The following is a 576716-nucleotide window of genomic DNA, read 5'->3' on the forward strand; positions in this document are numbered from 1 at the left end:
CGCCCACTGCTTGAATACTGCTCGCCAGTGTGGGATACATATCAGATAGGGTTGATAGAAGAGATAGAGAAGATACAATGGACAGCAGCGCGCTTCGTTACAGGATCATTTAGTAATCGCGAAAGCGTTACGGAGATGATAGATAAACTCCAGTGGAAGACTCTGCAGGAGAGACGCTCAGTAGCTCGGTACGGGCTTTTGTTGAAGTTTCGAAAACATACCTTCACAGGGGAGTCAAGCAGTATATTGCTCCCTCCTACGTATATCTCGCGAAGAGGCCATGAGGATAAAATCAGAAAGATTAGAGCCCACACAGAGGCATCCCGACAATCCTTCTTTCCACGAACAATACGAGACTGGAATAGAAGGGAGAACCGATAGAGGTACTCAAAGTACTCTCCGCCACTCATCGTCAGTTGGCTTGCGGAGTATGAATGTATACGTAGAAAGCTCTGTTATTCTGACATGGAGGAGATACAGAGAGACAGGAACTGTCGATGACATACCTTACTCAGGCTGCCCAAGGGCTACTACCGCAGTGGATGACCGTTGCCTACGGATTATGGCTCGGAGGGATCCTGACAGCAACACCACCATGTTGAATAATGCTTTTCGTGCAGCCACAGAACGTCGTGTTACGACTCAAACTCTGTGCAATAGACTGCATGATATGCAACTTCACTCCTGACGTCCATGGCGAGTCCATCCTTGCAACCACGACAGCAGCGCGGTACAGATGGGCCCAACAACATGCCAATTGGACAGCTGAGGATTGGCATCACATCCTTTTCATCGATGAGTGTCGCATATGCCTTCAACCAAAAAATCGTCAGAGACGTGTTTGGAGGTAACCCGGTCAGGCTGAACGCCTTAGACACACTGTGCAGCGAGTGCAACAAGGTGGAGGTTCCCTGGTGTTTTAGGGTGGCATTATGAGGGGCCGAAGTACGCCGCTGGTGGTCATGGAAGGCGCCGTAACGGCTGTATGATACGTGAATGGCATCCCCTGACCGATAATGCAACCATATCAGCAGCATATTGGCGAGGCATTCGTCTTCATGGACAACAATTCGCGCCCCCATCGTGCACATCTTGTGAATGACTTCCTTCAGGATAACTACATCGCTCGACTAGAGTGGCCAGCATGTTCTCCAGACATGAACCCTATCGAATATGCCTGTAAGAGATTGAAAAGGGCAGTTTATGGACGACATGACCCACCAACCACTCTAAGCAATCTACGCCGAATCGGCGTTGAGGAGAGGGACAATCTGGACCAACAGCGCCTTGATGAACTTGTTGATAGTATGCAAGACGAATACAGGCATACATCAATGCAAGAGGATGTACTACTGGATATCAGAGGTATCAGTGTGTACAGCAATCTGGACCACCACCTCTGAACGTCTCACTGTATGGTGGTACAACATGCAGTGTGTGGTTTTCATGAGCAATAAAAGGGCGGAAATGTTGTTTATGTTGATCTCTATTCCAATTTTCTGTACATGTTCCGGAACTCTCAGAACCAATACAGGGGTCCCTTTAGCCGTCAGCTGGACTTCAATCAGCATTATTACCTTCGTTGTAGCTTTGTTTTTTACAAAGATGTGAACAGCGATATGACTTTTTTAAATGGCATCCTGCAGTTTGTATTCGGAAATTCATTTCCTCTCTGAAAGAGCTATTCAAAAATGTATGATAGTTCACCAGTCAATCAAATAGAATGTTATTAATTACATAAGACAACACTGACATTGTCGTTCAAGGTGCTTTCTGCAGGTACTCGGGGTAATGGAACACATCCACGTGCTCATGTTCACAGAGGACAAAGGTAAACACAAGTAGAATGCACACCCGCCGTTTTTTCAACCATCGTCAGTTGAAGAGTTGTGTCACAAGTTCCATCCTTGCCATGTACACCCAAATCAAGAATTGCATGGGAAAGATTTCCAGAAACATGTACCGTTCTGTCAGTGCGCACAGCAGCAAATCCCCGCCAACACGAACTTCTTCTCCAATGGTCTATTTACCGACGGATGTTCCTTCTCAAACAAAGGACAGATAAATACAAGGAACATGCATTATTGGTCCAGCGGCAACCCACAATGGCTTAGACAGGTGGAACATCAGCGTCAATGGAGAGTTGTGGGATGCTTGGTACTACGATTATTGCCCCTTATTTCATCAATGGTAGTCTAAACAGCAGAGCGTATGGCAACTTCCTCAGACGAATTCCTCCTCTTCTGGATGAAGTGCCGCTAAGAACCAGAATGCTTATGTTGTATCAACACGATGGATGAACAGCTCATAATGCCTTGCATGCACATCGTGTTCTGAACCGAAGTGTCCTGCCAGATGGATTGGTCGAGGAGGAACAGTTACTTGGCATGCTACGTCTCCTGATTTAAATCCTCTGGACTTTTTTCTTTGGAGATGCATTAAAGAGGTTGTCTATCATGAGATTCCAACAACTCCAGAGGACATGCAGGAACGTATCATGTTTGCTTGTGATTCTCTTCAGCAGGCAACACTGGAAGCAGTAAATAATTCTTTCATTCAACGAGTGCATCAGTGTATCGGTGTCCAGGGTCACCACTTTGAGCACCTGTGGATGTTCCACTCCTGGGCAATGGTACAGGAGAGTCGAAGTCAATTTTGTGCTATGTTTTTAGTTGGTTTTCATTTGTATTCTGACAACTCCAGCAAGTGGACGAGTTTGTGATCCCAGGCTCAAAGTCAATGTTATGTTATGTAATTAATAAGGTTGTGTTTCAGTGGATGGTACACTGTAATACATTTTTGAATAGGTCTTTAGGAGGGGAGATGAATTTCCGAATAAAGAATACAGGATGCAATTTTAAAAAGACATACTGCTGTTCATATCTTTGTAAAAAAATAAAGCTACAACGAAGGCAATCATGCTGATTGATGTCCCCCTGACGGTTCAAGAACATTTGCTTGAAATATTTTGTAACTTGCATCTGGACAAACAGTTATTTAGCGTGGTCAAGATAAATGGGACACCCTATATACGTAACTGCTAATACTAGTACATAGATATTTCTCTTTTTCTAAAAACTTACGCGATTGTATTCGCTGCTGCGAGAAGTGGTTCCGCAGCATGTGTCTGATATATTTTTTCAGCCTCCAACAGTTTCTCCAAATCATTCTGGATTTCCAGCATGTGAACTATATATAACAAAAAAAAAAGAAATAAACCATCGATACAGAAAAAAACAAATTACGCTACTGCTACAAACACAAAAAAAATATACTCATGTGGCAGTCCTAGACGCTGGCTTTCCACATGAGGAGGAGATTGCTGCGACCCAGCCTCTTCCTCCTTTGCCTCCCATGTACTCCCATGATAAAGTCCTAGAGTTATGCTGTAAAGAAAAAAGAAACTACGTTACCTACAGGAATTATTTTTTTAACACGCCCATGTTTTCATAATTTAAACACCATAACCGTATATATAAATTATTCACTTACATTGTTGTTCATATTCTGCCTGTTCTTCTTCAGCCATTCTACCATGCTTGCTACTGCCACTGACGCTGGTGATGGTGGCGCTGCTGGGCTTCATGAGTGATTGATGAGAGACATACACACACACACAAACACACAACTACACAGACAAACTGAAGATGGCTGAATGAAACCAGCAGTGGAGGGGGGGGGGGAGGGTTTCTATAGACTCACCGACTTGGGGGGAACCAATTAGGAAGAGCAGTTGATGGAAAGTCCTGAACAGTATTTTCAGTAACCAATAGGAATGTGGCATTCTACCCCACCTGTAGATGAATGCTGGTCTGAGCATGCAGGACAAGTTGGAGCTGGTGTGGCTAGCTACAGTTTCTGCACACTCGTGGATACAGCCGGGAAACTCCTGCTTCTGGTCTGCATTTCACTCTGTGATGAGCTGTGGCTGCTGAGGGATGCACCCCCGCTTTGCGAGTCCCCCACTTACCACTGTTCCTCATGTAGCAAACTACTGTGATAGTGTATTTAACAATATTTTTTAAATTATGCGGGATGTTCTTCAGAGTTTCGACGTGGGGTATTTGTGAACATTTATTTTAGTATTTTTTTTTAAAGTGTATTTTGCCATAATGTATTTCCATTCCATGTGCACCTGGGAAGAATGTGAAGTGTTTTGTGTGCAAGTGTATTTCAAACAAACTGGTTAAAACAACATCTGCAAATGTGTTAATGCACGTGAGTATTCCAGAGTCCTGGGGGATAACTAAGAGGTTTCACAAATGTGCTGATACTTTTTTTCTAGAGTCTGTGTTTAAATGAGGCAGTATACATCGCAAAATTGAAGCAAACTATTGAGCAACGATCTTTTTGAAAGTCCATATACAGACTTATTCAGTTGGGTTTAGTAACTCATGAAGCAGTTCGCGCTCAAAGCCAAGGGTATTTCCCACAAATGTGCACAAAGTGTCTCACAAGTGTGTCGCGATCTTGTCAGAGTCTGTGTTCAAGAGTAGAGGTGGTCGTGTTTCCCAGAATAAAATGTGCTGTTGTTTAAATATTCTCACATCATCTAGAATACTGTCTCTCCCCCATTGTACAATGGTACATTTAGTTCATGTGGCACCTTCAAGTTATATATAGGACAATATTCCGCAACACCAGATATAATAACTCCAGAAGAAGTTCGTGTTCAGTGACAAAGGGTATACGTGAGTCAGGGATTGGAAGGAGGAGAGGGAGACAGCAGGTATTTCCTATGCAACAAAAAGTATGTGACCCTTCCTGAGGCTACTGGGTGGCAGTGCTGTAAGCCGGTGTGCGCACTAGAGTGAACGTCTTGCCTTTTGCGCTTCAGAAGACTGATTGAGTTTTTATCAAATGATCTATAGTTACAGCACACACATTTATCAATATGAGTTGTGAATTGTAACTTAGCCCCATCCTGCTGCATATTCATTATTTCAGGAAGCATATTCATCCTCACCAAATATCATTGCTATTGACAAATTCCTCAGATGCCTGGTTACAGCTAAGATACTCCTCCTTCTCCAGCACAGACTTTTCACCCATTGAACACAGTAAACAATTACGTCCTTCCTCCCAGTCCAGCAGCTAGACACAGATTGAGTATTTTCCCACTTTTTTCCCCCAGACTGCCATCTTCGAATACGTCATGTGAGGGGAGGAGGCAGGGCCGACAGCACACTCTGGTGGTGGTGTTGTGAACTAGGTAAGTAGGACACCAGACCTCATTGTGAACACATTGGTTGGTGCAATTGCATATGGCAACTCAAATTGTTCCAATAAACAACACATCCTATCTGACAGCCAGCACAGACTGACTCATTTTCCTGCCATATTGTGAGGGGAGGGCAGGGGAGGAATTAATGCAAAATAAAGACTTGTGTCTATCCTATATGGCAGCCCAGCACAGACTGAGTCCTTTCCCAGCAAATTTCCAGGTGGGGGAGGAGAGGGGGAGGGGAGGGTGAGACGTGAGGAGGGAGCAGGGGAGGGTGTTAGGTTAGTGGAGGTATCCCCAGTTGACCTGTTTTCGTACCAAAATTTAAACCTCCTGCCATGATGTCATTGCATTGTTAGTACATCTATGGCCGCCATCTTGGACCATACATCTAGGGTAAATTTGGCAACAGTGCAGAGTGAGGTCATACGAACTTTGTCCCACTACTATGCACATCAGTGCTAAAAGGAATCCGCTAAACTTCAGTTACATGATAAATCAGTCAAATCTAAAGGCTGTAAATTCAACTACATACCTAGGAATTGCAGTTACGAACAACTTAAATTGGAAAGAACACACAGAAAATGTTGTGGGGAAGAGAAACAAAGAATTGCTTTTTATTGGGAGAAAACTTATGAAACGTAACCGGTCTACTAAAGAGACTGCCTGTACTACACTTTTCCGTACACTTCTAGAGTACTGCTGCGCCGTCTGGGGGCCTTACCGGGTAGGATTAACAAAGTACATCGAGAAAGTTCAAAGAAGAGCAGCACGTTTTATATTATCGTGAAATAAGGAGAGAATTTCACTCACATGATACAGGATTTCGGGTGGACATCATTAAAACAAAGGCGATCGCTGTGGCAGAATCTTGCCATGAAATTTCAATCAGCATCTTTCTCCTCTAAATGCGAAAATATCTTGTTGACACTGACCTACATAAGGAGAAGCGGTCATCACAATAAAATAAGGGAAATCAAAGCTCGCATAGAAAGACACACGTGTACGTTTTTTCCGCGCACTGTTCGAGAATGGAATGATAGAGAATTATTATGAGAGTGGATCGATGAACCCTCCGCCATGCACTTAAGTGTGATTTTGATAGTATCCGCGTAGATGTAGATGTAGAATTTGTAAATTATTGACAATGATAACTTATACCTGAGAGAGAGTGCGCACTCGTTATACAGCATCGAAGAACCTAGTTAGATTAATGACGAAATCCAGGAACCTTTTACAAAAGGCGAAAAAAATGAAAATTCGAAGATGGCAGCACTCGAACCACCTTCACAGGTACCCAACAGTTCGTAACTTAGTACTTAACACCACTGTACCACGATGAACTAATGAAATACCAGTCTTTGTACTGTTAACTAGGACCTCTTGAAAACTTCAGCAGTTGATAAGTCATTGTGTGACATTTAAGTATAACATAACAAATCGTACCAGGAATGATGTATGTTTATAAATCTTCAATCTGCCATTGCCTTGAAACGGCAAACTTTCTCAACGCGAAAGTTACGATATGATATTACGGAATCCAGTATCGTGTTTCCCAAACAATCAGCATAGAATGTTAACGACAGTCGATAGCAGTTCCTGTGGTCTTCGGTAAGCGCGTGTGACGCCAGAGGCCTACGAGAAAAACAGGCCACAGCGCGTTCATCACGAAGGTAGGCCTGCGCTCGCTTGCTCAATTCAGAAAACTACGTTTCTACGCCTTTAACTCGTAACTAGGTGTGTACGTAGAAACGAGAATTGCATCTTCTACTGGAATCCGCTATTATGGAGTCTTACCGTATTTAGGCCTACAATATTTGGTAGTCCATAACCTTACTTACACTACTGGCCATTCAAATTGCTACACCACGAAGATGTGCTACAGACGCGAAATTTAACCGACAGGAAGAAGATGCTTTGATATGCAAATGATTGGCTTTTCAGAGCATTCACACAAGGTTGGCGCCGGTGGCGACACCTAAAATGTGCTGACATGAGGAAAGTTTCCAACCGATTTCTCATAGACAAACAGCAGTTGACCGGCGTTGCCTGGGGAAACGTTGTTTTGATGTCTCGTGGAAGGAGGAGAAATGCGTATCATCACGTTTCCGACTTTGATAAAGGTCGGATCGTAGCCTATCGCGATTGCGGTTTATCGTATCGCGACATTGCTGCTCGCGTTGGTCGAGATCCAATGACTGTTAGCAGAATATGGAATAGGTGGGTTCAGGAGGGTAATACGGAACGCCGTGCTGGATCCCAACGGCCTCGTCTAGGTGACAGGCATTTTATCCGCATTGCTGTAACGGATCGTGCAGACACGTCTCGATCCCTGAGTCAACAGATCGGGACGTTTGCAAGATAACAACCATCTGCACGAACAGTTCGACGTCGTTTGCAGCAGCATGGACTATCGACTCGGAGACGATGGCTGCGGTTACCCTTAACGCTGCATCACAGACAGGAGCGCCTGCGATGGTGTACTCAACGACGAACCTGGGTGCACGAATGGCATAACGTCATTTTTTTCGGATGAATCCTGGTTCTGTTTACAGCATCATGACGGTCGCATCCGTATTTGGCGACATCGCGGAGAACACACATGGGAAGCGTGTGTTCTTCATATCCATACTGGCGTATCACCTTGCGTGATGGTATGGGGTGCCATTGGTTACACATCTCGGTCACCTCTTGTTCGCATTGACGGCACTTTGGACAGAGGACGTTACATTTCAGATGTGTTACGACCCGTGGCTCTATTCTTCATTCGATCCCTGCGAAACCCTACATTTCGGCAGTATAATGCGCGACCGCATGTTGCAGGTCCTGTACGGGCCATTCTGGATACAGAAAATGTTCGATTGCTGCCTTGGCCAGCACATACTCCAGATCACTCACCAACTGAAAACGTCTCGTCAATGGTGGCCGAGCAACTGGCTCGTCACAATACGCCTGTCACTACTCTTGATGAATTGTGGTATCGTGATGAAGCTGCTTAGGCAGCTGTACCTGTACACGCCATCAAAGCTCTGTTTGACGCAATGCCCAGGCGTATTAAGGCCGTTATTACGGCCAGAGGTGGTTGTTCTGCGTACTGATTTCTCAGGATCTATGCACCCAAATTGCGTGAAAATGTAATCACATGTCAGTTCTAGTATAATATATTTGTCCAATGAATACCCGTTTATCATCTGCATTTCTTCTTCGGGTAGCAATTTTAACGGCCAGTAGTTTATAATTTGTAACGGCTGTACTGGGATACAATAAAAATTAAAATCATGCCAAAACGATTAGCAGCTGCATAAGGCACCACTTCTTGTATGAAATGAGGTCTGATACGTAGAAGAGACTAAATGCTATAAAAATGCCATTATTTCATTTATATCGAGTACTGATCTTAAATTTTGTTGTAATACTGTTAATCAGTAAGACTTTGTAATTGAAGATTCCAGTAGAAGATGCAATTCTCGTCAGTACGTAGAAGCCCAGCTGCGAGTTAACAGGTTTAGAAACGCGTTTTGTCTGCTGAGCTGAGCGAGCGAGCGAGTTCAGGCCTACCTTCGTGACGTACGCGCCGCGGCCTGTCTTTCTCGTCGGACTCGGTGACGCCAAAATGACGTCATGTTTGCACAAAGTCTTGTGAACTGTTGATTAGTTACCCTTTGGTAATGAGAGCACTTGGCGACTTTCAACAAACTTTAAACTTAATTTCTCGTTTACATTCTTAAAGTCGAATATTTAACACGTTAACTCTTCTCTAAAGTAATTATGCGTTTTAAACCGTTTCAATCATGGCAGTGTTATTCTTTAAAGAATAGGGAATGGGTGGTTTACTGGTAGGCCTATACTACGCCAATAGAAGGAAAAGCGCCTCAGTAAACAAGGTTTCGAAAACAGCAACCGTCTACCGAATAATTGCGAATGTAACATTAGAAATGGCCACTGACTTAAGGATGAAATACCTGTATTGTTCTAGTCAGTACTAATGTATTTGAAATGCAGACTTTTCGAATAGGTCCCCATCTAATTGAACTCAAATTTGACACCAGGCCCACCTTAACAAGAAACACAATACTACTTCAGCATATTACATGCTGTGATTTAGTGTGCTTATTAAAGAAAGAGTCCCACATGTCGTCGAGGCGCACCCATAGTAGGTAGCAAGGGCTGACACCCAGGGAAAGGGGGAAAAAAATATTGTGTATCCAGGTGTTTTTCTTTCAAAAAAAAAATTGTATAAAAGTCAGCAGATTTTTAACAGGACTGGAACCAAAAAACCTTTTTATGGCAACTTACAAGACGCCATTATTCTGTCACAATAACAATATTAAAAATACTTCATTTTAGCCCCCCCCCCCTCCTAACTAGTACTACACCCCCCCCCCCTCCTACAAACTATCATCTGCACTCTTGTGTGGCGTTCTTTCATTTAGAGGCAATAACGCAATCGTCTGTGCTGTCAGTTGCGAGTTCTTCCCAACCCCCCCCCCCCCCCCCCCACATCATCTCGTAAATCTTGACAAGACTCTTCAATATCTGCTCCATTTTTTCAACTGCATCAACGAGACTGTTGTAAGCTTCACTTCTGGGGTGACTTCAGACAACAACAAAAGAAAGGAACGAGATTAGGCGACCTTGGAGGTCAAAGCACAGCCTATGTTTGACCTGTCCGTCTTCGACCGTCATACGTTATACGACTTAATATATCTGCAGCAAAATGTGCCTGTACCCCACATACCACCACATTCTCCAACTTCGTGGAAGGTGAAGCAGACAACGATAGAAATCTTAGCGCTATTATATAAGGATTTAATAGTAAGGCTTGCATATGAAATGCACTTGTACAAAGATGTTTTTCATACTGTTGCCAGTGGCAGTTCGTAACCACACTTTTGCAAATATCTCATAAGTGGCTTGCTTGATTAACCATGTTCACTGGAACATTTTTGCTCCTGTTATCGTTTACTTTGGCACTATCAATTTTCGTTATTAATTGTGACCCGCCCTGTTCATACAATAAGATGTTTTTCACTAAAATCTTTCAAATATCTCAGAAATTATCTTAAATTGCAAATGAATTGTTTCTTTTCCTAATATTTGCTGTTGGAATGAGATCTACAAATTTATTTCCGTTTCAAACCAATGTCTATGTAACAGTGATTTTATAAAGAATAAAAAACCTTCTTCCACGACCACTACATTTAAATTTATTTTTAAAGTCAATAGAACGAAAAACTTTAGCACTATCACTTTTCGTTATTAATTGTGATCCGCCCTGTACATACAATAAGATGTTTTTCACTAAAATCTTTTAAATATCTCAGGAATTATCTTAAATTGCAAATGAATCGTTTCTTTTCCTAATATTTACCGTTGGAATAAGATCTGCAAATTTATTTCCGTTCCAAGCCAATATCTATGTAACAGTCATTTTATTAAGAAAAAAAATCCCTCTTCCACGACCACTACATTTAGATTTATTTTTAAAGTCAATAGAACGAAAAACTGATCCAAGTTACAGATTCTTTATTTTTCAATCGATGACTAGTTTCAACTGATCGTAAAACTGATCCAAGTTACAGTTTCTTTATTTTTCAATCTATGACTAGTTTCGGGTAGAGACCCAATTTCAAATCAACTTAACAAAGTCGAAAATGGCACTCCCGAAGATGTCGCAAAATGTGTAATGTACATTACAGTGCATAAGGATTTAAAGGTGTTATCTAAGTTTAAGGAAAGGCAACTAATAACTGAGGGGAGTGTGTCGGAGGCGGGCTGCCAAGTGATACGTCGGTGGTGGGAAAAATGTTCTCGAACCAGTTCTGAGCGTACAGTGAGGTGACAACAGTCGTTTTTTTTTGGGGGGGGGGGTGTGTGTCTGTGTGTGTGTGTTTGTGTGTGTGTGATCAGCGTCGTTGATTTTTACTTATGTAGGGAATGGAAAGGGTAAAAATTTTCGCTTTATTTATTCTTCTTTCAGCCTTAGTCTGGGCACACAGAAGGGTCCTTTAACTCGCTGCTTTTGGTGTGTATTTGAAAACAGTGTGTAGAAGTGCTAAAGGACTTTATGTCTTTAAATTATGGAGAATTACGTAGGGATAAGATTTACGGAGGCTCAAATACTATTGCCTTTGGTACTTTATATTTGTGGTTGCGTAAGGGTTCTACCGTACATACTGTGGTGAGTTGTGGTGTACTGTCACGTATCATGTCCAACTTCCGAAATAAGGTTCGTGCCTTCTCCTTGACCTTGTCTGAGAGGTAAGATTCGCTTAAGGCTCGATGAATATCATGATTCCGTATCCACCATTGGACTCCGGTGATCCATCGAAGGCATCTGCTTTGTATAACCTGTACTTCTTGTAGTTAGTGGCACACGTAGTACCCCAAGAGGTCGATCGATACAAAATAGATGGTTCGACCGTGGCGTGGTACAACTGGAGTTTCGTGCGTTGGCTGAGGTATGAGCTCTTCAGAAATTGGATGAGAGTTCCCAGCATTTTGAGGCCAGACGTCTTGTTCTTTACAGTTGTTGCCCAGGGGAGTGGCTGGTCTAATATCCGTAGGCGTTCATTGACGATGGGTCTCCTACGTGTGAAGACAATAACTTTGGTTTTCACTGCATTGACCGTTATTTTGTTCCTGTGGCTCCAGTGGTCCATTAAATCTAGTTGGCGCTGCATCCGTGTGACGAGTTGGTCCATTCTGGTACCTGCAGTCAGGAGCGCTGTGTCGTCGGCATAGAAACTGGCAGTAACATGTGGCACCGTCTGGAGGTCGTTAATGTATAAATTAAACAGCAGTGGAGATATGGCCGATCCTTGTGGAAGTCCTTCAAGGACAGACCGTGTTACAACAGTCGTGGGATAGCGATACGCACGTTTACAGATGGCGGTAATATCGGGTACGCAACGTATGAAAGGGCAGTGCATAGATGGAGCTGTCATTTGTACTCAATTGATTCATGTGAAAAGGTTTCCTACGTGATTGAGGATGCACGACAAGAAGTACCAGAACTTTGAACGCGGAGTGGTAGTTGTAGCTAGACGCTTGGGACATTTCATTTCGGAAATCGTTATGGAATTCAATTTTCCTAGATCCATAGTGTGGAGAGTGGGCCGAGAATACCACATTTCAAGCATTACCTCTCACCACTGACAACGACGTGACCTATGGCCTTCGCTTAACGACCGAGAGCAGCGGCGTTTCCGTAGAGCTGTTAGTGCCAACAGACAAGCAACACAGCGTGAAATGACCTCAAATATCAATGTAGGACGTACGATGAACGTATCCGTTAGGACAGAGCGGAAAATGTGCCATTAAGGGGCTATGAAAACAGACGTCCGACACGGGTGCTTTGCTAAACAGCACGAGACCGCCTGCACCGCCTCTCCCGTGCTTGTGACCATATCGACTGGACCCTAGAAGACTGGACAACCGTGGCCTGGCCAGGTGAGTCCTGGTTTCAGTTGGTGAGTGCTGGTGATAGCGTTCGAGTGTGGTAAAGACCCTACGAAGTCATGGACCCACGTTGGCAGCAAGGCACTGTGGAAGCTGGTGTTGGCTCCAACAATGGGGTGGGCTGTATGTACATGGAATGAGCTGGGACCTCTGATAAAACTGAACCGATCATTGATTGGCAGCGGTTATTTTCGGCTACGTGGAGACCATTTGCAACCATTCACATACTTCATGTTCCCAAACAATGATGGAATTTTTCGTATGGATTACTATGTGCCAAGTTCTCACGATTGGTTTGAAGAACATTTTGGACAGTTCGGGCGAATGATTTGACCACCCAGATCACCTGACGTGAATCCCATCGAACATTTGTGGGACATAATCGAGAAGTCAGTTCGTGCACAAAATCCTACACTGGCAACAGTTCCGCAACTGTGGATGGCTATAGAGGCAGCATGGCCTAACATTTCTGCAGTGTCTTGTTGCGTCCGTGCTACGTGGAGTTGCAATAGTACGCCGGGCAGAAGGAGGTGCTAAGTGATATTAGGAGGTATCCCATTACCTTTGTCACCTAAGTGTACTTTGCTGTCGGCTAATCTTATCACTCAGAAATGCGGGTAAGACGAAACGCTTTTTGATAACATTGCTTTTTCGGCAATGGAGACATTGGTGAATTGAATATAAAAACCTCCTGAGAAAACTTTTCTGACATTAAACTCTTTTGTACAAAGTTAACATATTTTCTTCACATCTGTCATCTGGCATTGGGAATACTATAAAACAGAGGAGCAGACGTGTATTTCAGCAGCTTCATTTATCAATGTAATATGTTCGTGCACAGAAAAGAAAACATGGCCCTAGCCAGCGAAGGGCGCTGAGTCTCCCCACACTACTAGCCTTCTTTAAAAAAAAATAACTAAATAAATAAAATAAAAAGATCGTCGCTAAGTGCATGTGTCCTGCAAAACAGACAAACGCTTCAGTTCAAAATAAAGCCAGAGTATGTAAGCTAGTATAAGCAAATGCACCCACAGCAATTTTTCGTGAAATCTCAAAATTATTTCTCCATTCGTCGCCAGACTGAGCTGATTTACCGTCCTCTGCCCTAGCCGTGATCTTGGATACGATCTTGCAAGGGAACCCATTACAGTGTGGAACAAATACGAAAGAAAAAAAAGAATCGTAACTTAACGGTTAACTTTCTTATCACTGGCTACAGTTGATAAGAAAATCTCACACTGCTCACGGCAGTGTGCCGGTGTGGGATTCCCCTTGAAGACAATTTGTGTGTCACGTGATTAAGGCAGCATACGATTGGATATTAATGGCACGTGGCATGCATGACTCAGCAGTGTAACAGATAACACTGTGGGTATGAGTGCGTGCCGACTGCTGAAAACATCAGTGTGCCGCACGCAGTTTCAAGTGTTCGACTGGTGTGACGACGGTGTCAACTCTGTTCTGCGGATCGAAAGATATTCCCGGTTTACATAAAGTACGACAAAATAAACTGAATATTTCATAAGGTGTAAAGATCAAGTAAACGTGGATTAGCTGCACTGGGACAACGGGAGAACTAGTGTTATCGGTACTTAACAACAAAGGCTGTGGAAATACCCTGCGGAAGTGAAACGATTTTTGTTTTTGGTGCATTCTGTGTTCGGCGATTCACGGTAGTGCATATATTTTCACAGTTATATGTTGCTGAGGGTCGCAACGAATAGGCGCTAGACAAGCAATATTGGCTCTATGGTAAACTATTTGAACGTAGAACAGGTATTGCTGCAACCCCGTTCTGTGCAATTGTGCTTCAATCATGAAGGGAGATACAAATAAGATGTTGAAGGGAAACAGGAAGGTGCTGTACCCACGACAATGTAAGTAAACTAATTAATGGAATGTAGCAAAACATTCGCACAAAGTAGACTACCTTAGGTCAATACACCGACATTCTTGTAAACTTTGACAATGTGACGTATTGGTACCACGCAAATCATTTGATCATGACTTGCTATAGTCGAAACTGCTTAAGTGTCAATCTGTAATTTATTTCTAAACGCACTGGGTACGATAACGGCATCGAATTAATACAACACAGAGTCGAATCCAGGAGTTTTGTCGATGGGTGGAGAACGAGATTTTGTTTCTAGATATTAAAACATACAATGTCGAACAAATCTATGGACCGGTGTAATTACCGGTGGCTAAGAGAGGTAAAGTCAGAAACTGAGTTTGTACGCTGTATTAGTTATTAATCACACTAGAAACGCAACATGCAGTTTGACATTATCCAAGTAATAGCGTTTAATAAAATTATCTGGAAAACAGCAGCTTCCAAATAAACTGTTGCGGATTCTCTACTACATTGTTAGAGTGATGTTTACTTGAATTATTATAAAAACTAAGTGTACCCTGCGCGCACTGACAGTTGACGCCTGTTATCAGTGAAAATTGGGAAGTATTGTATAATATGATACAATCTGTGACCTTTGACACTGAACACACAAAACTGGGTTACTACCCTGCGCGCACTTACAGTTGAGGCCTGTTATCAGTGAAAATTAGGAAGTATTGTATAATATGATACAATCTGTGACCTTTGATACTGAACACACAAAACTGGGTTACAGTGCTCTAAAGCCACGAGGCCTAAGCGTAGGCTACGCTAAAGCCAGCTATGACGTCATAGAAAGACGCATATGCGCTCGCTGCTGTATCGAAAATTGCTGTTATACTTATCACTTAGATCTAGATACTCTCATAATTTCTACAAAGAACTGCCATCAAAACAGACTTTTGATTTACTTTTGAATGGACAGACATTCCCAGTTTCGTGCATTATACATTTGCCTGCAGATTTTTAAAGATCGCCTTGCGGGATGCAGCATTTTAATCTGACCTGTAGGCACGAAAAATTTCGGGATCTTGCATGGTAGTTGTGTAAATCATAGCTCATCTGATTCAAATTATTGTAACTGGTGCTACAAAAGCGGTCACCGAGTAATTATAACTGGAAATTAGTGCAAGGATTCCAAGATCTGTTTTAAGTTTTCTATGACGGTATAGTTGTATGTCATAATGTGTTCTTATTGCCCATTTTTCTGAACGAATATTTCATCGTTATTGCCTCATCTGTAGAACAAAAAGCTTGTTGAAAATAAACCGACACCGTTCACTTAAAGTTGATACAGTGAGAGATACTTCTGAGTGCCAGACTTAACAAACTCAAGTTTATTATTTAGTTTATGTATTAGCTTGTTATCCAGCTGAATTCCAAGGAGATTTAGGCCCACACAATATTAGTGTCAATTTCTCGTAAGAGTAGGTCATTCATCATGTTCCATAGACTCTATCAAGAATGGGAATCTGTGCAGAAATTTGAATGCAACAAGGTACACTTTAAGAAAAAGACCAGAAAATTCTAAAAAACTTAAATTTTACATTGCATTAACAAATGATAACTATACAGCTTAGTACTATTCATAATTTTGTCACATAAACATACCCATGCAAATTAAAGACAAAGTCATTAGGCCTACTTTGAAAACAGTATGCTGCTTTACTGCTTCTTGCGATATAGGTAACAGGACTTTTCAAAACTTGAATTTAGGTAATCAGATAATTTGCAGAATGAGTGCCTTGTGAGACTAAGACTAAAAACTTCATTGTGCTATTAAAAAATTGTAATTATGATTACTATAATGCTATTTCTAGCATAATATTAAAATCTTGTTCTGACTTGATAGGATATCCTCAACTTATCTTTGTAACAATCAGTAACTCAGGAAATATTTTCTGACAAACTGCAGATTTATATCACTCCTTCCACTGTTTTCAGAAGTGTTTGCGAAAGTGGCCTCTGACAGAAGACTCAATTAATGGAGTGATACTTGTTAACTGCCTCTCAGTTGTGTTTTGTGAAGGATTCTCCTCATAGAAAGCAATATAAGATCTAGAAATAAAGCACTGACAGAGGTGAAAGAAAAAAAAATTATGCTGTTGGTATGTTGTGTGTGACATTGACATTAATCTGGTGGATCGCAGAAGGCTATTTGGAATGGCATCCCTCTTGCATAAACTTGAATTTTATCCCCAACAGGAAGCGGAGGATGTCATTGACATACAGTACCTGAAGTACGTAACTGACCTCAGAATTTTTCTGAACGAATATTTCATCGTTATTGCCTCATCTGTAGAACAACAAGCTTGTTGAAAATAAACCGACACCGTTCACTTAAAGTTGATACAGTGAGAGATACTTCTGAGTGCCAGACTTAACAAACTCAAGTTTATTATTTAGTTTATGTATTAGCTTGTTATCCAGCTGAATTCCAAGGAGATTTAGGCCCACACAATATTAGTGTCAATTTCTCGTAAGAGTAGGTCATTCATCATGTTCCATAGACTCTATCAAGAATGGGAATCTGTGCAGAAATTTGAATGCAACAAGGTACACTTTAACAAAAGACCAGAAAATTCTAAAAAACTTAAATTTTACATTGCATTAACAAATGATAACTATACAGCTTAGTACTATTCATAATTTTGTCACATAAACATACCCATGCAAATTAAAGACAAAGTCATTAGGCCTACTTTGAAAACAGTATGCTGCTTTACTGCTTCTTGCGATATAGGTAACAGGACTTTTCAAAACTTGAATTTAGGCAATCAGATAATTTGCAGAATGAGTGCCTTGTGAGACTAAGACTAAAAACTTCATTGTGCTATTAAAAAGTTGTAATTATGATTACTATAATGCTATTTCTAGCATAATATTAAAATCTTGTTCTGACTTGATAGGATATCCTCAACTTATCTTTGTAACAATCAGTAACTCAGGAAATATTTTCTGACAAACTGCAGATTTATATCACTCCTTCCACTGTTTTCAGAAGTGTTTGCGAAAGTGGCCTCTGACAGAAGACTCAATTAATGGAGTGATACTTGTTAACTGCCTCTCAGTTGTGTTTTGTGAAGGATTCTCCTCATAGAAAGCAATATAAGATCTAGAAATAAAGCACTGACAGAGGTGAAAGAAAAAAAAAATTATGCTGTTGGTATGTTGTGTGTGACATTGACATTAATCTGGTGGATCGCAGAAGGCTATTTGGAATGGCATCCCTCTTGCATAAACTTGAATTTTATCCCCAACAGGAAGCGGAGGATGTCATTGACATACAGTACCTGAAGTACGTAACTGACCTCAGAATTTTTCTGAACGAATATTTCATCGTTATTGCCTCATCTGTAGAACAACAAGCTTGTTGAAAATAAACCGACACCGTTCACTTAAAGTTGATACAGTGAGAGATACTTCTGAGTGCCAGACTTAACAAACTCAAGTTTATTATTTAGTTTATGTATTAGCTTGTTATCCAGCTGAATTCCAAGGAGATTTAGGCCCACACAATATTAGTGTCAATTTCTCGTAAGAGTAGGTCATTCATCATGTTCCATAGAACCTATCAAGAATGGGAATCTGTGCAGAAATTTGAATGCAACAAGGTACACTTTAACAAAAGACCAGAAAATTCTAAAAAACTTAAATTTTACATTGCATTAACAAATGATAACTATACAGCTTAGTACTATTCATAATTTTGTCACATAAACATACCCATGCAAATTAAAGACAAAGTCATTAGGCCTACTTTGAAAACAGTATGCTGCTTTACTGCTTCTTGCGATATAGGTAACAGGACTTTTCAAAACTTGAATTTAGGCAATCAGATAATTTGCAGAATGAGTGCCTTGTGAGACTAAGACTAAAAACTTCATTGTGCTATTAAAAAGTTGTAATTATGATTACTATAATGCTATTTCTAGCATAATATTAAAATCTTGTTCTGACTTGATAGGATATCCTCAACTTATCTTTGTAACAATCAGTAACTCAGGAAATATTTTCTGACAAACTGCAGATTTATATCACTCCTTCCACTGTTTTCAGAAGTGTTTGCGAAAGTGGCCTCTGACAGAAGACTCAGTTAATGGAGTGATACTTGTTAACTGCCTCTCAGTTGTGTTTTGTGAAGGATTCTCCTCATAGAAAGCAATATAAGATCTAGAAATAAAGCACTGACAGAGGTGAAAGAAAAAAAAATTATGCTGTTGGTATGTTGTGTGTGACATTGACATTAATCTGGTGGATCGCAGAAGGCTATTTGGAATGGCATCCCTCTTGCATAAACTTGAATTTTATCCCCAACAGGAAGCGGAGGATGTCATTGACATACAGTACCTGAAGTACGTAACTGACCTCAGAATGATTATCTGCTCAAAAATATCCACACAACCTCTATGTAATGCAGAACTGACCACTGGATATAAGAAATAGTGGACCTGCCAGTATATAAGGAAGCAGGTAGTATTGTGTTGTCAGTTGAGGAGCAGCTAACAGCATAATGGAATGGTTTGGAGAGCTCAGTGACTTCAAATATGGATCAGTCTTTCGATGTCACCAAAATAACAAATACATCATGATGTCACCAAAGTAACAAATACATCAGGGATATTTCAACCATGGGCACACCCCGTGAGGGGCGAGGGGGGGGGGAAGCTACCCACCCCCCCAGAAGATATTCTCAGTTTTTTACTAGTTTACTGTTTTATATAATAAGAAATGCTGCATGTTTTCTCGGATTGTACATGTGCATTCTTGTATTTAAAATGTTTATTAAAAGCAGTTTTTCACTGGTTTACTGTTTTACTTAATAGGAAGTGCTGTATGTTGTCTCGAGTCCTTGTTTCCTGAGACTAGTATGACCTGCCCCCCCCCCCCCCCCCTCCCAGTTCAGATCCTGGGTACGCCCTTGATTTCAACCCTTCGAAAGTGCCCAAGTCAACTGCTCATGATGTGACTGTGAAATGGGAATACAAAGGAATAAGCACCACTAAACCATCTTTGAGGCAGTGGTTTGTGGACAACAACATTCCTGAAATGGACTGGCCTGCCTTGAGACATGACTGTCCCCACTCGAATACCTTTGGGATGAGTTAGAATGCTGAGTTTGCTCCAGATCTCTGTGTCCAATGTGACTGTCCTCACTGGTTTTAACTCTTGAGGAAGAATGGCTGCAGTTCTCCTACAAGACATTCAGACACCTAATTGAAGCTGGCCCCAGCAGTTTTCAAGACACCATAAAGGCGAAGAGTGAACACACTCCATGTTAATATTTATTCGATAGCATTACATGTGGAGTGCTGCAAGAATAGCTACTGGGCCCATATTTATTTCTTACATAAATGTTCTTCCAATGGCTTCAAAGGGTGCTGCAAAAACTGCCGTGTTTACTTATGAGTAAAGTGTAGAAATCAAGGGTCGCCTCTCAACCTTAGCAGACACAAACTCAAATAACAACTTAAGATGCCTACAAGCTTAAATCTCAGTCTCACAAAAATTCACGTTATGTGCTTTCACGCCACCAATACTGACCTGTTCGCAGCAGCTGTAGACATTAATGATCACACGCTAAATGAAACACATTGTGTAAAATTCCTTGGTATCCATCAGGGTAATGAAAATAAAATAGAAATGAACATCAGAACAGATGTAGACATTACTGGCCATATACTAAATGGAACACATTGTGTAACATTCCTTGGTATCCATCTGGGTAATGTAAATTAAAACAATGAACATGTAAACTTTTATTTATTTATTCATTCATACAAAACATCTCTCCAGATTGTGGCACACAGAACAAACCCAAAACAAAACAGTCACACAACACAGTTAAAACACAATATTATTTCAGCAGTTACATAAATTTTAGCTTTATCTACAAAAGAGTTTGCACTACTTCCAGTGACTGCACTGTCTTGTGTCAAATCTCTTATAACTCACATGTTCTCAAAAAAACTGACTAGAAGCAATGACCGAATACAAATGCCCATGGGGTTTTCGAAAGACTGTGTTTGATGTCTTTACAGACTGGACATGAATCTCTTTCTTTTGTCTTTATCATGTTCGTGGATATTAAAATTTTCATTTATGTCTTTTAAATGTTTTCTAATATGCTTATAGATTTCTAGAATATAACAGGGAAGTGGAAGGATTGACAACTTTTCAAAGAGGGATTTGCAAGAATCTGTTTGTCAGTCATGTAGTGCTCTTACAGTTCTTTGTTGGGTTAGGAAAATGGATGAACTAGGTGGTGTTTTACCCCAGAATATAATTCCATACAGTAGGATGCAATGGAATTGAGCAAAGTAGGTAATTTGGACAGTGCTAAAACTTGGTTTATCATTGAGTAATCGTACACCATAACATTGAAGTTATTTTGAAGCCATATGCTTACAAACCTTGTTTCCATTAGAAGATGGAATTTTTATGGAGTTAAATGTCACACTGTTGTTGCATGCATCACCATTTAAACCAAAATGTAGGAATGTGGTTTTTTTTGTGTTTATTAGTAGTTTATTTGCCTCAAACCATGTAGGCTACGGTTTATAACTGTGCTGTAATTTTATGTATAGCTTGTTGTAGCTGACTTGGGGTGTTTCCTATAGTAAGAATGCTTGTGTCATCTGCAGAAAAAGTATTTGTTTGTGTCTCATTGTTCAGGTTTAAATCTTTTGTTTACCGGGGAAAGAGGATTTTCTTTTCTTTTCTTTTTTTTCTTTTTTTTTCATTTGAGAAACACATAGTATTTTCCTTTAGTTCCTGTTTTATTTGTATTTTCTGTTCCCTGATTGTCAAGTATGATCTGAAACATTTTAGTGCAGTACCACTAATGCCATACACTTGGAAACTGTCCATCTGTGTATTGTGGTCCAGTATGTCAAAGGCTTTACTTAAGTCTAATAAAATGCCAGTGTCACTTTGTTTTTTGTCCATTGTTTGCAGGGTTTTGTGTATAAAATCGTAGATAGCGCTAGTTGTTGATTTATTTTTCCTAAATCCATGCTGAGCATCAGTGAGAATTTATTTTCTCTGAAAATTTCAGTAAACTATTATACATAATTTTTTTCTACGATTTTACTAAATCCTGATAATAAGGCAGTTGGTCAATTGTTTTCTATATTTGATTTGTCTCCTTTCTTATGAATAGGGAACACTTAAGCAATTTTGAAACAGCCTGGGGATGTGAGTGTGAGAAAAGATGTGTGGTTATTCCTGATGTGCGGAGCGGCGGCGATCATAAAATAACACACCAACATGCATTAATACAACTTTATTATGTGAGAATATTTACGTCTTATACAGTCGGCAACACACAACAGAAGAATAAGCAATATGGCGGCGCACAATAAGTGCACATGGGTCAGAGAGCCTGCTATGGCGGAGATATCTCACTCGTAAAGTCGATAGTCGCCACAGAGCCCCCCCCCCCCCCCCCCCCCCCCATTGCAGTGCGGAGCATGGTGGTGCACCAAGTCCTGTGCCAGCCCGGTGGGGCTTGGACACTTGATGGTCACAAAAGCACTTGTCCATGGTGAAATCACATGCACAACACTTGGGGGTAGGTGTAGCAAGCTCAACTGAAGCTAGGACATAATCCCTGTGCCAACGGGGTGGAACCACGGGTTGTCCAGCCCGTGATGTAGGCTGCAAGGGGGGAGGAAGGGGGTGAGGGGTGATGGGCCCTTCCCAATCATGATGGGATTATTGGGATGGAGGGCAGGCGTCGTGTACGTCGGGGTCACCTGCAGAGTGCTCCTGCAAGGTCCACGCAGGTTTCACCCGGTGGAGTGAAACAGTTACTGTTTTGCCGTTGTTAAGTATCGACAATGTGGAGGGGCCTTGGGACAGGACTTTAAATGGACCATTGTAGGGAGGCTGCAGGGTTGTCCGTACTGTGTCGTCCCGTAACATGATAAATTCACATGTGGCCAGTTCCTTATGCACGAACACACATGGCCTACAGTGGGCAGATGTCAAGGGAGGTTTGATGAGCGCGATGTGCCCTCGGACGCTCTCCACGAGTGCTGGGAGCCCGGAAGAGCTTGGTAGCGGCGTATCCTCAACGAATTCGGCTGGTAAAACCAGAGGCTCCCCATAAAGGATCTCGGCGAGGGAGGCTTGCAAGTCCTCTTTGTATGCGGTGCGGAGGCCTAGCAAAACCCAAGGGAGAGATTCAGACCACTGGCCACCGTGCCACATAAGTGCGGCTTAAAGCGTGTGGTGGCAGCACTCCACAAGTCCATTGGCCTGGGGGTGATAAGCAGTTGTGTGAAACTTTGCGACGCCACAGTATGAACAGAGGGAGGCGAACAGCTGTGATTCAAATTGCCTATCGTGATCGGTGGTCAGTGAGGTAGGGCTTCCGAATCGGGAAATCCAAGTGGCAATGAAGGCCCGAGCCACAGACTCAGCCGAAATATCTTCCAAACGGACTGCCTTGACCCATCTAGTGACCCTATCAATAACGGACAGGATATATCGAAAGCCCTTGGAGGGAGGGAGGGGACCTACAATATCAATATGGACATGTCGCAGATGTCCTTTAGGTATGTCGAAACTGCCTGGCGGAGGAAGTGCATGGCGTCCCGCTTTAGCTCTCTGACATGGTATGCAGGCGTGAGCCCACATCCTACAATCATGTTTAACACCGGGCCAGACGTACCTTTCCGTGACCAATCTGGTGGACGCTTTGATGCCTGGGTGAGCTAGGTTGTGGAGTGTATCAAAAACAGAGTGGCGGAGAGCTGCAGGTATGAAAGGACGGGGGCTACCAGTGGAAACATCACACCAGACTAGTTCTGTGGTGCCGGGGAATGCACGTTGTTCCAGTTTGAGGGAAGAGGTTGTGCCTTGTTGCAAGGTACGAATATCGGGGCCTAGAAAATGGCGAAGTTCAGCGAAGTCCTCTGGGGAGGGAGGCTAAGTATGACTTCAACCCAAGAGGAGGTCGGGCAGACACCCTCAGCCGTGACTGTGTTACCCAAGAAGATGACCTCAGGACTGCTAAGGTGAGACTTCTCGTGGTTGATCTCCACTCCATTAGCAGCAAGCAGTGCAAGCACTCTGGAAAGATGGAGAGAGTGTTCCTCCGGTGAGGGAGAGAAGATCAGAATATCGTCTAAGTAGGCGTAGGCGAAAGGAATGTCAAACACAAGAGCGTCGATGAAGCGTTGCCATGTCTGTGCGGTGTTTTTGAGACCATGTGGCATGGAACAGTACTCAAAGAGGCCAAATGGTGTGATTATGGCTGTCTTGGGGATGTCGTCGGGGAACATGGGAATCTGATGGTATGCTTTGCTACAATCGAGAACGGAGAAGATCTGGGAACCATGCAACATCTGGGTGAAATCTTGAACGTGGGGGATAGGGTAGTTATCGATGGTAGTGCGTGCGTTAATAGCGCGGTAGTCACCACGGAGGCGGATGGTACCATCCTTCTTCGGCACGAGATGGATTGGTGACAACCAGTTACTATCAGATTGACGGAGAATGTTGGAATCCAAAAGATCTTTAACAATGTCTTTAGCACGGCGAAGTTTCTGCATGTTTAGGCGGCGCGCCTTAAGCCACACAGGGGGTCCTTCAGTTGTGTTTATTCTGTGGCATGTGCCATTGACAATTGCACGCAAAAATGTGGGAGAAGCAAAGGGGGTAGTTGCAGGGAGGGTAGTGGCAGGGGGGTAGGGGCAGGGGGGGGGGGGGGGGGGGTAGGAGCAGGGGGGGTAGGGGCAGAGGCAGGCCGAACCGTTAATGGGATCACAGCTGCAGCACAATGACCAGGCTTCGGAGGCTTGTCCATGATTGCAAGAGTGGGTGTGCAGAGTTGTAGAAGCTGCTCTTGTGTCTGCAACAGTTGTGCATGAACTTTGTCATTGCGAACACGCAGGTCGGCATTCTGAGTGCGCAATGCATCGACACCTGAACGCTCGCGCAAGGAAGCTGCGAGAGCAGAAGAAAGGTTTGCAGCAAGTGACATACACTCTGAAAGGGCAGAGTTTGAACAGTCAGTAGGAACTTCGGGATGAGGGGGGGGGGGGGGGGGGGGGGATGTTGTGATGCACCAGGAACACTCAAACCGGAGACATGAGTCAGACAGCCGGCTTGCAGATTAGGGGAGAGGGCATAGTGATGAAGAAAGTCGAGGCCCAGTACAGGTGCATCAACTTCCGCAACGTAAAATGTCCAGGGGAAAACCTGATCTGGGGCAAATTTAAGCAGGAGATGTGAGGAACCTAGCACCGGAATCGGGGAATTGTTAGCAGCTATCAGTGGCAGTACACATAAGGGATCTATGTTAGGAGCAAGGGAGGATGGGATAACACTAATGTCGGCTCCAGTGTCCACTAGAAAATGAAGTTCGCTTTTGGTGTCCTTGACGAAGAGGCGTGAAGCGGAAGACAGTGCAGCAGGCGTCGAACGAGATGCCAGTAGGCGCCGTGAGGCAGTGTGGCGGGACGTGGCGCCTAGACGTGCCCGTCATAAGCGTTTGGGAAAGCGCACGGGGGCTTGCAGTTGCAAGCCGCATCACCAAATTTAGCGTGGAACCAGCAATAAGAAGAGCCAGCTTTTGGTGCAGGAGCATGGCCTGGAGGTGAGGCGGCCAGCTGCGCGGCCGCAGTGTACTCAGGTGCTCCCTCGGTCGTCTCTTGTGGCCTTTGGGGTGGCGTAAAAGTAGGTGGTGCTGTCGGGCAACCACGGGGTGGCGGGACCGTTGCTTGCGCTGACAGCGTGGCGCGTGTCCTGCCGTGGCCAGGCTTGGCTTCTGTTACTGCATAATGTGTGGGGGCAGCGGATGCCGGCCTCGAATGCTGGAGGTACTGGTGTCGAATGATGCTATAGGCACGGTCAGCAATGCGCAGGCATGCTTCAAGGGGCTCGGTGACATGGGACAGCAACTGCAGTTGTAGCTCAGAAGGAAGTTTAAGCAGCCAAATTGTCCAAAGTGCGACGTCTGGTAGAAAGTCTGTCCACAAGGGCGCATAAGTGGCGCCACAGCTGTGATGGGGTACGGCCGTCAATGTGTTCATCATGGATGATGCGTTGGATCGACTCAACAGGGGGACGGGATAAGCGTTCAAAGATACAAGCTGTGGCAAATTCGTATTTATCCTGCATGGGAGGCGAAAGCAGCAGGTCACTAATAATCTTTGTGATCGGGCAGGTGACTAAGAAGGCACACAAATCAGGCTCCATCGTCTAGCACGCCATGAATGTCCAACATTTAATCCACTAGTGCAAACCATGTCTTGGGGTTTTCCATTTGTAGGGCTAGTAGTTTTGGGAATCTGCTAGGCACGAGGTACTGAGGAATGGTCGGTGCAGCGAATACACTACTCGGAGGTGCAGACGGTGTAGCCGGGTAGAGTGGTGGCAAATCGGGATTGTGGGCATCAGGAGACTGGCACACAGTAGCTGTACTAATGTGGTTATTAGGGACAAAACCACACGATTTACAAGCAGCAGGAGTGCAAGAAGAGAGTTCAGTCTTGACATGTGAGTTCGGTTGCATGGTGTAGGCAGGTATAGTTGCTGGGGCCCCAGCTGTTGGGGGCACGGTTGGTTGTGGAAGACTCGATGATACCGTGGAAACAGGTGCAGTTCAGACTGGTGAGCACGCGACCGGTGTTTGCCAAGGGAAAAAACCCAGCGCGGAAGTCGATAAAACGTTGTGGTCCGGCGCGGGTGGGGCGGCCGGCGCCGGTGCGGGCGGTAGGCATGCCGGAGCTGTTAACAACGGGTTCGGGAGTGTAGCAGGCGCGGTTGAAACCGATGCAGCAGAGACGGACGGAACCATCAGGAAAACATGCGGAAGACGAACAGGAGCCGGGATGGCGTGCGGTGCGGGCGACGCGGATGCATCATACCTGAGCGATTGTAAGATGTCCGTGGAGAGTTGCGTAGTCTGCAGCTGTGAAGCAGGCGTCATGTGTGGATGCAGCAGATGAGCAGAAACAGTAGGTGCTGGGGCGTTGATAAGCAGAATGCAGTCCGACGGTCGTGAGGCAGCCGTAGGCGCGGGAACATGCTGCGGCGGCCAAGCGGGTAACGTTGAGTTTATCTCGAGGCCACGTAGGTAAAAATCCAGTTGACAGCAGAGTTCACTTTGGCACTGAAACTGCGGCGTGATTTCCGAAATGGATTCGTTTTCCGCTTTGAAAAACTGCGTCTGAGAATTCGCATCACAGGGACTGAACGGTTGTTGAAACATTGTTCGTAGAGCAATACAAAACACTGTTAATAGCACTCACGAATTGAACTAAAACAGATCGGGGTCACCAATGTGGTTATTCCTGATGTGTGGAGCGGTGGCGATCATAAAATAACACACCAACATGCATTAATACAACTTTATTATGTGAGAATATTTACAACGTCTTATACAGTCGGCAGCACACAACAGAAGAATAAGCAATATGGCGGCGTACAATAAGTGCACAAGGGTCAGAGAGCCTGCTATGGCGGAGATATCTCACTCGTAGAGTCGACAGTCGCCACAGATGAATTGTCTGTATCTGCAAGAGTCAGTGAAATGTTTGTTAACACATTGCTTTATGGTGCAATCAGAAATGCCATCAATCAAGAAGCTCAGTTCTGTGTCTTACCCCTAGAAGTGCCTCTCATTGTGTTGACCCAAGAACGTGAGTGTCTGCTTATTTTCACTTTCTGTTGTCCTATGGAATTATATTCTGTAGAAGTGCATCTAATATAAATAAAGTATTTATTCAACATACGCAAGCAGTTAGAATATTGTGTACAACTGATAGCAGTATTTCATACAGGATTTTTTTGTAAGGACCTACGTTTCTTACACTCACTTCTCGCTACATGCATTACATGGATCTGTGGCACAGAAAGTGTATCTAATATGATCTTCTTGAGCCAGCTGCCTTGATTCTTTTCTCATATTGAGGTATTTAAAGTAATCATCTTGAGTATTTTGTTAGTATGTACAAAGTAATGAATCTGCAGCAAAACATGGCATGTATACTGGAAAGATAAATCGGACACTGGAAAATCCAGGATGGAATGTAACAATATTATGAAAAGGATAGTTGTTATTCACCATACAGCGGAGATGCTGTGTCGCAAATAGCTCAACAAAAGGACTGTCAAAATGTAAGTTTTTGGCCAACAAGGCCTTTGTCAAGAGTAGACAACATACACAATCATGAAAAACCCAACTCACACATACATGATCACAGTTAGCTAAAGCCAGACTGCAAGAAGCAGCACAGAATGGAAGAGGCAACCGGGTGTTGGGGATTAACGAGGAAGTTGGGGCAAGGAGGGGGAGGCATAGCAGGGTATTGCTGGGGGACTGTTAAGTGCTGCATATGGGGGCATGTATGGACAAGGTGGAGAGAGGGTAGGGCAGCTAGGTGCAGTTGAGGGGTTAGACAGAGGGCAATGGAGAGGGGGTAGGGGTGGTAGACTTGGACTACCACTATCCACCACATCTACAATAACCTCCAAACCTCCCCCGCGTCCTCTCATGGCTGACAAACTCTGTCTAACAGACCAATTACATTCACAGCACCCTCAAAGACACCTTCCTACCACCACACAGATCCTAAACAGACCCAAAACACAGACATGAACCTTTTCTTCAAAAGCCTTAGCCCCGCAGAAGTATCGGTCCTTTCCAAAGGCCTCACCTTTTGCCCCACTGCCAAATTCAATAATGCAGGAATTGTTATAGACCTTCTCTTGTTCTCCTAGCATCTACAGTGGAAACAGTTCGTTCACGCATTTGGTTCATTGCCCTGATTTTAAGTGATATGATTCTTTTGCGCTATGATTTTCATCTGGAACCTGTGTGACTTTGGAAAAGAGACTGATAACCCAGAAGTTTAATCCCTTTACTCTCCAACCCAAACAACGAACCAACTTTTTCGCCACCAATCCTACCAATCCGACTCGACCAGAGACCGATGTTGAACCCTGCATGACTCAGTTCACTCTTCCATCCAACCGTGATCCACCACCACTGCCCTCATATCAGCCTGTGTTAACTTTCCAGAATTTCTTAACATTGAATCTTGCCTCACCATCTTTACCCAAGTTCCTTAACATTCAAACCAACCTTACATCTGCACCACGATCCACCACATAAAAACTGATCCTGATCTTATAATCCTCCCCTCTGACAAAGGCTCCACCACTGTTGTTTTGAACTACAAGGACTACTGGCAGAAAGACTTCACCAGCTATCAGATTCATCCACCATCAAATCTTGCAACAGTGACCCTATTCCAGATATCCAGCAGGATCTCTAATCTCTCTTCAAATCCTTTGCCCCATCCCATAACCTCACCCCGAAGTACCTCTCTCTCTCTACCACTACCACTCCCCTCACACCAACCATACATGTGCTTCTTAAAGTCCATAAACCCAGCCACCCAGGTCACCTCATTCTGTCCGGTTACTGTGGCCCAGCTGAGATATTCTCTGCTCTCGTAGACCAACACCTTCAGTATGTTACCCACAACCTACCTCCCTATATAAAAGATACCAATCATTTCCTCCACCAACTGTCCACAGTTACTGTTCCTTTACCACATGGTGCCCTGTTCATCACTATTGATGCAGCCTCCTTTTACACTAACTTCCCTAATGCACATGGCCTTACCACTATTGTACACTACCTTTCCCAATGCCCAAAGAATTCCAAACCAACAACCTCCTTCCTAGTTGACATGACCAACCATATTCTCACCCGCAATTACTTCTGCTTTGAAGGCATTACCTACAAATAAATCTGTGGCATGGCTATGGGCACGTGCATGGCATCATTCTATGCCAACCTGTTCATGGGCCATCTAGAGGAATCCTTTCTAAATACCTAGAGTCCTAAACCCCTCACCTGGTTCGGATTCATTAATGACATCTTCGTGATCTGGATCAAGGGTGTGGATCAAGGGTGTGAATGCCCTGTCCACATGTATCCACAACCTCAATGGCTTCTCCCCCATTCACTTCACCTGGTCCTACTCAACCCACCAAGCTGCCATCCTCAATGATGAACTTCATCTCAAAGATGGCTACATCAGAATCTCTGTCCATAACAGGCCTACCAACCACCAACAATACCTTCCCTTTGACAGTTGTCACACATCCCACACCAAGAAGTCCTTTCCATACAGCCTAGCCACCCATGGCTGTCACATCTGCAGTGATGAGCAGTCACTCTCGAAATATGTTGAGGGCCTCACTGAGGTCTTCACAGACCATGATTATCCTCCCAGCCTTGTACAAAAACAGATCTCCCATGCCTTATCTCTCCAGTCATCCACCACCTCCCAAAATCCCACTGTCCAGTCACAGAGAAGTATTCCCTCTATGACTTAGTACCACCCAGGACTGGAGCAACTGAATTACATTGCCCTAAAATAAGAAATGTTCTACCCACCATCCTTCCCATCCCTCCCACAGCGGTGTTCCACCGTCCACTAAACCTACACAATATCCTTGTCCATCCTTACATAACCCCTGCCCCAACCTCTTGCCTCATGGCTCATATCCCTGTAATAGACCTAGATGCAAAACCTGCCCTATATATCCTACCACCACCACCACCACCTAGTCGGGTCCAGACACAGACATCACCTATCACATCAAGACATGTGATCTACATGCCAAGCCGCAAATACTGTGCTGTATTCTACAGTGGCATGACAACCAACAAGCTGTCTGTCCACGATCGGTGGCCAAGAAACAGCTGGACCATATTATTGCTGAGCACACCACCTAACACGATGTTCTTCATTTCAGTGAGTGCTTCACAGCCTGTGCCCTTTGGATCCTTCCCAACAACATCAGCTTTTCTGAATTCCGCAGGTGGGAATTCTCCCTGCAGTATATCCCATGTTCCCATAATCCTCCTGGCCTCAGCCTTCATTCATTAGCAATTGTCCTTACCCATCTAGCACCTTCCCTGTTCCCATTCCAGCACTACACAGCCCTCTATTCCACCAACGCATCCAGTCCTTTCACGCCTCTCATTTTTTGCTACCTCTCCCCCTGCCTTCCATCTAACCTCCTGGCGGCACCTAGTTGCCCTACCCGCTCTCTACCTTGTCCCTGTCCACTCTCACATGCAACACTTTACCATCCCCACCTCTACACTGCTATCCTTCCCTCTCCCCACCGCAGCTCCTCCTTACTCCCACCACCCAGCTGCCTTTCCCAACATTCGCTGCTGTTCGCAGTCTGGCTGCAGCTGCTAGAGACTGTGGTCATGTGTGTGTGAGCTGTGTATTGCACACACACTTGTGTGTGTGTTTTTTGTCTATTTTCAACAAAGGCCTTGACCAAAAGTTTACATTCCAACAGTCATTTTGTTGAGCCTGTCTGCAACTCAGAAGGATAAATCAGACTTCCATGGAGATGCAATAAGCAGAATTGTCAGATCTAGTGAGGCCCGAAATGAATTTGACTGTAACACATGTGAATGAGAGTCTACAGCAGTGGCGGACTTACATTAATACAATATTTTATCAGCTATGAGAGTCTGAAACACTGGTCACAAAGAAAGCCAAAATTCAGTTGCCCAGAAAAAACCTGAGTGTATGTTAACAATATAGCTTTATCCTATGACTATAATGTGAATGAGTCATTGTTGGAATTGGCCAACTCATAAAATATCTGGGTGTAACATTTCGCTGCGATATGAAATGGAATGATCACATAGTCTCAGTCATGGTTAAAGCGGGCGATACACTGTGGTTTATTGGAAGAATACTGGGGAAGTGCAGTGGGTCTAGAAAGGAGATTGCTTAAAAGTCACCTGTGTGACCCTTGCTGTAGAATATTGCTGAAGCGCTTGGGACCCATACCAGATAGGACTAACAGGGGATATTGAATGTATACAGAGAACAGCAGCATGAATGGTCACAGGTTTGTTTGATCAATGGGAGAATGTCACAAAGATACTGAAGGAACTGAACTGGAAGACTCTGGAAGATAGATGTAAACTACATCAAGAAAGTCTATTAACAAAGTTTCAAGAACTGGCTTTAAATGATAACTCTAGAAATATACTACAGTCCCCTACATATTGCTCACATAGGAATCATGATGATTAGATTAGAATAATTACTGCACATACAGAGGCATTCAAACAATCACTCTTCCTGCCCTCTGTATGTGAATGGAACAGAAAGAAACACACCATCTGCCACAGGGCACCTCACTGTATTTTGCAGAGTATAGATGTAGATTTAGTATTGACAGGTGGTAAGTATCAAAATTCTGAAGACATGATCAGACAAATCCCTCACACAAGTAGTTTTACAGCACACACATGAGATTTTTTTTTCCATGTGGTTACTAATGGATCCAATATTTTCAAGAGTGCTGCCAAAGAGACAAAAATTTGTGATTGTGATGGAGTTACAGTGACGATGGTTACCAAAGGCAGAAATATTATCAAAAAAAGGTTGAGGAGAGCTAATAGTACACCACCAACATCTCATTCAAATAACTAACTGAAAACATCAGTTCAGATATAACAAACATAGAACAGTTGTGACTGAATAACAAGCAAATTATTAACAGTATTATAAGTAAGTATGCACTTACCTAGTAAATAAAACTGGCTTATACTCACTTTGTTTTGATGTTACCAGTCATGGAAGTTTGCAAAAAACATTGATTGTTACAGGTGATATTGTTATCTTAGCTAAAGGATATACAATGTGTACACTTACAAGGAAATTTTTACACAATGATTCATATTTCATGGAGTGTGAGATATTAAGTGATGTATTGTAGCTCAATTTTACAGCATCAAAATATCTTAAAACTGGAGTTTAGGATGTATAATGTAGATAAGTCCCTTTACAATAAATGAAATGAAATGAGCGTATGACAACATTGGCCGGGAGGCCCCTATTCGGGGAAGTTCGACTGCCAAGTGCAATTCTTATTTCATTCGACGCAACATTGGGCGACCTGCTCACCGGTGATGAGACTGAAATGATAATGAGGACAACACAACACTTAGTCCCCAAGCAGAGAAAATTTCCAACACAGCTGAGAATCGAACCTGGGCATGGGAGGTAACTACATTACCATCCAGCTAAGCAGGCAGACTTTACAATAAATCATTAATTTAACCTGTGTAGTATTAGACAGGAAGCTCCTGATTCAGAGTCAAAGAATGTGGATCAGCACATTGTTGAAACTGAAGGTAACAGATAGAAAGCCAAAATATTTATCATTGCATCTAAATCTGCATTATCACATGAGAACAGTACAACTGTTGTAATATTTAACCATTTCCATATTGATAAATGAGACGTCAAGTTCACCTGAAATTGCAAAACACTAGGCGCAACTTTCAAAAAAACATGAAAATTAGCCCTTTTTCTAGCTCCTGTTTCTCGAGAATCTATTGTGCAGCAAACAGTCTCATGTAGCCGGAAATATGTGACTATCTCATGTTTCTAAAACGGGCAAGAAAACATAAATGCAACATTATGGAACAATTTCCCTAATGTTAATTTTTGTCAGAAAACGTGGGCCAACTTTTCTCACAATATCGTACAAATACTAGATGTGAGTAAATAGACAGATTCAATTTCCTTAGAACCCAAAAGGCATGCTTCAGTTTATTTAAGAGACAGTGCATGGTTGACTACATCAGGTGCCTTCGTGTGATACAAAAATATGCCCACAGTATTCTTTCCTTTATTTGTAGAGCTATATCCTTCCAGAATCTGTGATGGGCTTTTGTTAGATTAGTTCTAGTGAAAAAAGCCACTAACTTGAGCTTGCATCACTGAATCAAAGATCTTGCTGAATGCAGGAAACTGTGATATTGGTCTGTAGTTTTGTTGCTTCCCCATTTGATCCTTTTTGTATATTGATTTGACTATGCTACATTTCAGCACACTGAGAAACATGCATTCTTACTCCCTGTCAGTCATGTTCTGTATTCCTTAGAGCCTGCCAAAAAGGAGAACCTTCAGGAATGTGTGTAAAATAGGCAGCAGACTTCAGTTCACTGGTAGAGAACTGGGGAGATGCAGACAGTCTACAAAGGAGATTACCTACAAAACACTTACGTGATTCATCCTAGAATATTGCTCAAGTGTGTGGGACACATAGGACTAACCAGGGATATTAAAGGAAAGAAAAGAAAAGAAAAAGAAAGCAAGAAACTGCTGCCTCCTCCATCATACTATGTGGCTGCTGTTTACCTGCTGTTGGTAGCTTGATATTTGTTGATTACAAAGGTATTTTTCAGGGAAAATGAGTCATATTTACAATATTTTATTACTTGCCAAACTGATTTACAATGGACACAGCAAAGTGTTATGCAGCTAACAAAATGTTTCCCTGAATGTAGATATTCAGATAATTTCTAATGATAATCTCTAGTGACATATATTTTTAATTTTCCTTTGAATTAGTGGGGTTCTCTATTTCTTACAGCATGTTACAGACCTACAGTTGGGTCTTAGTGCCTGGAGATAACAGTGGCCAAGAGCATTTGAGTTGTGCTTATATTGTGCATGTGTTTTTGTAAATGTGAAGAAGGACTTTATCTAATAACTTTGACTATTTCTAAGTGTGCCTGTCGGCTGCTCAATGCCTCCTCTATGTTACGAGTAGCAGTCTATCCTAAAGAATACAAAACAAATATTTCCAAAGAAAAAGAGGTATGCTGTGGTACCTTCCACATATCCCTAATAAAACTTCTCTTACAGGTAAGCCCTACAACTTGGCTGAAACTGATTCCCTGACAATTTGATGGGAGACAATTGTGTATAAAGAGAGAATGGAGTCCTCTACATCTGTGTAACACCACTGTATGGCATTTGCCTAACTACTCTAGGGCTGAAATCAAATAATACCTTCCTCACAGCAAGTTTGGAGTATGAATAACAAACACTGGCTAAATTGGAGGTGTAATCAACTCCAAAAGAACATCATTTGATGTAATCATCACCACGAAAATTGGGAAGTCTGGAAATTCCTTAAGAGACTACAGATAGCAACAAGATCAAAAGAAGTCTTCTAAAATAGGGATACACAGTACTGTCATACCTGTGCAATTGTGAGGTCAAGACAAACCAATATGTGATCTTACTGTGATCAGTGTAGGCTTGAGGATCTCATGGCAGCGACTCATAATGCAGCTGAGGTCACCTGCTTGTTGGCACACTTCACTGACTGATGGATTTGCTCAGGGAGACAAAACAACAGTGCTCGTTATTGCACGCACCAAAATTGAGTGTATTGTACAGTTTTTCTCCCTGTGATTGTAGTAAAGTCAGCCAGTATCCTTGAAGACTTGTAGGAGACCCATTACTATTAACAATTTCTTCAGAAATTAATGACCCGTATATTCTAAGTCTTTTGACTTGCAATGCTTGGCTTTAGAAGATTAAATGTGGTGCAGTTTCATTCCCTCACTGTATAGCTTAGGGGCTTCTTTCTCAGTACCAGTTGTGTGTAGGTGTTTCTTAAAGTTGCAGTGACTAGTCATTAGTCTTGGCATAAGTTTAAAAGGTCTCCTGTTCATGCTCATGATTGTAGAATATCTCTTGAAATGTGTTTTGGCATCATTACCTTGCCTTGCTTGGCTTTAGAAGATTAAATGTGGTGCAGTTTCATTCCCTCACTGTATAGCTTAGGGGCTTCTTTCTCAGTATCAGTTGTGTGTAGGTATTTCTTAAAGTTGCAGTGACTAGTCATTAGTCTTGGCATAAGTTTAAAAGGTCTCCTGTTCATGCTCATGATTGTAGAATATCTCTTGAAATGTGGTTTGGCATCATTACCTTGCCTTGTTTTTGTATTTGGAACTTAGTCAATTTTTCTGTGTGATGTCTCCTGGGCCCTGTATATAAACAGGGTCCCTGATCAGGGCTGCATCCACTTCCTATCTTCCGAGATGACTCAGCACCACAGCTGCTGCCCTTACTGTATTGCAAGTTTATCTGCAACACTTACAGCAGACAACATGCTGCCATGATCACTTCCAGTATCTTTAATTACTCTGACAACCTGCAAGAACCGTTCAGTTTCAGGTCCCTTTCTTGCATTGCCTTCAGTGATTCTTCACCAAATTCTACCACAAAGGTTTGCCCATCAGATGCAACCCTCCGGTTGGTTACTTTTCAGACCTATGTCGATATCTTGTGGTTCTGCACCTGTACTTTCTTGCACACAGTCTTTGGATGAGCATCTTTTAAGAAATTTTAATACCCAAATTGATATCTTTGCAGCCTTGACCAGCAGCTTCGCCTACACCCATAAAGTTATTTTGTGCAATGTCTCCTTACTCTTGACCACTATTCCTGTTCCCTCACAGTCACATAATAGAGCAACTTAATCCACATAGCTCCTCGTGAACGATCCTGAGCCATGAACTTGCTCTCCCCCCCCCCCCCCCCCCCCCCCAAACGTCTTAGAGAGAGCTATTTGAACTAGCTGCAAGTGCTGCAAAGTGATGTTGACCAGTGGATATCCCGGTTGCATAAGCACTTAAAAAGTGAGAACTGCAATATTGTAGGGGGACCTGTTCCCTTTTTCTTACCTTGGCTTTTGTGAGATTGGGTTATTGAGAAGTGGGAACATTAGACTCCTCCCTTGTTCTCATGTTCCCTTTCTTGTAGACAGAAAGTTTTTGTATATTCCCTTCACTCTAAGACAGTATTTTTTTTGGATTTTAAGTTCAAGACCTTTTAATTCTGTCTTTTGTGTTTAGGAAGTCATTTTTTGCCTTCATTTTCTCTTTGTTCTATTGAACTTTTCTCCTCTGAGCCCCATACAAGGACAAATTCCAATTGGTCTCTAACCTGATCCAGTTGTAGAAACAGCTTCCGTTGGTTCCAACCTTGATGCTTGGGTGCTTGATGTCTTGTCAAGCCCCTCTGTTTTTGTTTTGTTTTCTGTATTTTCCATTTTGATCTCTTTTGCCCCACTATAATTGGGGACACATCATGTCAATATCAAAGAGCCTTTCATAGTGTAAAGCTAAATACTCAGGTAGGTTGCCCGGTATCCCTGAGACAGCAGAGTTGATAGACAAAAATAACATCAAAGACGGACAGAATGATACAGTTATTACATCAAACAACGAGGCTGCTGCACCTAAGAAAGAAACCCATGCTGAAGTTGCAAGAACTGAAAATACATACAAGTGAACAAGCGTAACCTACAGTAAAAATAATTTGAAACATCTCAGTAATGAAAAACAGAGTGAAAAAAAGTGAATTACTTGTTATAGGCAATTCTGTCCTGAAAACTGTGGTAGTGCTGAATTCTGCAGTGTTATGAAAAGGAAAGTTGCCTCTCACACAATTAAAGCTTTCGGCCACTAAGGCCTTTGTCAACAATAGACAACAGACACGTCTATTGTTGAGGAAGGCCTTAATGGCCGAAAGCTTTAATTGTGAATATCTTTTTGTTGTACCTGTCTGCGACTCAGCATCGCTGCTGTATGGTGAGTGGCAACTTTCCTTTTCATAATATTGTTACATTCCATCCTGGATTTTCCATTGTTTGAATTCCACAATAGACATTCGTCTGGGAATCAAGACCCATCAGTTGAAGAAACAGTTTAGCAACATATATACAGTAGCTTCTCCAAAGAATTACAAAGTAGTCTTCATCCACATAGGTACAAATTCTTCCTAGAAGCAGCAATGAAGAGGAAATCGTAAGTGAAACAAGAAATTTAATTCGATCTGCCAGCAACCTCTGCAAAATGTCTAGAATCATGGTGAGTGGTATTGTCTACAGAAGATCAGTCAGTGATCTATATATTGAGAAAATAAACCATGATTTAAATGAAAACTCTAATAATCTAGAAGCTGTGTTCATAAATAAATTATTAAGCAATAAATTTTTGGGTAAAGACTGCATATAAATAGGTTAGGCTGCAAAATGTGTAGTAAAATGTTGGCTGATACATGTAAAATCCTGCAAAATAGTGGAAACATAAGAAATGATAGAGATGAGAAACAGTGTTTGCTAAAGAAAATGGCAAGACTGAAACGGTACCCAAGGAAGAGTATGCTTGAGATCATAAATAGAAATGAGTGTCCCCACATAATGCACTTGAATATAAATGGTCTAAGTGCTGACTTTTCAAACTAAAGTCATAAATTGGATTAATTACAAATTATTCTGTCTGAATATAGAAATATTAACGTTATTTGTGTCAATGAACATTGGTGTGCATCTGACAATATTAAAATTCTTAATAAAATTGAAAATTTCGAATTAGCCAACAGCTTTCGTAGATGAGAGAAACCATATGGAGACTCTTGCATACATACTCATTCCGGTATAAAATATGAAATAAGAAATTATTTTAATCATTTGAATGAAGAATGTATATTTGAAAGCAGCTTATCAAGTTGAGGGACCTAAATATTGTAGTAGTTTCTGTTTACTGAGTAACAGAGAGAGCTACAATTGAAACTTTTCTGTTGAAATTTCATTGCATGCTCGAAAAACTATGTAAGGGAAAAAGATATTAATTGCTGCTGACTTCAATGTTAATCTCATAGTTGAAACCAATGACACATCCAAATTCACTGACTTAATAAAAAAAACTTTGGCTTCAAAATAAACTTCATTCAACCCACTAGAGTAATTGCAAAGTCAGCTACTTGTATTGATAAAATTCTAATAAACTATGTATTTGAAGATGTTACAAATTTTGCGTTGATTTAGGAATCTCTTATCATTGAACTACCAAAAATTAAGAAGCTGTATGAAAAGGAACTGCACTGAAAAAAATTCAGTTACATATAGAAACAAGTTAAGATAGGTTGAATGGCCATACAACAGCTGTCTTTCGAGTAATAGTAATGTTTAAAAAATTTTAAGTAGTTTTCTTGAAATACTTGATGAAATTTTTCCAATTAGAACTTCATGCAACAAAATTACTAATAAGCTTAAATGGATAACCCAGGGTATAAAAATTTCTAGTTCAGGAAGAGGAAACTCCAAAACGAACTGAAATATAGTAAAAACATATGTTTTATGAGTATGTTGGTCATTATAAAGCTATATTTAAAAAAGTTCTGAAGGCAGCCAAACAAATGGCAAACAAGAAGTTCATTGTACAACATAAAAGCAAAACAAAAGCAGTGTGTTCTGTTGTCAAATCAGAGTTAGGTGTAAGAGTTAGTTATAATGAAATATCTAGCATTAAAGTATGTGATAGCTGTATTGTAAACCAAGCTCAAATATCATAGTGTTTAAATGAATTTTTCATAAATGTGGCACAGTCAGATGTTGTTGTAGCAGAGTATCAGAGTAAAGTAAATCCCTTTGGAATCCACCAAGAAGCTGAGTGTATTACGAATTTTTAAAAAGTCATGATAAATGATGTGGAAAATGTTACATTATCATTAAAAAATAAAAGCTCCACTGGGTAGGAGGCAAATCATTGGATGAGAGGATTAAAGTTGCAGGTATCTTCTGTGATCTCACAAAAGCATTTGACACTGTGAACCATGACTTGCTTACCCACAAATTAGACAAATATGGGATTAAGGACAATGCTCTAAATTGGCTAACATCGTATTTACACAACAGAGAACAAAGGGTAACTATCACCTCAGATGCAGTTAATTATTATTGTAAACGGAGTACAGAATCGCGAGGTGTGTCTCGAGGCTCCAGTTTGGGCCAATCCTATCCCTATTCTACACTAATGATTTAACCATAAATATAAATTCCCCATCAGTTCTGTTTGCACATGATACTTCTGTTTTAATTGAAGATAACAATGCAGAAAAAATTCCGAGCTCTTATCGTAAGCACACTGGATACCTTAGAAAACTTATTCCACTTAAATGGGTTGAAACTGAACATTGAAAAAACCCATATGGTACATTTCAAAACCGAACATTCAAACTGTGTGGAACTTAAAATACAGCATAACAATCAACCTATGAAAAAAGATTACAAGGTCAAATTCCTGCGACTAAATGTGGAAAAGAACTTAAGCTGGTATAGAGATATTGAGTTCCTATAAAATAAATTAAGCAGCTTTGCATTTGCAATGCAAATACTAGCAAATTCCACTGACTTGACTACACAAAAAATTGCTTATCATAGTTATTTTGAATCTGTCATTAGATATTGGATAATTTTCGGGGGAAATTCAAGTAGTGTTTCTTGAATACTGAAACTGGAAAAGAAAATAGTCCAATACATGAGTACTGCACAGCAAACTGTTATAACGTCAAGTTGAACACAAATATTTCAAAATGACACAACACATATATTTCACTGAGCAAGTTGACAAAACAAGACATGTGAACACTGTAACATTCAAATGAGCACTGAGTCCAAGTCTAGTGGCCGCTGGCTGGCTGGCCACTTAGGTGGCGCAGCTGCTGCATGGCTGGCAGACAGCGCCGCATGCAGAGTACACGCGTAATTGCACGTCGGCACTTTGAATGATCGGCGAGTCACAGCACTTTTCCCCCCTTTGAAATTTTTTCACTGGTCTTGGTGGAGGTGGCCTGTAGATTGAAAACGTCCATAGGTGTTGTGTGACTGGCCGTAAAGTCTCGAGGAGGAGGCTTCCCGTACGGGCGGAAGTGTCACCGATGATAACAGGTCGAGATGACAGGAGACGTAGGGGACGAATCTGCTGGGGCCCCGTGCACCAACCTGCCCATTGCAGCAAGTCCAGCTGATATAACAGGAGACATGGGCGATGTGTCGGCGTCCGGAGGAGAAGGAGGCAAGTAGATTGGCTCTGACAGATGATGGTCATCCGGTTCCTGCATGGGCACGTCTTCTGGTGGCGTCCGTTCTTCTACTGGCTCCGAGATGACGGTGAGAGGGCTGCTTTGTGAGTAATGAGAAACACCAAGATCCTGAGCATCTGGTAGAGCTGAAGGTGGTGTAGTGGCATTCGGAACAGGCATTGCCGGCACACGAGGCCGAAGCTGGTCCAAATGACACACTGTAACACCCGTGTCCGCCTGGATTTTGTACAGGTGTCGGCCACGGTGTCGTACGACATGGCCTGGATTCCATTTTGGGCGCCTGTCATATCCCCGTACCCAGACAATGTCATTAGCGGTGAACCGGCCAAGCGAAGGCACCCGCAACCATGTGGTGGAAGGCCGCAGAAGATGAAGTAGTGTGTGGGGCTGTCGGCCATGTAAGAGCTCAGCCGGGCTGCGGTCGCCCATGGGGGTGAAACGGTAAGAAGCCAGAAACTGGAAAAGCGCATCATCAGCAGCAGAAGAAGTCAGGAGTTTCCGCATCTGAGCCTTAAATGTGCGGACCAGTCGTTCAGCCTCACCCTTTGATTGTGGATGGAACAGAGGGGCCATGACATGCATAACCCCGTAACGAGCACAAAAACCCGCAAATTCAGAAGAGGCAAATTGCGGACCATTATCAGTAACAAGAGTAGAGGGAAGGCCTTCCAAAGAAAAAGCGAGAGCACTTGTGGTTGCCGTGGTGGTAGGCGACGTGCAACGGACAATGGAAGGAAAGTTAGAGTAGGCGTCAATTACGAGGAGCCAATAAGTACCTAAAGAAGGTCCCACGAAGTCAGCATGAATGCACTCTCAGGGCATTTCAGGAGAAGGCCACAGTGACAAAGATGACTTCGAGGTGGCGGCCTGTGATGCACAAGGGCCGCAGGCAGCGACCATGTGTGCTATTTCAGAGTATATGCCAGGCCAGTACACATAATGGCGTGCTAGAGATTTTCTGCGAGACACACCCCAGTGCCCTTGGTGCAGGAGGCACAAGACCAAAGACGTAGGTACCACAACACGCGGCGAAGCATTGTCGGTGGAAAGGAGGATAACACCATCCCTAGCCGTGAGGCGGTAGTGCAAAGCGTAGTAGTTCTGCAATGGGTCAGAAGTCTTAGCGGACGGACGACCTGGCCAACCCTTCTGAATACAATGTAAAACCCGGGAGAGGGTAGAATCAGAAACCGTAGCTGCTGCCAGCCGGTCCCCTGTGATGGGGAATCTGTCCACAACCCGCTGCTTGACAACATCCAGATGGAAACACAAAAGTTCGTCCTTATCAAATGCCAGATCAGGACCCATGGGAAGGCGAGATAGAGCATCAGCATTTGCATGTTGAGCCATCAGCCGGAAATGAATCTCCTAACTGAAAAGAGACAAGTAAAGAGCCCAATGCTGGAGGCGATGTGTCAGGAAGTGACTTTGATAGATGAAACAAGGAAACAAGTGGTTTGTGATCTGTAACAAGATGAACTTTAGATCCATAGAGAAAAACACCAAACTTATGAAGAGCATAAATAATGGCCAAAGCTTCTTTTTCAGTTTGAGAATTCTTTTGTTGGGTGTTTTGGAGGCATAAGCAATGGGTTGTTCAGAGCCGTCTGAAAAACAGTGTGCAAGGACTGCACCGACCCCATATTGAGAGGCGTCGGTGGCAAGAACAAGATGTTGGGCAGGTCGATAAGTAGCCAGGCACGTGGAATGTTTCAGCACAGTCTTCAATTTCTGGAAAGCTGCATCACATGACGGAGACCAGTGAAAAGGCACATTTTTATGCAACAGGCGATGCAACGGCTGAACCACCGAAGAATCGGATGGTAAGAACTTGTGATAGTATGCAATTTTCCCCAAGAAGGCGTGCAGGTCCTTAACAGATGTAGGGCGAGGAAGGGCATCGAATGCAGCGACAGTTTGTTGAAGCGGACAAATACCATCCTGAGAGAGTTGAAACCCGAAGTACGTGATAGATGCCTGAAAAAATTGTGATTACTGAAGATTACACTTAAGACCGGCAGTCTGTAAAACATGAAAAAGTGTGCGGAGGTTCTGAAGATGTTCTTCAGTGGTGGAGCCAGTGACAACAATGTCGTCCATGTTATTTATACACCCAGGGACAGGGAGCAATAATTGTTCCAAGAATCGCTGAATGTGAGCAGGGGGCTGGCAGCCCTGAATGGCAATCGTTGGTATTGATAGAGGCCGAAAGCCGTGTTAAGGACCAGAAACTGCTGGGAAGCAGCGTCGAGAGGAAGTTGATGATATGTTTCTTACAGGTCAATTTTAGAAAAATACTGGCCTCCCGCAAGCTCAGTGAACAATTCTTCAGGTCAGGGCATAGGGTAAGTGTCGATGAGGCATTGCGCATTTCCAATGGCTTTAAAATCGCCACAGAGACGAGGAGAGGACCACTCACTGCAAGTGACAGGAAGCAAGACCCTTGAAGTAGTGAGACGATCCAGCTCCCGTTTTACCCTATCACAAAAGTCCACAGGTATGGGCCGAGCCCGAAAAAACTTAGGCCGAGCAGTGGGTTTGAGCATGATATGAGCTTCAAAGTCATTTGCACGGCCTAACCCAGGAGAAAAAAGGGAGGAAAATGTCGTCGACAAGGAATCCAATTGAGCATAAGGAATAGCATCAGAGACGATATTGACAGAGTCGTCTATGGAGAACCCAAAAATCCGAAAGGCATGGAAACCAAAAAGATTCTCTGCATTACTCTGGTCTACCACAAATATGGGAACAGTGCGAACGATGGATTTGTAAGATACCTCAGCAGTAAATTGTCCCAAGAGAGAAATCTACTGTTTATTGTACGTCCGTAATTGCTGAGTGGCTTTACTAGTTGATAGGAGTGGAGAACCCGACTGAAGTTACGCCTGGGAATTAATTATAGTGGCAGCAGAACCGGTATACATCTGCATGTGAACATCCAGACCAAGGATTTGGACAGTGAGGAATAATTTCCCTGAAAGGGAAGAAATTGACAGACAACACAGAAGCAGAATCAGTGTCATGTTCATGAACATCATGCATGCGGTCGGATTTCCAAACGGAAGACACATGACCTTTCTTTTTGAAAGTGTGACACACAGCCCAACGTTGGGGACAATCCTCACGTGAATGTTTCGTAAAACACTGCAGACATGAAGGAAGTTGTGGGGGTTTTACTGCAGTTTCTTTGAGGGTCGTTTACGGTTAGGCCGAGGCAGTGCATGGAAGCGTACTGTGGCCACGTCAGCCGGCGGGGACGCACCATCAACAGCACACAGAGGTTGTATTTCCCCGACGTCACCCCATGCCTCTATTTGCGCCATAGCAGCGCGAGAAATTTCGAAAGACTGTGCGATGGATAGGACTTCATCTAGAGTTGGATTTGCAAACTGAAGGGCACGTTGCTGAACTTCTTTGTCGTGTGCTGACCGGATAATAGCATCCCGTACCATGGAATCCGCATAGGATTCTTTGTGAACGTCAGTAACAAATTGACACTTTCGACTGAGGCCTTGAAGCTCAGCAGCCCAAGCGCAATAGGATTGATGCAGTTGTTTTTACAACGATAAAAGGCAACACAAGAGGCTACGACATGCGTTTGCTTTTGATAATAGACATACAGAAGTGAGTACATTTCAGCGAAGGACAAAGATGCAGGATCTTTCAAAGGAGCCAATTGCAACAACCGATACATTTGAGGTGAAATCCAGGAAAGTAACAGAGACTTACATGTTTGTTCGTCCGTGACATAAAATGGCAAGAAGTGCTGTAGAAGACATTTTTCATAATCAGACCAGTCTTCCGCCGTCTCGTCGTAAAGAGGAAAAGGAGGTATAGACAAAGTCGAGAAACGCCCCGCATTTGATGCCGCGACGAAATCGCGAATCGCCGATGTGAGAAGTGTTTGCTGTTCAATGAGACCTTGCAATAGTCGCTCGACAGTAGCCATGGAAACCTGTGGGTCAACGATGAAAAGGAAAAATCCACTACCTCGTCGCCAATTGTTATAACATCAAGTTGAACACATATATTTCACTGAGCAAGTTGACGAAACAAGACATGTGAACACTGTAACATTTGAATGAGCACTGAGTCCAAGTCTAGCGGCCGCTGGCTGGCTGGCCGCTTAGGTGCGCAGCTGCTGCATGGCTGGCAGACAGCACCTCACGTAGACGACGCGCGTAATTGCGTGACGGCACTTTGAATGATTGGCGAGTCACAACAGAAACAGAGTCTTGTCTTCCATTATTTCGGAAACTACAACTGTTCTCTCCGTATATATTTATGAAATTGTAACCTTCCTACATAAAAGACAAAAATTATTTGAGGAGAATAATTTTAACCATACATATAACACAAGATATAAAAATAATTTTTTGCTACCCACACACTAGTTGAAGTTATATTCACGGGGATGACAATATACAACAAGTTAATGGGCAAAAAACATGTTTAATATGAAGCCAGAAACTTTAAAAATGAGGCTACAGCAGATTCTGTGAGAGAAATACTACTATTGAGTAGAAGATTTCATAGAGGATGAAATGATAATTTGAGCAAGGGGCAATTAAGAGTTAGATTTTATTATATGTATGTATAACAAAATTGTATCATTACTATGATGCTGTTTGTTAACATCAGATGTTCTTTGTTTATGGTGAAATTTTACCACAGTTTTACATGTCTCCTGTATCTGAATCAAACGATTTAGATTGTGTACGTTATGAGATAGATAAACCACTGGTCGTAGTCCTATTAAAGGTGGTATGCCATTGCCTTTATCCAATCTTTGAACTGATCTTACCCAGCCAATTATCTAATAAAGAATCCTTTGTCAATGCACAGATCATAACACTTTCTCAATTACAGGCCACATGTCTTGTGGATACACCTTGTGTGTCTAGATGCAGTGGTTTCCATTGGCTTCTGCATCCTCATGACATTGATCATTGCTGATTTTTCTGTGTTTCAGGGCAGTCTTATCACCCCTTTGTCAAAAGTGCGTCCTGAGCATCTATCCACTATTCTTAACATTCTTTGACAAGGCCATTGGCAAACTGAAATGACTCCTTACACTGGAAGACTTTGGCCACCCTGTTCAGCTGGCATTAAATTGCATTTTTCATTCCCTTTTGTTTTATGTAATTACCTTTTGTGGTAGTTCACCTAAAGTACACAAATATTTGTTCAGCAGCAAAAGGCTGTAAGAATACTGTGTAAGAAATTTTAGGAGTAAAGGTAACAATTCACCAATTAGTTGAAGCACTAAATTATTGATATGTACGTAAACAGTGTATAGTGTAAAATGAGTATGTGCACATCTTGCAGAGGCCTCTTTATGACCGGGGGAGTTCTTGCACTCATTTCTCAGCGTGTTTACTTTTTAAAGACATTTTGTCACTTGTAAGAAAAATCAGTATCTCCTGAACTGTGATATGCACAATCACAATGCAAGACATGAAAATAATTTCCATCTGTTCTGCCACCTTGTCTATGGTTCAGAATGTAATTATGAACTCTGGCACAAAAGATTTACAAAACTCCCATCCAGCATAAATAAAACAACAGGTTCAAATCGTTCAAATAGCTCTGAGCACTGTGGGACTTAACTGCTGAGGTCATCAGTCCCCTAGAACTTAGAACTACTTAAACCTAACTAACCTAAGGACAGCACACACATCCATGCCCGAGGCAGGATTCGAACCTGTGACCGTAGCGGTTGCATGGTTCCAGAATGTAGCACCACCTAGAACCACTCGGCCACACCGGCCAGCTAAACCAACAGGGAATCCCACAACTTCAAAAGAAAATTTTAAAACATACCTCATTGGCCATTCTTTCTACATTATTTTAATACCTAGACTCAGAGCTGTTAGTTACATAGCAAGAAGGTCCCAGCATCCACACAGCCGCAAACATGCAGCTCCATTCTGTGGTGCATCACCTTACATCTGTTCCATGACCTGAATTTGCCTTTCAGACAGAACTACAGACCATCAAACATATTGCTTTCAGTTATGGCTATGCCATTGTCCTGATCGATGATATAGTATGAAAAAAGATAATACATTAAATTACACCAGTTCTATAAGCTGGCTGACAAGAACTAGTCAGTAGTTACAAAAAGTGTTGCATCATCCCATATGTTTGCCAAATTTCAGATAACCTCGCAAAGCTGTTAAGGTCTCACAATTGCAGGCTAGCATTTTATAATACCAACAGCATATCAAAATTCAAAATTTTCAGTAGTATGGACTAATGTTTCCCAACCTTTCTGAGGCCATTACCCCCCACCCCCACCCCCCACCCCTCAGCCCCTCTGACCATCAACACCAGTGCCTAACTAAAGTTTAGAATGAAAAAGAATTTTCTTTGAATACTTCAATTTCTAAAATAACAATCTATAAATGGCATTTAGCATTTGTGGGCATTTCATTAAACTAAGAACTAATAATGTCTCAATGAGACTATTTGAGCTACTTATCACTAACAACATCTTTTTAAAGAACGATAAAGCAATTCTCAATGCATTGTGAGTGCCACTGACAACTGCTTCTCAGAAAAGAAAGCTAACCCTCCATATGCATCTCTTTACTTCTGAACTGACACAAGACTTCAGGCTGCTTTATGCCTGACCACTGGCACTGATAATGCGACTAATAATACTGTGTACGTCCTGCATCAGCCATTACATAGTTATTGTTGTACTGTGCTGCCAGTTAGTTTCCTGCTGTGAAGTGAATGATGCAGCAATTTATGGTCTGCATATGTAGTGAATATATCTCACTTTTACTGCCATGGTACAAAATACAAAATGTGTCTGTAGTGGGAACACTATGTGAGGAAGGTGTTGTTCACATATTCGTGTCACAAGCTATAGCTTCCACCACATTATATCGTGCATTAATGTTAGTAGTTATTTGAAAATAAATATATTGGTAACTTAATTAATCAAAGCCAGCTGCCTGGCTGCACTGGTAACACTGGTTCATATCAGATCACTGAGGTCAAGCGCCTTTGGGCTTGGTTAGCACTTTGGTGGGTGACTGCTCGGATCTGCTGACCACTGTTGGCAAGTGGGGTTTACACAGCACTTGTGAGATCAATTGAGAAGCTCCTTGCTCTTTGCCTGATTGCCTGAGAAGTAGCGACTTTGTTAACAAAAAATGACAATGGTTAGTTGTGCAGTGTGCTGATTGCATCGCCTCCATACCAACATCCAATGACACTGTATGCTGTGGTCGATAGTGCTGAGCCTTTTGAGGCCATTTTAGATGGAGTTTAGAGAGTAGTTATCTTATGTAATCAGTATTTCAGTCATAGAAAATAGTGATAATGGTAATAATATTTTAAAAACAATTTAATTGTGTTGCCAAAGCACTATTGAACTCTTTTGTTTTCACCCCTCAGGAAATTACATTTTACCCTTTGGGAATAATTACCCCCAAGTTGGGAACCATTGGTATAGACAAACTCTGCAATCATAGACACAGAGTGGTGTGTATAAAATAATGTACAATCACTGAGGAAAGGTAAATGTTGGACTGTCATGCAGAGCTGGGGCAATTATGTTATCTGAACATGAGAGAAGATGAAAATTAAGGAAGAAAGATTCAACCTTGGCTAATAATCTTTTAACAGAAAGCCGCTCATGTGATGTAATAAGTTTTACATTCTCGTAAGGAAAGCAGAAAGATGATACTATTGGAAATACTCACACAGATGCCACCTTCATATTAAATGACCAAACTCATTTTCCTCTTTCCTCCATGTTAAATTAAGTTTTAGTCAAAAATACTAATTTTTCATCAGGTGTTAGATGTATTTCCACATAAAAATCTTTGTCTCCTTTTTTAGTTAATGTAACTTTATCTGTGTGAAAAAGGTATACTTTCATATGAAAACACTCTGCATTTCATGATTTTTATATCTACTGCATAAATCATACCCATGAAAATCGCATGTCTTTTTTTCTGTGTTTGCAGTATGCAGGTGGCAAGTGAAAACAGCTGAAGAAGCTGAGAGTGCACCTGTAACATTAGGACGTTTTTCTATCTGATATTATTATCATGTTTTACCAGACAGTGACAGATAATACAGCTAATGTCATATCCTTGTTCAATAATGTTTGTCAACATTTTGGATTTCATATAAGTTATTTAATCAAACAGGGGAAAATCCAGGATGGAATGTAACAATATTAGAGAAGGAAAGTTGCTACTGACCATATAGTGGAGATGCTGAGTCGCAATAAGTACAAAAAAAAAAAAGATTCAAACAATTATAGCTTTCAGCTGTTAAGGCCTTTGCCAGAAATAGACGCAAATACACACATGCCCACATACCATCACGCAAACACAACTTACACACACATGTGCATTCTCAGACAACTGAAACCACACTGAGAGCAGCAGCACCAGTGCATGATGGGAGTGGCAACTGGGTGGGGGTAAGGAGGAGACTTGGGCAGGGGGACGGATACTATGGTGGGGGTGGTAGACAGTGAAGTGCTGCAGTTTAGACGGAGGGTAGGAGAGAAGATGGGTGGAGGGGGAGGGGGGAGCAAGTAGTGGAAAGGAGAGAATTACTCCTACCACCACCTACTCCAGTCCGGTCACTATCATCACCTATCCCATCAAAGGCAGGGCTACATGTGAAACCAGTCATGTGATTTACAAGCTAAGCTGCATCCATTGTGCTGCATTCTATGTAGGCATGACAACCAACAAGCTATCTGTCCACATGAATGGCCAACGACAAACTGTGGCCAAAAACCAAGTAGACCACCCTGTTGCTGAACACGCTGCCAAACATGATATCCCTCATCTCAATGACTGCTCACAGCCTGTGCCATATGGATCTCTCCCACGAACACCAGCCTTTCTGAATTGCACAGGTGGGAACTTTCCCTGCAACACATCCTACATCCCCGAAACCTTCCTGGCATCAACCTTCACTAGTCATTGTCCTCACCCATCCAGCCCCCTCCCTGTTCCCATTCTAGCACTATACAGCCGTCAGTTCACCGCCACACCCAGCCTTTTAATTTCTTTTTATTTCTCTCCTTTCCACTACTTGCCCCCCTCCCCCTCCAATCTTCTCTCCTGCCCTCTTGTCTAAATGCAGCACTTCACAGTCCACCACCCCCACCATACTATCCCTGCCCCTCCTCGCCCCAGCCTCCTCCTTACCCCCACCCAGTTGTCACTCCCATCATGCACTGGTGCTGCTGCTCACAGTGTGGTTTCAGTTCTCTGACAATGCAGACGTGTCTGCAAGTTGCATTTGTGTGTGTGTGTGCACGTGTGTATGTGTGTCTCTTCCTGACAAAGGCCTTAATAGCTGAAAGCTATAATTGTTTGAATCTTTTTGTTGTGCCTATCACGACTCAGCATCTCCACTATATGGTAAGTAGCAACTTTCCTTCTCTAATATAATTATTAATTTGTAACTTGTTGTTGTTGTTGTTGTTGTGGTCTTCAGTCCTGAGACTGGTTTGATGCAGCTCTCCATGCTACTCCATCCTGCGCAAGCTTCTTCATCTCACAGTACCTACTGCAACATACATCCATCTAAATCTGCTTAGTGTATTCATCTCTTGGTCTCCCTCTACGATTTTTACCCTCCACGCTGCCCTCCAATACTAAATTGGTGATCGCTTGATGCCTCAGAACATGTCCTACCAACCGATCCCTTCTTCTGGTCAAGTTGTGCCACAAACTTCTCTTCTCCCCAATCCTATTCAATACTTCCTCATTAGTTATGTGATCTACCCGCCTAATCTTCAGCATTCTTCTGCAGCACCACATTTCGAAAGCTTCTATTCTCTTCTTGTCCAAACTATTTATCGTCCATGTTTCACTTCCATACATGGCAACACTCCATACAAATACTTTCAGAAATGACTTCTGCACACTTAAATCAATACTCGATGTTAACAAATTTCTCTTCTTCAGAAATGCGTTCCTTGCCATTGCCAGTCTACATTTTATATCCTCTCTACTTCGACTATCATCAGTTATTTTGCTACCCAAATAGCAAAACTCCTTTACTACTTTAAGTGTCCTATTTCCTAATCTAATTCCCTCAGCATCACCCGACTTAATTCGAATACATTCCATTATCCTCATTTTGCTTTTGTTGATGTTCATCTTATATACTCCTTTCAAGACACTGTCCCTTCCATTCAACTGCTCTTCCAAGTCCTTTGCTGTCTCTGACAGAATTACAATGTCATCGCCGAACCTCAAAGTTTTTATTTCTTCTCCATGGACTTTACTACCTACTCCGAAATTTTGTTTTGTTTCCTTTACTGCTTGCTCAATATACAGATTGAATTGTTGACAACCATGCCTCCATCCTTGCTACCTTCCCTGTTTTCCTTTCCCTGTTGCTTCATTACCTGGGTTGTGAGTAACTAAATCCACTTTCCCTTCTTCCCTTTCTTTCCCCTCTCTCCTCCCTGATGAAGGAACATTTATTCCGAAAGCTAGGAACTTAAATTTTCGATTGTTTTTTGTGTTTCTATCGGCTGAACTGAGCTGAGGTAAGTACTAAAGAGCGTATTCCAATCAACATTGTCAAAAGCTTTCTCTAAGTCTACAAATGCTAGAAACTTAGGTTTGCCTTTCCTTAATCTTTCTTCTAAGATAAGGCGTAAGGTCAGTATTGCATCACGTGTTCCAGTATTTCTACGGAATCCAAACTGATCTTCCCCGAGGTTGGCTTCTACTAGTTTTTCCATTCGTCTGTAAAGAATTCGTGTTAGTATTTTGCAGCTGTGGCTTATTAAACTGATGGTTCCATAATTTTCACATCTGTCAACACCTGCTTTCTTCGGGATTGGAATTATTATATTCTTCTTAAGTCTGAGGGTATTTCGCCTGTTTCATACATCTTTCCCACCGGATGGTAGAGTTTTGTCAGGACTGGCTCTCCCAAGGCCATCAGTAGTTCCAATGGAATGTTGTCTACTCCGGGGGCCTTGTTTCGACTCAGGTCTTTCAGTGCTCTGTCAAACTACACGCAGTATCGTATCTCCCATTTCATCTTCATCTACATCCTCTTCCAGTTCCATAATATTGTCCTCAAGTACATCGCCCTTGTATAGACCCTCTATATACTCCTTCCACCTTTCTGCTTCCCCTTCTTTGCTTAGAACTGGGTTTCCATCTGAGCTCTTGATGTTCATACGAGTGGTTCTTTTCTCTCTAAAGGTATGCAGTATCTATCTTACCCCTAGTGAGATAAGGCTCTACATCCTTACATTTGTCCTCTAGCCATCCCTGCTTACCCATTTTGCATTTCCTGTCGATCTCATTTTTGAGGTGTTTGTATTCCTTTTTGCCTGCTTCATTTACTGCATTTTTATATTTTTATATTTTCTCCTTTCATCAATTAAATTCAATATTTCTTCTGTTACCCAAGGATTTCTACTAGCCCTCGTCTTTTTACCTTCTTGTTCCTCTGATGCCTTCACTACTTCATCCCTCAAAGCTACCCATTCTTCTTCTACTGTATTTCTTTCCCCCCATTCCTGTCAATTGTCCCCTTATGCTCACCCTGAAACTCTGCACAACCTCTGGTTCTTTCAGTTTATCCAAGTCCCATCTCCTTAAATTTCCACCTTTTTGCAGTTTCTTCAGTTTATATCTACAGGTCATAACCAAATAGATTGTGGTCAGAGTCTACATCAGCCCCTGGAAATGTCTTACAATTTAAAACCTGGTTCCTAAATCTCTGTCTTACCATTATATAATCTATCTGATACCTTTTAGTATCTCCAGGGTTCTTCCATGTATACAACTTGTAACTTATACAAGGTATAGAAGTGATCTACAGGAGCATTCTTTAACAACTGACAACTTTTAAGAAGAGAATGTGTAAGATTAAACATTAAAAATGGCTGATGACATTACCCAAGGACACTTGAGGTACTTGACATTTTATGGACATTTTCAGAGGTTTCTTCGTGGTTTGTGGATAATAGTATGTGATTATTGCCTGCCACTTGCTGTTCTTTGCAATGGGCATTAGTTTTCGACAGTTTCCTATTGTGTCACTTACTGGAAAGACTATGAAAATTACAAATTAACAAATCAACTTCCAATGTACATTATTAACAGGATCTGAGATGACAGCTGCTCTAACTCATTTTAAAAGTTTATGTCAATGGTTTCTACTATAACTTAAACTCATTGGCCCAAAATAAATCTTGCCAGACACATTTCAAATAACAACTGAATGGACTTCCAACCGATTCACAGCTAACAGTTTCAGTTTTAATCTCACAAAGTCTTATTTTACACAGTTTCAGACAAGCAAAATTGGTCTCCAAGCACCAGAAACAGACATTAATGGCAATGCACTAAAAGAAGCAACATGTGTAAGATAGGTTGGAATTCAACTGAATAACAAGTTGATATGTCAATTCCTAGATAAACTAATCAAGATAGTTTATCGCATTCTACTCTCATAACTAACTTTCTTATGTAAATTGAAGTTGGAGGAGGGAGAAATGAAAGGAAAGGGAAGGAACTAATGAAATCAGCTGCAACAAGACTATACAGTGGGTAGCAAAAATGCACCCCAGACCGAGACTTGAATCTCAGATCGTCTGCTTACTAGGCAGCTGCATTAACCACTGCACCACCTGAACACAGTTTTTATTGAAAATATGCAGAATATCTTCACATGCTGCCCAGCTGACTCACGCTTCCCTCCAGCACCACCTATCCACTGTGCCCATCCATGTCCTCCATGCTCACTAATTTTAGATTTCCACTGGAGGGCAAATGTAAATATCCATGCACACTTAAGGTTTTGGATTTGTTGCCCACTGATGTGAATCAGTGATATCAATGCATGGTGTCTGTTCGTTCAGACATGTCCAAAAGAACAGACACTATGCATTCATATAACTGATTCGCCTTAATGGGCAGGTCCAAAAAAACGGACACCACACATTAATATAACTGATTTGCCTCAACCTCCAGTGGGAATCTAAAATTAGTGAGCATGGAGAACATGGATGGGGACTACTGATAGGTGGCAGTGGGTGGGAGAGGGAATCAACCAGACAGTGTGCAGAGACAGTCCACATATTTTCCATAAACGATGTATCCACGTGGTGCAGTGATTAATCCAACTGCTTAGTAACCAGGAGATCCAGGGTTCGAGTCCCAGTCATTTTCACTCATCGCCACAGATTCTGTACAAAGTCTCATTGCAGCTGATATCAGTTGTTCCTTCCCTTCCGTCTTGTTTTCTTCCCCCCCCCCCCCCTCCCCCCTCCAACTTCAATTTACACAATATGTATCACAGATGCAGAGTTCATGTGGTGGCTGTTCCTTTGGACATGTTTGAATATGTTGACCCCTGTTGTCATTTGGATTATCTCGTGTGAGTATATTCCTAACATAAATAAAGTATTTATTCAGCAAAAGAGATCAGTAAGAGTATTCTGCAAAAAAGTAATTTTTAACTAGTCTTTGCTTCCTCAGCTATGGTTCAAAGTGTAATTATGTAGTCAACAAGATTCCATATGACATAAAGCAAAAAACTGGGATTCTGTATCACCTCAAGAAAAAGTTAAAAACATGTCTCATTAACCTCTCCGACTACGATTTATTTGATTGCCTATACGCAAGGATTTAAAAAATGCTATTATCCACATACCATGTGGCAGTGTTCATTGTAAGGCTGTGTGACAGCAAACAGTCTATTGCGAACTAGCCACAGTTGCTGCTATTGTATTAACTGTTTTCTTTAAAAAATGACATTATCATCAAGTAAATATTAAGCCACCAATAGATGATTAACAGCTACTGTTTAATGTAACTGAGGAAACTTTACTTACTTCCTTTTGTTTGGTTAGCTCAAGTGGAAATGGTATAAAACAGTATAGAGATATTTTATTGTTATTACAGCGTACTCATAAATTTCTATGATAGTCTTGGCTTTTATTAATGTGTACATTGACTGGTTCCACATTCCTGAAGGTTCGTCGCCTTGACGGGACCTGTGGAACATCATGAATGAACGAATTTATGTGTTTAATTTTTAACTGAATTGGTTGATTGTATAAGGTCAAAGGACATTCAAAACTAAATGCTTAAAAACAGTGTGCCAGTTGTCTATTTTTTCAGTTACCCTCTGATTTACAGATGTTGCTGTTGCACAACACTGTACAATATACTTCCTCAGCAAAGGATACATAGAGGATAATTATTCCATTACCAAAGAAAGGTTCAAGAACATATTTGAAGAAGAGTACAAACAGAAGTATCCTGTTCGTGCTAGTTGTTCAAATATTCTGTCTGCAATGAATTTCTTAAAGCTGATAAAGAGGAGAAACAATTCAATCCCAGAAAAAATATATTTCGTTAGGAATGGTATTGATACACTCATGGAGAAGAAGACTGATGGTAAGTTTTATTGTAAATAGCTGCACTTAAGATATCCTATTTTTGTAGAGTTCACTCTTTTTTGTGTTGTTCAGTAAGTGAATTGAGTTAATGTCAACATTAAGAACACAAAATCTGTGTTAAGGACAAAGATTAATAAAAAGCAAACTAATGTGTATTTTAATAGAAAATAGTAAGTATGAAAGTATTTAAAAGGTGTGGCATGTACAGAGGGGACAGAACTTCCCCCTGTTTTGTGGTAAGATATTATGGCTTCTAGGCCATCCATTTAAGACTATTTTACCATTCTTTTGAGCATAAATGTATCACATCAATGTAGACCCTTAAAATTGTGGGCAAGTTATATGACGTTGTCTAAAAAAGAATCATCTACAGTGAAGCTATGTGATGGTCAGATCAAAGTATGATTCTGTGACTTCTTATTTTCTTTTAGATTTCTGTCATTGCTAGAAGTCTACCTAATTAAATGTATTTAGAGAAATCTGTACATCACTGAAAAGCAGTCACTAATGCTTAGGACACTTTTATTAAGGCAAATATCCATTCCTGCTATGAGGAGACAGACCACTGTGATCCAACAACATTGGTTTTAGGATAAACTAACCAAAAGTACTCACTTCAGTTAACAGTGAAATAACAATATAGAATGCTTATAAAATTAAGAAGTGCCATTCATACTGCTTGAATCAAACAATGGAAAATCCAGGATGTAATGTAACCATACGGTATTATGAAAAAGAACGTTGCTACTCACCTAGTAGTGGAGATGCTGAGTCGCACATAGACACAACAAAAAGACTGTCACAATATAAGCTTTCGGCCAACATGGCCTTTGTTGAAAAAAGACAAAACACTCTCTCTCTCACACACACACACACACACACACACACATGTGCCCGCATGTGTGCAAACGCAACTCACTTACACATGACTCAGTGTGTCATGTGTGTGTGTGTGTGTGTGTGTGTGTGTGTGTGTGTGTGTGTGTGTGTGTGCTGCATTTGCGCGCATGCTGACATTCTTTTTGTTGTGCCTATCTGCGACTCAGCATCTCTGCTATACGGTGAATAGGAGCTTTCCTTTTCAAACTATTAATATTGCTTGATTATATTACATTTTAGTATAAGTTGTTATGTGGTTGGAAAAGAATGGTGGCAAACTACACCATAATATTTCATAAAATCTTAGCAGTGTTTGTTATTTAAAATCCATGAGTCGTTTTCTGTGTACTTCCTAGAAAATATCAAGAGATAATTGCTGACTGTCACATGATTGATTGCAAAGCCCTGGTACAGAAGTGCCGATAGTCATACTGCCACTGGTGTCTAATCCATTGTCATAAGCGAGGTGGTTTGAAAAGTTCTCGGAATCACCACGAGAGGTGAGCGCTAGCACAACGAGTAGTTCACATGATATTCATTGGACTGTTGCCTGTAAATAGGTGCCACATCAGTACTATTGGAAGAGAGCTGTGGTGGCAACATGACTGTTGTTGTTCCCACATAGTTATTTGTGATTTACAGAGATGGAAAAAAATCGAGATTCGAGGAGTGATTAAGTACTTCATAAAGAAAGGTATGAAAGCAAAGGACATTCCTGCCAATTTCCAGAATCCACTTGGGGACTCTCCTCCTTCATACGAAATGTAACCATATGGTATTATGAAAAAGAATGTTGATACTCACCTTGAAGCGGAGATGCTGAGTCGCAGATAGACACAACAAAAAGACTGTCACAATATATGTATTTAAATTTGGTCGGGAGAGCTTAGATGATGATCCGCACAGTGGTCGGCGGAGATGTGTCACTACTCAAGAAATCATTGCAAAAGTACACAAAATGGTCATGGAGGATCAGCGATTGAATGTTCGTGAAACTGCTCATGCTTGCCGGATGCCTTCTGAAAGGGTATAAAATATTTTAACTGACGAATCAGAGATGAAAAAATTATCTGCAAAATGGGTGCCATGGCTCTTGAGGTTGCATCAAAAACATATCCCATCGCCATGATAAAATTACACGAACTAAGGTACCAATTGTTGCCAACCTGCCTTATTCATCTGATATGGCTCCGTCAGACTTCCATCTCTTCCCAAAACCTAAAATTATTCTTGGTGGATGAAGATTTACTTCAAATGAAGAACTGATAGCCGGAGTTGTCACCTATTTTGGAGGCCTGGAGGAAACTCATTTTCGAGACGGGATCAAGCCACAGGAGCATTGTTGGACAAAGTGCCTTAATCTGCAAGAAGACTACATTGAAAAATAAAAAAAAGTTTCAGTGATGTAGGTACTTTTTTTCTATTCCATTTCAAGAACTTTTCAAACCACCTTCTTATTACTATCTTCCTGCTCTGCACCAACTGTTACTGTTTCAACCTGAACTCTAGGTTCCATGCAGTACACACATGAGGGCCACAGTATATATCTTAATTTCTGTCACTTCTTTTATGTATTTGTTCTGTCGTCATATAGAGAAGCAAGCCATGCTGAAGTGAGACATACACTTTGCAGTAACAGCTGTTTATTACAATAACTAAGCTAAATACAACCTGTAGGAACAAAGTCTACAAAACTTGAGAACAGGACTGTGTTAAGGAGCAGTGGGGATTAACTACAGTCCCACAAGGTTGGTAACTCATAGGCAGTCTCCCGATGAGCAGCAGGTGCTTTGATGACACAGTCCTCTGAGGCTCAGAATTCATTGGCAGCCTCCTGCTAATGACAAGGTCCCACAAAGTGATGATCAAGTTGCTAGTCACAACAAATACTGTGAAGTGGTGTCCCCAGAGTGGCTGGTGGAAGCACATCATAGACATGGCTCAGGGCAAGGGCGGCATGGCACCTTGGTGGGCAGTGAAAAGGCAGCAGCATGCAGTGTCTGTAGAGGAGACTTGAGGTAGCTATTGGTTGCTTCAGCTCAGGAGGTAACTGGCTCTCTTGAGGCAGAGCACTGACTGAAGTACATGCCTGTGCAAGGATACATGCATGGTATCATCTGAACATGTTACCATGTGAACATAAATTAGTGCCTGCTGCAGTGGCACTGTTTGCTGAGACTTGCATGCCATGTAGTGGCAAGACGGACATTCTGGACACTGTGGCAACTGTTGACGACTTGGTTGTAAACAGTACCTTGCCTCTTTTATTTACACACAACCTCCTAGGTAATGCAGGGGCCGCACCTGGCCTGCGAAGCATATGTGTAAATTGAGGTGGCCGAAATACGCAAGGGGCAACACTCAGCCCTACATACTCTACAATATTATCCCAGAATCTGTATATCTCACAATAGAAGTATTATCTCATGCAATCCATGGTCCAATTAACAGAATATGTTTTCCACAGAGGAAAACACCTTTTATGTGACATCTGGTGCTGCTCTAGTATACATATTGTTTCCTCATATGGCTGTAACCATTTAGTGCAACTGGATGATGTCATTAAAATTGATTTCCACAATACTATCCTTATACACTGCAGGTATTCTGAAGGCAAAACTGTTTCAAATTGTGACAGGGTAGTGCACCATGTGAAGGGTTGTTGGAGGTCCTACTCCATCATGTGAGTCTTTAGGAATGAGTTTCCAGCCCCCATGGAAAAATTCTGGGAGCAGTCAATTGAGAAGCTCAAGGAGTTTCATATGACACCGTGGCATACATTACTTTTGTGCAAAGAACTTTCTACACAAAATTTGTTAAATGGGAAACATGGTCTTAGAAATTTAACTGGATCTACTGTTTTTTATTTAGGTATGGTACTTTACAGAGTAGTAATATCCAAATATAGATGAGTGCAGTCAGAAGTTAAATAATGTAATGTAATATTATCAACAGAAGTGTGGTGAGAAAAGTAAGACATAAAAGAATAAAATTCTGTCTGTTTGTATGTTTTAATACTCAGGAAAGATGTGGTAGGAAATTTCAAGTGCAGCATTTACTACTGAAAAAACAAGAAAATTGATATGATATTATAGATATTGAAAACAACTCACAGAGAATATCCAGACTCTTTCTTTAAACCATATTCAGCTCAAATAATCCAATCTACATACATTGAATCAAGCTGTAGAGAAAATAAATTTACACTAGGCAACTTGACTAACAGAAGGGATACATTGAAAGGTTGTATCCTGAGCCATTGAGGAATAATTAAATATGCAATGGTGGGAGATAATAAGGTGAAAACTGTAGAGAGAGATCAAACAGATGTAGGGTGCAGTTGTTACATAAAGATGAACAGACTTTGTGGAGTAACCATTACCTTTGCAGCTATGATCTCGATAGCTGTGTCTCCATTAAATTTGGCTGAAAAGTACGTGGTTGAAAGTTGGCTATTGCAATTCAAACATTTTACTTACCCAGAGATGTTGAATAAAGTTCTGTTTATGGCCAGTTTGAATCTCATCTACATAAATTATGTACAGATAAACATTTAGCCACATACTACAGTCGATTGACATCCTGTAATGTGATTGTTCGAGTGCAGTGACCCATCACTGAGATGATAGTAAAGTTCATTAAGAATATGACAGAGCTCAGTTTCTTACAGACATTATTAATACGTTTTTTTCTTTCCATTTCAGTTCATTATCCACAAGAATGGTGATAGTATACAGTCCTGGCAGATTCCTTTCACTATTTGTATAGATTCTGTTTTTAAATTTTTGTGAATACTGACCTCTGCCCTTTGATTCCAATATAATTGCTGAATGATTCTTATGTCCTTACCATCCAATCCTATTTCTCATAATATTGTGATAAGAGGGTCATGCTTAAGAGTGTCAAATGCTTTCTCATAGTAGATAAAGCATATATGGATGTCCTGCTGTAGTCATAGCATCTTTGCATAAGTATCTTCATGCTAATAATGCTTCTAAGGTTCCCATTCCCTTCATAACACCAAACTGGGTTTCTCCACAGTGCTCCTCACATTTATGATAAATTCAGTTATGCATAATTCTTAGAAAAGTTTTCAGAGCATGACTCATCAATAAGATCTAATAAAATTCTGAGGACGTTTTTGCATTTGCTTTCTTCAGTAATGGGACAAAAGTTGATTTCAGCCATTCATCCAGGATCTGATGTGAGCTGTAAATTCCATTAAATAGGGCTGTCAACGTTTTTAGGTCTATTCATTTTAAAATTTCAGTGGGTAAGTTGTCTCCACCAGTTGCTTTTCTGTGCTTTGTTACTTGCAGCACATATTCTACCTCTGATTGTAAGAAAAGTGGACCAGATTCTTCTTCATTTTGATAACTGTTGCGTCTTTTTTCGTGAAACAGAGATGATATGTAATTTTCTCAGTGTTTTGTCATTTTTTCCGATTCGAGAATAATCCAATTATCCTCATTTCTTAAAGCAGTTAGATTCTACTGCTTGAAGTTTCCAATTATAACCTCGATTTTCTTACGGAAACTATATGAGCCATGTAACTTCAGCATTTCTTGTGCTTTGGTGCATTGTTCCTCAGTCCAGTTTGCTTTTGCTTCTCGAACCATCTTCTTTACTTCTTTATCTGTCTGTTGGTATTCCACATTTTTGTGATGCACCTTCTGTATTCTGTGTTCTTCCATTTTCAGTAGAATATCTTGTGTCATCCAGGGCTTAGACTTCTGTTTTATACATACTAATTTTGGCTGTAGCAACTTGGATGGCTGCATTGCATATCTTTTTCCAGGATTCATTAGTACTTCTTTCTTGGATCTCATGTATGGGTGGCATGTAGTTTCCCATTTCTTTCACCACATTCTCTCTCAAGTTTAGGTTCTTCAGTTTTTCAGTATCAAATCTTACACCCATGCTGTTTGTTTTTTTCAGCTTTGAACGTTGAAATTTAATCTTATGGTACCAATTGTGGTCTGATCCAATATCTGCACCTGGATATGCTGCTGCATGGGTCATGCTGTTTTGAAAAATATTCTCTCTTCTGTGTCTTGGAGTGATTTCCAGGTGTACAGTTTTCTGGGGTGTAGCTTGTAAAAAGTGTTTTTAATTGTGAATTCTTCAGCCCTACAGAACTCGGTAAGGACCATACCTCTTTCATTTGTTTCACCAGACCAAATCCTCCTGCAACTCCATCAGTTCTTGCATTTTCAACTTTTGCATTGAAATCTCCCTTTATCAAGTTCATGTCTTTCTTCTTCAAGGTTCGTGTTATTGAAAGATCATTGTAGAAGCTCTCTATTTCTTCATCACTCTTGTCTGCTGTTGGGGCATATACCTGAACTAAATTCACATTCTGCTTCATGCCTCTAATGTGGATGGCAGTTACTCAGTTAGATATTGCAACTGTGCTAATTCATGGAACGTTTTCCTAACTATGATTGCCACTCCATTTTTCCCACTTGTAGGAGGTCCTGGACAGAACATTCTTTTATCTTATTAAATGATAGATCCACTATCTGGCCATCTATGTTCACTGATTCCGAGTATATCTATCTTTTATTGTGTCATTTCCTTGAAGAGATTCTGCATCTTTCCTACTTCTAATAGACTTTGTACGTTCCAACTAGCACACGAGAAGGTATTCTTTGTTTTTCTTGTTGTATTCTGTCTTTCACATGCTGGTCCAGGCTCCCCAGGATCCTCTAGCCTAGTTAAAAAATATAAAAATATTTAGGATGGTTGTAAAAGCAGCAAAGAAAACAGAAAATACTAAATTTATCAACAAGCACAGAAATAAATCCAAGGCAGTACTCCTTGCTACCAGGAAATTTCTAAAATAAAAATACAGGACAAAATAATTGTAAATTCTGCTCAAATACCAGGAAATTAAAAAATATAACAGTACCAATATCTTATGTAGATGTAGACTCCTATCAGGATGTAGAAAAAACTATATTAAACCTAAAAAATAAAAATTCTGTGGGGTGGGATGAAACACCTGCCAGGGTCATCAAAGTATCTTCAAATATAATAGCACACCAACTGTCCAAAATAATTAATAAATCATTTGAAGAAGGTTACTTTCCAAATGTTCTGAAATACGCAGAAGTGAACCATTATTTAAAAAAGGCACTAAAGAAGAAATGGGACATTACCATCCAATTTAACAAATTTAATATCATCTCAAAACATCAATTTGGCTTCCAAAAAGGCAAAAGTATGATTTATGCAATTAATGAATTCATAAATAAAGTTCGTTCTGCCTTAGATAAGTCGCAGAAAGCTCCAGGAATCTTCTGTGACTTATTCAAAGCATTTGACTGTGTGAACCACTCACTCTTATTATATAAAATTCAAAAAATACAGGATTACAGGCAGTACCCTACTGTGGTGTAACTAATATTTGACAAAGAGACAGCAAAGGATAGCTATCACATCAGACAAAGGAAAATACTCCTCGAAATGGAGAACTGTCTCACAGGAGGTAACACAAGGATCAATTCTAGGCCCAATACTTTTTCTTTCCATAAATGATGTACCCATAGATAAAAATCATCACTCAGTTTTATTCACTGATGAGACATCAGTGCTGATAGATAATAAAAATGCGGAATAAATTCCTAAAAATGTCATAAAAAGTCTAGAAAATCTAAATGTGTGGTTCCATCTCAATGGTCTAAAACTAAATATTTCTGAAACACAGCTCATGCAATTTAAGACAAAACAGTCCACATTAAGTGATATTCAAATTATGCACAGAAGTCTTTAACTAAACAAAGCAGACTGCGTTACATTCTTTGGAATGCAGTTGGACAGAAATCTGTCATGGTCCTCACATATAGACTATTTAGAAAAATAAACTGAACAGCCTGGCATTTACTATGTCAATTGTAGCCATGTCACTGCCATAGATACGGAAAAAGTAGTGTACCAAAGCTACTTGGAGGCAAGAGTAAGATACAGCGTTGTCTTTTGAAGAAATGCTAGCAATTTGAGAAAAATGTTAACTTTGCAGAAAAAGATTATAAAGAACATGTGTAGTGCAAAGCCAAGAGAATCTTGTCGGGCACTATTAAGAGACCTAAACATACTAAGTTTTTCCTCACTGAATTTATACGATTTTTTTTTTTTTTTTTTTTTTTTACAATTAATAATCCAGAGTTGTTTGCTTCAAATAACTTCTGCCACAGATATGAAACTAGAAACAAACAAAATTTCATGCTTCCTACACACAGACTCAATCTTTTTGTGCAGATCCCACAATATACAGGGATGATTTATTGTTATTAATTTGATTGGCCACATTGGACCACTTGAGTCATTCCATGTTCATTTTCTCTTTGAAGATTGGACTACTTGCTTATTGCACTCAGCACAGTACGTTTTCATTCATTTCGAATGCAATTTTATTAACTCGTCTGAAATCTCTACCGGTCTTCTGTGCATCATTCCTGCTGAAAATTTATGATTCGTAAGGAGAGTGTTAATTTTGTTTTTGTTCTCTGCATCAGTAATTTTAAGTCAAACTGCTTCAAGATCTTGCTGAATTTCTTTGACCCACTGTCCTGTCTTCTTTCCGAGACTTCTCATCACTAGTTGTTGTAAAATCCTGTGGTCAGGCAGTCATAAGACATGAACGAAAAATGATACTCTTTTCTTCTTCATTGATCTGGTGATAGGGTCAATCTCACAATAGACTGTTTCATTAGGAAGGATTCTCCAGCCTCCATCAACCTGGTATCTTTTTTATTGATGCATGTTCTGATAATTCTTTATTCAGTCTTGAGGAGTTGACTGGTTCTTCTTTCATTTTTAATTTGGAACAGAGTTTCACAAGCATAAGTTGCTTCTGGGAGAGTTACAGTTTTGTAATGTTGGATCTTCGTGTCTATTGACAGGCATTTCTTGTTATACGTTGACCAGGTTAGAAATTGTGCTTTTTCATTTTGTTGGCTCTATTTATCCATGTTACTTTCTCACCCAAGTTGTGCAAAATAATTTCTGCAAGATATTTAAATTGTAGAACTATGTTAATTACTTGATCATTTAGGAAGATTTTGTCTATGCAAAGAGGTTTCAAGGGCATGATTTCAGTTTTTTCAAAAGATATTTGTAATCCTATTTTGAAGCAATTTTCTGGAGACTTGTGATCTGAGAATGAACTTTTCCATGTCAGGAGCCTAGACAGCTAATCGTCAGCAAACCCAAGGCAGTTTTGTCTTTTGCTAGTTTTCCTCCAATTTTGATTTTACATAGATTTTCTTTTTTCTAGGCTGTCATGATGTAATCGAGGGCCACATTGAAAAGCAAAGGGGACAATCCATCACCTTGTCTGTGTCATGTTTTTATTATGAAAGCATTTGATATTTCTCCTCTAAACTTGATCTTTGAATTTGTGTTGGTTAAAGTTAGCTGAATGAGTCTTACCAGTTAAGGATGGAGGCCATATGATCTAAGGATTTTTAGAAGTGTGGGTCTATGAACACTGTCATATCTCATTCTGGAAACATCCCCCAGGCTATGGCTAAGCCATGTCTCCACAATATCCTTTCTTTCAGGAGTGCTAGTTTTGCTAGGTTCGCAAAAGAGCTTCTGTAAAGTTTGGAAGGTAGGAGACAAGGTACTGGCAGAAGTAAAGCTGTGAGGACAGGGCTTGAGTTGTGCTTGGGTAGCAGCTCAGTTGGTAGAGCACTTGCCTGTGAAAGGCAAAGGTCCCAATTTCGAGTCTCGGTCCATGCACACAGTTTTAATCTGTCAGGAAGTTTCACTGTCATATCCTTTTTTAAATCTATGAATGAGATGAATAACTGTTTGTTTCTATACTTGTTATACTCCATTATTAGTTTCAGGCTAAGAATTTGATCTGAGCAACTTCTGTATCGAAATCTTCCTTGGTATTTTCCAAGTTGTGGTTCCAGAATGTTTTTGATCCTATTGTAAATTATACAATAGAAAATTTTATATGTGCTGTGCAGAAGGGTTATTCCTCTGTAATTGTCTGGGTTGGTTCTATCTCCTTTTTTAAATAATGGATGGATTATTCTGGATTTCCAGTGCTCTGGAATTTTATCTGTGATCCACATTTCAATTAGATGTTGGTGGAGATTAATGACCCCAGGTTTTCCAGCACTCTTCCAGATTTCTGCAAATACATGGTCTTCACCACATGCCTTGTAATTTTTTAGTTCCTGAATTGCGACCTCTACCTCATTGATAGTTGGAGGATCTATTAGGTCTGGGGTGTTTAGATTATGTGCCTCAGTGTCTACTTCAAAGGTTTCTTGTGGGTCATCACAATTTAAAAGTTTGTTGAAAGTCTCTGCAAGGATCTCTGCATATTCTTGATTACTATGCACCAACTTTCCTGACTTATCTCTCAGCATCAATGCTGGGGACTCAAACTTTTCAGATAAGATTTTGTAATAATCTCGTGACAGTTTCTTCTGGAGGTTCTCTTCTATCTTTTCTAGGGTATTTTTAAGACGTTAGTGCTTTGTCTGTCTGATGATTTTATGGGTTGACTTTCTTTGCTTAGTTAGTTCTAGATGTGATTCTTCAGACTTTTGGACTTGATGCTTTATCCGAGCTTGGTGTCTTCTTTGTAATGCTTGGTCACATTCTTCATTCCACCACTCATGTTTCTTCCTAGGTTTTATTGGAGCCAACTCTTCTGCCATGGATTTTAATTTGGAGATTAATTCTTCTATCTACACTCCTGGAAATTGAAATAAGAACACCGTGAATTCATTGTCCCAGGAAGGGGAAACTTTATTGACACATTCCTGGGGTCAGATACATCACATGGTCACACTGACAGAACCACAGGCACGTTGACACAGGCAACAGAGCATGCACAATGTCGGCACTAGTACAGTGTATATCCACCTTTCGCAGCAATGCAGGCTGCTATTCTCCCACGGAGACGATCGTAGAGATGCTGGATGTAGTCCTGTGGAACGGCTTGCCATGCCATTTCCACCTGGCGCTTCAGTTGGACCAGCGTTCGTGCTGGACGTGCAGACCGCGTGAGACGACGCTTCATCCAGTCCCAAACATGCTCTATGGGGGACAGATCCGGAGATGTTGCTGGCCAGGGTAGTTGACTTACACCTTCTAGAGCACGTTGGGTGGCACGGGATACATGCGGACGTGCATTGTCCTGTTGGAATGGATGCTTAAAGTCATCTCAGATGGTTGCATACCGGTACTTGCCAACTCTCCCATTCTAGGTGGAAGACTACCTATTTTCCACTTTTTCTCCCTGTGTTTAGCTAATTATTGTCAAATCTTAAAACATTTGTTTTTTGAAACATGCCATTTCAGTTTTTTGGCCAATGGTCAGAAGTTCTTCACTTACTAGTCATTTTTCATCAATATACATATTGAAGTTTATGGAAATCGGAAAGAAGCATGAAGTTCATTGAAATCAGGAAGAAGCACACATTCTATACTGATGGTTGTTTTTCCTTTTTCCTAAGCATTTTATATAATGTTTGCTTGTATTGTTCCGTGTTACACTCTGTTTCAAGTTGTGTTTGAGTTTTGTCAGTCCGCTCAAGTGAAGTTGCTTATTATTCAAGTTTCTTATAGTCAGATACTGTTCTTTGGCAATCATACTTTTTTATCTAAAACAAAAAAGATCCCAACTTAGTACAGATTGCCTGGTCTACCCCACAGATAAGAGGTATGGAATCAACACTTTGGGTAGTTCAGGTATTTTCATTTGCATTTTTATAGCTGTTACATAGCTTTGTGGCATAATAGGAAAAGAATCACCTCAGTTGTGTCAGGATTATACTGAAGATGAGCCTTGGTTTTGATCATTTGTACCTCCTGATTTTTAAAACTGAATATTCCAGCATTTGTTTTTGGAGGTTGGCAAGTTTGTGATTGGAATATATGCATAATATCTTCTATACGTAAGAAAGGGGAAATCCTAGAATGTATAAGCTATAGAGAAATTACATTATTGAACACTGCATATAAAATATTCTCCTCCCTGTCTTTATAGTTAATTCTTAAGGTAGTAATAAGAGCATGAGTAGGATGTGTGCATCCTTTGTGAAGACAAACGAGGGGCTGGCCACAGTTTTCGAACAGGTGAGAATTCTTTTGGCCATGGTCAACTACCTTTGGGGTATTGTTGTGGTGTTGCATGGGGCACTTAAGGTGTCACTTGTTTCGCTCATGGGCTCTGCTGCAGATGCACCTTGCAGTGTGCCTCGTCATGGGGCATCTGTCTTCATTGCAGGGTGAGTGACAGATGGTAATGCATTTGCATCACTCGAGGTGGAAAGTCAATGTGAAGGCTGACTGTATGGCCTCACACATTCACCCTGTGTGTGGACAGGTAGGTACTGCTTTGTCTGAGTCTAAGCAGGCACATGGGGGCGGCATTTGCTTGATATCAGAAGTGGAAAGAAATCATATGTCTACTGGCAGCCCTCATCTGAGATTCGGAAGATGCCCTGCTTGTGGCTATCGAGCAAGCAGACTTCAGATGCCTCCAAATTATGGCTCACATCAGTGCCAATGACATTTGTTGCTTCGCTTCTGAGGTCATCCTCAGTTCATACGAGCAGCTGCTGGAGGTGGTGAAGACTGCTGTCCTTACTCATGGGGTGCAAGCAGAGCTCACAATTGGCAGCATCATTCCCAGAATTGCCAGGATTCTTTGGTTTGGAGCCAAGTGGAAGGTCTAATCCAAAGGCTCCATTGATTATATGATGCAAATTTCTGAATGTGGATTACAGGAAGAAGAATTGTAGGGCTTTCCTAGATAGGCCAGGGGTGGGTTAATAAAGGAAGTAGATAATCAGGTAGCAAAGTACTTGTGAAATGCACATGGGGGTTTCTTAGACTAGGTGTTAGTTTGAGGTCCTGTGATGAACAATTACCAGTCTGTATGCAGAGAGTGAAGTCTGACCATGCACAAAGTAATGACACTTTTACTGTCAAAATTTTAACAGCAAATTATCAAAGTGTTTGTAACAAGCTCTAAATCTACTGCCCTCATGTAATATTGTCACGCTCAAAGTATTCTCAGAACTGAGAACTGGTTGAAAACCAAAATACAAAGCTCCAAAATATTTAGTGAGGCATGGAATGTGTATAGAAAGGACAGATTAGATGCCATATAAGGGATAGTGTACATGGCAGCTGACAAAAATATTGTGTATTGTGTTTCATTCATCTCATGATGTACATTTGCTGCAATCCATTTGGTTTGCATAAAGGAGACATGTCAAAAATCTATAATACAGTTACAATGATTTTTACATTAATAAATGATAACACTAAATAAATAATAACACTATAAGGATATTTCTTGGAATATGTAACATATTATATCCAGCTCAACATTCCAGTTTGTCCTGCATGAATTCATCCACTGAGTAGTAACACTTCAGTGCTAGTACCTCATATGGCTTTATTTGAAGTGGACCCTAAATTCATCTGCATCAACTTGTTCCCTTTTAATTTATTACAAATTTTCATTCCCACGTTTCGAGGAGGTTACTGAGCATACAGTCTGAGGCGGTGCCTGAGGAGCATAAAATTTTCTTTGTTTGTAGTAGCATGTGAATGGACAAAATGGTTTCCCTCAAATAATTCATGTCTGGTGTAAAAAATATAATAATCTCATATATCTGTAAGGTCTATAAGGATGGCAAAGTTAATATTTTAAATTTTCTGAATAATTGTTGACATGGTTCTTTGTGATTTGCAGTGTACATATTTCAAATGACTTTTTTCTGTATTTTTAGTATCTGCAATGTGTTTGTCGAGTTACCCCAAAAGAACAATACCGTACTTAATAATGGATTCAGAGTAGCTTGATTATGCTACTTTTCGTGTGTCCACATCAGCTGAAGTTGATAATATTTGCAATTTTTGTTTTCTAGGTGTTCATTGTCTGCCTGCCAGCTCAAGTTTTTATCTACATTTATACCTAAGAATCCGACTGAGTCAACTTCTTCTATATCTAGGTTGTTGTGTACAATCTTATTCTGCTCACATTTTAACTGTTTGGTTTTGAACTGCATCATGTGAGCCTTAGATATGTTTAGATTTAACCCATTTAGGTGAAACCAGCTAAGGTACTGAGGGTATTGATCACAAATTTGGGAATTTTTTCTGAGTCCTGATCTCCAACTAAGACAGAAGTATCATCTGTGAACAGAACTGATAGGGAGCTGATATTCAATGATAAGTCATTAACATAGAAGAGAAATGGGACTGGTCCTAATACAGCACCTTGTGGAACACCCTGATATATTCCAGTCAGAAAAATAATATACGCCATTTGAAGAGATACTAACTCTTTGCTTTCTGTTTGATAAGTAGTATTTAAGCCATTGTAGGGCACTGCTGCTAGTGCCATACTTTTGAAGTTTGTAAACAAGCAATGCATGGTTTACAGAATCAGATGCCTTTGTGAGGTCACAGAAAACTCCTGCCAACTTATTTCTTGTGTCTAATGATTACTTATTTTCTCAATGAAACTGTTCACTGCATCTATGGTGTTTTTCCCCTGCTGAAAAGCTAATTGATTGTTTCGAATAACAGACTATTTTGCAATGAAGTTTTGGATTTGTGCAACAGAAATTTTCTCAAATATTTAAATATGACTGGGAGAATTGAGATAGGATGATAACTTCCCATGATCTCTCTTGATCTCTTCTTGAAGAGTGGTTTGACTTCAGCATATTTCAGTACCTCTGGGAAACAGCCCCCTTCAAAACATTGATTTATTATTTGAGCTAGTGGATTTGCTATTTTATTGTGTACCACTTTAATAACTTTGGTGGGTATTCCATCCCAACCTACAGATTTTTTGTTTCTTAATGTAAGAACAGCATTTCCGACATCCTCCACAGAAACTTTCAAGAATTTTGTAAAGTTTTCAGAGTTTTCACCTAGGCCAAAGGGATTTACTTTGTTGTGATAATCTGTTACATCTGCATCAGACTTTGCTACATTTATAAACAATTCATTAAAGTACTTTGATATTTGAGTTGGACTTACAATAGTATTTCCCTAAATGTCAATTTTTGAAATGTCTGGGTTACAGACTTTAACACCTAACTCAGATTTAATGACTGACCACACAGCCTTTGTCTTAGTTTTACGATTTAAAATTAAACTGTTGTTTGCCAGTTGTTTTGCTGCCTTGACAACTCATTTAAATGTGGTTTTATAGAGTCTAACAAATTTAATGAAACCAATATCTTTATTGTATTGTAGTTCTCTGTGCAGTTGCCTGTTCCTTACACTGGAAATTTTTATGTCCTGGGTAATCCACTGCAATTTATTTGTTATTTTATTGCTGAAAAGTCTAAATGGAAATGTTTCATTAAAGACACCAAAAAAACTATTCAGGAATTCCTCTAAGTTCTCATCACTTGAGTTACAATGATCCATAGGCCATGTTTTCTCATGTAGCTTCTCACTAAATGTTAGCAAGTTTTCTTTGCTAAAGGCCCTGCTGATATGGTTCTCACTTGTGAAATGTTCCTATCTGTCTGTGGCAGCTCAATGAACAATGCACAGTGATCTGAAATACCTAGGTCTACACAAAATGTATACACATATTCATAGTTAGAATATTGTCAATACAGGTTGCTGATTGCCCCTTGTCTGTGGTAGAAATTCAATTTGAAACTATATTTCTTTACAAAGTCGGCAAATTTTGAAGTGTAGCTACTATCATATGTGATACCAGTATTAAAATCACCAGCTATTCCTGCAAATGTGTTCTAGCATACTTTGAAGCCTATATAAGAATAGTTCTATTGTAGATGTCCCTGGAATTCTGTATATAGAGATTATTATAACATTTAAATAATTAAAACAGTTTCTCGTCTCATAATTTATGTCACTATGTAGAAGTACACGCGAGCCTCCACATGACTTGTGTCTTCATCAAAAGCTACTTGCTAATCTAAAGTTCCCTATTTTGTTTAAAATATTGTGTCCTCAGTAAACCAGTGCTCATTTAAACAAACACCTCTAATATTTGCACATTCTGACAGAATGATTTCCACTTCGTCTAATTTGGAGATTTTATTGTTTGAAGCATCAGTGTTTAAACCATTTATATTCCAGTGCAAAACATACCTACTTTCACTATTAGTTATGAGCTTTGGCACATTCCTTGCCAGATAATGGTTTGGTTTTGTCTTTCTTAATGCTACACAAGTTTTTTCGCTCCATCACTACTTATCAGTTTCCCTTATTTTTTATGACCTGGCAAGTATCTGTGAATATCTTACTGAACATTTTTGAGCCCAACCTATTCACATGTGGACCATCCTTGGCAAAACAGTTCGCACTTCGAAATTTGTTGGGATCAATGAAAACAACCCCTAGTTTATTGCACTGTTCATTAATTTTGCCGTTTATTCTCTGCACATAGCTGTCACTCACCGATCTCCTGTACACAATGCCTCTTATTATTATTCTGGAATTCGAGTAGAGTCTTCTGGCCATTTAAATGAGGTTCCTTGTATGGTCTACAATTTCTTCCTTGCTGTTGTTTCAAAGTGATTTGTTCCCACATGGATAAAAACACCTTTTAGATTTCTATTACGCTTATCTGCTGAGTTCTCTCTTGTAGGTGTGTATGCAATTTGATGCATCCTGATGCCCGGCTGAACGTCGATTTCAGTGTTTAGAATGACTATGCTTTTTAACAATGAGTCACCTATAATAAAGAATTCACTTTCAGTCTTATTATAATGCTTCTTTCTCTCTTTTTTGTATGTTATACTGGTCCATATATACACACACATCAAAAAAAAGTGTTGCATTACCCCAGTTCCCAGAACTCCTGTGACTGTGGATATTATATCACAGACACAATCGTTTGACTGTTCAGAGATGTCTCTAAGCCCGCTCGAAGATGTAAACAACCATACATGAGCAGCACCTATTCGATGGAGGGAGTCCAACAGCGGATCAGTTCCAGTCATTCCACCAGGAAGGAGATACATGGCTCGTGTTGTCTGTAGTTCAACCATGCCTAGATGGTCAATACTGTGGTTCAACAAGGGAAGTGTCCAGGCGTCTCAGAGTGAACCAAAGCGATGTTGTTCGGACACAGAGAGACAGGAACTGTCAGTGACATGTGTCGCTCAGACCACCCTACTTCTGCTGCAGTGGATGACCACTACCTATAGATTATGGCTCAGAGGAACCCTGACAGCAATGCCACCATGTTGAATAATGCTTTTTGTGCAGCCACAGGATGTCATGTTACGACTCAAAAACTTGCGCAATAGGCTTCAATTCAATTCAATTTATTAGCGTCCTAGGACTTGTCAATAAACGTTACAATTTAAAATACATGTACATGAAAATTTATAATTGAATTTACTTGTCACTTAGACATTACAATTTTAATAGAACTATAAGAACATTAACATAAAAATATACAAGTAGGATAACAACATACCAATAAAAAAGCTAGTAATTCTCACCTCAAAGATTATTTCTATTCTTACATTAACACTGTTTCACTCTTTCATAGAAACAGCTAGTATTTTAATGTGAGCTATTACACATATTTATTATGTCAGGGAAATATTAACTGCGCTTTTATTGTCAGTGATTCATAAACTCTTCAATACTGTAAAAACTATTGCTCAATAACATGTTTTTTAATTCTCTTTTAAATATGTGCAGTTTTGGTATTATTTTTAGTTCTTTGGGGAGAGCACTGTAGAGGATTTTGGGTTGGTATAGTACACTTTTGTCATACATAGTTGTTTTACGAGTTTCTCTGTTGAAATCATTTCTATTCCTCGTTTCGTAGTTCATGATGCACAACTTCACTCCCGACATCCATGGTGCGGTTCATCCTGGCAACCTCGGGACCATTCAGTACCGTACAGATGGGTCCAACAACATGCTGAATGGACTACTCAGGATTGACATCACATTCCGTATCTCCAGTTTCTTTTCCTTTCGTAATGCCAGCTGAATTTTATCGTGGTTTGTCAGTTGTATCACTTCACGTATTTGCTGATGTAGGTCTTTTTAATACTGGAGTTTTTTTACATACACAACGTTTTTCATATTTCAGTGCAGTATTTTCTTGCTCCATCGACGTCTGTCATGCTTTCAGAGCATCAATGTCACTTTGAAGAACACGAATAATTTCATCTTTAGAAATTAATGCAGAGGTTAATTGTGCATTTTCATCACTTATACTTCTGAGACATGTCCACTGAATATCGTCATTTATAAGTTTCAGACACATGTTTGTGCATTTCTTGTGTAACCAAAAGTTGCACTTAATACACTGAATTCCTTTGACTACATGTTTTTTACACTTTCTGCACGAAGATTGGAGCATCCTATTACCACACAATACTACTGACACCATCTTGCCACATCTCTATTGAGATTAAATTTGAATGTGATAGTACAATTATCATGATTCATGTAACAGGTCTAGGTGACCTCAAGTTAATTATTGGATGTTTTTACTGTCCATTCGCTCAGCACATACTTCTCCAGAGCATAACTTACAATCTGTTTAAACTTTGTCAGTAATTCCTCTACATTTGTCATATTGGAACTAAACGATGTCCATTCATTGCCTAAGTAGGATGCTGACAACTGCTTATCTGCTCTTCCTTGAAAAATAATACTCTCCTAGCCTTCTTCATGGATTTATTAACTTCAGTAACGATCTTTGCTATGATGACATCATGATTAATAAGCCATGTCTCTATACAGACACTGTCAGTGAGGTCAAGCCTGCTTGTAGCTACAAATTCTAAAATATTTGCATTGCATGTTGGTTGTTCAACTAGCTGCTCAAGACAGTTCCCAGAAAGCATGTAGTGTAGAAATACCCAGATCATGCAGTATTAGGTGGGGCTGACTTTGACCTGCCGAGTAAAGACTGGGACATCTATGAGTTCTTTTCATGTAGTACAGACAGGCAGTCTTGTCAATAACTTTTGAACATGTTTTCTTGAAACTACCTTGGGCATCTAGTTGAACAACCCACACTGAATGCAAATATTGTAGAATTTGTAGTTACAAGCAAACTTGACCTTATTGACAGTGTCAGTATAGAGACATGGATTAGCATCTATAGGTCTCCATCAGGTGACTTTAACCAATTCTTACATTATATAGATGATCTTTTAAATGAATTGAGAGGCAGGTCAAAATGCACAATAGTTCTTGGTGACTTTAACATTAATTTTAACAAAAGTAATAAGAACAAGGCACAATTACTACATCTGTTTAACTCATACAACATGCAACCTACTGTGTGGGAAATTACCAAATATGGGGAGGGGTCTGGAACAACACTTGATCAGATATTTACCAACAAACAAAGCTGTGAGTACAATATTGAAGTAATAGATACAGGCTTTTCTGACCATATGGCTTTAAAAATGATGATAAGGAATAAGAACATTAAGAAATGCACGATCACTGAAAAATATGTACAAAGAAGACTTATTAATGCAAACAACATAAGGGTTTTTAATAGTATGCTAAAAAGGGTGCAGTGGGGCGTAGAACAAACTGATGATGTAGACAAAAAGTATGACAGTTTTTTTACTGATTATAAATATTGCTACGATGTGGCATTCCAGTTAAAAAGAATTAAAGTTAGTGAGAAGACAAAAACATGGGTAACACAAGGGATTAAAAAGTCAGCAATCACCCTTAGAAACCTAAGCAAACATGCTAGAATAAATACAACAATTAAACCATACTATAGGAAATATAGAAGGGTCTATAGGAAAGTTTTACAGGCAGCAAAAAGGCTAAGCAATGATTCATACATTAACAAGGGAAGCAATAAATCAAAATCTATTTGGAAGGTTATAAACAATAGCATTAGAAAACGTAAAACCAAGTCCCATAACTTCAAAATTAAAAGTGAGGGGAAAGTGATAGAAGATGCTCAACAGATAGCTAATATATTCAATGAACATTATGTGAACATAGCACCGAACCTAATTAAAGGTCTATGCAATTCAAACAACAAAAACATAAAAGTACCAACTTGTGAAAAGACGATGTTTCTGTACCCAGTAACAGAATGTGAAGTTAGAAATGCTATTAATAAACTAAAAAATAAAATGTCTTGTGGTATTGACGGAATTCCAGACAAGGTAATCAAACACAGTTCTACCAGTATAGATACTAACCTAGCTGATATTATTAATACTTCTTTCAGGACAGGGGTGTTCCCATCAAAACTAAAACTCTCCATAGTAAAGCCACTACACAAAAAGGATAGTACAGCTGACATAAATAATTATAGGCCAGTGTCATTATTGTCAGGTTTCTCTAAAGTAATAGAAAGAGTAATGTATGAAAGGCTAGCTGACTTTCTGAATAAAAATAAAATACTGACTAATGCTCAAAATGGGTTTAGAAAGAACAGGTCCACAGAAACGGCAGTCTTCCAATTCATGAAAATGGTCCTAAATGCCTTGGACAAGAATGAGTTAAGCTGCGGGATATTCTTAGATTTATCTAAAGCGTTTGATCTAATCAGCCATGATTTATTGCTTATGAAACTAGAATTTTATGGGGTCCGGGGACTTGCCTTCAAATGGTTCAAGTCTTATCTCTCGGATAGACAACAGAAAGTACAAATATACCATGAAGGCAAAGAGTATCTTTCTGACTTCAAAAAAACTAGCTATGGAGTGCCCCAAGGTTCCGTGTTAGGCCCTCTGTTGTTCTTGGTGTTTATAAATGATTTGCCAAAGCATCTGACAGTGGCAGAAATGGTGATGTTCGCTGATGACACTAGCATTTTCATAAAAGGATCCACCGAGGATAATCTACAGCAGAGTGTCTCAAGGACAATAAATGAGACAGGAAAATGGTTTAGTGATAATGCGTTGATCATAAATAAGGATAAAACAGCATTGATGAATTTCAGTAATATTAAAAGTAAAACTAGAAGAACAGTAAAAGCTGAGCTAGGGAGCTATGTTATTGCACAAGCTCCACATACAAAATTCCTAGGTATATGGGTGGATGAGCACTTGAGATGGGAAAAGCATCTAGAAGCTTTGTGTAAAAAACTAAGTAAATGCTGCTATGTGCTTAGAATGCTTCGGGACTGTTGCAACACTGAATCATTGCTGTGTGCCTATTATGCTTATATGAACAGTTTGCTTAGATATGGTGTGATCTTCTGGGGAAATACAGGTATGGCAAAACAAGCTTTCAAACTTCAAAAAAGGGCTATTAGAATAATGAAAGGGGTTCCCCGTAGAATGTCATGCAGGGAAATATTTAAAGAATTTAAAATAATGACTCTTCCTAGCTTATACATATATGAATGTGTCTGCTTTCTGAAAACTCACCAGGAATTTTCAACAGTAAATAATCAGATTCATAAACACGAAACAAGAAATAGAGATGATTTTCACAGAGAGGCCCACAAAGGAGCACTATACCAAAAAAGTGTCAACTACCAGCCCAAAATACTTTTTAATGCATTGCCTGCTGCAATAAAGAAAATTAAAGAATGTCATAAATTCAAAGTAGATCTTAAACAATTTTTAATAAGAAACAGTTTTTACAACATTGAAGAATATCTAAATATGGGAAAGTAACATTATTTATATAAAGTGAAGTAAAATACTTGTATTTATTATGCAAATTTTTGTAACACATTAAATAACAGAAATTATATTGTAATTGTCTAATAGGGGAAAGTAAGATTATTTATATAAAGTGATGTAAAATATTTGGATTTATTATGCAAGTTTTTGCAACACATAAAATATCAGAAACTATATTGTAATTGACTACATCCATACAATGTATATTGTTAACGGATGAATAAAGAGATTGATTTGATTGATTTGAGTGATCATTATCTCATCATAGCAATGATCAGTACTGAAATTAATAAATCAATCAAGAAGGCTAGGGGAGTATTTTTCTGGGAAGAGCAGATACACAGTTGTGAGCAACCTACTTAGACAATGAATGGACATCATTTAGTTCCAAAATGATATATGTAGAGGAATTACTGACAAAGTTCAAACAGATTGTAAATTATGCTCTGGAGAAGTATGTGCTGAGCGAGTTGGCTAAGGACAGAAAAAAACCCACTATGGTGTAATTCCAAAATTTGGGAAATGCTGAGGAAGCAGAGGCTTTTGCAGTCTTGGTTCAAATAGACCATGAAATTGACAGCAGGCAAAAGATAGTAGAAATTCTTGTGTGTCTGAGAAGATTGATGCATGAAGGACACAATAACTATCACTGTCATACCTTAGCAAAAGATCTTGCTGAGAAAGAAATTCAGGTCCTATGTAAAATTACTAGGCAGTCACTTGTTGACTAGTATGGTGTGGCAGTAGGAGACAGCAAAAGGAAAGCTGAAGTTTTAAATGTCAAGTTTAAGAAATCATTGGTGGAGGAGGATGCCATCATTTGACTGTCACACAGACTCCCTTGTGAAGGTTACAGTAATAGGCTTCCCTGCCATAGCAACTGAAAGAGATGAAAACAAATACATTGACAGCTCCAGATGCAATCTCGGTTTGGTTTTAAAAAGGATACCCTATGATATTGGCCTCTTACTTAGCTTGCATTTATGGCTAATCTCTTGCCCGGTGCAAAGTCCCATACTACTGGAAAATCACAGTTGACTCATGTATATAAGGAGGATAAAAGAATGGGCCCACAAAGTTACAGTCAAATATTCTTAACATTGGTTTGCTGCAGAATCTGTAACATATCCTCATATGTATATAATAAATTTCCTTGAGAGAGAAAAGCTTCTGTCCACAAATCAGCACAGATGTCAAAACCATCACTCATGTGAAACTCAGCTTAACCTTTTCTCACTTGATATCATGGGAACCATGGATAAAGGGCAACATACAGGTCCTATATTCTCAGATTTCCAGAAAGTATTTTAGACAGTGCTCCACTGCAGACTGTTAATGAAGGTACAAACATGTAGTATCGGTTCCCACAAATGTAAGTAAGTGGCTTGAAGACTTTTAATTAATATAACCCAGTACATTATCCTGGATGGTGAGTGTTCATGAGAGACAAGGATATCACCAGGAATGCCCCAAGGAACTGTTGTAGGACTGCTCTTATTCTCTACACATGTAAATGATTATTTCTAGCTTGCTCTAAAGTGTAAGCTAATGCAGATGTGTAATAAAAGCAATCCCATAATGAAACTTCCTGGCAGATTAAAACTGTGTGCCCGACCGAGACTCGAACTCGGGACCTTTGCCTTTCGCGGGCAAGTGCTCTACCAACTGAGCTACCGAAGCACGACTCACGTCCGGTACTCACAGCTTTACTTCTGCCAGTATCCGTCTCCTACCTTCCAAACTTTACAGAAGCTCTTCTGCGAACCTTGCAGAACTAGCACTCCTGAAAGAAAGGATATTGCGGAGACATGGCTTAGCCACAGCCTGGGGGATGTTTCCAGAATGAGATTTTCACTCTGCAGCGGAGTGTGCGCTGATATGAAACTTCCTGGCAGATTTAAACTGTGTGCCCGACCGAGACTCGAACTCGGGACCTTTGCCTTTCGCGGGCAAGTGCTCTACCAACTGAGCTACCGAAGCACGACTCACGTCCGGTACTCACAGCTTTACTTCTGCCAGTATCCATCTCCTACCTTCCAAACTTTACAGAAGCTCTTCTGCGAAACTTGCAGAACTAGCACTCCTGAAAGAAAGGATATTGCGGAGACATGGCTTAGCCACAGCCTGGGGGATGTTTCCAGAATGAGATTTTCACTCTGCAGCGGAGTGTGCGCTGATATGAAACTTCCTGGCAGATTAAAACTGTGTGCCCGACCGAGACTCGAACTCGGGACCTTTGCCTTTCGCGGGCAAGTGCTCTACCAACTGAGCTACCGAAGCACGACTCACGTCCGGTACTCACAGCTTTACTTCTGCCAGTATCCGTCTCCTACCTTCCAAACTTTACAGAAGCTCTTCTGCGAACCTTGCAGAACTAGCACTCCTGAAAGAAAGGATATTGCGGAGACATGGCTTAGCCACAGCCTGGGGGATGTTTCCAGAATGAGATTTTCACTCTGCAGCGGAGTGTGCGCTGATATGAAACTTCCTGGCAGATTAAAACTGTGTGCCCGACCGAGACTCGAACTCGGGACCTTTGCCTTTCGCGGGCAAGTGCTCTAACATCTGAGCTACCGAAGCACGACTCACGTCCGGTACTCACAGCTTTACTTCTGCCAGTATCCGTCTCCTACCTTCCAAACTTTACAGAGTTTCTTTCAGGAGTGCTAGTTCTGCAAGGTTCGCAGAAGAGCTTCTGTAAAGTTGGGAAGGTAGGAGACGGATACTGGCAGAAGTAAAGCTGTGAGTACCGGACGTGAGTCGTGCTTCGGTAGCTCAGTTGGTAGAGCACTTGCCCGCGAAAGGCAAAGGTCCCGAGTTCGAGTCTCGGTCGGGCACACAGTTTTAATCTGCCAGGAAGTTTCATATCAGCGCACACTCCGCTGCAGACTGAAAATCTCATTCTGGAAACATCCCCCAGGCTGTGGCTAAGCCATGTCTCCGCAATATCCTTTCTTTCAGGAGTGCTAGTTCTGCAAGGTTCGCAGACGAGCTTCTGTAAAGTTTGGAAGGTAGGAGACGGATACTGGCAGAAGTAAAGCTGTGAGTACCGGACGTGAGTCGTGCTTCGGTAGCTCAGTTGGTAGAGCACTTGCCCGCGAAAGGCAAAGGTCCCGAGTTCGAGTCTCGGTCGGGCACACAGTTTTAATCTGCCAGGAAGTTTCATATCAGCGCACACTCCGCTGCAGAGTGAAAATCTCATTCTGGAAACATCCCCCAGGCTGTGGCTAAGCCACGTCTCCGCAATATCCTTTCTTTCAGGAGTGCTAGTTCTGCAAGGTTCGCAGAAGAGCTTCTGTAAAGTTTGGAAGGTAGGAGACGGATACTGGCAGAAGTAAAGCTGTGAGTACCGGACGTGAGTCGTGCTTCGGTAGCTCAGTTGGTAGAGCACTTGCCCGCGAAAGGCAAAGGTCCCGAGTTCGAGTCTCGGTCGGGCACACAGTTTTAATCTGCCAGGAAGTTTCATATCAGCGCACACTCCGCTGCAGAGTGAAAATCTCATTCTGGAAACATCCCCCAGGCTGTGGCTAAGCCATGTCTCCGCAATATCCTTTCTTTCAGGAGTGCTAGTTCTGCAAGGTTCGCAGAAGAGCTTCTGTAAAGTTTGGAAGGTAGGAGACGGATACTGGCAGAAGTAAAGCTGTGAGTACCGGACGTGAGTCGTGCTTCGGTAGCTCAGTTGGTAGAGCACTTGCCCGCGAAAGGCAAAGGTCCCGAGTTCGAGTCTCGGTCGGGCACACAGTTTTAATCTGCCAGGAAGTTTCATATCAGCGCACACTCCGCTGCAGAGTGAAAATCTCATTCTGGAAACATCCCCCAGGCTGTGGCTAAGCCATGTCTCCGCAATATCCTTTCTTTCAGGAGTGCTAGTTCTGCAAGGTTCGCAGAAGAGCTTCTGTAAAGTTTGGAAGGTAGGAGACGGATACTGGCAGAAGTAAAGCTGTGAGTACCGGACGTGAGTCGTGCTTCGGTAGCTCAGTTGGTAGAGCACTTGCCCGCGAAAGGCAAAGGTCCCGAGTTCGAGTCTCGGTCGGGCACACAGTTTTAATCTGCCAGGAAGTTTCATATCAGCGCACACTCCGCTGCAGAGTGAAAATCTCATTCTGGAAACATCCCCCAGGCTGTGGCTAAGCCATGTCTCCGCAATATCCTTTCTTTCAGGAGTGCTAGTTCTGCAAGGTTCGCAGAAGAGCTTCTGTAAAGTTTGGAAGGTAGGAGACGGATACTGGCAGAAGTAAAGCTGTGAGTACCGGACGTGAGTCGTGCTTCGGTAGCTCAGTTGGTAGAGCACTTGCCCGCGAAAGGCAAAGGTCCCGAGTTCGAGTCTCGGTCGGGCACACAGTTTTAATCTGCCAGGAAGTTTCATATCAGCGCACACTCCGCTGCAGAGTGAAAATCTCATTCTGGAAACATCCCCCAGGCTGTGGCTAAGCCATGTCTCCGCAATATCCTTTCTTTCAGGAGTGCTAGTTCTGCAAGGTTCGCAGAAGAGCTTCTGTAAAGTTTGGAAGGTAGGAGACGGATACTGGCAGAAGTAAAGCTGTGAGTACCGGACGTGAGTCGTGCTTCGGTAGCTCAGTTGGTAGAGCACTTGCCCGCGAAAGGCAAAGGTCCCGAGTTCGAGTCTCGGTCGGGCACACAGTTTTAATCTGCCAGGAAGTTTCATATCAGCGCACACTCCGCTGCAGAGTGAAAATCTCATTCTGGAAACATCCCCCAGGCTGTGGCTAAGCCATGTCTCCGCAATATCCTTTCTTTCAGGAGTGCTAGTTCTGCAAGGTTCGCAGAAGAGCTTCTGTAAAGTTTGGAAGGTAGGAGACGGATACTGGCAGAAGTAAAGCTGTGAGTACCGGACGTGAGTCGTGCTTCGGTAGCTCAGTTGGTAGAGCACTTGCCCGCGAAAGGCAAAGGTCCCGAGTTCGAGTCTCGGTCGGGCACACAGTTTTAATCTGCCAGGAAGTTTCATATCAGCGCACACTCCGCTGCAGAGTGAAAATCTCATTCTGGAAACATCCCCCAGGCTGTGGCTAAGCCATGTCTCCGCAATATCCTTTCTTTCAGGAGTGCTAGTTCTGCAAGGTTCGCAGAAGAGCTTCTGTAAAGTTTGGAAGGTAGGAGACGGATACTGGCAGAAGTAAAGCTGTGAGTACCGGACGTGAGTCGTGCTTCGGTAGCTCAGTTGGTAGAGCACTTGCCCGCGAAAGGCAAAGGTCCCGAGTTCGAGTCTCGGTCGGGCACACAGTTTTAATCTGCCAGGAAGTTTCATATCAGCGCACACTCCGCTGCAGAGTGAAAATCTCATTCTGGAAACATCCCCCAGGCTGTGGCTAAGCCATGTCTCCGCAATATCCTTTCTTTCAGGAGTGCTAGTTCTGCAAGGTTCGCAGAAGAGCTTCTGTAAAGTTTGGAAGGTAGGAGACGGATACTGGCAGAAGTAAAGCTGTGAGTACCGGACGTGAGTCGTGCTTCGGTAGCTCAGTTGGTAGAGCACTTGCCCGCGAAAGGCAAAGGTCCCGAGTTCGAGTCTCGGTCGGGCACACAGTTTTAATCTGCCAGGAAGTTTCATATCAGCGCACACTCCGCTGCAGAGTGAAAATCTCATTCTGGAAACATCCCCCAGGCTGTGGCTAAGCCATGTCTCCGCAATATCCTTTCTTTCAGGAGTGCTAGTTCTGCAAGGTTCGCAGAAGAGCTTCTGTAAAGTTTGGAAGGTAGGAGATGGATACTGGCAGAAGTAAAGCTGTGAGTACCGGACGTGAGTCGTGCTTCGGTAGCTCAGTTGGTAGAGCACTTGCCCGCGAAAGGCAAAGGTCCCGAGTTCGAGTCTCGGTCGGGCACACAGTTTAAATCTGCCAGGAAGTTTCATATCAGCGCACACTCCGCTGCAGAGTGAAAATCTCATTCTGGAAACATCCCCCAGGCTGTGGCTAAGCCATGTCTCCGCAATATCCTTTCTTTCAGGAGTGCTAGTTCTGCAAGGTTCGCAGAAGAGCTTCTGTAAAGTTTGGAAAGTAGGAGACGGATACTGGCAGAAGTAAAGCTGTGAGTACCGGACGTGAGTCGTGCTTCGGTAGCTCAGTTGGTAGAGCACTTGCCCGCGAAAGGCAAAGGTCCCGAGTTCGAGTCTCGGTCGGGCACACAGTTTTAATCTGCCAGGAAGTTTCATATCAGCGCACACTCCGCTGCAGAGTGAAAATCTCATTCTGCAATCCCATAATCTTCAGATGCAGCATTAGTAGTATGCTGCTTGATACAGTCGTGTCAATTAAATATCTAGGCATAATGTTACAAAGTGGTATGAGATTGAATGAGCACACATGGACAGTAGTGATAAATGTGAATGGTTGACTTGTGGTTATTGGGACAATTTTAGGAAAACAGTGTTCACCTGTAGAGGAGACTTTGAATAGAACATTAGTCTGGTCCATTCTTGAGTACTGCCCTAGTGTTTGAGAGCCCACAATGAGAGATTAGAGTTGTACATTGAAGCAATTCAGTTGTGGGCTGCTAGATTATCAGTGACGGGCTGCTAGAATTGTTGCTGGTAGATACAGTCAACATGTGAGTATTACAGAGACACTTTGTGAACCCAAATGGAAATCCTTGTAGGTAAGAGGCCATTGTTTGTGTTAAATACTACTGCGTAAACTCTAGAATTAGCATTTGAATCTAACTGCAGGTCAATTCTACTGCCACCGGCTAACAGTTTGCATAAGGACCATTAAGATAAGATAATATAAGATAAGAGTAATAGGGCTCGTATGGAGGCACATAGAGAGACTTTTTTCCCTCACTCTTTTTGCAAGTGGAACAGGAAAGGAAATGACTGGTACTGGTACAAAGTAACTTCTGCAATGAACCTTAAGGTAGCTTGCAGAGCTTGTCTATAGATGTAGATGTACCCATGTAAAACCTTTTGCAGAAAAAGCAGTCAGGAGATAAAAGGCAGGCTTTCAATCTAGCAATTCAACTACTGACCAGATATCCACCCTGAGTAAAATTCCAGATAAAACAAGGAAATACAATATAGAAATGCATCATACATTTGTTGATTTTAAAACAGCATATAAAACCATAAAAAGAAATAAGCTTATTCAACCAGTGAATGAACTTTCTGTACCACTGTAGTTAATATGCCTCGTAAGTTAGACTATGGAAAAAGTTCACTAAAATAAACTACATAAAATGGGATGCCATGTCTTTCATACGAAATGTGAGAACATAACAAAAGTAGCACTGCTAAAACACCCAGTGGGATGAAGAAGCAGTCAAAGACCAAGACTTCGATACCTGGTTGACATACAAGAAAATCTAAAAATTATTGGAGATGCAAGAAATTGGGCAGGAAGGAATGGAATGATGTCCTAGAGTGGGCCAAGGCCTATCAAGGGCTGCAGAGCTAGGAAAAAGCAAAAGAATGTGGAAAATGTTATACCGTCATTGAAAAACCAAAACTCTGCAAGGTGGAATGGGATACCCACTAAAGTGATTAAAACAGTGTATCATATAATAGTACATCCCAAACACCTCCTCAGGTCAAATAATGAACCAGTCTCTTGCATAGGAGTGCTCTCCTGATTTGTTGAAGTATGTGGAAGCTAGACACTGTTCAAGAAGAAGAACTTGAAGGATGACATGGGAAACTCTTACCCAATTTCTTTTCTTCCAGTACTGTCAAGGGGCAATATGTAAACCCGTTAATAACTACTGTAGCAGAATATTACTGAAATATCACTCACAAATCCATAGAAATTCTGGTCTATGTGAAGGAAGTTAGTACTACTGAATTAGTGGTCACACACACGTGCACGATACAGGGACTGAATTTGAGGGTAGAAAAGTAGAAGCAGAAATATTGAACTGTTTCCAAATGTTCCTTTACTAAGGAAGATAATAGGTGTACTGACCCAGTATACTTTTAGCACCATATACATAGGCTGACAAAAAACGTGAAGGAAATGAAATAACACTTTATGGGTTGATAAGATATGTGATGTTATTGCAGTGATTATAAAATCAAGTCAAATTTACAAAGAATCTGGCAGTATGAACCCAATTATTAGTATGACATTACAGTCTCTCTGGTCTGGATGCATGCTGTGATTCCATTGGGATGGATTATGGGGCGATGGGTTTTAGTTTAGTTTGGATTTATTGCATTGATTTTAAAAATGGAAGTTCAGTCATGCCACAGGAGCCTTTAAATTACTTAGATGAGCAATGACAAAACAGTCTGAAACGAATTACTCACACTCTGTAGTCCGCTTGTAAAAATTTCAGCTCAACAGAACTGGAAAATAAATTCCTACAATGAAAAAATTAAAAGTTCAATGTTTTCTATAATCAAAGATACTCAAAAATCAATTGTTGCATCTGCATCAACTTGTTTATAAAGAACATAATTCTACTGCTCCAATCAGCACCTGCCACAGTCCAAAACCTAAATCTCCTCAAACCTTCATTTATCTATAATTTCCTATTCTTCAACAAATTGTGCTAGTAATTCAAAGTATAGTTTTGCTTGCCTGGAAGTGGTAAATTTTAATTGCCCATTCCCGTCTATATTTATAGTGTAGGCAATGCACAAAACATGCTAGACCGAAATGAAAGAGGCTTTCAATTATTTGCAATTTACGTGAAAGTTCATTTTGTAACAGTTCTATAAAAGTGCAGTTTTAAAGTTACTTACCAAAGGTCCGCACTCAGTTCTGTCAACAATGCTATAGATTGTGAGCTGAGCCTCTGAATCAGACCCTCCACTCATCTCTGTACCAAAGGTCTGCAGTTGGTCCTGTCAATGATGCTGCAGCTTGTGAGCTCTGCCTTCATGTTGCAGACAATACTTTCAGTCATTACCAATTCAGATAGCAACTGGAAACCAGAGTGAATCTCTTCCGACCCAAAATGACACACATCATTAGTAATGGCATGAGCCATTACATGAAGTTTGCTGCACCCAGTGGTCTGCATGATGTCTGGAAGGACCCATTCCATATACAGTATGATTCCCCCTCAGTATGCACACAGACTGCACACTAGACTTCTTCCCATTCACAGCCATATCCTTGAGGGCCTACACATCTAAAATTGGAGCTCCCATGTACCAGTAATCCCACCTTCTGTATGACTGCATGTGGTTCAGAATTTTTATCAGCTACAGAGAGCACCTGTAACTGTTTGTCAGAGAAACCTGGGGATAGAGGGGGCAGGGGGGGGGGGGGGGGGTCTTTCGGTCGGCCCCCTCTTATGTCTTTTCTTACCTGCCACATCTTGGAATGACCTTCCACTCAACATTGGGTGATATGTCAAATTGAACATGGGCAGTTACTGGGGTGGCCACAGTTGTGGATCAATCGGGGGATACATGGGACAAGCCGGATGTCCCTTGGATCCTCATGTCCAGCCCCTCCCAGTGATGCATGACCAAAGCTTGCACCACATGAAGCTGTGAGCAAAGGGTCACTATCACACCTTGCGCCCAAACACAGCAATCATAGTCTGTATCCAATTTAGAGAAAGTGGAACTGTACACTAGAGAGTTATTAAAAAGCAAAACTAGGTTAACAAACGCACAATAAACTCAAAAATTAAAGTACGAAGTTCCAACATAAATGAAAATAAGACATTTCTAGTTGGAAGCTCATAAAAATAATTCACAAACGAATGATATACTCTCCTATTGTGCTGCAGGATCAGAAGCCACAAGCTGACTTATGTTATTAAGTCTTAAGTTTCTAGATATATTGTCAGAGGAGTAGCTATTGACATATTCTTTTACATTATGTGCAAATCATTGAGGATTTTCAATTTCCTATGTGTTGTCCACAGGCAACCTGTTATACACTCTTGCCCTAGGTTGTAAAACACCATCCTGAACTGTGGAGAGAGATGTGTAGTCAATATGGACATTATTTGTACTTCTAATATTGATATTGAGAATTGCTGATTTCATTCAATATTCGCGTGTGCTATAAACCACAAATACCATTAGGAAGTTCATGTATTAGCTTGTAAGTGTAAGAAACATCTAGGTCCCTGGTGAGGCTTCTGCAGTGTGTCCAGTTATCAACTTTACATATATTGTATGCTTCTGTAGAAGAAACACTGTTTTCACCTTAGCTGCAATGCCCCAGAGGATTGTGACACAGGAGTGAATTGAGTGAAAGAACGCTAGCAATATTGTCTGCAGGTCAACGTAGTTAAAGAGATTTCTGTGTGCAAAGCATGCACAAATGAGTTTTTTTTGGTTGACTTATCAATATGCTGGTGTCACCTCAGTTTATTATCCATCCAGACACCCAGGAATTTCGCACATGGAATGTATGCCCACTGTCTCAGTAGTCGGTCCTTAGTGCTCCGAGACAACAATGGCCTGTGGGAGATATGCATATGTACTTGTGTGTGTTTGTGTGTGTGTCTTGTCTACATCTGATGAAGGATTTACCCTGATAGCTGATAATATGAAGCAATCTTCGTTCAGTGCGCCTGCCTACCGCTCAACACCTCCTCTCTGCACTGGGCAGCAATCTATCGTATTTCATATTGTTGTCTTCTAATTAACTATTATGTCTACAGTTGATTTTAATCACTCAAATATTCAAATTAGTGGCACAAGTTTTATCAGTGTTTGCAATGTCACTGTCACCAGAATAGAGGCAAGATTTAATAATGAAGCACATGACGTTTCTTGTGTTCAGTAATCATCTTTGGGGACCTTTTATGCTACAGTGATTTTGTTTGATATATTTTGAAGCCTTATTATATATAAAGTGTGACTTTGGACTTACTACACTTGTAGCTTATATCTTTGCATCAGTGTGTATCAGTCAGCTTCTTATCACTCTAAGAGTAAACTGTATACAATACTTTTTTCCCTCCCTGCTTATGTTTCAGCCCCCCCCCCCTCCCCCCCCCCTCTCCTCCGCCCCCAAGAGAACAGTTTCCAGTAGATAGTTTGTAGCAGTGACTTCGAGTGGTGGGTAGCTGTGGGTAAAAAGTTGAGATGCGGGAGTTCAGGGTGCTGGCCTGTAGGCTACACAGCTGTGCTGTCCTGACTTACTGCCCACAGATAAGGGTGCCCAAATGGCTCATGAATGCTCATAACAAGGTGGGAACACAGTGCAGTGGGGCTACCAGAAAGGTAGTCTACTCAACCTGGTCCACAGGCAACTCGACGTGTGCTTGTGGATGCCCCATGGCATGACTTTGAAACAGCCCGGTCTGGAGAGTTGTGATGTACCAGGCTGTAATTTGAGATGGCTCTGCTTCTATCAAAGTCTCCACAGATGGTTGTCATATGCAGAGTAGTTTATGTGGAAAGGTAAATTCCTACAGAATTTCACATAGTTTATGTTCAAATGTGTCATATGACAGCAGCTGGTCAAACTAATCAACACCCAACTAATTTTTGTTGTAATCCATTATGCTGTCCAGATTTGACTTCTCCTTGCCTCTCATATCAGTAAAGGTGGTTGTTTCCGCATTGTGTCTGATATGTAGCATGTTTACATCCTGGTTAACCTTCCAATAGGTTTATACCTAAAAATTTGTTCACTGAAGTTTTTGTGATCTAAGTTAGGATTTTTTTAATTTGCACAAGAGCAGTTTCAGCCACTTCTAGTTCTGAAACAGTTGTTGGATTGATGTACAATATATTTGCAAACATAGTGTAACCCTTTGCAGATAAATCCCTAGCAGTGTTTTCACCAGGTTCATTCTGCCATACCTCTCACCATCTTAAATACAGAAATTCCAAATGTAACCTGTGTGATTCAGATAATGTGAATACCTTTTGTTGTGTGTATTTGTATTTTCTGAGATTTGTTGCTTGAAATACACACAACTGCAAATTTTACTCCTGCCTTCATCTGTAGTGATAGCCTGAAATAGTCTGAATTAGTGTATATGCACATTGGAAATTAACACAAACAGTTTCTAAGAGAGCTCTTACATTGTACAGAAGATCATACCTATTTCCCTCCCTTTCCTTGATTAATGAATTTTGTTCGTATTAAATTTTCTTAGAGCAGACAAAAACCTGTCACAACTTAATAACTGTAGGTCTGTCACAGTGTGACGGAACAAGAGTCTAAGACCAGTGTTCATGTATATAATGTCTCATACTATTAACACATCTATGTACAGGTAGTGAGAAAAGGAAAATCTGCTATGTAACTTCTTTAAACCCTTTTAATAAAGATTAGCTTACTCTTTCATGTTTTTTATCACATAAACTGTAGGACAGCTCATCTAAACTTACACATTGTATTGCACTATACTGATTATCCTGTATCTGGCACATGATCAGTAGTCATCCACCTTCCTTGAAGGGACTGCACCTGACAAGATTTGAAAACCGGAGAGCTTAAAGGTGGAAAATAGGATATATGCAAGACAGAGATTACTGTTAAAACACTGTTCACAGGTTATAAGAGTGAGAAGCTAAGCAGTCCCCAAAAATCAGTTTTTCCTTCTCCTTCTATATGGTAAGTCCTCATGAAATGAGGTTCTTGGTGACTTTTCCAAACTCTACCTCTTTTCATAAACCTCACCATTCCTTTTCCTTCACCCTTCTTCCTTACACTTCAACCCTTCTGCCAGAAGAAGGAACCATTATCACTGCAAGCTTTCATGAATAATAACTTCTGTATGTATGTTCTCCTGCTGCTGCTTGGTTGGTAGGTTTTTTTTATCTATCCAGTTACATAATATTTTCAAAAATAGATTATTTTTGTCAAGAGAAATATAGTTTTGCTAGCTAGTAGGAACCCTATTGCTACCTGTACATCTTGGAAAGCCTCTTGTTGTACCAAATTTCATTTAACAGTTCTGTGTATTACTTGTTTTCACTATCAAGACTCAGAGACAAAATATGTACTTCACAAATAAAGCTGATCATGAAATTTTCTGGCAGATTAAAATAATGTGCAGATCAGAACTCTAACCCAGGACCTTTTGAGCCCTGGTCTGGCACTCAGTTTTAATCTGTCCATACGTTTCATATCAGTAAACACTCAACTGCAGAGCAAAAATTTATTCTCGAAAGTTGATTATATCCAGTTGCATCTTTCTACTCGTTAAAATAACAGTGTTTGTAACTGGCAGTCAGCCTCATTGAAAGCATGTTTTCTATTAATCATAATCTGACACCAATACTCCTTACAGCTATATCGTCTGCCAGAAATATTTTGAGGGGAGATGTTACATTGTGTACACAACATTACATTTTGTCTTCAGCTTCTTGCTATGCTGTGTACACTAGATTTATTATGGTTTTGATAAAGCATTAGGTGAGAAATAAACTGTGAACTTAAAAATGAAAATGTAAATTTTATCATGTAGCTTTTCCTTCTTTGTTGCTTAGAAATACTGAAGAAGCATCCTGATGAAACTCTTGCAAAGCCTAGACAACAGATACTAGTGAATCGGCAGTCTGCTTTTCAGACCAATGAAGAAAAGGCACCCGATATAGAAGGATTACATTGTTTATTGTGCAAAGAACTTCTCTCCTCAGAATATGAGTTGCATCAGCATATACTTGAAGTTGATCATAAGTTGAGGTCTCTGTATCGCAACAACAGGTAAATTCAAGCACTTTATGTCATTGTCTTTATTCTTATCTCTTACAAGCAATTACTCTCTTGAAAAATTCTCATTTCATGGTTGATTAATAGAGATCTTTATGTTTTATTAATTGAAACTGAATGTGATGAATATATTTACAATACATAAAAAGACCCCTGGTTTGGGGGGAGGGGGGGTATAGCATATTTGGCTAGTAATCAAAATGTCAATGGTCCCAGGTTTGAACCTAGCCACTGCTTAAATTCTGAATAAAGACGGTGGCTGAAGGCTGATGTAAGTCTGCCCACAGCCTTGTCAAAGAGGGCATAGGAGCAGGCAGAGGTTCATGGTGCCCTCTTGTCCTTGAGGTGGGAAACTACCCTAAAATGTGGAAAAATCTGTGATTATCAATGACATAAAGATGCATAGGAAGACATATAAAGAGTATCCAAAGGACATGTGGCCTGTAATTGAAAAATTGTCATGATGATTTCTCCATTGGCAAATAATCTCAAGTTAGTCCCCCATTGGATCTGTGGGAGAGGACTCCCGAGGGACAGGTGGCCATGAGAAATGAAAGGATAACATTCTACATGTTGGAGCATGGAATGTCAGAAGTTTGAACATGATAGGGAAGCTAGAAAATCAGAAAAGACAAATGCAAAAGCTGAGTCTACATATAGTGTTGGTCAGTGAAGTGAAATGGAAAGAAGATAAGGATTTTTGGTCAGTTGAATATAGAGTAATATCAACAGCAGCAGAAAATGGTATAATGGGAGAAGGATTCATTATGAATAGGAAGATAGGACAGAGAGTGAATTATTATGAACAGTTTGGTGATAGTGTTGTTCTCATCAGATTTGGCAGCAAACCTACACCAATATCACAATGAGAAGATGAAGAGCTAGAGAGTACACTGAAAGGGTAATGCAGTATGTAAAGAAAGAGATCCATCCAGTTTCACTTTTGGCAGCATTCTCAAAAATTTTAGAAAAGGGAATGTACAGTTGGCTTCTTAACCATCTGATAGGAAATAATATATTTTCAAAGTCACAGCTGAGATTTCTAAAGTGTTGAGATATTGAGAAGGTTATCTGAACATACAGTGATAATATACGTGATAGTATACGTCATTCATTAACTATTAAATTGCAGGCTACTGGCATATTTTGTAATCTGTCCAAGACATTTGACTGTGTTACTCACAATATATTTTGATGCAACAGGAAAGGCTGCAAATGGTTCAGATCCCATATCTCCGACAGGAAATAAGGGGTGTCATTAGGAAAGAGAGATGTATTAAGCTGTCAGGTATCATCTAGCTGGGAACTAATTACATGTGGTGTCCCACAAGGTTCCATCTTAGGACCCTTACTTTTCCTTGTATACATCAATGACCTTTCATTGGTAAAATTAGCAGAAGCCAAGTTTGTTTTATTTCCATATGATATAAACATGGCAATTAATAGAAAATCAAGTGTAGTCTTAGAAGGATCAGTTAATGAAATTATCACAGACATTAATAAATGATTCCTAACCAATTCATTGCCATTGTATGTTGAAAAAACACACTACATGCAGTTCAGAACTTATAAGAGATTACGTCTAGATAGTAAATTTAACAGGGAGGAGCACAGAACAGATCTGCTGTAGCACAAAAACCAATCTCTACTTTCAGTGTGAATATTGTCAGACATTGGCAATCTAAAAATGAAAATGCTGGCATACTAAACTTAAATTTCATATGGGATTATTTTTTGGGATAACCCATCAAGTGAAGCTAAAGTTTTATTGGTTCAAAGACATGTAATGAGAATTATTTGTGGTGTGAACTCAGGAACATCTTGCAGAAGCCTATTTAGGGAACTAGCGATATAAATTGCTGCTTCCCAATATATTTATTCCTTAATGAAATTTGTTGTTAAAATATATCCTTCTTTCAAACCAACAGCTCAGATCATGGAATCAATATTCAAAATAGAATAACCTTCACAATGATTTAAATACACTTACTTTGGTCCAAAAACCGCAAGTGTTCACGAATACATATTTGCAGTAATTTGACAGCAGACATAAAATGTTTAATGACCATTAAAGTTCAGTTTATAATGAGCATAAAAGATTTATTGGCGGCCACTGCTACACAATTGATGAATCTTTTAGTAGAACAATCTGATGTGTGGATGTGTGTTACTAATGATATCAGATATGTGAGTATTAGTACAACCTGACAACTGTACAAAATTAATGCAGTAATCCAATCATTGTAAATAAGAGTGTAAAATGATTTTTCCATTTAGTATTTCTTTCCATTTAAATGAAAATGTGTTTTAAAAAAAATTTTACTCTCTCCATATCCATGACAATTATTTTCACTTGGGTTCTGTAGGCGGTACATCGGCACTTTTTTATTTCATTGTAAATATTTATTGTTTATGCTTGTTTTTCTGACTTGTTCTACATCCTATAGGATCTCCTCACTGTGGCTCAGTTGGAATGAAAAGTACATCTAATTTATCAATAATCTAATAATCATTGGGGATTGGAATGTGATTGTAAAGGAAGGAATAGAAGGAAGAGTTACAGGAGAACATGGGATTAGTAGTAGGAATAAGTAAGGAAAGAAACTAACTGAGTTCCGCAATAATTTTCAGTTAGTAATAGCAAATGCGCTGTTCAAAATTCACTGGAAGAGGAGGAGGTATATTTGGAAAAGACCTGGAGACACTGGAAGATTCCAGCCGGTTTACATCATGGTCATACAGATACTGAATTGTAAGATGTACCTAGGGGCAGATACAGACTCAGATCACAATTGAGCAATGATGAAGAATAAATTGAAGTTTAAGAGAATCATATGGAAGACTCAATATGGAAGAAAATGGTATGTTAAATTACTGAGGAAAGATGAGGCTGCTGCAATTAGGAGTACCACAGCAGGCAGTTCAACTGAATAGTAGTGTACATCTTTAAAAAGAGCAATCATGGATGTTGGACAGACACAAAGGGAGATAACTTCAAAGTACCGTGGCTAACAAGTGACATACTTACATTCATCACTGAAAGAAGGGAGCTCAAAAGGGTTCAGGTACAGACAGGATTATAGCAATATAAATCACTCAGGAATGAAATGAATAGGAAGGACAAGGGAGCCATGATGAAATGGCTCCATGAAAAATGTGACAAAATCAAAAAAGAAATGATTTTCGAAAGGACTGACTTAGCACACAGAAAAATCGAAACAACCTTATTTGCAGTTAAATGCAAGGACGGCAAGATTAAGAGTGCAGTGTGAATTCCAGTATCAAACATGGATAGGGAGAGCATATAGGTAGAAAGAGCACAGTATTACAGTCAGAATTTAAATAAAAAACTTTCGAAGACTTGAGAGTAAATTGGCAGAAGGGATAGATAACTTTCTACTAGAATTTCTAAAATCATTGAAGGGTGAGGGAGAGGCAAACGAAAGACAATTTAAGCTGGTGTGTAGAATCTGTGTGACTGGCAAAATACCATCAGACTTTTGGAAAAATATAATTCATTCAGTTCAGAAGGTAGCAAAAGCAGATAAGTGTGAGAAATATTGCACAGTAAACCTAACAGCTCACACATCTAAGGTGATGACAACAATAATATACAGGTGAACCTAAAAGAAAATTGAGGAATCATTAGATGGCAATTGGTTTGGCTTTAGGGAAGATAAAAGCACCAGAGAGGCAGTCCTGCTTGATAATATAAGCAAGACAGAATAAAAATCAAGACACGTTTGTTGGATTTGTCATTGTGGAAAAACCATTCGACAACATAAGGTGGTGCCAGATGTTCGAAGACCGAGAACAAAGTGCTCAGTTTAAAAAGAAGATAAGATAGTGATTCAGTTTTTCACTCCAACTGCTCAGTCTGTACACAGAAGAAGCAACAGCAGAAATAAAAGTTCAAGGTGAGATTAAATTTCACGGTTGAAGAATATCAATGATAAGATTCACTGATGACATTGCTATCCTTACTGAAAGTGAGGAAGAATTACAAGATCTATGAATGGAAGAAACAGATGAGTACAGAATATGAATTGAGAGTAAGTTGAATAAAGATGAAAGTAGTGAGAAGTAGCAGAAATGAGATTAGCGAGAAACTTAATGTCAAATTTGCTTATCACAAAGTGCACAATTCTGCTACCTTGGAAGCAAAATAATTCACGACAGATGAAGGAAGGAGGACATAAAAGGCATACCGGACAGGCATGAGAGCATTCCTGACTAAAAGAAGTCTACCAGTATCAAACAGAGGCCTTAATTTGGGGAACAAATTTCTGAGAATGTGCATTTGGAGCCTGGCACTGTATGGTAGTTAATTATGGATTGTAGGTAAACTGGAACAGAAGACAGTTGTGTTGAGATGTGATGCTACAGAAGAATGTGGACTGATAAGGTAAGAAGTGAAGAGGTTCTTCTCAGAATCAGTGAAGAAAGGAACATATTGAAAATGGTGACATGAAGAAAGAACAGGATAAAAGGACATGTATTAAGACATCAGGGAATGACTTTCGTCATACTAGAGGGAGCCATAGAGAGCAAAAACAGCAGCGGAAGACAGATATTGGAATATGTGCAACAAATAATTGGGGATGTAGGGTGCAAGTGCTAATGAAGAGGTGGGCACAGGAGAGGAATTCATGGCAGGCCACATCAAAAACAAAAGCTTATGCAGACAGTTTACTTCTTAACTGTACCACCCTTTATGAGCCTCTACATTCGATACAACAAGAACTGGTATTTACTCCTTAGAACATCCTCTGGTATGATTTTTACATTTTATATTCTGCCTGTATATTGAGAATGGCCATGCTCTGCACTTGTATATTCTAAAATATTTATTTTAGGTTCTATTACATGATTAATCGTGTGCTTTTTCTCTGTGCTCACTTGTACACGTTCCTGATTCTGTTGTAAGTGCTGTCCTATACATCCTTTCATTACCATTTACTCCAATGGTACCAGTGCTACAACAAAAATAAAACAGAAAATGGGTACTTAGAACAGTATAAAATTGCTCTGTTTCACAACAAGGAGGTATTTCCCAATTTTTTTATTGACATAGCCACAGTGTAGCTCCTATTCAGAGTAAACAGCCACAGATAAAATATACATCTACCAACATTCAGTACCATTTTGTGGATACGTTCAGTGTGATAGGCTTTTCACTATTCTGCTATTCACATCTACTGGTCTCCATTCTTCACATCTCCTTAGGTGGGCACTGTCTATGTAAGTTATCATCATCTACTCCATCGACTTCCCCAACACTTTTTCTCGCCATTTTCTGTCTTACATTACTGCTCATTACTGTTCATATGGTATGATTCTTTTGTCATTCTTGAATGGTCACTTAGATGCAGCTCATAATTAGGTATCTGGAGATTAAATTTTGTATGTTGGTTGCTAGGGTGGCAGTTTTTATGTTGGTTGCTAGAGTGGCAGTTTTAAAACACAGCAGCTATATAAATACTAGTGTATAACACTTATACAAAGTTGACATTTATTACCTTTCCTGACATTTTAGAGTTTTGATTGTACACATGTACATTGGAACTTTGAAATAGTTCATGCTCTAATTTTTATATAAAGTAAAATGGTATTTGGAGTTAATTGTACATATTTTGGCAATTTCCATGTTTTCTCTCCATGGTGTCTCAGTTAAAAAATTACACACTCATTTAACTTGTGAAAATATTCACTTTGAACTTGTTGTATTGTACTTTTACTGAAATGTTGTATGAATATGTTTCATGAGCTACTATGTAACATATGCAAATCATGTTAGATGTAGATGCTATCAGTATTTTACTACATGCTTTTCTTCTTTCTTTTTGAAAACATCATCTGATAAGAATTTACTAATAAGTTGAAACTAGTGATGATACTACACTCCAGGAAATTGAAATAAGAACACCGAGAATTCATTGTCCCAGGAAGGGGAAACTTTATTGACACATTCCTGGGGTCAGATACATCACATAATCACACTGACAGAACCACAGGCACATAGACACAGGCAACAGAACATGCACAATGTCGGCACTAGTACAGTGTATATCCTCCTTTCGCAGCAATGCAGGCTGCTATTCTCCCATGGAGACGATCGTAGAGATGCTGGATGTAGTCCTGTGGAACGGCTTCCCATGCCATTTCCACCTGGCGCCTCAGTTGGACCAGTGTTCGTGCTGGACGTGCAGAACGCGTGAGACGACGCTTCATCCAGTCCCAAACATGCTCTATGGGGGACAGATCCGGAGATCTTGCTGGCCAGGGTAGCTGACTTACACCTTCTAGAGCACGTTGGGTGGCACGGGATACATGCGGACGTGCATTGTCCTGTTGGAACAGCAAGTTCCCTTGCCGGTCTAGGAATGGTAGAACGATGGGTTCGATGACGGTTTGGATGTACCGTGCACTATTCAGTGTCCCCTCAACGATCACCAGAGGTGTACGGCCAGTGTAGGAGATCGTTCCCACACCATGATGCCGGGTGTTGGCCCTGTGTGTCTCGGTCGTATGCAGTCCTGATTGTGGCGCTCACCTGCACGGCGCCAAACACGCATACGACCATCAATGGCACCAAGGCAGAAGTGACTCTCATTGCTGAAGACGACACGTCTCCATTCGTCCCTCCATTCACGCCTGTCGCGACACCACGGAGGCGGGCTGCACGATGTTGGGGCGTGAGCGGAATACGGCCTAATGGTCTGCGGGACCGTAGCCCAGCTTCATGGAGATGGTTGCGAATGGTCCTCGCCGATACCCCAGAATCAACAGTGTCCCTAATTTGCTGGAAAGTGGCGGTGCGGTCCCCTACGGCACTGCGTAGGATCCTACGGTCTTGGCGTGCATCCGTGCGTAGCTGCGGTCTGGTCCCAGAATGACGGGCACGTGCACCTTCCGCCGACCACTGGCGACAACATCGATGTACTGTGGAGACCTCACGCCCCACGTGTTGAGCAGTTCGGCGGTACGTCCACCCGGCCTCCCGCATGCCCACTATACGCCCTCGCTCAAAGTCCGTCAACTGCACATACGGTTCACGTCCATGCTGTCGCTGAATGCTACCAGTGTTAAAGACTGCGATGGAGCTCCGTATGTCACGGCAAACTGGCTGACACTGACGGCGGCGGTGCACAAATGGTGCGCAGCTAGCGCCATTCGACGGCCAACACCGCGGTTCCTGGTGTGTCCGCTGTGCCGTGCGTGTGATCATTGCTTGTACAGCCCTCTCGCAGTGTCCGGAGCAAGTATGGTGGGTCTGACACACCGGTGTCAATGTGTTCTTTTTTCCATTTCCAGGAGTGTATTTGTGTGACCCCCAGACTGGAAAGAAACAACAAAAGAATTTTACTTAGAAGATGGTTACTGTGTCACCTTCAAGATTATGACTAGTTTTTGTTTCGCTTATTATTGTTTCTCTCAGACCTTGCTCAGTTTGTGTTGTGTGACTTAAGTACTTCATCGACTGTCTGATCATTAAAACATGTGACATGATAACTATTGTAGTTTGAGAAGCAGAAATGTTTGTTTATGTGGCATTAGCTGTCTTAACTTGTGAGTAAAATTGATGCTGCCATTTTGCCTGTAATTGATACCTGCCTTGATACCTGCCTCCCCCCCCCCTCTCCCTTCTTTGCTATTCTCCCTGCATGTGTGTTTTTATATTTTTTCTATATGTCCTAAAACCTCCCTTCGGACTGTGAGTTTAATGCTACACAATTTAGACTTGGCACACAATGTAGGTATTGAAGAAGCATATGCCCAGAACATTGAGACAGATTTTGTTTCCACTTTCTCACTATTTTCAAATTTGGACTCATGTCCCTCCTTGTAAACTTTAGAAGAAGAATTGCTGTCATCATATGAAATATTACTTAATTGAGAACTACTGTGTAACAAGTTGACAAGATTTGTAATTACCTCCTACTCACAGAAGCAATACTACCTACAAGTACTTGTTCACCCTCTCTGGCAGAAATTTTTACCACCTCCAAATTCTGGCTATTTCCTTTCTCTTTTTATGTGCATCTGTAGAAAACATCGACTGCAAAAAAAGTGTAAGAGAAATTAAAGGAAGTTGGCAAGGACTCAGGACTCTACTAGAGTATATGATAACTGAGAACACTCTCAACAGTTATATTGGAAAATTGTTCATGTGTGGGAGAACATGTGTGAAACTGCGTTTTAATGTGAAGCAAATTGAGTAATGTTTACTTAGAAATAAAAGAGGAATAGGTAACATCTTTACCATGTTGAGCACCACAGGTCATTGTTACTAATATTAGTAGTTGATTTAAACCTTGACAGCTGTATTATTGCAGTCTGATTGTGGAACATAAGATTAAGTCACCTACACCTAGTTGCAATGGTAGAATTATATTTCTGTGACCAGTGACATATGAATGAGCCTTGAATACTTCTTCATTAGATGCCTAACCTAATGTTACTATCCTTTTTTGAACAGAACATTATTATTTAACTTCTGCATAAATGCTTTTTTTTTCTAAATTTTACAGTGGACTTAGCTGGACAATTAAATCAGAACATACTGCCATGAGGTAACAGTTTATGGGATAGTTTTAGAACAAAAATAGCATTAATACTTAACTTCCAAGTTCTTTGGCATAAATAATAACTGGACAGAATTTTTATTCCACTTTCAAATTATAGTTACCAGATGCAGCAGATATATTTACAAGCATGGATTTCATCATGCTGATAAATAAAAATTTTGCTATTACAGTTCAGCATTCACCTGAGCCATGACATTATTACAAATAAAAGTTCCAAAAAACAGCTACAATAAAACTATCAGTCACACACTGCCATGTGATTGCAGCTGCCATTATTATTTTAGTGTCAACACTCTTCAGCATTATTAGACACAATTTTTTTAATTACTCCCAATTACAAAATTTATTTTTGAAATTACTGAAGTGTAACATTAACCTCAGTATAAAACAGAAACATAGATTCTATGATCAGTTGTGTTCCAAATCTTTTTATACCAATCGTGTACTGCAGATTATAGATGAGATATCAGTTATATTACAAAAAATTATTCATGCCACTTTACAAACATTGAACAAAGATTCTACCAAAGGAATTTATATGTACTGCATTGAATACCGTGAGGATTGATTAGTTTTTTCACATAACTAAAACTATGCCATCATCAGACCTCTAAGGTAACATAGTGACTGAGTTTGTATTGCCAGACAAAATATCATGCCAAAGCAAACCAGTATCTGCACCAGCATACATAACATGGCTTTACACTCATAAACTGTCTGAGTACAGCTGCATTTTAATCTCTGATTTATTCCAGAGGCAGCTAGTTTTGGAAATTAATTACGGCATTGTCATTCTCTCTATGGTCACATAGTACCTGAACTTGTATCGGCACATTCTCTCTATGGTCACATAGTACCTGAACTTGTATCGGCACATAAAATGTCACGCAAAAGTGGACAAATACCTTCACCAGCATATGCACATGGCTGTAGACTCATAAACAATCTGCACACAAATTGTTTATGAGTGTACAGCCATTCTACACACACTGGTGTGGATACTGGTTTGCTTTTGCATAATATTTTGTCTGATAATACAAACTCAGCCACTTTGTGGCCTTAGAGCACCAGATGAAGCATAATGAAATGTTGAATCCGGTTGCCTCTGGAATAAATCAGAAATGAAAATACAGCTGTTTATTATTGCTGATTACATCTATATCGACTGTCATCCTGTCATCTCTCATAAAAAGGATGGATGAAGTGGAATCTTTAATCACATCCTTCAGATCCTATCAGTGATGATCAGGTCTCTTTTGGTCTCTAATAATGTTTACACACAGGTAGTTAGCATGAACATATGGAGAGCTTAATAGTTATCTCTTCAGAAAGCAAAAGTGCACACAGTAAATATGAAGTGATCATGATTTCCTTCACACACAGAAAAAAAAGTCACAGAACAATCGCTATTGTTGTTTTGTTGTGGTCTTAAGTCCAGAGACGTTTGATGCAGCTCTTCATGCTAATCTATCATGCGCAAACTTCTTCATCTCTGAATAACTACTGCAACCTACATCCTTCTGAATCTGCTTAGTGTATTCATCCCTTGGTCTCCCTCTGCCAGTTTTACCCTCCACACTTCCCTCCAATACTAAATCGGTGATCCCTTGATGCCTCAGAACGAGTCCTACCAACCGATCCCTTCTTCTAGTCAAATTGTGCCACGAATTTCCTTTTTCCCAATTCTATTCAGTACCTCCTCATTAGTTACATAATCTACACATCTAATCTTCAACATTCTTCTGTAGAACCACATTTCAAAAGCTTCTATTCTCTTCTTACCTAAACTACTTATCATCCATGTTTCACTTCCATACATGGCTACACTCCATACCAATACTTTCAGAAAAGATTTCCTGACACTTAAATCTATACTTGATGTTAACAAATTTCTCTTCTTCAGAAATGCTTTCCTTGCCATTGCCAGTCTACATTTTGTATCATCTCTACTTCAGCCATCATCAGTTATTTTGTTCCCCAAATGGCAAAACTCATCTACTACTTTAAGTGTCTCATTTCCTAGTCTCATTTCCTCAGAATCACCTGATTTAATTCCATTATTCTCATTTTGCTTTTGTTGATGTTCATCTTACATAATCCTTTCAAGAACTGCCATTCTGTTCAAGTTCTCTTCCAGTTCCTTTGCTGTCTCTGTCAGAATTACAATGTCACTGGCAAACTTAAAAGTTTTTATTTCTGCTCCATGGATTTTAATTCCTGCTCCAAATTTTTCTTTTGTTTCATTTACTGCTTGCTCAATATACAGGTTAAATAACACTGGGGATAGGCTACAATCCTGTGTCACTCCCTTCCCAGCCACTGCTTTCCTTTCATGCCCCTGGACTCTTTATAACTGCTGTCTGGTATCTGTACAATATGTAAATAGTCTTTTGCTCCCTGTATTTGATGCCTGCCACCTTCAGAATTTGCAAGAGGGTATTCCAGTCAACATTCTCAAAAGCTTTCTCTAAGTCTACAAATGCTAGAAATGTAGCTTTTCCCTACCTTAATCGTTCTTCTAAGATAAGTCATAGGGTTAGTATTGCCTCGCGTGTTCAACATTTCTGTGGAATCCAAACTGATCTTCCCCAATGTCAGCTTCTACCAGTTTTTCCATTCGTCTGTAAAGAATTTATGTTAATATTTTGCCGCCATGAGTTACTGAACTGATAGTTTGGTTATTTTCACACGTATCGATGCCTGCCTTATTTGCAATTATTACATTCTTCTTAAAGTCTGAGGGTATTTCACCTGTCTCATACATCTTCCTCATGAGATGGTTAAGATTTTTCAGGGCTGGCTGTCCCAAGACTATCAGTAGTTCTAATGGAATGTTGTCTACTCCCGGGGCCTTGTTTCGACTCACATCTTTCAGTGCTCTGTCAAATTCTTCACGCAGTATCATATCTCAGATTTCATCTTCATCTACATCCTCTTCCATTTCCTTAATATTGTACTCAAGTGCATCACCCTTGTATAGACCCTCTATATACTCCTTCCACCTTTCTGTTTTCCCTTCTTTGCTTTTACATCTGAGCTCTTGATATTCAGACAAGTGGCTCTCTTTTCTATAAAGGTCTCTCTATTTTTTCTGTAGGCAGTATCTATCTTACCCCTAGTGATATATGACTCTACATCCTTACATTTGTGATCTAGCCATCCCTGCTTAGCCATTTTGCACTTCCTGTCAGTCTCATTTTTGAGACATTTGTATTCCTTTTTGCTTACTTCGTTACTGCATTTTTATATTTTCTCCTTTCATCAATTACATTCAGTGTCTCTTCTTTTACCCAAGGATTTCTACAGACACTTGTCTTTTTACTTACTTGATCTTCTGCTGCCTTCACTATTTCATCTCTCAAAGCTACCAATTCTTCTTCTACTGTATTTCTTTCCCCTGTTCTTGTCAATCATTCCCTAATGCTCTCTCTGAAATTCTCTACAACCTGTCATTCATTTAGTTTCTCCAGATCCCATCTCCTTAAATTCCCACCTTTTTGCAGTTTCTTCAGTTTTAATTGAGCCCCTGGAAATGTCTTACAATTTAAAACCTGGTTCGTAAATCTCTGTCTTACTATTATATGATCTGTTTGAAACTTTCCAGTGTCTCCAGGTCTCTTCCATGTAGACAACCATCTTTCATGATTCCTAAACCAAGTGTTGCCTATGATTATGTTATGCTCTGTGTGAAATTCTACCAGGCATTCAATACCCCCATTCCATATTCTCCTACTACATTTCCTTCTCTTCCTTTTCTTGCTATCAAATTCCAGACCCCCATAGCTATTACATTTTTGTCTCCCTTCAGTAGCTGAATAATTTCACATTTTTTCAATCTCTTCATTACCTGAGGAGCTAGTTGGCACATAAACTTTTACTATTGTGGTAGGTGTGGACTTCTTGTCTATCATGCCTACAATAATGTGTTCACCATGCTGTTCGTAGTAGCTTACCTGCACCCCTAGTTTTTTTATTCATTATTAAACCTACTCCTGCATTATCCCTATTTTATTTTATGTTTATAACACTGTATTCACCTGATGAGAAGTCCTGTTCCTCCTGCCACCGAACTTCACTAATTCCCACTATATCCAACTTTAACCTATTCATTTCCCTTTTTAAATTTTCTGACCTACCAGCCCAATTAAGGGATCTGACATTGCACGCTCTGCTCCATAGAATGCCAGTCTTCTTTCTCCTGATAATGATGCCCTCTTGAATAGTCCCCGCTCGGAGATATATTTTACGTCTGGGATATTTTACCTTAGAGGACGCTATCTTCATTTAACCATATAGTAAAGCTGCATGCCCTTGGGAAAAATTACGGTTGTAGCTTCCCCTTGCTTTCGGCCGTTATCAATACCAGCACAGCAAGGCCGTTTTGGTTAATGTTACAAGGCCATATCCATCAGTCATCCAGACGGTTGCCCCTGCAACTACTGGAAAGGTTGCTACTCCTCTTCAGGAACCACATGTTTTTCTGGCCTCTCAACAGATACCCCTCTGTTGTGGTTGCACCTACAGTACAGCTATCTGTATCGCTGAGGCAAGCAAGCCTCCCCACCAATGGCAGGGTCCATGGTTCATGGGGGGACGATTACTTTAGTCATAGATATTAATCTACTGAATCGAAACACACACATTTTGATGTCAGCTGTTGTTGTTGTTGTTGTGGTCTTCAGTCCTGAGACTGGTTTGATGCAGCTCTCCATGTTACTCTATCCTGTGCAAGCATCTTCATCTCCCAGAACCCACTGTAACCCACATCCTTCTGAATCTGCTTAGTGTAGTCATCTCTTGGTCTCCCTCTACGATTTTTACCCTCTACGCTACCCTCCAATACTAAATTGGTGATCCCTTGAGGCCTCAGAACATGTCCTACCAACCGATCCCTTCTTCTGGTCAAGCTGTGCCACAAACTTCTCTTCTCCCCAATCCTATTCAATACTTCCTCATTAGTTATGTGATCTACCCATCTAATCTTCAGCATTCTTCTGTAGCACCACATTTCGAAAGCTTCTATTCTCTTCTTGTCCAAACTATTTATCGTCCATGTTTCACTTCCATACATACAAATACTTTCAGAAATGACTTCCTGACACTTAAATCTATACTCGATGTTAACAAATTTCTCTTCTTCAGAAACGCTTTCCTTGCCATTGCCAGTCTACATTTTATATCTTCTCTACTTCGACCATCATCAGTTATTTTACTCCCCAAATAGCAAAACTCCTTTACTAGTTAAAGTGTGTCATTTCCTAATCTAATTCCCTCAGCATCACCAGACTTAATTAGATTACATTCCATTATCCTCGTTTTGCTTTTGTTGACGTTCATCTTATATCCTCCTTTCAAGACACTATCCATGCCGTTCAACTGCTCTTCCAAGTCCTTTGCTGTCTCTGACAGAATTACAATGTCATAGGTGAACCTCATCGTTTTTATTTCTTCTACATGGATTGTAATACCTACTCCGAAATTTCCTTTTGTTTCCTTTACTGCTTGCTCAATATACAGATCGAATAGCATTGGGGAGAGGCTGCAACCCTGTCTCACTCCCTTCCCAACCACTGCTTCCCTTTCATGTCCCTCGACTCGTATAACTGCCATCTGGTTTCTGTACAAATTGTAAATAGCCTTTCGCTCCCTTTATTTTACCCCTGCCACCTTCAGAATTTGAAAGAGAGTATTCCAGTCAACATTGTCAAAAGCTTTCTCTAAGTCTACAAATGTTAGAAACGTAGGTTTGCCCTTCCTTAATCTAGCTTCGTAGGGTCAGTATTGCCTCACGTGTTCCAACATTTCTACGGAATCCAAACTGATCTTCCCAGAGGTCGACTTCTGCTAGTTTTTCCATTCGTCTGTAAAGAATTCGCGTTAGTATTTTGCAGCTGTGACTTATTAAACTGATAGTTCGGTAATTTTCAAATCTGTCAACACATTCTTTCTTTGGGATTGGAATTATTATATTCTTCTTGAAGTCTGAGTGTATTTTGCTTGTCTCATACATCTTGCTCACCAGATGGTAGAGTTTTGCCAGGACTGGTTCTCCCAAGGCTGTCAGTAGTTCCAATGGAATGTTGTCTACTCCGGGGGCCTTGTTTCGACTCAGGTCTTTCAGTGCTCTGTCAAACTCTTCGCGTAGTATCGTATCTCCCATTTCATATTAACCTGCAACCTCTACTATTTCCTTAATATTATCCTCAAGTGCATCGCCCTTACATACATTTATTCTATTTCTTCGTCATCTGCAGAGCTAGTTGGCGTATAAACTACTGTAGTAGGTGTGGGCTTCGTATCTATCTTGGCCACAATAATGCGTTCACGATGCTGTTTGTAGTAGCTTACCCACATTCCTATTTTCCTATTCATTACTAAACCTACTCCTGCATTACCCCTATTTGATTTTGTGTTTATAACCCTGTAGTCACCTGACCAGAAGTCTTGTTCCTCCTGCCACCGAACTTCACTAATTCCCACTATATCGAACTTTAACCTATCCATTTCCCTTTAAAAATTTTCTAACCTACCTGCCCGATTAAGGGATCTGACATTCCACGCTCCGATCCGTAGAACGCCAGTTTTCTTTCTCCTGATAACAACATCCTCTTGAGTAGTCCTCATCCGGAGATCCGAATGGGGGACTATTTTACCTCCGGAATATTTTACCCAAGAGGACACCATCATCATTTAATCATACAGTAAAGCTGCATGCCCTCGGGAAAAATTACGGCCGTAGTTTCCCCTTGCTTTCAGCCGTTTGCAGTACCAGCACAGCAAGGCCGTTTTGGTTATTGTTACAAGGCCAGATCAGCCAATCAACCAGACTGTTGCCCCTGCAACTACTGAAAAAGCTGCTGCCCTTCTTCAGGAACCACACGTTTGTCTGGCCTCTCAACAGATACCCCTCTGTTGTGGTTGCACCTACAGTACGGCTATCTGTATCGCTGAGGCAAGCAAGCCTCCCCACCAACGGCAAGGTCCATGGTTCATGGGGGGAGGTTTTATTTCTTCTCCATGGATTTTAATACGTACTCCAATTTTTTCTTTTGTTTCCTTTACTGCTTGCTCAATATATAGATTGAATAACTTAGGGGAGATTCTACAACCCTGTCTCTCTCCCTTCCCAACCACTGCTTCCCTTTCATGTCCCTCGACTCTGATAACTGCCATCTGGTTTCTGTACAAATTGTAAATAGCCTTTCGCTCCCTGTATTTTACCCATGCCACCTTTAGAATTTGAAAGGGAGTATTCCAGTTAACATTGTCAAAAGCTTTCTCTAAATATACAGATGCTAGAAAATTGGGTTTGCCTTTCATTAATCTTTCTTCTAAGATAAGTCGTAAGGTCAGTATTGCCTCACGGGGTCCAACATTTCTACGGAATCCAAACTGATCATCCCTGAGGTCGGCTTCTACCAGTTCTTCCATTCGTCCGTAAAGAATTCACGTTAGTATTTTGCAGCTGTGACTTATTAAACTTATAGTTCGGTAATTTTCACATCTGTCAACACCTTCTTTCTTTGGGATTGGAATTATTATACTCTTCTTGAAGTCTGAGGGTATATCACCTGTCTTGTACATCATGCTCACCAGATGGTAGAGTTTTTTCAAGACTGGCTCTCCTAAAGCCGTCAGTAGTTCCAATGGAATGTTGTCTATTCCTGGGGCCTTGTTTTGACTCAGATCTTTCAGTGCTCTGTCAAACTCTTCGCGTAGTATCGTATCTCCCATTTCATATTAACCTGCAACCTCTACCATTTCCTTAATATTATCCTCAAGTGCATCGCCCTTGTATAGACCCTCTATATACTCCTTCCACCTTTCTGCTTTCCCTTCTTTCTTAGAACTGGGTTTCCATCTGAGCTCTTGATATTCATACAAGTGGCTCTCTTTTCTCCAAAGGTCTGTTTAATTTTCCTGTATGCAGTATCTATCTTCCCCCGAGGGAGGTAAGCCTCTGCATCCTTACATTTGTCCTCTAGCCATCCCTACTTAGCCATTTTGCACTTCCTGTCGATCTCATTTTTGATTCGTTTGTATTCCTGTTAGCCTGCTTCATTTACTGCATTTTTATATTTTCTTCTTTCGTCAATTACATTCAGTTTTTCTCCTGTACCCAAGGAGTTCTACTAGCCCCCACCTTTTTACCTACCTGATCCTCTGCTGCCTTCACTACTTCACCCCTCAGGCATACCCATTCTTCTACTGTATTTCTTTGCCCCATTCCTGTCAATTGTTCCTTTATGTTCTCCCTGAAACTCTGTGCAACCTCTAGTTTAGTCAGTTTATCTAGGTCCCATCTCCTAAAATTCCCACCTTTTTGCAGTTTGTTCAGTTTTAATCTACAGTTCATAACCAATAGATTGTGGTCAGAGTCCACATCTGCCTCCACACCTGCCCCCTGGAAATGTGTTACAATTTAAAACCTGGTTCCTAAATCTCTGTCTTACCGTTATATAATCTATCTGATACCTTCCAGTATCTCCAGGGTTCTTCCATGTATACAACCTTCTTTTATGATTCTTAAACCAAGTGTTACCTATGATTAGGTTATGCTCTGTGCAAAATTCTACCAGACGGCTTCCTGTTTCATTTCTTACCCCCAATCCATATTCATCTACTGTTTTCTTCTGTCCCTTTTCCAACTCTCGAATTCCAGTCACCCATGACTACTAAATTTTTGTCTCCCTTCACTTCCTGAATAATTTCTTCTATCTCATCATACATTTCATCAATTTCTTCATCATCTGCAGAGCTAGTTGGCACATAAACTTGTACTACTGTAGTAGGCATGGGCTTCGTGTCTATCTTGGCCACAATAATGCATTCACTTTGCTGTTTGTAGTAGCCTACCCGCACCCCTACTTTTTATTCATTATTAAACCTGCTCCTGCATTACCCCTGTCTGATTTTGTATTTATAACCCTGTATTCACCTTTTCTGTTGGTCATTATAAAATATTTTCTCACAGCCTGAATCAAACAAACGCAGAGACCACAAACAGTTCCCAAGGCTGGATTGAAATGCAGGTTAGCTAGACTGAATTTATGCTTAATGAGCATTAAGAGCAGAGTGAACAGAATAGGAACAGACTAAACTGAGAGACCAAAATGCCTTTGGTCATACAAAGACTCACTTCAGGATATTGTTCAATTTCTTTAATTTATTATAGTTCATAAATTCTATAGGTGGGAATATTTGCATTTCACTAGCGGACAAGATTGTAATTGTATTTTGTTTACATACTATTTGGTATGAGCAGCAGCTAATAAAGTATGCAGTACTAATTTATGCCCATGCAGTGGAAAACACTAGTTTATGACCATGGGATCCATCTTGTATATTCAAATTTAGTTACTTATAATTCAGCGATTTTTAACTAAGGACTGTTGCTCATTAATATGGGTGTCAGTAGATTCAAAAAAATCATGAAATCAAAAATATATCAACAGATCCCAGAAATTTATATAAATGTGGCCATAATTGGCATTGAAAGTTTAGACCACGTGAAATCTTTAATTAACGATATACTGTAATAATGTAAATATGTTATATAAAGGGGAAAATGGCTCTTTAATTTGAATGTTGTTTTTCCTTCCAAATTGAGGAGCACTTTTTCAAAACTTGACAAATTTTACAGATACAGCTTTCATAAAATGAGTTTTTCTGTTTTCACCTAGACAGATATGTTTCTGCATTTGAATATTTATTTTATTATTAGACCTCACTGACCGTAATTAAGTGTTGTAATGAAATATATTAAAATGTAATTGTTATAACCATATATTGAGGTATGATTTTCCAGATTTTTCCAAATGTCTATAAATGCTAATAATTATTGCTGGTGTGGCGTTGATATAAACATCAACCCACAAATGAGGACTGTCTCTCTGCTTGTGAGTTCTTTTGATGAAAAGTTTGAAATGATTCAGTCTTTTTATGAGACTTGTTGTACATACACAAGTAGATGTTTATATTTAAATATACATCTATATCTAAATATAAAGTGGAAGTGATTGATTTTGGGATAGTAACCCATTACATTCCCACATTGGTGACCTCATTACAAATTTCATGTATATTTCGTGTCTCTCATGCCGGTTCATTGTGCTACAAATGAATATTCATCACCATGACTTATCCACACATCGTTTTCCTCATGCACTTGGAAGCTCAAATAAGCTCTCTGGATGTATTCATCATGTCTCCCATGACTGGATTTTCTATTGCTGACTACAATCCATGTACTCCACCCACATCACATGAGATGTTAGTCTTGCCACAATGGCTGTTTGCTACACCTCAGGTCAGAACAATGGACTCAGGCTTTGTATCACCGGGTTGTGTTCATCACTGTGTGCAGTTGAACTCAGACAATATTGAGAACAATGTTTCTTCCAATCATAACCTGAACGCACAGGTTAGTTGCCACCACAGCTTCCTGCATCATATGGCATGTCTCTAAAAGTTTTCCGGAGTTTTGTGCAAAATTTAATGCAGATGTGTTGCTCCTCTAACTCTGCAATCTGTGCGACACAAGGCTACTCAATATAGCACTAAACAATAGCTAACAGATGTATAACAATGAAACTTCTGGATGTTCCCGAATTTTTTAAACAGATCTTGTATAATAATTGGATAGATAAAAAATCCACTCACCAAGCGGCGGCAGCAGAACACACATTATAGAAAGGTATTGAAATTTGCAAGTTTTTAGAGCCAGTGGCACTTTCCTGTGGTAGAGGGGTTGAAGAGAACTGAAGGAAAAGGACTGGCGATGTAGGGAAGCAGCCTACTCACACCGAATAAAATTCACATCAGTCTTTTCATTGTGTGCCAGCCAGTCCGCTGTAACTAGCTCTGACGTCATAAATGTTCTGCAATACTTTAAAAATCAAGTAAATAACCTGAAACGTTTCTAGCATGTCAGGAGTAATACTAAATCAATGTGTGTTGAATATCAGTGCAGTAACTTTAACCATTTTCGAGATTTTGACATTTCTCTGTAAAATCATTGGCGCAACAGAAAAGAGCTAGAAACTTAAAAATTTATATTTAGATTCCTTTTGCATAATAATTTAGCAGAAACAGTATTCTGGATCTCACAAATTAAAATTTTAGTCGAAATTCATGATTTTCTGGTTTTTGTCTTAGAAATTAAGGAAGCAAGATGGATTAAGTAGGCGAATAAATAAAGCTAGGTTGTTTAAATTTAAGTAGAAGGGAGATCCGCTATAATCATAAAGATGTGAGATGTTTCAACTGAATAACTATAAACCTATAGCAATAGCGTATCCCCAAAGGGCAAGTTCGGGGCTTGTCTACTGCGTGTAGTGTAACTAAATTATTTTTCTCTCCCAAAAGTATTTGACTGAGCAACGTCAGACTTTTATTATGATTACTTACCTGTGTGCTGATTGCACATTTAAATTGAGAGCTTCATCGGTCATCAGCAAAGGAAGCAATGATTTATTTGATAACTTAAAGTGGTGCTTTACTAGCCCAGCGGCTAGTCGGGAGAGCGGATTTAATCAGGCGTTCCCTTAGCCGTCCGCACTGCGGCTTTATATATAAGAATGCTGCGTGAGAAAAAAAGGCCCAGTTCTCTCCAGACGCTGATTAGCGCACCATCTGTGCCGGGGGTCGCATCGCGTCGGTATCATTGCTATAAACAGCCTCGGATGCCGTAATAAGTTACTCGGGATACGCGTAACCATGAAATCATTTTCGAGTGAAGTGTTAATTCTGTAATGACTTTAATGATCTATCTTCAGTTTGTGTATGTCGTATTTTCAAGTGCCGCTGCGGGACAGACATTCTACCATTATTTAGCGTGGCATTTGATGAACATTATCATCAAATTATAACGAGCATTCACTTGAACCTTTAATTTAAACCGTTATAGTTGCATGAGCGCATTAGACTCTGAACTGCTCTGGTAGTTGGATTGTGTGGATTCTTTTTGGTCTGTGACTATCAGAATATAGTGAACATTTTAGAGCGAATGGTTTTTTGATTACGAATCCCAGACAATCTCCTAATTCCTCAGAGCTATAAACTGTAGCTATAAGTGTATTTCTCAGATGAAGTGGGCACAAGGAATTCTAATTACAGGCTTCACGTTTTGCTAATCACTTTCTGGTTGGCAATATTGTAGTTAGAGAGCCAGTGTTGAGAACGACAAACAACAGCATTAAATAAATCATAGGAACATTTTAATAACAATAATTCCACCCGCCGCCCCACATATGGTGCATGTGCCGGAAAAGACATTCCACATTTATCATTATTCAATTATATTTCCACCCGCCGCCCCACAGTGAGGTTTAGGAGATGGGGAGAGGTGAGAAAAGTCACCCAGAACCCTGGGTCAGAGGAGACTCGCTTAATGAGATGAGCAGGAAAGACTGATTTTTGGGGAGTGTAGCAGAAAAGATTTGGAAACCTGAGAGCTTAGAGATGGGAGATAGGCTAATATGATATACAGATGTTACTTACTAAGCACCATGCATGAGTTAATAAGAGCGGAGAGCTAAGTGTATATATGTGGTAGTGGGAGGGGGGGAATAAACTGGTCAGAAAATAGAAGATATAGAAAACTAAAAGGGAGTGGAAAAGAAATAGTTCTAGAGAAAAAATGCTGAGACAGAAGAAATTATTGTACATTAAGGCCAGTTGCGTAGCAAGAGTCAAGAATATGTTGTGACACCAGTTCACACCTGCAGAGTTCAGGGAAAGTGATGTCTGGTGGAAGAATGCTAATGTGTGGTGACACAGGCACCTAGGTCACAACTGCCACATTGTAGAGCATTCCCTGCGACAGGATTTTGTGTGTTCCTAGTATACCCTCTGTCTATATCCATTCATCCTGGCTGTTAGTGTGACAGTAATTATGCTGATGTGAAAGGCTAAACAGTGTTCACATATCAGCTGGTACATGACCTGCGTCATTTCACAGGTGGCTCCTTCTTTGATAGAATATGTTTTGCCAGTTACAGGACTGGTTTACAGTGATCAACCAGAACATTATGACCACCAATCTACTATCTATATAAACCCATCCAGGATATAGCAGCATCATCTGGCAAGGAATGACTGCTGGTCAGACATGCACATGCTGCATGTAGTATCAGTAAGCGTGTTGTCCATCTGTAGAATGGAAAAGGTGTGCAATCTATCTGAGTCTGAATGAGGGCAGATTGTGATAGGTTGGAGGCTCAGGATGAGCATTTCCAAATCTGGGTGACTTGTTGGGTGTTTGAGGAGTGTTGTGGTGAGTATCTTCAACATGAGGCAAAACAAAGGTGAAACCATGTCTAGATGTCATGGGGTTGGACAGCCACCCCTCGTTACAGATGTTGGAAGTCCTATGCTGGGCAGACTGGTAAAACAGGATAGGCGGTGAATTGTGGTGGATCTAACTTAAATGCTAGCATATCTGAACACACAGTGCCCCAAACATTCCTAATGATGGGCCACTGCAACTGACAACCCATGCATGTGCTATTGTTAACACCACGATATGGCCAACTATGACTGAAATGGGCACGTGACCATCAGCACTAGATATTGGCACATTGGTAGAGTGTTGCATGGTCTGATGCACTCCTAAACCTTCTTCATCATGCCAGTGAGAGGGCGCGAATTCATCATCTTCTAAGGAAACTCCCCTTGACACCTGTATTGTGGGATGGAGACAGGCTTGTGGTGGATCTATCATCTCGTGCAAGGCATGAAGATGGCCAAGGAGTACAGCAGACTTTATACACTCCTTCATATCTTGTTCCCCGAATGCAGTGGTATTTTTCAACAAGATAATGCGCCATGTCACAAGACTAGAAGTGCGAGGTAGTTCGAGGAACATAGTGGTGAGTTCTAATTGATGTGCTAACCATCCAGCTTGCCAGATCTGAACCTGATTGAACACATCTGGGATGTGACTGAACATGTCATCAAAGCTCATCATCACTCTCTCCTAAATTTATGGGAATTATGTGACTTGTGTGCGTGGATGTTGTGGTGCCAACTCTTTCCAGTGACTTACCAAGGCCTCATTGCTTCCCTGACATGATACACCACTCCTGTTGTCCATGCCACAGGTGGATACACCAGCTATTAGGCAGATCGTCAAAATGTTCTAGCTGATCAGTGTAGTGGTGGTAGGAGGTGCATAAGGCAAGCATCACAGGATGATGATGATGGTTTATGGTGGAGGGCACTAAACAGCAAGGTCGTCAGCGACCTCACAGGAAGAACAGTTACAAGGGTAGAAGCCATAGAATAGGGAAATGGGTGCGTAATGAGCATAGAGTGTGACAATAATATTATGGAGATTGGGAGGACAGCTAAAAACTATTCTTAGTGTGGATGGGAAAATGTCTCACAGAATGGACCACATTTCATGGCATGATTTTAGGAAGTCTATAGTCTTTTAGAAGGAACTGATTAATACATTCAAGACCTGGGTAGTACTGAGTGATGAGAGGTGTACTCAAAAATTGCTTTTTGGGGCAATCAGCAGTACCAGATTGGTTTTGATGGCCCAGGAAATCTGCTTTTGAGTTAGACTAGTGGAGTAGTTACATCCAGTGAATTCTGAGGTGAAGGCTACTTTACCTTTGAAGGACAGACATACAAACAGTTGTCCGCAGCTCGTGGTCGTGCGGTAGCGTTCTCACTTCCCACGCCCGGGTTCGATTCCCGGCGGGGTCAGGGATTTTCTCTGCCTTGTGATGGCTGGGTGTTGTGTGATGTCCTTAGGTTAGTTAGGTTTAAGTAGTTCTAAGTTCTAGGGGACTGATGACCTGAGATGTTAAGTCCCATAGTGCTCAGAGCCATACAAACAGTTCAGGGGAACGGCCATGGGAACCAGGATGGCATCTTCCTATGCCAACCTTTTCATAGGTGACTTGTGGGGGCTTTTCCTGGGATTCATAAGCCTTCGGCCCCTGTTTGGTTTAGGTACATTGATGAAATGTTATATATGAACTCATGGTGAGGCTGACATGGAATGCTTGGAATCTCTAAATACATCCTTCCAATTGAATTTCACCTTATCCTATTCTGATTTCCATGCCACTTTCCCTGATGTTGACTTCATTCTCACTGAGGGTAGGTCACACTTTTGTTCACATTAAACCTACTAACAAGCAATAATACTTACATTTTTACAGTTACCGTTCTTCCCAAGTTGAAAATTCCCTCCCATAAAGCCTTGGCATCTGAAAAAAACATATTTGTTCTGATGCAGACTCTTTAGAGCAATACACCATCATCCTAACCTCAGCCTCCAGTTGAACGTAATTACCCTACTAGCCTGGTTCAAAAGCAGAATTCCCAGGCCATCACATCCAATCATGGTACTCCTGATCCTTCTAAAAAAAAATAACTTAGGAGTACTACTCTTGTCACTCAGTATTGTCCAGGTCTTGAATCTATGAATCAACTCCTTTGAGAGGGATATGATTTCCTACAATCATGCCCTGAAATGAGATCCATTCTCTCTGAGATTTTGCCCAATACCTAGAATAGCTTTTCCTTGCCCTCCACATCTCCACGATATCCTTGTCAGAAGCTATGCTCCTTGTGACTCATTTCCCTACCCTATGGCTCTAACCCCCGTGACCTTCCTCACTGTAAAGCTTACCCTATGCATCCTCCTGCCATCAACGATACAAGGCTGTAAATGGCAAAACATGTACTATCAATGGGAGAGCCACATGTGAAATGACACATGTTGTGTACCAGCTGTTATGTAAACACTCTTTGACCTTTTACATTGGCATGACTACCCCCAAGTTATCAGTTAGGATGAATGGGCATTCACAGAAGGTGTATACTGCCAACACACAAAATCTTGTTGTAGTGTGTGCCCTACTACATTGTAGTGGTGTCCTCAACACCTGTTTTACCATGCATTCCACCTGGATTCTTCCCCCAAATGCCACTTACTCAGAACTCCACAGGTATTGCAATGAGTCCTTGGTTCTTGCCACCCACCTGGCCTTAATTTATGTTAATTTCTTCTCTCCCAGAGTTTCATCCCAGTAACTATTCCTTTCTTCGCTCCCTTTTAGTTTTTTATATCTTTTATTTTCTGAGATGCAGTATTGTCATATCATAATCTGCCTCCCCCTTTCCAAGTCCAAATCCAGAAGCTGGGTCAGCAATGAAATACAACACTTAGAATGTTTATTAAGACCACCAGTGTATAGCCAGAAGACAACTCATTTCCTGGACAGAGAGTGCAGGTATTTATACAATCATCCAGCAATCCAGAAATCTGGTGTTTATACAACTATCAAATATTCCAGGTGTACATACATTACCTGCATAAGATATTTCAAGATCTTTCCAGTAATGATAAATATGAAATAACAAAATTGCTTGTGGTTTGGTTGGAATTGGTGACCTGCAGCATGCCAGCCAGCAACTCTAGGCAGTACATCACACTTATGGCACCAGAGCTCAAGGCACTGATTACTCTCCTGGAGAAAGAGCGGTCACTTGTGTCAGGGTCCACATTGGAGCTGACTACAGCATATTGGATCTACATTTTGTCGCTGGTCCTCTGTATGGTGGTGCTAGTAGATATTCACGTTCTGGTCATGTTGTTACATTCTCTTCACTGTGATGAAGGTAGTACCTTGCAGTGAAGCTTCATGATTGTTGAGTGAGTCATCAGTTAACTTGAATATTCCATCACTGATAAGCACTTCTGAACTGTAGTAGAGCTTCATGCAGCGGAAATGGACAATGTCTCTGTGCTTCTGTATTCTTTATGGTTATAAACCTCAGCTTTGTATGTGACTTCTGACAAGCAATGAAGTATACAATATGGCCCAAAGTAGCACTTTAGTCACTTTTCCTATAGTTCCTTTTTCCACACAGGTATAAAAATACACAATAAGTCTCCGAGGCTGTATCTGACTGATCGGTGCATGGTGTTATAGCACTCTCAGTCTTTCTTCTGGATGTCCAGGGTCTGTATGTCAGCCAGAGTCATCTGAGTATCGTCTGATTGAAACGTGAACAGTGAATCTATTGTTGTGAGCATGCAGCAGTGTCTTGCTTCGCTGTGCTGCATACAAGTGTCATATCAGGCAGTACTATATACCGATCTCTCTGTTTGACATCAACATACATCCAGAGGACACCTGACAATGTCTTATAAACTTTTCTGTGAGCCCATTCATCTGTGGCTGGTAGGCAGTTGTCATTCCATGTGCGATGCTGCGAAGTGGAATTATCTTTGATACCAGTGTTAATTGGAAAACTTTTCCACAATAAGTGATCTTCACCTAGAGTGCTCCATACTTCAAAATTATTTCTTATACAAGGAACTTCACAATTTGCAGAGCTCCATGAGTCGGCATAGTTTTTGCAAAAGCAAGGCGGGCGAGGTAGCCAGTGTTATCAATTCCTGTTTGTCAACATTGGGAAACTTCCCAAGAATTCAGTTCCACTTCTGTGGAATGGTACTGTTGCAGGATGGATTGGTACCAGATTCCCTGAAGGTAACTGCAGCACATAGCTACTGGATTGGTAGAGACCTCACCAGAGATATTTGCGTTTGATTCAGTCACCCTGTTAGACCATAGATCCTCTCATACAATGTTTCATTTATTAATTGGAATCTTTTGATTGGTTGCTCATACTTCAAGGCTTGTGTGGTTTTCAGCAATGCTGGATATTCTCTCTGTTCAGTAGCAATATCATTTAATGTAGCTGTGACTGAGATTTTGTCCACACTGATGTGTTCCACTAAAGGATTCCTTGAAATGCAGACAGTGTCTTTTTGTTTGAATTTATTTTTGTACGCCATTGTAACATCACACTCCGAAAGCCTCAGTGTGTGCCAGTTGACCCACTGATCTTCCTGGCTAGTCAGCCAGCAAAGAGAATAATGATCTGTCACAATGGTGAATGGCTTGGCCAATAAATATGGATGGAACTGTTGATGGCCCAAACAACTACAGGCCAGTTTTTCTCAGTTGAAGAGTAGTTCTGCTTGCACTTGAAGAGTACTTTGGGAGTGTAAGCTATCACCTTTACAGCATCTTCCTGGATTCATACTAAAACTTCTTTGATCCCAAAACAATGAGCATTGGTCTAAAGCTCTATCTTGGCATTCCCAGCGTACAATGCTAGAACTGGAGAATATGTTAGTACTCCATTAAGGACAAGGCCAGATCTTTCTTGCACTTCGTTCTAGGAAAACTTGGTGCCTCCCTACAGTAGTTCTTGCAGGGCACGTGCATTGGTACAGAAGTTTTTTATGAATCACTAGAAGCACAAGCATGTACTATCGGTACTATGTTATCAATGCATGGAGATGGATAAACATTTTTCTTTGTGATTTTGTTCAGTCATGAGTAGTCGATGCAGAAGCACCATGTGCCATCTTTTTTTCTTCACAAGGGCCACTGAAGAAGGCCAAGGATTCTGAAGGTTCAGTGTTGTCATTTTGCAGGATCTTCCTACTCTTCTTTCCTGGTTATCTATGCTTCAGCCAGTGATACTCCATATAAATGCAGGCTGATTGGTGGATGATGCCCAGTGTGGGTACAGTGTTTTTCATGGGCCACTTGGTCTGTCTTTTCTCCACTCGAGCCTATTGGCAGTTTGGTAGTAGCTTCTTCTCCTGTGTTACCTGCAGTTGGAGAAGAGCATGATTATTCATTGATAACTTCCTGCACTTGTTCAGCTGTTCATATGCATATATCTTTAGGGATGGGTTGTGGATGCTTGTGTCTATTAGTGATCCAAAGTTCTCCTTGATCACCCACAGTGCTTATGATCATTGCTGTCATTTCTTCTGTGAACCTGAGTATCTTTTTGCAATTGACAAAAGCTTCACTGTTTAATTGAGCATCTGGATTGACAATTGGAGCTCATATTGTTAATGATGGTGGGATAACAATCGTCAGTGGCATACAAATAGCCAAAGCAGTTTTTGTCATGTGTGCTTGTTTGAATAGCTACAGCAAATTGTAGCTCTGATCTTTGTGTTGTAATAAAAAAATAAATAAATTTAAAAACATTTAAACAATTCAAAGGGGTACTACAATTGCATTATTAGAAATGTTCTGTGCTTCTACTAATTTTTAGGCTATCAGACTTACATTTCTCTTACATTTTTTTAAATTTCTCTTACATTTCAATTCTAGATGCAGCAGTGGACTCCAAGTGCATCAGTGTGTGTCATGGTTAAGAAAATCATCCTTGCTTGGTTTCACTTCACTTGAATTAAAAATACTTAATACCGGTGTCAATTTTTTTCTTATTTTGAAACATGTATGATACAAAACTCTCGTAGGCCATCATCATCTGAACAGCCCTTCTTAACTGAACTTCTATATAAAAGAGAGTGTGAGTAACAAAAACATGTACAAAAAAATGAATGATGGTTTTTTCATTTGTCTGCACCTTATCGCACATTAATAATTAACATCTTTTCCAACACTTATGGTCAATCGGTGTTTCGTTTTTTGTTTTTGATAAATTTTAACTGTACAATTTCTTAGGGATCTTTCATCATGTACCTGCACAATTGCCCTCACACTATATGTTGACATGTATGGAGACGTACAGCGATTTTTGCTTGTACACGTTTACAGCTGTTGATAGGGCTCAGTGCCCGTTATTAATTGGCTTCTCTTTTATTTAATGGAATGGATATGTCAGCTTATTCTATACATGTTAAGAGTTCTACAGAATTTAGCACGCTGACTGTAATGTTCAGTTTGCTTCATTCTTGCTGCCGGGTTTCACACTTGTGCACTGGCAGATTTGACAAAAAAGAACTAGTCACCAACGGTTAACATGTCAGTTGCTACCGTCGCACATGCATGCACTCGTTTTCTTAGTGTTGATTTCACATTGAGTGTCACACTGTCAGCTGATTGTCACATACTGAAGAATTGCCATGGCGTTTGTCTTCATTCTGGGTGCAGTGGGTGTGTGTTTATTGTTCAAAATCCAACACTGTGGCAAACAGTCTCCGTTTTTACAGCCAGGGCATCATTATTACCCATTGTACTCCCTTTTTCAGCAGTGAGAACCCCGACAAACAGCATCCATTGATGAGGTAAGTACTGGATCGAACAGCTATAGTTCACTTGTTAATGTGTCAAGCATTGTGAGCCATGATACTCAGAAATTATTTTGTTGCACACACATGTTCACGTCCCCCCACGTGGCCATTCACTTGTTGAAAGATACATATAGCCTTCCAAAACATAGTATAAATTGCTTGCCTTGTTCATTTCTTCATGTGGAGTTTGGTTTCCAATGAAAATTCATGCAAGTATTGAGTTACAAAATGTACATAATATGATACCTATGGCTGACATTCCATCTCTCTACTATGAACATAAATTTCTTAAGTTTTAAATTTTCATTAACTAGGTTCTGTTACTGTAGTATGTTCGTTAGCTTCAACTTATCTGCGTTCACATCACTTGTACAAATTAATTATATCCACACTATCATGATACAATACAAGCACATGATGCATTTATACTTCATTTTACAGATAGGCTTTTTCACTTACTCCTTTCTTCCTTTGGTAGAGGAGGGAGAAAAATATTGAAAAGAGGACTAAAACATTATGCATTGCTGGCCTAACTACACTTGACACTGCCTCCTTTGTTTGGGAGGGAAGAAAGGAAATACTCATCTACTTCTTCAAGGATTTATGAAGAAATGTTACTCATACAGTCATGGACTAGTTGCCAAGGAACTTCTGTTTCATGGAAATAATGTGCGCTGACTAATCATTTTATTGACAACTTGCATGAAAAGAGTTACTTATTCTACCCATGTCTGTGTCTGTGTCTGTCCTAATAAACCAGTTAAATTCTTTAAAGACTCACTCTACTGGGCTTGCTCCTGGGTGAAAAAAAAAGGTTACTAATATGTGCTTTATGCCACATGAAAACATAAATTGTTTCCACTTTTGCTCAACGAAATATGAAGTATTATTAGTTAGTAGCACCTTTGGTTTATCTACTCTTCTCAAATAGTGTCCCTCAATTCTTTTTCTAATATTTATGGCTTTTGCCTTTGTAATGGCATACATTTTGATATGTTTCGAGAAAATATTGTATAGTGCTACAACGTATCTTATTCCTCATTTACTTCTTGGATATGGACCAGCTATGTCCAAGGATACTATATCTAGAGGTTTTTTTGTGAGTATTGGGTGTAGCGCAGTATATTTTGACACATTTGACTGTCTTGATTTTTTACGTATTGCACATTTTCTTACTACCTGTAGCACTCACCTTCTCAAATTTGAAAAATAAGGAAGTGTTGCAATTTTTTCAGTACATTTGCCTACTCCATAATGTCCCCATACTTCCTGTGTGTGTCTTATAAATTCATCACAATAATCTTGAGGAATACACACACACTGATGATCAGATTTTTCATGTTTCCTATGAAACAAAATGCCTTTGTACTCCTGATACCATTTACTTACCTTTCCACCTTAATCCTGCTTAAGGTTTTGCATGACTTTATTCCTTGAGTGATCTTGCTGTTGTATAATTTTCATTTGCTTGTGATACTTATGGTAATTAGACTGTTGTGTTGTACATTACATTAATAATGTTCTGAGTTCTGCATCTTGCTCTGTTAATCCACCAAATTCCTCTAAAACTTGTGGTAACCTAGACAAGGCATCTGCAGTAACATTATGACTTCCTGTAATATAAAAGATCTCAAAATTGAATTCTTGTAAATATAGACACCATGTAGCTCATCTACGGTGCAATAGTTTACATGATGAAGAAATGACAGTGACTGATGGTCACAGTAAACTTTGGTATTCTTGCCCCACAAAGAATATTCAAACTTTTTACATGCCCATATTACAGCTATACTTTCCAAATCTGATACAGAGTAAGATCTTTCTGCTTCCGATAATGTGCAACTAGCAAAACTAATGACCTTGGGTACTTCCTTACCTTATTAAGGGGGGGGGGGGGGGGGGGGGGCCACTGTCACAAGTGGTAAAATACCAGTGGTTACAAGTGACAGATCAGCAGTTTTTTTGGGGTAGGAAGGGCAGAAACAAAAGTTGTTTAGAGACAGTCTGAAAATGACAATCACATTGATAAAACAGGCAGCCAGAAAGCAAATTTTAATATACACAACTCAGGCAGACAGCCTCCGAGTGAAGCTAAAGATACTCAAAAATTGGCCGGTAAATTAGGTTCATCCAGTTGTAATTCAGCCAGTGCACAAAATCAGCTATCACTGTTGCATCAGAATATCCAAGAACTAAGGGGTAAGCTTAATGAGTTGCTTATTTGTGTTGAAGAATTAGAGTTGAGCAAACGAGTTGATATAATCTGCCTCTCTGAACATCATGTGACCACTGGTACAGATATGTTACAGGATTCAAGTTAGCTTTTTATTTCTCTAGAGGAAGTGTGTAGAAAGGAGCAGTTGCCATTTTTGTCAGAAACTGTTCTGATTTCAAGAATACTGATATTTATAAATTTTGCTCAGAGCAGCACTTAGAAGCTTGTGCAACAGAAGTAGTACTTCGTAATAAGTCCTTTGTAATAGTAGTTATGTTCAGCTATCCTTTAGGAAATTTTAACCTCTTCATAAAAAATCTGGAAGCTCTGCTGTCCCACCTCGTAGCAAAAGACAAGGAAATAGTGGTTGCTGGAGATTTTAATGTGGATTTATTGAAAAGCTCTGTCAGTGAACAATTATTGCAGTCAGTAACACTATCATTCAATTTAGTTCCTACTGTGAACTTTGCTACTAGGATATGTAAATGTTCTGAAAATGCTATTGATAATATCGGTGCAGACAAATCTAGGGAAAAAAGTCATATCACAAAACCAGTGGTAAATGGGCTATCTGATCATGACATGCAGCATCTTGTGTTAAATGTTGAAACTTGTCAGGATAAAAAAAATCTATTAAATCTGAGTACAGGATGGTAATAAATAAGTGAAAAATTGAGAAATTCAGGAAATTGCTCAAAGACATGGACTGGCTAGTTGTTTACAAAACATCTGACTCAAATGGAAAATACAAAAGCATTCATTAATAAAGTTGCCTCCACTTTTGAGAATAGTTTTCCTCTAAAGGTAACTCAACTCACACACAAGACTAAAATTAAACCATGGATTACACAAGGAACAAAGATACCATGTGGGACAAAAAGGAGACACTATGTAGTATCTAGTAACAGCTCTGAGGTTAGAATTGTAATGTATTACAAAGAATACTGTAAAATATTGAAGAAGTAATCCAGAAATCAAAGCAGCTTTATTATGAGAAAAAGATAATTACATCAGTTAACACAGGTAACACAGAGAAAGGTGGGGCCAAAAAGGAAGAGGAACAGATAGCTCTAAAATAAATGAAACTTTGGTAATAAGTGCAGTTAGTGTTGCAAACTTCTTAAACAACTACTTCATTTCAGTTACTGGCTGCAATGCAGTATCTGAGACCAACTTTTAAAAATAACTTCAGTAAAATGAAAATGACACTCACATATCCCAAAGAAGTAGCATACATCATAAAATCCTTAAAATCTAAGTATTCCAGTGGGTATGATAACATATTAACAAAGTTAATCAATGTACCAGTCAATTAATCACACCACACAAAGTGTACCAGTCAATTCATCACACCACACTAAGCGTACCGGTTGGAGAGAGGAGCTGTGGTCCGAAATTAACTGCATGGTATCGGGGTCTGCCGATTGCAACCGAGGTGGGTCCATGAAGTCAATTAAGATTGTGACAGCGCCAACACATGAGAGAAAATCAGCAACCACATTGTCCGCTCCTCGGATGTAGCGAATGTCATTTGTAAATTGCAAGATGTAATCAATGCGACGAAAGCGTCATGGGGGCATAACGTAACATCATTGTATGTCTGACTCAGTACTGCGCCGATAGCATTGTCACTAGCATCAGTAGTGAGAAACATTGTGGCATCTGCACGTGGGTGAGCAATAGTGGCAGCGGAGGCCAACAGCTGTTTGAATTCGTTAAATGCCTTGTCCATGTCTGGTGTCCATGGAACCTGGCAGGTGCCAGAAGTTTGTGGGCCAGCAAGAGCATCTGTGAGAGGAGCCTGCACCGCAGAAGCGGCTGGCAAATGTTTTCAGTAATAATTAACTGTTCTGATGAACCTTCATAATTCCCTATAGGTCTGAGGGCGTAGCATCCCAAGAACAGGCTTGATCTTGTCTTGTGGTGGTGTCAGACTGTCCGATGACATAACATAACTTAGTAATGTGACAGGGGACTGGTGCAATTGAGTCTTTTCATTGTTCAGTTCAATACCAGTGGCTGCTAAAATATCTGTCACAACTTGAACATGCTCCTCACTCTGTTCCCAAGTAGAAGCAAAAACCAATATGTCGTCCAGCTATACGAAACAAAAGTCTAGATGGGATAAAGTTTGATTGATGAAACGCTGCCACGTTTGGGAGGCGTTTTTCAACCCAAAAGGCATAAATTTGTATTGGAACAGCCCGAAGGGAGTGGTTATGGCAGTCTTTTCAGTATCCTCCGGAGCCATGGGAATCTGATGAAATGCATGCTTACAGTCCAAAACAGAGAAGTACTTTGCACCTGCGAGCGCATGATTGAAGTCTACAATGTGTGGGACCGGATATTTATCAATGATGGTGCGGGCATTTAAACGCCTATAGTCTCTGACCATACGCCAAGTACCGTCTTTCTTTTGGTCAAACAGGATAGGACTAGCCCAGCAACCGGAAGGAAGAAGGTTCAATTATTCCCTTATGTAACAGATCATCCAGTTGTTCTTTTGCAATTTGCAAAATTTCCGGCTTGAGGCGGCGTGAGCATTGCAATATGGGTGGCCCATCGGTTGGACGTAACCGAAGAAACGGTGCTATTAGTGACTACTGCAATACGTGGCGCGGCACTACAGTCAGATGTCTGTGAAGCGGAGCAGGCAGTGGCTGACGGGCAAAGCTGTGGCGCTAAGGGCACAGAAGTACAGGTGCGCCAACCGCTCATAGGCTGCGTAAAGGCCACACGCGTGTTAACATGGGCGAGGTTGGTACACTGGTTCTTGGTAGCAGGCCGTGCCGCTACGAACGCTGTAGGCATGAGTGGGCGTGGCTGAACAGCAGGCGGCCATAGTTCATCGCCATGAGCTTGGCAAGTTAATTGTCCATTCGGAACGCAAGGAGCATGAGCACTCGGGCATACACTATCATTACAAAAGGGGGTGCTGACACAGTTTACAGCGTTCACAACATTGTCGTTAACGTGCGCGGGCCCGGTAACATCAGATTGGCACGGGCTGACCTTGTCTGTAGCGGAGGGGTCGTCTGCTTGTAGTGCCGCGAGGCGTTGTTGTGTGGAGGCCAACTCATGGTGTATGTTGCAGAGATGCAGCAGCATTTCCGTACGTTCCATTCGCAACTTTGAAGACTTGGCGCACTCCACTAGCCACTTGTTTGTCCAAGATTGCAGCTCCAAGGATAGGTTTACACACTTCTTAGTTCTTAGCACAGCACACATGTTTGGTGTTAGCCGAACAGTCACTCGCCGGAGCGAAAGGAATATGTTTGTTAAGGGGGGGGGGGGAGGGGGGGAGGGAGTAAAACACAGTATTTTGCACAAAATCTAGTGACAACTGATAGTGCTTGAGGAAATCAATTCCGAGAATAGGTTCTTCAATTGTTGACAGTAGAAAAGTCCACTCCAGCTTGCACTCTGGCAAAAGTTTCACTGTATACTATGTGGAACCCGAACACTGTAGGGTAGACAAGTTCACTGCTCGAAGTACTATTTTGTGTGGTTGCACTTTATTGGTTGGTAGGCGCCCCGGCAGCAAAGAGACGTCTGCGCCAGTGTCTACCAGAAAACATACACCTGATCGTAAATCGCGAACATAGACTCGACCACACTTACTGTTGTTGTCCGAAACAGAGTGCAACGTGGGATTGTGCCCGTTGTTTACATCGCAGGAGGTGGCACCGTAGCCTACCTGCGGTTGGAGTTTGGGTAAGAACACGGTGACTGGCATTTGCGAGCTTGCTCCCCGAATCTCGCATGGAAGAAACAGTAAGGTTGGGCGGGCCTGTGCTCCTGTGGGTAGTTGCTAGGTGATGGTGTATGTGCCCCAGAGTCTTCCACAGAGGCCGATGCACTGTCATTGTGGGGGGGTTGGCGGTGCAGGCAGGGCGGCTAGTTTAACAAACTTGTTATTAGCAGCACCAGACAAGAGCATGGCTTCAGAAAGGGGCTTAGTGCAGTCATGTCCAGAATGCAGTGCATGGAGCTCACGTTGCCTGGCGGAGTATGCTCTATCGGCGGTGCGTAAACGTTCATTCACTGGCCTACCTTCATACGCAGAGATTGCAGTCTGGACAGGCAAAGGCAGCTTTTCAGTCCAGATTTCTGTGAGCGTGTTATCAGGCATAACTTGCTCATCGACGAGAAGACGGGTGCACCGCCACAGCTGGGACGGAGACCGTAGATGAGCAGTCGCACATTCTCTCTCCTGGTTTTATAGACATGCTCCAGTATCGTCTGTTTCGCCACAGCATACTTCCCTGCTAGGGGGGGGGGGGGGGGGGGTGCTTTGACCAGATCGTAAATTAAATGAAGATGGTTCATGAGGCAGGCGAAGCGTGCGTCCTCGTCCAAAGCACAGACATTGAATGTTTGCTCAACCAGGTTAAACCAGAACTCCGGGTGAGCGGGTTTGAAGTCTGGTAGGTGCGCCTATTACTTCGGACGGAAGTAGAGCATGCAGAAGATGGCGAGTCAGAATTATTGGCGACCCGTAATGCGGGAAATGCGAAATTCACTTGACATGGGGGGTGGGGGGGCTGAGAAGCGACGGACACTCGAACGGTGTGAGGATCTTAGTCAAAATGTGAATTCTCATGGACATGGTAGCTTGGAGAGAAGCCACAAGTACTTAAGTACGCCAGTGAATGTCCGTTATGCACACAGTATTCACTCGATCGTGAGTGGTGGGGCTGGTTGTAGATGTCGGAGTAATTACTGTTCAGCACACAATTGTTGACTTGATTAGAAGCAACACAAGGATCCCACACACATCCACTAGGATGCACAATCGGTGTGATATTTGCTGTTTGGCGAGCATTGAACACCTGTTGACTAGCTGGCGCAGAAGGATACACACGTGGCGGGAACTGATTCGAGTTTGGATTACCTACTGGATTTTCCAAAGTAGCAAAACCTCGCTCAAAGCCATGAACTGTATTGAAATGTGCATTCGACACAGGAGTAGGAATGTTCTGACCAACACTCTGTGGAGAACATGTTGGTAGGCCTACGCTAACACAGCCAGAGTCCACGACCATTGGCGGTTGGAAGAAACTGGCGGCACTCGATGAATTCCACTGAATTTTCTGGCTGAAGGATTCTGAAGATTCTTGCAGCATGTCCACTACGACGGCAGGAGTGCTGAAGAGATGCTACTGAAATCCGGGTGGCAGTGAGTGCTGAAAGGCCATTGTCTGGAGCTGAACAAAGGCCCTCGCGATCTCGGAGAAACCCGACGTGGTTGGCGCGTAAATAATCTTCGGGCGGTAACTCGGACGCGTATTACACAAAAAACGGGTTCACCAGTGAGGGAATATGGGTTGGTTGTAGGTAAACAACTAGAATTCTCTCAGATATAGATTGATTCACACTTAGCTTCTACACAGATACAAGTCCGGAGGCTAACTGCCATTAGCGTCCAACATCCTGCCTAAAGCCCTCTCCTCAAAGATATCACACTTACGCACTGAACAAATATCAATATTTATGGCGCTCTATGCCACAAGCCTCTTTACAAGAAGGCAGATAAAGAGATACCATCAAACTATCGATCAATTTCACTTTTGCTGGCTTTCTCAAAAATATTTGAAAAAGTTGTGTTAAAGAGTCTCCTTAAGCATCTGACTGCAAATGATATATTGTCCAAGTCACAGTTTGGGTTTCTGAAGGATTCTGATATAGAGAAAGCTATTTACACTTACAGTGAGAATGTACTTAATTCATTAGATAATACATTACGGGCTACTGGCATTTTCTGTGATCTGTCAAAAGCCTTTCACTATGTGAACCACAGCATTCTCCTAAGTAAATTAGAGTATTATGGTGTCACCAGCAATGCTGTGAAATGGTTTGAGTCTTATCTATCTAACAGGAAACAAAGGGTGTCATTGCGAAATACACTAAGCAGTCAGTCTTCATCTGACTGGGAATTAATTACATGTGGTGTTCCTCAAGATTCCAGTTTGGGTCCACTGCTTTTTCTTGTGTATATTAATGACCTCTTATCTGTTACATTGCCAGATGCTAAGTTTGTTTTGTTTGCAGATGATACAAACAATGCCATAAGTAGCAAGTCAAGTTCAGATATAGAAATAGCTGCTAATCAAATTTTCACTAACATTAATAAGTGGTTTAAAGCTAATTCTTTGTCATTAAACTTTGAGAAGACCCACTATATGCAGTTCAGAACCTATAATAGATTTCCTTCCACAATGAGTATAACGTATGAAGACATGCAGATCGAAGATGTTGACAGTGCTAAATTTCTGGGATTACAACTCGATAATAAATTCAGTTGGGAAGGCCATATCATAGAATTGCGTAAGCGCCTAAACAAGTCTGTATTTGCTGTGAGAATGATGCAGATGTAGGAGATATAAATATAAAAAAACTTGCATACCTTGCTTACTTTCATTCTATTATATCGTATGGGATCATATTCTGGGGCAACTCATCAAACTGAGCAAAAGTTTTTAGGGTGCAAAAGCGTGCGATAAGAATCATTTGTGGTGTAAATTCCAGAACATCTCGTAGAAACCTGTTCAACGAACTTTTTATTCTAGCCACTGCTTCTCAGTATATTTATTCCTTAATGAAATTTGATGCAAGTAATACATCTATATTTCCAACCAATAGCTCAGTACACAGTATCAATACTAGGAATAAGAAGAATCTACATAAAGGCCTAAAATCACTTACCTTGGCCCAAAAAGGGGCCAATATTTTGGAACACATATTTTTAATAAATTGCCAGCAACCATAAAAAACTTGGTTTCAAATAAAGAATGGTTTAAACAGAGTTTGAAAGACTTTTTGATGGGCAACTCCCAACCTTTTCAGCTGGCAGACCCCTTCTTCAGTCGAAAATCCATGGTGGACCCCTAGTCAGTCAAGAGCACAGTAACTTTAAATTTCAGACCGAAACCCATGGGACCTGAAAGCATCTGAATGCAATTGCCATTTTCCCAATGACTCCCCCGCCCCCCCGAAGTATCAATAGTCTTCGGTTTAGAGATGAATGAAAACAACTTGAAATTAATGATCCAATTTGAATTCCCACTGTATCCAGACACTTAATAGCGGATTTACTCCCTTTGTTCAACACACTATAGCCTGATTAACATTTCACGCGTTGCAGCTGCCTTCCTCCTAGAGCAATCAACATCACGTCCAAACTGTTGGCTGTTGGCAGGCTTCCAATTGTGGTCTGTTCACTTTCACTGTTTGGCTACTGTTGTGTAAGGAGCATGCATATTTCGTAACAGTTGTGTGTGCAATTTTTCGTGAAATCCTAAGAAAAATGTTCAAATGTATGTAAGTATTATATTCAAATTTTTATGTTTTTATGTCATACTTTCTGACATGTTCCACACCCATAAAAATCATCTCATTTTTTGGGTCTGTAGAACAAAAACTGAAGATAATCTAATCTAATCTTCTTGCATCTGGAACAAAAATGCCCCCAGCCCCTAAGGTGAAGTCAATAGCCTGGGACTTAACTACAACTGTTTGGTGTTCTCTGACGGTATAGTGTGACTTAATTCATTACCTGGAGTAATTTCAGTTGGTTGTACTTTGTGTGTCATTACCTGCTGTGTCCTTATTTTGTTGCCCAAAGGTCGGGTGCAGTACAATGTAAGGCATGGCATTGTTGCCGCACATCGGCCACTGATGTGGCTGACTGTTTCTGCATAGGGCCTTATGATGGTGGATTGTAATTCGCTCATGCATTGACATTACTCTTGTTGTTTTGAAAATTTCTTTTAAATGATTCGTTTTTTATCTATTCCCGTTTCCGTACTCATTACCTCTGGGTATGTAACTTTGTTGTTGTGTGTACCATCCTTGCTGTGGGATCATGTTTGATTGTCTGATTTACATAACCATGTTATTGTTGTGCCTGATTTTCTGTTGCTATATTGGCAATAGGTCTCTCCTCATAGATTAAGTCAGTAGATAAAAGCACTGACAGAAAATAATCAGTGTCGTGCCCTGGCATTGTGATTAATTTTTCTCTAATGTGTCATGGTAAACGACTTATCAAAATTTGTAACACATCTACCTGTGATATTAGGTTCATCCAGTAGCATACCTTGTTCTGGTATTTTTCAAAGTACCCATATAGGCTACTGTATTTGCCATTGAATGGTGTAGGGTTAAAAACCTCGCATCTGAGTCTTTCTTGCACTGCCTCAGACCAGTATTTGTCAAGGACAGCTTGTTCAAATTTGATATAAGTGCTGCAACATTTGGCCACTTCAGTTGCCCACAAAAGAAGGTTGTCGTGCGTATATCCCATGACAAATCAGATTTTCTGTGCTTCCGTCCAGTTGCATGAAAGCACATGACAAAAAGCACTGATAAATACTTAATGGATTCATTCTTTTACCTTCAGTAGTGAATGTATGAAACTGTCGATGTCTCAGAAAACCTTCATCGGCAAAAATAGTTGATAGACATGTGGCATTTTTGGTCGTATGTATGTAGTTATTCTGGTTACCTGTAATTCAGGTTTGTAATTGTTCAGGTGTTGAAGTTGTGGGTATGTCTACATTTTGCACCCTACAGCTGTCTCTTGTACCGCTGTGGGACTCGTGACAATTTGTGGACAAATACTGACAGGTTGTGGTTTATTCATATTTATGTTCTTATTTTGAGATCCGGTAAATCTTCTGAAACATTGCAGATCCTATTTTCAGTAGCTTGTAGCTTACTGTTTACCTTGTTCATGATTTCCCTTTTTCTGCCATAGCACTGTATCAAGAATCAAGAATTTCATTCACCATAGATCATTTTACAATGATATTGGCTTTGTCATAGAGGATGTACTAGTACATACAGAATAATAAAATAAACAAGTGTCAGTACATTATAGAATTCATTTCAAGCATGGCAGTGTACCAAATTACACCAGGATAGCTCCTAAAAGATAATACAATAACCTATACTACGATCTAATGTAATATACTATTGTATTGTTTATTGTATACACTACATAATTACACACGATTAACCACAGCGCACAATAATATGTTTAACTACAGACAACTTTTAAATGCTAATATCCTCTTCAGGCATCCCAAAAAATTCTTTAATGTCATAGAATGGATGATCTGACAGACTGCTGCACCACTTAATCTTTAAAAATTTTGTATCCATAGACTGAACATGAGTTGGCAGTTTATTGAACATTTTGAGTGGGTTAACTTTGTGGGAATTTCCTGTTCTTGCTAATCTGTGGCGTGGTATGTCTAAATTACCCTTAGCCCTGGTGATGTGTTCATGTATTTCCCCTCTGGTAATAAATTCTGAAAATTATTCTACATATAGAGTACAGACACATAGATGTATAAATTTATAATTGTGAGTATTCTGAGCCTGGAAAAAAGAGGACAACAGTTCTCCCTAAGACCACTTTTACATATTACGTGTAAGACTTTTTTTTTGTAATTTTAAGATGTTCTTGATTTGAGGGGAGTGCCCCCATATAATCAGACCATATGAAATTGTGACTGGAATAGCCCAAAGTATATCACCCTAAGGTACGAGGGTCAGTCAAAAAGTAATGCCTCCTATTTTTTTTTCTACGTTTAATTGTCAGGAAATTTAAATGCAATTACATAGGTTGAAAACCACAACATTGAGGATCATTTTGTCATTTTTCAATGTAATCTCCGCCCATCTCTACAGTTTTGGTCCATCTTTGAACAAGGGCATGTATCCCAGCACGGTAAAAATCACAGCTCTGCTTCCTAAGCCATTGACGCACGGATGTTTTGGCGGCCTCCTCATCTTCAAAATGAATCCCACGATGAGCTTCTTTTAGTGGCCCGAACAGATGGAAGTCTGATGGTGCCAGGTCAGGGCTGTATGGGGGATGAGGCAAAACTTCCCATCCAATTTTGACAATCTCGTCAGAGGTGTGACGACTGGTGTGTGGTCTTGCATTGTCATGCAAAAGAAGAACATCTGCCATTGATTTTGTTGGGCGAACTCGCTGAAGACGTGCTTTAAGTTTTTTGAGGGTTGTGACGTATTAAACAGAATTTATTGTGCATCCCTGCTCCAAAAAATCAACCAGAATCACACCCTGTGTATCCCAGAAAACTTGCCATAACTTTCCCTGCCGATCGCACAGTTTTGAATTTTTTCTTCCACGGCGAGCTTGTGTGACGCCACTCCATTGACTGCCTCTTTGATTCGGGTTCAAAAAAATGCACCCATGTTTCGTCCCCGGTCACAATTTTTTTCAGAAACTCATCTCCCTCCAAATGGAAGCGCTGCAAGTGTTGGGAGGCTATTGTTTTCCTTGCCTCTTTATTCTGATCGGTTAACATTCTTGGAACCCACCGTGCACAAACTTTTGAGTACCCCAATTGTTTAATAATCGTGATCACACTGCCTTTACTAAGAGAAATAATGCGACACACTTCATCTGCAGTCACCCGACGGTCACCACGAATGATGTCATCAACTTGCTGAACGTTGTGTGGAGTCACTGCACTCACCGGCCTGCCGCTCTGCTTTTCGTCAGTCAACGGTGTTTGCCCTTCAGCTTCCTTACAACGACGAACCCATCGTCTAACAGTGCTGACATCCACTGTCACAACACCATACACCTTCTTCAGTCTTTCATGAATGCGTATGGGCGTTTCACCTTCTGCATTCAAGAATTCAATCACACAACGCTGTCTCAAACGAACATCGATGTCGGCCATCTTACAAACTTCTGCTGTGCTGCCACCTGTTGACACAGAAAGTTACTACTGCAGTGGATTGCAGAAGAAGGTTTGAGGAATGGCGCCAAATTCAAATTTTTCACTTAACTTAATTTTTTTAAGTAGAAAAAAAAATGGGAGGCATTACTTTTTGACCGACCCTCGTACTTTAAGCTCACTACCTCCCTTAGTTTCAAGATAAGGTATGCCACCCAAGATATTTTGTCAAAGACTTACCTTAGGGGAAAAAAAGGATAGGCATATACTCGCGCCCACACACACACACACACACACACACACACACACACGCATATCCATCCATACATACACAGACACAAGCAGACATATTTAAAGGCAAAGAGTATGGGCAGAGATGTAAGTCAAGGCGGAAGTGTGGAGGCAAAGATGATGTTGAATGACAGGTGAGGTATGAGTGGCGGCAACTTGAAATTAGCGGAGATTGAGGCCTGGTGGATAATGAGAAGAGAGGATATATTGAAGGGCAGGTTCCCATCTCTGGAGTTCGGATAGGTTGGTGGTGGTGGGAAGTATCCAGATAACTCAGACGGTGTAACACTGTGCCAAAATGTGCTGGCCGTGCACCAAGGCATGTTTAGCCACAGGGTGATCCTCATTACCAACAAACACTGTCTGCCTGTGTCCATTCATGCAAATGGACAGTTTGTTGCTGGTCATTCCCACATAGAAAGCGTCACAGTTTAGGCAGGTCAGTTGGTAAATCACGTGGGTGCTTTCACACGTGGCTCTGCCTTTGATCGTGTACACCTTCCGGGTTACAGGACTGGAGTAGGTGGTGGTGGGAGGGTGGACAGGACAGGTTTTAGACCGGGGGCGGTTGCAAGGGTAGGAGCTAGAGGGTAGGGAAGGTGGTTTGGGGATTTCATAGGGATGAACCAAGAGGTTACAAAGGTTAGGTGGACGGCGGAAAGACACTCTTGGTGGAGTGGGGAAGATTTCATGAAGGATGGATCTCATTTCCTGATGTCCAGGCGGAGCTTCAAGGAATCCTCAGAACCTTAGGTCCCCTACAAAACCTTTCACCTGACTCCATCAAACTCCTGACCCCACCGACACCTCGCACTCCTACCTTCTACCTACTTCCTAAAATTCACAAACCCAAACACCCTGACCACCCCATTGTAGCTGGTTACCAAGCCCCCACAGAATGTATCTCTGCCTACATAGATCAACACCTTCAACCCATTACATGCAGTCTCCCATCCTTCATCAAAGACACCAACCACTTTCTGGAATCCGTACCCAGTCTGTTACCCCCGAAAACCATCCTTGTAACCATTGATGCCACTTCCCTATACACAAATATCCCGTACGTCCAGGGCCTCACTGCAATGGAGCACTTCCTTTCACGCCGATCACCTGCCACCCTACCTAAAACCTCTTTCCTCGTCACCTTAGCCAGGTTCATCCTGACCCACAATTTCTTCACTTTTGAAGGCCAGACATACCAACAATTAAAGGGAACAGCCATGGGTACCAGGATGGCCCCCTCATATGCCAACCTATTTATGGGTCGCTTAGAGGAAGCCTTCTTGGTTACCCAAGCCTGCCAACCCAAAGTTTGGTACAGATTTATAAATGACATCTTCATGAGCTGGACTCACAGTGAAGAACAACTCCAGAATTTCCTCTCCAACCTCAACTCCTTTGGTTCCATCAGATTCACCTGGTCCTACTCCAAATCGCGTGCCACTTTCCTTGACGTTGACCTCCCTCTGTCCAATGGCCAACTTCACACATCCGTCCACATCAAACCCACCAACAAGCAACAGTACCTCCATTATGACAGCTGCCACCCATTCCATATCAAACGGTTCCTTCCCTACAGCCTAGGCCTTCATGGCAAACGAATCTGCTCCAGTCCTGAATCCCTGAACCATTACACCAACAACCTGAAAACAGCTTTCGCATCCCACAACTACCGACCTGGTACAGAAGCAGATAACCAGAGCCACTTCCTCATCCCCTCAAACCCAGAACCTCTCACAGAAGAACCCCAAAAGTGCCCCACTTGTGACAGGATACTTCCCGGGACTGGATCAGACTCTGAATGTGGCTCTCAAGCAGGGATACGACTTCCTAAAATCCTGTCCTGAAATGAGATCCATCTTTCATGAAATCCTCCCCACTCCACCAAGAGTGTCTTTCCGCCGTCCACTCAACCTTCGTAACCTCTTGGTTCATCCCTATGAAATCCCCAAACCACCTTCCCTACCCTCTGGCTCTTACCCTTGCAACCGCCCCCGGTCTAAAACCTGTCCTATGCACCCTCCCACCACCACCTACTCCAGTCCTGTAACCCGGAAGGTGTACACGATCAAAGGCAGAGCCACGTGTGAAAGCACCCACATGATGTACCAACTGACCTGCCTACACTGTGACGCTTTCTATGTGGGAATGACCAGCAACAAACTGTCCATTTGCATGAATGGACACAGGCAGACAGTGTTTGTTGGTAATGAGGATCACCCTGTGGCTAAACATGCCTTGGTGCACGGCCAGCACATCTTGGCACAGTGTGACATCGTCCGAGTTATCTGGATACTTCCCACCAATACCAACCTATCCGAACTCCGGAGATGGGAACTTGCCCTTCAATATATCCTCTCTTCTCGTTATCCACCAGGCCTCAATCTCCGCTAATTTCAAGTTGCCGCCACTCATACCTCACCTGTCATTCAACATCATCTTTGCCTCCACACTTCCGCCTTGACTTACATCTCTGCCCATATTCTTTGCCTTTAAATATGTCTGCTTGTGTCTGTGTATGTATGGATGGATATGCGTGTGTGTGTGTGTGTGTGTGTGTGTGTGTGTGTGTGTGTGTGTGTGTGTGTGTGCGCGCGCGCGCGAGTATATACCTATTCTTTTGTCCCCCTAAGGTAAGTCTTTCCGCTCCCGGGATTGGAATGACTCCTAACCCGCTCCCTTAAAACCCACATCCTTTCATCTTTCCTTTTCCTTCCCTCTTTCCTGACGAAGCAACCGCTGGTTGCGAAAGCTCGAAATTCTGTGTGTGTGTTTGTGTGTTTTATTCATTGTGCCTATCTACCGGCGCTTTCCCGCTTGGTAAGTCTTGGAATCTTTGTTTTTAATATATTTTTCCCATGTGGAAGTTTCTTTCTATTTTATTTACATCAAACATACTTATGTATTCTTCCTTTTGTCCTCGTACCATTACTACTTTAGGTTCTTCCGTTTTAACTGGCTGCCTCTTACAGAGTGTAAGAAGTGGTGGCTCATGATCTGCAAGTCCACTCCCTGCAAATCTGACTGTAAAATCTTCCCTATGGAAATTCACAACAATATTGTCTATGCAGGTATTGTTACATGTGGCATGGTTATTTGTACAACAGAGGTTTAATGATATTAGCATATTCAAAAATGTTCTAGCAACTGGTCTGTGTGTGTTTACTATTTCTATGCTGAAATCACCACATATAGCAATTCTTGTGTTGCTCTTCAATATCTTTCTAACTATTAATTCACATTTTTCAATAAACAAATGCACATCACCATCTGGCAACCTATATACACTAACTACCACTATATTTTCATTCATTAGTTTTACACAACTAAACTCCCCATCTAGTTCTGAGCAGTACATAGATACATCAATTCTGGTAAACTTTATTCCTTCTTTGACAAAAATTCCAGCACCACCATTCTTTCTCTGTTTTCTACATATCATGTCTCCCACAACATACCATTGAAAAACAAACATGTTTACTTGTTCTTGGGGTAACCAGTGCTCAGATACACATATAACATCTACATGCTCAGTGTTACATAAATGTTCTAATTCTAAAATCTTATTTCTAGTACAATGGATGTTAACTTGTAGAAAAGTAAGCAGTTTGTCTCTGTCTGTATTCCTCTGAGAGCAATTGGATTCTATACTTGAAGTTTTAGGTTCAGTTAACAGCTTTAATCTTGATGCACTGTGATCATCTGCGTTATTATAGTCACGTATCTGTTCATCCACTTGATGACTCCCTTAATTAACTGCTTTCTTCTGTGAAACCACTGCTGATCCCACCAAAACTCGTGCCTGGTTCCTTGGTTCTGTTTTCTTTCTTCGGGTTGACTTCCATATTCCACCTGTTGGTATTCTCATTCCTTGAACTTGAGTTGCTATTCTTCTTTTTGCAAGTAGTTCTCTCTTCTTATATGGTGCCTTCTTTCCTGCTATACCATGGTTGCTATCAGCTGTACTTTCCAAGTTAATATTTGTGCTGTGACCAAGTGATGTTTGTAACATGTTGTGAAAACATATGTTAGAATCACTCTCCAATGTTTCATTCATGAGTGGGTATGTCGCTCTGGGAAATGCATGACATTGTCTCGTAAATTGTAAACATTGTGTGGTCAAGGTTATTCTGCTGTGGAGCATCGATATCATTTGTCAAACCTGCGGCACTCATCTCTGATCTACTTAAACTTTCTGCAGGAGGCGTGTATGGCACCTGAACTTCAATGGTTCGATTGCGCAATTCTACGCCATCATGGCTGATTGTGTTTTCACTATTGTTATCAACAATGGACATATAATTTTCTGTCTTGCTATAAGAAAATGCAAAAAATAAGATTTTTTTTTTAAAAGTGTTAAAATTTCATATGCTAATTATTACACTTGATAATTGTAATATATGTGATGTGAATGCCTGTTTTATGTCTATTATGATGTGCAAACTATTGAATTGTGATTCTTTATGTTTTACTGAGAATATGTACCACATTGAAAAATTTCTGTAAATTTTTCACTTATCTAATTCAAGGAAATGAATAATAAGGAAAACGTTTGTATTTACATCAAAAGAGCTGCTACCAAGTGTAACCATGCAAGCGACTTACTGTAGCCATCCTACCTTTGCTGTGCCAAACAAAACAGCTTACTAATGAAAATTTTACATAACCTGCATCCAATTCTTATTACTTTCCAAAATTTCTTCTCAATTTTTGTCTTTTTGTTTTACTTGCTCCCCATTGTGAGGCATGCAAACAGAAAACACAGACAATTAGTTTTTATGTTTCATAAGAATGTCATAGAATTTTCTTGCTATAACAATAGTTAACAAACCCTACTCACAACCAGTGCCCTGAGCTCCTGGCACATTGGTCGACATTTGTGTAGGAATTAAAAAAAAAAAAGTATATATATGCATATGATGATACATTTGAAAGTAGAATACAATTGTGTTATTAGAAATGTTCTGTGCTTGTACAAAGTTTTGGCTATCAGACTTCTCTTACATTTCAATTGTAGATGCACACAACTGACTCCATGTACACGAGTGCGAGTCATAATTAAGAAATTCGTCCTTCTTTGGTTTCACTTCATTTGAATAAAAAATACTTAATATGGTATCAAATTTCTTCATCTTTCAAAACATGTATGGTACAAAACTCTCGAAGCACGTCATACATAAAAGAAAGTGTGAGTAACAAAAACATGTTCAAAAAAATGAATGATGTTTTTTCATTTGTCTGCACCTTACTGCGCATTAATAATTAATGTGTTTGCCAACGTTTATGGTTGATTGGTGTTTAATTTTTTGTTTTTGATAAATTTGAACTTTATGACATCCTGCGGGTCTTTCATCATGTACCTACACATCTTCCACAGTCTACGATTACTTGTAATCCCTGCAAGAAGTCCCATCTGAGAATAACATCACTACTACACATTACTAAAATGACAAGTTCAATGGACTGTGCACTGTCATTGGTAGTTACTCTTGCAATTCATATTTCTGTCAGCTGGATGTATTTCCCATTTGTGACCTCTGCACAGTCGCTTTCATTTCATGGAACGGCGTTGTTTAGCTGGCGATGATACGCATTCAGAATAAGAGAAAAAGAAGCCCATGTCAACTAGCACCTGAACTGTTTGGCTGTTGGTGATGATTTCAATGAGAATTTATGTTATGCTTGTGACTGTCATCCATTGAGGATATTCCTCTGTGATGGCCTAGGTCCATAGATGGTCACCTCCATTCCTTTTCCTGAATTTGGCAGCTAGGTGTGTATTCAGTACCTCTGTATGGGAATTGGGAATGGCTTTTCCTGAATTTGGCAGCTAGGTGTGTAGTCAGTACCTCTGTATGGGAATTGGGAATGGCTACTGCATGTTGGGGAGCAACCTCATCCAGGCTACAGTGATAAGCTTCAGGCCACAGGTCAGCTATAATCATCAGCAGATGACTGATGTCAATAGGATTGTTGTGATGATTGACTGCTGTCCTCTGTCCTCCAAATGTCTGTTCTTTTGCAGAGTACTGGTTGGATTCTGGATTTTAGTTTGATACATCTCTTCCTCAACATTCACTATTACCTCACGATGTAAAGGGTCAACATTTCGACATTCAAGGCTGCTATCTCTTATGTACTTGGTTTGACAGTTCTGGCTTCCATACATTTGTATCATGTGTCTTCTGCAACTCCTTTCATCACATTTGAGATTTTTATCACTTTTGTCATGGGGATTCATGATGTGGCATAGGGCCTTAGTGTTCTACATGTACAACTGTGTTGTTCCCCTATGAAGTTGGGCTTTGTTCTTCAGTTGTTCTCCCACTAAGCAGACTTGCTGCTAATTATGGCCAAACATTTTCTTCAGTTCAGCCTGGAATTTGTCCCAGCTATTAAGCTTCTATTCACTGTTCTCACACCACTGCTGGGCTCTGCCATCCAAATAAAAGTACACCTTTAGCAACCACATCAGTCATCCCACCTGTTGTATTTGATGTCTTGGTTGAATCCTTTCAGCAGGCATTTCACTGGGTCTTAAACAGCATCTCCAGAGAATACTGCCCATTGCCTGATGTACAACTGATTTACTGCTGACTTGGAATCCATTGCTCTCATGAAAAACAGACCTTGGGAACAATGTACTGCTTGTATTCTGATGTAGATGTATTAAAGTACCTGGCCTATCCACCAAACAGTGTCATGTCATAACCACAATCCAGTCCAGACCTGAAACCTAGGTTGTCAGTGAAACACTCAGCATTGAAAAGACTCCAATGTACAGCCAGAACAGAACTCGTCTCTTCGGTGGAGGGATCAGTTAATTATACAAGTACTGAAATTTTGGATATACCGTACAAACTTTACAATTATAAGATTTGAGAGCCTTCCAGAAGTGATGAATACAAAATAACAAATAACTGGTAGTGGTCAGGTTTGAACACCAGAGATCTACAGCACACCAGCCTGTGTTACTAACTATTACACCACAATGATGACATCAAAGCTGGTGGTAATATCGCTATACATTGGAGTTGTTAGTCTTTTGTTTATCTGTTTATTGTATCCACTGCAGCGTGACTAAAAATATATAAGCATTCATTGTAGCTTTGTGTTGTTGCTCTTCTATGTCTAACAAAAGTAATGTCAAATGAATAGTTATTTTAACTAGAATTTCAGCCCTATACTCTTTCTCTTGATGTACACATAACATCAGCTATCTAATGTGCCATTTGAATTAAGCCATTTATTTTTAATTGTTGAGCATAAATGAGCAGACACCTTATAAATATTCATCAATTTAGGATAAATTTCTGTTATCAAAAACCATTCAACACAATATATTTTGTGAAGATATAGTATACCACTTTATCCGTTTCAGTCTAAGAAACCCAATATGATCAACATGAAATGAAACATGTAAACAAAGCTACTCTCTAAATGGAGTTAACACATTGCTTGTGTCTGTGTATGTGCGGATGGATATGTGTGTGTGTGTGCGAGTGTACATCTGTCCTTTTTTTCCCCCAAGGGAAGTCTTTCCGCTCCCGGGATTGGAATGACTCCTTACCCTCTCCCTTAAAACCCACATCCTTTTGTCTTTCCCTCTCCTTCCTGAAGAAGCAACCATAGGTTGCTAAAGCTAGCAATTCTGTGTGTGTGTTTGTGTGTTTTGTTCATGTGCCTGTCTGCTGGCGCTTTCCCGCTTGGTAAGTCTTGGAATCTTTGTTTTTAATATATTTTTCCCATGTGGAAGTTTCTTTCTATTTTATTTACAAAAAAACAAAGTGTTGTTGATATCTACACCATCTCTGTATCAGACCAAAAATTTTTTTGCTTGTCTTTATGATTAGGTAAATAGCAAATCATATAAAGTGGCATTCAGTGGTAAAATGCTAAAAATTAATCACAGCAGAAGAAATCTCAATGACATAGAAAAGAATGGATAAAAATGGAAGAAATAATAATCCAATAATCTTTGGAATAAGAGCAACACCTCAGTTGGTGAAGAAGAAGGCAAAATGTTAGGGGAAGTACAGTAGCAGACTTATAAGGTAACTTGTAAGCTTTGAAACTAGTGAGATATGAAAAATCAAGATAGAGATGTGATGGGAAAAAATTAAAAGTTTCATAGTTATCAAGATAGAGATTGTTTTGGCATTGCTGGGGGCAGGGGGGGTTAACAAAATTAGAGCGCAAATTTATAAATTTAACAATCAAAAGTTCAAAGTTATTATGAATAACTATACACAAAACCTTTTGTATTTTATGCCCAAACTGGCGTATACAATATAAAAGATTTTCACATAAGGTATACACCACATTATACAAAATAGTGAAAAACAGAAATGCCAACGTAATTTTTCTTAATTATGGCTTCATTAGTGAATGCAATATAATGCTAGCATATACTGGACAAACATAACATTCAAGTAAACAAATGAAATAATTTAATGTATTACATGAAATCACTTATTAGATACAATTGGAATCATGAAACTTTCAGTGAATTGCCTCTTCAGAGAGTATGTCATTAGGGTTTCGAAAAAGGAATGTAAAACAAGGGATTGTTTTATTTCAAGACCAAGAAGGGAAAACATGTGAGTAAATAAATCCATGTTAGTAAAATCCTATGGTACATTTTCACACCTTGCAGAACAGGTGTGACTCTGTTCTCATCATCCTTTACATTTATGGTAGTTCTTCAACATGTTTCTAGTTTCATCATATAAGGAGGCAACCACATTTTTTACCTAATTGGTTCCTGTTTGCTCAGTTGGAATAATTAGTATGTGGTTGCAATTAAATTATTTTGCAACAGTTAATGGAGGCATTTAGTCACAGACAAGCACATAGAGAAAGAACACCACACACATTTTCAGCTTTCGGACAAAGTCCTTCTTCAGAAGCAGAGCTACCACATATTCACACAATAACAACACATGGCTGTTGTCTCACACATGGCTAGTGTCTTGGGACATTTAAGACCCAGGCTTTAGTGCCCAGAGACAGTGACCATATGTTTGTGAGTTGTGTGAATGTATGAGAGTTCTACTTCTGAAGAAGGACTTTGTCTGACTACTGAAAATATGTCTAATATTGTTGTTCTTTGTGCCTGTCTATGACTCAATACCTCCTCTATGTGGTGAGTATCCTGGACTCTCCATTGTTTGAATTATATTGTAGCTATTTTTGTTTGGTGTACCATCTCTAATGAGCGTACTATTGACAGAGCATTAAAAATTCCAACCAACAGTGCTTCATATTTTTGATGGCTCATAAGAAACAGACAGTTCTTGACAAGTAAATATATGTGCCATTCTCTGAAATTGTCACATGCTTTTATGACATTGGTGAGCGGAATGAATAATTTGTGATCTTGTTAATCTACAAGCAATTATATTCATGCCACTTTATTGCCAGTTCTCATTCAGACCAAGTACAATCCATAATTTGGGCGACCTTTGTTAGTCTTGAGGCATGATTTTAATGAAAAAGGCTATTTATGAACTGAATATTTAACAGTCCATTACTTTAAGGAATCATAGATTTAAATGTGGTGAATATTGCATTTATGATTATTTCGTACTTATGTTTTCTGTGTTATCCATAGTGGCCAGAAACACCACTGGGGCTGTAGTCAGTCCATTACTTTAAGGAATCATAGATTTAAATGTGGTGAATATTGCATTTATGATTATTTCGTACTTATGTTTTCTGTGTTATCCATAGTGGCCAGAAACACCACTGGGGCCGTAGTATCACAAATGCTGGTGTCGTTAACTTAACCACCTTCTTTTCTCTTGGAATAGGGGAGCCCTTGATGGAAAACTTTATTACATGGATACAGCCACAGTATCTAAGAGTGTTAAAATGGAAAACGGGGAATGTTTAGTCAGACTGGGAGAAACAGTAGATGTTGAAATAGTGCTTGTCAATAATGACAAGACATTGTGCACTGTTACTGATGTAACTCTATTAATACCTACGACTGAAATTCAATTGAGTTACTGCTTACCATCATATATAGTACCAGGTAAGTACACTAAATGTTAAGAAATACAAGTAGCTTTCATCAGAATTTTTTATTTTTATTTTTTATTTTTTTAAGCGTAAACAGCTTCCCTATCTTTGTGTTTTCTCTACCAGTTTGTTTGTGATTGTGCTTGTTCATGTGTGTGTTCAATAATTGGGGGGGGGGGGGGGGGGGAGCTATAGATGGAAATGGGTGATATGTAAGCATGGAATGCTTAGAGCAATTTCAACATTTTGTTACATTTTTGATTTGCTATCTGGAAAAATATAGTACTGGGTAAGACACCCCTAGTAGCCTCAGAGTTGTGGTAACTATATGAAGGGGGCAGAGGTTTGTTTATATATAAAGAAAATTTAAAGGAGAGTTGTATATAAAGAAAACTCAACAGAAACCATATTAGCATTAAATCCATTATTTTATTTACTAGGTTAATTGCTGAAAACCTAATATCATTTAACCTATAAGGGTGGTTGTGACATTAAGAAATTGTAACATGTAAGGCATACCTCTGAAGGACTTAGAGCAATTTCTTCCTCATACACGTGTGACATACTATTTAGGAAAAAGATGTTGTGACAGTTACATTGCATTGTACCCATAATTGTGGAGCTGAGTTTGGGAAAATGGTGATATGTGTAAATAACTGTAGAAATCTTGGAGAAATTTCAACCAAATTTGATGTGTATATGACTTAGGGCCTGGAAAAACATACTCTTGCTGTAACACAACCTGAGTATCCTTACAGGTGAAACGTGGCAGTGCATGGAATGATACGTGAACAGGATTCTGGAAATCAGGAAAGATAAGGGAATTTCAAACATGTCAAGGAAAATTTGATGAAAAAACAATATTGGAAAAATCTCATTTTTTTTCTCAGTAGATGAAATGATTTGTTTACTGAGATGTCATGCAGCATCACTGGCTGGGTGCAGCTGATTATGTGGACTGCTTCCCTACTCCCTCGTTCCTACTGCTTCTCCCCTTCCTACTACTTCTCTCAGCTTGCATTCAGTGCCACCACCACTTCTTACCACTAGCCCACCAGCTGCCAACAAGAGGCAGGGAGGCATGAGGAGTGGCTTGTTTGGATCTGATTCTCAGAGACTGTAGATGCAGCAGTCATAGATGGTGGTCATGTGTACCTGAGCTGTGTCTGAGTGAGTGTGTGAATGTGTGTGTGCTCTCATTTTCTGACAAAGGCTATAGCTGAAAATTTAGTTGTGAGAGTGTTATTGTCTTTTCTGTGTGTCTGTGGCTCAGCAAATACCTTCATGGTGAGTTATTACCTATCCTCATTATTATTGCTCCTCAAAGTATTCGCACAAGTTACCTGTTGCATGGATTGATCACTGTGGTCTCATTTCTTCAACATGATGTCTGTGACTTGTGATGGCCTCCAAGTGGATTTCTGTAATGAGCCAAAACCGCAGCCCATTTCTGTGGGTATCTCTAACTGATCGGACCTACCGATCTGAAGCCTGTCATTTCCCACTAATGTGCATGCCCTGCCCATCAGATCCAGTCTCATTGATCTGCCCACAGACTGGATCTGTCTGTGTGTGGTGTAATGTGGCAAATTTTCGTGGTTTATCTATGGACCCAGAACTGTGGTGCTCCTCGGCAGGCCAGAGGTCATGGGTGATGGATTTGAGGAATTTTGACTGTGCCACCACAAGTACATTATGCTGTGTGTCATTTTATAAACATTTCATTTATTCCAGTACATTTTTGCACTTTGAAAGAAATTTATGTATTAGAAAGTATGGATGATAAGAAGAAGAAAACTGTGGCAGCTGCTGGTGGTTTGTATGCTATGTACTCATCTGCTTCTCAAAAGAAAAATCATAATTCTAAAAAGAAAAATCACACAATACCTGTAAAATAATTGACATAACACAATGGTTAATGACTGTAACCAACAACAAGGAACGAAGTAGAACCAACATTTTATTGGCAGTCACTGATAGTGTTGATTTACACAACTCTTCCCCACCTTTTACACTTTTTTCAAGAGCCTAATTTTCCTGGGGTTATTTCTGAAATCAGTGAAGGTATGTTAATTCTGTATTGTGACTCCAAGGAAAAGCATATTTTTGTCACCAAATGTGTTTCGTTTTATTGAAATGAAATAACATCAATGGTCTTAATGAAACACATGTAACACTTGGCTTGCTTTCTCCATCTAAAATCAATTTGTTACAAAAGATGTTGATGTTAGTACATAAGATTTTTGCTCACATGAAGAAACACCATCTGCTTCAAGCTTTTTTAAGATATTTCTGCATTTGGCACTATTTTTTCTTGTACTGCAGCAACAAAGACTAATTTAAAATACCTTCAGTTATTATAAAGCACAAACAAAGAATTTTTTTCTGAAATGTCATTTCAAATTTTGTAGCTTAGTTTTTATAACATCACCGTCAGAATACTATCTAGAAATTTTTCAACCATCTCTTTGTAAGCCTTACTTTTTACATTCTTGTTTATGTAATGTTCAAGCATCAATTTTCAGAAACAAGTTATTTCATGGTATCATTGTATATTTTTCGATATGGTCATTGCTCCAGCCCCTTCATTGTATTTGTAACAGAATGAGATTTTCACTGTACAGTGCTGCAGTGGAGTGTGCACTGATATGGAACTTCCTGGCAGATTAAAACTGTGTGCCAGACCAAGACTCAAACTCGGGACCACTGCCTTTCGCGGTCAAGCGCACTACCAACGGAAACACCAGGCACAACTCACAATCCGTCATCACAGTTTCAATTTTGCCAGTACCTTGTCTCCTAACTTCCAACCTCCAAAATTCACAGAAGCTCTTCTGTGAACCTTGCAAAACTTGTACTCCTGGAAGAAAAGATATTGCAGAGGTATTGCTTAGTCACAGCTTGGGGGATGTTTCCAGAATGAGATTTTCATTCTGCAGTGGAGTGCTCACTGATATGAAACTTCCCGGCAGATTGAAACTGCGTTCTGGACTTAGACTAGAACTCGTGACCTGAAGGAACTAAAACTTGCTGTTTCTTGAGTACCACTCACGCAGAATTGGGCAATCTTGAGTAACAACTACATTTCTCTTGTTGTTGTTTTTGTTGTTGATTTTTTTATTTTTTTTATTTTTATTTTTTTATATAAAACAAAATGGAATTTGCACAATATCACGCTTATCACGTAGAAAAATACTCAAATATTTCATTTTCCAAAATCTTGTTTCGATAACTTGGGCCATTTATGAGGCATGAGGGATGCTGTGAATATTTTATTCTCACATTCTGTGGGTACAGTCTCAAGGTTGGGCCTCCACAATCACATAGGCAGGGGCTGCAGGTATCAAAGAATCTGTGGCTCATTGGGAAATTCATTTTGTGTGGCATCTTGCTTTCAGAGGCACACCAGATTTGATTGTTGCAGGACTATTGTTCTAGTAGTATATCATGGTGAAACCAAGCAAGGTAAAATTCAATGCTGAATGGCTGAATGACTGAAGGTTTGATGGTGTTAGAATTCCAGGTGTATTGCACAGTATGCAACAAGTCTTTTGCTCTCATCAACATGGGGAAGATGGCCATAATCAGCCGTGTAGAAGGAGCTAAGCACTCCAAGACAGTCAAGGTAGTCAAGAAGACGGTGGACACTCTTCTTTTTCATCAGTCCTCAGTATGTGAAGTGCTACGACTGTTAAGTGATGCATAGACTCTTAAATACTGCTCAACATCTTACTGACCTTATCGGGATTTTATTTTCAATGATTGCATTGTTTTTCTACCCTGCCATTTTGGTAATGCATTAAAAGAGTGTTCCAATATTGCTTTTAAACATAAGCGAGGAGAACAGGAACATCAGGTGAGCTGGGAAGCCTTTCCAACAGAGTGGAACTCAAAAGTGACTAAAAAATTTTGTCATTTTCGACATACACTTGTGCAGCTTGATGTAACTCAACCTTTTCTAATGTCAGGTTTTGTCGTTGATTATGGAAACTTGCCACTGGTTTTTCATTGAAGAGGGAGGATCAACAGGGTACGTCTTGCTACCCTGCTTTCCCTATGTTTCTGTTCTTCTTGTTTCTTCTTCAGTAGAGGAGGTTGATTTTAATAATCCCTTCTCCATTGCACATATGTTTTGAACCAGACATACACATCTATTGATAATCACTGTTCTTCCCCTGATAGTACATACCTGCCAGTTCTCCTGATTTATACAGGAGACTACAAATTTTCAGCTTTTACTCCTGCCTCCTGATTATTCCATTATTTCTCCCAATTTTTAGCTAATGATCATCAAACCTGAGATGGTTGCTTTGAAAACACATCATTGTAGTTTTTGGCCAATTGTGGAAAGTCCTTTGCTTCTTAGTCTTTTTAATCGATTTAGTTCTGAGTTTGTAGAAATGTGGAATTTGTACACAACATGTTATAAATTTTACTTTTTCCTCTTTCTTGCACATTTTGTAGAATGTATACTAATATGCAGTTTGTGTGTTGTCACTGTGCCAGTGCTCCCAAGTTAGTGATTTTCCCAATAAATCTAGTGGTTTTTAGTACCTGTCTAGTGGCTAGTGTGAATTATGGTAGATTTTAAACATATTAGGGTGGTCGTATCGTAATATTGCTCTTAAGAATCACTTGATTCATTCAACATACAGAAAATAGCACTATTTAATTTATTAATGTCTACCAGCTCTTGAATTTGTATCACCTAAACATTTATAATACATGGTATTCTGTCATTGGTCTTGTATCGTTATGCATTTTAGTATTAATAAATATTGTGCATACCTATAGTGCCGGTGTTAGGTGGTTTCTTTTTACATCACTGGATATTGTTTTAGCTCTAAACATGGGCAAAGTAAAGGCACAGTATGCCCAGATATGTCGTGCTGAATGACTGTACAATTTTAAATTTGCAGACTGGTTAGAAAGAGTTTTTGACAATCACACAGAAGCATCTTGCAAAGGTTGTTGTGGTACTTTGTTAGCTTCCTATGCCAAGATATAAGCCATAGTGCCACAAAAAAACACAAGTCAGCTGCGGCACTGTAAAAAAAAAATTCTTTCAAAACCATGAAAGGATCTTTTGAAGTAAATCAAGTTGAAGATTCCCTTGCCTTTTTTTTTTAATTTTATTTTATTTAATAATACTCTCCCTATACCTCCCCCCATGAACCATGGACCTTGCCGTTGGTGGGGAGGCTTGCGTGCCACAGCGATACAGATAGCCGTACCGTAGGTGCAACCACAACGGAGGGGTATCTGTTGAGAGGCCAGACAAACGAGTGATTCCTGAAGAGGGGCAGCAGCCTTTTCAGTAGTTGCAGGGGCAACAGTCTGGATGATTGACTGATCTGGCCTTGTAACAATAACCAAAACGGCCTTGCTGTGCTGGTACTGCAAATGGCTGAAAGCAAGGGGAAACTACGGCCGTAATTTTTCCCGAGGGCATGCAGCTTTACTGTATGATTAAATGATGATGGTGTCCTCTTGGGTAAAATATTCCGGAGGTAAAATAGTCCCCCATTCGGATCTCCGGATGGGGACTACTCAAGAGGATGTTGTTATCAGGAGAAAGAAAACTGGCGTTCTACGGATCGGAGCGTGGAATGTCAGATCCGTTAATCGGGCAGGTAGGTTAGAAAATTTAAAAAGGGAAATGGATAGGTTAAAGTTAGATATAGTGGGAATTATTGAAGTGCGGTGGCAGGAGGAACAAGACTTTTGGTCAGGTGACTACAGGGTTATAAACACAAAATCAAATAGGGGTAATGCAGGAGTAGGTTTAATAATGAATAGGAAAATAGGAATGCGGGTAAGCTACTACAAACAGCATCGTGGACGCATTATTGTGGCCAAGATAGATACGAAGCCCACACCTACTGCAGTAGTATAAGTTTATATGCCAACTAGCTCTGCAGATGACGAAGAAATTGAAGAAATGTATGATCAAATAAAAGAAATTATTCAGATAGTGAAGGGTGACAAAAATTTAATAGTCATGGGTGACTGGAATTCGGTAGTAGGAAAAGGAAGAGAAGGAAACGTAGTAGGTGCATATGGACTGGGGCAAAGAAATGAAAGAGAAAGCCGCCTGGTAGAATTTTGCACAGAGCACAACTTAATCATAGGTAACACTTGGTTCAAGAACCATAAAAGAAGGCTGTATACATGGAAGAATCCTGGAGTTACTGACAGGTTTCAGATAGATTATATAAGGGTAAGACAGAGTTTTAGGAACCAGGTTTTAAATTGTAAGACATTTCCAGGGGCAGATGTGGACTCTGACCACAATCTATTGGTTATGACCTGTAGATTAAAACTAAAGAAACTGCAAAAAGGTGGGAATTTAAGGAGATGGGACCTGGATAAACTAAAAGAACCAGAGGTTGTACAGAGTTTCAGGGAGAGCATAAGGGAGCAATTGACAGGAATGGGGGAAAGAAATACAATAGAAGAAAAATGGATAGCTTTGAGGGATGACGTAGTGAAGGCAGCAGAGGATCAAGTAGGTAAAAAGATGAAGGCTAGTAGAAATCCTTGGGTAACAGAAGAAATATTGAATTTAATTGATGAAAGGAGAAAATATAAAAATGCAGTAAATGAAGCAGGCAAAAAGGAATACAAACATCTTAAAAATGAGATCGACAGGATGTGCAAAATGGCTAAGCAGGGTTGGCTAGAGGACAAATGTAAGGATGTAGAGGCTTATCTCACTAGGGGTAAGATAGATACTGCCTACAGAAAAATTAAACAGACCTTTGGAGATAAGAGAACCCCTTGTATGAACATCAAGAGCTCAGATGGAAACCCAGTTCTAAGAAAGAAGGGAAAGCAGAAAGGTGCAAGGTGTATATAGAGGGTCTATGCAAGGGCAATGCACTTGAGGTTAATATTAAGGAAATGATAGAGGTTGCGGGTTAATATGAAATGGGAGATACGATACTACACGAAGAATTTGACAGAGCACTGAAAGACCAGAGTCGAAACAAGGCCCCAGGAATAGACAACATTCCATTAGAACTACTGACGGCCTTAGGAGAGCCAGTCTTGACAAAACTCTACCATCTGGTGAGCAAGATGTATGAGACAGGCGAAATACCCTCAGACTTCAAGAAGAATATAATAATTCCAATCCCAAAGAAAGCAGGTGTTGACAGATGTGAAAATTACCGAACTATCAGTTTAATAAGTCACAGCTGCAAAATACTAATGCGAATTCTTTACAGACGAATGGAAAAACTAGTAGAAGCCGACCTCGGGGAAGATCAGTTTAGATTCCGTAGAAATGTTGGAACACGTGAGGCAATACTGTCCCTACGACTTATTTTAGAAGCTATATTAAGGAAGGGCAAACCTACGTTTCTAGCATTTGTAGACTTAGAGAAAGCTTTTGACAATGTTGATTGGAATACTCTCTTTCGAATTCTGAAGGTAGCAGGGGTAAAATACAGGGAGCGAAAGGCTATTTACAATTTGTACAGAAACCATATGGCAGTTATAAGAGTCGAGGGACATGAAAGGGAAGCAGTGGTTGGGAAGGAAGTGAGACAGGGTTGTAGTCTCTCCTCGATGTTATTCAATCTGTATATTGAGCAAGCAGTGAAGGAAACAAAAGAAAAATTCGGAGTAGGTATTAAAATCCATGGAGAACAAATAAAAATGTTGAGGTTCGCCTATGACATCGTAATTCTGTCAGAGACAGCAAAGGACTTGGAAGAGCAGTTGAACGGAATGGATAGTGTCTTGAAAGGAGAATGTAAGATGAACATCAACAAAAGCAAAACGAGGATAACGGAATGTAGTCGAATAAAGTCGGGTGATGCTGAGGGAATTAGATTAGGAAATGAGACACTTAAAGTAGTAAAGGAGTTTTGCTATTTGGGGAGCAAAATAACTGATGATGGTTGAAGTAGAGAGGATATAAAATGTAGACTGGCAATGGCAAGGAAGGCGTTTCTGAAGAAGAGAAATTTATTAACATCAAGTATAGATTTAAGTATCAGGAAGTCGTTTCTGAAAGTATTTGTATGGAGTGTAGCCATGTATGGAAGTGAAACATGGACGATAACTAGTTTGGGCAAGAAGAGAATAGAAGCTTTCGAAATGTGGTGCTACAGAATAATGCTGAAGATTAAATGGGTAGATCACATAACTAATGAGGAAGTATTGAATAGGATTGGAGAGAAGAGAAGTTTGTGGCACAACTTGACCAGAAGAAGGGATCGGTTGGTAGGACATGTTCTGAGGCATCAAGGGATCACCAATTTAGTATTAGAGGGCAGTGTGGCGGGTAAAAATCGTAGAGGGAGACCAAGAGATGAATACACTAAGCAGATTCAGAAGGATGTAGGTTGCAGTAGGTACTGGGAGATGAAGAAGCTTGCACAGGATAGAATAGCATGGAGAGCTGCATCAAACCAGTCTCAGGACTGAAGACCGCAACAACAACAACAACAACTGTCCCTATGTAGGTGGGCTTAACTAATTACGTCTGCATTCAGAGGAAAAAGTTGGTGATTGAAATTTCATAAATGGCTCTTCTCACAACAGAAAACACCTTTCATTTAATCAGTGCCACCTCAACTCATGTATCATTTCCATACCACTCTCTCCCCTATATTGTGATGATACAAAATAAGGTCCCCTTCCTTGGACTTTTTCAATGTTCTCTGTCAATCCTATCTGGTGAGAATCCCGTACTCTGCAACAGCATTCTAGCAGAGGGCAGACAAGTGTAGTGTAGGCAGTCTCTCTCATGGATTTGCTGCATCTTCTAAGTGTTCTGCCAACAAACATGCCTTCCCCACACATTACCTATATGGTCTTTCCAATTGAAGTTGTTCTTAATTGCAATTAGTAGGTTGAATTGACAGCCTTGAGATTTGTGTGAATTATCTTCTAACCAAAATTTGATGAATTTTGTTTAGTACTCATGTGGTTGTCCTCACCCTTTTTTTTTTTTTTTTAATTTAATTTAGGGTCACTTTTTGCACAACTGAGATACCTTGTCTTTGTTGATGTGAGATTTGTATATCACATTTCACATGTTTCAAACCACAGAGAAAATATTATGTTTGTGACACAAATAAAAATTGGAATTTGATGTTAAATTTGTTTACATCATTTAGAATTTGACAATTAATGGCATTGACCATGCGAGTGACCTATTCAGGAAAATGTTATCAGATAGTAACATAGCGAAAAAATACAACTCTGCAAGAACAGAAACTGTCACAATCAAAGGAGAAATGGCTGAAAAACATTCCAACCTAGTACCATAGTTGAACTATGCTACATATAACGGATATAGAATTAATGCTCTGGTTAGTCCCATTGTTTCAATTTGTGTTTTTATAGCCATTATATAGCTTTATGATGTCACAGGAAAAGACTCACATCAGTTGTCTCCAGGCAATACTGCAAATGAGACACAATTTTTGAGCATTCGTACCTCTTAATTTTTTTTAAACTTTGTCTCCTGATTTTTGGATTTTAAAGGTTGGCAGGTATGTAGGATCACAAGAGTCATTCCGTTGTCTTATTTTGATATTTGATTGTTTTCAGTATGCTGGTCTCCGGATCACACTCACTGTCATCTGGCAATATAACTGGCATAATGAAGATGCTCCCTTGACTCTTGATAAGATAGCATGGTCAATTGGAAAGCTCACAGTTTAGGTCAGTTTGTCAACCTCCCAGCTACTGCAGCCTGGTGTCACTTCCATCATTGCCACTAATGCTGCGCCAATTAACAGTCGTATTGTCATCTCCACCACTGCCACCGTCACTGCATTGGCTAGCAGTCATATTTCAAAGTACCTGATTCAGGATGATGTTACAAAGGCGGAAATGTTATAGACTTTGCAGTCCTTTACTACTATTGAAAATCACACTACTTTGTTTCCGATCATGTTCCCTGACGATAATGTTGCTAGTAAGATGCAGCTTGGGCAGACCAAGAAATCATATAGTATTTTTCATGGATTAGTTCTGCACTTTAGGAAAAATATTCTTGAAGATCCTGAAGGGGACATTCGTTCTATAATTTTATTTGATGAGAGCCTTAAGAAGGTGGGCTATCAAGCACGGGGTCCCACAGAGTTCGGTCTTAGGTCTTTTACTGTTCTTGATATATATTAATGACTTACCATTCCATATTGATGAAGATGCAAAGTTAGTTATTTTTGCTGATGATACAACTATAGTAATAACATCCAAAAACCAAGAACTAAGTGATGTAATTATAAATGATGTTTTTCACAAAATTATTAAGTGGTTCTCAGCAAACGGACTCTCTTTAAATTTTGATAAAACACAGTATATACAGTTCCATACAGTAAATGGCACAATTCCAGTAATAAATATAGACTTTGAACAGAAGTCTGTAGCTAAGGTAGAATTTTCAAAATTTTTAGGTGTGTCCATTGATGAGAGGTTAAACTGGAAGCAACACATTGATGGTCTGCTGAAACGTCTGAGTTCGGCTACATATGCTATTAGGGTTATTGCAAATTTTGGTGATAAGAATCTCAGTAAATTAGCTTACTATGCCTTCTTTCATTCACTGCTTTCGTATGGTATCATATTCTAGGGTAATTCATCGTTGTTTAGAAAAGTATTCATTGCTCAAAAACGTGTAATCAGAATAATTGCTGGAGCCCACCCACGGTCATCTTGCAGACATCTATTTAAGGATCTAGGGATCCTCACAGTAACCTCACAGTATATATATTCACTTATGAAATTTGTTGTTAATAATCCAGCCCAGTTCAAAAGTAATAGCAGTGTGCATAGCTATAACACCAGGAGAAAGGATGATCTTCACTATGCAGGGTTAAATCTGACTTTGGCACAGAAGGGGGTAAATTATGCTGCCACAAAAGTCTTTGGTCGACTACCAAACAGCATCAAAAGCCTGACAGATAGTCAACCAACATTTAACAATAAATTAAAAGAGTTTCTAGATGACAACTCCTTCTACTCATTGGCTGAATTTTTAGATATAAATTAAGGGAGGGAAAAAAACTAACTTAAGCATTAGTGTCATGCAATATTTTGTGTAATGTAATATCTTGTACAGACATCTTTCATTAACCTGACACGTTCCACATCATTACAAAGTGTCGTATTCATGATCTATGGAACAAGTATTAATCTAATCTAATCTCTAATCTAATCTAAGCTGCAGAAAATGGATATTGCTCTCAGATATTGCCACAAAACTAACAAACTGTTGAAATACACTATTTTTCATCTGCATTTTTAGGCCGTGATTCAAACAATTTGTATAATGATTTGATGCCATCACAAATATTTAAAAGATTTGATTTCATGGAAAATATGTTTTATCTTTAAAAGCATTGACGACGATATCACATTGTCTTCATATAACCACCTTAAAATCAAAGTATTCAACATGGTTTATGAGATTTTGGAGTGATAAATTGTAGTTAAGTGTTAGCTTCTGCCGTAAAGGTTTCTTTTAAAGTATGATTTCGTAATATGGCACTGTCATAACTATTAGATGAAGAATAGTTGTAGCAAAGTAAAATTTTCTTTTCACACTTTAATTCTTTGCTTTGATAAATTTGTGTTTTTAAGGATACATCATATGTGAGTCAATATGTGTTCTGCTTTTGAAGAGGACTGATATTTTTGTAGCATTTCTATCTGAGTGTTTTGCAATGTAATATTCACCATCTGTTTATTTAAAAATCGAATTATGCAACCAAAAAAGTAAACTAACAGTAACAGAAGAAAGGTTCCTGAATAAATGTTTTTCTCAGTTTCTTTTGATTTAGAGTTAGCAATTACAGGATTGCTGTTAATCCAAAGTTTGAGTTAACTCGTTAATAAAAACAGAAATTCTTCATCTAAAAATGGTTTCAGTTTACACAACTTACCTGTTTACTTAGCCTTCAGGTCATAAAACCTCTAAAGGAGACATCTTGCTGTTCATTACGACTTGCTGTTCATTACAGCTTTCTGTTCATTCAAAGTTAGAGGTTTAAGAAATACAGAAGTCCTTACATTTCTTTTTGTAAACTTACGTCTTTACTTAATCTTAAGATCTCAGAATTTGTCAGGGAAAAAATGCTAAAACTCACCTGGAAACCAGGGAGTATCGGGGAATTTCACTTGGGGAAACTTGTAGCAATCCTGATACAAACAATTGGAAATGAATTACAGTAGTGTTGAATCCATAGTTTTGGTATGTTTGTACACTGATTATTGTAAATTGTGATACACCTGTGTTAGCAATAGGATGGGGTGACATATAAAGCATCATTTTAAGATACTTGAAGCAATTTCAACCAGCCTTGACACACATATGTCTTACTAGCAGGGCTGAAAAACTATGGCACTAAGACTAACTCAGCACTCTGTGTGAAAAGATTTTGCACTGTGTAATTGAAGTGACAGTCAAACAGTACAGGGAGAGGGTGAAATGCTCTTTGCCCGAAAGGTAGCATTTATCTCAACTGACGTCTGTTTAAAAGATGCTATTTCCGGTAAGATTTGCATTATTGACCATAATTAATAAAGCACATGTGCAGCTGAATAAATATTGTGTTTAAGATTGGCGTCACCCACGAATAAATTGAGTTTCCTTGAGGAGAAGCAAAATATGGTGTATAATCAAATTTTGTGTGTACTTAATATTTCAGTGAGTATCTAAAACATAAGCGGCAGATCTGACTATTGTTACAAGGTAATTTGCTTTAGAGAAACATTCTGAAGATATAAGAAGGTGAAGATTGTGTGTAAATCACACATCTAACCTACTTTTAGAAGTTTAATGAAGATTTTTTTCATAAGTGTATGTTAACTCTTGTGAACAGCTATAAACTGTTGTTTTTACCGAGACTAAATTTAGTGTGGTAAATTCTACTTCCAGAAAAAAAAGCTGCTGTTTGCTCACTTACGCCTGTAATTCTGAAGTCCAGCCAATCAAGCTGTGTTCTTATATGTTCTTAGATTACGTGACATAGACGTGTATGCTATAACCTAAGTACCATATATACATTAAATGGGCTATACTCTACCCTTCAGAATGGCTACATACCAAATCTGCATAGTAGTGAACAATATAAAAGAGAAGGATGATTCCCAACAATAAAACCCAGTGCAGCAAATTAATACTATTCAAGAAATCTACTTTCAGTTTTTCAAGAGCCCATTTAAGTAAGAAATCTCAAGAATGTACTACAATGCCTCATGTACCACATCTGTAGGAATAGTAAAGGCTAGATTAGACCAATCACAGATCTCAAAGAAGCATTTAAGCAATCATTCCTCCTGTGAATCATACATGATTTGAATGGGAAGAAGCCCTAACAACTGGTACAGTGGGAAGTACATCTGCAACTACACCCATACTCTCAAACCACTGTGAAATGTAGGGCAGAACATACTTCCCAATGTACCACTTATTTGGTCTTCTTGCCATTCCATTCTGGTATGGAGTGTGGGAAGAATTATTGTTTAAATGCCTCCTTTGTGTGTGCTGTAATTAGTCTAGTCTTTTCCTCGTGATCCCTATGTAAGCAATATGTAAGGGATTTGTCATTTAAAATTGGTTCTTGAAACCTTGTACGCAGGTTTTCAGGGGATAGTTTGCATCTATCTTCAAGTGTTTGCCAGTTCAGTTTCTTCAGAATCTAAGTGATATTCTCCCTAGAGTCAAGCAGACCTGTGACCATTGGTGTTGTTCTCCTTCTCATATGTTCAATATCCCCTGTTAGTCCTATTTGGTACAGATCCCACACACTTGAGCAGTATTTTAGAATGGGTAAGCACTCGTCTTTTCCCTAGTATTCTGCCAATGAACCAAAGCCTGCCACCGGCCTATCATTCAGAGACTTCCACGTCCGGTCAGCATTTCTAGAATGTGGTAATGTTAATAGCCTTGTTATTTGCTTCAACCAAGTCCTGTATTGTGCAGTGTTGTCCCAAAAGAGGTCATGTGAGCAAGTGGTGTGGATCTTGCATTATTCCACAGTCACAGTACATGTCTCCATCAGCTGAAAGAATACCCATGTTTTCATGTCAGTCTTGCAAAGGGTGACATCCATCCTAAGCCTATCCACACATGGAATGACTAGGAAAGAACAAAATGGACAGATGATCTGAACTGGCAACAGGTTGCTGACTGGCTGCTAATACAGTTCCACACATTGCGCATCTCAGAAAAGAGAAACTGCTGTTGACACGTGAGAACATGGAGAAGAGGCAATATTATTTGTTGTGTTAGAGTATCTTTTGTTTGTAGTCAGAAGGTTGAGTACAGATTGAGTCTCAGAGAAAGATTTGATGCTGGCAGTACAAGTATGATACATCTGCCATTAAGTGAAATACTAATCAAAGATTGCTTGTGTGTGGTCTCATTTGATCACCAGTGATGTTCTTTTTTGTTGCGGAGTTCCTGCGGAGGCAATCCCTTCCCCCTCCATAGTGCAGAGCTATGTGAAGGGAGATGTGTGGAGTGTGGGGGTGATGAGATGACATGGAGACTTAGAGGTCATCTGGGTGTCTTGTAAAAGCGACAGCTATGTTATTACCTGCTGCGAGGTTGATGTTGGGAGATTATGTACACTGCACGGTGCACTGGTGGTAGTCGTGAAGGTACACTGGCATGCAGTGGTGGCAGGTGAAGTGTGACTGCATGACGGTGTCAAAGGTCAGAGAGGTGATGGAGAGTTCACCAGGCCTGGATGGCACTGGTGAAGATGTGTGACCCAGAGGGTGTAGGTGTGGAGCCATGATGGTGAGAATTCCATCAGCAGAAAAACAGGGGCTGACAGCAGTGATATCTATGTCGTGCGGCATCTTAACTATCTTCCTTAAGTGAGGGGTTATAGAGCTATCCTTGGTCTCATTGTCTAGTTTCTGCCCTTCGACAAGGAGGCCGTTTTCAATTAATATGCTGTTTAGGTCTTCTGGGAGAAAGTCATAGATGTCAAGGAGCAACTCGAAGGCGGGGGGGTACATCGCCATTGGTGGGATGGTCGTTCAACAGTGTAATTCGGGAAGGTTGGCATGGAATGTTGTCCAGTAAAGCTTCTTGCAGGGACCATGCTGGCTCAAGCCAATTAACGGACACTGATAATGTATGTTTCCCATGTAATAGTATAACAAATGTACCACTGTCCATTGAAGTACCTTACAGGGAACCGAGTATGGGGGTTGCAAGTCTGGTCACATTGTCATCATGTATCATGAACTCACAGTCTGTTAGAGCCTAGTGGAGGAAAACTTTAGGCACCGATTGTAGAGGGGGAGGGGGGGGGGGGGTGTTTATGCGGAGGTGGGCAGTGTGCTGATTTACTCTTGATAGCCGGTCGGGCAGGTCTGGAGGCACAGTCGAAGGCTGTTGGAACACAGGCAAGCAGGTATGGTACTTCACCATACAAAATTTCAATGAGAAAATCCCTAAAGTCACAGTTTTGGGCTGTGTGCTCTCCCAGGAGTACCCACAGTAATGCTTTTATCCAAGGTCCCATGTAGCACATGAGGGTCACCTTTAAGATACAGTGCCAACACTAGATGAGCCCATCGCTCTGTGGGTGATAGACTGCCTCTTTAAATCAACACCTGCCAATCATGTTACACAATTTAAGGATGAGGGTGGATTCAAACTTTTGGCACAAGATACACGCATGAGTCCATAGCTTACAATCCTTCTTCACATTAGGCCATATGATGTGGTCGACCATGTTATCAGACTTACGCTTGGGTGTGCCAAGTTGCGTTGAAGATGATGCAGTGGAATTGTTGGGAAACAAGAGTGTGTGACTGTGTTTTTGAAATGCCACAGAGAATCACATGGGTCCCAGAAGTCGTTAATAAGGAGGAGAAAGAGGAAGGGGCCTAAAGTTGAGCACTGTGCGACTCCCGATGTGACTGATGTTATATCTGAACAGATTGTTCTTCCACTGTGTGCAGTTTTTTCTACCAGCTACTGTATGTTTAATATGTAAGACTGAGATTGTTAATTACCAACTCATAGTATAAGCACCCAGTCTGCATAGGAACAATGTCTGATTGACCAAATTAAAAGCATTTGTAAGATCAATAAAAAGTTTAGAAGCATAATTTTTTCCTTAATTGCTTGTGTTATCTGGTCAGTAATTGAAAAGTGAGCCTCATTGATGGATTTATTTTTCCAAGAGCCAGACTACAGTGCTGTTAGTAGGAATGTACTTTAAAGAAAGAACATTTCATGAGTATACTGGGTGTCCCTGCTAAGAGCTGTCAGGTGCATTTTCTATCCTGTGATATTAGCAATTTCGTTTTCTCATTGTGTAGCTGTAGTCAGCCCAAAAAATTACTGTTCATCACATATTTTGTCCTGTGCCCAGTATCGGTTCGTTTCCCATTACAAACAAAATTATTTTTAACTCTGAATTTTATGTGCCCATTTGGTAGAGCATTCCCAAATCAGGCTAGTCTGATATTTGTTTTATTTATATGTATTAACAGGGTCAGTAAAACACAAAGAATAAACAGCAGTCCAGCAGTGACCCAGTAGTGCTGCATACTTGGCGGTAGCAGTCAGCACTGGACAGAGCTGTGCTGTCGCTGCTGGAGTACCAATTATTCTACAAATTCTTTGTCCCTGTTAATACATACTGATAAAACAAATTTTACATTAGACTAATCTCAACCAATCTATTGAATGGGTATATAAAATTCCACTTTAAAAACAATTTTGTATGTGACAGCAAACAACTTATGCTTTCTGTTGGCATTGGGCATCACATGAAATACATGGTTAGCACTAATTTTTTGGGCTGACTCCAGCTACACAGTTCAAAATGAAAATGCAAATTTCTGCTGAAACACCAGAGGAGATATGCCTGATAATTCTTAGGAGAGACACTCCGTGTACAATTTTTTCTGTTATTTTGAATACACTTGGGAGGAATGATATAGGTCAGAAGTTATTGACCTCCTACTTGTTCCCCATAACAGTGTGCTATCTGAAAAAGGCTGTAGGAATATTCATCCAGTCCTTAATAGAATTTCAAATTAACACAAAGATTGAATCCTTGATTCAAAGATTCACAGTTGTAAAACTGTGTTCATCACAAAATACAAAAATTAGTAGCCTATGACTACAATATCAGTAACTCTCAGTTGAAATTCATTGATTCATAGAGATACTTGGTTGTAAAAATTTGTAGGACTGTGAAGTGGAATGATCACACAGACTGAGTTGTAAGTAAAGCAGGTAACACACTTCAGTTAATTCAAGAGATTGTGTAAAAATGCAGCCTTTCTACAAATGAAACAGCTTACAAATAACTTGTGTGTCATATCTTAGAACAGTGCATAAGTTTGTGGAACCCATACCAAATTCAATGGAAAGTAGCCTGTCCAGACTAAGTGGAGCTTTGACACATCTGGATTATAAAAAAAAACCTCAAGAGTCCACAAAACATACAAATTTAATTTATTTTTATGTATGCATACAGAAAGTAAATTATTAATGCATGAATTCTGATATTTGAAGAAACAACAATGAGTTTATTTTGAGCCAGATTCGAATGCTCTTTGTATGCACCATGATCACACAGGCATTTGACCAGTGTTAGTATGGCCATAGTTTACCATGCAACAATTCTGCATAGGACAGCTGTATGAATCTACACTCCTGGAAATTGAAATAAGGACACCGTGAATTCATTGTCCCAGGAAGGGGAAACTTTATTGACACATTCCTGGGGTCAGATATATCACATGATCACACTGACAGAACCACAGGCACATAGACACAGGCAACAGAGCATGCACAATGTCGGCACTAGTACAGTGTATATCCACCTTTCGCAGCAATGCAGGCTGCTATTCTCCCATGGAGACGATCGTAGAGATGCTGGATGTAGTCCTGTGGAACAGCTTGCCATGCCATTTCCACCTGGCACCTCAGTTGGACCAGCGTTCGTGCTGGACGTGCAGACCGCCTGAGACGACGCTTCATCCAGTCCCAAACATGCTCAATGAGGGACAGATCCAGAGATCTTGCTGGCCAGGGTAGTTGACTTACACCTTCTAGAGCATGTTGGGTGGCACGGGATACATGCGGACGTGCCTTGTCCTGTTGGAACAGCAAGTTCCCTTGCCGGTCTAGGAATGGTAGAACGATGGGTTCGATGACGGTTTGGATGTACCGTGCACTATTCAGTGTCCCCTCAACGATCACCAGAGGTGTACGGCCAGTGTAGGAGATCGCTCCCCACACCATGATGCTGGGTGTTGGCCCTGTGTGCCTCGGTCGTATGCAGTCCTGATTGTGGCGCTCACCTGCACGACGCCAAACACGCATATGACCATCATTGGCACCAAGGCAGAAGCGACTCTCATTGCTGAAGACGACACGTCTCCATTCGTCCCTCCATTCACGCCTGTCGCGACACCACGGAGGCGGGCTGCACGATGTTGGGGCGTGAGCGGAAGACGGCCTAACGGTGTGCGGGACCGTAGCCCAGCTTCATGGAGACGGTTGCGAATGGTCCTCGCCGATACCCCAGGAGCAACAGTGTCCCTAATTTGCTGGGAAGTGGCGGTGCGGTCCCCTACGGCACTGCGTAGGATCCTACGGTCTTGGCATGCATCCGTGCGTCGCTGCGGTCCGGTCCTAGTTCAACGGGCACGTGCACCTTCCGCCGACCACTGGCGACAATATCGATGTACTGTGGAGACTTCACGCCCCACGTGTTGAGAAATTCGGCGGTACGTCCACCCGGCCTCCCGCATGCCCACTATACGCCCTCGCTCAAAGTCCGTCAACTGCACATACGGTTCACGTCCACGCTGTCGCGGCATGCTACCAGTGTTAAAGACTGCAATGGAGCTCCGTATGCCACGGCAAACTAGCTGACACTGACGGCGGTGGTGCACAAATGCTGCGCAGCTAGCGCCATTCGACGGCCAACACCGCAGTTCCTGGTGTGTCCGCTGTGCCGTGCGTGTGATCATTGCTTGTACAGCCCTCTCGCAGTGTCCGGAGCAAGTATGGTGGGTCTGACACACCGGTGTCAATGTGTTCTTTTTTCCATTTCCAGGAGTGTATTAATGATCTTTTGCATACGATTTGGTGGAATTCTTCATCACTAATATATGAACACAGATGATGTAAATCGTCATTTCTTGATGTATTTTAAATGGGTATGTGAATAAACTTGCTTATTTATTTAAAACAAAGGGTTTTAAACTACTAGACTTGAATGAAATTGGATTAGTTATTAATGTAACATAGATGGCATTACTGATACTGCATGATGCAAACTTGAGGCTGCTGTACTTGTTGTAAACAACAACCTCAGTTTCCTTCTGCCTATAAACCAGCAAAATGATATGTTGACTTGTACTGCTGCAAGTTTGTTGGATGTTAACTCACTGAAATGGTACGTTGACTAGAATGGATCATTGCTATTGGATAATGTTGCGTTTTACTTATCTTTTTATGTAAACCAATTCTGATTCTGCAATTTCCTTGTATTTTAGTGCTGAAAGTGGCTACCTGTAGCTGAAATCTGGATATGCAAGAATAATAAAAACCAATGGGATTGTGACTGATTGCTGTGTGCCTATCCTTTCTTGATTAATCTACACTTACTGTAACCATTGGTTCCTTATGGGATAAAAGTTAGTTAATAGCTTAACCTTGTCTTCAAGGACCCTACAATAGCCTGAAAAATAACACTCGATTCTTCACTCTGTATTCATGAAGATGCAAAGCTAGTTCTTTTTGCTGATTATACAAATATAGTAATAACACCCAAGAAGCAAGAATCACCTGAGAAAATTGCAAATAATGTCTTTCAGAAAATCTTTAAGTGGTTCTCTGCAAATGGACTCTCACTAAATTTTGAGAAAACTCAGTTTATACAATTCTGTACAGTAAATGACATAACACCATTGGTAATTATAGACTATGAACAGAAGTCTGTTGCTAACATAGAATATTCAAATTTTCTGGGTGCGTGCATTGATGAGAAATTGAATTAGAAGAAACACATCGATGATCTGCTGAAACGGTTAGGTTCAGCTACTTATGCTATTAGGGTTATTGCAAATTTTGGTGATAAACATATCAATAAATTAGCCTACTTTGCCTATTTTCATCCATTGCTTTCATATGGCATCATATTTTGGGATAATTCATAAGTAAGAGAGAAAATATTCATTGCACAAAAGTGTGTAATCAGTATAATAGCTGGAGTCCACCCAAAATCACATTGCATGCATTTATTTAAGGAACTTCGCATATTGACAGTACCCTGGCATACATTTATTCACTTATAAAATTTGTTATAAATAACCCATCACAATTAAAAAATAACAGCGACGTGCATAGCTACAACACCAGAAGAAAGGATGATCTTCAGTATTCTGGGTTAAATCTAACAATGACACAGGAAGGGGTGAATTATGTTGCCACAAAATTCCTTGGTCATTTCCCAAATAGAACTAAAAGTCTGACAGATAGCCAACCAACATTTAAAAAGAAATTAAAAGAATTTCTGAATGGCAGCTCCTTCTACTCAATAGACAAATTTTTAGACTTCATTTTTTATTTATTATCACATTTACATGATATAGGAATTGTCATAATACAGTCCAGAACATGCACAGCAGAATATTACATGTTTCTATCAAACACATAAAATTCATATTATATAATATGTTGAAAATTAAAAAATTGAATTGATGGGTTGTTCTTTACATGCTCTTTCAAAATGTACCATATGCAATGGATTTATATATATTTAGTACATTTGGAAACCACATATTGCACGTAATTTAGAGTTAAAAGAGTATAAATGAGACATAGAACTGACAATGAGAACTACATGATATTGACAATATAACTATCAGTTAGTGATTTTAGGATTCAAAATATTCCTCTAAGCAATAAAAACATTTATTTATCAGATAATTTTTAAATCCTGACTTAAATTTTCCTTCATCTTCTGTTCCCCTGATGCAGAGGGGCAGAGCATTATAAAGCTTTATTCCATAGTGGCTCTCATGTTTTTGAGTTTTTGTTTTTCTTGTTCTTTCTACATGCAGATTCTTACAAATACATGTATTGCACTCATGAAGATCTGAATTTACTCGTAAACTACTCAAGTGTGTTGTTGTATGCAATATGCTTTTTAATATGTACAAAGATGGTATTGTAAGTATGTTAGCTGCATGAACAAGGGTTTGCAGTGTGTTTGTGGAGAGCTGTGTGTAATACTTCTAATGGCCCGTTTCTGTAATTTAAAAGTCTCTCTCTCTCAAGTGACATTTAGTCACCCCAGAATGTTATTCCATAGGATATAATAGAATCGAAATAAGCCATATACGCTAATCTTGTACACTCTGCACTGCAAACTCTAGAAATTATTCTCACTGCAAAACATGCTGAATTGAGTTTTTTGGATATGTATGTGACATCGTCTTACCAGCTCAAGTGCTGATCAATGTGTGTGCCCAAAAATTTTGTAGATCTGACTTTCTCTATTTCATGGTCCTCAATGATAAATGCAGTAATTATTTTGTGTAAAGGAAACTTATGTTAAAGTGACACATTACACATCTTTACGAAATGTTGTAGTCATGATCTATGGAAAAAGTATTTATGTGTGTATGTATCTACAGCTTCCTTAAAATTTGTAATTAGGTTTTCATGCAATGATTGGTATCAATACTCAAGCTGTAGTTTATTAAGATGACAATGCAAATATGGAGTAGGGACCTAGTAATAGAATATGCAGAGCAATCTGTGGTTTATCTAGAACAACAATGTAGCTATGTGACACTTGCATTACCTGGCAGAATGACCAGTAGTTGTTAACAATATCCTTATTTATTGACTTTTATATAACTGTATGCAAGTAATTGTATCATGTTTTGCAAAAATAGTAAATTTAGCTTTAAAAGTTTTAAAGTTGCAATTTTGTTTCCTTAACTGTTTTAGGATTGAGAGAGAGAAAATTGTTTAAAAGTATTTTTGGTTTGCACAGAGTGATTCAAAATTCCTGTTAAGGTAAAGGCAGGACAAATGTCACATATTTTTTAAAATTAATTTTTATCGATACATAAACACTTAAATTAGGCAAGATTGATGGTTTGAACATTGTATTTTATTATAGATACCATCACATTACAAAAAACTTTATAACAAAGGAACATTTGTATGATGTACAAAGGCTTGTGAATTTCAATTAATAAGTAAGTGGCGGGCAAGATGCCACGGAAGGGAGGGACAGATGGCCAGTGGATAAATACATTGAAAATGACATTCACTTTGATTTTTGTCTTTCAAGTTTATTTTTAAGTCGACCACACAAACAACACATGTTCTCATAGAGAGTGCATGATTCATGAAGCCATCTAGAACATCCTACGCATCGAATCCAGTCAGAGGTAGATGTTGTTTCTTGATAAAGTTCAAGGCAATGTACACATTCATTTTCTTTGAAATTTAATTCATCAGAGGAACTACCGTGTGGGGAAATATCATCATCATCTTCTTCTGAAACTGAGTCTTCAAACAGATGCCTCTTTGGTGGTTTTTTCCCTCTGGTTTTGGGAATTTGATTTCTTTTAGCTGCTACATTTTTGTGGGCAGGAACTTTTCCTTTCTTGTTTATTTCAGTGATTTTCTTTCTTTTCGCTGTTATAAAATCGTTGGATGTTATATTTGTTGCTGATTGCTTTCTTTTGGATTGTTTTCTCTGAGGCAGTATAGGAACAGGTGAAATCTTTTCCAGCAATTTTGATGGAGTCTCTCCATGAGGTGTCACTGAGTTGTCATTTACACAGCAGCTGCCTTGATCACTTGGTCAATGGGTAGCCAAATTTGTGCAAGGTTAGCAGGTAGGGTGTTCTCTTAATACATTTGTTTCAGACCTTGATGTGGATGACTCATCTGGAGTCAGATCACTAGAGACATCTGCAGTAGATGGGAGTTCAGTATTATTAATGTCTGAAACAAAGGCACAATTTGGAATTACTGCTCTGTCAAGTGGGATACTTCCAGTAGCTCTAAATCTGCAGACACCAATCTGGACTGTGGCAGCACAAGTCCATGCTTTGAAGAGCAGCTCTCCATATTGCTGCCTTGTAATTCTTCTGTCTTTGCTTGCCTTATCTACGATCCATGAATTACAAGCCTCTTTAAACTAGGATTTCAGTGGCTTGAAAAATGATCGGTCTAGTTGCTGTAAAAAGTGTGCCATGTGGCAAGGTAAACAAATTATCAACTTTTCATTTTCAACAGCTATATCCAAAAGGGTGACACAATTCATATGAGAGGCATGACCATCTAATAGAAGCAGAGCAGGGCCAGGCACCTTTCTAGGAAGGAAATGGTTTTTTAACCAATCCATGAAAATATCACTGTTGATATAAGCGAATTTTCTCCTCATACCAACAAATGATCCTGGAGGCATGTTGTCTTCAGCATCTTGTTCTTTTTATTCACTCCTTTGTAAATGCAGTAAGGTGGTAAGAAATTTCCCTCGCCATTACAGCATCCAATAATTGTTATTGTCTCTCCTCTTTCAGCAGAAGTAATGAGATGGACATCTCTGCTTCCTTTGCCACAACAACCTTCCCATGCTCATTGTTTAACTGTAGACCAGTTTAGTCTACATTTTAGATACTAACTGGTTTATCCAGACATCCCAACACTCTCGATTTAAGCAGGAGACTCCCAATTTTTCCTTCTTCCTCTTAATCTTTCGACCATGAAGACCCGAGTTTCAGAGCATTTCCAATACTTTCTGTACTATTTGAAAATCCTGCACCGTCAATTTATTGGTGGATGACAAGGTATGGCTGTTACTTGTCCATGTTAACTTGGAAGATTCGTGTGGTGGCTGTAGGGAGCGGCAGCAGGCATAGCTCGCGCTTCATATCTACAAGGAAGTAAGGAACTTATCATTGGCAGCATTCGGAGACAAATGGATATTTTTGAACTAGTGCCAATTTCCTCCGCTTCTGGTAGCACCAGCACAATCGTAAAGTTATCGTGGACAAGGAGTAGTCGATACTCGTTCCAAGCGAAGTGATTAGCATTGTTGTGTCTACAAGGCAGTGTTGCCAAATTGGGGGATTCCCCTCTAAATTTAGGGGGAATTAAGCTGCCTAGGGGGAAGTTAGAGGGATAAAAGTTTCAGGGGGAAAAATATTTAGGATTACTACCCTCCCTTCCGTGCCCCTATATAGGGGGAAATGGTACGTCATGGTTAGCATCACTGCCTCAAGACCATTGTCTAGAACGTATGACCATTGTGTTCTCAGTTCTGCTGCGCGATTTGTGCACACTACTCTGCAGTAGTTGTTCACTGCGTATCTTGGAGGTGTTGATTATTTTTTATGTAGAATGGTATGTAGATGTGACTTTTCAGTGGCTCATGGCAGGAAATGCGACATTCTTAAACATGTGTTGTTGTTGTTGTTGTTGTTGTGGTCTTCAGTCCTGAGAGTGGTTTGATGCATCTATCCATGCTACTCTATCCTGTGCAAGCTTCTTCATTTCCCAGTACCTACTGCAACCTACATCCTTCTGAATCTCCTTAGTGTATTCATCTCTTGGTCTCCCTCTACGATTTTTACCCTCCATGCTGCCTTCCAGTACTAAATTGGTGATCCCTTGATGCCTCAGAACATGTCCTACCAACCGATCCATTCTTCTGGTCAAGTTGTGCCACAAACTTCACTTCTCCCCAATCCTATTCAATACTTCCTCATTAGTTATGTGATCTACCCATCTAATCATCAGCATTCTTCTGTAGCACCACATTTCAAAAGCTTCTATTCTCTTCTTGTCCAAACTATTTATCATCCATGTTTCACTTCCATACATGGCTACACTCCATACAAATACTTTCAGAAACGACTTCCTGACACTTAAATCTATACTCGATGTTAACAAATTTCTCTTCTTCAGAAACGATTTCCTTGCCATTGCCAGTCTACATTTGATATCTTGTCTACTTCGACCATCATCAGTTATTTTGCTCCCAAAATAGCAAAAGTCCTTTACTACTTTAAACGTCTCATTTCCTAATCTAATTCCCACAGCATCACCAGACTTAATACGACTACATTCCATTATCCTAGTTATGCTTTTGTTGATGTTCATCTTATATCCTTCTTTCAAGACACTGTCCATTCCGTTCGACTGCTCTTCCAAGTCCTATGCTGTCTCTGACATAATTACATTGTCATTGGCGAACCTCAAAGTTTTTATTTCTTCTCCATGGATTTTAATTCCTACTCTGAATTTTTCTTTGGTTTCCTTTACTGCTTGCTCAATATACAGATTGAATAACATCGAGGAGAGGCTACAACCCTGTCTTACTCCCTTCCCAACCACTGCTTCCCTTTCATGTCCCTCGACTCTTATAACTGCCATCTGGTTTCTGTACAAATTGTAAATAGCCTTTCGCTACCTGTATTTTACCCCAGCCACCTTTAGAATTTGAAAGAGAGTATTCCAGTCAACATTGTCAAAAGCTTTCTCTCTGTCGACAAATGCTAGAAACGTAGGTTTGCCCTTCCTTAATCTAGCTTCTAAGATAAGTCGTAGAGTCAGTATTGGCTCATGTGTTTCGACATTTCTACGGAATCCAAACTGATCTTCCCCGAGGTCGGCTTCTACTAGTTTTTCCATTCGTCTGTAAAGAATTCGCATTAGTATTTTGCAGCTGTGACTTATTAAACTGATAGTTCGGTAATTTTCACATCTGTCAACACCTGCTTTCTTTGGGATTGGAATTATTAATTTCTTCTTGAAGTCTGAGGGTATTTCGCCTGTTTCATACATGTTGCTCACCAGATGGTAGAGTTTTGTCAGGACTGGCTCTCCCAAGGCCGTCAGTAGTTCCAATGGAATGTTGTCTAGTCCGGGGGCCTTGTTTCGACTCAGGTCTTTCAGTGCTCTGTCAAACTCTACACGCATTATCATATCTCCCATTTCGTCTTCATCTACATCCTCTTCCATTTCTATAATATTGTCCTCAAGTACATCGCCCTTGTATAGACCCTCTATATACTCCTTCCACGTTTCTGCTTTCCCTTCTTTGCTTAGAACTGGGTTCCCATCCGAGATCTTGATGTTCATACCAGTAGTTCTCTTATCTCCAAAGGTCTGTTTAATTTTCCTGTAGGCAGTATCTATCTTACCCCTAGTGAGATAAGCCTCTACATCCTTACATTTGTCCTCTAGCCATCCCTGCTTAGTCATTTTGCACTTCTTGTCGATCTCTTTTTGAGACATTTGTATTCCTTTTTGCCTGCTTCATTCACTGAATTTTTATATTTTTCTCCTTTCATCAATAAAATTCAATATTTCTTCTGTTACCCAAGGATTTCTACTAGCCCTCGTCTTTTTACCTATTTGATCCTCTGCTGCCTTCACTACTTCATCCCTCAAAGCTACCCATTCTTCTTCTACTGTATTTATTTCCCCCATTCCTGTCAATTGTTCCCTTATGCTCTCCCTGAAACTCTGTACAACCGCTGGTTATTTCAGTTTATCCAGGTCCCATCTCCTTAAATTCCCACCTTTTTGCGGTTTCTTTAGTTTTAATCTACAGGTCATAACCAATAGATTGCGGTCAGAGTCCACATCTGCCCCTGGAAATGTCTTACAATTTAAAACCTGGTTCCTAAATCTCTCTCTTACCATTATATAATCTATCTGATACCTTTTAGTATCTCCAGGGTTCTTCCATGTATCTTAAACATGTGCAAACTAAAAAACACGAGGAGAGTTTCCACTGTGTAGAACGGGACCAGAAACTTAACTTCTCATGTAAAACCCAAAATGTAGGTTCTGTGATGAATGCTGAGGCTTTATTTACCTCATTTATTGTATAGCATAACTTGACCATAAACCATGCCGACCACGCTGGGTGCTCGTTTCCCAAAATGTTTCCCGATTCTGAAATTGCAAAACGATGTGGGTGCGCCAGTACAAAAACAACTGCTATTCTTACAGAAATGTGCATGGAGGAAAAAGCTAAAATTAATATGCACTTGCAGTCAAATCCATTCACTGTTGATACCGATGTTAGTAATAAAATGGACTTTAAGTTATATCCTATTATTGTATCGTTCTTAAGTCCTGAAGTCCATGAAATTCAAAACTGCATACTCTCTGTGCCTAATTTAAAAGGGTATGCCACTGGAGCTAATATTGCTGATCTTCTACTTTCAACTTTATGGGAATTCTGTATTTCATTAAAAAACTGTTTGGATTTTAGTGCCTATAATGCTCCTGTAATGGTAGGGCTGGAAAAAGGGTGTGGCAGTATGTTTGAAACAAGAAATTGCTAACTTAATCATTGTAGGCTGTTCTTGTCACCTAGTTAATCTTGCTGGTGAGAAGGGAGTGGCATGTTTGCCTTTAAACATTGACAAAAATATTATTGACGTATTTTATTATTTGGAAAGGAGTGCAAAGAGGGAAGAAAAATTTAGAAAGTTTCAAACTTTACGTGACCCAGAAATGAAGAAAATTCTAAAACGTGCCTGCACAATGGTTATCATTGAAAAGATGTTTATATAGGATTTTGGAGCAGTGAGACCCTTTGGTTAGTTTGTTCAAGAGTGAAATTGTAAGAAAGGATACTGAAGCAGAAGAATTATAAAATTCCAAAACACACGCAAAATGTTGTTCAGGATGTTGAATGATAAATTATACAGTCCAAAGGCTCAGGTATGTCCATTATTTAGTATTTACATGTAAATAATAAAGCAAATTTAATTGAGTTGTTTAGAGATCGAATTATTATTACTTTAATCTTCAGGAATGTGTTGTAATTCACAGTAGTACACCGCTAAAATTCTCCTGATTTTTCACTTTTGAAAGTTGGCATGTCTGTGCATCCAAAAGCCTATTTTCAGTCAACGTTTGTGTTAACAGATCAAAGTAAGAATTGACTTTGTCTCTGTTCATTCCAATCACTCTGGCTACAAAAAGCCCTTGTGCTTTTCTGATGCTTAAGCCCTCATTGCATTCTAAAAATGAGAGGAACCTATCTTTCCCTGCAAGTTTCTTTTCCTTGTTGAATTTGTTTTTCAGTCCCATCTGATCAGCTAAATTGAAAGTTATTTGCCTGATGTCTGATGGTTTGGGAGCAAAGCCACATGATTGCAATTTCTTTATATGGGCAACTAATTTCCTGTCTGCATCTTCATCTCTAAGTATGATGATGGTCCACACCCTGCTTTCTTGAAATTATGCGTAGCAAGTCTTCTCCTTTATGTTCATTCTGGTATATTTTTCTTTCGAGCTGCTTTCCTTTCAGCATCATCTTTCTCTTTGACTAGTTTCAATGCCTCTACTAGATCTTCTGCTGTCTATTTTCCCCTGTCTTTTGTCCTAATGTATTTTCTTAGTATTTTTCTGTAAAACAAAAACTTATGGACTTCTGTTAGCATTGCAAGCGTTGCGGCATTTGTCTGACAGCAATGGTGCGCCATCTGTCCGTTTTTGTAGGGACGGATGCCGCACCCCCATTTTCACCAAAGATGTTATCAGAAGAAGCCACTACTCGACCGACATAACCTACAATGTTTCTACTGCACAATCTAAATACAAGTTATAAGCTACTGGCCACGTATCTACTTGTACATACTATTAAAAAGGAATGGAGAAAAATTTCCTTGACTTACCTTGGTCTCGAAATGCTATTTTCTTAAGTTTCTCCTCTATTTTCCGCTCCTGAAGTACAAGAACTTGGGAGTAAACTGATCTCACCAACAGTTGCAACAACAATTAGTGTCACATACACAACAATGTTTGCTGACGAATTTCTTGGAAATGCGGCATCTTTCTTCCAGCATTATGTTTTCCGCTTTTACCTTACATGATTACAAATGTTGCTGAGTTGACTCAGGACAGCAATATTTGGTAATAAACCCATGCTCAGAAGTGTGCATGTGGAAGGTAAACAACTCTGAAAGACTGTCAGAAGATACTCTGCACATGCATTAAGAAATTCCTTCCTATGTGAACTACAAAATTTGCTTGAACTGGCAACCATGAATTCCATTGCATTAAGTGTTCCTATGAGCAGTGTTTATATGCACATGGTCCAAAAGTCCTGGAGTGTCCTGAATGACTTCTGTTGCAACCTACAAACAGGCAAGGATATCGTGCTATGACTCCACACGAGTCTTTTGAATAATACTCTCCATGTAGCCCCAGAAGAAAAAATCTTGTGGTCTTAAGTTGGGTGATCATGGTATCCAACAAACTGGTCCAGCACAATCTATCCACCTGTCAAAGGACACCAACCCTACTGTAGTTTTAGGGGGGAAGGGGGGGGGGGGGGGAGAAGCCCTGGGGTATGGAGTATTTGTAATATTTTGGAACACAAATAGCAACTTGTAAGTATCCATAAAAAATTCCAGTTTCAACTCTGTTAAAAAGCTGGTAAATACTGACTTTTAAATAAATTTCTAGAAACAAAGACACCTGACTTCAATATATTGTATCCTTTCCCAGAGTGATAGGGAGAGGTCATGGCCTGCCTTGCCCCCAGGTATGGGCACCCTTAGACCTGTCCCCAAGTGTTTGGTGAAAGTGCTGTGAAACATAATATGAGAAGAGGACTGGCATGCCATCATGCTGGAACCAAATTGTCCAACAGAGATGCAGTGGTGCATTCATGACAAGCTGCACCAGTACGTCTTGCTGAAAGGCCTAGCAGCTGTGACCCCTTAGACAAGGCAGTAGAATACATGGACAATCAAGTGACCATGGACGATACCAGTCCACACATTAATAACAAAATAATGTCAAAATCCATAGGTATGTGTGTCATGGGGATGTCCCTCATTCCAAATCTACCTGTTAATTTTGTTGTGCAGATCTGTTATAAAAGTCACCTCATCTGTGAAAAGAATGATCCAAAGGAAGTCTGGAACATTGACCGAGTGGTGTAGTAAACATGCACAGTAGTTGCCACACAGCACAAATTCAGCTGGCCCCAATGCCTGCACCCTCTGGAGAAGGTACCGATGAAGCTGCTGTTCATGGAGAACTCAGAGGATGCTGCTCTAGGATACATCCACAGAACTTGTAGTGTTGTGGGTACTCATTAACAGGTTCTGGCCGACCAGTTGGAGGATTTCCTGTTCCACGTTAGTTGTGTGACATGTCCAACTGGGACTACAGTTGAAACTATTAGCCTTGACTGTACTGTTTCCCAAACTCAATATTCCACTCTTGCAAAACTGGTATTTGATGGATAGGCATAATCCAGAAATGGTTCGTGATATGGGTGGCGCCCTAATCAACCATGTCATTCACTTTCACGATAGATGAGCAACCATACTCAGATAGTAAATGCTTTGCCATTCTGTAATGCACCATCTTTCTTGATTACTCTCACTTTCTCACTGATGTATGTGTGCTTCAATTTGTTGGGTTATTCTCTGATGACACATGAAGCAATGTCAGACCAGACATCATGTGACATGAGACACCTCCTCTGTCAATGTGTATTGCCTTCTATCATCCAGAGTTGTTTGTCTTCCAAACAGTTCATTTCTGGACACTTTTCCTGTTCTGAGTTCTCTCTAGGGCACCAATAACTGTGTAATTGGAACTCTGAATCTCCCTGTATGACTAAGAGCAAAGCATCCAGTGAAAAGTCTACTAGTAAACGTTGCTTTTCAGAATAACTATGAAAAAATTCGAGTTCCATGGAATGTGAGTGATCTAGAAAGATGGAAGACACACAGTAAGAGGGCACGAAAATGGATTTACCATTAATCATTGGTGTTTAATACGTGGCTAAATGGGGAATTGAAACCATTGTTTTGATCAAAAACAAATCAAGATGACAAAGGATAAATGGCTTAGGGACCTAGAGTCTTTTGTTATTTATCTAGAACAACCATATAGCTAAGTGACATTAGCATGCGCCTGGCAGAATGATCAGTAATTGTTACCAATATATTATTTTATCTACTTTTATGTAACTGGTTGTATATGCAAAAGTTACTGTTCCATGCTTTAAAAAAAATAAATTGTAAATTTGGTTGCATAAATTTTAATGTTGCAATTTTGTTTTGCTAACTGTTTTTGGTGGCTATTTATAGCTGAAATATGAGTAAGCGAGAATAATGAAAAATCAGTGGGACAGCGACTGGTTGCTGTGTCCCTAACCTTCCTTAAAATTAGACTAATTTTTCTTTTCTGTTAGTCACATGAAATTTCTGTGTGTTCCGACACTACGTGGTGCTTTGCTACTTTGTCACAGTTGCTCCTTTCTCACTTGCTGATTCAGGCCTTAGACAGAAAGGGCAGTGTCAACTGCTTTTAAATGTGATTTTGCAATCATAAGAAAATGAAAAATGTCAGCCTTTTTTATGTTAATGTTTATTTCTTTAAATGTGTCTGTCATAAGGGCAGAAAAAATATCTTGCCATACACATTTTACCTTTATTATTTTCAAGGCATCTTCAGTGGCAAATTTCATATAAGTGAATAAACCAGCATGTATGAAATTTGCCACTGAAGGTCCCTGATAACAATATGGTTGAAACACTTGCAGGAAGAAAGATTTACTTTTTCAGTTGTGATAGATGGATTTATAGTAATAATTGTCAGCGTAATATTACACACAACTGAGGACAACAGGACAACAAATAATTTCTGATGTCAACATTTTTGTATTTATTTGTTTATTTTTTTACCTGCAGTCTATCTTAGCAGTTAAAATTGTAACACTGCTCTTCCTTTGGTGTATTCTTACTTCTTACAAACTGGATAAGAAGACATCATTTGGATGACATTAAAGTTACCAGTACAAAATACATCTATAGTTTTGCATGTGGACATTATTTTTATAATTTTTCTTATGTTTGTGAAAATCAGTGTTCATTTTCACTGATCTTTTAATATTAGCCTCAAATAACATTAAGGAATAAATCTTTTGGGCAGTAAATGTAAGAATATCAACACCTTTGAAGAGGCCTTTTGAAGAAGAGTGATTCTCTTCCATGTGCAGACTGATATGTATATTTTTGATGAATAAATATTTCATTTTCTTTACCTTACTGAATGAATTCTATAACACAACAACCAGTGAAATTCTACACTATCACCCTGGCCTTAATGTCAAAATTATGAGAAATTCACTGAAGCATAACACATATTGAACCTATATGTCTTTTGTGGGGGTGTATCCCTGTGTTTCATTTTGAGAAATAGTATTTATCTTTCTGCTGCCAGTAAGTAATTTTTGTTTCTTTTTTTATGAAATGGAGTCATAGAAGTGTGTTTTTTGTGTAAGTATTAACAATGTTTCACTATGAACCCATAGTTAAATCTATTAAAACGGTATGGATATAAATGAATTACTTTATTCTGTCTTCGAGAATAATTTATTACTATTTTTTTGCATAGCTTTTCCAAGTATTATTGTACAGATTTTCTTGCAGGGGAAAAGATACAGTTTGCCATCAAAGCTAGTTTCCATGAGATTGCTGCAGTGGTTTATCCTGTTGTTTTTCATATAAGCAAGGAAAATAGAAAAATATTTGTGCTGCATGAAATGGTGAGTCAAATTTTTAAATGTTTAACAGAAATTATTAATGATTCAAGGCCTTTAAAATTACAGGAATATTTTACTGTAATGTGTAATCAAGAAATCAATAACAATGACATGTTCTCAGATGCAGAGGAGTTTGTTTTGTCTTCATATTGTAACTACATAAAAATATTTATTTTATTTTCTATATTTTAAAATTGGGAGCTTAGATAGATTCATAAACCTAAATTAGGATAGTATTTTTATATGTTATAAGCCCCTTCAAATGCTAAAGGTTGATCATGCCTATCTGTATTACTAAAGGGTTTCATAAATTTGTATCTTATCAGGTATTAATCCACCCTGTGATTGGTTTGTATAGCAGAATGTTGTTACAATAATTGAATTTTTTATATAAATGTTGCTCATACTATGTTTTTACATATTTTTATCCTTATCAAGTATGGATAAGTGCTATGGACATTGAAGTGTGTCCTCTACTCAAAACTCCTTTCTAAAGAGGTGGTGGATTTACAGTGCATATTATATACATAAATGTTCTGTTTATTGTTGTTATAAAATAATTTATAACAAAAATAATATATAAGAAATGTGTTTTCTTCTATTTCCTTTTAGTAGCAGGAGGCACAAAAAACATCAGTTGCAGAAGGAGCTCAAATTGTGAAAGGATCCCCATTAATGGATATTTTGTTATCCTAATGTAACTGTCATTTATTTGGTAATTCTTTTAAATTCTTCAAACAACTATTCTGAGTAAATGTCCACCTCAGATTATGATAAGATTTCAAACTTTTGACTATACCATTTAATCTTAGTGGAAGATTAAAGCTGTGTTCAAGTTTTAGATCAGCACAGAGTTTTAATCTGCCAGGAAGTTTCAAAATAATGCTCTGCAGTCTGGAAGTTTCATTCTTTCTACTGGCCTAGCTCAAGGAGTGCAAGCAAAGCTCATAATTTGCAGCATGTACTTAGGTTTGATTGGGGTACTTGGGTTTGGAGCTGAGTTGAGGGTCTCAACCAAAGGCTCCATCAATTCTGTGATAGTCTTGGCTGCAGATTTCTGGGCCTGCATTAGAGGGTGGAGAATTGTTGGACTCCCATGGATAGGACAGAGGTGAAGTGCACACAGGAAGCAAGTGCTTGTGTAGCAAAATACTTGTGGAGCTTACATGCATTTTTTTAAGGGTAGGTGATAGTTTGAGGTCCTCCTATGAACACTCACCAATCAATATGCACAGAGTGAAACCAGACCACATACAAAGTGAAGATACATTGTCTGTGAAAATTTTAACAGTAAATTGACAAAGCACACATAACCAAATACTTGAATTTACTGCTCTCGAGGACAGTTGTCAGACTCTTATTCTTGGAACCAACAGCTAAATGAAATACAAAGTAGAGAGCTCTGAAATATTTAATGAAGCATAAAAAAAAGTATATAAAATGATACACCATAGGAGGAAGAATCTACAGAGGTCCCAGTTCAACCGACCAAGATGAACTCGAACTAATTATTGGATGTTTTTACTGTCCATTTGATTCTGTTGTAACAATTCCAGAATCATTCAAAGAAAGTCTATACTCACTAGCTCTGAAATAACACAATCACACAATATTAGTTGGAGCTGACCTTAACTGCCTAGTGTGGACTGGGATGTTTATGGACGTATTGCAGGTGGTATGGCTAGACAGTCTTGTGAAGTAGTTTTGGATGTTTTCCGAAAACTGGATTGAGCAGCTAGTTCAACAACCCACAGGCAATGGAAATATTTTAGATCTTGTAGCTACAAACTGCCCTGACCTTATCGACAGTGTCAGTGTATGGACAGCAATTAGTGATCTTGATGTAATCATCGTGATGATGGTTACCAAGGTTAATAAATCCATCAAGAGGACTACAAGAGCATTTTTGATTGAAAGAGCAATAAGCAGTTGTTAGCTCCGTTTTTAGACGGTGAATGGACATAATGTAGTTCTAAAATGATGTGCAGAGAGAAATTGTGGACAAGGTCGGAACTGATTATAAATTGTACTCTGGAAAAATTAAGGAAGAAACCACTGTAGTTTAATAACAAAATTCCATGTATGCTGAAGAAGCTGAGTCTGCTACATTCTCAGTTCAAAAAAGAACACTCAAATGATGAAAGTGGAAACTCGTCTATATGTAAAAAGATTGATGCATGAAACATACAACAAGTTCCACTGTCACACGTTAGCAAATGGTCTTGCTGAGAACCCATGAAAATTGTGCTCCTATGCAAAAGCACTAAGTGGATTGAAAGCTTCATTCCAGTCACTCATCGACTAATTCGGTCTGACAATAAAAGACAGCAACAAGAAAGCTGAAGTTTTAGATTTCACATTTCAGAAATCATTCATGCAGGAGGATCATACAAACATAACGTTGTTTGGCTGTTTCATACACTCCTGTTTGTAATCGGCATCAGTTGAGTCCCATAGTGCTCAGAGCCATTTGAACCATTTTTGTAATCGGCATCCCTGGTGTACAGAAGCGACTAAAACAATTGAAACCAAGTAAGTTGCCAGATCTGGATGAAATCCCAATTTCGTTTTACGAAGAGTACTCTTTAGACTTGTTTGCCCTATTCCTGTGTGATATTCTGTGAGTCACAGATGAAGGGCAACAGGCAGATTATATATCCCGAGATATCTGGAAGTCATTGGCACCATTCCCCATTGCACACTGTTAACAAAGGTCCGAGCATATGGAATCGATTCTCAAATATGTGGGTAGCTCCCAAACTTTCTAGGTAATTGAACCCAGTATATTATACTGGATGGCAACTGTTCATCGGTAGTGCACCTGTGATGTGTGATAGGTTCACTCTTGTTCTCTAGTGGAAAAGGATGGATAAGGAGAGCAGAATCCATGACTATTTGCAGGTGACCCTGTTGCGTACGGGAAATTGTCATCTTTGGTGCCTGCAGGAGGATACAGGATGAATTAGACAGAATTTTATTTGGTGTGTTGAATGGCAGCTTGCTCTAAATGTAGAAAAATGTAGATTAATGTAGGTGAGTGGGATAGAGACCCTGTAATGTTCAAAGACAGTGTTAATAAATTGCTGCTTGATAAAGAAATGTCAGTTACATATCTAGGCATGACATTGCAAAGTGGTATGAAACTGAATGAGCATGTAAGCATGTAGTAGGCAAGGCCAATGAGAATCTGATGAAAGTTTATCTCATCTTTAAAGGAGACCTCATATAGAACACTAGTGAGACCCACTTTTGAATAGTGCTCAAGTGTTGGGATCCCCACCAGTTCAGATTAAAGGAAGACATTGAAACTATTCAGAGGCATGGTGCTAAATGTGTCACTAGATAGTTCATCGACATGCAAGCATTATGGAGATGTTTTGTGACCTCAAATGGGAATCTGTGGAAGGAAGACAAGATTCTTTTCACAAAACACTGTTGAGGAAGTTATACAAACTGTTGTTTGTAGCCGATTTCAGAACATTTCTACTGCTGCCAGTTTAGATTTCACATAAGGCCATGAAGAAAAGATGGGAGGAATTAGGTCTTGTACATTTGCTTACAGAAAATCATTTTTCCCTTGTTCCATCCACAAGTGGAGCAGGAAATAAAGTTACTTGTAGAGGTATAATATACCCTCCACCATGTACCATATAATGGCTTGCTGAGTGTGAATGTAGATGTGGATGTACCTTTCAATATTTTCATCAGTGGAATGACTTACTGCCACAGAGATGATAGGTATCTATAGATGTGGTGGTGGTGGTTAGTGTTTAACGTCCCGTCGACAACGAGGTCATTAGAGACGGAGCGCCAGCTCGGGTTAGGGAAGGATTGGGAAGGAAATCACCCATGCACTTTCAAAGGAACCATCCCGGCATTTGCCTGAAACGATTTAGGGAAATCACGGAAAACCTAAATCAGGATGGCTGGAGACGGGATTGAACCGTCGTCCTCCCGAATGCAAGTCCTATCTATAGATGTAAATGATGACATGATGACCCCAGTAGTTTCGAATTAAAATTAATGTGGACTACAGTTGCCTGCATGTGTTGGCCAAAGATCCTTGTACTTCATTTTTTTCTAACTGCAACATGTCAGCTATGAAGTGTCGTTAGGAAACAAGAGAAAATACTTTCCGATTTTTTGCCCATATAAGCCTGTTACATCAGGTATTTCAGATTTATGGAGAGAAACAAAGGGAAGAGTCAAAGGGAACAGTTTTGAAAGTAGTGAAAAAAATAGTGATACCTTTGCCGTTTTATTTCAAACTCTAGTGTGACGCAGAGCCAGCATATTGATTCTGCTCTGATCACTTTTGTTTACCTCATAGGTTCTGTATACCATGAAATACAGCAGAAGTAAATAAATTAGGTACTTTTGTGGTTAAGTTGCTATGATGGTCAGGTATACAGAGCACTAGACTGTGGCCCTGGAGGTTGTGGGTTAAATCCTGGGTGCTAGTGGGAATTTTTCCTCATTCCATTCCCTCCAGGATGATCTTCCTGGTACTGGAGTGAGTAGGAAGGCTGCACTCTATCCCAAGTCAGGTACCTCTTGAGAAAAGCTGATATCATTGGACCAAATGCCAAAACATATTGCATTACATATAATAAAAACTATGAATGTACTGATCAAGTTCTCATTAAGTGTAAACTGTTATTAAAATGTGCAGGAGCACCTAACTCTCAGTCTAAACTGAAATACATTATTACTTGCTCAGTATCTGAAGTGATTCATTGCCTACCAGTATTTATGTTGCTCTTAATGTCATAGAAACAAATGCTTGTCAACTGGACAATAAATATCAGGTTTTCAAGAAGATTATGTGTAGTTTTAGATACTACACGTGATAACTTTTGACAGTAGACATACATGTACTAGGTAGAAGGTAATACATCAGGAATAGTATTGCAAATTGTGTCAGATCCCTGCAGGCTGTGACGATAATGATACAAAGTGCACAAAATGTTTCTATACTACTAAATTTTCTATTACCTTTTGCAGGAGCAGAATCAACTGGTGAATTAACCGTAGCCACCACACCCTTCACGTTTCAGTTGGTGTGGCACAAAGCAACATCTAAAACTACCAAAATTAAATAAGGATCTAGGGTCTGAAAGAATCCCTGTGAGATTCTATGCGGAATTTGCAGATGAGCTAACTCCAGTTTTAACCATAGTATGGTGGAGATCCCTTGAACAAGAAAATGTGCCTAATGATTGGAAGAAAGCACAGGTCACACCCATCTACAAGCAGAGCAGAAGTGATCCACAAAATTACTGTCCAGTTGCATCGAAGTCCATTTGTTGTAGCCAGCCAGGGTGGTTCAGTGGTTCTAGGTGATACAGTCTGGAACTGCACGACCGCTACGGTCGCAGGTTCGAATCTTGCATGGATGTGTGTGATGTCCTTAGGTTAGTTAGGTTTAACTAGTTCGATGTTCTAGGGGGACTGATGACCTCAGAAGTTAAAGTCCCATAGTGCACAGAGCCATTTCTTTCCATTTGTTGTAGAATCCTACTCTGTGCTTAAATATAATGAGGTATCTTAGGCACTTTGATCTACATGCCACCCATCCTGGATTCTGAAAACACCAGTCATGAGAAAATCAACTTGCATTTTTCTCACATGATGTCCGGAAAATCACGAATCAAGGTAATCAGGTGGATACTATATTCCTTAACTTTTGATGTGATACCACTTAAAATTTATTAAGAAAAGGACTATCATAAGGGACATAAAGGCATTCTCTGAAAAAATCATTTCGAGCAGTGAGTTCATGAGCCCACGAAAATAGTAAACGGTTGTGAAAATACATTTGACCTCTTAGCAACAAATAACCCTGAGTTAATAACGAGCATCAAAACAGATTCAGGGATTAGTGAACACAGGGTTGCCGTAGTGAGACTGAATATTGTAATCCCCCAAATCCTCGAAAAATAAGCGAAAAATATACCTATTCAAAAAAGCAGATAAAAATTCACTTGACGCCTTCGTGAGAGACAATCTCCACTCATTCCTAATTAATAATATAAGTGTAGACCAGATGTGGCTTAGATTCAAAGAAATAGTATTGGCAGCAATTGAGAGATTTATACTAGATAAATTAACAAACGATGGAGCTGATCCTCCTTGGTACACAAAACGGGTTAGAAAACTGTTGCAGAAACAATGAAACAAACATGCCAAATTTAAACAGACGCAAAATTCCCAAGATTGGTGTTCTTTTACAGAAGCTCGAAATTTAGTGCGGACTTCAATGTGAGATGCCTATAACAGTTTCACAACGAAATTTTGTCTCGAAACTTGGCAGAAAATCCAAAGAGATTCTGGTCATATATGAAGTATGTTAGCGGCAAGAAACCATCAATGCCTTCTCTGCACAATAGCAGTGGAGATACTATTGAAGACAGTGCTGCCAAAGCAGAGTTACTAAACAAGGCCTTCTGAAATGCCTTCACAAAAGAAGACGAAGAAAATATTCCAGAATTCGAATCGAGATCAGCTGCCAACATGAGTAACATAGAAGTAAATATCCTTGGAGTAGTGAAGGAACTTAAATCACTTAATAAAAACAAGTCTTCTGGTCCAGACTGTATACCAGTTAGGTACCTTTCAGTGTATGCTGATGCATTAGCTCCTTACTTAACAATCATATACAACTGTTCGCTTGACGAAAGATCTGTACCCAAAGACTGTAAAGTTGCACAGGTCACACCTATATTCAAGAAAGATAGTAGGAGTACTCCACTAAATTACAGGCCCATATTGTTAAAGTCGATATGCAGCAGGATTTTAGAACATATATTGTGTTCGAACAGTATGAATTACCTTAAAGAAAATGCTATTTTGACACACAGTCAACACGCATTTAGAAAACATCATTCTTGTGAAACACAACTTGCTCTTTATTCACATGAAGTGCTGAGTGCTATTGACAAGGGATTTCTGATCAATTCCATATTTCCGGATTTCCGGAAGGCTTTTGACACTGTACCACACAAGCGACGCATAGTGAAATCGCTTGCTTATGGAATATTGTCTCAGTTATGTGACTGTATTTGTGATTTCCTGTCAGAGAGGTCACAGTTCATAGTAACTGACAGAGAGTCATCGAGTAAAACAGAAGTGATTTCTGGCGTTCCCCAAGGTAGTGTTATAGGCCCTTTGCCGTTCCTTATCTATATAAACAATTTGAGATACAATCTGAGCAGCCGTCTTCGGTTGTCTGCAGATGACGCTGTCATTTGTCAACTAATAAAGTCATCAGAAGATCAAAACTAACTGCAAAACGATTTAGAAGAAATATTGGAATGGTGCGAAAAGTGGCAGTTAATTAAATAATGAAAAGTGTGAGGTCATCCACATGAGTGCTAAAAGGAATTTTGTTAAACTTTGGTTACACAATAAATCAGTCTAATCTAAAAGCCATAAATTCAACTAAATACCTAGGTATTACTATTACAGACAACTTCAATTGGAAGGAACACATAGAAAATGTAGTGGGGAAGGCTAACCAAAGCTTGCGTTTTATTGGCAGGACACTTAGAAAATGTAACAGACCTACTAAGAAGACTGCCTACACTATTTTAGAATATTGCTACAGGATTTGGGCTGGACGTCATTAAAGGAAAGGCGTTTTTTGTTGCGGCGGAATCTTCTGAGGAAATTCCTATCACCAACTTTCTCCTCCGAATGCGAAAATATTTTATTGACACCAACTTACATAGGGAGGAATGATCACCAAGATAAAGTAAGGAAAATCAGAGCTCTTATGGAAAGATATAGGTGTTCATTCTTTCCACACGCTATACGAGATTGGAATGTTAGAGAATTGTGAAGGTGGTTCGATGAACCCTCTGCCAGGCACTTAAATGTGATTTGCAGAGTATCCATGTAGATGTAGATGACCAGACAGATTTTTGGGACTGGATTGGGGATATCTTGGTAGTAAGATGCAGCAAGTCATCTCAGATGGAGAGTTGTGAGCAGAAGTTGAAGTAACTTAAGGTGTACCTCAGGGAAGTGTGTTGGCACCTTTACTGTTCATATTGTATATTAATGGCTTGGCACAAAATAATAATAATAATATCAGACTTTTTGCTGTTGATGCAATTATCTATAATGAAGTTTTTTCCAAAAAGGCTACACAAACATCCAGATCTTGATACAATTTCAAATATTGACAACTTGTTTTAAATGACTGAGATGTGAAATTTTGTGCTCCAGGAAACATAGAAAAGTAGAGTCCTATTATTTCAAGATCCATGAGTAATAATTGGAATCATTCAACTCCTACAAATTCTTGTGTGTAAAAATTTGTTGGAACATAAAATGAAATGATTACCTAGGATCAGTCAGAGGTAAGGCAGGTGTCTGACTTCAGTTCACAGTTTCCAAAAAGGCTACACAAACATCCAGATCTTGATACAATTTCAAATATTGACAACTTGTTTTGAATGACTGAGATGTGAAATTTTGTGCTCCAGGAAACATAGAAAAGTAGAGTCCTATTATTTCAAGATCCATGAGTAATAATTGGAATCATTCAACTCCTACAAATTCTTGTGTGTAAAAATTTGTTGGAACATAAAATGAAATGATTACCTAGGATCAGTCAGAGGTAAGGCAGGTGTCTGACTTCAGTTCACAGGCAGGTTACAGGGAAAATTGTGTCACTCTACAAAGGAGACTGCTTCCATATCACTTGTACTTCACATTTTAGAACATTACTCAAGTGTATCTTTTAGGATTAAAAGGGGACCCTGCATGTGCACAAACAAAGGTAGGACAAATGGTCTGACGTTTCTTTGACTGATGAGAGAGCTTCGTAGAATTTATGAAAAGCTTGAGTAGACAGATGCTTGGAGATAAATGCCAGTTATTCCACAAAGACGGTTTACAGAGTTTCAAGATGAAATATAAAGTGAAGAATAAAGAGATATTCTTCCCTCTCTTATGCATTGCACCCATAGGGTGCACGAAGACAAAGAGTACGCTAATTACAGTGCACACAGAGGTATATAAGAGTCACTCTTCCCACACTCAATACACAGTTGGAAATACAGGAAACTGTAAGTTGTGATACAATACTACCTACCCTATGCTGTGCAATTTACAGTGATTTGCAGAGTACATATTTAACATAGTTGTGCCTCTCCAAACATATGTAATCAAGCGTGTTACCCAGCCCTTGGGTAGAGGTATTCATGAATGGAGATATCTGCAGTGATAATTACATTACCTGTGATTTGTGTACATTATTGTGTGACACTGCACTACATGTTGATTATGAGGGTAGTTGGACTTTCGACTCCAGGTACTGTTGCAATATTTGCAAGTCCGAGGATCAGAAAAAGTCTGCTTCCATATTTCTAACTTCATACAGTTTACCTGCAGCTATTGACTTTGTGCTGTGAGAGCTTGCCTTCAGTGGAAGCAAGTTTTGTACAGAAATTGCTGGTCAATAGGTATCTATGACACACAACATGTCAGATTTATCGAACTCCAGTTGACACCTTACAATAGTCAAGTAACCTGTTAAGCCTACATTGGAGCTAATATTGCAGAAAATGCAGAAATAAAATTAACAGTGTGGACAAAATGTCACTTACAGTGAAGTAAAATGACATTAAACTAAATCGAGAAATGTATTTGAAATCAAGAATTTGACAAAGATTGGATTTCATTTTTTATGACAGGGAAAAAGTCAGAGAAGAGTGCTAACCAGTTTGCTTGGTACTGTACTCAATTGATTCACAGTAAATTCACTGACAGTAAACCTCATCAAAATGAACTATATCCACTTTTGTCCTTCATACAAAAACTTGTAGAGAATTGTTACAACACAGAAAGGTCAGCAGATACACAGAGTACATTGTTCAAAGTTCTTTGATGTCCAATTAATGGCAGGCTTAGCTGGGAAAATGACATCCTGCAAATGTAGGAATGGCTGTTTTCAGCAACATTTTCCACAGGATGTTTTCCAATATCGGAGATATCAGTATATGAAACTCTGCCTTAGGGAACATTTCACATTATGCACTACACCATTTAAATATGTTTTGAAAAGTAATGGCCCAATAACACTGCCTTATGGTATATCTGAAGTTACTTGTTCATCTGAAGATTTCTACTGATTGAGAATGACAGGCAATGTTCCATTCGCGAGAAACTCTTTATTTCCAGTCCCACAACTGGTCTGATATTCCGTACACTTGTATTTTGTTTGTTAGGCTGCAGTGCAGATCTGTATCAAACAATCAAACACCTTTCTGAATTCAAGGGCATAGCATCTACATATTCCTAAATCTACAACAGACTAACGTCAGAGATATTGGCCTGTAGTTTTGTGCATCCATTCAAGAACCCTTTTTCAAAACCGGAATGACCTGCACATTTTCCAATCACTAAAAATGGTTCACTCCTCCACTCTCAAGCCCAGTGACCTTTCCTGTGTTGAGTGATTTTCCAGTTGCGTTTGTATCCCATGGAAAATTATTTCAATACCTGTCATTTGACTTCTGTGCAATGATTGAAAGAAGTAACTAGAGTATGGTCTTCCTCAGTGAAACAGGTTCTGGAAAAAGATGTTAAGAATTTTGTCCTTCTGTCACAAATGGATTGTTTCAGTCAATTTACTGATTTAATGTAACACCAAAACTTCTTTGGACTTTCTGTCAGGTCAGTATATAAAATTGTACTTTCAGATTCATTTTATGGATGATTCTCCTTATGTTAACTTTGGCTTCACTCGCATTTCGTTTATCTGTAATGCTTTGGGAACATTTAAGTTTGCAGTGAAGCCCTCTTTGCTTTTGTAGTATGAGGGTTGCCCGGAAAGTATTGCACCTTTTTTTTCTCAGCCAAAAAAAATGCTGTGAATGCAAAACGTTACGTATGTATTATTCAAAGTCTCCTGACTGAGCGTGTCAAGTTTCCATCACTTCCGACAGATAGCATAGCTGCAGGACAGTTTCAAAATATGTCTGTAGCTGATGCAACATGCCATCATTGAATTTCTCACCACAGAGAAAGAAACTATGGGGAATATTCAAAAACGCTTTTGCAAAGTCTATGGAGCATCTGCTGTTGACAGAAGTACAGTTAGTTGGTGGGCATGGAGGGTAAGGTGATCAGAAGGTGGTTCAGTGGAGCTCCACCATTTGCAGTGGTCTGGGAAACAATCCACAGCTGTCACATCTGACATGTTGCAGCGAGCTGAGGATTTCCATGTGTTAGGTCCATTGAAAGATGCTACTCATGGAAGACATTTTGAGGATGATGAGGAGGTGATTCCCACAGTGAAGCACTGGCTCTGCCATCACAACAAGGATTAGTACTGACAGGGCATTCATGTCTTTGTTTGCTAAAATCTGTAGGCGTTTTAAAAATGTGAAATGCATTGATGTGAGTAATATAGGATGTAGATTCCACATAAAAGATGGACTGCACCTGAATGGCTTGGGTAAAGAATATCTGCCAAACCTTATAACCAAGGAAATAAAAAACACCAAAATAACTTCAAAACCAAACCCATAGTTGCAAAGCTTCCACAAGACCCAACAGCAACAACCAAAATACCTCAAAAATGTAGAAGTGATAGAACCATCAGCAGTAACAGCAAAACATGCAAAAATTTCCAAGAAGCCAGTATAAACAATAGTGGATAGTGAAGCAAATTACAAGGAAACTGTAGGTCCTCGTCATCCAAATGCTTTTTAGATGAAGATAAGGTAAACAAGAAGGCTTCAAGTCAAGAAGTGCTCAGTGTTTCTCAATTCTCCAACAAAATATCCATTCCATAAGAAATAAAGAGCAACAGCTAGAAGTAGAAATGCAGACTATTGATAGTTCACTTGTTTGCATAACAGAACATTGGTACAGGGAATCTGAAATTGCATGTGTAGCTCTAAGCTCATATAATCTAGCATGCCATTATTATGTAAGGGAAGGGATTATGTATAAAGTTGGAAATAACATTATTTCATTAAGTGAAGAAAAACATGTAGAAATATCAGCTATAGAGATAAGAATGGGAAATAGGTTCCAAAGACTAACTATTCTATGTATTTGACATTCTCCCTGTGGTGACATTGATACATTCATAGCAAAACTAATCCAAGTATTGGACATGATTACTAATCCTAAGGGCATAATTCTCTTTTATGGAGATTTAAACATCAACACATTTAATCCAGATGGGTATCTGCAACACAGTGTTGAGTGTTGATTAACACAGGCACAGGGGTAACTAAGCATTCAGTGTCAGTCATTGACCATATACTAATTGACTTGGAGAAACAAAATTGTGATGTTCTTGTAGGTAACCTGGGTCTTTCAGATCATTGCAGTACAGCTGTACAAAACAAAACTAAAATACAAACATATAGAAGGGTTGAATGTACCATTCAGTTGAACAATAATACATGGGAGAAGTGTACATGGAGACTAGTATGGATAGGAAGTTTTCAAAGTTTCTGTTGAAACTTGAATTGATATTTGAAGAATTGTTCCCAAAAATACTATGAGTCACAAAAACACAAAACAAAAGCAACTGGGTGACTAACAGGATAAGGACCCTCTGTAACACTCAAACACCAGAGCAGCATAAAAAACAACCAAAATGACCCTGCATTTCAAAAATACTACCAAATATACAAAGAATGTGTATAGTAAAGTTTCAGTAACAGCAAAAAGGTCTAAAAATGTTAAAATTAAAGAAAAGGCAGTAAAATAAAATGAATGCAGCCTTGAATGTCATAAAATATGAGGCAAACAGAAAAAAGCCATACAGGTAAACATATAATTAACAGCACAATGGTACCACAATGCCACAATGCATGATCCAATAAAAATTGTGAACTTTGCAGATCAGTATTTCACCAACATAGCTACCGAGCTACAATGCTCATTTGACAAAATATAGCCCATACAAACACTGAACTATGTTCCAAACACAATAAAGCTGCGACCCACCTCTTCAGAAGCAATAAGCAATGTTGTTAGAAGCCTAAAAAATAAATCCTCAGCAGGTATAGATGAAGTGCCTGCATGCTTGCTAAAGGGCTGTATAGACAGTACACATCATAAACAAATCATTCACCACAGATTGCTTCCTAGAGACACTAAAACATGCAAGGATCCTATCCCTACACAAGAAAAGAGACCCTGAAAATATAGAAAATTATACGCCCATCTCTTTACTGTCTTCGTTTTCAAGAAGTAATGGAAACCACAATGAAAATTAGACCCATGGATTGCATAACAAAGTACAGCCTTTTGTGTAAAGATCAGTTTGGGTTCAGGCCTGGTAAAAGCACACAATCAGCTGTGGCTCATTTTACAAATGTTCTGGAAGCACTAGATAAAGGAGATCATATTACAGGCATCTTCCTTGACTTCATCAAAGCCTTTGATACAGTAGGCCACACAATTCTGTTGAATAAACTGGAAGCTCTAGGTATAAGAGGGACAGCAAATAAGTGGTTTCGTTCACACCTCTGTATGTGCTGTAACTGTTTGTTGCACATTTTTGACATCATTTTCACATACCAAGTGTACCGGTATGAAATGATCGTTTGTTGTGAAAATGAAACACTAATTTTGAATTGAAAAATAAAAACATTTTATTCATGGTACTGAACATTGCTTTCTATACATTTTGACCACCTTTCTGGCAATTTGTGGACACAATGCCAATAGAAATGTTCGTCTTTTGAAGAAAACCAATCAGACACCCAATTTTCGACTTCTTCGTAGGAATCGAAGTGTTCCTCAGCCAATGCATGTCCCATTGATGAAAACAAATGGTAATTGGAAGGGGCCAAGTCTGGTGAATATGGTGGATGGGGTAGCAGCTCCCAGCCAAGTGTTTTGATTGTATCCTGAACCAGTTTTGCTTTGTGTGCAGGTGCATTGTTGTGTAAAAAAATTACTTTGCCATGTCTTCTGGACCATTCTGGTCTTTTTTCGATCAATTCATAGTTCAAATTGATCATTTGTTGTCTGAGCGATTAGTATTCACAGTTTCACCAGGTTTTAGAAGCTCATGATACACCACACCTTTCTGATCGATCTCGTTTTGCAGTCAATGTTGATGGTTGTCCTGGATTAACCCATGATTTTTGCCATTTGGGATTCTTAAAATAAATCTATTTTTCGTCGTCAGTAACAATTCTACGCAAATTTTATTTTCTTTCATGTCTTTGAAGCAAAATTTGACAAATGGTTTTTCGGTTTTCCATCTGTCTTTCTTTGAATTCATGTGGCATCCATTTTCCACACTTTGAATCTTTCTCATAGCTTTCAAACGGTCATAAATAGTTTGTTGTGTAACATTTAGCGTTGCTGCAATTTCCTTCGTACTCAAAGTATCATCTTCATCCAATATTGCATGCAATTTGGCGTCTTTGAACTTTTTTGGTGGTCTTCCACATTCTTCATTTCTTACATCAAAATCATTATTTCTGAACCACTGAAATCATCTTTTGTATGTTGCTTCTGGTAGAGCATGATCACCATATGGCTCGCCAACATTCAATGCGACTCTGCAGCACTTTTTTTTTCAATTGAAAACAAAAAATTAATGCTTTCCGCAAATCATCACTTTCTGGTACAAAATTCAACATTGTTAACATGATGAAAACATATGATGTTGTTTGTTCCATGACTTGATGTATACTAAATATCTTTGACAATGTCATACCAACCAAACAAAAAAAAAAAAAAAAAAGAAAATTAAGGCTCGTTCACAACAAATGTTCCCTATCGACACATTTGTATCTTAGCACTCATTTCGTACCGGTACACTGGTATTTGGAAATGCCATTTTCGACTATGTTACAATGATTTTGAAAATGAGTCTCAGCCAGAAACCAGTCATTGAGTGAATCAAAAAGTAAAATTTGCAGTTTTGGACCAGCTTTTTGTTCTTTTTAATAATGGAGGTTGCTGACACACAGTTACTCCAGCATGCTGGAAGTTCATAAACTCCAGTCCTGCCATAAAAAACCTTTCTGACCCAGAATACATTAATATTGGAGTTCTGCAAGGAAGCATACTTGTCAGTAACATTCTAATCAGTGAAACATCACCAAGTGCACTAAGGACAAAGCTGAAGAAACACTCATGCATGTATGCAGAGTGATTACCTTCAGCATACTTTGCACGTAGAATAATAAATTCAGTGTGTAATATCTCATGCACCAGAAGAACATATTTTGCCTATGCTCATTCTGTGATGAATTATGGGATAATGTTCTGGGGGACAAATGACCGGAATAGACAAACAAAGCTACAAAAAAAGGGCTGTACGAATTATGACAAAAAGTAGCAAGGGAACTCACTGCACTGAGTTGAGTTGTTTAAATCTATGGGAATTTTGACTGTTCCATATCAGTACATTTTGCAAAGTGATCCACGTTCAAAAAGACATTGATCAGTACCCAAAAAATATGTCTTGACATGAACATGGAAACAGTTCCAGCCACCACTTACATTGAATGGTGCTTAGGGACATGGAAAGATAATCACTGTCTTTTGAAAAGCCATCCTTTTTGCTGCTTTGCTACATGTTCCCTTCCCAATTTTGTGTATTAAAACTCTCACAAAGACAGGAAAAAGAATGAAAATTCAGAAATGAGCAGTTGTCATGTATTTTTGTGTACCCCCTCTAACAAGTATAGTTCAGCTGTAGGTAAGTACTTGCCTGTTCATAATATTTCCATGAACTTGATTTGTTAGTTGCAGTTCCTGTCAATAAGAAACAGAGCAGCCATCAATGGAGAAAACAAGAGGCAATAATTTGTATTTATATAATGTATTTCTGTTACCGTGTAGTAAGATAGTGATGCAAAAGTAATACAAAATATTTTCAATGTGTATGATGACCATTCCTTTTACTCTTACTTGCTAATTCTAGTTATCGTCTGTCATCATTAATCTGAATGACACTTGTTATGTCACTGTGTGTGTGTGTGTGTGTGTGTGTGTGTGTGTGTGTGTGTGCGCGCGCGCGTGCGTGTGTGATATGTGATTTTTTATTGTTGTTTTCCTTCTTTCAGGTATTCAGAATTCAGAATGTCGAAGTTGATGAATTGGGTCCAGTTGGTCCTTACAAAAGATTAAGCCAAGTTCAGGTGTCAGTAGAGTATCCCATAGTCAGTGGAGTGCCACCACCCTCGTAAGTGTGTCATTTCATATGGTAATTAAATTGGTAGAAATATGTAACTGCTTCCATTGTTAAATTTCTTAGTAGCACAGTTTTCAGAGTAGCTTCAAACATGTTACAAAATACATTATATTTTTTATTTACTCCGGGGGTGTTGTGTGGACTAGAACAGTTACATATTTGAGGCTAGATCACTCATCACTAAATAGAATAGACAGTGAGCAGCAGACAGGCACATAGGAAGGATGGTAACTTGATAAGCTTACAAAGTCATCCTCCAAAGTTTACGTGCACACACACACACACACACACACACACACAGATTTTGAAAGACTGAAAGTTTGTGTAGTTATCAACCTTTCTATGCACCTGTTTGCTGTTCAGTGTCTCTTCTACTTAGGTAGTATTGATCTATTCTTAAATCCTTATTTAATATTGTTGTAATTACGTATTTCAGTTTAATACTGTAAGATCATCATACACCTGAATATAACAATTTAAAAGTCAGGTGAAAAATTACAAATAAATAAATCAATTTGAGTGTACTTTTAAGATCTGAAAAAATATTTTCATGTCAGGTCCACTTCATTGCATCCTGTTGTTAAATGCGATTTTAATAAGTTATAGCTCCACTTGTGCAATAACAAGTGATTGTATATAATTAAATAACACTATAAGGTTGTTAAAGAGATTATTATCTAACATGTTATATGTTAGACTACCAGTGTGCATGCTTGTTTAATGTTTGTTAGTTATTAATAAACATCTGTTGTATAATTTACATACATAAAAATGAACGTATGTGTTGTGTGTATGTTCTTCTTCTTCTCCTCATGAACAACTTCATTGATTTCAACTATATTTGGTACACATATTGTTTATTGTCTGGGGATAAGAGTCACCTTTCTCTCATGGAGGTGAAGGTGGATGTGTGAAGTGCTGGTTATCTCTGATATCTTGGCTGCACTGAGCACCAGACATGTTGTGTGTGTAGTAATGTGTTTCTGGTACTATACATGTGGATGGGCATGGCTGCAAAGAGAGAGAGAGGGGGGGGGGATGGATTCTGAGTGTGGGGGAGGGGGATGAGGCTATAGGGAAAGGGGTAGGAAGTGATGGACCAAGGAGAGGAAGTAGGAAGGGACATACAGAGCAGAGGGCAGGAGATGTTCAGAGAGAGAGGGGGAAGAGGGGATGGACAGAGATATGGAGGTGCAGGAAGTGAAGAAAGATGGGGTGAGGAGGAGTGGATAGAGAAAGGGGAATAGAGATGGGTGAGGAAGTGATGGATAGAGTGAAAGAGAAGAGGATGAAATGGACAGCAAGAGGGGAAAGAAGGAGATGTGAACAATGTATGTGCCTTACATGTACAAGGACAAACCCGCAGTTAAGGACTGGAATATATCAAAGGGGGGAAATCAAATGAAAATGAGACAAATGGAAAAAAAGTAAGTGAACTGTTTTTTTTTATTTCAAAAGTAATCACCATAAGTAGTATTACATATATCTCACTGTGAAGCAAGATGGTCAATGCCTTCATGGAAAAATGACTGTGATAGCCTACGGAACCATAATGGTACCCATGCATGCACCTCTTTATCTGAAGCAAATCAATGGCTGAAAATGCCTTTCTTCATGGCTTCAAACATATGGAAATTGCAAGGTGAGAAATCAGGACTGTATGGAGGATGCATAAGGGCTTTCAAAGACAACTTCTGCAGTGTAGTCGAAACAACCTGCCAACAAAATGCCCACCATGTGTTGCCAAGGTAGTTTTGACTATGTTGCAGTAGTTTCATTGGGTAGCCCTTATACATCCTCCATACAGTCCTAATCTTGACCCAGGTGATTTCCATATGTTTGGACCCTTGACAAAAGAGATTTGTGGCTGTCAGTTGACTCCAGACGAAGAGGTGTGCCTCTGGGTACAATTATGGTTTTGTAGGCAGCCGCAAACATTTTTCCATGAAGGCACTTACCATCTTGTTTTCTCGAGAGATAAATGTATTAACAGTTGTGGTGAAAACTCTTGAAGTAATAGGCAGTTTACTTACTTTTTTCTCCATCTGTCGAATTTTCATTTGACTACCCCTTATATACAAAAACTGAAGTACATGTGTGTGTTCAACATCTACTTTATAATCATCGGATCAATTTCAACAAAATTTGGTACGTGTACTACAGATACATCTATGTGACTACTCTGAAATTCACAATTAAGCGGCTGGCAGAGGATTCATCAAATAACCTTCAAAGTATTCTCTACCGTTCCACTCTCGAACATTATGCAGGAAAATGCATATTTAAATCTTTTGTGTGTGCTGTGATTTCTGTATTTTATTATAATGAATATTTCTTGGATGACATCTAAATATTTTTCAATCAAGAGAGAAAGTTGGTGATAAAAATTTCATGAAATGATTCTGCACCAATGAGAAATGCTTCTGATTTAATGATTGCCACCCAATCTCGCATGTCATGTCCGTGACATCAATTCACTTCCTTATTTTGTGATAGTGAATTGCCCTTCTATGAACTTTTTTTGAAGTCTTCCATTAAAACCTTCCTAATGTGGATTCCATACTGCACAGCAGTGTGTCAGAAGAGGATGGACAAGTATAGTATAGGGAGTCTTTCTGCTAAACCTGTTGCATCTTTTAAGTGTTCTGCCAGTAAATCACAGTCTTTCCCCTCATCATTATCTGTGTGATCATTCCAGTTTAAGTTATTTGTAATTGTAATCCTTAAATGGTAAGTGAATTCACAACATGTAAATTTGTCTGATTTATTGGGTAATCAAAATTTAGCACATTTCTTTTAGTATTCATGTTGACGATATATACACATAGTAAATTGTCACTTTTCACACAATCAGATATGTTGTCTAAATCATTTTGCAATTGTTTTTGATTATCTGAGGACTTTATGAGATGGTAATTGATAACATAATCTGCAAATAATCTAAGAGGGCTGCTCAGATTGTTTCCTAAATCATTTATATAAAATAAGAACAGCAGAGAGCCTACGACACTTATTGGGGAATGTCAGGCATCACTTCTGTTTGACTCAATGACTTTCTGTCAATTAATATGAACTGTTACCTTTCTGAAAGGAAATCATGATCTAATTTCACAACTGACAAGGGACGGCCGTGATGTTGGGACCATAGATTTACTTCAAACTTTGTACACCTTTAGGAGGTCATTAAAGCAATGTAATGTGTGAGCAGTAAGGTGCACTACTCTGTCAATTCCAAGAAAATTGCAAGAGAAGTTTTACATGTCTATTATGTAACTGATGTATTTGTGTGATGGTACTGGGCATAAGAAATCATTGTGGCCAAGTGGTTCATGTTAGTACTTCTGGAGAAGGTTGCAGACAAAATTTCGAACCCCGCCAACACTTACTTTTTAATCTATATTTTTTTCATCACTGGTCACTTTATTTAATATATATGACATTTGAGAAGTAATATAATAAAAAAAATCCATATGCATTTTCATGAAGTTGTAGTGAATTTCATATGCCATTTAACTACTTACTACCTGTAATTAAATTTTCATGGATAGGGACAGGCTTGGAAAGCTCAAGTCAGACCTAGATAAATAATGATGCAAATGATGTTCTTTACAGTGAGTAGTATAGTAACTCATAGTGTGCCAGACCACAAGAGTAATGTACAATTACTCGTTGGATGTGCTCTTAACATCTGACATTACAGGATAGTGTTTGTCATACAGACATGGAGAACATAAATTGAAACATCATGCAAATACATGTGTTTCTTTTTTTCATTATATTACCACTCAAATGTCATATAAATTAAATAATTTTACCAATGATGAAAAAAAAAAGGTCATTAATTACATTAAAGTGAGAGTCGAACCATTGTGTCATACACGCTCATCTTACGAAGCTGGAACACTAATCACTTGACCAACATGATCTCTTAACGTGTGGCACCTACTCACAGATAAATAAGCCTCATAACAGATGCATAAAACTTCTCTTGAGATTTTGTGAGAATTGCCAGAGTAGTGCACCTTACTGCTTGCTCATTATGTTGTTTTAATGGGCTACTAAAGGCGTACAAAGTTTGAAGTAAATCTGTGATCCCAGCATCATGGCCTCCCCTTGTGATATGATATTCCATAGACACACAATTTGATTGGAAGTTAATTGTGGGGAACAGTGTAAGAAGCCTTCTGGATATCTAGGAATTTGGAATCAATTTGAAACCTCCAGTCAATAATACTCAGTACTTCATGGGAGTAAAGAGGTATTTTTTTTCCCCACAGGAATGATGTTTTCTGAAACTGTACTGATTAACTATAAATAAATCATTTTCTTTCATGTAATTCCTGATGTTTGAACACAGTATGTATTCTAAATCTCTACTACAAATTGACGTTAGTGACATCAGTCTGTAATTCAGCAAATAACTCCTATTTCCTTTCTTGAGCATTGGAGTGATCTATTCAACTTTCCATTGTTTAAGTACGGATCTTTTGTTGAGTGAATGATTCTGTATGATTGCTAGGTATGGAGCTATTCTATCAGCATACTCTGGACCAGGGTACTTGCATTTATTAAATGATTTAAGCAACTTTGCTACACTGAGAATATCTACTTCTAAGTTGCTCATTTTGACAGCTGTTCTTGATTTGAATTCTGGAACATTTACTTCATTATCATTGATGAACAAATTTGGAAAAACTGTGTTAAATAACCCTGCTTTAGTGGCACTATCATTGGCAACATTACTGTTGTTATCACACAATGAAGATATAGATTGTGTCTCACCACTGGTGTGCTCTCCATATGACAAGAAAACCTTTAATTTTGTTATTTCGAGTCAAGAGTTTTGTTGTGGAAACGATTAAAAGCACTCACATTGAAGACCACACTAAATTTCGAGCTTCCATAAAACATCACCAGTCTTCAAGATTTTGCATTCTTTTAAATGCGGCATGCTTTCTTTGTTGCTTCTGCAGCAGAGTTCTCATTTGTTTTGTCTACCATGGAGAATCAGTACCATCCCACATTAATTTATTTGTTATATATCTCTCAATTGTCATCAATTTTATTTGTTTGAATGTACACCACATCTTGTCTGCTCTTATGTAATCAGTTTGGAAGGAGTGAAGACTGTCTTTTAGGAAGGTGTCAAGTGATATTTATCTGCGTTTCCGTTTTTCTTTTGGTGGATTTGGATGTTACAGTATTAAGCCTTGTGGTCCACATCCCTGTATCTATCATACTCTGTATTTGCTCAGTATTTTGCCTTGCCAAGAAGTCAAGAATGTTTTCACAGCTATTTACATTTCGAGTGAGGTCCTGAATCAATTGCTCAAAATAATTTTCGGAAATATCATTCAGTGCAATTTTGGACAATATTTTATGCCTACCACTGGCTTTGAACATGCATTTTTACCAACATAGCAAGGGTAGATTGAAGTCATTATCAACTATAATTTTATGAATGGCATGCCGATTTGGAGTGAGGCTCAAGTTTCCTGTTCAGCAACTGTATCATTAAACTCCAGGGGTTCGTAAAAGGAACCAATTACAGATTTATTCCATTTGTCAAGTATAACCTTTACTGATATGAACTTGCACGAACTATCTCTCTCACTTTCATTAAAAGGTAAATTAAACCTAACAGCAATAAACACTCCACCACCAACTGTGCTTAATCTATCCTTACTGAACACCATTAGGCTTTGTAAAAATAACTGCTGAACTTAAGTCTAGCTTTAGCCAGCTTTCAGTACCTATAACAAATTAAGCTCCATTGGCACTTTGAGCTCTGGTTCTTTCCCAGCACAGGTACAACAGTTTGCAGTTACAATACTGGTTGCTGCTAGATGTATCCTCGTCCTGTTTTTGCCCTGCATCCTTTTAGACTGATGCCCTTTCTGTGATTTCCTGAGACCTTCTAAACTGAAATATCACCCAGTCATCTCCACACAGCCCTTGCTGTCAATATATCTGCCTCCTGTGTGTAGTGGACCCATGACTTATTAGGTGGAGCCCAGAACACCACCACTCTGGGGTGCAAGTGTTGAATTTTGCAGCCTACACTTGAATTTTGCAGCCTACACATTCGCAGAACTGTGTGAGCCTCTAATTCAGATGCTTGACTCTGCTCTGTACCATAGGTCTGCAGTGGTCCTATATTTATTACCTGAGAACAAGTACTGTGTGGTTAAGAGAGAGAGAGAGAGAGAGAGAGAGAGAGAGAGAGAGAGAGAGAGAGAGAGAGAGAGAGGAGGAATTGGAGAGATAGGGCAGAGGTGGAGATGGATAGATAGAGGCGGAAGGATGAGATGGACACAGAGAGAGGGCCGAGTAGTTGATGAACAGGCAGAGAGAGGTGGGAGGAATGGACAGAGAAAGGGTGCAAAAGGGGATGGAGAGAGAGGGAGAGGAGAAGTAGGAGGAGGAGGGGGAATTGGAGAGACAGGGTGGAGAAGGAGATGGATAGATAGAGGTGGAAGGATGAGATGGACACAGAGATAGGGCTGAGTAGTTGATGAACAGACAGAGAGAGGTATGAGGAAATGGACAGAGAAAGGGTGGAGGAGGGGATGGAGAGAGTGAGAGGGAGAGAGAACCATATGGTCGGAGAGCAGGGGAGGAGGACATAAAGAGAGGTTGAAGAAGGGGAGGGGTGGGAGGTAGGTGGACAGTAGAGTTGGGTAATTGATGGGTGGAAAAGGAAGAAGGGGAAGAGAAAGCAAAGGTGGGGGGGGAGAGGGGATGCAGGAGGCAGATGGAATATGGAGAGGAACAGAGGGCAGGTGGAAAAGGAAGATGGCAGAGGAGGAGTTCGAGAGGGGTAGAAGGAGTTGGACAGAGAGAGGGGAAGAAAATAAACAGAGACAGGAGGAGGAAGAGATGTACAGAGACAGGAGGGAGGCGGATATGGACAGAGATAGGGGGAGGAGGCACAGACAGAGAGAGGCATGAGGAGGAGGTGGGGACAGATAGAATGGTGAGGATGAGATGGAGAGAGAAAGATGGAGAGATGGATAGAGAGAGGTGGAGGAGGAGATGGGAAGAGATTGGGATAAGAGGAGGTGGGTAATTGGAAGGGCGGACGAGGAGATGAACAGAGAGAGGGGTAGGAGAAGGTTTGTGCAGTATATGTGCTGCACATGTTTGTGGGTGTAGCAGTAGGTAAAGGGCTAGTATATATGTGTTTATATTTCACGTCTCCTTCATAACCATTATTTTAACCAGTAAGAATCATCTAGTTCCCATAGGCGTGGAGGGTGGAAAGGTTTGCCAACACAAGATGCCTAAAACTGTCCTGCAGAACTGGCATATTGTGCATTTAGTATTGCAGGATGTATACGCTCTGGGACAACTGGGAAATCTGAGAAAAACCCAGAATTTTTTTCATCAGTGAGAAAACTGGGAATAAATGCAGGAATTTTTCATTGTTTTAGTTTTCAGTTAAATTTTTGTAGAATTGACTGGTAAGAACTGATACTCTAACAAAGAATTTTACTGTAGCCCATTATTGCAATATAATACTGCTGCAGTAAAACAGAAATGAGGGGAACAAAATAAAACTTAAGTTGCAAAGGAAATGTGCCATTTACAGCAAACAAAACACAGCACACATACAAGGATATGTGAACAGTAAAGGACGAAGACTATGCAATACTTCATAACAACAAACTGATTCTGATGGGTGTGATGTCACATTAGGTTTGTTTGATAGTTACCAGCAGGCTTATGCGCATGCACAGTTGAGTCGCATAGGAGCAGTACCTTCTCTCACTTCGGGCTACTTGAAGTGTGGCTGTTACCTGTATCCAAGGTAACTAGACATGATCTGTATCATCAGTAGCAACAAACAGCCAGATGCTACCTGGAAACATTTTTCTGGTGCACCCAAGCTGCCAGATTTGCACATGTGAACCACGTTTGCATTTAGTGATTTTGCTGTTTCCTCTTGGTTTACAGCTCTAAGAACAAAACAGATTTCTGTAGCCAGGAACCATAAAGTGAATTAAAATTTTCATTTCATTATGGGAGGCTAAAATATGTTACTAATTTAAGTTTTCTAATTTTATTTTATTTCCAGGTTTTTGGCAGCCAAGTAAGTATTAATTGCCTTGCAGAACGATAAAGTTATTTTTGTCAATTTGCCAAAAAAATTGGCTTTAATTAATGTTTTCAGCAGAGGCAGTCAATTTATTCGAAACACTATTAGCTAATGTCAGCTGTTTACAGAATTTCAAGAGAACATTGTTATCTTTTGGGACATATGGCATTATGCCATAATAAAGAACTAAACATGAGATGAATACAGTACTGATACTCCAAGAAAATTTGCACTCCAAAAATCACACTGAAAAGTTTATTATCAGCTTGGGGCCTACTTCCTTGTGAAGCTGGATATACAGATGTGCTCTTTAAGTCAAATTATGCATTTTAGTCTGGTGTATGAAATTCTGATGCTCTTGGAATATCCTCTGCTGTCCTGTTTCGTTTATGATGTAATGTAAGATCTGTTAATTTGATACCCATATGGGCTATCTATGTCATCATAGCTGTGCAGGCACAGTAATTCCATTTTCTGGCACTCTCTGACAGCTGCGGAAATGAATTCTAACAGGTTGCGGGAAAATATTGCAATTGGTTGTTTGAAAAGTGTTACTTTAAAAGTACTTTCTATTTTACACCGTATGAGTTATGTTATGTGTGTAAATGTGCTTTGAATTTCTTTAATCACCAAGTGTTTGAGTTTTATTTAAAGCTTAACACTTTGAGAGCCAGCCACTTAGAAGAATTTCGAGCCCAGAAGACCATACATTTACGTCATTACTTAAAATTTTACTGGCACATTTGTGTGATGTGTCAAAGTGTAACACACACAAAAAAGACAAATGTTATATGTGAAAGCTTAGCATTTCATGTAGCTACACTATGTACATTAATTTAAACCATTAACTGTTCTTATTTGTGTGTTTGTGCTACTTAACAGTGATGTTGCTGTATTCTGACTACATCACATATCCTATGCACTGAATCACTACGTTTACATGTAACACATCTTCTGAAAGTGAAAACAGAATTTTGGACACGGTTTTTCATTGTTGTGTTTACATGTTAAGGTCTGTAGCAGATTTGTTACCCCAGTTAACTATGGCACCTGGAAAACAGCACGTATAGTTTATGATTTAGTCAGCTCAGTCACTATTTCTCTTCAGTTAGACGAGGTGTAAACATCATCAGTGTAATATTTCTACTTATCCTTCGCCATTCAAAAAACCACTTTGTCTATATTAGCCAAAATTTTTTAAAACAAGAGGAAACCTGAGAGCTTAAGCATGTTTCAATGCCAGCTGTGTTTGCATGGGAGCGAAAATTGATTGCAGAACTGAAAAACTGGCAACTAGATGCAGATTTTCAGAGCCAGTTTTGAAGTATTTACGTGACCACCCAGAAACAGTACTGGGAGATCGGTTTACGAAATCCGGTTTTTGGGAACCTCATGTAAACACGATGAATATGTGCTATCATGAGCTGCCGAGATCAAGTGACATGGGCTATGATTGGCTTACAAAAGTCCATTGTGATCTTGATTTCAATGCTTCAGAAAATAACATTCTGTGTTTGGCAGAATTTGACTGTATACTTTCATAATATGAAAATTTGCAGCGTACGTGTTGCTGCAAATCAGAGGTCTTTCCAAAATGCATTTTTTTCTGGGATTTGTTTCAGGTAAAGTGGTGGAAAGTTCTATGCCGGTGTACAAAACCTTAATTATTCAAAGGACTGATAGGTTTTATGGTCCAGAGGATGTATACTGTCACATATCCTCGAAAAAGTGTTTTCACCTGGGAGAAAGTGCATTTTGTAGCCTGGAAATCAGGGAAAAACCTTGAATTTTTTTTTCCTTGTCTGCTTACACACCATGTATTAGAATGCATTCTGTGTTGTTTACATGTGGATGGGTCTGGCTGAGCAGAGAGAGATGGATAGGGAAGGGGGGAGCATGAGATAGACAGAGAAAGGGGGATGGAGATGTAGAAGTAGAGTTAGGGGTAAGAAATTGACATAGAGAAGGACAGCCATAAAGGGGGACAAGGAGTTGGCCAGATGGAGTTTGGAGGATGAGATGGACAGACGGAGAGGGTAGGAGGAGATGAACAGAGAGGGGAGGAGAAGATGAACAGATGGAGAGGAGAGAGGAATGCACAGAGAGAGGAGGGATGAGGAGATAGATAGAGAGGGTGGAAGGAGGAGATGGGCAGAGATGTGGGTGGAAAAGATTGATAGTGAATGGGGGAGGAGAATGAGGTGGACAGAGATAGGGAGAGAAAGAGAAGGTGGACAGATAGAGAGGGTTAGAAGGAGATGGACAGAGGTAAGAGGAGGAATTGGACACTGAGAGGGGTAGGAAGAGATAATCAGAGAGAAATTGGAGGAGGGAATGGGCAGTTGGATGGGAGAAGCAGTTTGACAGAGTGGGTGGGAAAGGGATGCTGGAGAGGCAGATGGGGGGCAGGAGGTGATGGACAGAGAGAGGTGGGAGTAGGAGATAGAGGGTGGCAGTAGTAGATGGACAGAGAGATGGGAGAGGAAGAGATGGGGAGGAAATGGACAGAGGGAGCAGTGTGGAGGAAGAGATGGAAAGAGAGATAGAGGATGGAGGGATGGAGAGATGGGAACAGGAAGGGGGAGGGCAAGATGGAAAAAGAAAGAAGAGGGAGAAAGAGACATGCATAGTATATCTACAGCCAGAAAGAAGGGGGAAGAGGAGTTGGACAGAATGGATGGAGATAATGGGAAGGGGGAGATGGAAAAAAGAGAGGAGGAAGAGGAGATGGAAAGAGAGAGGCTAGGAGGATATGGAAAGAGGGGGGGGGGGGAGGATCTGGACAGTTGCAAGGGGGAGGAACACTGCACTAAATAAATAAATGAATAATGCCGGTTATTCACTTAAACTACAAGCAGACAGTATGACTGGCCAGTGCTTGTGTTCAGGTAGCAAAATTCCAGATAAGGTAGATTTAAAAGTGAAGAAATGATCCATGCTTTTTGAACTGTTGGTTCCTTCCTCGGGGTGGGAATAAGGGTAGGTTTTGGAGTGTTAGGAAGGAGAGACAGGTCACTCACAGGGGTCTGAGTGCTTTACCTCTGCTTCCCAACAGTCCCAGACATATTCCTCTTTCCTTCCTGAGAAGGAACTGTTGTTGTTGTGGTCTTCAGTCCTGAGACTGGTTTGATGCAGCTCTCCATGCTACTCTATCCTGTGCAAGCTTCTTCATCTCCCGGTATTTGCTGCAACCTTCATCCTTCTGAATCTGCTTAGTGTATTCATCTCTTGGTCTCCCTCTACGATTTTTACCCTCCATGCTGCCCTCCAATGCTAAATTTGTGATCCCTTGATGCCTCAAAACATGTCCTACCAACCGGTCCCTTCTTTTTGTCAAATTGTGCCACAAACGCCTCTTCTCCCCAATTCTATTCAATACCTCCTCATTAGTTATGTGATCTACCCATCTAATCTTCAGCATTCTTCTGTAGCACCACATTTCGAAAGCTTCTATTCTCTTCATGTCCAAACTAGTTATTGTCCATGTTTCACTTCCATACATGGCTACACTCCATACAAATACTTTCAGAAACGACTTCCTGACCATTACATCTATACTCGATGTTAACAAATTTCTCTTCTTCAGAAATGCTTTCCTTGCCATTGCCAGTCTACATTTTATATCCTCTCTACTTCGACCATCATCAGTTATTTTACTCCCCAAATAGCAAAACTCCTTTACTACTTTAAGTGTCTCATTTCCTAATCTAATTCCCTCAGCATCACTCGATTTAATTTGACTACATTCCATTATCCTCATTTTGCTTTTGTTGATGTTCATCTTATATCCTCCTTTTGAGACACTGTCCATTCCGTTCAACTGCTCTTCCAAGTCCTTTGCTGTCTCTGACAGAATTACGATGTCATCGGCGAACCTCAAAGTTTTTATTTCTTCTCCGTGAATTTTAATACCTACTCCAATTCTTTCTTTTGTTTCCTTTACTGCTTGCTCAATATACAGATTGAATAACATCGGGGAGAGGCTACATTCCTGTCTCACTCCCTTCCCAACCACTACTTCCCTTTCATGTCCCTCGACTCTTATAACTGCCATCTGGTTTCTGTACAAATTGTAAATAGCCTTTCGCTCTCTGTATTTTACCCCTGCCACCTTTAGAATTTGAAAGGGAGTATTCCAGTCAGCATTGTCAAAAGCTTTCTCTAAGTCTACAAATGCTAGAAACGTAGGTTTGCCTTTTCTTAATCTTTTTTCTAAGATAAGTCGTAAGGTTAGTATTGCCTCACGTGTTCCAACATTTCTGCGGAATCCAAACTGATCTTCCGCAAGGTCCGCTTCTACCAGTTTTTCCATTGTCTGTAAAGAATTCGTGTTAGTATTTTGCAGCTGTGACTTATTAAACTGATAGTTCGGTAATTTTCACATCTGTCAACACCTGCTTTCTTTGGGATTGGAATTATTATATTCTTCTTGAAGTCTGAGGGTATTTCGCCTGTCTCATAAATCTTGCTCACCAGATGGTAGAGTTTTGTCATGACTGGCTCTCCCAAGGCCGTCAGTAGTTCTAATGGAATGTTGTCTACTCCCGGAGCCTTGTTTCCGACTCAGGTCTTTCAGTGCTCTGTCAAACTCTTCCCGCAATATTGTATCTCCCATTTCATCTTCATCTGCATCCTCTTCCATTTCCAGTACATCGCCCTTGTATAAACCTTCTATATACTCCTTCCACCTTTCCGCCTTCCCTTCTTTGCTTAGAACTGGGTTTCCATCTGAGCTCTTGATATTCATACAAGTGGCTCTCTTTTCTCCAAAGGTCTCTTTAATTTTCCTGTAGGCAGTATCTATCTTACCCCTAGTGAGATAAGCCTCTACATCCTTACATTTGTCCTCTAGCCAACCCTGCTTAGCCATTTTGCACCTCCTGTCGATCTCATTTTTTAGACATTTGTATTCCTTTTTGCCTGTTTCGTTTACTGCATTTTTATATTTTCTCCTTTCATCAATTAAATTCAATATTTCTTCTGTTCCCCACGGATTTCTATTAGCCCTCGTCTTTTTACCTACTGTATCTTCTGCTGCCTTCACTACTTCATCCCTCAAAGCTACCCATTCTTCTTCTACTGTATTTCTTTCCTCCATTCCTGTCAATTGTTCCCTTATGCGCCCCCTGAAACTCTCTACAACCTCTGGTTCTTTCAGTTTATCCAGGTCCCATCTCCTTAAATTAGCACCTTTTTGTAGTTTCTTCAGTTTTAATCTACAGTTCATAACCAATAGATTGTGGTCAGAGTCCACATCTGCCCCTGGAAATGTTAAAGGGTTTTAAATCTCTGAATATATTTTTCATGATGGTATGAGAGCACTTTACTCTCTCCCTGATATTGGCCAGAGTAGATTTTTCACTTTTAAAGGTTTCTTAGTTGTATTGGAATTCTGTCTTCTGAAGGTAAGTATCGACTTATTCTGTTTCCATGTAATTTTAATTTTTCCAAGTGAATTCTCCTTTTGATTCAATAATTCATAATACAATGTGTGGGAATAGTTTGTAACAGTTAATTATTCTCGCTAATGTTTGAGTTCTCTTGTTGCATGCCCTGAAAGTATCTATTTGTAGTAGCATATATGGGAGCAAGCAAAACTAGCTATCATGAAACTGTCGTGTGGCATTAGTGCTTGTCATTGTTGTTAATTACCTGCTTCTTCTTGTCCAGTTCAGAGATTTGTTAAGTGTAGCTCTCCAAAGTAGTATATCCTTTGCAACACTCTCATCTAAGAATAACTGCTGCAACCTGCATTCATTTGAACCTGCTTCATGTTGTCGAGCCTTGGTCTCCCACTACATCTTTTACCCCCTTTCTTGTATTCCCATTATTCCCCATTAACAATTTGATGATTGCCTCATGATGCATACTTCTAACTGTTCCCTTCTTTTAGTCAAGTTGTGCCATAAATTTCTTCTTTCTGTTAATTAATTCATTATGTCTTAGTTATTTATCTAATCTACTTATTAGTTCTTCAGCATTCTCTTGTATCATCACCTTTCAAAAGCTTTTATTCTCATCTCAGGAGAGCTATTTATTGCCCAGCTTGCACTGTCAAAGAAGACTACATGCCAAACAGATATCTTCTCAAAGACTACCTAACATTTAAATTCATATTCAATGTTTCTCTTTTTAAAAAATGATTTTCTCTTGTTGCCAAACTCGATTTTAGATCTTTTCTACTTCTGCCATCACCAGTTATTTTTCAAACCAAATAACAGAACTCATCTACTACTTTTAGTGTCTCATTTCCTATTCTAATTTAGTCAGCACAGCCTGATTTAATTCAACGACATTGCATTACCCATGTTTTACTTTTTTCATTGATGTTCATCTTCCAACCAATTTTCAAAACATTATCCACTTTGTTCAGATGATCTTCCATCCCATTTGCCATCTCTGACAGACTCACATTGTCAAACAATGGAAAATATAGGATGGAATGTAACAATATTATGAAAAGAAAAGTTGCTACTCACCTTATAGCAGAGATGCTGAGTTGCAGATAGGCACAACAAAAAGACTGACACAATATAAGCTTTTGGCCAATAGAGCTTTCATAAAAAATAGATCACACACACACACACACACACACACACACACACACACACACACACACACACACAAACATGCAAATCCAACTCACACGCCCATGAATGCAGCCTCTGGCTGCTGAAGCCACTTACATTGTCATTATTAAACCTCAATTTTAAATTTCTTGCTCCTGAACTTCAATTCCTTTTTCAAATTTCTCCTTGGTTTCTTCACAGCTGACTCATTGTAGAGATTTAACAACATCGGGGATGTTATCATGTTCTTCATACCCTTTAATTCTTGTACTGATGAGCCCATTCATCATGACCATCTGCTAAATTGTGTGTTGGTCCACTTTTGGAATGCAGTATTGCAGTGATTATGTGTAATGTGGATTCAACAAATTGTTGATAGATTCTCTCTGATATGCGACATGATACATCTATGTACAGGTCATGGAATTCCCATAAATTATAGGTGGTGATTTGTGTGTGGAGCTGGCACCCAATAGCATCCCAGATATGTTCCTTTGGGTTCGGATCAGGCAAATTTGCTGGGAAAGACATCAATATGAGTTAACTATCATGCTCCTCAAACAAAAGTAACATTATACTGGCATTATGAGGTGGACAGATATCCTGATGGGAGATGCCATTAAAGTGAAATAAAAGATTGGTTCTTGTGGTAGAACTGCTCCAAACAACTTCATTTATGATCTGTCACGCTGCTAGTTTTTTTTTTTTTTTTTTAATAAATTTTATGTTCCTTAAACTTGTCAGTTGCCTTTTTGTCTTTTCGTAGTTTCTTGATGCAGTGGATCTGCTATGCAGTTCCACTGTCTCTGGCCATGTGACATCATTGCCATCTGCAGAGAGCTTAGTGAGTAAGAGAGTGCCCAACTACTGCAACTGACTATGAAATAATGTATTTGCTTTTAACCAACTTGTCTATATTCTGCCTCTTTCATAAACACATACAGGTGCCAGTATACAAATCACTATGGTATTACTTTCATATAGTTAGACATATAACAGAAGCTGTTATTCAAACTTATGTTTCTCCAATACATTTTTGTCTTAGGTTAGCAACAGCAATCCAATTTACAAATAAAAAGGCCATATCTGAAGTTCCACACTTACTAACTACTTAAAATATCCTTTTAATATTTATGAACATCTTTTGTCAGCCTAAGTGATAATTGTCAAATGTGTTATTTTGAAGAATCTCATGCTACACTATACCATCATTTTTGGGGAAGATATGAAGCATGAAGGTATATAGGTAGTTCGAATCAGTGTTCACATAATTCTCATCTGTCATGGTGCCTAAAATTACTATTACAAGTCTCAAAGAAGCCAAGAGTAATGTCTCCCATAACATGATACTGTCCCACCTTCCTGATCCATGATAGGGTGCATATTTTGAGCAGTCATTCAGCTGGATGACAGCATTTCTAGACACAACCATCAGGATGGTGTAACAAGAAAAGGGACTTATCTGACCAGGTGACATATTTCCATTGATTAAAGGTCCGTTCTTGATAATCCTGTGCCTACTGCAGTCTTAACTGACAGTGTCATTGCATCAATATGGGAACACACAGGGTCGTCTACTGTGGAGCACCATCTGCAGTTTGTTTTTCTTCTTAGCATGTCAGTGACAACCATTTAAAAGAAGTACAGTGTCTCCGCAAAGTGCACTGCTGTTGGGCTTGTTGCTGCCAGATCCTCTTGCATCATAATACAGTACTTGAGGATGTGGGGTACCAGACCAGTGAAGGAGATGGGTCATTGTCTGCCCAGCACCACGTGCACATGGCACAACTTGGTTATCCCTGAGTCCCATTTTAACATGACATTTTTGGTTTGACAAATTCCCATGTGAAGTTGGTTAAGAGATCTCCATGTCAGACAGGGCAGGATGTTTCATGGGGTAGCTCTTCTTTTGGTGGTATCCAATCATGTTTATCTCTGTCCCGCCAATGCTAGAACCTCTCTTTTGCCTTTGACTTCACTGTGGGGGCAGCATTTTTGATAAATATTTTCCTACTGTAAAGACACTGAGCAACAGATTCATGCCAATGAAGTGCCTGTCTATCATCTGTGTTGAGTTTGCTCCTTCTGGATTTCACTGTTACTATCCGTCTGATGGCAGGTAGTGCTATTCTGGCCAGAACATGGATCTTCTTGATTGTGGTCAGTATCTAGCATCTGGCTAGCTGGCAGTAAATTTGGTGGAGACCAATGGCAACCCGTTTTGAGTGGCAGGGTTGACATCACACAGGGGAAGCATATTCTACTACCAATTGTCACAAGGCTAGAGCTGATGTCCAAAGCACATGCAGTCTTGCTCCCCAACTTGCGCCTTTTGAATTTTCTTAAGATACTTCATGATGCAACCTTCATTCTGACACCATCACATTGCTCTTTGAATGTCAGACTCCTGTCAAGAATAACCCAAAGGTATTTAGGGCAGAGCTGTGATTGAGAGAAGTTCCTAGCCTAGAGACTTTTAAATTGTAGTTGCATGTTTATTGCAGAGGTGGAAAGTAGTGACTACCTGTCCCATACATCCTCCCATCACCACCTACTCCAGTCTGGTCACTAACACCACCTGCCACATCAAAGGAAGTGCTACCTGTGAAACCAGCCATTCGATCTAAAAGCTAAGCTGCAACCACTGTGCTGCATACTATGTGGGCATGACAACCAGCAAGCTGTCTGACCGCATGAATGGCCACCAACAAACTGTGGCAAAGAAGCAATTGGACTACCCTGTTGCTGAACTGTGCGCATGAATGGCCACCAACAAACTGTGGAAAAGAAGCAATTGGACTACCCTGTTGCTGAACACACTCCCAAACAAGACATCCTTCATGCCTGCAATACATCCTACATTCCCATAACCCTCGGCCTCAACCTTCGTTAGTCACTGTCCTCATCCATCCAGCCCCTTCTCTGTTCCCATTCCAGCACTACCCAGCTGTCATTCCACCATCACACCCAGTCGGAAACTTCTCTCCTTTTCTGCTATCCCCCCCCCCCCTTCCCAATTCTCCCATGCCATCTGTCTAACCTGCAGTACTTTACTGTCCAGCACCCCCACCATACTATCCTTCCCCCTCCCACCCTCAGCCTCCCCCTTACCCTTACCCAGTTGCCACTCCCATCACAAACTGGTGCTGCTTCTCACAGTGTGGTTTCAGTTGCCTGGGACCGCAGTCGTGTGCCTTTTCATAATATTGTGACTACTGTTTTGCTTGGCATTGTAATACTTTCCCAAGTTGCCAAGACCAGATGAAAGTTGTCTCTTAATGTCTTACACCGGGTGAAGAGTGCTTATGCATGTACAAGTTAAGTAGGGTGGGAGCAAGAACACATCCTTGGGAAGGCTTTTTTTTCATTGATGTGATCTATCTTGAAGTCATCCTTGATATGCTGGGTAAGATTCAAAACCTGTTCTGTGCAAGATCACCCAGATCGGAAGCTGGCTTATTTGAAGCTCATTCTGCATCTAAGATGTGCAATGTGAAATACTGCAAATACTGCAAAACGTTACACTTCCATACTTTGAATGAGATCTCTCTATAACTCATGTCATGCCATCTATTCTTGTTTGGCAATCATTCATACCACATTGTGTTTCTTAAATGTATACAATATCTCATTCATGTTTTTGACTTAAGTCAGGTAATAAAACCGATTTGGTTGATGAAAATTGCTTGATGATGCTTGAGATTGTTCTTAAGGATGGTGTTGAAAAAGATGTATTCTGAAAATCTATGGTTTTCATGGTGGCCAGTGGTTTGCCAAGCCAAGCCTGTTACCAGGGTATGCAGGGTGATCTTTTTTCATGACAGAACACCACATGCGGAGATACCTCTCTTGTGTGATGAATGGTGTACTCTGAAACATTTGCACCAGCATTGTAGTATGTCATCAAGTCCTCCACAAATCCTACTTTACAGTCATCTGACTTGCACGTTTTGAGATTAGATGTGAATACCTTATCACCTACTCGTGATTTCACAATCCTTCAACCACTTTCCATTGACTCTTACTATCATAGCACACAAAAAGCTGGTCATTTTCACCATTTCCAAGGTGCTCATACCCAGTCTACTTATCCCCTTCCCTGCTCCCACTCCCGCACTGCACAGCCTTCTGTTCCAGCAACACATTCTCCAGTCTTTTCCTCCTTCTTTGGTTCTGTGCTTTACTGCTGTGTGTGTGTGTGTGTGTGTTCTACTTCAGAAGAAGGCCTTTTGGCCAAAAGTTTAAATTTACAGAATTTTTTTTGTTGTGCCTGTCTATGTCTCAATATGATGACCAGCAATCTATCCTTTTCATAATTTATAACTTGACTTATTCCATATCTCTGAAAGCTCTCCTTCATTTTACTGAACACGATAAGTAAGTGACTGACTGGTTTAATTAATTGGTGTTATAGATGCTAAATAACTATAAGTAGGAATGGAGTACAAACCTGCTGTTTAGCTTTATATTTACATTACTACACTAATCATTAATGGGTTATAACTAGACGACGGATTTTTAGGTCGTAAACAAGTGTGATTTAGGCACCTAAAATAGGCTCCTTCAGTAGTTCATTTAGGCTACATAAAACCTAAAATAGACTCTAATAAAATGATGCAGAGAAAATAAAAATAAATTAAAATTGACAGTACGAACATCTTATTAGTCATTAAAACAAGGAGAATGAATATTTACACAGTTACAGAGCACAGCAATCTACAACATTAATGTTGAACATAACTCCAAATATTTGTGAGTTCCTGCTAGATAAAGATCTCCGTAAAAAAGATGTGGTAATGGTTTAATTAATACATTCGTAGTTTCACATATTCTGACCATAGTTGGCTTCACAATAAATAACCAAAATCTTTTCTAGGTTTTCTAGTGAAAAACTGTGGTGCTTGTCAGTCAGAATCAATTTATACGCTGAAAAAGAATGTTCTACAACAATGGATGTGACAAGTGCATACGTCATTTTCAGCACATGTTGGACAGGAATACTGCAGTCAGGAGTGCTGGATTTTCCACTAAGTATGTCGGTAGTTGCACACAACTCCTTCAGGCCAGTGTTATTCTGAAAAAGCGTTTGCATTTTTGCCCGTACTTTTTCCCCTACTTCACCCGGCGCTCCATTAATTTTCATTTTGACTTCTTCAAGCAAAGAAATATTGTTGTAGATAAGTCTCCCTGAGCCTTCTAATTGTGAAATTATTCTTGCCATAAATGTGTAGTGGGCCCTAATGTAAGATAAGTCCCATTTTAAAGAAGAATGTTTGAGTAACTCCATTGCTGCAGTTACGGATGCAGCATCCTCTGCTATATTTTCAACCACCTTCTGGACAGCTGAGAGATGCGTACTATAGTATTCTGCTGCTATCAGCCATGTGCCCCAGCAGGTGACAACAGGCTCTGGTGGCAATGAGACATCTGGAAGCTGTTCTTTGAATGCCGGTATTCTTGATGATGCCTTAACAAAAATTTTCTTCACCATAGATATTACTTTATTTACTTTAGGAAAATGTAGCCTTACTTGCTGTGTTATGTAGTTGATCCCATGCACTACACAAGTTACGTACAGCATCAATGGGTAGAATACTTTTAATAGTTGAAACGCTGCTATCATATATGCAGCAGCATCAGTGATGCTCAAGAAAACCTCTGAAAATAGGGTTTTCTAGTTTCCGAAAGGGGATGTTTGCTGCCACAAGTGCATGACACAAATCACTGCAGAACTTGTCTCTCCCTCTTTTTTCTGGAGGATTCACAGGATTTATTGGTGAAAAGAATTTGCTTCAATTTTGACTTTCGTTCAACATTAGCTTTATGTGTGATTCCATCTGCATGCTGAGTTTAGTGAGATTTCTTAACACTTGAAACCTAATACGAGAGAAAAGGGAAATGCAGTTTAGAATCGCATATAAAGAGTATTTCGTATTGCTAAAGGATAGCGATAAAAAAGAATCCTAAGTGACAGGAAAATATGAAGTCTAAGAAAAACATCAACTAAACTCTTTGTTACATGCTTGGCAGAAAATAATTTTCCCATCTGTTGTATAATGTGGAAAATCTTGCAGCCACTGCCTTATATGAGTAAACTTTGAACTAGCTGTTTTCGACATGGTGTAGTATTCTCACACAGAAACTAGAATTTATTTTGCACTTAGAATGTCAGTAACACTTAACATGTCGGTCGCTACACAATGTACTGATTTGTTTTCGCTGGGAAGAAGTGAACGATGATCTGTGTTGTGTGTGTGTGTGTGTGTGTGTGGGGGGGGGGGGGGGGGGGGGTATTATTATTATTATTATTATATAGAATTTTTCCCCCTTCTACTGCGGTGCATGGGAGCGATAGGGGAGTACCGTACTCGTTGCTGGACATATGGCACCTGACAGATGGCCGCCCCTTCTGAACAAGCGAATGAGATCTACCGGTGCTTCAGATGAAAACATCTCACTACTGGCAAAGACCAGAAAATTCACATATAATACCTTTGACAAAACAGAGTAGTTTGATAGGACTGCCTGTAGACAGCAGCGAGAAAATGCGCGAAGGGCAGTAATTTAGCTATAGAGGGCATCTACGATTATCATTGTGATTTTTTAATCCGTGATCAGCTTAAGGCCTATGAAACCATTTCTTTGCGAAAATACACAGCTTGCCAGAATCATAGGAACGAAATATTTTCAAATATAACATTTAGTACTCCCACATTCGATTCTAATTTGTAACTCAAATCTTTGACCGGTTCCCATTCGCTCACCGAAGTTAGGCACTGTCACGTTCGGCGCATACTTGGATGGATGACCATTCAACCGTGCCAAGTGCTGTTGGTAGTAAGGCAAGCAAAGGAATTGTAAACGCTCTCTAAAGACCTTCACCTTCAATGAGACGTAAAGCCCTAAGTTTACTTCCTTTTTCTAATCTTTGAAAACACAAGAATGCTATGTCAGATCAACAAAATAGGTACTTTTTAGGATTTTGATGCCAAAATAGGCAAAAGTAGGCGTCAACGTCGAAATACGCAATTTTATGTCCACAGAACTAATGGTATTAAGTTTAGTAAGTAATGAAACACATAAGTACCAACTTATATGCAAATTGGAACCTAGTAAAAAAATAGGTTTTAACCTAAAGACCAGTCATCTACTTTTTTACATATGAAATAATAAAACACCTATAAAGAGTATTTGGTATTAACAGGGATAGCGATATAAAAAAAGACCGAAATGGTAGGCAACACGAAGCTGAGTGCATATCCACTAGCCACCTTGCTGCACACTGGGCAGAAAATATTTTTTTCCATCTGTCGTATAGTATGGAAAAACTTGGAGCCACTGTCTTGTATGATGTAATAGGCACTTTTTAGGATATTAAATAGGCTTTTTTTTAGGTCCTATACAATTAATGCTATTAAGTGTAAATAGTCATGAAACGCATAAGTACAAATTTTATGCCAATACGAACTAAGGAACAAAATACGTTTTTACCAAAATTCCGCAGTCTAGTTATAACAGTTCATTTCACACAGATAAAATCGACGTCTGTTTGTGCTGAACATGGTTACTGTCATGATACTAACAGGATTGTGAATTTGAATACTGTAGTGATGCAAAATTACATCTTGCAGGAATATAGTTTATGATCTTCTAGTAAAATTTAGCTTTTTTAGGGTTAAGGTCCATGACCTTGCCATTGGTGGGGAGCCTTGCATGCCTCAGCGATAGGTGCAACAACAATGGAGGGGTATCTGTTGAGAGACAAAATGTGTGGTTTCTAAAGAGGGGCAAGAGCCTTTTCAGTAGTTGCAGGGGCAACAGTCTCGATGATGGACTGATCTGGCCTTGTAACATTAACCAAAATGGTCTTACTGTGCTGGTACTGCGAACAGCTGAAAGCAAGGGGAAACTACAGCCATAATTTTTCCCGAGGGCATGCAGTTTTACTGTATGGTTAAATGATGATGGCGTCCTCTTGGTAAAATACTGGGGAGGTAAAATAGTCCCCCATTCAGATCTCCGGGTGGGAACTACTCAGGAGGACATTGTTATCAGGAGAAAGAAAACTTGCGTTCTACGGATCGGAGCATGGAATGTCAGATCCCTTAATCGGGCAGGTAGGTTAGAAAATTTAAAAAGGGAAATGGATAGGTTTAAGTTAGATATGGTGGGAATTAGTGACGTTCAGTGGCAGGAGGAACAAGACTTCTGGTCAGGTGAATATAGGGTTATACATACAAAATCAAATAGGGGTAATGCGGGAGTAGGTTTGATAACGAATAGGAAAATAGGAATGTGGGTAAGCTACTACAGACAACATAGTGAACGCATTATTGTGACCAAGATAGATACCAAGCCCAAGCCTACCACAGTAGTACAAGTTTATATGCCAACTAGCTCTGCAGATGATGAAGAGATTGAAGAAATGTATGATGAGATAAAAGAAATTATTTAGAAAGTGAAGGGAGATGAAAATTTAATACTCATGGGTGACTGGAACTCGATAGTAGGAAAGGAAGAGAAGGAAACGTAGTAGGTGAATATGGAATGGGAGTAAGGAATGAAAGAGGAAGCTGCCTGGTCGAATTTTGCACAGAGCATAACTTAATCATAGCTAACACTTGGTTCAAGAATAATAAAAGAAGGTTGTTTACACAGAAGAAGCCTGGTGATACTGGAAGGTCTCAGATAGATTATATAATGGTAAGACAAAGAGTCAGGAACCAAGTTTTAAATTTTAAGACATTTCCAGGGGCAGATGTGGACTCTGACCACAATCTATTGGTTATGACCTGTAGATTAAAACTAAAGAAACTGCAAAAAGGTGGGAATTTAAGGAGATGGGACCTGGACAAACTAAAAGAACCAGAGGTTGTAGAGAGCTTCAGGGAGAGCATTAGGGAAGGACTGACAAGAATGGGGGAAAGAAATACAGTAGAAGAAGAATGGGTAGCTTTGAGACACGAAATAGAAGGTAGCAGAGGATCAAGTAGGTAAAAAGTCGAGAGCTGATAGAAATCCTTGGGTAACAGAAGAGATATTGAATTTAATTGATGAAAGGAGAAAATATAAAAATGCAGTAAATGAAGCAGACAAAAAGGAATACAAATGTCTCAAAAATGAGATCGACAGGAAGAGCAAAATGGCTAAGCAGGGATGGATAGAGGGCAAATGTAAGGATGTAGAGGTGCATATCACTAGTGCTAAGATAAATACTACCTGCAGGAAAATTAAAGAGACCTTTGGAGAAAGGAGAACCACTTGCATGAATATCAAGAGCTCAGATGGAAACCCAGTTCTAAGCAAAGAATGGAAAGCAGAAAGGTGGAAGGAGTGTATAGAATGTCTATATAAGGGTGATGTTCTTTAGGACAATATTATAGAAATGGAAAAGAATGTAGATGAAGAGGAAATAGGAGATATGATACTGCTTGAAGAGTTTGACAGAGCACTGAAAGACCTAAGTCGAAACAAGGGCCCGGGAATAGACAACATTCCATTAGAACAACTGACAGCCTTGGGAGAACCAGGCCTAACAAAACTCTACCATCTAGTGAGCAATATGTATGAGACAGGTGAAATACCCTCAGACTTCAAGAAGAATATAATAATTCCAATCCCAAAGAAAGCAGATGTTGACAGATGTGAAAATTACCGAACTATCAGTTAAATAAGTCACAGCTGCAAAATACTAATGTGAATTCTTCACAGATGAATGGAAAAACTGGTAGAACACGACCCCCTACGTTTCTAGCATTTGTAGACTTAGAGAAAGCTTTTGACACTGTTGGCTGGAATACTCTCTTTTAAATTATGAAGGTGGCAGAGGTAAAATACAGGGAGTTAAAGGCTATTGAAGAATTTTACAGAAACTAGATGGCAGTTATAAGAGTCGAGGGGCATGAAAGGGAGGCAGTGGTTGGGAAGGGAGTGAGACAGGGTTGTAGTCTCTCCCTGATGTTATTCAATTTGTATATTGAGCAAGCAGTAAAGGAAACAAAGGAAAAATTCGGAGTAGGAATTAAAATCCATTGAGAAGAAATAAATACTTTGAGGGTCTTCGATGACATTGTAATTCTGTCAGAGACAGCAAAGGACCTGGAAGAGCAGCTGAACGGAATGGACAGTGTCTTGAAAGGAGGATATAAGGTGAACATCAACAAAAGTAAAATGAGGATAATGGAATGTAGTCGAATAAAACCGGGTGATACTGAGGGAATTAGATTAGGAAATGAGACACTTAAAGTAGTAAAGGAGTTTTGCTATTTGGGGAGCAAAATAACTGATGATGGTTGAAGTAGAGAGGATATAAAATGTTGACTGGCAATGGCAAGCAAACTGTTTCTGAAGAAGAGAAATTTGCTAACATCGAGTATAAATTTAAGTGTCAGGAAGTCGTTTCTGAAAGTATTTGTATGGAGTGTAGCCATGTATGGAAGTGAAACATGGATGATAAATAGTTTAGACAAGAAGAGAACAGAAGCTTTCGAAATGTGGTGCTACAGGAGAATGCTGAAGATTAGATGGGTAGATCACATAACTAATGAGGATATATTAAATAGAATTGGAGAGAAGAGAAATTTGTGGCACAACTTGACTAGAAGAAGGGATCGGTTGGTAGGGTATATTCTGAGGCATCAAGGGATCACCAACTTAGTATTGGAGGGCTTCGTGGAGGGTAATGATCATAGAGGGAGACCAAGAGATGAATACACTAAGCAGATTCAGAAGGATGTATGTGCAGTAGGTACTGGGAGATGAAGAAGCTTGCACAGGGTAGAGTAGAATGTAGAGCTGCATCTAACCAGTCTGTGGACTGAGGACCACAGCAACAGAGTTAAGATGATGTGACCATACTGTTCACTCCACAGATCCACAGTGAGACAATTCTTGATGATGTGGAACATGTCCAAAAAATAGAAATTCATTAGAACCAGAATGCTAGTATTCCCTTGACAGATCCTAAGTTGAGGGTCTTCAATGGTGTGCAGTAAGGCAACAATTTCAAACACTAATTTGCTATCACAAACTTTTAAATGTATGTCAGCATAAAATTATACCTAATCAAATTGGATGATAATGAAACTAAAGTTACGTATGTTAAGATTATACAGATGTTAAATTTTCTACTTGCATAACATCAGAAAGAGACCTAGAAACTAATGGATTTTGACTGTCAGATATAGATAAGTGGACAATTTTACCTGTAAATACAGAAGAGCATCAGATGTCCTACATTAATTCATAGTACCTATACTAGGAGTTAAGATTGATGCTACACCTGGATGTGGAAACATTTACAATAACCTGACCTGTATTACTCTTCATATAGATAAGCCTTACCACCCAATGATCTTCTTCAGTGTGGATGCACTCACATTGCTCAAATTCTTACAGGAATCAGTTGATGGGTTACCGCTAGTAATGAGTGTAGTGAGCAGGGGCACTACAAATGTAGTGTGTGGACAGTAAGTTGGAAGTGTGGGTCTCGCAGGGAGCGTGTCAGAGATAATTTCCCACAGTCACACTGTTGTCTTTGTCCTCGGTGGCTCAGTCGGATAGAGCATCTGCCATATAAGCAGGTGATCCCTGGTTCGATTTCCTCTCAGGGCACACATTTTCAACTGTTCCATTTGATATTTATCACTGCCTGAAAGCAACTAATGATCTGGATTTCATTGTAATTTCATGTATTAATCTTTGGTCACTGTTCAGAAATCTGTGGAGCAAAGCATAGATTTGTAGCAATTGTAATTGAAAGAACTCCAGGAAGTCTGTTCATTAAGTGATTATCTAAAATAATCTGAGGAGTTAGTTGATATATAACATTAGAATGCCAGTGTAAAATGACTAAAAATTATTATACGTCAGACATCACACGACTGAAAGTAAGTAATAGTCTCTTAAGCAAAAAAATAGTAAATTAATGCCTACATCTGATGGGGAGTATTAATCCAAATCCCTCAAATATCACCACTCACAAGATTTACAGGGTGAACATCAATAAAACTGGCAAACTGCAGGGGCACATTCCAGACCAGAAATGGAGGAAAAAAAGGTCCTACAGACATGCTTCCAGAAATGGATGGTGTGCATTTCAATGACAACAAATCATCCCGAAACACAATACAGAGCTGCAGCGCATCCACGTTGCAACAGATTTTCACAGTGGCCTCCATGAGATTGCAGGTGATAGGGACATATCAGTTGTGATGCAGGATACACATAATTGTACTTTGACTTACACTGTGTTGGTGGGCCACTTGTTGGGAGCTTGTGCTTGGGTTCGTCTCAATATCCTGTAGAACACAGTCCTATAAAATGTGTACACAAATTGCACTGGCTGCCTGCATGTTTGTCTGTCAGAAAGGACCCATGATCATACAAATACCCAAAAAGGGCTTGAAATGTTGTGTTATATGGTTGGTGCCTGTGTGAGTTCTAGTTTTGTCATAGCTGTGCTGCTTCTTGACCATTACACAAACACAATCTCAGATTGTTCCCGACATGAATATTGGACCATTCTGCTGCTTACAGCATGCTACATCAATCACACAGTCTGCAACATACAAGGAACACAGTATGACATCTGTCATGGCAATGATGCATTTCTGCAGACGAGCCCATAGGACCTTTTTTCCTCCATTTCCAGTCAGGAATCTGTCCCTGTAGTTTGTTGATATTATTAGTGTTCATCCTGTATATTCAAAGTACTTCTCTATAAATCTCACACAGTTCCAGTTGTTTACAAGAAACGAATCAGTGTAATCTAGCTCACTGGTCCTTTGTGCCACCTAAATAAATGAATAAATGAACACCAAATGATTCTTTACCTTCATTAAAGTTAATAATAGTTTCTTTATCAGCTTTTGTACAATAACACAAACTACTTTTATGTGGCTTTCACACCTGCACATCAAATACACTAGATAATACTACCGAACGTCCATACAATATCTTTCATAAAGTCATGGATACTCTTCTTACAACCAGTTTATATATAACAGTGAATATGTGTATCTTTACATACCAAAAGGGAAAAATTCTGCAGTGGGTACAGTTTTTTAGTTATAAACTTCATATTTTGTAAGTTAACATTAAAAACTATTAACTGCACAGAGATCCAAAAAAGAGAGTTATAATATACGTTGTATCTTTATTACAAAGTATCATTAGAAAGCTTACACAATGTCATGTCATGAGAGTTGTTGAACAAAGTGACATATCTTATATCTTCTATAGATAATCACTTTTATTTGCAAATGTCAGGTGTAAACGTTTTTCCCCTTTGTGAAACCCCAGAACAACCACTGTGAGGTCACACTGACTACTGAACACACCTGAGCCATGCCGTTTTGGTTTAGAGGGACAAAATAAGTCATTCCAACATAGACAAGAAACATCATCATCATTGTCATTAGAGAAGTCCATATCTTTCTCACCTCCAGTAGTCCTATCAAATAAAGTTTCTTTTTAGTCTGTTTATCTGCATGTTCAACGTTCTTTTCATGATGACTTTGGCTTTTACCTCTGAAACATATGGACTGCCAGTCAGAATTTGTGAACTCTCCAGTTTCTGTTTCTTAGAAACTGTTTCCGTGTATCATTCAGTGTAAGTAAAAATAGACTGGATTCAAGGTCTTTAACATGCTATACTAGCTCAATTTCTAGCTCTGTTGGAATATTTCCTGGAACTAACATAGACTTTCATAAATGTAACCTCCTGTTATGTGTGTGTTCTGCTGCCACTTGGTGAGTAGATTTTTTTAATCTATCCAATTAAATTATTTTGTCAAAAATTGATTGTTTTCGTTGTTATGCTGTCACATACCTTTGGTATAACAAAGAATATAATGCTAGCCAGTTTGCTGGCATTTCATTGTTCCCTTTCTTATACTGAGGCGTAAGTATACGATATTTCACCCAGGTAGTCTTATTAAGAGGCTTAACCATAGTTTATTCCATTGTACTGGAAAATGTGATAAATCACAGGTTACACAAACAACATAAATGGTTACTTAACTCGTGACAACATTATTTTATTAAGTGTGATGGTATTTTGTCACAATCACTAATATTTTTACTTTTAAAAGTGTGAAAATAGATTTTACTTTTTTTGATTCAGTAGAAGTTTCTTCTTCTCTCTGTTTAACACTTATTTTCCTTAAGTGTAAGTAGCCTTCTGCAGTATGTGCCAATCAGTTGTGCACATCAAAAAATAACGTTGATAAGTACTGCACAAACAGCTCTATCTGTGACCATGGAACATGAATGAACTTACAATTACCGGGGAAAGAATAAACATAAAACTCAAAATAGCATTTTCTACCAAGGACTGAAACAGTATAATAAATTACAAACAGTGATAAAAGACAAAGCTAAAACAAACTTGTTTAAAAAGGCAGTTAAAAAGTAGCTGTTAATCAATACATTTTTACATTGAAGGATTACTTAGAAAATACAGATTAGGGTTTAGTAAGAAACGTGACACAAATAAGAAATAATAATGATAATAAAACATATAACATTCCACAGAACAATTTTACATTGTATTTTTTTCTTCCTTTTTCCTTTTCTGGAGAAACTTACTTCCAAAAGCTACGCAGTCATATACTTTCTCTGAGCTCAACCTCTCACTCATTATAGAGGGATGCTGACTCAGTTTAGCATTACACTTGTTTATTATTAAATAGTTTACTTGTAAAACAATGTAGTACACGAGGGACTAACTGAATGGAAGAACACTGTTTTGATCAGAGTGTGGCCTAGTATTTGGAGGGTGGAGGCTCCAATTTTCATCCAGCCATCCTGATTTAGATTCTCCTTTGTTTCCCTAAATTACTTGTGGTAAATGCCAATACCTGCTATCAGGCCATGGCAAACTACCTGTCCCATCCTTATCTTACTAGATATGAGACTGTAAATACCTGTATAAAGACATATCCCATATCGTTATAAAAGAGATATGTGGACCAATAAAATTACTACTACTACTAATAATAATACTACTACTAATAGTACTACTAGTTCTGTAATTGCCAATGGTGCTTTTGCTATCATGAACTTCTAAATAGCAGTTGTATTTAAACAACTAATTTTGAACATTTTGGCAGCATTTCAAGAGTGACATGAACTTTCTTGAGTTTATAGTGCTACAAACATTCAGAGGCTATTCAGGTTTATTTTTTGTTGTTGTAGCTGACTGATGTTTCATTAGTTTAATTTGAGATGAGAAATATGATGGAGTGGGTTTCAAATACTTATTGGTCTTCATATTGTTTTTTGTAGTTCTAACAACTATTGGTAATGCATTTTGAATTTGTGTAAAATGTCAAGTTGCTCTATGGTTCCAACTACATATTGAAAAAGACTTCTTTCTGTAGCTTTCTAAGTAAACTGGTGAAATGCAGAGCATTAAGATAACAGGGTTTGAAACACAACTTTCAACCTTTTGCATGGTGGGTTTAAATACTGATTACCATTAACAGAAACATTTAAGTTACTATGTTGAAAAATTGCTTATACATGTATTACTACATTTACATAAGCCATACTTGACAGTCACACTTCTTTCAGTTTCCAGCCATATTTAATGTTGGGGGGGGGGGGGGGGGGGGGAAGAAGCAGTCCTTATGTATCTAATAAGTTCTGTGGTGCTGAAAATATTATGTGGTTTGATGTGTGCTTTGCTTATCATACAAGTTTATTGAATATTGCAGTAATGCTAGCTGATTACCTGGCATTGCCTGGTTACTTTACCCCGTCCTACCAGCCAGTAGGAGTGAAATGCTTTTGGGACTGTCATCGGTCATCCATTGACCACAAAGGAATATGACTTTAAAAATCAGTCACTCTTGATTATTGTTATCCACAACTCTATGGAGTTTTTCCAGATAGTAAGTTATATTCAAGAAGAACATAATAATTCCAATCCCAAAGAAAGCAGGTGTTGACAGATGTGAAAATTACTGAACTATCAGTTTAATAAGCCACAGCTGCAAAATACTAACACGAATTCTTTACAGACAAATGGAAAACTAGTAGAAGCCGACCTCGGGGAAGATCAGTTTGGATTCCGTAGAAACACTGGAACACGTGAGGCAATACTGACCTTACGACTTATCTTAGAAGAAAGATTAAGGAAAGGCATACCTACGTTTCTAGCATTTGTAGACTTAGAGAAAGCTTTTGACAATGTTGACTGGAATACTCTCTTTGAAATTCTAAAGGTGACAGAGGTAAAATACAGGGAGCCAAAGGCTATTTACAATTTGTATAGAAACCAGATGGCAGTTATAAGAGTCGAGGGACATGAAGGAGAAGCAGTGGTTGGGAAGGGAGTAAGACTGGGTTGTAGCCTCTCCCCGATGTTATTCAATCTGTATATTGAGCAGGCAGTAAAGGAAACCAAAGAAAAATTCAGAGTAGGTATTAAAAGCCATGGAGAAGAAATAAAAACTTTGAGGTTCGCCGATGACATTGTAATTATGTCAGAGACAGCATAGGACTTGGAAGAGCAGTCGAACGTAATGGACAGTGTCTTGAAAGAAGGATATAAGATGAATATCAACAAAAGCATAACTAGGATAATGGAATGTAGTCGATGCTGAGGGAATTAGATTAGGAAATGAGACACTTAAAGTAATAAAGGAGTTTTGCTATTTGGGGAGCAAAATAACTGATGATGGTCGAAGTAGAGAGCATATAAAATGTGGACTGGCAATGGCAAGGAAAGCATTTCTGAAGAAGAGAAATTTGTTAACATCGAGTATAGATTTAAGTGTCAGGAAGTCATTTCTGAAAGTATTTGTATGGAGTGTAGCCATGTACGGAAGTGAAACATGGACGATAAATAGTTTGGACAAGAAGAGAATAGAAGCTTTCGAAATGTGGTGCTACAGAAGAATGCTGAAGATTAGATGGGTAGATCACATAACTAATGAGGAAATATTGAATAGGATTAGGGAGAAGAGAAGTTTGTGGCACAACTTGACCAGAAGAAGGGATCGGTTGGTAGGACATATTCTGAGGCATCAAGGGATGACCAATTTAGTATTGGAGGGCAGTGTGGCGGGTAAAAATCATAGGGGGAGACCAAGAGATGAATACACTAAGCAGATTCAGAAGGATGTAGGTTGCAGTAGGTACTGGGAGATGAAGAAGCTTGCACAGGATAGAGTAGCATGGAGAGCTGCATCAAACCAGTCTCAGGACTGAAGACTACAACAACAACAACAACAACAAGTGATGTGTGTAGCAAGTTCAGTTGAAATTGTTCTAGCCATTTCACACATGCTTTATACGTCACCTCATTTCCATCCTCTCCCCCACACCCTTTCCTGGGTCAGTTTTGATCAGATATTCATTGTTTTTTCACCACTTTTATAAATATGATCCATTCCTGTCTCCACCACTGTCCCTACCAAGCTCCTAGGATTGAAATGCCATAAGAACTGTTACTAGTCAGGCTTACAACTCTAAAATCTTTAGATTCAACACTAATATTGGTAGTTTTTGATTATTTTAACATGCCACCTTCCTCTCACCCCCACCCCTCTCCTAGATGCTAGGGGTCCCCCACCCTCCCCACCAGACTTTCTTTTTCTCCAGACAGCAAGTGATGTGCCAAGTTTAGCTGAAACTGCACCAGGCATTCCCAATGTAAACATACATGTCAACACATTTGCACCCCCCATACTCAAATAGTTGTGCTATGAGTGTCTTACCACCACAGTAACTTTTCTTAGATATTAAGTCTTATGTGTACTACATTGGTTGAAACTGTTCCAAGCATTCCAGAGTCATGCTTTATATGTCACCCCATTCGATCACCACCTTCAGTCTCACCACAATAGTCGCCCATTAGAGACCCCAATAATTTTATATCTGAGAGTAATTTAGTTTGTTTTTTATTCTTTTTAATTGTCATCCCCACCCTTCTCCTGATAGTAATGTCAGTGGTGTACCACAACAGGAAATGTTTTCCATGTAGTGAATCATATATGTATCAAGTTCAATTGAAATTTCTTCAGGTATTCCATAGTTGTGCTCAGATGTCTCTTCTTTGCCACCCACAAGTCCTACAGATAGGGATACTATGAGTGTTTAATGTTTATATGAATTGCCTCTCGGCACTAACTTTCATATGTGTTCCAAGCTTGGTTGAAATTCCAGAGATAGCCAGGAACACTTACTCCCCCCCCCCACACACACACACAAACTGTGCAATTACGAATATTAACTGAGAAAAGTCTGGATTTTCCATGATTATTTGTGTATTGTAACCACTACATAATTTGTGGTTTTCTGTATTTCAGATCAAAGAGGACCTTTCCTTGCATTGTTCCTCTTAGTGACTATCCGATACCAGCTGATGTGATAGAGATGATTAACAGTGGATTTGTAGAGAGACGAGAAATGGCAAGTAATGTAAAGGATCAGCTAAAAAAATTTTTGTAAGTATGATTTAAAATATTACTCCTGGAAGTAGATATTTAGTTCTATGTTACATAGATGATATTCACAATAAACTTTGTGATGTGGAATGTGTCAGTGGATTGATTGTTTTATTGATGTGTTTCTTCATTTTTGTCCATAGTTACAAATTGATATTGGACAAGTCATTTTTGATGAGATGATGAGCTTAGACAATATGAACATATATGTGATTATTATAGAATTGCACATCTACTACAATATAAATAAGAGGAAGTTCACTCACTTAACTTGTCAGGGAGTGCAAATTTTGATGAAATTTGCAAATAATTTGTGAGTTACTTGTTATGTAGTGTATAGTAAATGGATAGTTAAAAAATCTATTTGCCAAGCTGTGGCAGGGGACCACAAACACAATACTTTCAGAGCCAGTGGATCCTCCCTCTGGCAGAAAAGTTGAAGGGCGAGGAAGAGGGGTGAAGGAAAAGGTTTAGGTAAAGGGGTACAGTTCATAAAAGTCACCCAGAACTCGGAATATGTACTGGATAGGATGAGAAGGAAAGACTGATTGTTGGGGATAGCACCGGATGAGATTTGAAAACCTGAGAGCTTAAAAATGAAAGGCAGGGTAATACACAAGACAGAGATTATTGCTAAAACATCGTGCATCAATTAATAACAGTGGAAAGCTAAGTAAATGCATTGTATGTACTAGAGGTGGAAGTGGGACGGCGAAAAAGAGACAAGTCAGAAAATGAAAATGTAGAAGACTAAAATGGAGTGAAGAAAGGAGTAGTTACTTTGCCTATCATTTCTTCTTCTTTTCCAATGATTTTCTCAGATCATTTCAACCACTCTTATGGTGAGAAATTCTTGCCCTCTCTTTGTCTGTTCTCATGATTTTGGTACAAATTTGTCTGATTTTTCCGAAATTTTCCCGTTTTTTCTTCCATTTTTCTATCTTTTCCCATGCTCTGTCTCCCATTTTTGCCATTACCACCATTTCTAACACTCAAAACTGTCCTCTTTTGCCATGATGAATCCCATCACATATTACATTCGTTCCTTTTGAAAACATGCTTTTGCATTATCAAAATTAAAGTCCCACACTCTGTTTCTTGAAACCTGCTTGTCCCTTGGAGTTATTTCCTAAGGCCTAAGCTGACAGTCCCTGTTTCTGGATATAATCCTGCTCTACACCAGCCTCTTTTAGAGTTTGAAATGCAACAATCTCTTGCTCTTACCTGATTAATCTATGATGTATACTCCTCATCTGCAGGTTTCCACTCCACCATACTTCTCTCCTTCTACAAAATCCTGCAGTTATGTGCCCCTCATGTTTCCTTGGATAGTATCATCTGCCAAGCCAACTTCAGACTGCAACAACATTCTGGACTTCACCTCGAAAAGCTATCCCACCTTCTCCTAAACTCCCTCAACAAATGGTGTTTGCCTTCTTGTCCCTCTGCAGCTCTCCAAACACCCACACCATCAACCACTTCTTCTTTCCTACAAACCAAACTTGGACAACCTCCTTAACATCCTTCAGCCTTCACCACTGCCTCACATTCCAGTAATAACTTATAATCACAAGAACCAGTCACAACAGTACAGTGTTCTCAAGTTCTCATCCAAAGCACACTTCTCCTCCCCTGCCCCCTTTCCACAATGAATCTGCATTTAACCATGCTGCTTTGGTGAAGTACCTACTTGCCATTATACATAATGTCAACCGAAAATATCACTCTGCAACTGAATCCCAAAACATTTCCAACAGCAAACCTGACATTTTACCCTGCCTTGAACAGTTCCGACCACAATCCCTACTTGATCTGCCGCTCACTACCTCAGAAAAGCCTTCCAAGAATTCCTCACTTCCAACATTGATTCAAAGACTTTCCTCTGGTCCCTACAACATGATCCTAACCTGTCCTCTGCAGAACTACAGGCTCTACATTCCTTAAAAGCTAATGACTCCATCAATATTCTCCCATCAGACAAAGGATCTACCACTGGTGTTCTTCACCAACAGGAGTATGTTAGTCAAAGTCTACACCAGCTGTCTGACACCTCTACATACAGCACCTGCCATCAAGATCCCATCCCGTGATTCAAACTGACCCGCAGTCCCTCCTAAAAACCTCAGGACGTACACTTCAATCCATAGAACATCTTACCCCAACCAGACAATGCACCCCCACCTCTTACCTTCTTCCAAACCCAATCATCCTGGCCATCCTATAGTTGCTGAAGTCAGAGTACCCACCGAACATATATCTGTCTCAGTTGATCAACGCTTGCAACCCATAATACAAACACTTCCCTCCTGTATTAAAGAACCCTACCATTTCAAGATAGTGTGAAATCCATGCTTGTCCCACTCCTACCACATAACTCGCTTGTCACCATTGATGCCATCTTCCTCTATACCAACATCCCACACGTACATGGTCTGTCTGCTGCTGAACATTTCCTTAGTAAACATTCACCTGATTCCAAACCTGTGATATCCTTCTTGCTCACCTTAACCTACTTTATATGTACCTACAATTACTTCACCTTTGAGGCACAGACATATGAACAAATCAGGGGCAAGGCAATGGGGACCAGGATGGCTCCTTCCTATGCCAACCTTTTCATGGTACCCTTGGAGGGAGCTTTTCTGGGATCAATAAGCCTTCAGCCCCTGGTTTGGTTTAGATGCATTGATGGCACTTGGCCATATGGACTCATGGTAAGGCTGACCTGTTAAAATTCCTCCCAATTAAATTTCACATGGTCCTATTCCGAATCCATGCCACTTTCTTTGATTTAGATCTCATTCTCACCGAAGGCCAGCTACACACTTCTTTCCACATCAACCCTACCAAAAAACAACAGTACTTAATATTTTGACAGTTTCCCTCCTTTCTATGTCAAACATTCCCTCCCATATAGCCTTGGCATTCAAGGTAAAAGTATTTGTTTGGATGCAGACTCATTGCAGCAATACACCACCACTCTCATTTCCGCCTTCACTGGACGTAATTATCCCAACAGCCTAGTTCAAAAGCAGATTTCCTGGGCCATCACATCGAATCCTGGTACTACTGATCCCTCCAAAAAACAACTTTGGAACACACCCTTTGTCACCCAGTATTATTCTGGTCTTGAATGTCTTATTCAGCTGCTTCGACAACGCCATGATGACCTAAAATCAAGTCCTGAAATGAGTAAAATGTAAATGTCATGTGACTTGGGCCTCCCATCGGGTAGACCATTTGCTGGGTGCAAGTCTTTCGATTTGACGCCACTTCAGCGACTTTCGCATTTGTGGGGATGAAATGAGGATGATTAGGACAACACAACACCCAGTCCCTGAGCGGAGTAAATCTCCGACTCAGCCAGGAATCAAACCCGGACCCTTAGGATTGACAGTCTGTCGTGCTGACCACTCAGCTACTGGGGGTGGACATGCTCTGAAATCAGATCCATTCTTTTGCTCACTACACCTAGAATAGCTTTTTGTCACCTTCTCAAACTCTGCAATATCCTTGTCAGACCCTATGCTTCTTCCATACCCATCTCCCTACACTATGTCTCCTACTCTTGTGACTGTCCCCACTGCAAGATTGTCCTGTGCACCCTCCTATCACCACCTATTCCAGCCATGTTACTGGCAAAACATGTACTATCAAAGGGAGAGCCACATGTGAAATGACACATAGTCATATACCAGCTCTTATGTAAACACTGTTCAGCCTTTTACATCAGCATTACTACCACCCAGTTATCAGACAAGATGAATGGGCACAGGCAGAGGGTATATACAGGCAACACACAAAATCCTGTTGCAGTACATTCTGTACAACATGACCTCAGTGCCTGTTTCATCACATGCACCCCCGTCCCCCGAACACCAGTTTCTCAGAACTCTGCAGGTGGGATCGAGCACTACAATATGTCTCCTTGGTTCTCACCAGCCACCTGGCTTTAATTTATGTCAATTCCTTCCATCTCAGCATTTCTTCACAGTAACTACTCCTTTCTTCACTCCCTTTTTGTTTTCTACATCTTTCATTTTCTGACTTGCGTGTTCTTCACCATCCCCTCTCTGTTACACACAATACACTTAGCTTTGCACTCTTATTAACTCATGCATGATGTTTTATTAGTAATCTTTGTCGTGCATGCCATCCTGTCTTCCAACTTAAAGTTCTCAGGTTTTCAAATCTCGTCCAGTGCAGACCCCAAGAATCAGTCTTTCCTTTTCATGCTGTCTGGTAAATCTCCTCTGATCTGGGATTCTGCGTGACTTTTCTGAACTGTACTCTTTTCCCTGAACCTCTTCAGTCCTTTTTCTTCACCCCTTTTCCTTCACCTTCAAATCTTATTCCATAAGATGGAGCAACTGGCCCCAAAATCTTGTATAAGTTAAACACTTTTATGTGTGTATTCCTCTGCCTTCACTTAGTGAGTAGATTTTTTACCTCTCCATTTACATTATATTATCAGTAATTGATCATTTTCATTGTTAAATAGTGTGGTGTTTTGTTGGATGAATCCACATAAACTTTTTCCTAAAGAAGTATCTCTGGGTTTTGAAATTACTGTTTTTTCTCTCTTGCTCTTGTTACTTTCCTCACTGTTTTCAGCACAACATACAGGAAGTTGATAAAAAGTTTTATTTCTTGAAAGTTGATCTTTAAGTATTTTGTTGATGGAATCCCACACAAACTGTTTCACTTCATAGTTCAAGTGCATTCCATGTTTGATGCATCTTACTTATGTCTAGTACTTCTCATTTACCATACTCTGAACACAGTTTCTTTATTTTAACCTTTGTTTTTCGAGCTTCTTTGTTTACACACCAGCTGTAAATCATATCATGCCTATGAGGTAGCATGGGACCTTCTAACGTTTTTGACGAATTAAGAGTGTGTGAAGTGTATGTGCAAACTCCCCTCTTCTCTTTCATCAGTTGACTTACTTGGGAATGCGCATCCAATCTTCTTCTCTGGATAGCCGGCTTCTGGAATCTCTACAAACTTCTTCACCAAAGAATGATACTAGTCACAGGAGCCTTTAAGAATCTCTCTCTCTCTCTTTGTGAGATAATGAGGTATTCGAAGAATACTTTTCAACAACTATCAGTATATTTGAACTTCACAAAGAACAAAATTCACACTCCTCACATAAACAATTGACTTCTTGTAAGTCAGCCATGTCATCTCACATTAGAAACAATTAAGTTTCATTTACAACAGAGTTGGTTTGATAGCTATAACTCTATTATACAGGAATCATACACCTGTCTTGCCTCTAGCAAGTTCAAGTTAAAAGTTACTAAAAATCTTTTTTCAACTCCATTGGTTTTTTGTCACTAACAATAGTCACAGTTATAAAACAGCACACACTAACACAGACGCTCCTTGGTTCTGCCGTGTGCTTTCATTATAACTTCCACGGCGTGACCAAGAAATACTTGTGCCGTTCGACTGCCGTGTCTACCGTCTTCTCATGATAAACTTCAGACCTACACTCACAGACAGGTGACGCGCAGTAGACAGGGTTCCTTTCTCCCACTCACATCTAAAATATCATGTGTTTGAGACAGTGGAAGGGCGAGTGGTTCTAGAATTTATGCCAAAATTCTCGAAGCACTATAAACTATAGTGTTTCTAGATTTATTCACATCTAGAAATTTACGTAAGTTTTGCACACAAACCTGTGCTTCATTTTTAGCTACAACATTCAATTCTGTTATGCAAATGATAAAGTCAGTATCTTGTGTTATTTTCTTTTGAAAATCAGTGTCCACAACATGTCTGGTTCCTTTTCCAGCTTTCACTGCTCCAGTCACTGTTATGTCATAATTTTTCTCTCGGAAAATATGAGATAGCCTTTTGCCATGGATATCTGCTGGGAAAAGCACACTACTCTTTCATCTTGATGATCCATGTTTCTTGTTGACATTATTTCTGAAAGGTTCATTTGTTTTCAAATCGTGCTTATTTGTAGTACAGTCATTATCACAGTCACTTTGCAGAACATAATGTTTGTTATTATTAATGAATGTAACAGTTTTTGCAAATTTTGTTGTCCTTTTTGTGGATAAAAAATTACTTTTATGCGTCACTTTTATCCACTCAAATGATTTATCACATTTGTCTTACGCTGCTTTATTTGGTTTTTGTTTGGATTGTAGGCTCCAGTTTTCTTTCTTCACTGAGTTGATGTCTCTTCTTAAAGTATTGGTTGTGGATTGTAGGCCTGCAATTTGTTCATTTAGCTCTGTTATTTCATCTTCCCAACTGTCACAAGCGCACTTTTTTACTGCATAACTGTAGCTTTTTTCGTAGTGTTAAGAGTTACACTCGTGGCCTGCTGAATGGAAGCTTGGGGAAAAAAATAATATATATCTGCATGCTGGCCTTTTACAGGTTTGCAGTAGGTTTCTTATTTATATTCAGAAATAGATGTAAAAGAGAAACAATATTAATTTGCATTTAAAAAGACTTCTGCTGCACATCAGATATTTTAATTCCAGGGACAGATCATGGAATAGTTTTGTAATTGTGTATTTCACTTTTATTTGCGCAAAGCTACATTCACTAGAGGGAAATTCAGATCCTTTTTGCTTCTGGTACTGTATTTGTGAAAATCTCTGTTATTCTAAAACTGAAATGTATTGTTTCCAGCACACTTAATCATTAAATCAGTGTACTCTTAGGATGTTATTCAGATTACCAATTGCTTTTACTTTCTTGTATGTGATGAATACTTTTTGTCCAAGTGAGGAGTTCCTCAGAATATTATGATGTGGGACATTAGTAAACAAAAATATGCAAATTAATTAATGTAAGACTTTGAGGAATAGTGAAGGATGTCTTGAGAGAGAAATTGAAGCCATTTTCAGGCATTTCATCCAACAACACTACATAAGGCTGAAGTTGAAGGTGCCAATGACTGCTACTAGTAGTAAAATTTGGTAGAATTCTCAAGTCTGTGTATTGATACAAACTTGTCTCGAGAGGTGTGGGCATACTTTTGGTGTTCTTTGACTAGGATACATATACTCAGATTGTTCCTCAAGACACCGTCCACAACATCTCAAACTCAATGCAAGAAGTTCCGTTCACAGTCTGTCAGTGTTCAGATTCATGTTTGCTGTCAAAAGGATGGCCTAGTGGCAGCTGATGCCTCCTACAGCTTTGATGTACTGTAGCACTTTTGGGTGTTCGTTGACTGGGATACATATCCTCAGTTTGTTCCTCAAGACACCCTCCACAACATCTCAAAGTTACTGGCATTGTTTTGTTAAACCCTATGTAACAATGCCAAAACCCTAAACTGATTGATTTGTGTGTCTCCAAAGTTGGGAATTATTCATTTGGCAAAAGTATCCTCACCTAAATGTTTTAGTAGGGCTACTACATTGTTTTTGCAGTTTAAGCTTTATAACTTTCTGCCCCATTTATTAATTAAGTTAATAGAGGGTGGCCTTTACGCTGAAGAGCCAAAGAAACTGGTACACCAGCCAAATATCGTGTAGGGCCCCTGCAAGCACGCAGAAATCCCGCAACGTGACATGGCATGGACTTGACTAACCTGAAATAGTGCTGGAGTGAATTGGCACTATGTATCCTGCAGGACTGTCCTTAAATCTATAAGAGTATGAGGGGCTGGAGATCTCTTCTGAACAGCATCTTGCAAGGCACCCCAGATATTCTCAATTATGTTCATGTCTGGGTAGTTTGGTGGCCAGTGGAAGTGATTAAACTTAGAAGGGTGTTCCTGTAGCCACTTTGTAGCAATTCTGGAAGTGTGGGGTGTCACATTGTCCTGCTGGAATTGCCCACGTCTGCCGGAATGCACAATGGACATGAATGGATGCAGGTGATCAGAGAGGACGCTTATGTATGTGCCACATGTCAGAGTCGTATCTAAACGTATTGGGGGTCCTGTATCACATCAACTGCAAATGCCCCACATAATAACAGAGCCTCCACCAGCTTGAATAGTCCCCTGCTGACATTCAGGATACATGGATTCCTGAGGTTGTCTCCATACCCATACACGTCCATCCCCTCCATACAATTTGAAAAGAGATTCTTCTGACTAGACAACATATTTCCAGACATCGACAGTCTAATGTCAGTGTTGACGCTCCCAGACGAGGCATAAAGCTTTTGTGTCATGCAGTCATTAAGGGTTCACAAGTGGGCCTTCGGCTCTGGAAACACATATCGATGATGTTTTGTTGAATGGGTTGCATGCTGACACTTGCTAATGGCCCACCTTTGAAATCTGCAGCAATCTGCAGAAGGGTTGCACTTCTGTCATGTTGAATGATTCTCTTCAGTCATCGTTGATCCTGTTCTTGCACAATCTCTTTTTCCAGCCACAGCGATGTTGGAGATTAGATAGAGATAGAGATCCCCACTTCATCGCTGCCTCGGAGATTCTGTGTCCCATCACTAGTGTGCAGACTATAATACCATGTTCAAACTCACTTAAATCTTGATAACCTACCATTGTACATCAATAGCTGATCTGAGAACTGCGCCAGACCCTTGTTGTCTTATATAGGCATTGCCAAGTGCAGTGCAGTAATGAGACAGTTTACATGTGTCTGTATTTGAATACACATGCCTATACCAGTTTTTTGGCACTTCAGTACATTTAACAAGACAAAACTGGATGAGTTACATTCTTTTCAAAGTTTAAACCAGTCAATTTGTACACAGCCAAATAATACTTTTATTAAAAACATCACTTACTGTTTTTTTCTAAAGATTCTTCTTCGCTCCATTTGACATTAAGGATTAAATCTGCCTCCAACTGCAAATAAAATGGTAGTCATTAATGTAAGAACAAGAAAAGTAATGGGCCCACGGTTGAACCCTATGAATTCATCTCATGAAGATGATATGCTGCACCTGTTTGTGTTACTTGAACATCCTAGTCTACTTAAAGTAGATAGGAAGGCTGTGAGAATTTGGATCAAGGAAGGAGGCGTCCCAGGGTAATGTATACAGTTTGTGAAACCACTTTGCTAAGGAGGCTCAGTGGCTTATGCACCTATCTAGTAAGCAGAAGAAGAAGGAAGGAGGCATGCCAGGCTAATCCATGCAGTTTGTGAAACCACTTCACTAAGGAGACTTTGTGGCTAATGCAGCTACCTAGTAAGCAGAAGACGTGCGTTCGGTTCCCAGCCTTGGTTTTTTTCTCTCACTGGTTCATTCTGTATATATAAAGTCAGTATACTCTAAAATTGAGTCATTTTATTTGTATAAGTACCTGGACCTGGGTTACAGACTGGATCCCCCTTCTACATTCAATACTGAGGTGCTATTCCAGAACATGGAAAGCTTTGACAATTCCGGTTGTGAGACTTTAAAATAGATGGGGGCAGAACCGCTTTGCCAAGGTGACTTAGTGGCTAACACCCCTGCCTAATAAGTAGGAGAGCAGGGTTTGATTTCCAGGCTTTCCACTGTATTGCTTAGCACTATTTGTGCTTACACTAGCTAAGTTTAGAGCGGTAAATCAGAGAAATAATATGATCAGAGTGAAATGAATTCTCTTTGCCTGAGTTACATGACCTACATCCTACACTGGTCACCTCATTCATTTCATTAGTTCAGCAAATGTGTTATGTTATATGTGTAATGGACACCACTTGTATGCCACTTTTTATGTATGATGTCACATTGAGCTGCTGTAATTCGTATATTTTACTTTCAGAGGAATGTTGAAGAAAACCAGCAAGGGCAAGTTTATTCCAAATCTGAACAAAGAAAACTACAGTCAATTCATGAAGTTTCTACTCCATATGGAAGAACATCAAATGCTCATAGATATACACAAGTATGATCGTAAAGAGGAAACAATGACATTGCACCCCAATAAAAAATTATGCATATTGAAGGTAATATTTTTGTGTCACATTATGTTGTTTTTCAGAATTGTTAACACTGCAGTATACACAATAATGGAGGTTTTAAAATTGATTCTTTTGATATAATATTGACCAAGGCTACTCAGAGGTGTAATGTCAAAGTTAGCGTTATTTCTCGGTACAGAGACTGCAATCGGATGTGAAAGCTGAAGTGCAATAGAGAATGACAGGTGGTTCTTAGATGCGGTTATCTTCAGTAATTTAAATCATCTGCAGAAGTTTAACAACTGCTGTTGGATAAACGACCACTGCAGTATAAAGGCTTGTTCTAATCTTTTCTATGCTCAGGGTCATCAGCAGTATACCTCCATGCTATTCCAGCATGCATTCAAATGTCTTCTACCTGCTTTCCATTAGGCCTTCATCTCAGCCTTTCTTTATCTCATGGTTCCAGTCACCTGGATATGTTTACCACCCATCTCTATTTTATTTTTATCACAACTTTAATGCATCTAGTACTGCAGTTTGTCCTCTGATCTGTTTCTTTATTTGCTTTCTCTCCTAGAAATTCACATGTTCTCTCTCTCCATTGTTTGCTCTAAGCAGTATGCAGTTTACTTTCTATAAAAAGTACTTGCTTCAATGTAATATATCAAAACTGAAGATGCATACCATTTGTAAATTCAACATTTCCACCATACTTTAAGCTTAGGTTTCAAAGCCATATGTCATCCACGAAAAGCACTCAATGTTTTATTTACTCTTCTGTTTATTCCTTATACAGCCCACACAGTTATTGTCTTAAAATACCCTGAATACAAAAACTCATCAAATGGTTCTGTAACCCTTTTCTTTTTTTTTATCTCATTATAAAAATCAATGTCAGGCGTACTTTAAAATTTGATGCGTTAAGTTGTTTCATTACTTTTTGAAGTTTATCTGCACTAGTGGCAGGCTGTACAGTCATCAGCAAGAGGAAAGGGTGCAGATATCTTCCATTAACATGTATTTCTTCATTGGTTTCCAATTTAAGGATCTGAGAATGTCCACTAGGTCTGATGAGTTTAGTTTTAGCAATATGGAATCTCCTTGCCTGACTTCTTTCACATCCAGTTTTTCTTGATCTTGATGAATACAAATGGAAACTTGTAGTCTTGATGTGTACATTGGTTGAATCAATGCTTTTTATTTATTTTCATAGTTAAAGCCTAGTTAAAGCCAATTACAAGAGAGTCTGCTGTAACTTAGACCAAGAAGTTTCCTCAAAATGAATGAATCCCATGAAAACTATTTGTAAGTGTAAAATTGATTTATCATGCTAACAACTAGGAATGTTTAACCATCATGTTAGGAAAGGAATATACAATTTTTATTTGAGAAGTTTGTTTCAGATAGACTTCTGCTACATGCTAATGCTAGTCTCGTATCTCATCCATTGCAGTATGCTTCTGTGAGCCATCTGTATGTGTTTCCAAGCTATTGTGTTTCTGTGCATTTCAAGAAGTTCTGTTTAGAGAAGTTTCTTCATTTGTTTTCTGACTTGTCTGTAATGAAAAATAGAATTTTGTACAGATATATTCATTAATGCTCAGAAAATCTCATATGTTTAGAAGTGAATGTTGGCCAGTATATTATTAAATGGGTGGCTTCTGCGTGGTTTTGTACATCAATGTTCTTCCAACAACAAATCCTTGATCAATTTATATAACTTTGTGAATTCATGTAATCATCAGTGCAATGTTTGATTCCACATACATGTAATGCTATGATGGATTGTGTCACAAAAACGTAATTTGAATGCTCCTGCCAGAGAATCTAATAGTTTTGTATGTGTACACAGAGCTCTGAAAGGCCCATAGAAGCAGTTATCATTTTCCCAATTGCAATGCACATATGTACATTTGCATCCATACAATCAGCATTCTTGTCAGCTGTTGTATCTCCTTAATTTCCTTTAGTTTCCCTTCAACATAGTCTGATTATCGTTGTCACTGTCACTCTCACAAAACTAACATTTACACTGGAATGACTAGTTAAAAAAATCAAACACAGGGGTAGTGTGAAGTACTAGGGTCTGTGACCATACCTAGTGCAACACATTAAACTTCTTCTCTGTGTCTGAATGCATTAATAAGGACATTAATTATGCATCAGTACAGAAATTCTAAGCCCCTGCTTACAAAATAAGTATCACCAACAGCCAATAGTGATTTCAGTATATGCTTACATCAAAGAGAATGAATCCTAAAATTAAAATCTGGAGCACTATCTGCAGAGACAGTTGTAGTGTGCAAGTGTGTACACAGCCTCTTAATGTAAACACATCCCCTTACAGTACTCTGAGTGATGTTTTCCCATTATACACTACTGGCCGTTAAAATTGCCACACCACGAAGCTGACGTGCTACAAATGCGAAATTTAACCAACAGGAAGAAGATGCTGTGATATGCAAATGATTAGCTTTTCAGAGCATTCACACAAGGTTGGTGCCGGTGGCAACACCTACAATGTACTGGCATGAGGAAAGTTTCCAACCGATTTCTCATACACAAACAGCAGTTGACCGACGTTGCCTGGTGAAACGTTGTTGTGATGCCTCATGTAAGGAGGAGAAATGTGTACCATCACGTTTCCAACTTTGATAAAGGTCGGGTTGGAGCCTATCGCAATTGCAGTTTATCGTATTGCGACATTCCTGCTCGTGTTGGTCGAGCTCCAATGACTGCTAGCAGAATATGGAAACAGTGGCTTCAGGAGAGTAATACGGAGCACCGTGCTGGATCCCAATGGCCTCGTATCACTAGCAGTAGAGATGACAGGCATCTTATCTGCATGGCTGTAATGGATCGTGCAGCCATGTCTCGATCCCTCAGTCAACAGATGGAGACGTTTCCAAGACAGCAACCATCTGCACGAACACTTTGACGGCGTTTGCAGCAGCATTAACTATCAGCTCAGAGATTATGGCTGCAGTTACCCTTGACGCTGCATCACAGACAGGAGTGCCTGTGATGGTCTACTCAATGACAAACCTGGGTGCACGAATGGCAAAACATCATTTTTTCCCCCCCAGATGAATCCAGGTTCTGTTTACAGCATCATGATGGTCACATCCATGTTTGGCCACATCGCGGTGTGAACGCACATTGGAAGCGTGTATTTGTCATCGCCATACTGGCGTATCACCTGGCGTGATGGTAGGGGGTGCCATTGGTTACACGTCTTGGTCACTTCTTGTTCGCTCCGCCGGTACTTTGAACAGTGGACGTTACATTTCAGATGTGTTACGACCCGTGGCTCTACCCTTCATTCAATCCCTGCGAAACCCTACATTTCAGCAGGATAGTGCACGACCGCGTGTTGCAGGTCCTGTATCACCCGGCATACAGAAGATGTTTGACTGCTGTCCTGGCTGGCACATTCTCCAGATCTCTCACTAATTGAAAATGTCTGGTCAATGATGGCTGAGCAGCTGGCTCATCACAATATGCCAGTTACTGCTCTTGATGAACTGTGGTATCATGTTGAAGATGCATGGGCAGCTGTACCTGTACACGCCATCGAAGCTCTGTTTGACTCAATGCCCAGATGTATCAAGGCCATTATTACGGCCAGAGGCAGTTGTTCTGGGTACTGATTTCTCAGGATCTATGCACCCAAACTGCGTGAAAATGTAATGACATGTCATGACATGTCAGTTCTAGTATAATATATTTGTCCAATTTATCATGTGCATTTCTTCTTGGTGTAGTAATTTTAATGGCCAGTAGTGTAAATGAAAGGTTTCCTCATTTGCCAGGGATCAAATACTTAATTTGAGTTATCTGTTTCATAGAGCTGATTTGTTGTTGTTGCTTTAGAAAAGAAATAAATTGAAGTCCTGATATTACAAAAAGTGAGCAAGTTGGTAGTAATGCCCACATTAACTCATGCCACACATGGTTTTGAGTTTCAGCTTAGTTTATTTCTATGTGGAAGTCACTCAGGCAATAAGACAAGTCATAGTACAACTGTGCAAGGTTGACACAGTGTGTGCCTTTAAGAATCAATTACAATTCACAAGCAAGATCCACACAGAGGGTACCTTGAAACTTTGGCCAAAACTGCATGCACAACAGTGGTTCTGAATACGCCTTATATATGTTTTGCTACAATGACATGATTGTTATAAACAGAAAATTAAAGAAATGCATTGAATTTTGACAGGTATCGGAACAGTAAATGACATTTTATGAATCTTAAATAAAATGTCATTACACAGAGTAGAATCTTGTTACTGGTCAGTCTCATTCGCATTGAAAATAGCCAGATATGTAAATATAACAATACATATTACCTTTCAATGGACTATTCATTAAATATCAAATATAATTTTGTTCTAGCATGTTTCCTAGCTTTATTAAGAATGTACTTCATTTCAGTAATAACAGTTATTCAAAAATGAGGGCAGACAAGATAATGCTCTTTGCAGTTACATAGTGAGACTCATGTCTAATTTGAGTCTGTTCTTTACTTTCAAATAACATCAGATGTAAAATATGTATCATTGACAATAATTGTAACTGTATTTTAGGGATTTTAAGAAAATAATGTGGTTTCAAACTTTCCTACCAATTAAAGTGTCTACTTGAAGCATAAGCAATACATTGTCCAAGTTTATTGCCCGTATTTGGCTATGCTTAGGATTTCTTTTGACTTATTATTGGCTTTTAAATTAATTACTGTGAGAGAGAATCTACTGGTAACAAACTTTGAAGACCGGAGAGGTCCTAGCTATTAAGTTTCACCCCTTTCCAGAAGGTTTTTAGGCACAGTTTTACATGTTTTAAAAGTTGCAAGTGAAAATGACAATGTTAACCTCCAGTTTTGCATGTGCGATACAAATTTACATAATCAGAATACCACAGGCATAAAAAATTTTCAGAATGACACTGGCATAGATCCTGTTGTGTATGTATGATAGAAATTTACGTAATCTGAATACCACTGGCACAAACCTGTTTGTGAAATTGTACTGTTTGAAAAAAAGATGAATGTTGTGTATCTAATTTGACACAGAGTGTATGAAACATTAAGTATTAGATCAGTAGTATCATTCCTAACTAATTCTGATGATCAGGTATGAATCTTAGTGCTTCAAGACAAAATTAAATAACCTTTTGCATTTCCAGTATAATAAAATGTTACAAAATTGAAAGAAGTGATGACAACATGTAATACAAAGTAAATACTTATGTGTGATTACCAGTACTGTGTTGTATACACAGGTTTGCAGGTAATAAATTTATAAGTAAAAAATAATGGATTTTACAAATTAATATTACATATGCAGTTCTTTGATTGCAAATTAGATTTCAGATAACATATGCCTCTGTAGTTCAGGTGACAAGAGTTTTTAATATGGCAGCAAGTATGATTGTTAAGTGTAAAATAAATTATTCAAGTTAATGCAATTTATATAATATGACACAAATTATAAATCTTTACATATAAATGTCAGGAGCAGTTCAATTGCTCCAGTAAAAAAAAAGTCTTAATGTTTTTGTAAATCTTTGAATTCTGGGGAGGCAAAAATTCTAAGTTTCACTTTAATCACTATACATTTGCAACATATTTCATTATACAAGTGTTTTACTCTCAGCTTTTTTCTTTCATTTTTCCGTTTCAATTTTTTTACTTGTTCAAGAGGCAGGTAAAGTAATCCCACTTACAAGTATTTTACTCTCAGTCTACATTTTGTCAAGATTCACAGCATTGTGTATGATAATGGCTGTCTTTCACTATTCCAAATAAGACCCAACTTCAAACATCATTTATCTTTTTTTAAATATCTCATAATCAATTCTCTACTAATAAAGTGTCTAAACAATTTATCTACGTATTTATGAAGTATACCTTTCATTCACAAAATATGGCACATAAAAAATAAATAGAACAACACACTCACACATCACAGTATCTTCAACTCCAGTTAAGTTTTCACAATACATCATAATACTTCCTTATAGAAAAGTGATTCTGTTGCTGAGTCTACTGTACTTAAAATCTGAGTGAACTTTTCCTATCATGGGCATAATTTAAATCTCTCCTTATGTCTGTCATTACAATCATTTTTCATCGGACATAGCTCAAGTCAATTGAAACTTTACTTATCCTTTCAGTATTTTACTTTCATCATAGTCACACTCTCATTGAGCACAAACAGAAAACACTTAAAGTCTTTTTTTTCTTTTTTCCACTTAATGTTTCTACACTCTCCTGGTCCAGTTAGCAATGTAGGAGTGCAATAACATGCTTTAGTCAAGTTTGTATTATGCAAGAAAATATCATCAGTATTAGACATCAGAGTATTCCTGTAGTTCAGGCAAGAAATGTTAATGTTATGGCAGTCCTACTTCCACAAGTGAATGAATCTCTTACCCATTTATCATATCAAATACCTCAGTACAACATTGCAAATCATTTTTCATTGAAATCCATATGTCTGAACAACAAATCATGAGTGAACGTGTGCATATGCATAATAATTCATCAGTCTCTCAGGACAGCATAAACATCTCAAGCAATAGTGATTATAGTATTAGCAAATATATATATACACTCCTGGAAATTGAAATAAGAACACCGTGAATTCATTGTCCCAGGAAGGGGAAACTTTATTGACACATTCCTGGGGTCAGATACATCACATGGTCACACTGACAGAACCACAGGCACATAGACACAGGCAACAGAGCATGCACAATGTCGGCACTAGTACAGTGTATATCCACCTTTCGCAGCAATGCAGGCTGCTATTCTCCCATGGAGACGATCGTAGAGATGCTGAATGTAGTCCTGTGGAACGGGTTGCCAACCATTTCCACCTGGCGCCTCAGTTGGACCAGCGTTCGTGCTGGACATGCAGACCGCGTGAGACGACGCTTCATCCAGTCCCAAACATGCTCAATGGGGGACAGATCCGGAGATCTTACTGGCCAGGGTAGTTGACTTACACCTTCTAGAGCACGTTGGGTGGCACGAGATACATGCGGACGTGCATTGTCCTGTTGGAACAGCAAGTTCCCTTGCCGGTCTAGGAATGGTAGAACGATGGGTTCGATGACGGTTTGGATGTACCATGCACTATTCAGTGTCCCCTCGACGATCACCAGAGGTGTACGGCCAGTGTAGGAGATCGCTCCCCACACCATGATGCCGGGTGTTGGCCCTGTGTGCCTCGTTCGTATGTAGTCCTGATTGTGGCGCTCACCTGCACGGCGCCAAACACGCATACGACCATCATTGGCACCAAGGCAGAACCGACTCTCTTCGCTGAAGACGACACGTCTCCATTCGTCCCTCCATTCACGCCTGTCGCGACACCACTGGAGGCGGGCTGCATGATGTTGGGGCGTGAGCGGAAGACGGCCTAACGGTGTGCGGGACCGTAGCCCAGCTTCATGGAGACGGTTGCGAATGGTCCTCGCCGATACCCCAGGAGCAACAGCGTCCCTAATTTCCTGGGAAGTGGCGGTGCGGTCCCCTATGGCACTGCGTAGGATCCTACGGTCTCGGCGTGCATCCGTGCGTTGCTGTGGTCCGGTCCTAGGTCGACGGGCACGTGCACCTTACGCCGACCACTGGCGACAATATCGATGTACTGTGGAGACTTCACGCCCCACGTGTTGAGAAATTCGGCAGTACGTCCACCCGGCCTCCCGCATGCCCACTATACGCCCTCGCTCAAAGTACGTCAACTGCACATACGGTTCATGTCCACGCTGTCGCAGCATGCTACCAGTGTTAAAGACTGCGATGGAGCTCCGTATGCCACGGCAAACTGGCTGACACTGACGGCGGCGGTGCACGAATGCTGCGTAGCTAGCGCCATTCGGCGGCCAACACCGTGGTTCCTGGTGTGTCCGCTGTGCCGTGCGTGTGATCATTGCTTGTACAGCCCTCTGGCAGTGTCTGGAGCAAGTATGGTGGGTCTGACACACCGGTGTCCATGTGTTCTTTTTTCCATTTCCAGGAGTGTATATATATATTAAAAACAAAGATTCCAAGACTTACCAAACGGGAAAGCGCCGGTAGATAGGCACAATAAATAAAACACACAAACACCACACACAGAATTTCTAGCTTTCGCAACCGGCGGTTGCTTCTTCAGGAAAGAGGGAAGGAGAGGGAAAGACGAAAGGATAAGGGTTTTAAGGGAGAGGGTAAGGAGTCATTCCACTCCCGGGAGCAGAAAGACTTCCCTTCGGGGAAAAAAGGACAGGTGTACACTCGCACACACACACATATCCATCCGCACACACACAGACACAAGCAGACATTGCTCCACAAATGTGGTGTTTGTGTGTTTTATTTATTGTGCCTATCTACCCGCGCTTCCCCGCTTGGTAAGTCTTGGAATCTTTGTTTTTAATATATTTTTCCCATGTGGAAGTTTCTTTCTATTATATATATATATATATATATATATATATATATATATATATATATATATATATATATATATATATATACTTCCACATGGGAAAAATATATAAGCAGGAAAGCGCCGGCAGACAGGCACAATGAACAAAACACACAAACACACACACAGAATTACTAGCTTTCGCAACTGATGGTTGCTTCTTCAGGAAAGAGGGAATGAGAGGGAAAGACGAAAGGATGTGGGTTTTAAGGGAGAGGGTAAGGAGTCATGGAGTCATTCCAATCCCGGGAGCGGAAAGACTTCCCTTAGGGGAAAAAAAGGACAGGTGTACACTCGCACACACACACACACACATATCCATCCGCACATTCACAGACACAAGCAGACATATTTGTCTGCTTGTGTCTGTGAATGTGCGGATTGATATGTGTGTGTGTGTGTGTGCGAGTGTACACCTGTCCTTTTTTTCCCCTAAGGGAAGTCTTTCCGCTCCCGGGATTGGAATGACTCCTTACCCTCTGCCTTAAAACCCACATCCTTTCATTTTTCCCTCTCCTTCCCTCTTTCCTGACGAAGCAACTGCCAGTTGCGAAAGCTCGTAATTCTGTGTGTGTGTTTGTGTGTTTTGTTCATGTGCCTGTCCGCCGGCGCTTTCCCGCTTGGTAAGTCTTGGAATCTTTGTTTTTAATATATTTTTCCCATGTGGAAGTTTCTTTCTATATATATATATATATATATATATATATATATATATATATATATATATATATAGAAAGAAACTTCCACATGGGAAAAATATATTAAAAACATGTGTGTGTGTGTGTGTGTGTGTGTGTGTGTGTGTGTGTGTGTGTGTGTGTGGTTCCATTTATCCTTTAACATAATTATCATCATCAACACCATCATAATGTGACAGAATGAAGTGTATCATCAGCGTAAAGTTCAAAGTAAGTACAAAATTCTTCTTCTTGTCAAGCTATTGTGCCCTCAGAGTTACAAAGTACATGGCATAGAGTAACCAAAATCTGATCACCTTAGGATACTGTTGCTCTTAATTTTTGTATTATCAAAGTATTATAGCTGACTATAGTGAGAAAATAAGTACATGATCTCAGTTCATATTTCATCTGTTGACTCAGATGTTAAGTCAACACAATGCGCAATGGATAAATTTCAGTGTATATACTGATGTAATAAAATGAGAAACTGGCTCAATACATTATGCAATAACATATTATGATTTGTGTGTGTGTGTGTGTGTGTGTGTGTGTTTAAGTAGTATGATTCTCGTGTGTAACATCTAAAAGCAAAATGTGAATGTTCATAAATTCATCTATGTAATGAAGGAGGCAAAAGTTCTTTCATATATTCATATAGCTAATCAATATTCTATATAAGTGCAAGTTTATATAATTCAAGTAAATATCCGAACATTGTGACAAATATAGGTTTATGTAACTAAGTGTGTAATTAACAGAGGAACATTAAGCAGAGCCACAAGTGTAGATTCATATAATCAGTCCAACTGACAAATATAGGTTTAACTAGCCAAGCATGTTAACAAAGTGACAAGGGTGAAGTATTCATAAGCATGTGAATAATAAGGAAATTGTTACTGAATTAATATAACAATGCTTATAAAATACTTGTATGACAATAGGCAAAGTGACAAGTGTTAGTTTATACAGAGAGTTGTGAGCAATAAGCAATGTAGTATAGAATCCATTAAGTTGTGTGTAACCCATTGAAAAGCAAAGTGACAGGTGTTGAGTTATACAGACAAGTGTGAGCAATAAGATGGCGGCAAATAGTAATGGTAAAGTTCTTAGCTTACGTAAAAACTCGTGTTTTGATGGGGAAAAGTGTAAAAACTGCGGAAAAGTACTTAAAACTGGAATCACGTGCAAGGAATGTAATAACTCGTATCATTTTCGATGTGGAAAAGTGGACTCATCTGTGAAAGAAAATAATGAATTTATAACATGCTGGAACTGCAGTAAGTGCTGTGTTCAGAATTCAGATAACTATCATAAAGCAAAAATTTGTTAGTGTAGGTGTGAATTATCTGTACTGGTCGGCGATATGGTAAGTGAAATCCAGAGCCTAAAGGTTGAAGTTACTCTCTTAAATAAGAAGTTGTGTGAATTTGTACAACAGTGCCTGATGAACGAATGTAGGCCTAAACTAAAAACCAAGGAAAGCTTTCCTGCCGTCATTACTCAAAACAGATTTCAAATTCTCGACGAAATAGTGGAACAAGAACAAGTTCAGTCCGTGCAAACTAGCAGCAAAAAAATAAATAAATAAATAAATAAATAAATAAAACTTGTCAGTGATAAGTTCAGAAAACACCAAGTCCCAAACTTGTGTCCAAAACATGAAACTGAACGTAAACAAATGGTCCAAGGAAATGGAATCTGTGAAATTACATGCAAGAAATCGTCCCTAAAGAAAAACAGAGGAAATGACTACAATCAGAAACACAAGCAGGGCCGGATTCTATTATATGGAGACAGCCATGGACGTGAAATAGCGCAAAACATCGCAAATATGCAAGACAACTTTGCAGCAGTAGGCCACATCCAGCCTGGAGCCCCTCTTTCTGCTGTAGTGAAGCCATGCATGCAGGATTGTGACTCCTTCTCATCCAATGACTGTGTCATTATTATGGGAGGTTCATATGATGTAGCAAGAAATCAAGCAAATGATGCAATTGACATATGAAAATGGTACTGGGTATGTTAAATAACACTAAAACAATTGTTGTCAACATTCTACAGAGGCATGATCTTATGAAACAGTCTATTGTGAACTGGGAAGTTCATAAAACAAATGACAGGATTAAAGCTCTATGTAGTAAATTTCAGAATATGTCTCTAGTAGATGTCAGCTATCTAGAAAGGGAGCTGCACACATCTCATGGTCTGCACATGAACAAAAGAGGCAAAAAGATTGTTAGTAGCAAAATTATTGAGAAAGTCAGGCGACATTGTTCACAAAGTGATGAAAAGAAGTCCATTGCCATGGGGTGGTACAACCCACCTCAACAAAATCTGCCACAATACCAGCCACTGCTGGCAAGCCAGGGAAACTTGTAAAGCCTGCTGGCCTCATTGCTTGTCCAAAATTATCCTCTAAGGTCCAGCAGGTAAAACTAAGCCTTAAAATCATACACCAGAATCTTGGTAGTCTTAGGAATAAGCATAATGATCTAGATGTAATTTCATGGATTGACAAACCCGGTATATTAGTTGTAACTGAACATTGGTACAATGAAGCTCTGATTAGCATTAGTCAACCATTGTGTATGAAATTCTGCACAGCCTTCAGTAGAAAAGACAAGACTGGGGGAGGTGTAGCAATTTTCACTGTAAATGAAAGTAATTTTAATGTTATTGATGTGAGTGCCTTCTGCTTGGAAGGAGTCTCAGAATTTGCTGCAATACACCTAAAATGGGGTAGAGATAACATAACAGTTATCGGTGTTTACAGGCCACCTGCAGCAAATACAGATACCTTTTTTGTAAATCTTTCTGACTTGCTTGTATATATAGACACAACATTTTCTGGGCTAAATGGTAATGTAAATATTATAGTTACAGGGGATATAATTGTAGATTTATTTACAAATGATGTCAGCACCAAAAAGTTACATCATCTGTGTGATGAATGTAACCCAACCCCACTCATTCGGGAACCCGCTAGAGAAATTGGCAATAGTAAAACATGTCTTGACAACATAATAACAAACATGACCCACCTATCCCACAGTGCATCGGTTTTAAAACTAGCCATCTCAGATCACCATGCAGTACAGCTTAAATTGGAGCTCCATGAGGCCCCCACTGTCACTACAAAGCAACAGTTTGTAACTAAAAGAATAATGTATAATGACAACATAAATAGACTAAACTGCATGCTAGCACAAATAAAATGGTTTGAAAATAATAGCTTTTCATATGATACCTAGGCTACTGACTTCTATTACTGCCTTGATACCACATGCCCAGTTGTAATCACAAAAATGAAACAAACAAGAAATATAAACAAAAATATTTGGGTAAACAGTAATGTCACTGAAGCGAGGGAAAAATTAAAACTTCTCCACAGTGCAATGCTGAATAATAGAGAGATTCCTGAGGTAAAGGAAGCCTTCAAAATATATCAAGCACACTATAAGGACTTTCTCTCACAGACCAGGAGCAACTATGTTGCAAATAAGCTTCAAAACTCACACAACGTAACTGCTGGCATCTGGGCAGTCATAAACAGTTTTAGAACCTGCAGTGACAAATCCTGTATGGACTTTACTATTAAGCACAATGGTATGCTCATAAAAGACCAACTGGAAATTGCAAATATTTTTAATGAATATTTTTCGTCCGTAGGGGAAGCCATAAATGACAAACACAAAAACATGCACTACAGTTTTAAAGATAATACATGTGACCATAGTATATATCTAGCCCCCACAAACTGTGCAGAAATAATGGGCATCATTAGCTCTCTAAAACCCTCTAATTCAGCTGGGCATGATGGCCTAAATACTAATGTTTTAAAAGCCTGCAGCCAAAATGTCTCTGTACCTCTGTCTGCAACAGTCAACAATATAATAGAATCAGGCACCTTTCCAGACAGACTCAAAATAACACAGGTAACACCCATTTTTAAGAAAGATGACAACAACAAAATACAAAACTACAGACCAGTATCAATCCTTCCTGTCTTTTCCAAAATAGTTGAGAAAGTTATATACAACATTATATAAAACCCACATCCTTTTGTCTATCCCTCTCCTTCCCTCTTTCCTGATGAAGCGACCTTGGGTTGCGAAAGCTCAAAATTTGTGTGTGTGTTTGTGTTTGTTATTGTTTCTATCAATGTACCAACGCTTTCATTTGCTAAGTTACAGAATCTTTGTTTTTAGATCTATTTTTACATTGTTTCATAGATTAATATGTTGTTGTTGTTGTGGTCTTCAGTCCTGAGACTGGTTTGATGCAGCTCTCCAGATTAATATAGGGACTGACAATCATTTACAGATGAAGCTTTTTCTATTTAGTTTGCATACAAATTTATTTTGAACATTCCTGAGGGGTAGGGCATGCCAAACAATACTTGCACTCGAATGGGCTCAAGATTTTCTGATGTGCCAAAGCAAACCATACAGTATCAACCTTGCTCGAAAAATGGCGTGATATTTGTCTTGTACCAGTAGTGCAAGGTATACACCAGAAATTATGAGTTAGCCACTACAAAGATCTAATGGTTTGCTTAAAAATTGACGATTTTGTGAAACAACAGAGAAAATAATAACAAATCCTATCAACTTACCAACTGTCGTTGTATTAGAATAGGTTTGCAGTAAATTTTCCATGTATGTATTGATACTGTATTCATATATTTATGTCGCTTTTTAAGTAAGCAAATGTTCAAGGGTGAAAATCTTGTCCTGCAAAAACCATTACTTGATTCGAAACCCAAGACCATATTTTATATGGGTTCGAGAAACTGATGATTTTACTGAATTAAATCATATCAAACTGACAATAATTGTTGCCATGAGCACAAATTACAACAGAAAGACAGTTGTGGAGACAGTACAAACAGATGTCACTATATCATGGGAGGAGCAGAAGTTCAAGAATTGCGCTTAATAGTGATTGTGACCTTAATAGTGTTTGGAGTCTTTTATTTATGCATTAGTTTCTGTTGTTACATTGCCCATGTTTCACTGTTACTCAATCACAAGCACTGCCGTAAGTTTGAGGGAGGAACAGTGACGCAATGTGGCTGAGAACTATGATGAGTGAGAGGAAAGGAGTGTTAAGCAGACAGAAGTTTCTTTGTAAACGTTGGGATTCTGTTCTATGTATTTGGCTTTTAATGATTGTATTGAGGGTCGTCTTATACTTGGGTAAATACAGTAGTTCTTTTCATGCTTTTGCAATGTTCTACTAGCAAGTGTAGTTGAGTGATGTTCAGTTACTACAATAACCTTTTTCTTGAAACAGATATACACCTAATACAGCATCACAACTATCTGTCATTAAGCAAAATGGTAAAGATAAATCTGGTCCATATAGAATAATACTGTCATGCAAATGTTTCTTAGTTTCAGTACCCACATGCTACTTTTCATAAAAATATTATTCAAAAAAATGTGCATTTAATGTGTGGGTTCTAATGTTCTTCCTATAGAGGTCTACTAATCTGTTGTTGTTGTTGTTGTGGTCTTCAGTTCAGAGACTTGTTTGATGCAGCTCTCCATGCTACTCTATCCTGTGCAAGCTTCTTCATCTCTCAGTACCTACTGCAACCTACATCCCTCTGAATCTGCTTAGTGTATTCATCTCTTGGTCTCCCTCTATGATTTTTACGCTCCATGCACTAATCTGTAAAATTACTTTAATTCCTTCATATTCCTAGGTTTTTTAAATTTTGCAGTGGGTTCAATTTCTTCTTGATGAATCAAAATTCTCCCTTCAGTGTGCTGTGACCAAGGACTTCTAATTGTTTCACAGCAAATCTACATCTTTCAAGTTTTAATGTCATTTCCCCTAGCCTCATATTTTTTCTAATTTCTCTCAAGGTGTCCATATGTTCGTCCAAAGTTCTACTTAACAACAAAATATCATCTACATGTATATACAACTTTTCAAAAAGTTTCCTTCCCAAAACAAAATCAAATCTCCTAACAAATTCTGCTACAGAAATGTATAAACCAAATGGCACAGCACAATACTGAAAGTTTTTTCCATTATATAAAAATGCTCTACATTTTCTGGAATCATATTCTAGGTCAGTGTGGTGAAAACTGGAAGTGAGGTCAAGATTAGTCATTAATTTCACATTTTCATACTTGTTTAGCAATTCATCTGTATTCTCTTAATGGTCTGCTTCTCTTTCAAGATAACTATTCAAATGTCATGAGTCTTATACAAGTCTTATTCCTCAATCACATTTAGATACCACCACTAAAGGGTTGTTGTACTGACACCTACTTCTCTCCATTATTCTCCACTTTTGCATCTCGCTTTCTACTATCTTTCTTTTACATGTTGATATGGCATAGGGCTTAAGAAAGAATGGAGCATGGGCTTTTAATTGAAATCCACAAGTGAGAACCTTTTACTCTCCCTGCCTTAACATCAAAAATATCACTGTATTCCCATAGGAAATTTTCTAGTTCATCTCTGTTTTCTGTATTTGATAGTTCCTGCTTGAGGTAATTTTTTAGCTACTAATTCACTATACAAGTTAGTTTTTATTTCATCATGACAACGTTCTTGATATAACCACTAAATAACATCTGTCTCCAAAATCTTCCCCCATCCCACCCCACCCCACCCCTCCCCGCCCTTATGTGATGACTTTGGCTATTTTTTACTATACTTGTTTCTCCAGAAATCCAAGTCTTTGGTTCAGTAAAAGTTTTTTCATATCCTGCTAATTAAAATTTATGTTTGCTTTAATGTCCAGTCCATACCAAGTATCAGAGTTATATTCAGCAGCATCTTTGTGTGAAGCTAACATCACTGATTTTAAATTCTACCAAAACTTGTCTAGTGATCAATTTGGTACTCTTCTTGTGGCTCCTTTTATTCTAACACCTATTACAAGATATTCAGTAAAATTTTTGCTACATTTTTATGATAATGTTGACAATGACGTATAAAATGCAGAATACTTCCTGGGAAACGCTTATATTTCTGTTCAAATTAATTATTGAAGATGTAACTGTCTTCAGGACACTGGTAATAACATTTTTCAGTATTTTCATTTTCATGTAATAAATCTCCCTCAATTTCTCTAATACTCATTCTTTTCAGTTCCTCTGAAAAGAACGAGCTGCCACATTCAACAGGAAGTTCCAGATATTTAAGAACATAGATGTTAGTGGAAATAAAGGCAAAGGTAAACAGTTGAGAAATATAAATACACGGAACAGTTAAAGTATTTAGGTCCCTAATAACCATTACATGACTCCCTAGGCTTAATATTACATATGGTAACAGTATCCTATTCCCACTAATTTTATTCTCTGAAAAGATTATTCCATATCTTATAGTATAGATTATATAATGGTAAGACAGAGATTTAGGAACCAGGTTTTAAATTGTAAGACATTTCCAGGGGCAGATGTGGACTCTGACCACAATCTATTGGTTATGACCTGTAGATTAAAACTGAAGAAACTGCAAAAATGTGGGAAATTAAGGAGATGGGACCTGGATAAACTGAAAGAACCAGAGGTTGTACAGAGTTTCAGGGAGAGCATAAGGGAACAATTGACAGGAATAGGGGAAAGAAATACAGTAGAAGAAGAATGGGTAGCTCTGAGGGATGAAGTAGTGAGGGCAGCAGAGGATAAAGTAGGTAAAAAGACGAGGGCTGCTAGAAATCCTTGGGTAACAGAAGAAATATTGAATTTAATTGATGAAAGGAGAAAATATAAAAATGTAGTAAATGAAGCAGGCAAAAAGGAATACAAACGTCTCAAAAATGAGATCGACAGGAAGTGCAAAATGGCTAAACAGGGATGGCTAGAGGACAAATGTAAGGATGTAGATGCTTATCTCACTAGGGGTAAGATAGATACTGCCTACAGGAAAATTAAAGAGACCTTTGGAGAGAAGAGAACCACGTGTATGAATATCAAGAGCTCAGATGGCAACCCAGTTCTAAGCAAAGAAGGGAAGGCAGAAAGGTGGAAGGAGTATATAGAAGGTTTATACAAGGGTGATGTACTTGAGGACAATATTATGGAAATGGAAGAGGATGTAGATGAAGACGAAATGGGAGATACGATACTGCGTGAAGAGTTTGACAGAGCACTGAAAGACCTGAGTCAAAACAAGGCCCCCGGAGTAGACAACATTCCATTAGAACTACTGACGGCCTTGGGAGAGCCAGTCATGACAAAACTCTACCAGCTGGTGAGCAAGATGTATGAGACAGGCAAAATACCCTCAGACTTCAAGAAGAATATAATAATTCCAATCCCAAAGAAAGCAGGTGCTGACAGATGTGAAAATTACCGAACTATCAGTTTAATAAGTCACAGCTGCAAAATACTAAAGCGAATTCTTTACAGACGAATGGAAAAACTGGTAGATGCGGACCTCGGGGAGGATCAGTTTGGATTCCGTCGAAATGTCGGAACACGTGAGGCAATACTGACCTTACGACTTATCTTAGAAGAAAGATTAAGAAAAGGCAAACCTACGTTTCTAGCATTTGTAGACTTAGAGAAAGCTTTTGACAATGTTGACTGGAATACTCTTTTTCAAATTCTAAAGGTGGCAGAGGTAAAATACAGGGAGCGAAAGGCTATTTACAATTTGTACAGAAACCAGATGGCAGTCATAAGAGTCGAGGGGCATGAAAGGGAAGCAGTGGTTGGGAAAGGAGTGAGACAGGGTTGTAGCCTCTCCCCGATGTTATTCAATCTGTATATTGAGCAAGCAGTAAAGGAAACAAAAGAAAAATTTGGAGTAGGTATTAAAATTCATGGAGACGAAGTAAAAACTTTGAGGTTCGCCGATGACATTGTAATTCTGTCAGAGACGGCAAAGGACTTGCAAGAGCAGTTGAACGGAATGGACAGTGTCTTGAAAGGAGGATATAAGATGAACATCAACAAAAGCAAAACGAGGATAATGGAATGTAGTCGAATAAAACCGGGTGATACTGAGGGAATTAGATTAGGAAATGAGACACTTAAAGTAGTAAAGGAGTTTTGCTATTTAGGAAGTAAAATAACTGATGATGGTCGAAGTAGAGAGGATATAAAATGTAGACTGGCAATGGCAAGGAAAGCGTTTCTGAAGAAGAGAAATTTGTTAACATCGAATATAGATTTAAGTGTCAGGAAGTCATTTCTGAAAATATTTGTTTGGAGTGTAGCCATGTATGGAAGTGAAACATGGACGATAACTAGTTTGGACAAGAAGAGAATAGAAGCTTTCGAAATGTGGTGCTACAGAAGAATGCTGAAGATTAAATGGGTAGATCACATAACTAATGAGGAAGTATTGAATAGGATTGGGGAGAAGAGAAGTTTGTGGCACAACTTGACTAGAAGAAGGGATCGGTTGGCAGGACATGTTTTGAGGCATCAAGGGATCACAAATTTAGCATTGGAGGGCAGTGTGGAGGGTAAAAATCGTAGAGGGAGACCGAGAGATGAGTACACTAAGCAGATTCAGAAGGATGTAGGTTGTAGTAGGTACTGGGAGATGAAGCAGCTTGCACAGGATAGAGTAGCATGGAGAGCTGCATCAAACCAGTCTCAGGACTGAAGACAACAACAACAACATAGTATATCGAAAGTAGTTGTGGTAAATAGTTTTTCTACTGTCCTAGTCACTTGTGTAGGACAGTACTTTCACTGTGAATGCAACGCTGTTTGTCTTGTTTACCACAAGAACACACTAGAAGATTACGGTAAATTCCCTTCTAAAAACATTTGATAGAATGTGCTTTCTTAAGTTCTGATTTTTATATGTAATTTGGAACTACTTGGTTTTGATTGTGTAGTTTTAAGCTGTGTCAGTTAGATCTGTATCATGTCTATCCATTTAATATTTAATGTTAATCAATTTAGGTCAAATCAATATCCTAAGCTGTTTCTGGTGTCAATGAGGCTTTGTGGAATTTATTCTGTTTTTTGCTTACAAAGAGCACCAATGTGCCATCTGTGAACAAAACTGATTGGTTTGTAAATATCTGAAGCAAAACCTGTAATGAAATGGAAACAGAAGTGGGCCTGAAAATGGATACTTGTGAAATACCCTGTGAAATAATGTATCATTCTGATGAACAATTTCCTGTATTTTCTAATCAATCTACAGCTGTGAAATTGTTAAAGAAGTCAACAGTTTAACAGTTTTCATTGCTATTGAAGTGTTATACCTTTCAGTTCATTGTGCAACTGTCTTTTTCTGGCACTTGACACTTTTGTTCCAGCAAATATCCATTTTTGTTTGCAAGGCATTTCGTTGTGGCAGACTGTAAGTGGATAGATCAAATTAAACCATACAGTTAACTTCCAAGAAATCTGTTATAGTTTTTAGAACTTCACATTATCCAGTTTACTTCTTCAAATCTACAATAGAACAAGTTCAATTTTCTTTACTTTATTATCATTTTATGCACATTTTCCCAATGACTGGTTCATTTATATTCAGTTAACTCGAAAAACAATGCAGAATGAGAAGAAATCTGTTAATCAATATGGAATTTTCTTATGCTATCATATGTAAAATTTGTCATGGTGTTATCTGTTATCTATATAAATTGCAATTCGCTCACATTCTTGCTTGAATTCTGTGAAGTTTAGGTTGAAACTAAAAGCTTGAATCAGATCAGAAAAATTGTGCTGATACACTGGATTCATTTACTGTTTTTATGTTTAAAGTCAGTAGCTGTCAAAATCCTTTTTCTTCTCTTGCATTAGTTTCTGCTAGCGACCTCGGACTTTAAGTAGAAATACTTTTGTTATATCTTTACCTGGGATTCCACATATCAAAATTATTAAAATATTTTATCCTGCTAATTCAAGACAACTATTTTCAAATATTTCCTCATCAACCAGAAAATTAATATCTTCTCTTACCCATACGAATTCTGTTTCTTAACACAAAGTGTCTGTCTGTAATATATTTCTCTAATTTATTAAGGGTTTTGATACTGTTTAACATGATGTCCAGACTATAGGCAAATTGGCATTTTTCCACAATAACAAATCTTTTCAGAGGTGAAACTAGTAATAAGTAACAAAAAATAAATAAAATAAGTATTTGGACTGATAGCTAATTCAACTTTTGAGTATTTGGATGTGTAACATGGCATTTAACTGCTAAGCTACAGAGTAGTCAGATAAATTTTATCATTTGATAATTTTCTGTGTAGTGATTTTAATATTAATATTAAATATGTTATAATATGAACACCAAATACTTGAAATAACTGAGAAAGCAGTAGAGGTGGACTTTTATTAAATTGTAGCCTTCATTCTGATTTTGTGAGTGTTTTACATTGATGAGGCACAAATTACATGTTTTAGTTGACTATATCAATACAGTTCTCAGAATTAGTTTCTGAGCTACTGCTATTTGTTTGCGTAGGCTTCTGTTGTTCACCATTGCTAAGAGTCATCTTGATAGAATGCAGCAGATGCATGAATGATTGAACCACAAGCACAAAAAACAAACTAAGTAATGAAGATCTGCGGAGAGCATGACTGTTGAAGAGAACTCTTTGAAAAACACTGAGAATATTAATACAAGTTTTTAAGCAGTTAACAGTGAACAACTGATCTCTTAACCTTACAGACAGTCTTATTATTCATTTCCAAACAGATAAAAGTGAATTACAAATCGAACAATGGAAAATCCAGGATGGACTGTAACAATGTTATGAGAAGGAAAGTTCTACTCAACACATAGTGGAGATGCTGAGTCGCAGATAGCCACAACAGAAAGCCTCTCACAATTACAGCTTTCATCAGTTAAAGTGCAGTTTCAGTTGACTGACACTGCAGTCGCACGCGCGCGTGTTTGTGTGTGTGTGTGTGTGTGTGTGTGTGTGTGTGTGTGCGCGCGCTTCAACACACACGCATGTGTATGTCAGCCTATTGTTGACAAAGGCCTTAATGGCCAAAAGCTATAATTGTGAGAGTCTTTTTGTTGTGCCTATCTGTGACTCAGCATCTCCGCTATATGGTGAGTAGCAGCTTTGCGTCTCATAATAAAAGTGAAGTACAGTTACCTATAGTAAAGATCATTGGGTTCACACAGGAAGAGGCTGATATAAGAAGCTCTTAGGCATCTAAGATTGACAGTAAGCTGAGGTAGCACCAGCAGGTGATTAGTTACAGTGTTCAGTAGCTGTTTTTAATGTAGTTCTTCAAACAAACTTCACACAGAACTCTTATCTGTTGTTTATATCCTGGCAAAGCTGAAACCTGTTTCATACAGACATTGTTACTGACCCCAAATAAGTTACCAATAAAGAGTAAATTTACTGGCTCATAAGTATGACAATTCCTAGTTCTTTGAGGAGGCTTGTGCAATATTCTTTCTACAAGTTTATATGGAATACATACTCTTTTGACCTTACCTGCGTTACCACAAAAGATGATTGTGTTGATTGAAAGTATGCAAAGCAATGTCATCTGCAGACCAACACAGTGATTGGACAATGTGTAGGAAGGATAGGACTGATTCTATGGTAGGTAGTGTGTTCATTGCAGTTAAAAGCTGTTTAAACGCAGTTGAGATCAATACTAGGTCGGACTGTCAAATAGTCTGGATAAAGCTGTCAATTCCCCCCACGAACCATTGACCTTGCCATTGGTGGGGAGGCTCGCGTGCCTCAGCGATACAGATAGCCGTACCGTAGGTGCAACCTCAATGGTGGGGTATCTGTTGAGAGGCCAGACAAACATGTGGTTCCTGAAGAGGGGCAGCAGCCTTTTCAGTAGTTGCAGGGGCAACAGTCTGGATGATTGACTGATCTGGCCTTGTAACACCAACCAAAACAGCCTTGCTGTGCTGGTACTGTGAATGGCTGAAAGCAAGGGGAAACTACAGCCATATTTTTTTCCCGAGGGCATGCAGCTTTACTGTATGGTTAAATGATGATGGTGTCCTCTTGGGTAAAATACACTCCTGGAAATGGAAAAAAGAACACATTGACACCGGTGTGTTAGACCCACCATACTTGCTCCGGACACTGCGAGAGGGCTGTACAAGCAATGATCACACGCACGGCACAGCGGACACACCAGGAACCGCGGTGTTGGCCGTCGAATGGCTCTAGCTGGGCAGCATTTGTGCACCGCCGCTGTCAGTGTCAGCCAGTTTGCCGTGGCATACGGAGCTCCATCGCAGTCTTTAACACTGGTAGCATGCCGCGACAGTGTGGACGTGAACCGTATGTGCAGTTGACGGACTTTGAGCGAGGGCATATTGCGGGCATGCGGGAGGCCGGGTGGACGTACCACCGAATTGCTCAACACGTGGGGCATGAGGTCTCCACAGTACATCGATGTTGTCGCCAGCGGTCGGCGGAAGGTGCACGCGCCCGTCGACCTGGGACCGGACCGCAGCGACGCACGAATGCACGCCAAGACCGTAGGATCCTACGCAGTGCCGTAGGGGACCGCACCGCCACATCCCAGCAAATTAGGGACACTGTTGCTCCTGGGTATCGGGAGGACCATTCGCAACCGTCTCCATGAAGCTGGGCTACGGTCTCGCACACCGTTAGGCCGTCTTCCGCTCACGCCTCAACATCGTGCAGCCCGGCTCCAGTGGTGTCGCGACAGGCGTGAATGGAGGGACGAATGGAGACGTGTCGTCTTCAGCGATGAGAGTCGCTTCTGCCTTGGTGCCAATGATGGTCGTATGCGTGTTTGGCGCCGTGCAGGTGAGCGCCATAATCAGGACTGCATACGACCGAGGCACACAGGGCCAACACCCGGCATCATGGTGTGGGGAGCGATCTCCTACACTGGCCGTACACCTCTGGTGATCGTCAAGGGGACACTGAATAGTGCACGGTACATCCAAACTATCATCGAACCCATTGTTCTACCATTCCTAGACCGGCAAGGGAACTTGCTGTTCCAACAGGACAATGCACGTCCGCATGTATCCTGTGCCACACAACGTGCTCTAGAAGGTGTAAGTCAACTATCCTGGCCAGCAAGATCTCCGGATCTGTCCCCCATTGAGCATGTTTGGGACTGGATGAAGTGTCGTCTCACGCGGTCAGCACATCCAGCACGAACGCTGGTCCATCTGAGGTGCCAGGTGGAAATGGCATGGCAAGCCGTTCCACAGGACTACATCCAGCATCTCTACGATCGTCTCCATGGGAGAATAGCAGCCTGCATTGCTGTGAAAGATGGATATACACTGTACTAGTGCCGACATTGGGCATGCTCTGTTGCCTGTGCCTATGTGCCTGTGGTTCTGTCAGTGTGATCATGTGATGGATCTGACCCCAGGAATGTGTCAATAAAGTTTCCCCTTCCTGGGACAATGAATTCACGGTGTTCTTATTTCAATTTCCAGGAGTGTATTCCGGAGATAAAATAGTCCCCCATTCGGTTTCTCCGAACGGGGACTACTCTGGAGGACATTGTTATTAGGAGAAAGAAAATTGACGTTCTACAGATTGGAGTGTGGAATGTCAGATCCCTTAATCAGACAGGTATGTTAGAAAATTTAAAAAGGGAAATGGATAGGTTAAAGTTAGATATAGTGGGAATTAGTGAAGTTTGGTGGCAGGAGGAACAAGAATTCTTGGTCAGGTGAACACAGAGTTATAAATACAAAATCAAATAGGGGAAATGCAGGAGTAGGTTTAATACAGAATAGGAAAATAGGAATGCAGGTAAGCTACTACAAACAGCATAGTGAACGCATTATTGTGGCTAAGATACATACGAAGCCCACGCCTACCACAGTAGTAGAAGTTTATATGCCAACTAGCTAGGCAGATGACGAAGAGGTTAATGAAATGTATGACAAGATAAAAGTCATAATTCAGATAGTGAAGGGAGTTAAAAATTTAATAGTCATGAACTCGATAGTAGGAAAATCAAGAGAGGGAAACGTAGTAGGTGAATATGGAATGGGAGTAAGGAATGAAAGAGGAAGCTGCCTGTTAGAATTTTGCACAGAGCATAACTTAATCATAGCTACCACTTTGTTCAAGAATCATGAAAGATAGTTGTATACATGTAAGAAGCCTGGAGATACTGGAAGGTCTCAGATAGATTATATAATGGTAAGACAGAGATTCAGGAACCAGGTTTTATTTTGTAAGACATTTCCAGGGGAAGATGTGAACTCTGACTACAATCTATTAGTTATGAACTGTAGATTAAAACTGAAGAAACTACAAAAAGGTGGGAACTTGAGGAGATGGGACCTGGATAAACTGATAGAACCAGAGGTTGTAGAGAGCTTCAGGGAGAGCATGAGGGAACAATTGACAAGAATGGGGGAAATAAATACAGTAGAGCAAGAATGGGTAGTTTTGAGAGATGAAATATTGAAGGTAGCAGAGGAGCAAGTAGGTAAAAAGACAAAGGCTAATAGAAATCCTTGGCTAACAGAAGAGATATTGAAGATGTAAATAAAATAGAAAGAAACTTCCACATGGGAAAAATATATTAAAAACAAAGATTCCAAGACTTACCAAGCGGGAAAGCGCCGGTAGATAGGCACAATGAATAAAATACACAAACACACACACAGAATTTCGAGCTTTCGCAACCGGCGGCTGCTTCGTCAGGAAAGAGGGAAGGAAAAGGAAAGATGTAAGGATGTGGGTTTTAAGGGAGAGGGTAAGGAGTCATTCCAATCCCGGGAGCAGAAAGACTTACCTTAGGGGGAAAAAAGGATAGGTATATACCTGCACACACACACACACACACACACACACACACACACACACACACACACACACACACATACACACACACACACATCCATCCATACATACACAGACACAAGCAGAAATAATATTGAATTTAATTGATGAAAGGAGAATATGTAAAAATGCAGTAAATGAAGCAGGCAAAAAGGAATAGAAATGTCTCAAAAATGAGACCGCCAGGAAGTGCAAAATGGCTAAGCAGGGATGGCTAGAGGACAAATGTAAGAATGTACAGGTGCATATCAGTAGGAGTAAGATAGATACTGCCTTTGGAGAAAAGAGGACCACTTGCATGAATATCAAGAGCTCAGATGGTAACCAAGTTCCAAGCCAAGAAGGCAAAGCAGAAAGGTGGAAGGAATATATAGAGGGTCTATACAAGGGCGATGTTCTTGAGGACAATATTATAGAAATGGAACAGAGTGTAGATGAAGATTAAATAAAAGATGTAATACTGTGCGAAGAGTTTGACAGAGCACTGAAAGACCTAAGTTGAAATAAGGCCCCAGGAGTACACAACATTCTATTGGAACTGCTGGTAGTCTTGAGAGAGCCAGGCCAAATAAAACTCTTCCATCTAGTGAGCAATATGTGTGAGACAGGTGAAATACCTGCAGACTTCAAGAAGAATATAATAATTCCAATCCCAAAGAAAGCAGGTGTTGATAGATGTGAAAATTACAGAACTTTCAGTTTAGTAAGACATGGTTGTAAAATACTAACATGAATTCTTCACAGACGAATGGAAAAACTAGTAGAAGCCGACATCGGGGAGGATCAGTTTGTATTCCGTAGAAATGTTGGAACATGTGAGGCAATGCTGACCCTATGACTTATCTTAGAAAAAAGATTAAGGAAAGGCAAACCAAATTTCTAGCATTTGTAGACTTAGAGAAGGCTTTTGACAATTTTGACTGGAATACTCTCTTTCAAATTCTGAAGGGGCATGGGTAAAATACAGGGAGTGAAAGGCTATTTACAGTTTGTACAGAAACCAGATGGCAGTTATAAGAGTCATGGGGCATTAAAGTGAAGCAGTGGTTGGGAAGGGAGTGAGATGGGGTTGTAGCCTATCCCCAATTTTATTCAATCTGCATATTGAGCAAGCAGTAAAGGAAACAAAAGAAAAATTTGTAGTAGGAATTAAAATCCATAGAGAAGAAATAAAAACCTTGAGGTTCACAAATGATATTGTAATTCTGTAAGAGACAGCAAAGGATCTGGAAGAGCAGCTGGATGGAATGGACAGTGTCTTGAAAGGAGGGTATAAGATGAACCAACAAAAGGAAAACAAGGACAATGGAATGTAGTAGAATTAATTCGGGTGACGCTGTGGGAATTAGAGTAGGAAATGAGATGGTGAAAGTAGTAATCGAGTTTTGCCATTTGGGGAGCAAAATAACTTATAATGGTCGATTTAGAGAAGATATCAAATGTAGACTGGCAATGGGAAGGAAAGCGCTTCTGAAGAAGAGAAATTTGTTAACATCAAGTATAGATTTAAATGTCAGGAAGTTTTTTCTGAAAGTATTTGTATGGAATGTAGCTATTTATGGAAGTGAAACGTGGGCGATAAATAATTTAGACAAGAAGAGAACAGAAGCTTTCAAAATGTGGTGCGACGGAAGAATGCTGAAGATTAGATGATTAGATCACATAACTAATGAGGAGGTATTGAATAGAATTGGAGAGAACTTGACTAGAAGTGATTGGTGGGTAGGGCATATTCTGAGGCATCAATGGATCACCAATTTAATATTGGCGGGAAGCTTGGAGGGTAAAAATCGTAGAGACCAAGAGATGAATACACTAAACAGATTCAGAAGGATGTTGGTTGCAGTAAGTACTGGGAGATGAAGAAGCTTTCACAGGATAGAGTAGCATGGAGAGCAGCATCAAACCAGTCTCTGGACTGAAGACCAGAACAGCAACAAAGCTGTCAATCAGACAAGGACGGACCATTGTATTAGGATGCATTTATAGACCACCAGCATCCACAACAAATTTCGCAGAACATTTCAGGGGAAGTCTTGACTACATAGGAAATAAATATCCAAATTATCCATTAGTTATAGGTGAAGGCTTTAATCTGGCATCCCTTGACTGGTTAAATTACACGTTGATCACAGGGGGCAGAAGCAAAGATTCGTGTAAAGTTATTCTAGGAGCACTCTCAACATACAACCCTGAACAATTGGTTATAAAACCAACTTGAGATGGGAACATATTTGATATCTTGGTGACAAACAGGCCTGATCTTTTTGTGGAAGTTAATCTAGGAGAAGGTATTAGCAACCATAATGTCATTGTGGTTTCTATGTCAGTGGAAGTTGCAAAAAAACCAAAGAAACAATGTAGAGTTTTCTTGTTGGAGAAAGCAAACCAAAGTGTCATTAATGAATATATTCATAGTCAGCTCCAAGCATTCACCGAGGGACAGAAAGATATTGAGCATCTTTGATCGGAATTTAAATGTATTGTCTACCATGTGCTAGAGAAGTATGTGCCTAGCAAAAATGTAGGGGAGGGAAAGGATCCACCTCAGTACAACAAACATATTAGGAAGTTGCTGAGAAAGTGGAGAATTTTACACATTCATTTTAAATGTAGTCACTGCCCTGCTGACAAACAGAAATGATGCGAAATGAAAGCAGCTCCCAGAAGGATAATAAAAGATCATTTTAATGAATTTGAATGCCATATTTTATCTGCGGATTCTAAAAATAAGCCCAAATAATTTTGGTTGTACTTAAAATCTATAAATGCTACAAATAATTCAATACCTTCTCTTGCTCATAGTATGAGTAAGGTAACTGATGATGGTAAACAGAAGGCCAAAATCCGAAGCCTATCTTTCAAAAACTCATTTACAGTAGAGGACTGCAGCACCATTCCCCCTTTCAATTATCGAACAAATGCAAGGATGGCTGACATAGTGTTTAGTGTATCTGAGATTGTAAAACAGTTAAGATCCTTAGATGCCAGGAAGGCATTTGGCCCAGATGGTATACCAGTAAGATTATATGTTGACTATGCTACAAATATAGCACCATTCTTATCCATCATCTATCAGAGATCATTGGAACAGCGGAAAGTTGCAAGGATCTGGAAGAAGACCCAGGTAATAGTAATGTATAAAGAGGGTAGAAAATCGAATGCACAAAATTACCAGCCAATTTCACTGACATTCATTTGTTGTAGAATCATGGAACATATTTTGTGTTCAGACATAATGACCTTTTTAGACTCTGAGAAGCTCATCTGCAGAAACCAACACGGTTATAGGAAACAGTGGTCATGTGAGACACAGATGGCCCTCTTTGTACATGATATACAGCAGGCTCTGGATACTGACTCCCAGTTTGATGCCATATTTCTCAACTTTCAAAAGGCGTTGGACTCAGTTCCGCACCGTCGCTAACTCCAAAAAGTGTGCACTTACGGTCTGTCCGATGACATATGCAGTTGGATATAAAGTTTTCTAACAGACGGGAAGCAGTATGTCAAGCTGAACAGGGTGACTCCAACAGAAACAAGCTGAACTTCAGGTGTGCCCCAGGGCAGCATAATAGGTCCGCTGCTTTTTATGATTTACATAAATGATCGGGTTGATGGTACTGACAGTGACATTAGACTGTTTGCCGTTGATGCTCTAGTCTACAGGAAAGTTGTGAGCAAATCAATCAGGAATTGCAGAAAATTAATGTGTGGTGTAATGACTGGCAGTTACCTCTCAATATTAGTAAGTGTAACCTACTGTGTATAACAAGGTGAAAATCCCCATTAATGTACAAGTACAAAATAAATGCCCAGTCTTTGGAAGCGGTAACATCCATCAAGTATATGTGTGTGACTATTAGAAATGATCTCAAAGGGAATGATCAGATTATACAAGTAACGGGAAAGGCAAACTCTAGATTGTGGTTTGTTGATAGAATCCCGTAATGATGCAGTCCTTCAACAAAGAAAATAGCGTACAACACGTTAGTTTGTACAGTCTTAGAGTATTGTTTGTCTGCATAGGACGCATACCAGTTGGGTCTGATTGAGAAGATCCAAACAAGAGTGGCAAGATTCTTGACTGGTACTTTTACCCATCGCAAGAGCATTACACATCTCATAGAAAGTTTGAAGTGGGACACACTTGCAGATAGACGGTGCACTAAGCAGAAGGGGCTGCTCACTAAATTCCAAAATCCGATCTTCACTGAGGATTTAGAGGATATATTATCACCACCAACTTTCAAATTGCACAATGATCGCCATTCAAAGATAAGGGAAATTAGAGCTCATACCTAGGCGTTCAGACAGTCATTTTTCGTTTGCGCGATCCGTGAGTGGAACGGAGGGGGGAAATACGACTTTGGCGCAAATTGTGCCCTCCGCCACACACCGCTTGGTGGCTAGTGGAGTATATATGTAGATGTACGTGATAGAGCTCTCTGTGTGCAAATCAGGTGGAACTGTACTTCTGGTTAACTTATCCGTATGCTCTTTCTGCCACAACTTATTATCCATCTACAAGACCAGAAACTTCACAACTGGAGCTTCATCCAATATGGGTCTGTTGATCCCTATTTCCTGTACCTGTAAGACATCTTAATTTTCTTGGAACTGTATGAGTCTTCATACAATTAATGATTAAGCTCTTTCCTGTGAAGTAGTTGTTAACTAGTTTCATAATTATTTAGTCTTATCACTGTTGCTTCATTTGTTGAACCTCTGTTTTCTGTTTTTAAGATATGAATCCATCCTTACAAGATAACTGTCTTTAATGTCATGCCATTGTAATTTCCCTCGTAGAACTTTTATGAGCTACATTATCAGAAGTCTTGACAACATCATGGAAAATGTCAGCAGGGTAACTTTGCTTATTTAGTTTTGCCAGAATTATTTTTTTTTCTCTGTAGGGGAGACTTACTGGGAGCAAAAAATTGTTCATATGGCTCTGAGCACTATGGGACTTAACAGCTTAGGTCATCAGTCCCCTAGAACTTAGAACTACATAAACCTAGATAACATAAAGCATCACACACATCCATGCCCGAGGCAGGATTCAAACCTGCGACTGTAGCGGTCGCGCGGTTACAGGCTTACTGGGAGCAAATTGAGCTATTATTAACGTTATTCTGAGAAAGATAGCTCAGTGTTCATTTGTATGCTAATTTCTCAATGCAGGGGGCTGGTTCTTCAACCCTTTTGCTGCTGTGGACGTGTATACATGTCCCGATACACGCTTCTCCGGATGCTGTGGATGTGTATATGCACAACAATTGCACTTTTCTACAGTTCTATGGCTGTCTATGGCATTCTGACCCTTTGACCAAAGGAGGTGGCACAGTGGTTAGTATAATGGAGTCGCATTCGTGAGGACAACGGTTCAAATCCACATCCAGCCATTCTGATTTAGGTTTTCTCTGATTTTGCTAAATTGCTTCAGGCAAGTGCTAGTATGATTCATTTAAAAGGGCATGGGCGACTTCCTTCTGCAGCCTTCCATAACCCGATGCGACAGATGATGTCGATGTTTGGTCCCCTCCATCAAATCAACAGACCAACTTGACCCCTTGATCTCTCACTGCTGCAGATGAGTTACTTCCGTATCTCAGTGAATAAAACTGTTTTGAGTGGTTATTGTATAACAATTAGATAAAATTAAGTCATGGAGGGAGGCAGAGGAAGCTGTATCAGGCAACACTATAACGCCTGAGGCAATTATATGGAGAGACTGAGATGATAATTGCAAAATTTCTCTTCTAGTTATAGAAACATTGCAAGGTGCTACTGGCAGACTGTACAATTGGTGGACACCACCACCAACAATAATAGTAATAATAGAGGACAGCTTTGCATTCAGAGTAATTTCTAATAAAATAAAACCCTCTCAAACTGAGGTGACTAATACAGCAGGTTGGAAAGGATCCCATTTACTTGGTCGCTGTAGACAAGAGTAAGTTCATACACCAACCATTAATCAAATTATAATATTATGCACTAGGTGCAGAACTGAAACAAGTCCACATGTTGGGACATGGGATGTACTCAACTTGCATGTGTAAATACCACTGAACGGTTCACCAGACAACTTCCTCTGGGCTGTGCCAGAAAGCTTTTATTGGCAGGCAGTAGTAATGTAATGGTTCATAAAAAATTATTATAGGAAGTCACGAATCTTAAGTTTCTAGACACATGTTGTTCCTGCCTGGGACTCAAAACAACACTTTACTAGTATTTCATAAAAAATAAGTAAATAGGAAAGGAATAAAATTTAACAAACTTCATCACAATAACTTGTTAGACTTTGAGGCAAATATGATGTCAGTGACCCTGAGAAGCGGTTTGATGCAGTGCGCGCAGTAACGCATGCCATTACACTCAAATTCAGAGATAGTATGTGGGCAGCAACTATGAAATTTTAATCAGATGGCTGAGCTGAACACGAACTTGGAGACAAAGCACATTGTTTATTAGTCAAGAGTAATGACCAAAACAAAGGCTCCTACTGCAACAGGAGGGACACTAGGAACACCAAATGCTGGGATGTGATCACTGTTCATAAATGACCCTGGCACAGTTAAATTAGCCCTGAGTAATATGAGAGTTCCCAAAGGTGCTCATCAGGAAGACCTTGTGGGGTGTCAGATGAAGAATAAGACCCAGATATTGTCTGGAGCTTGAGCAGTGCAGCAGATTTCTTCCATCTGCTTGTTTCCATCGGAATGCACCGGTGTCGATCTGTTGAGTTGTTTTTCCCATATGCTCCTCAAATACACAACTAGCATGTTCAGGAGACAAATCAGCAACAAACCATAAGATCAGCAACACGAGGGTCTATGTCCAGGATGCATGCTGAACTCAAAACTGACAGCTGCACTTGTGTCACTGTGACCTCTCCTCGCCACCACTCACATTGACTGTCTGTTACCAAGTCCCTGTCCCATGGTTTGGTAAGCTACATGGCCCAGACTCTGGAGATAGCCTATACGGAGTGTGACATATTGATTTGCACATCTCAGCCTGCTCCTCCATAAACTGAAGCACCCAGAAAAGGGCTCACAACAGTGGAGAAACTAATTGCAATCACTTACCTTGACTTGGCGCAGATGAACCCAGTGGTCCATACCTTCATCGTCATTATGGACTCTAGAGTGACAGGAGTAAGTACCTCCAACACTTGTACATCCCCACGAATTGGGATGTCAGCTTTTTCAGTGCCTTTTTTGCATGGTCTCGACCACCAGAGTCCACCACAATGACCACATATGTGACATCAATGTTGCCCAGACATCAACTATTGTTGTGCCACACCACTTTTCTTTTGTGTGCACACAATACTGGTAACCTCAGTCCTGCTCCGATTGTCCTTGATGATCTCCAGACTAATCTTGTTGGGCAGCGGGTCCTGGATCACCCAGATGGACAAGCATGAATTGAGGGACTTTGGTAACCTGAGGGATGCTGGAGTAACCTTGTGGATCTATTGTTTTCTATATTAAATGCTAAGGATAGCTAGGGCAAGGAATGATTTCGTTTAGTTTGCATCCAAGCAGGAATATACCCTCCTGGAAATGGAAAAAAGAACACATTGACGCCGGTGTGTCAGACCCACCATACTTGCTCCGGACACTGCGAGAGGGCTGTACAAGCAATGATCACACGCACGGCACAGCGGACACACCAGGAACCGCGGTGTAGGCCGTCGAATGGCGCTAGCAGCGCAGCATTTGTGCACCGCCGCCGTCAGTGTCAGCCAGTTTGCCGTGGCATACGGAGCACCATCGCAGTCTTTAACACTGGTAGCATGCCGCGACAGCGTGGAAATGAACCGTATGTGCAGTTGACGTACTTTGAGCGAGGGCGTATAGTGGGCATGCGGGAGGCCGGGTGGACGTACCGCCGAATTGCTCAACACGTGGGGCGTGAGGTCTCCACAGTACATCGATGTTGTCGCTAGTGGTTGGCGGAAGGTGCACGCGCCCGTCGACCTGGGACCGGACCGCAGCGACGCACGGATGCACGCCAAGCCCCTAGGATCCTACGCAGTGCCATAGGGGACCGCACCGCCACTTCCCAGCAAATTAGGGACACTGTTGCTCCTGGGGTATCGGCGAGGACCATTCGCAACCGTCTCCATGAAGCTGGGCTACGGTCCCGCACACCGTTAGGCCGTCTTCCGCTCACGCCCCAACATCGTGCAGCCCACCTCCAGTGGTGTCGCGACAGACGTGAATGGAGGGACGAATGGAGACGTGTCGTCTTCAGCGATGAGAGTCGGTTCTGCCTTGGTGCCAATGATGGTCGTATGCGTGTTTGGCGCCGTGCAGGTGAGCGCCATAATCAGGACTGCATACGACCGAGGCACACAGGGCCAACACCCGGCATCATGGTGTGGGGAGTGATCTCCTACACTGGCCGTACACCTCTGGTGATCGTCGAGGGGACACTGAATAGTGCACGGTACATCCAAACCGTCATCGAACCCATCGTTCTACCATTCCTAGACCGGCAAGGGAACTTGCTGTTCCAACAGGACAATGCACGTCCGCATGTATCCCGTGCCACCCAACGTACTCTAGAAGGTGTAAGTCAACTACCCTGGCCAGCAAGATCTCCGGATCTGTCCCCCATTGAGCATGTTTGGGACTGGATGAAGCGTCGTCTCACGCGGTCTGCACGTCCAGCACGAACGCTGGTCCAACTGAGGCGCCAGGTGGAAATGGCGTGGCAAGCCGTTCCACAGGACTACATCCAGCATCTCTACGATCGTCTCCATGGGAGAACAGCAACCTGAATTGCTGCGAAAGATGGATATACACTGTACTAGTGCCGACATTGTGCATGCTCTGTTGCCTGTGTCTATGTGCCTGTGGTTCTGTCAGTGTGATCATGTGATATATCTGACTCCAGGAATGTGTCAATAAAGTTTCCCCTTCCTGGGACAATGAATTCACGGTGTTCTTATTTCAATTTCCAGGAGTGTATAAATAGGTTGGACTTTTAAGTTCTGATACGCCCATTCAGCAAAAGAGGGTTGGTTGTAGTAAAGTGTTGTGATGACAGTGTTTCATCCCCTGACTGGAAGCAGAACTCCCAAAACTCCCTCGATACAATTGCTGGGGCGTTAGAACTAACAATACCCTAGGAGGCTCAAAAATGGGAAAGGCCTGATAAAATGTTAAATTCTTAGCACATCCATTACTTTCCCACTGTGTATCAACTTGTTAAACCTAGAAAACCAGTCCACTACTACAGGTATGTCCATTGCCCCTACTGGGTTATGCGGCAGAAGACCTATGTAGTCAATGAATAAACAGATGCTCCATTGGCCTCTCCACTTGAGTTGATTGGAGTAACACCTTTCAGAGATCAGCTTGGCCACCATACACTCCTGTCACTGATTTACCATTCTCCAGGCATCAAGATCTAATAGATTCCTGGATCTTATGGATGGTTTTATATATACCTTGGCGGACCCCCCCCCCCTCCCCGCCCCTCACCGAACTGTGGTAGTAGTTAACCACCACAGATACCAGCATCATGGACAGCCAGATTATGACGTCCTCATCCTGGTGGCTGTAGTGGCAGATAATCCCCTGTGTAGTTCATACCCCATTACATCCACATCTGATGCCAGCCACTCCCTAATGGGGCCTAAATCCATGTCTTCCTCCTGCTGCTCCTGAAGGCTGACACATGTGTTTACCATCTTTCCTACCTCCCTCTGGCCTTCTGGAAGACAGCTCCTCCTCCTCAAGACAGCTCCTCCTCCTGCTCCTCCTCCTCATAGAACATCCTACTCAGGACGTTTCCCACAATGTTATCTTGCCTGTTTATGTGGCACACAGAGAACCAGAGGGCTGAGACGCACAAGGCCCAATGTGCAAAGTTCCCAGTTTTGTGGGCATGCCAGTTTGCAGCTGAGTGCCTGGTTGTCCACCTCCAAAGTACATTCATGGTTTTTGAGGTAGTATTTGAATTTTGCAGTAGCGAATATTATGACCAGAGTTTCCAACTCGTATATAGAATATTTACTTTCTGCTGGAGATAGAGACCTAGATACATATGCTAAGGGCCTGCACTCACCATTGTGCTAGTAGAGTAATATGGTGGCCACACCTGAGTTGACCATTTCCACCTGTGCTATGAATGGTTGACTGACATTTGGAACCATGCGCACTGGCATGTTACTCAAGGTGGTCTTTAGCACATTAAGAACTGCCTGCTGTCTCTCAGTCCAATACAAATAGCTCCCCTTTTTTGCGCAGCTTATTTAAGGATGCTGCCAGCTTAGTAAACCCATTTAACTCTCTCAGCAGACACCAAATGACCCAAAAAGGAGCTCTCATTACTCATTGTAGTGACCTTGGTTAGCATGATGGTTAAACCAGACAGCCTCAGAGGTTCCAAAGCCTGGCACAAATGCCCATCCTGTTAGTTGTAAAAAACTTAAATTTTACATCTCTAGCACAGAATTGAGAAACCTGGAGACCACAACCACTACAATAGAAAGACTGAAGGGCAGCTGATTGGACTCATACAATTCTCAGTTGGTAGCAAAAGCAGTAGCCTCCTTGAATTCTTCAGCCAGAGGGATCTGGTAGTGCACTTTGTTGGGTGCAAGCACAGAGAATTAGCAGGGCCCAGAAAAACCAAGAAAACCAGCCAAGCAAATCAGGAAGGGAGAGGGCCTCCAGAACTACCTTATGGTTAATAGCCAGTAATCAATCACCAGTCTGAAACCTCTCCCCTCTCGCCCTCCACCCACCCACCTCATTCCGCTGGGTGACCGAAAATATAAGTGATGCATATGGAATGTCGATACCTTACGATTCCGTCATCAGCATTTGTCCACCGGCTAACGCAAAACCTTCATTGTGGGAGGGGGGATAGACATTATGGAGATTGTCTGACAGGTACTTGGTCAGAGAGTACACTCTGATACTCTATTCAATTGGTCTTTCCCAGCATGTCAGTCAATACTTCAAGGAAACGCTACAAAACCTCAGAGAGAGCTTGGGCCCCCCTCAGATGGTTACTGTTCCACTTCAGTCCTCACCTGCCCCTCGCCATCCTCCTGGTGACCAAAGTGTAAACCCCAGACCGCCCAGAATGTCGTCACTCCAACTGAGGTCAAAACCTGAAACAAAACTTCCCCCAGCATAACCCCAAATCAGCTCTGTCTTAAGTACAATGTCACATCCCAGTAGAAGATACATACTCAATCCTTCAGTCATTGACACCAACAGTGGCCAAGAAAACTCCCCAATGCAACAAAAAACATGCACCAAGGGAAGAGTCTGGTCGTTCAGTGTCTAAGTTCTATTTACAGATTTTAAATCAGGATTTGCAAAGCGCCCTGTATCTAGAATACCACCTATCTATCACCTATGACTCAGTAATCAAATGATGCTACCAGAATACAATGAAGCGCACAGTAGTTATTAATGCTGGTACACATGAGAGGAAGAGGATTACTGGTCACCTCCCTCACTCTGTCACCCTTCTTTCATGATTCTTGAACAAAGTGGTAGCTATGATTAAGTTATGCTCTGTGCAAAATTCTAACAGGCAGCTTCCTCTTTCATTCCTTACTCCCATTCCATATTCACCTACTACGTTTCCTTCTCTTGATTTTCCTACTATCGAGTTCCAGCCACTCATGACTATTAAATTTTTAACTCCATTCACTATCTGAATTATGTCTTTTATCTTGTCGTACATTTCATTAACCTCTCGTCATCTGCGTGGTCACCTCCCTCACTCTGTCACCCAGAAGTTGGATGCCCTGGCCAGCTCCTCTCGCATCAGCTTCCGAATGTGTCTTTCTGTCAGGCCAAAATTGATGAGCAAAATGACCCTGTCAACCACAGCAGTACCAACCACCTTCTGCATAATGTGTATTACCAGCTGACCCTGCCTTGTGAGTAGGACCTGCACCTAATTTTGGCACCTCTCCACACCCTCTCTTCTAATCAGCTTTTTTAACCCCCTCTATGACTGTGACTAATATGTACAAGTTGCAGCAGCTGGTTGGCTTTTTCAGCAGACTGCAGACTGCACCTGCAGATGGTCCTCCGGCTTTTATCTCATCTAAATAGTTCCCACAATATCACTCTCAGTCAAAGCAGCGGGTGCCGTACGCACTCCACCAAAGTCCCACAAGCATGTTGGAACTAAAAGAAAAATTTCTTTAGCACATCGCTCGTAACCATGGTGGATAACTGTTCCTGTAACACACGTGCATGTAATTCCCACAAGCACCCTCTCTCTCCTAAAACAACACCCACCATCGTGGCCAGAGAGCTGCAACTCAACATAAATGTCAGCTGTAAAATATTTTCCCATGACATCTTCAAGATGCTAACTTGCCTTTCCAAATCTATGATAATCCACAAGAAATTGATCAAATGCTGTTGGGTATCAATAGCAAGAAATTCTATTCTGTGTAACACGTTCAGGGATAGATTGGGCAACTTGCAACTCTGGTTGCACATTCTCCATACCGCAACTCCTTGTCCCAGGGGAAACTCTAACATTTTCCAAGGCCCCTAAGGTTTTATAAATCACTAGCCACCTGATAGCTATCCCAGTCGAAGGCACTCAGTTTAATCAGTAAATTCTGGAGTTGATAACCACTCAGTTTCAGTTGGGTATCAGTCATACCAAATTTATATTCTCAATCTGACGAAAACAGTGTGCAATTAGCAGCTGCATGCGGTACACCTGAGCATGGGAAAGACCACTACATTGCAAAAACTGATGTTCTACTCTGACTTGGAAATGGAAGTGATGCAGTGCTCGATGGCAGTACTCACCTAACCAATACGCACTGCTATGACCTACACCGGAGTCCATATGACTCTGTGCAGACAGCTCCACCACATACCCATCTTCTGATTGGTCATGAACACAGTTTTTATACTATAGCAGCTCCTTGCATAGGTAGTCCACTGCCACCATGACGTGGTTCCATGATGTGACCAGGTACACATAAAAATTCAACACCAATAGATTCTGCCAAATTCATTAACTTTTATAGAATAATAATTTCATTTCTACATATACTTAAAGATGTGTTACCAATTACGCTCGATAATAACATCAGTCCTCCACTTCTGAAGACAACCGTGCTCTAGCTACCAATTAGTGAGGCTAGATTCCACATCCAGTTGTTTGCAAGTGGGAGGATTGGGAAAGGGTGGGATTGAGCATCACTCACAATATTTCAAGTGCCAGAACAACAATTATTATCATCTAATGACATTTAATGAAACTCTGAACAAGGTATGAAAGTTGAATAGAACAGTTAAAAATTTTACAGTCTTGAAACATGAAAGTAATTTAACTAAACTGTTTAACCCAGTTAATTGAAAATGGAACATTTCATTTACTTGTCAAAATGTGAACCTGGTTTGCCAAGATGAACAGCATTTAATAATATCAAGAACTAAGATTCAATAAGTTGTGTAGGCAGTCTAGATAAAACACTTATTAAGACTAGGTAATTGTTAAGATTAGAATAAATTAAACCAGTTCCTGTTTGAACCACAATATAAGATAATTGATCCACCGTGCTCTCTGCCACTGGCATGAACTCAGGGCAGTTAACAAATCTAAAGGCTCAGAATTCTGAATTTTGCACTCAAGAACACGATACGTGACTGTATATGTACATGATATAGTTAATGATTAGACATGCTGAAATTGAGGCAGAGGAGGCTGCTTCAGGCAGCACCATAATGCCCAAAGCAATTATATCAGGAGACTGGAAGGATAATTGAAAAATTTACGTATCACTTATACAACCATTGCAAGACACTCACTATTAGTGGACATTAAGGCAAACACAATGCCAGTGTGACCCACCAGGAAGCAGTTAGAAGCAACACATATGGTAATGCCTGTCATTACACTCAAATTTGGAGACAGTATGTGGGCAGCAACCACAAAATTGTAATCAGGAGGCTAAGCTGAAGCATGAAATGGGAGGCAACACACTTCATTAAGTTATGTCACACAGTAATGACCCAAACAAATGCTCCTACTGCAGCCAGAGGGACACGACGAACACCGTACCCTGAGCTGCGGTCATTGCTAAAAAATGACTCTTTCTCAGTAAGTTAGCCCTGAGAGTTCTCAAACGTGCTCACTGGAAAGATCTTGTGAGGTGAAGAACAATTCCTGGTGCAATCTAAAGCTCAGGTAGTGCAACAAACATCTTCCTCCTGCTCGCCCTCCTCCGCATGTGCCCACATCGATCCGCTGAGTTGCTTTTCCCAAGTGTTCCTCGAAAATTTGCCCAATGTGTTCAGGAGACAAATCTGCAATTAACCATAGGATCAACAACACAGGAGCCCATCTCCAGCATGCTGCTGAACTCGAAACTGATGCTTGCACACACCTCATCGTGACTGCTCATGTTAACCATTTGATAACAGGTACCTCCATCATGTCTTCACTAGCTATGAGGCCCGCATTCCAAAGGTAAGCCTGTGTGGGGCATGGCACAATCTAACAATTCACACATCTCACCATCATTTGCAAATAACCTTGTTTCAGTATCTTCAATCATGTATTGCATTTGATGATTATTATGACCACATGATTTACGATGTGCAAGGATGCAAATGGGTACACTGTGTGTGACTGTCCATCAGATACAGAACCCAATAACTCGAGAATGTAATGAAGTATCATTCAGCTCTCAATTTTAAATAAAATTTTGTCATCTTACCTACATTTCATTCACTGCAATGTATGAGCTAAAATCGACCATACGCGAAGTAGAAACTTCAAGCCGTGTAGTAACTATGGCATATAATGAAAAGTAATTCAGTCCCTTATTGAACGAAGATATCAGTCTGTAAGATGTGTAAAAATCAAATTTTCTCACTGAATACCATAGTTTTCTTAAAACTACATGATAAGTATTTCTTAGCAGCCAGCAAGTCTGCACAGACAGAACTGGGCTTGTTGCGTGTGACGGTCAATTGGATATAAAATCAAATAACTCAAGAATGAAATGAGATATTATTCTACTCCCAGTTTTAAATAAAATGTCAATATCTTAACCTACATTTCATTCACTGCAATGCATGAGCTAAAAATCAACCATATGCGATGTTTATGCAATGCATTTTTACTTCTGCCAAACTCTTTAAAATTACATGCAATGTTTTACTTAATTTGATGCAGTGCAATAAGTATAATAGATCATGAAAAGCCATTCATTTCCTTATTGAACAAAGGTATCAGACTGCAAGAAGTTCAAAAATCTAATTTTTTCACCTATTGGTTTTCGAAAAATCTGATGATAAGTATTTCACAGCTGTTGGAATGTCATCTCTCAGCACAAGCCACCAACATTTAGCACCCAGTACAGCCATAACAAAAGCTACCCTCAGCATGGAATGCAGGGAGCATATCTTTTCCAACGAAAGGATTAATTGGCTGTCACTACTTATCAGCACTTTGATAAATGATTATTACTACCACATGCTTCAGTCCTCTAGGAAATGCTTGTGGGGAAGGGGAGTATCAAACCAAAATTGGCAGAGAATTTTTAATATTTTTTAAAAAATAATATCATAAGCAGAAGAGATGTTGTATTTCAGTGACCTAATACTTCTTTTCTTCATCTTATTAACAACAGATGTGGCAATGCCGATGAGAAGGTAAAATGTACAGTGATATCTAAGGATGCATGTTATCTTTTTTAACTACACTCCTGGAAATTGAAATAAGAACACCGTGAATTCATTGTCCCAGGAATAGGAAACTTTATTGACACATTCCTGGGGTCAGATACATCACATGATCACACTGACAGAACCACAGGCAAATAGACACAGGCAACAGAGCATGCACAATGTCGGCACTAGTACAGTGTATATTCACCTTTCGCAGCAATGCAGGCTGCTATTCTCCCATGGAGACGATCGTAGAGATGCTGGATGTAGTCCTGTGGAACGGCTTGCGATGCCATTTCCACCTGGCGCCTCAATTGGACCAGCGTTCGTGCTGGACGTGCAGACCGAGTGAGACGACGCTTCATCCAGTCCCAAACATGCTCAATGGGGGACAGATCCGGAGATCTTGCTGGCCAGGGTAGTTGACTTACATCTTCTAGAGCACGTTGGGTGGCACGGGATACATGCGGACGTTCATTGTCCTGTTGGAACAGCAAGTTCCCTTGCCGGTCTAGGAATGGTAGAACGATGTTTTCGATGACGGTTTGGATGTACCGTGCACTATTCAGTGTCCCCTCGACGATCACCAGAGGTGTACGGCCAGTGTACGAGACGCTCCCCACACCATGATGCCGGGTGTTGGCCCTGTGTGCCTTGGTCGTATGCAGTCCTGATTGTGGCGCTCACCTGCACGGTGCCAAACACGCATATGACCATCATTGGCACCAAGGCAGAAGCGACTCTCATCACTGAAGACGACACGTCTCCATTCGTCCCTCCATTCACGCCTGTCGCGACACCACTGGAGGCGGGCTGCACGATGTTGGGGCGTGAGCGGAAGACGGCCTAACGGTGTGCGGGACCGTAGCCCAGCTTCATGGAGACAGTTGCAAATGGTCCTCGCCGATACCCCAGGAGCAACAGTGGCCCTAATTTGCTGGGAAGTGGCGGTGCGGTCCCCTACGGCACTGCGTAGGATCCTACGGTCTTGGCGTGCGTCGCTGTGGTCCGGTCCCAGGTCGACGGGCACGTGCACCTTCCGCCGACCACTGGCGACAACATCAATGTACCTTGGAGACCTCACGCCCCACGTGTTGAGCAATTCGGCGGTACGTCCACCTGGCCTCCCGCATGCCCACTATACGCCCTCGCTCAAAGTCCGTCAACTGCACATACGGTTCACGTCCACACTGTCGCGGCATGCTACCAGTGTTAAAGACTGCGATGGCGCTCCGTATGCCACGGCAAACTGGCTGACACTGACGGTGGCGGTGCACAAATGCTGCGCAGCTAGCCCCATTCAACGGCCAACACCGCGGTTCCTGGTGTGACGGCTGTGCCGTGCGTGTGATCATTGCTTGTACAGCCCTCTCGCAGTGTCCGGAGCAAGTATGGTGGGTCTGACACACCGGCGTCAATGTGTTCTTTTTTCCATTTCCAGGAGTGTATGTAATAATTAATTCCTCATGGAGGAGAGGGGGATATGTTGTGGAAGGTTAAAATGAATGGTTGGTCATTCAGATCCCAAGATGAGAGGAACTCACCAGTAGTGAGGACAAGTGTAAACAAAGATGAAGGTGGACCTCCTTCTGAGAAAACAGGTCAGAGATAATACATTGGTAAGCTTTGTACCAGCTTCAGTCTAGAAATGAAAGGAGTAAAGTGAGAAGTAGATATAGACTATGGAGAAAAGGGGTGAGTAGTACAATCAAGAATTAATACAGAAAAAAGAGTTATAGCATGTAAGATAAATATATATGAAAAGCACAATGTAAGAAAAGAGGGGCATGGGGTTGTTACAAAAATTAAGTCCAAGAGGTTGTCCAGATATGATGATGTGTGGAAGGGCAAGGTTGTGTCTCCAAAGTTCATGGAAACAAATGTCAACTGAGAGGATCCAAATAATTTGGGTGGTGTGGCGAGCACTCAGGCTACATAGGTACATGGAGCTTAAGGGTCACATAGCAGAGGCATTCTTCAATACCCAAAATCCCAGCCTTTTTGATGATATTTTTGTGTCCTGGCCTCATGACGTGGTGAAGAATAACTCCTTTGATTCCTGCATCAACTTAACTTCTTTTCTCAACTCATTCACCTGGTCTTTTTCTACTGTACAAAGTCATGGTACTTGACATTGATCTCTGCCTCACTGAAGCCCACATCCAAACTACATTCCATATAAAAGCTACTGACAAATAATGACACTTGCACTTTGAGAGCTGCCCCCCTTCCATGTTTTTTTTAATGTAGCCAACGATTTAACTGTAGCACTCTCCACAGTTTCTGTTAGAGGGTTGATCTGCAGGGTATTTCATATTGTTCCCTTTTCATCTCACACAGGATCTCTCACAGAAAGCACATCTCTATTGCTTGTATATTGCTCAGATATATATATATATTTTTTTCCAAGTCCAGCATTCTGATTTAGAGATCAAAATTGGCTGATAACATGACTTGTACATAATGGTCTTTGCTTTGGGAATTAACTTTTAATTTCCAATTATGTCCAATGCACCACAATAAAATTTCAAACAATTTGTTATTTTCTCAGAAATTTTATCCTTGATGTTCCTTTCGTGGTTAATTTGCTTCCTAGATACTTGAAAAAAATTTAGTTCTGTAATATTTTTTTCATTCTTCGTGATGATTTTCATGACTTCACTTTTTGTTAAGCTCATTTCCATGTCTGTTGCTCCAATTACCCTCTACCAGGTACTAAGTTGTTCTCCCAATTTCTGCCCATTTTCTTCCCAAATCATCAAATCATCTGCATATGCTGTGATTTTCACATCATCTGCTGTTGACCCTTGGTGAACTGTCCTTCAGGAGCACACATCGTGGCTGAACCCCTGTGTTTGTTATAAACTATTTTGATCTTTTGCCTTCTGTTACAAGACAGTTCAGGCATTTTTGTACTTGTTTATAATTCTCAGTTGTATTCCTTTTGACAGTTACAGTATGTTCAGACCTTCCCACATCTCTTCCATTTCATCACTGTCAAAGCCTTTCTTATGTCTACGAATGCAACTGCTATGTCTTTCCCCAAATTGCCATCCTTTTCTACAACCTATCTGGTTGTAAATAAGACATCTGTAGTTTATCTTCCAGGTTGAAATCCTTGTTACTCTTCTCTTAATTGTGGTTCTATCTTATTCCTGATTTTTTGTAAAATTATCTTTTCATAAATCTTCACGCAGTAGCATAATAGTGCTGTTCCTCTGTAATTCTCATAGAGCTCCGTGGTACCCTTCTTAAATATAGGTACAATAATCCCCTCTGTCCCATCAACAGGAATCTTTCCATATGTCCAAACTATCCTCATTATTCTACACAGGTGCTGAATTCTGATAGGTCCTGTGACTTTAATTGTTTCCACTGTGATATCATAGGAGCTTTGCAATTTTTCATTTATATCGAAGGTTTCTCTACATCCAAGATTTGCAGATCTTCTCTTTCAGTCTCCTCTTGTTTCATCTCCCTCTGTCTCCTTATGTATCTTTGTTTCATCCTGTCCTTCATATAGTTTTTGGAAATATTCTTTTCCTTCTTTAAAAACTTCTTCTTTCTCCCACACTGGTTTTTCTCTCTTTGTTGATGACTTTTGAAATAGTTTCTTATTGCTTCTTTCTGTTCGCTAATATGTAGTATAATTTTTTTTTATTATCCTCAAAATTGTCTTCTGCTTCTTTTGTGAATTTTTCCCAAGACATCTTCTTAGCCAGAGCTATCATTTCTTGCTGCTCCTCTTAAGTCATTTCCATTTGTCTCTACTATGTTCCACTCTGTTCTTGAACCATTGTCCCTGTGCTTTATTCTTCTTCTTGGCTGTTCCTGCAATTCTCTCATTCCACTATGGAGTTTCTTTGTATCTGACTTTTTGATGTCCTTCCACATATTTCTTTCATTGCATTGACTAGAGACTGTTTCAAACTCCTCCTTTCTTCCTCTACTTCCTTCCCCTCATCTTGACAAAATTGTGCCTTAATCTTCCCCCTGTATATCTCTTGGATTTCTCTATCTTTCAGCGATGTTTGCCTGTCTTTTTCCACCTTTTCCTAATTTCTCCAAAGGCCACGCCAATAGTCTATGGTCTCCTTCGATATTAATTCTTGGTATCACTTTCAATTCTGTCAGGCAACTTCTGATTTCTTCAGTTATTGTTATACAGTCTAGTATGGATTTCTGTGTCAAATTCCAACTAGTAAATTATACAGTATCAAAGGCAGAGCAACTTGCAAAACCACACTTTTCTTTATCAACTAACGTCTGTCCCCTGTGTAGCATTATATATAAGTTTGACCAATACTTAACTGACAGAGCACTTGAATGGACATAGTTATGATATTTTTAATTTTTTAGTATTTATTTATTTTTGAACTTGTTCTCCTTGAAGATTAAACCAGACTCATCCCAAATAGGATTAGTTATTCAGCAAAATGTTTCAGTAAATGGATGTGAACAGCTTCATTACAGTTTTTTAGTTATTCAGCAGAATGTTTCAGCAAATGGATGCAAACACCTTCATTACTTTTTTTTAATTATTCAGCAAAATGTTTCAGTAAATGGATGTGAACACCTTCATTATAATTTTTTAAATTGCAGTTATTTAATTGAGTCATAAATAAAACTTTTCTTCCAAATCATAACCCTCATCTGAAAATTGAGAAATTTTTAATACCAGCTTTTGATGTACCATCCACTAATCAAGCAAGAAGATTTATACTTTAAATATGACCAGTGACAAACTTTCAAAAAGGTATTTGTCACCATGAGTAATTTTGAGTAATTTTAGTAGACTAGAATACTTAGCTCATGTTTGGTAGTCTTTCAAGTAGAATCCAGAGTGTAAATCTGTCTTTGCACCCTGAGTAATCATAATTTTTGGAATCCAGATTCCCTAAAAACTAACACCTCTTTACATCTTCTTGGTATTTATTGTGAATTTCTTCCCCCCTACTTACAATAAATTTTAACCTTACAACAGCTACTACTGCTAACCTCTGCAGCTCATGTTTATGTATCTGTGGTTTCTTATTCCCTATACTTGCTGTAAGTAAGAGAAGTAACCCAACCATAAGAAACAATGTAAAATTTATTGTCTGAATAAACTTTATACATGAGAGCACAGGCACACATCTCAACAGCATAGCACAGACTGAAGTCCGAATATCTAGTTTTCTTCCTTTTGGAGGCTTGGTGGACCGTTAATGGTTGCCTCAGAGTCCCCCATTCCAGTAGTGTGGAGCCCTGGTGGGAGAGAGACTGGGCTGATGATTCGTCATTATCACACAGGTGTGCCTGACTATTTGTGCCGTGGCTTGGTAGGAAATGATCAAAGCTGGACTGTATCTCATAGGTGATAATATATGGTTATGAGTGACCAGTTGTGCTGTGGGAGCCACTTTTGTGAGACATGACTGGGCCAGTTCTTGAAGTCGCAGTGGGTGTCATAGAAGCATTAAATAGACAGTACAGCTTGGGCTGATATGGAAAACATCTGTGCTGCCACCAGATTGTCGATGACAAGGATGTTATCATGAGGAGGCCAGATGTACCCAAGGGATTCTGAACTGATTATAGTGATGGTGTATGTTGAGAGTGGTACAATTAATGCGAGCTCCTAATTTATTAGGCAGTGCCAATTTTGATAGGTGTGGCCTGTGTGGTGATGGTCCATGATGGACTGGAGGCCAAGGGGAGGCAGCAGTGCTAAGCACTGATCTGTTGCAGTTTGTGTTTCAAGTCTGTGTGGATAGAGAATAGTTATAGAATCCGACGTTGTTGTGGTGACTCTTGCAGGGAAAAGACGCTGAAGCTGTCGGTGGCAGTTGGAGGTTGAATAGCGCAACTAAAAGTGGTCAAAAAAGCATCTTGTTATATTTGATTCCTCTGGTGTGTCAGCATCATCAACCTGAGTAGGGTGTGTGGTAATGGAATGTGGAACAAGGTGAATGTAGTCAGTGTAGATGGGTGAAGATCAGCACTGGATGGTGATGGAGCTGTGTTCCAGTGAGTCACGCAGAAGAGACATAGTGACAGTGTACTGTACAGCAGGAGGAGCATGACCAAAGGTGCTGGTGTTGGAGTAGCCAGGTGATGTGGAAAACCACAGTGTACTGTTGCGTGTGTCTCATTGTATGTCTGCGATCTGTGATGGTAAGGATGCTGAGTGGAGTGCGGAGTGGGGTGGTTGGATGTCAGGTGGGTGACACCTGTCAGTGGGGCCAGGGTCATACATGTCTCCCATTCTCGCCATTGTGACTGTTATGTGTTTTGGTATGAGCGGCTCATATGGTAGGGTAGGGCAGTGGGTGTGTCATTATCACATTGCAGGAGAAATGTGTTCTCTATGCAGAGTGCTTCCAATGTCGCACGACAGTTGGCGTAATGGTGGTGAATCACCATGAGCTCATCAGCTGAGGAAGACATTGCTTGAGTATGTCAATGGATGTATCACTATCTTCCTGCTGTGTGTCTGGAATGGTCAATGTACAAGGTAGAGGTGGAGGTGCCAGAGCGAAAGGTCCTGGGATGCAGTGACCCATGACAAAATTCAGGAGCATGGCGTGTTGTACAAATGAGGAAAGGTGGAATTGGCGTAAAAGTTTCCATCACTAGGACTGGTTCTATGATGTCTTTAAGAGAGAATATACATGTGAGGCAGCAAGATGATAACAGGTGCAGAATCTGGATTATGGATCCGTGAACTGGGACTGACAAGCTGGCAGCTTCGTACAGTTGCAATGCCATACATTAGTCCACTGTCAATGAGTGGCTAGGTGGTAGGGAGTGGATGTCAGAGCTGATGTCTGTTGAAAAATGGTTCATAAAATGGTTCATCATAAGCGCGATGAGAGGGAAAGGAAGCACCCCGGCAAACTTGTCAGAATCTGGGTCAATGAAAAGATCATGTTCACAAGTGCAATCAGAGATGTGAAATCTGGTAAAAGTCATTATCAATTTAGTGAGAGAATATTCATGGCTGTGCTGAATGTAGGGGCAACTGGGATAGTCTTCCTGAATGGAAGAACGTATTGTGAGCAGTATTAAGTAGTCACAAGTTGGCCGACAGTCACACGCAGATTTGGCGAACGGCTCCTGCACGGATGTGGCAGTACATGGGGTTGGGTGACTTGGTGTACATTCATTTGTTTTGGATGGATGAAGGTCACTGTGATAAGCAGCAGTTACGATGTGTGTTTTACGATGCCAATTGAAACAGTTCTGCCCAGGTGTGGCTTAGAAGGACGCGTGTGGTGGTTGTGCATATGCAGCATGGTTGGCAGTGTTCTGCACAAGTGAGAGTAAAACAGGATCTGTGGTGTTCTGTGTAAGTCTGGGCATGACATGAGTGCAAATGTTCTTCACAGGCATGGGCTTGGAGTGGGTTGTGGGGAGGCGGAGGTATGTTGATATGCGAAGGTTGACACTCCAGGTGGGCGTGGTGAAGTCAGAGTTGGAAGCAATCAGGTGAAGTCGGTAGGGATTGACTAATGCGTAGAAGGATGAATGCCAAACCTGTGGATGCAGCACATGGTTGCCAGCTTTGTCGTCAACAATGAGGATACATTGTTGGTGTTCAGTGGAATGTTCTGAAAGTAATTGTTCATTTGCAACACTATTTGTTAGAAAAAAAATGATCACAATCATGGGCGAGGATTGAGGTTGGTCTGTACAAAAATGGATATGTTCCATGTTCATGTTTGAAGCCCAGGCTTCAAACATGAACGAGGCTGCCGCGCAACACGGGCCCTAGTATTACTAGGCCCGTGTCACTGGAAAACTCACTTCCGGTCTGCTGATATGGCGCCCTGGCGCCGTTCTGTTGCGCTGCGACCGGAAGTTGTGGTTGCGATAAGTGCTACTGCGGTCCAGCTGCGCCACAGCACGGACCATTATTCGCTTTGCGAACATTGAGGAGTGCGGACGTAGCTCTGGGTGTCTCGCTGGGCGTTGGCTTGCTACGTTCACTTGTGTTAACGTGCCACAACAATGCCTCTGCGACGTGCATGGCGTCATCGCTGGTGGCGCAGCGTACCTGTCTATCGCAGTTTGAAAGCCATTGATATTGATCTTGCTGGTCCATTTAATAAGCAGCAATTGATTGGAGGTCCAAATATTTTTCGTGGACTCCATCTCAACTTTACTTGTGATGTACAAGCAGTGTTTGGAGTTAGTACTTGGCTCATGCTTGCTCTTGTATGGGGCAATCAAGCAGATTATGTAGCTGGTAGCAGTACGGTGGATTGAACAAATTAGTGGCTGGTGCTGAAGACGTGGTGTCCATGGTGAATGACTCAAATCTGTGCAGCTGGAAGGTTGCAGTTCACATCTTGTGTAGTATTTCTGAAAGGCTGGTATGGGAGTGAGTTCCCACAGTAGATTGTTTATTGCTTTCAGTTGTTCAAGACTAGCATCATCAGTTGAACCACTGTACTGGAGCACTTCACTTGCACAGCTGATTTCTGTTGATGCTTGAAGACTCAGTTGAGAAGTACTGCACTGTCTAGAACAGAAGCTGTAGGCATGGTGCATGAATTTTGGCACACATCAGTTGGGTGGAGGTTGCATGATCCTAGTACAGCAATGGTATCAGTGCAAAAATTACTCTGCACCTTCACCAGGTCACCAATGTGGCCATTTATCCCTTATACTCAACGAAGGTAAGAGAAGTAACTGATCTATAAGAAACAACATTGTGGAATAAATTGTGTACATGGGAGCACAAGCATACTGTTCATTACAACAGCATAGCATGGACTAAAGTCCAATGTTCATCATTGTAGAGGCTTTGTGGACTATCGGTAGTTGCCAAATCATTTTTTTAACAGTGAAATAAACAAAACAGCAATTACTGAAAATGCCAATACATTACTCACAATTAAAATGTTAATTACAAAAGTTCTTGCTGCATTAGTTTTACATGAAATAAACTGCCAAATTGATACACAGCAGATGTTACTGTGAATTTTGTGATTTACTGAGCAAAATAATGTTTATATCTGATCTGATAATGCAAATAATAAAATACTGATTTTTTTCATAATTACAAATTGGGTTTTGTGGAAAAAATTCTCAACAACTTCAGACGTATTGCTAGACACATCCATTAAGCTTGTTTTTTATGAAGAGAACACATTTTTATGAAACATGATGTCTTTTTCAATGCATTTCATAAGCTTATAAGAAAAAAAGCCAATTTTTTCTGTTCCTGTTACTGTAATAATGATTATCTTGGATTTTGTGATTTTCATAAAAAATAATATTTCATGTCAGAACCAATAATGTGAGACATAACTCTTTTTTTTTACCCACAAGTTTTATCAAAATTTGAAAATATGGTGTTTGTTTACAATTTTTTTCTATCCTCCTTGAAATTTTGTTATGTTACTTGATTAGCTACTCAATTCTATATGGTGTCATTAACATGCATTCCATCATATCATTTGTGCCAATACATGTGTGTAAAATATACAGAGATACGGATGTTAGGTATCGGGTTGTACACTAATATATATATACTGTTTAACATAGAAAGGAACTTCCACATGGGAAAAATAAAAGATTCCAAGACTTACCCAGCGGGAAAGTGCTGGTAGATAGGCACAATAAATAAAACACACAATCACACACACAGAATTTCTAGCTTTCGCAACCGATAGTTGCTTCTTCAGGAAAGAGGGAAGGAGAGGGAAAGACGAAAGGATGTGGGTTTTAAGGGAGAGGGTAAGGAGTCATTCCAATCCCGGGAGCGGAAAGACTTCCCTTAGGGGGAAAAAAGGACAGGTGTACACTCGCACACACACACACATATCGATCCGCAGATACACAGACACAAGCAGACATTTGTAAAGGCAAAGAGTTCGGGCAGTTGAGGCAGAAGTACAGAGGCAAAGAAGTTGTTGAAAGACAGGTGAGGTATGAGCGGCAGCAACTTGAAATTAGCGGAGGTTGAGGCCTGGCGGATATCGAGAAGAGAGGATATACTGAAGGGCGAGTTCCCATCTCCGGAGTTCGAATAGGTTGGTGTTGGTGGGAAGTATCCAGATAACCCGAATGGTGTAACACTGTGCCAAGATGTGCTGGCCGTGCACCAAGGCATGTTTAGCCACAGGGTGATCCTCATTACCAACAAACACTGTCTGCCTGTGTCCATTCATGCGAATGGACAGTTTGTTGCTGGTCATTCCCACATAGAAAGTGTCACAGTGTAGGCAGGTCAGTTGGTAAATCACGTGGGTGCTTTCACACGTGGCTCTTCCTTTGATCGTGTACACCTTCCGGGTTACAGGACTGGAGTAGGTGGTGGTGGGAGGGTGCATAGGACAGGTTTTACACCGGGTGCGGTTACAAGAGTAGGAGCCAGAGGGTAGGGAAGGTGGTTTGGGGATTTCATAGGGATGAACCAAGAGGTTACGAAGGTTAGGTGGACGGCGGAAAGACACTCTTGGTGGAGTGGGGAGAATTTAATGAAGGATGGATCTCATTTTGGAGCAGGATTTTAGGAAGTCGTATCCCTGCTGGAGAGCCACATTCAGAGTCTGATCCAGTCCCGGGAAGTATCCTGTCACAAGTGGGGCACTTTTAGGGTTCTTCTGTGAGAGGTTCTGGGTCTGCGGGGATGAGGAAGTGGCTCTGGTTATTTGCTTCTGTACCTGGTCGGGAGGGTAGTTGCGAGATGCGAAAGCTGTTTTCAGGTTGTTGGTGTAATTGTTCAGGGATTCAGGACTGGAGCAGATTCGTTTGCCACGAAGGCCTAGGCTGTAGGGAAGGGACCGTTTGATATGGAATGGGTGGCAGCTGTCATAATGGAGGTACTGTTGCTTGTTGGTGGGTTTGATATGGACGGATGTGTGAAGCTGGCCATTGGACAGATGGAGGTCAACGTCAAGGAAAGTGGCATGGGATTTGGAGTAGGACTAGGTGAATCTGATGGAACCAAAGGAGTTGAGGTTGGAGAGGAAATTCAGGAGTTGTTCTTCACTGTGAGTCCAAATCATGAAGATGTCATCAATAAATCTGTACCAAACTTTGGGTTGGCAGGCTTGGGTAACCAAGAAGGCTTCCTCTAAGCGACCCATAAATAGGTTGGCATAGGAGGGGGCCATCCTGGTACCCAGGGCTGTTCCCTTTAATTGTTGGTATGTCTGGCCTTCAAAAGGGAAGAAGTTGTGGGTCAGGATGAAGCTGGCTAAGGTGACGAGGAAAGAGTTTCAGGTAGTGTGGCAGGTGATCGGCGTTAAAGGAAGTGCTCCATTGCAGCGAGGCCCTGGACGTGCGGGATATTTGTGTATAGGGAAGTGGCATCAATGGTTACAAGGATGGTTTCCGGGGGTAACAGACTGGGTAAGGATTCCAGGCGTTCGAGAAAGTGGTTGGTGACTTTGATGAAGGATGGGAGACTGCATGTAATGGGTTGAAGGTGTTGATCTACGTAGGCAGAGATACGTTCTGTGGGGGCTTGGTAACCAGCTACAATGGGGCGGGCGGGATGTTTGGGTTTGTGAATTTTAGGAAGTAGGAGTGCGAGGTGTCGGTGGGGTCAGGAGTTTGATGGAGTCAGGTGAATGGTTTTGTAGGGGGCCTATGGTTCTAAGGATTCCTTGAAGCTCCACCTGGACATCAGGAATGGGATTACCTTGGCTAACTTTGTAAGTAGAGTTGTCTGAAAGCTGACGCAGTCCCTCAGCCACATACTCCCGACGATCAAGTACCACGGTCGTGGAACCCTTGTCAGCCGGAAGAATGATGATGGATCGGACAGCTTTCAGAACATGGATAGCCTGGGCTTCGGCTGTGGTGACGTTGGGAGTAGGATTAAGGTTTTTCAAGAAAGATTGAGAGGCAAGGCTGGAAGTGAGAAATTCCTGGATAGAAAGAAACTTCCACATGGGAATAATATATTAAAAACAAAGATTCCAAGACTTACCAAGCGGGAAAGCGCCGGTAGATAGGCACAATGAATAAAACACACAAACACACACACAGAATTTCGAGCTTTCGCAACCAGCGGCTGCTTCGTCAGGAAAGAAGGAAGGAAAAGGAAAGATGAAAGGATGTGGGTTTTAAGGGAGAGGGTAAGGAGTCATTCCAATCCCGGGAGCGGAAAGACTTCCCTTAGGGGGAAAAAAGGATAGGTATATACTCACGCGCGCGAGCGCGCGCGCACACACACACACACACACACACACACACACACACACACACAGAAGCAGACATATTTAAAGGCAAAGAGTATGGACAGAGATGTAAGTCAAGGCGGAAGTGTGGAGGCAAAGATGATGTTGAATGACAGGTGAGGTATGAGTGGTGACAACTTGAAATTAGCGGAGATTGAGGCCTGGTGGATAACGAGAAGAGAGGATATATTGAAGGGCAAGTTCCCATCTCCGGAGTTCGGATAGGTTGGTGTTGGCGGGAAGTATCCAGATAACTTGGACGGTGTAACACTGTGCCAAGATGTGCTGGCCGTGCACCAAGGCATGTTTAGCCACAGGGTGATCCTCATTACCAACAAACACTGTCTGCCTGTGTCCATTCAAGCGAATGGACAGTTTGTTGCTGATCATTCCCACATAGAAAGCGTCACAGTGTAGGCAGGTCAGTTGGTAAATCACGTGGGTGCTTTCACACGTGGCTCTTCCTTTGACCGTGTACACCTTCCGGGTTACAGGACTTGAGTAGGTGGCGGTGGGAGGGTGCATAGGACAGGTTTTACACCGTGGCGGCTCCTACCCTTGCAGCCGCCCCCAGGAGTGGAAAGACTTACCTTAGGGGGAAAAAAGGACAAGTGTACACTCGCACACACACACACATATCCATCCGCATATACACAGACACAAGCAGACATATTTAAAGGCAAACCACCCATGTTTTTCCTATGTGGAAGTGTATATATATATATATGTCTGTGTATGTGCGGATGGATATGTGTGTGTGTGCGAGTGTAAACTTGTGTTTTTTCCCCCTAAGGGAAGTCTTTCCGCTCCCGGTATTGGAATGACTCCTTACCCTCTCCCTTAAAACCCACATCCTTTTGTCTTTCCCTCTCCTTCTCTCTTTCCTGAAGAAGCAACCATCGGTTGCGAAAGCTAGAAATTCTGTGTGTGTGTTTTATTTATTGTGCCTATCTACCGGCGCTTTCCCGCTTGGTAAGTCTTGGAATCGTTGTATATATATCAGGCACAATAAAATAACACACAAACCCACACACAAAATTTTGGGTTTGTGTGTTATTTTATTGTGCCTGTCTACCAGCGCTTTCCCGCTTGGTAAGTCTTGGAATCTTTGTTTTTAATATGGTGGTGTAATATTCAGCCGATCCATCCAGTTTATCCCATTACAAGATCAATATACAGGGTGCCCCATTTATCTTGACCACCCTAAATAACTGTTTGTTCAGATGCAAATTACAAAATGTTTCAAGCAAATGTTCTTTAGCCATCAGGGGGACACCAGTCAGCATCGATACCCGTCGTTGTAGCTTTGGTTTTTAGAAAGATATGAACAATGGTACTTTTTTAAATGGAACCCTGTATTTTTTACTCGGCAGTTAATTTCATCTCCTAAAGACCTACTTAAAAAAAATCACAGGATACCATTCACTGAAACACCACGTTATTAATTAATTACATAATGCGACACTGATATTGGTGCTCCCAGTACTTGTGCAGGTACTCAGGGTAATGGAACACATCCACATACTGACGTTGACAGAGGACAAGTGTAAACATAAGTAGAATGCTCAACCCGTCATTCCATCAACCATCGTCAGTTGAAGAGTTGTGTGAGTAGAATGTACGCCAATGAAGAGAAGGAAGAAGTACTACTCATCTATGGGAAATGTAAGTTAGCAGAACTGTAATTGCAATACTGTTTTCTTATGTACGGATACATTTAGTACAGTAGTTTAGTCCTTTTATATACTGTCATGTGGATTAGGCATACAGTAAAGACTGTCCTTCCTACAAACTGTTATTGTTGTTGTTGAAAGTAGGTGAAATCCTACGCAGGCAGGGGAACTGTACAGATAGCAATATCCTGACAAGAACCTACCTTCCCGATGGATGTTTTCTTGTCTTGTTGTGACGCTTCAGGAAACAGGAAGTTTCAACCCACAACTGCACAATCCTCATAGCACCCACACAGACGAAGCTGCCGAAGTTACTGTTCTTGCTTCCAATGCTATGAATCCACACGTGAGCACACGACAGCTTGAACACGAGATCTGCATTCCTAAAACCAGTGTACATCGTATTCTTATATGTCACCAGTTCCATGAACTTCTTCTCCAGTGGTCTATTTACCAATGAATGTTCCTTCTCAAACAAAGGACAGGTAAATACAAGGAACATGAATTATTGGTCCAGGGAAACCGACGATGGCTTAGACAGGTGGAACAGCAGCGTCAATGAAGAGTTAACATTTGGTGTGGGATGCTTGGTACTACAATTTTTGACCCTTATTTTGTCAATGGTAGTCTAAACGGCAAAACGTATGCCAACTTCCTCAGACAAATTCTTCCTCCCCTTCCGGATGAACTGCTGTGAGAGAACCAGAATGCTTATGTGGTATCAACACTATGAATGTCCAGCACATAATGCCTTGTGTACACATCGTGTTCTGAACTGTGAAGATATCCTGCCAGATGGATTGGCCAAGGAGGAAAAATTACTTGGCCTGCTAGGTCTCCTGATTGAAATCCTTTGGACTTTTTTCTTTGTCGATTCATTAAAGATGTTGTCTATCATGATATTCCAACAACTCCAAAGGATGTGCAGGAACGTATGGTGCTTGCTTGTAATTCTCTTCAGCAGGCAACACTGGAAGCAGTAAATAATTCTTTCATTCAATGAGTGCACCAGTGTATCGGTGTCCAGGGTCACCACTTTGAGCATCTTCGAATGTTCTACTCCTGGGAAATGGTACAGGAGAGTCAGAGTCAATTTTGTATTACATTTTTACTTGATTTTCATTTGTTTCCTGGCATCTCCAACAAGTGGACGAGTTTGTGATCCCAGGCTCCAAGTCAATGTTGTGTTATGTAATTAATAACGCTGTGTTTCAGTGAATGGTACCCTGTGATACATTTTTGAATAGGTCTTTAGGAGAGGAAATGAATTACTGAATTAGAAATACAGGGTGCTGTTTAAAAAAGTCATACTGCTGTTCATATCTTTGTAAAAAACAAAGCTACAATGAAGGCAATCATGATGATTGATGTCCCCCTGATGGCTGAAGAACATTTGCTTGAAACATTTTGTAATTTGCATCTGGACGATCAGTTATTAAGGTGGTCAAGATAAATGGGACACACTGTATGTGTCATTTGACAGAAATCTTTCCTTATTCTTCAAGTGAAACATTAATGTATGGCTACTCATAAAACACCCTATCTATAGGATAAAAATGAAATAATAAAATAATTTTTTATCATTTCTCAGTATATTTTCACTGGAGTGTTTGTCTTTTTATCATGTAATATGTAGTTTTGTTTTTATAACACGTTATGCAGCCTGCAGGGCCTTCTCAATATGAATCTATGGAACAAAAAGTATGTCCATCTATGCTAGAGTTGTGTATTAGGCTCTGAGAGGCATTTTACTGTGTTGCCTCTGTATCTTGATAATCTCTCTGATTTGTTTCCTTTCCATCACGAATAAGTGCCTGGAAGCACCCCAAAATATGTTAATATGCAGAATTAGTTAATAATAAACTAGAATATTTTAAGTCAGATGCTTCTTTATCGTTTTTAGGTTCCAGGGTTGTTTGAAAGACGTCCATCATTGATGAAGAATGACCGAATATTAGTTACGATAAATGGGGAGCCTTATGTTCAGTATGAGGGAATAGTGCATGAGGTCAGAGAGCAGGAAGTGTACTTAGGTTTCCGTGAACAGTAAGTACTGTTTTCATTGTTAAATCTTTGGCTGTTGTCACCTGATTGTTGGTTAATGTTCTGTAAATCTAACCAAGATTCAGTGATGTGGTATGAGTCAAATTATACACCTGATTGTTGGTTAATGTTCTGTAAATCTAACCAAGATTCAGTGATGTGGTATGAGTCAAATTATACTTTAACTGGCACAAACAGACACTGCAGAACTGCTTCTGTAAAGTATAACAACAAGAAATTATAACAGTTGCTAATCTAGTTGCATTGATGAGATTAGTAATTATTTGTGGATAATACAAATTTATACACTGAAGCGCCAAAGAAACTGGTATAGGCATGCATATTCAAATACAGAAATATGTAAATAGGAAGAAGACAGCGCTGCGGTTGGCTATACCTATACAACACAAGTGTCTGGCACAGTTGTGAGATCAGTTACAATCTCCCTAGACCAGATAGCAGCATGTAAATGGCCCCTATCTCAGACACAAATTGCTTAATATCTCTGTTTTTAATGTTGTACAATATTTTTAACTGTTATATAAATGGAGTTAAGTTTTCAGTAGTTACTGAAAAATGTTTTAGCTCCCATGCATTTAAACTTTACCAGCTACAATTCTTAGAACAGAGTCAACAGTAGAACATGACCTCTGAATTGCCTCTTTTAAGATTCCTTGTAATCATTGTTATTTGCAATACAGTCTTGAAATTTGGTACAGTTGTATTATCGCAGGAACATAATTGAGTGCCGTAATTAGAATGTTCTATTACAAATACAAATCATACTTAATATACCATGAATAAGGACTTTTCGTTCCAGATTTGTTGAAAGTTGAAAATTACTCGTGGTAGCGTATTGGTGCCTCATATTTAATATTTTTATATGAAACTGAGGCTACATATGAATTATCATCTTTGTGAGTCTAATATCTATCACCTTCAGTTTTTTGTAAAAATGCCGATTTTGACCAAAATATTGCATTGATCAAGTTGAGACTTGTAACTTTCGATTGTGACAGCAATTTTTAGTTATGACATTCATTGGCGTATTCTGAACCAATTTTAGCTATGTAGTCTTATTCAGCACTGTTTTTTCCCTTAAGATTGTATGTTTTGGCTATCTTATTCATTTGATCATTCTGAGGCTCTACAATGTTAACATTAATATACTGAAGCATACACTGACACAAAGTTTGAAACAAGTATTTTAATTGTTAATTTCACTCTTAGATTACGGTGCAGTCCTTTGTATGTTAAGTAAAGTTGCGTTAGGATGACGTGGCACTGACAGTGGGGAACCAGCACACTTAATCCCTCTGTACCTCATACAATGATACAGCACCTGTTTCACTTCACTGTATTCTCTGACAGGATTACAATATCATCGACAAACCTCAAAGTTTTTATTTCTTCACCCTGAACTATAATTTCTTCACCCAAGTTTTTCTTTGGTTTGCATTACTGTCTGCTTAATGTACAGATTGACTAACATGACCCTGTAGAAAAAGGAGATTTTGGTTTATGGGACATATCCAGAGGTACTGAGGAATAGTCAATTTGGTTATGAGGAGAAGTGGTGGAGCTTGGAAAGGGGGGGGGGGGGGGGGGGGAAGGAGATAGGAGAGGTAAAAATTGTAGAGATAAGCCAAGGCGTAACTACAGTGAGCAGGTTGTAGAGGGTGCAGGTTGCAGTAGCTATGCAGAGATGTATCCTGCACAGGATACACTTCTGTGCAGTGCTACGTCTAACCAGTCGTGAGACTGAAGGCCACACAACTAACACGTACTGATTCCCTCTCTCTTTCTCTCTCCCATTCTCTTTCTTTCTCTCTTGTCAGAATTAGCATGTGTTGTATGCACTATTACTAACATTGCAGTTTGAGGATTTTGGTGCCGCAGTAAAATGTATTGTTTTCAAAGTGATATTCGTAGTTATAGTTACTTATAGGCATACAGCTAATATGCACTATCTCTGCATTTTATTTGTATGAAGAAGATTCTATGTTTTTCAGGTTTTTGAAAAAATTTGTAGAAAACCTGAAGCTGAGTATTTCATTTAGTGTTAATCGGTATCCTCTGCGATTGGAACACCGTGCGCTGATGTTGTTGAAAAATCATGAAATGAGCTGGCTCATGTTTCCAAATGAATACAGCTATTCATCAGATGCAGGAATCCGGTAAGCTTGTACTGAGAGACTTAATCATAGAGTGTTAGTATTAACTATAACAGCCTTTACTTCAAACAGTAATACTAAGCTGGAGCGACAAAAGTCATGGGATAGCTATTATGCACATAAGCAAATGGCAGTAGTATCATGTACACAAGGTATAAAAGAGCTGTTATTTGTACTCAGGTGATGAATGTGGAAAGGCTTCCAACATAATTATGGCTGCATGGCCATCAACAGCAAAACCACATCCACTTTTACCATCAAGATTTCAGAAGAATGCCTTTGAATCTTCATGCAACCTGTGTCATGCCAACATGCGATCTGTATTACAACACACCACATGTCATTTCATGTCGCCAGGAATGAAGAAGATTGTCATAAGTGGACATCATATTGCTTACAATGTTAGCATTACAAGGTTAGCCGATATGTATATGCACCAATCAGCAACTTCCCCAACAATACCACACATTTCATTCATGTGCACACAGAAAAAGTGGGACCACTACTGTCTTCAAATTGGAAATGGTGCCTGCTAACAGTTATTGACCAATTGAGACATTGACCAGAAGTGGCACTTGTGGAAAGTGCCTCCACGGAAACTTTCAAGCATGCTTTCATGCTAAACAGTGTATCACTTTTTGGCTGTCCTCTTCACATTACAACATATCGTGGCAAACAGTGTAAATCGGAATTGTTTGCCAACCTGGCAGCTTTCTGTGGTATGAGTCATCACAAAACAACCAGCTACTACCCGGCCAGCTATGGAATGATAGAGCCTTCACACTGAGCACAAAAAGTAGCTCTAATGTGTCACACCACTGGGTGGACAGAATCTCTGCCAATGGTTCTGTTTGGTTTACGGAAAATGTACAAACCTGATCTGGATGGTTCCTCTGCTATGACTGCCTGGTGAATTTGTAGATGTGGCTCTGCAGCCTGATACAGACCCATCTACCTTTGTCAGTCACCTTATAGATCATCTCAAGATCTGACCTTCACAGCCATCCAGGCATAAAATTGTTGCCACATTTGTCCAAAAAGACCCCAGTACACGCACACACATGATGTTGCATACTGATGGCATAAAACCAGCCCTACAGCCACTGTACAATCGGCAGCATCGAGTCGTCAAGAGGGGAGATCACACCCTGGACATTCTGGTCAGAGGCAAGCAAACTAACATTACAATAGACAGCATCAAGCCATCAGATGTCTTCAATGAGCCATCCCCCACTGACGCTTGATAAACACAGGCTTGTGCAGTACTTGGTCCAGCCAGGGCAACTCCTGCACCAGCATGTGGTCCAGCAACAGCAATTCCTGCACCTGACTGGTCATGAAGTCAGCTCCAGGGGACCAGCAGACCACAAGGTCTGGTCAACACGTCCGTTTCCTGACACACTGCCTGGATGCGCTCTGTTTCTGCCAAGGTGGCTGCTCTAGCGACAGTGGCCAGCAGTTCCATAAAGTGTAGTGCACGAGAGTTTTCATGCTTGTGTCATGCCAAAAGTGTTCAATTTCACGCTGTCACATTAGTTCCATGCTGGCCGCCAGGAGCATTGTGTTTTGTCTATAAACTCTGTGCTATTTACACTTACTTTATAACGATTTCGATGTTCATGTTTACTCTATGTTTAATTCTGTAATTGTGTGTAGGCCTTAGTAATGAGTCAACAAGATGATTAATCATTCTCTCTCAAGTTTGCGTCTAAAAGACATTCTGTATTATTTGACCTATGGACAAATAAGGTCGTTGTCATCCCAGCAAAGAATATATCGCTCATGTTATTTATTTGTATCCAAACAGGTAGGCCAACTGGTCGAACAGGCTATGTTCCCCTGCTATGTGTTTTTCATCAGTTGCATCATCATAGGTCTATCTTCTATTTCAAAATATCACAATGAATAGCAAGAAAAGTAAGCATAAGTGTAGTAATGAAGTTGGGTGTAAAGTATAAACACAAATGCCCTGGTTTATTCTCTCTGAAATCTGGTCACCCTAAGTATATTGTGTGTGGCCAAGATAAACTAAAAACTTTGACACCCCTGATATAAACTGATGTATGAGTTTCATCGACATATGTTTCTTGGAAGTGATGTAACCTACCTGTCCATAAGTGATGCTGCACTGCTTCTGGATGACTGTGTCTCAGTACTTTGTTGTGGCTAGGATTTTCTGGTTTCTTTAGGGGTCCACTTCTGCTCAGGATGCAGCCAGCTTGGTTCACATATATTGCTGTCATACATAAAACATATCTCAGAAGTACACAGATCAGCCATAATTAGCTCAAGGAAATGTGACTGTCTTCTAAATATTTTTACTGTGTATTTCAACTGCAGGACACACAGTTGGTATGGTTACTGGTTTTATATGAAACCATCAATCAGATATGTCCAAAAAAACAGACACTACACATTCATATAATGGATTCACCTCAATAGGCAATGAATGCGTGGATGCACATTTATGTTTGATCTCTAGCAGGAATCTAAAATTAGTGAACATAGAGTACTTGGATAGGACCCGTGGATGGTTGGTGCCAAGATAGTCCATGCATCTATGATAAACACTGTGTCCGAGTACAACTGCATAGTAAGCAGGAGATCCTGGATTGGAGTCCCGTTCTGGCACATATTTTCATTTATTGCTGCTGATTCGGCATAAAGTCACAATGTAGCTGATATCATTGGTCTCTTCTCTTTCTTTTTCTTTCTTCCCCCTCTGCCTTCAGTTTACATAATATTACTTGTTTCACCTTTTCACTAAGTTGCCATCAGAAGAAATGCTTAAAAAAATGAGAAGAGGGGTGATAATGTACAAGGAAAAGAAATAATAAATCAAATAAACGTTTTTACATAACTAAAATAGAAAGAAACTTCCACATGGGAAAAAGGTATTAAAAACAAAGATTCCAAGACTTACCAAGCGGGAAAGCGCCGGCAGACAGATACATGAATAAAACACACAAACACACACACAGAATTACTAGCTTTCGAAACCGATGGTTGCTTCTTCAGGAAGGAGAGGGAAAGACGAAAAGATGTGGGTTTTAAGGGAGGAGTCATTCCAATCCCGGGAGCGGAAAGACTTCCCTTAGGGGAAAAAAAGGACAGGTGTACACTCGCACACACACACATATCCATCCGCACATACACCCCTTAAAACCCACATCCTTTCGTCTTTCCCTCTCCTTCCTGAAGAAGCAACCATCGGTTGCGAAAGCTAGTAATTCTGTGTGTGTGTTTGTGTGTTTTGTTCATGTGTCTGTCTGCCGGCGCTTTCCCGCTTGGTAAGTCTTGGAATCTTTTTTACATAACTATATGCACTTGAATAAATTACATATTAATTCTTTGACTGAACAGGCCCAAACAGGTGCTCATAATGTATCCTTATTTGTATTCTGATTGTTGGAACTGAAATCTACAGTTAACTACATAATAGCACACATTTTATACCTTTTAAGTCACAAATACAATTATGAGTAAAAATATTCAGAATATTTAATATCAGTACAAACTATCAATTTTTTATTGTGAATACCTGTAATCTTATATTTGCAATTGAAAAAGTTCGTAGAACCACATAGTTAATCATAGTTTTCAATTTCCAGTACTGATAGTGTGGATATGTTTATATTGCAAATGCCTCTCTTGGGCTATTCAGTTGAAGAACTGCTATGTAACTTCTTCAAATGCATATAGTTGTGCAAAGAAGCTTATTTCATATCTAATTTAGTTTCCTAATACTTCACTGCTAGACAGATCTTCTGATGAAGACTTGGTAATAAGTCAAAACAGCTCATGATACAACTTGTGTGACCTGAAACTGAAATATATAATAATAATAATAATAATAATAATAATAATAATAATAATAATGTCTCAGAAGATTTCTGCCTTAAATGGTATATAACAGTAACAGTGTTGAGCATTAAGTTCTGCTGCCTGCACAAGACCAAAATATGTCATCACAACACTTCTACTTCATCAGTCAGTATTACATAATGAAATAAATTACATTGTACCATAGGCCCTTTTCATGTTTAAGTAAATTTTTAATATGCAGCTGTTATTGTGCAGTCTGTAATGTTATTTGATTTAATTCCTTTTTCTGTTTCCACAGTCTGTCCTGTTTTACAAATAACAAGAATTGACCAAAAAGTTCGACCCCATTCCAGTGGGAACACACTAGGACGGAGCAGATTGTGTTAATACTTCCTACTGTGATATGTTAAAGAATTTTTTTGTTTCAGGTCTTGGTTTAATCGTTTGATTGAAACAAACGAAGAACAGAAAACAGCAGTAAACCACATAGTGTCTGGTTCTTTCGCCCCATCTCCATATGTGGTGTTTGGCCCACCAGGTACAGGCAAGACAGTCACAATAGTAGAGGCCATATTACAGGTTAGTGACGATGTATTGGTTTCATTTCTTAATAAATGTTTTGTATTTTCCATTTTTGTCTTGGACGCTGTAAACATCCATCCAATTAATTTCTTTAAGCAATCTCCTAAATTTATCAGTTTTTGACTGTTTTATTGGCCTTCTGTACTCAGTTCTGATAGATGTTTTATCCTGAAAATTTTCAAAATTTAATGTAAGGTGTTGCATGTCATGGTCAGATAGCCCATTTACTACTGGTTTTGTAATGTGGCTTAGTTGCCTAGAATTGTCTGTAAAGATGTTATCAATGGCAATCTTAGAACATTTGTATACCCTAGTTGGGAAATTTACAGTAGAAATTAAATTGAATGACAATGTAACTGATTTCAGTAACTGTTCACTGACATTGTTTTTCAGGACATCTATATTAAAATCACCTTCATCCACTAGTTCTTTGTATCTTAATTTTAGATGAGATAATAAATCTTTAAGACCATTTATAAACAGGTTGAAATTTCCCGAAGTTGCTCTGTATATGGCTACTATTATAAAGGACCTATTATGAAATTCTGTCTCTATTGCTCATGGTTCCAAGTGCTGCTCTAAGCAATATTTATTGATGTCAATATTCTTAAATTTAAAACTGTTTTCAACAAATATGGCAAGTCATCCTTTCTGAATATTTTGTCTACAGAAGTAAGAGGCTAACTTAAATTCTGTAAGGTTTAACATATCTATACCAGTGGTGACATGCTGTCCAGAGGCAGATTATATCAACTGGGTTAGATGACTCTGATTCATCAATGCACATAAGTAGTTCATTAATTTTACTTCTAAGCCCTCGAATATTTTGATGTACTAAAGATAATTGGCATTTCACATTTACCGAGATGAAATCAGGTGGAAATAAAATTTCTGCTGTTTGCAGTAAATTTTTAACCAACAGCTGTGTTCACTGATCCAATGTGCCAGGATTATGCTGTTTGACTTCTTTCTCAAACTGAAGGTTTGTTTCAATCTTTACTTCTCTCAAAACTTGACTTCATTCTGTCCTACCTATCCTATAAAAGGGGGACCGATGACCGTAGCAGTCTGGTCCCTTTAATCCCCCAAACCAATCAACCTAAAAAAGGTGCTGCTCCAACACCTACGACCGCTGGTATACTACCGCTCATGGCAGTGCTCCCCCCCCCCCCCCCCCCCCCCTTACATTTCCTGCTATTAGCCCAGCCAGTTTACCTCTCCCTTTCCTGTTGAGGGCACTTTTCACTCATGGTAAAAATCTTACTTTACCGAGAATAAGTCAAATTAAACTACTGAAAAACAAGAAAAGACATTTATGAAAGTTTAGGTCTAGTCTCAATCATATGTAAACAAACTTACTTTCGTGACAATAAGTTATATTACCGAAAAAAGGAAGAAAACCACGTTTACAAAAATTAGGCCTAGTCGCAACTGTATGTAAACAAAGCTGCTACCATATGTGCAAAGTTTCCAGATACCAGAACTTAAAATTTATGTTGTGTTTTGAAAAATAAAGTTAAACGACAAAGAGATACACTTTTCTTAACTTGCTGGAATGGAACAGAACAATTAAATGAGTGTATCTAAGTTTTACTGTGCTACAATGTATGCAAAAATACAGTCGTAACTCTACCTTATGTTCCTTTAAATTTTTCAGGAGTAATACACAAAGAGAAGTGAAATGTTTAATTGTAAACTTGAAAAACACACTAATACATCTATTAAACAAGTTTACTGAACTAAACTGAGTTTCATTGCAGTCTACATTACTTACCTGTACGGTGGCACAAAACTCAGACATTTTGCCACGTGCAGGGCTATATGTAGCATAGAAATATGCAACAACTGCAGTGAATTGAGTAAGATGATTTTAGCAGGAGGTACTTTGCTTTGTGAGGTGCTAATGACTTCAACACCAGCCCTCAAGTTCGTGGTGCGCCACATTATATTCTAACTGCCTAAGGTAACCAAGGAAACATGGCCACCATAGGTTATCAAAAGTAGCAACTATATCAATCGTCACTAGAGTATATGCAGAATGAGTATCTGTTGCTAGCAGATCACCTTATAAATTGCATCTTCAGTTGATATGCCTCTTCTTAATCCAGACTGGTGAGGGCTCATCCCATGATCTTTTAATTTCTTGCATAATAGTTTTTCAAATATCTTGTCAAGAACATTCAAAAGACAAATTGATCTGTAGGATTCTGGTATCAATGGACCCTTTATCACTTCAGCATTCTTCCACAGGTCAAGGGCCCTTCCTTGCAATAGGCACTCATTGTACAATTCACTTAAGGAACTAGGTTAGTAGGTGACTGCTCCCAGCTTTCTGTTACCATCCCATTAGTTGTTTTGAGCATGAATAAGACTGCTGGTAATCATATTTCTTCACAAACTGTATTATATAGTACTCCACAGGTATTGATTTCTAAGTTAAGCTCCACAAACTGCTTCTACGGTAAAATTTTTTATTTGCATAACTCTTCCTTAAAACATTCTTTAAAATACCAGTATCTATGCAACCTTCAGACTCTTTCTTCTAAGGTCATACTGTTGTAGTATAGTTTCATGGCTCTTCTTGTTACAGATCTTAATTTCTGCAGTATCTCAGTCTAGATGCAAGGCAACATCTCCCCATAGGTATCAATGCCTCCGTTGTTCTATGTGTAGCCACTGTCAGTTGTTGCACTTTAACATGGAGTCTCAATATACGTTAAAAAGCAAATTAGATTTAGATTATGCAGTAGTAGATCTTTACAAAATGTGCCTTGAAGGCATATTTGAAGTAGCCGGTATGGTAACACACGCACAAAAAATTGTAATTGTGTCAGCTAGTCAAACTCCAAGATCTGATGAAATAATATTTATAGAAAAAATTAACACAATAATTTTGCAGTTGTCCAAATATAAACAACAGAAAATTATAATTGTAGGTGATATTAACATAGATATAAGGGCAAAGAAGAAAAATGTTATCTATATTGATAATTCTTTGAAGTCATTGAACTATTATTGTCTTAATGAAAAGCCCACCAGACAGAATGCATGTCTTGATAACATAATTAGTAATGTATATAATGATACTCTTGAATGTGATGTAATAGAATTAGAAATATCAGATCATGTAGGACTATGGCTTCGAATAGAAAATTCAAAACTCAACACTAAAGAAAGACAAGTGACATATATACTTCTAAGAGAATCCAATGTAAACAACATGATTAATGAGTTACAGGAAATTGATTGGTCTCATAAAATTAATAATAATAAGGCAACTGATAAATGCTTTACTATTTTCCTCACAGAAATTAAGCACATTGTAGAAAAGATGTGCCCCACTGTAACAAAAAGACAACACCCTAATAATACACATAAGCAATGTCCTACTAATAAGTAGTACACTCCAAAACTTAACAAACGTAGGATACGACTTCTAATTCTGAAGGATAAGTCTGATAAAAGTGACCAAAACAAGGCAAATTACATAAATATGAGAAAATTTTACAAATCAGAAATAAAAGGGGCTAAGTGCAATGCAAATGATGAATACGTTTTGAATTCCAAAAATACATGTAAAGCTGCCTGGAATGTCATAAAACAGGAAATTAATAACATCAATAAAGAAAACAACATCCCTATAGACTGTGATACACTCAATGATTGTTTTGTAAATAGTGCCACTACCACTCCACTCAATAATTCTACCATAGATGCAGAAGCACTACTCATCCATACAAAACAGACTAGTGAGAAATTTACTTGGGCCCCTATCACCCTAAATGACATTTGCAAATCAATAAACAAACTAAGCAATTCCAAAACAGAAGACTGTTATGGACTCAGTAAGTTCATCATAAACATACAGCAAAGGAAATCAAATTGCCACTTCTCTCACTGTCAAACAGAGTACTAGATGAAGGAATATTTCCAGAATGTCTTAAGCTCACAGTCACACAACCTATGTATAAAAGGGGTGATAAAAACCTCCCAAACAACTACAGAACCATATCAATAGTACCAGTCGTATCCAAAGTAATAGAAAATTGCATTCATATGCAGCTATACAGCTATTTTGAAAGCAACAAATTGTGAAATGAACATCAACTTGGATTCAGATCTAACCTATCAACTTAAAAGCAGTTGAAGCTTTGGTGAACAATGTGTATGAAGCATATGAAAAGAGGCTGCATATATCTGGAACACTTATTGATTTAAGCAAAGCATTTGATTCAGTGTCTCATGACATAATCATTAAATAGTTAGAATACTGTGGCATTGAAGATAAACCACTCACCTTATTCAAATCTTATTTAAGCAATAGGTTACAGCTTGTATATGCAAATAAACAGAGAGCAGCAAGACTCCCTATAAAAAGAGCAATACCTCAAGGCTCGGTTCTTGGGCCTTTCCTGTTCATTTTCTATATTAAAAATTTCTTGAATTATATACCATGTAAGAATATACTGTAGACTGATGATATAACACTAATAACCTCAAGTGACAATTTACAAACTGTGCTGGATAACAGCAGAGAAATAATGCAAATGAGGCTAGTCACTGGTGTCAGGCCAATCAACTGCGCATAAACAATACGAAAACAGAAGAAACAATTTTTAATCTAAAAGCGACAAAAAGTAAAAATAAAGCAGTGAAACTACTTGGATTGCACATAGACCTGGGGAGAACACACAAATCACCTGCACAGCAAACTAGCCAATGTACATTTTTTACTGTACAAATTGAGAAACTGTGTGAGCAAACAGCTATTACCTCACTCATATTTTGCTTTCTTCCATTCCCATCTGGAGTGTGGAATTTTGCTCTGGGGTAATTCCTCACGGGCTAAATGTATTTTCAGGTGGCAAAAGAAGGCCATCAAATGTATACTAGGATTAGCACCCAGAGATTCATGCAGAAACCACTTTAAATATCTCAGTGTAATGACAGTACCTAGCATGTACATATATAACTGTTTAATGTATGCTAAAGAAAATCTGGACAAATTCAGCATGAGATTGATGTACACACACACACACACACACACACACACACACACACACACACACACACACACACACACAATACCAGAAATAGTCACTTGTTGGATTTTCCTTTCTTGAGGCTAGCTTTTGTCCATAATAACTATAAACATTTGGGCATAAAACTTTTTAATAAGTTACCATACTCAGCTCATACAGCCCCATTTAATAAATTCAAGAGTGTATTGCAAAATTAGTTAAAATGCAGTGAATTCTATACAATTGAATAATTCCTAGGAAATACTCATTATAATATAAATTTTAATAAGTGAAAAGAAATGTTTTCAATTCTTAAATAAGCTAAATAATGTAAGTGTTTATTATGCTTAACTGTACTCCATTTTCAACTTTGACAAAGCCAATTGTATGAAAAATATTGAAAGGCGAATAATAATATTATATTGTATTCTATTGGAAATGTAGAAGAATTTAATGGCACCAAGTCAAAAACGAAGAATTGTACCTGGACAAACAAAGATATTACACCTGGGCAACTTGAGATGGTTTATAGATGGTGATCAGCTTCTGACAAAATAAACAACAAAACACTCATGTTGGGTTCACCCAGACCACCCATCCATCATTAGTTTGGTGTGTTGTTTCAGTACGGATCTGGATCACTTCAGTGTTTAGCAAGCTAGCATGTTCTCTCTTCTTTCGTTTCACCCTCTTTGGGTACGCTGCATCAATCATTTCTTTGTGCGTTGTTCTTTTCTTAGGGCCCAGTATTTCTTCATTCTTTCTGATCTTCTTCTCCTCTCTTCTTCTGAGATGAAGGGTTTGGACTTTTGTGTGGATTTGTCTTGGAACCTTATGTTTTCATCTTTAGTAATTAATTTAGCAGTTCGATCAATAAGTGAATTTTCTGAAATCTTTAATTCCTCTAGGTCTTTCTCAGTTTCTTTAAACCAGTTGGGCTTCGTTTTTCGGTTACGGAAGAAGTCAAAGATTTGTTTAGTGAATCTGTTGGAATTCATTCTGAGAAGATGACCAAAAAAAATTTATTCTCCTTTTTCACATAGAATCTGAAAGTTTTTTAATTTTTCTTGTTGAGAGTTTCATTTTTTATATATATAATCTTATTGTCTTGAAATTTTGGCCCAATGATTTTTCTTAAAATTTTTCTTTCTTTTACCTCAAGTTTCTCCATTTGGCCTTTGAAATTCATGTTAAGTGTTTCTGCTGCATACAGTGCTCCTGGCTTAATCGCTATCTTGTAATGTGTAATTTTGGACCCCCATGAAAGGGATTTTTTGTTGTATGTATTTTGTGTTAGTTGGAAGGCCAATTCAAGTTTATTTTTTCTGGATTCCATTGCTTTGCTTTCCCCAGCATTCCAACTAATCCATTCTCCGAGATATTTGAATTCTTTTACTGTTTCAATCTTCTGTTCTTGAACGTTGACGTATTTACATGAGTGTTTGATGTTTGTCAATATCTTAGATTTTTCAGAGGAGATCTGAAGACCAATTTTAGCTGCATGTTTCTTTAGTTCAAGGATTTGCTCCCGTGCTTCTTCCATTATTTCAGCAAACAGGGCTATATCATCTGCAAAAGCAATGCAATTTACTTTAAGGTTCTTCTTTTTGCAACCCAGTCTTATACCACTCTTAATATTTGTGTTCCATTCTCTCACTACTTTCTCAAGCGCACAATTGAACAGCAACGGCGAGAGCCCATCGCCCTGTCGCACTCCCGTTTTTATTTCAAAGGGTACCGATAGTTCGCCCATAAATTTAACTTTCGAAAATGTATTTGTAAGGGTCGCTTTTATAATATTAATTGTTTTCTTATCCAAACCCATTTCTTCCAGGACTGACAACAGAGATTCTCTATCAATCGAATCATATGCTTTTTTGAAATCAATGAAGGAGATTACGTATGTCTTTGCTCTTGATTTTTAGTATGCCGTAATGTTTTTGAGGTTTAGTATTTGTTCCGAACATAATCTGCCCTTTCTAAAACCTCCCTGGTATTCCCCGGTTTGCGGATCCAATTGCGGCTCTGCCCTTTTCAAAAGGACTTTAGAAAGAATCTTGTACGTTATATCCAGCAGTGATATTCCTCTGTAATTGTTGGGGTCTGTCTTCAAACCTTTCTTGTGGATAGGGTGGCTGAGATCTGTTCTCCATTCTGTGGGGATCTCTTCTTCATTCCAGATTTGATCGAAAACACACTTTAGGGATGTACTGCATTTTTTGTCAGTCTTTTTCCATAGTTTGGCCACTATTTGATTTTCTCCGGATGCCTTGTTGTTTTTAAGTTCTGAAATGACCTTCTGTAGTTCTTCAGTTGTCGGTGGTTCTGAATCCGGCTTCTCACAGTTGTTTGGGATGGATTCAAATTTTTCAAGGATGGGTTCACAATTCAAGAGTTTCTCAAAGTAGCCTGCTAGTATTTTGCAGTTTTCCGTGTTGTTGTGAGCGATGTATCTTGTATCTTGATAACCTTTGTTTGAAAGTTCTGTAAAAGCTTCTTGTGTTGTTTTTAGAAAATTCTTCATCAATTTGGAGGAGAGTTTTGTTTTCATGTGTCTTCTTAATCCTTTTTATATTTTTATCTACCAGTTTTCTGACTGTAATGAAATTCAGTCTACTTTCTTCTGCTTTCTGTGATTGCCAATTTTGCCATGCCTGTTTTCTTGTTTCAATGAGGGCATCACATTCCAGCGACCACCAGGCATGTTTTTTACTTTTTTTGTTAGGTGCTATCCGTTCAGCTGTAGTAATGAGGTTTTCCTTGATATCCCCCCAGCTTTGTGTCTGAATGGTTTCTGTTCTTTTGTGAATTCATCTGATTTTAATATCTTTTCTGTGCTATACTTCTGACCCTTAATTTGTTTCATGCTGTGTTTCCTGTTTGGGATGACTTTGAACTTAATTTTAGAAAGGTAGTGGTCTGAATCCAATTTTGCACCCCTGAGTACCCTAACATTCATGATTTCTTTGCTAGAAATCTTATTGATTGCCACATGATCAAGTTGAAATTCCCCAAGGCTAGGATTTGGGGATACCCATGTCATTTGTCTTCGTGGTAGTTTCTTGAAAGCTGTGGATTTAAGAATTAAATTGTGTGCTTGGCAAAGTTCTATTGGTCTCACACCATTTCTGTTTGTTCTCTTGTGTGCAGGATAGTTTCCAACTATTTTCTTATATCTTTTTTCTTTACCAATCTGTGCATTAAAATCTCCAAGAAGAATGATGATGTTTTTATCTGGAATTTTCTGAATAATGTCATCTAGATGATTCCAAAAGGCCTCCATTTTTTCTTTGTTTTTCCTGTTATCCTCGTTTATAGGGGCATGTGCATTGACAATTGTGTAGATTTTGTTTGTGCTTGTGAATGTATGACTTGAGATTCTTTCTGATTGTGAAACAAAGCCAACTGTTGAGTTCAAGGTTTGTTTGTTGATTATAAAGGCTGTCCCAAGATGTGGTACATTTTTCATTATTCTTGGTCCCACTTTCCCTTTGTATATCCTAAAACCTTCAGAATTGAAGGTATCTGTGTCCATGTATCATGTTTCTTGAATGGCTGTTATGAGTACGTTGTGGTTCTTTAGCGTATCTGTTAGATGTTTTAGTTTTCCGGTTTTCAACAATGAGTTTGCATTGATAGTTGCTAGGTATGTTGATTGCCTATGTTGAAATTTGGATGAGATTCCAAGACACTCCAACTTGTCTTTGTGCAATGTTGCAGACTCCCCAGAATCTGAATGTCTGCTGACGTACTGGCGTACAGTGGATCGTCCACCTGGGGTAATATAGTTTACATCACACTCTTCCATGATTGATGAAAGTTATTTTGGGTGTGGCCCAAAGGCCACAAAATATACAACCAAGATTGTGAGTCCTGTTCTATTTTATGCTATATTGAGAAAGTCTCTTGAGAAAAAAGCAATAATATATACTTACACTAATAGTGTATGAAGTGGGGAGAGAGAAAAAAATGCTCTTATTTGTCTATTAAATTAATTCTGACATAGTAGGACATGAATAAAAATTAATCTCATATCGTTAAAGCCATGTGTAGTTGTTCAAAAAATAATTGATAACTTCAAATTTGTAGGAAATTTATAACAGTGGCAGTAAATTTTCTGATCACTGTAAAATGTGTTACATCATCGTAATCTTACCTTTACCTTTCCGTTCATATGAGCTCATCTGCTTTGCCTTCACAGACCTTCCTTAATTGTTCCACATCATTCTTGGCCTCTTTTCATATTCTTTTATGCTTTGCTTCTTTTTTGTGTTTTTTATTGGTTTACAACACATTATTTTCCTTATTATTCATGAAGCCAAATTTCATTTTTAGTCCACTCCTGTCCCTGTCATGTTTATATGATAGAGGCTTCGTCTCAGTTAGTAAATAGTTTAAATGGCTCTGAGCACTATGGGACTTAACTTCTGAGGTCATCAGTCCCCCTCAGGTAGTAATTTTATTATTTATTTACTAAGCACCCGTATTATCGCATTCATGATATTGGATTTGTAAAAGTGCAGAACACTATAAAATATTAATATTTACATCATGTAAAAAATCTTATTATTAGGTTCAACACACCTTTATAACAAAAATATTATTCTGCTTATGCACATACAGATAGAATAAAAGCTTACGAAACACCTTTGTCGATTTTAATAAACTGTTAAATACCAATACTTTGGTTAACTAGGCATAGTAACATACAGCACAAAAGCTAGGTGCATAATTACGTACATACATTGATGAAAGAAGTTTGCTTTTATCTAGGAATGCTTGATAATTACGAATTTTTGTTTAGAGATTTTGAGGAAGACCTACAGATTTGAGCAAAATTCCAGGTATTTGTTAATTCTGTAGAAGCTGTTGATTATTAGTTGGTTTTTTAGTTCTTTTCTGAATGTATAACTGTTTGACTTTTTTTATGCTATCTGGGAATGCACTGTACAGAATTTATGGTTTGTAAACAGCACTTTCCTGATATATTGATTTTCTGTGCACATCCCTATGATAATCGTCCCTGTTCCTTGTTTGATAATTGTGGATCTCACTATTCAAAGCTGAAACTTGAAGGTTTTTAATGAAGCAAAATATAAATATAGGTGGTAAAGTCATGATTTTTAATTCCTTAAAGATATCTACATGGTGCTCTGCAAGCAACATCACTTATTAATCTTCCAGCTTTCTTTCGGAGCTTAGAAGACTGCTTTGCAAAAGAGGTATTTCTCCCGAGCATTATTCCATACTTCAGTAGACTATGCATGTGTGCATAATAAGCTGTTTCAGTATTGCAGCAATCTTTAAGCACTTTTAATATGTAACAGTACTTGCTTAATTTTTTTTTGTTAAGCATTTCTATATGTTTTCCCATCTTAGATGGTCATCCAACCATAATCCTAAAAATTTTATGTGGTTCTTTTGCTGAATTTGGCTATTCGATAATGTGAATTTTACAATGGTCGTACTTTTGTTCCTTATATGGTTGAAGTTCATCCATACAGTTTTCTTGTCATTGACGACTAGACAGTTATCTTTAAACCATTTTTCTGCCACTTCAGCTGTTTTGTCGATTTTTTGCTGCATCTCATAATCGTTCTTCCCTTTTATAATGAAGCTGGTATCATCAGCAAATAATTTGGTAGCAGATGTTGAAAACTGTTGAGTAGGCCATTAATGAAAATCAAGAATAACAATGATCCCAATAACGAGCCCTGGGACAGCCCATAATTAACTTTTTTATATTCAGAGTGGTACACATTTCCATCCGTAGAAATTTGTAATCTATGTTTCTTATCAGTTAAATATGATTTGAACCACTCATAGGAAAGACCACAGACAGCATAATTATACAGTTTTAACAGCAGTAGATTATTATTTATAAGATTGAATGCTTTGGAAAGGTCCAAAAACAACCCTTACATCAGTCCCTTGTCCTCTATAGCTTTGTAAACCAGTTGTAGGAAATTGAAGAGAGCTGTTTGTTAGATTTGCCTTTTCTGAAACCATTCTGTGCATTTGCAAGAATTTTATTTTTGTTTAGGAAGTCTGTCATAATTATTCTTTCAATTATTTTCAAAAATACGGATAATAATGATAATGGTCTGAAATTTTTAATGTCAAACTTGTCACTACTTTTATAAACTGTTATTATTGTTGACTGCTTAAGTTTACTTGGTAACACACCAGTTTAAAAAGAGTCATTGATTATGTCCACAAGTTGAGTGACAATATTATCGGTACTATATTTAACAATTTTGTCAGGAATACCATGAAATCTGCAGGTCATTTTACTCTTTAGTTTGCTGATAACTATTTGTACTTCTTTGGGTGTTATGGGATATAGGTACATTGTCCTTCCATTTATTGGAGTTTTTACCTTCGTCTTTGGATTATATTTAGTGGTGATCAGGGTTAGGGCTACATTAATATAATGATCATTAAATATATTAGCTATTAGAAGTGGATCATCAACAACTTCATTTCAGTGTTCTATGGTGACTTTATTACTTGCATTTTCATGTTTGCCTGTATGATTATTAATAACTTTCCACATAGATTTCATTTTGTTGTTACCCTTTCTGATATGTGAATCATTGTGCTTCGTTTTTACAGCAATTATAGCTTCCCTGTGCTTTTCCCTGTAACACTTGACATGTGGTTTCAAGGTGGTATTTTTCTTTGCATACTTATATAGCATTCTAAGACTTTCTTATGACTCTTTGATTTCACTTGTTTTCCATGAATTTGATTTTTTGTTTATTTTCATTCTCTTCAGAGGGACTGAAATATCCCAGCAGCATTTATAATTTGACAAGCACTTGTTGAATTTTATATCTACAAAACTATTGCTTTCCAAGTCCCAGTTTGCATTTTTTAACATTAGATTAAAGACCTTAATTAATTAATCAATCGTCTCTCAATATATCTCCTGTTGTCACTTCTCTTATGAGATTCCTCTAAAGTCAATTTAACTGCTTGATAATCAGAGAAACCTGTATCCAATACCTCAGATTTAAAGCCACATTTTGATTTGTCAGTTAATATTTGGTCTATAGTACTTTCACTTTTGCTGCCATATCTGGTGATATCTTCTACACGTATGTCCGTATTGTATGTTTTTAGTAGATTAACAAGTTTTTGTCCTTTTTTTTACAGTTGTCCTTGAAATTAATATTGAAATCTCCAGCCACAATTATGTATTTTGACTGACTATTTAGATAGTTCAGAAGATTTTCCAAATTTTCAGAGAGCAGTTCAAAATTGCCAGATGAGGACCTATATATACATGCAATTATAATTTTACTATATATTAGTTCACATAAACAATATTCAATATCTTTTCCAATACAGGAGACTTTTTGAAACCTAATTTCCTTTTATTTAATACCTGTTCTTACATATTTACATGTTCCACCCCCTCTGGATGTTTCCCTGCAAAAGCTGTTCACCAACTGGAGGTCTAAAATCCCAATTGCACATTTTTGTATTTCTTGCAGCCAGTGTTCAATTATACACAAGATAGAAATCTCCTTCAATGAACCATTCAAATGGACCTCTATCTCATATAGCTTACTGGTTATGCCCTGTACATTATGATATAGATTCTGTCAGAGGTATGTTTCTTGCCTGGTTAGTTCTTTGAATAGTAGGCTCTAGTCATTTCATTTCTGACCTGATTTTTACCTCCTGGGGGTCTTGGACTTCTTCTTGGTTTTTTTCTTCTGCAGAGAATTTGGCCATAAAAATTGTTCATATTTTGTTTGGGTGCTAACTTCTGCCTGGTGCTTCATCATGATCTGTTGTTTTTAACTTCTGTCCACTCTCGTATGGCTTCCTCCTCAGTCTTTTTACATGGGGATATTGTCTTCTGTGCTGGTTCCCTGTCATTTGTTCATTCCGCTGAAGGCATATTTACTGTTAACTTTTTAGTTTCTTCTTCTGTCATTTTCGTATACTGTGTTGCTTCCTAGTCACTTGTTCGTTCCATAGGATGCATTTTTACTGTTAATTTTTTGGTTTCATCTTCTGTTATTTTCCCATATTGTGAGCATACAGTTTCATTAAGCGACTGATCTGTCTGTTGCAAGCAGTTAACAGAAATCAGTGACGGTGTGGTGGGCTGAATCATGGCTGAATAATGGAGATTCCTGCATAGTTTTTCCTTCCCTTTCAACACCAAATGTAGCTCATGCTATGTATAATCAGTGCTCCTTAAAAACAGATTTACGTCCAGTACCTTAGCATGACTGTTCTGGGCAATATATTCCATCAAGAACGAGTTCATTTTGTATATTTTTTCATTCCAGTCCACCCTGTCAAATCTATAGGGTACTGCACACAGAATCTCTTTAGTTTTTGTATATTTTGTGAGTAGCATGTTCACAGTGCATTGGTAATCCTTGATATCTGATTCTGTATCATTTGTTCCAGCCAGAACAATAACACAGTCAGATTTACTGAAGTCCTTTACCTTTTCTTCAAGGTTATCAACAACATATTTCAACTGTGTGTTTGTCTTGACAACGGATGTCACAAAATATTTTGGTGGAAGTGCCTGATTTAATAAACTAGCACATGGTCATCCATGATTATCAGATAGAAATAAAATCTTGTGTCTTGTATCTGTATGCTTTCCAATACTTAAAACTTCCTTGTAGCTGTCATTATTTATTTTACAGGAGTTACTAAACACACGACTTCTTGATAATGCAAGAGCACTTTGTTTAATTTTGGAGTGTTCGTAATTGATTGTAGATAACTATCAAATAGTACAACCAATAGCCCAAGGAAGGAAAGTGCTAAATGAATACACATCACTGTGTCACTCTTTGCCACAATACTGCCTATTACCACCCTCTAAAATTAAATACCCTTCTTCCCATGCTTCACTTCATTCATTTTACCTGTCTATCCATAACTCTTCTCTTTCTCCCTATCTCTGTCTTGGACACATGCACACACACAAAGACACACACATGCAAACAAAAGCAAAAAATTAACTGTGTTTGGAGTGTAATATCCTAGATTATTTCTGTATGCTGGGAGCAGCTGCTCTCATGTCTACAACACCTACAGCCATTTTCACCTACAGCCATTTGTGCTTTGGTGTTGAAAGCTGTCAAAAGCACTGCCATTTGTTTGGGATTTCTTTAAGTTGACTCAACTGTAGGAATGTCTTAGCAGTAGGGAATAAATGTACTAAAACTTCATAAATGTTGCAACATTTTTTCACACATCTCAGTATTTATGATGTCATATCTCTTGAGCTATGCATCTTACAATGATTTAATTGTGTTGGTACATTCAATGGCCCATCTGGATACTGTCTGCAAAATGCATTGTGAATGGAGTAGGTAGCAAAGAAGTAATAAATTTAAATATATTCACAATTTTTCTCTCCTCTCATTGTTTATGATTTAATATCTCTTTAATTGTGTGTGTCACCTTGATATAATACTGTAAGTGCATTTAACTGCATGTGTGATAATTCAGTGATGAAAATTAGATTTACAGCACATTTTCCATGCAATTAATGCTTTGTATCTGTGCAATTAATGCTTTGTATCTGTGTGTGAAATTGTCTCAAAAATTATTCCATATAACCTCAATGAATGGAAGTATACAAAACAAACTAATTTTATAAAACTTTCATCACCAAATTTGCAATGACATGTAGAACTAATGTTACTGAACTCAAGTGTTTGAGAAGATCTGTAATGTGTGATTTTATTCTATGTTTGGATAAGTATACATACAAGACAGGTTTGTATGTCCTGACTGACTACAGTATGAATGTTCATGTGGCTAATGTGATTGATGTTCTGTGTGATCCATCAGTGTTTCATGGTGGACATTGCAATGATTCATGTTGAATGTTACTTAAGTTTCTTCTGCCTGGCTCATTGATGAATGAATGCGAAATTTTCATGCTTCACAAAATTAATTCACATTAATTGACATCCAAACTGTACACTCGTCATGTAAACAAAACATGTACAAACTTCACTGATATCTTTGACTTCCAAAAGTAACTTCAAAACTGATCACTCAATGCATTGCTTTATATAGAATTTTAACAATAACTTCCAAAATAGAGCATTATTAATTTTTTACAATTTTGATGTTACAATTAAAATTTACAAAATGTAAATAAACTGATGTTACAGCCGAATAAGATATAAAATAGAATATTCATCGACAGTCTTTTGTAATAACATCTTTAGTTTTCCATAAGAAAATCATTCTTAACTTTAATTATAATAATGTCTTTTGTATTATTTTAGTTATGTAATTAATTACAGTTTGGATTTGATTACTAATATTCAGTGGTAGCACAGAGCTCGTGCTTTATTTGATTACATACATAAAATGCACAAATAAGGCCTCAAATTCTGGAATTGGAAAAGTGTGGCATGTAAACAATTGGAGAGCTAATTAGAAATGTAATTACAAAGAATATTAATTACAGAGGAAGACATAAGAATAAATAACAAATGAAAATACATTGCTTGGTAATAACTTTTGAGCTGTTTCAGATAGTGAGGTCTTCTGAATTTTTAGATTACCATTTTGTTAATTAGAAACATTGATTTTTCATGCTAACATCTCTTCAGTCTCTAGTTATTTATTTCTAAGGTCTTATTAGTTCAATCTCTTGATTAGTTACTTAATTTAGCATATGTACATAATTTTATCAATGATAACAATCCACTGGTAATTATGACAAAGCACGTCCTTCCAGAACATTCCATATGCTTTTGCAATGAATATCAAGGTTTTTTTTATCAAATAGAACAGAATTATATATATAAAGACTCATATACAAGGCCTTAGGAAGCACTGAATTGTCCGATAACTTTCTGGATGCATATAAAAAAAGGTGTTATCGGACATTTCATATGAGTCCTGTACCATTATAACATATTGATTTTATTTAACAGATCTTGCTGTTGAAGGTGGGAAAACATGGTTGACTGTTACTATTGTTCATGTTGATTCTGCTCTCCATTCTCTGGGAACTGTGTGGAAAATTTTCCGCCTCATATGTTATCTCACACACAAGAAATGTATGGTAACCACTTGTATGTTGCTATGAGAAGTGACATGTCTGCTAATTTCTTCATTGACAAACCTACTTGTATAAGGACCCAGCATATGTGTCAGCTGTTGTAATCTCCCCCCCTCCTTCCTAATTGCATCTATTCTCCAGTCTTTTATGAAGATTTGAGAGGAGCGAAAATTGCAATAAACTTTCTAGTTTACTTATCTTTCCATGTTGAGCTGGCTCCAGTTCTTCTTGTCTGTGGGTCTGATTCTTGAAGCTGAAAATGTCACATTTTAGGTCTTCATGGTTGAATTGAACTTAATAATTGTGAAGAGTGTTGTTGCAGAAATTTTTTGTTTTTATGTAAATATATTTTCTCTTATTTTAGTGTGTGTGTGTCTATATGTATATATTAAAAAAAGGTGTTGTGACTTACCAAACGGGAAAGTGCTGCTAGATAGACACAATAAAAAAGAAAAAACACACACACAAATATCAAGCTTTTGAAACCTGCGGTTGCTTCATCAGGAAAGAGGGAAGGAGAGGGAAAGACGAAAGGATGTGGGTTTTAAGGGAGAGGGTAAGGATCATTCCAATCCCGGGAGCAGAAAGGGGGAAAAAGGGACAGGTATACACTCGCACACACACACATCCATCCGCAATATACAGACATATGTAAGGCAAAGAGTTTGGGCAGAGATGTCAGTCGAGGTGGAAGTATAGAGGCAAAGATGTTGAGTGACAAGTGATGTACGAGGGGCGGCAACTTGAAATTAGCGTAGGTTAAGGACAGTTGGGTAAGGGAAAGGGAGGATATATTGAAGGGCAAGTTCCCATCTCCGGAGTTCTGATAGGTTGGTGTCAGTGGGAGGTATCCAGATAACCCGGATGGTGTAACTCTGTGCCAAAATGTGCTGGCCATGCACCAAGGCATCTTTAGCCACAGCGTAATCCTCATTACCAACAAACACTGTCTGCCTGTGTCCGTTCATACAAATGGACAGTTTGTTGCTGGTCATTCCCACATAGAAGGTTTCACAGTGTAGACAGGTCAGTTGGTAAATCACGTGGATGCTTTTACATGTGGCTCTGCCTTTGATCGTATACACCTTCCGAGTTACAGGACTGGAGTAGGTGGTGGTGGGAGGATGCATGGGACAGGTTTTACACCAGGGGCAGTTACAAGGGTAAGGGCCAGAGGGTAGGGAAGGTAGTTTGGGGATTTCATAGGGATGAACCAAGAGGTTTTGAAGGTTAAGTGGACTGCAGAAAGACACTCTTGGTGGAGTGAGGAGGATTTCATGAAGGATGGCTCTCATTTCAGAGCAGGATTTTAGGAAGTCGTATCCCTGTTGGAGAGCCACATTCAGAGTCTGATCCAGTCCCGGAAAGTATCATGTCATAAGTGGGGCACTTTTGGGGTTCTTCTGTGGGAGGTTCTGGGTTTGAGGGGATGAGGAAGTGGCTCTGGTTATTTGCTTCTGTACCAGGTCGGGAGGGTAGTTGCGGGATGCGAAAGCTGTTTCCAGGTTGTTGGTGTAATGGTTCAGGGATTCGGGATTGGAGCAGATTCGTTTGCCATGAAGACCAAGCCTGTAGGGAAGGGACCATTTGATATGGAATGGGTGGCATCTGTCATAATGGAGGTACTGTTGCTTGCTGGTGGGTTTGATGTGAACAGATGTGTGAAGCTGGCCATTAGACAGATAGAGGTCAACGTCGAGGAAAGTGGCATAGAATATGAAGTAGGATAAGATGAATCTGATGGAACCAAAGGAGTTGAGGTTGGAGAGTAAATACTGGAGTTCTTCTGCACTATGAGTCCAGATCATGAAGAAGTCATCAATAAATCTGTACCAAACTTTGTGTTGGCAGGCCTGGGTAAACAAAAAGGCTTCCTCTAAGCGACCCATAAATAGGTTGGCATACGATGGGGCCATCCTGGTACACATGGCTGTTCCCTTTAATTGTTTTATGTCTGACCTTCAAAAGTGAAGACGTTGTGAATCAGGATGAAGGTAATGAGGTTGGGTGGCAGGTGATTAGCGTGAAAGGAAGTGCTCCATCGCAGCGACCCATAAATAGGTTGGCATACGATGGGGCCATCCTGGTACACATGGCTGTTCCCTTTAATTGTTTTATGTCTGACCTTCAAAAGTGAAGACGTTGTGAGTCCTGATGAAGGTAATGAGGTTGGGTGGCAGGTGATTGGCGTGAAAGGAAGTGCTCCATCGCAGCGAGGCCGTGGACATGCAGGATATTTGTGTATAGGGAAGTGGCATCAATGGTTATAAGGATGGTTTGCGGGGGTAACAGTTTGGGTAAGGATTCCAGGTGTTCAAGAAAGTAGTTGGTGTCTTTGATGAAGGATGGGAGACTGCATGTAATGGGTTGAACGTGTTGATCTACATAGGTAGAGATACATTCTGTGGGGGCTTGGTAACCAGCTACAATGGGGTGACTGGGATGTTTGGGTTTGTGAATTTTAGGAAGTAGGTAGAAGGTAGGGGTGCAGGGTGTTGGTGGAATCAGGAAGTTGATGGAGTCAGGTGAAAGGTTTTAGAGGGGGCCTAAGGTTCTGAGGATTCCTTGAAGCTCTGTCTGGACATCAGGAATGGGATTACTGTGGCAAACTCTGTATGTATTTCTAAACTCCAATAACAAATTCCTAAGTTGTTCCTGTTGTTGGTCATTAAGAGTTGTAGCTTCCCACACTTCAGAATCTACTGCACTTTCAAAATCCTGCTCCCCAGTCTCACCAAAATTTATATTGTCATCAGACATCTGGTACTCACCTTGGTTCACAATGTTTTGCAAGTAGTCACAACTTTTACCACAGTTTAAAATACAGAAATTAGTTTGCACATATGTATTACTTTTAGGTTCCAAATTAACCAATTCTTTAGCACTCCATCTGAAACAAGCCTCAACTTTCTCTATCCAATCCATACTGAGAATTACATTTTCTTCCAGACTAGGGATCACTATGTATCCATGTTAAAAGGTCTTGTCTTCTATGCTGAAAGTTAAAAGTACCTGAGATTTTACTATTTTGCTTTGATTACTTGTAGCTCCTCTTATCTTTACACCTACAATGGGCATTTGCACAAAATTCTTACTATACTCGATCTTGTCTCTAAATTGTTCAGATATACCACAAATTGGACTACCTGTATCAATCAAACAGTTGCCTTCCCTCTGATCAATCTTAATCTTGATGTAAGGAGACCCAAAATCTGAATCATCCTCTCTGTTGTCAGACACTTCGTGCAAAAATCACCTTCAATTTCATCAAATGCTCCATCCAAACTGTCTTCACAAGGTTTTATCAACTTTACAAGTATCATAACATTTCTTTGATTATTCATGCTGTGCGGCGAAGATGGGACACGATGAATATTTCCATGACACAACTAACATCACTTGTTACAGAAGGAACACAAAACACATTACTGTCTAAATTACACTTCCTGCTTAGATCCTCTTTCACTTCATTCCACCAATTGGGATATAAATTCTGACTAACCACAGCTAACTTATTCCAAAATGCACCTTTATCTAAGTTATTATCAATCTAGTCCCAAACAAAGTTCAAGAAGGTGTAACCGTTGTTCTCCAGCTTCATAGATACCTCACCTTCACTGTTTGGATCATTACTCTGCATGACATTAATGAAAAACTGTTTTGACTCGACTGGTATTTCATGACCCTCCCTTACAACATCATATACATCACTTACCTTACCTGTTTTGTCAGCATAATTTACAAATAACTCTGAAACTTCATTATTCTTAAACTCCACAATATTCCTCCAAAATTGCTCCATCAACATCACTGACAATACAAGTCTCATCCCTCTTCACTTACCTCTCACAGGCTTACTAACCTCAGTTACTTCACACCACTCATTCACATCTACACCCAAAATACTACCTAGTTCAGATCCAACACAGTCATCACCTGATTTATAGACATCAATAATACTGTTTTTTGCCCAAAAGAAGATATCATTAGTAGATACTACATCAAAATTCCCACTATCTCACATTTGTGCTTAGCACTTACATCACCATAATTAAACATAGTATCCAAAAAAATCTGATTAAAACATAAATGACAAATCTGATATCCCTTCCGTTCAGTTTCAGATACATGTGCCATATCATTAACACTGTTATAACTGTCTAATTGCAAGTGTAACTTAGGAGTCCTGTGCTTGTTATGTTTCTTCGCCCCAAAACTGTGGACCTGTCTTAAAAGACAGTCCCAGAGAGCATGACTGTGCACCTCCTTTTTTCAGAGAAAACGACATTACAGACGAAGGAAAGTTAGAAACCACATTAAGTGGAAACTGCAGCAGTCTAATTCATTCAGATAATTGTGAAACCCTAGATCATGTAGCGAAAATAAATGAATACAGAAGGTTCTGTGAAAGTAGAATACCATTGTGTAGCAGTGACAGTTTCCTCCCCCTTCATATAAATGTACAATCTCTTAGGTGTAAAATCAATTAATTACAATACTGGCTCGATAAAATCAACTGCAGTGTTCTATGAATCAATGAACACTGGATGAAAGACTCTGAAATAGACTTGTGTGTTCCTCTTGGATATTCGTTAGTTACAAGCTACTGCAGAAAAAGTATTACACTTGGTGGGGCCTCAATATATGTCAAAAGTGACCTTGAATTGCATTACTCAGTTATAGACCTTAGTAGAATATGCCTTGAAGCTACAATAGAAGTAGCTGGTGTGGTAATGCACGAACAGAAAACTGTAATTGTCTCAATCTATCAAATCCCAGGCTCTGATGAGATAGTATTTATAGAAAAAATTAATACTTTAATATTATTGTTGTCAAAATATAAACAGCATAGAATTGTAATTGTAGGTGATATTAACATAGATATAAGGGCAAAGAGAGAAAATGTAATTCATATAATTAACACTCTGAAGTCATTAAACTATTACTGTCTCAATGAAAAACCCACTAGACTGAACGCATGCATTGATAACATAATTAGCAATGTACAAAGAGACTCCATACAATGTGATGTAATAGAATTAGGAATATCAGATCATGCAGGGCTATGGCTTCAAATAGAAAAGTTAGCCTTCAGTTCTACAGAGAGAGAAGTGACATATAGAATTCTAGGTGAATCCAATATAAACAAAATGATAAACCAGTTCAAAGAAATGGATTGGACTCATGTAATGGATACCAAGAAAACGATTAATAAATGTTTATCCATTTTCCTGACAGAGATCAAGCATATAGTAGAAATGACATGCCCCTTGGTAACCAAAAGGTACCAGAGTAATATTACTCATAAGCAACAAAATACAAACAAATGGTACACCCCACAACTCAACAAACTCAGAATACTACTGATGATTATGAAAGACAAATCTCATAACAGTGATAGCGACAAGGAAAATTACACTAAAATGAGAAACCTTTACAGATTAGAAATAAAAAATGCTAAGTGCTGTGCAAATGATGAATATATTTTGAATTCTAAAAATAAATGTAAAGCTGCCTGGACTGTCATTAAAAGGGAAATAAATAATATCAATAAAGAAAGGAGTATCCCTATTGACTGCAATATTCCCAATGAATATTTTGTAAATAGCATCACCACCCCACCCATCAATTCTGCCTCTGATGCAGAAGCATTGCTCACTTGTGCAAAACAGATAAGAAGTGACAAGTTCACTTGGACCCGAATCACACTAAATGATATTCATAAGTCAATAAACAAATTAAGTAATTCCAAAACAGAAGATTATTATGGACTCAATAATCTCATCATTAAACGTATAGCAAAAGAAATTCAAATGCCACTTCTCTCACTATCAAACACAGTACTTGATGAAGGAATATTCCCCGATTGTCTTAAGCTCATAGTTACATTGCCTCCGTATAAAAAAAGGTGAAAGAAACCTCCCAAATAACTACAGACCCATTTCAATAGTACCAATCATATCCAAGTTAGTAGAAAATTGTGTGCATAAGCAGATATACAAGTATTTTGAAGCCAACAATATTTTAAATGAACAACAGTTTGGCTTCGGGTCACACCTATCAACTGTAAAAGCAGTAGAAGTTTTGGTAAGTAATGTTTATGAAGGGTATGAAAAAAGGGTATCAATGTCTGGAACACTTATTGACCTAAGTAAAGCTTTTGACTCGGTGTCACATGACATACTCATCAAAAAGTTAATATACTATGGCATTGAAGATGACACACTCCGACTATTCAGATCTTATCTAAGCAATAGATTACAACTTGTATATGCAAATAGGCAGAGGTCAGAAATACTCCTTATAGAAAGAGGAATACCCCAAGGCTCTGTCCTTGGACCTTTTCTGTTCATTGTCTATGTTAATGACTTCTCGAAATACATACCGTTTAAGAACATACTATATGCTGACAATATGACATTAATAAGTACAGGAGAGAACTTACAGAGTGTACTGGACAAAAATAGAGAAATGATGCAAATGGCTAATTACTGGTGTCAGGCTAACCAACTGTGCATAAATCAAACAAAAACAGAAGAAACAATATTTAATCTTAAAGTAACTAAAAATTAAAACAAAACAGTGAAATTACTTGGGCTAATCATGGGAAAGACACACCAATTATCTATGTAGTAAACTAGCATGAATACTTTTCTTATTGTATAAATTAAGAAACAGTGTGAGCAAGCAATTGCTACTCTACTCGTACTATGCTTTTTTACATTCGCAACTGCAATATGGAATATTGCTTTGGGGTAACTCCCCAGGGGCTGAATGTATTTTCAGATGGCAGAAGAAAGCAATCAGGTGCATGGAGGGGTTAGCACCCAGAGAGTTCTGCAGAAATTATTTTAAATCTCTTGGCGTAATGACAGTGCCAAGCATGTACATATATAACTGTCTAATATATGCCAGAGAAAATCTGAAAAAATTGAACATGAGATGTGATGTGCATGCACAAAGTACAGGAAACAGTCATCTGCTGGACTTGCCTTCCACAAGACTTGCTGTAGTCCATCATAACTATAAGTATTTAAGCATAAAATTTTTCAATAAGTTACCATGCTCAGCTCGTACAGTACCACTAAATAAATATAAGAATACATTGCTAACCTGGCTAAAAAACAACTAATTCTATACAACTGAAGGATTCTTAGAAACTAATCATCAAAATATATGTTTTACCTAAGTTATGAAGAAAATGTTTTGATATTACATAAGTTAGTTATTTACTGTGATTCTTTTCTTATGTGTGTATGTAATTACTGTATAAAACATTGTTTTACATAATGCTGAAGAAAAGGTCTTTAGTTCCTTTTCTCCCCTTTCTGTAACTATTTGAATAGCATACTGAAAGTAAAACCCTCTGTAAACTTTGACGAAGCCAATTGTATACTGAAAGGCTAATAAAAATATTCTATTCCATTCGATTCTATTCATTTCTATTCTTCATTGTGGCAAACTGATGTTTCCTGAGTAGTAACTTATATGATTGTTTCTTCTATTAAAACGGCCATGGTTATTCCCATTATTCCTATCCAGCTGCTGTTCAGAATTTACGTCTCTGTTGATACTTTGATCCTGATGGAGGTTACCATTATCTCTGTTTCTGTGATTACTCCCATTGTGATTTCTATCATTCCTATTATTATGGTACATACTTCTTTTTACTGGCCTATCCAGCCTGTCAACATAGCATAAAAACTGTTCAAGACAATCATCAAGTCCATGTACCAAATCCGAATGCAACCTTTCTGGTAATCTCGTTTTAAGTGCATCAGTCAAGGTCATTTCATCAAATAGTGTGCTAATTTTTTTAAGTTGATTCACACAAAACTCTTTCAAAATGCTGACCCTATTCCTATAATTAGGACTATTAAAAAAATTCACTTTTGATTGTTCCCTGTTCTGCTTCTCACCAAAATTTATTTAAAAAACTTTCCTCAAAACTTTGATATGTTTCACATGACTTAAATTAAAATTTAACCACGACAGCACTTCGCCTTCTAGAAATCTTTTAACAAGTTAAATTTTTTTATTGTCATTCATGCCCAACATAGAGCTATCTCTACAGTTGTGCAGAAAATCCACTGGATGTAAATTATCTGATTGAAAACTTTTGATAGGAGTGTTGGACCATGCAATACCATTGTTTGCACACAGATTTTTGTTCATACAAATTTCCTGAACTGTTGAAATGTTTTTATCTAAAACAGTTGCATCAGTTTGCATTTTGTTTTTTACATTTAAAATTATTTGGTTTAAACTGGGGACATTTTGTTGGGTGGTAGCTCCAAACACAAATAGTTTTTCCACTACAGCTTTCTGTTCAACTCTGATGTCATCAACATTCTTTGATTATTTCACTGACTCAGATACAATCTCATTTTCTAAACCATTAAAATTTTTTCTAAAACATTAAGTTTTCCATTCAGACTTTTTAACCTCTCTGACAACACATTTTTTACCCCTGAAACTTGATTACTAAGTTGTCTCATGTGAACGTGTATTCTGTCCATTTTACTATTGTCTTCAGTTTTCAAGTCATTTAATTGTCCTTGTAGTGAAGCAAGTTTGCTATCATTATCTGCTCTTACTTCAGTTAACTGATCATTAACTGCACTAAATTTGCTATTGTTGTCTGTCTTCGTTTTCTCTGGTTTTGCCAAAATTAACTGAGAAACAGTAGTCTTTCTTTACTGTCTATGATTCGACTTGGGTGAAACATGTCCTGACTGGAACCTGTAGCTTTCATTTGTACCTCACTTTTGTTTTTGTTCCTATTTATTTTGTTAACAAGCACATGAGTCCACAAAGAAATTAACTTCACAAATAGTTTTACTTATATTTCCTTTTCAATGTCCCTGGTTATAGTAGTAAAGTCCTCTTCACTTTCATTGATCCAGTCCATTATTATTGGTAGTACATTGTCACTGTTGGTGTAAAGATCCTTTGTTGGGCAGGCTTCAGGTTTGCTCCACACAATCGGAAATTAATTTGTACATCAATTTCAAAAATCAATGAAATAAAACAATTTCTGCAACAGACGAAACTTCCTTATTTGCCAATTAATCATGGACAATGCCCACACTCGGAATCTCTCCCCTCCTTCCTAATTGCCTCTATTGTCCAGTCTTTTATGAAGGTTTGAGAGGAGCGAAGGTTACAATAAAATTTCTAGTTTAGTTATCTTTCCATGTTGAGCTGGCTCCAGTTCTTCTTGTCTAGGGGTCTCATTCCTGAAGCTGAAAAATGTCAGAATTCAATTGAACTCAATAATTTTTAAGAGTGTTGTTGCAGAATTTTTGTTTTTATGTAAATATATTTTCTCTTATTTTAGTATATAATACAGTATTTTGATTTTTCACATTAACAGAGCCGAAATTACATTGTTGGCAGAAAAATACATCCTTCTACCATAGAGGCATGCTTGCCACTCTCTCGCTCAATATTCCAAAGGGTTTACAATTTTTCTTAACAAATGAGTTTCTACTGGTATCTGTTACATTATTAATTTTGGTTATTATTCCATAAATCAAGCCAGAAATAAACATAGTACATAGTGCACGATTGTGTAATTAATAATAAACTTTGTAATTGTGCCAATAATTCATAATTTCAAATGTTCCTAAAAAAATAATAATTTAGTAGTGCTAGAGGAAGATGTCCCGTTACACTGTCAAAAGATGATTCTGTATTGATATTTATTATAGGTCATGGTACTGACATGAAATCCAGTTTTGTAGGTAACATGACTCTGTATACTGGTAATAGTATTTGATCTGCATGTATAATAGTATAGTACAGTATGTGTATAATGGTATATGATCTGCAGTGTCAGCCATTAACCACACAAGGGTATACTGAGAAACTGTAGACATATATTTCCTTTCTCCTCATACTATATCCTTACTGATGATGATGATATATTAAGCCTTGTACAAAACTGAATCAAATATGTTTTTTTTTCATAAGTCAAATGATGAACCATTCAACAAGAGCCAATCAATAATACTTTTGAATATTTTGTTTATGACTCCTGCTGTTTTCAGAGCTGTTTTGGGCTTGATTGGGATGCTTGCATCACCTGCAAAAACCACTATTTATGTTTTGTCAGTGTATAGTAGTAGTTTAGATTAGATTAGATTCACTTATTGTATTTATAATAAGAATAGGAATGCCCCTAGAACTCAACCCATATGTAACACAATAATAATTTGCCCCCATTTCAAAGAACATTCATCACAACACCCAAATGAGCTATATAATTGATCCTTTGCTTCCCATAAGTTAAATATTATGTGAACCACTTAGTTGTTGTACCTCAAAATTCATAAACTTGAATTTTCTCTGGAAGAAGCATGTGTTTTTCACAGTCAAATGCCTTGGACACATAATAAAAAAGTCCATTAATAAAACCTTGTCATGCAGCTACTTTAACACAAAGTAAGTGAATCTTATATTTGCAGATATGCCCAGCTGTTCCTAAGTACATTATCTTTCCCAAAACCTTTCATAAGGATGTCTATAGTGAAATGGGTTACTAATTATCAATGTATGTCCTGTTACCTTTCTTAAATAGGGGACCAACAACTGCACACATTCGGCCTGCCTAGGAAGATACCTTGTGGAAGTGATTCATTTAATATACAGCTGAGCACAGTGACTATATCAGAAGAATATGCTTTTAATATTTTACCAATCCAAATATTATTTTTAAGATGGTAATTTATTTTCCTGATTTACATGGCCATAGTTGGAGTATCCAGATTCATTCACTGATTCCTCAATTTTTTGAGAAAATGAGTATTGAAGAGGCTTGCTTTGTGTTTGATGTCTTGACTCATCTGGTAATTATGTTGAAATACTAGATCATTTTGTTCCCTTATAGACTTTTCCATTTCCTTTCTTTGATTTTGTTCTCAGAATTATCAGCTGCATGCATGTGCTTATCCTGATATTGTTCCTGCTACATGATACTTGAAAGCCTTTGATAACAAGGTTTCTTTGATTTATGGCTGATCTATAACCTACAATTTATTATTATTGTGTGCTCTGATTTTAATGTAAATTTAGCAGCTTCGAATGAAGCCAATGATTTAATAAATGTGCTCACAACTCTCTCCACAAAAAATATTGTAAAAGAATCTACTAGAATAACTGCACTTCCTCTTATTCCATTGACACAATCATTGTAAATTGTTACCCTGCCCCATTAATAAAACTTGAGAACTTGTAAAATGATCTCTCTGACCACCAAGGCCACCTGTTTGATGTAAGCCTGCCATATAAAAAAAATTCCATGTCCACCTCACCTAAAATAATTCACAGAAGTGCATTAATGATCCTGGTAGTTTACAGTTACTTAAAGATTTGTTAAAACAACTTTGAGAAAATGTTTACCTAGAAGAAGCCACTAACAAAATGGCTAAGAATTTTGCTGACACACTCTGCCGTTGTTCTGATATTGCCTTCCCTCTTAAGAAGCAAGTAACTAGGACCCACAGGAAACCTGAATCAAAGGGTGGATCACACAAGGGATACTCATCTTCTGCAAAACTAAGCAAAGACTATGCATGGAAAGTAAAAGTGGCAGAGGCCCTAATTTTTTAAAAAAATTCTTCAAAAACTGACATCCAAGGCAAAAAAAGCTCTCAGTCAACCAGTACATTAAAAATACAAATAAAAGAGTAAAGCTGCATGGAAAGTTGTCAGTGGTACTACAGGAACAAGCCTAAACAACCACTGCCTGACTTTCTAAAAGAGAATGGGAAAAAAAATTATATCCTAAAGAAATAAGTGAATTGTTTAATGCACATTTCACAAATAACATAAAACAGTATTTCTTCAGGAATGACCAAACCACAAAAAACTTTTGAAATAGAGCTAAAAAATGAGACAGGTCACGCTTCTTAACACCAACATCAGCTGCAGAGGTTATAAAAATCATCAGTGAAACAAGAATCTCACATTCTTGTGGTACTGGTGGTTTACCTGATCTTTTAATAAAAAATATTGCCACAGAAATTGCTGGACCCATTTGTGATGTAATAAACAGTTGATTAAGCAATGGCTACTTTCTGGAACTCTTCAAAATTGGAAAAGTCATCCACATGACATAAATAATGTCCCTCTTACCAGCACTATCAAAGGTAATTGAAAAAGCCATGTGCAGTCATGTATTAGAATACCTGAATTAGAAAACTTATTTTCTGAACATCAATTTGAGTTTCACAAGCTCAGATCTGTTAAAGAAGGCCTTTTTGCTCTCTGTGACCAAATAATCTCTTCTTTCAATCACAGAGAATTCTCCTCTGGATAGTTAATTGGCATAACCCAAGCATTTGATTTGGTTAATCAACAGATATTGCTTCAGAAAGTAGAAACATGTGCATCTGAGATACGTATAATCAGTGTAATCAGTGATTTGAGTCATAATTAACAAATAGTATGCAACTAGTTGAAGTCTCTAGCACTATCAAAGAAAGAACTTGCTCTAGTAAAGCCATAATTACCTATGGTGTGCCACAAGGCTCTGTCCCGAGTCCCCTTTTGCTTCAGCTTCTTATTAATGAACCTTCTTAAATTTTCTTCTGTACTTAAAATAGTAAGACATTTCCAGGGGCAAATGTGGACTCTGACCACAATCTATTGGTTAAGAACTGTAGATTAAATCTGAAGAAACTACAAAAAGGTGGGAATTTACGGAGATGACACCTGGATAAACTGAAAGAACCAGAGATTGTACAGAGTTTCAGAGAGATCACAAGGGAACGATTGACAGGATAGAGGAAAGGAATGCAGTAGATGAAGAATGGGCCGCTTTGAGGGATGAAATAGTGAAGGCAGCAGAGGATCAAATAGGTAAAAAGACGAGGGCTAGTAGAAACCCGTGGGTAAAAGAAGAAATATTGAATTTAAGTGATGAAAGGAGAAAATATAAAAAGGCAGTAAATGAAGCAAGCAAAAAGGAATACAAATGTCTCAAAAATGAGATCGACGGGAAGTGCAAAATTTGCTAAGCAGGGATGGCTAGAGGACAAATGTAAGGATGTAGAGGCTTATCTCACTAGGGTTAAGATAGATACTGCCTACAGGAAAACTAAAGAGACCTTTGTGGAAAAGAGAACCACTTGCATGAATATCAAGAGCTCAGATGGAAACATAGTGCTAAGCAAAGAAGGGAAAGCAGAAAGGTGAAAGGAGTATATAGAGGGTCTATACAAGGGCGATGTACTTGAGGACAATATTATGGAAACGGAAGAGGATGAAGATGAAATGGGAGATACAATACTGTGTGAAGAGTTTGACAGAGCACTGAAAGACCTGAATTTCGATTCAAGGCCCCGGGAGTAGACAACATTCCATTAGAACTACTGACGGGCCTTGGGAGAGCCAGTCCTGTGAAAACTCTACCATCTGGTGAGCAAGATGTATGAGACAGGCGAAATACCCTCAGACTTCAAGAAGAATATAACAATTCCAGTCCCAAAGAAAGCAGGTGTTGACAGATGTGAAAATTACCAAACTATCAGTTTCATAAGCCACAGCTGCAAAATAATAACACGAATTCTTTACAGATGAATGGAGAAACTAGTAGAAGCCGACCTCGGGGAAGATCAGTTTGGATTCCGTAGAAATGTTGGGACATGTGAGGCAATACTGACCCTACGACTTATCTTAGAAAATAGATTAAGGAAAGGCAAACCTATGTTTCTAGCATTTGTAGACTTAGAGAAAGCTTTTGACAATGTTGACTGGAATACTCTCTTACAAATTCAAAAGGTGGCAGGGGTAAAATACAGGGCGCAAAAGGCTCTTTACAATTTGTACAGAAACCAGATTTCAGTTATAAGAGTCGAGGGGTGTGAAAGGGAAGCAATGGATGGGAAGGGAGTGAGACAAGGTTGTAGCCTCTCCCTGATGTTATTCAATCTGTATATTGAGTAAGCAATAAAGGAAACAAAAGAAAAGTTCAGAGTGGGTATTAAAATCCATGGAGAAGAAATAAAATCTTTGAGGTTTGCCGATGACATTGTAATTATGTCAGAGACAGCAAAGGACTTGGAAGAACAGTTGAACGGAATGGACAGTGTCTTGAAAGGAGGGTATAAGATGAACATCAACAAAAGCAAAACGAGGGTAATGGAATGTAGTCGAATTAGGTCGGGTGATGCTGAGGGAATTAGATTAGGAAAAGAGACACTTAAAGTAGTAAAGGAGTTTTGCTATTTGGGGAGCAAAATAACTGATGATTGTCGAAGTGGAGAGGATATAAAATGTAGACTGGCAATGGCAAGGAAATCATTTCTGAAGAAGAGAAATTTGTTAACATCGAGTATAGATTTAAGTGTCAGGAAGTTGTTCCAGAAAGTATTTGTATGGAGTGTAGTCATGTATGGAAGCAAAATGTGGACGATAAATAGTTTAGACAAGAAGAGAATAGAAGCTTTCATGATGTGGTGCTACAGAACAATGCTGAAGATTAGATGGGTAGTTCACATAACTAATGAGGAAGTATTGCATAGAATTGGGGAGAAGAGGAGCTTGTGGCACAACTTGACTAGAAGAAGGGATCGGTTGGTAGGACATGTTCTGAGACATCAAGGGATCACCAATTTAGTACTGGAGGGCAGTGTGGAGGGTAAAAATTGTAGAGGGAGACCAAGAGATGAATACACTAAGCAGATTCAGAAGGATGTAGGCTGCAGTAGGTACTGGGAGATGAAAAAGCTTGCACAGAGTAGAGTAGCATGGGGACCTGCATCAGACCAGTCTCAGGACTGAAGACCACAACAACAACAGTATTTTATGATGATACAAATCTATTATTTAATAGCATATCAGTGCAACAAATGATTGATCAAATATCAGATACAAAGAGTAGACTGCTGTCCTGGCTCTACAGAAATAAACTGTTGCTGAATGCAAATAAAACATCACACAAGCTCTTCTATCCATCAAAAAATCCCTCTACTCAAATGACACCAATATTAATAGAAGGCCATGAAATCAATCAAGTAAAAGCAAAAAATTTTTGGGGAATGTGGGTAGATAACAATTTGAAATGAGATGTGCACAGGGATAAAGTACTGAATAAGCTGAGCAGACTCTGTTATGCTTTTAGAATCCTCAGCCAAACATGCAACAGCATAGATACATTAAAAACAGTGTACTGAGGCCTTGTTCATTCCATTTTAACATATGGCATCCCCTGCTGGGGTCATCACACAAAAAAATCTTTGTAATGCAGAAAAGGCTATTAAAGGTAATGAAGCCTGAGCATCCTAGATCATCAGCTAAGGCACTTTTCAAAGACTTGAAAAATTTTCCAGTAGCCTATATTTATATAAGAGAAACAATCTTATCTGTTAAAAAAACATGCACCTCTCCACAATAAATAGGGGTTATACATGATCACAATGGGAGAACAAATTTGAACTTTGTCTGCTGCCCCAGAGAGTAAGTTGGTGTCAAGCTGGTGTCAGGAATATAGTCACTCAGCTGTACAATAAACTTATTATGACCATAAGAAATAGTGAAGGGCTGTCATTCAGGAAAAAAGTAAAATAACAATTTTTCACACACACCTTTTACTCTGTTGATGAGTACTTAAAGGCAAATTTACTCTAACTCTCCAAACCTCCTTCCCAAAAAAATAAGAACACAAGCTCACTATTCATCAAAAAACACATTCAATTTATTTTTACTTATTCTTAATCTTGCTATATATACTGAAATAAATTGCACTGTATGTCAACTGATTTAGGACTGTACAGAAATAAGCCTATATTTTTGTACTTATTGTAATTTCTTAATTCCCATCATGCATTGTAAGCCCATATATATAGCTGTTACTTCCCCATATGAATGTAAACTGTCCTCTGTTCGTATTTAGCTTTATGTCAGTTTTTAATTCCATGTACATGTAAATTGTCCCCTATGTGTGCTTAGCTTTTTCACCATTTTTAATCCCATCATACATGTAAGCTTATGCATTTGAAAATATATAACTTTAATACTGTTTGTATTATGTCTTATAAAAAATTTAATTCAGTCATACATGTTAACTGTCGCTTATGTGTTTTTAGCTTTTGACCATTTTTTATGCCATCATACATGTAAGCTTATTCATTTTAAAATATTTAACTTTAATACTGCTTTTATTGTCTTATAAAAATTAAAACAACTGTCATACAATTAATGTTAACCATGTCCTATATCTTTGTACAACATGCCAGGCACAATAAATAAATAAATAAAATAAGTGTCATATTTCATGGTTTTTTGTTTGGAAATAATGGTTAATGGTGCAGAGAAATTAACTTAGAAATGCATGAATTTAGTATTTTCATCAATTGTGTAGTGTACCTCAACAGAACTGATGCTTCTCATGTTTCTTGTAAAAGTGCCTGTTGTGAGCTCATTAACTGTTTGAATGGTTTCTTGAGAGTTCAGTTCAGTATGTCTCTTTTTAATACTGAATTACTACATCGTAACACAATGGAAATAGCTTCTTTGTGGACTAGAATTTTTCTTGTTAGGAGATACACCATGGGGGGGGGGGGGGGGGGGGGGACCAGAAAATGGAGTCTGAAACACAAACTTACTTCTTACTGAAATAGAAAAAAACAGTGGACCATCCATGGCTGACATATATTTTGTTGCTGACACCAAATGAAACGACCTCATTCTCCAGTAGCTGCCTTACACAAGTTGTAAGACAAAATTATGGCATTATCAGAATACCACTGCACTTCTCTGTAGCAACAAATATTGTTACTTGATTATGTGGTTCCAGTTTTACTCACTTCTTGTCACTGTTCCATACATTTGTTGGCAAATTCATTCTACTGATTTATTATTAATGGTTGCTTTGCAGTTATGGAAAAATTGTGATGGTGCTCGTATTTTAGCATGCACGCCATCCAATGCAGCTGCAGATGTTCTGACTACACGAATTCTGCAACAAATTCCAAACAAGAGCGTCTTACGTATGTATGCTGACTGTTGGACAGGGTAAGTGTTCTTAAGGGGGAAATGACCTGAAGAACAATACCAGTTCATTGTACTATAATTGTGTATTTTAGTGCAACACACTATTTGTGTATATTTGTTCTGACTACACGAATTCTGCAACAAATTCCAAACAAGAGTGTCGTACGTATGTATGCTGACTGTTGGACAGGATAAGTGTTCTTAAGGGGGAAATGACCTGAAGAACAATGCCAGTTCATTGTACTATAATTGTGTATTTTAGTGCAACAAACTATTTGCGTATATTTATGCATCCAGATTCTGTAATGTAACTGACATGAAGAAACATTAATGTTTATCCCAAATTATAAAAATTGGATTGCACTGATGTAAGATAGTGAATCCGTTGCTTTGCTTACCTTCCGAATCAGTAAATGTTGAAAAACAGAATTCACTCATTATTTGCATATCATGTTTCAAAAAACCCATAATGAAGGAGAGCTTTCAAGGATGTAAAACATGCAGGCAGAAGTAGCTACTGCAGGCCACTTCTGTAGAATATGCTAACAACATATTGTAAATGCCAATACACTCTCACTGATAATTATGGGAATTACCTCTAGTTCACTGAGAGATAGATCTGGATATATTTATCAGGTCAGAAAGTAGGTGCTTTGATAAAAACAAAAACTGTCCTCTGACACTACTCAGCTATTTTTTTAAACTAAATGATCCATGACATTTCAGCAAAGTAGTAAAGGAATTAATGCAATTCCTTAAAATTAAAATAAAATCTGTTAACTGCCTACAGATATATAGAAATGAAAACATGATGACTAGATTAGTTTCAGCTGTCGGTCTATCCATCCTCATATCATGCTCATACGAGAAGCAAGTTGAACAAAAACTGGATGTACTGCAAATAGCCAAGTCATGCAATAGCTTGCCTCTGTATAAGAGACCAGTTCAATAAAAAATTTTGGTTGTAACAACAGAAAAGAGAGAGATACACCATCTAACACATAAAAATGAATGTATGGGTGTTTGTTCGTATGTTATGCAATGCCATACTGTTCAGTCGATTGTGATAAAACTTTGCAGACTTACTGTTTCCACTTGTGTGATATAGGCATAGTACAATTAACATACAGTATGTCGCACACTTGTTGTACTGGCAAATGTATTTGAAAAAGCATGTGAGATGTTTGAATATGACAGAAACAAACACATTAGTGTTTCATGGTTTGTTACACATCTCAATATCGATAAATGTGGGTTATATCTAATCAAAATTTTCCAGTGCAAACAGTAACTTTTTCTGTTTCTTCTAGTGAATCAGTGAGCAATATTTTGGTTGTACAACTGTATATTGTGTTAATTTCTTTGACAAAGAATATGCCTCCCAAACGTTCACCACTTAGTAGATCTACTGGCGCAGCACGTAGAATTAAGGGAATTAATGCTTCTCAAATAAGCAAGGAATGACAAGTGAGCAATGAAGCAGATCATTTATGAATTACTCATTCCAGTGGATCAGAATCTCAAGATCAACATTTGGCAAGAACTGAAAGAGAATGTTTATGTGCTACCTATCACATGCATCACAATCCTAAGACCAACATGCAGCAAGGAATGAAGCAGATTGTTTATGAATTGCTTATTCATATGCATCACTATCAGGAGGTCGACATGCTGTGACAATCGAAACAGAACATTTATGTCCTACCCATTGCAGACACCAGAATCGGAAGTCCAGCATGCAGTGAGCATCAAAAGAGAACTTTTGTGAGCCCTCGCTCACACGCATCAGAATGACAAGACCAACTTGCAGCAAGAATTGTTTCTGGGTGACTCACCTGTTCCCAAACATTTTTTGCAGAACATTCGCTAATATAATTCAGTGTTTCAAATGACATCTTTTGGAGCCAACAAAGTTTTCCAAGATCAGTACATGCCTGTTTTCAAAATTCAAAGATAAATACGTCATCATGTTGGTTCATTTCTATCCATTTCCAATTCTGAACATACATTTCTACAAATCTATGTTATGAGTGGTGATAAAGTGCAGCTGATCAATACTGTGTGCAATTCCAGGCACTAAATGGTATATTATGCCCTATTTGCAAACATTGATAAAATTATTTAAAATTTCAATTGACAACTTATCGGTGGATAACTATGCAATTGAAGCACTATCTGACAAAACACCATTCGGACAGCATGTTGGACACCACAATGCACGTACCATCAATGAAGTTCCAATTCTCATAGTTGGCAAAGACTGTGATACATATAATTTGTCAGTGATGGAATAATACAGTTCTACATGTCGCTGAAACACATCAGTTATAGGATGCGCTGCAGTATCCCATATTTTTTGGGAGGGGCAGAATGGATATCACTTCAATATTATACAAACCCCTCCCCATGAACCATGAACCTTGCCGTTGGTGGCAAGGCTTGCGTGCCTGAGCAATACAGATAGACCGTAGGTGCAACCACAGTGGAGGGGTATCTGTTGAGAGGCCAGACAAACATGTGGTTCCTCAAGAGGGGCAGTAGCCTTTTCAGTAATTGAAGGGCAACAGTCTGGATGATTGACTGATCTGGCCTTGTAACACTAACCAAAACGGCCTTGCTGTGCTGGTACTGTGAATGGCTGAAAGCAAGGGGAAACTACAGCCGTAATTTTTCCCAAGGGCATGCAGCTTTACTGTATGATTAAATGATGATGGCGTCCTCTTGGGTAAAATATTCCGGAGCTAAAATAGTTCCCCATTCAGCTCTCCGGGCGGGGACTACTCAAGAGGATGTCATTATCAGGAGAAATAAAACTGGCGTTCTACGGATCGGAGCTTGGAATGTCAGATTATTTAATTGGGCAGGTAGGTTAGAAATTTAAAAAGGGAAATAGATAGGTTAAAGTTACATATAGTGGGAATTAGTGAAGTTTGGTGGCAGGAGGAACAAGACTTCTGGTCAGGTGACTACAGGGTTATAAACACAAAATCAAATAGGGGTAATGCAGGAGTAGATTTAATAATGAATAGGAAAATAGGAATGCAGGTAAGCTGCTACAAACAGCATAGTGAATGCATTATTGTGGCCAAGATAGATACGAAGCCCACGCGTAACACAGTAGTACAAGTTTATATGCCAGCTAGCTCTGCAGATGATGAAGAGATTGATGAAATGTATGATGAGATAAAAGAAATTATTCAGATAGTGAAGGGAGATGAAAATTTAATAGTCATGGGTGACTGGAATTCGCGTGTTGGAAAAGGGAGAGAAGGAAACATAGTAGGAGAATAAGGATTGGGGGTAAGAAATGAAAGAGGAAGCCGCCTGGTAGAATTTTGCACAGAGCACAACTTAATCATAGCTAACACTTGGTTCAAGAATTAAAAAAAGAAGGTTGTATACATGGAAGAAGCCTGGAGATACTGACAGGTTTCAGATAGAATATATTATGGTAAGACAGAGATTTAGGAACCAGGTTTTAAATTGTAAGACATTTCCAGGGGCAGATGTGGATTCTGACCACAATCTATTGGTTATGAACTGTAGATTAAAACTGAAGAAACTACAAAAAGGTGGGAATTTAAGGAGATGGTACCTGGATGAACTGACTAAACCAGAGGTTGTACAGAGTTTCAGGGAGAGCATAAGGGAACAATTGACAGGAATGGGGGAAAGAAATACAGTAGAAGAAGAATGGGTAGCTTTGAGGGATGAAATAGTGAAGGCAGCAGAGGATCAAATAGGTAAAAAGACGAGGGCTAATAGAAATCCTTGGGTAACAGAAAAAATATTGAATTTAATTGATGAAAGGAGAAAATATAAAAAGGCAGTAAATGAAGCAGGCAAAAAGGAATACAAACATCTCAAAAATGAGATCAACAGGCAGTGCAAAATGGCTAAGCAGAGATGGCTAGAGGACAAATGTAAGGTTGTAGAGGCTTATCTCACTAGGGTTAAGATAGATACTGCCTACTGGAAAACTAAAGAGACCTTTGCGGAAAAGACAACCACTTGCATGAATATCAAGAGCTCAGATGGAAACCAAGCTATAACCAAAGAAGGGAAAGCAGAAAGGTGGAAGGAGTATATAGAGGGTCTATACAAGGGTGATGTACTTGAGGACAATATTATGGAAATGGAAGAGCATGTAGATGAAGATGAAATGGGAGACATCATACTACGTGAAGAGTTTGACAGAGCACTGAAAGACCTGAGTCGAAACAAGGCCCCGGGAGTAGACAACATTCCATTAGAACTACTGACGGGCCTTGGGAGAGCCAGTCCTGACAAAACTCTACCATCTGGTGAGCAAGATGTATGAGACAGGCAAATACCCTCAGACTTCAAGAAGAATATAATAATTCCAATCCCAAAGAAAGCAGGTGTTGGCAGATCTGAAAATTACCAAACTATCAGTTTAATAAGTCACGGATGCAAAATACTAACAAGAATTATTTATAGACAAATGGAACAACTGGTAGAAGCTGACCTCGGGGAAGATCAGTTTTGATTCCATGGAAATGTTGGAACATGTGAGGCAATACTGACTCTATGACTTATCTGAGAAAATAGATTAAGAAAAGGAAAAACCTATGTTTCTAGCATTTGTAGACTTATAGGAAGCTTTTGACAATGTTGACTGGAATACTCTCTTTCAAATTCTGAAGGTGGCAGGTGTAAAATACAGGGAGCATAAGGCTATTTACAATTTGTACAGAAACCAGACAGCAGTGGTAAGAATTGTGGGGTATGAAAGTGAGGCAGTAGTTGAAAAGGGAGTGAGACAAGGTTGTAGCCTATCCCTAATGTTACTCCATATGTACACTGAACAAGCAGTAAAGAAAACCTAAGAAAAATTTGGGCGAGAAATTATTAAGATCAGGAAGAGGAAATAAAATCTTTGAGGTTTGTCAATGACATTTTAATTTTGTCAGAGACGGCAACAGTTGAGTGGAATGGACAGTGCCTTGAAAGAAGGATGTGAGATGAACATCAACAAAAGAAAAACAAGGGTAGTACAATGTAGTCAAAATAAAGCAGATGATGCTAAGGGAATCAGATTAGGAAATGAGACACTTAAAGTAGTAGATGAGTTTTGCTATTTGCTTAGTAAAATAGCTGATGGCGGCTGAAGCAGAGAGGATATAAAATGTAGACTGGCAATTAACATCTAATATAGAGTTAAGTGTTAGGAAGTCTTATCTGAAGATATGTATATGGAGTGTAGCCATGTATGAAAGTGAAACATGGATGATACACAGTTTGTATAAAAAGTAAACAGAAGCTTTGGAAATGTGGTGCTACAGAAGAATGCTGAAGATTAGATGGGTCGATCACATAATTAATGAGAAAGTTCTGAACATCACTGGGTAGACAAGAAATTTGCGGCACAACTTTACCAAAGGGAGAGACTGATTGGTTGGACACATTCTGAGACATCAATGGAGGGAAGTGTGTGTGCTTGGGTGGGGGGGGGGGGGGGGGGATAATAGAGGGAGACCAAGAGATGAATGAGTAAGCAGATACAGGAGGATGTAAGTTGTATTAGTTATTCAGAGATGAAGATGCTTGCACAGGATAGAGTAGCATAGACAGCTGCATCAAATCAGTCTTAGGAATGAAGACCACAACAACATGGATGCTACTGGCACATCCAGTTTGTTTGTGGTTCCCCCCACCCCTCACCCCCTTGTGTCTCATACAAACATGATCTGAGGATGGTCGCATTGACAACTGAAACCAGTTTGGTCATAATAAATTCAAAAGGGGGTAAAAGAAGATGCTCCACAGGGGAATTATCTGAATGGCATGGAAGTGATGTACATGTACAGACAAACAAATGGCTACAATTTCAGAAGAAATTGGATGAGCTATTCAAAAGAAAGAGCTTCACAAACTCAGCAAGGCAATAATGTGTTGGTCCTCCACTAACCCTTATGCAAGCAGTTGTTTGGCATGGATTTTATTGATAGTTGGATTTCCTTCTGAGGGATACCGTGCCAAAGTCTGTCCAGATCATCAAAATGCAGAGCAGGTGTGCGTTATCTTGTTGAAATCGAAGCCAAGGGTGGTTTGCCATGAAGGGTAACAAAGCAAGGCACAGAATATCATCGACGTACCACTGTGCTGTCGATCTAAGATAGCAATCAAAAGGGTCCTGCTGTGAAAAATAATGGCAACCAAGACCATCACTCCTGGTTGTCAGGCCGTATGGCAGGTGACAGTCAGGTTGATATCGCACTGTTGTCTGGGGCATCTCTAGGCACCTATTTACTGGTCATCAGGCTCTATTAGAAGTGGGACTCATCACTAGACACAGCTCTACTCCTATAAAGACCAAAGATCTCTTTTGAGATGTCCTGGACAGTGGTGGAATATCAGCCTGACTGTCACCTGCCATACAGCCTGACAGCCCAGCGTTATTGTCTGGGGTGCTGTTTCTTTTCATTGTAGGACCCACTTGGTTGTCATCTGGGGCACAATCACAGCACAATTGTATGTGGATGATATTCTTTATCCCGTTTTGTTGCCCTTCATAGAAAGAGATCCTGGGCTTGAATTTAGACAAGATAATGCACACCCACACACAGTGAGAGTTTCTGCTGCTTGTTTCCATTTTTGCCACACTCTACTTTGACCTACTTGTCCAGATCTCTTCCCAACTGAGACCATTTGGGGCACTATGGGCAGAGCCCTCCAACCCTCTTGGGATTTTGATGATTTAGCATGTCCATTTGACAGAATTTGGCATGATATCCTTCAGGAGAACTTCCAACGGCTGTATCCATCAATGCCAAGCCAAATAACTGGTTGCATAAGGGCCAGAGGTGGACCAATGTGTTATTGACTTGCTCAATTTGTGAAGCTCTTTGCCTCGAATAAACTATCCAGTTTTTCTGAAATTGTAATCATTTGTTTGACAGTACATGTACATCACATCCATTGATTTCTATCCCATTTGGATCATGCCTTCACCTTGCATCAATGTTTTTGTGTTAGAATGGATTTTAATCACTTTGCAAATACCACTGCCAGGTGTCTACCTGTTGGCAAAGCCAAGACATGTTTTCTATTATCAGCACAGTGAAACTGGTGTTACATCCCAGAATTCAAATATTCCCATTATTTGTGTGGGTGGCTAATTTAATTTAAACAGTATAGATATTTTACATACACTTCACAGTGATTTTTATAGAATATGTGGATGTAGACCAAATACACTTGAATTATAAGGAGTGTCAGAAAAGAAGAAGAAAAAGTGAAAAATTAAAAATATTATGTAGTTGTCAGTGGAAGCTACAGCCATGTAAATAGCATAAGAGAACTCCAGTGAGAAGATAGAAATCCATGGATTATTGCAGAATGGTAATCACATAATTGGTGATACGACAACAGTAAACCGTTTTCATTCACATGCCAGCTGCTGGTAAAATAGTGAAGGGAATCCTTGGAAATGCATATGATACAGTATTTCAAAAATTTTGAGGAAAAAAGTGTGCATTTTTATTGTAAACCAGCATGCTTAAAATAACTTGTAAATATTATTTAGTAATTAAGAAACAATCCTACGTTCACTATAGTAACTAAAAGCAGTTGACAGACTCTACTCTGGACTCAAAAAGACGATAGTTTAAGTACAGACACAAGTAGCAGAACCTGTAAAAAGGCATTGCTGCTATGAATGGTGGGACTAGGGCCAATCAGTGTGATACCAATGTATAGTCCAGACGTTCATGCCATGCAGCTGTCAGTACCCATGAGTTAACAATATAGATGGTAATCTTTGTGGAAAACAAATATAGATGGCTGCTCACTGGTATGGACCACAGACAATGTGGTTAGTTTTAGGGAACATTTGAATGCATTGCTTTACTGATTGCACAAAGACTGCCTGCTGAGTTGCAATGTTGACTTCAAGGTTTTGCTGACATGTGAATGTGTTCATATTAATCCCAGGGTGGAAGAAGGAGAACAAGCTCTGAGATATAGTGGCATGCTGCTGTAAGCATGATTATTGAACCTTAGCACTCTCATGTGTCTCGCCAAACTCTGCAGGTCTTGGAGAACAATTGTAACATAAATAAGGTTATTGGAGACCTTGCAGACATATGAATTCATGGGATGCTGGTATCTGGGTTTGGTTTCAGGGATAATGGGCTGAAAGAATGTAGGAAGAGTGTTCAACCCATGGAGATGTGATCAACTACTTGTACACCTGTATTTGTTACTTACTTGAACAGTGGCAAAGTAAATAGCAGAATCCCAACTGCTTCTCCTAATTTTTATTGAGGGACAATAAATTATAGAAACTTAAAATCCATCGAAAGGAGTATGTAGTAGGAAGAACAGTTGAGTGAGATAACATATCTTGTAGTATTGCCATCAACAGTGCAGTGTTGGGATAAATTAAATTAAAATCAGAAGATGCATATGTTATCTTTCAAGGAATGGAGCAGGGAGACAAACCAAGTACAGTATTTGTTATAAATAACAAAATTAGAAACTTATTATAGAAAATCTAACAACAGAATTCCAGGTTGGAATATCTACAGTATTATGAAAAGGATAAATTGCTACTCACCATAAAGATGCCACTCTGAGTTGCAGAAAGCATGATGAAAAAATAGATGCAAATAAGCTTTCAACCAAAGCCTTCTACAGAAAGGGGGAACCCAAACACATTCACATAAATAAAAGTGTGTCACACGCACACATGACTGTCGCCCCTGGCCACTAGAGCCAGATAGCAACACAAATGCATTGAACATGAACAACAATCAGGATCAGGACAGGGAAGGACAGATAGTTGGGTATGGGTGGGAAGTAGAATCATCACTGCCTGACAGAGATTGTAGGGACTAGAAAAGTGCCAGGACAAGGCTGACAGGTGCACCATCAGGAAGCTGAATGGTAGGGGGTGGGGGGAGTAGAGGTGTGGAAGAAAAATGGGGGGAGGACCGATGGATGCACCGGCCGAGAGCATTCACAATGAGGGTGAGGGAACTCAAATTGTGTAGAGGTGACAGGACAGAGGGAGCAGAAGTAAGTGGGTGGAGGGTGTGGGGACAGTAGGTTACCATAGGTTGTGGCAGAGGTGACTTTGGAAATGGAGAATGTTTTGTAAGGATAACTCCCATCTACACAGTTCAGAAAAGTTGGTGGTAGAGGGTAGGGCCCAGGTGGCCCAGATTGTGAGAAACCATTGAAATCAAGTATCTTATGTACAGCTGCGTGTTGTGCCACAGGGTGGCCCACTTTGCTTTACACCACAATTTGGCAGCGGCCATTCACCCTCATGGACAGCCGGTTGTAGTTATACCAATATAAAAAGCTGAACAGTGATTGCAGCAGAGCTAGTGTATAACATGGTTGCTTTCACAGGTGGCCTGACCTCTGGTGGGGTAGATTACGCCTGTGGCAGTACTGGAGTAGAAAGTTGTGGGTGGATGGATTGAGCAGGTCTTGTACCTGAGTCTTCCACAGGAAAAAGATCCCTCTAACACGTGATTGTGATTGGGGTGGCATATAGGTGCATTAGAATGTTGTGGTGGTTGGATGGGCAATGGGACACCGGTTTAGGAGGGGTGGAAAGGATCTTGGGTAGGATGTCGCTATTTCCAGTGCATGTTGACAGATAATTGAAATCATGAGGGAGAATTGTTCCAGTATGGTGCGGTGTTGGGTAATGAAGGAGACACTTTTTGCAGCTAGGAAAGTTTCCTCTAGGTGGCCCAGAAACAGGGTGGCATAGGAGGATGGCATGCAGGCACCAATGTCTGTACCATGGATTTTTATGTATATCTTGTATAGTATAGCTTGTTGTGCTGACATATGGTGCTAGAACACACGCATAAAAGACGGTTGTAACTGGCAAGTTTCTGGGCCAGCGGCTCTTTCTTCAGGCATTAGTGCTGAAGGGGAAGGAAGAAGGGTGAAGGAAAAAGACTGGAGAGATCTAGGAAAAGGGATAGAACTGCAGGTGAGGGGAGACTTACCATACCGGATGAGAAGGAAAGGAGTGTTTTCTTCTCATCCCGTATGGTTAAGTCTCGCCTGACCTGTGGTTCTGGGTGACTTTCTTGAAATCTGCCCTTTTCCTAGGCCTCTCCAGTCTGTTTCCTTCATCGTTCTTCCTTCCCCTTCAATCCTTCTGCCTCAAGAAGGAGCCACTGGCTCTAAAAGCTTGCTAATTACAACTATATTTATATGTGTGTGTTCTTGCATCGCTATCCAATTAAATAATTTTATCAATAATTGATTGTTTTCATTGTGACATAATGTCTTTGTATGTCAGATGTTTTACTATCTTTGCCGCTTCTGACCAGCACGCAGTCTTTTATTCCCTTGCATATGTTTGCTTTGTTTTTAGGAAATGTTTGTGTCTTTTGTTTTTAAGTGCCTTCATTTTATTCAAGAAATAAAATTCATTCATCATATGCTGTTATAATTTAATTGCATCCTATCCAACAGGTTATGCGCCCAGAAAAAAACGTTCATTTACTGGGCTAATGTTTTACTTCCTTAATGTCAATTAGGTTTCCAATTTCTGTTCATTTACGTGAGGGATTTACGTGGAAAGTGAGAAGGTGAAGGATGGACTGAACAAATCTCTTCAGTACCCAAAAATTCGACGGAGATATTTTTCAGTTATGGAAGTATCAAAGGGAAATCATCTTTCAAGCTGAGGGAATTGGTAGACTTCATTGATGGAAGTAAAGTAAGACCAGTTGAAGGCAAAGATGCTCAGACTTAATGAACTTAATGCAAAATCAATGCTTTTTATTTCATCTGGAATGGAATTTGACCAGCTGTAAACTGTCATGTTTTGTGTTACAGTAAACAATATGTGAAATTGCCTGAAGGTAATTCATCAACAGTGATCTGCAACAAATAAAGTAGAGTAGAAGCAACAGTTCTTTAGTTGTAAGATGTCGCTCTGTGATACCATTGTGCAGCATATCAGTAAAGTTGAAGTATTAACACATTAGAAGTTTGTGAACCAGTGGGAGATACAGACAAGACTGCCAAAATTCTATGTGAACTTCCAGCAAAATATGGTTCATTTGTTACAGCTTGAGACTCGTGTGACAAAAACAACCAGACTTTCAACAACTTAACAGACTTTTAATAATTTAACTGAAAGGTGAACAACATTTGTCTTAGAATGAAGAAACAGTAGCTGCTTCTGCAGCTGTTAATGGTAATCCTAAAAGACGTAAAGGTCAGGATCAGTGTTTACGAAGCAAATTACGCAAAAGTTTTGTGAATAAGAATACTGTTGAGTGCTGTTATTGTCATAAGAAACGTCACTGTAAGTTTGAGTTCAAGAAAAGACTGACGAAATTGTTAAAAACCTAAACATTAAGCTCTGAGTGCAGAAATCAGGAACATTTTGGCTACTAATTGTGATAATATTAGGCTTCCTGATAGTGCTGCATCAAGAAACACATGACATCACACAAAAGTTCCTGCTCAGTTAGGATATAATTCAGTTGCCTATGATGAAGGTATTGGATAAGTCAAGTTAAATTTGCTAGTAAATTGAGTTAGAGAACCCCATGCACTGTAGGATACATTCTATGTACCTAGCTTGAAAAAAAATCTTTTTTCAGTGGGAGGAGTAGCCAGTAAAGGTTTGAAAGTCACCTTTAACAATAATAAGATTAAGATATTTAGTGAGAGCTAGTGGCAGGTGGTGTAAAGCTGAAAATCAACATTACAGAGTGTTAAATCAAATGCTTTAAGTAAGTTTCTTTATAAATCATGTTAGTTTTGTAAATTGCACAGGAAGGGGTTTAGATCAAGTGTTCAGACATGTGCATGTGCTCCAACAGTGTTTATTCATATTGATGAGTGAGGAAGGATGTCATACACATCATTTGGTGGAGCTAAGCATTTTATTGTATTTAAGGGTGACTGTACTTCATATAAGTTTGAATATTTTCTCAAAAACAAAAGTTATTTTACTGCTGTGTTCATAGGGTTTCAACAGTTGGTGAAAAGGCAGACAAGGAATAAGTTTAAAGTTACTAGGACAGTTAATGGGACAGACTTTGTTAATGATCAACTTCATAATCATTTCAAGAAGACGGGTATCGTCCATGAAACCAGTCCACCATATGGATCACAGTAGAATGATAAAGCTGAATGTGGTATCAGATCTAGAGTGTAAAGTGCTCCCAGAATTCTTTATTGATTCTGGCTTTCCAGGCACACATAGGCAGAAGCTGTCAACAATGCAGTCTGTATATTAAATTGCTATCCCTGTGGTGATGTGTCTTATGATAAATAGTTCAGGAAGAAAATATCATTGAAATAAATAAGGAGTTTAGTGCTAAATGCTTTATACATACTACCAAACAGTTTCAATCCAAATTTCAAAGTAAATCAAGGAAGATGGTAACGGTTGGTTCTCAGTGGTTACATTAACAATTATAGGCTGTATGATTCTTTAACAAAGAAGGTAACAGTTTCACAAGACTTGGTTTTCAATGAAAATGCCACAGGTTATCCTAGAGAACTCAACCCCCACAACATTACATATGAATACAACTTCCTGACAGATGCAGGAGGAAATTAAATTTAACAACATGCTGAAAATAATGAGGACTTTGTGCAAGACCAAGGACCGTATGCTACTGAGAAAGCTGATGAGTCAGGAATGGCTTCATCCTCCAGTTCTTTTCCAAAACTGTGTGGCTGATGCAGCAGTCATTGATGAACCACAAACTTTCAGAGAGGTGATGGCATCTGGAGACTGTGAGAAATAGTATGAAGCAATGAAAGATGTAATGTCATCATTGACACTAAATAATACCTGGGATTTAGTGGATCTATCTCCAGATCACCCGGCTTTTGACTGTATGAGGATTTACAAAATTAAGCATGAACCAGATGATAGCATAATTAGGTATAAAGCTAGAATATGTGCAAAAGGATATTCTGAGAAACCTGGTCTTGAATATGGGGATACCTTTTCACTTGTTGTTTAGTATGAATCAATTAGCTTTCTTTTGTCTTTGGCAGGAATGTCTGAATAGACGTGAAGCAGTTTGGTGTGAAAACTGATTTTTTCAGTGGTGATACGCAAGAAAATATACATGTAACAGCCTGTTAAAAATATGTTCAGTTTATTAAAGATTTCTAACAGCGCCATTCAGTTAATTGTGTATTTTGTGCTCAAGTTGACGCCCAAGAAGTGTTTTTGGTTATTTTTGTTGATGATAGACTAATTGTGAGAAAATCCACTGCAGTTATAAATAACATACTTAAAGAATTCAGAACACCTTTTGAAATTGTGTTTGACAATCCCATTTACTCTGTACGAATGAATCGAATGAAACCATGAAACTAAAGAACTGTTTATCTGCCAAGTGGGCGACACTACTCACCCCTTATCAAAAAACCAACATGTACAATTGCAAGCCCTATGCAGCACCCACTGATTGCAGTTTACAGTTGCATTAAGGCCAATGCCCAATGATTGAAGATAAGAAATCTATGGAAAATGTTTCATTTCCAGGCTGTCGGTGGACTGATGTTTGCTGCCATAGTGATAGGATCTCATATAATTTTTTCTGTCAGTCAAGTAAGTCGGTCACTTAACAACTTTGGACCTGAGTAATGGACTACTGTTAAATTCATCCTAAATTATCTTCAAGGTACAAGAGACAAAGGTGTTAAATACAATAGTAATAAGCGTAAACTTCATGCATATTCAAATGCAAATTTCACTGGAGGTATCAATACTCATTATTCAACATTGGGCTACATCAGTGAACTGACCAGTGGATTTGTTACACAGGCATCTTGCAGGCAAAAATGTGTTGCCAGATCTATGACAGAAGCAGAATACTTTGCTGCATCTTATACAGCTGCTAAAATCACGTGGCTTGAAGAATTCTTACAAGAGGTGGGAGTTGACAAGGGGCAACCAACACACTACTCTGTGTTCAACCAGAGTGCATTACAATTAATGAGAAATAATGAACATCACAAATGGACTAAACATACTGTCATAAAGTTCATTAGATTCATGAAAAAATAAGTGAAGATTCTATTGTTGTTTCTTATGTGAAGTCAGAAGATTAGTTGTGAAGTCAGCAAACAAGAGTGGGAGTGTTTGAACAGTACCTATATAATAACTCTGTTTGTTTGATGTTCTATTATTTTTGTTGTTTCTGACCAGCACACAGTCATTTATTCTTTTGCAAACTTTTATGTTGTTTTCTTGGAAATGTTCTGTGTCTTGAGTTTTTAAGTGCCTACATATTATTCAAGAAATAAAACTTGTTCACCATATGCTGTTATAATTTAATTACAGCTTGCCCAACAGTCTATCTTCCCTTCGGAGGATACAGTTGACAGTTAGTAAGCTGTATGAGGAAAGAGGTAGTGAGATTGGTGGCTGTAGACATTGGGAGAGTCAGTGTTCACTAGTGGCAAGACAATGAGCATGACGGATGTTGATGTGTAGGAAGTGACATCAACATTGACGAGTAGGAATCCTGGAGGGAAAGGGGTGGGGATGGTGGAGAGTTTGTGAAGGAAGTGGTTGGTTTCTTTGATGTGTCGTGTTACATTTTGGGCAATTGGTTGGAGGTGTTGGTCAGAGAGGGCCAAAATTCCTTCATTGAGAGCACAACAACCAGCTACAATTGAGTGTTCAGATTGTTGCATTTGTGAATTTTGGGGAGCATGTGAGAGAGGAATGTGCAGGGTGTTGTAGGAATGAGGAGGGAAATGGATTCAGGGCCAATTGCTTTAAGCAGGGATTAGAGGCTATGTTTGACTTCTGGGATGGGATCACCCATGCAGAGTTTACAGGTGGAGGTGTCACACAATTGATGGAGGCCTTCCATAAGATAATCACTGCAATTCATGATGACAGTGGTGGAACCTTTGTCTGCAGGTAGGATGATAAGGTCAGGATCTGTTTAGAGGTTGTATAGCCATAAACAAAAAGTTTGTGTCCTTAGGAAGAGACCTAGGAATGATAGTGAGACCAAGTTGGAGGTAAGGAATGCCTAGAAGGTGATCAGGGGGGTTGCTTTGGTGGGATGGTGGAAGATTGCGGATGGATGGTTGTCTCAACTGGTGGAGGCAGGGTTCAGTATTGAGATCCTGTTGGCTTTGGTAGGAAGGATTGGTATCAAAGAAGTGTTTCCATTGGAGGGATTGGGAAAATGAGAGTAGGCCTTTGACAAGACTGACATTGTTGAATTTGGGTTGCAGGGCTGAAGGTGAGGCCCTTGGATGGGAAATGTTGTTGTTGGAAAGGTTAACAACAGTGTTGTGGTAGTGTTCCAACTATGGGTTTAGTCAAATGTTGAAAGGAAATTTAGAGTGTTGTGGCATGTTGAAGAGGTCAGCTATTCAGGATTTGAATGGTGTAAGGGATTAATGAGGAGGAACTCTGTGGGTAGGAGATGGCTTCCAAACTGATGCCCCAAGCAGCAGTAGGATGTTAGAAGGCTGGATAACTTATGGAGGGCCAGCCAGGGTGGCCGAGTGGTTCTAGGCGCTACAGTCTGGAACTGTGCGACCTCTACGGTCGCAGGTTCGATTACTGCCTCGGGCATGGATGTGTGTGATGTCCTTAGGTTAGTTAGGTTTAAGTAGTTCTAGGGAACTGATGACCTCAGAAGTTGAGTACCATAGTGCTCAGAGCCACTTGAACCATTTTAATGATCTCCTAGGTGCTATATTGCAAGAGACTATTTCATAGATGTGGCCCATGTTTCGGGATTGCACAGCAGCAGTATCTTGCGGAAAGAGCAGAAGTGCATCTGCAGTGCCTATGATTTGGAGATATGGTGTTTCAGATCAAGGTTTGTGAGGGTCAGGGACTGGCAGAATCTGCAAAGGTGAAGGCCACTGTGGAACGAGGGTAAAATCCAGAGAAAGGAATTTTTATGATTAGTCTGTGGGGAGTGGGGTGATTCCATGGTTTAGGCAGCATTTAAGGAACAGGATGTCAAACTGAGTTTTATCCATGGAAAGAGATACTTTTCTGAACTAATGCAGAAAGATGGAGCAGGAGTCCATTGTGGCAGGGGTGGCATTGGGAAATGGGAAATACACACACATTCACACAATCAAGCACACCTCACATCTGCATGACTGCGACCTCCACTCTGGCCAGACTGCAACAGAAGTGTATTAAACAAAGACAAAAATCTGGAATGGGGTGGAGAAAGGGGAGGGGGGAGGGGATAGCAGGATATGGATGGGGGAGAGGAATTGGCAGTGGTAGCAGAGCATGCAGGGATTAGAAGTGTCAGGACAGGGCTAACAGGCACAACATCAGGAAGCTGTTGGAAAGGGAGAGGAGTGGGGGAAAATGTGTTGAGGAAACAAGAGAAGCAGAAAATTGGAAAAGATTGGTGGATACTCTGGCAGAGAGCATTGCACAATGAGTGTGAGGGGAGGTAAATGGTGAGGTGTCTATTCATCCTCGTGGACAGCTAAATAGTGATTGCAACAGCGGTGGTATGTAACGTGGTTGCTTTCACAGATGGCCCGTTCTCACATGTGATGGGATAAACGTGTGACAGGACTGGAATGGTAAGTGCTGAGTGGGTGAATGGTTGGGTGGATTGTGCAAATCTTGCACCTGGGTATTACACTGTGATATGATCCCTCACTCTCTGATAGCTCCATTCACACCTCTGTCCATGTTGAATCTGCCAACTACCAACACTAGCAGCATTTCAACAGCTGTCATCCCTTCCACACCAAAAAATCCCTTTCATATAGCATGGTCAACCAGGGTTGGCATATTTGCAGTGATAAGAACCACCGTGCTCAGTATGCTGAAGGTCTCACAAAGACCTTTACAGACAGACTCTATTGCCCAGACCTAATCTGCAAATACATTTCCCATGCCATATCCCTACACATCCCGAATCCTCCCACCACTCCCCACAACCAGCTTCAAAGGAGCGTCTTCTTCATTACCCAACACTACCATGGACTGGAACAAATGGACTACATTCTCTGCCAACACTTCGATTATCTATCATCGTACCCTGGAATTAGAGACATACTACCCAAGACCCTTTCCACCCCTTCTAAACTGGTGTCCCACCCACCCAACCTCCACCACATTATAATGCAACCGTATGCCAACCGAGCTGCACACACATGCCAGAGGATCTTTTCCCTGTGGAAGACCTATGTGCAAGACCTGCTCAATCCACCCACCCGCCACTTTGTACTCCAGTTCTGTCACAGGCTTATCCTACCCCATCAGAAGCCAGGCCACCTGTGAAAGCAACCATGTTATACACTAGCTCTGCTGCAATCACTGTTCAGCTTTTTGTATTGCTATGACTACCAACCGGCTGTCCATGAAGGTGACTGGCCACTGCCAAATTGCAGCATAAAGGAAAGTGGGCCACCTTGTGGCACAACATGCAGTTGTACATAAGATACTTGATTTCAATGGTTACTTCACAATCTGGGTCACCTAGATACTACCCTACACCACCACCTTTTCTGAATTGCACAGATAGGAGTTATTCTTACAACACATTCTCTGCTACTGAAATCATCTTGGCTTCACATCTACCAGTCTTTTCCCCTTCTCTGCTCCTCTTCTTTCTGCTCCCCATTCTTTTTCTCCTCCTCTCTCTCCCTCACTGCCTCCTGATGCTGTGCCTGTCATTTCTGTTGTGCCACTTCTAGTCCCTGTGTGTTCTGCCAGCCAGTGCCAATTCCTCTTCCTCTGTACCCTACTATCCTCCCCCACCCCACCCATTTCCAGATTGTTGGTCCCATTTGGTGTGTTTCTGTTGCAGTATGGCCTGAATGGCTGGAGGTACGGTGTGTGTGTGTGTGTGTGTGTGTGTGTGTGTGTGTGTGTGTGTTTGTTTGAGGTGTGCTTGCTTATGAATGTGTATGTAGTTCTGAGGAAGGTATTGGCCAAGAGCTGATATGTAACAGTCTTTTCATCATGCCTGTTGCAACTCAGCATGTCAAGGTTACAGTGAGTAGCAATCTATATTTTTCATTATGAAAGATCTGCTATTTAAAATTGTGGTAAGTACATTGAAATTAGAAAATTCCTAGGTAATGAAAAGATATCACTATAACCATGTTGATATTTAGGAAAGGTGTTAATCACAAATGCAACAACTATAGAGCTACTCCACTGTTCTCGGTACATGGAAAAAGTTTCTGTAGAATCTTACAAACTGCAAACTTATCCCAAAATTCACTGACAAAGTTTCAGTGGTTTTTCAGGTATATTTTTTGTGTATTTTGATATAAGTGACACGTGCGCTCTGTGGCTCATTGCAGAATAATTGTATTCAGCCTGATTACTCGCATTTATCATTATATCTATATTGCAATTGAAATACCTGCATAACAGCGTGAATGTGAATGGTATGTGCTGAGGTATTTGGTTGAAAACTTTTTCCATCAACTCATTGTATGTACTATTGACAACAGTAATGCACATGTCACTCATTGACCTCATGCCTGTACTCTCTACTGCTCGTATTTGTGTTTCTGAGAAGGCTGGTTGTATGTTAACAGTGATACTCGTCAGTATGGATATGCACCTTTGCATCTACAGTTAGACCTTCAAGCAACCAGATCCTTTCTTGTTAGAATGGAAGATACTGGCCATATGATGTAAGCCAGAACACTTTGTCTAGAAGATTTTCACAGAAACAAAGGTAACCAAATAAATCACAGTGAACATCGTTTCTCTAATGATGCACTGGAAACCACAGTTGTCTTATACCAAATACAGTAAAACCTTGGTAATTCGAGCCCTGGCAATCCAAACCTCCATTTAATCCAAGGTGTTTGACAGATGACTACTACATTTCATCGATTAACTGAAAATACACTGTGTGTAAAATCAGCAGCTGAGATGTAAACACTTGCATTGTTTACAATCAAGCCTTCTTAAAATGCTGTTGTTGTCTCACCCACTACCAGTCAGTCAGTGACTCTTCAGGCTCAGTGTGATATGTATGCATAGCCAGGTCGTGTTACATATGTATTGTTTTTCCTGCCATTTTTCTCCAATATGAGCTCTGGCTCTTCAAAACAGAGCAGGAAATTTATTTCTTTGGGAACAAAAGTTTTAGTACTGAAAATATTGGCAGTGGGAAGACTGAAAAAAAGTTTCCAGCAGAGTTGGGCATAGGTAGAGTAACAGTAGGTGGAGATGACAAAACAGAATGAAACTAGAAAATGACTTCCTCTTCTTCTAAAAAGCATCATAATTCATTAATCCTAAAACTATGAAATCATCAGATTACAAAAAACTAGTGAAGCCCTTTATTTGTGGTTTACTCAGCTGTGAGCTAAAGAAGTCCAATACGAGGTCTGGAGGTTTAGGGGAAGGCACTCTTATTTGAAAAAGAATTAGAAGAAGCAGAACAAATTTTTTCTGCTACTTCTGGCTGCTGGATAGTTGGACAAGAAGATATGGGATGCACCATCTTGAAATCTGCAGTGAAAAGTTATCTCCTGACAGCTAGGTGTCAAAGTGACCCGAGGGGGGGGAAAAAAAAAAAAAAAAAAAAAAAAAAAAAAAAAAAAAAAAAAAAAAAAAAAAGATAGAAATATAGTGAATCAGGAAAATCTGTCACAGGATCAAATGATGAGACGGCACTCAATTATAGAATGCTTCTGACTAAAATACTCGCAGCTAGAATGAAGCTTCTGTTCCAGGTTATAAGAAATCAAAAGATAGAGTAACAATCATAGCTTTCAGCAGTGTTTCCAGTGATCATAAACTGATAAGTCTGCCATACTAAGAGTATTCAAAAATATACAGAAGTCAGCCTTACCAGTTTTGTGTAAAAATTAAACAACTGCTTTAAGGAGAGATTTTTTGACACATTTGTGTCAGAAATAAAAAAAAAAAAAAATATTTAGAACAGAAAGTTACCACCCAAGGCAACCCTTACTCTAGGCAATGAAGTATGTCACCCCAAACATGAATAATTTCATAGAGGTGACTTTTCTTATACCTCTCAGAAGACTGATATTTCCCAGTCAATGGACTTTGGAACACCAACATGTATGAAAACAATGTATCAGCAAAAGTCGTTGCAAACACTTCAACAGTCAACAGAAAATGAGCCCCAATCAGTAGAAGCTGTCCTAAAAAATTAATTTGAAGTATGTTATCTACTGAGTTGCAGAAGCTTGGGGTCATTTAAATTCAGAAACACTAAAAAAAGTCTTTGGAAACTCTCTCAGAGAAACATAATGAAAATAAAAAAATAATGAAATGTGCAGCAGAATGTGGCAACTTGAGTTAACATTAAGTGTCTACACAGGTGGCAGGAGTACACTGCTGAGAACAGGTATTCTTGGTACGCTAGTAATAGTTGCACAGTTGTTAATGTAACACACATGCATCTACAGTAAATGTTTGAGTTTCTATTAGAACATTATTTCCAAAATAAACTTTAAGTAATAGATTAATTGAGGAAATGACTTTTTTTACTGTAATAATATGAGTAACGTAAACATTAAGTTCTGAATCTGTTTTTAAATGAAAGGTCTCTAAAATTGTCACTCTTTATATAATTCAAGTTTTTGTAAATTCAAGCTCTACTCAGTCCCAGTTACCTTGAACTACTGAGACTTTATCATACTCAGTAAATATCTCTGAACAACATCCAAAATTTTGTTAGTAGTGTTTGGGATCACTCTGTACATGAGGGAGGAAGATTAAGGGCAGTATGGCTTTTGTCCAGCAAAGGCAGTGACAATATCATCTTCACACATATGAAATGTCTAGAGAAATACAAGATCCCATTTCTTTCTGCATTTTTTGATTCGGAGTAAGCATCTGATATGGTTCTTAAAGCTGAACACTGGATGTTGGTGGAATAAAGTTCAGTCAGCTGGGCTTTATGTTGATGCATCAGGAGCCCATATGCAACTTGCACAAATCGTATGACAGCTGGAAATCAGATATCTACTGAATTCATTACAAGGCAAGTAGTTCATTATAGCTATAACCTCAGCTTCTACTTTTCATAATGTAACTTAAGCAGGTAACGAAGGCATGTAGCACAAAACTTAAAAAGCTTAACATTGGAAACTTAAAAAGCTTAACATTGGAAATTACTGGGTGAAACATGTTCAGTTGATGAGCTTAACTTTTGCAGAAGAACATGTGATAGCAGTCTCTAGTGAACATAACCTCCAATGCATCATTGTCTGTATAGAAGAGTTGAAAAAGAAAGGAATAAAGGTTAATGTCTGCAATACAAAAACCATATTTAACGAAAGGTGTGAAACACAGTTGAATGACAACTATGAAAAAAAGTTTGTAAATTAAAGTACTCAGGGTCCTCTGTCATGTATGCAGATGAGAAGATTGATGAACACATTCTGGCTGGAGTTAGGGTAGTAAGCTTTCAGTTTAACGCTTCAGATGGAATTCTCACAAAAAGGGAGGTATATCGAAAGACACATATGTAGATCTAACTGGCTACTGCACAACTTGGGTACTGATTGAGTGAATAAATGTAGAATCCAAGCAGTAAAAATGAGATACGTATAGAATATAAAAAACAGGATGGTGGAACATTATTCAAAACAGTCACTCGAGGAAATATAAATGGGAATCCTCTGGAGAAGACTGTATTCAAGAATCGTAGCTGAAGTCATTTGGCATGTCCAGTGAATGTACTGTGTGTTCAAAAATTCAGTGCCCAACCCAACTTGGATGATACTGGAGGCAGAAACAAACATATTTCATAAAGCAACCATGTGTCGGAAACCCATATTGTTGGCTGTGAGCATGCTTAGGTAATACATGAGTGGAACATATAAAGGTCATTGTGTCTAATGTTGTTACACTAAATGTTAGTTTGAGAAACATAGTGTGTTGTAATTTCATGCTCTTCGACCCTGAGTCAGTTAAAATGCACTTTGAAGAATCAGTCCAAGAAGTAATAACCAGTACTTTTGGCAGTTGGGAGGATCAACTGGGGAGGACCTGTATATTGGGCAGCAGTGGTTCCATGTCCCCACAGTACTGAGCATTTCAACTACTGAAAATAAGTACTGGCCAGCAATTCTGTCTCCAGTAATTAGTCATCTAGATTGTCACTTACTTTTGAGGATATAGAAGACCTTTACAAAGAGTTCCAGAAGCTGATAAATGATACTAATACAAATCAAAAGTGTCTTAGAATAACACAACTTACCCATAACAAGAATAACAATAATGGAAATACCCAGATGGACCAAAACATAAACTAAGGAAAAGGGAACCACTACTCAGCTATAGGAGACTGATGCTTGGAATACAGAAACACATAACAGAAAACAACATTCACACAAGCTTTTAAGCACAAACTTTTAAAATTAAGTTTAGCTATATTCAGCAAACAATACAGAAATTTTTCCTGATATCATAGCCGTAAACCACTGGATATTGATCAGGCATCAAATCAGTAATGTAAACTATGAGAACTTTAAAAATGGGAGCTATGCCTTCTTAAAGTAAGCAATGAGTTCAGAAATGTGTAAAATGGAGAGTATACAATATGGAAACAATAGATTGATACTCACCACATAGAGGAGGTGTTGAGTCACAGATAGCCACAGAGAAAAAGAATACTATAAATATTTGGCTTTCAGACTAAGTCCCTCATCAGATGTTGAAAACATTCACACAAGCACAACTCACACACACGACCACTTTTACTTCTGCATGCTAATGCCCTATTGTGATTGCATCTGAGGTGAGCAGCAATTTAGTTGATGTGTATGAAGGGGGAATAAAAGAGTTGGGGGCAGAGAGGACGAGAGGTAGCAGAGTGGGGATGGGGAGAAAATGCTATTAGTGTCTATGGGAGTGTAGAGGGAGATTTCCCACTTGGGCGATGCAGAAAAGCCAAGGAGGCTACAGAAGTGAAGGATACGTTACAGGGAGGGTTCTCACCAGGGCAATACAGAAAAGCTAATGTTAGTGTGAGATGTGCCACAGGATGTAAAGCAGCCAGTAAAATGGTGCACATCATGCTGGGTGGTATGTTTGGCAACTGGGTGCCCCAACTGTCTCGTGGCCAGAGTTTGACAATGGCCATTCATGCAGACAAATGATCTGTTTCCAGAATGAGATTTCCACTCTGCAGCAGAGTGTGCACTGATATGAAACTTTCTGGCAGATTAAAACTGTGTACTGGATCGAGACTCGAACTCGGGACCTTTGCCTTTCGCGGGCAAGTGCTCTACCATCTGAGCTACCCAAGCACAATTCACGACCCATCCTCACAGCTTCAATTCTGCCAGTACCTCATCTCCTACCTTCCAAACTACACAGAAGGTCTTCTGTGAACCTTTCCAGAATGAGATTTTCCGTCTGCAGCTGAGTGTGTGCTGATATGAAACTTTCTGGCAGATTAAAACTGTATGCTGGACCAAGACTCAAACTCAGAACCTTTGCCTTTCGCAGGCAAGTGCTCTACCATCTCAGTCCGGTACACTTTAATCTGCCAGGAAGTTTCATATCAGCACACACTCAGCTGCAGAGTGAAAATCTCATTCTGGAAACATCCCTCAGGCTGTGGCTAAGCCATATCTCTACAATATCCTTTCTTCTGGGAGTGCTAGCTCTGCAAGGTTCGCAGAAGAGCTTCTGTGAAGTTTGGAAGGTAGGAGATGAGGTACTGGCAGAATTGAAGCTGTGAGGACGGGTTATGAGTCATGCTTGGGTAGCTCAGATGGTAGAGCACTTGCCTGCAAAAGGCAAAGGTCCCGTGTTCGAGTCTCAGTCTGGCACACATTTTTAATCTGCCAGGAAGTTTCAAATGATCTGTTAGTTGTCATGTCCACAGAGAATGTGGCACAGTGGTTGCAGCTGAGTTGGTAAATCACATGGCTGCTTTCACGGGTGGCCCTGTTTTTCGGGGGGTATGAGATGCCTGTGACAGGCTTGGAAGAGGTGATAGGGGTAGGAGTGTGGATCAAATTTTGCATCTAGGTCTGTTACAGGGATATAGAGGTTCAGAGCAGGGGTGGAGTATTGATGGACAAGCATATTGCATAGGCAGGGTGGTGGTGGAATACCACAGTGGGAAGGTTGGAAGGGTATTTTTTATTTCAGGATACAATGACAGGCAGAGACCAGTTGCTTCAGTCTTAAATGGTACTGAGGCAAGAGATGAGTGCTCATTTCCGGATGGGAGTGGGGGCAAGGCATGGAACACCTGTTTCTGAACAAGGTTGGGAGGATAATTTCCAGTAAGATCCTTGGCAAATCTGGAGAGGGACTGCTTGTCACTACATGTGTGACAACCATGGGTGGCTAGGTTGCATGGAACAAAACTTCTCGGTATGGAATGGTGCCACCATTGCAATTGCATAGTCCTTTCGCTGTCTCTACTTCTATCACTTCCCTCATCCCCTTCGCTCCTCCTCCAAGCACATTCTCTTAATGTTGTACTCAACAGCCCTATCCAGTATCCTGTACCCTCCATGTCCCTGCATGCTTCCACACAGCACTAGCATCATCTATCACTCTTAACTTGGTAACCCTCTACTTGTCCACCACACATTGCTTCTGTATCCCCACTATCCATTCCAGGTAGGTTGGTGCTCACCATAAACACACTCGGAGTCAGGCCTTAGCACATGGAGATGACAGTGGCCATCTGTATGTGAGTTGACTTGTATAAATTTGTATGACTTTTCTGTCTGATAAAAGACTTACATTGGTCCAGTAGCTGAATATTTCTAGCATTCTTTTTCATTGTACCTGTCTTCTATGCAATGCCTCCTGTGTGTGTTTAGTAGCAAACTATCCTTCCCATATTGCTTTTATTCTGTGCTGGACCTTTCATTGTTACACTTTCCCTGCAATACATCCTATGGTCCCGTAACCCTCCTGGCCTCAACCTTTATTAGTCACTGTCCCCACCCATCCAGCCCCTCCATGTTCCCATTCCAGCACTACACAGCCATCATTTCACTGCTACACCCAGTATTTTATTTTCTTTTTCTTTCTCTCCTTTCCGCTACTCCCCCCCCCCCCCCCCCCCCCACCTTCTCTTCTGCCCTTTGTGTAAACTGTGAAGTACTTCACTGTCCACCACCCCCACCATACTATCCTTCCCCTTCCCCACCCCAGCCTCCTCCTTACGCCCACCCAGTCGCCACTCCCATCATGCACTGGTGCTGCTGCTCATAGTGTGGTTTCAATTGCCTGAGACTGCAGACATGTGTGCAAATTGCATGTGTGTGTGTGTGTGTGTGTGTGTGTGTGTGTGTGTGTGCATTGCTGACAAAGGCCTTAATGGCTGAAAGCTATAATTGTGTGATTCTTTTTGTTGTGCCAATCATGTCTCTGCATCTACACTGTATGGTGAGTCGCAACTTTCCTTCTCAATATTGTTACATTCAATCCTGGATTTTCCATTGTTTGAAGATTACACAGACCTAGATGAAAGCAACAATTGTTGAACAATGGCATTATGATAACAACTCATGATCTTGCATGTAGGAAGAAAGCAAAAGAAAAAGAAAGTAAATCTCAACAGTGTAGGAAAAGACAGATTGCTACTTACTGTAAAGAACACATGTTAAGATTAGCCAGTTTTTAACCATAAGGTGATAGTCTCAAGCAATCAATAATAAAGAAATGATAGAATTTGCCAAATTAAACAAAGCATCTGGAAATTTGGTAAAACAAACAATTGTAAGCAATGTGACTGTGAAGGAAACATATCAGGAACTAATGATCATGTCTTGACTCGGGTGAAGATTAGCTGTTAAACCTTGATATTGTTTGCATTAACAAGAAATATCTCCAAAAAATTGAAAGATTTTTAGGGCCTGAATTCATGTACATGCGTATCATGCATTTGCTTCCAAGCAAGTATAATTTTCAGTCAGTATGAAGAATTAAGTCAAATACGTGAATAAAAACCAGCCAATAACACACTTTTTTTCAAGCCACTGAAATCAATTTGTAGGCTACTGTTTAGTATAATTCTTACCAAGGTATAATTCTATTTTCATAATGCATTTTGTCCTCTTTTTACAGTGACAATATACCTGAAGAGATTAAAGCAAGCAGTAATTTTGATACAGAAGAGAAAGCATTTTATTACTCACTTGAAGAGGTGTTAAAGAAAAATGTGGTTGTTTCAACTCTTATCACTGCTGGCAGGTTTGTTACTTTAATATAACACACAGTGATCATTGATTATGTAACTGTGGAATGGTTTTTAAACTAAAAGTAAATAGCAAGTATTCTAAAAGGCAAAAGAGCCACTATAGTCACCAGTTTTCATTATAATATGGATGAATCTTGTACCTAATTGTAAGTGGTTTGTTAAAATATGTTTTATTTATGTTAACAAATATTTACATAAAGTAGATGAATAATCACCTAACAGAACAGTAACTGAGCAGGAGACAGGCATATAGGAAAGGAATTTAACTAACTGAACTAAGCAAGTGTTGTGGCAAAGTTCTTGTAGAATGTAAATACTGTAGAATAACACTGTAAAGTAGAAGCTTTGAGCTGTCAATAGGTGCACACAAAAGAAAGAAAACTTGCTGCATTTAGGAGTTATTCTTTAACAAGCTTCAGTAAAATGAAACACACACACACCTTAGCCCCTACAAGGAGCAGCTAGACTCTCAGTGCCAATGTTATTCTTCGGCAGATGGACTGCTTGTGGTTGGGTTAGTGTCAGGTGGGTTGGGTAGAGGAAAAGGGAGGCAGGAGGCAGAGAGAGAGCTGGAGTTGGGGGGGCTAGCATTTCAGAGGTAGGTGACTGGTTTACTGATTAGGAATGTGGAAGGGAGGAGTGGCAGGAGTATGGCTGAGACAATTGTGGTGGCTGGTGGGAAGCAAAACTTGCTGAAGGTGATGTGGGGATGTGAATTGGGAGGGGTTGATAGGATGGACATCTCACCCTGGATCCTTCCCACCCCTCCCAAAGTGGTGTTCCATCACCCAATCAACCTAGACAACATCCTAGTCTGTCCCTATGCCACTCTCATTCCCAGACTATTGCCAGAGGTGCAAGACCTACTCAAATCTGTACACCCAGCATCTCCTACTCCAGTCCTAACAGCTTATCATACCCCATCAGGTGTTTGGGACACCTGTGAAAGCAGACATGTTATACACCAACTCTGTTGCAAACGCTGCTAGCCTTTTAAGTTGATATGACTACCAACTAGTTGTCCACCAGGATGAATGGGCACTGCCAAACTGTTGTCAAGAACAAAGTTGACCTTCCAGTAGTACAACAAGCAGCTGAGCACAGCATGTTCAATTTCGAACTTTGCTGCACAACCTGAACCATCTGGGTCCTTTCCTCCACTATCAGCTTTTCTGAACTGTGCAAATGGGAGTTGTGCTTACAATACATGCTGTGCTCCCGTAATGCTGGCCTCAATCTCAGGTAACTCACAGTCCCTCCACACTCCACCCAACAATTTCCCATTCCTCTGTACTGTCCTTTAACCCCCTCTGTATTCATCTGCCAAAAACTAACATTGGCACTGTATGTTTAGCTGCACCATGTAGGGGTTCAGGCATGTGTGTGTGTGTGTGTGTGTGTGTGTGTGTGTGTGTGTGTGTTTGTGTGTGTGTGTGTGTGTGTGTTTATTTTATTTTACTCTAGCTCATCCAAGGTTAACTAGCAAGTTTTCTTTCTTTTGTATGTACCTACCAGCAACTCAGCACATCTGCTTTTTTGTGAATGATCTCCTTTAATCCTGAAATCATTCCATTATTTTCCATTGATTGATGGGTTTATTTTAGTTAAAGTTTAATTAATATGATCATGCGTGATTAAATACAATCTGGCACGTAGTTTTTATGTGGCAGGATGTTCTAAACTAGCACTCTCTCTACTGCAAAGTGGAAATTCAATTTGGGAAAAGATTCCTTAGGCTGTCTCTAAGCTAATTCTCTGCAATATGTTAGTGCTAGTCCCATTAGGTATGTAGGAGAACGTCTGTAAAATTTGAAAGGTAGCAAAGAAGTACTAGTGGAAGTATAGCGTTGAGAGTGAGCAATGTGTAATGCCTGGCTAGCGTGATCAGTAGAGCATTTACCCACAACAATCAAAAGGTTCAAGACCTAGTCCAGTACACCAGTTTTAATCTAAATTTCAACGAAGGATACTGCTTACGTCAGCTTTACTCTGACAACCTGCAGATTACTGCTATAACTGTTTTGAAAGAAGCATTTGCTTTAAAACCTTCAACTTTCTTGTTAATTATTTTCAACAGTCATTTTACAACTTAAAGTATAAAACAGAAGAAGGCGATGAGAATTTTAGAAATAAATTGTATTTTCTATCTTGAATCATACATTATTTTAATTTTCACTGCAAAAGTAGTTCGTTATAGTTGCACCTATATGGTGCTCGTTGCACAGTCCTAAGTTTTCTCTCTCATGGTAAAATCTATGGTACTTTGTGTACATATGTGTTGCTCAAAAATATGGCATATTTAACACCACATGCAATGGTTAATTAATGGCTGATTGCATGCCACAACAGTCAACAAAAAAAGTACCTCTAACTGGAGTCCAAAATGAAAGCAACAAACTGCTATTTCCCTGCTCTGTGTCTAATTCATGATATAATCATACAAATTGTCATCAACAGGTGTCATTACGATCGTTTTCTGCATGGAAGATGAAATTCTGATCAATGGACAGCCACACCAGTAATGACATCTAAGGGCATCTATCAAATGGGGTGGTGTCCACATTCACTGTGTACACAGTCACAGACAGTGCAGTGTGGCACAGAGAAGGTGCTGTGGAGGGCCATAGGAAGAATGGCAGCAGGAGAGTTGCAAAATAATGAGGCCGGATGGCTTAATGTGAATCGTTCTGTTGTTTCTTGGATGAGTCAACAGTTTATAGAGACCGAAACTGTATCTCAGAGACCAGGACAGGGCCGACCACATGTGACATCAGAAGGAGTGGACCATTATTTGGCTGCAAGGGCAAGACAGTACCACCTTACTACTGCATTGCAACTGGCATCCAACCTCGCAGCAGCCCCTGAAATGTTGTATTGAGGCAAACAGTGTACTTAAAGATTCAGCAGAGTGACCTTAATTGTTGGAGACCTGGTATCTGTTTACTTATGGTGTGTCTTTGCAGAAGGAAAAGTCTAGAGTGGAGCCATCAACATGCCACCTGGACAGTCAAAAGTGGGCCAATATTCTTTTCACTGTTGAATTCCGATTTGGTCTGAAGAATGATTGTCAATGGATTCGCATCTTGAGAACGTATGGAACATGCTTTCATGACCCAAACATTGTGGAAAGAGACCGATATTGAAGAGGATCCCTAATGGTGTGGGCAGGGATTTTGTTGACCATTTGAACACCGATTCATGAAACTGTGTGTGTGAATCAGCAAGATTTAACTGCTGTCAGGTATTGTGAGGAGATCTAAGGATCCCATGCACAGCTGCTGTGGGCCCAGACTTTGTATTGATGGATGGTAAATGCACGACCTCATAGAGCATGGGTGGTTGATATATTTTTGGAAATGGAAGATATTGCATTCATGGCATGGGCTGCTCCCTCTCCTGATTTGAATCCCATAGAGCATGTCTGAGACACACTACAGAGATGGGTTGCATCACGTGAGCATCCACCAACCATTCTCCAAGACTTGTGAGCAGCTCTGCAGGAAGAATGGGCATTATTGCCTCAACATGAGATTGGTGACATCATTCACAGTGTGTCCCATTGTTGTCAGGCCTGTATTGGTGCCAGAGGTGGTCACACCCCGCACTGAGCACATTAACCAGTGTCAGAATGTGTGTGCAAATCTGTTAAGGTGGGGAAAAAAAAAAACTGCCAAACTATATGTTGCAGTTGATTATGTTCTGTATTCTTTATGTTGTTTCTACTTTACTAACACCTGTTTATACTGTTTTGTGATAAAGTATATGTAAGCTTGCAACAATTTTGGACCCCAGTATATATCATTCACGTGTTCAAAATCCAGAGATCAACGCCAATAATCGAAGTGTTTACACAATACATTAAATGTAACTAATGATTTTGCTGTCCGTATAACTCATCCCCCCTCCTCTCCCCCAAATGTCAATTGATACTGTAGCATATGTAACACAAGGAAGGAGTGGTGACTGGGTGCATGTCGTGCCCTCATAGAATCACTAACAGATACTTACTTGGTGTTAGATGATGACTCTGAATTGGTGTAAGTCTCAGCTGGGGTTATGGCCAGCTTGTGTCAGTTAATGAATATTGTGACAGAAGACCCTTTGATGTCAATTTAGAATGTTTTGTTAAAACCACACCAGTACTGTGATAATTGGAGAGGGTTTTGATTGGTGCTGTATCAGATGAAAACTTGGTTACAAGAATGCAAATAGTAGAAAATGAATGGTCATTGGATAGTACGTTCTTTTGAAGCAACCAGCAGAGACTGAGTATCTGCGAGTGTAGATGTTGTGCAAAGTCTGTAGCTTCAGTGATACTGTATCATCTGTGTTGAGAATTTTCCAGTGCTTGCTGTCCTTGTCCATACATTAGTTCAGCCATTGTCACATTCATATCTTCCTTAAATGCTGTTTGAATGCATAATTGACGGTACAAAGGCTGTCAGTGCAATGCTCTCTGGCATAGCATGTGGTAATGGAATCATTTTATGAGGACATTAGCAATGAAGTAGTAAGCTAGATTCTAATTTGGTTTATGCTAAGCCATGTTTAGAGTTCTATAAAAAAAAACTATGACTTGAAATTGTTACCCTAATGAAAGGTGGCGTATCTTAAAAGAGGTTGCTTTTGCATCCTTCATCATTTGGGGCTCAACTAATTAGAGAAACTGTTTATTTTTGTCAGATAGTGTTGATATCCTTCTGGTGGTGGAAAGGGTCCAACAATGTTTATATGAAGATGACCAAATATTGACTTGGTGAGGTGGAAGTACCCAGTTGGACTGTAACATATCTAGTTATTTTGTAGCACTGCCAAGCATTGCTCCTGCACACAAATGTCTTGCAATCTTTCCTGATCTATTGGCAACCTTTTTCACCAGTTGTATAGTATGCCATACTTCTAATGAGAGAGTATGAGGGGAGAGTAAACTGGTTGTTGGCAGAATTCTGTCGTAATGACTGGTCGCACTTGCAACATGGTAGGTCCACAAAGTAGTACTGAGTTTAGCCATGGTACTTAAAAATGATAGAGTAGTAGATGTGACATGCTTCAAGGAATGTCTTTAATTTATTACCTCTGTCATGAGCTTTGCCAAGTGGTAGGAAGACAAGTTGCTTCATAATGACATCAAAAGGAGACATTGTTTCTGTTGGTTAGTTCATCTCATTATTGATATGTTGAATATCTGCTGTGAACTGCACTGTGGAATCCAAAACCACAACCTCGGCTGTGTCTAGATTCTGATGAAAGGTGAACTTGTTGCTTATGATGTGTGATAAAGGTGAAATGTCTATCTTCAGGCATGTGCCTAAACTTTTCGATATACACATAGGCTGCATAGAGTTTATGGTAATACATGGTCCAGTTTTTTTGTGGTAGTGGTACTTTTGGTTGCCAGTCATGTTGTACACATTATTGTAATTCAATTCTAATGCTGATACATCTACCATAACTGCAAGGAGTAAGTCAGCAAGTGATTGAGCTGATAATGCAGCATCTGCAATAGCAGTTTTACTCTGAGAAAGGACACTTTTTTATCATTTGATTGAATTTTTCTCATGGGTTGGGTGAATTGTTTTGAAATTTGTTAATATGCCATGCCAAATGCATTATTGTGAACAAATCATTTTTAAACCTTTGTCAAATCCAACAAATGGTGTAATTAATGCATTGTTGTTGGCTGAAATAGCTTTCACTGTGTCTAAGTGTATCAGGGTTCATTTGGCATGGGTAATGTTATGGTTGTGGTCTTCAGTCCAAAGACTGGCTTGATGCAGTTCTCCAAAATAGTCTGTCCTGTGCAAACCTCATAATCTCTCTGTAACGACTGAACACTGCATCCATTTGAATCTGCTTACTGCAATCACACATTATTTCTGCCTCTGCAAATCCCCCTCCCTCCTCATGCACATACTTCCTTCCATTGCAGCTGATGCATCCTCAAATCTCAAGGATGTGTGCCGTCAATTGATTTCTTATTTTAGCCTAGTTGTGCTACAAATTTCTTTTTTTCTCCAGTATGACTCAAATCCATCTCATTAATTATTCTATGCGCCCATCTAATCTTCAACATTCTCTTGTAGCACTTCAAAAGCTTCTATACATTGCTTGTCTGAACTCTTCATCATTCATGTTTCACTTCCATACAATGATACACACCATACAAATACATTCAGAAAATACTTCCCACCACCTAAATTTACATTCAGCTTTAACAAATTTCTCTTTTTCAGAAATGATTTTCTTGATATTGCCCATTTGTATTTATTATCTTATATCATTTGGCAATCATCAGTTATTGTGCTACCCAAATAACAAAACTCATTGACTGTCTTTAGAGTTTAAAGTCTTAGTCTAATTACGTAAATATCACCTCATTTAATTTGACTATTGCCCATTACTCCTGTTTTGCTTTTGTTGATGTCCGCCTTATAACCTCTTTTTGAGACATTATGCATTCCATTTATTCATGGTGGGTACCACAACAAGAAATGTATTAAAACATAGTAGCATTTTTCTGCTGTATTCATTTTATTGGTACATGACTAGTTTCTGCCTCTTAGGACATTTTCAAGTAATTTCCTATATAAAAGAGAACACACTAGACTATCTTTAACAACAGAAATGTAATGATATTAATGTTACTCATTATAAAAATAGTTACCTTCAGTACAAAAATGTGCCATTTGCATTAAAATGCAGGTCCTTAAATTTAAATGTTCTGTTCATTTTGATTCACACATATGTTGTCTTATTGTTGCAGTTTGATGACTTGAGAGTTCAGTATGGTTCAAAATTTACAAAGATTGTACATTGAGCAACAAATAAAGCTAATCATGAAATAATAATTTCAAATAATTAAGCCTGTATATTTTGTGTTTATTTGTGGACAGTTGATAAATAGTAAGAAATAATTCCATTGATATCATGTTGCTGTTATGGAATTCTATTTTTACCACATGAATCTGTCTGACAAAAAGCATCATGACATATCACTTGAGCATGCTTACTCTACTCAAACCTTGGTCTCTCTTTACAGTTTTTTCACCCCCGCTGCTCTTTCCATTACACAGTTGACAATTCCTTGATAGCTCAGGATGTGTCCTGTCAACCAGACCCCCTTTAAATTTTATTTCCCCAATTTGATTCAGTACATCTTTATTGGTTTTTCAATCTACCCATCTATTCTTCAACATTCTTCTTTAGCACTACATTTCAAAAGCTTCTATTCTCTTCTTGAATGATCTGTTCTACCCTTCACATTTCTCATTGGGAGAATAATTATTAATTTGCTTTTTATTAGTTGTGTTGCACCCAGACACACAATAAACGATAAGTTCCATAGATGCTGGTGTTTTCTGCTCCTTTTGTTACAGCTATGGTGATGATGCACATTGAAAGTGTGAACACTCTATGTTGCAGGGGGACCTGAAGATGGTGGATTGTATCACCAACAACCAGTTGCAATTAAATAAAAATAATACACATAGCTGGTGATTTATTGTTGCTGCACATGAATGAAGACAGTTGCTATGTCAGGATCCATTAAAAGATGAGTGTATGGAAACAATCCCAACATGTTATTTGTTTCTCATCTTTTGTCTGAGAGTAGGGTCCAAAACCAGGCTACCTATTGGGATATGCTGTGTGGTGATGATCTGTACGACCACAATTGAACTGATTCCAACTCTCTGCAGTTTCTTTATCTTTTTGACTATTTTCCCACTGTAAACTTGCACCCACCTTAACCTTCTTAAATCTACATATTTCACTGCTTGAATATGTCACACTATTATCTCTAAGTGAGCCAAGATATCATGGAATTTACAATGAAGGATTCTCTCTGTATAGAGGCCTAAGACCAGGGATAATATCTTGTACAATTTGTTTTTCACACAACACTAACATGCTTTTTCTGACTCTCTCTGAATAATCAGTGTACTCTGCCAGAAATCCTTGCAACAAGTTAGGAAACTTCACAAACAAATTATGTGAGATTGTGCTCTTCACCAGCTGACAGAACTTGTCTTGTCTCACTAGACCTGTAGGTTTGCTTATTACTCTGACCTTGTTCTGGGTTCGGTCACCCACACTTATCTCTTCCTCGCCTTTTTCCAAACCCTCGAAGGCCTCTAGTTGTTTTGTATAAAGAGCATACCTAGTGTGTTTTCTTCTAACTTGGTTACCAGTAGGCAAAGAACAATAAGATCCTTCTGCAAGTTGTAACAAATCCTCCACAGCAGCACAAATTGCAGCAGTGGCAAAACTTACTTCCTTTCCAATTGTTATCTTCCATACTCTCGGATTTTGCCGTAATTGTTCAATCAGTTCCAGTACATTTCCCTGTGGTTCTGTCACTCTTCTCTGTAGCTCTTGCCCCTCCTTAAACATTCCAGGTTCTTCATCACCTCATAGACAGTCTGAAATAATTAAGAGAAATATTACCATCTAAAATTTAATCTTGCTTCTTAGTTTACTTTAGTAATATGTTCTTGCACCCAATCAACCACACTCTCCTATCACTATTTTTGTGGTGCTGCTGGGCCTTTACCACAATGGTTCGGTTTGATTGTGGTGGAAAAATGTACTTAACTAATGTTTAACCATTTTATTTTAACAAGTAGATTTGAGTTTACAAAAAGCTTCATATTCAGATCTAGCAACATTAAATTGTTTTAATATGTCTGAAATCGTGTTTACGTTCAAATTATGATTACTGTTACCCTTAAACTCATCACTTCTGCTTTTTGAAATACTGTTCAGACAAATTGTATAGTTATTTATTGAGGTGGACTGCTGCACCTCTCCTCCTGCATTTGTGACGGAATCTGAAAACTGTTATCAAACCTAAACTTTCTACTAATGATAAAAAGTATTTCTTCTGGTAAGAGACACATTATCTTTTGCGTTACAGTTGATGATAAAGCGAACACTACATTTACAATGAACATTAGATATCATGTTACATAAACTCAGTTTGATAGTACTAAATACAGTTCTGTACCAATCTTAATAGTAGAATGAATCTTCTCTCTCTCTCTCTCTCTCTCTCTCTCTCTCTCTCTCTCTCTCTCTGACATAAGCATGACTGTAGTGTCATGCCTGTTATTCTCAATGGCAAGTTGCACTTCTCCAAGCTGGGATGTCACAGCATGGAATAGCTGACAATCAAGCAAGTAGCAGAGTGAGTAGCGAAACAGCTATTATTGCCCCGCCCTGGAGATGCGTGGGTCTGAAAGGGCCATTGTACATATGCAAACAGTTGAACTTCCAAACAGTTTATAATTAGAAACAAGTTAACTAATAACAAGTACTTTCACCAAGGTGATCATCATTCACTGGCCAAGTAGGTTTGTAATACGTGATGTTACCAAACAGAGATGTATTACATAATACCTTTTAAAAACTGTAAAATGTTTTCCCAAAATAATATTTTTATAAGCATGGCAACAATAAATGTAAACATTAACATCTGTCATTTCAAGGCTCAACATTTAAAATGTTTAGTAAAACTAAGCAGTTCAGTAGCAATACAAAAACAATGTTGAATATGACAATTGTTTAGCCTCTTAACACGTGCGACTTTGTAGCTCAGTTGAAACAGAGAACATTAAATGTTTTCAAGCACTTACTTAGTTCATAAAAATATTAAATGTGAACATTTGTTTAGCCAATTAACATCTGGTGGTTCAGGACTAATTTGAAATAGATGAGATATAAGTCTTTTTTATTTTTTTAAGCTGAGCAGTTCCTTAATGCAGTGAAGAAAACATGATTGATTTTGATTTTGATCGATCACCTTAATCACTGTGATTTCCCTTCCTTGGTGCTCTTTATGTTTGCAGTTGTCAGTCACTGACCACAAACACCAATGTACTTTATAACTTCTGTTCTTCTGTTGCTACATGGCTCCTGTTTCTTGCACACAGAGAGGCTGATGTCTACTATGCTCATGTAATGAAGCACTCTCATTGCACACATCACAGGTACTACTTCATACGACACAATCAGAACAATCATGGACACCTGCTCTGGCTGACTATCAGGAATTACTATCTCCTACATTTCCAACCCACTCTTATATCTCAAACTGAACTGAGACAAACACCTTGTTCAGTTTTCATCCTTGGTATAGTGCGTACAAAAAGTATGATAGCACCAACCTTTGCATATCAGTTATAATATTTCTATTGAACTGAAATATACTATAAGTAATAAAGTCACCTATACATGAAAATGTTTCAGATGAGTTATTGTGCATCCTGTTTTCCCAAATTCATAATTGCTTCATAAAATCTACAATTTTATTTCTCAGTGCAAAAACAGTTACGTGCTTTCTCCCTGGAGAGACATATTTATCTGAATGTGACTTCACATTTTGGAAGAAATTCATACATTGGGAATTATTTGGAAACTGAAATAGTATTAATTTATTTTTTAACTCTTAAGGGCCATGTCAGAGCTCATCATATTGACAGCCATCACACTTCCATATGCAGTAAAAATGTACTGAAATCAAAATTTGTTTCATCATATACATTTATGAAAAGATGACTGTTAAGTGCATAACTTCCAATCAGATTGATTTTCTTATCCATTAAAGCTTCACAATAAATCATGCAAAAACATTGTTTATAGATGTAACCTAAATACCAAATCCATGTGTTTTTCGTGAGATTGCTGCAGCACCTCTATTACATTCTCCAAGAAGTTTATCCTCTTTTAAGTCCATTTCCTCAAAAACTTTGTTCAGCTTTTTGAAAGATCTTCTCATCCATATCATTCACTGCTAATAGCCAACAAAACAGTAAGTCGATTCATCCACCAGAATTGAAAATTTTGAACATTCTTTATTTCTTGCAATTGCTCACACTGGTCGTTTATAATTTCCAAAATACATCCACATATTGTATGATTTGAACATGCTGCCCTATGTTTCTTTTTCTTTCCTTCTCCCCCCCCCCCCCCCACCCACTGCCCCCCCCCCCCCCCACCTCCACCACTCCTCTCGTCCAGTCTGAAAATTTTTGGCCTAAAACTCATTCGTACTTCTGCTGGTGACACAAGATCTTCACCCATGATGCATCATTTATTAACCTTTGCAGTTAAATAAGAAGGTTCAGAGGAGCAATAGCATGTGCAAATTCACTGAATTAATGAAAAATGTTTGCTTCAAAATAAACTTCATGCATCCCACTAGAGTTAATGTACAGTCAGCTACCTGTATTAATAATATTCTAACAAATTATGTATTTGAATATGTTTATAAATTTTTTGTATAGATTTAGGAATCTCTGAGCACTCTGCATTATTCATTGAACTACCAAAAACTAAGAAAGAAATTTCATGTAACAAAAGCCATATGAAAAGGAACTTCAATGAAAAAATATTAGTTACATTTAGGAATAACTTAAGAGAGATCATCAAAATAAAATAAGAGAAATCAGAGCTCGAACAGAAAGGTTTAGGTGTTCGTTTTTCCCGTGCGATGTTCGGGAGTGGAATGGTAGAGAGATACTATGATTGTGGTTCGATGAACCCTCTGCCAAGCACTTAAATGTGAATTGCAGAGTAGTCATGTAGATGTAGATGTAGACTGAACAGCCTTACAACAGCTGTATTTCAAGTAATAGTAAATTTAACAATTTTTTAAGTAGCTTTCTCAAAATATTTAATGAAACTTTTCCACTTAGAGGAAACTCTACAATGAACCGTGAAATATAATAAAAACAGATGTTTTACTGAGTGTGTTCATCATTATAAAGTTTAAAAAATTGTGAAGCTAGTCAAACAAGAAGTTCATTTTATAACATAAAAGTAAAACAAAAGCAGTGTGGTCTGTTGTCAAATCAGAGTTAGCTGTTAGAGTTAGTAGTAATGAAATATCTAGGATTAAAGTACATGATAGCTTTATTGTAAACCCGGGTCAAATATCAGAGTGTTTAAATTAATTCTTCATAAATGTGCCAAAGTCAGATATCAATGTATTAGAGCAAAGTAAATCCCTTTGGAATCAACCAAGAAGTGGAGTATCTTATGGATTTTAAAAAGGTCACACAGTAAAGGATGTGGAAAATGTTATCATTGAAAAGAAAGAACTCTTGTGGGTTGAATGGGATCCCAACTAAAGTGATTAAAACAGTGTGTGGCATAATAGCACCTCCCTTAACTAAAATAATTAACCAATCTTTTGAACAGGTATGCTTCCCCAATGTTTTGAAGTATGCCAAGGTCAGACCCCTGTTCAAGAAAGGGTTAAGGGAAGATGTTGGAAACCCAGTACTTAGCCATATCTGTAACTTTTCCTTTAGGAGTGGTCGGTTTCCTGACCGATTAAAGTACTCGGTAGTCAAGCCACTTTATAAAAAGGGAGACACTGATAATGTTGACAATTTTAGACCTATTTCTATGCCATCGGTGTTTGCTAAAGTTATCGAGAAGGCTGTATATACAAGGTTACTGGAGCATTTAAATTCACATAATTTGCTGTCAAATGTTCAGTTTGGTTTTAGAAATGGTTTAACAACTGAAAATGCTATATTCTCTTTTTTCTGTGAGGTTTTGGGTGGATTAAATAAAAGTTTGAGAACACTAGGTGTTTTCTTTGATTTAATGAAGGCTTTTGACTGTGTTGACCACAAAATACACTCCTGTAAATTGAAATAGGAACACCGTGAATTCATTGTTCCAGGAAGGGGAAACTTTATTGACACATTCCTGGGGTCAGATACATCACATGATCACACTGACAGAACCACAGGCACATAGACACAGGCAACAGAGCATGCACAATGTCGGCACTAGTACAGTGTACATCCACCTTTCGCAGCAATTCAGGCTGCTATTCTCCCATGGAGACGATCGTAGAGATGCTGGATGTAGTCCTGTGGAACGGCTTGCCATGCCATTTCCACCTGGCGCCTCAGTTGGACCAGCATTCGTGCTGGACGTGCAGACCGCGTGAGACGACGCTTCATCCAGTCCCATACATGTTCATTGAGGGACAGATCCGTAGATCTTGCTGGCCAGGGTAGTTGACTTACACCTTCTAGAGCACGTTGGGTGGCACGGGATACATGCGGACATGCATTGTCCTGTTGGAACAGCAAGTTCCCTTGCCGGTCTAGGAATGGTAGAACGATGGGTTCGATGATGGTTTGGATGTACCGTGCACTATTCAGTGTCCCCTCGATGATCACCAGAGGTGTCCAGCTAGTGCAGGAGATCGCTCCCCACACCATGATGCCGGGTGTTGGCCCTGTGTGCCTTGGTCGTATGCAGTCCTGATTGTGGCACTCACCTGCACGGCGCCAAACACGCATACGACCATCATTGGCACCAAGGCAGAAGCGACTCTCATCGCTGAAGACGACACGTCTCCATTCGTCCCTCCATTCACGCCTGTCGCGACACCACTGGAGGCGGGCTGCACGATGTTGGGTCGTGAGCGGAAGATGGCCTAACGGTGTGCGGGACCGTAGCCCAGCTTCATGGAGACGGTTGCGAATGGTCCTTGCCAATACCCCAGGAGCAACAGTGTCCCTAATTTGCTGGGAAGCAGCGGTGCGGTCTGCTTGTGTCTGTGTATGTGCGGATGGATATGTGTGTGTGTGTGCGAGTGTACACCTGTCCTTTTTTTCCCCTAAGGGAAGTCTTTCCGCTCCCGGGATTGGAATGACTCCTTACCCTCTCCCTTAAAACCCACATCCTTTCGTCTTTCCCTCTCCTTCCTGAAGAAGCAACCATCGGTTGCGAAAGCTAGTAATTCTGTGTGTGTGTTTGTGTGTTTTGTTCATGTGCCTGTCTGCCGGCGCTTTCCCGCTTGGTAAGTCTTGGAATCTTTGTTTTTAATATATTTTTCCCATGTGGAAGTTTCTTTCTATTTTATTTATAACAATATTGTATTAGTATTATGATGCTGTTTGTTAACATCAGCTGTTCTTTGCCTTTGGTGAAATTTTACCATAATTTGATGTGTATCCTATTTCTGAATCAAATGATTACAAATAAACCACAATTCACAATCCTCTTAACTGATTCATGTCAACCAATTTATGAGACCTTTTTTTGGATTTTCTGTGATTCCATAGGGCATTTATAAGCCTTAGCAGGTTTGTTGGAATAAAAAGCACTTTTTTGTCTTCAATTTGGTAGGTTTCAAGCGTTTACTCACTAAGAATTGATTACTGAAATGTTTTTCCTTTTTTGGATGTGAAGACACAGTATCTGCAGTTTTATGCATCTCCACATGCCTGTTACTCCAGCCCTTGTGCTTCAGCATCCATAGCTGCAATGTCATCTGTTGTCTTGGTCTTTGACAGATTTAATTATCAATCTTTTCCTCTTTTTTTGCATTGTGTGTGGCTCTGAAACAATGCCAGCTCATAACATTAACATAGTTCACTCAGTGTTTGAACAAAGAAGCACAGTAGGAAACTAGGCAAAACTGAACAACTTTCTAGATCACTGAACATGACTGGTCACAGATTGTTACCTGCCGCTCGCACACACCAGTCGTAAATCTCAACACAGCTAGTCTACAAGTGCTATTGTTTGAACCTGATGGAAGTTACCAGTATGCCATTACTTAAACATTGACCAAAGTAGAGCCAATAGAGTCACCGAATGCTACAACAAATGAACATGAACAGGTAATTATTATTAATGCCTACTATGAAATGTTTGCAATAAAATATAAGAAACCATGTCCACTGGGAGGTTACAGTTTTTCATCATAACAGATTACGTTAACACTGTAGTTGAAAGTGAAGGATGATATTGTTACTTATGAAAAATACTTTTTCCCAGGTAATTGTGTGACCTGAAACATATTCAAGCAAGCCCCAGTGTGAGAAACCCTAGGTTAAGGCACTTGCATTTAAAAGGAAAAGGATTCAAACCCCAGTATGGGCATCTAGATTTCAGTGTTCCATGGTTTCCCTAAATAAATTAAGTTAAATGCTGGAATTGTTCCTCTGTAAAGAACATGGCAAACTTTTTTCTCCATCCTTATCTCTGAGATTGTGCTTTGTTGCTGATGACCTCATTGTAAATAGTACATTAAACCACAATCTTCTGTCTTTCCTCTTTTATTATTTCTTATACTTTATGCTTTGGTTTTATTTTTGTTATCCATGTATTTCAGATATTTAATTCTGGTGTCCAGGTTATTTAATTTTATTTACAGCTTACATAACATTTCAGGTTAGTCACTGCTGGTATGCCAGCTGGTCACTTCACTCACATCTTTGTTGATGAGAGTGGCCATGCCCCTGAACCTGAATTGCTGGTGCCTGTGTGTGGATTGTTAACCAGCAGCTCAAACCCAGGAGAACTAAAAGGCCGTCTTGTTTTGGCTGGTGATCCTAGGCAGTTGGGGCCTATTTTGAGATCTGTTCCTGCTAGCAATTTAGGTCTTGGTAAGTTATGTACAGTAGAAATCATTGTATCTCTCTCTCTCTCTCTCTCTCTCTCTCTCTCTCTCTCTCTCTCTCTCTCTCCCTCCCCCCTCCCCTCCCCTTCCCCCCCCCCTCCATGCCCCCCATTTGACAAGATCAGTTGTCTGCGTGGCTGACAACAGTGTGACTTCATCTGCTAAAGATTTCAGTATTATGGCTAGGAAGAATAATTCATTGTCAAGCAAATTTATTATTATGATAGGTAAATATCCTTTACCTCCTCATGGCACAACATTTGCTGTTCTTTCTTACACCTATCACAGATACGTAGCTCTGAGCGACTGTAGAAGCTGTGTACTCATTGTCATTAGCTGGCTGTATGTGCATTTTTTGTTAGTAAGTTACTTCTTTTTTATGAACACTGTCTTTTGAAAGACACATGCATATGGAATCAACAGAGCAACCTCAAATTAATATGATGCAACATTCAGTCCGGTCTTGACAAAATAAGTGTTTGAAACAATAAGGATGCTGTGCTGCACATAACAATCCAGTTGTGTGAGGAAGCTATGAAGGCATAATATGGCAAAGCAGTTGCTATTGTTAACTCTGCTTACTTTTTTGTGTTTCTCTATTTCATTTATTATTATTCATGGGCTGAGTGTCGCATCATATTAGCTTGAGATTGTGATATCAGTTGGAGACCTACAGTGATAATGATAAATGCATTTTGTACATAAGTAGCAAAAAGGTTATTATTGGCAATAGGCACTGCATGATACTCCATGAATAGATTACTGCTTGGCATTGAAATATATCCTGATTACTTAACATATATGTACATATCACTCAACACTACAGAGTAACGATGATCTCTGTAGTGTTGGTTTTTGAAAAATATTGTGCAATGATGTGTTGATACTCAGTCCTGTCACAGAACTGAGGCAACTTATGTAGTGTTCTGACCTGGCATATTTTTAATCTTATGTTTAAGACTTTATTTATCAGCTTGGTTGTTGAATAAGTCTCATGCAGATTTTTCATTTTTAGCAGGAGATGTAAATTTAGAGAGAGAAAGTTTGAGAGGGTGGTAGGAACAAAACTCCATTTTAATGTTTGCTGTACAAAACTTAATATTAATTTTGTTGTTGGTCCTCTCCACCAGCAGAAGTGCAGTCTTGGCAAATGAATTTTATATAAATAGGAGCTTGTGTTAGTTCCATGGACAATGTGTGCACTCCGCTGGATCACAATGGCCTCTGGCTCACTGAGACGGGTGGCCAGATATATGCAGCCCAGATTGTTCCAGCAATGCCTCACATGTTGCCCTCATTATCCAGCAACAAGAAACAGAAAAGAATCAGTAAATTATACACTACAACTGTCATGATATAACTATTCAGACACCTGTCCCAGGGAATTATATCTCATTGCCTCTTTCAAGATGGTTATGAGCCTAAATTGTTCTGTTACTAGTTGCTTTGTCCCCTGTTTCACCACCTTCCATTCGGAGTTTAACTAAGATGTCTGTGCTGTAAATATCTGATGTAAATGGAGTACAGCAGAAAGAGACTGCTACAGTAAGATCAAATTAGTATGATACAAAATTAAGCTTAAGAAAGCATATTTATGGTGATGGCAAACCTTAATGACTTTCCTTAATATACAGGAGTATTTTTTATAGCGGAGAATTGAAACTCGATCTGTAGCTCTCCTAGTTGTACGTCATATAGATTTCTCTTTTCTGTTTACAAGATACTGTAAGCTCCTGCATTTTCATTCCGTTCTACACACCTTATGTGCCATCCTGAGCTTGGCCGTGTGCTCATATTGTGAGATAGAAAATACTGTCAGCACTTCGTATAAATAAATTTAATCTGTACATTGTCTTAACTACAAACTAGCACTGTACTACTTATTACTGTTTACGATTACAACAGCTACAAGAAACTTAGTATATTAGAAGGGAAACATTTTATTTTTTTTAGCGGGAAGGGGTGGGAGGAATACAGCTGTCACATCCTCGTTTCTATTAAATAGATGCATGATGGTGTGAGTGGAGTGGTGTATATTTATGGTACTTCTCATGTACCACTGTGATGGTGTTATCCTAACACATTACATTCCTCCACAGCAGACCATCAGTGCACAGTATTACTGTTAGTTTTTGGAACATCACGTGCAACCAGCTTTGTTAAAGAAGCAACGCCACTTTCTGCACAACCCACCCATCACTTTGCATGTTAACGTGTGGGCGCATACAGCACAAGTTGTGGCTGCTATTTGGTTGATGGGACTGGGTAGTACTGTACCATCCACCATACTCCCAGGACAGAAGTCCTTGTGACTTTGATTTGATTCCAAAGATGAAGGAACCACTTTTTGGCATTCGCTTCAGAACTGTTGCAGAGATTCGACAGGCAGTAGACCGCTCCATTCGCATCATCAACAGAACAGGCTCTGCTAATGGTGTACTATGCCTTCCACATTACTGGCCACAGGTTCTACACAACGCTGGTGACTACTTTGAAGGGCATAAACAGGTGCAAACATGTATGTCTTTTGTATCGGTTGTGATTAAATAGTTGTCGTTATTTAAATTCCAACCATCATATTTATTTTCTATCGTTAGCTGATTATATTGGATTTTTGTAAAAAAATAGTTACCTACATCTGTAATGATGGAGGCCTGCTTAGAATACAATTCTACTTGCTCGATCACATTTTGGGAATGTTCAATGGATATACAGTATATTTTATTTACCTAGACAGCAGCTGTCAGTTGGATGGCACATGGAAACCCATTTTTTCATGATTTGCTCACAGCAAGATTGACAGATTATGTCAAGGACCATGGTGTGCGGCAATCACCAACCAGCGAGTTCTACATTCATGTGATCAAGGGTAATGCCTGTTGGCAATTTGATTGGTTATGCAGTTTCAGTCATGATGTTAGCACAAAATGAATATGTTGCGCCATTAAACTGTGCCACGTACAAGCCAATGTTAGTCTTTGGCAGCTCACCTGAAGGTGTCTGGAACATGACCAGTTCCTCTCCAGAAATATCATTGAATATTCAGTTTGGCAGGAAAAATTCTTGATTTACCCATTTCTACTTATCTTGAAGCTTTTCTGCTACTCGCCATATAGTAAAAAGGAATTTTCAATCCGAGGTTTAGAGATTTTTTTAAATTTTATTTCAGTTAGTTGGGATTCCTAATTTCGAGCTGTATATTAGATGTGAACTTGGTGAATACATGTGTACCTGAACACATAACTCCACTCTGAACTGCAGACAAGGAATTTAAATACATGAAACTTATTTTTTTGAGTTATATTGTGATTGTTCAAATTACAATTCAACTGAAACTGCGTCTATATGTATTCTCTGCAGAACAATGTGAGATGCATGGCAAAGTATATTTCCCATTATTGCACATATTACAGTTTCTTGCTATTTCATTTACATGTGGAGCATGGGAAAAATGACTTCTAAAGCCTCTCTTCATGCTGTATGTAATGTACCAGAATGGGGCAGTATTAAACAAAGGGTAAGATTCCAAACATATTGAAGATTGGGACACTATCACATAATGTTTATTCAAAGTTATATACGTGCGTTAGTTTAAACTATGACATTGTTAGCCTACTGTATTAATGAAAACTAGTTGACTTAAAATGAAATTAAAACATTTTTGACAAGTTTATGGAAATATTTTACTACAAATCAAAACTATGTTGAACAAAGTGTAAACATAAGGTCAGCTTATCCTTGGTAGAATTTACATGTAGCAGAGTAGTAGCAATAATGATAGGGCCCACTGTAAAGACACATGATTCATGTTAGGAACAAAAGTTATGTTGCAGTTGTAAAATAATTAACCCTTAATGGTGCCAACCACATATAAGCAAATCTACTTACCTCAGTGTGAGCCCATTTTCTCAGTCTCCTTCATTCATTACCAGCCATGTTTACAGTACTTCGTCCTTGTAATACAGATTCCGGAATAATAGCAATAATGATAATAATTTCTTTTTATTATTTTTTTAAGAGACATGAATGAAACTTATTATTTCCTCTTTAAATACACACACTTGTGGTGCCCTGCTTTGTAATCTTTCATAACCACAATCAAAACTAAAGAAGCTGTTTTCAGGTAGGAAAAAAATTACCTTGTATGTTATAGAATATTTATTTACACAAATTATGGAGTTCATCTATTTACATACAGAGATCAGCAGCAATTGGTGTTATGCTTTCCCTGTCAGTGCTTGATTCCGAAATAATATGTATTTGTTAAAAGAATATGAATGACGTTTACTGTAAGTGCAAAGAAATGAGAAAAGGAAAGATCACAATAATTTATTTTACCTGTGAATTTGCGTAGGAAGTATATGTGAAAAATATAAAAAATTAATGCAATTACCATACCTGATGCTGATTCAACATAAGTTGGATCTTTAATACTGTCATTGCTGTCAAAAATATCACTCTGTGGGCTACTGCTTGACATGTTGCTTCATCTAAGAAAATGCTCACACTAGGGTTTCACAGTCTATTAGATATTGACTCTAATTAGTCCTCTGTGAGATTATAAAGTTGACCTTTTAATCAAATATGCAATACACCATACTGCCAGGAACACACACCAAGAAAATCTTTTGGTTATATGTTAAAATCAACTACAGAAGTCTGTGACACATTCATCTAATTCAAAGCACAAGTAGAAAATTAAACTGGTCGAAAAATCAAAATACTTCAAACAGACAATGGAAAAGAGTTCGTCAATCGGCGCATGAAGTTATTTTTAAAGAGGAATGGAATTCAACGATTGTCCGATTTAAGCGTTCTGCAACACCATTCTGTTCTGGTGTGTAAGGAGTTGTTGTTTCATGTTGAATTTGAGGGACTGGATAATTCCATTCAAGTATGGAGCATGGGAAGAATGATTGTTTGTATGCCTCTGTATGAGCAGTTATTATTCTAATCTCATCCTCACAAGCCCTGGGTGAGCGATACATTGGGGGTTGTTGTATATCCTTAAAGTAATCATTTAAAGCCAATTCTTGAAACTTTGTTACCAGACTTACTCGTTATATTTTATTTCTATGACAGTGATGGGCTCATCAGATTTTAGGGAACATAGAGCATGGAGTTCTGCAGAGGACAAGTTAGGATCATGTTGTAGGGACCTGAGGAAGGGTTGTGAAGCAACAAGCAATGCTGGATGTGAGGAATTCTTGGAAGGCTTATAAGGTATGATTTTGAAGTAGTGTTGGTGGATCAAGCTAGGAATGTGGTCGGAACTGTTCAAGGGAGGGTTCAATGTCAGATATGCTGTTGGAAAAGTTTTGAGATTGGGTTGCAAAGTGATATTTCCAGTTCACATTCCATGTGGGGGAAAGTAGGTCTTCACCAAAACTGCATAATCAAGTGGAGTTTTAGGGCTGAAAGTGAGACCCTTAGATAATTCAGGAGGGGGAAATGCTTTAGGTGAGAGGTTGAGGGCACTGTACTGTTGTGACTGATTCTTGTGAGTATGGATTATTCTTGTTCTGGGAGGCAGAGGTGAAGGCTGTTGGATATTAAGGAGGACTTTGAGGCAAACATATTTGTTCAGATGCAGACTCATTACACCAATACACCACCATTCTCATCCCAGCCTTCACTGGATGCAGTTACCCCACCAGCCTAGTTCAAAAGCAGATTTCCCAGGCCATCACATCCAATCCTGGTACTTTTGATCCTTCCAAAAAACAACTTAGCAGCTCATCACTGGTCACACAGTATTATCCTGGTCTGGAATGTATTAATCAACTACTTTGACAAGGCCATGACGTCTTAAAACCACTGAAATGAGATCCGTTCTGTCAGAGATTTTGCTCATCCACGTAAAATAGCTTTCTGTTGCCCCCCCCCCCCCCCCCCCCCTAATCTCCACAATATTCTTGTCGGACCCTTTTGCACCTATCTCCCTACCCTACGGCTCCTATCCCTGTGATCATCTCCACTGCAAGAGTTGCCCCATGCACCCTACTACCACCACCTATACCAGCCCTGTAACTGGCAAAACCTATACTATCAAAGGGAAAGCCGACTGTGAAACGATACATCATGTACCAGCTGTTATGTAAACACAGTTCGGGCTTTTACATCGGAATGACTACCACCAAATTATCAATTAGGATGAATAGGGTGGGACCTTGCATTATGATATGCAATTACAAAAGTTGTGAAAATAGGTGAAGCATCTCACCATCCACCTGACCATAATATATGTTATTTTCTTCTGTCTCAGCATTTCTTCACAGAAGCTAGTCTTTTCTTCACTCTGCTTTAGTGTTATACTTCTTTCATAGTCTTATCTGTCCATTTTACACTGTCCCCCTCCCAACTCTGTTACATACAATCCATTTGGCTTTTCACTCTTATTAACTCATGCACAATGTTTAAGCAGTAATCTCTGTTTTGCATATTACCCTATCGTCCACCTTTAAGCTCACAGGTTTTCAAATCTCATCCAATGCATCCCCAACAGTCTTTCATTCACATCCCGTCTGGTAAGTCTCACCTGACCTGTGGTTCTGGGTGATTTTCCCAAAATCTACCCCTTTTCCTAGACCTCTCCAATACTTTTCCTTCACCCCTTTTCCTCTTCCTTTTCCTTCAACCTTTCTGCCTGGAGAAGGAGCCCCTGGCTCCAAAAACGTGCCTAATTATAATCTCCTTATGTGTGTGTGTGTGTTCTGCTGCCACTTGGTGAGCAGATTCTTTTATCAACCTAATATCATTATTACTCACACTCCATAAGCTCTCCATAGTAGAGTGTTACAACTAATTTTCAGACCAATTTCTGGGGCTTGTGGCTATGTATGTAGCTGGCAGTGTCCACTCAGTAGGATTGATGAAGATTGTCTTCTGCGCCACCGGTGTACTACTTCCCAGGGAGGGATACTGGGTTGGAGGTGTGATGAGTATCTGTCTTTGGGGTCTATCTTGTTTCTCTCTTCAGTTCTAACATGTCTAACCTTACCTTTCCTTTCTTTCATTTCCAACAGGGGCATTATTCCATCCTCCCTCTTTTCATACTCAATAGTTCCACAGCATGAACCCTTGTTTCATGTATGTTTTTAAACCTGTTTTCCTAGGATGGTCTGGGTAGTAGTAACATTCACCAAACTTGCTCAACAAAACATTTCTTTATGGATCTATTATGTAATGAATCGTTCAGGACACACACACACACAAGGTTATTGTAAGTAGATGAAGCAATTTCACAGATTTGATGTAGCTATATTATTAGACAAACAAAGGTGGTTTGACAGGTCTGGTAAAATTCCAAGAAAGAATTGAACATTTTTGTTGCAGCTTCATTGTTGGTGAGCTTGATTATTCCAAGGGAAGTATAAAGAATTTCAACAATGCACAGCTTACAGTTCATTACTGACACCTATCTCAGTTGGTGAGTGTGTCAACTGTGATTGAAAAGGAGGAAAACCAGCTTAAGTGCTGTTATTAAACATTTTCATTGGAAGGATCAGACAACTGCACAGATTGAAACACTGTTTGATGAAGTTCACGTGGACACCACGCCATCATTGAAAATTATTTACTTTTGGATTAATCAATTTAAGTGTAGTTAGCCAAGCACTGAAGGCAAAGTTCGCTCCGGCCATTCAGTTGAGATCAGCACAAGTGAAACCATTGACAGTACCCGTGACACGTTAATGCAAGTTAGCCAAGCACTGAAGGCAAAGTGCGCTCCGGCCATTCAGTTGAGATCAGCACAACTGAAACCATTGACAGTACCCGTGACACGTTTCATGCAAAACTGCTGATATTGCTAAGACTTTAGGCATATCAGCTGAACAAGTGCATCATATCCTACATGGAAATTGGCTCTGAAGGAGCTGGGTGCCACGATTGCTCAGTCAACCAAAAGTTCATCTCGCACAACATTTCAACACATTGTCTACTAATATATATTAAAAACAAAGATTCCAAGACTTACCAAGCGGGAAAGCGCTGGCAGACAGGCACATTAACAAAACACACACACAGAATTACGAGCTTTCGCAACTGGCAGTTGCTTCGTCAGGAAAGAGGGAAGGAGAGGGAAAAATGAAAGGATGTGGGTTTTAAGGGAGAGGGTAAGGAGTCATTCCAATCCCGGGAGCGGAAAGACTTCCCTTAGGGGAAAAAAAGGACAGGTGTACACTCGCACACACACACACATATCCATCCGCACATAAACATGGTGTATGCACATACACATGGTGTATGCACGGATGGATATGTGTGTGTGTGTGTGCGAGTGTACACCTGTCCTTTTTTTCCCCTAAGGGAAGTCTTTCCGCTCCCGGGATTGGAATGACTCCTTACCCTCTCCCTTAAAACCCACATCCTTTCATTTTTCCCTCTCCTTCCCTCTTTCCTGACAAAGCAACTGCCAGTTGCGAAAGCTCGTAATTCTGTGTGTGTGTTTGTGTGTTTTGTTCATGTGCCTGTCTGCCGGCGCTTTCCCACTTGGTAAGTCTTGGAATCTTTGTTTTTAATATATTTTTCCCAATTGGAAGTTTCTTTCTATTATATATATATATATATATATATATATATATATATATATATATATATATATTCCTTCTTCAATACCCATGGAACAGTTCTCGCAGATTATTTGGTAAAAAGAAGAGCTACAACTGGACCGTGTTATGCTTTATTGTTGGATCATTTGAAACTTGCATTGGCAAATAGAAGACCAAGGTCGACATGCAAGAAAGTGCTCTTTCACCGGGATAATGCACCATCCCACCTCTCAGTGAACATAGTGGAAAGTGTGTGAAGTGGGCTTTTAATTGATTCCACACCATCCTATTCATCAGACATAGCCCCAAGTGACTTCTTCCTGTTCCCTAATTTGAAACTTTGGCTTGCTGTGAAGGAATTTCATCAACTGAGGAAGTGATATCTGCAGTCAATGAGTATTTTACAGTTTGACGTATGTCAAGAAGTAAGGGGAGGTTTTTTTCCAAAAAACTTTTTTTTCTCCAGACTTATCAAACCACCCTCTTATTGTCACATGACTTTGCATACCGTTCGCCCCCTACTTATGCACACCGTGTGCCCCCTACTTATTCTACAGGTATCAAGTTGACAATCAAGTTCTTCCAACACACCTTTGAAAGTAAGAGAAGCGAAATTTTCTTATCCTCATTGTGTTAAACAAATGAGTAAATGTGTAGTTTATTAATGATTGGGTAAAGGGGAATGTCTCAAGGGGAATGCTGGTCACCAATTTTTAATATTGTATTGTATGTTGATATAAAAATTTGTTTCTAGTGTACTGCCATCTTTTTGAGGTAGTCCCTGGGTGACATGCGGCTTTTGAAATTCCTTAGCAGATACCTTTACATCACTGCACATGTGCCACAGAGCTTACAACCCTGGATGGATGTCATAAGTTGTACCTCAGAATAAGAGGTGTCAAAGACTGTGGCATCAGTATCAAAACCAGCCAAGTCAGAAAGTCTACAAAATGAGTTCAAGTTATTAATTTGAATCAGAAGTACAGCACTATTAGGTGAAACAAGAAAATCCTTCAAAGTCGAGTATGACCTCATGCTACATAGCACTGAATTCATGGTCAGGCAGCATAATGGGCTAAGTCTTGCAGGCAGTGAATTCATAAACATCCGTGTCCAGGAATGAGCAATACATCGTAGTTTTATTGTCTGGTATCTTGTGTTGTTAAAGTACACAAAAATGTGACTATATCAGTAGGTAAAATAATTCCTGTTATTGGAAAGTACCAAAGTCTGTGTAAAAGACAAAAATTGTTGGCTCAAAAGGCACTTTGTGCAATTATTACTCTTTCTGTCTCTAAAATAAAAGACATAAAAAAGTCTCTTTCAGAAACACTTTTCCTCATAATGGGAAGATCTTCAGTCAATACTGTTTTATAAAATGATAATATTAGTTACTGAAACAGCTTGCACCCCCCCATGAATCATGGACTTGCCTTTGGTGGGGAGGCTTGCGTGCCTCAGCGATACAGATAGCCGTACCGTAGGTACAACCACAACGGAGGGGTATCTGTTGAGAGGCCAGACAAACGTGTGGTTCCTGAAGAGGGACAGCAGCCTTTTCAGTAGTTGCAAGGGCAACAGTCTGGATGATTGACTGATCTGGCCTTGTAACAATAACCAAAATGGTCTTGCTGTGTTGGTACTGCAAACGGCTGAAAGCAAGGGGAAACTACGGCCGTAATTTTTCCCAAGGGCATGCAGCTTTACTGTATGATTAAATGATGATGGCATCCTCTTGGGTAAAATATTCCGGAGGTATAATAGTCCCCCATTCGGATCCCCGGGTGGGGACTACTCAAGAGGATGTCATTATCAGGAGAAAGAAAACTGGCGTTCTGCGGATCGGAGTGTGGAATGTCAGATCCCTTAATCGGGCAGGTAGGTTAGAAAATTTAAAAAGGGAAATGGATAGGTTAAAGTTAGATATAGTGGGAATTAGTGAAGTTCGGTGGCAGAAGGAACAAGACTTCTGGTCAGGTGACTACAGGGTTATAAACAACAAAATCAAATAGGGGTGATGCAGGAGTGGGTTTAATAATGAATAGGAAAATAGGAATGCAGGTAAGCTACTACAAACAGCATAGTGAACGCATTATTGTGGCCAAGATAGATACGAAGCCCACACCTACTACAGTAGTACAAGTTTATATGCCAACTAGCTCTGCAGATGACGAAGAAATTGAAGAAATGTATGATGAAATAAAAGAAATTATTCAGATAATGAAGGGAGATGAAAATTTAATAGTCATGGCTGACTGGAATTCGAGGGTAGGAAAAGGGAGAGAAGGAAACGTAGTAGGTGAATATGGATTGGGGCTAAGATATGAAAGAGGAAGCCGCCTGGTAGAATTTTGCAACTTAATCATACCTAACACTTGGTTTAAGAACCATGAAAGAAGGTTGTATACACAGAAGAACCCTGGAGATACTAAAAGGTATCAGATAGATTATATAATGGTAAGACAGAGATTTAGGAACCAGGTCTTAATTTGTAAGGCATTTCCAGGAGCAGATGTGGACTCTGACCACAATCTATTGGTTATGACCTGTAGATTAAAACTGAAGAAACTGCAAAAAGGTGGGAATTTAAGGAGATGGGACCTGGATAAACTGAAAGAACCAGTGGTTGTACAGAGTTTCAGGGAGAGCATAAGGGAACAATTGACAGGAATGGGGGAAAGAAATACAGTAGAAGAAGAATCAGTAGCTTTGAGGGATGAAGTAGTGAAGGCAGCAGAGGATCAAATAGGTAAAAAGACGAGAGCTAGTAGAAATCCTTGGGTAACAGAAAAATATTGAATTTAATTGATGAAAGGAGAAAATATAAAAATGCAGTGAATGAAGCAGGCAAAAAGGAATACAAACGTCTCAAAAATGAGATCGACAGGAAGTACAAAATGGCTAAGCAGAGATGGCTAGAGGACAAATGTAAGGATGTAGAGGCTTATCTCACTAGGGGTAAGATAGATACTGCCTACAGGAAAATGAAAGAGACCTTTGGAGAAAAGAGAACCACTTGTATGAATATCAAGAGCTCAGATGGAAACCCAGTTATAACCAAAGAAGGGAAAGCAGAAAGGTGGAAGGAGTATATAGAGGGTCTATACAGGGGCAATGTTCTTGAGGACAATATTATGGAAATGGAAGAGGATGTAGATGAAGATGAAATGGGAAATACGATACTGCGTGAAGAGTTTCACAGAGCACTGAAAGACCTGAGTCGAAACAAGGCCCCGGGAGTAGACAACATTCCATTAGAACTACTGACGGCCTTGGGAGAGCCAGTCCTGACAAAACTCTACCATCTGGTGAGCAAGATGTATGAGACATGCGAAATACCCTCAGACTTCAAGAAGAATATAATAACTCCAATCCCAAAGGAAGCAGGTGTTGACAGGTGTGAAGATTACCAAACTATCAGTTTAATAAGCCACAGCTGCAAAATACTAACACGAATTCTTTACAGACGAATAGAAAAACTAGTAGAAGCCGACCTCGGGGAAGATCAGTTTGGATTCCGTAGAAATACTGGAACACGTGAGGCAATACTGACCTTACGACTTATCTTAGAAGAAAGATTAAGGAAAGACAAACCTACATTTCTAGCATTTGTAGACTTAGAGAAAGCTTTTGACAATGTTGACTGGAATACTCTTTTTCAAATTTAAAGGTGGCAGGGGTAAAATACTTGGAGCGAACGGCTATTTACAATTTGTACAGAAACCAGGTGGCAGTTATAAGAGTCGAAGGACATGAAAGAGAAGCAGTGGTTGGGAAGGGAGTAAGACAGGGTTGTAGGCTCTCCCCGATGTTATTCAATCTGTATATTGAGCAAGCAGTAAAGGAAAGAATTATAATCCATGGAGAAGAAATAAAAACTTTGAGGTTCGCCGATGACATTGTAATTCTGTCAGAGACAGCAAAGGACTTGGAAGAGCAGTTGAATGGAATGGACAGTGTCTTGAAAGGAGGATATAAGATGAATATCAACAAAAGCAAAACGATGATAATGGAATGTAGTCGAATTAAGTCGGGTGATGTTGAGGGAGTTAGATTAGGAAATGTGACACTGAAAGTAGTAAATGAGCTTTGCTATTTCGGGAGCAAAATAACTGATGATGGTCAAAGTAGAGAGGATATAAAATGTATACTGGCAATGGCAAGGAAAGCGTTTCTGAAGAAGAGAAATTTGTTAACATCGAGTATAGATTTAAGTGTCACTAAGTCATTTCTGAAAGTATTTGTATGGAGTGTAGCCATGTATGGAAGTGAAACATGGACGATAAATAGTTTGGACAAGAAGAGAATAGAAGCTTTCGAAATGTGGTGCTACAGAAGAATGCTGATGATTAGATGGGTAGATCACATAACTAATGAGGAAGTATTGAATAGGATTGGGGAGAAGAGGAGTTTGTGGCACAACTTGACCAGAAGAAGGGATCGGTTGGTAGCACATGTTCTGAGGCATCAAGGGATCACCAATTTAGTATTGGAGGGAAGAGTGGAGGGTAAAAATCGTAGAGGTAGACCAAGAGATGAATACACTAAGCAGATTCAGAAGGATGTAGGTTGCAGTAGGTACTGGGAGGTGAAGAAGCTTGCACAGGACAGAGTAGCATGGAGAGCTGCATCAAACCAGTCTCAGGACTGAAGACCACAACAACAACAACAGCTTGCACTAGTAATGAGACTTCAATACAGTCTCTGAAGTCTGCACCAGTGGTTCACATGAAAAGGTTGGTAATGCATTCTAAATGAAAGTAAATAGGAGGCCTAAAACAACAGTATTACTCAGTACGTGTGAACATTGACTGTCACAATAATGATTCTGTTAACATATTTGATTATTTGCTGATCATTTTCTTTTCAGTGTGGTCCAGATCTAATTGAAGTACAAAATTTTAGAAGGAGTAATCCTATTTTGTATTCTCCTCTGTTTTCTGATTTCTTTTTCATACATAATGTTGAAATGCTTCTTCTTATTGCTATAAAGAAATGTCATTACAATGCCACTTCATTTTCATGAATTTAAAGATAGTACAGTTTCATAAGAAACAGTAAAATTATATAAAAGTGCAACAAAAGCAGCCAAAATAAAACTTAAATTAACAAAAGAATGGGTTAATTATTACTCAGATTTCACAAAACAATGGAACTTAAACAGGCGCGGCTCATGATTAAGGGCTCTGAGGTGGAGCCGCCCCAAAATATATGTTGAAGGAAATTTCGGAAGGACGTATTACATAATTTAAATTATTAGGACAAATTTTGCATATTTCCCATTCCAATTGAAATAACGATGGTCAACATTTTTGGAACTGTTTGTATAGATAGATATTTTCCGAACGGTTAGTAGTATTTAGGCTCCGCCTTGGAACGTCCGTAAGCTGCATGTAGTAGGGGTTTGGGGGCGTGGCTTCTACATAGTATGGGCGACCCATAGGCTCAGAGCTTGCAGCCTAAGGGTGTCATACCAACCACCACACATTTTTCAGGTTCCACTATCTATGTAATAAAGAAATGTAGAGTGGCCGAAGCTTCGCTATCCAATCACTGTCTCTGCACATCTCTACTATGCTTCGATGCGTCATTAATTGACGTTTAGTATTATTGTTTTGATAATGTTTTACATAGTTGTTTTGATTCCGCCATTGGCTATTTTATCCACATTTAGAATAAGTTTGCAAATATCCCACCAGAGTGCACTAGACTACAGTAACATACCAGTACTGCCATCTAGCAAGAGTTTCGTAAGTGGTTAGAGGACAAAGCTCACAAAATTGGTCCCATTACTTTACTTGCCTTGCTTGCTGATGCTGACTGCTTTTGTTGATATCGTGTGATATTAGAAAGTTTCTTTTTCGGAGAGTATTTTGCAAGATTTTAGTGAGTTTTACTTGCTTGTGAATATCTGCGACATACCGCAAGTGTGAAACCAGCGCAATATGAATTCAGTGTGCAATTTAATAGGTAAAAACTTGGAACACAGCTGTAGGATGAAAGTGAAAGAACTTGGTGCACCCAGACCCGCATTAAAGATCTCTCCGAAACGCGTCTTTTCATATGATTTGCTGCAAAGTGTCAGAAAATGTAATGATGACGTATAAAAACACTAACCAAAGATTTTAACTCGAAGTTAGCTTCTAGTGATATTTAATACGTGATTATAGAAGATACAGTACGTAAAATTATGGGTAGAGAGTGACCTGCCCACCCTCTCCCCATGAATTTGTAGTTGTTTATGTCAGACTAATCTGTAGCGTAACCCGAGGTCTATTTTGGCTCCGATTGATAAATGCCGCAGCCTTCCCCAGTACAGAAACCACGAGCCGCCCCTGAACTTAAATATTAAACCATTAAGGATGTAAGTATGAAAGAAAAATTTGTGACCATCATTATTTTGTTTCTGGATGTTTTTCATTCATATTCAAAAATATGCCTTCAGTTACTTAGCAGATTCTGATACTAGACACTTCACATGTAAACAGTTATATTTAGATATCCACATGAACAGTACCTTGTGTAAGTCTGTGCAATAAATGTACACAACTATTTAATTCTGTGGATAATTATTTCTAGTATAAGGAAAAGTATAATAGCAATAATAATAATAATAAGGAATGTTGTCACAGAAGAAGGCAAGGATCTGAGTATTACAGTAGTGCAGAGGATGTGGTATTAGACTCCTCTGCAAAGGCTCATGAGTTTGGGACCTATCCTGTGTGTAAATTTTAATTTCTATGTTTAGTTCTAGTACCTTCTAGATGTATCAAGAAGCAATGTTCTGGAAGGTTCTGTACATGTATATGTACTGTCTAATCTTCCAGGCAGAGGTAGTTCACTCTATGATCTTGTGTACGTGCGTGGCTTCAGTTCTCAATAAATCTTCACTGAGTTAAAAATAGTGTTTGTTATCCACCTAGTTACGTCTAAGGACACCTGATTCTTGCTAGCTATGTGACATAATTCTAGTGGAGGTACTGGGTATTGAGGCTTGTGATCGCATGCATCATTTACAACACAGTAACCCTCATCAGACCACAACAGAGCCGTCGTTTGCATGGTGAGAAGCCCGAGTTCATGCTATACTATACTAAGTGGAAGCTCTCAACAACAGAAGAAGACGAGATAACCAAAATTGTACCAGCCATTTACCAACATATGACATCCATCGGTGTTCTCTGGAGGTGATGGCCAAGATTCAGACAAGTGGTTAATGGAATATGAAGGTATGGGACAAAACAATATGCTCAGCTACTTGGGGGAGACACTAAGCACGTGTACGTGCATGGCTTCAGTTCTCAATAAATCTTCACTGAGTTAAAAATAGTGTTTGTTATCCACCTAGTTACGTCTAAGGACACCTGATTCTTGCTAGCTATGTGACATAATTCTAGTGGAGGTACTGGGTATTGAGGCTTGTGATCGCATGCATCATTTACAACACAGTAACCCTCATCAGACCACAACAGAGCCGTCGTTTGCGTGGTGAGAAGCCCAAGTTCATGCTATACTATACTAAGTGGAAGCTCTCAACAACAGAAGAAGACGAGATAACCAAAATGGTACCAGCCATTTACCAACATATGACATCCATCGGTGTTCTCTGGAGGTGATGGCCAAGATTCAGACAAGTGGTTAATGGAATATGAAGGTATGGGACAAAACAATATGCTCAGCTACTTGGGGGAGACACTAAGCACGTGTACGTGCGTGGCTTCAGTTCTCAATAAATCTTCACTGAGTTAAAAATAGTGTTTGTTATCCACCTAGTTACGTCTAAGGACACCTGATTCTTGCTAGCTATGTGACATAATTCTAGTGGAGGTACTGGGTATTGAGGCTTGTGATCGCATGCATCATTTACAACACAGTAACCCTCATCAGACCACAACAGAGCCGTCGTTTGCGTGGTGAGAAGCCCAAGTTCATGCTATACTATACTAAGTGGAAGCTCTCAACAACAGAAGAAGACGAGATAACCAAAATGGTACCAGCCATTTACCAACATACGACATCCATCGGTGTTCTCTGGAGGTGATGGCCAAGACTCAGACAAGTGGTTAATGGAATATGAAGGTATAGGACAAAACAATATGCTCAGCTACTTGGGGGGGACACTAAGCACGTGTACATGCGTGGCTTCAGTTCTCAATAAATCTTCAGTGAGTTAACAATAGTGTTTGTTATCCACCTAGTTACGTCTAAGGACACCTGATTCTTGCTAGCTATGTGACATAATTCTAGTGGAGGTACTGGGTATTGAGGCTTGTGATCGCATGCATCATTTACAACACAGTAACCCTCATCCGACCACAACAGAGCCGTCGTTTGCGTGATGAGAAGCCCGAGTTCATGCTATACTATACTAAGTGGAAGCTCTCAACAACAGAAGAAGACGAGATAACCAAAATGGTACCAGCCATTTACCAACATATGACATCCATCGGTGTTCTCTGGAGGTGATGGCCAAGATTCAGACAAGTGGTTAATGGAATATGAAGGTATAGGACAAAACAATATGCTCAGCTACTTGGGGGAGACACTAAGCACGTGTACGTGCATGGCTTCAGTTCTCAATAAATCTTCACTGATTTAAAAATAGTATTTGTTATCCACCTAGTTACGTCTAAGGACACCTGATTCTTGCTAGCTATGTGACATAATTCTAGTGGAGGTACTGGGTATTGAGGCTTGTGATCGCATGCATCATTTACAACACAGTAACGCTCATCAGACCACAACAGAGCTGTCGTTTGCATGGTGAGAAGCCCGAGTTCATGCTATACTATACTAAGTGGAAGCTCTCAACAACAGAAGAAGACGAGATAACCAAAATTGTACCAGCCATTTACCAACATACGACATCCATCAGTGTTCTCTGGAGGTGATGGCCAAGACTCAGACAAGTGGTTAATGGAATATGAAGGTATGGGACAAAACAATATGCTCAGCTGCTTTGGGGGAACACTAAGCAGTGGTATGGGGACAACAATGAAAAGCAGACAAACTGAGAAGTATTACAGGTGGAACTACAGAAGTATTTCAAAGACACCCAGCGACAGAACAACAAGCAGAAGAAAAATTTTAATGCAGAGCACAGCATTTGGGAGAGACTAGAAAATTATACATTCAAGACATCTTGGAGCTGTGCCAAATTGTCAACCCTTGGTGAAGAAGGGAGAGAAAGTTGGACATCTTATGAAGGGGGTTGCTGAGGGCATGCACCACTCTTCTACTAAAGGAACCGTCCACAACAGACAATTTCATAAAATTGTGCCAGTACTATGAGATGATGCATCAAAAACAAATTGGCCGTAAGAAGTTTGAATGACTTCTGATCATTGTATCATTGGCTGTGATGGTGGTAGAAATAGATTTGACAGGCATCAGTCATTGGATAGTGAGAGAGGACGTTCAAAAGGCACTGGGAGTACCCGTCAAACCTAAAACCGAGACGCTACAAAGATCATATGACAGGAAATGCAAGAAATGCTATTTTGAATCTCTCATCTTCCAACTCCATCAAAAACAGTGAAACAGACAAGGACAGGACACGTGTATCCTTGAGGGACCTTTTTATGCCACAAGAAAACTGACATCTCGAGAACCCAGGACAACATGCCAGTATTGTTCCACTGCGGGCAATTGGGACATGTGGTGCACTACTGCTGGGGAAGATGGCAGGTATTTAATGATGCCTGTGCCAACAGAATGCAAGTAGGACTATACCGATGCCAGCCACAGGACGAAGAAGAAGGACAAGAGAATGTATTTACGGTACACTGTTACTGCAAGCTAGCTGCTGGAGAGAACCCTCCCCAACATGCTGATGAAGGCCTCCATCACTGTTTAGTAGCTGTAGCCAATCATCTAGCTTCTGCAGTTTGGAAATTAAAGGGTGTGACCTTCCTAGGATGTGAGGTCATCAAAGAGAAGAATCCTCCACTGTTGATAATTACAAAAATGATGGGATACTACTTTGATATACTCATGGATGTCTGACTAGCTTGAGCTCTTGTGGACTCTGGAGCATTGTATTCAGTCATTTTGGAGAATTACCACCGCCAGTTTGGGAAGACCATTTCGTTGACAACAAAAACTCTCCGCTGAAGGTTCTAATAGGAAGTATGTAAAACCTACCAAAAGATGCTTTATTTGTGCATGTATAAATGGCCATACACAGTCATTTGAGTTCATCATCTTAGAAGAATGCAGTTACGACATCATCATGAATGGGACTTTCCAAAATCTAAGTCTGAAGACTGTGTGTGCAGGATGAAGTTGATTATTACTGCTCCCTGAGCTGCAAAGGTAACTGTCACGCATCATGTCGTGCATCAACCAATGGATCTCATAGTGGAATGTAATAGAAGCATACCACTGGAGAAAGACATAGTCATTCCAGCCTCTGTAGTCTCGTCTAAAAATCGATTTGGGGCATTGTGGCTAGTTAACTGTCACAAAGAGCCACAGATCCTTCCAAGATGTGTGGCAGTCATAAGTCAAACAGCCAGAGAGAATACTGTGTGTCAGCAAGGGAACATCAAAAAATTCATGAAGAGGTAGAGAAAATGATGGAAGATGTCATTCAGCCATTATAGAGCCCATGGTCATCACCGGTGGTTCTCATCAGAAACCAGCTTGGCAGTTTTGGGCCAATTACAGGAAACAAATAAGATAACTAAAAATGATGTTTACCCTCCTCCACAAATCAACAATATGCTGGATTATCTGAAGTGAGTTAAGTCTTTCTCAACTGTGGACCTGTACTCATGGCACTGGCAAATAAAAGTAGATAAGGCGATTGCAAAGAAACTGCATTTATCACCTCTGAGGGCATATATGAATTTAAAATAATGCTATTTGGTTTGTGTAGTGCATCAACAACTTTTGAATGGATGATGGATAATCTTCTGCATCATCTCAAGTAGACAATGTGCCTGTGCTACTTAGATGATATTATAGTATTCTACAAAACATTTGATGAACGCATAAAAAAACTGAGAGCTAACCTTAAGTGGCGTAGTCATGGTGGCCTAAATCTAATCCATGAAAGCATCCCTTTGGAGCAATCAGCATACTTGTACATCATGTGTCAAATGAAGGTGTGTGGCCAGACCAAGAGAAGATGTGATCTATAGCAGAATTTCGTGTTCCTAAAAAGAATAGTGATGTGAGAAGCTTCCTTACTGTGTTCTTATTACCAGCTTTTTATTAAAGACTTCTGTACGAAAGCCAGGCCACTCCAAGAGTTGTCAAAAGCTCATGCTAAATTTGTCTGGGGTAAACCTCAACAAGATTCTTTCAATACACTGCAAAAAGCTCAGACGACTGACCCTGTACTTGATCTGTATGATGAGACAGCACCTTTTGCGTTGCATACAGATGCCATTGGGTATGGGGTTGGTGCTGTTCTGGTACAAATTTCAGATGGAAAAGAGAAGATAATAAAAAAATGGCTCTGAGCACTATGAGACTTAACATATGAGGCCATCAGTCCCCTAGAACTTAGAACTACTTAAACCTAATTAACCTAAGGACATATCACACATCCATGCCCGAGGCAGGATTCGAATCTGAGACCGTAGCGGTCACACGGTTCCAGACTGAAGCACCTAGAACTGCTTGGCCACAGTAGCAAGCTGAGATGGATAATAGCTGATTCTTCCAGGACACTTACAAAAGCCGAGCAAAGCTACTCAATGACTGAATGAGAATATCTTGCTGTTATCTGGGTCATTTGTAAATTTCGGCAGTATCTCTGTGGAAGACCATTCACAGTTGTCACAGACCATCGTTTGCTTTGTTGACTGACAGACCTTAAGGGCCCATCAGAACAACCAGTGGAGAAACCACATGGAAGATCATCAGGATAATGATGTAGATGATGTTTTTCTCTCTGCACTCCATGATCTTTCTCATGAGCAGAAGAAGGATGTCAAGCTATTACAAATTATAAATGCTTCAAATCAGTTAAAGAATGATGGAGAATTTAAGGTAATTAACGGATTACTTTTCAAGAAAAACTTCAACCCCTTTGGAAAGAGGTAGCTACCAGTAATTCCTAAACACACCCACTTAAATACTCTACAGAAATTCCATGACACACCTAGACTGGTCATTTGGAATTTACTAACAAGGGAACTTCCCCAACGCACCCCCCTCAGATTTAGTTATAAGATGGCACAGTGGATAGGCCTTGAAAAACTGAACACAGATCAATCGAGAAACAGGAAGAAGTTGAATGGAACTATGAAAAAATAAGCAAAATATATAATCTGAGTAGTCCATATGCAACATAAGCAACATCAAGGATAGTGTGAGCTCAGGAGCGCCGTGGTCCCGTGGTTAGCGTGAGCTCGCTTCAAGTCCTCCCTCTAGTGAAAAGTTTAATTTTTTATTTTCAGTTCATGTAACAAACTCTTTTGTTTCCATCACTCTTTCGGGAGTAATTATCACATCACAAGAAAACCTAAATCAGGCACGGTAGAAGAATCTTTTTACACATTCGCCAAGTGTACAAGTTAGGTGGGTCGACAACATATTCCTGTCATGTGACGCACATGCCGTCACCAGTGTCATATAGAATATATCAGACGTGTTTTCCTATGGAGGAATCAGTTGACCTATGACCTTGTGATCAAATGTTTTCGGTTCCCATTGGAGAGGCACGCCCTTTCGTCTGCTAATCGCACGGTTTTGCGGTGCGGTCACAAAACACAGACACTAAACTTATAACAGTGAACAGAGACTTCAATGAATGAACGGACAGATCATAACTTTGCGAAAATAAAAAAATAAACTTTTAAGTCGAGAGCAGACTTGAACCACGGACCTCTCGTTCTGCAGCTGCTCATGCCAACCACAGGACCACGGCGCTCTTGACCTCTCCCTATCTTTGATGTTGCCTATCTTGCGCATGGAGTACTCAGATTGTATATTTTGCTTATTTTTTCGTAGTTCCACTCAACTTCTTCCTGTTTTCTCGATTGATCTGTGTTCAGTTTATCAAGGCCTATCCACTGTGACAACTTATAACTAAATCTGAGGGGGGTGCGATGGTGAGGTTCCCTTGTAAGATATACGATAGAATCCACAAGAGAATTTCCTGGCCAGGATTATTTCGGAGTGTTTGTCACAATGTTTCGCACTGTCGAGAGAGCTAGAGAAGAAAGTCAGATCCTCAGAAACCACCTGGCTGACTCATACCAATTTCACCAGCAGAAATGCCTTTCCCATGTGTTGTGATTGACCTCCTCAATGTCCAACATCTGCTTGTGGCAATAAATGGATTATTGTTTGCATGATTATCTAACATGCTATGCAATTACAAAAATTGTGAAAATAGGTGAAGCATCCAAGGTAGCCAAATTCATCATGGAAGACATTGTATTAAAACACAATGTTCCAAGATTATTAATTACAGATTGAGGGAAAATTTTTCAGTCAAAGCCTCAGGGCAACATTACACATCACATAATGACTGCCTACAATCTGGAAATTAATGGACTTATTGAATGCCTTAATAAGACATTGGCTGACATGCTATCAATGTATGTCATCATCAAGCAGAGCAACTGTGATGTGGTGTAATCTTTCAAGACATTCGCCTACAACACCACCAAACAAGAGCTTACAGGATTTACGCCAGTTTTCCTGGTGCATTGGGATGAGGGAACTATGATGATGGATGCCTTGTTTCTTCACCATCCTGACGATATGGATGACTGTTTCATCGGTCAGGTATTTACCAGAGCTGAGGAATCTGAGCAGTTAGCTCGACTCTCCGTGCAGCAAGCTCAAGAAAACAATTGCCGAAGGTATGATGCCAGCCATCGCCCTACTGTCTACTACCCTGGTGTCCTTGTCTGGGAACTGCACTCCAGTTCAAAAGGTTGGTTTCTTTGAGAAACTCCCTAACAAATCCACCCCCAAGGTTAGCACCAGTCATCAGGAGGTGAAGTATCCAGGATCGACAACTCGTTCCCGGACTAGCAAGAGGTAACATCGGGACGCTATTGTCTCAAGGAGGGAGCAATGTCACAAAGAAGATAATGGTTTAATGAGTATTAGTGTGGTACAGTGGATATGGTATTGGACTTTTATGAAAAGGCTCAGGAGTTCAAGACCCATCCTGTGTGTTAATTTTAATTTCTATATTTAATTTTAATAGGTTCTAGATGTATCAAGAAACAGTGTTCTGAAAAGTTGTGTATGTGTATATAGACTGTGTAATCTTCTGGCTGGAGGCAGTTCACTCTATGCTCTTGTGTATGTGTGTCACCTCAGTACCCAAAAAATCTTTGTTGAATTAAAACTGATGTTCATTATTCACCAAAATATGAGGATGTCTGATTCTTGCTACCTGCATGAAAATATATTGCAAATGTAGTTATTTCAAAATTAATATGCACACACACACACACACACACACACACACACACACACACACACACAAATTTGCCTCCCAGAACCTCATCATCAGAAAGTGGGTGTGGCTTGCATCGAACTGATGCTGTAATTGGCTGGTGCAGTAGCTTGCATCTCCCATTATTGCCATGAGATCTCACTCCAAACTCCAAATGAATGTGGAACTGATAACATTTATGACTCTCCTGAGAACTGTCCTGGAATGCACAACTTAAATTGTTAAATTTATATGAAAGAGACAATATTTGGGTACCTAACCTTGTACTTTAAATTTTAATTGTTACTCTATGCTGTGGCCAATAAACAAAATAACCATGATGTCAGACAAGTCATTTGGTTGCAGATTATTAATGCTACCTGTGCAAAATTGGTACCAGGTTGCTTGTTTTGTATATGAAAAGTGATTTATTCTTGTTACATACAATTTTCAAATAATTTAGCTTAGTGTATTAGGGACATCTCGAGTTTTGCAATAAGAACGTTTTCGGGAAAAGTTCAAAAGTTTGCCTTATTTTAATATAAATTTCTGAGTTACCATTACTCAAATACCTATTATTGTTTTCAGTGCACAAAAATATAAAAATATATAATTCTCTTGTTCAAACTATGAAACTGAATAATTTCACTTTTCCACCAGAAGAGTAAAGAGCAATTATTTTCAGCGAACCAAGTTCCAAATTGAATATTTTACTGATTTTAACCTTAATATATTGTGGTGTGTGGGCATAGAGTTGTAAACAAATTGTGGTGCAATCATTTCAAATACATTATTTTTCTCCTGTAATACTATAGATAGTAGCTCAAGAACTCTAATATCTCTCTTGCTCTTCATATGTATGTGCACTTTTGTGTATTTGTTTGCGTAAATTTACTGTAACATGATTTTTTAGGTACATCTTTCCTGGAACGCCTGGTGACAGCAAATGACCAGTATAAGAGGAGTAATACTGGCGAGTACAATACTGCTGTTATTACTAAATTGGTGAAAAATTTTCGTTCTCATGAACTAATTCTGAAAGTCCCAAATGATCTGTTTTATGACAATGAACTGAAGGTAAAATATTATTATTGCTTCAGAATCACATAATAATGCATTGCAACATGATGATTTACTGTCACGCACTAACTGTGTGGTGTTTAACCATCCAAATAGTCAGCAATAAATAAGTAAAACTGTGGCTGCAAAAAATGTTGCATGAGAAAATACTAACTGGTGCTGTGGATTAAGTCCTGGAAAACTGTCACCGCTATTTTGTTTCTCACAAATAAGGAAAAGTGTGCCTAAATGGGCACATGTCTGTCAGACTACAAAACCAAACCCCTAGGTCTCAATCGTCAGTCAGTATTGGGATTTTTTTCTGTTACTTATCACTACTTCTCTTCTGGAAATGATTTATTAATGGGGAAAATATCAAATTATGCCATAATTTGGAGACCGGAAGTTGTAGGTCCCCTCATAAGTGGCTGAAGAAGTTAGTTTGAAAGCTAGGGAAAGGCAAGTGCATACCATCTCTGACAGGCCCATCCTTAGTAAATCACTTTGATGTTCAAACCAATATTTGGCTCACTGAGCACTTCAACTTGCCATAAATGTTAAAAATATTGAAAAAGACTCAGATGAAGATATAAAAGCAGTATCATTGTATGAAGCAATTAACTTTTCTGTGGTAACAGGGATTAGGTCACACTGAAAAATTTCATGACGTATTAGCTGCCTTATACAGAATACATATTTTAATTCTGATTTAATAAAATACTGACAAGTTAAATTCCTTATATTGTTTGGCAATGCTGTATAGTTAACAGTGTTAATGCTTATAAACACTCACAATCCACAATAATTGTATCTAAAAGATTTCTTTGAGTGGCATCATATTCACCAAATGTGCTTGGTGTCAAACAAATAAATGTGGCAAGTAGAGAACCCCAAACTACTGACATAATTACTGTTATGAGGTGGCTTGTTTGCATGGAGCAACTATACAGATTTGTTACGGAGCCAAATAGGGTTAGTTAGTGGTTAGTGTTTAACAGCCAAATAGGGTTAAGCTACAGTTAATTAGCAACAATTTACAATGATTTATTGGTAAAAGTTTTACAATATTTGACTGTATTTTGAAGTTTGTGCGGTTGCAGTATAGTTCAGTGTTCACTTTCAGTGATATTTCTTCAAATGTGGGTACAGTCCTAAATACAATGAAAGAAGACTAAAAACACACACATAATGTCTGATTTGGTTCTTCTTGGTTGCAACTGTAGATGAGTCTTGAGACATTCAACAATGTAAGACACTGCCCAAGTACTGTTTTGATGATTGCCTGATGACTGTCTTGATGTACTACTTGCTGAGTGGAACTGTATTATATTCATATTCGGCAGATGGATGTCCACTTGGCAACTATGTGTGATACACGAGATGGATGCTTAACATTGTCTTTTTTGTGAGCATCCTCTCTAGAGTCTAATCCGAACTATGTTGTGGCTGAGTCAAAGGCAGCTTGATGCCCTTCAATGTAGACTTCTCATACCTTCTGGAGGATACAGTAAATTTTTTTCCCATGCCATGTCATATACTGTTTATGTTAATGGAGGTCTTTGAACATAACACTTTCACCATCATATACTGTTCACCAAGAACACAAATATCAGATTATTTTCTGAAAATAGTAAGGCTGTACATTAAAAAGAATTACCAGCTACATTTTGTGTTTGGCTGTCCACTTCCATCATCCACTACCAGAACTCATCTGTTTAAACATGTTTCACTTATTTATTCATCATATACTGTACATGTCATTTTAATCATTGTGTATGTGAGTTTGAAGATCAGGTGATAATGGACATTGCAACTTATGCAGTTATCAGATTTGTTCAGTACTTGAACTAGGATAATTATATAATTTGTGTAGTGACTAGTAAGATATTTTTCATATTTTTCTTGAATTTATGGAGATTTCCAATTACTTATTGTATGACTAATGAGAATTTCCTGAGGATCTTTGCATCAAAGTACAGAAATCATGCTGCAGCTTAGGCCAAGAGACAATGTATCCTTCAGGATTATTTTTGTGTGTTTATGTTGTGGATGTGTAAATCTGATTGGAATGGGACTGTATTATTTGCAACAAATACCATTATAGGACAAATGTGCTGGGAAGTACATGTAAGAGTTTGTATTTGTAATTTTTTATTGGTTCATTAATCTTTATTTGGGCAATAATTTCACATTTGACACTGAACAAATCAGATTTGAAATAGTAATACATTTTGAAGAGGCCAATGGGAGGGTATGTGATTGTCTTGTGAGGGGGAGGGCAGTGGGAAAAGAGACTAAACAAACTTATACATAAATCACTATAAGGATGTTTAACTTAAACAGTAATGTAAATGGACAGCATATTGCAATATCTTTTGTCGATACTGGTTTGAATTACTGCGATAGATGTTTAACATGTGCATGTACTTGTAGGCTGAATAAGGGAAGTAGGCTTGACTCAGCTTGATGTAACAATTTATTAACGAAGCCCTGCCGGCAGAACAGACAATAATACATTGCAATCAGTAACTCGTGTGAAGGCTTGAGAAAAGTTCATTATGGTAAAATATTCCGTATCCAACACTTGGATTCACACTTTACCTCAAGGATTAGAAAGTGGAGCAGAAAACTACAATCAAAGAGTAAATCACAGAACAAATGCCACTTGTGTATAGCATCTCTGATGTTCAGCGCGGAAGTTTCGCAGCACTGTACATGCAAACACCTGTGCATGTCACGGCACTGGACGATGACAGAAGTCACCACATCTTTCATGGGGAATGTATACTATAATATTGTAAAACTGACTCATTCCACATCATAACAAGAATTGCAGTTATGAACCATAATTAAGCTAACTGCCAGACATCTTGGCAGTGGTTTGGGAGTCAAAATGGTGCAGCTTTTCTCAATCTTCCTTTGTAAAGGAGCATACAAAATAACAGTTCAGTATTACACAGAATTCACTGTTTCTCAAGTACTTTCTTAATACAGACTGTATGAAAAGGAGGATCCCATAATGAACAGTTCCACTAGCAACATATATTCATTGGTTAAGCAACTACATTTTTAAGCAAGAACCACAGTTCCACTACATTCTCCTTGAGATATGACACAACTTTCTCTTTACCTAGCTTACTGGATGTGTAAATCTTTCAGCTTGTTTCCTTTACAAAGGAAAAGCCAGTAGAATTGCCCCAATTTAATCCTTGCACCACTGAAAAGATGAATAAGTATTAGTGTCAGTGATGTTGAGAAACAGCTGAAATCATTAATCCTTGTGAGTTTCTATACTAAATTTGCGACTGAGTTAGCCCATCTTCTACCTATAATCTGTCATAGATCCCTTGAACAAAAAAACTGTGCCAAGTTCTTGCAAAAAGGCACAGGTCACACCTGTCTCCAAGAAGGGTAGTAGAAGTGATCCACAGAACTACTGTCCAATACCCGTGATGTTGCTTTGCTGTAGAAAATATTCTGAGCTCAAACATAATGACCTCCTCAATGCCAACCAGCATGAATTACAGAAACATTGATCATGTGAAACTCAACTCACACTTTTCTCACAGGACATACTGAAAGTTTTGTATCAAGGCAAACAATTAGAAGCTGTATTTCATGATTTCTGTAAAGCATTTAACTCAGTACCACACCTAATTGTCAAAAGTAAATTTGTGTCTGAGTTGAGGACTTTTTGGTAGGGAGGGCACAGCATGTTATCTCAGGTGGAGAGTCACCGTCAGATGTAGAAGTAACTTCAGCTGTGTCCCATGGGAGTATGTTGGGACCCTCGCTGTTTACATTTTATATTAATGACATTGGAATAATTTTAAAAGAAAAATCAGGCATTTCCAGATGATGCACTTATGTATAATCAAGTACTATGTGAAAGAAGCTGCATAAATACTCAATCAGATCTTGATCAGATTTCAAAGTTGTTCAGGTATTGGCAACTTGCTTTAAGTGTTCACAAATGTGAAACTGTGCACTCCACAAAACAAAAAGACATAGTATCCTATGACTATAATATCAGTGAATCACTGCTGGAATCGGCCGACTCATACAAATACATGGGTGTAACACTTTGAGGGATATTATGAAATGGAATGATCACATAGATTCAGTTGTGGGTAAAGCAGGTGGTAGGCTTCAGTTTATTGGTAGAGTTATGAGAAGTGCAATCAGTCTACAAAGGAGATTGCTTGCATACCACTTGTGCAACCAGTTTTAGAATATTGCTCAAGTGTGTGGGCCCCGTTCCAGATAGGACTGACAGGGGATATTGAATGTATACAGAGAAGGGCTACAGGTTTGTTTCATCCATGGGAAAGAGGCACAGAGATACTGAAGGAATTGAACTGGAGTATTTTTGAACATAGAAATAAAATATCACGAGAAAGTCTGATAACAAAGTTTCAAGAATTGGCTTTAAATGATTACTTTAAGGATATACAACAACCCCCAATGTATCGCTCACCCAGGGCTTGTGAGGATAAGATTAGAATAATAACTGCACATACAGAAGCATACAAACAACCATTTTTCCCATGCTCCATACTTGAATGGAATAGGAAAAAACCCTAATAACTGGTACAATGGAATGTATCCTCTGCCATGTGTTCAGAGTATAGATGTAGATGTAGTTCTCCAATCCCTTTTGAAACAACTCCCAATTGCGTGATAGCAGACAGAGCAATTTCCAGCAACTTTTGAGCAGCAACTAACTCATCCCATGCTGAGAATGTTGATCTGAACATCAAACAAGAAACTACAAATTAGTCTTAGTCATTCTGTTATAATTTTAGGATTGTAGGATTGCAAATTCCTTATAATATTGGTGCTAAGAGTGTCATTTGTCTTATAATGAGAGAACCCCCATTTTAAAATTAATGGATTCCTTGAAGATAAATTTGTGTCTTGAACTGCTGCCAAAAATATTCTCAATAACAGACCCACGTATCAATGTCAAAAACAGTACTAAAGTGGACAATACGCACTACTGTTGAGTGGGAAAACAAAGTGGAACACAATATGACAGTTATAATATGTGAAAACCATTATCTGCTGTAGATATAGGTTTTGCTTTAATGTGCACCTTACCATGTTACAGTGGACTCAGTTCTAATGTGAGTCCAGCACCGTCAGTACCAACCTTTCCAATAGCCAATTAACTTACTGCCCAATATCGTTAACCTAAAGGTCATCTTCCCACTATATCATCTTGACATGGTCTGCATTTGTGTGTACTGTTGCTGCCCTGGTGTTTCCTTGGCACTCTCAATAATCTTTTTTTGGTGGTAGGTGACACTGTTACTTTTTCGCTCCAAGTTTCAGTAACTGATTCTCCTGATCCCTAGTTAATGCTTTGAGTTTAATAATGCTTATGAATCAAATCCTTAAGCTTACCATTTCTTGCATTTATTTACCTTTTGTGGTCTTAATAATGCTTATAACTTTCTATCTATGTCATCCTTCATGTATGATTAGCACATGACTTTTTTTTTATATTCGATTTCTTTGCTAATATCTTGTGGATACAGTGGTCACATGTAACTTTATTTTTTACAGCTGGTTGTACTATTCGTTCCCAGCTAACAATCTTTTTCACCATGTGTGGATCCTCTTCCCCAAGAATTTATTGTGTCAGTTGGAAAAATAGCTCATTCGACTCCTCAAACAATGTAAACAGTTCATAGCCAGAGTTCCTTCATTTCAACCATATTCGAAAATTAACCATTCATATAATATACTTTACTATGAGGTGCAGACTCCTCCTTCCCTCTGGTCCATATACAATAGAGTAAGTCAATTACATTACATTTTACATAAAGTTTGTAGTTAATAAAGGCTCTTTGGTTACTACTTGGTGGGCCAGCATAACGCATTCCATCAGCGGCTGAACAGAGTAACATGTCCACCACAGCAAGTGACGATGCCCATGCACCACTCATACTCACAGGAGGAGCAACTTCTGCTTGTATTCTTGGCTCTGCATAAACAGAAGCCTAACGACAGTGTTTTGCTCCACTCTAGCTCAATTAACTTAATAGTCTTTCTCTCTGTATTCACTTGAATATTTTCCATTACTTGAAGAGCCAAAGAGTGTACCATGGCTGACTGATACCTCATCTTATGTCTCTACCTTGCTATTTCCTAATATACCAAGGATTATGTGGACTACTTTTTCCATCTTAGGTGAAAGTTACTACTATTAGAGAGTTAAAATATGCGAACAGTTATATTTTTTTGTTTGTCTGTCACAGGCCTGTGGTGGAGATTTAACAAGGATGGCTTGCAGATGGAGTCAGCTGCCCAAAAGGGAATTTCCTATAATTTTTCATGGAGTTCAAGGCAAAGATGAACGAGAAGCTCACTCACCCAGGTGCTTCACAATCCTTTCCATTATTAGTTTCTAGTATTTTTAAATCTGTTAGAAATGTGTAATTGTTCTGTCTGTGAATGAGCGCCATTAACATTTTTATGTCCCAGCAATACACCACCGTGTGTATTAATATAATGTTATGGTCACACACTCTCCTTTTGTGATGTTTTTCTATGACAGATTATGTAATTCTTTAATGCAAAAAATGTATCCCAATGACTCTAACCTACAACTTTTGAAGAACCCTCCATACAAAATGCAGTCCAAAATTTGGTACAGCAAAATTTTATTGTAGTAGCAACTTCCCAATGTCATATTGGCAGAAGCCTAACCAAATGAAGCATATAGCATCTGGCACTTTCATGTAGCAGCACACAAGTAGTAGCACTTTTGAGAATTTCATTAAAAATACTTTCATATCAAAATCACAATTATGTCCAAATTCAAAGGCAGGGTCTTCAGTGAAATAAGACACTTAAAAAGCACATTTATCTGACACTGACACATGGACAGAATAGAACTGACCTGTTGTATAGAGAGTGCACCTATTTATACAAATACTGAATATTCTAGAATGCAAGTATTTGTATGTATATTAAATATTCTAGGGTATACAAACATAAGATATTTCAAGAACCTTCTAAAAACGGCAATGTTAAATAACTACTAAATGCTGGTGGTTGGGGTTGAACTGGTGACCCACACCACACCAGTCAGCGATGTTAACTTCTATGCCACACTGCATCACAACTTGCACCATTGCTCCTCTCCTAGAGAAACAGTGACACATTGTTTCAGAAGAGTTCTTGGAACTGATAGCAGCACCACAGAACCAGATCTTTCCAGTGTTTCCGTGCATGGAAAATCCTTGCTTTCTGGTGATGTTGTTACATCCACTCCACTATGAAGAGCATGAAAGAAGGTTTCCAATAATTGAGTGGGTTTTCAGTTTCCTTCAGCTTCCAGTCATCAGTCTGCACCTTTGGACTGTTGTAAGCCTTCATATGAAGCATATGGATTATGTCATGTACTTTTGTCTTCCGTGATGAGGGGTCATAACCCTTGACTTCAGATTTGTCATCTGACAAGTGAAAAAAAATAGAATATAGCCCAGAGTAGCACAATTGGCGATTGACCCTAAATAATGAAATGGTGAGGTCATCCACATGAGTGCTAAAAGGAATTCATTAAACTTCAGTTACATGATAAATCAGTCAAATCTAAAGGCTGTAAATTCAACTAAATACTCAGGAATTACATTTATGAACAATTTAAATTGAAAAGAATACATAGGAAATGTTGTGGAGAAGGTGAACCAAAGACTGTGTTTTATTTAAAGAACACTTAGAAGGTGCAATAGATCTACTAAAGAGACTGCCTACCCTACATTTGTCCATCACATTTTGGAATACTGATACACGCTGTGGGATCCAAGGAGAACACCACATTTTGTATTATTGAGAAACAAGAGAGAGAGAGACACGGACATGATATGGGGTTTGGGATGAAATCGTTAAAACAAAGGCATTTTTCGTTGGGACAGGACCTTTTCATGAAATTTCGATCACCAGCTTCCTCCTCATAATGCAAAAATATTTTGTTAATGCCAACCTACATAGGGAGAAACGATCATGATAAAATAAGGACAATCAGAGCTCTCACAGAAAGATATAGCTGTTTGTTTTTTCTGTACGCAGTTCAAGAGTGGAATACTCAAGAATTAGTGTAAAAAGGATTTGTAGAACCCTCTACAAGGCACTTAATCATGATTTGTATAGCAGCCATGTAGATGTGGATGTTTACTATTGCTAATGCTTGGCACTGTAGCACTCTTGGTCTTTTCTCCTGGAGTCAAGAATTTATATGTGAACCAGCTGCCTTACTTCTTTTATCCTGGTGATGAGGTGTTTCACATAGTCATCCTGAGTATCATCCAGCTGAAACAGAAAGAGTGTATCTGTTGTCATTTCATCCACATTACTGTGGAGCAAGAAGAACAGAGTGAAGCCTTAGAACTTGCTTCGCTTTGTTGTATGTGTATGTTACGATGGATGGTAGTGCAGTCCCATTTTTCTGTTCTACATCAATAGATATTTAGAGGATATCTTTCAACTTGTTATTAAAGCATGCTGGGGCCATTAGTCTGTGGATGGTGAGTGGTTGTCATCCTGTGGGTGATGTCACAGAATGAAATCATCCCTGATACAAGCGTCAAGTGGAAAACATTTCCATGATGAGAGGGCTTCACAGGGAGTGCTTCATGCTTTTAAAATGATGTCTTCTTTGAGGAACTTTGCCATTTCTGGAGCTTGGCAGTTGGCACAGTTTTGGTAATAGCATAGCTGGTGAGATAGTGCAGACTTGTATCTATTCCCATTTGCAGCCTTCAGGCGCACCTCGCCAAGAGTTCAATTTCAGTTCAGTATGTAATAAAATGTGGCTAAAATGTTTATGTGAAGTTTGGAATGTGTATTATAGTTTAACACAAGAAAAAACAATGTTCAGTGCTACCTAATTATTTCATACCACATTTTACAACACATTAACCGCATTCAGATAATCCTCAACCAGTTTTATATGTATCTTGTGTAATACAGGTTGCTGCTTCTTGATGATGCCTTAGATCCATTTTGATGTTACTGCATCATCACAGAGATATTACGTGTTGGTCAAAATTAATTTTTTGTATGAGTTTACATTCGTATATGCTCATAATTACAGTTCTATAAACTAACACCATTTAAAACATGAGTATGATTGCTTCTGACTGAAAAATTATCATATCATACTTTTATTAGGGACACAAACAAAATCTGGCTTCAAACCATAAAAATAGCTGTTTTTCTCTGACTTGGAAATATCGGAACTTTAACCGATAATTACTTCATAATTAAGATAGGGAAATTATTCCTTCCATGTTCCTGAAGGTTGTATCGAATGTAAATTATGATGGTACATTACATTTTTAATCCAATATGTTTCCTTGATTCCATTTACTGCTGAGACCCAATGTAAACAATGACAAAACAACAGTTTAAATGCAACTTACTAAAACTTACTAATACAGCATAACCCACATCCTTTCGTCTTTCCCTCTCCTTCCTGAAGAAGCAACCATCGGTTGCGAAAGCTAGTAATTCTGTGTGTGTGTTTGTGTGTTTTGTTCATGTGCCTGTCTGCCGGCGCTTTCCCGCTTGGTAAGTCTTGGAATCTTTGTTTTTAATATATTTTTCCCATGTGGAAGTTTCTTTCTATTTTATTTACATCATTTTATATATATATATATATATATATATATATATATATATATATATATATATATATATATATATATATATATATATATATATATATATATATGTCTTTCCGCTCCTGGGATTGGAATGACTCCTTACCCTCTCCCTTAAAACCCACATCCTTTCATCTTTCCTTTTCCTTCCCTCTTTCCTGACAAAACAACCGCCGGTTGAAAGACTGTTCTTAGTATCCTCCTACAGGCCACCCGCAAACTAGAACAGCATGCCACCCTCCACCTCAAAAAACTATCCAATCTCCTGGTTTCCCACCTCCGGAAAGGCAACTCACTCATCCTCCACAACCGTTCCAACAAACCTCAACCTCCTCTCATTGCACACAGACCCAGTCTCTCCCATCTACTCAATCTCCCACTTCCAGCTCCACTCCCCCCAACACCTCAAAATTCTAGTCAACACAATCTGGAACCACAACGCCCCAATTCAGTAGTTAACCTTTCCTCCAAACCTCTCTCCCAACCCGAAACCTCTGCCCTATCCAAAGGCCTCATCTTCAGCCCCACTCCCAGGTTTAACCAAACCGCCCTTGTCAAAGATTTACTGTCCTACACTCGTAGTCTCTGCTGGAAATATCACTTTGCCACGAAGAAAAATAATCCTGATCCCACTCCTAATGATCCAACTCCCCAAGACACTATACAAATTGAACCCTGCCTCGAACAGTTCCGTCCTCCATCACAGCGGGACCCACCTCCTCTTCCTCAAAATCACCCTCTCCAAACCTTCCAGGAATTTCTCACTACCAGCCTTGCCTCTCAATCTTTCTTGAAAAACCTTAATCCTACTCCCAACATCACCACAGCCGAAGCCCAGGCTATCCGTGATCTGAAAGCCGACCGATCCATCATCATTCTTCCAGCTGACAAGGGTTCCACGACCGTGGTACTTGATCGTTGGGAGTATGTGGCTGAGGGACTGCGTCAGCTTTCAGACAACTCCACATACAAAGTTTGCCAAGGTAATCCCATTCCTGATGTCCAGGCGGAGCTTCAAGGAATCCTCAGAACCTTAGGCCCCCTACAAAACCTTTCACCTGACTCCATCAAACTCCTGACCCCACCAACACCTCGCACTCCTACCTTCTACCTACTTCCTAAAATTCACAAACCCAAACATCCCGGCCGCCCCATTGTAGCTGGTTACCAAGCCCCCACAGAACGCATGTCTGCCTACGTAGATCAACACCTTCAACCCATTACATGCAGTCTCCCATCCTTCATCAAAGACACCAACCACTTTCTCGAATGCCTGGAATCCTTACCCAGTCTGTTACCCCCGGAAACCATCCTTGTAACCATTGATGCCACTTCCCTATACAGAAATATCCCACACGTCCAGGGCCTCGCTGCAATGGAGCACTTCCTTTCACACCGATCACCTGCCACCCTACCTAAAACCTCTTTCCTCGTCACCTTAGCCAACTTCATCCTGACCCACAACTTCTTCACTTTTGAAGGCCAGACATACTAACAATTAAAGGGAACAGCCATGGGTACCAGGATGGCCCCCTCGTATGCCAACCTATTTATGGCTCGCTTAGAGGAAGCCTTCTTGGTTACCCATGCCTGCCAACCCAAAGTTTGGTACAGATTTATTGATGACATCTTCATGATCTGGACTCACAGTGAAGAACAACTCCTGAATTTCCTCTCCAACCTCAACTCCTTTGGTTCCATCAGATTCACCTGGTCCTACTCCAAATCCCATGCCACTTTCCTTGACATTGACCTCCTCTTTACTGTGGCTCACATAGTGTCTAAGAAATGTCTAACAAATTACTGGACACCTGGTCAGTGATACCTGCATCTGATTTTATCTAATCTTCATGAATCCCAAACCCCAGATGACCAGTTGTTGGAGCATCATAGAAAAACTTAAGGATAACTGGCTGTAGATGAGCTGGGATGACACACAACTATTTCTGTGACACGCAACCATTTCTGCACCTTTGGATCATAGTTCATCTCTACAGTGCTCCATTAATGAATTAGAATCCTCCTTTGGTCAGTTAGTCTTTCTTCAAGACTTCTGTGTTTATCATCAGTGCTCATTCTTTCCTCTGTTCAGCAACAATATAATTTATTGCAGCTGTCACTGCTGCTGTGTTCCACCAAAGGATTCCTGGAAAGGCAGTCAGTGTCCTTGTGTTTGCTTACATTTTTATACCACTGTGATGCTATACTCCTTACACCTCAGTGCCCATCTTCCCAGATGACCCAACAGATTCTTTAGGCTAATCAACCAACAGAGAGAATGGTGATCCATTTGTTTATAAACCATTCTGATTTGCAAAAAAAAAAAAGATAAGTGTTATGCCACAAGTAGGAACAGGATCACAGCATATGGCTCGATCTCCATGGGTTTTCTTACTCTCATATTTCATGCAACTGGACATTATAAGGTGAATTTACATACTACTGTGTACACACTACTTGCTCTGGTCAGTGTAAATTAAAAAAAACCTGTATTGCTCATTGGTGCCAATCCTCAAAAAACAAAAAACCACAGCCTGTTATTGTCACAGTACTGTTACTTTCTGAACATGCCTCTTAGCTCATGGGGGATTTGCATCTCTGGTGGCCTCACCTCCATAGATGGTTGTCTCACTCAGTTTTTGTAACACAGCAGCTGGGTGAATGGCTGTTACCTCTTTTTGGCTATGGGGAATCACTATGACATGCTGGGGTTGCAACCTGGCCTTGCCCATGGTACAACAATGGACTTTGTCATGCAGGTTGACTGTAATTGCCTACAGTTGACTGATGTGAATAGAACTGTTGTGATATTTGGCACCTGACAGTGTAGTAGTTCTCAAAAACTCTCCTTCTTTCTCTACAGTAGCGTACAACATGCCCAGGACATCCACAGTGGAAACACAATAGTGTGTTGTCCTCTGTTCTCCAAATCTCTGTACTTCTGTGGAGCATAAGTTGGTTGTACATAGAGATGGTTGTACATGCATTGGTGCTTGGTTCTTGTCTGAGGGTTGCGGCATAACCCAAAGTTCACTGAGTCCATTCTGCCTGGTGCGTTTGGCTATCAGTGGATATTGCTGCTGAAGGTCAATGCACCTCTTAGACATCCTCCATTACCTCCTGACTTAAAGGATCAACATTCATGACTGTTATTTATTGTGTATTCTGTCCGACTTTTTTGGCTGCACTATACCTCACTATCTTGTCTCTTGCTATCTGGTGTATGAGAATGGGTGAGTTCTAGTGGTTTCCCCAACTGCCATGGGAATCGCTTTTGATAGTCAGTCATACTTCTTCTGTCCAACTCTTTCTGTTGCATTTGCTTGATTAGCTTTAATCAGTAGATGAATTGTGACACCCTTTACCAGAAGTGCTTGATACATGACTTACTGACTCCTTTCATCAAGTATGGGATTCTGTTGCCTTCTGTCATTTGGATTCATGATTTGGCATAGGGCCAAAACATCTGTATGTATGACTCTGTCATTTCTCCATGACATTGGACCTTGTTCTTCAGTTGTTCTGCTGTGCAGGCTTTGCTGATTGCCACTAAACGTTTTCTACAGTGCTGCTTGAAATTTATCCCATTTATTGAGCTTCTCCATGTTGTTCTTGAACCACCAATGGGTTGTGCAGTTGTGACAGGGCAGCATGCACACACAGTGTCTATCAATTGGCCTGAACATGCAGTTTGTTAATAACAGTACGTTTCCAATGGTATTAGCAACTCTGATGCTATATGTTGACCTGTTCGGCCTTTCAATCCTCTTACCATGTAACTGGTCTTTACACTGGCCCACTGAGATACTCCTGCTATGACCTATATTTTATGTCAATGGTGCAAATTATTCCATCAGTACTGACTGATATCACCATCACCTCTTCTAAGGAAATACTTTATAGTAGTAGGTTCTCGTTTAATGGGACTGGCAGACATTAACTGAGTAACTGTGGTAAGTAAGTCTGCTCATAATCTCAGGCAATAATGTATTTTTCACAGTTCAACATATCATTCATGTCATCCGGAAAACAACTAGCAGTATTAGCACTGCAACTAGTCACTCATGAGTGCAACTTTGTCACTCATATCTCTGGGCTTACATTACATCAGTGTCAGAAATTACAGCACCTTTTCTCTATTGAAAACTCTAGATCACTTAAAGAGCATGTAACAGGCTTCCAAAATTGGCTGTGGATGTTAATACTGTCTTCAGAACCCAAAGTCGCTTCACCAAAAATCATCAGTCTTGTAGATAGTCTACATACCTTTTTCTCAACCTCATTCAATAAGTGATTCTGTTTCTGTTCAATAAAATAGTCTGGGTAAGATTTAACACAGTGAGCAATCTATCACAAACACTTTTGCAACAAACTGCTTCTCAGCACAGGTTTTAAATTTCCATTAATAACACCTTCTGTTCAGTTTTTATTCATTCTTCATAGTACATTTATTCATCAACATAACAATAGAAACTCTGGTTGCCCACACATATTAGTGTTGCTGAATACTATGGAGACAACTAGGCAACAACTGATATATGAATTAAGATCATATAAATGTTTTCATTTTTTTTCTTTTTCTGATAAAATAGAAATCTTTTTTAATATTAATCAAAGGCCACTGCACCAATGATGATATCTATCAGCCTGGCATGGCTATTGGCTTCACATGTATAGTGACCAGCTTTCAACAATGCTGTACCTTGTTGCAGCAAGTCCTCCACTGTTGCTCCAGCATCCTCAAACCCATGTAACAGAAAGAACCAACAGTGCAGGTACACACTATTTCTAACATAAATCTATATATATCACAGACATACACATTTTTGATAATGACCTGATAAAGCTTAACTACCTTTCCTTCAATATGAATATTACAAACTTCATGTATTAGAGGTGTTACCACAGAACATGCTTCAAACTGTGTCACTGAAGAAAAGTAGTGCCGGCTAAGGATTTGCTATATTCTCTCATGAATGATGGCACATACCCTCTCTCCAGCAGCTTGATACATGGCTATGACACAACTCAGACATTTTATGTTAGACTTACCTCTAAGCCACCATGTTGATTCATGATTAACTATACGGTCATTAACTACATTTCCTTTAATATGAATTTACATACTTTGAATATTCAGAGGTCTTACCACAAGCCATGCATCGAAATGCATCACTGAAGAAAGGTAGTGCTGGCCAAGGATGTGCTATATTCTCTCATGAATATCAGCACACCACTCAAGTGTAAGAACACATTTTCAAAACATATGATGTCATTCCACCTGTTGTATTTGGTGACTCAATTGAATCCTTTGATCCATTTCCCCAAATCTTGACCAGCATCTCTGGAAAATGCTGATGGATGCCTGATTTGCAGCTGAGTTACTGCTATTTTGGAATCCATCTGTCTCCTGAATATAGGGATATTAAGAATGATGTACTGCTTGTATTCCAGGTCCTGCTTTTTTAGGCAACAGTTGTTATGTAGAGACATGGTCATATAGACATTTGAAAATAACCGGCATCTCCACCAAATAGTGTCATGTCGAAACCAAAATCAGCTCCAAATCCAAAGGGAGGGTCATCAATTAAATATAACACTTAAAACTGAACGCATATTTAGTACTAACACCAAAATGCAGTCAGAACAGATCTGGTGTATAGTTCTCACCAAATCTGTGATATTTTTGATAAAGCGAAACATGTCCCCCAAGTGTTCTAAATGGCAAGCAACTATTGGAGCATAGCATTTGTTCATTGGCTATGGACGTGGTGGAATCTGGTTTCCTGAGCTGAGGACTGCACAACTTCTTGATAGCTTTAAGTTGCCTTGCAAGTCTCTCTAGAGCTTTATGGATGTAGAAAGGTCACAGTGCTTCTCTAACTGTAAGCTCTGGATATGCGTCAGTGACCACTGTGTGGCACAGAGGCCAAAATGTTGTGTGGCACAGACAACAGGGATCTTCGATTAATCACCCAGGTCATGAATATGTTAAAAGCCTCTATTAAATCACTTTAATGTCACTGTATGCTGATGAGAGGTGTGGGTATTGAGTCTTAACAGTTGCTAGCTGGAAGCTTCTGGGGAACCTGGTGCATCTCATTGTATAATACTTACTGAAAGCAAGTGGTGCTCTGCCTGGTTGGATGTGTACTTCTCTGGCTGTTTATGGGGTCTGCTATGAAGCCTAAACCCTTTTCTTGTAGTTTGGTGGTCTGTTGGGCAGTATTTACACCCAAAACCCAAAGAGACCGCCTGATACATCTTTGAATGAGGGTGACAGCAGTAGTACTAACTAGACTACATGCTGTAATAAATAATGTGCATATTGTTGTTATATGTGTTGAAGGTTACTTGGAAACACTGTGATCTTTCTACACTCCTGATCAAGATGCTGAAAGCTATCCAAGTAATCAAGTTGTTAAATCCCAAAGTAGCTTGAGAATGTGCTGTCAGCAGTGAGCTTTATTACATTATGAATGTAGAAACCAGAAAGCTCCAACAGGAATGTGAAAGCAAATAGCTCACTGAAGTTAAGGATTTCATTAAATGAGTTGATTGTGAGCTCCAGAAGTCAGCATCATATAATCTGAGATTTAACATACCAATGTTGCCTGAATATCTTGCTTTTTCTGAATTAAAGTTAGACCTTATGTACCTAATGCAATGTGGTGCTTCGACTTTAAATGCTTTGGTCATACCATCTTGGGCTGCAACAGTCAGGCTACTTGTAGAAGATGCAGCTCTGCTGTCCATGAACCCGATGTTCAATTTACTGCCCTGCCCACGTGTGTCATTTGTCCTACCTCATCTAGTTTGGAGCAAAGAATGTCTTGTCTTGCAGAAGAGAAGAAAATCCAGAAGTTTAAAGAACACTGTATATCTCATACTCTCACTCAAAGAAGATGTTTAATGCTTCACAGCCACCAACTTTCATGTAATCATTTGCTTCAGTGTTGAAGCAACCTGTACAAGTGTTTGCATCCAAAGGTTGACAGTTGAGCAGAGGACATCTGACTGCAGTTGTCAATGTAACTGCAAACCTGAATAGCAAGTCAAATAGCCAAGCATTCCTATGTCAGAAATAACGGGGGCAGCAGAACCTATTCAGAATGAATAACATCTTGGCAGACAGAAAAAGACAACCAAAACCATCTTTTGTTAAAACAACCTAACTACCATCTACAAATTCCAAGCTGGGGATGAAAACCAACATACCAAAATGATCAGGTCTGAAGCCATTACACCATGTGCCCTTTGTCCTGTCTGATGGATTAGTCGATGACCATACTATTGATGTTATGCATGTTGAATCTGCCTGAGGGATTGTAAGTCCCTCAAGTAACTCAGCCCTCCCTCCACTCTGCTGCAGTCTGCCCCATGGAGTAATGACATGGGGGAAACCTCAAGGTTAAGATGGCTTCCGTACTTCACTGGAACTTGAATGAGTTTGGAACACATGTGGATGAATTGCGTCTATTAAATTGTGGTAGACCAATATGTATCTCTATTCAAAAGACAAATTTTGAATTATCTGATGCCCTTGAACTACATGCCTAAGTTTTCCACAAAAAGGATGACATCAGTGGAAACAGAGCTAAAGGAGAATGGCTACTTTTGTAAATAACACCTACCACTCTTCACTTCTCTCCCTCACAACCAGCCTGTAAGCAGTGTTGTATAAGTGCATATGCATCATGTGTTAGTTAGTTGGTTTGATGTTTCACAAATCATTTTGCATGGTAGGTTGTTGTGGTGTGGAATGATTCATTTTACCTTCACATTGTAAATTAATTTGCACATATGGGTATATTCTGAACATTTCTGAGCGTTTTTTTTCCAAAAATAAGAAAAATATGCAGATGTTGTGAGTTAGTAAGTAAATCCTACCCACCACCTTTTACACACTGTAATAATAGAAATTCTTCTATAGAATAGAATGAGTTGTCAAGGACAAACTCTCTCCATTTGTTTTCATATTTTACTCTGCTGTCCATCAGAAATTTTATATCACTGAGTAAATGATCAAAGTTTTTGTTGCAATATTGCGCATCCCTTTTTGCGCTAAGGACAACCTTAAACCTTAACATGGAGTAATGTATATCATTTTTCCTTCTGGTATTATAATTGTGTACCTCATTGTTCCTATTGAACTGTAGTGGATTATAGATAACAAACTTCATGAGAGAATAAATATTCTGTGTAGCAGTAGTCAGAAAGCCCAACTCCTTACACATATGTCTGCAAGATGATGCTGGGTGAATTGAGAGTAGATTCACTTTACCTGCCCCCATACGAGGTGCAAGACGAAGGAGTTCTCAATGAACTCCGTACTTTGTGCCCCCAACTGTTCCTCCTCTGTGGTGATTTTAAGGCACACAATATCCTTTCAGGCTCTGCAACTAGTGGGATAGAACAGTTGACAGTTATCTCATGTCCTCATGTACATGTTCATTGAGCATGAGGCAGAACACACACTTCAGCACTGTAACAGATTCATTCTCTTCTATCTATTTCTCAGTATGCTCTCTGCCCCCCACACACTGTTCAGTGGCTAGTGGTTGATGACTTGCAATCAGGTGATCACTTCCTGATCTGGACTCATCTTCCAGTGAGATTGGTGCCCGAAAGAAAGCCTCCTTGATGGATGTGCAGTGGAGTAGACTGGACACCTTACAGCAACTTGCTGTGTTTGAACACTGGGACAGCATCCAGGAATTGCTGGACAGTATTACCAAAACGATCCACCAAGCCACTGAAGCATTCATTACACAGTCTTCAGGCCAGCTGAAAAAGCAACAGTTCCTCACCACTATAAATTGTTCAACTAGTAGTAGTTGAATGGGAAACCACCAGGAGGGTTTATGGGAGAGGAAGGAGGTGCCCAGTGGCAGCTGTTATGGGGAGTGGAGGCCTCCAGACAAACCTGCAAGGCATTGCTCAAACTGCAGCAACCTATTTTTCCACATTACCGCCACTGCCAATCAGGATTCAACTTTCCGTCACTACAGGACTGCTGCTGAGAGGGGCAGATGGGACTTTGATTATACTGCTGTTGAAGAAAACAACTGACACTTCTAATCAACCCATCCCCTCACTTCATTCAATACAAAGTTAACCAAAAGATGAATTTTTTTGTTTTTAAAGTAATATTTCTTCATCTGATCTATCAGAGTGATTAGTCAATAACACAACTATGCATCCACTTCTCATTATTAACATACAGTAGATTTGATGGAAAAGGTCGCTTTTGAAATGAACACTGGCTATAAAATTGACATATTTGTATTTCTTCTCATCACAAAAGTTAACATTAAATATCTGTTATCATTATAGATCTATTATATGTCTATTAACATTAAATGTCTGTTATCTAAGTAATGTTAAATGATTGAGTAACTGCCTTTTATATGATAGTTTACATTTTTAAAAGTCCAAAGATACAAAATGGGTCCACAAAATATTATAGTAAATAATAAGAGCAAAGAAATTTCAAATAAATATTCCTGAACAATGTATCATTCCTAAAAGTTTTCAAAGTGAGCATAAGATATGGAAATTTCAAAGAAACACAGATAAAAAAGGGGTTTATTAATCAGAAGCTGTATCATCAGTTATCCCCTTCATCATGTGACAGTTGATTCTGTTTCATCTGCAGCTCATGACCCATCACCTAATTCTGATAGGGTCCATTATAGGATGTTATGGCATTCAAAGGGTGGAGCACAGAAATCCTCCTCAACCTTTCTAACCTCATTTGGGCATCAAGACTCTTTCCTTCTGGAAGTGGCTATATGACAGCCTATCTTTCCATGGCAAAACTTAATGGGTACTTTCATGAAGTTGTCAAACATTTGTCATATCAAAACTCCTCTCTCTTCCTCAGTATTTCTTCACATGTGTGACAAAACTGTTGTATCGAAGTTCATGGTGTATTAAACTTCTTTCATTTGTCCCTTAATACATTCTTATACAGGTTGAAATCAAATGAGGTACTCTCGGTGCAATAGAGGAGTAACAGCTTCAAAATATATCTGCAGTACAATGGTTATAATATGTGTAATAACTGCATCAAGATTCAGGATTCAGGATAGTACATTCGATAACAACATTAGTAGTAGCAGTAGTAGTAGTAGTAGCAGCAGCAGCTTTTCATCCGTAGATCTCTTTTTACAAGGATATAGAACATGTCAAAGTATTTTCAAATTTAGATCAATTTAAAATAAGCTAATTCGTGGACACATCTATTTATAGACTTCTAGTTAGAGGCAATCATTAGATTTACTCCTGCTGTACAATACTACTTAACTAACTTATTAAATAATGTAATGCCACATTGTTCACTCATATCTCACTATCAGTCACTGCACACACTATACATACAATGTTCCATAACACTTCACTCACTACACACACACACACACACACACACACACACACACACATACATACACACACACACTGGTGATCTCTGGGCCATTTTCTGTACCGCAACTTCCCATTTGCTATCCTGAAAAACTGAGTCAGCATCCCTCCATAACAAGTGAGATGTTGAGCTCAGAAAGAGGAATAGGTCTTAGTATTGTGCTATGCATAACTTGGGGGTAAGTATTTCTAGAAAGGAAAAAAGCAGGAAAACACATAAAGTGAAGGTGCTATGTGGAATGTTGGGTGTTTTATAATCATTATTATTGTTATTTATTTGTATAATTTTTTTTTATCAAACACCTATTCTGTTTTATCTAAGTAAGCCTTCAATGTATAAAATGTATTGCATAACAGGTACTTTTTAGCTGCCTTTTTAAATAAGTGTATTTTTGCAATTTCTTTAATCCCTTTTGGTAATTTATTGTACAGTTTTATTCCTTGGTAGAAAATGCTATTTTGAGTTTTATGTTTATTTTTTCTTGGTATATGTAAGTTGAGTCTATCTCTTGTTGCATGGTCATGGATAGAGCTGTTTGTGCAGTAATTATCAATGTTAATTTTGATTTGTACAACTGACTGGTAAAATCCCCAGTGTTCTGAACAGATGTTTACAATGAGCTCGACTAGTATTTTTGGTTATTATTCTTACGGTTCTTTTCTGGAGTGTGAAAACTGTGTTCATATTTTGTGCATTTGTTCCCCAAAAAACAAGGCCATAGCTAAGAATTGAGTGTACATGTGAATAATATGTAACTAAAACACCCTGCATGTTACACACTGATGATATGATTCTAAGGGCATAACATGGTGATGACATTCTGTTTGCAAGTACCTTTGTGTGTTCACACCACTTCAACTGAGAATCAATATTCATTTCTATAAATTTTGCATTTGTTACAGAGTCTATAGAGGTGCCATCTACATTTAATTTAACATTGTCATTTTTCCTCTTCAATTAATTTTCTTTATGTTCAATGCAACTTTATTACTTATTGACCAACCATAAACTTCCTTGAGTGATTCATTTGCTTTCTTGGCAAAGAGTTCTCTTGTTTTCTCAGTGACTGTAATATTGCTGTCATCAGCGAAGAGGTTTTATCACCATGAGTAACACTATTGGGAAAGTCATTGATGTATACCAGGAACAGTATTGGTCCTAATGTGCTCTCTTGGTTATGATGAGTGTTTTACTGAATGTTTAGATCTACACTCCTGGAAATTGAAATAAGAACACCGTGAATTCATTGTCCCAGGAAGGGGAAACTTTATTGACACATTCCTGGGGTCAGATACATCACATGATCACACTGACAGAACCACAGGCACATAGACACAGGCAACAGAGCATGCACAATGTCGGCACTAGTACAGTGTATATCCACCTTTCGCAGCAATGCAGGCTGCTATTCTCCCATGGAGACGATCGTAGAGATGCTGGATGTAGTCCTGTGGAACGACTTGCCATGCCATTTCCACCTGGCGCCTCAGTTGGACCAGCGTTCGTGCTGGACGTGCAGACCGCATGAGATGACGCTTCATCCAGTCCCAAACATGCTCAATGGGGGACAGATCCAGAGATCTTGCTGGCCAGGGTAGTTGACTTACACCTTCTAGAGCACTTTGGGTGGCACGGGATACATGCGGACGTGCATTATCCTGTTGGAACAGCAAGTTCCCTTGCCGGTCTAGGAATGGTAGAACGACGGGTTCGATGACGGGTTGGATGTACCGTGCACTATTCAGTGTCCCCTCGACGATCACCAGATGTGTACGGCCAGTGTAGGAGATCGCTCCCCACACCATGATGCCGGGTGTTGGCCCTGTGTGCTGTGCAGCTAGCGCCATTCGACGGCCAACACCGCGGTTCCTGGTGTGTCCGCTGTGCTGTGCGTGTGATCATTGCTTGTACAGCCCTCTCGCAGTGTCCGGAGCAAGTATGGTGGGTCTGACACACCGGTGTCAATGTGTTCTTTTTTCCATTTCCAGGAGTGTATTTGAAGCATATGTTATCTCTACTCTTCGTATCCTATCTGTTAGGTATGATCAAAACCAGTCATTAGCTACCCTTCTTATTCCTAATGCTTCTAATTTAATAGAATTGTGCAGCTGACTGTATAAAATGCCTTAGAAAGATCCAAAAATATAGAGCATCAAGTACAACTTTTGTGAATTCTATTATGGCTAACTCCGTATTTTGACACTTTGGAAACCAAACTGTGATTCGCTTAAAAGATTGTATGTATTCAGGTAATTCATTAATCTGTCTTTCATGATTGCTTCTATTATATGCATATAAACATATAAGAATGTACAGTATCCTACTAATATAAAGATATACAATACCCTACACAATCGTATATTAAAATTGCACACACGACTTGGTTAATTGCACAAAAGATATTTTCATGGAATACTATATCTAAATAAATACACATAGTAGTTGTAACACTGCTGTTCAAAATACTAATTCAGATCATAGCAAACATTTGATAGAAAGTGCTGTTTGCTGCAATTTGACTCCAACTGAAAATAATTCCTGTCAGGCAGTGTATGTCTTAATCAAGTAACTTGTGAAGGAATGATATAGCTGAAACAAAATTTGTTCATGATAAATTATTTAATCACATAACAAATGATGTCACACAGTGCTTGACAAAAATTTGAGTGACACTGAACATAATCAGCTGTTGGCACTATCTCTTATACAAGTTACAATAAAGGAAATTTGAATACAAGTCTTGTTTAAAGTGGTAATTTCATAACTTACAACTGAAAGTTAAACGGTTTTCTTAAGAATAGTTACAAGATTCAGATTTATAGAACACTACAATCATTTTAGAATAATAAAGATGCTGAAATAGTACAGTTATTGTAGCCAAAACACAGAATATACTGTTTTAAAATAATGTTGGCTTAAGAAATTGAAATAACTTTTTAAATATAGATTGGATTTTATTGCTAACATTTTTCCTAGGTCTTTTCATGAAGCTGAACAGTAATAAAAATTAAGTTTCTCCATACAATTTTTATAAGTTTCAGTTGTGGTATTATTCATTTACATTCGTTGAGCATACTTTTGAATAGAGATTATATTTCATGACAATTTCATCATAATTCATTATAACTATTCTCAAAGTACAATTATTTATTCTCAAAGTAAAATTATTTCATTAATTTAGTCAATTAAAACATTATAACATGTGCTCATTAAGATTTGGTATATTGTGTATACATCACAAAGTGGTCTAGAATTATTCAGATTGCCAGGAAGCATGGTTTCTGCATTAAGAGCCAGCCTATTCTGTTACTTTACAGTTTTCATGATGATCTTATTTAAAAATGTTGGGCATGGTGCACCAAGAAGGAATTCACCAGACCACTAGGGCTTTTTTGCGCTGAAGCTAGTGACCCACCACTTCACATCAAATGATGACTCCTCATAGTACGTCAGGCCTATTAAACACTTATCCATGCTGTACACATCTCCATACCATGCCATTGTTCAGCCACCAATGGGAAGTCTGTTTCATACTTGATACCATGCAGCGAGGCCCTGTGGAGTTCAGGAAAAAGATAGGCTTCTGGATATGTACTTGAACACATTGTGCTTCCATGTTCTTCATCAATAATAGAATCATGAACTTCAACGCACCTTGCATAAATTTGCTGCCACTACTATGCACTGGTGACACCTTTTTTGTTTGTATAATAACCTATCATCAGCTGAGTATTCATCATGAACTGTTGACACTCTTGGTCAGCAGCCTGAACCTTTAGGCATCTGTCTGCAGGTATACCAGTACGTTCCACAGCGCTTGCCTTGCAACACAACCAGGCTGTTTTACCATGAGTCTTTCTGGGTGAATGTATGACATAAGAGTCAGTCTCACTTAACTGTAAAACCCACCAAGACAAGCAGCTTGATGGATCCTTAAAACCCAGAAGTCTGTTTTGTGCTGCATGCGCTCATGGTCACCTAAGCAGGTCAGATCAGAACTTTATTGCATCATGTGCTACTTGCTGATATAACAAGAGCTCCGCTGTGACACTGAGATCGTGCAGCAAAAAAAGTGTTGTGGTACTTCATGCTGTTGCTAAGCTGGGCAACTACAGACACCAAAGTACTGACACAGCAGAAAGATGAAGTGGCCACAGTGTGGGTGGCCTGATTACCTCACACCCAGGCCAATGTAATCTTATAACTTGAGGGAAAGTAACCAGTATTGTAGCAAAAGAAGCATGTTCCAGGCCTGTATAAATATTCCTCATTTTCAGTTAGAAGTATCTCAGACTGCTGGCATCCAGCTATGAGGAGGGATCAGTAACAGTCTTCAGTCTGTGGTCTACTCATTTACAAGTTCCTTGGGTCTACATGCCTTCTCCTGTGCACTTACACACTGCTCGTTGGGGCACTGCATTCATGGAGAGGCCAATGTTGAGGGCTTGGTGCTCTGCAGCCAGAAGACGTTTTTGTAGCCTCTAGTTCATGATTGAGGGCATCCAGCTGCTCATCAGCTCCCACTTGCATGATCAAACTACCTGCTGCCTACAGTGTTTCCATGGGCAAACTCCACTGCTGATGGCTACTCCTATTGTACACAGTCAATATCGCGATCATTCCTGTTCTGACTGCATATTTCTGAGACTGCTAGCAGCATAAGTGACACAGTTTGCAGGCTTTGGAGGTCATTGGCCACGTATGGTTTGTCAATACTGTTTCCTTGTAGCCTCATTTAGCCTCTAGCAGGCATCCATTCTCCATTCCACCACAGACCTAAGTCTTGGGGAGGTGGTTCGCCAACATCCTGACCTTGAGCTGCCCATCATCACCAACACCAACCATAATGGCTGGGCAGCCTGGTCGTTAATACGTGATAACATAAATTGTTTCTGGTAATCCCGAAAAGCAAGGTGAAGACCAATGGTCAATAAATCCTTTAATCACACAAAGGCTCCTTCCTGTTCTGGAGCCCATTGAGCTTCACCTCTATCTTCAGTAAATGTGTCAAGGGTCTTACTGTTTCTCCAATTTTTTGCAAAAAATTCCCTTAATAATTACATTTCCCAAGACAGGACTTCCTCTGTTCTAGTCTTTGGAAATTCCCACACAGCTTGTAGAATCTGAGAGTTGATTCACAGTCCCTCATGGCCAATGGTATGACCGAAATAGTGAACTTCTTTTAGCACAATATGACACTTTGCCAAACTCAGTGTTAGTTGTGCCACTCATAACTGAGTAAAGGTGACAAGTAACTGTACCACATGTCCTGGACGTCCTTAGAAAATACTGTAATATTGTCTAGGTATACCGTGCACTGTTTCACTTTTAAAAGACATAAAACACTGTCCAATTAACACTGGAATGTCATCATTGCATGATTCAGTCAGAATGGCAGTTGTAGGTGCTGATAATAGCTGAATTGGACTGTCAGTGCCACCTTAGGTTGATCCTATGGTGCTGCCAGTGCATGTCATGATAGCTCCACTTCTAATGAACGCTGACAGGCACTGTCCATCTTCCGTCAATGTCTTCTAAACAGTATAAACTGTAGCAAATAAAACACTGTACTTTATCCTGTTCTTCATTTTGCATCAAAGGCTCCACCATACACAAAGGATTAACTGGATGTCTGCTCCCATGACCACGCAGACTATCTTTCCCGTACCTTCTGATATTACAGGGGTCATTTCAAAAGTCCTTCACACTGCGCATATGAGACCATTACTTTGGCATTTTCTAATTGAAATTCATGTCAGCTGTGAGTGAGACTTTAAATGTGATGGTTGTATGTGTGTTTCCTGTTCTGCATGGCTATGTCATGAGTGATTCAGCTGAAACTTTGTCAAGTCAGATTACACACAGTGATTAGTGTTCCTGCATCAAAATCAAATCCCTGTGTAGAAAGAACCCCGTGGAAATTTACAAAGCTTTGAGAGAGGTGTGTGGGAACAGTGTAGTGGATCATAACACAGTATCATGATGGTCTGCTCAACCAAAGAAGTGGAAGGCCATCAACTCCAACAGACTACACCTCTCAGTTTATTGTTAATGACAATTTGAGAAAGGATTGACAGAAAGACCTGTGAGGAAACTGCATATGAGGCCACAATGTCCGTCACTTCAGTTTACAGAATCATAAATGAAAAGTTGAAGATGAGAAAATTTGCTGCCAGATGTGGGCATATGACTGGAGTAAAGAGCAGAAAGCAGCAAGCAAAATAATCACAGAAGAATTGCTTCCAAGTTAATGAACAAAAATAGAACAGTTCTTGAAAAGGATTGTTGCACCTGATGAAACCTGGATATGAGATTTTGAGCCATAACTGAAGTCTCAGTTGCCACAATGGAAAATATCCAACTCTCCATGTCCAAAAAAAAAATGTGCCACCAGCATTCAAAGTTGAAACTGATGATGATTTCTGATTATGACATCAATGGAGTCATAGCTACAAATAAGGGACGTCTGTAACAGATGCATTCTACAAGCTGTTTCTGAAAAATGTTTTGCACCCAAAAATTCCACAAAGAAGGCCTGGCATGATTTTCTGTTGGTTTCCTCATTTTGCACGATAATGCAAGACTGGATATTTCCCTATCTATGTTAATGCAAGCGGTATATTGCCCTACCAATGAGGATAACACTTGACAGATATGCATAGGAAATAATTCCCCACTCATCTTACAGTTCTGCTATGGGCGCACCAGAGTCTGCTTTGCTTCCCAAACTAAAGGAACAACTCAGTGAAAACATTTTGATACAGTTGATGAAGCTTCCAGTTAAATGATCCAAGTAATTAGACAGCTCAATAATGAAGGTGCCCTATCTAAATTCAGAAGTTGCCAAAACATTGGGAATCTGCCATAAGCAAGAATGAAGTTTATATTGATTGCCTATGAATATATTTTGTAAAGTTAATTACTTTCTTCAATTCTGTCATACAACAGTGCACAGAACTTTTGAAATGATCCACATATATCCCATGAGTTGTATCTAGTAGACTTTGTATGCAGTTTAATCAGCTTCCCTGTTATCTACCATATTTTATGTCCTATAAGATGCATTTTTTCTTTTTTTTTTTTCAAAAAAATTGCCTTCAATGTTCAGGTGCATTTTCTATTCGAAATTAATATAACAGTATCCAGTGTTTGACTTAAAATTCCCGCCAGTCTTAAAAATGGCCATATGTTTGTTGCCATTGGAAACCTATCTCTATCTGGCAACATTGGATTCAACTGGCAGCAGCTGTGCACTGATGTGACAAACATGAGTTGCGGGGATTCACAAGCTTGCTACCACTGTCTCCTGCCCACTATGCCCATCACAAACTCAGAACACTAACTAGCCTATGATGCATCATTGCAGTCTATAATGCCAGTGAAATGGAATTGAAAGATATTTGTGTTATCTGTCTCAGTACAACATATCTGTTAGTAGCTAGGTTCATAATGGAAAAAAAATAAAAGGTATTCTTATGATGCAGGCTATAAACTGAAAGTAATAGCATATTCAGAAAACCTTGGAATCAGAGCGTCTGAGTGGCATTTCAGCCCTCCACCAACAGTAAAAAAAAAAAACACGTGCATTTGGCAAGCTAGTAAAGAAGAACTGAAAAAAGTGAGGAAGACTAAATGTGCAAATAGAGGACTGAATACAAACTGGTCAGAACTAGAAGTTGATTTATTGAAATGGATTCAAGGATACTGTCAAAATGGCATTGGAACTGATACAGAAATTATTCACACACACACTCTTGTAAGTTAGTAGTACAGTGGAACTTAACAGACTTTAAGTGTAGGAATAGTTGGTGCCACAGGTTTATGAAGCATCATGGACTTAGCATGCAAACCAAAACCAAAATATCCCAGAAAATGTCACAAGAGTATGAAGGGAAAATATTATCTTTCCATTGCTTTATTATTTAACATTGAAAGAAACCAGTGTAACTAAGCCAAATAGCAAAAATGGATGAAACTTCTCTAACATTTGATGTGCTGAGTAAGAGAACTGCCATGAAAGGTGCTAAAACTGTAGTTATAAAAGCAAGTGGGCATGAAAAAATCACCACATTGTTGTCCTTTGATGTTGTGGTAATGGTACTAAACTTAATAAAAAGATCTTTTTCAAGCACAAAATAATGTAAAAACCTTCTGAAATACTGTCAGGTGTTGTTGTTCATGTACATGACAAGGAGTGGATGAAAAAGGCTAGTATGAAATTATGGATCAACAGAGCGTGGGAAAGAAGGAAAGGTGTTTTATCATAGAAGACTTCTCTTCTTCTGCTAGACCAGTTTTAGTAGTCATTTGAAAAATTCTGTGAAAGAGAAACTGATACTTGGAAATACAGAGCTTGCTGTTATACCTTACTTCACAATTGCAACCTCAATAAACATTTAAAGTTTATATGAAAGAGGAATGGAACAAATGAATGATAGATGAAACCCAACATAGATTCACACACCTAAAGTAAAACAAATGTGTCAGTCGATAAAACAGTCATGGTCTAGAATGAGAGAAGACATTATTGTAAAATATTTCAGGAAGTGTGGCATAAGTAATGCTCTTAATGACCGTGAAAACCATCTTATGTAGGAAGATGATGACGAAGAGGAAGAATAAGAAGAAGAAGAAGAAGAAAGTTCATATGGCAATTTGCAGTGATTTGAAAAGTCAGTTCAGTTTTATAAACTCAGACTTTTTTCATTCTGGCTTTGCAATCTAATAATAAAAACTGTAAAAATGTTATTTTTTATTTAAAAAAATAGCCAGCCAAACAATAATGTATCACTGAGTCTGCATGTGTGCTAGTATTCACTGGGAATGCTGAACAGTAGCTGCACTAATTCCTCCTTCATTTAACATTGGAATGCAAGATCTTGCCTGTGGGTCCCACTGACAAGTTTGGATATCCTCCTGCCAGCATTCTCATTCAGAGTGTCGAACCTGTTTACACTTCTTGCGTTGCAACTTCCTACAATAATGCTGAACAGGTCCAGCTGAACACATGTAGCACATAATCTGCTATTAAAAACTGCTTTCCTCTCTCTAGGCTTGGTTAATGCATCAATCTTGATCAAAGCTGACGCAATTGTAACAGCCTTGTTTAAAGTTTGTGCAAGCTCCTTGCTACTTTACACTGTGTCACCACAAACAAACTCCACAAAAACGCATGTAGGCCCCTTTGTACTGGCTCTTGTAAAATGGCCTTATTGGCATTGTCGTCAAATATCAATTCTACGTATTAGTGTTCAATTTGCCTTACTTTACCCACAAAACTGTTCACAGTCTCCCTCCCTCCCCCCCTCCTTTGTATCTGACTTAGTGAAAGTTGTTCCCAATGGTATCTAGTTATGTTCTTTCTTCTGTATTGCACCACTTGTCCTTAGCGCAAGTTCTGGGGCATTTTGCAACCTGTCACAATGCGCACACCTGATAATTTCCTTTGAGCAATATTTGAAAATTGCTCTTCATTCCAGTTCCCTAATTTTCTAGCTGTATGTGACTTTAAAAATAATTATTAAGAAAAAGAATCATTCCCAGGTTTACTCGAAAATGGAATCACAAATGAGGCTGTGCTTGCCTCTAGGACAGGTGGGGACATGTTAGGAATTGATTGTTCCCTTCTTTTCCACCCTAGCCTGTCTATCTCCTGAATTTATCCACATTATCAGTCCACATTTAAGATAACTGTTTCAGCCAGTGCTGAATTGTTTCCTGAGTTGACACTGTTTCATCTATTAGTACCAGACTCATACAACGTAACCCCCCCCCCCCCCCCCAAAAAAAAGGTCATCAATAACGTAACTATTTTCAACAGTCTGCCAATGATGGCGTAACTTTTCATTTCTGCAAGTGTACAAATCACATGCTTTTTAGGCAAAGAACTCACTGAACCATGTTCCGACCACATTTTCATCCAGAAAGGAAGTTCCTTGTAGGGTTTTTGATAGAGAGCAGAAAAGATGAAAACCTGAGGGTGCAAGATCAGGAGAGAAAGGTGGGTCTGAATGATTCCCGATGCAACAACTGTCCATTGTTTTTTTGTCAATTTAGCAAAATGTGAGTGGCCTTTATTGTTGAGTAGCATCAGTCCACACTGTTTTCCTGGTCATTGTTCTTGGATTGCAGCTGCAAGATGTCTTAGTTGTTGACAATAGATGTTAGCAGTGATGGTTACACCTTGAGGAAGCATTTTTTAGTACATCATGCTGTCACTGCTCCACCAAATGCATAACATTATCATTTGTGGATGCATGCAGATATTTGAACAGGGACTTGCTGCTTTGTATGGGCTCAACCATTCCTTTCTTTTCCTTATGTTAACATAAAGGCACAATTTCATCTCACCAGTAATGACACAGGATAGGAATAGTTGGTGTTGTCCATGAGTCAGTTGCTGACTATCATAGAACATGCGGTACCCATACACCCAATTTTTGAACCTTCCTCATTGCATGCAGATGTCACAAGATTGTGTAATAATCACAGTTCATCATATTTCCCTGTTCTCTAGTACACTGATGTGGATCATTGTGGTTTAGTGCAATTAAATGATTAAAACCAGCAGATCTTCCTTCATTTGGAGAGTCTCTAATGTCAAAACGATTCTCCTTAAAATGAGAAAACCATTTTTCTGCCATGCTCTGTCCAGTGGTATCATCCTCATACGTGGCACTAATGTTTCTGGCTGTCTCTGCTGCTGTCACCCCTCTATTGAATTCAAACACAAGAATATGTCGGAAATGTTCCAATTTCTCCACTTGGCACTCCATTTTCTAGCACTCACACCTCCATTCACTATCTCCAAATGACAATATGTAAACTCAGGTAGCAACTGTAAACTCAATTGATAAATAAACCCATGGCAACTGAAACATCAACGTGCGAAACAGAAATGATACGAACTTATGCACCAACCTAATAGAAACATTTTTAAATTGGTGTTAAATTATCCATTCTTGTCAAAAAAACACTGCCACTGTCATTGCCATCATTCCAACCTCCTACAGATCTTCTGTTATCGCTTGTAAAGAGACATAGGATAATGCAACCACTTGTATTGGGCATGGATAGGCTGTGAGTGAGTGATTCTCTGGTGGAGGTGGAAGATAGGTGTAGAAGATACAACCATCCAGTGTTGACAAATAATTTGTTGACTTCTATGTTCAACAAGTGTAACAGCTTCCACAAGAGATGGATGGCAATGTTCACTTGGTGCACGCAGGATGGGACAGGCTAGCAAGAATGTGCTGATTCAGCACTTTTATCAGTATTGCTTGGCAGAGACCTTGCCAATATTGCACCGTTCGGCTCAGTGCTGTGTCAGGGGGTGGCAACTCTGCCCTCATAACTGCAGCTGGAATGAGACAATATTCAGCCAAGCAACAGCCAGCTGCATTGCTCAGGGTCAAGCCATTGAGCAATGCTGGAGGGTGATATCTGGACCTGGTGGGCGTGGAAGCTCAGAGATGAGAGAACATTAGCTGTGCCTGTACCACCAGCTGGCTGCTTCTTCAAGATGGTGGCATCAAGGTCAAAACAACAGAAACAGCAGATGCCAAATTGAAGCCCAGCTTTGGCTATATGCTCTGCCTGGCCCAGTGGCCAAGGTGAGGCAAATCTCATAACATCTGAGTACACATATGTTGACCTGCCAAGTGCTGTCAAAAGTCTTGAAACTCCAGATATTGCCTCAGTACCCAGGTCGCAAGTGCAGAGATACTGATATGGTCTAACTGCTGCACTTGTGGGTGGAGGTAGGAGCGCAGACTTTGACAGAAGGCCCTGGCTTGTGCTCATGCCAATACATCTTGTGTATCAGTCCTTCTACTTTCTAATAGAGCTCAGTTTTATTCTAGCAAATATTAATGTTATCAATAGCAAGTCTCTAACTGTAGTATTAGGAGTGACCATTCAGTATTCCAAGAAGTCCTCCGAAGCAAGTTCCACATAACTAAAGATGGTGATTTGGCGGTAATGATTGTTTCAAGTGCACAAGAAGTCAGTGACCTATGCCAAAAAAATAAACAACCAAAGAAATTCAGTGCCAAAACTGAAACCCTTTTACAACAGAGGAGAGAAATGAAAATCCAAACCGATCGTGGCATGGTAGCGTATTCCGAATTGTGCAAGGCAGTGCAAAGAGAAATGAAAGCTGACATACAGAAAATCACTGAAGACACCTTGCGAGCAAGCTTGGAGAACAAGAAAAGTTTAAAGTCAGCCAAACGCAAACTCACAATCGGAAAAAAGCAGATTATCGCACTCGATGGAAATGACAGTCGAATCACTGAAAAGGAGGAGGTTTTGAAGTTCATCAGAGACTTTTATAGCAATTTTTGTAGCAATCCAAGGGAAAATTTGAATGTATCTAAATTAAATGATGTACCTAGTGTTCCAGATATACTCCCATGAGAAGTCAAGTGTGCTCTAGATACCATGAAAAAGGGAACAGTGCTGGGTGATGATGAGCTCAGTGTTGACATCCTCAAACTGGCAGGAGAGGTAACAATAAATCACTTGGCAAAAGTATTTACTTCCTGCCTCCACTATGCTTCAATCCCACTATTGTGGAACAAGGCTAAGATTATTATGATACACAAGAAAGGAAGTATTCACAATATTAAAAACTATCGTCCTATCAGCTTCTCTCAATTTTGTACAAAATTTTCACAAAGATCTTGTTAAACTGAATTAGTTCCACCCTAGACTCAGCCCAACCTATAGAACAAGCAGGATTCCGAAGCAATTTTAGCACTATTGACCACATTCTGACCGTTAGTGAAGTGATAAGCTAAGCGAATGAATACCAGCTGCCTCTCTGCATTCCCTCTGTTGACTTTGAAAAGGCATTTGACTCCGTTAGCCATGTAGCTCTCCTCCAAGCTTTGAGTGAGCAAGGACAGGGAGCAGCACATTGAAGTGCTCAGGAAAATCTATGAGAATTCTTCAGCTTATGTTAACATTGGCGAATGAACTCAAGAATTCCACATCATGAGAGATGTCAAGCAAGGCGATCCCATCTCCCAAAAACTGTATTGGAAATGGCTATGTCAAAGCTGAGCTGGAAAGGTAAGGGAATTAGAATTAATGGAAGAAGACTTACCAACTTGAGATTTGCTGATGATATTGCCTTACTTGCCAAAGACTTCGCAGAGCTCCAAAACTTAGTTACAGATCTTGCATTGGAATGTCAGCTGGTGGGCTTGAACATGAACTTTTCCAAAACAAAAGTAATGTCCAACAAATGGGTCCCAGCTGGAGATGTGAAAGTCAAGGACAGTCTGTTACAAGAGGTCAGTGAATATGTCTACCTTGGCCAGATTACAAATATGAAGGGAGACATAAGGCCAGAAATCTATTGACGCATCAAGCTTGGCTGGCAAGCATTTGGGAAGAATTCAACAGTATTCAGATCAAAAATGCCAGTAAATCTGAAGAATGCAGTATTTGATAAATGCATGCATCTTATGATGACGTATGGCTGCAAAACATGGACGCTGAACTCATTTAGAAAAGGGAAACTTAGGACAGCACAGAGAGTCATGGAGAGATCAATGCTGGGCTGTGCAAGAAAGGATAGGAAAAGGGCAGATGACATCTGGTCTGTGACGAAGGTTAAGGACTTCTTAGAGACAGTAGGTTCCGTGAAATGGCAGTGGGCTGGCCACGTCGCAAGAAGAAAAGATAACAGATGGATGAAGCTAGTACTGGAGTGGAGTCCGAGAGAGCACTGGAGGCCTAGAGGAAGACTAAGACCACCAGACAGATGGGACAAAGACATCAAGAAGATCGCTGGTAACACCTGGCTGGCAGAGAACTGCCCAAGACCATCCCACTTGGAGAAGACTGCTGAAAGCCTACCTGAATCCACGACTCAAAGAGGCCACATCATTTAATGATTAATTGAATTGGCTGATGATGATGATGATGATTCAGTATTTGCTAGTAGTAACAAGAGAACCAGGAATACCTATGTTGGTAAAAGCAGCAGCAAAGGACAGAAACTGTGGAGAATGGAATGTGTATAACAGTTAATTAGGGCATAGTAGGTATGCAGAAATGTAATACTGACACTCAAAAGAGGAACTGCTACATATCCTCAATCCATTTAATAGACTGAACTGTAAAAAATAGGTGTGTGTGTGTGTGTGTGTGTGTGTGTGTGTGTGTGTGTGTGTGTGTAAATGTAAATAGTGTTTTATTGTAAATTTCAGAACTAAAGTTGCAACATATCTGGAAGCACACATTTCACATTTGACCATTCATTAACCTAATAGAGCAACTTGCTCCAGTATTGGGGAAAAGGCTTGGAGATGCAGGACAAGAGTTACACACAGTTCTGCACCAGACGTAACTTGGGAGGGGAGGGACAGGGCCAACATTATGATGCTACAAGATCATAGTGACAGCTGAATACCTCTTAGTGATGAAATTTAATGTGGATTAAAATTTGAAATTGCTTATGTGGCTCAGACAGAAGCATGTGGTACCAAACATAAAAAATTAACCAGAATATTATGATTGCATGATGTCATTCGCACCTGTTGAAACAACTCACAGTAAATGAGATTTCTTGTCACCTCTGTAAAAGGAATCCTTCATATACTAACTTCAAGAAAATCTACAATATCAGTGGTAAGTCGTAAGTGAGTAACTTGGGTGCAGTGCCAAATCTGAAAGTATTGTGCTTCCTGCACCTTGATGAAAGATGATAATGATTGTAAAAGAAGGTGGCTCCAAGCTGTCAGTCCTCAAACTTATATGAAGAGACAACTGAAGAAATAAAAGTGTGTGAAGTCATTGAATTATAGTATTTAAACAAAGTGCTTATTGAAAAAGGAGAAGAAGCAGTTGTTTGAAATTCATCTCAGACTACTCCTGTTCCTCTCCCTTCTCCTCACCCTCACCCTCTTGATATCACACATTATCCTTATTGCTTCTCCTGTGCAACAGATGCTTGTTTCCTCAGTGAAGAGTTACTCCAGAATATGATGCCTTAAGGCATTTGTGAATGAAAACACAAAAAAGTAAGTCAACCTCTTGACATTTTCACCTCCAAAATCTGATGTTACCCATAATGCAAAACTCACAGTGTTTAGATGTTTAAGAAGATCTGTAACATGTGACTTTAAGTCATGTACTTATCAATTAAAAAAACCTGAGAATTTTGGATATCCTATTTCATTGATTGACTAACCATACTCTGTTTAAAATTACTTGAGAGTTGACGTCTATCACTTGGCACCAGAGTGTTACCACATTGGATACCACTCAGTTAAAGGTGACACGCAGACATGGCTGATCACTTCACAAGTAGTGAAATACTATTATTGCAACATGGAGAAATGTTCAATGCTGCTGCCATCAGGGGTGGCGGAAACATGAGGTGGTCTGTCCACAGCTGATTTTAAATGACCAACAACTGAACTGTGGCAGACAATGCATTTTGTAGTCCTGAATTTCCACTCGTGTCCTAGCCTAATCACAATCTGTTGTTGCAAAATATGTCCAAGAAAATGGTGGTCAGCAACCTGCAGCAGAACTATTAATCATGCTCTCTTTGCAAATGGCAGTTAAAGATGACCAGTACAACCAAACTCCAGACAAAAAAAAGTGCTAAAAGTGAACTGTAACATGTTGCTTTCGCCAAGCAAGCTGATGCAGATAGATTCCAAATGAAAAAAGAATGATAGGAAGAAAAATATAATAATTAAAAGATGTGACAAAAGATTAAAAATAAAAAAGTTACATGGAAACCGATTGATTGAATAATTGCAGTCATTTTGATAAAGATTTAAAAATAAAAAAATTCTTCACTTTGTGGCATTCAAAGCTATGACTTATGTTTCTCAACCCAAAGCTCCAACACTGCACTGCAGAAGATTTACAGAATATGTTGTTAGATTTACATATCTATATGATCAGCTCCAATGATCATTTGCTGCCTTCAAAAACCATAGTTTCATGCCATGCCATATGAAGTTAACATATAGTAAGTCAGTCCCTGTGATTATAATAACTGAATATGTGAAGCCAAATAGCATCTTGTGCAAAAGAATCCAATAGTCTTTGGCTAGTAATGTATACAAAATGTGTGTTATTTCATTGCCATCATTTAGTGGGTTTTGTTTTGGTTGTGTTTTTCAGCATTCTTCTGTAGCACCACATTTCGAAAACTTCTATTCTCTTCTTGTCCAAACTATTTATCGTCCACGTTTCATTTCCTTACATGGCTACACTCCATAGAAGTACTTTCAGAAACAACTTCCTAACACTTAAATCAATACTCAATGTTAACAAATTTCTCTTCTTCAGAAACGCTTTCCTTGCCATTGCCAGTTTACATGATGTGTAATGAAATGCTAAATTAAAGGCTGGACCCAGGATTTCTGATCCAAACACAACAAGAAAAAAAGCCAGATAAGTAATTGGAAGACCGCTTGTTTTGCCAGTTTGGCAGTGGTGAACAATTCAGTTCTGCCTTTGAGCACTATGATTGGAGGGAGACATCTCCCATATGTGAAGTGGCAACAATCAAGTAATTTTAATCAGACTGTAGCTAACTTACCCTGATTAGAATATAAACTGGGTGGAGATAATGCTGGTGACATTCTTTTGAGTTCAGGCTCAAAGCGTGTGTGATCTGCGTAGAGGATCACAAAAAATAGTTCATCGGTGGGTTTTTCATGTATATGTGAAGTGTGAGATATCAAAGATACTTTCGTCACATCTAATATTAAAGATAATTTGGCCAATGTAGTTCTTAAGTGCCTCACTTCTCACAGCAGCTGGAGAGTAGAAGATGATTGTACAGCGAAGACACTGATTTACGAATTATTCTTTACTTATTATTGAGGAATTCCCAATTTGATGTGGAGCCTATTTCCAAAATGTAATTATTTCTTTCTCTCTTTTGAATTAATTTTCATATTATTTGAAATTTAAATGTTTGGATTAATCATGTTTGTATTGCATCAGTTTGGCACACAGTATATATGTTGCTTATACCATTTTCACTTTTCAGTTATTTTAATCGGCAAGAGATTAATGTCGTTATGAAATATGTAGAAGCTCTGTTTGAAGAACGCCTGAGTGGCTACAAAGTTCAGGAAAGAGATATAGGGATTATAACACCATATAGGCTACAGGTAAACCTATAGTTGTTTGTTATTCAACTATGCAATGAGTGTCATTTTTATACTATCTTGAAACACATGTTATTATTATTACTTCTGCTAAAATTTGACCCTTTTAACAAAGGTTCACTTCTATAAAACTTAGTCCCATGTTTATTTTTACAAAAAAAGCTCTGGAATAGGTACAATCTTTGCATGTATATATAAGAAATTCGTTTTATGGCTTATATGTTGTATTAACTATGTGTGCTATAGGTACACAAATTTCGGGAGTTACTGCGAAAGAAGAATTGGCAAAGGACAACTGTTGGATCAGTTGAAGAATTTCAAGGACAGGAGAGGCTTATTATTATCATATCTACAGTACGATCTAGTGTAGAGCTGCTAGATGATGACTATAAGCATCATCTTGGGTTCCTGAAAAATCCAAAGGTTTGTTATTAATTGTATTTTTTTGGCATTTAGTAGCAGCCATTCACTTATAAACTAAAATATCATGACCACTGCCCAAGGCAAGATTGAATCCCATCTAGTGATCTTGTGTGCACATGAAATGGAAAGGAAAGTATATAAGCATAGCAGAGCAGAGACAAATGGGGAATCATTCTAGCAATGATATAGGCCACAAATGGAGAAATCCACTGACATAAGCAACTTTGATGAAAGGCAGATTGTTATGGCCTATCACCTAGGAGTAAGCATCTCAGAAACAGCAAAACTTTTTGACTGTCTGCTGTGTTATGAAAATCAATGGGTAGTGGGTGAAGGATGGCGAAACCATAAGGAGGCAGTGAGGTGTTGAACATGGAGGTCAGACGCTTGCCCACCTTGTAAAGCAGGATAGCAATATGTGGCAGATCTGACAACAGAGTACTGTGCTGCTGCAGGCACTAGTGTTGCGGACCACACCATTGAGTATGGGGCTCTGCAGCAGATTTCATGTAGAACCAATGAGATGATCAATTACGATTGCAGTAAGCATAAGATCATCAATATGTGCAGATACAAGTCCTATAGGTGAACCTGTGCTTGAAGCGTGCACCGCACAACAGACATAATGCTTGGGGGCAGTATTATGCTGTAGGTGACATGCATTGGGGCTTACATGTGGCCTATAATAAGAATTAAAGGCACCATGACAGCTGTAGTCTGTTGGTGTTGTTGTCTTCGGTCTGAAGACTCATTTGATGCAGATTTCCATGCTTGTCTGTTAAGTGCAGGCCTTCTCCTCTCTTAATAACTGCCGCAATCTACATCCATCTGAACCTAACTACTGTGTCAATTCCTCCATTCCTTGGTCTCTTTTAACAGTTTTCACCCCACACACTTCATACCATTACCAAATTGACTATTCCTTGATACCTCTGGATGCGTCCTATCAACAGATCCCTCTATCCGTCAAATTGTGTAACAAATTAATTTTTTTCAATGATTTGATTTAGTACCTCCTCGTACTTAATTGATCTACCCACCTAATATTTTAGCAACATCCTTTAGCACCACGTTTCAGGAGCTTCTCTTCTCCTCAAGTCTGAAATGCTTAACATTCATGTTTAACAGCTGTACAATGCTACACTCCAGAAAAGACATACTAACACTTATGTTGATATTAGATGTTAACAAATTCATCTTCTTTTTTAGAAAAGTTTTTTCTTGCTATTGTCAGTCTGCATTTTGTATCCTCTCTACTTCAGCCTTTATCAGTTATTTTATTGCCCAAATCACTAAACTAATTTACTAATTTAATGCTCTCTACATCATCTGATGTACTCCAGCTGCATTCCATTACCTTTCTTTTACTTTTGTTGACGGTCATCTTATAACCACTTTTCAAGACACAGTCCATTGTGTTCAACTGCTCTTCCAAGTCCTTAGCCATCTATGACAGTATTGCAGTGTCATCAGTAAATCACAAAGCTTTTATTTCTCCTCTCAGAACTTTAATTCCCATTCTAAATTTCTCCTTGGTTGCTCAGTGTAAAGATTGAATAATATTGTGGATAGGCTACAAACCTTTTTCACTCCCTTCTCAACTATGGCTTCCCTTTCAAGTCGTTAAACTCTTAGAACTGTAGTCTGGTTCCTCTACAACTTGTAAATAACATTTTTCTTCCTGTGTTTTATCCCTGCTACCTTCAGAACCAAACTGATCTTCCCTGAGGTCAGCTTCTACCAGTTTTTCATTCTGCTGTAAATATTTCAAGTCAGTATTTTGCAAACATGGCTTATTAAATTGATATTTCAGTAATATTCACATATGTCAGCACCTAGCTTGAAGTTATTACATTATTCTTGAATTCTGATGGCATTTTCCCTGTCTTATGTATCTTGCATACCAAACTGAATAGTTTTGTCTTGGCTCACTCTCCCAAGGATCTTTATAAATCTATGGGGAATGTTGTCTACTGCAGTGGACTTCTTACCACTTCCCAGGGAAGTGCATTGCAATGTAACATTCAATCGATAATTACTGCCTGAGGATACCATCCAATAGCAATTTCTCTGGTGCAACATTCCTTGAACCTGAATTTGAGAAAGTATGGCATTGTCAAACAAGAAATAAACATTTTGGGGCACCTAGTTAACAGAAATGGATTTCATTTTGGTCCATAAAAAGTGAGAACCCTAACAAATTTTTCAGACCCTTGGTATATTAGTTATGGAAGTCTGTGCTGTCTCTACAGACACTAAATACAGGATTTCAGTTGAGAGGCATGGCCACTATAAGAATTACCTCAGGGAGATGCCAAATTTTCTTGGCATGATGATAAAAAATGAGGTTTGTGTGTCCTTAAGAAGGCAGTGATGTTTTCTCCAGACATTTGTGAACAACAATGTCAAAACAGAGACTTCCATGCTGATCCTAGTGACTGTGGAATCAGTGCAAATCCAGTAAGGTACTAAAAGAGTAATTGCTTATGGTTACAGAGAACCTCCTGAGTCTGAGAAGACTCTCCCTGTGGATGAGAAAGAAAACCTTGCAAAATTAAGAAGTTCTAGCAATATTTATGTGGCAGATCACTGATAGTTGCATCTGACCATCATTCTTTATGCTGCCTGACAACCTAAAGAATACATTTGGATGATCTCAGGATGGACATTGAAGCTTTAGGGATATGCTGTCACAGTAGTACTCAAAAAAGCACTAACTCAAGGATGGTGACTGCCTCTTTTTGAATCCTCTGGAGGAACAGTACATACCAGTTACTGCAGCACAGACAAACATTGCAGCTTAACAAGCAGAAGATCCAGCTTTAATGAAGACTGTGGAAGACTTAGAGAAGAAAGAATTCAGCTTAACAGATAGAACACTGGGCGAAAGTTACTCACGATCTAAAGGAACACAAGTGATTGCTCATCATATCAGCTCATTCAGATCCAGCCATACTGAAGTATTTTTCATGGCACTCCAACACTAGGTCATTTGGCACCTGCAGAGAATGCTGTTAGAATCAGAAGTAGGTGTCATTGGTCTGGTCTCTCCCTATGTGCTAGACAATATATAAGACACTGTAGGGAAACCTAGTGATGAAAGCACATATCTCAATTACCTCCATGACATCTGGTACCAACTTCTCCTGCATTAGCTCCATTACACTGGGCTAGAATTAACATTCTGGTCAGTTTTCTCCAGTCAACAGATGGGAATGACTGGGTAGTGGTGTGTTATGTGCACTGACTATCTCACCTGCTATGCTGTCACCAAAGTAGTACTGACTGAAAAAGTCCAGAAATCATCAGGTTTATAGTAGAAGATGATTTTGAAACTTGAATCACTACATGTAAAGATCTCCCATAAAGGAGAAGTATTTCATTCAAGACTCATGTCAGAAGTAATTTCTTGGCGCATCTTAATACACTGGATGATAGCTGTCTACCATTGAGAGACAAATTAATCATGGCACAAGTTTCACACAATTTTCCCTATTCTCTGATGGAGCAGCTGAAATAAAAATGGAGACTTTGATTTGATTTCAGCCTGATGATGTTAAGTTGATTACATCAAACAGCTTATGACGAGAACTGAAGAAGCAAGACATCTGGCAGATATATTGGTAGTGACGAACGTTGTAACGGTTATACTATACTACTAACATTATTCATTGTTTTGTTATTTCACTATTGCTTCATTATCTAATAAATAAACATGTGTCCTGCTTATCAAATGCAAAATTGATTCTACTGACAAACACTCCGCAGTAACAGTTCCTTACGCTAAGGCAACCTTAACTCTCATTACTGATCAGATAAAAATTATCACTTAGGAAAAGTATTATTTCACTGTATTCCATCAAATTTCTTGAGATTCTAGCCTCAAGGGTGATGTACATACAAATCTTGCTTATTCTTCCCACACTCATTACTCCAGGCAACTACATTTAAAGCTTTACTCCCTTAATGTTAGAAGAGGCTGTACCATGACACACTTCTATAGGTAGATAGTTATCTCCATATACTGATTGCACTGAACACAAACACTTCTCACAATTAACATTGAGACCTAGTATTCAAGATGGTTTTTACTGCATATTGCCTCTGCTGATGCACCAAATTATACTAATTTTGCACATGATCTGATTCCTTTAGATGTTAATTATAGTTTTCAGATAATCTGCATCTTCTCCTCCATGTTTGCTGACACCTTTCCCATGACACCAGTTTACTTTCATCACATTTCACAAAACTAGAATAAACACAGTATCTCATAGGTATTTACCAAATACCGCAGCTGTTATTTTTAGATTTTTTTTTATTTTTATATTTATTATTGCCTTTTCTTCCATCCTCTTATGATTCCATTACTTATCACTCTCACAACACAATTTATACAGATAACACTGGAGTAACATTTTCTAAATTATTCCTGTAATAAAGTATCCTGCTGTACAAAATGACACAATAGTCGAAGATGTAATGTTTCTGATTCACTTACAAACTACAGATAGGGTAGAAGAAGAGTTTGACTGCCTCAGGAAACACGAAAAATGAGACAGACATCTAGGGTAAGCATTATCACCACATAATTGAATCCTACACAGAATGTTGAACACCCTACTTGCTTCTGTTGCTTGAATTTCTCCTACCATTTTTGTCGCCATTCTGGCTATCCACTTCATCTTCATGCCCCACACTCCAAACACAGCACTGTTCAAAAAATGATCAGTCAATGGCTCACCCGAACTGACCAGACAGGTGGACTTCATTTTCCAGTTTACCACTGACATACAAAGTCGTACAGTGAGGACCACATGCTTTCAAATTTCAACACAATGGGAAAGACAAAATGGTTTCTATGGAACGATTGATGCTGGCAAACTTGGAGATGGAAGTGACATAGGACATTATGCCAGTACGTCCTACTGTACAACCAATTGCCCCAGACCAGTGCAGTTCTGGTGATCAAACCTGGGTTGACTGTCATCAGCATGAAACCACTTCCTTCCCCCATCGCATCCACCCTCTGGAAGAGGCACCAAAGAGTACAAGAGCTGGACAAACCATAAACCACCAGCTCTCCAACACACACAAGGCTCCAAATTTTAAATAAAGAGGAGGAGGCTGATGTAGTGACACAGATCGATAAACAAACAACAGCCCAAAGACAGTGTGTAATAACTTTTATAGAAATACTTTTGTTTTATACTCTTGGCACTATTCTGTGTGCTTGTAATGTTATACCTCGTAGTTGTTTTAAATAAAGGTATAAATTGATCAGTCAGTGTATGCCATTGCATGTACCATACTTCAGAAAGCATCCCTACATATCTACAAAAATGTAAAGAAAGACTGGCAGACTAGGAAGAGCTTGCGTTAAATTTCATTCCATATCAGCATGCTGTTGGTTTGCTCCTATAGTTGGCTCAAGTCAGAAGGCTGTAAATTGCATGTACTGTGCGGTATGTAAGTAGATTTAACTCTAATTATAAAAAAAAACATGTGGGAAATAAATGAATTATGATATTCATCAAAGACACCATCAATATAGTACCAACTTTCTGAAAAAGTAGAAGAACCGAAATTAAAGTCTTCTGCAAAGCTGATTATACTTCAGATCTGGATTGAGGATAGGCTGCATTTTTAAGTTAGCTGAGATAGCAGTTTCCTAGAATTCAAAACTGCAACAAAAAGGTGATCTATCAATAACAGAAGACAGATACATGTCCCTGTCAACTGTAACACGATAAGTAATATACCTTCAAGGAGTGGTCTGTGAACTGTCATACATTGAAAAACATGTAAGTGTGTTCTGTGATAACAGAGGTGACCTTGCACAGTGTCACAATCGCGGGCATCATGCTTGAATGGAACACATTGACATGAGGTGCCACTTCAATTGTGAGCTAATTAATCCAGTTGAGTTCTGCCTCAGGTTGATCAGCACTGACAAGTAGCAAGCTGATTTTTTGATGAAGATAAAGGTGAAACACCTGTGGAGCTGCCAAAAGACATATCTTGTAATTATCATGGGGAAAAAAAGATTTTGATAGCTTGTGTTTCTGAAAATATGGTGTGTGTGAATTTAATTCATTATTAAGTCATCTTTATATTTTCTTAATCAGCTGACTTGAGTGAATGACCAGTTAGAAGATATGTTGGAGAGACTGTTTTGGGGAAACTGGTACTGGGCAGAAGAGATGGAGTGAGAAGTGACTTGTAGCAAGTGCTCTGCTTTCATAAGTCATGCTATTGAACATCCTCGTAAACTGGATGCCTGACAGTTTGTCTATGTCCATTCATGATAAATGCAAATTTGGTGATGGTTTTCTCTTTAAAAGCTTTGAAGTGAGGACATGCCAACTGAAGCATGATTAGTTTCACATGTGGCCCTTCCTTTGATATTGTAGATTTTGCCAGTGATGGTCCAGCTGTAATATGTGGTAATGTGTGAGAGCTTGAATCCAGTTGTGGAGTAGGGATGGTTGCAGGGATAGGAACTTTAGGGTATGTATGGTCGCCTGAAAATGCCAAAGTCTTTGAAAAAAACATTGTTAAGCTCAAGAAAGATACAGAACAAAGCTGTGGATTGTTTGAGAAAGGTAGAAAAGAGGGATAATATCATTTAAATATTTAACTTGCAATTTTTACTTCCCAGGCATAGCAATTTTTGAAGTATTCAAGGCATGAGTGTGCATCCACAATGGAGGGAGGAGAGAGCCAGAAAGCTTTAAGAAAGGAGATGCTAGGAGAAATTATTTGTATAAGTACTGATACCTTCTCTTAAAGATTCAAAAGAGAAAGGTAACCTTTGGAGATAGACAAGCTAGAACACAATGGTTCTGGTGTGGTACACAGCTGAGCACAGTAGCTAAACATTTGTTGGTTTACTTAATTTACACAAGCATACAAAGGCATACAAAAAAAAAAATTCATACTTCCTTTATCTTTAAAAAACAATAGTAATCCTGAAAACATTAATCTTATGCAAATTTTTTAGGATGTAAAATATTTCAAAATATTTAAAGGTAATTACTGAAATTCTGGATTACCCAAAATTTCCCTTCTCTTTAACATTGGAACCAGCACCCTTCAAAAGTTACAATGATCCAAGGTATTTAGAATAATCACTGAAGTTCTAGATTGCCCAAGCTTCCTTTTACTTTAAACATTAACAACAATAACTTTAAAAATTTAAAATCATGCGAGGTATTCTTTCTAAACCAAATAAGCTTAAGTTCAGAAATTTTTTCACATTAACATAACTGGCCATAGCGATACTGACAAATGATTGACTTAGCACCTGTTCAACCACTCCAGTTATGAGAAAACCAACATTATGGTAGTTACTGAAGAACTAGTAACCAACTTTAACTAAAATGCACTGAAACATAATGTGCTAATGCAGCCACACACAAATCAACCTTCATCAGTGTCAGATACATCAGTACACGGCTCACTTAACTACAGTCTCATTCTAAGGAAAAACTCTGTAAATGACACATTATCACTATCAGTCTTAACCAACAATCACCCTGCCTCTTGAACATTAGGTAATTTGGAACAATTGATGGGATTGATTGACAGCTTTGTAATCACAGAAATTAATTAACTCCCTTACTTGCAAATTTCGGCCAGTGGAACCTTAGAACATGTATCCATAATCACAAACTTCTCTGAAGCTACCATCACTTCTCTAGAATATCAGGCACACAATTCAACATGATTTACCCGCCTTGGAAAGTCTACATCAGAAAGGCATCTGATTAGCCACACATACAAGCAAATTTGCAGAACATTGCCACTGTACATTTTCATGACACACTGTCAATGATAAGCACAGCTCACTCTTTGGTGCAACATCCATCAAATATGCAGTGCCGCAGGGTTCGGTAATGGGGCCATTGTTATTTAATGTATTTGTTAATGATATAGGTGTTGAGGAGGAAGAAAAGAAAATATTGTATGCTGATGACATGACAATACTAAATAGTGACCAAAATATGGAACAGCTTGAGAAAAGAGTATACATATCTGCAAATGTCACAGCTCAATGGCTGTTGGAAAATGAACTGGTTATAAATCTAAAAAATACTATGTATGCAGTGTTTAAAAACAAGGAAAAGGCTGTAGACATGGATTTAGAGGTTGATGGAACAAGGCTGGAAGAAGTAGAATCTGCTAGATTCTTAGGTATTCATGTGGATAATGAACTGAAGTGGAAAAAACATGTTAATAATGTCTGTAAGAAAGTGAGCTCTGTCATATTCTTAATGATGCAGCTAGCACAGTATTCAGACAAGAACCTTCTGTGTACAGTGTATCATGGACTTTTCGAACCATACTTACAGTATGGAGTAACTGTGTGGGGAAACTCAAACAAACAAGAGACAAAACGAGTGTTCACATTACAAAAAAAAAGCAATTAGGACCATTTTAAGAAGAAAAACCTCTGAAACATGCAGAAACTGTTTCAAGAATTTAAATATCTTAAATTTTTCATCCTTGTGTATATACAAAACAATAATGTACATCACAAAACGTAGTGAGGGCTGGATTACAAATGCTAGTGTACACACCCACAATACAAGAAAGAAAAATGAAGTACGGAACATACCCCACCGACTGGCAATGCTAGAAAAAGGACCCCAGTACTTTGGTATCAGACTACTAAGAAGTCTGCCCAAAACCCTGAAAGATAGTGTACTTCACAATGACTTTCCAAAGAAACTTAAAGACTATCTCATTGAAAAAGAGTTTTACAGTGTTTCAGAATACTTATGCCATTAAATTTGTATATATTGTTAGTCATTATCAGTAATGTAAAAATGTAAGCTAAAGGTGTAGAAAAATAAGTGATAAGAAATGTTATCACTGTGACATGTCCTATATTACACGTACATTTACTGTACACAACGTAATCTCACAGGATCATATAAAATTCAGTTCAATTCAATGTGTCCCAGAAGAAATAGGAAAAATTCTCTGGAGACTTGCTAACCAAAAACAGTTCAGTTTACAGACTGAACCTGTATGTGACCAGAGTCAATCATAGATGGCCAAATTACAGTTCCAGCCAAGGAAAATAACCCATTTTAAATTCCAGACTGAATGCCAACACCCATGGAAATCAGTAGGACTGTGAGGCACTAATCCTGATGTAATGTGTACCCCACCATCCGACTAAAAAGCAATCTCTGGGCCACTGATCCATCACTCAAACGATGCCATGGCACTTCCAGTGCTTGCAGTCCTAGCAAGTGTCCAGCTCCCACTACACAGCTTACTCTGCCCTCTGTCTTCCAGTTCACCAGTCATCATAGGCTCACCCGCCACTTGCTTAAAACTGCTATCCATGCCTGGCATCTCTGACAACCGAACAATTTTTCTTTGCGTAAAGGCACACTGATGCCAGAAATCGATACGGTTCCTTGTATGCATTGCAGAAACATGAACCGAAAGTCATTCGAGCATATCAGTATTGAGGCGTTTGGTGTTAAAGGAGATACATTTACCAAAGTCACTAAGGCTGCAGGTGTTTGATGTGAATGTGGTGGCAGTTATGAAAGTGGAGATGTTCACTAACTGACACAAATTTACTACAAGTTGCTTTATATAGGGAGGACCAGCAGAAACATGAACGGACATAGATAAACTTCCTGCCCTTGGATGTCCAACACATTGTTCCAGAACATGCTTTACAACTTAACTCTATTTGCAGATGAAAAAAATGATGAAAATGGTTGCTAACCCTTCTGACAGTGTCCTTCCTTCAAGCAAAGAGACATTTTTCTGGAATGGGGGTTGTGTCAACAAGAGAGGGTTAGATAAACAGGGAGGGTTGATGACAACTAAAGAGGGAGCAATGGCCTGGGAATAACCGTATTAGGGGGGGGGGGGGGCAAGTTGGCATGGGCTGAGAAGCAGCCATTACAGTCAAGAAACTTTTGCTGAGCTTCATGTTCTGCTGCTGAGCCATCATTTGGCAGTGGCAAATGATTCAGGCTAGTTGTGGCATAAGGATGGGTACCACAAAATCAGTGCACTATCCCTGTTCATCTTATGCAACACTGATCTTCAACCCCTTCACACATGGCTTGTATCCTTGTGAAAAATATGTGTGTAAGACTTATTTTATGCACCCTCAAAACATATCCTATTCTAGTTCTGTCTAGTCCACCTGTGAAAATAGCAGTGTCATATACCAGCTACACAGTAAATATAGTCTTTCATGTGGATGTGAACACCAAACCAGTTGTCCACCTGAATGAATGATCACTGCCAAACTGTGGCCAAGAGCAAAATCTACTACTGAATATATGACACGAACAAACATTTCCACAAACAGTCTAACTTCATTTTCAAGAATATTAGTAAGGGTCTATCATATGTCTGCAGCAGCAATTGACTGTTGATGGATGCTAGTGTTTCATTACAAACGAGTTTGCAAATGATAACAAACATCTTTGATTGTTGTCTTTGATCATATGTTCACTGTGTTTTCTTGAAACAGTATGTCTAGTTTATGTTTGTTAGTATATCATTGACATTAATTTGTAGTAGGTTTTTGGAACATATTGTGTCTTCCATCATTCTCATATACCTCAAAGAAAATAGATCTATTGACATATAATAAGCACAGACTGAGAAAATATTGTTCTTGTGAAACACAATTGGCCCTTCGTTTTTATGAAGTAATAAGTGCTATCCAGAGGAAACCTCAAGTTGATTTCATATTTCTAGATTTCCAGGGGTATTATGACACCATTCCTCACAAGCAGCTTCTAATCAAATTGCAACCTGTGGAGTATAGTCTCAGCTACATGATTAGATTTGTAATTTCCTGTCAGGAGGTTCACAGCTCATAGAGGCTGATACCAAAGTTGTATCTGAGGGTCCCCAAGGAAGTGTTATTGGCCCTCTGTTGTTCTTAACCAATGCAAACTATTTAGGAGACAATCTGCACAGCCCTGTCAGAGCCTTTGCTGGTGATGCTGATGCTTACATTGTAATCAAATTAGAACATCAAACCAAATTACAAATCTGTTTAGACAATACATCTGCATTTTGTGGAGAACAGCAATTGACTCTGAACAGTAAAAGGTCTAAGGTTGTCCATATGTGTACCAAATCAAATCCATTAAGTATTGATCACTCAAGAAATCGCACAAATATAAAGATTGTCAATTCAACTAAAAACCTGGGGATTAGAATTACGAACAACAAAATTAGCTATCATCACATAGAACATGTTGTAGGGAAGGCGAGCCAAAGGCTATGTTGTATTGGCAAAGTATGTAGAAGACTCAACAAATCTGTTAAAGAGCTTACCTATACTAGGCTTGTGTATCCTCTTTTAGAGTAGTGCTGCATAGTATAGTAATCTTACCAGGTAGACTGACAGAGGATATCAAAAAAGTTCAGAAGTGGGGAGCTCATCTTGTGTTACCATAAAATAGTGAAGAGTGTGTCATGATTGGTGAGTTGTGTGGCAGTCATTACAACAAAGGCATTGCTCATAGTGGTGAGATCTTTTCCTGAAATTTCAGTCACCAACTTTTGCGCAGAATGTAAAAATATTTTGTTTGTTGATTTCTACCTACTTATGTGGAAACAAACGTCATAATAAGAGAAATCAGAGACTGCACAGAGAGATTATTGTGTTCATTTTTCCCATGTGCTTTTTGAGAGTGGAATGGGTCTGAAAGTACTTCTATGAACTCTGTGCCAAACACTTAAGTGTAAATTACACAGTAATCATGTAGGTGTAAATTCATTAGTTTGGTGTTTGGACCCCATAGCTCCACTGCCCTCCTCCCCCGCACCTTTTGTGCTACATACTAATTTCCAAGTGACTGTTCACATAGTATCCAGCTTCCCCACCCTCTTAATTGTAAAACCTGCTGTCTGGAAATGATTTAACTGCATGTGTTGTGTCAGGTGTTGAGGGAGAAAGCACATTGACAGAAACAAGGAAGGAGAGAAGTTGTGATGGCCGGTGGCAGGTATCCAAAATCATCTGGACTAAACACTTGAAGATTAGTTGAACTCTTTATTTCAAAAAAAGAATGGAAGCTTAACCTCTCTTGATTCCTTTGCCTCCTGCATGCAAGTCATGTAGGCTCTTATTACTACTCACAGAACGCAGGCTAAGTAATGTCTCCTTATTACTCAGTACTGATGTCCTTGCAGCCTGCGACCGAACTGCAGCTGACTAGCAATGGGCGCCTGGTTAAATCAGTGTTGACAGGGGGTGTTCAACTCTGTCTTTGTGCAGGTGTGACACTGCCCACTCTTTCCATTGGTGCATGGGTTAGCACCTACTTGATGCCCTTTTGCGGCACTGTGCTGGTTTGTGTACAGTCCATGGTTTAGGACTACACAGTGTGTGTTCTATACCACCTACCTTTTGAATCCTTCCAACATCACTAGCTTTCCTGAACTTCACAGATGGGAACTTATTCTCCAACATATCCTCTCATCTTGCCACCATCCAGGGCTCCATTTATTAATCTGAATCTCTATCAGAATCCTTCTCTATTACTCTTTGGGAATTGTCTTCAAGTCTCCATATTAAATTGGGACAGAATGGTATCACTTTCTGCTTCCATCCAATCCATTTTCCTTTATTACATGTATGCCATCACAACATATAATTTTTTTTTTTCATCCTTACATCGGTCCATGATTTTTTTTAACCATCTCTTACTTATTATGTTTCAAACTGAATTTTGCTGTGTTTTTCATAGTACACAATATTAGACTTCATGGGATTCAGTGTCTTTATGGTAAACTCACAGTGCCTTAGCCTGTGCTCCATTCATTACGGTTGCAGTGCATACCTAAAATGACATTGCATCTTTCTTTTGATCTAACAAAGCTTGAATATGTCACACAAATGCTAAACTGAAGACATATTTGGTGCAAGTGTAACAAAATATTGCATTAGTGTTATTCTTACCTCAGTCTGACATGTCCCTGTCTCTTCTCTTTTTAAATACCAGTAACTTTCAGTAGTTGAAAATAGTCATAGCCTCACATTTTGGCAGTGTTTTTTCCACACAGTATTAACAATTAAAATATGCTTTCCACATAACAAGAAAATAAGAAAATATAAAAGGGCAGTATACCACATTGTAAGGAGTGGCTCTGTATTTCATGGTGGCCAGCCTTACTATTACTTAATGGCACACTTTTTCTTCCTCTTGATGTGAACACCATCTCACTCATAATTACAAGAGGCTGCCAGTTAAATGGGGAATCTGAACTGTGCTGAAACTTGGTATTTGGATGTACAATACGCACTTACAGATGTGAAAATGTTATAGTTAGATTTGTACTTATTCTTGAAGCTTAGTTGCTCATCTGAATAGTATAGTAGTTTACCCTATCTTCAATCTTCTGTTACTTGTTTGCTACTTTTCTTATACTATATCTTCTTCCACTCCACAATTCCCTTCCGCTTTCTTCTCCATGTTTTCTCCTTTCTTCCTTAGAGTATACAAATGCTGTTATTTGCTTGCTGTTTCCATCTTTATTCATTTCTCTTGGATTTGACAATTTAACCGCCTGCTGCTTCTCATAATAACTGGAACTTTTCTCTTGCCTGTGATATCATATTGTTGTTGTTGTGGTCTTCAGCCCTGAAATTGGTTTGATGCAGCTCTTCATGGTTGTCTACCCTGTGCAAGTCTCTTCGTCAACTACAACAACCTACAGCCATTTGAACCTGCTTACTGTATTTGAGCCTTGGTCTCCCTCAACAGTCCTTATACCCCTCCCTTCCCCATCGTCCTTCTGTTACCAGATTGACAATTCTTTGATGTATCATGATGTGATCAGTCAAGCAATTCCTTCTTTTAATCTAGTTGTGCTACTAATTTATATTCTCCCAGTTTGATTTAGTACCTCTTCATTAGTTATTCAGTCTGCTCATCAGTATTCTTCTGTAACAACATATTTCGAAAACTTCTGTTCTCTTTATGTCTGAACTGTTTACAGAGGATTTAGGTTCACTATGTAAAGGTTTTACTAAGGAAGACACCGTGGTTATTGTGGGTGGGCCGGGCAACAGTATTGACAGAGATCCGGGGTACAGCATAAAGTGTGACCTGGCAAAGATTGCATCGGCATCGAATCATACCAGTGTTGGGTTTGTGTCGGTTCTGGAGCACCACGACCGACCTCATTTGACCTCTTCTGTCAGGAGAGTTAATTTGGAGTTGGAACGGCTACTTGGATCTGGTGCAGGGTCACACATTGGTGTGGTTCCTGTTGATTCACTCTGTAGGTGGGACTATACTAGACATGGCCTACACCTCAACAGGAAAGGGAAGGGTAAACTGGCTGGGCTGGTAGCAGGAAATTTAAAGGGGGGAGGAACTACATCTCATGGTGGAAACTCTTTTTTAGTGTAAGATCAGTGTCCAGTGGGAAACTCAGCCAGGCAAGTACTAAAGATGTTAAAAAAGTTCAAGATACTCACAAAAGTAAAGTGAAAAATAATGTTAGTATATTTCATCAAAATATTGGGGGATTGAAGAATAAAAGTACTAAAGATGTTAAAAAAGTTCAAGATACTCACAAAAGTAAAGTGAAAAATACTGTTAGTATATTTCATCAAAATATTGGGGGATTGAAGAATAAAATTGATGAGCTTCTGCTTTGTTTAGAAGATATAGAAACCAAGAATGTAATAGATATACTATGCCTGTCTGAGCATCACATTGTCACTGATATGCAAAAGGTTAGCATCAATGGGTACAAATTAGCTGCACATGTAAGTAGAGATAATATGATGAGAGGAGGAGTTGCCATATATGTCAAAAGTTTCCACAGTGCAAAAAATTTAGAAACTAAAAAATTTTGTGTAGAGCAACATATGGAAGCATGTGCCACTGAACTTAAACTAAATGATGGCACTTTCATAATTGTAACATTGTATAGGACCCCCTCAGGGAATTTCCAGCTATTTCTAGAAAACTTGGATGCTTTGTTGTGCTATCTGTCAGACAGGGGGAAGCAAATTATCATTTGTGGGGATTTCAATGTTGATTCCCTGAAAGAGTGTAATAGGAAGAATGACCTTTTAGTATTACTCAGTTCTTTCAATTTGAGCTCCGTCATTGATTTTCCTACTCGGATAACAAAGAACAGCAGTACTTTGATAGATAACTTTTTTATAGACCAAGATAAGTTTAAGGACATAAATGCTTATCCTGTTGAGAATGGTCTTTCAGTTCATAGTGCACAGCTTGTTACAGTACATGACATAGCTCCATGCAGTATAATAAATCAGACTTTCAAAGCAGTGCGTTCAATTAACAATATAAATATTGCAAACTTTAGGGAAAGCCTACAGCAGCTAGACTGGGATGAAGTGTATAAGGAACCCGATGCAAACTTGAAATATAACTTATTTCACAATACATTTTTAAGGGTATTTGAAAATTGTTTTCCCAAGAAAATAGTTAAACATAATTCCAAGAAAACATATAAAAAACCTTGGCTAACTAAAGGAATAAGAATATCTTGCAACCGCAAAAGAGAACTGTATCTAACAGCAAGAGGGAGTACTGACCCCGAAATTGTTCAATATTATAAAAACTATTGTGCGGTACTAAGAAAAGTTATTAAAAAGTCCAGAAGCATGTGTATCATGTCTGAGATCAGTAACTCTGATAATAAAATTAAAGCAATTTGGAATATTATTGAAAGGGAAACAGGGCAACCAAGAACACAGGAAGACTTTAGTGCAATAAAACTGAATGACAAGTGCACTAACAAACAATCAGAAATTGAAAATATTTTGAATAATCATTTTTTAAATGTTGTGGAGAAAATAGGATCTAGATCTTCACTAGAAGAGGCAAGGCTATTAATAGAAGAGGCCATACCTGCGCAGTTTGAAACAACTGTAATTCCACCAACCTCTCCCTCTGAAATCAGTAAAATAATAAACTCACTGAAAAGTAAAAGCTCTTACGGAATTGATGGCATTTCCAGCAAAGTACTTAAAGCTTGTTCCCCACAGATAAGTAGGATTCTCAGCCACGTATGTAATAGCTCTTTGGAGCAGGGTGTTTTCCCTGATAGACCCTGAAATATGCCATTGTAAAACCATTGCATAAAAAGGGGGATACGTTGGATGTCAACAACTACCGCCCAATCTCTCTTCTGACAGCTCTATCAAAAATTTTTGAGAAAGTAATGTATTCAAGAGTAGCCTCCCATATTTGTAAAAATAAAGTACTAACAAAATGTCAGTTTGGTTTTCAGAAAGGCTTTTCAACAGAAAATGCTATATATGCTTTCACTGATCAAATATTAAATGCTCTGAATAACCGGACATCACCCATTGGTATTTTTTGTGATCTCTCAAAGGCCTTTGATTGTGTAAATCATGGAATTCTTTTAGATAAGCTAAATCATTATGGTTTGAGTGGGGCAGTGCACAAATGGTTTAATTCATACTTAACTGGAAGAATGCAGAAAGTTGAAATAAGTGGTTCGTGTAATGTTAAAACAACAGCTGATTCCTCAAACTGGGGTGCTATCAAGCACAGGGTCCCACAGGGTTCGGTCTTAGGTCCTTTACTGTTCTTGATATACATTAATGACTTACCATTCCACATTGATGAAGATGCAAAGTTAGTTCTTTTTGCTGATGATACAAATATAGTAATAACATCCAAAAACCAAGAACTAAGTGATGTAATTGTAAATGATGTTTTTCACAAAATTATTAAGTGGTTCTCAGCAAACGGACTCTCTTTAAATTTTGATAAAACACAGTATATACAGTTCCGTACAGTAAATGGCACAACTCCAGTAATAAATATAGAATTTGAACAGAAGTCTGTAGCTAAGGTAGAATTTTCAAAATTTTTAGGTGTGTCCATTGATGAGAGGTTAAACTGGAAGCAACACATTGATGGTCTGCTGAAACGTCTGAGTTCAGCTACGTATGCTATTAGGGTTATTGCAAATTTTGGTGATAAGAATCTCAGTAAATTAGCTTACTATGCCTACTTTCATTCACTGCTTTCGTATGGCATCATATTCTGGGTTAATTCATCGTTGAGTAGAAAAGTATTCATTGCACAAAAACGTGTAATCAGAATAATTGCTGGAGCCCACCCACGGTCATCCTGCAGACATCTATTTAAGGATCTAGGGATCCTCACAGTAACCTCACAGTATATATATTCCCTTATGAAATTTGTTGATAATAATCCAACCCAATTCAAAAGTAATAGCAGTGTGCATACCTATAACACCAGGAGAAAGGATGATCTTCACTATGCAGGGTTAAATCTGACTTTGGCACAGAAAGGGGTAAATCATGGTGCCACAAAAGTCTTTGGGCACCTACCAAACAGCATCAAAAGCCTGACAGATAGCCAACTAACATTTAAAAATAAATTAAAAGAATTTCTAGATGACAACTCCTTCTACTCATTGGCTGAATTTTTAGATATAAACTAAGTTAAAAAAAAAAAAAAAAAAAACTTAATCATTAGTGTCATGCAATATTTTGTGTAATGTAATTTCTTGTACAGACATCTTTTATTAACCTGACACATTCCACATCATTACGAAGTGTCGTATTCATGATCTATGGAACAAGTATTAATCTAATCTAATCCACATTTCAGTTCCCTACAACACATCACTCCATATTTATACTTTGAGAGAAGACTTCCTAACATTGGAATTTATATTCTGTTTTAACAAATTTCTCATTCTCAGAAATGTGTTTCTTGCTACTGCCAGTCTGCATTTTATATCCTCTCCACTTTGGTAATCCTCACTACCAAAATAGTAAAACTCATTGACTGTTTTTAGTGTCTCATTTTCCAATCTAATTCTTTCATCATGACCTGATTTCATGCATTCCATTGCATTAATTTTAGTTTTTTTTTATTTCCATCTAATAACTGCTGTCCAAGACACTACCCATTCTGCTGAGATCACATTATTGTTATGGAATACTATCATTTCCATGTGAATCTTTCTGACAAGAAGTATCAAGAGCAAAATTAAATTCCAAATGAAGAATAATAATGTTGTCTCTTCTTACTTCTAAGTTACTTTTATTTTTATTTAGATGTATTGTTTCAATGTTTATTTGCTAATTAATTAAATCAAAATTTCAAGATTTATAGTGAAGTGTGGTTTGTAATTATCAATAACATAGTGAATCTTATGACTATCACTAATAGTTTTCTTGGATGGCTACAATTATATAAATATCGACACTAACAAGAAAATGTTTAATTGCAGAGATTCAATGTGGCTGTGACTCGTGCAAAAGCATTGCTGATTGTTGTTGGTAACCCTAATGTCCTTCAGTATGATCGATCTTGGAAGAGTCTTCTTGAATTTTGCCGTAAAAATGGTGCATATACAGGCTGTAAATATCAGCCACAGGAAGAGAAACCCATTAATGATGATGAGAACAATGGGTTAGATATTGCAGGCCTCAGTCTGGGTAAGAATATTATGCAGTATAACTTATGTTTTGATAGTTTAACTTATTTTATGATATATAACTTATGAAGTAATTACATAGGGAAAAAGCCACAGAAAGATGTGCTCTAATTTGGATAATAAATTGTTTGAAGGAGTGAAGATAGCGTATTTTATCACATAGTATCTTTTGGAAATATTTCAGCATATTTGAAAATGTATAAGTATTATTGTCAGCAAAGAGCTCTGTAATGTTCATCAGACTGAAAATAAATAAAACTGAGGGTATTCCATGTCAGGTGTATTATAATACATTTTATTGGTCCATGAATCAGTTTATACGATATGTGACAAATTAGTATAATGATGTTTTGGACTGTACGTGGTGCCATGATGGTCACTAGAGCTGTACAACACACAATGTTTACCAACAGTACACTGTAAAAGACTCATGCATATCATTAACAGGTTCATACAGGAACTGCTTAACAAAACTGAGCAAGCAGCAAGTTTTCGCTGTGTAACAGATTTTCTGTTAATTTTACACTGTTAAATTTAAACTTAGTAAGTACAAGTAGTATGTAGTGATGCAGTTTCATATTGTTGTTAAGATCTTGTACATATTTAGTTTATGAAGAGTTTGTATGACATATGCAACTGTTTATCAACAATGTGTTGAAAGATAGATTGCTACTTAGTGTAAAGATGACACATTAAATTGCAGACAGGAACAGTTAAAAGACACTTACACATTAGCTTTTGGCCAGAGCCTTCATCAGAAAAATAAAGAGGAACACACACACATTCGTTTCCACAAGCAAGCACACCTCACGCTTACATGACCATCATGTCTGGCAGTGTTGGTCACAAATAATGAGCAAATTAAGATTTAAAAAATAAAATACAATAAGTATCTGGTTAAGTAGGTAATCAATATACAGACATTCTAAATCCTAGTAGTATTTAAGTATCATTAAATTCAATGTAAATATATAGATAAAAAATCTACTCACAAAGTGATGGCGGGGGAACACACACACACACACACAAAAGGCCTTAACTTTTACAAGCTTTCAGAGCCAGTGGCTCCCTGCTTCTTCTGGCAGATTTGAAGGGGAAGGAAGAGGTGTGAAAGAAAACGACTGGAGAGATTTTGGAAAAGGGGTACAGTTTAGAAAAGTCACCCAGAACCTCAGGTCAGGTGAGACTTCCCAGATGGGATGGGAAGGAAAGACTGATTGTTGGGGACTGCACCAGATGAGATTTGAAAACCTGAGATGGTAGTCATGCTGATGTACAAGGTTGAACAGTGTTTACATAACAGATGGTATTTGACGTGTTGTTTCACAGGTGGCTCTCCCTTTGATAGTGCATGTTTTGCCAGTTACAGGGCAGGAATAGGTGGTGGTACAAGTGTGCATAGGGCAAGTCTTGCAGCAGGGACATTGTCACAGGGGTAGAAGCCATAGTGTAGGGAGATGGGTGTAGAAGGAGCATAGGATCTGACGAAGGTATTGCGGAGATTGGGAGGGTGACAAAAAGTTATTCTAGATGTGGTGGGCAAAATTTCAGAGAGATTGGATCTCATTTCAGGGTATGATTTCAGGTAAGGATGGCAACTGTCAGACTGTAAGTATTGTTGTTTGTTAGTAGGTTTGATGTGGATGGAAGTGTGTAGCTGGCCTTTGGTGAGGATGAGATCAACCTCCAGGAAAGTAGCATGGGATCTGGAATTGGACCATGTTTGAAGTTTAATTGGGAGGAGGTATTTAGAGATTCCAGGAATTTTAACAGGTCAATCCCAGAAAAGTCCCCTCCAAGTGACTCATGAAAAGGTTGGCATTGCAAGGAAACATCCTGGTTCCCTTTGCCATACCCCTGATCTGTTCCCCTCAAAGGCATATTAATTGTTGTTAACTATAAAGTTGATTAAGATGAGCAGGAAGGATGTAAAAGGTTTGGAATCAGGTGGGCTTTGACTGAGAAAATGTTCAGCAGCATACAGACCATGTATGTGTGTGCGTTGGGGGGGGGGGGGGGGGGGGGGGGGTTCTGATACAGAGGAAGATGGCATCAGTGGTGACAAGCGAGGTGTGTGGTGGGAGTGGGATGAGCATGAATGTCAGACGAGCTAGACAAGGTGTGTGGTGGGAGTGGGATGAGCGAGAATATCAGACGAGCTAGAAAATGGTCCTATTCTGAATCCCGTGCCACTTTGCTTGATGACCTCATCCTCACCGAAGACCATCTACACACTTCTGTCCACATCAAACCTGCTAACAAGTGACCAAAAAAAAAGAAAAAGACTTTAGAGGTAACCACTTGTGACTCAGTATTCAGTATTATTCTGGTCTTGAAAGTATCAATCATCTCCTTTGACAAGACCATGGTTTCCTAAAATAATGTCCTGAAATGAGATCCTTTCTGTCTGAGATTTTGCCCACTATTCATAGAATATCTTTCCACTGCCCTCCCAGTCTCTGCAATATCCTTGTCAGACCCTATGCTCCTTCTGTACCCATCTCCCTACCCTATGGCTCCTACCCCTTTGACTGTCCTCACTGCAAGGCTTGCCCTATGCACCCTCATATGAACACCTGTTCCAGTCCTGTAACTGGCAAAACATATACTGTCAAAGGGAGAGCCACCTCTGAAACGACACATGTCATATACCAACTGTTGTTTAAACTCTGTTCAGCCTGTTACATTGGCATGACTAGCACTCAGTTATCAGTCAAGATGAATGGTCATAGGCAGAGGGTGCAATACGGGCAACACACAATATCCTGTCACAGAGCATGCTGTATAATATGATAGTCATGACCTCAGTGCCTGTTTCGTCATACATGTGATCTGGATTCTTCACCCAGACACCAGTTTCCCAGAATTTTGCTGGTGGTAATTAGCACTACAGCATGTCCTTCATTCTCGCCACCCCCTTGGCCTTAATTTACGCTAATTCCTTCCATCTCAGCATATATTCACAGTAACTACTCCTTTCTTCACAACTTTTTTGATTTCTACATCTTTTATTTTCTGACTTATCTACTTTTTGCCGCCCCCCTCCCACCTCTGTTACATACAATGCACTTAGCTTTTCATTCTTATTAACTCGTGCATGATGTTTTAGTAGTAATCTCTCTCTTGCATATTACTCTGTCTTCCACCTTTAAGCTCTCAGTTTTCAAATCTCATCTAGTGCAATCCCTAACAATCAGTCTTTCCTTCTCATCCCATCCAATAAGTCTACACCAACCTGGGGTTCTGGGAGACTTTTCTAAACTGCACCCCTTTCCCTAAACCTCTCCAGTCCTTTTCCTTCACTTCCTTCCTCTTCATCTCTTCTTCCAGAAGAAGGAGCTGTTCACCTACTTTATTTTCTTCACTTGTTGTCCTCGGTGACGACGTACTGCGTTGTTACACTGGCTGAATAATGGACTGGGAAGTAAACACTGACTACTTTGAATGGTGTCACTGAAAGATGCACATATGCATTTGACATATGTTTACTTTCACTTTTCACAACCCCCCATATACACATTTAATATGGCCAGTGCACTATTGTTTAACTATTGATAAGCCTCATTAATAGTTTTCGGGTGAACATCCACATACTGCTACAATAGCTTATTATTGAACATCTTCAAGCAGTGAAAATCTGATCACAAAGTTCACAGTTCTTGAAGAATATAAAGGTACTTATGGAGCAGACAATGTCATTGTTTTAACACATGGCCTAATTGTGTAACATTTGTTTCAAATTAACTAGCACAGGTTTCTCGTCTGAAACTCGGCAGTGGACTGACTGTTTCATGACCAAAAATTGGGTCATTACATTTCATCACAATAATAGATTCTGAAACTACACATTGTTTGAAGTTAAATTTACAGAAATTACAATTAAAACTTAACTCATTAAATTAGCTGAATACGTCAAAAAATTCCGTTTTAACCTTTTCTTCTACTGCAAGGATTAGGCCAAAATATTTGATTAAATCATGAAATCAACATATATAGTTACGCAAACAATACTTTTGACAAAACTTAATTACTTTGGAATTAATGAAAGGCTGGGTTTGCTAACACGTTTTCGAACCGAACCAAATAAATCCTTTAAGAATACTGTTAGTTGTTCTTCCAAATGTTTATAATTACCACAGAATTTACATTTGTGTATACGTCAACAATAGAATTTAAGTTACGAATCAATTATTGATTTCACCCTATAACAAACGATACTAACTAGGAATAGTCAAAATAAATTAGAAAATCAATTACAAACCTAAAAATAAGCACAAAATTAGATCTGGTGTTATATTCTTTAAAACTAAGAGCCAGTCTTTCTCTTTTATGGAAATGTAGATTATATTCACATATGTTAATGGTAATTAGTTAAAATTGAAAAAACAAATTAAGTAGGCAGATGGCAAAACAAGAGGGGAAGTAAAAATATCCCAGCTTGCTTCGTCAAACACTGGCTCTGAAAGCTTGTAAAAGTTAAAGCCTTTTGTGTGTGTGTTCTCTACTCCTGCTTCATGATTACATTTTTATCCATCCATTTGCTTTATATTATCAATAATTGATTATTTTCATTGTTATATAATTAAATTCAATTGATATTTCAAAAGTGTACATGTCCGGTAAGAGATCAAAACTACGTCTCAGTCATATATATCAAACAGCAATAATAAACTTCTCTTAAAATAAATGTGTTCACAGAATCATTTAATTTTTAAGCAGTAACTGGAATGCATAGTCCATGTTTTATTTTCTTTATTTATTTGTTACAAATTCGATGAAACAGTATTGTGATGTATCCCATGGCTGTTAAATGAGTCAGTTTTATATTTTTATAGAGATGCAATATAAACTTTTACAATAATAAAAAATTATTAAATTGTTGCATAAGCATGAAGGTTGGAGCAACATTAAGAAGATACAGTTTAGGTAGGCATGACATCAATTACTGAAAATAACTTTAAGTACAGAAAAAGAATATTTATACATTATTCATCTTAAACAAGGAACATAAGTAATGTTTAACACATTATCAGTATGAAGTCTCAAAATATAAATACAAGAGAAGATACAAATTTGCAGAAACAACCATTCATTTGTCGGCAGGTAGTCATAAAAAGAGTATAAGGATTTATCAATAAGGTATTTTCTTAATTTTGATTTAAGACAAGGCAAGACATTAATGTGGATTTTCATTCACTTTTTTGGGAGAATAATGAACATTTTTTTGCACAAGACTTAAATTGTTTAGATCTCTATATAAATCATTTAACATATGCCATGATTTTGTGGTCATGGAATCAATTATTGGTTTTAAAAAGAGAATGCTTAGTAGAGACAAAAATCATCAAATAAAATAAGTATTGAAACATGGTGATTATTATTAGGATCTTACAGAACAGGTTTCTGCAAGAATATGTTAGATGAACACCACTCATGAGTCTAAATCTTTTTTTATACACTAAAGAATTTTCAGCTAAAGGCTGATTACCCCAAATACACACCTGGAAATGGAAAAAAGAACACATTGACACCGGTGTGTCAGACCCACCATCTTGCTCCGGACACTGCGAGAGGGCTATACAAGCAATGTTCACACGCACGGCACAGCGGACACACCAGGAACCGCGGTGTTGGCCGTCGAATGGCGCTAGCTGCGCAGCATTTGTGCACCGCCGCCGTCAGTGTCAGCCAGTTTGCCGTGGCATACGGAGCTCCATCGCAGTCTTTAACATTGGTAGCATGTCGCGACAGCGTGGACGTGAACCGTGTGTGCAGTTGACGGACTTTGAGCGAGGGCGTATAGCGGGCATGCGGGAGGCCGGGTGGACATACCGCCGAATTGCTCAACACGTGGGGCGTGAGGTCTCCACAGTACATCGATATTGTCGCCAGTGGTCGGTGGAAGGTGCACGTGCCCATCGACCTGGGACCGGACCGCAGCGACTCACGGATGCACGCCAAGACCGTAGGATCCTACGCAGTGCCGTAGGGGACCGCACCGCCACTTCCCAGCAAATTTGGGACACTGTTGCTCCTGGGGTATCGGCGAGGACCATTCGCAACCGTCTCCATGAAGCTGGGCTACGGTCCCGCACACACCGTTAGGCCGTCTTCCGCTCACGCCCCAACATCGTGCAGCCCACCTCCAGTGGTGTCGCGACAGGCGTGAATGGAGGGACGAATGGAGACATGTCGTCTTCAGCGATGAGAGTCGCTTCTGCCTTGGTGCCAATGATGGTCGTATGCGTGTTTGGCGCCGTGCAGGTGAGCGCCACGATTAGGACTGCATACGACCGAGGCACACAGGGCCAACACCCGGCATCATGGTGTGGGGAGCGATCTCCTACACTGGCCGTACACCTCTGGTGATCGTCGAGTGGACACTGAATAGTGCACGGTACATCCAAACCGTCATCGAACCCATCGTTCTACCATTCCTAGACCGGCAAGGGAACTTGCTGTTCCAACAGGACAATGCACGTCCGCATGTATCCCGTGCCAACCAACGTGCTCTAGAAGGTGTAAGTCAACTACCCTGGCCAGCGAAATCTCCGGATCTGTCCCCCATTGAGCATGTTTGGGACTGGATGAAGCGTCGTCTCACGTGGTCTGCACGTCCAGCATGAACGCTGGTCCAACTGAGGCGCCAGGTGGAAATGGCATGGCAAGCCGTTCCACAGGACTACATCCAGCATCTCTACGATCGTCTCCATGGGAGAATAGCAGCCTGCATTGCTGCGAAAGGTGGATATACACTGTACTAGTGCTGACATTGTGCATGCTCTGTTGCCTGTGTCTATGTGCCTGTGGTTCTGTCAGTGTGATCATGTGATGTATCTAACCCCAGGAATGTGTCAATAAAGTTTCCCCTTCCTGGAACAATGAATTCACGGTGTTCTTATTTCAATTTCCAGGAGTGTAGCTATACCATATGACCTGATAGAGTAAAAACAAAATAAGCACCTTTGATAGCATTCATACCACCAACAGGGATAATTACACGAAGAGTATTAAATTCCGAGACTAAGACTTTCATGAAGATGTAGAATATGCAGAGATCAGTTTAGCTTGACATCAATTAGAATGGCCAGGAATTTAAAAGCCCACCATGTAATATACTTTGGCTGTCACAGTTCAAGGGGATTGCTGTGATGCATAAAATTGGTTATATTGAGTTTTTTCAATATGTAGAGTTAATCCATTGGACTTAAACCAGTGTAAAATGTATACTAGATACAGCATTACATTTATTTTGTAGGTCAGTGATAGTGAGGCTTTCAAGGAGAATAGTAGCGCCATTAGCAAAAAACGTAAATTTTTTCTTGGTGTTTGTACATAGTGGGAGGCCATTTATGAAGATAGGAAACAGTAAAGGCCACAAAATGATGCTTGTGGCACTCTTCCATTCCAGTGTGCCCCAGTCAGATGAAACAGGACACCCATCAGAACCATTAAGCATCACCTTCTGCTTTCTATTCTGTATCTATATCTACATCCATATTCTGCAAACTCCCATGAGTCCAACAAACCTATGATGATTTGTGTTGCCCTTCTATGTATATGTTCAACATCCCCTGTTAGTCCTATTTGCCATGGATCCCACACGCTTGAGCAATATGCTAGAATGCGTTGGATGAGTGCTTTGCTTTGAAGTGCATGGCAGAGACTACACCCTGTTGTACCAGTTATTAGGGTTTCTTCCCATTCGATTCAAGTATGGAGCACAGGAAGTATGATTGTTTGAATGCTTTTGTGCAAGCTTTGATTATTTTAATTTTGCACTCACAACCTCTGTTTGAAAGACATATAGGGGGTTGTAGTATATTCCTAGAGTCATCAGTTCCAAACGATTCTTGAAGCTATATTGGTAGACTTTCTTGTAATAGTTTACATCTGTCTTCAAGAGTTCGCCAGTTCAGTTTCTTCAGAATCTCTGCCATGCTCTCCCATGTGTCAAACAAACCTATGACGATTTGTGCTGCCCTTCTATGTATATGTTCAATAGCCCCTGTTAGACCTATTTGGCATGGATCCCACACACTTGAGCAATATGCTAGAATGGGTTGGATGAGTGAATTGTAAGCTATCTCCTTCTCAGAGAGCTCAACCTTCCTCAGTATTATACCAGTAAACCAAAGTCTACCACCTGCTTTACCCACAAGTAAGCCTATGTGATCCGACCATTTCATATCCCTACAAAGAGTTACACCTAGGTATTTGTACGAGTTGAGCAATTCCAACTGTGACTCATTGACATTATAGCCATAAGATACTACATATTTTTTTCATTTTTTGAAGTGCATAATTTTACATCTCTGAACATTTGAAGCAAGTTGCCATCTTTGCATTACTTTGAAATTTTATCAAGATCTGACAATATTTGTTCAGCTTCTTTCAGACAATACTTCATTATAAATAATGACATCATCTGCAAGGAGTCTGAGGTTACTATCAATATTGTCTGCAGAGCCATTAATATACAACACGAACAGCAGCGATCCCAACACACTGCCCTGAAGCACACCCAAAGTTACTTCTACATCTGACGATGACACTCTATCCAAGATAACATGCTTTGTTCTCCCTGGCAATCAGTCCTCAGTCTCATCACAAATTTCAATTGATACCCCATATGATCGAACTTTTGACAATAGATTCGGGTGTGGTACCGAGTCAAGTGTTCTTTGGAAATCAAGAAATACTGCATTACCTGTCTGTGTTGATCTATAGCTTTCAGTGTGTCACATGAGGAAAGTGTGAGTTGAGTCTCATATGATCGATGTTTGTATCTATTGTGCAGATGTCATTCAATTTGACCTATCATGCTATCACAAGGATCAGCCTTCCTTAAGGAAATGTTGTGGTCTACACAGTCAAATGCTTTGATGTGTCACAAACGATCTCAATAGGTGACATTTTGTTATTTATTGACTCAAGAATTTTTTAAATAAAATTTATTACTACTGAGGTTGTTCGGAATATTGAAGTGGTCTACAATTGTTTTATACATCATTTTCTCTGATATTTTTAAGAAGGCACTTACCAGAGAAGTTAGATGGTAGTTTTATAAATTAGTTTTGTCACCCTTCTTAAAAAGTAATTTCACAATAGCAAACTTTAATCTCTCAGGAACAGCACCTCGATGCAAAGCTTCATGGAAAACGTGGCACACAGCTACATATACAATCAATCCAATGCTTTAGAGATGTAGTTGAAATACCATCAACACCTGTAGTATTTTTGGTTTTTAAGGCCTTGATTATATTTTTAACTTTGCTAATAGTGACTGAAGGTATACAAATTGGGTCATAACATTATACAAATTGGAACATAAATGTTGAAGACAGCTCTTTGTAATAATTGGTTGTGATTAAGAAATCTTTAAAACGTAAATGTTTTTCTGCAGTTAAGAAGTGATTGTTAAATGTGTTAGATGTTGTTACAGGATTACGTACAACCTTGTCATTATAGCTTATCTTTGTGGTATTAGTGTTCTTATTGCTCTTGCTAAACTCTCTCTCCATAACATTCCAGATTGTTTTTATTTTGTACTTAGAGTTATCAATTTCAGATTTAATATGTAAGCTTGTGGATTTGTTTATCACCCTTTTTAAAACTTTACAATATAGTTTATAATATATGTAATTTATGACAGGTGTAAAACAAAGCATAGGTCTATAGACAGAGAGATGCTTAATGAAACACATTTGCTTGTCAAGAGGGCAATGAATGGGGCCTTCAGTGACTGTTGTCAAGTGGTCTTTCACAGAACCCAAAGAAATTATGGTTGTATGTAAAGGCTGTTAGTGGTACCAAAGTTAGTGTCCAGTCAATAGTGAATGAGACAGGAAATGAAATTGTGGGTAGCAAAGCAAAACCTGAAATGCTTGACTCTATTTCAAATATTCCTTTACAAAGAAAAACCAAGGAGAACTGACCTACTTTAACCCTTATACTACTGAAACAATGAGTGAAACCAATATTAGTATCAGTGGTGTTGAGAAACAGATGAAATCATTAAAACTGAACAAGGCTCCAAAGCCCCGATGGAATCCCTGTCAGATTCTATACTGAATTTGTGGCTGAGTTAGCTCCTCTCCTATCTGTAATCTATTGTAGATTCATTGAAGAAAGAAACATGCCCAGTTCTTGGAAAATAACACAGATGTGTGTATACCTGTGTATAAGAATGGTAGTAGAACTGACCTGCAAAACTACCGTCCAATATCTTTGGTACTGATTCGTTGTAGAATCTTAGAACATATTTGAGCTCAAGCATAATGAGTGTCTTGAACAACATGACCTCCTCAATACCAACCAGCAAGGGTTTCGAAAAAATTAGTAATGTGAAACCCAACTCACACTTTTCTCACACGATATACTGAAAGCTTTGGATCAGGGCAGTGAGATAGATTCTGAAAATCATTTGATTCAGTACCATGATTACACTTATTGTCAAAAGTATGGTCATATGGGGTGTCAAGTGAAACTTGTGACTGGATTGAGGACTTTTTTTGTAGGGAGGACACAGCATGTTATCTTGAATGGAGAGTCATCGCCAGACATAGGAGTAACTTTGGGTGTGCCCCAGGGAAGTATGTTGGGACCCTTGCTGTCACATTGTCAAGTGACCTTTCACAGAACACAAAGAAATTATGGTTGTATGTAAAGGCTGTTAGTGGTAGCAAAGTCAGTGTCCAGTCAATATTGAATGAGGCAGGAGACATTACTGGTGTTTTCGAAACCCTTGCTAGTTGGCATTCAGGAGGTCATACTGCTCAAGAGACTCATTATGTTTGAGCTCAAATATGTCCTAAGATTGTACAACAAATCAGGATACTGGATGGTAGTTTTGTGGATCAGTTCAACTACCCTACTTATGGCCTTGGAAACAGTATTAAAAGTAAGACAGGCTTTTGGCAGATAATGCACTTGTCTGTAATGAAGTAGTATGTGAAAGAAGCTGCATAAATATTCAGTCAGATCTTGACAAGACTTCAAAATGGTGCAGATATTGGCAAATTGCATTAAATGTTCATAAATGTAAAATTTTGCACTCCACAAAACAAAACAAAAAAAGAATAGTATCCTATGACTGTAATATCAGTTAATCACTGTTGGGACTGGCCAACTCATACAAATACACTCCTGGAAATTGAAATAAGAACACCGTGAATTCATTGTCCCAGGAAGGGGAAACTTTATTGACACATTCCTGGGGTCAGATACATCACATGATCACACTGACAGAACCACAGGCACATAGACACAGGCAACAGAGCATGCACAATGTCGGCACTAGTACAGTGTATATCCACCTTTCGCAGCAATGCAGGCTGCTATTCTCCCATGGAGACGATCGTAGAGATGCTGGATGTAGTCCTGTGGAACGGCTTGCCATACCATTTCCACCTGGCGCCTCAATTGGACCAGCGTTCGTGCTGGACGTGCAGACCGCGTGAGACGACGCTTCATCCAGTCCCAAACATGCTCAATGGGGGACAGATCCGGAGATCTTGCTGGCCAGGGTAGTTGACTTACACCTTCTAGAGCACGTTGGGTGGCACGGGATACGTGCGGACGTGCATTGTCCTGTTGGAACAGCAAGTTCCCTTGCCGGTCTAGGAATGGTAGAACGATGGGTTCGATGACGGTTTGGATGTACGGTGCACTATTCAGTGTCCCCTCGACGATCACCAGAGGTGTACGGCCAGTGTAGGAGATCGCTCCCCACACCATGATGCCGGGTGTTGGCCCTGTGTGCCTCGGTTGTATGCAGTCCTGATCATGGCGCTCACCTGCACGGCACCAAACACGCATACAACCATCATTAGCACCAAGGCAGAAGCGACTCTCATCGCTGAAGACGACACGTCTCCATTCGTCCCTCCATTCATGCCTGTCGTGACACCACTGGAGGCGGGCTGCACGATGTTGGGGCATGAGCGGAATACGGCCTAACGGTGTGCGGGACCTTAGCCCAGCTTCATGGAGACGGTTGCGAATGGTCCTCGCCGATACCCCAGGAGCAACAGTGTCCCTAATTTGCTGGGAAGTGGCGGTGCGGTCCCCTACGGTACTGCGTAGGATCCTACAGTCTTGGCGTGCATCTGTGAGTCGCTGCGGTCCGGTCCCAGGTCGACGGGCACGTGCACCTTCTGCCGACCACTGGCGACAACATCGATGTACTGTGGAGACCTCACGCCCCACGTGTTGAGCAATTCGGCGGTACGTCCACCCGGCCTCCCGCATGCCCACTATACGCCCTCACTCAAAGTCCGTCAATTGCACATACGGTTCACGTCCACGCTGTCACGGCATGCTACCAGTGTTAAAGACTGTGATGGAGCTCCATATGCCACGGCAAACTGGCTGACACTGACGGCGGCGGTGCACAAATGCTGCGCAGCTAGCGCCATTTGACAGCCAACACCGCAGTTCCTGGTGTGTCCGCTGTGCCGTGCGTGTGATGATTGCTTGTACACCCCTCTCGCAGTGTCCGGAGCAAGTATGGTGGGTCTGACACACTGGTGTCAATGTGTTCTTTTTTCCATTTCCAGTAGTGTATAATAGGTGGGAGAAACAATAAAACTTCAATATTTTGCAAAAAACAAAATGGATTAGTTTTTAGTGTTCATGGCATTATGATTCATAAGCTTGTTAAAAAAAATCCATAATAGAAGAAAAATGCATTGAAAGTTTAAATATGAAGGAACATGCGACAATGTGGAATTGTAAGCTTCATGTTTCTTAATAATACTAATCATCAGCATCAACTTTCCACTCCAGTTACCTGGGTGTGGTTTACAAGCACTCTCCACTTCTGTCTGTTCACATACCATTCTTCCTTCAGGACTATATTCAATCTCACTCTTCTTGTTCCTATATCCATCTTCATTGGGTCCAGCCATCTCCTTCCTTGGTCTCCCTGCAGATTTTCTTCCAGTCACATCTGTTTGCAGTGACTCCATTGCTAAGCTTCCCTCATCCATTCGTTTGACATGGTTAACCCATTAAGTGGGTATTTTGCGCATGTGAGCATCTTCCACAGTGGGTAATATGCACCAGTGCACATTGGTGCTGCTTACTGTTCTCATGCGTAAAAGCTTTCCTTCATGTTTTCGCTGTTGAATTTAAATTGATATTGGGTGGAAATGAATAAAATATATTGCAGAAGTGAACAAAACTGTATTTTCATGATATTACAAGTTATTTTCAGTGTGAGACATTTGAAAATAAAGTGCTGCACACTAGGAAACTTTGCATTCTGTGCACCAGTATGAAGTCTCTTTGCAAAGCCTTTCCTCGTACATACCAAACACTTCCTTTGTGGTCTTTTCTTCTTTGTGGGTGACAGAAGGTCTGAAAAATGCCTGGCTGTAAGGTGTATTGCTTTCGGTTTTTGAGATGAACATCCTACTAGTGTCCCTCATTGTGGTGAAGATATGGTCCACTGATTACCAAGAATAATCATGAAGCTCATGCTACTTTGTTTGCCACCGTACTTCTTGTACAGAACATGCAATGTCCAACAAGTGGTGGAAAAGCTTCTGATAATATTTTTTTAGCCTGCTCCTGGCCATCTGGTAGCTTTGTAACTGAGAATCACACCTATCCATGACCCCCATATTCTTGTTGTAGCGAACAAAAACATGTGGCTTTTGAATGATTCCCTTCTTCGAGTTTACATTGAAAAATGTATCGTCATGGAAGGTGCTGACCGTAACAATGTCTCTTTTGTTCTTCCATTTCATTATCATCTGCTTGCCTCTGTACTCTGTTATGCACTTGCCCTTTCTTCAGTTTTTCTTTGTTTACAAAGTCAGTTAACTCCTTCCTGTTTTGCCACATTGTGTCGACAATGTTGGTGTTATTGCTGGTTAGTTTGTCCATCAAATCTGGACTGGTGTACCAGTTATCACGGTGAAATCATGTCCTTTCCCAAGTAGATCATGCGCAGGCTCCAAAACAGTTCGAGAGGTTATTTTTTCATCTTGGTGGTGGTGGCAAGCATAATTAGTGTCCTTTCCAGGGTAAAAAGTAAAGTCCCATACATATCTGGAACTGCTTTCACAGAGTTTGTACAATTTAATGCCAAATTCGCTATGCTTTGCTTTCATGGAATATATTGCCTCCATCCAAGTTGTCCTTTCCAGAGCAACAATGATTTGTCAACAGTGATGTTCCTTTCTGACATGTATACTGATCTGTCAATGCTCCATAATGGAGTGAATTTTGAATAGTTTTCTGCTGATAGTGTCTAGTGGGTTATACAAGGTATTGTCAGCAAAGTGGAGGAATTTCAATAAAAGATGAAACCGCTTTTCACTCATCAGTTCCCTGAAGAAAGACATGTCAACTGGTTCTCTCTTTGAGAAGTACGTCTTGTTGTCTGGTTTGTGAAGAATTCCTTGAAGTGTAATAATTCCAATAAGTGTTTTTACCACGTCACGTGTAGTATCCTACCAACTGTTAACCCTGGAGTGCGCTGCTAAATTGGGATGAGAAGCTATGAACTGTTCTGCATATAAGTTTGTCTCTTCACCTATTATTGTGCACAAAGCATCATCCACAAAACACATAAAACAACTCATCACATCACATTGTTTTAGAGGCACAACTGTACCGCTACTATTACTGAACAAGTATTGATTACGAACTGAACTAGCACGCACAAATGCACTAGGTACCATTTGCTGCAGTAGTGTCTTGTCGTCAGGTGTTTCTGAACCAAAGTCACCTTCACTTGCCTCAACATCCGTATCTAGAAAACTTTCAGAACTGTCACTGAAATTATTGTCACTTTCTAAAAAGCAGTGAATCTGATAAACGACTTCATTTCGCCTCTGCAAAAGATCACTCACTAAAGTGGCAGTAAACACAGACGTAAAAGGTGTGTTTTTGCGGCAGCTTCTTTGGACGCATGCTGTAAATGCGCACTCGAGTGGACAATGTTATAACTAGCCTAGAACATGCTGTGTTGTCTGATGAGAGCTGCCATCTAGTAGACGAAGCTCAACTAATACCACAGTGTCAACGGCAGGCCGATAAATCATCATTCCCACTAGCTACTAGCCACAGAATGCAGTGGATGGATATATACATCAAACCCACTGTGAATTAGCAGAGCATCAATGGATATATCCGTCATGCCCACTTAAAGCATTAAACCATCTCAAACAGACCATCTCACTATTTCTTTCAAGTATCTGTACACGTCAGCTTCTTCCCTTATTTTTTTCATTTCTTATCCGATCCTATGTAGTTTTGAGAACCATAGTTCATAAGAACTTCATACCTGCAGCTTGCAGTTTTTGTCAACCTGTTTGGTTATTGTGGAGGTTTCTAAGCTGTAAGATATGACGGTAAAGTATGACTGAAGTAGAGTCTGTTTTGACCTTTAAGGGGACTTACCCATTACAGAAAAGGTTCTGAACTTGATGATAGAACTGAGCTGATTTTTGAGTTCAGTTATTCATCTCATGCTGTATCCTGTTATCACTTGAAATCACACATGCAAGATATTTTTACTGCTTCTTCGCTGCCTGTTGACTGACATTCCAACCATTTTTAATGCCGTTACTTAATATAGGTACTTTGTTTCAAAATGCTACATATTCTATAATTTACATACTGGTTGTATTTTAACCAAATGTTGTTGAGTGGTGGTGGGGAGGGGCAGGGCAGGGGTGGGGGGAAACTGCTTGAAAAGTAGTGGCACAAAAGTAACAATGGAAGCCACACAGTTGAGTAGCTTAGAAACTGCACTTCAGGCGTATGCTGAGCCATCCCTTTGGTTGAGTGGCTTATATCAAACTACAGACACACTGTATTATAGTTTTCTTGGTTACCACTGTCAGTGTGTTTAGAAATTCAATTCAGGAGTACCATGTTCTTGATCAGCTTATAAAGTGAATATGCATCATACACTGAAGAGCCAATGAAACTGGTATACGTGCCTAATATCTTGTAGTGGTGCCGCAACATGACATGGCATGGGCTCTATTAATGTCTGAAGTAGTGCTGGAGGCAGTTGACACCATGAATCCTGCAGGGCTGTCCCTAAATCAATAAGAATACAAGGGAATGAGATCTCTTCTGAACAGCACATTGCAAGGCATCCAAGTTATGCTCAATAATGTTCATGTCTAGGGTGACCAGTGGAAGTGTTTGAACTCAGAGGAGTGTTCCTGGAGCCACTCTTTAGCAATTCTGGACGTATGGGGTGTTGCGTTGTCCTGCTGGAATTGCCAGAGTCCATCGAAATGCACAAAGGACATGAATTTGCAGGTGATCAGACAGGATGCTTACATACGTATCACCTGTCAGACTCATTTCTAGACATATCAGGGATTCTACACCAATCCAACTACACATGCCCCACACCATTACAGAGTTTCTTCCAGCTTGAACATTCCCCTGCTGACATGCAGGGTCCATGGATTCATGAGGTTGTCTCCATACTCATGTCCATCAACTCAGTACAATTTGAAATGAGACTCGTCTGACCAGGCAACATGTTTCCACTCATCAACAGTCAATTGTCAGTTTTGACAGGCCCAAGTGAGGCATAAAGATTTGTGTCGTGCAGTAATCAAGGGTACATGAGTGGGCCTTCGATTCCAAAAGCCCATATTGAGGATGTTTCGTTGAATGGTTCACACGCCGTCTGTTGAATGGTTCACATGCTGACACTTATTGATAGCTCGACATTGAAATCTCCAGAAATTTGCAGAGGGGTCACACTTCTGTCATGTTGGCCGATTCTCTTCAGTTGTTGTTGTTGTTCTCGTTCTTCCAGGATCTTTTTCAGATCGCAGTGATGTCGTAGATTTGATGTTTTACCAGATTCCTAATATTCGCGGTCCACTCGTGAAAGTGTCATACGGGGAAATCCCCACTTCTTCGCTGTCTCGGAGATGCTGTGTCCCATCGCCCATGGGCCGACTATAACACTATGTTCAGCCTCACTTAAATCTTGGTAACCTGCCATTGTAGTAGCAGTAACCGATCTAACAACTGTGCCAGATACTTGCTGTCTTATATAGGTGTTGCCAACTGCAACACTGTATTCTGCCTTTTCACATATCTCTGTGTTTGAATGTGCATGCCTATACCACTTTCTTTGGCACTTCAGTGTAGTTCAGTATTGGCGTCCCACATGAGGTCTCCTCTGAACAAGTTGTAACACCCCTAAAAATTGTGGCATCCCACAAAAATTGGGACATGTGCCAACACTAGTAAAAAGTGAGCTAGAAAAGATGGGCAGTTTTTGTTCTGAGATTATGTGTACCTAAATTACCAGTGTACACTGCAGCAGAGTACATCTGCCAAACGTTTAGGCTTTATATACCTAACCCCATGATGTGTTTTAAATTCCAACATTTTGGGTACACCACCAATGGTACAAAGGATAGGCAACATATTGCAGAATTGGTCAAGCTGCCCACAAAGATAATCCTCCCCATACACCTCCTCATGTGTACGAATTGCTCACTACAATATCATTTACAGAGCAGAGAATGTATGGTCTTCATAGAGGAGGAAGAGATATAGGAAACATGTCACCCAACATAGCCCATACTTGTAAATGAAAAAGACACCCATACAGTGCCAGCTGATGAGAGCACAACAATCTTTGTCTTTAATTGTAGCTGCAAACCTGTGCCACAGACTAAACCAAGCACAGATTTTACAGAATCACGAGGCAAGAATAGTAACAGAGCATATTGTTGAGGAGAACCATGTCCTAGTATTCTGGCCAGCTACAAAGATGTCCTGCCCTTGGTTAAACAACAAACACTGTTCCACAATCATGAGCTGGTGGACAGCTTAGCACAGATTCAAATGCTGTGCAACTTAAGGAGAACTGCACAGCCTTTCCATTTGCAAGTGCAATATGTCGTTGAATTATTTTGGAGAGTGAGAATAGCTTGTGGCAGCACCATAAACTGTTTCACTAAAACTAAAATTGTATAAGAGACTGTCAGGAGTATTTCAGGGAGAGGTCTTAATTGGCTGGTGTGGTGTGAAATAGAAGTCTCCAGACCAAACAACTAGACATTTCCTGACAGTGGCACATATTTTGCCAGAGTTACTGGCACAATCAATCAGGATTCACCTTTTTGGCACCACAAAGTGGCCACTGAAAGAGATTGGTTGATTGGTTGAGGGTTAAGGGGCTGAGAGAGACAGTTATGACTGAAGTTACATCAATGATGAAAAATAAAACTGCCCTTTTCTTATGTGGGAGCTGGATTGTGCATTGCTGGTGGCTCATGACACATCACCTTGGCACCGCAGGGACCATTACTAAGTAAGGTGGCATCTCAAAGGGAGAAGCAAAAGACCCTCCTTGCCCTTTTTAACTTAATCTGGGTTTGCTTTCAGTGTGGGTTTATGATGTCTCTTTTCGTCCTTGATAATCTTGCCCTCCTGCAAGCAGCTATACCCTCCTGCAAGCATATATCACCTAATAGGTATAGTTGTTGATATCAGGCTTTTGATACTACCCTACTTGGAAGTGTAATACCCTGAGACAGCTCCATGGATGGGACTTCTTGGCATTTCTTTCCATCTTTATATGGCTTCTCCTCTTCCCACGTTATTTTATATATTGAGTCAGTGATGTTCTCTCTGACTATTTTCACAAAAGAATAGTGTCTCTCAAAGAATTATTTCCTGTGATTGTCTTTGCCATACCTGGCAGCAGTAGTTGACAGTACAAAGTCTTGTTTGTCTGTTTTTTGTGTTTTTTCCCCTCTTCTAGCCATGCAAATGCAACCTGTCATGTACAGCTAACAATTAGAAGGTTGGAGATAAAATATTTGAGTTTTTCAACTGAGAAGAATGTATGTGTTCATTTTAATTGTTCAAATTCTGTTTTAAACTCTCCTTTGTTGAGGGAATACTATTCTTATTTTTAAAAATTGGTGAGATTTTTGGGCCTCACATGTGAACTTAAGCTTACTTGGTTGTCACATCTTAGGAACCTGAAATCACTAAATATTTAAAGTACATTAGTCATAGTTTTTGGGGAGCAGACCAAATAGCTGTTCCAGTATTACAGACAATTTGTGCATTTGTGGCTGGATTATTCGTGAAAGTCTGTGCGTCTGCAAAACACATACATAAACAAATGTCGAAAGTGGTGTACCATGTTGGAATTAGGCTGGCCACTGGAGCCTTTAGGTCCAGCCATATTCTGACCCCTCTGTTGGTGAGCCACCATTTATTAAGTAGTGATTCCCTTATGGTGCAGTATACCTAAAATGAGATCTGTGCCACAGATGTCTGCATTCAATACTATTCCTCACCCACAAACAGAAGGATTTTTCAGTAAGTGTCTGAGATCAACAATGCCTTTTGGTATTCATGTGAAGTCCTATGTATTAAGAGATAACTTTGCGTCATTGTAAGGATTTATGCCAAGGTTTGTAGCAGATCTTCACCTTGACCCTTAAAGAGGCCCAGAATTATTTTAAATCTGACAAATTTTAAAAATGAATGCACTATAAATTTAATGTTTAAAATCATGTTTTATTATATTTCAAATAGGTACATAATTTTAATACAATATACACTGATGGTTCAAAGAAATGGGATTACCTTGGCTGATCAGTGGATTTCTCTGACCATGTTGTCAGAATTATTTTTCTAAATCAGTACACTGTATTTAGCATAGAACTTTATATGATCATGAAGGCACTAGAGCAGATGAGGCATCACCCAAACAAAAAGTTCCTCATCTGCTCCAGTTCTCTTGTGTCCTACAAATATTGTAACAAATGTACCGAGCAGAGAAAATAATACAAACAACACAAGGCAAATAGATTCCTCTTCAGCTGCAAGGGAATCATATGATTCTGAAAGGTAATGGTGTACATAGTAATTTGGGGAACTCAGTATGCAGATCAAGCAACGAAGAATGTCTCCAAGGAACACATTGGGCTGTTCCTCAGCAGGCTGTCATCTCATTGTTGAGTCAGAGAGCCGTGTTACTGTTGGAGGAGGATTGGCTGGCTGTGAGAGACACCAAGCCACTCAGTGAAACCAACTACCCAGCAGAGTAATACTTCATACTGGTCACCCCAATGAGATGTAGTTGTACTAACCAATATCTGAAATGTTTACAATCCAGTAATTCATGGTTCCACAGTCGGGCAAGGGGAGTGTCACCCCTGCCCCCATTTTTGATGCCTGTGGTAAATAAATTGTTATATGGCACATACTGTCTGAGAGCATTAAATATTTTGATGAGACAGCAGAAGCAAATTCACGTGGGTTCTACCCTCTACTTTATGTGATAATACAATTAGTGTGGTAAAACTTTTAAAAAAAATTGTAATGTCTATACTCTGGCCTAAACTAAGGATTTAGTGTGTTACAAAATAACTGGATCATCCTTTTCCAGCTTGGTTATCACCCAGCCACCTCCATCTGTTATAATCTTTTAGATCATTCCATTGCCTCTCCCCTTTTTATTAGACATTAGACAACTCAGCATAAACATTATTTCAGTACATCTTTGTGTGTGTCTGAGTGGGATATGCACACGCTCGCACATGTGTGTGTGTGTGTGTGTGTGTGTGTGTGTGTGTGTGTGTGTGTGTGTGTGTGTGTGTGTGCCCGTGCACTTGCTCTGTCTCTCATGGGTTTTAGTGTACATTTATATTTTAAGTCTTGTTGAATTTTTACTGTTTGACTTCTTATAATCACACTTGCATCAGAAAAGATTTTAGTATATGCATTGAAGATCTTCATATTTTTGGTCCAAACAAATACAGTATATCACCACCATGATCATCATAAAATGTTTTCCATTAGTAGCCCATTTCGTAAGTGTGTTTCTTGAAGATCTGCAAAACACTCATCTACTGTTTCCGTAATTTCTTCATCAGCCTCAATTTCCTTTTTTCCAATCACACATTTCTTTGTATAGGAATGGGTGTAAGCTGGAGGGTCCCAAATCTGGAGAGTCAAGTGGATGTTTCATCTTTTTACTAACTTGCTTAGTATTTTGATCTGATTGACCAATATTTCTTCCACTGTAACAATTTAACAAAATTAGCGGCATTCTTTTTAAAACATTCCAAATATTGCCAAGAAATTAATTTTTCATTTGTCTTTGATCATCATTCAACGAATGCAGCACAGTTAATTCTTCATATAAAATATACCATGCTTTTTGCCAGCCAAGACAGGCTGCGAGAACAGGTCACCTACAGAAGGTACCTTACCACAAGGAGTTGCTTTGTTCTAAGGAACAAAGTGGTCACTTTTACTGGGCATTGGTTCCATGTACACTCCTGGAAATGGAAAAGAGAACACATTGACACCGGTTTGTCAGACCCACCATACTTGCTCCGGACACTGTGAGAGGGCTGTACAAGCAATGATCCCACGCACTGCACAGCGGACACACTAGGACCGCGGTGTTGGCCGTCGAATGGCGCTAGCTGCACAGCATTTGTGCACCGCCGCCGTCAGTGTCAGCCAGTTTGCCGCGGCATACGGAGCTCCATCGCAGTCTTTAACACTGGTAGCATGCCGCGACAGCGTGGACGTGAACCGTATGTGCAATTGACGGACTTTGAGCAAGGGCGTATAGTGGGCATGCGGGAGGCCGGGTAGATGTACCACCGAATTGCTCAACACATAGGGCGTGAGGTCTCCACAGTACATCGATGTTGCCGCCAGTGGTCGGCAGAAGGTGCACGCGCCCGTCGACCTGGGACCGGACCGCAGCGACGCACGGATGCACGCCAAGACCGTAGGATCCTACGCAGTGCCGTAGGGGACCGCACCGCCACTTCCCAGCAAATTAGGGACACTGTTGCTCCTGGGGTATCGGCGAGGACCATTCGCAACCGTCTCCATGAAGCTGGGCTACGGTCCCGCACATCGTTAGGCCGTCTTCCGCTCACGCCCCAACATCGTGCAGCCCGCCTCCAGTGGTGTCGCGACAGGCGTGAATGGAGGGACGAATGGAGACGTGTCGTCTTCAGCGATGAGAGTCGCTTCTGCCTTGGTGCCAATGATGGTCGTATGCGTGTTTGGCGCCGTGCAGGTGAGCGCCACGATCAGGACTGCATACGACCGAGGCACACAGGGCCAACACCCGGCATCATGGTGTGGGGAGCGATCTCCTACACTGGCCGTACACCTCTGGTGATCGTCGAGGGGACACTGAATAGTGCACGGTACATCCAAACCGTCATCGAACCCATCGTTCTACCATTCCTAGACTGGCAAGGGAACTTGCTGTTCCAACAGGACAATGCACGTCCACATGTATCCCGTGCCACCCAACGTGCTCTAGAAGGTGTAAGTCAACTACCCTGGCCAGCAAGATCTCCGGATCTGTCCCCCATTGAGCATGTTTGGGACTGGATGAAGCGTCGTCTCACGCAGTCTGCACGTCCAGCATGAACGCTGGTCCAACTGAGGCGCCAGGTGGAAATGGCATGGCAAGCCGTTCCACAGGACTACATCCAGCATCTCTACGATCGTCTCCATGGGAGAATAGCAGCCTGCATTGCTGCGAAAGGTGGATATACACTGTACTAGTGCCGACATTGTGCATGCTCTGTTGCCTGTGTCTATGTGCCTGTGGTTCTGTCAGTGTGATCATGTGATGTATCTGACCCCAGGAATGTGTCAATAAAGTTTCCCCTTCCTGGAACAATGAATTGACGGAGTTCTTATTTCAATTTCCAGGAGTGTATATAGGGGATGTCATGGGCATGTGTATAAGGTAGCTACATCTCACCCAAGGAGTATTAGTTGAGCACAAGAGAGTTAGTTTAGAGATATTCCCGTGTCAGTTAAGCTTTGTGAATGGACTTTGTTTCTGATTTTGCTCAGTCACTCTGTACTTAAGCAAGTATATCTGCACTGAGAGAATGTTTTTCCCTGAAAGTGTTCACTTAGACAAACATTAAAAATATACAGTTGACATTTATTGTTATTTGTACATCCCCTTGTTTGAATTTCCCAGACCAAATTTGCCCTAGTTCTTTCATAACCCTCTCATCATGCAGTTATCTCTTTATTCTTTAATTTATCTCCCCTTTCCCCTATATGTGCCTCAAAACAAGTGATCAGTATGCTAAGGTTTGTGTAACATTGTATGACTAATGACACAGCCATAATTTAGTTCAAAATGTGACTGCCTCTTGCATATGGGGCTGTTCATTCACTCTGCTGCACTTTATTCATTTGTATAAAAAATCAGTTTGAATATTTAGCCTTTTAATATGTTTGCTGATGATCCTTTGTCTATGTCAGAAACTTGTGTGAGTATCGCGCTGTTACTTTGCTTGGCAGTTGACACTATTCTGTGTTATTTCTCATAAAGTATCCTGGTCAATTATAGATATTTTGACTGAGTTAAGTTTCTGTCCACTCAGAATAAACATTGTGTTTCATATGAATTGAAGTGCAGGTTGTAAGTGAGAAAACGTTTACACAACTAGTGTGATATTCTAAGTGATTTTGATGACTAACTGGCATTTATACAAATAAACATTTGATAATAGTTGTTTTGAACAGACAGAGAAATTTCTGTTGTTAACATTCTTGATTTCTTGCAGATGAACCATCAAATGTAGAAGACGGTCCACAATGGAGAAGTGAAATGTAAAAGATTTTAATGGCATGTTCAATCTATAAGCAGTGTTTTCATCATCTACAGAAGTACACAATTTGTTTCAGAGTGGGCTACATTGTGTGAGATGCACTCAACTTCTTAGTTGTCAGATTTCAGCAAAAAGAATGTGCAGTATTGCTGGTAGACAGAGATAACGGGTTCAATTTTAAGATACTGGAGATATTTGTAATTTTATAATTTGTCATTTTATTTTCATCATAAGTGATCTATTGCATTTGACAAGCATTTAAAATTTGCAGGTGTTGTATGACTACACAGTTACTCTGAATTTTGATATAGTGATTGAATATTGAGATTCTTGATATTACTGTATCTGTAAAAGAAAACCATTGATTGACTCATCTTGCTTACTAGTAGTTTCACTGATTATTGTCACACAGACATGCCTACTGCCATTAAGTGATTTATACAAGTGCTACTCTGATAATTATATATAATCTGATGTGTCACTGACTGAAAGTAAGCAATGTATATGTGGCTTGTGGAACTACTACTATTGTGCCAAATGAAGAACTTAACACTTTTAGTACACCAGTATTGTGTAATAAGGTTTCTGTATCTAGTTCTCTTTACTTGAAAGGGACATTATTACTTATTTATTTTGTAAGTTCATGTATATTAAATAAACAACTGCTTTTTTTCTTGACTTTGTATTCATTAATTGCCTCATGAACTTAGTATGCTCTCAACAATTTCACTTGTCTACTGATAAACTTCCTAACAGGCCTTGGTAAATATTCTTAAACCAGATCACTTCCACCAGAAATTAGTAATTCAATACAATATGTCGTGGTTGGCAGGAGAGCCAACACCGAGTCTCTAGAGGAAGCCTGGCTGGCGTGAGGTCTGGAACAGGACAAGGAAATTAGACTTCAGAAAAATGGACGTAGCTGGTGGAATACTTAACTTTAATCCATTAATGACGAATGTCGGTCTTGATGCTACATGATTCATTATATTAATAGAAACTGATAATGGCGCCTTGCTAGGTTGTAGCAAATAACGTAGCTGAAGGCTATGCTAACTATCGTCTCGGCAAATGAGAGCTTATTTTGTCAGTGAACCATCGCTAGCGAAGTCGGCTGTACAACTGGGGCGAGTGCTAGGAAGTCTCTCTAGCCCTCCCGTGTGGCGGCACTCGGTCTGCAATCATTGATACTGGCGACACGCGAGTCCGACGTATACTACCGGACCGCGGCCAATTTAAAGGCTACCGCCTAGCAAGTGTGGTGTCTGGCGGTGACACCGCATTCCTCCCCCACAAATCGGCGTACGGTTGTGGCATAAGGCTTCCGCCCGCCGTGGGGAGGACCCCATCTTGACGTATGCGACGAGGTGGGGAGCCTAACAACAGGCGAGGCTGTGCCACCCGCACTCTGCCATTCGGACTGTGGGGAGCTAGGAAACGCCTGAAAACCTGCTCCAGGGTACACGCCAACATGCGGTGTATGCGCCCGTAGAGAGACAGGAGGGGCCGAAGGGTTGACCTCCATCGGGCTGGGTCACCCAATGGGCGAAGACGACATATGGTCCAGAGTGGGCAAGAGTTCCATGTCGGAGGACAACTGGTCACAGGAAGCGTTCGGCGGCGCATGACCCAGGGAGGTGCTGGGCGGTTGCAGCGATGCGTCCACTGCGGTCGTCACAGGCGGCGGCGGCGGTGGTGGCAGCGGTGCGTCGCCATGGAGCAAAATGGAAGGCAGCGTCGGTAACACCTGGGGCTGAGGCGAGCCAGTAGATGGGTCCCCGGGGCGCTGACCGGAGGGCTCCGTCGCTGAAAACAGACGGCGAACAGAAGATCCCGTGCGACGACAGAGGCGCAGCTGATTGAGATGTCGACGCACCTCACCAGAGGCCCCCAAAACCAGACACATAGCGCGTCCGAGGCAACGAAGAATGCGCCCTTTGAGCCAACGCTGTGAACCTCGATAGTGGACAATGTCGCCTGGAGCAAAGCCGGTGTCTGCCGCTGCACAGGAACCTGATGCGGCGGACGTAGCAAAGACATCAAGGTTCGATGATGACGACCGTGGAGCAATTCAGCCGGCGAGCGACCATCTCGGGGCTGAGAGCGATACGAGGACAAAAAGAGCAATAATGCGTCCTCCCAAGAATGCGACTCTTTCAACTTCAACATCTGTGACTTGAAAGTCCTGACCAATCGTTCAGCGGCACCGTTTGACTGTGGCGAATACGGCGCGGACGTCAGATGCTGAATACCATTGGCCTTGCAGAATGACTGAAATTCCGCGGACATCAATTGTGGGCCATTGTCGGAAACAATAGTCTGTGGAAGACCTACAATGCAAAAGATAGCGGATAATGCTTGGGTGGTGGCAGATGACGTCGTGGAAGACATCCGCACAACAAAAGGAAAATTACTGAATGAATCTACCACAACCAACCATCGAGCATTCCAGAATGGACAAGCAAAATCGATGTGTAAGCGTTGCCAAGGGGAAGTGGCTTTTGGCCAAGCAAAGAATTTCCGGGGTGGTGCTGATTGTTGCTCGGCACACACCATTCAAGAAGAGCACATATTCGTAATCGCGGCATCGATACCGAACCAAGTACAGTGCTGACGAGCAAGTTGTTTCGTTCTCACTATACCCCAATGTCCTTGGTGGAGAAGCTGTAAGACAGAGGACTGTAACGAATGTGGTACCACGACCCGGGACTGATCATTATCAGAACGCAACAGCAAACCACCACGTCGTACAAAAAGTCTCTCCTTGTGAGCAAAAAATCGGTGAACCAACGGGTCCCCGATCCATGACTTTGACAAGGGCCATTGCGTAGCAACAAAACGCAGAACGGGAGCAAGGACAGGGTTGGCAGCTGTGGCTGTAGTTACACGACGAAAATCAATCGGAAACGATTCGACCACGTCATCGGTTTCCGCATCAATGAACAGGCAAGCAAGTTTGGAGGAATCGAATGCCCTATCCTCAGCAACAGGCAAGCAGGATAACGCATCGGCGTTTCCGTGCTTAGCAGTGGACCAATACGAGAAATCGTAGCGGTACTGCGAGAGGAAAACAGACCAGCGAATGAATTTCTGCGCTGTACGTGGAAGTACAGGCTTGGTCGGATGAAAAAGCGATGTCAAAGGTTTGTGGTCTGTGATTATGATAAAGTGACGACCATACGAGAAATCATGAAACTTTGTAACACCAAATACGAGAGCCAATGCTTCTTTCTCGATCTGTGAATAATTTCTTTGAGCAGACGAGGGCAATTTGGACGCCAAGGCAATAGGGCGATCGTGCGATCCATCTTTGTGCGCAAGTACAGCACCGATCCCGAAATCCGATGCATCCACCATCAACAAAGGGGCTTCTGGGGATCGAATGGCGTAAGGCGAGTATCGGAAAGCAACGCCGATTTGAACTGGCGAAAGGCGCGTTCGCATTCCGTCGTCCAGACGAATGGAACACCCTTACGGCGTAAGCGATGAAGCGGAGCTGAAATGGAAGAGGCATGCGGCACATATTTATGATAATAGTTGATTTTTCCCAGCACACTCTGTAGCTGCTTCAAATTCTGCGGCGAAGGCAAGACTTGTATGGCACGAAGGTGTGTGGGACTGGGATGTATGCCTTGGGCATTGAGTACATGTCCCAAGTATGGCAAGTCCCGAACAAAAAACTCGCATTTGTCCTTCCGCAAGAAAGGCCATTTTGTCGCAAGACCTGAAATAATGTTCGGAGATTGGCCAAATGTTCTTCTTCCGTCTTTCCAGAGATCACAATATCGTCCAGATAATTTGCTGCAGTAGGGACCGACGCACAAACAGTTTGTAGATATTGCTGAAACAATGCAGGGGCCGATGCACACCCGAATGGCAGTCGTTTGAATCGATACAAACCGAGATGCGCGTTAACCACCAAAACGCGCTGGGATTCTTCGTCCACCGGTATTTGCAAGTACGCATCTGCTAGGTCCAATTTCGAAAAATATTCACCTGGGCACAGTTTGTCAAAAAGATCTTCCGGGCGGGGTAAAGGAAAAGTTGCAATCATAAGGGTGATGCCCAGAGAGAAGCCTGCACACGTTCAGTTACACCTTGTGATTCCAAATCGTGTAATGCTTTTGCGACCTCATCACGCAATGCATGGGTAACATTGCGCGCTCTGAAAAACTTCGGTTGCGCGTTTACTTTCAGTTCCAAATGTGCTTTATAGTTCTTAGCGCAACCGAGGTCCGGTGCAAAAAGTCTGCAAATTCTTCACATAGACGAAAAACACTGTCTGAAGGCACCGTCTGGTTCCCTGATAGGACCTGATTTACTACAGACAACTGAAATAAATCGTACCAAACAAGTTCACTGCAGAAGAAGAACGAAGGACGTTTGTTTGTCATCTGTATGTTGCAAGAAGGCTGCACTGTCCTAACACAGGGATCTTTTGTCCCGAATAACTACTTAATTTAACATGTGCGGCACGCAACGGAGGTGTGCCGAGCAGTTTCTAAGTGTCTTGATTGATCAGTGAAACTGCAGCTCCGGTATCGAGCTGGAATGGTATCACTTTCCCGTTAATGTCCAAGTCTACAAAAAGTTTATTGTCCTGCTGACGACAAGAGCGACTGTCTCGTGCAACGGGAACTGACACTGGTACATAAGCACTTGCCGGACGCGGTGGCCTCGCGGTTCTAGGCGCACAGTCCGGAACCGTGCGACTGCTACGGTCGCAGGTTCGAATCCTGGGCATGGATGTGTGTGATGTCCTTAGGTTAGTTAGGTTTAAGTAGTTCTAAGTTCTAGGGGACTTATGACCACAGCAGTTGAGTCCCATAGTGCTCAGAGCCATTTGAACCACTTTGAACCATAAGCACTTGCGACTTGACGGGAGTTCCGGCGATGTCGACGCACACTATTTTTGGGACCAACACAGTCACTGTTAGAGAGAGTGGCCATAAGCACTTGCGACTTGACGGGAGTTCCGGCGATGTCGACGCACATTATTTTTGGGACCAACACAGTCACTGTTAGAAAGAGTGGCACTGGGTGAAGTGGAATGAACTACATGAATTTCCATGGGCGAAGTTTCGCGAGCCTGAGTATCCTTAGTTTGATTCCGATTCCGGCGCGAAGCAAAGGGCCTGGAATGGTTTTGAGCTTCCGATCTGAGCTTTTTCTGGCAAACACTCTGAACATGTACTTTTTTATTACAATAAAAGCAAATAGCTTGGCGTGACGGGCAATTCTCATGCGAATGTTTAGTAGCACACCGCGGGCATGATTTGATCACTGCATTTGCTTGTCGGCGCGGCACACACGGCTGAGAGCCTGGCGGCAGCGGCGCGGCCGGGCGCGAGGGCTGTTTACTGCTCCGTGCAGCACGCCCGGCGGGCTGGTTAGCCTGACACAGTGCTGGCGAATTTCCTGAGCAAAGTCAAGTGTGTCCTGCCGATCCAATATGTCCATCGCTTGTTGAAGGGAGGGATTTACTAGTTTCAAAATCTGTTCCCTTATACGAACATCAGAAACGTTCTGTGCAATTGCATCGCGTACCATAGTATCTGAATAAGGGAGTCCACATTGACACTCAAAAGCACAATCCCTAGTAAGGCCTTGCAAGGTTGCAACCCCCTCCCGATTAGTCTGACCTGCCGTACGTTTTGTACGAAAGAAGGTATACCGTTTGGCAACTACATTGACTGATTCTTTGAAATATGCATCTAATGCAGACAAAATTTCTTCGTAGGACAGAGTTACTACGTCGTGTCGGGGAAATAATTTGACTGTCACACGGTACGTGGCCACCCCTACTGAAGAAAGGAGAAAAGGCTGCCGCTCGTTACCTTGAATTCTGTAGGCGGCGAGATGGAATCCAAATTTGCGTGATCACTCCGTCCAGCTTTCCAGTGCAGCATCAAAAGGACGAAAAGTGGGTGCAACAGCGTGATGTGGGTGCGTTAGCGGTGGAGCGGCGGCTGCCGCATCGTTTTGCATCGCACGTTGACTCTGGACGAGCTGTCCAAGGGCATCCAGTAAGGCGTGCGTCTGCTGATTCTGTAAGCGATAAAATTCGGACAGTACAACTGGAGATTGTGGCGAAGCCATTACACAAGTAAATCAGGTCAATATCGATAAGAACGCAGTTTTGCCTCGTCGCCAATATTGTGGTTGGCAGGAGAGCCAACACCGTGTCACTAGAGGAAGCCGAAAGGCACGCGTTTTAGCTCACGCAGGCTGGCGTGAGGTCTGGAACAGGACAAGGAAATTAGACTTCAGAAAAACGGACGTAGCTGGTGGAATGCTTAACTTTAATCCATTAATGACGAACGTCGGTCTTGACGGTACATGATTCATTATATTAATAGAAACTGATAATGGCGCCTTGCTAGGTCGTGGCAAATAACGTAGCTGAGGGCTATGCTAACTATCGTCTCGGCAAATGAGAGCGTATTTTGTCAGTGAACCATCGCTAGCAAAGTCGGCTGTACAACTGGGGCGAGTGCTAGGAAGTCTCTCTAGACCTGCCGTGTGGCGGCGCTCTGTCTGCAATCATTGATAGTGTCGACATGCGGGTCCGACGTATACTACCGGACCGCGGCCGATTTAAAGGCTATCACCTAGCAAGTGTGGTGTCTGTCGGTGACACCACACAATATGTACCTTTATCTATAGAAAGGGCATCCCTGGGTAAAAAACCTATTTATTGGTCTTGTAGAATAAAAATGGTGTAGTATGAAAGTGGTGTCTGAGTTACAAAGACATAAAATTTCGAGAGTTACAACGCAAAACTAACAACAAGAATAATAATGATAACAATAATAATAATAATTCAGTCATCATTTATAGAATACAAAACAATTTTCTTTGAACTTTCAAGCCCTTGAAGTACATCAATTTTTCCGAGGTGACACAGAAGTCTTTTGTGTCCCAGAAGACAGCAGCTGGCTTGGTTCTTGCTACCCTCTCTTCCTTGATACCTACCACTGGCTGCACCTTGTTGTACAGTCTTCTGGATACTTCAGAAAGAAAAAAAGCAACACACAAAATTAGAACAATCTTATCATATTTAACAACTTTATTACTATTTTTGTGCCAAAGACCAGATCGTCTTTTTGTGTCTGTAAAATTGTGTCAAAATGTAATCCCATCCACATTAAGTGCTGTTACACTTCAACTGTTACATGTGTTGTGAAGTTCGCTTGCTTCATTTCTTCGTTGATAGCCCTCCGTGGCGATGTACTGCATTGTTATACTTGCTGAAAAATGGGAGGGTGGAAGTTAAACACTGACTACTGTAAAAGATGTAGCTGACAGTTGCACAGTTGTTTTTCACGGTTCTTTACTTTCACTGTTCACAACCCCACAATATTACACACTTATATGACAAGTTCACTGTTGGTTAACTGTTGATAAGCCTCATTAATAGTTTGCAGGAAAACGTCAGCATACTGCCACGATAGTTTACCATTGAACATCTATGAGCAGTAAAAACCTAACCACACAGTTCTTGCAGATTAATACAGTACATGTGACACTACTGAACAGACACTGTCATTGTTTTAACACGTGGCCTATTTACGTTACACTAATTCCAATGTGTAGTTGTTACTTGAAACTGATACAGACTTCCTGTCCGAAAATTGGCCGTGGACTGACTGTCTCAGGACCAAAAATTGGGCCTTTATACAATCTCACAATAATATGTACTGAAACTATATATTGTTTGATGTTTAATTTACAGAAATTACAATTAGAACATGACTCATTCAATTAACTGAATACATTGAAAAATGCCCTCCTTCTAGTAGTTCCTTTTACCACAAATGTTTAGGCTGAATTATTTGTGTAAATAATGAAATTAACAGATATAATTATGCAAACAATACTTTTCACAAACCTGGTAATTATTTTGGACTTAATTAAGGGCTGGCTTTGCTAATACATTTTCGAATAGAGTCAAATAAATACTTTAAGAATAATAGCAATTTTTCTTCTAAATGTTTATAGTTAATACACAATGTATATTTGTTTATAAGTCAACAATAGAATTTAAGCTGCAAAACAATTACTGATCATCCTATAACAAAAGTATTAACTAGGAATGGTGCAAATAAATTATAAAATTGATTACATACACAAAACTAAGCACAAAATTAGATCTGGTGGTATAATAATAAAATAATAATAATAAAAATTTTATTGTCATTCGGCTGATTACAGCAATAGACAAAGTCAAGAGCATATATTTCCACATAAACTACTATATCGATGTAAATTGGTTTACGTAAAATAGGCACACATTAAAATACACTATTTTCATCTTCAAAAAATTCATAAATGGTATAAAACGGATTGTTCACCAGTAGCTTGTATAATTAGCTTTAAAAATATTTACAGGCAGTTCTTTGAAGTCAGCACTTAGTGTGTTAAACATCCTTAGTCCAAGAACTAGGTAGGAGTTCTGCAATTTTGATAATCTATGATATGACAAGATTACAGATGTTCTGTCTAGTATTATAGATATCATATCACTTCTCGACATAAAATTAGAGACATTGTTTCTAATGTACAACAAAACATTGTGGATGAATAAGTTTACTACTGTAAGAAACTGCAATTTAATAAACAGAAATTTACAATGTTTTGTTTTATCAGAATCTGTTATTATTCTTATTACTTTCTTCTGTAAAAGTAAAATATCATGAAAAGCTACTACCCCACAGTTGAACACTATTGAACAGACACTCTCAGTGTTTTAACACATGGCCTATTTATGTTACACTAATTCCACTGTGTTGTTGTTACTGAAACTGATACAGACTTTCCGTCTGAAAATCGTCCATGGACTGACTGTCTCAGGAACAAAAATTGGGCCATTTTATATATATATGAAACTATTATTGTTCGATGTTTAATTAACATAAATTTCAATTAAAACATAACTCATTCAATTAACAGAATTCATTGAAAAAATGCCATCTTTCTAAAAGTTCCTTCTACCACAAAGGTTTAGACCAGATTATTTGTTTAAATAATTAAATTATTCTATGGGTCGGAGTGTGGAATGTCAGATCCCTTAATCAGGCAGGTAGGTTAGAAAATTTAAAAAGAGAAATGGATAGGGTAAAGTTAGATATAGTGGGAATTAGTAAAGTTTGGTGGTAGGAGGAACAAGACTTCTGGTCAGGTGACTACAGGGTTATAAACACAAAATCAAATAGAGGTAATGCAGGAGTAGGTTTAATAATGAATAAAAAAAATAGGAATGCTAACACTTGGTTCAAGAATCATGAAAGCAGATTGTATACATGGAAGAAGCCTGGAGATACTGGAAGGTATCAGATAGATTATATAATGGTAAGACAGAGATTTAGGAACCAGGTTTTTAATTGTAAGACATTTCGAGAGGCAGATGTGGACTCTGACCAAAATCTATTGGTTATGAACTGGAGATTAAAACCAAAGAAACTGCAAAAAGGTGGGAATTTAAGGAGATGGGACTTGGATAAACTGACATAACCAAAGGTTGTAGAGAGTTTCAGGGAGAGCATTAGGGAACGATTGACAAGAGGGGGGGGGGGGGGGGGGGGAAGAAATACATTAGAAGAAGAATGGATAGCTTTGAGAGATGAAATAGTGAAGGCAGCAGAGGATCAAGTAGGTAAAAAGAAGAGGGCTAATAGAAATCCTTGGGTAACAGAAGAGATATTGAATTCAATTTATGAAAGGAAAAAATACAAAAATGCAAATGAAGCAGGCAAAAAGTAATACAAACGTCTCAAAAATGAGATCGTCAGGAATTGCAAAATGGCTAAGTAGGGATGGCTAGAGGACAAATGTAAGGATGTAGAGGCATATCACATTATGCGTAAGATTGATATTGCCTACAGAAAAATTAAAGAGACCTTTAGAGAAAATAGAACCACCTGCATGAATTTCAAGAGCTCTGATGAAAACCCAGTTCTAAGCAAAGAAGGGAAAGCAGAAAGGTGGAAGGACTATATAGAAGGTCTATACAAGGGCGATGATCTTGAGGACAATATTATGGAAATGGAAGAGGATGTAGATGAAGATGAAATGGGAGATACGATACTGCGTGAAGAGTTTGACAGAGCACTGAAAGACCTAACTCGAAATAAGGCCCCGGGAGTAGCCAACATTCCATTAGAACTACAGATAGCCTTGGAAGAGCCTGCCCTGACAAAACTATTCCATCTGGTGAGCAAGATGTATGAGACAGGCAAAATATCCTCAGGCTTCAAGAAGAATATAACAGTTCCAATCCCAAAGGAAGCAGGTGTTGACAGGTGTGAAAATTACCGAACTATCAGTTTAATAAGCCACAGCTGCAAAATACTACCACGAATTCTTTAGAGATGAATGGAAAAACTTTTAGAAGCCAACCTCGGGGAAGATCAGTTTAGATTCTGTAGAAATATTAGAACACGTGAGGTGATACTGGCCCTACGATTTATCTTAGAAAATAGGTTAAGGAAAGGCTTAGAGAAAGCTTTTGACAATGTTGACTGGACTACTCCTTTCAAATTCTGAAGGTGGCTGGGGTAAAATACAGTGAGCGAAAGGCTATTTACAATTTGTACGGAAAAAAGATGGCAGTTATAAAAGTCGAGGGGCATGAAAGGGAAGCAGTGGTTGGGAAGGGAGTGAGACAGGGTTGTAGCCTGTCCCTGCTGTTATTCAATCTGTATATTGAGCAAGCAGTAAACAAAACAAACAAAAATTCCTAGTAGGAATTAAAATCCATGGAGAAGAAATAAAAACTTTGAGATACCAGCAACCTGTCACAGGACGGATCACGGTCTGTAGATTACATGTGTTAAGGGCGATTTCAGATCGCTCGCAATTTCCTAGCACTTTGATGAACTGCGTACAACGGTTCAGCAACTCCTACAGAAAAGAGGTGCTGCTCGGATCCGCTTGTCCTATTATTAAGTGCGGTTGTCTAGTTCTGTTTCGTTTCGCTACATCCGCTTTATGTTGGCATTTATAGTTAATTCAGTGAATACCGACCACTCTGAAAAGTGAAGGCGCTATTGCGATTAATATTGAGAAGGAATAAAAGTCTGAACACAGTCATACTCTTAGATTCTGCTGTTAGCAAATTTTGAAATTTGTGCTATAGAAGTAGAGGAAGTCGCAATAAGACGAATAGCATGGGACCCAACAGACTTCCCTGGGATACATCCAAAGTCACTTATTTATTTATTTATTTATTTATTATCGTTCCAAAGATCACATTTGTGATGTAAGATTTGTCAGGATACATTTTAACAACTATATAATATCTTCACAAAAAAATTTCTATGCTGAATTGATATGAATCTATTTTATGTTTAATACAATATACAACTAATAAGTGTTCTTATAACATAATTTCTTATGTGCTTGAAAGACCTATCCCTTGGTGTTGTGATTTCATTTGTCACATTTATGATATCATATATTGTTACACAGTTGAGCAGAGCTATTCACTTATATTGTAGTGACATTTGTTAAGCATGTGGTTCTTAACCTTCTTACGTGCTTGATAGACATATTCATTGATGTAATTTCATTTGTCACATTAACTTAAACATATATTCTTATGAAGTTGCGCAGAGGATTCTCCACCAAAGAAAACTTTCTGCGCTTTCCCTACCAAAAAAATACACAATGCAGTAACAAATTTCACTTCTGACACTAATGTGTATTTCACTCCTCTTTGGCCGGCCGGTGTGGCCGAGCGGTTCTAGGCGCTACAGTCTGGAACCGCGCGGCCGCTACGGTCGCAGGTTCGAATCCTGCCTGGGGCATGGATGTTTGTGATGTCCTTAGGTTAGTTAGGTTTAAGTAGTTCTAAGTTCTAGGGGACTGATGACCTCAGAAGTTAAGTCCCATAGTGCTCAGAGCCATTTTTGAACCACTCCTCTTTTCAGTAGTACGAGCATTTAATTGGGGCAATATTTCTTTTGTAAAGTAGCATTCGGAAACAGGGTTAAACACTACCTCTTTCGTTTTGCTGCCCACAATCTCAGTTCCTGTCTCGTCCATGATTATATGGCATTACCTATGGTGCCACTAACAGCCTATACATACAACCAGAATTGAACTGTATAAGATGAGAAATACTGTATAATCTATAAAATGTTTGCAGCATTTTAAACCTTATAATATAAATACGCGATTTAAAATATTTTTGCTACAGGAGGAAGAGAGGAATGCAAAAAAAAAAAAAAAAAAAAATGAGCATCTGTTCGTAACCAACTAAGGAAGACCCTGCAGAAAAGGAAAACAGTTTCAGGACAAGCTGCTGTTCATCAACATAAATATAAGTATGAAGATCTCTTAAAGTTCCTGCTACTTTACATGGTAGAACGAGAAACAGTTTCCAATGTTCCTTACACGCAAGGCAAATAACGAGCATCAACAAGAATCAAATACACACAGATTCCCAAGAGGAGCAGTCTATTGTTGAAAACGAAAAAGAGTCTACACAAGAAGACATTGCAGATGAAGAATCCATCATTAAAACGCAGGGTAGTGAAACAGAGAATTTGATAGAGCGCACTCGGCATTCCCAGACGTCCTCAGCTCATTCGTCCGTCACTTCAAATAAGAACATGTTTATGAAACCACCACTGAAACGAAAAGTTCAGCGTGAGGTTAAACCACAAGAATCTACATCACGCCAGCTCATGTCTTACATTTTGGCAGAATAAAAGCTGAAAAACAGAGAGAAATACAAAACCCAGTTGATGCTTTTTTGGCTGGTATAGCGCCAGCCCTAAAATCGTTGCATCCACTACTTTTTCATCAAGCTAAAAGTAGGGTTTTTTTTCAGTTGTACAGAACTTTGAACTGAAGCAACTCATGAATGACGTATCAGTTCATCAATTCCTCGGCAAAATGTGTTTCAACACCACATCCTTCACCTGTGGAAAACGAGTCAACAGAACCTACACAGCAGCTTTTGGATCTGCGAAGGGATTCCCACAATTTGTATATAAATAACCAAATCCATCATCCTCCAAGTTCCCTTGCATCCTCATCAGCTTCAGAAACTAATTCACTGAATAGTCCTCATTTGTTTTTCTTAGGGTAGTAGAAATTTAACTGTATTATTTACTAACTTATGTATTTATCTTTCAATTACTGAAGTAACAGAATAAAAATGATGTCCTTAAAACTTCTTATTTATTTGTATTCTGTGTACTTTCCTTTAACCTACCTTAAAAAACAAATAGTCGTTCTTTGGGTGAAACATACTCTCCAGAAAGTGTCGTTTTTGCTCAGTCTTGGTTCTAGTTTCTTTAAAAGTTCACAGAAGGTGTACTGCGTCATCCTAAAATATTCATAAAATTTAGTCTCATCATCTATGAGATGAGAAAATAATGTTCGAAACTCTCCCTGTGCTGGTCTTATTTTCCAGGCACTGTGGATCCATAATGTTCTTCTTCTTGTTTGCATTTGTTCTTTTTCCTCTTCGTCTAAAGCAAGTGCTATAAGTCCTAATTCACTATTACGAAAATTAGTGAACATTTTTTACAGCTTTCACAAACAGAAACACAGATCACCGCGTCCGAGTCACCACTACAAGGAACAACGTAGACACGGACGTGCCCCGGTCATGTGTGTCCTCTGCAGGAACGGACCGGAGCACGGCCGTCACTCGTCCGACGCTCGGCCCTGACGTGTGTGTCCCGACCTGTAGGGTCGAAGCACTAATGTCACTTTGGCGATCAAGCGACAAAGCTGTGCTCAAAGACCACGCCCGAGTATACCTCGGTCCGAGATTTTCTCCAAACGCGAGCCTCTGATCACTCGAAAACTGATCTCATTTCGTATGAGAACAGTGTATGGACATATCGCTGCCAGTGCCTTTACAGGCGCTGCCTTCTGTTGTCAATTTCTAGAATTATTTCGGAAGAATCAGTGGAAACCATATTTACTATGATGTGCCGACACTGCGCTGCACCGAACCTCTACTTGGTTTTGCGCGGCTTGGCTTATAAGAGCTGCTGTCGCAACTGGTTGAGCCAATGTATGATCGCGTTGCTGAGGCGCAGCTGCCCCTAGAGAGAATTGATCTAGTTTACGGATATCAAAATAGGCCTGCAACTGTAGGACCCAAATTTTTGATGACCTGAAGTACCGGGAAAATTATCACTAAAATTAGCAGAAGACATCGATAATATGATGCAAAAACTGACCAAGTGCGAATAGAACTCACACACTGAGCGTGAGGTTTCCGTATATATGAAGTTTGCACGCAAGCCTCACTCGCAGTGTGTGTGTCCTATTCACACTTGGCCGGTTTTACGTTTTATTAATATTTTTAATATGTTATTCTACAAGTAAAACTAAAGATTATTATACGAGTAAATTTGTTTACTTTCCATTAAGAACGTAGAAACGTTTATGTCATTGTCGGACACCGTTAGTGAGTTGTTTCAGTCGTTTCCTAACCTTGAAACGAGTTATTTTTCTGTATTGTTCACTGAATGAACATAATAACAACAGTGTATTTAAGTGAAACCACATAGTATGTATCACATATGGTGTTAACGAAAGCAGATTATCTGGCACATTCATACAGATTCAGTTAACGTTATTACCATCAGTTTTCCAAAATTAAATTCTCTACAGCTTCTGTTGAAAACTCTGTGCAGTTGTCTTAAAATTAAGAAATAAGTTGAGCCAAGTAGTCAATAAATTAAAACTTTTACGAAATTACTTCTTTGCTTCTCTGGATGTTCTGGTAAACTGCTGGCAGATACAGGTATGGGACATATTTTATTAGATTTATCACATAAATAACTACAAAATAAATGGAAATCATGCTTTACTTTAACCCTGTACGGTATTGCGATGCCTTCATGTTAACGAAGTTGCTAAAGTCCAGGAAAAATCTTTTGTTAGCCGTTAGTCCGTAACTAAACGTTTTCAGACCTATGTTTATATGAACATTTTTCTTTATTTTACTTGTAGAGTAACATATTAAAATATTTACATATCTTCGTGAATCACCCTGTATAAAGTTTGCACCGAATTCTCACGCTCAGTGTGTGAATCCTATTTTTTCAGTGATAATTTTCTGGGTACTTTTCGTCATCAAAATTCTGGGTCCTGCAGTTGAACATTAATAAAACAGACAAACTCTAGGGACTGGTTCCTGACTGTAAACGGAGGAAAAAAGATCCTGTGAACTTGTGTCCGGAAATGTGTAGTTGCCACAGTAGAGGGCGCACTCGAATGAAACTAACTCGTTTCAAGGTTAGGAAACGACTGAAACAACTCACTAACGGTGTCCGACAATGACATAAACGTTTCTACGTTCTTAATGGAAAGTAAACAGATTTACTTGTATACTTCTTTGTGTGCTGCAGGCTGTGTGATTGACCCAGCGTACTGTAAGCAGCAGAATGGTCCGGTATTCATGTCGGAAACAGGAAGAGACAGTGTTCTGTACGACAAGCAGATGGAAACGTTCGAGAGGCAGCACGGCTATAGTTGAAAAAAGTACCCTCACAGACACCAATCACACTACACAAACCACATCACACAAAGTTGCAAACCTTTTTGGGGGTTTGTGTGATCATTCGTCCTTTCAAAGAGACGAACGTGCTGGGAGGTGGCGGACGGTGGGCATGTCAGATCTGGAGTACCGGATTCTACAGAATATTGAGACAAACCCTACTACCAGATCCAAGAAAGTGGCCCGCCAACATGGTATAAGCCAAAGTACGATTAGGTGTATCCTGCATGACAACCACTACTATCCCTGTCGCCTGCAACGAGTGCAAGGATCCCTCCACGGGCAGAATTTTGTCGATAGTTTTTGCACCAGACCATCACAATTTTCGGATTTCTGTCATCAGTCCTCTTTACTGACGTGAACGCGTGCATTACATCCCATGGAGGCCACTCTGAACATCTGTTGTGACGTGCGGTGTAGCTCTGTATTGTGTTGCGGTACGATTTGTTGTTGCACGCACACCGTCCATTTCCGGATACATGTTCTTGGGATTTTTTTTCCTCCATTGTCAGTGAGGAATACGACCCTGCAGTTCGTCGGTTTTGTTAATGGACACCCTGCACATACACTACTGGCCACTAAAAGTGCTACACCACGAATATGACGTGCTACAGACGCGAAATTTAAACGACAGGAAGAAGATGCTGTGATATGCAAATGATTAGCTTTTCAGAGCATTCACACAAGTTTGGCGCCGGTGTCGACACCTACAACGTGCTAACATGAGGAAAGTTCCCAATCTATTTCTCATACACAAACAGCAGTTGACCGGCGTTACCTGGTGAAACGTTGTTGTGATCCCTCGTGTAAGGAGGAGAAATGCGTACCATCACGTTTCCGACTTTGATAGAGGTCGGACTGTTGCCTATCGCGATTGCGGTTTATCGTATCGCGACATTTCTGTTCGCGTTGGTCGAGATCCAATGACTGTTAGCAGAATATGGAATCGGTGGGTTCAGGAGGGTAATACGGAATGCCGTGTTGGATCCCAACAGCCTCGTATCACTAGCAGTCCAGATGACAGGCATCTTATCCGCATGGCTCTAACGGATCCTGCAGCCACCCCTCGATCCATGAGTCAACAGATGGGGACGTTTGCAAGACAACAACCATCTGCTCGAACAGTTCGACGACGTCTGCAGCAGCATGGACTATCAGCTCGCAGACCGTGGTTGCAGTTACCCTTGACGCTGCATCACAGACAGGAGCGCCTGCGATGGTGTACTCAACGACGAACCTGTGTGCACGAATGGCAAAATGTCATTTTTTCTGATGAATCCAGGGTCTGTTGGCAGCATCATGATGGTCGCATCCGTGTTCGGCGACATCGCGGTGAACGCACATTGGAAGCGTGTATTTGTCATCGCCTTACTGGCGTTTCACCCGGCGTGATGGTATGGGGTGCCATTGGTTACACGTCTCGGTCACTTTTTGTTCGCATTGACGGCTCTTTGAACAGTGGAGTTACATTTGAGATGTGTTACGACTCGACCCTTCATTCGATCCCGGCGAAACCCTACATTTCAGCAGGATAATACACGACCGCATGTTGCAGGTCCTGTACGGGCCTTTTTGGATACAGAAAATGTTCGACTGCTGCCCTGGTCAGCACATTCTCCAGATCTTTCACCAACTGAAAACGTCTGGTCAATGGTGGCCGATCAACTGGCTTGTCACAATACGCCAGTCTCTGCTCTTGTTGAACAGTGTTATCGTGTTGAAGCTGCATGGGCATCTGCACCTGTACACGCCATCCAAGCACTGTTCGACTCAATGCCCAGGCGTTTCAAGGCTGTTATTACGGCCAGAGGTGGTTGTTCTGGATACTGATTTCTCACGATCTATGCACCCAAAATTGCGTGAAAATGTAATCACATGTCAGTTCTAGTATAATATATTTGTACAATGAATACCCGTTTATCATATGCATTTCTTCTTGGTGCAGCAATTTTAATGTCCAGTAGTGTATATCATCCATCCTGGAAGTCGAGAAGGTCAACTATTTTTGCCCTTTTTCGGTATAGTTACTAGCAAGATATCGGTCCCAGGAATTCCAAGGCCATGTCAAAATCTTTTCAGCAGTTCCTCACACTAGCCCTAACATACAAAAAGAAGCGAGCGTGGGATTTCAGTTTATGTATGTGGATATAGAAGCTTAAATAATTTTTTTAAATTTGCTTACTAAAATATGACTACAACTTAAATTTTATGGAAGAAATTTAGAAATTTGTGGAAGTTCATGTGGGACCAGACTGCTGAGGTTATCGGTCGCTAGGCTTGCACACTACTTAATCTAACTTAAATTAACTTCACGCTACACCACGCGGCCTACATCTTATGTGTGCATCAATAATGTTCGTCTATAACGATTCTGATGGATGATGACTGCAATGCATCTTCTATTACCAAAAAGATATTTATGATGTAATATAATTACAATTTAAGAATTTTCAGTTTTTTTATTTACTTGTACTGTGAACCTTGTTTGCTGCTAAATTTCATGGTTCTACGTCAACGTGAACTACCCTATCTTTTTTGGTAAGTTTGCGAGTATCACATGTATGTAACACAAATGGCCGAATCTTTTGATTGCATTGACTTAGAAGTTGAATTTTTCGACGTCGTCAAGGGACCATGACCCAAGTAAGCCACATAAATATGAATTTGATACGCCAACCTGTTTCAGGGAAAAAGGGGTGTTAACATAACGGACAGACGGAAAAAACACTACAAAAAATATTTTTTCGTGTTATATAATTGCAAATTAACAAGTTTCGAATTTTTCCTTTACTGTACTGGGAAGGTTTGCTTCAGATGGACAAGACAGACAGATGGATAAAAATATGCTCTTTTCATGTGATGTAGTTGCAAATTAACTATTTTCGGATTTTTTCCTTTACTTGTGTTGTCGAACTGTGCGTCTTTGCAAATTTCGTGATTGTAGGTCAACGGGAGGTACCCTACAGGTTATCAAAATATACGACATATGGCGCACGGTATCTTCGGATTGCATTGACGTAAGGCCTGGCCAGACAGAATGCGGCCAGGCCGTCCGGCCTGTGGCCTTGAAACGCAGCCGGCAGGCCGCACTGTTGATTCGCTCGTTGTTGTATGGCGGAGGTCACACAGAGTACGACTCTGACGCACCGGCATGCGGCTTGCCGCACCAACCTCCGCCGGTTTGTCACAGATCACAGATTCACCGCAAGCCGGAGCGGCTGTTTGCCTCTGTTGGCGCATTCAACTGCTCTGCTGTCACACTGGAAATAGTGGCGTGAGGCGGTTTTTGTCTTGCAATTCGTAGTGAACACAGAAAGACATATAGAGGTGACAGAATACAACTTTTTGTATGATACACGCGATCCTGATTTGGAGGTTGAATACTTTTGCCCTCAATATACTCTTGATAGAAATCTGAATTCTCAGAAAGAGTGTTGTCACTGTGAAGTCCGTAACTTCCAATATCAATTACTGTAAACTCGTAGATGGATCGACGATCGCCAGGAGAGCTAGCCAAAAAGAATTGTTTGTAACAGAAGAACTGGGATCCACTATCCTTCGGGCATTTTAAACTGATATACTTTCCGGCTATGCTTCCAAGGCAATTCGGAAACCCCCAAAATTCTAGAAATCCTTCTTCAGATTTCTTCCACATCTCTGTTGTAGGAGTAGGTAAATACTGGGGTTGTAGAACAGTCCATATTACGTGGCACACTTGTTTCACAATTTCTGAGATTGTTGAACGTCCTAACCGAAAAGAAAAAGCTATGGTCTCGTGACTCGCCTGTAGTTAGGTATCTGTTAAAGATTAAAATACATTATGCCGATAGAACGAAAATATAAGTTAACGACCAAAGATGTGTTTGTTTAGATTCAATGACAATGTTATGAATACAATGAAACAAAACAATATATTAAGTAGAAAGTTCTCTATAGCGGGACATACGGAACTGGATGTTACTATCGTTTGCTGTATTCGTAAACCCTGCAGATAAATTTATCACTCCACTCGCAACTACGTTGTGGGATAGCACTTTCTTCCGCCGAACCTTTCATATGATACAGCAAAACTGAAATGGAATAACTTATATGACTTCTGTTTGAAGCACAAAGAGGCCACAAATGGACAAATTAACCTCAAACAAATAGCTAGTCTGTGCCTTGTATCAGTTGGCTCTCTCCAGTTCGTTGCGCACTTCTCGATGCTACATTTTTTTATCAGGCGACCAGCTCCTCGAAACATTCTCGCGACATACGAAAATATTTGAAGAATCTATCTTCGTCAGACTCTAGATCAATACACAGACGATGATATTCTCCTAAGCTTTCTCTCCTGCTATTAATGTCGTGCACCCAACATCTCCTCTTCTTGTTGCCATTTCATATCGCTAGTGCGAGCTACTCATTTCTGCACTTAACAAACAAACAAACAAAAATGGACTTGCACAAAAATAACGTGTTCCGCTTGAAGCTTCCAAATCGTCTAACGCCAAGAAAATCGCGCTAGACATGCAAGCTTAATAATGGGGTTCGGCCCTTGGCCGGTAGTACGCTATGAAATTTCTTTGTCCAATATCTTTGTCAAAGAAATTTGATGGTGCAATAGGGAACTTTGTCAAATGTCAACTATTTGGTCAAACCTAAGGCCTCGCTGTAGATTTGATCGAAGAAGTCGCTTGTCCTCAGTTCACTGCAATGTGACATGTTACCACGTGGAGCGCTAGCATCGTTGCAGCTGTAGTGTTTTTATAAACATTGCTGGTAAATACAGTTGGTGTGTACTGACAACCACAAAATTAATAGAGATGTATGAAGCTGATGAGGCGCTTTACAACGTGAGGTACCCTGAATACAAAAATTGATAAAGAAGATTGGAGACCTAACCTAACCTAACGTAACCTAACTGTCTCCAGTAGCAAGGAATCGGAGTGTTACAGTGAGCCTGTCTTCTGCAGATATAGCAGTTCTTAAGTGAGTATTGAGCTTTGTGATATGAGGATACACGTCACTGAGCACATACAGAAATTTATGCTCATCCATTCTTAAGTAACTGATGTACGACTTGACATCCTCCACTATAAGCTCACATAATAAGTTTTGTTGATTGCTTTTATCGTGTTGTCGTAAAACCCACGGCTTCACCCAGGTACAAGTTTCCTTTTTTCTCCCCGCTTCTCTTCCATGTGCGCACACAGTGCAATTGTGGTACATGCAACTGCTGCGGTTAATACCAAGTTGTTGTCAGCCATCTTGAACTTTGACGAAAAATATGATGACAATATAATACCCATTTTAGCGCCACGTCAAAGATCTTTGACAAATATTTGATCACATCTTTGACAAAGAAATTTGATAGTGCAATACCGGCCTTTCCACAGTGTAACAGCTGACGCATCAAGAGTCGCTGCGGTCGGCCGGCCGGCCGTTGCCTGTACACCGTCCGTCACAGCGGCAGGCCGTATTCTGTCTGACCAGGCCTCTAGAAGCTTAAACGTTATACACCGCCAGTGACCCACAGACCTTAATATGTGATACAAATTTGAACTTGATGCGTGTACCCATTCCTGAGAAAGAGGATTCTTGGCAGTCAGACACACAGACAGTCGGAAAAGACAGATGGACAACGAAGCGGTCCTATAAGGATTCCGTTTTTACAGATTGAGACACGGAACTATAAAAATGATGTAAACATTGTAAAGTGAGTTATAAAGTAAGCCCGAGTAATGAAAACTTTGGAGGAAGTTGAAACTTTAGTCAAAATTAATTTAAAATGCCAATATTTATCTTTAAAAAATCTCATTCTTTGAGAAAACAAAACTTGTTTTAAAACGATTTTAAAGCTACTGCCGTGTATGACGGTCAGCACACAGAGCGTCTTAAAATGAGGGAACACCTTTTGTCAGACAACACGTGCTTGTAGTTGGAAAAGCTCGTTCAGCAATAGCTGAAATAGCCTGCGTGTGCACTTTCATATTTTCATTTAGTTTCAGAAACAAACCATAAATTGACATTACGTTTAGTAAAATGTTTTTCTTTCAATGCCCGCACAAGTTAACAACAATGGCGTGATATTTGAACTTGTAGGTGAGCCGACGAGCCATCAGTTTTTTTCAATATGTACAGTTAAACTCTTTAGCAACACTGTTGCGTTTTTCTTAAAGGTCAAGTGCAAATTTTGTTCTCGCCAACATTAAAAAAATAAACTGTTGTTCTGTAAATGAACGTTAAACACAAACATGCAAAAATGAAGTAAAATCTTAAAAATGATATTCAAAAGCTAAAAAGTAAGCTCCAGAAGACCACATGGTGTCGGACTCATCATCTGGCGTCTTGCAGATGCGGTGCGGAGGAACATTTAGTCAGCACATTGCTCTGCTGGCTATTGACTTTTCGCGAGCTGGGGCTGCTACTTCGCATTCAAGTAGGTACTCAGCTGGCATCACAAACATAAGTGATCACAGTTCAAATCCTCCCCCCTTCCCACCCCCCACCCCTCAAGAGAAAAAGTGTCCTCCACATGAGAGTCAAATCAATTGACTGCAGTGGCAGATCAAGAGCGACACCATGCCGTGATGCTCTACTCGGGAGGGAGGCGGCTCGAATGCTGGTGGTGGGAAATTATCGCTGCCAGTATTTGGCCGGCGAGGGAAGAGGTGGTGGCGCGAAGTTTCCGCTCTCCAGTTTTTGCGCTACTGTCCTGGATTCAACTTCAAAGCTCTCTCCATAGTGCTACGTGAAAGGATTTCGTGTCACACTGCTGATGGTGATTAGTCCGTCGGATGGGGACGTTAAGACTGGAGGCTATTCGAGAGCAGTAGGGCATGTGCCGGCACCGGATTTTATCCTTCTCTTCCTTTCATCCATAACGACACAAACCGAATACTACACTGTCCAGGCACTTACCACAGCCATCACCGCGATACGAATACTGAATGGCCATGATAACTCGACGATTTCGCTAGTGCTGCCAGAAGAGGATAAAATTGGCACTACTTGAAAGACATTCATTTGCCTCATAGCGCCGCCAACGTCAAGTTGTCCCAAGACGGGAAGTACTACGAAAGGGTTCTGGCTACTATATAGCAAGTAGCTTTTGTGAGGACTTGCTGAGGTTTTTACGTTACATCAAACACTTACTCAAGTTTACTTCTTCTAATCATTGAGGCAACTTTATTTCAGGAGCTGGATGGAAGTACTTACTGCAGAAGTACAGTTATTCTTAATATTCGCAGCAGTCGCCACTGTTGTTGCATTATTATTTATGATAAAAATGTAGAGGAAACATGTTGTTGTTGTGGTCTTCAGTCCTGAGACTGGTTTGATGCAGCTCTCCACACTACTCTATCCTGTGCAAGCTTCTTCATCTCCCAGTACCTACTGCAACCCACATCCTTCTAAATCTCCTTATTGTATTCATCTCTTGGTCTCTTTCGCTACGATTTTTACCCTCCACACTGCCCTCCAATACTAAATTGGTGATCCCTTGGTGCCTCAGAACATATCCTACCAACCGTTTCCTTCTTCTAGTCAAGTTGTGCCACAAACTCTTCTCCCCAATTCTATTCAATAGCTCCTCTACCCATCTAATCTTCAGCATTCTTCAGTAGCACCACATTTCGAAAGCTTCTATTCTCTTCGTGTCTAAACTATTTATCGTCCACGTTTCACTTTCGTACATGACTACACTCCATACAAATACTTTCAGAAACGACTTCCTGACACTTAACTCTATACTCGATTGTAACAAATTTCTCTTCTTCAGAAACGCTTTCCTTGCTATTGCCAGTCTACATTTTATAACTCTATACTCGATGTTAACAAATTTCTCTTCTTCAGAAACGCTTTCCTTGCTATTGCCAGTCTACATTTTATATCCTCTCTACTTCGACCATCATCAGTTATTTTGCTCCCCAAATAGCAAAACTCCTTTACTGCTTTAAGTACTCATTTCTTAATGTAATTCCCTCAGCATCACCCGACTTAATACGACTACATTCCATTATCCTTGTTTTGCTTTTGTTGATGTTCATCTTGTATCCTCCTTTCAAGACACTGTCCATTCCGTTCAACTGCTCTTCCAAGTCCTTTGCTGTCTCTGACAGAATTACAATGTCATTGGCGAACCTCAAAGTTTTTATTTCTTCTCCATGGATTTTAATGCCTACTCCGAATTTTTCTTTTGTTTCCTTTACTGCTTGCTCAATATACATATTGAATAATATCAGGGATAGGCTACAACCCTGTCTCACTCCCTTCCCAACCACTGCTTCCCTTTCATGTCCCTCGACTCTTATAACTCACACCTGGTTTCTGTGTAAATTGTAAATAGCCTTTCGCTCCCTGTATTTTACCCTTGCCGCATTCAGAATTTGAAAGGGAGTATTCCAGTCAACATTGTCAAAAGCTTTCTCTATGTCTACAAATGCTAGAAACGTACGTTTCCCTGCCCTTAATCTATCTTCTAAGATAAGTTGTGGGGTCAGTATTGAAATAAAAAAATAGAAAAAATGTTAGAGTAGTACATAATGATGTTACGGAGAAACCCTTCTGGTGAAACAAATTAAATGTCTACAAATACTACTTCATTGACTGGTGGCGCGAATTACGTGAATTTAGGGATTTCAATGGTACATATCATTCGGCCCATTTGTCTTTGTGAAGTTCTTTTCGGCACAGATATTTTCGTACCGGTACTGAACACATACAACTTCTGTAAGTTTGAGAAAAACTTCCACGAAATGACAAATTCGGCAAGTACTTGCAAGAAAATGTAAGCAACTACGACGAATTGTCACCCTGCCGCGAAGTGTGCGCTGATTTGGAACTTCCTGACTAATTAAAACGGTGTGCCGGACCGAGACTCCAACCTGGGAACCCGGTCTTGCACGCAGTTTTAATTTGTCAAGAAGTTTCAAGAAAGAAACTGATTTCGCTAACTTGCGAACGTCTAGAAGTTGACGAAAATAGCGAACATCGACGGAAGGGGAGCTGCAGAAGTAGGAATGCCTAATACATATGATTTCAGGATTACGATGTTAGAGTGGTTACGAGACAGGCACATAACCTGCGCCGGCCGCGGTGGCCGTGCGGTTCTGGCGCTGCAGTCCGGAACCGGGGGACTGCTAAGGTCGCAGCTTCGAATCCTGCCTCGGGCATGGCTGTGTGTGATGTCCTTAGATTAGTTAGGTTTAAGTAGTTCTGAAGTTCTAGTGGACTTATGACCTAAGACGTTGAGTGCCATAGTGCTCAGAGCCATTTGAACCACATAACCTGCAACGACTCAGCGAGGAAGACTGAACTTTTATCTAAATAAAGGAAAACAAACCAGCCGTGAAAGTGTACGTCGTGGATACAATCGCTGAGTGCAGGGGCCACAAAATAGTCCGTCTACCGTCCAACAAATGCAATCAAAATCAGTTAGAACAGGAATGAGCCAAAATGAAACACAGTTTCAGAGAACAATGTCACTGGTGACATGTCGAAGAAAAGACTGCAGAATCTAATTAATGCTGCTTTCCTTTCAGTTACTGCGTAGGACTGGCAAGGTTACTGTAGGAAATTGCAGCAGCTAGAGTAAGAGTACTGGACACGAGATGGGATAATGGAAATAGTCATCGACGAAGTTTTCGTCAATACCATGCCCACTACAGAAAAAAGTTATCAGAATTATTTGTGGTGCCAAACCCAGAGAATCATGTCGAAATCTGTTCCCAGAATTAGGAGTGCTTACCATTATAGGTTTATACATATTGAAAGTTATATTGCTCGTTAAAACAATAAATCCAAATTTCAACTGTGACCTGCACCAGTACGATACAAGGCAAAAGTTCAGATACCATGTAAATAGCCACAGAACAGCTTTATATGAAAAAAATGCACTTTATGCTGGGCTGAAGCTAGCTAATGCCCTACCAAAAAGTTTCACAACCCTTCCTAGTAACAAATTAAAAGATCAGCTAAAAAAAATTCTAATTGAAAACCCTTTTTATTCCTTAGACGAGTACTATATCTATATGAAAAGTGCTTCATAAGTATGTCAAGCTCATAGTTTAAAGTAACTTACAACTAATACGATGTTGATAACAACAATATTTGTAATATTGTGATTGTATACTACCAAATGTAAAATGCATCAAATGTAAAATTTATTAATACAAACAAACCATTAGTTTTTAAATTTATAAACTGACGTATTCAGAAGAATAATCTATATGATGTCCTGAAACTGTATTATTTCTAGGGACTGTATTTGATTATTCGATGTTGAATAAATATTATTATTATTATTATTATTATTATCACAAGCGATGATGATCATCATCATCGTCATCTTGAATAAAACAGAAATGACAGTGATCTTCAGTGAACACCACTGTGACAGTTTTTTCAGGCACTGTTAATTACGCTTTTTAAACACTACTGTGTAAACAGTGCTGTGTTTAATTTATTCAGTGAGGAAACATGTTCCAAATATAAGTTTTTTGCCTTCGATTCGTAGTGTCATAAGTTGTACATTCATCAACATTCATTTTGCATATTTTCGAGAAATAAATAATACGTAAGTTGTAGGCAATATTCTCGAATGTGAGTATATCATCAAATTAGGTGGCTTCCGATCCGATGGAAGTGTCACCCAGTTTCCGCGAGTGCCGCCTCCGATTTCGTGCTACGCACAAAACACGGGTATTAGTGGCAGCACTGCCTTCCCCTCACAGCTACTCCCGCCCCCCACCCCCTCCACCGCCGCGGCAACAAACATGCTGGGTTACAGCTGTTCCCGACAGCCACCGCGCGCTAATCATCAGCTAACCGTGGACAAACATTCCTGGCATTCACAACAGGTTGGCGGCAGACAACGGAAAACCACCTCCACTAGAACCTTACCTAGAACGGCGAAGCGGAATTTCTGCATCTGGTTGCCTACGCTAATTTGAGTTTCATAAACCGGAATATCTAGGGTTTTTGAACAACGCATAGCTCATAAGGAAATACAGATTACATCTTTACACACTGCAGTCATTAGTATTGAGTTATAATAAAATTACATTAATGCTGCGACTCGACTGAGCGACGATACTACTACATGTGTACAGCGCTCTGTTAAGATGGAAGTCCATGGTGAGAGTTCGATCTCGAAAATATTGCCTTCCTAGGGACCGTAAAAGTTACCTCCTCAGTTCCTACGTCACTAGGTGCACTGATATTCATAAACCTCAAATGGATATTGATGTTAAAAAATAGTTGCACGCCAAAAAACGCTCGACAAAAACTTACTACTCCAAAATTCAAAAAATGGTTAACAACTGTCTGGCGCTGGTTTAAAGCAGCATATTTTGTTATATTTCTTTTCGTTTGCTGGTGGATTTTCACTTATACAATCTGCCTGCTTAGCTGGGTGGTAACGTAGTCGCCTCCCATGCAAGCGGGCCCGGGTTCAATTCCCGGCCGGGTTGGAGATTTTATCCGCTTGGGGACTGGGTGTTGTGTTGTCCACATCATCATTTCATCCTCATCTCCGGCGCGCAAGTCGCTCAATGTGGCGTCGAATGAAATAAGACTTGCAATTGGCGGCCGAACTTCCCCGAATAGAGGCCTCCCGGCCAACAATGCCATACGCTCATTTCCATTTTACTTATGCAGCGTGGCCGACGATCGGTAAAGTAGGAAGTCTTCGGTAATGGAGATACTGCAAACATATGCGATCTAGCGGTGGGTGGCGGTCATTGAGCAACTATTGTACAACCACCTTCATTTCGTTAAGTTTATAATCATTACTGCAAATAAGCAACACATTTGAGCGTGAACGTCTCAATAATGCGCTGTCAGCGAACTCATCTGATCGGTAAGGAACGTGAATGTTGTCGGCAGGTTGTATCTCTCTTTATCCATAGACAACAATGAGTTATACATAAGTCGTAATGCGTGAACGTGGTTTACTTAGAATCTTGTGCAATGTGAGGAGTAAAAATTTAGTGAATAGAATAAAAAAATTACCGATGCTCGCAAAATGTTTGTACCTCATAAACGAATGAAGACAGGAAGCGTGGGAATAGAAGGATACAATGGTGTGCAAAACTTAAGGACAAAAATAACTTTGGCATGATGTGCCTCTATCAGGTAACAAAACTCAATGAAACCTTGACCTCACAAAGAAAGAACTGCTGCAGTATAGTACAGATAGTAAGCGAAAGAAATGCTCAAAGATAATACGAGGGTCACTCCAAAAGAAATTCACACTATTTTTTTAATTCCATCTTTTAATCTACATGTTCGAAAGTTTTACAGTGTGTAGATACATCCTTTAGGAACAATATTTTCATTTCTCCACACAATTTCCATCCCTCTCACCTGCCTTACGCCATCTTGGAACCAGCGCCTGGACCAACCTGTTGGAGCCACTGTTTGGCAGCGTGCACAAGGGAGTCATCATCTCAAATCTTGTTCTACGAAGACAGTCTTTCAGTTTCCCAACGAGATGATAGTCACAGGCCAGGACTGTAGTCACAGGCCAGGACTGTAAGGCGGGTGTTTCCGTGTTGTCAATCCGAGTTTTGTGATCGCTTCCATGGTTTTTTGACTAACATGTGGCCGTGCATTGTCGTGCAACAGCAAAACATCCTGCTTTAGCCGATGTGGTAGAACACGAGTCAGTCGAGCTTGAAGTTCCTTCAGTGTCGTCACATATGCATCAGAATTTACGGTGGTTCCACCACTTGGCATGATGTCCACAAGCAAGAGTCCTTTGCAATCGAGAAACACCGTAGCCATAACTTTTCCAGCAGAAGGTGTGGTTCTGAATTTTTTTTCTTGAATGAATTTGCATGATGCCACTCCACTGATTGTCTCTTCGTCTCTGGTGAAAAATGATGGAGCTATGTTTCATCACCTGTTACAATTCTTCCAAAAAATTCATCTCCACCATTCTCGTACTGTTCCAAAAGTTCGCTGCATACGGTTTTATTTGTTTCTTTGTGAGCCACTGTCAACATACTGGGAACCCACCTGGCTGAAACTTTTTTTAACGCCAACACTTTAAGTATTTTGCAAAGACTTCCTTCCTCTATCCCAACGTAGCATGACAATTCATTCACTGTGATACGTCTGTCAGCAGTCACTAATTCGTTAACTTTCTGGACATTGTATGGAGTGTGTTCAGTACGAGGCCTCCGCTGCGAGGACGATCCTCAATATTGCCGTGCCCGCTTTCATCACGTAACCTGCTGACCCACCGACTAACTGTACTGCGATCGACAGCAGCGTCTCCATAAACCTTTTTCAACCTCTTATGGATGTTTCCCACTGTCTCGTCTTCACAGCACAGGAATTCTATGACAGCACGTTGCTTCTGACGAAGGTCAAGTGTAGCAGCCATCTTGAAGCATGCTGTGACGGCGCCACTCACGGGAAGAGGTTGAACTAAGTTTGAAAACAAGCGGGAGGGATGTATCTATACACTGTAAAACTTTCACACATGCAGAATGAAAACTATTTTTATAAAAATATTGTGCATTTTTTTGGAGTCACCCTTGTAATAACACTGAAGTCTTCGGAATTCATAATGACCCCCTGGACATTACAAAAGAAGCGACACGGCTCGTGACAGGATATGTGATCGCCACGTTCGGCAATGCGCTCTCTGCAACGTGCTGCCATGCCGACCACAATATTGACTTAGACTTCTTGGGCAGGGCGCTCCATTCCTCCATCAGCGCAGCTGACGACTGGCTGGATGGTCGTATATGCATGTGGACGTGATGCAGTACATCTTCCCAATGCATCACACATTTGATCACTGAGATTTAAGACCAGGGAAACGGCAGGCCAGTCCATTCGTCGAGTATCCTCTCGTGCAAAGAACTCCTCTGCGTGCAATTTTCGATGCCGCAGTGCACTGTCACTCCTTAAACTGACACCAGGGACGAAGGTGCCTGTGTAATGATGCGCTTGGGGAGGAGCACAGTTGCGCAATAACGTTGACTTGGTGACTGCACCGTCTTCAAAGATTTGGAGTTCAGTAGGTCCATGCAACATTATGCCTTCCCACACCAAATCACCTATACTACCAAAACGATATTCGACAAATTTTCTTGTGTGCATTACGTGTTCCCACCTCTTGGCATGTGATGGTAAGTAAGGTACTAAGGAACACTATCTAACGTGACAATTTCGGCGGTCCGAACGTTATGGTGTGGAGAGCTATACATTATGTGATCAAAAGTATCCGGACACCTGGCTGAAAATGACTTACAAGTTCGTGGTGACCTTCATCGGTAATTCTGGAATTCAATATGGTGTTGGCCCACCCTTAGCCTTAATGACAGCTTCCACTTTGGCAGGCATACGTTCAATCGGGTGCTGGAATGTTTCTTGGGTAGTGGCAGCCCATTCTTCACGGAGTGCTGCACTGAGGAGAGGTATCGATGTCAGTCGGTGAGGCCTCGTACGAAGACGGCGTTTCAAAACATCCCAAAGTTGTTATATAGGATTTAGGTCAGGACTCAGTGCAGGCCAGTCATTACAGGGTTGCTATTGTTGAGTAACTGCTCCGCCATAGGCCGTGCATTATGGACAGGTGCTCGATCGTGTTGAAAGATGCAATCGCCATCCCCAAATTGCTCTTCAAGAGTGGGAAGAAAGAAGGTGCTTAAAACATCACTGTAGGCCTGTGCTCTGATACTGCCACGTACCCTCCATGAATAACAAATGGTTCAAATGGCTCTGAGCACTATGGAACTTAAATTCTGTGGTCATCAGTCCCCTAGAACTTAGAACTACTTAAACCTAACTAACCTAAGGACATCACACACATCCATGCCCTAGGCAGGATTCGAACCTGCGACCGCAGCGGTGAGGCGGTTCCAGACTGTAGCGTCTAGAACCGCTCGGTCACCCCGGGCGGCTCCATGAATAACACTACCACACCATAACACCAACGCCTCCGAATTTTACTGTTAGCACGACACACGCTGGCATATGACGTTCACGGGGCATTTGCCATACCCACACACTGCCACTGGATCGCCACATTGTGTACCGTGGTTGGTCACTTCATACAACGTTTTTCCACTGGTCAGTCATCCAATGTTTACGCTCATTACACCAAGCGAGGCGTTGTTTCGCATTTACCGGCGTGTTTGTATGGATTCTGAGCAGCCGCTCGACCATGAAATCCAAGTTTTCTCACCTCCCGCCTAATCGTAATAGTACTTGCAGCGGATCCTGATGCACTTTCGAATTACTGTGTGATGGTCTGGGTAGATGTCTGCCTATTACACGTTACGACCCTTTTCAACTGTCGACGGTCTCTGTCAGTCAATAGTTGATGTCGGCCTGTACGCTTTTGTGCTGTACGTGTCCCTTCACATTTCCACTTCACTGTCACGTCGGAAACAGTGAACATTTAGGAGTGTGGACATCTCGCGTACAGTTATATGACGTAAGTCTCACCAATCACCTGACCACGTTCGAAGTCCGTGAGTTCCGCGGAGGGCCCCAGTCTGCTCTCTCACGATGTCTAATTAACTTAGGTCGCTGGTGTGGAGTACCAGGCAGTAGGTGGGTGCACAATGCACCTAATATGAAAAACGTATGTTTTTGGTGGTGTCTGGATACTTTTGATCACGTAGTGTAGAACTAAAGTTGTATGGGAGTACTGACCCGCAGAACCTTCGACCATGTGCACTCACCAGTAAACTTTATGGTAACACTGTACTCCTCCACCTGTGTCTTTTCGTGGGTGCATTCGGCCCTGACGTCATTTTTGTAGATGTCAATGAGCGACCACATTAAACTGTGCAGTTGGAGGAGCTGTCTGAAACGAGAGGGTACTCGGTGAATGGACTGGTCTGCCCTTTCCCTGGGCTTAAATCCCAGCCATCAGATGAGACACGCGTTGGGAAGAAGTGCCACATCGACTGTGAGGTGCTGCGGTGGAGAAGAAGAATTTGTGCCTCTTTAATGCAGACGAATTTTGCATGAGAACGAGACATGCTCTCGACCCCCTCCTTATCTACCAGCTAATGAATTACGAGCACAACGGTAATCGAAGGAAATTATGGTGGACCCTGCTAGTTGGTAAAATAAGGAGAGCACACTCACAATAATTTAATAAAAACTGTAATCTACTCAAAAAAAGAGAACTTTATCATAATAAACAACAGGAAATGGGATTCCGCCTATATCTGCGAAATGATATGCGGATTAAATATTACAATGAGATTTATTATACATCAGAACATAAGTGCACATGATTGTCGACACACACAGTAGGTTAAAGGACAGGGTATACTGAAATATTATGAGAATGAGAGTTGGCTCAAGAACGAGGGGCTCCTACTCTCTGTGATGCAATAGATTGACGATAATGACTGGAGGTCTTAGAGAATCGAATATTAATCTCCTGACTATATAGCAGTATCGAAATTAGTAGTGAGATCTCAAATGGGATCACATGGAGGAACAAGCAAGGTGCACTTGTAGCAAAGCGAGTGCGTGTGCTGCTGAGGGATTCAGTACAAAACTGATAAGGTCTTACAATGCGGGAGCCGCAAAATACTGTACCAGTACTGAAATCTGCAGCACGTCGTCGGTAGACAGCGTCCTGATGATGTAGGCGCCGACTTCTGCCATGGAGCAACTCTGTGTCAACTCCTGGCCGCGAAGGCTGTCCGAGAATTCTAAGTTCTTCCGAAAACGAGCGACCAAGACGCAAGCCCGTCCGACACCGACGAGGATCAGATCCCGAATCTTCTTGCCCGCGCAAAGCAAGAGTGAAGCGAACATTGCTCTACTCCCTACTCTCCTCGAAAAACCGCGAAGCAGCATCCAGTTCTGATTCCAAAATTCCCCCACACTGCCTCAGAACATCAATCGCGCCAATAGCGACCGTTCCCTCCAATTTCGAGCAGGGCTTTATGACGCCAACTAGCTTCAGTTTAAGTTGACCAATCATGCCCCTACTCTTCAGCTGAGGGCACTGAACTTGCCGTTTGACCAGCTACGAAAACAACCTGCCTAGACCACCGGCCATCCGGCGCCAGACAGTCGCTCCCAGCAGGGCACAGTCAGAAGTATTCTCAGAATCATGAGGACAATGCAGTCAGTCGGCGCCAGGAATCTTCGTTCCAGACGCACCGAAATGGTAAACACATAAACTGCGGCGACACTCAGACGTCTTGCAGGTCGTTTCGCCCTGCATACAATAGGCGAAACTCGAACGACGTCAGTCGTTCCGCCAGGCGCTTAAGCCTATTGTACCAATCCAACAGAATTCAAGGAAGTGCAGCCCTCAACCGGAAATGCCGTGTCCAGCGTCCTCCGATGCTTGCCTCGCACAGGCCACCCATAGAACTAAACCAACATGCATGGGAATCAAGTAAAAAGTAGATTTTCAACTCTCAGTACAAATACTCTCATTACAATAACCTTATTCGGTATGTTACTACCGTGCAATGACATAGAACATTAATAAAATTGATAAAAATGTGAGGAGACATGCAAAAGAGGGCATGGAACCTCTCATGACAACCATCCAGCAGATGTAGCTTCCACATAAAACGATCAGAAAATCGATGTTGAAGTATTTGTCAATGGTTCAGTAGCGCACAATGTAGAAAATATGATCCATCCGAAAATTTTAATAGTAAGAAACAATTAATTTAAAGAATATGGCTTAAGACAGTACCAACAGAAAATAACGTAAATAGTGGAAAATCATAACATCTGGGACTCGAGAAAGAGGTTTACTGTGCTTATACAGTTAGTTGTTTAGTGTGTGTGCCATTGACCAGGTATCAAAAGAGCAATGTGAAAATGAACAAGAGAAAATGAAAAAGCAAATAACAATGTCCTCAAAATTTCTGAATCACACAGAAGGGGAAAATGTTTTGCCCCTACTGACATGAAAAGCTGCAGGCATCCCTGTCGTTAGTTTCGTGCGTAAGTTGTGCTGTTTTTGTGTAGTTCTGCTGTGAGTACGTCATGTGTGTTGAATGAGGAAGAATTGGACCCTCAAGAGGAAGAATTCAATGAGTCTGGATCGGAAGGAGAACTTGAGTGGAAACAGTCTGGAACATACTCACATTCACGTATACTGCAGTCTGCTACTATTTTTCGTCGCTAGTCTTGTTCCTATGGATACTGCTGCTGTAATTAAAAATTGGCTATCTTTTATTTGTCTTAATCTTGTCTTTTTTACAGATGAATCTCATGATAAAGCAGCTTCCATCATAGGTTTCCAAGATCTTTTTGGTGGAGACAATTTACCGGCAAAACAACTGATTGCAAAATACCGGTCTGCATGATAGAATACTTCAGACTTTTTCATGCAAAAGCGAATTACGCATTGGCGACAGTTGATCATGGGTGAACGTGCTACGGCACACTGTAAATATCGCACTGAAATCATGTCATTTCTTTTCAAATGCGAGCGGAAAAACGCATTAAAAAAAACGCTATTTATCTTCGAATACGTGCTGATACGCAAAGGAAACGGACGAAAATATGTTTTGTAGCGCTCTCTCCAGGATAACTAGAAACCAGTGTCGAGTGCTGATATGTTGGTCAGCCCCGCTACGATCAACTCTGAGAAGGGATGCGACTGCGCATGCTCCGATGTAAATTCATCCCTTCCAGCACCAGGGGCAGTATAATTATTTGAAAGTGCATGTGAAGTATTGTGCGAGCATAGAGTATGAGGACTTACGGAGCAGCATTTCACTTGTTCGAGTATAGCACAGCCGGCACGGTAGCTCAGCGTGTTCGGTCGGAGGGTTAGCAGCCCTCTGTAATAAAAAAAAATAAGTGAATGGATCAACAACGAACTTCAGCGGTTGTCATGGGACGTCCGCCCCGAACAAATGCAGCGAACATTAACAAGCAAAATGAGATTGAATTAAAAAAAAAAAAAAATCGCGGTAGTCAACCACGCTGACTAGCAATTTGTCAGCTTGGGTTCCGTTCCTGGTGCTATCACAGTTTTTTTTTCGTTTTATTTTATTCCTCAGTATCCTAAACAATTAACTGTAAAATATAAATATGTTTAAACAGTTCAATTTACACACATAAAATTAATATATTCAATTTAACCCAGTTACTACCCCTGTAAGTCAAAAGGCTATAGGCAGCGGATGAAAAAAAGGGAGTATACAAGGAAATTTAGTATGGAAGTATGTAAAAAGTGTTGAACCTGCGCCGGCCGCTGTGGTCGAGCGGTTCTAGGCGCTTCAGTCCGGAACCACGGGGCTGCTACGGCCGCAGGTTCGAATCCTGCCTCGGACATGGATGTGTGTGATGTCCTTAGGTTACTCAGGTCTAAGTAGTTCTAAGCCTAGGGGACTGATGACCTCAGATGTTAAGTCCCATAGTGCTTAGAGCCATTTATACCAGCTGAATCTGCGGGTGTGTAGTTGCCAATGCAATTTTTGCTTTACGTGTTTGTTATTTGGGAATAGTGATTTGTGGGGTGCAAGGGAAGAGAAAGGTCTAGGACCTGATAAGGCATTAATAAAGACCCGCAGCAGAAATCATAAGCGTATAAACAACATACCTCATATTAGTGCATTAGAAAAACTACCATAACAACAATATTACGTCGCACCTATCATGATGACATTGTGTAATGCAGTCTGTTTTTGTAATATTGTAGCACATGGATTCTGCTCGAGCCGCCACTGGAATTACGGACACTCACCTCGCACTTTTTCTGGAAGAATAATTCTGCTCTCTGACATCATTATTTTAAAATTTGTAATCTATCAAAGAACAAAAGCAAATACGAAAATAAACCATGAAGTTTTGCCATTTGTAATATGTATTACCCTTTAACATATATCGAACACGTATGTGCCAATAACACGTTAAGTAATGGCATAAATGGCTGTTTTTCTAGACCAGAATTCTTTTAAGTGGCTCCACTTTGAAGTACTATAACCTACACATTCCATGGATGCTGCCACAAAGTGCGTTAATTCTCTGTGTAGGAATAAGAAATTATCTTTAGTCATTTGAAAGTTTTCCAGCCATACCATATCTCCAAAATTTTGGTGTATAATAAATAACTGCCGTGGATAATATTTTTAAATTTCTTTCTTTAAACAATCTCCTTTCCACTGACATCCATAAGGCAAACGCACTCCCTCTTCTTTGACCAAATGACAAAGCTATTGACAGCCTCACTTCACCTTAGTCACGAAATCGTATAAAATAATTAACAACGATTGGATGAGGCTAACAAATTCGACTCGGACCTAGAGTAGGCTTAGGTTTCTGCAAGATAAGTCCAGTCACGGATCCAATGGGGTTGAGGGTCATGGGGGTGATGACCGACCACCCCCACCCTAAAGAACATTTTTGTAAAAACGTTTATATTTTTACACGTGTCAGTTTTCCAATTTTTCAGCTTACTTTCGGAGAACAAGAAAACTAAGAGTCTTTTACATAGAATTCTCCTAATCAAATTGTGCAGCTATGAAGTATCGTCTCAGTTGTGCGACTAAATTCGTGTTTTCCCGTCACAAAGGTCATAGTTCGTTGTAAAACAGTCATCGAGTAAAACAGAATTCATATCTGGGGTTCCGCAAGAAAGTGATATAAGCGCTCTGCTGTTTCTAATCTATGTAAACGATTCTTAATCCATTTAGGAGACGATCTGAACAGCCCTCTTAGATAGTTTGCAGATGGCGCAGTCGTTTGCCGTCTAATAAGCTCGCTAGAGCATCAATACGAACTACAATGATTTAACAAGATATCTGAATGGCACGAAAAGTGACAGTTAACCAGAGTAATAAAAAGTCCCCCACCTGAGAACAACAAAAAAATCTTGTTAAATTCCGGTTACTCGATAAATCGTTACGGATTTGAACGCTGTAGAGTTACCAAAATTCATAGGGGTTACAATTACGGTCAGCTTAAATTGGAACCACCACATAGAAACTGTTATGTGGAAAGTGAACCAAAGTCAGTGTTATATTGGTAGAACACATACGAGATGCAATAAATCAACTAAAGAGATTGCCTGCATTAAGCTTATATGTGCTCTTCCGGAGTACTGCCACGTGTATGGGATGCTTTCCAGGTAGGATTGACGGAGGACATGAAAAAATTCAAAGGCAACTCGTTTTGTATTGTCTCGAAGTAGGGAGATAATGTCGCGGATGTGATAAATGTAAGATGAAAAACTGTTTGGGACTCAGAGAGAAGCAGTTCTCTGATCGATACGATAAGATAGGGGCTGGAATAAAGAAAGAGGACAAGTTCTTTAATGGGTAATATTACAAGGGAGCGTCGAGACTTTTGGCATATCAGGACAATGAGTGGATTGATCTGCCACACGTTTTACTTAATCTCGTTTGGGAGACGAAGAACCAGGGAGAGGAGAAACAGTTACGCCTGTTAAAGAAAGATGGCAGAAAAAGTTGCTCGCAGAAAGTAGCTTCTCACTGTACGTTGTCAACAGTGGAGAGAGTCAGCAGCTCAAATCGGTGAATGACGTAAGTGAGGAACTGTCCTTGAAATGTACGTGAGGACACAGTGTCAGCATGCTTGCTGTTGTACGAGTGCATGCAATTTGTTTGACGTTCAGGAGTACTCAGTCTTATGTCTGAATTCAGAACTCGCCTTATCATTGGCACAGCAAAAGCGCGACTTAAGAGCCACTTACGGTTACGTTACTTAAGCATTTCATGACCATGAGCGTAGCCAGGAACTGAGCTAGAGGTTTCACGATGACTGACGAAATAGTTTTGAGGTCCCGCGACAAATGGCTCTGGCTGCACCTGCTAGCATTATATCTGTTCCATCAGGGACTGACTGAGGACGTCTTTCGGTTTGGCTGGGCAGGAATCCAGTTCGGTTTTCGAATATTTTTTCTTTGGGGGAAGATGCCCTCTCCTTCCCATCGCTGGGTACACCCCTGTTCATGATCATCTGCATCTACTTATATATTCGTACCGTTGGGAGATATATGTACCATCAACAACTTACTTACCAGTGCCCACATGGTCAAGGATGTTCTATTTGTGTATCGGTTTCTTTAACTGTCTGAAGGCAACGGGACCATTCTTTGGCTCCTGCAGCGGGGATAGTCGCATTGTTGTTAGAGGCGAATCGAGCTACTTGTGTAGAGGCAGTTTCCGTTATTTTACTTCTACACCTAAATACAAATTCCGCAAGCCACAGTATGGTGCATGACGGAGTGTACCATGCACCACTACCGGTCATTTCTTTTCCTGTTACAATCGCAAATGAAGCGAGGAAAAGGTGACTGTCTATATGCCTTCGTACGAGCCTTGACTGATCTTGTCTTCGCGGTCGATACGCGAAATGTACGCTGTCGACAGAAGAATCGTTCTGCAGTTCGCTGCAAATGCCGGTTCTCTCAAGTTTCCTGAATGGCGTTTCGCTTAAAGACAGTCGTTTTCCTTCCAGGGGTTCCCATTTGCATCTCCGTAGCGCTCTCGCGTGTTGATTAAAGTAACGGGTAAAAATTCTAGCAGCACCACTCTGAAGTACTTCGATATGTTCCTTAAATCCGACCCGGTGTGGACGCCAGACACTCGAGCCGTACTCAAGATGGATTGCTCTAACGTTCTACACTTCCCTGATAGTTTCCCAATGAACTGAAGTCAATCTCTGTACTTCCCTACTACCATCCTTACATGGTCGTTCCATTTCACATCGCTTTGCAGCTTTACGTCTAGATATTTAACTGACTTTACTACGTCAAGCACCATGCCCTTAATCACGCCAAATAGAAATGATAAGTCATCCTACACTGAAGAGCCAAAGAAACTGTTACGCCTGCCTAATATCGTGTAGGGTCCCCGCCAGCTCGCAGAAGTGCCGAAGCATGGTTTAGAGTAATGTCTGAAATAGTGCTCGAGGGAATTGACACCATGAATCTTGCAGGGCTGTCCATAAATCTGTAAGAGTACGATGGGGTGGAGATCTCTTCTGAACAGCACGTTGCAAGGCTTCACAGATATGTTCAATGATGTTCAGACCTGGTGTTTTTGGTGGCCAGCGGAAGTGTTTAAACTCAGAAAAGTGTTATTGGAGCCGCTTTGTAACAATTCTGGACATGTGGGGTGTCACATTGTCCCGCTGGAATTGCCCAAATCCGTCGGAATGCACAATGGACACGAGTGGATGCAGGTGATCAGACAGGACGCTTACGTTCGTGTCACCCGTCAGTCATATCTAGACGTTTCACGTGACCCATATCACTGCAACTGCACACGCCTCTCGCTATTACAAAGCGACCACCAGCTCGAACAGTCTACTGCTGACATGCAGGGTCCATGGATTCATGAGGTTGTCTCCATACCAGTGTACATCCATCCGCTCGATACAATCTGAAACAAGAGTCGTCCTACCAGGCAACATGTTTCTAGTCGTCAACAGTCCAATGTCGGTGTTCAGGGCCAGGTGAGGCGTAAAGCTTTGTGTCGTGCAGTCATCAAAGGTACACGAGTGGCCCTTCCGCTCCGAAAGCCCATATCGTTGATGTTGCTTGGAATGATTCGCACGCTGAGACTTGTTGATGACCCAACACTGAAATCTGCTGCAATTTGCAAAATAATTGCACTCCTGTCACGATGAACGCTTATCTTCAGACGTCGTTGGTCCTGAATACAGGATCTTTTTCCAACCGCAGCGATGTCGGAACTTTGATATTTTACCTGATTCCTCATATTCACGGTACACTCGTGAAATGGTCGTTCGGGAAAATCTTCACTTCATCGATTCCTTTCAGATGCTGTGTCGCATCCATCGTGCGCCGACTATAACACCACGTTTAAACTCACTTAAAGTTTGATAACCTGCTATTGTAGCAGCAGTAAAAATATGCGCCAGACACTTGTTGTCTTATATAGGCGTTGCCGACCGCAGTGTCGTATTCTGCCTGTTTACATATCTCTGTATTTGAATACGCATACCTATTCCAGTTTCTTTGGCGCTTCAGTGTATATTCTTGAGCAAAACTCAAGAAATTTCTCTCCTGTAGACTACAATGCCATCAGCAAACAGTCTCAGATTGCTGCTCACCCTATCGATCAGATGATTTACGTGTATAGGGAACGAACGCACTTCCTGGGTGCGCTTCTGACGATACCCTTGTCTATGACAAGCACTTGCCGTGGAGGACTACGTACTCGGCTTACTGCAAAAAAAGTCTTCGAGCCACACACATACCTGGGAAGCTAAGCTGTATACCCATGGCTTCGTTGCAGTCTGCAGTGGGGCGCCGCGTCAAACGCTTTCCGGAAATTTACGAATATGAAATCTGCCTGTTGTCCTTCATTCATCGATCGCAGGATATCATTTGAGAAAAGGGAAACCTAACTTTCCCACGAAAGGTGCTTTCCAAATCCGTGCTGATTTGTGGACAGAAGGCAATTTATTACATTCAAAATTCGAACATGCTCAGGAGTTATACAGCAAACCGATGTTAACGATATCTGTCTGTAATTTTGTGAGTCCGCTCTTTTACCCTTCTTGTATACGGGAGTCACCTATGTTCATTTTCCAGTTGCTTGGGACTTTTCTCTGGGCGAGAGATTCGCTATAAATGCTGGCCAATTCTATAGATTACTCTCCGTAAAACGGTATTGGGATACCATCCGGACATGGCGACTTATAAATTGTAGAGTGCAGCAATCAGCCGTCCTTTTTTAGATTTTATTACGCAAATCTAGATTTCGGCTAGTAGCTAGTCATTCTCCATGCACTATTTTTTATCCTCAATGCAAGTCACTGTTGTTCTTTAAATACTGACAGTCACATAACAGTAACTGAGTGTAACATCAACTCTTTCAGTCGTTTCTTCATCCCAGGGATGCCTTTGTTACTACGTCATCCAAACGGAAGTCTGTGCGACGGTCAAACGACGTTCTTGTAAGAGATAAGGCTAGTGAAAATATTTCTTAAGCTTATTACGTTATCTGCTTCAGATATGGTGTTCAGAACGTTACAGTGATTCATAAAGTATGCTTGAAGTGGTTGAAGGTTCTGCGTTGCAGCCAGCGAGTGTAGGGGAATGGTTATGACACGCACACAGCGTGTGCAAAGGCATCGCTTTCTATCTACGGTAAAAAGGAGCCTTTTCATATCTGTGTCGTAGGTGTCTTTACAAATTATTTTCTTTTCTGCTGTTGACGATTCCTGCCGAGGTCACTCAAACTTGACAACGTCTTTTTTTCTGAACACGTCATGTGGAACTGTTAACAATGGTAGTCGATACGAGCAACAATCTCTCTGCCTTGTCCTTCTGAGATAGCTACCAGCTGTACAAAGCTAAAGAGGAGAGACTTTTACAAAGAAGCAAATTGTATAGGTACGATTCCTGGCCGGCCGATGCGGCCGAGCGGTTCTAGGCGCTACATTCTGGAACCGCGCGACCTCTGCGGTCGCAGGTTAGAATCCTGCCTCGGGCATGGATGTGTGTGATGTCCTTAGGTTAGTTAGGTTTAATTAGTTCTAAGTTAAGTACCATAGTCCTCAGAGCCATTTGAACTTTTTTTTTTCAATTCCTGCCGAAGCGCGGCTACAAGTAATAGAAAAGCATCTTTAACTGAAGGCCACAGGGGAGCCTTGCGGACAAAGCATTATATGCAAGCAAAAGAACTGACAACACGTGTGTTCAGTGCAGAGTGCCTTATTATAAACTTCTTCCCTTCAAAAAATTCGTAGCTCTTAACTTTTAAATAATTGGGTTTTTATGATACAATGCTAATGCTTATTCTTTTTACACATCACATTCTCAGGAGCGTACCCTGCGAGGAGCAAGGGAGGGCAGTCCTCCCCCCCTCCCCCCCCCCCCCCCCCCACACACACACATACAACACACAGACAGACAGGTACGATCTTGGCCGTTCCCTTCCTGCATAAAACTGATGCTAAAATGATTCTCTCTCTGGTACAGTGCGAAGTGTGAGTCTGATACAAAGTAATGATAAACTTGTAAAAAGCTGAGCAGGATTACAAATTAATTCGGTCTTGAACAGTTAAATGACGTAACTCAGTTATGCTACTGCGAGGAATTCACCGAAGTCGCTCGCAACGCGAGGCATTCCGCAAGTATTGCACAACAGGTTTTTCCCCTGGCTGCACGTGTCCGCTCTGGCCTACGAAAGAGCAAAGGTGGTGCCGCGTTGTTGTTCTCAGATACCGCGGGTGGCGCAGCGCATGCTGACCGAGCGCATGTACGCCGAGGAAATGTGCCACCGAGCTTTCTTTCCTGAGGGACTTGCGGTGCGGTTCCTACAGTGCTGGCGCCTGCGGTCATTCCACGGCTTTCTTCGGCATCAGCGACCGTTTCCCGAGGAGCGGCAGAGCTCTTTGGCTCATAGCAGCACCCGAAAAAATGTTTCCTGATTCCCTCGCTGTAAAAACATCTGTACGAAAATGTCAACATCTCGATTTAATTTGTTAATTAATCTTCCATTTCTTGTAACACAAAAAGAGAGAAAACCAGTTTACCTGATCTCGTGTGAATGACAATACTACATTGTGTTCCAGCTGGTTTTCGAGTGTACTTACAACGTGTAAGATTGTAACGTGACCAATCACAGCCCCCCCCCCCCCCTTTCCCCACGCCACAAGCATCAAGCCGCAGACGACTCGTGTTTTAACAGTGGAAAAACTCGTGACTGCTGTTCACATGGTAACACACGTTTAGTACTCCTGTTTCTCGATCTCAGCAAGAGGCAAAGCATTAAATTGAGTGGAATTAATGTTTCCATTACCTCTGCACTTGAAACGTGCATTATTTTGAGTTCCAATGTGCTTGCCGGCCGGAGTGACCGAGCGGTTGTAGGCGCTACAGTGTGGAACCGCGCGACCGCTACGGTAGCAGGTTCGGATCCTGCCTCGGGCATGGATGTGTGTGTTGTCCTTAGGTTAGCTAGATTTAAGTAGTTCTAAGTTCTAGGGGACTGATGACCTCAGAAGTTTAGTCCCATAGTGCTCAGAGTCATTTGAACCAGTTTTTCCATTGTGCTTCTGTGATACACGTGTTGTTACGTATTTAATTTATTTTTAATTATTCGAAGAAAGACTGGCTATGGCAAGGAAAGCGTTTCTGAAGAAGAGAAACGTGTTGATTTGAGTATAGATTTAAGTGTCAGGAAGTCCTTTCTGAAAGTATTTGTATGGAGTGTAGCCATGTATGAAAGTGAAACCTGGACGATAAATAGTTTAGACAAAAATAGAATGGAAGCTTTAGAAATGTGGTGCTACAGAAGGATGCTGAAGATTAGATGGGTAGATCATGTAACTAATGAGGAGGTAGAATGGGAGAGAAGAGGAAACTGTGGCACAACCTGACTAAAACAACGGACAGCATGGTAGGACACGTTCTGACTTGCCACTCTATATTCATGAAGATGCAAAGTTAGTTCTTTTTGCTGATGACACGAGTATAGTAATAACACCCAAGAAACAAGAATCACCTGAGGAAATTGCAAATGATGTCTTTCAGAAAATTGTTAAGTGGTTCTCTGCAAATGGACTCTCACTAAATTTTGAGAAAACACAGTTTATACAATTCTGTACAGTAAATGACATAACACCATTGATAAATATAGGTTATGAACGGAAGTCTGTTGCTAACGTAAAATATTCAAATTTTCTGGGTGTGTGAATTGATGAGAAATTGAATTAGAAAAAACACATCGATGAACTGCTGAAACGGTTAGGTTCAGCTACTTATGCTATTAAGGTTATTGCAAATTTTTGTGATAAACATAGCAGTAAATTAGCCCACTATGCCTATTTTCATTCACTGCTTTCATATGGCATCATATTTTGTTGCAATTCGTCATTAAGAGAGAAAGTATTCATTGCCAAGTGCGTGTAATTAGAAAAATAGCTGGAGCCCACCCAAGGTCACCTTGCAGACATTTATTTAAGGAACTCGGGATATTCGCAGTACATTCGCAATACATATATTCACTTATGAAATATGTCATTAATAACCCATCCCATTTCAAAAATTACAGCGAAGTACATAGCTACAGCACTAGAAGAAAGGATGATATCCACTATTCTGGATTATATCTCACTTTGGCACAGAAAGGGGTGAATTATGCTGCCACAAAAATCTTTGGTCAATTGCCAAATAGTATTAAAAGTCTGACAGATAGCCAACCAACATTTAAAATCAAATTAAAAGAATTTCTGAATGACAACTCCTTCTACTCAATAGATGAATTCTTAGATATGAAGTAGTAACTATAAAAAATAATTAATTAATTAATTAATTAATTTGTATAAAGAAGACATATTAAAGTGACATGTTCGACATCATTACGAAATGTCGTATTCATGATCTATGGAACAAGGATTAATGTATGTATGTATGTATGAGGTACCAAGGAATCACCAATATAGTATTGGAGGGAATCATCGAGGGTAAAAATCGTATAGGTAGACCAAGAGATGAATACACTAAGCAGATTTATAAGGATGTAGGTTGCAGTAGTTATTCGGAGATGAAGAAGCTTGCACAGAATAGAGTAGTATGGAGAGTTGCACCAAACCAGTCTCTGGACTGAAGACCATAACAACAACGTTCGAAGAAAAATTTTTTAAGCGTGATTCCATTCGGAAGTGGTCGTAGAACACATCTTTATTTTCACTTTGATTATCATTCCTGAATATCACTCGTAACTGTCACTTTTCTTTAATAAATTGATGATAATACTGGCTGCAGGTTTATTCAGTCCGGTGAAAAACCGAGATGTCAAAATTCCATAATACAGTGGTGTCCAAAATTAAACTACCAAACGGAAATTTTGCAAGGTTGCGTTTATTTTGGCACAAAACAGTGTAAACAGGTGATAGTAAAGTAGAAACACTATAAAGAACACAGAACGCAAACTACTGCAACATGCATAACGGTAGACAAAAATTTTCTTCGTTTTTTCCAATTTAACGGATTTGCTCACACATTCCGACAAGTTGTTAACGCGCTCAGTATGGGATGTGACGACCTCTGACAGCAATACAGGCCTTGCAACGACGGTGCATGCTGTGAATGATGTCTTCAGTCTCATGTTGAGGGAGTAACGCCCATTCTTCCTGCAGAGCTGCTCGCAAGTCTTGGAGATGGCTCTGGGCACTGTGGGACTTAACATCTGAAGTCATCAGTCCCCTAGAACTTAGAACTACTTAAACCTAACTAACCTAAGGACATCACACACACATCCATGCCCGAGGCAGGATTCTAACCTGCGACCGTAGCGGTCGCGCGGTTCCAGACTGAAGCGCCTAGAACCGCTCGGCCACTTTGGCCGGATAGTCTTGGAGAGTGGTTGGTGGATGCTGACGTGGTGCAACTCGTCTCCTTAGTGCGTCCCAGGCATACTATATGAGATTAAAATCGAGAGATGGAGCAGGACCCGCCATGCGTGCAATATCTTCCGTTTCCAAGGAAACATCAACCATCCGTGCTCTATGAGGTCGAGCAGTACGAACTGTGGACCCACACCACTTCGCAACAACCGTACATGAGGTCTAAGATATCGTTGCGACACTTGACAGCAGTTAAACCTTGCCGATTCATCCGTACAATTTCATCAAGAGGTGTTCGAGCGGTCAACATAATCCCCACACCGTTAAGAACTCTCCTCGATATCAGTCTCTTTCCACAATGTTGTGGAAATCGTATTCCACGTTCCCCCAAGATGCGAATGCGCCGAAAATCATTCTCCAGACCAAATCGCGACTCATCTGCGAAAAGAACATTGACCCATTGTTCGACAGTCCAGCTGGCATGTTAACGACACTACTCTACAAGTTCCCTTCTTTGAAGACGCATCAGAGGTACATACAGAAGGTCTCCGACAATAAAGGCTACTTTGCCGAAGCCTTCTGTTCACCGTTTGTTTCGGTACAACACGTCCAGTGAATGCTGCGAGGTGAGATAACAGTTCCGTGCAGTACTGAGGCGGGACCGTTGTGCCCTTACGACCAGATAACGGTCCTCTCCTTCCGATATCACACGCGGTCGGCTATGTCCTCGTCTTCAGAATACTGTTTCGGTCTACCCCTTTTGATAGGTGCCCCGATGTCATCGTTAACGTGGTTGTCCATTAGCCGGAATGCCATCTTTCATGAAGAACCTGTTATACGGACATCTGTTGACATTTTATATGATTATACCGTGAATTAGACACATAAGGGGAAATAGTGATTTGTTGCTTTAATATTAGACACCAGTGGATTTAAAAATGTTAATAATCGCTCGTATTGCTCAAATGAAACCATAGATATTTCTCTTTATTCATTCGTTTATTTACTGTCGTTTGTATTTTACAATTTAGCTATGACAAATTAGCGTGTTAGCACTTAAGTGAACAATTCTATAATTCAAAAAGATACTTTCCTGTTGCCGAATACATAACAGTACCAAACTTCCGTAAAATACCAAACACTCTAGTTGCCAACAGAATGTTGCTCTGTATTATTGCTGCGTGCACTTGCCTGTGTTTTTCTGAATATTCCGGCACTAAGCAGTAAACAGCACCATTCACACGATAGTTTGTGTGGCCATCTTCTGCAGCAAGCAAGCGAAACGCGTATGGATTAAATAAAATAAATAGCAGCAGGAAAAGGCAGTCTGATTTGCAAAACAAGTATTTATATGGCTTTGAGCACTATGGGACTTAACTTCTGAGGTCATCAGTCCCCTAGAAGTTAGAACTACTTAAACCTAACTAACCTAAGGACAGCACACACATCCATGCCCGAGGCAGGATTCGAACCTGCGACCGTACCGGTCGCGCGGTTCCAGACTGTAGCTCCTAGAACCGCTCGGCAAATATTTATATGTTTGCTGCGGAAGATGGCCACACAAACAAACGTGTTATTCACGCCATGCCAGGCATTTCCAGGTGACCTATACCAGAAATTCAGAAGACTTCATCTGAACATTCATAAAATCATACAACACATAAAATCCAACAACATATGCAAATGTACTAACAAAACTGTATCATTATAGGTCCCACTGATTATACCTTAAAACACTAGAAGGCAAAACGCGTATGGATTAAATTAAATAAATAGCAGCAGGAAAAGTCTGTTTGATTTACAAAACAGGCCCCATTCAGATTGACAATTTCATGCTGTAAGGAGATTTTGTTACCGTGCTTTTATACGCGTCGGACGCATGTCCCAGCCGCTTTCTAGTTAACGAAGTGATAATTCGCCTGGACCTAAAAAGTTGTTGAATTAATTACGTATTGGTATTGATGATTGTGTGGTAGCACAATGTCCTTCCTTTTGTGTTTGTGACACAGCCAATGATTAAGCCGCCATTCACAAAAATAAGACTTGTTATTGTGCATCAGTTCTGTGTAAGGCAGCTTAATTAATCTAATATTCCCATATCAAGACTTTTCTTTGCCAGACGGCCTGCAATTTCATTGTAGTATATGGCTGTGTGAGCCTTAATCTAGACTATGTATTGGTTTTGCAGCTTGGTTTTGCTCTCTTGTTTGCCTCCAGAACATGGTGCATATAACAGTTCCTTCGTAGACTCAATTTTTTAATAGCCTACTGGAATTTGTAAAGCACATTTTAAATCACGATATAAAATCAGATTTGTGCCATATGCAACCGCCCACATTACAGCTAAATTTTATGCTGTATAAATACTAGTTTCCACAGGCTGGGGACTATAATTTCGTATCGAATTGTGGAACATAAAATTGCGAAATCTGTTTCATTTCCGAACCATCTGTAAAACTTTGTAAACGTTCGTTCTAGTTCTTCTAGGGCAGTGGTAGTCTGCCTGGTCCCTGACACACACTAGTGGGCGTTATAGTTTTCATGGTGGCGATAGGAATTTTAAAAATATTTTCATTAAATTTTCGTAAAATTTTACTTAAAATCACTGGTAATTAATTATTATTATATACTTTAACTTGCTGTAAATCTGATTTATATTCTTCATAAAGTAAATTTACTTACCTGTTTTGTAAAGCACCGTTGCTGTAGAATTGGTGGGCGTTTAGAAAATTTCGTTACTAACAGATATACAAAAATGGGAAGTAGGCAGGAAAAGGTTGACTACCCCTGCTCTAGAGGAATGGCATAACACTGATTACTTACGTTCCTAGAGAGGCAATACTGCCCCAACGACTTCTCTTTGAAGATAGGTTAAGGAAAGACAAACCTACGTTAATAGCGTTTGTGGACTTTGAGAAAGCTGAATCTTTCTGGAAGATTAAAATTGTGTGCCACACCGAGACTCGAACTCAGGACCTTTGCCTTTCGCGGGCAAGTGCTCTACCAATTGAGTTACCCAACCACGACGCACGCAGCGTCCTCACAGATTCACTTCTGCCAGTACCTCGTCTCCTACCTTCCAAACTTTACAGAAGTTCTCCTGCGCACCTTGCAGAACTAGCACTCCTGAAGGAAAAGGTATTGCGGAGACATGGCTTAGCCACAGCCTGGGGGGATGTTTCCAGTATGAGATTTTCACTCTGCAGCGGAGTGTGCGCTGATATGAAAAGCTTTAGAGAAAGCTTTTGACAATGTCGACTGGAATACTCTCTTTCAAATTCTGAAGCAGCAGCGGTAAACTACAGGGAACGAAAGGCTATTAACATCTTATACAGAAACCAGACGGCAGTTAGGCCGTGCGGTTCTAGGCGCTATAGTCTGGAACGGAGCGACCGCTACGGTCGCTGGTTCGAATTCTGCCTCGGGCATAGATGTGTGTGATGTCCTTGGGTTAGTTAGGTTTAATTAGTTCTAAGTTCTAGGCGACTGCTGACGTCAGAAGTTAAGTCCCATAGTGCTTAGAGCCATTTGAACCATTTGAACCAAAGCACTGAATGGAACTGGAGAGAATAGAAATTTGTGGCACAACTTGACTATGAGAAGGGACAGGTTGACAGGATACATTTCTGAGATATCAAAGGATCACCAGTTTAATACTGGTTGTAAGTGGGGGTATACCAGAGGACCAAGAGATGAATACATTAAACAAAGTCAGGAGGAATTAGGTTGCAGTAGTTATTCGTAGATGAATAGGCTTGCACAGGACAGAACAGCATGGAGAGCTAGCTGAAACCACTCTTAGGACTGAAGACCTCAACAACAACATATTTATAAATTCATAGGAACTTGTAATATTGGAGCCTGAAACAAGATTTCCTCGTGTTCTTAATTAGACATCTGTGTTAAATTGTGATTCAGTATTAGAGGAATCGTATGTTTAATGAAAGTATCCTTTAACTAGCAACAGTATTTTCTTGCCAGACATTTTTTTGCGTTCGCTGTGGTTGGCCTTCATTAAAACTTGATGACCAGTTACGGTGGCTCGATCTATTAGGAACCTGTTCCTACAATTCGCTCCGAATACTGAATGTCTTTTCTCCAGCTTCGATTAAGAGAACGATAACCGGAATAAAGAACACAGCTGCCTAACGTAACGTGATGGTTGTAGATTTTGTTATGTCAAGCTTTCTAAGAATGCATTGAGGCGTGTTCCCGAACACCATACAGATATAAGTAAGATTCAAACGAATCACATGTTTGAAAAGTTGATAAACCTGGTTGGTCTGCTGCTCATCAGATACGGCTTATTGCGTTAAGCATTTTCCCTGTTTTATTAGCAATCCATTCTACGTGTTGTGCTCACTCCAGTCGTCAAGTCTAAACAAAGTCTCATGAATTTATCCGCTGACTGAAGTAGTATTTTAAACAGTCCTAGTTCTATAGACATCGCTGTGTAATTAATATGCTTACGTGTAACTGTAATGACAACTAGTTTGTTTGCTGATAAGTGTAAGTCGTTACTGCGAATACATTCTGAAAAATGTCTCCACAGGACTGTTCATTCTGAACGTCTACAAGATATTTACAAACTGAGATAATCTTCATTTTGTTGGACTTTGACCGCCGGGGTGAATACGTGTTTCATGTCTTACACGAACAATGTATGTAAAATAGAACTTAATATTGGTCCACGGAGGATATTTTGCTACCTCATGGTGTCCGAGGAGAGAGTTAGCAGGGTAGCGAATGGATATTTTCGTCCTGTCCAGTAGCTTGTAGATACCGCGGATGAATGTCCTTGGCAATTGCAAATCTTTCAGCTTCTGTTTAAAAAATGGAATCGCCAATGTATCGTACGCTTCTTGTATGTTTTGCAAATAAAAAAAAGTGTCGTGTGAAGAGGGCCTCCCGTCGGCTAGACCGCTCGCCTGGTGCAAGTCTTTCGATTTGGCGCCATTTCGACGACTTGCACGTCGATGGGGATGAAATGATGATGATTAGGACAACACTACACCCAGTCCCTGAGCGGAGAAAATCTCCGACCCAGCCGGGAATCGAACCCGGCCCTTAGGATTGACAGACTGTCGCGCTGACCACTTTTTTTATAATCTTTATTGAAGAAACTAACAGTACATATACAGGGTGTTTCAAAAATGACCGGTATATTTGAAACGGCAATACAAACTAAACGAGCAGCGATAGAAATACACCGTTTGTTGCAATATGCTTGGGACAACAGTACATTTTCAGGCAGACAAACTTTCGAAATTACAGTAGTTACAGTTGTCAACAACAGATGGCGCTGCGGTCTGGGAAACTCTATAGTACGATATTTTTCACATATCCACCATGCGTAGCAATAATATGGCGTAGTTTCTGAATGAAATTACCGGAAACCTTTGACAACGTGTCTGGCGGAATGGCTTCACATGCAGATGAGATGTACTGCTTCAGCTGTTCAATTGTTTCTGGATTCTGGCGGTACACCTGGTCTTTCAAGTGTTCCCACAGAAAGAAGTCACAGGGGTTCATGTCTGGCGAATAGGGAGGCCAATGCACGCCGCCTCCTGTATGTTTCGGATAGCCCAAAGCAATCACACGATCATCGAAATATTCATTCAGGAAATTAAAGACGTCGGCCGTGCGATGTGGCCGGGCACCATCTTGCATAAACCACGAGGTGTTCGCAGTGTCATCTAAGGCAGTTTGTACCGCCACAAATTCACGAAGAATGTCCAGATCGCGTGATGCAGTAATCGTTTCGGATCTGAAAAATGGGCCAATGATTCCTTTGGAAGAAATGGCTGCCCAGACCAGTACTATTTGAGGATGCAGGGACGATGGGAATGCAACATGGGGCTTTTCGGATCCCCATATGCGCCAGTTCTGTTTATTGGCGAAGCCGTCCAGGTAAAAATAAGCTTCGTCAGTAAACCAAATGCTGCCCACATGCATATCGCCGTCATCAATCCTGTGCACTATATCGTTAGCGAATGTCTCTCGTGCAGCAATGGTAGCGGCGCTGAGGGGTTGCCGCATTTGAATTTTGTCTGAATAGAGGTGTAAACTCTGGCGCATGAGACGATACGTGGACGTTGGCGTCATTTGGACCGCAGCTGCAACATGGCGAACGGAAACCCGAGGCCACTGTTGGATCACCTGCTGCACTAGCTGCGCGTTGCCCTCTGTGGTTGCCGTACGCGGTCGCCCTACCTTTCCAGCACGTTCATCTGTCACGTTCCCAGTCCGTTGAAATTTTTCAAACAGATCCTTTATTGTATCGCTTTTCGGTCCTTTGGTTACATTAAACCTCCGTTGAAAACTTCGTCTTGTTGCAACAACACTGTGTTCTAGGCGGTGGAATTCCAACACCAGAAAAATCCTCTGTTCTAAGGAATAAACCATGTTGTCCACAGCACACTTGCACGTTGTGAACAGCACACGCTTACAGCAGAAAGACGACGTACAGAATGGCGCACCCACAGACTGCGTTGTCTTCTATATCTTTCACATCACTTGCAGCGCCATCTGTTATTGAAAATTGTAACTACTGTAATTTCGAAAGTTTGTGCGCCTGAAAATCTACTGTTGTCCCAAGCATATTGCAACAAACGGTGTATTTCTATCCCTGCTCGTTTAGTTTTTATTGCCATTTCAAATATACTGGTCATTTTTGAAACACCCTGTATATACACAATGCAAGAGTTCTACAAGGTACCATTTAAACATTTGCAAATGACTGTTAGTTAAACAAAAAATATTAGAAAAACATTAAATACAACAAAATATATCATATTCTGTCTTCTTCCTATTTTTTGTTTTGATTTTTTTTTCGATGCATGAGAACGTGGATAAGGGTGTTGCATCATGTGACAGGTAGGCATTGCACACCCCAACTTTGAGGGGGGTCAATGAAGACGCTGCGGAGATAAGCGGCAAAAGTTTGTCGGTATGATGGTTTTCGGGTGAAGGTGCTATACGCGGTCACAACTTTGTACCAGAAGTCAAGGACTGTATGCGGACCACTCTGAAAGAGGTATTCTAAAGCCTGTCCTCGAAACCATATTACGGTATGGTGCTTAGCAAGAGGGTAGTGAAATGTTTGGGGCAACAACAAGAAATCCGGGGTTACCGTCGTTGGCGGGGCACGGAGGTAAAAGCCCACGATTCGTTGGATTAGGAACCATACGTTTTGTTTCAGGGGGCACGTGAGACGGTGCTCGTCGGTGTCTTCGAGCTGACAGTCAGGGCAGAGTGGGGAGGTGGCCAGTCCTATGCGATAAAGTCGACTATTAGTCGGGAATTTGCTATATACTAAAACATACCAGAGTGCATACACAGACGACGGTAAAAAGGGTGCATGTACATACCCCCAAACCGTGCGCCAGTTAATGTCAGGATGCTGTAGCACCATGGGGCCGCAAGGGTTGGACAGCATAAACAAATGATAATAATCTTTTGTACGGGGAGGACGGGTGATTGGAAGATCGGCCCGAACGTAGCTGAGTTCTATGAAACAATTAGCGACGTGGTACAATAATGGAGATATAGGAGCCACATTGATCGGTGGATCGAGAGAAGGTGGTCGGAGGATATCTAAGAGACTGCGTGTTAAGGACGGGACCAGCCCCTGCCAGCGCCGCAACATAGTATGGACAAAGAGGGCAGAAGATCGTGCCCGCACGTTGACGAGTCCGAGGCCACCTTTCGCAGGAGGCAGTGTTAGAGTGTTATAGCGGACTTTGAAAAGTGCCCCTGCAGACACGAAATATCCAAAGGCTGATTGGATGCTGCGGCCAAGGAGTAACGGCATTGGGAGGATCTGGGCGACATGTACCAGCTTAGGGGAGAGTTACATGTTGACATTGGACACACGTTGGAGTTGGTTTAAGTTACGGTGCACTTGACCGCGGACAAGGTGCCGAATCGACTGCAAAAGTCGCCGGTAAGCGAGGGCCACTGTGCGGTGCGTGGAGCTCGTAAATTCTATACTCAAATAACGAAGGGTGGTATTGACTGGGAGTGGGGTCGGCACCACAGCCGGGAGGCCGCGCCCAATGTGCATCCTAGTCGATTTACGAACATTAAGAATGCCACCAGAAAGACGTCCATACTGGTAGATCCAGTGGATGGCGTCATTGAGCTCCGTGGAGGAGCAGGTGAGAGAGAGAAGGTCGTCCGCATAAGCCCTGCAGTGAAAGCTGTAGTCACGCAAAGTGAGACCCTGCAGTCTAGAGGTAAGACCAGTGATGAGGGGCTCAAGTGCAATGGCCTATAGTTAAGTAGACATAGGGCATCCTTGACGCACAGAGCGTCGTATGGGAATCGGTCCTACAAGCCTCCCATTGACTTGTACTGCGGGAAGTAGTAACCGGCGAATGGCATCGACAAAAAGTAATGGGAACCCCATACGTGTCGCCACCATGAGGAGGAATGGGTGTCGAACGCGATCAAAGGCACTCGTTAAATCAATGGATACGAGTGCTGCACGAAGGCGACAAACTGCCGCTAGCGCGATGAGGTCATGGCATTCTCCTAGGGCTGTTTGTAAGGTGGCCCCACAACCACGTGCAGTCTGCTCTGGTGAAAGAACCTTAGGTAAGACGATGCGTATGCGCGCTACTAAGAGTCGCGCATAGATTTTATAGTCTGCATACATCAGTGTAAGGGGTCGATATGCAGAGACATGAGACCCCCCACCCTCCCCTTCGGTTTAGGCACAGGTAGAAGAATGCCAGTGACAAATTCAGGTGGAATTGGGAAGGACGGAGCAATGAGTTCCTGAATCATTTCCGTCCAGCGAGGAAGCATTAACGTGGATGAACGCCCGGTAAAACTCCACGGGGAGACCGTCTGGTCCTGGTGATTTGTTCTTGGCACCCTTGTTGATCGCATCTACCACCTCTTCTGCGGTGATTGCAGACATCATGGACGTTGATTCGGTTACAGTGAGGGTCCGATCAGGAGAATGACGGAAATCATCAGGAATTGGAGTTTTCATCGGTTCATCGTCATAAAATTGGCGATAATGTTCAGCGAAGGCAGACACCACTGCCGCCTGTGTTGTGTGGTGAACACCGTCGGAGGTCGTGATATTGGGGACGAAAAGTCGACGTCGACAACTATGGTCGGATGCGGCGTGGATTGTAGATGGAGTTTCGTCGTGGAGGAGGTCTTGTCGTCGGAAACGCACCACGACACCATACAGTCGTGCACGTTGGAGAGAGAGGAGACGAGCTTTAGTACGTTGTCGTTCCCTATGGGTATCAGGTGATGGAGGGAGCGCATCTAGCTCACGGAGGACGGCGTAGTGAAAATTTGTGGTGTCTTGATGCTATGCTGCTGCTTCCTAGCCACATTGCATGAAGACTTTTCTGATCGCAGGTTTGGCACATTTGAGCCACCAATGGAACGTGGATGTGTACTGCGGGAGACGTCTTTCGCAAGACGCCCATGTAGTGGCAATACATTGTCGGCAGTGTGGATCATTAAGGAGGGAGGTATTAAGCTTCCAGTAACCTCTGCTGCGCCACACTGACTGAGGTGGCAGAGCCAGGGAACAAATGACGGCGCAGTGGTCCGAAAATGCAAGGGGCCATCGTTCAGCCCGGGCGACTTCGTTGCCAAGGTGGGCAAAGACATAAAACCGGTCCAGTCTGCTCGCAGAATGTGCTGTATAATGGGTAAAACCGGGAGTATTGCCATGAATTTTCTCCCAAACGTCCACTAGATGAAAATCTTCGATTAAAGTGAGCAGCGCCGGGCATGGCAAATAACCAGACATTTGATCCTGCGGATGGAGGACGCAGTTGAAATCGCCTCCGATGATAAGACGATCATAGTGTCCAGAAAACAGGGGCGTCCGGCCGTTGTGGCCGTGCGATTCTAGGCGCTTCAGTCTGGAACCGCGTGACCCCTGCGGTCGCAGGTTCGAATCCTGCCTCGGGCATGGATGTGTGTGATGTCCTTAGGTTAGTTAGGTTTAAGTAGTTCTAAGTTCTAGGGGACTGATGACCACAGATGTTAAGTCCCATAGTGCTCAGAGCCATTTGAGCCATTTTTTGAAACAGGGGCGCCACGACATGTCCGAAGAAAGTGGACCGCTGCCGACGGTCCGTGTAGCCAGACGGATCATAGATATTGATGACGCGCGTGTCGAAGATGGTAACAGCCATGCCCCTTCCACAGGGCAGGATTGTCGTGTCGTTGAGTGGAATTCCTTCGCGTATGTAGAAAGCCACTCCAAGCCCTGATTAATCACATGTGGACGTAGGAAGAAGGTTACAGTGCGCTTGTTCGCCCACTGCTTCAATACTGCTCAGCAGTGTGGGATCCGTACCAGATAGGGTTGATAGAAGAGATAGAGAAGATCCAACAGAGAGCAGCGCGCTTCGTTACAGGATCATTTAGTAATCGCGAGAGCGTTACGGAGATGATAGATAAACTCCAGTGGACGACTCTGCAGGAGAGACGCTCAGTTGCTCGGTACGGGCTTTTGTGAAAGTTTCGAGAGCATAGCTTCACCGAAGAGTCAAGCAGTATATTGCTCCCTCCTACGTATATCTCGCTAAGAGACCATGAGGATAAAATTAGAAAGATTAGAACCCACACAGAAGCATACCGACAATCCTCCTTTCCACAAACAATACGAGACTGGAATAGAAGGGAGAACTGATAGAGGTACTCAAGATACCCTCCGCTACACACCGTCAGGTGGCTTGCAGAGTATGGATGTAGATGTAGATGTAGAATGTCGCCGGCCCATGTTCCTGTGCCGTGGGTCTGTCCAATGTCCATGGGAATTGCGTCGTGGTGAGAGAGATCTGGAAGTGTTGGTGGGGAGACAGGCGTCTCAACCTGCGCACCGATGGTTACATTGTGCGTGGCGACCTCCATGGTTGTCCCGTCCTGCGAAACGTCTTGTTCATCGTGAAAGCTGTCTGCCGGCCGACCTCTGCGTGGAAATGTCGGCTGGTTGGGTGTCGTCTTCGTCGTCGCGGGTGGCGACACTTTGAGACCCCGTGGGAGAACGGCGACGGCGTTTGCGCCTATGTAGCGAGCGTTGTTTGCGCACATGTTCCTCAGTGTCGGACGACGGCAAGGAGGAGCGCCGACCTGGTTCGAAGGCGTCGGTCGGTACAATGAAATTGTCAAACAGGTGTTGTGAAGAAGTACTGGTCTCCTCAGCGTCCGGTGCTGGAGCTAAGGTTGTCAGGTGGGACGTCTGCACCGTCCGTAGGTGACTGTGACGGTGGGACGTGCCTATCGGAAGGACCGGGCGACGGACTGGACGAAACTGTAGACGTGGCAATATCCGCTGCGTAAGTGACCGGTAGGGCGGTCATCGTGGGTGTGACGGACGCTTCCGACAACGGGAGCTGCTCGACACGTCGTTGAATGCATTCAGACAGCAGATGGCCTTCTTTCCCGCAACCGGAACAGTTCCGAGGTTGGCCGTCGTACATTATAATGGCACGGCAGCCTCCGGTACGTAGATAGGAAGGCACGTGTTTCTGCAACTCGATGCGGACCTGTCTAACACCGTATAAAACGGGATAGGTTTGAAATTGTACCCATCGTTCGGCAACATGTTCCAGAACGTTGCCATAGGGACGGAGCGCCTCGATGACGACGTCTGCAGGTAGTTCGAACGGCAGTTCGAAGATCCTTATCGTTCGTATGCCGAGACCTGCGTGATCGACGGTAACGGGTCCGACGTGCAGTCGGAATGACAGAAGCGCAGTCCATGTTTTGCCTCTTGAAGCACTTTGTCGCTCGCCGCATCGTTGATCGTTTAGACGTAGATGGTACTGCTAACTATGGATACGTGGATACCAATTAGATCCGTTAGTGGTACTTTAACTTCATCGCGAATAAATCGTTCTACCTCAAGGGCCTTGGATCGGGCGAAGTCGAAACAAAAGGTGAAACGTAATGTCTTCTTCCGATAGTTGTGCGCCGTGGTGGTCTAGAAGGAAAACGGCACTTACAGCGGCCGAAGTAAACACAAACACACGGTGCACGCCTCGCCCACAGCGCTCTGACGCGTGACTGCCTCACAGCACTGACCACTCAGCTACCGGGGGCGGACGTTTTGCAAATGAAACTGTTAAATAGGATTTCGTTGCAAATGTTCGCATTATGTCCATCATTGGAATGTAGGTATTTTATACCGCATTTCTTCCCTTTCTGAATCCATGTTGTGTTTAATGGAGACGACCTTGTGCGCGTTCCTCCATTCAAGGCGTATTTGAAAGCTTTCAAATGCCGTCGTCCCATAAGAATATAAGGACATTGCTGCCCGCCTACTTAGCCGTGGTCGCTAACGCCCGCTTTTGCAGTGGCTCTCCGCTCGGAGGTAAGATAATTTAACTCCCGGTGATGGGTGAATTTTTCACTGTCAGTACTTGGCTGGTAGAGGCGTAAGGTTCCTAATCACCAATCTTTGCCCCAATATCCTGGATTACATTCCAGACGTCTCCACGGTCTCTCTTGCAGTGAGGGCATGTGACACTGTTGCTGATGATTCTTCTGTCGGATGGGGACGTTAAGCTCGCGGGTACCTTTGGTGCCATCTGAGAGGACTGTGCTGTGTACTGGCACCGATTTCCACCGTCTCCCTTCTCTCATCGTCTTCACAATACAACACATCCATTACACTCACCATCAGTCCACAACTACAATTTGCTCCCATCATTGGCGTGAGATGTCACTCCAAACGCCAGTTCAATATGGGACACATAACATTCATGTCTTCTGACAACATTTTAAAAAATGGTTCAAATGGCTCTGAGCAGTATGATGGGACTTAATATGTGAGGAGGTCATCAGTCGCCTAGAACTTAGAACTACTTAAACCTAACTAACCTAAGGACATTACACAAATCCATACCCGAGGCAGGATTCGAACCTGCGACCGTAGCGGTCGTGCAGTTCCAGACTGTAGCGCCTAGAACCGCTCGGCCGCCACGGCCGGCTGATAATTTTCCTGCCATGCGCTGCTTACATCACCTACGTTATTTAAAAATGACGATATTCAGTTGCTTAACCCTTTCACACCTGAATTTTTCCTGGAGGAAGGAAATTTTTCTGTATATGGTAATGCTGTTAGGTGATTTTTAATCATTTTATATACGAGGTTTATAAGGAAATTTTATTGATTAAAATATCTAATTACGAAATATTCTGTATTGTAATAAAAAGCAAAATGATCATTTAATTATTACCATCCCAAATAACAACAACAATTCTCGGTTATTCAGTGGAATATAGCGGACCAACAACAACCATGTAATCTTGCGGTCACTAACTGCTGCGCACTGCTACATTTACTTGAGGACATTTCCATAGTTATGCCCAACAGTTGGCAGATTTTAACGTGATGAAAACGTTGAACGCTCACAAGTGTGTACCTCGGGTTTCCGTTGGAAAGAAATACTTATTTTGCATCTAAGACACAGTAAAAGTCAATGTACACAATTGTAGCCAGAGGTTCTGAAAGGATAAATGTTGTTCTCAGTGTTGTTCTCCAATATTTATCCGTAACTCTATGCAGTGGCCCGCAAACAAAATACAAAATAACCATGCAAGTGTTCTGTCCATAGATTCTTATAGCTACGCGTACGAATCTGGGCCGGGTCGCTAGCAATGTACTAAACAGATGGGACAGTGTGGCCGACACTAGGCACACGGTGTCAGGCGTAAATCTCAGTTGTGGACGCCGGCGACCTCACGGCAGTCAACATATCATGATAAATGATGACCTGAAACAAGCCACGTACAATTATAAGGCCACAATAATTCACTCTACTTAGACTTCAGCAAATACTCTGGTATTGTAATTTACGGCCGGCTTCTGTGACCGAGCGGTTCTAGGCGCTTCAGTCCGGAACCACGCGACTGTTACGGTCGGAGGTTGGAATCCTTCCTCGGACATTGGTGTGTGTGATGTCCTTAGGTTAGTAAGTCCCATAGTGCTCAGAGCCATTTGAACCATTTCTAATCTACGACACGCTACTAAGAAAGTGAGACAGCTAAAATTTTCAGATAGCATGCTGAAGTGGCTTGAAACCTTGCTGAAAAACAGACCACAGTGTGCTATTTGTGGGAATGAAAAGTCATCTTGGAAGCATGTTCTGTGAGGGGTGCCACAGGGTCAGTCCTAGGTTCACTTTTGTTTTTCTTTTATGTCATTGAGATTTCGTCGTTTCTGTCTTGTAAATATCGTTCACGTTAGTGCCAGTCCTGAAGATACTAATACTGCGATCGTTCAGATGATCTGTCTCCTGTGGGACGAAATCCTGAGACAAACTGAATGCGAAAAAGTCCCAAGTATTTTTGGTATCCTATCAAAAATTAATAAGCTCAGAATTCTGCGAACAAATGCCTCCTATTACTCTCGACAGTGTTCCCGTACCAAATCAGGAAACAGTGAAGAACTTGGTTGTAACTGTGGATCTAAGGCTTCAGTTTGTAGGTTCATAGTAGTAGCGTGAATGTCTTGTACTTTTGATTTGGACTGCAAATGTTCTCCATCTCAATATACGCAAGTGACTGACATATACATCAAACGTTTCTAAGACATTTCTAGACTATTTCTGATGAACTATAAGGGTGCTTGTACAGGAAAATGTGCTACAATAGTGGTAGTTGATGTGGCTCAGCTGATAGAGTACTAATGGCTTTAGTATTAGTAGTAGTAGTAACAGCAGATTCAATGGATTGAAACAGTAGGTCCTATAGCGAATATAGTAAGGTAGAACCGGTAGATTCGTACTACAGATTCCTATAGGTTCCAAACACGCGCAGCAGTAGATTTATAACCGCGGATTCTCATCCAACTGTACCACAGCCGGCCGGAGTGGCCGTACGGTTCTAGGCGCTACAGTCTGAAACCGAGCGACCGCTACGGTCGCAGGTTCGAATCCTGCCTCGGGCAGACATACCACGCCACAGATTAGCAAGAACAGGAAATTGCTACAAAGTAAACCCCAATCAAAGTGTTCAGTAAATTGCCAATTCATGTTCAGTCTGTGGACATAATTAAAAAAAAAAGCAAAGTGCTACAGCTGGCTGACAGATCATCCATTTTATGACATTAAAGAATTTTTTGAGATGCCTGTAGAAGATATCAGCATTTATAAGTTTTCTGTAGTTAAACATATTATTGTGTGCTGTGATTAAGTCGTGTGTCATTACATTATGTACAGGGCATATTGTGCTATATTACATTATAATATAGTTTATGGCATTAACTTATAGAAACCATCCTGGTGTAATGTGGTACACTGCCATGCTTAAATTGTATACTATAATGTACTGACATTAGTTTATCTTATTATTATGTATGTACTACTATTTCGTGTATGACGAAGCCAGTATCATTGTAAAATGATTTATGGTGAATAAAAGTCTTCATTCTTCATTCATTCTTCAAGAGACTGCCATTTAATTAGTATTCGATTTTTGTAATCAGTATTTATTATGCTTATCGCAAACGTAATGTATTTGTCTACGGTAACATTAAGAAAAAAGCCAGCTAAAATTTAAAGATGTCTGTAGGCCTACTGCCATTCTACTATCCCTTCTGGCGAAACAAATAGCCAGCCGAGTGGACGTGCGGTTCTAGGCGCTACAACCTTAGGTTTAAATAGTTCAAAGTTCTAGGCGACTGATGACCTCAGAAGTTAACTCGCATAGTGCTCAGAGCCATTTGAACCATCTGTACCACAGCGACCACACACTTTTTGGTGGTGACAATATATTTTTTTTTAACTAATGCTTATTTTCGCTGTAAGTGCGCTTTTATCTGATGGAAATTCTGATACTAATGTAAACGAACCATAAATCCAATCACCCTTCTTATTAACAGAATGCGATCTATTGTCCAGACTAGCGTTTCATTTTTAAATGACTCTCCACAAAAATTGTAAGTGTTTTACGTTGTACATATGACATCTAACATTTCCATTCGATTTTTAAATGGTGACAAATGGGGGATCTGAAGATGTTAGACTAGGAGAAACTGCTTGTAATCGACTGATGGTGAAGTGGGACTTTTATTATCAAGCACACAAGTTCCCATAAGAATACAAGATCATTTTCTAGTGAATGCCTGTACCATTCTTCCAACAAAGGCGCTTGTGCAGGAGGTCTTTCTGCTAGTCGCAATGGTAGGTATCAGCAGATGGGATGGGAAACGACTAAGTGTGTGGTCTTGGGTAATCTCTACGAACCTGCTAGGTATTATAGTGAAATATTTCCGAACATCGCTGAACCAAGAGTTGTCTCAAAGTCATGAGGAGTATTGCGTAAGAAGCGGGAATATGGCGGGAAATTGAACAATTTATGCAGCGCACAGTGGAGACTACATAACATTTCATCTCATACACCCATATGTTTTAGCAAAAATTGTAAAAATTGTAAAAAAAAGCTCTCCAAAAGTGTACACGAGATGCCTGATCTTAACGCAGCCTGCATGGTGAGCAAACCAGCATATTGATTCTGAGGGAACTAGAGCAGTTTGCATGTTTCTAAGTTCAATATGGCAATCTAAGATGGCATTCCATGACGCCAATGAAGTTTGAATGCAAAATGTCGATCCAAGGTGGCGGAACTGGGGTTAGCAGCAAACCCTTTAACTTTACCAGCCAAAATAGTTTTCCCACAGTGTCTAGGTTCACTAGCTGTTAAGTGGACCTGCCACTTCTGCTCTGTACTCCTTAGTGAAAGACTGATCACCATCATCAGACATCATCAGATGTGCCACATCCAGACAGTCAAAAAAAGACTTCTGCAGTCGATCGTATCAAACTATTCCTTTCTCTCAACGTTTATTATTCGTTATATGTGTATGAGTTGCAGCAGAAATCAAGCATGCACATAGGCCAATTCCATGGTGTAGCACCTGATATATCAGGGTAAGACACAGACCTTTTTCCAGACTTCGAGTTTCCAATGTATCCACAATATACACCGATGGTCGACCCACCAGTATTGCATAGTGCACCTGATACATAGGAGCAGAAGTCAGTTCAGCATGTGGAAATGATTCCAGATTTTGTGTTTCCACTACCACCGACGTCTGCACCATCCGTCGAACCGCTACCACCGTTTAATGCAGCTGAGAAAATGTATTATCTGCTGCAGTCTACAAGATGAATGTGAGTGACGGTAAATGTGTAGTTGTAGGAATTGCCCCAGATTTTGAAAATCACGGTTTAGAGAAATGAAAGTTGTGCTTTCAGACTATGAGTGGTATCAATTATGCCAGAATTGAAGAGAAATAACTGCAATGTTCAACGCTCAAACACGGGAAGTGTTACTCGTTACGCAGTATATGGTGGGAGTCCACAGCTCGTGGTCTTGCGGTAGCGTTCTCGCTTCTCGAGGACGGGGTCCCAGGTTCGATTCCCGGCGGGGGCAGGGATTTTGACGTGCCTCGAGATGACTGAGTGATGTTGTGTCGTCTTCGTCATCGTCATTCATCCCCATTACGGTCGGCCAGTGACAAACCACGTCCGCTAGGACCTTTCCTAGTACACCGGTGCCAGTCTCCCGCATCGTCCCCTACGCTCTGTCAAGGAGTATGGGATTCCATCATCATCATCATGTAGTGGGAACTATCCAAGAACAGTAAAAATACGAGAAATGCCATACATTACACTCAGTTGCAGGAATCTACATTCGGAAACCTGGTGAGTACATGTTCAGCGGTCTAGAATGTGGTGTATGAGCGTTTCGAATTGTGCCCATTTTTATACAGATTTTTTCGAAATGTTTGACAAGTGCTTACAAAGCTTAAACATCACAACGCTTCAGAGAAAGTCTAGAAAATTCGATGCATCTTGTGCTTTAGTACACAGCACGTACGATGTATCTGCATCATCACTACCTGATGTTGCTACGGGAATATGTGCATATTTGTATTTTTTTGAGTATATCCTACTATGGTAAACTAAATAAAAAAGTTGAAATAAATGACTATTTATCTCTCGGAACTGTGTCCAAATCATAAAAAATCTGAAAAATGTTAAATGAAATATACATTTACTTTTTTTTAATACTTTCAGTCCAATTGATCTGTAGTGAGGAGGTCCTCCAGGATGTAGACAACTAAATCAAATAAGCTAATGTACCATTCCACAGGTCCCAAGTGGAATGATCGTCATTTTTAATGAACACTATATGAAAGACTCATTTTACAAATACTATTGTACTGAATTTAAAATAAAAAAGTTTTTTATTTATTTATAGGGTAATTAACGTGTAATACAACTACTATAATACTCATTTACAATGAACACATTGCAGCACTGAAATTGTGCAGAAGTTTTATAAGTTTTATAAGTAGGCTGTTTAGGTTTTTATGTTGGTAACGCCATGTAGCACTCTATATCAAAATTACTGACTGTGCTGTGCGAAGTCTGTGGCTGGTTGGCATTGTTGGAATAGTCGCTATTGTAGTGTTGGGCAGTTGGATGTGAACAGTGCGTAGCGTTGCGCAGTTGGAGGTGAGCCGCCAGCAGTAGTGGATGTGGGAAGTGAGATGGCGGAGTTTTGAGAGCGGATGATCTGGACGTGTGTCCATCAGACTGGATGTCATGAACTGGTATATACACTCCTGGAAATGGAAAAAAGAACACATTGACACCGGTGTGTCAGACCCACCATACTTGCTCCGGACACTGCGAGAGGGCTGTACAAGCAATGATCACACGCACGGCACAGCGGACACACCAGGAACCGCGGTGTTGGCCGTCGAATGGCGCTAGCTGCGCAGCATTTGTGCACCGCCGCCGTCAGTGTCAGCCAGTTTGCCGTGGCATACGGAGCTCCATCGCAGTCTTTAACACTGGTAGCATGCGTATAATGGGCATGCGGGAGGTCGGGTGGACGTACCGCCGAATTGTTCAACACGTGGGGCGTAAGGTCTCCACAGTACATCGATGTTGTCGACCTGGGACCGGACCGCAGCGACGCACGGATGCACGCCAAGACCGTAGGATCTTACGCAGTGCCGTAGGGGACCGCACCGCCACTTCCCAGCAAATTAGGGACAGTGTTGCTCCTGGGGTATCGGCGAGGACCATTCGCAACCGTCTCCGTGAAGCTGGGCTACGGTCCCGCACACCGTTAGGCCGTCTTCTGCTCACGCACCAACATCGTGCAGCCCGCCTCCAGTGGTGTCGCGACAGGCGTGAATGGAGGGACGAATGGAGACGTGTCGTCTTCAGCGATGAGAGTCGCTTCTGCCTTGGTGCCAATGATGGTCGTATGCGTGTTTGGCGCCGTGCAGGTGAGCGCCACAATCAGGACTGCATACGACCGAGGCACACAGGGCCAACACCCGGCATCATGGTGTGGAGAGCGATCTCCTACACTGGCCGTACACCTCTGGTGATCGTCGAGGGGACACTGAATAGTGCACGGTACATCCAAACCGTCATCGAAAACATCGTTCTACCATTCCTAGACCGGCAAGGGAACTTGCTGTTCCAACAGGACAATGCACGTCCGCATGTATCCCGTGCCACCCAACGTGCTCTAGAAGGTGTAAGTCAACTACCCTGGCCAGCAAGATTTCCGGATCTGTCCCCCATTGAGCATGTTTGGGACTGGATGAAGCGTCGTCTCACGCGGTCTGCATGTCCAGCACGAACGCTGGTCCAACTGAGGCGCCAGGTGGAAATGGCATGGCAAGCCGTTCCACAGGACTACATCCAGCATCTCTACGATCATCTCCTTGGGAGAATAGCAGCCTGCATTGCTGCGAAAGGTGGATATACACTGTACTAGTGCCGACATTGTGCATGCTCTGTTGCCTGTGTCTATGTGCCTGTGGTTCTGTCAGTGTGATCATGTGATGTATCTGACCCCAGGAATGTGTCAATAAAGTTTCGCCATCCTGGGACAATGAATTCACGGTGTTCTTATTTCAATTTCCAGGAGTGTATATTATGACTTTTGAGTACTATTAAGATAAATACATTGTTTGTTCTCTATCAAAATCTTTCATTTCCTAACTATGCCTATCAGTAGTTAGTGCCTTCAGTAGTTAGAATCTTTTATTTAGCTGGCAGTATTGGCGCTCGCTATATTGAAGTAGTTCGAGTAACGAAGATTTTTGTGAGGTAAGTGATTCATGAAAGGTATAGGTATTGTCAGTCAGGTCCATTCTTTTGTAGGGATTATTGGAAGTCAGATTACGTTGCGCTAAAAATATTGTATGTCAGTTTAGTGATGAACAGAATAAGTAAAGAGAGAACTGTCTCAGTACGTTCAGTTTTACTCAGCTGTTTAGATATAAAATAACGTAAAAGGTTTATCAGCACAGTCATTCATAAATTTTTCTAAGGGGACGTTTCATATGGCGACCCTTAGCCGAGGATATCTCACTGGAATCTTCTAACTTTTTTTCTTGTAGTTTGAGTAATTAGTGTAATTATTGTTTATTGCTAGCGCGTAATTGTAGAGAGAATTTTCTTTGTAATTGTACTTTTTCATTGTTGTAGTGTAAAACAGTTGTGGCATGCATGTAGCTTTGCACCAAGTATTTCGCAGCTGCGCTTCCAATTAATTGGATATTATTTTCAGTGCCATTTTAATGTGTTTTTTCTTTTTGCTCTTCAAATTATGCTTTTATGTGTTATCGTGTGAAATATTGTGACATTTATGGCTTGTGAAAAGCGTAACACTAGGCTGCAAAGTAAGTTGAGAAATGACAGTGAAGACGATAGTAGTGTGTTAGCGCCACCGTGTAATGAATTAACAAATATTCAGAGTAGTAATTTGGTAACTGTGCATAGGGAAATGGACCAGGCAATAAGTAATGATGTAAACAGTAAAACAATTAGTGAACAGGGAAGCATTATCGATCGATCGGTCGGCAACAGCTCGCCTCAGGAATCCGAAATGACAGGACACAGTCTTGCAAATACTGTAGATTCAGGTTTTGGGTCCTCACCGTTTTCTCAAATAAGTCAAGACACATTTTCTGCTTGTCAAAATGTGAATTTTGCCAGTGCAAATGCACTGCCGAAAAGCATAGAGGAACAGATTCCAGACACTAATACATTATTATTGCAATTAATGCAACAAATGAAACAAAATCAGAGACAAACACAGCAACAGTTAGACACAATGGAACAAAATCAGAGACAAACACAGCAACTGTTAGACACGATGGAACAAAACCAGAGACAAACACAACAACAGCTTCAAAAGTTAGACTCAATGGAACAAACGCTTGAACAAACACGTGAAGGATAACTGCTGAGTTACTTAAAATCGAATCGAAATGTCAAAAAGTCTTTAATGACGTAAAAACATAAATTTGTGAGCATTTTCAACCTATTTTTTCGCGTCATGAAAATGCATTACACAATCACGAAGCAGCCATAAAAGAACTGCAAACTCTTGTTCATGAAAATCACGACACCTTGCAAGCTAAAATTGACTCAGTTGTATCTACCGATTCGGTTACGCAACTTGAAAACCTCAGGAAAACTTAAAGTACACAGTAGATACGATTTCAACACAAATGGACACTCTGAAACTTGGTTCAGAAAAACACTCTGAGGAAATCAGTTCACTATTGGAGAAAGTAGCCTAACTTTCGGATCAGTTCACTAACTTATCTACAAAGGTAGATGATGATCTGAATGACACAAGACCCGTAGCCTTCACTGACACAGAAGAGTATGAACAAATTAGAAAATTCAAACAAATTCAAAATCAAATCAATACACAGTTCAAAAGAGAAATCCGGGAAGTACAAGATCAGTTGACACAGGTAATACAAGAATTACATATTTCAGAGGACACTCGCGCTCCAATACGGGAAGTGGGACATAGAAATACGGAACAACCACAAAATAGTAACACAGGGCACTTCGGAAATGATGAAAGGAATTGGCAAGGTACACCGAATTTTGAGATGGAACCGCCGAAACGACGTAACAATGACCGACATGCGACTCGCCCACATGATGATTTTGACTATAAGCTGTTTATTACTACACGTAAATACAAAACATTTAAGTATTCTGGCAACGACATTCATCCACAAGCATGGCTTCATCAATTCTCTCACAGAATAACTTCAGACGGAACGGTCCACCGCGCAGTTACGATTCCGGGAGAAATTCTCCACCACATGACCGACAAACAAGAAACCATGGAAACTATCGACATAACGACGGACCTGAATTTCATCAGAACTGGCGGCATTCAAACAGGGCAGGACCCTCTCGGCAAGGTGAATTTCTAGAAGTTAGGTCTCCTAATACCAATAACGACGCGCGCCAACAAAGAGACAGACAATGACTCGCACCGCAGGCAGCCACGTGCGCCGGCTGGCTCAGAGAAAAATAACATACACGCTAACCTTGAGAAAAATTTTAGCATTCCTTACCGACATATACAACATGATAATTGCTTTGAAGCTGAAACTCTGTGCTCTAGAAAGGGTAAAAGATTGCACCACATTTCACATGTAACACCGTTTATTGAGAGATAATCTACTTTTTAACTTAGTCTTTGCTATAAAATTTTTCGCTTCACGTTACTAGTACACTTTGTCACACTTAGAAACTGTTAACATGCAACAATGTTTTAGTTATCTATCAAGTCAATAACCTAGGGAACTTATTTAGACAAGGAATTACAAATGCATTGTTATAGTGAACAGACGACAAAGTGTATTTGTGTGTGTACATTCCTGCTTTTAGTTGCACGAGTACGTAACGACTATAAGGCTTACATACTTATAACATATACCGGTACTGCTAATGAGATTTTAATGCAACATTTTGGTTTACTTGAAAATACATTCTGGATTTAAAGTACTTTCTGAGAGATACCGGCTGACACAATGGTTAGTTTATTTGACAGCTACACAATTATATCACGACGCTACTAATGTGTGACACAATTTACATTGTTGCTTTTGCGATGTGTCTGTTTTATATCTACACAGTTTTTCTGATTTCTTCTGGAAAGTAAAACATGTTTTAGTAGTAACTTTAGTGGTATAGCTAGAATGAGACAGCCTTTTCCGTAGCACAACAATACGTTACAGTATGGTACTTACTTCATCACGGCAATAAGCGTAATAACTACGATATCTGTACGCATAGCATTTCACTTTGTTTATTACGAGGTAAGTACATAGACTTCTACAAAACTTTGCTTATGGACGACGATAATTACGACACTTGGCACATTTTTTACCCTTAAGTAATGACAGAGATTATCTCACGTATTTGAGTGATTAATTTTGTACTTAAAACATTTATTTTGAAGATTTTTGAAATGCAAAGGTACAAAGGTGTTCTGTGATACATTTCATTCCATTGCTCTAATCGGCAACACCTGAGCGTATAATTCATTAATCCTCAGTGGGATACATGCCTACTTTATGTGCTAAGCGTGTATCGAGCGCTAGGAACCCTAGCTGATATGGTATTTGCTTATACAACTTTACACATCGGTACCATATTTCTCTAACACAGAATTACACAGCTATCTGATTATTTAACAGAGAAACAAACATTTTTATTACTACGTCAGCAACAGATGTTTACGCAATTACACAGTTGGATAACTTCACACTTATGAAATTGAATTTTGTCTATACTTTGTGCGCTCTTCATATGTTTTCGACACCATTGTGATACTATGAAGGCTTTAAATGATGTATGTGGTATGGGATCATGATTTTTAAAGTACGTTTGAGGTAGATGACACTATTGAAATGAGCAGAGAATTTTTTTAGGTTTGGAAATTATTGGAGGAAGCTACGACGATTTTGAGATTTGACTGAGGTGTTATGATGTTATTATTACGATGATGCTACCGTATATGAAGAATTTGATTATGCTACATGTTTATTATGATGAAATACTGAAGAAGTGTCGACGATTATGTATATCTGTAATAAAGTAAGGAATAATGAGTAGAGGTTAGGGACTCTGATTTGTGAAAAACGATGTTGGAAACCAAGAATCGTACTTTAAGAGTTATGAAATGTGTGTAAATACGTGAATGTATCACAATGCTAGCGAAAATTTTTTTGACACTGTTATATTTATAGGATTTTGTTTCTACACATTTATAACACAAATTCTCGACCTGTGAAATTTTTTATATGAGACTGTCACTGTAGTGCAAATTGCTGTGATAAATATTTCGATAAGAAAGATAAGTGACCTTGACGTAATGCATTGTGGGCGCCCAGCTGCGCCAGAAGCCTGGAGAAAAAGCCTTTAGGTAGAGGAAAAAAGAGGCCATTAACCTCGTTATTGACATTCCTTTGTAGAAAGCATCCAAATATGACACACTGTTACTTTGAAACATATGATTATACTGTGGAGCGCATACTTTGTGCTACTTACTGAAATGCTTATGAATTGATGGAAAATATTCTTACATCTGCACACCTGATTATGACAAGTGTCTTTCTACGAGAGTTGAGAGAATTTATACTGACTTATAAAATGCCACATGGATACCGAATGATGTTTTTATGCTTTGCTTTGTACATAGTTGCTTATTTCATTTGATATCTGGTTTCCAGCTATGTTGCAGCATTGATTTTATAAAATAAAATTAAATGCGTTTGCTAATGTGAACACTTTCTGTCAACAGATCTGTTAAATAATAATTTTATGATCCACATTCTTCAAAAAAAGGAGCACTTGGAAAGCAAAGATCAATCACATGGGACCAATAACAGTAACTGCATACATAATTTTCTTTTCAAGTACTTGGTATTTTTTTTTTTTTTTTTGTAGAATAAGTTGTTGTGGTGCGCCACTTTAATGACATAGACATTAAGATGTGAATAGACATTTCCCTTATCTGCATTGTTGTCTTTAGTGTACTATTTTTTCTGCTTGTGGGTTGGTCATGTTTAGATATAAGGTATAGCATTTGCTGTTTGCCAGGCATAGTGCTACTAAATTTAACTTTGTATTACTCTGTTTAGACAGTTTTACTACTGATTTATTTTTCTTGTTTGCTGCACAGTGCCTTATATTAGTTGTAATAGTGCAATTGCTTTGCTAATTTAGATATACTGCTGCTTGTTTTGCCAATTTGCATTTTTTTGCCATCGCTGTTTGTGTTAATTTGTTATGTGCTGCTGCACTGCCTCATCTCTGGGTATATATATCTGAGCTCAGTAGATTTAAGTTAGCTTAAATGGCGGGGTAGACTAGATAAGAAATGAAATGAAGAATAGGGAAAGAATGCATTGAGAAGTTATATGAAAAAGATTTGGGCAAAATGGAGTATTGTACAATGAGAAATATTTATTTTGAGAGAGGATATGAACAAAACAGTAGGGTTTAAGGACAACAGGCTTAGATAGTTTTTTTTTTTTGTTTTTTTTTTTTTTTTGGCAGGAGCAAATGTTGAAATAAGAGGTAAGATTTATGGAATGAAGTTTTGGGTAGGACTGCAGTACCAAATGTTACACTGAAAAAGAACCCTGTCCTTTCCTTTTGTGTTATTCCGCTATGTGTTTGTGTACCCTTGTGTATTTGTGTTTTTCCTGTCTTTATGTATTTAGCTAATAAGCTTTATGTTGTAGAATTTTTCTAGTACTAAGCTACATTCACTATGATGAGGAACACTGTTATCCTCCAACATAATTTGCATTAATAATATTGTATTTCCTTTCTAAAGATGTTTAGACATTATTTTTGAAAGCTATTCTGATCTTTTATGTATTTACTTATGTCATAATTCCTGTAACACTGATGTATATGTTTATTTCTCTTCTTTTGTAAAGCCTGTATTACTACAAACGTTATTCGTACTATCATGTTCTTTATTGCTGTATTTTGTACCTTTGTAATTGTATTCTTATGTTGTAAATTTATAATTGTATAGACACCAGTTCTTTAAATTAAGTTTAATTTCACTGCACACGTTTTTGCTGGTCATAGTACACGCAGAATATGCGAGAGAAAAAAAGGGACTGTTAGCATTTGCACGTGTGTTGATAATTCAGCAAGGGACTGGTTAACAGCATCGCTGGTTGTAAGGACATACCAAAAAGTTTGTGAGTGCACAAGTGGTGGTTTATGGACTTCCTATATTATCTGTAAGACTCTTTAATGGTGACTGTGCACCCGCACAGTCACAACAGATGGCTGCTGGCCTTCTCTACAAGGAGTACAGTACATCTTTGATGACTCACCAAACCATTATTTCTACAAGGACTGCAGTGGGTCTGAACTTCTGGTGGCCCACCAATACCATAATCTCTACCAGGACTACAGTGGGTCTACTCTATGATGACCTACCTACCAATACTCTTGAAAACTTAGACTGATTCTGCTGTGGGTTTGCTCTGTTGTGGCCCATTACCTGTCAAGTGTCAGCACTGTCTTCTCGTTGGAAGGACAATACTACTTCTTCGAGACTGCATGGAAATCCACTACTTCCATGTGCATTTTCTTTTACTGCTCGGACTTTGAGAATAATACTGCAATTTTATTGTGATGAACGATCGGGACTGTGAGAAAATCTTTGCTTTTGACCAACAGTATATCAATAAGTGTGTGCATTTGATTAATTTGTTATTGTAATTATGAATTTTTTTTTTCAAATCTGTATTGGCCATTGCCCAAAACAGAAGAACTTCTGTGAAGTATGAAAGGTAGGAGACGAGGTACTGGCAGTATTGAAGCTGTAAGGACAGTCGTGCTTGGGTAGCTCAGAGCAATTGCCCGTGAAAGGCAAAGCTCCCGAGTTCGAATCTCGGTCCGGCACACAGTTTAAATCTGCCAGGAAGTTTCATATCAGCGCAAACTCCACTGCGGAGTGAAAATCTCATTCTAGATCCTTGAGAATTGTTCATTTATCTGGTAGCCCTATCAGGTGGGACTGATGGAAGAGATAGAGAAGATCCAACGAAGACCACTCAGCCATATTCCAGCAGAGGCTGGACAAGTGTAATGTAGGCTGTCTCTTTAGTGGGTTTGTCGCATTTGACGAGAACGGGAAGGGTCAACTTGGTAGTGGTGGTGAAAGAGAAGGGCACCCTGCTTCAGGAGACAGTCGATTGAGGGGGCGTGTTCGGAAAAGACCCGCATAAGGTGGGTGGGGCCGGCGGAGTTATGGATGCAGCCAACCGCATGCACCTCCAGATGGGGATGCGCCTTGAGCTCGGCCAACACCTCTTCCTCCGTGATCGCCGGACTAAGCCGAGTGATCACGGCGGTGAGGGTCGGCAGGCGACAGGGGGTTGGAGTTGGCGGGAGGGAGACAGGGAAGGAGAAGGGGTGAGGGAGGCATTAGGGCCAAAGCAGGTGACAGGGATGCGGGAAAGGAGGTCCGTGTGGAGGGTAGGGCTGGGGGAAGAGATGAGCACCGAATCACGGCGAGGAGTGAGGAGCGAGATGGGGCACGAGGAAAATTCTGGCAAAGGAAGAGGGTGAGGTTCCGGGCTTCAAGAAAGGAGGGATCAGGACGGGAGAGTAGGTAGCGGTAGGAGGAGGGGGTGGTGGACGAGGAGGAGGGGGCAGGTGGGGAGACATCCATGGTATCATGGGTTGGGGAGGGGAGACGAGGCGAAGCCTTTTAGGGAGTAGAGGAGGCAGGGGTGCCACTGGGGCGCTTGACAGCGGCGGAGGAGGTGTGGTGGATGGGAGCGCCTGGAATGTGGCGAGGAGTGACAGGTCCCAGTGCTGAATTCGGCGCTGGAGATGGTGAGGGCGATGGCGAAGGCGACGGTGAAGATGACGACGATGAAGGCGAAGAGGATAGTGGAGCGTGAGCTGTAGCTCTCCGGGCAACCACCCTAGCGGGGGCCGCAGGAACGGAAGGAGCAGACGGAGGGAGGTGAGGGAAGGGATCAGAGGAGGCATGGGAGGGAGGAGCCGGGGATGGGGCGACAAATAGGGAGGGAGATGGGAGATTGAGGAATGGGGGGATGGACTGAGGGGGGAGTGATGTGGCACACCATGTGATAGCGGTGGCAGCAGCTGAGTGGGAGGTGTATATGATGGCAGTGGAGGTGGCTGCAGAAGAGGTGGTGGGGTTTGACATTATGATAAGAGGAAAAACACAGGACAAGACAAGGAAGTAAACAAGAGACGGGCAGGGCCACGAGAGACACAGAGTAGAAGGGGATGGAGAATGACGAAGGACGAAGGAGACTGGGGTCGAAGCCCCACTCTGCTGTCACTGGCGGTGGGACGACCCAGCTGGCTGGGCAGTGGGGACCCGTCCGCTGCTGCTGCTGCTGCTGCTCCTGCTACTGCTGCTGCTGTAGGCAGCTAGGACCACTGCTGGCTGCTGGCTGCTGGCTGCTACCAGGGCTGGCAGGGACCGGCGCTGACGGCGGGCAAGGACCGTTGATGGCTGTGGCCGAGGACCGCTGCTGGCTGCTGACTGCTCGCTGCTGGCGGGGACCACTGTTGGCTGGACTGCTGCACGTCAACGGGCTGGCTGGCTGGCTGGCTGGCTGGCTGGAACCTGCAACACCTATCGCTTCTATTGGTACCGTAACAGCACAATTGAAGGGCGGTATTCAAGTGAATTACCGCCGGAGATGCATGGGGAATTGCAATTCTATCCATTTACATACCCGACGATGGTGTGTATATGTACAAAGTTACATTTACATTCATCATGTCTTCCTTGTGATTAATATTTTTTAGTCAGGCAGTGTGCAGGGTGATGATAGTTAAACTTTCAAACCGCTGTAGAAATAATACCCATCGTCAGAATGACGTTAAATTGCAACGGAATATTATTGGAGAAGGGGGACAATGTATGGCAGAAGAAAATAAATAGTTACGTAATGTAGCAGTAGTTGGCGTTGTAGACATAATTTAATAGTGGTTGACTACAAATGAGAAATGAATCATACAACAGTGCCTAAGGTGTACGTTTGATGTTAAACAAACTGTACTACTCTGTGTGAATGGGTGTACAGGTGTGATACTGTTAGTTACGTATGCCCACCCACCATGGCAAGGTCATATCACATCGAATGGGAACAATCGGTTTTTAATTGTCCTTAGGCCAAAACCCGCGTAAAAAACATCAATCACATCAGTTTTTAATTGTACTGAGGCTAAAAACCGCATAAAAAGTAGCAATCACAATCAAATCTGATTATTAATTTCCATGTGACTGGCGCAAAACATGTTCAATATGCTGTCCACCGTGTTCTGCAACAAGTTGAAATCGAGAAACAGCATTCCCGGGGTATTGTTTAGAATGTGTTGCGAAATGTGTGCCTTCAATGCAGCTAAATTTGCAATCAGAACACTGAACACAACAGCTTTCAGATAGCCCCACAGCCAGAAGACACGGATTAAGATTAATAATCGGGACGGCCAGGCTGTAGGGAAATGGCGGCCGATAATTCTAGCATTTCCGAAATGGCGCTTCATCAGCTGCTTAACTGGATTTGCGGTGTGCGGAGGTGCGCCATCTAGCATAAAAATGGTCCCATCCACATTATACACGCTGTTGGAGAGTTGGAATGACGTGGTTGCGCAAAAGACACTCATAGCGCTTGCCAGTGACGTAACAGGCAACAGGACCAGAAGCAACTGTCTCTTCGAAAAAATATGACCCTGTGATAAATGATGCCGTAAATCCTCACCAGCCGGCCGCTGTAACCGAGCGGTTCTAGGCGCTGCAATCCGGAACCGCACAGCTGCTACGGTCGCAGGTTCTAATCCTGCCTCGGGTATGGATGTGTGTGGTGTCCTTAGGCTAATTATGTTTACGTAGTTCTAAGTCTAGGGGACTGATGACCTCAAATGGTAAGTCCCATAGTGCTTAGAGCCATTTGAACCAAAACCCTCACCACGCAGTGACCTTTCCAGGATAAAGTGGTACTGGTTGATTTGTGTGTGGATTTTTCGTTGCCCATGTTTGACAATTCTGTGTATTGACATATCCTGTCAGATGGAAGTGGGCTTCCTCTTTCCACTAAATATCTTCCGCCGTCAATCATTGTCCAGTTCCATGGGAGCAAGAAATTCTAAATGAATGGTCTTTCTTGCTGGCATGTCAACAGGAAACAATTAGTGCACATGGGTAATTTTGAACGGGTAGCAAAAGAAGGATGTTTCGTAGGTTTTTACGCACCGTGCTCACACGTATGTCCAATGTTCGGGCAATTCTCAGTGCACTACGCGTATGCACGCCACCATTCGTCTCCTCCTGCATTCCACTGACGTCGAATCAATTCGTTTCCTCCCTCTACCACGTCGCACACAAAAAAACACGTCTTTTCGAATTTCCGAATCCTTTTCTCCAGACCCACGGCAGCCATCGGACCAACGCCTTTTTTCAAACCCTTCAGTGTCCGGAACTTCTGCAGAGCGACGTGTGCACAGTCATCATTCTTGTAGTACAGCTTTACAAGCAGAGCGCGATCTTTCATTGAGACAGTCATGGCGAACGTCGCAGACGCGAAAGGAGGAAATGCCGTGTACCCGGCGTGTTTATATGAACTTCAATGGGTCGGCGCATGACGGGTGTTTCCATTTACGTATTCTGACACATACAGTGCCATCTATTGATCAATGTTCATACTAGTTTTTTCGGCCTTACATTTTCCTCCTTCTCCGATAATATTCCGTTGCAATTTGACGTCATTCTGACCAGTGGTGTTATTTCTGTAGCATTTTGAAAGTATAACTTTAATTATAATCACCACGTATATTAGAAATCTGCATAATCCTTACGTACTGCCATGTGGCAATACAGACGTCTGTAGCATGCAGAAACTCTCTTAGGCTCTGGGGTTGAGTCTGATGGTACTCTGTTACTATTTAGAACCGCAAATATACACTGTGAAAGCACATTATTATTGTTATGTATCCTTAGACCATAAAATGATGGGGTTACATTCACGATGCTCTGTTGTGTCCGTCGATTCGGGAAGCTGATTTCCTCCGAGACAAACAGCATTATGTTCCGTATTATATCTGCCAGATGTATTGACGCCTTTGAGAACTATTCGCCTCTGGTCTTTTTCCTGAGCATTTTCTACAAAGCTGGAGTTTCCGTTCAAGTTACGTTGTTTCTTGTTTGCTTTGTTTACTGGTAGTCTGCTTAGGTTTGGCCTACTGTTGTATATGACATTCTGCCTCTTCGCTACCCGGATCTGGAGGTCCGGATTTGTTTTGTGTATTCGATTTGGATGTTGCTTCGTGTACTGTTGTATAGAAGCGAGTCAATTACTTCTGCGTCATGTCTTGTGGCTACACATGAGACTATTGCAGAGGAATTGTAGCCTTCAAGAAACTAAGTTGCCTTGATTTCCTTTCGGATGTCATTTTTAGATGGTACACGAGCACAGGCTTTTTTGTATTGTGTGATCTTATTTTGTCTTAACGTCTGCAAAGGTGGAAAGGTCACCGATTGGCGTTAAATGTTTCAGTGCTTTAGGTCTAGTTGTTATTAGTTCGATATGGACGCGGTTGTGGATGTTGTAGGCGCAAGCATCGTGGTGTCAAAAAAGTAGGCTATGACAGTCTTATATTTCCGCTACTGCAAGGCCCTATGCAAAGCAAAGACGGTCAGCGTAGCTGAAGTTACACAGACACGCGATGCGAGGCTATGATTGCAAGAGGATAGACTTCAGCCGACTGTATTTTTGAATGTTAAAAAAAAAGTATTTTTTGATCTGTATTCATCATCAGTGGCTATCTTGCCTTTGAAATGCAATCTTGGTTACTGCTTCGCCTTTACTGTGTTTGAAATTATAATAGCAGATCACTGAAACTGCGGCTGAAACTTGTTGCTCCAGAAATGAACATTATACTTGACCATATACATATTCTACACACTGGAACTTAAGAACAGAGTGTATGAGTTTCGTAGTTAAAATGAATAGAATTTTTTTGTAATTTTTTTTCCTAATTGTCAGGTATTAGGGCTCTGATAGAAATAGTGTACTGGTGGCTAATTAGCAAACATTCAAAAACGTTTTAACTGAAACATTAGCGACGCCGTCCTTCTATGCCAGTGCTATAACTTGATTCTGGACGAATTATTAATTCAAACTGAAACTTTTCGGTGTGTTAAAGTGAAGGTAAAGCTATTAAAGATAATCGATGGACTCCGAATTATCTTTACCAAAAATTCTTTGAAAGTAAAAATGCAGAATAATTTATGTGGAAAAAACACCTACTAATTTAATATTTGAATATGAACATTCCTGTCCATGTTGAGGTCAAGACGAACTTAATTATCACTTTTCATCATTCACGGACAACAGCCCGAGAAGACGTGCATAATATCACACCATCCTGTTCTAAGTAATTCTGCCAGTTACACATTGAGGTAACAAAAGTTTATGTGATACCTCCTAATATCTTGTCGGATCTCCTTTTGCCCAGCGTTGTGCAGCAGCTCGACGTGGCTTGGACTCGACAAGTCGTTGGAAGTCCCCTGCAGAAACATTCAGCCATGGTACCTCTATACCCATTCATAATTCCAATAGTGTTGCCGGTACAGGATTTTGTTTGTCGCCGCGCAGGATTAGCCGACCGGTCTTCGGCGCTGCAGTCATAGGCTGTGTGGCTGGTCCCGGCGGAGGTTCGAATTCTCCCTCGGGCATGGGTGTGTGTGTTTGTCCTTACGATAGTTTAGGTTAAGAAGTGTGTAAGCTTAGGGACTGACGACCTTAGCAGTTAAGTCCCACAAGATTCACACACATTTGAACTTTTTTTTGTTTGTTTGTCGAACTAACCTCGCGATTAAATTCCATAAATTTTCGATGGGAATCATGCCGGGCGATCTGGATGTCCAAATCATACGCTCACACTGTTCAGAATGTCCTTCAAACCAATCGTGAACAATTTTGCGATAGTGGCATGGCACACTGTCATCCATTAAAATTCCACCGTTGTTTGGGAAAATGGAGTCCATGAATGACTGCAAATTGATCTCCAAGTAGCCAAAAAGCCCTTTCCAGTTAATGATCGGTTTAGGTAGACCAGAAGACCCAGTCCACTCCATGCCACTGTCCACACCATCGTTGAGCTACCCCCAGTTTGCACAGAGCCCTGTTGACACTTTGGGTACAAGGTTTCGTCAGGCCTGCGACACATTCGAACCCTGCCATAAGTTCTTACCGACTGCAACCGGAACTCACAATCGCTCAGAGTATAGTTTGAAGGGGGAGGAGGCAACCTGGATGGTAGGAACTAGTAAGTACACTACTGGGCATTAAAATTGCTACACCACGAAGCTGACGTGCTACAGACGCGAAATTTAACCCTCGGGAAGAAGATGCTGTAATATCCAAATGATTAGCTTTTCAGAGCATTCACAAAAGGTTGGCGCCGGTGGTGACACCTACAACGTGCTGACATGAGGAAAGTTTCCAACCGATTTCTCATACACAAGCAGCGGTTAACCGGCGTTGCCTAGTGAAACGTTGTTGTGATGCCTCGTGTAAGGAGGAGAAATGCGTACCATCTCGTTTCCGCCTTTGATAAAGGACAGATTGTAGCCTATAGCGATTGCGGTTTATCGTATCGCGACATTGCTGCTCGCGTCGGTCGAGATCCAATGACTGTTAGCAGAATATGGAATTAGTGGCTTCAGGACGGTAATACGGAACGCCGTGCTGGATCCCTCGTATCACTAGCAGTCGAGGTGACACGCATCTTATCAGCATGGCTGTAACGGATCCTGCAGCCACGTCTCGATCCCTGAGTCAACAGATGGGGACGTTTGCAAGACAACAACCATCTGCACGAACAGTTCGACGACGTTTGCAGCAGTATGGACTATCAGCTCGGAGACCGTGGCTGCGGTTACCCTTGACGCTGCATCACAGACAGGAGCGCCTGCGATGGTGTACTCAACTACGAACCTGTGTGCACGAATGGCAGAACGTCATTTTTTCGGATGAATCCAGGTTATGTTTACAGCATCATGATGGTCGCATCGCCATACTAGCGTATCACCCGGCGTGGTGGTATGGAGTGTCATTCGTTACACGTCTCGGTCACCTCTTGTTCGTATTGACGGCACTTTGAACAATGGACGTTACATTTCAGATGTGTTACGACCCGTAGCTCTACCCTTCATTCAGTCTCTGTGAAACCCTACATTTCAGCAGGATAATGCACGACCGCATGTTGCAGGTCCTGTACAGGCCTTTCTGGATGCAGAAAATGTTCGACTGCTGTCATGGCCATCACATTCTCCAGATCTCTCAGCAATTGAAAACGTCTGGTCAATGGTGGCCGATCAACTGGCTCGTCACAATACGCCATTCACTACTCTTGATGAACTGTGGTATCGTGTTGAAGCTGTATGGGCAGCTGTACCTGTACACGCCATCCAAGCTCTGTTTGACTCAATGCCCAGGCGCATCAAGACCGTTATTACGGCCAGAGGTGGTTGTTCTGGGTACTGATTTCTCAGGATCTATGAGCCCAAATTGCGTGAAAATGTAATCACATGTCAGTTGTAGTATAATATATTTGTCCAATGAATACCCGTTTATCATCAGCATTTCTTCTTGGTGTAGCAATTTTAATAGCCAGTAGTGTATTTTCAAAATTTTGGAAGACGAATTGTGACTTGTAAGCAGCCATAAAAATGTTCCAGTTTTCCCTGTTCAAAACTGGTGTTATACTTACTTTTAAATAATTTTCTTCAAAGAAAAACACATTATTTTTGTCCCATTCCCCGAGAGGCGATGGTGGTGGTGGTGGGGGGGGGGGGGTGACCACCCCTTGCCCTGAGGTATGGGCGCCATTGTCGAGACTCATCTGACCAGGCCACGGTTTTCCAGTCTTCTAGGGTCCAATCATTACGGTCAAGAGCTCACGGGAGACACGGTGCAGATAAACACATGCTGTTACAAAGGCACTTGCGTCTGTCGTCTGCTGCTATAGGCCATTAATCCCAAATTTCGCTGCGCTATTCTAATGAATACGTGCGTCGTACATTGGACATTGATTTCTGCGGTTATTTCACGCAGTACTACTTATCTGTTAGCTCTGGTAAATCTACGCAAATACCGCTGCTCTCTGTAGGCTGTGGGCCACTTGGTTGTCCATGGTGAAAGGTAATGCCTGAAATTTGGAGTTCTCGCCACACTCTTGATAGTGTTGTCTCGGAATATTGAATTCACTAACGATTTCCGAAACGAAATGTCCCATGCGTCTAGCTCCAACTACCAACCGCGTTTTAAGTCTGTTAATTCCCGTCGTTCGATCATAATCAGGTCGGAAACCATTTCACATGAATCACACGAGTACAAATGACCCCTCCGCCAATACACTTCCCTTTCATACATTGTGTACACGATACTACCGCCATATGTATATGTGCATATCGTTATCCCATGGATTTTTGTCACCTCAGTGTATTCTGAAGGAAGGTTCAGCTCTCTACGGTGTTCCTAACTTGAGAACAGACCGCCTTAAGATGGGTCACCGAACCGCAGTTAGCACATATCCTGTACCTGTACCATATATCCCCGACAGATACAGAGTGACGTAATGTCCTTGTTTACAGCTATCTGACTACACCTTGCCCAATTGCCAACATTAACATGTTTGTTATTCAAACATTTCTCTTCTTGTGTTTGTAATATTGTACCATGTGGTATGGTCGGAAGGTATTTCAAAAGAGACACTGATCACAATTAACAGCTTGCTATCCTAATGTGATATGTTCTACGGTAACTTTGATGGTCTCCCCAATTGAATTATCACAATACCTACATCTTTATTTTTAGCTACAATTCGAATCCAAGTTTCGTCATCAACTATCTTCACGTAGACCGCCTTTGCAATACAGTCATATTGCATTTCTAGAATGTCTGTACAGGGTGTCCATAAAGTTCCTTTATCATTTTAGGAATTCATAAGTGGGAAAATACTAGAGATAGAGAACTGTTGTTTATTGCAAAACATTTACCAGCTCTCAAAGGTTTTTTCATCTGTTCTTTGTTGCAGATTTGGCTTTAAGTGTGTCAAAATTGCGACAGCGTAATGTGTCATCTAGTGTGCAGAATCCAAATCTGTGACAATGGTTTCGCGCAGTTATGGACGCCGTATGGGAGGGCATCGTCATCATCAACGCTCCGTCTTTCATGGCTGAAAGTTGGGGACCCTCCAGGCAGTACTCTCAACAGTCTGTATCCATTTTTCCCGGTCTGCTGCATCTCGGAGTAGATGGCGCATGTTTGGTGTGCCTTCTCATTTACCTGGTCTGTCCATCATCTGGATGGTATTTCCTGCAATCTTTTCCCTTCGAGTTCGCCTTGATTGATAATCTTTTCAACTTATCCTCCTGTTGTCGAATCATGCGACCAAAGAGCTCTAGGATTCGCTGGAAACGGATCGGGACAGCCTCCTCTCCACCCAGAGTTCTTGATGGGTTGATACGTTGGACCATTTTTCCATCCATGATATCCTCAACAATCTCCTACATGTGTACATCTCGAAAGTATAAATTCTTTTGTGGTACCTTTCAGTTATTGCCCATGTTTAAGCACCACAAAGGAAAACTGGAAACACCAGAAATTTTAGCACTCTCAATTTAGTATGTCTGGTTAGAGCTCGATCTTTCCAAATCACTGCCAGCTTCGATGCAGCATCCTTAAGCAGAACAATCCTACATCGTATTTGCTGTGTATAGCCACCCCCTTCCTGAACCACTGAGCCCAGATAGCCAAACTGATCAACTTCTTCATAGTCTGATAGTAAATCAGTAGCTGACAGTCACTCACCTCTGTCAGTCACCATGATCTTTGCCTTTTCGTTATTAATTGAAAATCCACGCTACTCGCTTTGTTTCGTAACTCTATCCAGTAGTTCCTTGATTTACATTTGTGATTTTGTGCATAGGGTGTTGTCATCAGCAAATCTTAAATGACTGATTCTTCGTTCTCGAAAGGGAGGTCACCATCGGTGAAAGCAAGCATGATGGGGTGCTTCAAAATCTTTAAAAAGACTGTCAGTGTCAAAAACCTTCCTCGAAGTCGACGTCCCCTTGCGTCTAATTGGAATCTGAACGTGTGGGATGAGCTGAATGATGCATTTCCTGAGACGTGGATGAGTCGTGGGAGTCGCTTTGCATGGGCCCTGTGCTCTATCGATATCACACCATTTGACATCTTGTGCGATTACGCCAAGACTCGTTCATAGGATTTGTCGATATGGAGAAAGCATTTGACAGTGTAAAGTGGTGAAAAATGTTCCAAATTCTGAGAAAAACAGAGGTAAGCTGTAGAGAAAGATAGGTAATACACAACACGTAAAAGACCGAAGAGGAAATAAAAAGAGTGGAAGACCAAATACGAAGTACTAGAATGTAAAAGGGTGTAAGACAGGGATGTAGTCTTTCGCCCCTACTGTTCAGTCTATACACCTAAGGAGCAATGACGGAAATAAAAGAAAGGTTCAATACTGGAATTAAAAATCAAGGTGAAAGGATATCAGTAAAAAGATTCGCTAACGACACTGCTATTTTCAGTGAAAGTGAAGAAGAGTTACAGGATCTCCTGAGTGCAATGGACAGTCTAATGAGTACAAAATATAGATTGAGAGTAAATCGAAGAAATACGAAAGTAATGAGAAGTTGCAGAAATGAGAACGGTGAGAAACTGAACATCAGGATTCGTGATCAGGAAGTAGATAAAGTTAAGGAATTCTGCCACCCAGGTAGCAGAATCCATGACAGACGGAGCAAGGAGGACACAGAAGCAGACTAGCATTGGCAAAAAGGGCGCTCCTAAGCAAGAGCGGTCTACTAGTATCAAACATAGGCATTAATTTGGAAGAAATTTCAGGAATGTCCGTTTGAAGTTCAGCATTCTATGGTAGTGAAACATGATCTGTGGGAAAACCGGAAAAGAAAAGAATCGAAACATTTGAGACTTGGTGCTACAGAAGAACGTTCAGAAATATGTGGACTGTTAAAGCACGTAATGACAAGGTTCTCCGCAGAATCAATGAGGAAAGGAACATATGGAAAGCATTAGTAAGAAGGGACATGAATGTAGGACATCAGTTAAGACATAAAGGAATTACTTAAATCGTACTAGAGGGAGCTGCAGAAGATACACTACTGGCCATTAAAATTGCTACACCAAGAAGAAATGCAGGTGATAAACGGGTATTCATCGGACATATATATTATAATAGAACTGGCATGTGATTACATTTTCCCGCAGTTTGGGTGCATAGATCCTGAGAAATCAGTATCCAGAACAAACGCCTGCGGCCGTAATAACGACCTTAAACGCCTGGACATTGTGTCAAACAGAGCTTGGATGGCATGCACAGGTACAGCTGCCCATGCAGCTTCAACATGATACCATAGTTAATCAAGAGTTGTGACTGGCGTATTGTGAGGAGCCAGTTGTTCGGCCACCATTGATGACGTTTTCAATTGGTGAGAGTTCTGGAGAATGTGCTGGCTAGGGCAGCAGTCGAACATTTTCTGTATCCAGAAAGGCTCGTAGAGGATCTGCAACATGCGGTTGTGCATTATCCTGGTGAAATGTAGGGTTTCGCAGAGATTGAATGAAGGGTAGAGCTACGGGTCGTAACACATCTGAAATGTAACGTCCATTGTTCAAAGTGCCGTCAATACGAACAAGAGGTGACCGAGACGTGTAACGAATGACACTCCATACCACCACGCCGGGTGATACGCTAGTATGGCGATGCGACCATCATGATGCTGTAAACATAACCTGGATTCATCCGAAAAAATGACGTTTTGCCATTCGTGCACCCAGGTTCGTCGTTGAGTACACCATCGCAGGCGCTCCTGCCTGTGATGCGGCGTCAAGGGTAACCGCAGCCACGGTCTCCGAGCTGATAGCCCATGCTGATGCAAACGTCGTCGAACTGTTTGTGCAGATAGTTGTTGTCTTGCAAACGTCCCCATCTGTTGACTCAGGCATCGAGATGTGGCTGCACGGTCCGTTACAGCCATGCAGATAAGATGCCTGTCATCTCGACTGCTAAGGTTACGAGGACGTTGGGATCCAAGACGGCGTTCCGTTACCCTCCTGAACCCACCGATTCCATATTCTGCTAACAGTCATTGGATCTCGACCAACGCGAGCAGCAATGTCACGATACGATAAACCGCCGTCGCGATAGGCTACAATCCGACCTTTATCAAAGTCGGAAACGTGATGTTACGCATGTCTCCTCCTTACACGAGGCATCGCAACAACGTTTCACCAGGCAACGCCGGTCAACTGCTGTTTGTGTGTGAGAAATCGGTTGGAAACTAAGCACGTTGTAGGTGTCGCCACTGGCGCAAACCTTGTGTGAATGCTCTGAAAAGCTAATCATATGCATATCACAGCATCTTCTTCCTGTGCGTTAGATTTCGCGTCTGTAGCACGTCATCTTCGTGGTGTAGCAATTTTAATGGCCAGTAGTGCATCCATGACTGACGTCTCTGTTATGTTTATCTGTTTGGTTTATTAAATTTACGGAAATACGCTACGAAGTTGTGCACCAACCAAAAGTTTCTAAGTTTTTTTAAATGATAGCGAGGATTTACGGACATGTTGTATTTCTTACTTCTATCTCTTCAAATAACCGCTCACTAATTCATATATATTATGGTAGTCGTGTCCGCAAACGAAACAGAATTTAAGCGTACTTCGCAGTAACTGCCCCCTTGGGAATATGAGAATGTCAGCACTCACGTACGTAACAAACCACAGTCACTGCTGACCTTCGCAACCAGGAAATGAGCCATCAACACACGTCCGCCCCGGCTGCTACCGCAACGAAACTGGCTTGTTGGATTACTTTACAATTTAGTGAAACTAAACTGCTGCGTTGGACTGTTTTCGAATTTAAACTTGCCTGCTACAAAAATATGATGTTCAGATATGACGTCATATTATACAACTATCTAAATGCAACGTTGTTGGTACCCTAAGTGACAATAAAAAACAGATTTTGAAAAAATAAAAACGATCAAATGTTCCGTGAATTGATTTGCCTAAAAGCAAGAAATTACAGAAACATTTCACGCGTCTTATGCTTATGATGCTCGAAAACAAGTACTGCAAACGGGGTCCTGACTGGGAATTTGAAATTCAATTATTCAGCTTAGAATCTCGGAATTTTAAAGAGTTGTAGAGGATATTTGTCTGGTGAATGTCTTAATTCTCAATCGGCACCTCGTTTGCTGTAAGTTATTCCGCGGCACGATTCAAACGCGCATCAAATGTTTCTCCAACCTAGTAATTACAGTCAGAGGCAGCCCACAACTTAATTACTATGCTATTTCCATCTTGTGTTTTTCGGTGTACTAATGCAGCATTCTTCATAAATGCATGCATGTCAGAAGGAACAAACACAGCTGCGATCGACAGCAATATGAAATACGAGAAATGCATTCGGAACTGCAAATACGATTACACTGCAGCCGTGACAAACGAAAACTTAGCCGGACCAGAAATCACCAAAAGAATAGTCAAGTATATCCACAGAAGCGAACCGACGCATTTGTGTCAGTGGCAAGACGTGGACACTCAGTACAATATGGAGACTTCCGTTGGTCCTGGGGGTGACGCCATGGAAGGGAACCGACGCATTTGTGTCAGTGGCAAGACGTGGACACTCAGTATAATATGGAGACCTCCGTCGGTCCATGGAACGGAACCGACACATTTGTGTCAGTGGAAGACGTGGACAATCAGTACAATATGGAGACTTCCGTCAGTCCTGGAGGTATCTCCATGGAAGGGAACCGACGCATTTGTGTCAGTGGCAAGAAGGTGGACACTCAGTACAATATGGAGACTTCCGTCGGTCCTGGAGGTATCTCCATGGAAGAGAACCGACGCATTTGTGTCAGTGGCAAGACGTGGACACTCAGTATAATATGGAGACCTCCGTCGGTCCATGGAACGGAACCGACCAATTGTGTCAGTGGCAAGACATGGACAATCAGTACAATATGGAGACTTCCGTCGGTCCTGGAGGTATCTCCATGGAAGGAAACCGACGCATTTGTGTCAGTGCCAAGACGTGGTCAGTCAGTACAATATGGAGACTTCTGTCGGTCCTGGAGGTGTATCCATGGAAGGGAACTGACACATTTGTGTGTGGCAAGACGTGGACCCTCAGTACAATATGCAGACTTCCGTCGGTCCTGGAGGTATCTCCATGGAACGGGACCGACACATTTGTGTCAGTGGCAAGACGAGTACACTCAGTACAATATGGAGACTTCCGTCGGTCCTGAAGGTATCTCCATGGAAGGGAACCGACGCATTTGTGTCAGTGGCAAGACGTGGAAATGTACTACAATATGGAAACTACCGTCGGTCCTGCAGGTATCTCCATGGAAGGAAACGGAGTCATTTGTGTCAGTGGCAAGACGTGGACACTCAGTACAATGTGCAGATTTCCGTCGGTCCTGGAGGTATCTCCATGGAAGTGAAGCGACGCATTAGTGTCAGTGGTAAGACGTGAACACTTAGTACAATATGGAGACTTCCGTCGGTCCTGGAGGTATCTCCATGTAAGGTAAACGACGCATTTGTGTCCGTGGCAAGACGTGGACACTCAGTACAATATGGAGACTTCCGTCAGTCCTGGAGGTATCTCCATGGAAGGGAACCAACACATTTGTGTCAGTGGCAAGACGTGGACACTCAGTACAATATGGAGACTCCAGTCGGTCCTGGAGGTATCTCGATGGAAGTGAACTGACGCATTTGTGTCAGTGGCAAGACGTGGACACTCAGTACAATATGGAGACTTCCGTCAGTTCTGGGGATGTCTCCATGGAAGGGAACCGACGCATTTGTGTCAGTGGCAAGAAGATGGACACTCAGTACAATATGGAGACGTCCGTCGGTTCTGGAGGTATCTCCATGGAAGGGAACCGACGCATTTGTGTGTGGCAAGACGTGGACACTCAGTACAATATGGAGACTCCAGTCGGTCCTGGAGGTATCTCGATGGAAGGGAACTGACACATTTGTGTCAGTGGCAAGACGTGGACACTCAGTACAATATGGAGACTTCCGTCAGTTCTGGGGGTGTCACCATGGAAGGGAACCGACGCATTTGTGTCAGTGGCAAGAAGGGTGACACTCAGTACAATATGGAGACGTCCGTCGGTTCTGGAGGTATCTCCATGGAAGGGAACCGACGCATTTGTGTCAGTGGCAAGACGTTAACACTCAATACAATATGGAGAGTTCCGTCGGTCCTGGAGGTATCTCCATGTAAGGTAACCGACGCATTTGTGTCCGTGGCAAGACGTGGACACTCAGTACAATATGAGGACTTCCGTCGGTCCAGGAGGTATCTCCATGGAAGGGAACCAATGCACTTGTGTCAGTGGCAAGACCTGGACACTCAGTATAATATGGAGACTTCCGTCGGTCCATGGAACGGAACCGACCCATTTGTGTCAGTGGCAAGACATGGACAATCAGTACGATATGGATACTTCCGTCGGTCCTGGAGGTATCTCCATGGAAGGAAATCAACGCATTTGTGTCAGTGCCCAGATGTGGTCACTCAGTACAATATGGAGACTTCCGTCGGTCCTGGAGGTATCTCCATGAAAGGGAACCGACACATTTATGTGTGGCAAGACGTGGACACTCAGTACAATATGGAGACTTCCGTCGGTCCTGGAGGTATCTCCATGGAAGGGAACCGACGCATTTGTGTCAGTGGCAAGACGTGGACACTCAGTACAATATGCAGATTTTCATCGATCCTGGAGCTATCTCCATGGAATGGGACCGACACATTTGTGTCAGTGGCAAGACGTGGACACTCAGTACAATATGGAGACTTCCGTCGGTCCTGCTGGTATCTCCATGGAAGGGAACCGAAGCATTTGTGTCAGTGGCACGACGTGGACATCTAGTACATTATGGCGACTTCCGTCGGTCCTGCAGGTATCTCCATGGATTGGAACTGAGTCATTTGTGTCAGTGGCAAGACGTGGACACTCAGTACAATATGCAGACATCTGTCGGTCCTGGAGGTATCTCCATGGAAGGGAACCGAGTCATTTGTGTCAGTGCCAAGACGTGGACACTCAGTACAATATAGAGACTTTCGTTGGTCCTGGGTGTGTCTCCATGGAAGGGAACCGACGCATTTGTGTCAGTGGGAAGAAGGTGGACACTCAGTAGAATATGGAGACTTCCGTCGGTTCTGGAGGTATCTCCATGGAAGGGAACCGACGCATTTGAGTCAGTGGCAAGACGTGGACACTCAGTACAATATGGAGACTTCCGTAGGTCCTGGAGGTATGTCCATGGAAGGGAAGCGACACATTTGTGTCAGTGGCAAGATGTGGACACTCAGTACAATATGCAGATTTTCGTCGATCCGGGAGCTATCTCCATGCAACGGGACCGATACATTTGTGTCAGTGGCAAGACGTGGACACTCAGCACTATATGGAGACTTCCGTCGGTCCTGCTGGTATCTCCATGGAAGGGAACCGACGCATTTGTGTCAGTGGCAAGACGTGGACATCTAGTACAATATGGAGACTTCCGTCGGTCCTGCAGGTATCTCCATGGATTGGAACCGAGTCATTTGTGTAAGTGGCAACATGTGGACACTCAGTACAATATGGAGACTTCCGTCGGTCCTGGAGGTATCTCCATGGATGGGAACCGACGCATTTGTGTAAGTGGCAAGATGTGGACACTCAGTACAATATGGAGACTTCCGTCGGTCCTGGAGGTATCTCCATGGATGGGAACCGACGCATTTGTGTAAGTGGCAAGATGTGGACACTCAGTACAATATGGAGACTTCCGTCGGTCCTGGAGGTATCTCCATGGATGGGAGCCGACGCATTTGTGTAAGTGGCAAGACGTGGACACTCAGTACAATATGGAGACTTCCGTCGGTCCTGGAGGTATCTCCATGGAAAGGAACAGACAAATTTGTGTCAGTGGCAAGACGTGGACACTCAATACAATATGGAGAGTTCCGTAGGTCCGGAGGTATCTCCATGGAAGGGAATCGAAGCATTTGTGTCAGTGGCAAGACGTGGACACTCAGTACAACATGGAAACTTCCGTCGGTCCTGGAGGTATCTCCATGGAAGGGAACCGACGCATTTGTGTAAGTGGCAAGACGTGGACACTCAGTACAATGTGGAGACTTCTGTCGGTCCTGGAGGTATCTCCATGGAAGGGAACCAACGCATTTGAGTAAGTGGCAAGACCTGGACACTCAGTATAATATGGAGACTTCCGTCGGTCCAGGAACGGAATCGACCCATTTGTGTCAGTGGCAAGACATGGACAATCGGTACGATATGGATACTTCCGTCGGTCCTGGAGGTATCTCCATGGAAGCAAATCGACACATTTGTGTCAGTGCCAAGACGTGGTCACTCAGTACAATATGGAGACTTCCGTCGGTCCTGGAGGTATCTCCATGGAAGGGAACCGACGCATTTGTGTCAGTGGCAAGACCTGGACACTCAGTATAATATGGAGACTTCCGTTGGTCCATGGAACGGAACCGACGCGTTTGTGTCAGTGGCAAGACATGGACAATCAGTACAATATGTATACTTCCGTCGGTCCTGGAGGTATCTCAATGGAAGGAAACCGACGCATTGGTGTCAGTGGCAAGACGTGGTCACTCAGTACAATATGGAGACTTCCGTCGGTCCTGGAGGTATCTCCTTGGAAGGTAACCGACGCATTTGTGTGTGGCAAGACGTGGACACTCAGTACAATATGGAGACTTCCGTCGGTCCTAGAGGTATCTCCATGGAAGGGAACCGACGCATTTGTGTCAGTGGCAAGACGTGGACACTCAATACAATATGGAGACTTCCGTCGGTCCTGGAGGTATCTCCGTGGAAAGGAACCGACAAATTTGTGTCAGTGGCAAGACGTGGACACTCAATACAATATGGAGAGTTCCGTAGGTCCGGAGGTATATCCATGGAAGGGAATCGACGCATTTGTGTCAGTGGCAAGGCGTGGACACTCTGTACAACATGGACACTTCCGTCGGTCCTGGAGGTATCTCCATGGAAGGGAACCGACGCATTAGTGTAAGTGGCAAGACGTGGACACTCAGTACAATATGGAGACTTCTGTCGGTCCTGGAGGTATCTCCATGGAAGGGAACCAACGCATTTGTGTCAGTGGCAAGACTTGGACACTCAGTATAATATGGAGACTTCCGTCGGTCCATGGAACGGAATCGACCCATTTGTGTCAGTGGCAAGACATGGACAATCAGTACGATATGGATACTTCCGTCGGTCCTGGAGGTATCTCCATGGAAGGAAATCGAAGCATTTGTGTCAGTGGCCAGATGTGGTCACTCAGTACAATATGGAGACTTCCGTCGGTCCTGGAGGTATCTCCATGGAAGGGAACCGACGCATTTGTGTGTGGCAAGACGTGGACACTCAGTACAATATGGAGACTCCAGTCGGTCCTGGAGGTATCTCGATGGAAGGGAACTGACGCATTTGTGTCAGTGGCAAGACGTGGACACTCAGTACAATATGGAGACTTCCGTCAGTTCTGGGGGTGTCTCCATGGAAGGGAACCGACGCATTTGTGTCAGTGGCAAGAAGGGTGACACTCAGTACAATATGGAGACGTCCGTCGGTTCTGGAGGTATCTCCATGGAAGGGAACCGACGCATTTGTGTCAGTGGCAAGACGTTAACACTCAATACAATATGGAGAGTTCCGTCGGTCCGGAGGTATCTCCATGGAACGGAATCGATGCATTTGTGTCAGTGGCAAGACGTGGACACTCAGTACAATATGGAGACTTCCGTCGGTCCAGGAGGTATCTCCATGGAAGGGAACCAATGCATTTGTGTCAGTGGCAAGACCTGGACACTCAGTATAATATGGAGACTTCCGTCGGTCCATGGAACGGAACCGACCCATTTGTGTCAGTGGCAAGACATGGACAATCAGTGCGATATGGATACTTCCGTCGGTCCTGGAGGTATCTCCATGGAAGGAAATCAACGCATTTGTGTCAGTGCCCAGATGTGGTCACTCAGTACAATATGGAGACTTCCGTCGGTCCTGCAGGTATCTCCATGGAAGGGAAACGACACATTTGTGTGTGGCAAGACGTGGACACTCAGTACAATATGGAGACTTCCGTCGGTCCTGGAGGTATCTCCATGGAATGGAACCGACGCATTTGTGTCAGTGGCAAGACGTGGACACTCAGTACAATATGCAGATTTTCGTCGATCCTGGAGCTATCTCCATGGAATGGGACCGACACATTTGTGTCAGTGGCAAGACGTGGACACTCAGTACAATATGGAGACTTCCGTCGGTCCTGCTGGTATCTCCATGGAAGGGAACCGAAGCATTTGTGTCAGTGGCACGACGTGGACACTCAGTACAATATGGAGACTTCCGTTGGTCCTGGGTGTGTCTCCATGGAAGGGAACCGACGCATTTGTGTCAGTGGCAAGAAGGTGGACACTCAGTACAATATGGAGACTTCCGTCGGTTCTGGAGGTATCTCCATGGAAGGGAACCGACGCATTTGTGTCAGTGGCAAGACGTGGACACTCAGTACAATATGGAGACTTCCGTAGGTCCTGGAGGTATGTCCATGGAAGGGAAGCGACACATTTGTGTCAGTGGCAAGATGTGGACACTCAGTACAATATGCAGATTTTCGTCGATCCGGGAGCTATCTCCATGCAACGGAACCGATACATTTGTGTCAGTGGCAAGACGTGGACACTCAGTACTATATGGAGACTTCCGTCGGTCCTGCTGGTATCTCCATGGAAGGGAACCGACGCATTTGTGTCAGTGGCAAGACGTGGACATCTAGTACAATATGGAGACTTCCGTCGGTCCTGCAGGTATTTCCATGGATTGGAACCGAGTCATTTGTGTCAGTGGCAAGACGTGGACACTCAGTACAATATGGAGACTTCCGTCGGTCCTGGAGGTATCTCCATGTAAGGTAACCGACGCATTTGTGTCAGTGGCAAGACGTGGACACTCAGTACAATATGGAGACTTCCGTCGGTCCTGGAGGTATCTCCATGGAAGGGAACCGACGCATTTGTGTCAGTGGCATGACGTGGACACTCAGTACAACATGGAGACTTTCGTCGGTCCTGGAGGTATCTCCATGGATGGGAACCGATGCACTTGTGTAAGTGGCAAGATGTGGACACTCAGTACAATATGGAGACTTCCGTCGGTCCTGGAGGTATCTCCATGGATGGGAACCGACGCATTTGTGTAAGTGGCAAGACGTGGACACTCAGTACAATATGGAGACTTCCGTCGGTCCTGGAGGTATCTCCATGGAAGGGAACCGACGCATTTGTGTAAGTGGCAAGACGTGGACACTCAGTACAATATGGAGACATCTGTCGGTCCTGGAGGTATCTCCATGGAAGGGAACCAACGCATTTGTGTCAGTGGCAAGACCTGGACACTCAGTATAATATGGAGACTTCCGTCGGTCCAGGAACGGAATCGACCCATTTGTGTCAGTGGCAAGACATGGACAATCGGTACGATATGGATACTTCCGTCGGTCCTGGAGGTATCTCCATGGAAGCAAATCGACGCATTTGTGTCAGTGCCAAGACGTGGTCACTCAGTACAATATGGAGACTTCCGTCGGTCCTGGAGGTATCTCCATGGAAGGGAACCGACATATTTGTGTCAGTGGCAAGACGTGGACACTCACTACAATATGGAGACTTCCTTCGGTCCTGGAGGTATATCCATGGAAGGGAAGCGACACATTTGTGTCAGTGGCAAGATGTGGACACTCAGTACAATATGCAGATTTTCGTCGATCCTGGAGCTATCTCCATGGAACGGGACCGACACATTTGTGTCAGTGGCAAGACGTGGACACTCAGTACAACATGGAGACTTACGTCGGTCCTGTAGGTATCTCCATGGAAGGGATCCGACGCATTTGTGTCAGTGGCAAGACCTGGACACTCAGTATAATATGGACACTTCCGTCGGTCCATGGAACGGAACCGACGCATTTGTGTCAGTGGCAAGACATGGACAATCAGTACAGTATGTATACTTCCGTCGGTCCTGGAGGTATCTCAATGGAAGGAAACCGACGCATTGGTGTCAGTGGCAAGACGTGGTCACTCAGTACAATATGGAGACATCCGTCGGTCCTGGAGGTATCTCCTTGGAAGGTAACCGACGCATTTGTGTGTGGCTAGACGTGGACACTCAGTACAAAATGGAGACTTCCGCCGGTCCTAGAGGTATCTCCATGGAAGGGAACCGACGCATTTGTGTCAGTGGCAAGACGTGGACACTCACTATAATATGAAGACTTCCGTCGGTCCTGGAGGTATCTCCATGGAAGCGAAGCGACTCATTTGTGTCAGTGGCAAGATGTGGACACTCAGTACAACATGCAGATTTTGTCGATCCTGGAGCTATCTCCATGGAACGGGACCGACACATTTGTGTCAGTGGCAAGACGTGGACACTCAGTACAATATGGAGACCTCCGTCGGTCCTGCTTGTATCTCCATGGAAGGGAACCAACGCATTTGTGTCAGTGGCAAGACGTAGACATCTAGTACAATATGGAGACTTCCGTCGGTCGTGCAGGTATCTCCTTGGAAGGTAACCGAGTCATTTGTGTCAGCGGCAAGACGTGGACACTCAGTACAATATGCAGACTTCCGTCAGTCCTGGAGGTATCTCCATGGAAGGGGACCGACGCATTTGTGTCAGTGCCAAGACGTGGACACTCAGTACAATATGGAGACTTCCGTTGGTCCTGAGGGTGTCGCCATGGAAGGGAACCGACACATTTGTGTCAGTGGCAAGAAGGTGGACACTCAGTACAATATGGATATTTCCGTCGGTTCTGGAGGTATCTCCATGGAAGGGAACCGACGCATTTGTGTCAGTGGCAAGACGTGGACACTCAATACAATATGGAGAGTTCCCTCGGTCCTGGAGGTATCTGCATGGAAGAGAACCGACGCATTTGTGTCAGTGGCAACACCTGGACACTCAGTACAATATGGAGACTTCTGTCGGTCCATGGAACGGAACCGACGCATTTGTGTCAGTGGCAAGACGTGGACAATCAGTACAATATGGAGACTTCCGTCGGTCCTGGAGGTATCTCCATGGAAGGGAACCGACGCATTTGAGTCAGTGGCAAGAAGGTGGACACTCAGTACAATATGGAGACTTTCGTCGATCCTGGAGGTATCTCCATGGAAGAGAACCGACGCATTTGTGTCAGTGGCAAGACGTGGACACTCAGTATGATGTGGAGACCTCCGTCGGTCCATGGAACGGAACCGACGCATTTGTGTCAGTGGCAAGACGTGGACAATCAGTACAATATGGAGACTTCCGTCGGTCCTGGAGGTATCTCCATGGAAGGGAACCGACGCATTTGTGTCAGTGGCAAGACGTGGACACTCAATACAATATGGAGAGTTCCGTCGGTCCGGAGGTATCTCCATGGAAGGGAATCGACGTATTTGTGTCAGTGGCAAGACGTGGACACTCAGTACAACATGGAGACTTCCGTCGGTCCTGGAGGTATCTCCATGGAAGGGAACCGACGCATTTGTGTAAGTGGCAACACATGGACACTCAGTACAATATGGAGACTTCTGTCGGTCCTGGAGGTATATCCATGGAAGGGAACCAACGCATTTGTGTCAGTGGCAAGACCTGGACACTCCGTATAATATGGAGACTTCCTTCGGTCCAGGAATGGAATCGACCCATTTGTGTCAGTGGCAAGACATGGACAATCAGTACAATATGTATACTTCCGTCGGTCCTGGAGGTATCTCAATGGAAGGAAACCGACGCATTGGTGTCAGTGGCAAGACGTGGTCACTCAGTACAATATGGAGACTTCCGTCGGTCCTGGAGGTATCTCCTTGGAAGGTAACCGACGCATTTGTGTGTGGCAAGACGTGGACACTCAGTACAGTATGGAGACTTCCGTCGGTCCTAGAGGTATCTCCATGGAAGGGAACCGACGCATTTGTGTCAGTGGCAAGACGTGGACACTCACTACAATATGAAGACTTCCGTCGGTCCTGGAGGTATCTCAATGGAAGCGAAGCGACTCATTTGTGTCAGTGGCAAGATGTGGACACTCAGTACAACATGCAGATTTTGTCGATCCTGGAGCTATCTCCATGGAACGGGACCGACACATTTGTGTCAGTGGCAAGACGTGGACACTCAGTACAATATGGAGACCTCCGTCGGTCCTGCTTGTATCTCCATGGAAGGGAACCAACACATTTGTGTCAGTGGCAAGACGTAGACATCAAGTACATAATGGAGACTTCCGTCGGTCGTGCAGGTATCTCCATGGAAGGTAACCGAGTCATTTGTGTCAGTGGCAAGACGTGGACACTCAGTACAATATGGAGACTTCCGTCAGTCCTGGAGGTATATCCATGGAAGGGGACCGACGCATTTGTGTCAGTGCCAAGACGTGGACACTCAGTACAATATGGAGACTTCCGTTGGTCCTGAGGGTATCGCCATGGAAGGGAACCGACGCATTTGTGTCAGTGGCAAGAAGGTGGACACTCAGTACAGTATGGATATTTCCGTCGGTTCTGGAAGTATCTCCATGGAAGGGAACCGACGCATTTGTGTCAGTGGCAAGACGTGGACACTCAATACAATATGGAGAGTTCCGTCGGTCCTGGAGGTATCTCCATGGAAGGGAACCGACGCATTTGTGTCAGTGGCAAGACCTGGACACTCAGTATAATATGGAGACTTCCTTCCGTCCAGGAATGGAATCGACCCATTTGTGTCAGTGGCAAGACATGGACAATCGGTATGATATGGATACTTCCGTCGGTCCTGGAGGTATCTCCATGGAAGGGAACCGACGCATTTGTGTCAGTGGCAAGAAGGTGGACACTAAGTACAATATGGGGACTTTCGTCGATCCTGGAGGTATCTCCATGGAAGAGAACCGACGCATTTGTGTCAGTGGCAAGACGTGGACACTCAGTATAATGTGGAGACCTCCGTCGGTCCATGGAACGGAACCGACGCATTTGTGTCAGTGGCAAGACGTGGACAATCAGTACAATATGGAGACTTCCGTCGGTCCTGGAGGTATCTCCATGGAAGGGAACCGACGCATTTGTGTCAGTGGCAAGACGTGGACACTCAATACAATATGGAGAGTTCCGTCGGTCCGGAGGTATCTCCATGGAAGGGAATCGACGCATTTGTGTCAGTGGAGAGACGTGGACACTCAGTACAACATGGAGACTTCCGTCGGTCCTGGAGGTATCTCCATGGAAGGGAGCCGACGCATTTGTGTCAGTGGCAAGACCTGGACACTCAGTATAATATGGAGACTTCCTTCCGTCCAGGAATGGAATCGACCCATTTGTGTCAGTGGCAAGACATGGAGAATCGGTATGATATGGATACTTCCGTCGGTCCTGGAGGTATCTCCATGGAAGCAAATCGACGCATTTGTGTCAGTTCCAAGACGTGGTCACTCAGTACAATATGGAGACATCCGTCGGTCCTGGAGGTATCTCCGTGGAAGGTAACCGACGCATTTGTGTCAGTGGCAAGACGTGGACAGTCAGTATAATAAGGAGACCTCCGTCGGTCCATGGAACGGAACCGACGCATTTGTGTCAGTGGCAAGTCGTGGACAATCAGTACAATATGGAGACTACCTTCGGTCCTGGAGGTATGTCCATGGAAGGGAAGCGACACATTTGTGTCAGTGGCAAGATGTGGACACTCAGTACAATATGCAGATTTTCGTCGATATTGGAGCTATCTCCATGGAACGGGACCGACACATTTGTGTCAGTGGCAAGACGTGGACACTCAGTACAATATGGAGACTTCTGTTGGTCCTGCTGGTATCTCCATGGAAGGGAACCGACGCATTTGTATCAGTGGCAAGACGTGGACATCTAGTACAATATGGAGACTTCCGTCGGTCGTGCAGGTATCTCCATGGATTGGAACCGAGTCATTTGTGTCAGTGGCAAGACGTGGACACTCAGTACAACATGGAGACTTACGTCGGTCCTGTAGGTATCTCCATGGAAGGGAACCGACGCATTTGTGTCAGTGGCAAGACCTGGACACTCAGTATAACATGGACACTTCCGTCGGTCCATGGAACGGAACCGACGCATTTGTGTCAGTGGCAAGACATGGACAATCAGTACAATATGTATACTTCCGTCGGTCCTGGAGGTATCTCAATGGAAGGAAACCGACGCATTGGTGTCAGTGGCAAGACGTGGTCACTCAGTACAATATGGAGACTTCCGTCGGTCCTGGAGGTATCTCCTTGGAAGGTAACCGACGCATTTGTGTGTGGCAAGACGTGGACACTCAGTACAATATGGAGACTTCCGTCGGTCCTAGAGGTATCTCCATGGAAGGGAACCGACGCATTTGTGTCAGTGGCAAGACGTGGACACTCACTACAATATGGAGACTTCCGTCGGTCCTGGAGGTATTTCCATGGAAGCGAAGCGACTCATTTGTGTCAGTGGCAAGATGTGGACATTCAGTACAACATGCAGATTTTGTCGATCCTGGAGCTATATCCATGGAACGGGACCGACACATTTGTGTCAGTGGCAAAACGTGGACACTCAGTACAATACGGAGACCTCCGTTGGTCCTGCTTGTATCTCCATGGAAGGGAACCAACGCATTTGTGTCAGTGGCAAGACGTAGACATCTAGTACAATATGGAGACTTCCGTCGGTCGTGCAGGTATCTCCATGGAAGGTAACCGAGTCATTTGTGTCAGTGGCAAGACGTGGACACTCACTACAATATGGAGACTTCCGTCAGTCCTGGAGGTATCTCCATGGAAGGGGACCGACGCATTTGTGTCAGTGCCAAGACGTGGACACTCAGTACAATATGGAGACTTCCGTTGGTCCTGAGGGTGTCGCCATGGAAGGGAACCGACGCATTTGTGTCAGTGGCAAGAAGGTGGACACTCAGTACAATATGGATATTTCCGTCGGTTCTGGAGGTATCTCCATGGAAGGGAACTGACGCATTTGTGTCGGTGGCAAGACGTGGACACTCAATACAATATGGAGAGTTCCCTCGGTCCTGGAGGTATCTGAATGGAAGAGAACCGACGCATTTGTGTCAGTGGCAACACCTGGACACTCAGTACAATATGGAGACTTCTGTCGGTCCATGGAACGGAACCGACGCATTTGTGTCAGTGGCAAGACGTGGACAATCAGTACAATATGGAGACTTCCGTCGGTCCTGGAGGTATCTCCTTGGAAGGTAACCGACGCATTTGTGTCAGTGGCAAGACGTGGACACTCAGTATAATATGGATACCTCCGTCGGTCCATGGAACGGAACCGACGCATTTGTGTCAGTGGCAAGACGTGGACACTCAGTATAATAAGGAGACTTCCGTCGGTCCATGGAACGGAACCGACGCATTTGTGTCAGTGGCAAGACGTGGACATCTAGTACAATATGGAGACTTCCGTCGGTCGTGCAGGTATCTCCATGGATTGGAACCGAGTCATTTGTGTCAGTGGCAAGACGTGGACACTCAGTACAACATGGAGACTTACGTCGGTCCTGTAGGTATCTCCATGGAAGGGAACCGACACATTTGTGTCAGTGGCAAGACCTGGACACTCAGTATAATAAGGAGACTTCCGTCGGTCCATGGAACGGAACCGACGCATTTGTGTCAGTGGCACGACATGGACAATCAGTACAATATGTATACTTCCGTCGGTCCTCTAGGTATCTCAATGGAAGGAAACCGACGCATTGGTGTCCGTGGCAAGACGTGGTCACTCGGTACAATATGGAGACTTCCGTCGGTCCTGGAGGTATCTCCTTGGAAGGTAACCAACGCATTTGTGTGTGGCAAGACGTGGACATGTAGTACAATATGGAGACTTCCGTCGGTCCTAGAGGTATCTCCATGGAAGGGAACCGACGCATTTGTGTCAGTGGCAAGACGTGGACACTCACTACAATATGGAGACTTCCGTCGGTCCTGGAGGTATCTCCATGGAAGCGAAGCGACTCATTTGTGTCAGTGGCAAAATGTGAACACTCAGTATAATATGCAGATTTTGTCGATCCTGGAGCTATCTCCATCTAACGGGACCGACACATTTGTGTCAGTGGCAAGACGTGGACACTCAGTATAATATGGAGACCTCCGTCGGTCCATGGAACGGAACCGACGCATTTGTGTCAGTGGCAAGACATGGACAATCAGTACAATATGCAGACGTCCGTCGGTCCTGGAGGTATCTCCATGGAAGGGAACCGACGCATTTGTGTCAGTGGCAAGACGTGGACACTCAATACAATATGGAGAGTTCCCTCGGTCCTGCAGGTATCTGCATGGAAGGGAACCGACGCATTTGTGTCAGTGGCAACACCTGGACACTCAGTACAATATGGAGACTTCTGTCGATCCATGGAACGGAACCGACGCATTTGTGTCAGTGGCAAGACGTGGACAATCAGTACAATATGGAGACTTCCGTCGGTCCTGGAGGTATCTCCATGGAAAGGAACCGACGCATTTGTGTCAGTGGCAAGAAGGTGGACACTCAGTACAATAGGGAGACTTTCGTCGGTCCTGGAGGTATCTCCATGGAAGGGAACCGACGCATTTGTGTCAGTGCCAAGACGTGGACACTTACTACAATGTGGAGACTTCCGTCGGTCCTGGAAATATTTCCATGGAAGGGAAGCGACTCATTTGTGTCAGTGGCAATATGTGGACACTCAGTACAATATGCAGACTTTTGTCGATTCTGGAGCTATCTCCATGGAACGGGACCGACACATTTGTGTCAGTGGCAAGACGTGGACACTCAGTACAATATGGAGACTTCCGTCGGTCCTGCAGGTATTTCCATGGAAGGGAACCGACGCATTTGTGTCAGTGGCAAGACGTGGACATGTAGTACAATATGTAAACTTCCGTCGGTCCTGCAGGAATCTCCATGGAAGGAAACCGAGTCATTTGTGTCAGTGGCAAGACGTGGACACTCAGTACAATATGGAGACTTCCGTCGGTCCTGGGGGTATCTCCATGGAAGTGAAGCGACGCATTAGTGTCAGTGGCAAGACGTGGACACTTAGTACAATATGGAGACTTCCGTCGGTCCTGGAGGTATCTCCATAGAAGGGAACCGACGCACTTGTGTCCGTGTTAAGACGTGGACACTCAGTACAATATGAAGACTTCCGTCGGTCCTGGAGGTATCTCCATGGAACGGGACCGACACATTTGTGTCAGTGGTAAGACGTGGACACTCAGTACAACATGGAGACTTACGTCGGTCCTGGAGGTATCTCCATGGAAGGGAACCGACGCATTTGTGTCAGTGGCATGACTTGGACACTCAGTATACTATGGAGACTTCCGGCGGTCCATGGTACGTAACCGACGCATTTGTGTCAGTGGCAAGACGTGGATAATCAGTACAATATGGAGACTTCCGTCGGTCCTGGAGGTATCTCCATGGAAGGAAACCGACGCATTAGTCTCAGTGCCAAGACGTGGACACTCAGTACAATATGGAGACTTCCGTCGGTCCTGGAGGTATCTCCATAGAAGGGAACCGACGCACTTGTGTCCGTGTTAAGACGTGGACACTCAGTACAATATGAAGACTTCCGTCGGTCATGGAGGTATCTCCATGGAAGGGAACCGACGCATTTGTGTCAGTGGTAAGACGTGGTCACTCAGTGCAATATGGAGTCTTCCGTCGGTCCTGGAGGTATCTCCATGGAAGGGAAACGACGCATTTGTGTGTGGCAAGACGTGGACACTCAGCACAATATGGAGACTTCCGTCGGCCCTTTAGGTATTTCCATGGAAGGGAAGCGACTCATTTGTGTCAGTGGCAATATGTGGACACTCAGTACAATATGCAGACTTTCGTCGATCCTGGAGCTATCTCCATGGAAGGCGACCGACACATTTGTGTCAGTGGCAAGACGTGGACACTCAGTAAAATATGGAGACTTCCGTCGGTCCTGCAGGTATCTCCATGGAAGGGAACCGACGCATTTGTGTCAGTGGCAAGACGTCGACACTCAGTACCATATGGAGACTTCCGTCGGTCCTGGAGGTATCTCCATGGAAGGGAAGCGACTCATTTGTGTCAGTGGCAATATGTGGACACTCAGTACAATATGCAGACTTTCGTCGATCCTGGAGCTATCTCCATGGAACGGGACCGACACATTTGTGTCAGTGGCAAGAGGAGTACACTCAGAACAATATGGAGACTTCCGTTTGTCCTGCAGGTATCTCCATGGAAGGGAACCGACTTATTTGTGTCAGTGGCCAGATGTGGACATGTAGTACAATATGGAAACTTCCATCGGTCCTGCAGGTATCTCCATCTAAGGAAACGGAGTCATTTGTGTCAGTGGCAAGACGTGGACACTCAGTACAATGTGGAGATTTCCGTCGGTCCTGGAGGTATCTCTATGGAAGTGAAGCGACGCATTAGTGTCAGTGGTAAGACGTGGACACTTGGCACAATATGGAGACTTCCGTCGGTCCTGGAGGTATCTCCATGGTAGGGAACCGACGCATTTGTGTCAGTGGCAAGACCTGGACACTCTGTATAATATGGAGACTTCCGGCGGTCCATGGAACGTAACCGACGCGTTTGTGTCAGTGGCAAGACGTGGATAATCAGTACAATATGGAGACTTACGTCGGTCCTGGAGGTATCTC

At 40.4% G+C, this 576716-nt stretch overlaps 1 protein-coding gene across 1 annotated transcript; it reads left to right on the plus strand.

Moving 5' to 3' along the window:
* The first annotated feature begins 14075 nt into the window (after positions 1 to 14075).
* On the plus strand, positions 14076 to 475803 carry LOC126282194 (putative helicase MOV-10). The gene is made up of 20 exons (XM_049981723.1): positions 14076 to 14562; positions 54508 to 54768; positions 89640 to 89856; positions 141588 to 141811; positions 174268 to 174383; positions 190445 to 190563; positions 223557 to 223694; positions 233404 to 233587; positions 289886 to 290028; positions 292038 to 292202; positions 296453 to 296603; positions 329581 to 329717; positions 355735 to 355860; positions 371072 to 371286; positions 395176 to 395339; positions 401585 to 401703; positions 432448 to 432571; positions 432815 to 432991; positions 451280 to 451487; positions 475081 to 475803. Exons 1-20 carry the CDS (start codon positions 14502 to 14504, stop codon positions 475128 to 475130), a joined length of 3099 nt encoding a protein of 1032 aa, XP_049837680.1. The 5' UTR covers positions 14076 to 14501; the 3' UTR covers positions 475131 to 475803.
* The last annotated feature ends 100913 nt before the right edge of the window (positions 475804 to 576716 follow it).

Source organism: Schistocerca gregaria, chromosome 7 (genome assembly GCF_023897955.1).
Source record: "Schistocerca gregaria isolate iqSchGreg1 chromosome 7, iqSchGreg1.2, whole genome shotgun sequence".
NCBI lineage: Eukaryota > Metazoa > Arthropoda > Insecta > Orthoptera > Acrididae > Schistocerca > Schistocerca gregaria.

Excerpts from the sequence above, each read along its gene's own strand:
- LOC126282194 (XM_049981723.1), top strand. The coding sequence starts at position 14,502 with ATGAAGGGAGATACAAATAAGATGTTGAAGGGAAACAGGAAGGTGCTG. Across the intron at positions 89,857-141,587 it reads TCTCTGTATCGCAACAACAG|GGGAGCCCTTGATGGAAAAC; the intron begins GTAAATTCAAGC and ends CTCTTGGAATAG. Across the intron at positions 329,718-355,734 it reads TATGCTGACTGTTGGACAGG|TGACAATATACCTGAAGAGA; the intron begins GTAAGTGTTCTT and ends CTCTTTTTACAG.